General features: G+C 48.0%; 3 protein-coding genes and 5 pseudogenes across 3 annotated transcripts; 4 read left to right on the top strand and 4 right to left on the bottom strand.

Annotated features, from left to right (window-relative positions):
• Positions 1-40,327: 40,327 nt before the first annotated feature.
• On the top strand, positions 40,328-41,235 carry LOC142460804 (large ribosomal subunit protein uL10 pseudogene; annotated as a pseudogene).
• A 63,400-nt stretch (positions 41,236-104,635) lies between these two features.
• On the top strand, positions 104,636-105,496 carry LOC142460999 (kelch-like protein 12 pseudogene; annotated as a pseudogene).
• Positions 105,497-105,673: 177 nt separating this feature from the next.
• LOC142460998 (uncharacterized) lies at positions 105,674-106,354 on the top strand (annotated as a pseudogene).
• A 34,946-nt stretch (positions 106,355-141,300) lies between these two features.
• On the bottom strand, positions 141,301-141,705 carry LOC142460803 (ubiquitin-like FUBI-ribosomal protein eS30 fusion protein pseudogene; annotated as a pseudogene).
• Positions 141,706-152,681: 10,976 nt separating this feature from the next.
• C11H13orf46 (chromosome 11 C13orf46 homolog) lies at positions 152,682-174,154 on the bottom strand. The gene is made up of 6 exons (XM_075562686.1): positions 173,965-174,154; positions 173,831-173,845; positions 157,512-157,563; positions 155,057-155,216; positions 153,790-153,837; positions 152,682-152,753 (listed from the first exon to the last, which is right to left on the bottom strand). Exons 1-6 carry the CDS (start codon positions 174,152-174,154, stop codon positions 152,682-152,684), a joined length of 537 nt encoding a protein of 178 aa, XP_075418801.1.
• A 3,442-nt stretch (positions 174,155-177,596) lies between these two features.
• Positions 177,597-436,647, bottom strand: RASA3 (RAS p21 protein activator 3). The gene is made up of 24 exons (XM_075563383.1): positions 436,377-436,647; positions 343,907-344,024; positions 297,685-297,788; positions 270,090-270,184; positions 256,636-256,712; positions 237,655-237,735; positions 237,166-237,238; positions 231,400-231,476; positions 226,535-226,639; positions 224,915-225,071; positions 222,444-222,592; positions 220,118-220,232; positions 218,916-218,990; positions 215,065-215,188; positions 212,893-212,999; positions 210,008-210,085; positions 207,428-207,505; positions 206,033-206,106; positions 203,207-203,313; positions 199,008-199,090; positions 192,542-192,750; positions 190,066-190,169; positions 182,531-182,714; positions 177,597-179,462 (listed from the first exon to the last, which is right to left on the bottom strand). Exons 1-24 carry the CDS (start codon positions 436,429-436,431, stop codon positions 179,387-179,389), a joined length of 2,505 nt encoding a protein of 834 aa, XP_075419498.1. The 5' UTR covers positions 436,432-436,647; the 3' UTR covers positions 177,597-179,386.
• Positions 436,485-497,766, bottom strand: LOC142460996 (casein kinase I-like; annotated as a pseudogene).
• A 44,502-nt stretch (positions 497,767-542,268) lies between these two features.
• Positions 542,269-550,137, top strand: CFAP97D2 (CFAP97 domain containing 2). Its single transcript, XM_075562685.1, has 3 exons — positions 542,269-542,277; positions 545,876-545,956; positions 550,015-550,137. Exons 1-3 carry the CDS (start codon positions 542,269-542,271, stop codon positions 550,135-550,137), a joined length of 213 nt encoding a protein of 70 aa, XP_075418800.1.
• Positions 550,138-556,664: the final 6,527 nt, after the last annotated feature.

Raw genomic sequence — 556,664 nt, 5'->3', positions numbered from 1 at the left:
TCACCAAGACACGTTTGCTACAATCCTTTTTGTGAAGGAGTGCCAAGTTGACACGTGAGGAGTGGTGCAGAACCCTTGTTGTATTAAAATGCTTACATTGTGAGGGAATCTCAGAGCGTGTACCCATGAAAGCAGTGCCCAGACCCAGTGGGAATCGTTTGAATAGAACAAGGAGAGCCTGCAATATATAAAATTAGAAAAGGTTTGCATCAGGGTTTTAGCCTTTCATCATATTTAGTTTATCTTTACGATGAGTGAATCACCAGAGAACCTGCAGATTGTGAAGAAGAGGTGACATCAGAATAGGGCCTTCTCGTGTGATCCCTTTCAGTGGGATCAGTCATGGTAGCTGGGCAACATTACCTTCTTCTTATCTCAGTTTTATGGGAGTTGAAGTTTGAATCGTGTATGAATTCATTAAGGAGCTTGGGTGGTGTAGTGGGTTATGCATTGGGCTGCTAAACTCAAGGTCAGCAGTTCTAAACCATCAGCTGCTCTGAGGGAGAAAGACGAGGCTTTCTACTCCTGTACACAGTGACAGTTTCAGAAGCTCACAGGGACAGTTCTGCCCTGTCCTGTAAGATTGCTGAGTTGGAAGGACCTCAATAGCAATGGATTTTTCAAATAAATTCACTGGATGAATTGTTTCCGTATGTTTTCTCTTTTCATCACTTCCCTTTGCTCCAGATGGGGAGAGATTAATAGTTGCAATTTAGATGGAAGCTCATAAGATTTTAAGACCTCAGTTGCTTGCTGTAGAAATTTTATAGTTTTAGCGTTTATTTACTTTTATAGTATACCTCAAATTAATTTTTGTGTATGCTATGAGATATGGTTTGAGGTTCGTCCCCCCCACACACATATATAGATTTTTCCAACAGTATCTCTTGAAATACTTTTTATTCCCTTTTAAATTGCTTTGGTGGTTTTCTTCCTCTTTCCTTCTTTTTCTTTATTTGTTATCATATTAATCGATGAGCAGCTTCTGTGCAATGTTGAAGAGAAATGGTAACGACCATTACTCTAGCCTTGCTTCCTACTTTAATGAGAAACTAATATTTCCTAGTGAGGTATAATAGTAACTCTGATTTGTTCATTTGGCCTTTATTGGAATAAAGAAATTTCCTTTCTTCTAATTTTGCTGAGGTTGTATCAAATTTATTTTTAATCATCAACAGTGGCCAAATGCTTTTATATAATTATTACAGTAATCATATGATTTCTGCCCCTTATCTAGTAATCTTAGAAATCACATGGATTGTTAATTAAAGTTTTATTTTGAAATAATTAAAAGATTCACATTCAGACATAAGAAGCAATACAGAGAGACTTCATGTTCCCTTTACTCAGCTTCAAGGTGCTCTGGAAGTTCAGCGGGCTAAGCCTGGGCTACTATCAGCAAGGTCAGTGGTTCATACCCACGAGTCGATCCTTAGGAGAAAAATAAAGATTTCATTTCAGAATCAAAAGGAACAACTCTACTCTATCCTATAGAGTTATTCTGAGTAGTCATTGACTCGATGGCAGTGCATTTGGTTTGGTCTGGGGTTCAGTCAGCTTCCCTTAATGGTAACATTTTTCACAACAATAAGGTAACACTCCAATCAGCATATGGACACAGAGACAGCCAAGGTACAGAAGAGCACAGCACCGTGAAGATTCCCAATGCTGTCTTTTCATAGCTACACCCCTTCCTCTCCCCCTAGCTCCCCCCAAAAGAAAGAACATAATTTCCCCCGAGTTCATTAGGATTCATGGCAACCTTCATTCCTGAATCTCTGGCTACCCCTACTTTGCCCTCTACAATAATTATCTAGCTATTTCAAGAATGCACGTAAATACAGTAGGCACCGTTTTGGAATTGGCTCTTTTGACTGATCATAATTTTCTGGAAATTTATTCCGTATGTTGTCTGTACCTGGAGTTCATTCTTTCTCATTGCTCACTGGTATTCCACGCTGTGTGTGTATACCACAATTTGTTTAACAATCATCTGTTTTAGTTTTAGCTTTTACGTTTCAGTCTACAACCGACCTTGAGTCTACTACATTTCCAGTGCTGAGCAATGACTTGAGCTGCTAGGAACATTGAGGGTTTTTATGGGGCGTACTTCACATTTCTCTAGAATAAATGCCCCAGAGGGAAATGACTAGGTTATATGGTAGTTGAATTTTAGGGTCACAAGAAGCTACCTCGCTGTTTCCCAGAGTAGTTGTGCTATTTTACATTCCAACTAGCAGTGCATGCGTGAGCTCGTGTCTCTGCATTGTCACCATCCTGGGCTGCTGTGACTTTAAAAGAGAAGTTTATGTTAGTCGTTCTGTTGGGTATGTAGTGATAGCTCTTTGTGTTCTGATTTATAGTTTCCTAGTGGCTGGTGCTGTTGAACAGCGTTTCATGTGTTTGTTTAACATTTGTATGAGTATGTCTTCTTCGGTGAAATATTTCTTCTCTCATTTTTGAACTTGAATTTTGTTCTTGTTAGTTTTGTTTTTGCAGTCAATATGTAGAAAACAGAATTTTCACTATCCAAATAATCACCGTTTCTGATCTTTTCATCACCCTTGATAGAAGCTCAGCGTTCCCTAAGTATTGTGTCTTCCTTTGCCCCTTCCTCCCACCCACCTCTAGATACTTACCTATTTTAAATATTTCATAAGAGTAAGATCATACAGTATTTGTCTTTTTATGACTGACTTATTTCACTAAGCACACTGTTTTCAAGGTTGTATCAGGACTTCATTTCTCTGTATGGCTGAGTAATATTCCATTATATATGTGTATCACATTGATTCATTTATTCAACTTAATATTGAGTTTTTAGATTTTTAAAATATCTTAAAACACTAGGGTTCTTTTTCTTATGGTTGGTTACATTTTTGAAGATATTTTTCCAGTCTGTAGCTTGTCTTTTCATTCTGTTAATAGGGTCTCTCAAAAAGCAAAAAAAAATGTCTAATTTTGATGAGATCTGATCTATCAGTTTTCCTTTATATGCAGCATGATTTGGGGATGAAGTCTAAGAGCTCTTTGCCTATTCCCCAGCTCCTGAAGCTTTTCTCTTGACGTTTCCCTTTCAGCGACGTGGTCGACCTGAGCAGCAGCTCTAGCTCCTTCAGTCGTCATGACTGCAGACTTTTATCCAAATACTTAGCTACTTATATGGTCAAGGTTAAGCCCTTCGCTTTTACTTAGCTACTTATATGGTCAAGGTTAAGCCCTTCGCTTTTACTTAGCTAATTATATGGTCAAGGTTAAGCCCTTCGCTTTTACTTAGCTACTTATATGGTCAAGGTTAAGCCCTTCGCTTTTACTTAGCTACTTATATGGTCAAGGTTAAGCCCTTCGCTTTTTTTTTTCCACTGAAGCATTGCAACAAATTTATTAGGGGCTCATACAACTCTTATCACAATCCATACATATGCATACATCAATTGTATAAAGCACATCCGTACATTCTTTGCCCTAATCATTTTCAAAGCATTTGCTCTCCACTTAAGCCCCTTGCATCAGGTCCTCTTTTTTTTCCCCCTCCCTCCTTGCTCCCCCCTCCCTCATGTGCCCTTGGTAATTTATACATTGTTATTTTGTCATATCTTGCCCTATCTGGAGTCTCCCTTTCACCGCTTCTCTGCCATCCATCTCCCAGGGAGGAGGTCACATGTGGATCCTTGTAATCAGTTCCCCCTTTCCAACCCACTCACCCTCCACTCTCCCAGCATCGCCCCTCATACCCCTGGTCCTGAAGGTATCATCCACCCTGGATTCCCTGTGCCTCCAGCTCCCATATGCACCAGTGTACAACCTCTGCCCAATCCAGTCCTGCAAGGTAGAATTTGGATCATGGTAGTTGGGGGGAGGAAGCATCCAGGATCTGGGGGAAAGCTGTGTTCTTCATCGGTACTACATCGCACCCTGACTGACCCAATCTCCTCTCCTAAACCCCTCTGTGAGGGGATCTCCAGTGGTCGACACTTGGGCCTCGGGTCTCCATTCTGCACTTCCCCCTTCATTCACTATGGTATACACACACACACACACACACACACACACACACATATTCTTTTTTTTTTGCATGATGCCTTATACCTGGTCCCTTGGGCACCTCGTGATCGCACCGGCTGGTGTGCTTCTTCCATGTGAGCTTTATTGCTTCTGAGCTAGATGGCCGCTTGTTCACCTTCAAGCCTTTAAGACCCCAGACACTATCTCTTTTGATAGCCGGGCACCATCAGCTTTCTTCGCCACATTTGCTTATGCACCCGTTTGTCTTCGGCGATCGTATCATGGAGGTGTGCAGCCAATGACATGATTTTTTTGTTCTTTGATGCCTGATAACTGATCCCTTTGGGACCACATTTACTTGTTCACCCACTTTGGCTTCAGCAATCGTATCGGGAGAGTGAAGCTCTTTGCTTAATCAAAAAGCCATAACATTTGGAAATTCACCTAGTATCCCCCAACTGCACTGCTTCTGCCTGTTTTTTGTAACATTCCAGTGCCTTCAAGTGGTTGTTTTTTATATTTTGTCTAGAATTTATAGTTGCTAAGTGTGGAAAGGTCGGTTTGCTAGTGGCAATCTCACTACTACCTAAGTGGAATAGGATTTTATCTATTTGATTTATAGGTATTCTCTTCACATATGAAATTTTGTCTCCGTCAAATTTATTGAAAACTTCTCTCCTGCCCCCAGGTTTCTTTTATCATGTTTGTGTCCAAGAAGAGTTTTAAAAGCTTGATAGCATTCATTTTACTAGCCTTTTACTCAGTGGATTTGGGTTTTCTATCTACAGTGGTGTTCAGCTTTTCCTTAGAATGGTCTTCTTTACTCCACGATCATTAAACAAAGTGCCTCCCTCCCTCTTTCCTCTCCCTCCTCTCTCGTTCCCTCCTTCTGTTCTTTCCTCCCCCATCTTTATCTCCCTCTTTCATCCCTCTCTCTCTTCAACCTTTCTCTGTCTCCCTCTTTCTTACTCAAATCCTTGACCCACCTGAAATATATTTTGATATGTGAAATAAAGATTAAAGAATAAATATTTGGTTTACTCAAACACGTAATGAATTGTTCTACTATCTTCTATTGAGCAATTTATCACTTAATTGAAAAATCCTCAATATTAAGCTGAAATTTAGACTTTGCTCTCCTCATTCATAAGTGAGGTATCTGAGATCAAGTTTTTAAAAAATTATTTAAGGTCCAACAACTAAAAACCAGAAAACTCAGAATTCAAATCTGGTCTTCTGATGCCTCCACCCACCTCCTTTGCTTCCTGTGGGAGAATGTGATTTACAGAAGTTCAGACCTCTCCTGAGGTGACCCCGCAGCATGAGATGCCTTTAGTCTTTCAGGCTAGTGTCATACTACAATTGTTTTGCTAGGAAAGTCCTTTTGGTACAAAGGAAACAAAAGCTCTGTGGATGATCTAAGGCCTTTCCATCCACACCAAATTTGGCTTCCTGTTGGATTACCAAAATTCTGTTGTTAACTGTGGGATCACAAATTACTATTTGAGATTTACCAATTGATGTCAGATGGGAGCACATTAGAAAACTAGGAATATTTACACGTTAGGGAGAGGAGAAAGGGAGTTGGCTGGTGGCTACATTTCTGTACATTCCTTCACTTCACCCCACACATTTGTGGTGGGAACAGCGTGCTTTGCAGAGAGGTGAGAAGGAGAAAAAGTTGGCATGGCCAATGAGCTAGAGGTGATTTCCCCCAACTGGGGCCTATTGAGAGAGAAGCTGAATCATTTTATTACTCTTCACATTCCAGGAAGGGAGATCAACAGGGAAATAATGAAATCATAGCCATGCCTACAAGCAACAGAGAGTCTGTGGCTCTTAGCCCATGTGAGAAAAATGTGTGGTGAGAGTGGAAAGAGGCCCATGGCCACGCTGCTCCCCTCTCTGCGTACTGGTTCTTTCTGGAAGACCTCAGAGAACAAATCCAGGCGAGCTGCAGCTCAACAACACCTACTATGTGCTCCAGCCCATGCATGCAACTTGACCAGAAGGCTTTTAAAGTTAGTGGGGACAAAACCAGAGGTTCCAGGTCTTTCCACTTTGGGAAATGCTGACTTAAAAGGATTTCCGTGTTAAATTGCCATTTTGGGGGGTGGGGGGAAGATGCTTGTACTATTTTTTTTATCTTACTATGAAATTCATATCTTTTAAAAGAAACAAACAAACAAAAATCATATCTGTTAGGGGCAAATCCTAAAATGTAAAAAGATCATGGATAAAATTATAGTCACTATAATCCTTCAAACTAAACTCACTGCTATTAAGTCAGTTCCAACTCATGAAGGCCCCATAGGACAGAGTAGAAGTGCCCTGTGAGCTTCTGAGACTGTACGTCCACTGGAGCAGAAAGCCTCGTCTTTCTCCCGCAGAGCAGATGGTGTTTCCAAGTGCTGACTTTGTGGATGATCCTACACACAGAGATGATCACTGTTAACCATTATGACTACACACACACTCGCCTCATTTATTGACCTGATTAGATGTGATTAGGTTCCACAAGTTGTGATACAAAAATCGTCGTTTTGCAAATATGGAAGATTACTACTTCATTACCTATCAAATCACATCATTAGAATCATGGCCTAGCCTAGGTGACTCCAGTAACTCTCACAGTCAGTGTGACTCTGACCTCTGCATTCATTCCTGCCAGACAGACAACATTAGTTCATGCACAATCGATTTTTAAATTGTCATCATAAATGCAAAATATTGAGTGTCAAGTAAGTGGGGCATAGGTGTATTTTCATGCTCTAAATTTTTCCCCAAAAGGAATCAGCTCTGGAAAACGCTAACTATTGGGATGAGAGAGATCTTTGTGCTCTCTGCGCTTCAACCCAGCACCTTAGTTCCCTGAATGAAGACAGAAACTGTCCACTCCCTTTGCTGTCCTATATCCACAGGAATTCCCACCCCGAGACCCCAGATCTCTACAAACACTCTGCACAGCCCTCATGGTCAAGTGTAAGAACATCTACCAAAACACTGGTATTCACAATTATTTTCACCCATGGACATAAAATTTAAAAATAAGCCCACACAATTCATTGCTAGCAAGTCAATTGTGACTCATAGCCGCCCTGTATGACAGAGCGGGACTGCGGCCCGTGGGGCTTCTGAGGCTGTGACTCTTGACAGGAGCTCAGAGGGCAAACTGTGGTTAAGCAGCACAGGAATGGCCCCTCTCCCCCAGGGCTCCTCACAGCAGGCATTACTGAGTCAATCAATGAACTTTCTTTCCACCTTTCAGTTTCACATATATTTTCACACGACAATATAAAATTCCCTGAAGTTTTGGTTGAAAAATTGAAAAAGATGGAAGATCTGAGTCCACGTTGAAGGACTGTCTCCTCATGAAAGTAGACAAGGTGCAATGGCCTGAAAGGGGGCTGCCACTGTCCTGCCTTAATGACTTGACCTAGGGTGGGCCAAGTCCACTCTGCTTCATTCACAACAGCCTTCTCTCTGGACCTTCATCCTTCACAGCTAAGTCCCTGTTCTGTGTGCATTAAATATATTTAAAAGTTGTTACCTAGTGCCTCTTCTGTTCTTTAGTTTGAGCAGAGGTTCCAGTGGCTGAACCAAAATAATGGCTACCTCAACCAAACCTCAAGCGCAGTGCCATCAAGTTGATGCTAACTCATGCGACCCTACCCTACAGGACAGGCTAGAACCTATCCCTTTAAATTTCCGACATGGTAATTCTTTCTAGGAGTAGAAGGCCCCATCTTTCTCCCATGGAGGGACTGGTGGTTTTGAACTGCTCACCTTGTAGCACCCTGACTCTACAGTGATGCTGAGAACTGGGTAGAGGGGATACCATAGTCTGTTCCATGGCAAGTAGCTCATCATCTCCTCCTGCTGTATAACTGAGGGAGGTGAAAATGTTCATGTCACATTATTTTTCTTTTAAAAATTGTGGTGATTATATAGGTGACAAAACAGGTTGCATTTCCACGTTCTTTGAATGTACAATTCAGTGACATTAATGATACTTTTCATGTGGTTTAACGATCACAACGATCAGTTTCCAAGTTTTTTCCATCATCCTTAACAAAAGCTCAGTGTCCTCTAAGCAATGAGAGCCCTCCCTTCTTCCAGCGGTCTCTGGGAACAACTGGATTTGGGTCTCTATATGTTTGTCTGCTTAGATATTTCATAGAATTGGAATCATATAACATGTGTCCTTTTGTGACTTATTTCACTCAGCATAATGCTTGCAAGTTTCATCCATGTTGTGACATGTATCGATCCCATCTTCATTTCTCTTTAGAGCTGAGTAGGATTCCATTGTATGTACATGGTGGGTTTGGAAACATCTTACACGTTACATTCTGTTTATCTATTCATCTGTTGATGGACATTGTGACAGTTTCCATCTTTAGTCTTTTCGAAACCGCCCCTATCATTTGGGATGGCTTCTTTGACGTTCCAGGAAGTTTCCACACTGGGAGAAAGCGGCCACTTCTCCGCTGAACCCCAATCCTCGCTATGCTGTGAGAGAGAGGTGCTCACGACTGCCTCGCTCATCACTGTTTCCAAGTCTTAACATCTCCAGAGTTCCTATCGAAACTTCCCACTCCAATTCAGTCCTACAATAGTTACATAATCTCTTCTACCTTCAATCTGTATCTACTTTTTCCATACTAGCAAGCCCGAAGATTCTCAAAAATATAAGGTGATTTAATTAGATTAAAACACAATTACTTATTTGCCTTTTCCCCACATTAAACACAAATCCTTAGGTGAACAATACCCAAACTACCACTTATTATTCATGAAGAAAAATGATTAAAAAATTTTCGGATGCCCTTTTCACCCTGTTCCCCACACTTCCTTTCATCGTTATGCGATTTCTCTAGTTCAACACATATGGTCATTATACAGTACACTTTTCTCACATTTTCTCATTTCTATTGCTGTCTCTCCATCTATTTTAATTTCTTCAAGTTCATTCTCTACGGTGCTTCTTAGGAGGGTTTTGAATCCCATGAATTCTGGCATGTCAATGAAAATTTGTTTGTTGTCTTTATTTGTTTTAATATCGGGTAGGTTGGACCTCACGTCTTTAGTTCACATGTCTTCCTTTGACAATCTTAAATATGAGGGCAAGTCAAAAATATTGCTTCAAAATTATAGAAACCTTTATTAAACAAAATTATGAAAATGTGAAGTTATTGTTTTTCAATATATCCTTCATCTTGGTCTCTAACTTCTGAAGATGGTGTTTCTATTTCTCTAAGCTATCCCAAAGAATTCTGCACACAAAAATGACAGTTCTGACCTTCTTAAGGAACTCAGATTATGTATCTTTTCAATACCTTTTGAGTTTGGGAATTAAAAGGAAGTTTGAAGGGACAGGATCAGATCTGTTAGGTGGCTAAGGTTTCCTAATGAAATTCTTTGAGGATAGTCCAGGCGCCCTCAAACTACGGCCCATGGGCCACATGTGGCCCATGGGCGACATTTATCCAGCCCACTGGGTGTTTTTGTCCTGTATTGGGTTTTTTCTTCAAAATAAGAATGTGCAGTGTGCATACGAATTTATTCATAGTCTTTTTAAAAAAACTATAGTCCTGCCCTCTAGCGGGTCTGAGGGACAGTGAACTGGCCCCCTATTTTAAAAGTTTGAGGACCCCTGGGATAGTCCTTGCTACCTGTGATAGGTAGATTTATTGTGCCAACCTGACATACATGTGGGATTAATACGCTTCCAGTTTAATTGAAGGGCAAAGAGATAAATGGCTTGGTGAGCCTTGCCTTTCTGTCTCTTGCTCTGTCATTATTGGACCAGTGTGTGGCTGCCTTAGCTGGTTCTTTGCCTCAACTTGTGAGCTACACTACCCGTGGGACACCAAACCCACGGACCGCATTGCTATAGTTTGAGGTTCCTTTGAGAGTTATTTTGCTACACTGCTGGTGGTGCCAGACATCACTTGGGCTGGGGATCCTGTTATCTGAATGACTGTTGGTGACCTGCCCTGCTGTTTGCTTCCTGTGGCCAGACTTCCTGTATTGCTCTACAGAAGCCTCAGCTGTCTGCTTCCTTGACTTGCACCCAGCAGCCCTTGTGAGTTGAAGGACTGCCAGCATATTAGCTGTCTCACGGAAGTGAGTTGAACTGAGCCCTCTGTACTGCTCTGTGGATTTCTGAGTTGTTTATTTCTTCATGTTGTATATACACACATATATATATTCATAAGTGTACTAGTTTTGTTTCTCTAGAGAACACTGTCTAACACACTACCCTTGAAGGATGAGCAGGAGCATTGTCAGGATGGAAAAACAATTCCTTGGCACAACTTTCCTTAGCTCCCCTTTTTAAATCCATGCAATTTCTGTCTTCAATTTTTTTAAAACTTCTTCCTAATAATCTCCTGGGTTCCTCTCGTGTCTTTTGGGAAGATTGATTAAGACTACCCCTTTGGCATCCCCTGAAATAGTTGCTAGAACCTTCTGAACTGACTCTGACTCAGACTGAACTGGACCAGCAGAGTCCTTCAGCAGTCACTATTTTGATTGGACTTTTTAAAAAGTCACCGTAATTAAACTAAGACAGTATATTACTGGAGAACTCATCTGCAGTAGCCACCCACTCATCGCAGAAACATGCTTAAATGTGTTTTATTTGGAATAAACTCGTGCATGCTTGGATTGGAGCCTTAGTAGCAATCATTTTGGTTTTTTACTTATGCACATTTTCCCATTTTCTTTAGGCATTATGCATTTTGGTTGAAATATGATGAAAATTGAATTTTCTTTCTAATTTTGGTCACGTGGCCCTTTTGCTTGCAGGCTTGCATTTGAGTTTTGTTTTGATTCTTTCGCCCTATTCTCTACTAGCCTATGGTTCAGTGCTGGTCATTGTGGGTCCACCTGTCCAGAACTTATATGTGGATCAAGAGGCAGTTGTGCTAACAGAGTGAGGGAACACTGCCTGGTTTAAAATCAGAAAAGGTGTGTGTCAGGGTTTTATCCATCACCATACTTATTCAATCTGTGTGCAGAACAAATAGCAGAAAGGCTGGATCACACACAGAAGAATGCGGCATCGGGATTGGAGGAAGACTTACCAACAACCTGCAGTATGTAGATGACGCAACCTTGCTTGCTGAAAGTGGGGAGGACTTGAAGCACCTGCTGATGAAGATCAAGGATTGCAGCCTTCAGAATGGATGACCACTCAATGTAAAGACCAAGATCCTCACGACTGGATGGCCAAGCGGTAGCATCATGATTGGCAGAGAAGAGGGACATGTTCAAGGACTCCTTCTTGCTTGCATCCACAAGCAATGCTCTTTGAAGCAGCGGTCCAAAGATCAAATGACACATTGCATTGAGCAAATGTGCTGCACAAGATCACTTACAAGTGTTGAGCACCAAGGATGTTACATTGAGGACTAAAGTGCTCCTGACCCAAGTCATCGTATTTTCAGTAGTCTCGTGTGCAGGTGAAAGTTGGACGTTGACTAAGGAAGGCCCAGGAATCAATGCATGTGAGTTCTGTGTTAGTGAAGAATTTCGAAAGCACCACGGACTGCCAAAAGAACAAATGAATATATCTTGGAAGGAATGTAGTCAGAATGCTTCTTAGCAGAAAGGATGGCAAAACTTGGCCTCACACAGTTTGGGCATACTGTCAGGAGGGACCAGCCCCTGGAGAGGGTTAAAGCAGAGGGGCAGTGTAAGAAAGGAAGAGCCACACCAAAGGGGTTTGACACAGTGGCTACAAAGAGCGAGCTCAGCACAAGAACAATTGTGAGGCTGGTGCAGGACCAAGTGGGGTTTGGTCTTGTGGTAGAGATGGATCGGAACTCGGTGGGACTTAACAATAACAACATATCAGAAATAGGGTGAAGTTCTTTAACTTTTGCTTTCCTTTTATTTTTTTAAGTTTTAGTATTTGTTCTGATTCCTTGTGTCGTCTCCCCCAGTGTGGGTATCCATTCCTATTACGTGTATATTAGTTCTCTTTTAGAGGGGGAGACTTTGCTGACATAGAATTGACAGGTTTCTATTGCCCTCAGGATGATAAGACTCAAATTCTTTCACTTGTAAACAGATCCATCCTCAAACAGTCCTTTCAGATCCATGCTCACCACCACCTCACATGTGCACGCCCAACACATTAGCATATGGAGCTACTGGTCTCCCCCAAGCATTCTGCACTCCCTATTGCTTGAAGTCTTTCCTTTACAGTTCCCTTAGTCTGGAACATCCGTGTCTTCCCAGCAGTCCCTAATTCGTTCCTCTTACCTCACTGCCTGCCTTTTATCTTTCAGATGTCAACGTAGAACAAAACCCAAGCGATGCCCTTTCCCCCTTTAATTGTAGTTATTTTTGAAATATAGCCTTCATCAAGCCACAAACTTCTTGAGGCACGTTTGCTCTTTTGTTCTGTGGCTCAATGCCATGTTATTGTGCCTGTTCGGTGCCCTCCGCCTCTTGATGACCTCATGTCCAACAGAACAAAACGCTGCCTGATTCTGGGCCATCCTGTCAGTTGTTATGTTTGAGCCCATTGTTGCAGCCACAGTGGCAATCCATTTCATAGAGGGTCTTCCCCCAACCCCACCGTGTGTGTGTGTGTGTGTGTGCGCACGCGCTGACCCTCTAGTTTAACAAGCATGCTATCTTTTTCCAGGGACTGGTCTCATCTGATAATATTTCCTAAGTACGTGAAATGACATCTTGCCAACGTCACTGCTTTTTATTTTTAATAACAGTTTTATAGGCACATATTTACATATCATACAGTTCAAGAGCTCAGTTGTTCAATTATATCAAGGAGAATGGTACAATCATTAAATCAATTTTAGAAACCCCCCCCCCCATGGTTAAATCATCTTTAAAATGAGTTGTACAATCATGGTCAGTTCTAGTGTTCCCTCCCCTCTCCTGCCTCCATTTTTTATTCCCAAAATTCCCTTTCTTTCCCTATCACCCCCACTGCATCCCCTATCAACCTTGTATTAGTTATTATCACTATGCATCCACTCCTCCTGTGCATTACAAACTGGGAAACCAAACAGAAACAATAAAAAACATCAACCTCATGTCTAAGGAGCATTCTGGTTGTACTTCTTCCAGGATAGATTTATTTATTCTTCTGGCCATCCACAGCACTTTCAAAATTCTTTGTCAACATCACAATTCTGGGCATTAGTCGGTGCTCAACAAGGGTGAATAAGTGGGTGGATAAAATGTGATCAATGAGGGAGATGAAGAAGTCAGGGCAGACTGAGGTTTAGGGATGGGTGTCTAGACCAAAAACCTAAAAAACAGCAAAACCAAACTCACTGCCATTGAGTCAATTCTGACTCCGAAGACAAGGCAAACTGCCCCTTTGGGTTCCTGAGATGGTAACTATGTAGAAGAGTGAATCGGGTGCTCTTTCTCCTGGGGAGTGGCTGGTGGTTTCAAACTGCTGACTTTGTGGTTAGCAACCCAACACATCGCTACTATACCACCAGGGATCCTCTGGGGGACCAGAAGACTTCTTCAGAATGGTGATCCTAATAAAACCAATGCCGTCGACTCATCGTGATCCCATGGGACAGGAGAACTGCTCCTCAGGGTTTCCAAGACTTTAGAAACTTTATGGGAGAGGTAGCTTCGTATTTCTCTCATGGACTTGACTAGTGGGCGTGAGCTGCTGACCTCGCTGTTAGTCCAACCCATAACCCGATATACCACTGGGACCCCCAAGGTTAGAGTAGGGGGGTGGTGTGATGATTAAGTACGAGGCTACATGAGATAACTTCACTGTGACCATGGATCGATTCTGTAGCAGTACAGTAATAGTTCTATGGATCTTTACATGTGATACATTCTCATAGAGCTATACCACACACACACACACACACACACACACACACACACACACAGTATTAGTTTCCTAGGAGGCCATGATAAAATACCACAAACTCAAAACCCAAACTCATTGCCATTGAGTCACTTCTGACCCACTGTGCCCAGGTGACTTACAACAACACCAACTGTCTTATCTCCCTGTTTGAGCAGCCAGTCACTGGAATTCAGCTGTTCTTCTACCTTACGAAGCAGGCTGTCCTTCTCTGGGGACTGGTCTCTCCTGACAAAGTCTGTGAGACCAAGTTTGGCCATTCTTGCCTTTCAGGAGCACTCTGACCGTATTTCTTCCAAGATAGAGCTCTTCGTCCTTGTAGCTCTCCGCGGTACTTTTGGTGTTCTCTAACACCATCATGGGGGGGTTGGTCAGTTTTCATTACCACCCCTCTGGCCATAAGAATTCATCATCTTGGAAGAAGCATGAGAGAAGAGAGAAACCTAGAGGGCCTTAGAAGAAGACATTCCAGCTTTCTGTGAAGTGGCAGGGCCACCAGACCAGACGCACCTGAGACGGTGGCATAGGGGTTCCGAGAAGCAGCACAGAGACTATGGGCTACCTTCGCCTCATCTGGCCCAACACTGTAGAACTGTGGGACAGAGCAACTGGGCCTTCCTGGTCCATGGAGGCCTAGGGACCATGTGGCTAAGAGACTGGGGCCTGGAGGGGAGACTTGCCTGCTGGCTGAGGAGACCACTGACTGTCCTGACTTGTAGTAAGCTATGAACGGTCCCAGTAAACCCCCTTAATTGTAAGGATTGTCTATGAGTTCTGTGTGGCCACTACAAGGAATTCTCAAACCCAGCATAGACGTCGAGTGACGTGGGAGGAATGGTGGGGGAAGCATTGTTACTGCAGCGATGTCCATCATGATAAAATCTTGAGCATCGTCAGCCATGGGACCACTGGACATTTAATGAATCACTTACCTAGAATGATGGGTATCGCTTTGGCCAGAGCTTGAACGCGGTTGAACACAAGTTCCCAAGCCTTCAGGGTGATATAACACAGGACGAAAGCATACCACCACACAACCATCCCCCCTCACCACCATGTAATAGAGAGCATCCCCCACTCCTGGGGGTGGTGCTGCCGCTGTGTGCGGCTGAGTTGATTCCGACTCACAGTGACCCTGGCAGCCAGAGCAGCCCAGCCCCATCGGGCTCCCCAAGCTGTAATCTTCCAGGGAGCACATCGCCAAGTCTTTTCTTCTGGGGAGCAGCTGGAGTTGGGACCTGTGACCTGTGGTTCGTGGCCAAGCGCTTCATCGTTGCCTCTTTCACTAAACGGTACCTGCCCTGCGGTTGCGCATCTCACTAAGGAACCCTTAGGTGTCCCTCTTCCATTGAGCAATGGCGGCCCCTCCATTCACACAGGGCAGCAGAGGTATTCGTGCTGGAAGACAGCGTTAAAGATCCCATCCAGCTGCCAAATTCCTCAGCTACGTTGAACTGAGATGCTGTTGGGTTATTAACCAATGGATGAGTGGTTTCTTGTGCATGGCCATCCTGTCGTCCCCCAAGTTTGCCGGCTGGGGGAGTGTTCCAAACCCAGGGTGGCACACGCAGGGCTAAGGGCGTCCTATGCTCCCTGCACTGAGAAGAGCCCTCCTGCTGGGGGGCAGCGGCAGAGACACATGACCTGATGACACCTGCTCTTGGCCCCCACCCCTAGGGGATGTGAGAGTAAGGTTGGTTGTACCAACCTAACCAGTAGGAACATGTGGATTACGCAGATTGCAATTTGATCGGAGGGCAAAGAGATAAATGGCTCTGCAAAGCCCACCCCCGTCTCTCTTGCTGCCTGGTGAGCAGAGCAGGCTGGAGCCTTCGAGCTGCTGCTGTAGCTAAGTTCTCTACCTCAACCTGTGAGCTTCACCACCTATAGGGTAAGCCAGCCCGCGGACCTGGAGGCGCCTTCGAGACGCCAAGCTGCTGGTGCATACATTACTTGAGCTTGAGGTTGGTGGATCCTGTCACTTTGCATTGCTTGTGTTCAACATCCCAGTCCAGGCCTGCCTCACTAAGCTGCCGAGCTACTGACTGTTGGCGACCTGCCCTGCTGCTTGCTGCCTTCAGAAAGACTCTACTTGCCTTTCCCCAAGGAGGACTCTGCTGGTTGCTTCTTTGAGCTGGACTCAGCAGCCACGTGAGTTGGAGGACTTCCAGTATAGTAACTGTTCCACAGAAGTGAGTTGAACCCTCTATACTGTTGTTTGGACTAATTAGCTGTTATATTCTTTCTCGCTGTATAGACCTATCCTCTTATGTAATATAAAATCATAAGTGGCCTGGTCTCATTTCTCTAGGGAACCTTGCCTAATACAGGGGAATCACCCCTTCCCAGTCTCAGGCTCCATGCCAGTTGTTCACATGCCCCAGGGCACAGTGGTTGGATAGAGATTGACCATCAAGTCCAAACAATGGCGAATGTAATAGTGAGTGAGTGTGTGTGTGTTGGGGTGGGGGTGGGGGGTGGGAGAGTCCTCTAGGAGAGTGGTTCCTCTCAGCTGGCCTTGGAATGGCTGGAGCTGCCTCAGTTGTCCTCCTAACCTGTTGGGTAGTTGACTGAGCATCAACGGAGTGTACCTGTTCATCCTGTCAACACGACCCCTTCCCAGCAACATCCAGACCAGTGTCAGGTCCATGGTAGCCTAGCCAAAGGGACACACAAAATGAACTATCCCAAGAACTTTAACACACACCCAACACAGAACGAGCGGTGAGTTCTTGAAAGAGCATTCTGGCAGTTTGTACAATCCTGGAAGCCCACAGGCCATCTCGCCTCTGTCCTTCAGGATCTCTGTGAGTCCGAATGGACTTGATCAGTGGCAGTGAGTTTGGTTTGTTTCGTTTCTTTGTGTTGATCAGGAAGGAAGCCCTGGTGGCTTGGTGGGTTACAAGTTGCGCTGCGAACTATGAGATCATCAGCTCGAAAGGACCAGCTCAGTGGAAGACAAGTGAGGCTTTTTACACCCATAAAAAATGTATAGGCCCAGAAACCCACAGGTGCAATTCCCTTCGGTCCTATGGGCCGCTGTGAGTTGGAATCGACTCAGTGGCAGGGAGAGAGGGGGATGTAGAAAGAGAGTGGGCCCACGTGGAAACGGGAGGCCAGTGGAACAAACCAGCCCAACGAACTCACTGCCAGCGTGTCCATTCTGACTCACAGCAGCCCGTGAGGACGGTAGAGCCGGTTTCCGAGGTGTCAAATCTTGGGGAGGACAGAGAGGCTCGTCTTTCCTCCGGTGAGTGGCTGGTGTTCAGGCACTGCTGACTTTGTGCCTGGCAGCTTGGTGAGCCGCTCCTCTGTGGCACCAGGACTCCCGAGAGCCAAAGAGGAGACAGCGAGAGAAAAGAGCCTTCCTGACTGGGTAAATGTAGGCCAGTCGAGGAAGTTGCCTGGGAGATGGGGTTCACGCTCACAGAGCAGAACTGGGCGAACACAACTACAAAGTGAGTCTGTAGCTAGAAAAACAGAATCACTGACAAGGTGACCACAGGTCACGTCAGCTCTCTGCGTCTTCGCTTTCTAAACCAGGAAAGGAAGTACTGCTAGCCTGTCAGCTGCAATTGACCTGCAGCTCTAGATTCTAAAGATGGTCACGATGACGAGTCTCCCACCACTGTTCCCTGAGATCGGTTGGTGCGCAACTGGAAAAATTTCCCTAGAAGTCCAAAGGGTCAACTTTCACTCAAAAGCCAAGATGAGAAGATAAGAGGTCAGGGAAACTAGAGTACCAGGAACGGAACACTCAGAACACAATGAAAGAGAATGTGGATACTTCATGGCTGATATAATTAGGTTATCGTATCAACCTGACTGATAAGCATGTGGGGTTAATTGAAGAGCGGAGAAATAAATGGTTCAGTGAGCCTCTCTTTTGTAGTTCTTGGGTCCCTTGCTTTGTGATGGTTGGACAAGGGTGTAGTTGCCTTAGCCAGTTCCCTGCTTCAGCTGGCAAGGCTCACTTCCTACAAGACATCCTCAAGGAGAAGCCACACGGACCTACCCTGATGCAGCCCTGGATCCTGAAGCAGCCGTGTGGAGACCCCTGCCAGCACTGAGATGCTTACACATTCACTGACTTGGTTTCCTCCTGCAGCCGGCATCACTGCATGTGTTTTGTGAGATGAGGGAGGACTTTGTGGATTGGTGTTGGACATATGGGTTAATGTTGAACTTGTGGCTTGGGTAGCAAGCACCGGATTGGGATGTTGTTGTTGTTGGGTTATTTTTGATGTGCACTTAACCTTATATAAAACTCTCTCTTATGAGTTTCTGCGGATTTGTTTCTCTAAAGTACCCAGACTAACACAGTGGCAAACATAACTAATGTCATGGGTCAGTTGATGTGGAAACTGTCAAATGGGGACCTAGCCTGCTGTGTAATCATCCCAAACACAATGAAACATGATCTTGTTTTGTTTTTAATGACAGGTCTCTTAAATCTAAACTTATTACTTTCTTTGTGGCTCATTTAAAACATTTATTTTATTGATTTAAAAATGTGTATGTATCGAGGGCCTGCCATACACTTTCTGATGCCACACCTGGATGGTGTAGGGGTTAGGCATTGGGCTGCTAATCGCAAGGTTAGCAGTTCAAAACTATCAGTTGTTCTGTGGGGGAAAGTTGAGACTTTTTACTCCTGTAAAGAGTTTCAATCTCAGAAACCCACAGGGACAGTCGCTGTGGGGCAAAATTGACAGCGAATTTCTTTTAAATTCACTTACTTGATAGCTTAATCTCCATAGTCTATATCAATATAAGCTTTAGTCAGTCAATCGATATTTGCCTAGCACTTTGCAGTGAAGGGTAGGTCTAATCACTGCAGGATGAATCACAGAGATACGGCATTCTGTGGGGGGAGGGTGGACATGACCTAAGCTGGGCCTCTAAGAAAGACTTGGCTCCAGCGAGGCAGAGCCACCGCATGAGCAAAGATTTACTGAAAACAGATAAGACGGGGTGCGGTACCTTCTGAGAAAATTCGTTGCTGAGCACCGAGTAAATTTAGGCAGAGATGAAATGGTTGAATGTAGCACAGGAGAAAGGGGAGGGAGTCCAGATTGGTGCCAAACTTTCCAGATGGAATAGCAAGGGGAATGAGGGAGCTGCTCTTCTTTGGGGTTCCCCTACAGCGGGGTCTGAGACAAGGATATAGATGCTGATGATACAAGTATTCTCGAGTTTTCTGGAAGCAAGAGTGAGGAAATGGGAGAAGAGATGGAAGGGCAGGTGTGTTAGTGAGCGGGTCCACAGCTGCAGCTCTTTCCTGCTGGAGGGATATTCTTCACACAGGCATAGCCGGGCCCTCTGAGCCAGCCCTCTGGGGGTCAGGGTGAGAGCCTCTATCTACTCACTGTCATTTAAGGAGGGCCCCAAGAGTCGGAGAGGGCGCTAGAACTGCAGTGGCAGAATCTTTAAAGACCCAGGTTCAATTCCCAATCACTGCACCACCTGCGTAGCCACGGTGCACCTGTCAGCAGAGGTTTGCGTATTGCTGTGATGCGGATCAGATTTCAGCTTCCGGGCTGAGACCAGGAAGAACGCCATGGCAATCTACTTTGTGGAAAACCGAAGGGGCCCGACAGTCCTTCCCGCCACTGAGCATGGAAGGAAGCAGGACCAGGCCTTCGTTACCACCAGTCGAGGCGACTCCAGGAGCCCAGAGGCTCAGACTTCCTTTAAGATGCATCTGCCCCAATGTGAGGGAGGGGCAGGTACCCTTTGGGCAGCCAAGGCGGGCCTGGAAGCGGGCTGCTCTCCTTAGGCGCCGTCACAGATGGGCCAGGAATGGACAGAGTCCCCAGCTGTGCAGACCTTGAACTCTAGGAGAAGCACCAGCAATGTTCACCTCCCGGGGTGGGGGGAGATAACAATGGAGAGCTTTCGTTCTGCAGGCACCCCCACCCCAACTACTGCCATCGAGTTGATGGTAGCGCATAATAACCCTGCAGGATAGAGCAGGCCTTCCCCCAAAGCGTTTCTGAGACTAACCTCATCTTTTTCCAAAGGAGTGGCTGACAGGTTTGAACTGCCGATCTTGTGGTTAGCAGACCAGTGTTTAACCCGTGATACCACCAGCACTGTGCTAGGGCAGTGGAGGAGTGGGCATAGTTGAATTCGATTATTTCTAAGACTGCACCAGAATTTCTATTCTATGCCAGGTGAGTGGATTTAAGGTTTATCCTGTATGTAATTGGAGAGCTTCTATGTTATTTATTTATCTATCTATTTCTTTGGCAAAGAATACCCCGTATGGAAGGTATTTCGGGAAGTTTTGCCTGTTATTTCCATTTAAACTGCAGCTACCTGTCGGAGCTCTACCTGCCAGCACGCTGGCATCCTCCGGGTGGGCATGTTGACTGAGGAGGGGCGCGACAGGGAAAGCTGGACCAAGTTGAGTTTAATGGACCGGTGAACATTCAGTCCATGCTGAGATGCCGCACGGCTGGTCATTTTGTGGGTGCATCATAAATATGAACGGCTGGCTGGGCCCTAGCCCTTCAGTACGCTTCAGTCACCACGCTGGACCCTGCGGACTTGCCAAACAGCCCAGGGCGGAGGAAGAGAGGAAAGTGGGCTATTTGCCAGTCGTCATAACTCCTGTCTCATTTATGCAGCATTCCTCCTGAGCAGAGCAAGGATTCGAGATGTCACGACTACTTCTCTGGGGTCTTCAGGACATCCTGCGAGGCGACGTGTTCCCATTTCAGTCACTGTTGCTGCCTTTCAAGTCTTGGCCCCTCTACTTAGTAGATGCGTGATCTTGGGCAAGTCACTTCATTGCCCTGTGCCTCAGTTTCTTCTTCTGAATGGTCGAAGCAGCACGACCTGCCCATAGGGCTGTGAGCGGACTGAAATGTGTGAAGGTTTGTAAATGCTGACAGCGAAAGCAAGTGCTCCCCGCCCCCGCCCCCTCCCGTCCAGGCCTGAGTGTCAAATGAATAAACTAGGTGGACTCAGCGTAACAGTGTCATAGAGCCGGGTCAAAGGAATCTGTCTCTCTGGAATATAGAGTTTTATGAGCGTTTGTAAGAAATAGCTCTTACGATTCTCCGCAGACAGTTGGGGCCCACATAGTGTCATTACCTTGTTGGAATATTCAGATCTAGGGCCAGAAAGACAGAAGAAATCATCTAATCAGAGTCAGTTCCCCTTTGCCCCCTGGCCATCAGAGCATCACAGGGCCCCAACGGTCTTCTTCTCGAACATTCCAGAGAAGGGGAGGCGCTGGGCTGGATGAGGGATGGGAGTGTGGATTCTACCTACTGCAAGCAGCGTTGTGGCTTAGGGCAAGTCTCAATCTGGGCCTGATAGTAAAGTGAAGATGGATCCGTGTCTTCCTAAGCCAGGAGAAGGGAGGACAGAGTCCTGGTAGCACTGTGGCTAAAGCTCTCAGCGGCTCCCCAGAAGGCCAGCCCTTTGAACCCACCAGACAGACGCTCCCCGAAGAAAGAGAAAGCAATGTGCTTCCCTCAGAATGGAAGGGCTCAGAAACCCGGGGAGGGGAGGCAGCTCTGCTCAGTGTGGGTGGGCTACAATGAGATGGAATTTGTTGCTGCATGCACTGCAGTGGGTTTGGCTTTTTAAGTTTGAATGTAACTCTGTAGTCCAGGCTCTGCACAGCTCTGCTTTGCTGCCTGGCCGGAGAGAATCTCCTGCTAACCTCCCATGTGCCATCTTTGGAGGAGTTGCCGTCTCCCACCCTTTCCCAGCCCTCTTGAGGGCTGGGCCTTTGGATAACGTCATGGTGCCCACCCAGACTCCACCTTCAGACATCTGACCTCACTGCTGGGTCTCAACAGCAGAGAGGGAGGACTCTGGATGATGTCATCCAGCTGGCAAGGACTTTAGGACCCCAGCCTGAGATCCACAGGCCTCTTTCCTTGACCTTGGGCAGCCAACACTCTGCTTGCCTGCTCGGTCCCTGACGTCAGCACGCTGTTTCAAAGGCCTGGGGAGTGGGTGTTGGACCGGGGCTGTAAAGGGAAAGTTAGCTTGTGTCATGAAGACACACGAGAAAAGGTCATTGCCTCCTGAATCCCTCCAGCCCTACTTGGAGGGCTATTGTATAAAGGAGGCTGGATCCGTTGAGGGTGACAAGAACTAAGTTTCCTCTCTCCTCCTCTCCTTGCTGGTCTCCTTCAGTCCTCCCATCGACTTCAGGTGCCCTTAGAGTGGTGCCCTCGTCTTCTCCATAGTTGGAGGCCTGCATTTCTAATGGGCAGGTTACAATTCAGCATCTTCAAGGTGCTTGGTCCACGGCTGCACTGGTGAGCTCTACCCTGACTCCCCGTAAGCCAGATCCTCCTTACTGATCTAGTTCCATTTACCTATATTTGGGGTCCACATAGATGGTTAAATTAGGTAAGAGAACAACGCTCATTAATAGCAGAGTGAGCGTTGGAATCCAAGTCTGTTTATTGGAACTTGCTACGTTTGTGCTTTCACTTATGTTGATCTCAGACGTTGAAGACTGGGCTTCTTACCTCTTATCACGGCCAGAAAGTTGGTATCATGCTGTTCACTCTAACACCAGTCTTACTCCTATCTCACCGGTTCTTAGGGGCACTGTGTGTGTGTGGGGGGGGGGGGGGGCTGGAGGGGTGGTGGATTTTTATCTCCAAACTGACGGGGAGAAGTTCTAACCCTGGTACCTGGGAAGGGAACCCTGCTTGGAACTAGGATATTTGCGAAGAGAGTTACTTAATTCAACACAAGGGCAAGCTGAAGTAGGGTGGGTCCTAATCCAATATGTTGGTATCATTGTTTAATTTTTTAAGGGCTTGAAGAGAGGATGAGACACAAGCACAAAGATGCCGTGGAAGACAGCCATGGGAAGAATGAGGCAAGACGGAAGTGACGCTCCCACAAACCAGATGCCCTGGGACTACCAGAGGCCGGAAGAGACCAGGGAGGGTCTTTCCCAGAGCAGAGAGAGAACTGTGTTCCCTTCAGTTTTCTGTGAGTGCTTTCTTTTCGCCAGGCCTTTCTTCTGAGGTGCTTCTGGCTGGAGGTGAAAAACCGAGGGCATCAGCCATTTGCATTATTCAGGGACTCTAATCCTTTATACCCAGATAGGTGGGAAAGTACTGCCACAAAATCATAGAAACAGTTATTTAGCAATGATCTCAAAGTGGTGGGCCTCGGATAATTTGCAACCAGTTCACGGCCCCAATGACCGTTTTAAGTATAAAGAAAGACATACCGAAAGGTAGTTTATTAATTCATACTGTTAATCCTTACAGAAGAACAATACAACTAGATTCTGTCATAGGAGAGCGTTTTAAAATATGAATGCTGTTATGTAATACATTTCCATATCACTTCTTAACAGCCATCCTCCCTTGCAATGTACTTCGCTTTGATCGGCGCATCTCCGGCTCTGTGATTTGTCCTTCGACTGGTTTTCACTGTGCGAGTGGGATCCCATCCCTTTAGAAGTGCCAATAGACCGTCGCCGTGTGTTTGCTAGATTAGACACAGGCGACTTCTCTTCTCTGAACATACTATGTTCATCTTTGGAACCCCTTTCCACTTCCGCTGAACTTACAATTGCTGTGACAAGAGTTGTAGCTCTTTGAACACGCCCAGCCAAGTTCATATTTCACTCATAATGTCCCGGAGGAAGCTGCGGAGCAACACAGAGCTGAAACAGATGGACGTGTGTCACACTCTGGTTCTCTGACACTTTTCCTCTTTCTGTTCTATGTTTGTTTACTGACGTAAGAAATCAAGGGAATAAAAAGGTAGCATTTTATCAAAAGTGTAACGAGTTGTATGAAATGAGCACTGGGAGCAATTCAATCATCACATTGGCGAAGACTATTACAAGCATAAAGAGAGACTATAAAAGTAGCTATTAGAAGCATAAAAAAATATCAAACCGAACTCCCTGTCATTGAGTCGATGCCGACGCACAGAGGCACTTTAGGACTGGGTAGAACTGCCCCTGTCAGTTTCCGAGACTCTAACTCTTTACAGGAGTAGAAAGCCCCATCTCTCTCCCATGGAGTGGCTGATGATTTCGAACTGCCTACCTGGCAGATCACAGCCCAACTCCTAACCACTATGCCACCAGGGCTTCCAATTACAAGCATAGTTCTTTCTAATTTTTTATACCTACGGAAAGAATGAACATTGCTACCATGCTTAAAATACGCTGTGGCAGAGATGAGTGTTAAACAGAAAAAGAGCGCAGAGTGTGTATTTGTGATTTCCATACTGGGCAGCTGTCTAGCCCCCACCCCACACAGAGCCCGGCTGACCAGGGCCATTTTAACATACGGTTCAACGAACTCAACAAAAACTAGGCATTAGTTTTGCCAAACTGGTGTGAACCGGTTAAGTCCCACCACTGGTATCGGGCGATTGTTGGCTGCCGCTGGGGTGGAGTTGGTTCTGACTGACAGAGATCTTCTGTACAAGACCACAAAATGTGGTCCAGGCCATACAAGAACACCAAATGTAACCCAGGCCTGCACTGGCCTCAGTGTCATCTCTGCAGCAACTATGGTGTCCGTCCATCTCATGGAAGATGTCGCTCCTTTCCACTGACCCTCTACTTTACTGAATCGATGCCCTTTTCTAGCAGCCAGTCTTTGCTGGGGACACGTCCAAAGTAAGCCCGGCGAAGTCTCCCAGCCTCCCTTCACTTGCAAGGAGCATTCGGACCGCACATCCTTCTGCAAGTTCACAATGTGTCAATAGGCTTTGCCAACATGATGATCGAATTGCTCTCAGAAAACCGAACGTTTGAGCTTCTCCTATTTGAGCATCTTGCTCATTAAGTTTGCCGACAACCAGGGAGTGACCAGGTGGTTAGATTCACCTTCAATCCAAAGCCTGGTTCTCTAGCTGGGAGGGACTCTGAAAGAAGGAAAGAGGAGAGGATAAAAGTTTTGGGAATGTTCAGCATGCTCTCTAGAATAGCTTTCTACTGCCGAGCTGCAGTGCTTCCTTGCAGTGAAACGGGATTCAAAGGCTCTGAACTGCTGTCAACAAACCAAAGGGTGTTGGCTCAGCAGAGAGGCCTGGGATTCTTCACTGAAACATGAAAGACCCTGGAATACGAATATATCATCACTAATTGGATCTCAGGCTTCAGCAAGGCAAAAATAAGGCTTTATCAGAACCACACACCAGGATGATGGAAGAGATTGTTTCTAAGCCTAGGACCACTGGCAGAGCTTTCTACTCAACTTCAGGACCCAGGGGCTCCTAGCCAGTTGGAAACCAGCCCTTAAGATGATATCTCCAAAAAAAAAAAAAAAAAAGATGATATCTCCAATGCGATGGGACAGAAAGATGTATAATCTGCTGTCAACTTGAGAGGATTAAGAATGAAGGGGTGGAGTTTAACCTGTCAATCAGGTCCAGCTTGAGGACCTCATTTGGAGATGCTAACAAGATGAATAGCTCACTGGCAGCAGGACATACGCTCACTCCCTGGGAGACAGTGCAGCTGATAAGACACATGGAACTACTCTAGTGCCCTGAGCTGGAGGAGCCACGCGGAGACCCCTGCCAGCCCTGAGATTTTTACAATGGCACTGGATCCACAAGACTTCCCACCTACTGGCCTGTGATCTTCCTGCACTCGCATCATTGCATGTGTTGGGTGAGTCTGAAGAGGAACTTCAAGAGTGGTAATGGACATATGGGCTAATATCAGACCATGGACTTGATCTGGACTAGGCTGGGATGTTTTCTCAATATTCAATTGCTCTTGTATATAAACTTCTTTTATATGTATGTATGAGAGTCTACGAATCTGTGTCTCTAGTCTACCCAGATTAACATACAAGGTTTTGCCATCCAACTATTGTTGAGGTTGCTTCTACCACCTCGCACACCCCCATCTTCAGCGCCAACAACTCACCCTTCACGTGTAACTCATTCATTCATCCTCTACCTAGAATGTGCTGGATCATTTTGGGAAAGAAAATATATAAGTAGGCTAACCTAAAAGCAACAAATACCTGAAAAGAATAAGCCATTAAAAAATGTGAAAAACAATCACACCTCATTTGTGCATCAGAGAAGGCTGAACCTATAGTCGGAATTTCATCACAGAGTGCCGGTGGTACTGTGGGAATCAGCCTTGTGCCGCTAACTGCAATGTCAGCAGTTCAAACCTACCAGCTGCTTCTGAGGAGAAAGACCGGGTTACCTGTTCTGTGAAGATTTCCAGTCTCAGACACCACCCAGCATAGAAATCCTGGTGTGAGTTGGAGACAACATTGGCGACAGTGGGTTTAGTGTGGGGTCTTAGCTATTTAGTAACAGGTGATATGGGGGTTAAGCCCTCGGCTGATAGGTAAGAGGTTGGTGATTTGAGCCCCCCAAGCTTCTCAACAGGGCAAGGCCTGGCAGTGAATCTTTCCGCAAAGACAGCAGGCTTGGAGACTCTATCTTTGAGGTTCACTATGAATTTAAATCAACTCAACAGAAAGGGGTTAGGTAACGACTTGAGTGCTAACTGAAAAGTGGGAGGTCCAAATCCATCTTTAAAGAGGGGGCGTGGAAGAGAGACCTGGCAACCTCCTGGGGGAAAATCAGCCCTGGAGCCGTTTTGCTCTGACACACGTAGGGGCACCACGAGTAGGGACGGATTCAATGGCAACTGGTCAGTGTTTTTCTGTACTGCTTCACTGTCGCCAGGGAGAATGGATGGAGAAAGTAATGTGATTTTTAAGCCCCTTGATACATACTTTGGGCTTTTCCTGCACTAAAACGGGGGGACTTTCAGTTCCTCTCCCCTTCCATCTTCTCTCACCAAGCCTGTTTATGTCTTAGCTGAGTATGTTAGGTAGGGTCTCCTGGGGAGTATTTGTTTTGTTTGTTTTCCAAAATATGCATTGCCAGGCCTCTTCCTAGACTTACTAACTGATGAAATGGAAGATGTGGAACTCTTATTGATCTTTCAGTTTTTCAAATGCAAATCATAGGTGCTCCATAAATTTAAAAAGGATAGAATGAAAGCATAATGACATCTTTGCACAAACTTAAAAAAAATCATTTTATTGGGGGCTTTTACAGTTTTAAAAAAACATTTTATTAGGGGCTCATACAACTCTTATGACAATCCATACATACACCAATTGTATAAAGCACATTTGTACATTCATTGCCCTCATCATTCTCAAAACATTTGCTCTCCACCTAAACCCCTGACATCAGCTCCTCATTCCCCACCTCTCTCCTCACTTCCCACTTCCTCATGAACCCTTGATAATTTATGTTATTATTTTTTTATATCTTGCCCTGAGCAACGTCTTCCTTCATCTACTTTTCTGTTGTCCGTTTCCCAGGGAGGAGGTCACATGTAGATCCTTGTAATCAGTTCCCCCTTTCCAACCCACCCTCCCTCTGCCCTCCCAGTACCACCACTCTCACCACTGGTCCTGAAGGGATCATCCGCCCTGGATTCCCTGTGTTTCCAGTTCCTATCTGTACCAGTGTACATCCTCTGGTCTAGCCAGATTTGTAAGATAGAATTGGGATCATGATAGTGGGTGGGTAGGAACTAGAGGAAATTTGTGTTTCATCATTGCTACATTGCACCCTGACTGGCTCGTCTCCTCTCTGAGACCCTTCTGTAAGGGGATGTCCAGTGGCCTACAAATGGGCTTTGGGTCTCCACTCTGTACTCCCCTTCTTCATTCACAATGATATGATTTTTTGTTCTGATAATGCCTGATACCTGATCCCTTCCACACCTAAAGGTCACACAGGCTGATGTGCTTCTTCCATGTGGGCCTTGTTGCTTCTGAGCTAGATAGCCGCTTGTTTACCTTCAAGCCTTTAAGACCCCAGACACTAGATCTTTTGATAGCTAGGCACCATCAGCTTTCTTTGCCACATTTGTTTATGCACCCATTTGTCTTCAACAATCGTATCAGGGAGGTGAGCACACAATAGTATGATTTTTTGTTCTTTGATGCCTGATCTTACAGCTCTTATAACATTCCATACATCAATTGTATCGAGCATATTTGTACATATGTTACATCATAATTTCCAAAACATTTTCTACTTGAGCCCTTGGTATCAGCTCTTTCCCCCTTCCCCCACCCATGAATCATTGATTAGTTGTATATTGGTATTATTATTTCATATCTTACACTGCCCGTTGTCTCCCTTCACCCACATTTCTGTTATTCATCCCCTTTCAGGGGGAGCTATATGTCCAATCTTGTGATGGGTTCCCCTTCTCCCCCTTTTCCCTCCCTGATCATCCCTCTACCCTCATGATATTGACACTACCACTACTGTTCCAGAGGGGTTTACCTGTCCTGGGTTCCATGTGTCAAGAGCTCGTATCTGTACCAATGTGTGCTCTCCAGTCTAGCCTAGCCAGACTTGTGGGGTAGAACTGGGTCATGGTAGCGGGGCGGTGGGGACCGGGGAAGCATTAGGAACTAGAAGAATTATGTGTGATTTGTCAATGCTATATTACACTTTGGTTGAATCATCTCTTCTTATAACCCTCCTGTGAGGAGATACCCAATTGTCTACTGATGGGCTTTGAGTCTCCACTCCAAACCCCTTTTTCATTGATACAGTTGTCTGTTGTGGATCTTTTGATACCTGATACCTGATCCTGTTGACACCTCATGATCACATAGGCTGGTGTGCTTCTTCCATGGCAGGTATGTACATTTTCAAGGCCCCTAGTGTATGGACAGTCGGGCCAATCTCTGGAATTTTTTTTTGCTCTGGGCCTGGGATCCACCTTGTCACTATGTGGCAGTTCTTGGGACTTGAGCCACTAGCCTGCCATATTGCCTGCCAATCTAGAGATTCAGCGGCCTCTATGGCCCATTAGCCAGCAGCTTGATGTGCTCAGCTTGGGTTCGATGGCCTTTGCAGCTTACTAGCTCAGGAGTTGGACATCTGACCACAGACTTGGGACTTGTCAGCCTCACAGTTGCATGAGGCATTTTCTTGAAATAAATCTGTATATATATGTATATGCATGTCACTTGCTTGGCTTCTCCAGAGAATTTGGTGTGTTGTTAGGTGCCATCAAATCAGCCTTGATTCACAATGAATCTGTTCAATAGGACAAAACTGCCTAGTTCTGCATCATCCCCTTCATTTTTTATGGGTGAGCCCATTGCTGCAGCCACTTTGCCAATCCTCTTTCACACCAACCCTCCACTTGACCAAGCATGATGGCCTTCACCAGGCACTGGTCTCTCCTAATTATGTGCCCAAATACATGAGAGGAAGCCTTGTCATCTGTGTTAGTCTGGGTTCACTGGAGAAACAAATCCAGAGACACTCATATGTGTATAGGAGAGAACTTTATATCACAGAGCAATTGTACATTAAGAAAACAATCTAGCCCAGTCCAGATCAAATCCACAAGTCCAATATTACCCCAGATGTCAATACTAGTCCATAAATTCCTCTTTAGACTCACACAGCCATGCAATGGTGCTGAATGCAGGAAGATCACAGGCCAGTGGGTGGAAAGTCTTGTCAATCCAGTGGTGGTGGAAGCATCTCAGCACTGGCATGGGTCTCCATGCGGCTCCTCCAGTTCTAGGGCTTTAGTTCCATGTGAGTTGTCAATAGAAATGTCTCTCAGGGAGTGTCTGTCTGGCCTCTAGTGAGCTACTTATCTCCTTTGAGCCTCCAAATGAGGTCATTGAGCTGTGACCTGATTGACAGGCTAGACTCCACCTATTCGCAAGTTGACAGGAGATTAAGTAACTGCCACACCATCCTTGCTTCTGAGAAGCATTCTGGCTGTAATTCTTCCAAGACAGATGTTTTGTTCTTCTGGCAAACCAGGGCACTTTCTTCTTCTTCTTTTTTTTTAATAAATCATTTTATCGGGAGCTCTGTGTTAGTCTGGGTACTTTAGAGAAATAAATCCACAGAAACTCATGTGTAAGAGAGAGTTTTATATAAAGGTTAAGTGTGCATCAAGAAAACACCCCAACCCAGTACTGCCCAAGCTCACAAGTCCAACATTAACCCATATGTCCAACACCAATCCACAAAGTCCTCCTCCATCTCACAAAACACACACTATGATGCCGACTGCAGGAGGAAAGTCAAATCAGTGAGCATATGAGCACCTCAGCGCTGGCAAGGGTCTCCACACGGCTGCTCCAGCACCCAGGGCTACATCAGAATAGGTCTATGTGGCTTCTCCTCAGGGATGTCTTGCAGGAAGTGAGCCTTGCCAGCTGAAGCCTTGCCAGCTGAACTGGCTAAGGCAGCTGCACCCTGGTCCAACCATCCGAAAGCAAGAGACCCGAGAACTAGAAAGGCTGGGCTCACTGAGCCATTTATCCCTCCACCCTTCAATTCACCCCACATATGCTTGCTGGCCAGATTGACACAATAAACTAACTACCACAAGCTCTAACTACAGCTCTTATAACAGTTCATACAACAATGACCATTGGTTGTAGATATAAGTAAAATAAAATCTTTGTCAACTTCAATCTTTTCTCTATTTACCAGGATGTTGTCTATTGGTCCAGTTGTGTGAATGCATGTGTATCATGCATATTTGTACATATGTAGCCATCATCATTTCCTACCCTCCTGGTATTGCTATTCCCATTTCTGTTCCTGAGGGGTTTATCTGAGCTGCATTCTGCGTGTCATGAGCTCTTATTTGTACCAGTGTACATGCTCCTGTCTAGCCAGAACTGAAAAGCAGGATTGGGGTCATGATAGTAGGGGGGTGGGAGGTGAAGGAGCCTCAAAGAACAAAAGGAACGTTGCATATTTCGTCGGTGCTATACTGTGCCATGGTAGACTCATCCCTTCCTTGACACTTCTTGTGAGGGGATGTCTTATTGTCTGCAGATGGGTTTTGAGTCTGTGCTCTGACCCCCTTGTTGTTCTTAACAATATGCGTTTTTTTAGGGGGTGTCCTCTGGTGCCTGTTACCTGATTCTGTTGACACCTCGTGATCACACAGGTTGGTGTGTTTCTTCCGTGTGGGCTTGTTGCTTCTCTGCCAGATGGCTGCTTGTTTAACTTCAAGCCTTTAAGACCCTCAGCACTATATATTTTCATAGCCAGGCACCATCAGCTTTCTTCACCATCTTTGCACTTTCAGTCTTCTTTTCCAGCTCCATAAATCAGATGTCTCAATTTTTCTCCCATCTTCTTTACTCATTGCATAGTTTTCCTATGCGTGTGAGGTGATTGAAAACACCATGGCTCAGACCAGGTACAACTCAGAATGACATCGTTGACCTTCAGCACTTTAAAGTGGTCTTGTGAAGCAGATTTGCTCAGCAATACATCAGTTGGTTTCTTCACTGCGTCTTCCATGATCATTGGTTGTAGGTGCAAGTAAAATAAAACCTTTGGTTGCTTCAATCTTTTTTCCACTAACCAGGATGTTACCTATTGGTGCAGTTGTGTGAACTTTTTCCCTTCTTTACTTTGAGTTGTAATCCATACTGAAGGCTGTAGTCTTTGATCTTCAAGAGAACTCAGCCCAAGACAACTATATTTTATTTAATTGACTTGGTGGATGATAAGTCAGATAATATATATCAGAATTTAGAAAGCCTTCTTCCTATTTTCTACTTATGAGGATCTATTCAAAAGAAATAGTTCAAATTACCAAAAAATATTTATGCCTAAAATTATTCCTTATAGGACAGGATTATTTACAATAGTGACATATGTAAATAACCCAAGTTTCCAACAGGGAGATTATCAAGTAGATTGTGATCCATTTTCTTCATGGTTGCTCATAAGAATAAAAAAATTTATCTTGGTCAAGAGTTGATAGCAATGATCAATTAAAAAAGAGTTGATAGCATTCATTCATATAGCTGCGAATTGTAGTAAAGTGTTTTATGTCATTTTCTATTTTAAGTGATATAAAATTCTATAGCAATGCATAAGAACAATTATATTAATTATATAAATGTTCTCAAAGAAAATATAACAGAAATATTCACCATCGTGTTCACTGGACGATGGGACCAAGGTCATCTTTTCTGGTTTTCATGTGTGTTTATTGTCAAAGAGCAACCAGATCCTCTGCTGAGATCCAAGAGTCTGTTGAAGGAACAAACAGTCCAGGGTCGACCAGTACCTTGAAAGTACCAGGCACCAAAATGTGCCAAGATGCTGAGAACCTAGGCAGTTACAAGGAAACTCAGATTGGCTCCCATTTGTAGAATTAGGCTTTAACACACACAAGACAATGGTAGGACCCATTAACTCGTATTCTAAAGCTTGAGTCGTGTATCAATGAACTCTATTGTTGCCTATTTCCAGGGCCAGCTTGAGGGAATGCTCTTCCTAGGGACATGCTGTGAGAGGGAGGGGGAAGAAAGAAAGGGGGTGGGGGGCTGAAGGCTTCCGGAGGTGTGTTGCTGGCAAGGGACTTTTGGAAATGGACTCAGAGTAAGCATACAAGAGAAAAACAAAGCAAAATGAAGGAACCTGGCCTGCACCCTTGGCACAGACCTCTCCTATGCCAATACCTCCATCTATTGAGTGCCTTTCCATTACTTGCCAAATGTCCTACAAAGAATATATTATCAAGTAAAATTACTATGAAGGCTTCAATTTGTATGCTGTTTTCTACTTATGTATATATTGATTTCCATTGTTCCATTGTCATTTCCTGTCTGTATTGGGAAGAAAGGTGCACTGATCAATGTTAGACAAGCAATTGATGAAAATCTGATGGGTGTTATCAGTCCAATCGGGAACCTATGCTGGCGAGGGCACCGGGCTCACTAGCATTTGGTTTCACTGTGCAGGGGGTGGCCAGCAGTCAGGGCCTATTCAAGAGAAGCTAACCACCACCATTGCAGAGTGAGTCCTTGGGGCAGATGAATGATGTCCTGGATTCCTGGGGCCCACAGTCCCGTGTGCAGTGCTCGGCATATGGTAGCATTGTATCCTTATGCCTTTGTCATTGTCTCTTCTATTGGGTCTTTGATGTCGTGGTTGGGTGCCATTGACTTGGCTTTGACTCACAGCCACCTTGTGAATCTCAGAACTGTCTAAGGTCATCTTTGAGATTGTTTGTTTGTTTGCGACCTCCATCTCACTGAGTGTTTTTCCAGACCCTCGATGTCTTTCTCTCCCAGTTGGTCTTTTCTGGTGGTGTCTCTTAAGTAAGTGGCAATGGGCCTTGCGCTGATAGTAAGTTGGGGTCTTGTAATCCTCAGGGTCTGTGGTGAGGGGAAGTCTCTTCATGGCTCTTCTCTCCATGCCTCTGTCCCTCCCACCAACTGAGTGGCAGGGACTACGCCAACAGGGGATGTGAAACCCTAACGGAGAGGACTGGTCAAGTGTGGTTGGCATTCTCCTGTGTATACGAGAGCTCTCGCAAAAACAGGAACGGAGGGAACTCCTGGGATCCTTCAGGAAGAAGAGCCACTTGTGCAGCACACTCGAGAAGCCTGCCTAACGTGGTGGAAGCCCACATCAGAGACAGCAGAGGGGAAGGCATGGAGACCGTGGACAGGGCAAAGGCGACATGCAGAGACAGAGCAGAGAGACTGTGCCCTGGAGATCTGAGATAGTAGGTAGTGAGGTGGAGCGGCACAGGAGTTTCCTGGCACACAGTGGCAGAAGCCAAGGGACCAGCGGCTGAGGAGTAAGAGAGACTTAGCTACTGGCTGTGGAGAGGCGCTGCTGTGGACCAATGCCTGTATCCTCAGTGTTTACGGATCCTGACTTGTGCTAACCTGTTAAACTGCCCGAATAAGCCCCCCATGTTAGCCCGAGCTTTCTAGAGAAACAAAATTAAGTACACGCTCATGTATAGATATATGGAAGAAGTTGATATCAAGAAAGAAACTGATATCAAGGAAGCGACCCACCCAGTCCAATTCGAGGCCATGAGTCAGGTGCCAGCTGGACCCTCTTCTACTCACACAATTGCTGGCCAATGAAGCAGGAAGGCAACACTGGATGTGGGGAGGTCACAGGCTGGTGGGTGCAGAGCCAGGTGGATCCCAGGTCAGCAGGAACATGGCAGGGGGCTGGTAGCCACCAGGGATGGCAGGCCACAGAGGCTGCCTCCAGAGTCAGATGCAGAATCCAGGGGAGCATAAAGCAATGGAGGTGGGAGGGGGGAGGGAGAGAGAGAGAGATAGAAAGAAAGAGAGAGAGAGAGAGAAAGAAAGAGAGAGAGAGAGAGAGAGAGAATAAACATAGTATGTTTAGTAAAAGGTCATGCCCCCTAGGGAGAGAGTGTTAGCCTGTGTCCTGACTGAGGAATCGAACTCCACCTGTGCCTTCACACAGGGACATCAATTTGACATGTGATCTGATCATCGCCCCTCCACAATGGTGAGTGTTACTGTGAGTTGTGTGTGCTTAGTGTGATAGACCACCACCACCACCACTCCCGCAGAGCAGCAGGGTATTGTGGGAGGAAGAATTGGTGTCAGGAAAGGGTGAAGAAGGATGGAGGGTGGAGGCCTGTTTGACCTCTGCCTGGTGAAACTAGGCCCTGGGCTGGTGAGGATTTGGATTTTCCTGTTCCTTTATGCAGCCTGAGCAGGTCAGGTACAGCCTCCGTGCTGTCTCCACACTGGCTTTAGTGCAGAATGCAATTGGCACACCTGCATGTTTTTCTCTGCACTGTTCAGGAAACAGGGACAAGGAGGAGTGTACTAACCTGCCAAAGTATACAGCACTAGGGGAGCTAGGCTCATCACTACTTCCTACATGGCAAACTTCAGGAGGGAGGATAAACATCTTTGGTCTATTAATATGGTTCTTGGAAATAGGGTGAATCATTTCCAACACCTCTGTTATTTCCGTGCATGCTTTCTTTATGAGGTTACTGTTGGTAGCCAAGGAATTTGCGTGCTATAGTAAAGTTCTCATAAAACTCCAGGCCATCACCCCACATTGTCTGCCTCTGTGGCAGTGAGACAAATCGAAATGTTGGACGCCGTGTCTTCCAACTTTGCATACTTCCAAAGACAGAGGACCAGTCCGTGATTTCAATCACGTGAGCCCTGTTGGACCGTGCCACTTTTATGTCATTTCAAGAAATACATGCACTTGTATGGAAGATGGTCAAAAATGATTCCTTCTTTTATGCTAAATACACAGGTAAAGCCAAATAATATCCAGAATAAAGGGCATCGAATAAAAGTCCAGCAGGTAATCTCCAAAACATAATGACAGAATCAGAGGGAAAGACCATCCCGCGCCCCCTGAGGCAGGACTACCCCATAGAGGGGAGGGAGCCTGGCGGAGTAGTGGTGATGAGCTGCTCTGCTGTGTGCATGGTCTTCAGTTTGAAGCCACGGCAGCTCCACACAACAAAGACCGCACTTCCTACGGCCGTAAACAGTTCTGGTCTCGGAAACCCACAAGGTGTCATTATGCGTCAGCAACGACCCGATGGCAGTGAGTTTGATTTGGGGTTGTGGAGAGAGGTGAGGGAAGAGTAAAGGTGGGCACGAGCAGATGAGCAGACCCTAGCCTAGATGCACTTTGTGCTGGAGACTGTGTGCTGTTGAAGGCCATGGAGCGCGTTTCTGCTGAGAGCGACCTCGTGTGCTAGAGGAGGACTTCCCCCATGGGTTGACTTGGCTGCCATTTTTACTGAGCAAGTCACCGGTCTTTCTCTTGATGGAGAGAAAGGGTCTCCATCATGCCGCCACCCCCCGGAACCTACTCGTCCATTTCTAAGACCTGGAAAAGAAGAGGGAAGTCACCCAAACATCCCTGGAGCGAGGTTGCTGTTTTTATTCAGATGTCATGGAGTCACTTCTGACTCCTGATGTCCCCAACTACGGACAACAGGAGGAAACTCTGCTCAGCCTGCACACCCCTCTTCACGGCCATTGTGTTTGAGCTCAGTGTTGCAGCCACTGTGTCAATCCACCTCATGGAAGAGCTTTCTCCCTTTCACTGACCCTCCACTTTGTCAAGAACGAGGTCCTTCTCCAGGGACTAGTCTCTTCTGATAGCATGTTCCAAGACAGAAGAGGTACTATTTAGAGATCGTGGGATTTGTTGTGTACAAGGTTCTTTGGGGGCAAATGTTGGTTAAGTCAAATTTCCATATGCCAATTATCTGGCACACATCACCAATAGCGACTTCAAAATCAAACGATCAAGACGGCTCTCGGTTTCCCCCGTCAGATCTGTCCTGACCCTCACTCATGCCTTATCCGTTTCTGTTAAGGGAACTGCATTGACCAGGGGCTCAGATTCTCCCTCACCCTCTTCCTTTCCTTCACTTCGCCCCCAATCTCTTCACAAAAGGGGATATCTGGGGGAGCGGGAGAGTTACAGCTGTGCATTTTGACATTTGTGCTAAATAAGAGAGTCTATAATATTGTAGCAAGACTTTCCGACTTGTCCTCATTTACTAGAACTGGTGCTGACCTCTGGCTTAGCCTCCTCCCTCGGGCTTCCTTCCCAAAGGGCTCAAGGAATGTGGAAAGTGTCCATAAGAAGTCTAACAACAAGTCAAAGCTCAAATGCTTTCTAATGGTGCTTCTCAGTAGATACTGGGTAACAGACAGGTGTAACATATACTCAAATAAATGGAAGCTGCTGCCAAAATAGAGAGAATGAATCTGTATCCCCTTTCTGACCACTTTAATCTCCCTGATCCGGGCAATGAAAGGGGCACCAACTAACCAGGAGGTTCTTAGGATTCCTGGGGATGTCTTGGGAGTCCGGTCAACCACAAAACCCAGCATCCTGCCCATCGATACTTAAACCGGGGTGAAAGTCACCAGCGGGTGGCTTCAATCTGTAGGTAGAACCCGGACAGATGTGGCCTGCTAATTGTACAAACTTCCCCGATCCTATCAACTTCAAATCCTAACAGTTGTAAAGGGTCTCCATCATCTCTTTGATTTTGTTGGACCCCACCCCCCACCCCTTTGGGTAGCAACATGGGGCTTACTAGAAAATTCACAGAAAAATTCCATTATCTTTTCATTCCAAATTTCCAGGCACTTTTTGAAGCCCCCCTCACAGTAGTCAAGGGGATTGTAATTGAGTCTAGGACAGAAGTATACATTTCATAAATTCTACTACAAAACTTCTGAGTATCATCAGGTGATAACACGAAAAAGAAGTAGGAAAAATACTAAAAATAAGTAGGAGACAGAGGAAGAAAAAATAAAATGGAAACAGTACACATTGAAAGCACTGTGAAAAGATATTTAAAAACAACGAAAACACAAATAAAACATGTCACACACATGTTATACTTATAACATGAAGCCCTAGCATGATTTCATATGGCAACATTTTCCAAGTTTCAGCCTTTTGCATACTAATGTCATCGTCTGAGCAATCACTATTTAATTTAAGAGGCTCACTTTCAAAAAACATTTATTCCAGCAACCTGAACACCATGGGTGTGTTGGGCGAGCCATATTTTCCCTATAGCACACTGAAATAAGTGAGTAACCATTACATTAAAAATATTCACCAACATGCCACCAATAACCTTTTCACTTAAACACGCTGATCACCATTCACACTTTGGGACATGAAGAAATGAAAAATTCCTAACACTTTCTTATGAAAATGAGTGGCCTAATGAAAGAAGATACAGAGATCAGCGATGGTGGCTAAAATAGAGAAAACATTACAACTTCCCCTCACCACCCAAAGGAGCACTTGACATGTCACCCACAGCACCACGAGTTGGTAGACATTATCCTAATCATTTTATTTGGAAAACATTGACTAAAAAAAATGGTAGGCCATCTCGTTTAAAATACCGAATACAAGTATGATGTAAATATCAAGGCTATTTCTTGTCACAAGTAAAGGCTCACTGAAGTCGGAATTCTGGTGACTTCTCGCGAGGCAGCCCTCGTCTATCGGGGAGGGGTAGCAACGCAATGGGCGCTACCACTGAGAGGGGTACGCACGGCATCAACATTTGCGGAATCCGCAACATGGCGCTCTGGAACACTGAAATGCAGTTCTTCCAATGGCGTGTATCTTTCCCATGACAACAGCTACATATGTATGTTGAAGACAACTCAACAACTACAGAGAAACACGAAGGTTAGCCACCATTAAGGTTTTCAAACGTGTCCCTCACTGAGTTGTCGCTCCCTTAACATAAGCCCATACATACATGTTCTAGCAATATAGGTGTGTATTTTCACAGACGTGCCTATGCTGTATAACTGGTTCTGAACAGTGCTTTGTATTTAGGGGCATGGCTAGCCCTTGTGGGGTGTGCTAAAAATTCTTCTACGTGACATTTGAAAGACGGGGCAGAGGCAACGATGGGGAACAGAAGCAAGGACCGGGTTTTCAGAGGAACAGCTGTTCAGCAGGGCTCGTGGTGAACGCCCAGGAGCTTCTGCTCAAGAACGGCTGCGTGTAGAGCTGGGACTGCCTTGAGGCCTTCCCACTTGCTATGGACCACAGAGGGCCCCGATCTATACCGCCAGCTGCCACACGCTGCTTGGTTTGGGGGCTGGACTGCGCTAGGCAGACCTCCCCTGAAGAACTCTCCATCCAGAGCCTGCTCAGCCAGCTCCAGCTCCACATGCTCACATGACCCGGCTGCGGGCCTTACCCACAGGCTTAGTAGGTGTTTGTGCTTCGTGTGCCAATGTCTACTCCACGTTTGTGCCCAGCTTCCCGAGGCGAAGCTGGAGTGGGTGACCCTTGGGAGTGGGCAGCTCAGCCCCACTCTGAAGATGTCCAGGGTCTCTGGGAGAGCTGCGAGGAGCCGCGTTCTCTCTGAAGCTGTGGGTTCAATACTTCGTGCTGAGGAAAGAGAGAACCTCTGCTTATTTCCCTGGAGAATGAAACATGAGGGATGCCAAAAGGGCCCAGCACTTCTGGACTCCCAGAGCCGCAGTGCCTTCAAGAAAGCTGGCCCGATGGTGAGCTGGTGCAAGGTGTAACCGCTGGTTCTCATGCTTGGCAGGGAGCCCGCCCTGGGCTCCTAAGTGACATTCCAGCTGAAGAGTTGTGAATTCCAGGGCAGCTTCTTCTAAGGGAGTCAAAGGGGCCACATGCCATCTGCCACAAGGTGGTTGGCACCTGCAGAAATCCAGGATATATGCAACCAACAGCCACCGAGAGCAGAGACAAGCTAAGGACTCCATTGAAGCCCACAGCAGGGGTCCCTGAAGGATCCAGGATCAAAGCTCCACCGTGGAGGCAACATTGGGTTCCCTGAGCACTAATATGATCTCTGGTTTCTGTGCGATGAGATTGAAGGCTAACAAGTGCCAACTCTGAGTGGCTGGCGGCAAATGCCTCTCGGCTACTACAGGTGTTTTCCTGGCCCTGACTCTCACCCATATTGACATCCCCAACAAAGATGACGGAGGCAGATGGACGGCTTTAAGAATGAGTTACTGGGGACACGGGCTGTGGCCTACCCGGTGCAGTGGGAGGAGTTCACTTTCCTAGGGGAGGACAGCAAGGACCCGAACATCCAATAGAAAGTGTCCTCCTGTGACATGCAGACTGCAGCACCCAGGCGCCGGGTCACAGCTGCAGCGAGCTCTTGATGCAGGAGACAAAGGAGCTCTAAGCTTTCACAGCTAGTGCTGGAGCAGGGAGCCCCGGGACAGCAAACTCAGCATGGTTGCCTCCAGCTACAGAGAATGCCAGGCTGAAAGCATGGGCCTCTACTTTTGTCTCAGTGCCCAAGTCCGGGAGATCCTTAGATGGGCGGGGGCTGAGGTGGAAGATGTTGTGGCCAGGCTGCTGGGTCTGGAGGTCTACCTTCCCTCGGCCTCCTTCTAAGGACGAGCCCACATGCTGGCCTGGTCTGTGATCCTGAGGGTGGTTCATGGGAGCTGCCATTCCTCCTAAGCCAGACTCCAGTGAGTGCCCAAATGCCTGGGTGGGCTTGGAGCAGTTTTGGCGGGGACTCCAGGGGCCAGAGTCCAGAGTGGATGTGTTTGGAAGGTGAGCCCTATAGGGGTACTCAGCCATCAAGGGCTCCTCACTCGGCAGCTCGGGTGCTGCTGCACAGGGAATCTTGGAAGCTCATGGTTCGGTGCAGCTGCCAGCTACTTCCAGCACTTCTCCGACAGTGACAGCAAGCTGGAGGGGTCCCTCCTGCACTTCACCATGGCTGATACTGATTCCCAAAGGACACCAGTCGGTCCCAGTTGGCTAGGCTTAAGGAAGGTTTGTGTGGCCCCTGCCCCCAAACTCCATCAAACCAAGCTGTAGTAACCTCTCTTTGTGTGTATACTTCCAGGGCGGTGGGTGGGGCGTAGGGGTGGGAGGTTGGGGGGTTGGAGGGAGGGGCAAGAGCAGGGTGTGACCTCAACTGAGGGTGACAGCATCTTCCTGGTTCTCCCAGTGCTCCCCCTGTGTCATCACATCTGATCTGTGCTGGCAGTCTTGGAGCGGCTCTCTGAGAAGCGACTTGTCTAGATGTCCTCTTGGGGTGAAATGTCTTTAAACCCCGTTTGGCAATCCCTGATGCACCGCCGTGATGCCCAGGGAAGACAGGGTGACCTGGAAGTCCAACTACTTCCTTAAAATAATCTAACTTTTGGATGACTATCCAAGATACTTCATTGTGGGAGCAGACAATGTGGGCTCCAAGCGGATGCAGCAGATCCGCATGTCCCTCCGTGGGAAGGCCGTGGTCCTAATGGGAAAGAACACCACGATGCCCAAGGCCACCCAAGGGCACCTGGAGAACAACCCGGCTCTGGAGAAACTGCTGCCTCATATCCGAGGGAATGTGGGGCTGCGTTCACCGAGGAGGACCTCACTGAGATCAGGGACATGCTGCTGGCCAAGAAGGTGCCAGCTGCTGCCCGTGCTGGCGCCTTCACCCGTGTGAGGTGCCTGTGCCAGCTCAGAACGCAGACCAGGGTCCCGAGAAGACCTCCTTCCTCCAGGCTTTGGGCATCACCACGAAGATCTCCAAAGGCACCATTGAAATCCTGAGTGATGTGCAGCTGATCAGGACTGGAGACAGAGTGGGTGCCAGCAAAGCCACCCTGCTGAGCATGCTGAACATCTCCCCCTTCTCCTTTGGGCTGATCATCCAGCAGGTGTTTGACAATGGTAGCATCTACAACCCGGAAGTGCTTGACATCACAAAGGAGGGTGTCCGCAATGTTGCCAGCATGTGCCTGCAGATTGGCTATCCAACTGTCGCCTCTGTGCCCCATTCAATCATCAATGTCTGTGGAGACTGAGTACACCTTCCCATTGGCTGGAAAGGTCCAGGCTTTCTTGGCTGATCATCTGCATTTGTGGCCGCTGCCCTTGTGGCTGCCGCCACCACTGCTGCTGCTCCTGCTGCTCCAGCCCCGGCCAAGCAAGAAGCAAAGGAGGAATCGGAAGAGTCGGATGAGGACATGGAATTTGGTCTCTTTGACTAGTCACCACAAAGCAGCCAAAGCAACCAGCTTTATTTGTGAAACATGGAAATAAAAAGGCTTAGTTTTCTCGAAAAAAAGAGAAAAGAAATTATTTTAATTTATTGAGCTAGTTGGTGGTCCCTAGGAGGCCTGGTGTTGTTGCAGACTATGCACTGAGCTGCTAACCGCAAGGTGAGTGGTTCAAATCCACTGGTCTCTCCATGGGACAGACAATCTCAAAAGATTTAACATCTTGGAAACCCGAAGCGGCAGTCATGCTCTGTCCTGTAGGATCGCTATGCACTAGACTGGACTTGATGGCAGGGAGTTTGCTTTGGGAGTTGAGGTGATGCCAGTGTTTTGCATGAAGGGACTAACCTAGAGATTGGCAGTTTAAGCCCACCTGGTGGCACTGTGGAGGAAAGCTGTCGTAAAGATTGCAACCAAGAAAACTCCCGGGAGCAGTTCTACTCTGCAGCACAAGAGGTTGCTGAATGGGAATCAATTCTAAGGCAACAGGTTTGCTGCTCTTTGAGCTCCTACTGTACAATGGAACTTTTAAGAATGGTTTATGATTCTTTACAGCCATAAACAATTAGGTAGATAGATATATATCCTTATTAAGAAATCTCAGAGGACATTCCATTTTCATTAGAAAAAAATATATGGGTAAAGAATTAGGGAACCAAATATTAATTGAGCTTTACTGTTGATTCTTCCTAGCAAGACTATAATACACATTCTCCTAACCTATAGGGTCTCTTAATTCACCTAAGTTCCTCATTTGCTCCGTCATGGTTCTACAATGATAAGATTCTGGAATCTGTGTTTACATTCCTGACATACCTTTTACTCACATAAGACTTTGGGCAAGTCACTTTTCTGCAAATCTCAGATTCTTCCTGTAAAATGTTTGTGCTAAGTCTTATCTCAAGGTAAAGATGTGAGAAAGTATTGAGATAGTCTATTTTTAAGAATTACACTTTGGGGCACATAAATATTCTACGCTACTTAGATCATTCAAACATAGTGATGGCTTCACTTATTATTTTCCAATATTTTATTTAAGATTTTTTGTATTGAATCACAGTAGAGACAGATGTCTTCTTTGCCTTAGTCTGGTGATAGGGATTTATCTCATTGTGTTACCACGAGTGGGCTTTTTGCCTGTCTGTATTTCATTTTCTCTCACAGGACTCCTCCATATTAGTATGGGTTAGGCTTTGTCCATTTGGTTTTGGTTTCTATCATGAGTTGGTCAAAGGTTTGCAGACTATGGTTTTCCATGGAACAATTCACACACATTTTGTTTTGTGGCACTGATCGCAATCCCCACAACGGAACAGCGCTCATTGAACTTTCACCTTGGCTTGATCATTTCCACTCATCCCCCTCCCCCCCCCATCCAATAGAGTTGCTTGATCTAAGGATATTACCTCTTTGGTGGTCTTGCTCACTGTTTGGCTGAAAGTTGAGCTATGAGGATAAGTTCGGTTTCAGGCTTAAAGGATGTCTCAGTCATAGTCTTGGGGATTCCTTCCATATTTTTTTCCAACTTGTGAGTCTGTTTGTTTTGTATGTTTAATGATTTTTGAGTTTGGGTTCACATTCCCCCCCACCGAGTGGATTCAGGATCTTCTAGTGTGATCCCTTTCAGGGCGGCACCAATGGGGTAGCTGGGCACCAGCTAGTCCCTCCTGTCTCAAGGCCATGGAGGCTGGGGTTTACATAGTCCGTTAGTCATTAGGGTTCATTGTTTCCATGTGTCTTGTTTCCATCTTGTGCCTGGTAGACTTTGATACAAACTCGACAGTTGTCTCCTCTGATCCATTCAGGAGCTTGAGCTGTTTCCATCCTCTAATGAACTCCAGGTGACCCTGAAACAATGAAGTCAAGCCAAAAAAACCCCAAACTTACTGCCATGGAGTCAAATCCAACTCAGGACGACCCAGTGTGGTACAGACTTGGACTCTTCCGCATGGATTTCCTGCCAGTAATCAGTATAAGCGCAGTTCGCCACACTTTCGATAGCATTGGCCCTGGGTGGACTTGCTTTTAGATCCGTGGCCATCCATAAACTGCCTGCCCCACAGGGACCTTAGACGGAGGCCAGGGAGTTTTAATGTTGAATGGGTCGGATGCTTCATTTAAAATACATTCCAGTGACTGAGCTTGGCAGCAAGTCCACAGGTGGTATCTAGGACCGGATTGGCTCAGAGTCCACTTTAAGGTTCTGTTAGTGCCACCTCCCCCTACATGGTACTTTCTAGCTTCCCCTCCAGATTTCTGTTTGGTTTTGCCCGAGAGTCCATCCACTGGCTCCAACCTTCACCTCTTCTTCCTGCTCCACGCAGGAAGATCTACACTGAATATCTGGTACAATGAGAGTGTATTATTTGATGAGTTTTGATAGTTGTATATACCTGTGCAACCATGTCCAAAATCCAGATACAGAATGTTCCAAACCTTCCCCCCAAGTTTCTGTTAATCTTTTGCCATTTCGCTAACTCTCCACCCCATTCCTGATAGCCACAGCCTTGTTTTTTGTCACTGCATTAGCTTGAAATTTTGAAAGCATTTAATACAACTTTCTGATATTATTTTTTAGAATTTTCGTACGTATTATTTTTTGTCGGAATTTTTTTCACTCAGCACAATGATTTTGAGATAGAATCATATTGTTGCATATCAACAGTTTGTCCTTTTAAAATGTTTTTAATTTTCTTTGTTGGCTTCTTTGGGACCCCCGGTGGCGTAGTGGCTACAGGTTGAGTTGTCAACAAAAAGGTTAGCAGTTCAAAACCACCAGCTCTTCTCAAGGAGACAGGTGAGGCTTTCTATACCCATAAAGATTTGCAGTCTCAGAAACTCACCGGGGCAATTCTGCCCTGCCTTATGATGTCACCGTGATTTGCAATTGACTCGATGGCAGGGAGTTGCTTTTGTTTTGTATTGCTTTATGAATGTAGTACATTTTGTTTATCCATTTGCCTTTTGGTAGAACTTTAGATGGTCCCTAGTATGAATAAAGGTTCTATGAACAGTCATGTACAAGTATTTTTGTGAGTGCATGTTTTTGTTTCTATTGTATAAATACCTAGTAGTGGAATATCGGGGTGGCACAATAGGCATGTTTAACTTTATGAACAACTGCCAAACTGCTTTCCAGGGGGTAGTACCACTTGCTGTGTTTTTTTGGAGGGGGGAGGGTGTTTCCAGTTGTTTTACATCCTCACTGATGTTTACTCTGGCCAGTCTTTATCATTTTAACCACTTTTAGTGGGTTTGTAGTATCATCTCACTATGGTTTTAATTTGTGTTTTTCTCATGCCAAATCATGTTGAGCATTTATATGCACTTACTGCTATTCATAAATTTCTATGTCTGTTCAAATGACTTGTAAGTTTCATCCATGTAGTAGCATGTCTCAAGACCTCTTTTCTCCTTATGTCTGAGATTGATAAATTTTTAAATGTTAAACCAACCCTGCAGACTTGAAATTGACCTTTCTTGGTCATGAAGTATTGCTCTTTTTATATATTGTTTGATATGATATTTTTACATTTCATAAATGACATGCGTGTCTATGTGGGGATATCCAGAAAACACTGGAATTTTTTCAAAGCTATGTATTTAAATTTTTTTATAAAACATCCTTATCACCTTCAAAGTACCCTCCACTATACTTAATACATTTGTCAAATCTGCTATTCCATTCTTGGAAACATTTTTCAAACTCATTTGTTTGGATGACTGACAGCACCGCCCTTGTTTTTTCTCCTCAAATTTTAAACATCGTCAAATTGCTGTCCTTTCGCATCTATTTTCATTTTCAGAAACAAAAGGAATTGCATGGAGTGAGGTCAGGTGAGTAAGGTTCATAGGGAAAGAGAGGCATGCTGTTTTTTGAAAAGAATTGGTGCACAGAGATGGCTGCGTGAGCAGGTGCACTGTTGCGGTGGCAAGACCAGTCTCCTGTCTGCCACAAACCAGGCCTTCTTTGTCCCACACTGTTATGCAATCTGTTCAGAACCTCTAAATAGAATGCTTGATTAACAGTCTGACCTGGTGGAATGAGATCCAAATGTACTACCATTTTCCTCCATTTAGGAAGTTGACAGACATCCATAATGAGATTTTGTTTTGTTTTGTTTTGTTTTAAGTTGAGAAAGATTTTATTGAGGCAGGGAAAGAACTCCCAGGAGGGAAGGGAGAGCAGAGAAGGATGGGGGCATCTTAAGTCCCTGGGCGGATTCCAAGACCCAAGGAGTTAGGTAAGGGAAACTACGCAGAATGAGATTTGTCATTAATTGATATTTCACCTCTTTTGAAATGAGAAAACCACTCGTACACTTGAGTTTTTCATATAGTGCAGTCCTTGTAAGCTGTGTTCAACATCATAGCTTTTGAGGCATTTTTCCCGAGCAGGAAACAAAATTTCACAGCTGCATACTATTTTCTTAAGTTGGTCATCACAAAAAATGAGGCTTGAGCAAAACTGCTTTTACAAAAAAAATCACTGCGACCAGAGAAAACCTTCCCAGGCAATGCCACTGGGTGCACTAATTCAGAGCAAGTTGCCTGATGCTCACCTAGCAGGAAAAATGTGTACTATGAATTACAAAAATTCTGTCCAGTGGAGCTTTTTCTGGTTTTGGGAGGGGGGTACCCCCTTGTGTGCTTATGAGGAGCCTTGGACTGGAGCCTTCTGTCACCTCTATGTATACCAACCCCTCACTTATTGACTCTCTCCTTACTGAGCATGTTGCATTTACAGCAATTTTTAAAAATTCTCGTACGGAAGCCTGGATGATCTGGGCCCCACACAGTGCTGTGGCCAGACTCAAGGCACCTTCTGCAGATCACCCAAACTGTACACTGGAGACCCTAGAAACCACTGGGCCACGTGAGGGACCAACGGACAACAGACTACAGGACACCTCTCATTCATCTCTGAGTCTCAATCTGGCCATGGAGGGCGCAGGTTGATGACAGGATTTGAGGTTGCCGGTACCAGGGTGTGTGTGTCAGGAGGGGGCCTAAAGATACTGGGTAGGTGAATCGGGAGGGGCGGTTAGGAAGGAGACAAGAGGTAAAGGGGTCAAAGAAGAAAGGGGCTGTGGGGTGAAGCACAGGTAGCATGAGCTTGGTCTGGTGTGAGGTAGAGAGTAGTGGACAACATGCAGTCACGGGTTCCAAGGTGGTGAAGAAGTCAGGGTAGAGAAGCGGGGGCTGCCCTGACACTTGCACCCCATGCTGCGCGGCGGGGGGGGGACACCTGAAGGAGGGTGAGCACTGATGGCCCTGATGCCAAAGGAGCATGGCCCCCAACTCTCACATACCCCATGGAACTTGGTGTTTGGATCTTCACCGTGTCAATAATGGGGTGTGTGTGTAACCTTTGTCATTGAAGTTGTTCGTACACTCATTATTCTCATTGATGATCTGGTGTGACAAGGAATCTCCTATCGCTGATATTGTGATTTGTGTTCTCCCCCACCCCCACCCCATAAATGTTGTTGACCTTTTTAAAGAATGTGCTGTTGATTCTTGTAATTTTCTTTCGTTTTCACGGGTCTTCTATTTCTTTATTGTTGCTTTTCTTCTCCTTATTTTGCTCTTTGGACCGTTATTTATTGTAGCTTCTTGAGAACACATGAGCTCATTGACTTTAGATTCTTCTTTCATCTAAAAGCTGGCCCCGCTGTTTCGCGTTTGATTGTTTCTCTTCTCTGTACTTGATATTACAAGGTGTCCTCACTACGGTGTTTTTGTTCCTTTCCGGTGAGATTGTATCATCGTTCATGTTGCGTTATTTTCTAGTTTACTTCGTGGTTTTGTCTTGGACTCCTGTTTTATTTGGGTCTACAGCCAGAGGCAAGGATGGAAAACTTCATTGTACTTATTTTGGACACATCCATCCCTGCACAAGGACATCACGTTTGGACCAGAGGAGGAGCCGTGAAGGAGGCCTTCAGGAGAAGGACTGACCCAGCGGCTGCGACCATGGGCTCAGGCACAGGAACAAGTGTGAGGCTGGCGCCGGAGAAGGCAGGGTTTCCCTGTGTTATGGGTCGGCACACACTCAATGGTCCTTAACAACAACCACCACAAACAATGTGTTTGTTTATTTTCTGAGGGTCCCTTCTGTTCTGTCATTCCATTTGCAAACACTTAGTATGGACTTGTGGAGACTCCATGTTTCATAGATGGAAACTATATTCTGTGTGGTTTTCAAGGTTGTGACCTTTGGCAGCACAAAGCCAGGCCTTTCTTCTAAGTGACACTGAGTGTGTCCACACTGCCAACGTGTCACTGAGTCGCTGGACATGTAACTGTTTGCACCTTAGAAATATGAAATCCACCTCACGTCGATCGCTTCTTCTAAGGCAAAACAGAATTTCACGTTGGTGACTGCTGTGTGGATCGCCACAAGTTTGTTTGTTCTTTTGGCAATCCCTGGTGTTTTCAATATTCTTTGGCAACACCACAATTCAAACATATTGATTCTTCTTAGGTCTTCCTTATTCAATATCCAACTTTTCACATGCCTATGAAGCCATTGAAAATACCACGGGTTGAGTCAGGTATACGTCAGTCCTCAAATTAACCTTCTTGCTTTCCAACATTTCAAAGAGGCCTCATGTAGCAGATTTCCCCCAAGGGAATGCGTCATTTGATCTCTTCACTGCTGCTTCCAGGAGCGTTGATTGTGGATCCATGCAAGACGAAGCCCTTGACAACTTCAACCTCTTCTCCATTTTAAAATACATCAAACGTTAAAGCGTTCGTATTGTTATGAGAGAACATATCATGTACATAATAGATACAGCATCATCTGTCTTACGACCCTGGTGGAACTACGGGCTAGCCACGGGGCGCTAACCGAAAGTAATCCTCTGTGTGGGAGGAAGCAGACCAACTACTCCTATAAAGATGTTCAGCGCCAGAAACCCTCTCCAGGGTCAAGCTGAGTCCGAAGTGACTCAATGGCAGTAAGTCATGTATTACAAAAAGTAGGTTCTCATGAAATGTATGTACTGATTTAGAAAATTAAAAATGGAGAAGAATTTTAAGAAAGGAAAATCAGAGACCTTGTAAATGCAGGGCTTGTCTAGTGGCCTAGTCTCCCTCCCAGACTGGTGAGTCCATATCAGTTTTGTCAAGTATTGCCTGCATTGATCTGATCTGCTTGCTTTCTCAAGACACCAATGGTATCAAACTAAACATGGGCTCTTTGAGCTACCAGAAGCCCCTGACAAAAGACCCGACTGCCTGATTCTGCAGAGCACAGCCAAGAAAACCCCACAGGACAGTCGCCATCACTCCATGGCAGTAGGGCTGGGCTTTGCCACACCTCCTGTAGCTTGACTTGTGGGAACAAGAGCGTCCTGGCCAGAGCAGGAAACAGAAGTCAGGGAAGACTCGATTAGAAAGGAAAAGAGCTGACTCCTTGCTCTTTAAATCTGCTCGGCATTGGAGTGAATCCATCTCCTATGTTTCAGACAGGAGTGAAGAAATGCAAACTTGTCAAAGGTTCTGATGCTCCTTTGTGTCTGGTCTTTGGTGACAAAGGATGGGTCCCCACTGCTTCGCAAAGACCTAGGTCGGTGCTGTAGAACACTTTGCAGTGACGTTGGTGCCTGTGCCCTCGTTTCCCACCCCCACCACCCGTTCAATGTACCGATATTACCCCCGTCACCCATTGGACAAGAGATTTGGCTGACCACATCTTAAATTAAGGACTGACTTGCTGGCCCAGGACTGTCATCTTGTTGTTAAAATCTCCGGCGTTCTCATGAACAATGGTTCATAGGCTCACGATAGTACAATTTCTTAAATTCATTCCTTTTGAGGAGGCTGGAACTCAGCCCAGAAGGATCGCACTGGGAGAGTTTTCATCTGAAGCAATCATGAGACTAACTTCACATCCTGCCTAGTGCCTCACATGAATTATTTCATTCTTCCTCTCAGGAACCCTGTGACTTCCTTTATGGGTGAGAGGGAAAGTGACAGATCTCAAAGATGTGTACCCCTGCCTGCGGGGGGGACCCCAGACATCCTTGTGATGATGGATCTTAGATGTCAACTTGGCTAGGCTACAGCACCCAGTTGTGTGGCCAAACACTAGACCAGATGAAGGTATTTCATGAATGTGATTGACATGACAAACTAGTGATACTTTTCATGAAGGAGGTTAGCCCAGCTAATGTGTGTGGGCTTCTAATCGACTGAAGGATGTAGGAGCACACACTGCAGCTTCCCAGAGAAGAAGGAATTATGCCTCAAGACTAACACAGAAACCTGGCCTGCCTTTCCAGTCTGCTGAGCCGCCCTGCATCTTGGAAACTAGCCATCCCAATGGGGTGCGCCAATTAATGCCTTAAGATTAATCAGTTGATCTCTCTCCATTTATGAATACATATACTCTCGCTCTTTCTTGTATACAAAACAAATCCACTCCTGACCAGTTGGTTCTGATTCATAGTGACCCTGTGAGATCTCGTCCAGGGGGTTTCTCAGACACCTCACTTTTCTTCTTCTTTTTAAAAATCTTTTAATCCATTTTTCTTTTAAAAAAATCGTTTTATTGGGGGCTCATACAACTTTATCACAACCATACATGCATCTATGGTGTCAAGCACATTTGTACCTTTTTGCCATTATCATTCTAAAAACATTTTCTTTCTACTTGAGCCCTTGATATCAGCTCCTCGTCTACCCCCTACCTTTGTACCCCCTGCCACTGTCATGAATCCTTGATAATTAAAAAAATAATTTCATTAGGGGCTCATACAACTGTTATTTTAATAAATTTATTAGGGGCTCATGCAATCCATACATACATCAATTGTGTAAAGTACATTTGTACATTCATTGCCCTCATCATTCTCAAAACATTTGCTCTCCAATTAAGCCTCTGGCATCAGCTTATTTTCCCCTCATTCCCCCCTCCCCACTCCCTCATGAATCCTTGATAAGTTATAAATTATTATTATTTTGTCATGTCTTACACTGTCGGACATCTCCCTTCACCCACTTTTCTCTTGTCTATCCCCTAGGGAAGGGGTTATATGTAGATCCTTGTGATTGGTTCCCCCTTTCTACCCCACCCTTCCTCCACCATCCTGGTATCACCACTCTCAGCACTGGTCCTGAAGAGATCATCTGTTCTGGATTCCCTGTGTTTCCAGTTCTTATCTGTATTGGTGTACATGTTCTGAACTAGCCGGATTTTTAAGGTAGAATAGGGATCATGATAGTGGTGGGGAGAGAGCATTTAAGAACTAGAAGAAAGTTGTATGTTTCACCATTGCTACACTGAACCCTGACTGACTCATCTCCTCCCCGTGAGCCTTCTGTAAGGGGATGTCCAGTTGCCTACAGCTGGGCTTTAGGTCCCCACTCTGCAATCCCGCTCATTCATAATATGATTGTTTGTTCTTTGTTGCCTGATACCTGATCCCATCAACACCTCGTGATCGCAGAGGCTGGTGTGCTTCTTCCATGTGGGCTTTGTTTCTTCTCTTCTAGATGGCTGCTTGTTTATCTTCAAGCTTTTAAGACCCCAGACATTGTATCTTTTGATAGCCGGGCACCATCAGCTTTCTTCACCACATTTGCTTATGCAATCGCTTTGTCTTCAGCAATTGTGCCAGGAAGATGAGCATCATGGAACTCCAGCTTAATAGAACAAAGTGTTCTTACATTGAGGGAGTACTTGAGTGGAGGTCCCATGTCCATCTGCTACCTTAATACTAAAACTATAAATATATACACATTTTTCCATCATCACATATAAATATATTTACATATGTACATGCTTGTATTTAGACCTCTATAAATGTCCTTTGCCTCCTAGTTCTTTCCTCTATTTCCTTTTACTTTCTTCTTGTCCCACTATCATGTTCAGACTTCATTTGGGTTTCAGTAATTCCTCTCATTTACATTGCCCTTGATCAAGCCCTATCAGGCCTCCTACACCCTCCTCATCACCCATTTGGATCACTTGTTGTTCCCTTGCCCCTGGGTTTGTTAACACCACTTCCTTTCTCCCACCTCCCCCTCTCCCATGTGCCCTTAGAATTGTTGATCCCATTGTTTTCTCCTGCAGATTGTTTATCTGGTCTACCTTATCTAGATAGCCCTGCAGAGATAATAATATGCACAAAAACAAGACAGAGCAAAGCAAGAAAAGAACAACAACAAAAAGCCCAATGACCCAAAAATAAAAAGAAAATCCTGTAAATAGTTCAAGGTCTGCTTGTTGACCATTAGGAAACACTGCACATCTTATTGATTTATTTTGATATATGCATGCCCATGCTCATTGCACCAATGTCTGTTACAGCCAAAACAACAACCAAGCACCTGGATTATAGAGGAATGGATCTGTGAGCTCTGACACACCCACGCAATGGAACACTACGCATCAATAAACACAATGCCAAGTCCCTTAAACACTGAGAGACATGGGCAGAACTAGAGAACATCGTGCTTAGCAAAGTTAGCCAGTCTTACAAAGATAAATATTTACTAACACATTTATAAGAAAAGATTTTTAAAAGAAATGTGGTACGTACATCAAAGGACAAGATTTCGTTGACTACAAAGAGGCCGGGGACGGGGGCTGGACACAGGAGGGGAGGAATGGGATATTGAGGATGGAGGGAGGAAGAATGGGGCAGAGGAGAGAATCACATTTATGGAGGGTTTATTGGGATTTTGTTGTTGATTTCCTTTTTCCAAGCAGTTTTATTGAGGCACTGAACATCCTCATGAATACACCATGCTTCTTCTTTCTCCCAGGAGGAGCCAGAGGATTTGAACTGCCGGTCTTATGCTAACCAGCCTAGCACTTAACCCACGATGCCACCAGCTCTCTTTATACATATGTGTTTGTGTATGTGTACATCTCTATCTACCTATAAAACTAAACTCACTGCCTTTGAGTCAATTCTGACTTATAGCAATCTCATAGAACAAGGTAGACCTGCTCCTATGAGTTTCCGAGATTGTAACTCTTTACAGGAGTAGAAAGCCTCATCTTTCTCCCATAGAGCAGCTGGTGGTTTTGAACTCCTGACCTTGAGAGGTTAGTAACCCACTGTGTAACCTACTGTGCCACGAGGGCTCATATATATGAGGAAATAAGAAAGGCACGTTAGAGAGCGGATCTTGACGTACTATCTGTCTGCCTTTCTATCCAGTTGTGTCTGTTCTTCGGGAGAACGCTAGCTGGCAAACTTGCTATATGGATTCAAATGGAGGTCAGGATTCAAATGGAGGGGCTTCTACTCTGAAAGCCAGGTTCACGGCTGTTGTGCTCCATTTTGCACTGATCAGTCAGCAAACCCTGTTCAGGACCTACTGTGTGCTGGGCAGAAGTGAAGCCACTCCAGTCCTGTGAAAGGACCCCTAGTGTCATGAGTGAGCCTGACCAGCTGCAAGAAGAGGCCCGCAGCATGTCCAACCCCAAAGCAGAGCTAATTCGGGGATGGGAAGAAGTATTTCTGGGAGGCTGTCCATCAATGGGCAGCATTCAAGTAGACGCGGCTGGATTTCTCCTTCCTTTCCAGGGAAATATTTAGACTCTTAGCCTATCAAAGGGTTTTAAGCCCCTTTTGGAAGCACAAAGTAAACACACACACATTTTCAAATCTCTTTTTGCCATGTCTGTACACGATTTCGATGTGCTAATTGTGTTTAATGGAAGAAGAACTCGGGCTTGGTTCAACAAATCCTTCAGTTGGAAAGAATGTGTCTGTCTTGCCGTCAGCTGCTGGTCCTGGCTGGATAAGAATGCCGAGAGGGGGGCACTTGGAGGGTCTGGGGTGGTCTCCCTCAGGAGACGTTCGCCACTAACATCATAAACACACACACACACCATCCCACCACCCCCATCGAAATGGTTGGAACCCAGCTCTTCTTGTGCTTTGAAGTCTTACACATCATCCGTTGTATGTGCCATGGTCTCATTAAGGTCACTAACTTCTTGGCTGAGTTAAATCGGGTCTTATGATCGCATTTTGGGAGTGATTTAATGTTTCTTCTTTGGTCAGAATCCCTGCTATGTTAAAAACACGGGTCAGAGCATCTTTAATTCCACCAGTTGTTCTTAGCGATTCGAACATGTCCGGAGTGAGGATTCGGCGTGAAGCAGAAGCTTTGCTTTAGGTCCAGGTGCTCTTGTTCCAGAATCAGGACCCCACTGTCATGGGGCCACTCACCCTGACAATGAAGGGACTTGACTGTCCAGCCCAGACCTCGGTTGTAGAAAACGACCAAGGAACTTCAGCAGAGCAGCATGTCCTTGGCAAGCAGATTAGATAATCCTGTTGGGTTTCAGTGGCTTGCTGCTTTGCAGTGCTAATTCCAAATTGAAAAGAATATGTCCGAAGAAATAAATACAATAAGTGCAGTAAATAGATAAACACAAGTTAGACGAGCAAGAGGGGGCTGGCCCCTCATTGAGGTTCCTCTGGAGTGAGCAGCTACTATCTGGTAAGTGCGTAGGTAGACGCGGCCTCTTCCTGGGAAAGTTCAATGTCCATGCAAGCAGTATTCAGCTTCATCCCCTGATGTGGTGGTTACTGGGATTGGCGCAGCAACAACAAACTTTTGGAGGATGCCAACTCTTGCAACATCTTATTTACCGTATGGGCTAACTGCTTGTAAAATCCTGAAATTTCACAGTTAAGCTTACAAAAGTCTTGGTAATGCTTAGAAAAGTCCTGGGGTAAGTAAAGCCCAGGCTTACATCAGGATTCAATTATCCAACAGTGGATTTAAGGCCAATTACCTCAGGGGACCATCTAACTCCATGAATTACACAAATGGAGTCTATGTATTTGATCTCACCCCATCCCCCCGCTCCACTTCTCTGCAGATCCAATAGTTAAGAAAATGATTTCAACTAGTGCATGGCTGTTTGAAAACTGGTCTAACTAAACCTATAATTTCTTAAGAGAGGACACTAGAAGTATCCAGTCTCCAATATGAGGGAAGAAGGCGGGCGGAGGGGAATGCCTTCATCTTGCTGTTTCCAGATGCGTTATGGATCCGGTTGTTGGTGTTGCTTGCCACCTTGTCAGTTCTGATTGTATTTGGTTCCTGGATTTGTAGCAGGACAAAAGGTGACCCGGTCCTGCACCATCCCCATGACTTTGATAGGTTTGAGCCTGTTGTTCAGGGTATCTGGAACAGTTACATAATCTCATGTCAACTTGAAGCTATATAAAAGTGTAGGCTGGGATTCAAACTGTCAGTCAGGTCAGGTCACAGGTTGATGATGCCTCCTTGCAGGCGTGGCCTTCTCACCTGGGAACCTGCCCCTCTTTCTCTGCCTTCACCTTCCTGCCGGCAAGCCACTCTGGGACCTGCCAGGGACCTGATGCTTCCGCCACCATTGGATCCACATGACTTTTCACCCACCAACCTGTAACACTGCTGCATTCTGCAGCATTGCATGTGGCTGAGTGGGTCTGAAGAGGGACTTATGGACTAATACTAGACTTATGGACGTGAGTTGGACTGGACTGGGATGTTTTTTTTCAATATATAATTGTTTCGTGATATAAAGCTCTTTCTTACACATATATGAGTGTCTCTGGTCAACCCAGTCTAACACATTGTTCGGCAACTTATCACCCCATCTCTGTGAAGGTTTTCCTGCTTCTCATTGCCCCTCGCTCCACCTGATCCTTTTTCCTCCTGGTGTGTCCAAAGTTAGCAAGCAGGGGTCACACTGCCCTCACTTCCATGGGGCATTCTGCTTGTGTAGCTTCTAAGATTTGCTCACGCTTCTGGTGCGTGCTCCCTGGTATATCACTATGTACTTACTCTCTCCTACCCACAGTTCAAAGGAATAAGACCATTAAGTAGAAACCTCACAGTGGCAACATAGTCAAGCCAGAAATATTGAAACCCCAAAAGAAAAGAAATCAGGTATTGTGGAGACAACATGAAGCAGACACAATCCCAGATCAATTGATTTGACTGAGAAGTCTGGTTGCTCCTGAACTAGAATGTGAGTCAGGTCTACAAGGGCACCCTTGAATGGTACAAACAGTTAATGCAATTGGCTGCTGATGTCAAAGTCGGTGGTTCAAATCTACCCAGAGGCTCCTTGAAAGAAAAATATGGTGATTTACTTTGGAAAAATCATACATGGGGTTATCTATAATTTGGAATTGACTTGACAGTAACTTTTGTTTAGATTGTGTTTTCATAAGGTCTATAAGAGTGGAGTGTGAGACCTGATGTAGCAGGACAGAATGATGACATGGAACTTCGGAACACTTCGCAGAGGAACTATTTCAACGATTTCAACCCCACTAATAGTAAATGTTCTCAGTCTCACTCCCCACTGCTTTAAAAAATATTCTAGAATTTTGTGACCCTTTAACCCTGGTGCTATGTGGTGGGATTTGAGATTAGCACCCTTTCAACAGAGTTTGCCATGTAGAATTCAAGTACAAAATGTTCTCTTTGAAAAAGGTGGAAGAATCCAGAAATCAGATTAAGAATACACACTATATTCGGAGAGCACTTTGTGTTTTTGGAAGTGCTATCACATTTATTGCCTAATAAGCTCTCAAAACCCTATCAAAATGACAGAAAAATAAAATTTAAGAACCTGCTATGATGGGAGGCACTCATACAGACCCTGGAGAAAGTGCCATCTCACTAATTCCCCTAACGACCCCATCAGTTAAGCCCACAAAGCCTGTTTCGGTTGAGAAGACTCAAGTGTGAAAATTATTGACCTATAGCATGCGATGGTAGGTTGGTTGATTTATCATCAACTTCCACAGGTGGCTTCTTCAGCCTGTATCCCAGAGTAGAGACGACCTGGAGTAGAGCCCCAGATGGTCCATCGTGAACAGGCAGGCTTAGGAGGAAATATATCTTTGTTGTCCTAAGACTCTGAAATGTTGGGGTGGTTTGTTAGGGTAGCATAACTTAGCACGAGCTGACTGATCAAGAACCAGGATGACCTGCCTCCAGGGTTTCCCTTTCTACCCATCAGTACTGCCCCTCCACATGGGAGGATATAGTACTCCGTGTGTTTTACAAAGAAGTCTTTGCTGGTGTAGATGGTTATGTGCTGGAATATCATTGGAAAGGCTGGAGGACTGAGTTCATACAGAGGCACCTGGCACTTCTGAAAACTCAGCCACTGAAAACCTATGGATCACAGGTCTACTCTGACATGCAAGGTCACTCAAGTCAGAGTCAACTTGACGGCGATTGATAACATTTTGCTAAGGAAATGGAACCTCGGTAAGAATGGGCAATTTGATAAAAGTCTCATAGGCCTAACACAGGAGATGAGACTCAGTGGAAGTTCCCTGATCCCAAATCCAGTGGTTGTACCTGCGTATTCAGACAGACAGGGGACCCCAGGGTCCCTGTGGCAAGCTTCTCTTGTAGTCGCTGAGAACACACACCTGTGCACTCCAAAGACAATGCTGTTCTGTACGTCCTGAAGATGCTTGCTAATCCAGCACACTTTTGCTTCTACTAAAAGAGCCCCCTTTCAGGCGGGAACCCCTACCCTATCCGCTTATACTTTGTTATAGTTGTGGGCATGTGACCCAGGCTAGCCATTCAGAGTGACTCTAGTTGTCCACAGATATTGGCTCAAGGCAAGCTGGACCAATCAGAGTCCTCTCTGGGGCTTTGGCTAAACTGCTGGGAAAGAAGCATTCTCTTTAGATGGCGTTGACTTGCTAGATCAGCGGTTCTCCACCTGTGGGTCACGACCCCTTTGAGGGTCGAACGACCCTTTCATAGGGGTCACCCGATTCATGACAGTACCAAGATTACAGTTATGAAGTAGCAATGAAAATAATCTTATGGCTATGTTATATAATACATATTATATATGTATTATTATAATGCATGAAGAACTGTATTAATGGGTTGAGGCATTAGGAAGATTGAGAACCATTGAGCTAGATGATACAGGATGATAAAAACCTAGATCTCCCGTGGCCATTGGTTTCACTAGGTGAAATGAATGTTCCTGAGATTTAAACCAGTCTAGAAAAGGCAGTGCCCAGAGATGAACAGAGAGAACAAGAGGTAACAACATGACATAGCTGACCTCCTGGGTCAAGCACTGTATTACACTGTGAAAATCTGCTGCAAAGGCTGATTTCATTTATTTATTTGCTAAAAAGCAAAGATGTCACCTTGAAGACTAAGGTATGTCTGATACAAACCATGGCATGCATGTTCAAGTGCTTCATACGCATGCAAAAGCTGGATGATGCATAAGAAAGCCTGAAGAAGAACCGATGCACTTGAATTATAGTGTTGGCATAGAATATTAAATATGCCACGGATTGCCATGGATTGTAAGGATCATTCAGAACTGGCAGTGTGTCCTTCTGTTGTACATACGGTTGCTATGAGTCGGAACCAATTTGATGACACCTAATAGCATGAGACCCAGCTATGCTTAGAGCCAAGAAAGACAGACACTCAAACCAAGCGAAACTCACGACTCTCAAGTCAATTGCGCCTCCAGCAACCCCATGTATTGCAGAGCAGAGTTGTCTGCACCATAGGTTTCCTTGGCTGCAATCTCTCTGGAAGCGGATTGCTGGACCTTTCTCTCAGGGTGCCTCTGGGAGGTTCAAACTGTCAACCTTTGGTTAATATTTGATCACCAACTCTACCACCTCTGCGGGAGACTTGAATTACATAACAAATTCCTTCCTTTTCTGGTTGTCCTTTAAGCTAGGTTGGGTTGGATCCGTCCCTTGCAATTCAAGTGGCCCCGACTAACATGTTTTGAAAGGTACTGCTGAGATGTTTGATGGGCTTTCAGGTATAGTAGATAGATACCTTATTCACTCATTCATTCATGCTATAAACTGCAATAGATGGATATATTGAAGGTGGAATTTTTTTATTTGATCATTTTATTGGTGGCTTGTACAACTCTTACCACAATCCATACATCCATCCATTGTTATACATACACGAAGTATGGGACAGATGCATGATACAACTGTTGAACCACCTCTTGGGTCATGCCTTGCCACCAAGCATCAAACCACCAGTAAGAGAGCAGAATCAGTGGCCTGGGGTTCAGCTTTTGAGGACCATTAATACCCCAACTTGGGCAGTCAGCCCATCGCTATTTCAGTCCAAGTGTCCATGTGGAGCGGCACCAACGCATTTCTAAAGCCTGGCTCCAAGGGAGACTATAAATGGATTCGGTAGCTACACAAGTAGCCCTACTAGGACAAGAGGAATTAAGAGAACCATCTTGGTCGACACTTCGCAGAACCTTATTTGGGAATGGTGCATGGGCACGCAGTTGTTGGCAGAGAAGGGAAAATAAGCGTGGAAGGAAAGAAGCATCGAAGGAGAGCTGACAGCTGTGGTGAGAGTTAATCACAACTCTTAAAGGCTGTGCTTAGACTTGAGTGTCTTCATGTCTTGCCTTGTCACCAGATGACTGGGAAGGTACCCAGAGGACCCCCTCTCTTACCCCAAAGAATGTCTCACTCGGGTGCTAGGGTGCTGGAATTTCCTCCCTATTGGTCACTCTTTTATGTGTCAGCACTTAAACCTGGAGGTCTCCTTTCAAAAGCCAGCACCTCTAACCTCACTAACACCTGTGTGATTGGCTCATCTCTCTTCCTCCTCCTGAAGAACTTAGGCAGGCAAACTAAGAGCCTTGGGGGCAACAGTTTAATAAAGATTATGAGCAAGAAGACAAAGGCAGCAGACCCAACTGTCCCCCTTCACCAGGATCATGGGCTTTTCCCAAGGCCTGGCCAGCCTCACCTCAGTGTCCTACATGCTTCTTTTATGGCTTGTAACAAGCCAATGTAAAACCCTGGGTGGTGCAAATGGGTCTCTGCTTGGCTGTGGACTAACAAGGTGGAGGGTTAGTCCACCTAGAGGTGTCTTAGAAGACAAGCCTAGAGATTTGCTTTTGAAAAAGCACCAGTCACTGAAAACTCTTTGGAGAAACCACAGAACCAGAGAAGAAATGAGTCAACAGGACAAATAGTCCACAGGCACGCTGGCCTCATTTACCCAGAGCCCAGAGGAACTGCATGGTGCCCGGCTACACTACCAACCATTCTACTCAGGGCCATAATATATGGACCCTGAGGAAAATGGGGTGCTGCAGATTCCTAAAACCCTGAAACAAAGCAAATGAAAAGACCCTAACACTGGCTGATCCTTGAGAGACTCTGACTCTTAAACGGGCACTAACCCTTCAAGTCACTCTGTAGCTCGATGGTGGCTTACATGGCAGTTCTAAGTTGAGTTTGTGAGGAGCCCCACGCTGTCCTCCACAAGGGTTGTCCCATTTTGCTATATTACAATCAATAGTAAATGTTCCAGTCGCATCTACTCACATCCTTGCCAACAATTTTTATTTCCTAATTTTTTTTTGTTTTTCAAGCTTAGCCATCCATTTGAGAGTGAAATGATATCTCATTATGGTTTTGACATTTTTAGTGGATTATATAAAGCCCAACTTGTGTGTGTGTGTGGGTGAAAAATCTATGAGGGAAATTGTTTTTTTTTAAAATTTATTTTTAAAGTTTTGTTGATACATAATTAACATATTATATCATTCAGTGGTTTAAACCTATTAAAGAGTTGTGTAATCATCACCACAATCAATTTTAGGACATTTTCTTCCCTCTTGTACTCATTCTTATTGGCTCCTCCTTTCCTCCCCTTGCCCCACTCCCAACCTCCCCTGACATAGCCCAGAGAAACTAGTAGTTCAGTTCCTGTCTCTGTCTAGAGGTTCCTAACCTGGATTTCATATACAGAAAAACTTACATAAAACAGAGAAAAATTTCAATCAAAAAGGAAGAATATAATAAAAACTAGAACAAATTTAAAATGTGTCAAAATGGAGAACCAATGATAAGATGTTAAACTTTAATCTGTAATTAAAGTTAATCAGTCCACTTTGCTATGGGATAGCATCTACTCGGTCAATGGGCAGAGGGGTTCATGAGAGGCTTAATTCACATGGGGATGCTGCAGATGGATTTCCATTCATAACCTTCTGCCAACTGGATGTCCACAATGTAAACTTTAATGTCATTTCCTCATCTGATCTTGCATTTTATTATTTACGATCCTTGGATCACATAGGCTGGCGTGTTTCATCTGAGTAGACTTATTTGATACCTCATTTAGATGTCTTTCAGACTCCAGGTGCTAGCAAACTGGTCTTCCATTCAACAGTTCATACACATTTCCTTTCATGATGCCAATTGCAATCCTCGGGATGGAAGCGGGCTCTTTCCACTTCTTGCCCGTGTTTCTCATCTCCTTCCTCCTTCTTTCCTATCCTTCCTTCCATGACTCCTGAGCTTTGGCCCTGGACCAATGCTGCCCCTTGGATCTTGCATGATTGATTGTTCTAGAGCATGCATGCCATCTTGCTTTTATTGTTTTCTTACAGGTCTGTTTATTGTTTGGATGAAAACAGGAATGAGCCCAGTTCCAGGCGATAATCCCAAATTCCATCTTCCTTATCAAATCATTAACCTGGCCTTTTTTTAATTTATGATTTTGAGCTTTGTCACACATTTTTCTGCCACCCTATTCGGGACCAGAGAAGTTGGCAGTAGCAACCGGGCATCCACTAGAACTTTTGGTCTCGGGGTCGTGGAGATGGTGGTTCACATGATTCATTAGCCCTTTGGACTAATTGTTTCTGTCTTTGATTTTCCTCACTCCCTTTTGCTTCAAATGGGGAGAGCCCAATAATTGTATCTTAGATGACTGTTCACAGGTTTTTAAGGCCCCGACTGGTATTCCTAAAACTAGGATGGAGAATGTTGTCTTTGTGGATTCTGTTATGATGTCTCTTGAGACTATGGACTTGAGTTTCCAGGTCCAGAAACTTCTTCCCTCTAGATTTTAATTATCATCAGTAGGTGCCATCCATGGGTCCTATGTCCTTGTCTGCTCTGGTATATGAGGGATATGTTTGCATCCCATATAAGTATATAAGTGTAGAACTATTGCTGTCAGACATATATATTTACGGGTCCAGCCCCATTCGCCTTCCCACCTCTGCTCACCTGCGTTGTGTCTCACAGGCGACCGTTATGTTATGACTGCTAGTGAAGCATTGTGTTACGCTGTAGCTTTTGCCTTTGTTGTTTTGCACTGTGTGTCCTTCCGTTGTCTTCCTTTGCCTTGAGTATTGGGCTGACCTCCCCCTCATGGTGCGTTGCCTTTCCCTCTCCCTTTAGCAGGGGCTTCATACAATACTGGTCCTTCCGTGGTGGGCTGGTTTTACTCAGCATACTATCCTCCAGGTTCACCCACACGGCAAAGCATATTTTGGATTCACCGTTATTCTTTAACATTGCAAGAGCTTTCGGCGATGGGTACGGACCATAGTTTGTTTATCCGTCCATCTGTTGCAAGCCCTGAGGTTGTGTCCATCTTTTCGCTGCAGCAAATGCTGTGATGAACATGGGTGTGTGTACAAGGGGCGCCAAGGAATTTGTGGAAAATGGAATAGAAAGATAATGAGATTGTCCACCTACTTCATGAAGTTTCCTTGTATGTCTATGGATGCTCCAGCTCGTCCCTCTCCAGGGGGGAGACCTAGTAGTGGGATTTCTGGATCGAATGGTTTCTCTTATTTCCAATTTTTAAAAGAAAATAGCATGCCATTTTTCACAGTGATTGCCCCAGTTTACAGTCCCATAACAGTGCATGAGCATTCTAGTCTGTAGTTTGATTTGCTTCTTTCACAACCCCGGTGGCATTGTCAGTAAACATTGGACTGCCAACTGCAAGTTCCCTGGTTTAAATCCGCCAGCCATGCTGGAGAGGAAGTTGAGGCTTCTATGAAGATTGACAGTCTCAGAAACTCTGTGGAACATTGCTATGAGTCAAGGCGGACCTGATGGCAGCGAGGTTGTTTCTTTTTCAGTAGGGGAGGGGGATTGTGGCCAAGGATGTTGAGCCGCTCTTCCATTTAAGTCCTGTGTCCATTTCATGGTTGAACTGTTCGCTTTTGTTTTTATGGTTAAGTTGTTGAAATATATATATATAATTCCACATATATCTTTTAATAAATGAAAGTGTATAATATTTATTTCTTTTGTCTTTTGCTGTTTGTGCTTTTGCTATTAGATTAGATAATTCTTTGCTGTATGTGAGGCCTGATAGTTTTGCCCTGCTTGTTCTTCTAAGGGTTTTATTTTTCATTTAAATCCTGAATCAATTTTGAGTTTGGTTGGGGTTATTATGTGAGTCACGGGTCCTGTTTCATTTTTCTGCATATGAAAATCCTATTTTCCTGGCACCATTAATTGAGGTATAGGAGAAAGACAGGGCTTTCTACTTCTCTAAACAGTGAGAGTCTCAGAAGCTCACACGGACAGTTCTACCCTGTCTTATAAGGTCATTGTGAGTAGGCATTGACTTGGTGCTAGTGAGTGGGTGATTTATTGAGGAGACTCTTATTTTACCTATTGAATGAACTTACATTTGAAAAAAAACACAACAGTTGACCATAGTTGTGTGGGTTTATTTTTGGACTCTAAATTTTATTCCATTGGTTTCTGCGTCTGTTGTTATACCAATTTTAGTTATGTGGGCATTTAAATTACTACAGCTTTATAATGTGTTTTAAAATCAGGAAGTGTGGGTCCTCTTATCTTGTTCTCTTTCAACATTGCTTTAGCTATTCAGAACCATTTGCCCTTCCATATACGACTGAGGCTTGGTTTTTTTATTTCTGTAAAGAAAACTGGTAGAACTGTGATTCAGATTACATTGGCTGTATAGATCACTTTGGAAAGTTGTGGTAGTTGCATAATCTGGTGTCAGTTTGGGACTTGAGAGGATTAAGAGTGAAGGGGTGGAGTCTAGTCTGTCAATCGGGTCATAGTCATCGAGGCCTCTGTGGGCATGGCCTTCTCTGGGGACTTCTAGGGACTCCTGTAATTTTCCTCCTTGGAGACAGGAGACACTGCTCTGTCTCTGCTCAGACATCCCAACAGACAAGAAACTCTCCCTAGCCCAGTGCTTTTCAACCTCCCTGAATGCCGCAACCCTTTCATACAAGTCCTCGTGTGGTGGTGACCCCCAACTATCAAATTATTTTCATTGCTACTTCATCACTGTCATTTTGCTACTGTTATGAATCATCATGTAAATATCTGATATACAGGATGTGTTTTCATTGTTAGAAGTTGAACTTAATTAAACATAATTAAATCATGGTGATTAATCACAAAACAATATGTAATTATATATTGTGAAATAGTTATGTGTTTTCTGATGGTCTTAGGTGACCCCTGTGAAAGGGTCTTTAGACCCCCCCTAAAGAGGTCGTGGCCCACAGGTTGAGAACTGCTGCTCTAGGCTCACTCCCTGAGAGGCACTCTACTGACAAGACAAATAGGGCTACATGCTGGGAGCTGGAGAAGCCACATGGACCTATCCGGATGCAACCAGACCTCTGGAGCCAGAGAAGCCATGTGGAGACCCCTGCCAGCACTGAGATGCTTCCAATGCCACTGAATCCATAAAACTTCCAACCCACTGACCTGTGATCCTCATGCATTTGGCATCATTGCATATATTTCGTGAGTCTGAAGAGGACTGTACAGATTGGTGTCAGACATATGGGCTAAGATCGGACTTATGGACTTGATCTGGATGATGCTGGCACATTTTCTCAATATTCAGTTGCTCTTGTATATAAACCTCTTTCTTATATATGAGTCTCTATGAATTAGTTTTTCTAGTCCACCCAGACTAAGACAAAAGTATTGACATATTAAAAATATTAAATCTTCTAATCCTTGAATGTGGAACCTCTTTCCACTTAGCAGCGAGTTTGGTTTGGGTTTAGTTAATCTCTTTCTGCAGTGTTTTACAGTTTTCATTGTATAAGTATTTCACATAGTTAGATTTATTCATAAATATTTTATTCTCTTAGATGTTATTTTAAATGAATGATTTCCCTTAGTTCCCTTTCATATATATAGGAATCCATCTAATTATTTTTACTTTGTATCCTGAAACTTTACTAAATTTTTCTATAAACTCTAGAAGTTTTGTTCGGCATTTTTTCTGAATATATATATATATATATATTAAATGGATCATATAATTCACAAATAGAGATAATTTCTTTCTTTCTGATCTGGATACATATTCTATTTCTTATCTTATTTCCCTGTCTAGGACTTCTAACAATTTTTGTATCTAAATAACAAATTGGCTACGAAAAAAATAGTGAACATCACCTGCACGTAATGTGTTCCTTTTAAAGACACCTATGTGAGACCATGGGTCAAGAGAGAGTCGCACAGACAGAACAAGGGAGTATTGCATGGTTTAAGTCAAGACAGGTGTAAACCGGGGCTACATCCTTGCACCATGCTTATTCAATCCATATGCTTCTCATCAGAGAAGCTAGATTATATGAAGAAGAATGCTGCATCGGGATTAGAGGAAGGCTTATTAACAACCTGCGACACACAGATGACACAAGCTTGCTTGCTGAAAGTGAGGCGGACTTGCAGCACTTGTTAATGAAGAGCACGTTTTGCAGCCTTCAGTCTGGACTACAACTCATTGTAAAGAAAACCCAAATCCTCACAACTGGACCACCAGACAACATCCTCATCAGTGGAGAAAAGATTGAAGTTGTCCAGGATTGCATCTAGCTTGAACCACAATAAACGCTCTTAGAAGCAGCAGCCAAGAGGCCGAGCAACACAGTGATTGGGAAAATCTGCCGCACATGACCTCTTTCAAGTGCTGGAAAACAAGGATGTTACTTTAGGACTAAGGTGCCCCTGACCCAAGCCGTGGTATTTTCAATTGCCTCATGAGCATGCGAAAGTTGGACATGGACTAAGGAAGATGGAAGAATTGATTTATTTGAATTACGGTGTTGGCAAAGAATGTTGCAAGTACCATGGACGGCCAAAGAACAAACAAAACAGTCCTGGAAGAAGTACCGCCACGGTGCTCCTCGGGCGAGAATGACGAGCCCTTCAGCTCACATGCCCCGTATGTACTCGCGCCTAAGCCGGCCTGCATAGCCACCGAGGCACCTAATTTTACCACAAAAACTGCATTGAACATGTGCTGAAAAACTCGGCGCATGCACGAGCACGTACAGTACTTTGCACTTGTGGTCAGGACAGACCTGTCCCTAAAGAAGGCCATCATTCTTGGTAAAGTGGATGGGCAGCACAAAAGAGGAAGCCCTTTGGCATCGATGGATCGACAGGGTGGCTGCAACAATAGGCTGGGCATAAGAACGGTTGCGAGGATACCACTGGACCAGGCAGGGCTTCCTTCTGTTGTACAGAGGGCATAACTCACGGGCCGGAACCCACTCGATGGTGCCAGTCCCAAGAGAACGTGAGGCGGCATGGTCAACAATGGCTTCAGAACAGAGATGAGAAAGCTGGGGCCAGAGGAGCCAGACTGGTGCAAAGGGAGCAATGAGAATGGAAACCACGAAAATGTTCAAACAGGATGACACGTGTAACTCACGTCATTGAACAACTTGTGTTGAATACGATGTAAACCTTCACCAGAGACACAATAAAGCACTTTTTTAAAAAAAGGTCACGGAGCACACAGCTCTTTTCTGGCACACATAGGGTTGCCAAGAGTTGTGACTAACTTTACAGCCAGAGCTTGTTGGTTTTTCCTACTAAGACAACCTTACCCAAAGGGCTCTTCCAACCCCACCTACGCTCAGCTGCTTCTTGCTTTCATCCCCGGCCAACTGAGTACAGTGGTTTGGAAGGAGGTCCTGCAAGCAGAATGTCTGGCTTTATCTCTTAATAGTCTCATTTTCTAGGCAGCCTGGGGCACATGACTTAACCTCCCGCGCCTCAGCATGCTGAGCTCATCTGGAGAGCTGAGAGACTAACTCAACCCCCTGCCTCGGGTCAATTCCGATGCACAACACCCTACATAACGTTTCCGGGGTGGCTTGCTTCTACGGGAGCGAACAGCCTCGCCTTTCTCTTGCAGAACTGTCGGTGGGTTTGAATGGTTGACCTCGCCTTGTGGTAAGCAGTCTAACCCCCTGCCCCATCACAGTTCCTTAAAGGAGCTGATTTGGAAGTGCTTGCTTGGTGTCAGGCACCTGGTAAGTGTCCAATAAATCTCAAGTAGTGTCCCCCAATTTTTGTCTCGCCATCGAGGCTAAAGCATTTTAAAATGCACCTACTTAAATCTTAGTGCGCCTCTGAATAGCCTATTTCAGACTCCGGCGGCGACCATCAAAAGGTGGATCGTCTGTGGGACAAAGTGTTCATCAGTTTCAGTCCACAATGGACTCAGCATCTCTGAGGCCTGAGAGGAAGCAAGAGAAGCGGCCATCGCTGAGGGTACAAAGTGGAGACTTCAGGGATCCTCTCGGGACCAGGTGAACCACCTAGCCAGCCGGCCAACTCAGAGGGTGGCTGTCCCCTCTTCCAGGCCCAGGGATGGGAAGTCCAGAGGGAACGGGCTCATGCAGAGGAGCGAAGCTGAGCTTGTGAGATCTGCATCCAAGGCTCTTGATTAAAGCAGTCCGATGCCAAAAGCCAGGCATGACTGCTTGCTCACGCCAGGAAAATCCACTTTAAATATAGTGTGTTGCAAGATGGCTCACTCATTCTCTTTGGCCCTTCGTCTTCCATTCCCCCACCCGTGCCCCATCAGCCTCAAGTAAATAGCCCTAAGTTCCAGGTTCGGAGGTTTCTGTTTTCCGCCGACGCAGCAGTATTTGTTCATTGTGAAACGTAGCACCTCACTGCTGCGACCCTTACTGCCAGTTCCACTGTGCAGGCTGCCATTAACCTCTTCCACCTCGTGCACTTTCCTGCAGTCTTCAGAATGTCCCAGGGGCCGCTCCAGGGCCCTCTTTACATTGCTGCCTGCCTGCACAATGGAGGCACATGCCCAAGCGCTCCAAACGGGGCAAACTAATCTGGTAACATGACTTGATGAAGCCAAAATGATCTCAAAGTTAAATGTGGGCATGAAAGCCATTTCCGTTTTTAGTTCTCAAATGCTTTCTTAAAAATAAGAATCGTTTCCCAAGTGGAATGTCAGACTTCCTCCACCCCTCTACTGTAACACTTGACAAAGCGGTCACCTTCCCCAGGAAGCCCGCTGCAACCCCTGGCCCAGCATAGCTCACACACTGGCTGCATGCCTAAGCTCTGGTGCCCCAGGGGTTAAGGGCATGACGTGCAATAGCCCTGCGTGGCCTCCTTGGTGTGCCACCACTCCTCAAGGCCAAGCTGGGCATTCCCCAGGCCTGCAGAACCGAGATCAGAGAGGAAAGAGTGATTTGGGATGGAACTTGACCATTTGTTTGCTTACTTCATTCCTGGTGTACAGGCAGTTCAAGTCAACACATCTTTATATAAAATGCTAGCTGGTAGAATCACAAGGGCAACAGTTCGAAACCACCACCAGCTCTATGAGTTCTACCTTCTCAGAAACCCATTGGCGCAGTTCCAGTTTGCCCCCTGGGGTGGCTGAATCAGAACAGGCTCAATGGCGGTGAGTTATTGCCATGATGGCTATAGAATTTTCGGTTGTAGGCATGGGGCTAGGTTCTTCCCTGCCACAAGGAGGAAGATGGGTGATGAAAAGATGGGAAGTGGAAGTAGAGATAGAGGGCTGGTGGTGGCTCTCCAAGTTTCCACTCCAAACTATTGATGGGATATAGTCACTGCCCATAGAAGGATGCCTCCCCTTGGAAGAAGGGGAAGGATTCAAGTTGGACATGAATGTATGCTTGGTTAGCAAAAGCCCCGTGGTACAGTAACGTGCATCCGCCTCCCCTGAGTCATTGCTTAGTCCTGGCTCCTCACTCCCTGCCTTGAGAAGTGCAGAGTTGGCAAACGTGGAGGAGGCCAGTTTTCCTGACGATCATTAAGAATGGGCGGGGCTTTGATGATCAGGATGCCCAGAGAGTCGGAACCCTCCCTAAAAGAGACGCACATCTCCAGAAGCAGAGCCACCATCTCCTATAAGGAACTCGGAGATTGATTACTGTAGTGCTTGATACTGGGAAAGTTGGATGGGCATAGAATGACAATTTTGAATTTTACCTTAGCTCATTCATTTATGGTCTGATACACAAGTTTCCTCTTCTGAAAAGTGGAATTGTGAACCAGGTGTATGTACCACCACCACCAGTTGAAACATTCTATGATTCCATAACCAGAATGATTTAATCTCTGTTACTAGAACACTTGATGCAAAAATTGCTTACTTTAATTACCCTTAAGTATTTTATGTTCTCATATCTTTAACACTTTTAAACACATGTAGGCATATATAATTTCAATACTGTGCCTACATGAGTGACTTTATGGTTTCAAATAATGTATTTTACAACTATCTTTATATAGAAATTTAATTCACTGCCAGTAAGTCAATTCTGATTCATATCCACCCTATAGGACAGTATAGAACTGCCCCTGTGGGTTTCTGAGACGGTACATCTTTTGTTATTATCATTGATGTTCCCTTCAATTTATTTATTCTCTTAAAAATTTAACAGTTTATTGCCATAAAATTAAATTGTTTAAACATATTAAAAAGAGCTCTTTTGGATGCACAGTGGTGCAGTAGGGATCTGGAAACACAGGGAATCTAGGACGGACGAACGCGTCAACACCCGCGGTAGGAGTGGCGACACCAGGAGGGAAGGGGGTGTAGGAAGGGGAAACTGATCTCGGAGATCTACATATAACCTCCTCTCTGGGGGATGGGCAACAGGAAAGTGGATGAGGGGAGATGCCAGGCAGTGTAAGATAGGCTAGAGTAATAATTTATAAGTTATTAAGGGTTCGTGAGGGAGGGGGGAGCGGGGGAGGAGGGGGTGGGGTAAAAAGGAAAATAAGCTGATTTCAGGAACCCAAGTAGAAGGCAAATTTTGAGAATGATGAGGGCCACGAATGTATAAGGGTGCTTTACTCAATTGATGTATATATGGATTGTGATAAGAGTTGTATGAGCCCCAATAAAATGATTTATTAAAAAAGGTCTTTCTTTCTTGTACTCATTCCCATTTTCCTCAACCTCCCTTGCCTTAACCCTAAGAAACTATTAGTTTGGTATGGTTTCTGTAGATTTACCTATCCTAGATTTGTATAAAGAAAAACATACACAAAACCAACAACAATAACGAAACAAAGGGAAAATCTCAATAGAAAAGCAGAAAATAATAAAAACTAGAACAAATTTAAAATGGGTCAAAAGAGAGAACAAATTAACCTACTCACTTCTGCATTAATCCACTTTCTGATGCACTTTGTCTGACAGCAAGACTATACATATGCATCCCTGGTCAATGGTCAGGGGGGATTCACCAGTGGCTTAATCTATATGAGGACCTTGCAAATGAACTTTAGGCTTCTGCTAACATTCATAGCCTTCGGCAAACCAGTGCTCAGAATTTAAGCCATTTAATGTAATACAACTCCCTCCTCCAGTCTTGGATTTTATTTACAACCCTTGGATCACACAAGCTGGTTTTCTTCTTCTGTGTGTACTTAGCTGACACTTCACTTAGATGGCTGCTTGTTTTAAGACAAGCCTTTAAGACCCCAGACTCTATTCTTTCTTATAGTCTGGCACAACCTAATATCCTCACCACACTTCGATTGCATCCATATCTTCAGTGATCTCTTCATGAGAGCAAGTATCAAGTATTTCACTTTATTCTACTACAGGTGTGTTTAGGGTAAAATCCAGTTTGTTTAGAGGCTTCCAAATTGGATCCTTTTGGTATGGCCTGTGAAAGATGTTCTACACCTTGAAAGATCAGATAGACTGTAAGTCTTTACAGGTGTAGAAAGCCTCATCTGTTTCCCGCAGTACAGCTCCTAGTTTTGAATTGCTGACCTTGCCGTTAGCAGACCAACATAGCCCATGACATCATCAAGGGTACTTTATATTTACATATTACTACTTACTCATGATAATATAGTTTGATATACTTATTTTTTGGCATTTTAATGGATTTCAAATTTATGTATTTGTAAAAGTATAGTTTTATTGTTCTTCTTTTAAATTTTTTCCTATGGGTTTAATGAGTCAAAATGAATGCATGAAAAAATATTCCTCAACATTTTCCAAAGACTATGTATGCTTACTATGTCAAGAATTTAACAACTTAAAACATTTGAATGCATTTGAATAGTACATACATCTATTTGATTTTATTAATATTTTATTCATTTCTATCCTATCTATATTTTCTATTTTGTGACATTTCTATGCTCATTTTGGCTTTGCCCTAAAAGATGGATCTATTCCAAGAGACACTCAAAATTCAACCACTGCCCCTGAGTTGATGCTGACTCACAGTGACTGTGGTAGTTACATAATCTGGTGTCAACTTGAGACAATTAAACGTGAAGGGGTGGTGTTTAGCCTGTTAATCAGGTCACAGCTTGATGACCTCATTTGGTGGCACTATGGAGATAAATAACTCACTGGAGGCCAACCCACACTCTGTTTAGTCTTCCTGCTGACAGGACACATGGAACTATGTTGATGGAGCCAGAGCCCTGGAGCTGGAGGAGCCACATGGAGATCCATGCCAGCGCTGAAGTGCTTCCTCTGCTACTGGATCCGCAAGACTTTCCACCCACTTGCCTGTGATCTTCCTGTATTCGGTGTTGTTGCATGTATTTTGAGAGTCTAAAGAATTTATAGACTGGTAGCAGACATATAGGCTAATATAGGATTCATGGACTTGATCTGGACAGGGCTGAGGTGTTTTCTCAATATACAATTACTCTTTGATATGAAGTTCTCTCTCTCTCTCTCAAACACACACACACACACACACACAAAATAGATCTATTTAGGTATATATTAATATGTGAAATTACTATCCCCAAACTCCAGACTTACTGCTTCCTAGTCGATGCTGACTCATAGCAATCCTGTAGGACACAGTAGAACTGCTCTGTGTGTTTCTGAGACTGTAGCTCTTTATGGAAATAGAAAGCCTAGTCTTTCTCCCAAGGAGAAGCTGATGATTTTGAACTGCTGATTGTGCTGTCAGCAGCCCAATATGTAGCCACTGTGCTACCAGCACTCCAAAAACGTATTTAATGATGCCCACCACCTTCACCCCAAGGATTCTTCCCAGAGTTCTAGAACTGCAAATTAATGCTCCAAGCCTTCTCATTGCTTTCATTCCCATCTTTTTTGAATCTCGTAATTCAGCATCCACAGGTAGGTCTTATGTCAATATCCTCTTAAGCTCTCAGGCAATAGCTGTGCTTATGAAGCAGGGGTCTCTTTGTTGTATCTGGGTGAAATTTACATTTTCAAATTAAAAAAATTAGATTTTTTTCTTTATTTCCTTTCCTTACATATCTCATTCTCTGCCATTGAGTCGGTACCAACCCATAGCGACATCAAAAACACGCTGATGATAATAAAAACAAGAATGTCAACCTACCAGCTGCTGGTGAGTTCCTGTGGGTCAGAGCAGAACTGTGACCTGCCGGGTTTTCAATGGTTGGTTTTCTTCAGAGGCTCCTCTGGGTACACTCGAACCTCTAGCATCTTGGCTAATAACGGAGCATATACATTTTTTGCACCACCCAGGAAATAATAATTGTATCAGAGGTTTATTGAGCACCCAGCATCAAAAGTGTTGCAAGAAATGCCATAAGGTAGGCAATCTTGTGTCTACTTTACAGATAAGGAATTTAGAGTCAGATAAGTTAAGCAATGCACCCCAGCTCACATGACAAAGAAGAGCTAGGATTTGAGCCCGTGTTCTTTCTATTAAGCCACCCCTTTCCCTATATAATTAATGGAGTTTGGGATGTGTGTTTTTCTGTCATCGTCTTCCAAGCCCCTGGCACAGGGAGTTTTGCACATAATGAGCACTTCAGCTAATGGGGGGTGTATAATATGGCTATTAATCTTTTGTGCCATCTCTAGGGCAAACATTTTCTTTCTGCTGCTGATTTTTGGCTGCAGTTTGTGAGTGTTGGATGACCAAAGTACTCAGCTTTCATCTAATGATAGCCGTCAAAGCTACTACTCATTAATGCCAACCGTGGGCGAGATGCCACTTTCAGGACCATCGTTCAAAACAAACTTGCAATGTACTTCTGACGACTATACCAGGACTCTGAGAGGCTAAGTAACTGAGTCAGGGGGACTGAGCTGTTTTACTTTTGGATTATAATTGTTTCACCTTGCTACATTTTGATTTTTTAGACGATACCCACATAGCCTATTCACACCACAGGATACAATAAGACCGAAAGGCGTAGAGGGGGACCGGACAGTTACACATCCTTCTTTTAACCACGTCCTAACTCTGTTTTTTTCTTTTTGCAATAGCAACTACTTTAACTTTCCTAAACTGTTTCCTCTGGGTATGTTTTCATCTCCTTAATTCATTTGCCTTCCGTTGTATTTCTCAACGAATCCATTGTGGACGTTATCTGCTTATTTCTTGTTATGATAATCATTGACCCTGGGTATTGCGACGGGGTCGGCATTGGGCTGCTTCCCCTCACGTACTTTGGACATGTTGTCAGGAGAGACCAGGCCCTTGAGAAGGACGTCGTGGCTGGAAGGGCAGAGGGGCAGTTGGGCAGAAAGGACCCCGAGAAGATGAAGGGACACAGCAACCATAGCAATGCGCCGCAGAAAAGAACCGCAGCGCGGCGGGCCGGGCCGGGCTTCGTCCTGTAGCATAGACGGTTGCTATGAGCTGGAACCCACGTGCTGGCACCTGAGAGCGGTAGCGGCCTTCAGCCTCGACTCCTAATTATCCTGGAACTGATTTCAAAATGGAAATTCATTTCCCAAGAGCTAGGAATTGAACCTAATCTGTCTGATTCCAAAGCTAGAATTTTTTTTCTTACCTTATATATATTTCTGCTTAAAAGGCCAGGCTGCTAATGTTTTACTTTGTATTCTTCCCCCCTTCCACTTATTCACATTTTAGAAGATTTAATTTCCATATTTAGGATAAATAACGTTGATCAAGTTATTTTGCTGGTATTTGCCTTTTAAGTCTACTTATAACTTCCTTTAGGAGCCCCGGTGGTCATACAGGTTAAGCATTTAGCTGCAAACCAAAGGATTGGCAGTTTGAACCCATGATCTGCTTCATGGGAGAGAAAAACCCAGCAATATGCTCCTAGAAAGCCATGTAAGTTGTACTTTGTCCTCGAGAGTCCCTCGGAGTGGATGGACTTGGGGGCACACATCAACAGAGTTTAGTGTAGGGCATGGATTTGAATTGGATTTTCTTCTTCCTTATATCCAAGTATCAACAAGATTTCTCCTGAAATAGCTTACAGAGATATGCCTATGACTTTCCATTAAATAAAACACGAAGGAAAATATGTAAAGATACCCTCTCATCGTTATTGCTATCAGCAAGTAACCAGAAAGCAAACTTTTGAAAAGCAGTCTTAGATCTAGGAACCAACATTGCGTTATTTATTTATCTATTTATTAACATTGCTTACTCTTATTTTGCTCTAAGGTTCCCATTTGAAAATGGAGCTGTGTTGTTGTTGTGTTTGTGGCCTCACTTTTAAGGAAGCTACAAGTGAACTTGGGTGGAAAACCATGTCTGATGGACGCTTTCACCAGACACATCATTCACAGAGGGTCCCTTTTCTCGAAGCTCTCCGCCCCAGCCTCAGGTTCTCCTGATGCTTTGGGTAGAAGCTAATCCTCCCCTTGTGCTGGGAAGCATGCGTGCCACAATGCCCTGGGGGCAATAGCATGTCAAAGATTTACTGGGGACAGCAAGCCTTTGGAAATGGCGGTCAGGTTTTCATTTCTCGTTAAGGTTTATTGTTTCTATTTTAAAATAAAAAATAGTTTTATTTTAAATAAAATAGCTTTATTTAAAATAAAAATGCATTTTGACATGGATTTCACATATCATATGAGCCAATGGTTTACACGCGTTAAGAAGAGTTGTGCACTCATTACCACAATCAATTTTAGAAAATTTTCTTCTCTCTTGTGCCTATTACTATTAGCTCTCCATTCTTCCCCGGCCCAACCTTCCGTGCCACAATCCTAAGAAACTATTCATCCAATTACTGTCCCCTGATTTCATATCAATAAAACTATACACCCCAGCAACTTTAACAAAAGAAAACAGAAAGGAAAAACCCTCAATAGAAAAGCAGGGTGTAATATGAAAACGAGCACAATTTTAAAAGGGTCAAAAGGGAGAACAAATGCTAAGGTGTGCGAGTTTGATCTAACTATGCCTGCGAGTGCCCTTACCAATGCGGGCTGTCTGATGTCAGCATGACTCACATCCCCTGTTAATGGTCAGACGGGATTCGCCGGAGGTTTAATCCTCGTGGGGACCCTGCAGATGGATTTGGGGCTTTCACGGTTATCCGTAGCTTCCTGAAGACCAGGTGCCTGGCTAAGGTTTTGAAAGTGAATAATACCACTGCCTGGCACCACTAGTTAGAAAGCCAACTTCTCACAATCGGCCTGGCAGCATTCCTTCCTCGAAGTCTTTCATTCCATATTCCATAAAAATGCAGAGCATCTACATGGGTCAGCACTATTCCGGGCCTGTGAGAGACCTCAGTAAGTGGAACGGTCAAAACCCCTGCGTTCAAGCTTACCTCCTAACAAAATACCTTTAGACAGACTATCAGGCGATATAAAACAGTGTCTACAATTGTCTACGGAGTTGCGTTTGCAGGTCGCTGCTGACAGACTCTATTTAACCCACTGCATGGAGAGGTTAGGGAGGCTTTCTTCCCACACACACAAAAACATAGCCGCAAGATGGAGTTAGAGATTTTCTGAAGGTTTTCGGACAAAAGAGCATGTACATTTTGGCCAGGCACCTGTTGGCACAGCCTTGGCTGCTAACTGAAAGGTGGGCCCTCGGCAGGACCGACATGTGAAAGCTGCGCCTGTGGGAGCCCTCTGCGGCAGCTCTCCTCTGGTCTGCGGGGTCCCGCCTGACTGCGTGGCTCCAGGTAGGTCAAGTCCAGATCCAGTCAAGTCCAGATCATCCTATCCGACTTGCTCTGATAAGTAACCGGGTTCTCCAAAAGTAAGCCATTAATCTTTTGGGAAACAAATGGATTCTTTCATAGCCTTATATTTCCTGCTTCTTCATTCAGTGAAAGGCCTTTTTTTTTCTTTCCCCTAAATGGATGCTAACAGGATTAACTCACCTAATCTCCTCACTGAACACTGGACCCTTTGTGACTGCGGTTTCATCCTGTAGCCATTAGCACCCCCTCTTTATTCTAAGTAGCTCTGTGATGAAAACCTGCCATTTGTCAAATAGCATGCTGACAGTCATGGCCCTCGGGCTCCCCATAATCTTGAGTAATGACTGGATGTCAGGGCTTGGAGCTGGCTGACTTGCAAAGCAATGGCTAAGTACCTCCCCGATGGGGTGGGCACTGCCCTGTTGACCCAGGTCTCAAACAGGGCATTCTGGAGGAACACAGGCGACAGATACTAGATCCAAGGATGGAAAGAAAGAGAAATGGGAAGTAACGGAGGATCCATTCAACCACCTTGAAAGTCGGCTCTCCTCACGCAGAAGCCAAGAGGCACTGGGTATCGCCATGCCCGCTGCTTCCAGGTTCTCAGTGATAAAGCCCAGGTCCGTGCTACAGGAGAAACAGGCTGCTAAGGCGAAGCCTGCAGTCGGGTTGTGTTTTGTTTTTGTTTTTAAAGTCCCTGGCACTGCTGTAAATGGGAGCTGTTTGCGGACTTGTTTCTATCCTCATCCTCGCCTTCCTTCAGCTGTGAAATCTATCAAAGGGGCTTCTTCAACCCACCTCAATCACTGGTCTTCTCAAAACAACTGTGCTAAAACCATCCTCACACGTCACTGTTGACCCCGTTATCCTTAACTCTTAGGGTACTTCCTCAATCTGATACTGGTTACCTTTCTGCGACACTGTTCCCTGTGGAACACGTGCTTGTCTCTTCAGTGGGAACATTTCATCCCGGAGAATCTGACCTGCCGGCACCCCCTCCTGTCTCTGAGGGCGGCTTCCTCTCACTCTCCTTCTTTGGACCCCCTGCTTACAGATACCGTCCAGCCTCTGTCCTCTGCCTCGATTTCTCCTTGCTCAACGTTATTTCCATCCACTTTGACAATGAATGGCCTCCCTTGGTGGATTTCAGAGCCCTGTTGAGGTAGTGGTTTACTTTAGGCTTTGATCTGGAGCAGGAAGCCAACAAACTCAGGGATAAGAGAATGAGGCGATCTAAAACAGATGGCAAGGAGGGCGTATAATGGCTGGTGGGTTTTGATCAAGGGCAATGTATCCGAGAGGAATTACGGAGAGCCCAATGGAAGTGAGCATGATAGTGGGATAGGAGGAAGGTGAAAGCAAATAGAGGAAAGAAGTAGGAGAGAAAAGCTATTTATAGAGGCGTGGCTATAGGCATGTATATATGTAACTATATTGATTAATAATGAAAGGGATAGAGGCCAATGTACATGTATTTATATGTTAAATATTAAGATAGCAGATGGACTTTGGGCCTCTACTCAAGGCCTCCATAAACACAACAATTAGTTCTAATAATGTGGCACTCTGTGATACTCACCTTCCCGACACGACAGATCACTGAGGACTACATGGATGCATAAGCAAATGTAGTGAAGAAAGTGGATAATGCTTGGCTATCAATAGATATAGCGTCTGGGGTCTCAAAGGCTTGAAGTCAAACAAGCAACCATCTAGCAGGGAAGCAAATAAGCCCACATGGAAGAAGCACACCAACCTGTGTGAGCATGAGATCAACGGGATCAGGTATCATGTATCAAAATATCCCAAACAAACAATTATATCAATGCAAAAGAGGGTGTTGGAATGGAGACCCAAAGCCCATCTGTAGACGATTGGACACCCCCCCCCCCACAGAAGGGTTATAAGGAAGGAACAATTCAACCAGGGTGCAATATAGCATTGAGGAAACATACATCCTTCCTCTAGTTCCTAAATGCTCCTGCTGCCCCCCACTACCATGACTCAGTTCTACCTTACAAATCCGGCTAGCCCAGAGTACACACTTTGGTACAGATAAGAGCTCTCAGCACATGGAGTTCAGGACAGATAAACCCTCAGGAACAGTAGTGAGAGAAGGAATATCATGAGGGTAGGGTGTGTTAGTCTGGGTACTCGAGATAAACAGAAACTCATGTATGAGAGAGAGTTTTATATAAAGGGTAAGTGCACATCAAGGAAACATCCCAGCCCAGTGCTGCCCAAGCCCACAAGTCCAACATTAACACGTATGTCTGACACCAATCCACAAAGTCTTCCTCCATCTCACAAAACACACACTATGACACCGACTGCCGGAGGAAAGTCGAATCAGTGAACGTGCAAGCATCTCACCACTGGCAGGGGTCTCCACATGGCTGCTCCAGCACCAAGGTCTGTATTGGGGTAGGTCCATGAGGCTTCTCCTCGGGGATGTCTTGCAGGAAGTGAGCTTTGCCAGCTGAAGCAGGGAACTGGCTAAGGCAGCTGCACCCTGGTCCGACCATCACAAAGCAAGAGACCTGAGAACTAGAAGGGGAGGCTTTTATCCCTCTACCCTTCAATTAACCCCACATGTGTTTATCGGCCAGGTTGACACATTAAACTAACTAACTACCTCATGGGGGGGAGGGGTAAAAAGGTTGGATATTTAACCCCCACCCCCAGGGGAATGAATAACAGAAATGTGAGTGAAGGGAGACAAAGGAAAGAGAGTGTAAGACAAAAAATAACAATAACAATATCTAATTGATCAAGGATTCATAAGGGTGGGGTAGGGAGGTGAAAAAAAGAGGAGCTGATACCAAGGACTCAAGCAGAGAGAAAACGTTTTGGAAATGTTGATGGCAACAAATGATGGATTATTATAAGAATTGTAAGAGCCTCCCCATAAAATGATTAATAGAAATGAAACAAATGAATAAAATGGACCAAAAGGGAGATCACTGATGAGATATTACATTTTCACTTAATGGTATCCATCATAATCATCTTTCAACGTTCTCTGATGGCAAGACTATTCATATCTCTGGATATGTTCATAACTTAATTCTCGTGGAGACCCTAAAATGGATTTTGGACTTACCCAGAGTCTTCTGCAAACTGTGTTCCGAATTTAAGCTCTAAAATCATTCCCTCCTCTGGGTTTGGATTTCATTATTTATAATCCTTGGATCCCACAGGCTGGTGTGTGTCTTCCATGTAGAGATGACTGCTTGCTTTGCAACAAGCCTTAAAGATCCCAGGCGCTGTACTTCCTGCCAGTCAAGCACCATCTGACTTCTTCGCCACACTTGGCGATAGCACCTGGATCTTCAGGTAAGTTTAAGCTGTTTTCCCAATGCCGAGTCATCCGACCCAATTATTCACCAACAGAGATGTAATCATCTTCTCCAAGACAAGCACATTCCACTCCCACCCCCATCTTTTGAAGTGAATTTCCAGTGGGGTTCAGTAATCAGTGCTGTCCATCTGTTGATTTGAAGTGACTGTAGAACATTGCATGGCAGGAACTTATTGGTCTTCTCTCTCTCTCCCACCATTGCAGAGAAACTGACCCCAGCTGAGAAGGGGCCTCCTCTCTCGAAGGGCTTTTTAAGAGATGCAAATGATAGAGTGGTATACGGTTCACGAGGCTAAGCAGGCTCCCTGCCTGTGGCGTGGTATACTGGATTAGAAGATTACATGACCTGAAAACAGAAGCCTGCCTTTGTCTGGGTGTTTATCAGTGTGTCTTTTAACTTTGCTGCCTTAATCAAGATCTTCAGGGACCAGATCAGTCCTAGAAGCCAAAAGGAGTTGAAGATCCGCTTCTTGGCGCCTTCCCAAGAACTCTGATGATCTCTTGGCCATTTCTAGCCTGTCTGATCTGTGCCTTCAACCTCCAGCTCAGCCCCAGAAGCTTGTCTCTATAGCTGCAGTCACTGATGAGAAGTAATGGCCTTCTTTTCTAGCTTATGAAATCCTGCTGATAAAACAGTACCCACAGTGAATCTTCTTTGTCAGAACAAAGCAAAACAGCCCAGTGTCATTGAGTGGATTCTGACTCATGGGGACCCTATAAAGGATTTCCAAGGCTGTAAATTTTCACAGAAGCAAACAGTCTCATCTTTCTCCCACAGAGTGGCTGATGGGTGTGAACCACCAACCTTGTGGCTAACAACCCGATGCTTATACCAGGGCTTCTTATTTGCAAGGAAGGTATCAATTCCTTGCGTGGAGGCCACAGACTGTAGTGTCAGACTGCTTGCCACTGACGCTGGGAAGTATTCGGGAGTCCTGGCCAATGAAAGCCATTGGAATCAACTCAATGGCAACTCAATGAAATGCCTAAGGTCAATTATATTGAAGATAAGCTGTTCAATGTTAGGACTGCTTCATGGCCTAAATACCTGGGCTTCCAGACAGTCTGTAAATCTAGATCTAGATTTCTTAAGGCTGCGAGTTAAGCTGTCCAGAACAAGTATTGACCTTCTCTCCTTCCACTCCATTAAAGGAATGTAGAAGCCGGCCAGTGGCACTTCTAAAGAAGAGGCTGGCAAGGAAGCAATGAGTCTAGATGGCCGTGGGCACATGAACATCAATCTTACAACCCTGAGACCAGAAGATAAGGTGACCAGATGTCTGGTTTTGGGCAGGACAGTCCTGATTTTTAAAAAAAAATTTTAAAAACAATTTATTAGGGGCTCATACAACTCTTATCACAGTCCATACATATACATACATCAATTGTGTAAAGCACATCTGTACATTCTTTGCCCTAATCATTTTTTTCTCCTCTTTTCTTTTTTTACATTTTATTAGGGACTCATACAACTCTTACCACAATCCATATATATACATACATCAATTATATAAAGCACATCCATACATTCCCTGCCCCAATCATTCTCAAAGCATTTGCTCTCCACTTAAGCCCTTTGCATCAGGTCCTCTTTTTTTTTCCCCTCCCTCCCCTCTCCCCCCTCCCTCATGTGCCCTTGGTAATTTATACATTGTTATTTTGTCATATCTTGCCCTATCCGGAGTCTCCCCTCCCCCCCTTCTCTGCTGTCCCTCTCCCAGGGAAGAGGTCACATGTGGATCCTTGTAATCAGTTCCCCCTTTCCAACCCACTCACCCTACGCTCTCCCAGCATCGCCCCTCACACCCTTGGTCCTGAAGGTATAATCCACCCTGGATTCCCTGTGTCTCCAGCCCTCATATGTACCAGTGTACAGCCTCTGCCCTATCCAGCCCTGCAAGGTAGAATTCGGATCATGGTAGTTGGGGGGAGGAAGCATCCGAAAGAATGCACGACAAGCTAGGGTATACAATTTTCGGCTGCCATGGGGCTGTTTCACCAGGATATGAGTTTTATCAATGGTGCCTGCTTTACCAATGTTAAAATCTGGTCACCTTACCACAAGAGCGACCTGGTGCCCCAACACCTCTACCAACCACTCTGAAAGGAATCGCATTTAGCAAGTTCTAGGTAGAATGGGAGGGAAATGTGGACCCACGTTCAAAATCATCACCAAAAGACCAGACTTACTGGTCAGAGACTGGTGGAACTCCTGAGACTAGGGCCCTTAGTCACCCTTCAGGTCTGGAATCGAACTCACCCCCAGGGCTCAATTCTCAGGCAAACACTAGAGAGGTCAAGGAGAGGGATCAATACCTCTAATAGGAAACACTGGCACTCACACCTTAGAATCACCAGCCATTTGAGATAAAAGGGACAGCATTTGCCTCAGGACAAAGTTCAGAAGGCTTAGGGAAAAAAAGCAGAAATGGCAATAGGAAACACAGGAGGAAGTGGGAGAAGTGAAATTAATTGAGGGAATTGTAGTCAATGAGATGACACAAAATATTTTGTGTTTGCAAACGAAATGTTGAATGTAAAACTAATCATCCGCTTTGTAAATCTTCACCCAATTACAATAAAAAATGTTAAGAGAAAAAAGTTGGTGTGGGAGGCCTGGTTGAAACCTGGCCTTGTCCTTCACTCCCCAGGAAGGCCACTCTCCTATGGGAGGACTCACTTGTCCCCAAATGCACTGTGTTTATCAGATCTTATGGGGTGAGCTGAGCTCCCCCGCGGTGGCAATCCAGACCACTGCCACGTATGCCACAATCAGCCATTCCTGCTTCAATGAGACCCAGAATAATTAATAATTATGACTACGTTAGGAGATTTGGTCACGTCTGAATTTTCCAGAATTTCCAGCTCCCAAGGCCAAGTGTGGTATCACACACACCAACCCCAGCTAAATGCCTCCAGCTGCGGCCTCTGGTTCAAGGTAGTTATTTGATGGAAGTTGGTTTGCTCTATTGGCCATGGAAGAACCAAACCCCTTTCCAAGTCCAACTTGGTCAATATCCTGAGACCATTCTCCAGGGAATCTGTTTAGAAAATGTGCACACATGGTCCCTGGCTACATGAAAAGTGCGGTCTATTAGAGTTATATAAATCGAAGACCCATTTTCTACTGATAAAAGAATGTGGCTGATATTCTTTGTGGTAACCCACAAAAACTCCATGGAGGTTCTTGGAAGGAAAACCAGGCGTGTTCCTGCAGATGTTTTGAAATGGTACCTTTACATGTGGCCCAGAGAATTTAAAAGGGAAATGGAATTTTTGTTGATCCGTTTAAGTGATGATTATTTATCCCGTCTTTGAAGCCAGAAGCCCACTCATCACTCTTCTAGAACAAATTAAGCACCCGAGAATCTGGATTTCAATCACAGCCAAGACAAAGAGCTTACCATGTGAGAAGGCGATGACATTCCTGAGGTTTGAGGTTGGGGAGTTTGGGTTTTTATAGGCTCCTGAAAGGGAATGGCATGGGGAAGAACGTTTTCGTGGCTCAAGCGAATTAATTGTCAGGAGAGATTTCTTTGCCAAAGGAGGAATTCGGATTGAGCCAGGCTGGTTTGTGAGACTGTGGATCTGGGTCTGGTGGAGCCTCGCCGTCTCATCTCCTCTCCTCACGGGACTCTTCTCCCAGATAGGAGGGAGACGCTGTCCACTGGACATGCGCTGGGCAGCCTTACCAAAGACAGATGATGTGGGGAGGCCGGTGACGTTCACAGATTGGACCAGGTGACAAATCAAAGAGGACGAGTTGATTGTGAGTGTGGTGGGCCATGTGTGTCTAAGTGGAATTGCATTCCACAGTCTGGTTTGTTGAACGTTGCTCATCAGATCTTTCTCAGGAGGTATTTCCGGGGAACCTTGACCCACCCACCCTTCCAGTTAGCCACTAGCCAACCAATGGCATTGCCCATGGGTGAAATGATGGCCCGAAGCCAAGAGAATCTCTAAACCCAGAGCCAAGCAAAGGTTGAGATGAGTCCCAGAGGGGCCCCAGTGAAGGCAGCAACCCTATTGCCCAACTCTTTCAGATGTGTCCATTCGCCACACTCATCTGGAACGTTCTTTCACTGTTGGAATATCAGAGAGAAGATGGCAGACTATTAGCCTCTCTCAGCCTCAGTTTCCTCCTGTGTAAAATCAAGATAAAAAGCACTCTGACCTCAAACTTTGAAAATAGATAACGGCAATGTTTGCCTAATGCGATGAACGTAAGGAGTGATGCAGAATCGCAGATGTGCAGAAAGCTGAAATGACAAACGCTTTGTTACACACGCATTTACCAGAATTAAAAATAAAGGTATTTCTCCTACGGGTCAAAAGGTATTCCTATGGGTTGAATGAATCCTGGTGGCAGAGTGGATTAAGCATTGGGCTGCTTACCACAAGGTTGGTGATTCAAATCCACCAGTTGATCCATGGGAGAAAGACAAGCCTGCTCCAAGATTTCTAGTGGCCAAGCCATTCCGTCTTCATCCTATAAGGTTGCTGTGAGGTGGAATCACTCCATGGTAGTAGGTGGAGTCGAATTAACTCAATGGCAAAGGGTTTATGGGTTACCACATGTAAGAATTGCAATCCTATCTGTTGAGGGCTTAGCATAAGCCTGGCACAGAAAAAATACATATTAAATCTAATTATCATTATCCCTTCAACTGAGAAGGGTTCCCTTTACGAGCATTCAAATGCCCCTGCTTTTCTAGGGAGGTCTGTTTCTGATGTTGCTCTTGTGCAGTTTTCCCAGTGACCTCTGACATTGTCGCCGATGGCCACATCCACTGGGTCACCATGCCCTCCTTGTGTAGTCCATGTTTACGGGGAGGGAGTAGACGCCACAAGCAAACCTCATCCTCGGTTTGGGAAAAGCTGAGAGCTGGACCATTTGGAGGGTTTTAGGCAGTGAAGTCCTGCCTGCACGAGCTAGACTTGATGGACCCTAACAGTACGACCTCTAGCCAAGTAAGATGGTTTATAAAACCTGCACATCCACAACAGCCCTGGGGCCCCAAGTCCCCAACATCTCACTACAAGGTGACCTTCAAACTGACGGGTTCTGCTTCCTGAAGTTTGGCTATCTGTAATCCATGTTCTTTGCTCTGCTCACACCACTCAGGCAACTCTGGGGAGAAAGGGGTGGGGTGGGGGGCAGGGAAGTATAGCAGTTCAAACCCACTAGCTGTTCCGTGGATGAATGAAAGATGTGGCAGTCGGCAGCTACAATCCATGAAGATTTGTAGTCTTAAAATCCTCTGTGACAGTTCTCCTCAGTCAGAGTCCACGTGATGGCAGTGGGTTTGGTTTACTTTGACGCCCCCACCCTCAAGCTCTCCACTCCCAACATCCAGCCCAATAGGGACCAGCAGACTTCTGGAACTGGTGGAAGACAGTGTTCTGGGAGTATCTGACTTGACCATTCATCCTCCACCGCCACATGAAGACCAGTCACCGCCACCTGCATTTCTGTGAGCTGATAGCTTAGAAGAGTGTGCAGAAGCCTGGGACCTGGCTTACTGTCTTGTAGATAATCTTTGGTACTGTCTTGGAAGAAGTACGGTCAGAGTGCTCCTTAGAGGCAAGGATGGCAAGACTTCGTCATCATTACTTGGACATGTTGTCAGGAAAGACCCGTCCCTGGAGAAGGAAAATCACTTTTGATGACGTGGAAGGGCAGTGAGAAGGCCCGCAGGGAGCTGCATTGACACCAGGGCTGTAACAACGGGCTCACACAGAGGAAGAGTTGAGGATGCCGCAGGACAGGGCAGTGTCTCATTCTCGTGTGCTTGATGTCGCTATGGGTGAGCACTGACTCGATGGTGCCTAACAACCAACCAACCAACCTCCACGAAGGAAGCCATCTTTTTCTTTTCTGCTCTCCCCCACACACCCGCAGGGCTGGCACCGGTCCAACCAGGTAGTAGGTGAGCAGCCAATAGTCACTGCTCCAGCCCTGCTGAATCCGCCAGCCGGCCAAGCAATCAAGCCCTGGTTCTCAAGGGTAGACTGCCAACTCCAACCACTCCAGCCTGCATGCAATCCGATGTTAACAGCAACGCACGGATTTCTACTTCACTCTGTCCGGGTGCTGCTCCAGAACCTGGCCAGGTGCATCTATATATGACGAGATTGTAAAATCCAGCAAAAGACCCTTTCAGTGTCACTTGTGATTTGAGCGATCTCATATTGCCGCTTCTGTGGATGATGCGCACTTCACCAGTTCCCGGGCTCTTCTGACTCACGGCGACTCCAGTTTGTCAGATTTTTCAGAAGGAGATGCTAGCTAGACCTTTGCTATCGGGCACCCTTAGGCGAACTGAAATCTCTAATCCACCCGTGAGCAGCCAGCAGGCTGACCATGACGACCACCAAGGGATTCCTATGAGCATGGAAACTCAACACCAGACTCCCTGCCACTGAGTTGATGCTAACTCATAGTGACAAGTAAAACTGTCCCTGGGGAGTTCTAAGACTCTTTAGGGGACTAGAAAGCTCCATCTTTCCCCCAACGAGCAGCTGGTGGTTTTGAACTACAGACCTTATGCATAACCCACCTCACCACAGGGTTCCTTCCATTAGCAAAGGAAGACAGGGACTTTGTTCTCATCTTTGTTTCATGACTCTTCGTCCAAGACTGGGCAGAAAGGACAGGTGTCCAGGTGACATAAATTGAGATAATGCATACATTTTCCAATACTGATTGAGAGTAGACTGCCCACATGAAGATGTTTAGGCTGTCAGAATTGCATTGTGCATAGAAATGAAATGTACATTGCGATATTTATGATTCATGTCTTAGTCGATATGGACGGCTTTCTCTCCATGTGTGCAGTGGGTCGCAGGCATGGCTCTGATGATACAGGCGTGGGGGAGAGAGAGGTCCTCACGACTCTTGAGTCTACTGTATCCAGGCACCTCCACTGGGCCTTTCTTCCCATTCCACAAGGGGATTCCAGGCGGGCATTCAACCCCACCCTGACCCCCTCCTGATTTACTAGTTCTGGTGGAATGATGCCGTGGACTCCTGTTAGCACTGCCCAGTGTGTGCCAGTCATAGATCTCCTCCTCTTTCCCTTCGCCAGCACGCCTCCCTCTCACGAGTTAGGCTCTTCGCTGCCACTGAGTCATTTGTGACCCATCGTGGCCCCTGGTGACAGAGTAGAGCTACTTCCTGGGGTTTTCTGTGCTGTAATCTTCACATGGGGTCGCTGTGAGTCAGCGTCAGCTTGAGGGAACTGAACAACAAAACTAGCCTCTCTAGCGAGCAAGCTCCTGCTAAGCTCCTGGGTGGGTTTAAACCACCGACCTTTTGATTAGCAACCGATGCCTAGCCGTTGTGTCTTTAAATGGAAAGTATGTTCCTCAGGAGAATTCAATGACGAGTGTAGATTCCCTTCTGCCTGATGCCCTCAGACTTAGACAGTGCTTAGCTTAAGTCGAGGAGGGAGAACATCCCTGGAGGGCCCTTGGAGATGGGATTTTCTGCTGAACTTGGGGCAGCAAGAGTAAAATGTGCTCCTGTAGGAGAATATTGGCCCCCCAAAAAGCCCTGGGTTCCGGAGGGGACATTCCTGGTGGTTTAATGCCATGTTCATTTATCCTGATACCACTGCATGGAGGACAAGTGTGCCCTCCCCTCTGTGAAGAAAGGCTGTCCCCCCTCACCCCCAATCTGGGGAACTTTCTACTCTCAGAAAGAGTTACCGTCTTGGAAACCCGCAGGGCAGTTCTACTTTGTCTCGTAGGGCCCCTATTATGAGTTGGCATTGACCCGATGGCAGTGAGTCTGGTTTGGGTTTTGACCTACCTCTGTGAGCCCTCGGGAAAGCTGGCCCTTACCTGCAGAAGGATTACGTTCTATGGAGGCTGGGCTCAGGACCAGGATGTTTCTCTTCTTTGGACCACATAATGCATGGTCAAGTTCACAGCTAGCCCCCACTAGTCAGTTTGCCCAGTCCTACCAAAGACTTCAGCTTTATTTGCACACTTGGGACCCTGGTTTCTCGTGGGCACCCAACAAGGAAGGGGGCGTGGTGCTGCAATGTTGTACGTGCTGGCCCCCGAACTGAAGGCTCGACGAGAAAACAAAACCTGCCCTCCTGTTCCCAGGAGGATTTCAGCCTAGGAGACTCTCTGGGACTGTTCTCTCCCACTATGAGTGGGAAACGACTTGCTGACACCCAACCACCGCCGGACAGGGCTGCCTCAGAGCAACACTCAGTCCCAGGTGTCTTAACAGCAAGTGTGCGGCTCTTTCCTCTAAATCCGGGACTCTCAGGCTTGACAGTCCATCGCCATCGCTTTGGGCATGTTGTCAGAGGAGACCAGTCCCTGGAGAAGGACATCATGCTTGCTAAAGTGGAGGAGCAGTGAAGGAGAGGAAGGTCCCCAGGGAGATGGATCGACACCGTGGCTGCAATGGGCTCGTGCACAGGAACAATTGTGGGGCTGGCGCAGGACCAGGCAGTGTTTCTTTCTGTTGTGCGTGAAGTCACTATGGGTTGGAACCAACAGCAACCTGGCAGCAACAGCATGATCACCTGAGGGCTTGTTAAAACACGGATTGCCCAGCCTCCACCCTAGAGTTCCTGGGTTAGTGCGCCTGGGGAGAGGAGAGAGGAGTTGCATTGCATACTTGTTGCCAGGCTCTGCTGCTGCTGCTGCTGCTGCTGGTGGTGGTCCAGGAATCACACTTAGACAACTGCTGCTCTAAATGATGCTCAACTAAACTCACTGCCATCAAGTCAATTCCAACTCACAGCAACTCAACAGGATGGGGTACAAATGCCCACGAGCCCATGTCGGGCGCTAACTCTTTAGCTTTCTCCTAGGGAGCGGTTGATGATTTTGAACTGCTGACCTTGTTGTTAGCAGCCCAATGAGTAACCCATTATGCCACCGGGGATCCTTAGATGACATTGCTGTTGATTTATTGGGTAGTTGGCTTGGGGTTCATTACTTAACTTTTCTGGTCCTCAGTTTCCCCCATTTCTAAGTGAGAATAACAATACACATATCAAAGGAATCTTGAGGTTTACGTGTGGTATCACATGTCGAGTTCTAAACACAGTTCTTAGCACATAGCAAATAGGCCATAAATACTGTTGACTTTGAGAGGCACATCGGGCTTGGCAACGTTGAGGGGAAGTTAAAAAAGAGGAAGACCCTGTGTCAGTCTGGGTAGACTAGAGAAACAAATTCATAGACACTCATATGTGTGTAAGAAAGAGCTTTAGATACAAGAGCAGTTCAATATTGAGTAAACATCCCAGCCCTGTCCAAATCAAGTCATAAGTCCAATATTAGCCCATGTGTCCGATACCAATCTATAAAGTCCTCTTCAGACTCACAAAACACATGAAATGAAGCCAAGTTCAGGAAGACCACAGGCCACTGGGTGGGAAATCTTGTGAATCCAGAGGCACTGTAAGCATCTCAGCACTGGCAGGGGTCTCCACGTGGCTTCTCCAGGTCCAGGGCTCTCGCTGCCATCAGCATAACTCCATGTGTCTTGTCAGTAGAGAGTCTCTCAGGGAGTGAACAGAAAGACGAGATAGTGTCTCCCACCTCCAAGGAGGGAAAAATACAGCAGTTTCCAGAATTATCAGGAGAAAGCCTTGCCCACACAGAGGCTTCATTGGCTATGACCCGATCGACAGACCAGACTCCACCCCTTTACTCTTAATCCTCTCAAGTCCCTCATTGACACCAGGATACGTAACTAGCACAGCTCATCAAGGAGATGGGTTGCCATCGTGGCTGCGGCAATGGGCGTCAGCATAGGAACAATTGTGAGGATGGCGTAGGACTGGGCAGTGCTTCATTCTGTTGTGCATAAGGTCGCTAGGGGTCAGAACTGACTCAAGGGCACCTAATGACTGGCTTTGGAGTTGGCCTCTGACCCCAAGCAACCCCGTGTGCATTGGAATGCCACTGCTGGGTCCTGCTCCAGTCTGCCTCCGTCTCATGATCGGTTGCCGGTGCGGCCACTATGATCCATGGGACTTTCACTGGTGGAGTTTTAGAAATCAATCTTCAGCCCTTCCTCCCTAATCCATCTTATTTTGGAGGCTTGCTAAAACATGTTCAGCATCTTAACACATAAGCCTCCACTCAGGTGGTAGGTTGGAAGTCGTACATGGAGTGCATTGGCCTGGAATTGAACCTGGGTCTCCTACATGGAAGCAAGATGTGATTTCTACCACTGAACCACCGCTGCCTCCAGTATTCCGAGTAATAACTACTGCAATATTTACTACATCCTCCTTGGCCTCTTTCCTGCCTTCCATCCATCAATCTTTCCCCTGAGTGGATGTGGGGAAACTGGTTCTCTGTTTATATGGGAACTTATCAAGGTCATGTGTGCAGCAATATTCAAAGAGGTAGGGGGTAGCGTGTTTACCGAAAAATGAATCAATCAAAAGGTCATGAAGCCTGTTCCTTATCACCTGGAATGCTTCTAATGGGAGCAGGTGTATACCTTGCATAACTAATTGATGGGCATCATGTGTGTGCCTCCACCTTCAGAGGACGGGCCAACTAGAACACAAGAGGCACCACGGAAGCTGGCAGAATAATCACCTCCCTTGCCCTGTTTGTTAGATGGGCAGGAAAACAAGAACACCTCTCTTATTGGATAGATACCTCACTTTCCATAGGAAGTCAGTGAGAGGATGTGTGGGGACACGGTGGCTCATCCAGGGCTAATCAAGCCAGTGTCTGGGTCAGTACCTAGCGTTGTCCGGTAAATGTTGGGCTGCTTATTGCAAGGTCGGCTGGTCAAACCCAACAGCTGCCCCTCAGGAGCAAGACGAGGCTGTCTGCTTCCATGTAAAGATTTACAGCCTTGGAAATCCTCGATAGGGTGGCGATAGATGGAATCTACTTGATGGGAGTGGGCATTGTGACATGTATGTCACATGCAGGTTTTTCAGTGAATATATGAAATCACATGAAATGAAATATCATATAAAATAAATCTGATTCCACTTACATGAAATCTCTATTTGGCAGGTGTGCACAGATGTAATGGTTACCAGGGAAGGGCAGGGAGGAGGGAGAACCCATCACAAGCCAAACCCTTGCTGCTGAGTTAATACTGACACAGAGCAACCCCATAGGACAGAGTAAAACTGCCCCTTAGCAGATCCAAAAATTTAAAACAGGCATACCAGAAATAAATAAATAAATAAAAGGCATGCTACTAAGACTGAGACCTGGGTGACAGAAGGAGGGTAAAGAGGAGGGGTCAGGACATGGAGGATGTGGTGTTAATACCAACCTCAGCCTCAACACTGGACCTCATGGAAGGCAGCCAACACCAACAATGGGTCTTGGTGGATGCACGGATGAATTGAGAACGCATTTGCTCCATGATTTTGCATTAGCTAGGTGTTCTAGTGAAGAGGGAGGAGGTATTGAGGAGGTATTAACACCCACTGGTATCCTGGCGTAGTAGGTCACACATTAGGCTGTTAACCACCAGGTCAGCCGTTCAAGTTCCCCAGCCACTCTACAGGAGAAAGATGAGGCTTCCTGCTTCTGTAAAGATTTACAGTCTCAGACACCCATAGGGACAGTTCAACTCTGTCCTCCAGGTCGCCGGGAGTCAGAATCGCCTCGGAGGCAGCAAGCTGTCTGCAAGAACCCCAGAAACCAGCTGCCGAAGAGTATGATGTCAGGCAAACTCAAGCTCTCGGGGGCATGATCCTTGACGGCCAACGGTCTCTCTTCCACCCACAGAGTGGGGATAGGGTGGTAGGCATCCCCTGGGGATGGCAGAACAGAGGGCTGGTCTTTAAGGAAGGCACGGCTCTCAGACTCTGCCTTTCCCACCTACTCAAAAAAATCTGACGCTCCTGCCTCCCCTTCTGTAGCCAACCTCTTCCCTTGTTTCTGAAACCACGAAATCCCCTCAGAAAACAGCCCTCCCCACTCTAGCCAAAAGCTTAAGAAAACACAGGAGGACATCGCCCCGGCCAACCAGACAGGGGGCCTGTCATTTTGGCTTTGCTGTGGTCTGGGGCCGTCCTGGGCTCAGAGCCTGGCCCACAGGGCAGCCCGGGGCGCCCGCCAGGCCCGGACTTTTGCAATGCCTCGGCTCTCCATGTTCTTGGCTGTGGAGACCCTTTGGCTGCTTGGCAGAAGAGCGGAAAATAGCTCCGAAAAACAACTGAGGAATTAACTGCAACCACGCAGGGGCCTCCTCGGGCCCTGGGCCATCCTATTTTTTTTTCCTTCTAGCCAAACTGACCCCCCTGTGTGCTATGAAATGACTACAAATCTGGCCTCTGTCCCCCCTGCTGTGAAACTCTGGCTCTGGCCCAAGCCCAAAACAAACGGTGCCTTGGGGCGCCTGGCCTCGGGGAGCGCAGCCCGATGGCCCAGTAATGGGCTGAGCAGCCTCCGACTCCACTCGTCCTTGCTTTTGTTGGATTTCCAATTGTCCTTTTGGGCTTATTTTTTAGAAAAGCGAATTTCCTTCTCTTTAATGATGAAAGGGGTTGGGAGAATGGGTCCCCCAGCCTTCGATAAAGCCATGTTGGTGGCCACGGGCAATGCCAAGGCTGGATTGCTCATTACCCGCGTCCACCTTTGTGGGGACCCACGCCCTAGAGGATAAGGAGTTGCCTCCTTTGCAGGGGAGCGAGTGGGCTCAGATGATGCTTTGCCATCTTCTTCCTGCCTGCTGCCTGAGCCCAGCCCACCGGTGCTCAGCAAAGGGTGTGACACACTGCACCGAGTAGGGTCGTGACTGTCTCCATGCATATTGTTACAGGCAGGCAGTAATACAGAGTCATAACTCCACCCACGTGCCGGGCTCAGTGCCAAGTGTAAGCGAACAACAACCCAACAGCTTTGCCAATAGGAGCAGCATCCCCAAAAGCCATGTGAAATATACACGTCAACTAAATAAGTGTCATTTGCCGTCTGGTGTGGTACAGAGCTGGTAGAGCATGTACTCATGATCTGAAATATAACCCCCACCGCCCCACCGCCCCACCGCCCCACCGCCCCACCGCCCCACCGCCCCACCGCCCCACCGCCCCACCGCCCCACCGCCCCACCGCCCCACCGCCCCACCGCCCCACCGCCCCACCGCCCCACCGCCCCACCGCCCCACCGCCCCACCGCCCCACCGCCCCACCGCCCCACCGCCCCACCGCCCCACCGCCCCACCGCCCCACCGCCCCACCGCCCCACCGCCCCACCGCCCCACCGCCCCACCGCCCCACCGCCCCACCGCCCCACCGCCCCACCGCCCCACCGCCCCGCCTAATTTACACTGTGCTTTTGCTATCAAAACAATAAGAAGGATTCCATTGTGTTTAAAATTCTTCAGCTTTGGACAGAAAGGGTATTCACCTACTAGATTTTCACCCCGTTCACAGGTTCAAATCATTAGACAAAGGACAGAGGTTTAACTTCAGAGTCAAGGAAATGCAAGATTGAGACACGTGGCTGGCCCAGGAGGACAGAGCAAACTTCTGAACGTAGAAATAATTTTACAGCATGGGCACCTGGAACCCCTGAGCGTTCTCTGCCTGACTCCTCCTCTTCAAGCTGTGGAATAATGTAAATATAAACAGTGTTGTGGATGGTCTAACAGGGATAGCCATCCAAGCACCACGTGACCAGAATGCCTGGTTCAATCGCAAGCTGAGAAGGCAACCCCAAACATTGTGTGGGATTTAATGCAGTGACAATCAACAAGTGATGCTGGTTGTCGGCGCCTCTGGACCTCAGACTCCGCCAGAGTCTCTTTGTCAATGACCTCAGTTAACGGAGCGGAAGGTCACCTTGCAATGGTGAGTTCCCATCTCCCGTGCTTCTACTCCTTGAACTTCATATTCTAGGAATACTAAGGTGGTTTAATTTCTCTGGAAACACGAAGCAATTCCCTATGTTCAAGTCTTAGCTCAAACAGTTCCCACTGCCTCGCACTTACTTCCAAGTCATTTTCACCTGGTTATTATATTCAGGAATGCTTAGGCATCTTATCCGGGAATCCTTCCTGAACACTCCCAATGACCTGGGCTGCCTCCACCCGAGCATCAGTCCCTCCTGAGGTGGCTCATGCTTCCCTTCAAGCCAAGCACACTGTCCTTCAGGGAAGGTGCCCGCTCAGCCAGCTCCTAGCCTGGTGCACGCTGCATAGTTGGTAGTCAAAACAGATTCGTTTCCTCTCCACCCATGCCATAACTTCCAGGAGGCTCAGAGCCAAGTCTGGTTTATCTTTGAGACCTTTGCAGAGACAATGAAACTCAGTGAAGGTGACTCCCCAGTCATCTGGAAGCTAGGCCCTCCAGACAGTGAAGCTACAAGCTGCAAGCAGCCAAGATCCTCATGTAAGACCTCAGACAGGTATTTCCCCAGAGACCTGCCAGGCCAGCAGTGGGGTGGGTGTGAGTATGAAGATTCGGGGATTGGTACAGGAGTCTCTAGGTGGTGCCCAACGACTCACCAAAAGGTTAGTGGTTTGAATCCACCCAGATGCCTGCAAAGAAAGACCTGGTGACGTACTTCTGGAAGCTCTTCAGTACTGAAAACCTGGGGAAGTGTGATTCTACTCTGAAACGTATGGGTCATTGTGAATCAGAAGCAACTCAATGGCCACAGGGAGCTTGTTGGTGTTTATGGCATAGCCTAGCCCAGCCTGACTAATATGCAGCCTAGAGACATAAAGGGTTCTCAGCACTTGCTGAATGGCTGATGCAGATTCCGACCAGGGTCCCCTCTGTCTATGGAATCCCTCCTCGGAGATCTACTCCCATCCTCTCCTCTTCCCGCAAAGCTGGCTCCAAGGATTCCCAGGAAGCGTTTCTCCTCTTCACCTTTGTACCTTCCTACGTTCAAGTTCCATATATATACATATAAATTGGTAATATTCAACATGTTTAAGCTGGCAAAACAAACCAAAAAAATTCACCACCATCAAGTCAAGGCCAACTCACATAAGACAGAATCGCTGTCTCTATAGGGTTTCTGAGACTTTATGGGAGCAGACAACCTCATTGTTCTCCCTCAGGGCAGCTAGTGGGCTTGAAGCACTAACCTTCTGGGTAGTGGCCCACTGCTTCATTCACTGCACCACCATGGTTCCTAGTGATGAGGTGATAACCTATTGATTTCTACATATTTTCCAGTCAGTCTCTACTTGGTTTACTTTTGCAGAACCACCTGGAGGAGAGGGTGAAAAACAAAACAAGAAAGAATCACGCAGATAGATGTGCATTTAAGGAGCAGGTAGGCAAGCTGATGGAGCGAGCCTACTGAGCGTCCAGGACCCAGGACCCAGCTCCCTCTCCTGTAGTTCCAGCAAACAAAGAAGACAGGGCTGCTAGGAGCACCCCACCAGGAACCTCCCCAGTTCCAAGGCCTGCCTCCAACAGGGGCAGCATGGCTGGGTGGGGCCTGGGGGAACTGGCAGGGATAGGCAGGTTTCCTACAACCAAGTCTCCAGGCCAGCGGCCAGCTCGGCTGCCATGTCTGGCAGGTTCTGGCCATGCTAGACCACCCCCGGGCATGTGGGGCCAGCAGAACCCAGGGGACAGCTGTGTGCCGAGTGCTAGGCAGATGCTGGAACATCTGGGGGCCTCAAAGCGGCACTTCCCTGTTTCAGGATGAAGGTGGCTGATGTTTATAAAGGGCAGAGCTACTTTTAAGGAGCGAGGACAAATTTTCCACCTCTTCCTAACTGCCCCAGCTCCAAACAGTCCCAAGACCATAAGAAGCTGCTTTTCCATTAGGCAGGACTGATGCTCAACATGATGGAGCACCAGAGAAGCCCTGGTGGCCCACGATATCAGCAGTTCAAAACCACCAGCTGCTCCACGGGAGACCTATCAGGCTTTCGCCCTGTCCTGGGAGGTCGGCTCAGAGGCAGTGAGTGTGAGTTTGTGGGCTGTGGACTAGGCACACACATGCCAGAGCAACCCCACGGTCTTGCTATTCCATTGTCACCCTGTGGTGGGGTGGGGCAGGAGGGTTCTCATTGGACCCTTCTACCTAGGAGGAAACTGCGGCTCCCAAATGTCAACGCACACAGGTGGTGTCAGAATGACACACAGACCTGGCTCTGGGCTCCATGGCAGGGCTCCCTGTCGTACTCAGCAGACACTAACAAGCCATCCCTACACCTCTGTCGTGGTCGCCAAAGGAGTGCAGGTGGCACCGTGGGTTATGCATCACCCTGTTCACCCAAAGGTCAATGCTTAGAACCCATCCATTGTTCACCAGGAGGAAGACAAGGCTGGTTGCTCCCATCAAGATTTACCATCTCAGAGACTCCAGGGAGCACTGCTACTCTGTCCTATGGGGTTGCCACGAGTCGGAATCAACTCGACCAGCAGTGGGTTCTGACTGTCTCCAAAACTTAGCAGATCCAAGGGAGAGCAGGTGTGATACTCCGAGCACTTTAGAGAAACAAAGCCACAGAAATTCATGTATAAGAGTTTTATATAAAGGGTAAGTGCACATCAAGAAAACATCCCAACCCAGTGCTGCCCAAGCCCACAAGTCCAACATTAACCCATTAATCCATATGCCCAACACCAATCCACAAAGTTCTCCTCCATCTCACAAAACACACACAATGACACCGACTGCAGGAGGAAAGCTGAGACAGTGAGCGAGCGTGTAAGCATCTCAACACTGGCAGGGGTTTCCACACGGCCGCTCCAGCACCCAGGGCTGCATCGGGGTAGGTCCATGTGGCTTCTCCTCAGGGATGTCTTGCAGGAAGTAAGCCTTTCCAGTTGAAGCGGGGAACTGGCTAACGCAGCTGCACCTGTTCTGGTCATCAAAAAGCAAGAGACCCAATAACTCGAAAGATGAGGCTCACCTAGCCATTTATCCCTCTGCCCTTCAATTAACCCCACATGTGTTTAATGGCCAGGTTGGCACAATAAACTAACTAGCTCAATCCACCCCTTGTCAACTTGGCATGTGTACATAATTGTTTAGCCTCAGGATTGCAATTAAGTAATGCAGACACCTTAATCCTATAATCCTGTGAATATGTTCCCCCACCTATGAAAACTTGTAAACCAACCACTTCATGCCTTTGTCTCCCCAATTTTGGGTCTGCAATTTTGGGTCTGCCCACGTACATCAACACAGTTCTCGGAGAAGACAATCATTTTCAGCGTGAAGAATCTTCATTCTAGTTGGAACCTTGTGAAGTCTGCATCCATAAGCAAAGTCAAATCCAGACAGGCCATCCATAAAGTCATCAACAATATGCACCAGCTCACAGGCTCAAAAATCTCTTCATCTGGTCAGGTTCTGGTCAACTCAATGTGGGCTGCCTCACTCAGCCTCCTCAGGATGCCCATTGGTCGCCTTGCCTTTAGACCATGGGCTCTCACCAATACTCAACAAGCTTAGCCCCCTCGTCCTAGGTCACGAACTTTAGACCAGTCAACTCGCTCTCAGCTTTTTTCCACTATAAACCAAATCCACAGGTGTCACTGGCCAAACTCAACCCATTTCTTTATTGCTGCATTTCTCCCACTTCCACTCAACAAGGATCCAGGTGGTCACCTAGCAAGCATTTCAGCCTGCTCTCAGGCTCCCTTTAGCATTCAGTCCTAGAGGAGAGTTTTCTTCATGGCTCCAGAGTTTTTCCAGCTTCTGACAAAGACTACTGGTTCCGGAGTACTCCAAAGCACTGGGTGGGGCATATCATTTCAAAGGTTTCTTTGCAGGCATGGCTTAAACCCACCTAAAGATCAAATTTTAATGGCTGAAAGCAAGTGGACTTACAAACTTTCTATTTTAATACTTTCCATATTTCCCCCAGAAAACTGAGTAAACAGTGTGGCTTATCTGACCTCTGGCTAGACAAAGAAAGACTACCATGAGGGAGAGGTCAAACAAACATCTACTCTCCATCTTATGATTTGTTTCTCAGTACCCCACTCCCAAGGTACCATAATGTGATAGTCTGGGTATTTTAGAGAAACAAAGCCACAGAAACTCATGTATAAGAGAGTTTTATATATAGGTTAAATGCACATCAAGAAAACATCCCAACCCAATGCTGCCCAAGCCCACAAGTCCAACACTAACCCATGTCCAACACCAATCCACAAAGTCCTCCTCCATCTCACAAAACACACTATGACACCGACTGCAGGAAGAAAGCTGAGTCAGTGAGCGTGTAAGCATCTTAACACTGGCAGGGGTCTCCACACGACTGCTTCAGGACCCAGGGCTGCATCGGGGTAGGTCCATGTGGCTTCTCCTCAGGGATGCCTTGAGAGAAGTGAGCCTTTCCAGTTGAAGCGGGGGACTGACTAAGGCAGCTGCACCCCGTTCCGGCCATTAGAAAGCAAGAAACCCAATAACTCGAAAGATGAGGCTCACCTAGCCATTTATCCCTCTGCCCTTCAATTAACCCCACATGTGTTTATCGGCCAGGTTGGCACAATAAACTAACTACCTCAGCAGAAAATGGGGGACATTGAGTTCCCCCCTTGAAGTGGCAGGGGCCTCTGTAACTGTGGCAGTGACATCATCTCCTGTCAATTTGAGCGAAGGGGTGAAGTCTAGCCTGTCAATCAGGTCATATCCAATGAGGCCTTTGTGTGGGCATGGCCTTCTCCTGAAGATCCTGGGAACTCCCAGGACACACACTCTTCCTGCTTGACAAGCCACATGGAGCCACACTGATGGAGCCAGAGCCCTGGAGCTGGAGGAGTCACATGGAGACCCATGCCAGCGAGATTCTTCTACCGTGAATGGATCCACCAGCCTTTCCACTAACTGGCCTGTGATCTTCCTGCATTCAGCATCATTGCATGGGTTGTGTGAGTTTGAAAAGGAATTTATAGATTAATATTAGACATATGAGCTAATATAGGATTTATGAACTTGATCTGGACTGGCCTGGGATGTTTTCTTAATATACAATTACTCTTTAATCTAAAGCTCTCTCTTATACACCTTGGAGGGTCTAGTGTCTCTGACTAACACAGTAGCCCTGCCTGGATTCCTTGGTTGAGATTCTGCCCTTCCATTCTGCTTCTTGCCCTCTCTCTGGTCATTTCAGAATCTGTCACCTGCTGTTGTCCTGCTGCGACCCTGCCTCTGAGCGAAGAAACCTCCAGAAGGGACGGCGGTGACACCTGAAAGAGCCTGGCTGAGTCTCTGACCCCATCGGTCTCTACTTCAGCACAGCTCAGCCCACAGCTGCAGGCTGGGGTCAAACTTATCTAGGTTCGACTTTCTGAAGCCCCAAACCTGAGAGGAAAGAGGCCACAGAAGGTGTGCCGTTTCCAGGATTCCGCTAGGTAGACAGGCCTGGAGCAAGGGCTGCATGTCCAAACCCAGGCTGCTGGCTGTCTGGGATCTTCTGAGTAGGAGCCAGCATCCCCTGAGGACTGGCCCATGGAAGGCCAGTGGGGAGAACCCCCCCCATTTGAGCTCCAGCTCTAATTCAGGGAATGAATGACTTTCCAGCCAGCAGCCTAACGTGGAACTCATGCCACCAGACGCTGGGATGGCCATGCTGTCTCTAAGCCAGGCTCTGATGCAGGTGGGCCAACAAGAGCTGGTGGGGATTTCCAGCTGGCTCAGACTCCACCGTATCCTGCCCGGCCTCCCCTCACTCTGGGTGCCAGCAGTGGCCCTGGGCGGTGGCAGCTTTCGTCAGCCAGCCCACCTTCTGTTTCCAGTCGCTGCCTAAGAAGGACATGAGGCGGGTGACATGCATGGGACGAGAGAGCACAGGATGTCATTCACCTAAGATGGAGCTGAAGTAGCAGGGGGTGGGTGGAAGGGAGTGGGCGGGGAAGTGAGGGGTCACATGAGTGCCAGGGAGCCTGTTCCAGTGGATACTAATAGAGAAACAAGAGCCCAGGATGAGCCCCCGGGCAGCTTTGCAGAAGAAGCCCTCACCCAGCCGGAAGAAGCCACCCTAAGCAGGGGACCCTTCCAACAATGCAGGGCAGGGATTATGCCCACACATTCTTTCCTCAGAGGGAATTCGCCTTAGCAACACCACCAGCGAGGTGTGTGGAGTTCTCTTTTTGAAAGCCCTGGTGGCAGAGTAGCTCCACATTGGTCTGCTGATTGTAAGGTGAGCAGTTTGAAACCACCAGCCGCTCTGAGGGAGAGTCATTGTTTGGAAGGAGTATTCTGACCTTCCTTAAAGTCACCTGGTAGCTGTTTTTCAGTTGTTTCCCATCTTTGTCTGTTTTTCACTAGAACCTGGCTGGCTGGCTTTCTCTAAAAACGAATCTGTCTAATGTGGTCTGCTGTCGGCATTTCCTTAACTGTTTTCTAAAAGGGTTTACTAAATCATCAACAATATAGATAACACGTTTAACCAGTTCCTTATCACGATGATTCTTTTAAAAAAAATCTTTCTTAGTACCCATGTTTTTTATCTAAAAACTACAAAAAAGCACAAAAACTAGGAAAACTGTAGCAAAACACTTGGAACACAGCAACAAAAATATTAAGCAACACGTACTAAGAACACCAACGAATGCCGAAAGACCAAAACAGGAACTACTTTTGTTTACAAATATCACATGCATTGGGTTGGATTCCAATGCTTTCGAGCTCTGATGCAAAATTTCCCCCACATTTTGTGTCGAAGTACAATTACGTCGAGTGCTAATTGGCCAAATCAATAAACCTCCACCCCATGCGGAGCTGATCAGAGTTGGCTGATGCAATTCTCTTTGGACCTTGCACTCAGCCACGTGCGCTCTACCAGGAACTAGGCAGTGCACCCTTACCTGGCTAGGGGTGCGGACTTGTCTGCGTCCACCAATCACCAGCAGCCTTCCTTACCTGGCTAGGGGCGCAGACGCACCCACACCCACCAATCCTGGAAGGGCACCTTTGGCCAGGGACTCAGGTGCGCCGGCTCCACCAATCCCTAGCAGATACCTCTGCCTAGTCAGGAACCTGGACATGTCTGTACCTTCCAATCCCTGACTATCTTGCTAGACATAGACCCAGGGCCAGCCCAGCCACATGTCTCCCAGCAATAAAAGGGTCATTCCTATAGCTCGGGATGCGACTCCCTTGGCCCAGACATTGTGGACTGTGGGACTTCGCCCAGGCTGGGTTTCTCTCCCCAATAAAGCCTGTTTGCTCTAATTTGGCTGACTCAGTTTCTGGTGCCTCTCAACTACCTTACACTAATGTGGTTGAGTACCTCTCAGTTTGGCTCAAGAACCTTAAGGAGAACGCAGTCTGAATTCTGCGCCCCCCCCCCACCCCTGGGGTCAGCATGGGACCCTTACTCCCAGACGCCCCAAAGCAGCCAGTATTCTAGGTCCCAGTGCCAGGGCTGTGCTACATTGTCACCACCCCCAAACCCATCACCCCTGTCACCCTCATCACCCTGACAAGCAGTGCACTGGATGCCTGTGGGTGTGGTGGCCCCTCAGGTCGGTCAAGGTCCCACGCTCCTAGGACAGAAATTTGTTCTCATTTTGAGCACTTTCCTGATTTCTCTTGTAGAATGTTCTTTTAGCTCCACTCACCCCCTTACTGTTTTCATTTCCTTTTTGAGTTTTTCTTTTTTAAATCAAAGAGGTCTAGGCCCTTGGGTGGGAGGCCTGGCTGGCAGTGCAGTGGGTCATGAGTTGGGCTGTTAACACAAGGTCGGCGTTTCAAATCCCCCCGCAGCTCTGAGGGAGAAAGATGAGGCTGGCTCTTCCTGAAAAGATGCATGGCTTCAGAAACCCTGGGGTCACCAAGTGTCAGAATCAACTCGATGGCAGACACTGGGCTCTTTCGTTTGTGTGTTTGTTTGCTTTTAGTTGTTTAGAAAGGGAGCGGAGTTATGATGGGTGTGGGGTCAGGGAAATGCCAGGTGAGTCTGCGGTGTCCTGGGGAGATGGCAAGTCGGGGCGTGCTACCCTCCAGAGGCGCTCATGACAAAAACAAGACCCTGTGTCAAGGACACGGGAGTCTACCTGCAGGGGTTCCTAATGGCCCCAGACAGAGTAAACAGAGCAGCAAAAAATGACAGGGCTGGATTTTAACCCCTTAGTCCAGGCCATTATGAATCAATGGTCACGGATATCAATAAACGAACGAGAAGACAGGCACAGCTGTTCCTTTTCACAGAATGGCACCTGGCAGATGAAGACGGAAATGGAGCCGGAAATCAACAGGACGCAGACTCACCCACATGAACCGTTGTAGACGAGACAAAGCAGACAGGTGGCTCCTTCCCTCGGCGGACAGAGCCTGAGAGCATTCTGCCTCCCTCCCGAGACCAAGCTCCATGCTGACGGGAAAGGCGAGGGAGGCACTCAGCAGACACCCCCATTATTCAAGGATAATGCCACTGGCCAATGAGCCATCTTGACCCCACGAACTCCAAGACTCCATGCGCTGAGATGCATCCCATGTCATCCTGTGGTCTCCCCAACCCCCCACCCCCAAGCGCACACCCTCAGTCTACTCACGGGGAAACACTGGCAAAGTCAAATGGGGACATCCTACAAAGTCACTGCCCTGTGTTTGCCCAAAGGGTCCAAGTCTTAGAAAGTAAGGAGCAATGGAGGGACTGCCCCAGACTGCAGGAGACGAGGGGGCCGACCCACTATGTGATACGGGATCTGACATGGGACATGAGTGGGGACCCGGAGGACACGCCAGCAGGCCTGAGGCAGAGTTCACAGCATGGTCCTTGTCGCTTGCTGCTGGTGACGTGGTGCACAACAGAAGGAAACGCTGCTCGTGGGAGCCCTGAGAGCCACACGGTTTTCCTTGGCCGATCTTCAGAAGTTCATGACCAGGCCTTTCTCTCTCGTCTTAGTCTGGAAGCTCCTTGCAAGCCTGTCATTTCCCCATTTGAATCATCACATTGTATTGTAATGTCCTGTAAGACGTGAACACTAGGAACCCTGGTGTGGTAGTTCTAATGTATTGGGCTACTAACTACAAGGTCAGCAGTTCAAAGCTACCCGCAGCTCCGCAGGAGAAAGATGGCGTTTTCTACTCCCATACTGAGCTACATTCTCAGAGACCCCCAGGGGCAGCTCTACCTTGTCCTGTAGGGTCTCTCTGAGTTGGACTTTGGTGAGACGTTAGCAGCAGGCAAAGCTGGGTGAAGGGTATGTGTGAACTTTCTAGTTCTGTAACTTTTTTGTAAGGATAAAATTGAGTCAATAAAAATGGGGGTGGGTGGGAAAACTGCTGGACTCTCTGCGATAGTCAGTTCTGACTCATAGCGACCCTACGAGACAGAGCAGAACTGCCCATGGGGGTTCTGAGCCTGGAACTCTGGATGGGGTTAGAAGCCTCCTCGTCTGCCTGTGGACCCACTGGTGGTTCCGGCTGTGGCCATGCTATTAGCAGTCCACTCTGCTACCAGGACTCCGCTGGCTCAGGGCAGACACTTGTCAAATCGTTCCGAGTGGATACGTGGCTATAAATGGAGCCATGTGTATGGCAGCTGCCATTAAGGCAGAGAGTTTTGGCCAAAGGTAAACCAAAGGGTGCTGTGGACTCATTTGCATTTCTCCCAGATTGGTGTGGAAACTAACCCCTATTCCTCTGTATGACGAGTCTTGGTGGTATTGTACAGTGCTTATGAACTGGGCTGCTAATTGAGAGGTTAGCAGTTCAAATCCACCAGCAGCTCCACAGGAGAAAAGATGAGACTTTCTGTTCCCATAAAGCATTATTGTTTCAGAAACCCACAGAGACAATTCTTCCCTTGTCCTGTCGAGTTGCTATGAGTCGAGACAGACTCTATGGCAGTGAGTAGTTCTCTGGATATAATCTTATTTAGAAATAGGAATTTTATTGTTAGGTTAAGTCGATCTTACTCCACTAGAATGGGTTCTAAATCGAATCACGTCTGAGTTATAAAAAGAGCAGATTAGATGCAGACATAAGCACACCAGAGCAAGACAGGGAATGCAAGGATCTCCCTCGGACCCAGCAGCACCTGTGACTCCCAACAAAGAAGGAATCTACACTGCCTAGACCCCGATTCGAACGTTTAACCTTAAGAACTATGTGCCAATTAATGTCATTTAATTGCCACTCACTTGCAGGCACGTAGGTTACACACCCCAAAGCACCAGACACCCACTGCCATGGAGGCACTGCCGACTTGCAGAGTCTTTATACAGGGTTTCTGGGACTGTATATCTTTAGGAGAGCAGGCAGCTTCATTGTTTTCCCTCTGAGTGGCTGGTGGGTCTGAACTTCCAACCTCGTGGTTTGCAGCCCAGTGCCTGGCCCTAATGTCACCGGGGGTCCTTGGTGTATACAAGCCCCAGCTCCACAGGACAACCATCAAAAAGCAGGCTCAATACTATAAAGACAATGATGGTAGCTAAAGTTAGGTTAAAATGTAATATCTAAGAGGGAGGGTGGGGGAAATACATGGGGATTAAGCCTCCAGTGAATTCCCTCTGACCACAGACCGGGGTTGTGACGAGCCTTGTATCAATCACGCAGAGTGCATTAGAAAGAGGAGTTTGGCAGATGTGGTTAGGTTACAATTTAATACCTTATCATTTGATCTCCCTTCTGACCCATTTTAAGGTTGTTTAAGTTTTAAATTTTTTTGCTTTCTTTTTGATTGATATTTTTCTCTGTTTTACTTTGTTATTGTGGGTTTTTTTCCATTAAAAATGTTTTTCTTTATATGAAATGGATAGGTACGTCTATAGAGACAGTAACTGGATTAATGGTTTCTTGGGGGTATGGCAGGGTAGGTTGGGGGGAACGGGGAGTCAATAGCGATGAGTAAAAGAAAGAAAATGTGCTAAAATCGATTGTAGTAATGATTGTACAACTCTTCTTGATATGATAGAATTATCAAATTGGATGATATGTGGATTCTGTGCCAATAAAAGTATTTTTAAAAATCAAATTCAAGGAGCCTGGGATGTCAGGCTAGAGCAACAGCCTTAGCAAGAAGATGAAGGGGGAAGTAGGGCAGACCTGGGACCTTCCGTGGGGTGAGGATGGAGAAGCTGGTGAGCCTGGGCTGGCGAGGACGTGGGTCCAGGCAGTGGCAGCCCTCCAGTGGTGGAAGGAGCTGTGTTTTGGGAGCTAGCATGACTGATCCCGGGGTTTCTCTGTCCCTTTCTTGGCCCTGGGAGTCGGCATAATGTTCTCCTTCGCTTTCATCATTCACTTCTGTAAGATATGCTCAATGATGCCCGTCTTCAGAAACTGCTAGAGAGATGGGAAGAATCATAATTATGAACTAACAAACATTCACCAAGCACACACCAGCAGGAGGCCCTGGTGGGCCCACACGTTGAGCTGCTAGCTGCAAGGTCAGCAGTTCAAATACACCAGCTGTTCCACAGGAGAAAGATCAGACTCTCTGCCCCATAAAGATGTACAGCCTGGGAAACCCACAGGGTGGGTCTGCTCTGTCCTGCAGTGTTGCTATGCATTGCAACAGACTCCGTGGCAGTGAATTTGTGGTTTATGTTTTTTGTGAGGGATTGTGCCCCGTGTACGCACAGAGCTGGCACTGGCAGCTGGAAGAGAAGAGGGCTGGGCGTCCTTGGCAGTAGGGGGCTAAGAAGAATTTCTGAAAGGGTGCCGCTCCCTGAGGACAGCACGGATTAGATGTTATTTCTGAGAATGCGCCATCGGCCAGGAAAGCACTAGGCTAGACACACTCACGTGTATCCACTTATGGAACCCTCGCGTCATGTGCCAGTAACACATGATTTAAGGGCCCGGGTGTCGCGGTGGTCTGTGTTCAACGACCCACCTGCAGGTTGGCAGTTTCTGTTCATCGAGCAGCCCCGTGGAAGAAAAGCCTGGTGACTTTTTTCCATAAAGAGAGTAGCCGAGAGCCCCGGGGTCAGGACAATATGATTTGGCTCCACTTGACCTGCCTGCTAGCCCCGCGCCTCACCTGCCCGCCCCCAGCAAGGGTCCGGGTCCAGCATGTGTGAGTGGGCCCAGGAGTGGAATTGCAGGCTCCACAGATCCTATTTTTCCTTTCTCCATATTGCTTCATGGGAGGCAGGACAAACCCCCCTGAGACATAATGACAAATGCTCCTGCTAAATCCATCTTCCATTCAACAAACTCCCTGCAGCAGAGCGATCCCCACTGTGGTGTGACATTGACAGTGGAGCAGAGACTTACTTCCCTGCCCCGCGCATTGTGCTGGCTGCCTCTAGCGGTTGCTTCTGTGCCGGGTTCACCTGTGATCTTTCTGAAAAGGGGAAACCTTATGGTGCCAGCCAAGGTTAAGCTGCTTCGACCATGGAAGTCCTACCGGACTCGGTGTGCATGGAAATAGGACACCCTTGCAGTGGAGAATGCAGTTAGGATTCTGTTCGTGGAGAACTGCGCCCTGCAGCCTATCTGCTTCAACTGAGACATGTGAAGCACGTCTGCTGTGAGCTCTTACAGAGTCACCTGACCTTTCTACCTACCTGGGGGATTCGGGACTTTGCTGAAACTCACCATTGGGCTGGCCTGCTGCGGGCTGATGAGGTCCTCAGCCGGAAGCCTTTCTGTGAAGTGGTGTGGCGTGAAGAATTCACTCTGTCGAGTCAGAGAAGTGGGGATGCTTGACATGTGGGCTGCCATTCAGGGGGGTTCTGAAGCTCTCTCCTCCATGGGGGGGGGAAGCATACTGAAAAAGGCGTGAGAAGAATCTGTGCCTGACCCACTGCAGGATGGTTGGATGCCCCGGCTGACCCCCAGTGACATGACAGATGTTACAGATGCTGAGCCTTTTCAATACAAGGACCTGATCGATGAAGCAAAGAAGCGTCGTCTGAGGCCTGAACTGCAGACGCAGATGCAAAGACCCAGGACAAGGGCTCCTTGTGAAGCTTCTGATGGTCGGGGGCTTTGGAAGCCAACAATCTCCCATCGATGTGGTGAAGAAAAGTAACCCCCAAACTTCAAAGTAGAGCTTGTTGCCAAGGACCACTCATCAGAGTCATCGTGGGGCTTTGGTCTCCCTCCATGCCCCTTCTATGTAGTTGGCGGCTCTGATGGTTGTCCTGACCTCAGTTCAGTGGCAGGTCCAGCCCACTGAACAGCGGATGAGGAGAGGGTTGGGCATGTGATGGGTCCTGTGGACGTGTGGCGGGGCTTTGCTAGAGCCACCACCCTGGCAGACAGGATCTATGTCTCTGGAGGCTTTAGTGGCAACAGGTGCCATTCCCATATGGAGCGAGATGACCCCAACCTTGATCAGTAGAGCTTGCTGGGAGATATGCAGCCGGCCGGAAAGACATTGGACTGGGGGTGGCCGTGGGGAGATCTACTGCCTTGAAGGATATGGTGGCCTGAATATCTTGAATTCAGTTGAGAAATATGAACCTCATCTAGGATCATGTCATCCAATGGCCACCAAGTGCTCTGGTGCAGGAGGAGCCTGCTGAGTGACAGCATTGACGTGGTGGAGGGATTTGGTGGTACAACCCGGTCTCTTCTTCTGGCCAACTGTCATTAGGGTGATCACCAACCATGCTGTGCAGAGGCTACAGTGCGGTGGGGGAGACACTAGGCAATTTCCGGATATGATGGGTACTCCCTAATGAGTAGCACTGACTGTGACGACAGTCAGCAAGTCATGACGTCCGTGGGAAACCAGCGCTGTGATGCTGAAGTGCGTGTTCTCCAAGAGAAGTGGCCCTTGTTGGAACATCATCCAGAGCTAGTGACCAGTCCCCAGGGAGACGGTCTCAGGGAGAAACACAGATCCTTTCCAGAAAGTCTGCTTCTCCCTGTGTGCACAAGGTGATTGCGGGCACCAGGCATTGTTGATTGGACCTTATATGACACACATACCCCTTCTCGATGGCAGTTTTCCCACAGAGAGGTGGGTGACAGACCCTCAAGGAAGACAACGCACATTGTACGGATGTGGGAGACTCTGGACATCTTTCCTCCATGTCTGGGGAGCAATATTCTCTTGTCATGGCCTTGGGAGAATATATATATCCTCATGTATTGTAGAGCGCTCAAGTGACTATGAGAACATATATGTGTATGTATATATATATCCTCATGTATTATAGAGCGCTAAAGTGACTATGAGAACATATATGTGTATGAATATATATATCTTCATGTACTGTAGAGCACTAATGTGACTATGAGAGCATATATATGTGTGTGTGTGTCCATCCTCGTGTACCATAGAACGCTAACGTGACTATGACCTATTCGACTGGGAGGATGCCAACTTGGATAAGCTTGGTACATGCCCAAACTTTTTTTTTTCACCCCGCCCTCCATCCCCACTGGAACAATCCACAGGACCTCAGGCTACCAAAGTCCCATTCTGGGGGAGAACAAAAGGGAGTCTCCTCTTAAAACTCTGGATGCTGGGAGGAGAGGCTCATCTGACAGTCAGTCTGATTCCAGAGAGCAAGTGAAGTCAATTGTGCGCGCACCTGGCACACCACTGACATCTGAGCTGGGAGGCTAAGAAGGGTAGATTCTTTGAAGGATCCCTCTCCATTCCCCAAGATCTTTCCAAAGGAGAATGCTATAGCATCTGGACATGAGAGACTATCCAAGAATAGCAGAGTTGAACTCCTAGCGGGATGAGAAGAGGTGGCGTTCATCGGAGAGTTAATATTCCCAGGGATGTACTAGGCATATCTGTGATTTTACAATCATCTTCATCCCTGCCAAGTTTCATCTCACTGGGGCAAGGTTGCCCTTGAATGGGTGAGAGGCTGTCTTTCTTTGGTGAATCAAATACTACAGCATGGTTACATTTCTGTAACAATGTTTGTTTGTTTGTTTGTTTAATTTTGAGAGGAGGTAGTGTGACGGCAGCCTTGTAGTCCAGCTACCTGGTTAGGACCCCATTCTTTTCAGGGAACACTTCCGCTGAGGAGTGGTTTGTCCTGCCACGTTTGGTCCAACTAGTTCTTTCCTCCTCTCAGGTTCCCCTCCCTGGCCCGAGAGTGGATTTTATCCATCCTGGTACAATCAGTGATTGCTGCAGAATTATCCAGGAGAACCAAAGCTCTCTCAGTAGTTCCAGCACCTCCATTGCCACCGGTTCTGAGCCACCAGTCAATGCTCCTCTGTGCGGGGGAGTCCGACGTCCGCTGAACGGGGTGGAAGGTGTGTGAGATACTAACCTGGACAAGCACGCGCTTTCCCTTGGCTCTGAAAGTCCATCCCGCCCTTTTGGGAAAGTTGGGTTGACCCACAGAGTTAGCTTCCTTTGCATTTCCCCCCAGATCATATTAAAAACCACCTGACCAAGAAAAGAGCGAGTAGCGAGAAAACCCATGCAGCTGGGCTACCCTGACACTCCTGGTGTCGTCAGGCCTCAGAATCAAACTGATAGCAGTGAGCTTGCTTTTACATTTGATCTTGAACCAAAAAGCCGAGAAACGACAGGTTTTTTTTTTTATGTGTTTGGATCAGCATAGGTGGGGAACAGCGAGTCACTTGCCCAAGTTCCCGCGGCTAGTCGACAAGACCGAGCAGGGGTTTGACCTCAGGACTCTTGGCACCGAAGGTCTTTGTACTTCGCTGGAGCTCGTCCCGTGGTTTGGGGCCAGGGGTCTTCAGTCCGTAGCTGCAGACCTAAGTTTGGGGAAGGGGGGGAGAGGAATGTTTCTGGAAGCTCCTTGGTCTGGTTCAGGGATGGAGCGTGTCTCAGAGGCCCAGTCTGGTTCAGGGATGGAGCGTGTCTCAGAACCCCAGTCTGGTTCAGGGATGGAGTGTGCCTCAGAGTCCCAGTCTGGTTCGGGGGGCACAGAGCTCCCAGGTTGGGATCCCAAGTTCACAGCACCTGTTGCAGATGAGTGGGAGACAAGGGCCAGGCCAGACGGGTCAGTGCTCCGGAAGCCAGACATGGGCATGACCCTCGGAGCCCTGCCACTGGGCTGTTCTTCCCAAGGTGGAGAGGAAAAGGAGGCCAAGAGGGTCCCTCTCCCTCTTCTCTCCACTTCACTCAGTAGTAAGGAGATCTTGCTCTCATGTGTCCCCATCATGGTCTGCTACCTTCTGTCCAAGGGATGGAGTAAGAGAAAAACCAAGCTAACAGCTCACTTGTATGGGGCAGGTCAAAGGACAAGAGTGAGGGGACTTGCAGGGACCGGGAGCATGTCGGAGGATGAGAAAGGGCATGGGGGCCAAACCAGAACCTCCCCAAACCAAATTCACTGCCATTGAGTCGATACTGACTCATAGAAACCTTATAGGACAGGGTAGACCTGCCCCTGGGGACTTCTGAGATGGTAGCTCTTTACAGGAGTAGAAGACCCCATCTTTGTCCCACGAAGTGGCTGGGGGTTTCAAACTGCCGACCTTGCAGTTAGCAGCCCCATTCGAAACCACGACACCACCAGGGCTCCCCAGCCAGTCACAGTTCTGGGAAGTTCACCCTGCAGGTCAGCTGTTCTGTGCATTCGGGAATCTCCTGGCCCGCCAGTCTCTCCTTGTTTCCTGTGATCCCTCATGTATGCTCTTGCCTGAAATACCACCCGCGCCAGCCCATTGGGAAGGAAGCAGGCGCTCTCGGGAAATGCGACCAGTACTGCCCTCCATCAGAGGGCTTGCCTTTTCGCTGGCCGGCAAAGCAACTGCACTGAGCCTGGGCTGACCAGAGGAGGCAGCAACAAGGAGGGAACGTTGAGGGGCTGTGGAAAGGGGCGGCGCATGCTTGCATGTATGTCTTTAATATACTGCTCCGGCATGTCTCCTGCAACCAGTCCCGGTGCCTGGCTTTTGGGTTTGTTTGTTTTCTCTTTGGAGCAGATAACAGGGATGCTCAGAGCAGCTCCCACAACCCTCACACTGTGTCCCCCACTCCTGAGAACACTGAGGTCCCTGCGCCCATTCTCCTGCCCCCCTGCGTCTTTTCTGCCTGATTCCAGCGCCCACGTCTAGTCCATACGGATACGTGCTCTCCCACAAGCAAGCCCGCAGAGATCTCTGGGCAAACAGGTCTGATTACAAGAAACCCTACTAAGCAGGAATCTGAAGGCACCCTGGGGCAGGGTGCACACTCATTCACTTTTGAGAACGCATTCTTGTTCTTCCAGTAACCCTTGTGGCGTGTGAGCAGTCTTGGAGGAGTGAGGTGCTGCTGTTTTCCGGAACAGACTTGCCCTTTCCTGGGCAAGGGCTGGCCCCTCCACCCAGCTGCCGTGGCATTGGCTCGGAGCAAACCAGTCGCCAAGGCCACTGGGGACTGGGTGTCCACCCCCCCACCCCTACCAGCAGAAGGTCAGTGTCTTTGAAAGATCTCGAGGCAGAGAAAGCAGAACCAGAGACAGTAATCCCCACGGGGGCTCTGTGTGCCAGGGCTGTCCAGCGCCTCAGCCCTCAGTCTCCCGCAGTCTCCACTCAGGGCCGCAAGAGAGGCGGACACTCAGGCAGCTCATCTGCATCACACTGGAGTAAATGGATATGTTCAGGGCGGGAGATGGCCCCACAGGCATACCCGGGGCTGCAGTTCCAGCCTGACCTCTCTATTCCGTTCAAATGAGAGTCCAGGAGGAACTGTGCGGGGGGACTCGACCCTAAGCCCAGCCAGCAGGGCGAGCAGAAGAGGGAAGAAGCAAGGCACTTGTTTGCTTGGTTGGCGAGAGTGGGTGCAGCTGGCCTCCTGCCCTAGGAATAGGAAGGCATTGCAGCTTCTGGGCAGCCCCTTACCCCTTACCACGCACTGCCAGCCAGGCTCAGCACTGAGCTTGATGTTCAGGCCTGCCCTCACGGCCACTCCCCACGTGTCACCTAGCACAGGTTTCCCAGGGCCAGAGGAAGAGGACCTATTTGCTGGCTTTGGGGACACCTGGGTGGGCTTACACTTCATGCACTCAGTGGCACTAACTGGGTCAAGGCCCAAGTCTGCCCAGAGGCGCCTTAGAAGAAAAGGCCTATCTACTTCTAAAAAAATCAGCCACTGGAAGCTTACTGACACACGTGGGATCTCCAAGAGTTAGAATCTACTTCATTGCAACTGGGCTTAGCTCTCTTTGCTTTCAGTGACAGGGGACTAGAGGTATGGAGCACAGGGATGTGGTAATTAGGCTGCTAACCATCAGTTCAGCAGTTCAAAACCACCAGGCACTAGGAGGGAGCAAGATGAGGCTTTCTACTCCTATTCCAGGAAACCCACAAAGGCAGTCTTACCCTGACCTCAAGGGTCGCTAGCCATTAGAATCAGTGAGTTGGGGTTTGGGTTGGGACCTTGCTGTGCGACCCTCCAACCCACCAAGTCCCTCCAGTCCCAGGGAAACTTGCTCTCCCCGACTTTCTCTGTTTGCTGCTGTGAGCACTATCCCCTTGTTAAATTTCAAGGCAAAGGTCGATGCTTTTGAAACATCTTTTAATACTGTCACAGTGACCACCACCTCACGATAGCCTCTCATTTTAGAAAGCTTTGGAGGGTGGGGTACAAGCTAACTGGTTTTCTTCCCAAGACATCTGATGTCTTTGGAGAAAGGCAGCAGGCATAGCTGGACCGGTTATCCCCATAGTGCCCCTCAGGGCACCTGGCAACCCAGCCTGAAGCTCCATGCCCAGCCTGGCATGCCACCACAGTGTCAGGAGAGGGGGCAGCGGGTGGCAGCCCAGTGAGCAGCTCCTGCCCCTGTGACAACCACAGAGCACAAGGGCTTTGGGCAGGTCTTCTTCCTGCCCAGGTGTGGTAGGGCTCAGGCCGGTGGACACAGTGCCCTCTTCTGTCTGGCGTAGGTACCATCTCTGCAGGTCTCCCTGACTGCAGGGTTTGAACGGAGTCTTTGGTCTGGAATCCTTCCTTGACCACTAATAACCGAGTATCCTTGGGCTAATGTCTCTCTTTTGGATAAACAGTTTTCTTGGCATTTAGGTCGCAAACCACCCCAGTATGGTTCCAGCATCTTGAGAAAAGTTATGCACCCATCACCACAGTTAATGTTAGAACATTTTCTTCGTTCTTGGACACATCACTATTAGCTCCCTGTTGCCCCACCACCACCACCACCCTCCTCCTCCTCCTCCTCCTCCTCCTCCTCCTCCTCCTCCTCCTCCTCCTCCTCCGCGATAGTGCCCCAAGGGACCATTAATCCAGTTACTCTCTCTATAGATTTGCCTACCCTGGATTTCATAGACAGAAAAACAGTTTTAAAAGAAAAAAAACGAACACTACTAACAAGTAAAACAGGAAAACCTCACTCAAAAAGAAAGCAGAAAATATTAAAAACTGGAACAAATGCAAAAGGAGTCAATGGAAAGATCAAATGATAAGGTGTTAAATTTTAACCTAACTATAACGGCAGTAAGCCACTTTCCAATGTATTCTGCGTGATAGCTAGGCTGTTCATAGCCCTGGTCCACGGTCAGAGAGGATTTACTAGAGGCTTAATCCACCTGTATTTCCACTACATTAAAACAAACAAGTTTTAAAAGGGCCAAAAGGGAGATCAAATAAGAAGGCATTATATTCTAACCTACCTATGTCAGCCATAACCAACATTACAATGCTCTCTGTCTCAAAGTAAGGCTCTTCCCATCCCTAGTCTGTGGTCACAGGGGATTCACCAGAGGCTTAATCCATGTGAGGTCCCTGAAAATGGATTTGAGGTTTCCACTGCCCTCCATAGCCTTCTGCAAACCAGGTGTTCCTAATTTACGCTCTGACACCATTCCCTCATTCGGATTGGGTTTTATTATTAACAATCCTTGGATCACACAGGCTGGTGTGTTCCTTCCTTGTGGACTTAGTTGAAGCCTCACCTAGATGGCTGCTTGTTTGAAGACAAGTCTTTACGACCCCAGACACAACTCCTTCTAATAGCCAGGCTTCCTCTAGCTTCTTCACCACACTTGAGCATCAAGTGTGAGTCTTGGGTTGATATTTTAACCCCTCTGAGTCTCAGCTTTTTCATCCACAAAATGGTAGCAAGTGGCAGATTGTATAAAGAATTGCCCTCACTAGTGTTAATATTTTTATTAGCTGATTATAATTATTTATGGTTAGTATTACTTGTACTGGTGGCCCTGGTAGCATAGTTGTTTTATACTGGACGGCTAACTGCAAGGTCAGCAGTTGGAAACCACCAGCTGCCCCACAGGTGAAAGATGAGGCTCCAGTCCAGGGTTAGAGTCTTGGAAACCCTCAGGGGCAGTTCTACCCCGTCCTACTCATAGTGTCACTGTGAGTCAGAATCTACTCGGTGACAGTGAATTTGATTTGTTTTATTTTTTTAATTACATGGACTAGCTTATTATAGTGCATTTCTACTAGCCTATTATTCCTGTTTATTATTTTGCTTATTAGCCTTTTATATGTTGTGTCTGAACCCCTCTTAAAGTAGGGATCTGGATTTGCCCTTCACCCTTATCTGGTCATCCCCTTACCTCGCAGTCACCACCTTGGCTCAGCTTCTAATAGAACATCTTGCCTGAGCGAGTGGCCACACCCTAAATGGGTATTTAGGATTGAATCGCTGCCTCAGTGTCCTCATCTCTACACCTGACACAAACCTACCCAGAGGTTCTAGGGGAGAAAGAGGCAATGCGCTCCCATAGAGACGGCAGCCCAGGAAACCTTATGGGGCAGTCCTACTCTGTTGAGTCAGAATTGACACCTAACAATAATGTGTGATGCTTGTGAGGATGAAAGAAAGGAAGCAGATAAAAGACGGCTTCCTTTTCCACCCAGAACATACATCTTCGTAACCCTAGGTCTTTTTTCTCTCTGGAATGTTCTTCTCCCCTGTCTTGGGGGAGAGAGATAGAGAGAGAACCGAGCTCACCGCCATCGTAGTGATCTTACAGGGCAGGAAAAATAACAGCTCCTGGAGTTTTCTGAGATTGTGAATCTTTACAGGAGTACAAAGCCCTGGCTCTCTCCTGCATTCTCGCTGGTGGTTTACAAACTGCTGACCTTACAGTTAGCAGCCCAGCACCCAATCATTGCACCACCAGGGCACCTTGGTCTGGAGAGTTCTTAATTAAGTTTTAGATCTTGCCTAACTATTCTCCTTCACAATGAGGAGGTATCCCAAAATCCTTTGTGCCAGCCTGGCTTTGCCCCTGGACAGAGAGTCTTCTATTGTGATAGCCAACTGCACTACTAGTTACCTTCTGGGCCAGGAGCTTCTTGTGGCAGGGACCACAATGCCTGCTCACAATGGATCATTCACTGCCACTGAGTTGATTCAGGCTCATAACAACCTTCTGAACAGGGAAGATGGCTCCTTTGGGTTAACAGGGCTGTCAATCTTTATGGGAGTTGACAGTCTCATCTTTTCCCCCAAGGCGGGTTCGAACGACTGATCTATGCCACCAGGGCTCCTCTGCCAGTAGATACTGAAGGAGATGCTCACTGGACCGGGACACCCCTGCCTTCTTCCCCCTAACGTGCACCTCTCACTTTGGGAGGCTCAACTGTAATTGGTCTGTAGTAAGTATTTGATGTGAGTAGGTGGGAAAAGCCTTTGGGAATTCCTGGTATGTTCTCTAATGGGATAGAACAGGGAAGAAAGCCAGTCTTTCCATCTTTGCACTGGTCTCCCCCCATCCCACACCCCAAAGTCTTGCTGGGTGGCCTCTGACTCACAGGGCTCTCTCGCCATGAATAGCTGGAGGGCAGATGCTAATCTGCTCACTGGCATATTGTGGGACCGACTCTCTGGGCAGAACTATGATTTGAAGCCCACTCCGGAGGGTGGCCTCCCTCAGAGCTGCTGTTCCCAGGGGGGTTGGACACTGATGTGTGACTGGCAGAGCTGGGCCATGATAGAAAGGGTTTATGCAGGACATGGACGCCAGAACAATAGGCTTAAACTGGGACTTAGGGCCATCCTAAGCAAGTGACACAAATGGACATTTAGCCTTGTACATACAGCGAGACGGCTTCTGTTCTCTTTATACCTGCTCAGCCTTTCTGGCGTTTACGGACACTCGTCCGTGTCTAAGGTCCTGTGGTGGAGACTAAGGCAGAGTCTCTGTACAAGCTCTTCCACACCACACACACACACACACACACACACACACACACACACACACCAACTCCAGCAGTGAGCAGCATGTGACCCAAGGCTGGCCAATCAGCAAAATCACCCTCTTGTCTACAAGCAAGTCAAGACCTTGAAGAACAGAGGCAGATTCATTCTGTCCAGAAAGTTAACTGTGAGCATAAATACAGAGGGTGCTGCCAGCGGTTATCTTGGTCAGTGTGTGGGAAGAGCCTGCCCAGAATGGAGAACACCCGACAAGCGTGGGCCCAGGGAGCATCCTGAGCACAAACATTTGAGCTCCTGGATCCACTGAGTCTAGACCCACGCATGCACTTCTCTTATCAGTAACCCAGCGGCATGAGCTAATAGTTTCTCTGTTGAGCTTAAAGTTGTTAGAGATCTGTCACTTGTGGCCCAAAGCAACCTGATGATTATACCTTTCAGAATCCAAGGGGTACACGTGTCAGTGGCTGAGCCTAAGCAAAGCGACTTTCAGTGTGGTAGCAAACATATAAAATTTTACATTCCGTCTCAACAGTTAAATCCTTTTTCCCTACCTTTTTCCAGCAAAGGTATGTTTGCTTGCTGTTCATTAGCGCGAAATCTTTTGTTTCGATTTGGGGGATTCTGTATTTTAAGAGTCTGCCTTACCAAAGAGAATTTGAAGTACTTCCTGATAAAAATCAGAGACCAGAGCCTTCAGTGTGGATTGCAACTCAATGTAAAGAAACTGGAAATCCTCAGAACTGGACCAATAGACAACATCATTGAAAAGGGGAGAAGAGACTGACATTGGCAAGGCTTCCCTGTTGCTTAGATTCACTATCAACGCTCACGGAAGCCACAGCCAGGAACTCAAACGACCTGTGGCCCTGGGCAAATCTGCAGCACAAGCCCTCTTTAAAGGGTGGAAGCATAAAGTGTCGCTTTGTGACATCTTAAGGTGTCTCTGACCCAAGCCACGGTATCTTCAGTCCCCTTCTATGCATGTGAACACTGGGCATGGAATAAGGAGGCTACAAACGAATCGATGCATTGGAAGTATGGCGACAGTGGAGCATATGGAAAGACCATGGACTGCCAGAAGAACAAACCGATGCACTGTGGGAGAAGTACAGCCAGAAGGCCCCATAGACGTGCGAGGGGTGAGACGTCATCTCATGCTGTGGACACGTTATCAGGAGAGCCAGGCCCTGGTGAAGGATGTCATGCTTGCCAAGCTAGAACATCGTCAAAAACGAGGAAGCCCCCCCACCCCCAGGAGATGGACGGACCCAGGGGCCACACCAATGGGCTCCGACCTAAGAACAGCTGTGAGGACGGCATGGGGCCAGGCGGGGCTCCCTCCTGTTGTCCATGGGGTCGCTATGAGTCGGAACCAACTTGAGAGTACCTAACAACCACAGCAGCAACCTCACCAACATGGAAACCAGAAGCTTCCCGCCCTTCCGGGACAGCAGCATGAGAACTGCTTCCGCTGAGAGGAGCTGCGTGAGGAGCTGTGTGCCACGTGGATTCCGTTCTGCTGCCGGGAATGGTGGTGCGGGCCGTTTGTGTGCACATCCTATGTTCAGCGCCTCCGCTCCATGTGTGGAGTCAAGCACATGGGGGTGCCTGTGTTAGTCCAGGTAGACTAGAGAAACAAATCCAGGGAGACTCATATAGGTGAATAAGAAAGAGCTTTGTACTAAGAGTAATTGTACATGGAGAAAACATCTCTGCCCAGTCCAGATCAAGTCCGTAAGTCTAATTTTAGCCCATATGTCCAATACCAATCTATATAGTCTTCAGGTTCACACAACCCATGTAATGGTACTGAATGCAGGAAGATCACAGGCTAGTGGATGGGAAGTCTTGTGGATCCTATGGTGTTGGAAGCATCTCAGCGCTGGCACGGGTCTCCATGTGGCTTCTCCAGCTCAGAGCACTAGCATAGCTCCATGTGTATTGTCAGCTACAATGTCTTCCAGAGAGTGAGTCTGCGTCCTGCCTACAGTGAGCTATTTATCTCCTTAGCACCTCCAACTGAGGTCATCAAGCTGCAACCTGATTGACAGGCTAAACTCCACCCCATTCACTCTTTTTTTTTTTCTGTTTGCAACTTTTATTCTCACTTTTTTTTTTAAATTTTAACAATTTATTGGGGCTCATACAATTCTTTTCACAGTTCATATATATACATACATCAATTGTATAAAGCACATCTGTACAGTCTTTGCCCTAATCATTTTTTTCTCTTTTCTTCTTTTACATTTTATTAGGGACTCATACAACTCTTACCACAATCCATACATATACATACATCAATTGTATAAAGCACATCCATACATTCCCTGCCCCAATCATTCTCAAGGCATTTGCTCTCCACTTAAGCCCCTTGCATCAGGTCCTCTTTTTTTTCCCCTCCTCCCTCCCCATTCCCCCCTCCCTCATATGCCCTTGGTAATTTATACATCGTTGTTTTGTCATATCTTGCCCTATCCGGAGTCTCCCTTCCCCCCTTCTCTGCTGTCCCTCTCCCAGGGAAGAGGTCACATGTGGATCCTTGTAATCAGTTCCCCCTTTCCAACCCACTCACCCTCCACTCTCCCAGCATCGTCCCTCACACCCTTGGTCCTGAAGGTATCATCCACCCTGGATTCCCTGTACCTCCAACCCTCATATGCACCAGTGTACAGCCTCTGTCCTATCCAGCCCTGCAAGGTAGAATTCGGATCATGGTAGTTGGGGGGAGGAAGCATCCAGGATCCGGGGGAAAGCTGTGTTCTTCATCGATACTACCTCACACCCTAATTAACCCATCTCCTCTCCTAAACCCCTCCCATTCACTCTTAATCCTCTCAAATTGACAACAGATTATATAACTACCACAGTGCCCCTGACCGGTGATAGTAGGATCACACTTCACAGGGTGGGAAGCATGGTTTCTTTGGAAGCATTGTCTTTGAAGCCCATATGCCAACTCTGAAGTCTCAAGAATTCTTTGAGGTACCCTATAAATCTTAATGGCACCCCTGGACCCCTGCCCATGCATCTTGAACACAGCCACCGCCCTTCTGTCCTTGGAGGAGTGGCCATCGCTGTGATGCCAAAGAGGTTTCAGCAAGGTGTCCACACTAAAATGGACAAGGAAGAAAGGTTTGGTGTTCTCCTTCCAAATACCAGTCAGTGACTACCAGTGGTGCTGTCTGCAACCAGTCATGAAGGTCAAAGTGAGCCACAGTGGGTTCAGTGGTATATGGAGTAGCAATGAGTTGGGAGCCAACTCAACTAACAGCTGTTCACGCAACCAACAAACATGCAGAATGATAAGTGACCTTATACAAAGGACTGGAATTCAAGATTATGTTAACTTGATAAATGAAAGAGAAGAGCACAATCTTCCAAATAATATATGTCGATACTCCTCCCTTTGGGAGGTGCAGCTTAACCCCCCACTTAAGAGTGAACCAAGCTTAGCAATTGAGTGCGAGGAATAATGGGTGGAAAGTGGAGAAGAGCTGGTAGACTCCCCCTTATCCAAGTGGTCTAGGTTAGCGTTCCCAGGGTGGCATGGCGATATCACAGACCTCCAGATGTGACTCAGTGGGAACCCCACTTGACTTCTGGGGTCTTTCTCGCCCGACCTGTGACCCTAGTCTCATGGTCAGATAAACCCCCAAAAGCAAGACCTTGTTCTAAATACCCAGTCCGTCCTCTTCATTACCATCAATGTCATGCACAACACGGAACATTCCAGAAGTCACAATTCAAAGGCTCCTAGGGGACATGTAGCTAAGTGAAATGGGGTATCCCCAGATCCAGAGCAGAAAAAAGGACATTCAACAACAACAACAACAAATTGGAATTCAAATGAAGTTGTGAAGTTTCATTGTTTTTCACCTTCTTCCCAGTTGAATTCAAACCTGTTAATGCCAACGATGCCTACAAGGCAGTGACCAGCTTGGGGCCTCACCTAGGCAAGTGCCGAATCCCAACCCTCCTCCCTGGTTGAGACTTCTTCTCAACCACTTTGCAGATAACCAGGGACATTTTCCTTATTGTAAAAGTCCCTTTGTAGGCCACAGAACAGTGGGGGTGGGTCATGCTGGCCATTCAGAGAGGCCACCTCCTGGCTTGTCAATGTGCAGGTTGTGAGCTCCGTGACCAGGAACAGTGGGCCAGGCATCAGGCAGCAAGTAATGCCAAGCCAGGCAGCCACCCCTCGCAAGTCTGCATGGTATGAGAACTGTGAGCTCACTCGGCCGGGGGTCTGATTTCAAGTACAAACTGGAAGATGCATTTTCTGGCGCCTGTATCCTAGACTTAGGAAAGGTTGGGGAAGAGCCGCGATGGACACCTGACATCAAATGCTCTCACTTCTTCCAAGTCCTGGGTGGAATGGCCAACATTTGCTACAAACCTGTCAAGAGTCGGAGAAGCTACAAAAATGGCTCTAAGATAACCCTCCCTTTCTTGGGGGTGAGGGAGGTTTATAGAAAGAGGATTCCAGGAGTCAGGAGAAAATCACATCCTGGAGACTGACTTCTAAGAATAGCCATCTCCTTCCCTCTTTGTTGGGTTCAAAGATCTTCCCGAGCAAGACTGTGTGGCCAGAGGCCCCCTGCCCACTGGTGTGTGTGGATTTGGGAGGTGGTGGCAATAAAAAAATGGGGGTACCTTGGAAAAGGGCATAGGGAGCCCTGGTGCCATAGTGCCCAGTCCAGATCAAGTCCATAAGTCCAATACCAATCTCTAAATTCCTCTTCAGACTCATGAAACTCATGCAATGACACCAAATGCAGGAAGGTCACAGGCCAGTGGGTGGGAAGTGGGTTTGAAGGGGATCCTGATGGGAAGCATGGCGTTCAGGAAGACTTACTCGACATCAGTTCACACCGCTCACCCAGGTATGGCTCTCTTCCTCATTTGAGTAGCAGCCCCGCCAGAGGCTTCGGCACATCTGGAGAAAGAAGAGCTCGTGGCCCGCCCTGCGTGTGCAGAGGACGGAGGTCTAGACAGGCTGGGTGGAGGCGTGGCCGCACATCAGAACAATGTACTGGGAAGATAGGCTGTCTTATTAAGGATCACCCAGAGATGCGAGCCTTGAAGGAGTCCTCGGATCACTGGACTGAACCCAAGGATGTGTCCAGCCGAATCCTGCCGTCTGCACTGCCTAGTGCTGCTGCCACACAAGTACCATCACAGAGTCGCTCAAAGAACAGAAAGTTTTCGGCGATCGCGTCGGGAAGGTGAGCATCATGGAATGCCAGGTTAATAGAACAAAGTGTTCTTGCCTGGAGAGAGTACTTGAGTAGAGGCCCAATGTCCATCTGCTACCTTAATACTGAACCTATAAATATATGCACATAGAGCTATTTTCTACGCATGTCCATGCCTGTATTTAGACCCCAATAAATGCCCTTCGCCTCCTAGTTCTTTCCTCTATTTTCTTTTATTTTCCTCTTGTCCCACTATCATGCTCAGCCTTCATTTGGACTTCAGTATTTCCTCTTGGTTACATTACCCTTGATCCTTGATCAAGCCCTACCAGGCCTCCTGCACCCTCCTTGCCATCGATTTCGGATCACTCTTCTTTCCTTTGTCCCTGAGTTTGTTAACACCCACTTCCTTTTCCCTGCCTCCCCTTCTCCCATGTCCCCTCCCCCCTCCCCTCCCCCACAGAACCATCAGTCCCATTGTTTTCTCCTCCAGATAGTTTATCCCACCTATTGTATCTAGACAGACCTGCAGAGATAATAATATGCACAAAATGTACAGATGTGCTTGACACAATGGATGGATGGATGGATTGTGACAAGAGTTGTACAAGCCCCCAATAAAATGATTTTAAAAACAACAACAGGAAGTTGTTTTCTCACAGGGCAGAAAGCTGGGAGTCTGAATTCAGGGCACTCCCTGGGGAGAGAGCGCTCTGCGTTGACTCTTAGGGAGGTCCTTGACCTGCCATTGCTCGGTTTCCTGGGGATCCTGACATGGCTCTGTGGTCCCTGACTTGTGCCTGCTTCTCAGCTATGTTTCTGCTGCTCCTGGAGCCCCGAGGGGATTAGGTTTAGGATGCACGTCACACTGATGTGTCTCATCCACGTAGCCCAGAAAGCCCTCTTCCCAAAGGGACTGGCCTCCCCCGGAGTAGAGGTCTGAATGAGAACTCATCTGTCTGGGGGGGGGGGGGGGGACACATGCAATCCACAACACTTGCTAACAACCTGCTCAGTGTGGAACCAGGAGGGGGACAGGCTCCATCTGTCATGTTTTGGAGTTTCCATGTATAAATACACCCGCCGTGGTAGACTGCAAGCTACTAATGTGATTTCACTGAGAAGGGAGAGATACCCACAGTGGACTCTTGAAAGCCCGTATAAACTGGCACCAACACACCACTAGGTGTGCCCGCAGCATCGACCTGAGCTCCCCAGGGCGCTCCTTGTCTGTTTGTCTGAGAGAACACACACAGGACCTTGACACCCGGAATGCTCACTAGTCCCTTGTCCTCCCGTCGCCCTTCTCTCCTTTTAGGAGCCACTGATTAAAACCCCGGCAAGTCTAACTTACTCTCCTTAAGAAGCTTGCATGATTGTACTAGCATGCCTTCTCCGCCTGCTCCTCAGCTGGCCTGCTTGTGTCAGCCAAGGAAAGAGATGTCAGGCATGTGCATCTGGCTGCCTGGGAAACAGACATAGGGCTAGGAGCCCCAGTTGTCAGGTGAAGAAACATGTACCGGAGGGATGTGGCTTGCTTCACATCTCACAGTTTGTAGTCAAAGCTAGGACAAGAATTCACAAGAAACAAAAACGTCTTGACTTATCAAAAGATGGCAGGGACTACATGGAAGAAGCACCCCAGCCTGTGTGATCACGAGGTGTTGATGGGATCAGGGAGCAGACATCAAAGACCCAGAACAAAAAATCATATCAATGTGAATGAGGGGGAGTGCAGAGTGGACATCCAAAGCCCATCTGTAGACAATTGGACACCCCTTTATAGAACGGTCACAGGGCAGAGATGAGCCAATCTGGGTGTAGTATAGCACCGATGAAACATACAACTTTCCTCTAGTTCTTTAATGCTTCTTCCCCCCCTCCACCCCACTATCATGATCCCAATTCTACCTTACAAATCTGGATAGACTAGAGGATGTACACAGGTACAGATAAGAGCTGGAAACACAGGAATACAGGACACATAAACCCCTCAGGACCAATAATGAGAGTAGCAATACCAGGAGGGTAAGGGGAAGATGTGGGGAGAAAGGGGGAACTGATCAGAATGAGCTACCTATAAACCCCTTCCAGTGGGGGTGGACAACAGAAAAGTGGATGAAGGGAGACATCTGTCAGTGTAAGACATGAGAAAATAATAATTTATAAGTTAACAAGAGGGAGGGAAGGTTGGGGAGGGAGGGAAAAATGAGGAGCTGATACCAAGGGCTCAAGGAGAAAGAAAATGTTTTGAAAGGATGATGGCAACATATGTACAAATGTGCTTGACATATGGATGGATGTGTGGATTGTGATAAGAGCTGTATGAGCCCCCAATGAAATGATAGCAGGGACTAATGCCCTAATGAGTAAAGATGCCTGGCATTTTTGTCTTTTCCCTTAGACGAGTCAGGGACTGCCCTGGGATGCTTGAGGCTCCCCCATCGTCCACTGCTGGGCCTACTACCTCCCTCTGCCTGGCCATCAACCTGCACTCTGGGCAAGGAAGCCCAGGCATATGAGGAGGGGCCTGACACTGTGAGGTGATGACAAAGGGAAGGAGGCCAACTGTGGACACGTGGACTGGGAGTCACAGCCAAGATCTGGATGGCAGGGCAGCAGCCCAGGCTGGTGAGCGTGTCCATCCACACGCAGGAGGAGGGAGCTCAAGGGAAGGGAGGTGGATTCTAAGCAGAGACTTGAATAAAATTAGCACAAGGCTTAGCGATCTGAGGATGTTGATCTATATAAAGCCTTGTCACTTAATACAGTCGAAGCCTCTTATTCTAGAACTGTGAGTAGGACAGCCAGAGTTGGGATCACTTGTGGGGTAGGGACAGGGTGTGTCTGGAGCATCAACCGCTTTCAGATGTGGACTCATGCCTGGGCAGGGCCCATGGGGCCAGTCTCACTGAAAGAACGCCGACAAATGGACCGGGGCCTGGGGTGGCCACAGATATAGCTACACTGTTACCCAGTTTGCTTGTGTAGACACAGGCTATGCCAGACATAAAACAGCCTCTGAGGAAGCAGGAAGCTCACTTCTGGGGAGTCTGTTCTATTTGGCATTGGCATTGCTAGCTGCTGACTTGGCCCTGACGTAGGACGTCCCCACACACAATGAACAACGGAACCCAAGGCGGCACCCTCACCACGATCCGCTGTGAAAGGGACCATTGGGATCCCTGGGGTCTTCATGCTGATATTTGGATGTAGGTCACCAGGCCTTTCTTCCTAGTCCTTCTAGGGCTGAAAACTTTGCTGAAACCTACTGTGCATTAATGGGAACCCACAAGCCTCCATGGACACCTGAGTCTCCTGCGTGGAAGACAATAATTCTACCACAGAACCAGTTCCAGTTAAGCCTACTTATTTATTTAAACTGGACTGCTAACCCAGGCTTTGAGGAAAGACACCAAGATTAACGCCGGAGCAAAGCACACGTGAGGAGCCAAACTCCAGAGCTTTAGAAGGACTCTGAGAAAGGACTAAGCATGGAGACTAAAGGAGAGCCTGTTTGGACAACCTGCGCTGGGGATTCTGGGAAGGAGTGTTGAGGAGACCAAGGGCTTAGTGCCTTTGGCTCACGTGCGGGCACACCTGCTCGGCTGAAGTGCACTTACAGGCGAAGGAACATCCCGTCCTGTTTTCTCTTGGCTGGGGCCACTGGCACCCACCTCTGTTTCTGCAGCAGCCAGATGTGTATGCCTTTGGTAAACTTCTGGCTGACACAAGCCGGTCCCTGGACACACAGTCAAACATGAGAAGCTGGTGGAGAAAGGCAAGAGGAGCATGCGCCGTCACGTCACAGACAGAGTCCGTGCCAACCAGCTGTCCGTCCCTTCCGGGGGCTCGCCCTGGTCCTTTCTTCTCTTTGCTCACCTTCAAACTGACCTTCAGCTCTCACTACTCACTCCACCAAGGGACGGTCGTCAGCCTCGCTTGTGGAGGGACACACTGTATCTATGGGTTTGGGGGAGTGGGGTGGGAACGCTTAATGCTTCCCTGGCTCTTTCCCTTGCTCCACAATCCTCATCTGTTAGGCCAGGAACTCCATGTCCTGTGTTTCCCAAGAATCACAATTAACTTTGGAAATTAAGGAAACACTGAATTCCGAAAGCCCTAGCTAGTCAAACTAGGCAATGCATCAAGTCTCAGACAGGCCTGCCATGGGAAGCTGCCTCCACATGCTCTCCTGAGGGGCTGTGTGAGGGGGGCGTCCTTTGGAACCCTCAAGAGGTATGATGAAATCCGCAAAAACCTCTTTCGATATACATTCAGTAAGGGAAACATGCATCAACTACTGCCATCGGCAGCAGTAGGATGGACTGCACAGGCGGCATGCTGCATGAGAGAACACACAAAAGTGTACATGTTGCGTGAGTCCTTGGATGTGAAACTGAACACTGGGGGCCACAAACAACAGTGCTTTAAGTTTGAAAGAACTCTCGTGGTGCTGGGAGGCTCGCCCCGTGAGCTCGGTTTGTCTAGGAAACAAATCCAGTGATACTGTCATTGCGATAGTTTATTGTGCCAGCCTGGCCGATAAACACAAGTAGGATTAACTGAAGGGCAGAGGGATAAATGGCTCGGTGAGCCTCACCTTGGTTGTTCTGTGCCTCAGTTTAAAGGGGTACACTACCTGTGGGATGCCTAGCCTGTGGACTGTGTCGCTGTAAGTTGAGGTCCCTTTAAGCCCACACGATTGGAATGTTCATCTCTGGAGCTGGAGACCGACAGTTAATGACAGTTGGGGACCTGCCTTGCTGTTTGCTGCCTGGGTATATATAGCCCAGCTCTCTCTACAGAAGGGGACTGGCAACTGGCAGCTCTCAAAACCTTAAAGGACTGCTAGTGTCTCACTGCTTTATAATTTAACTGTTAATTTCTTGTATTATCTATCTGTATATTATTTAACGGTTTATTTCTTGAATTATATATCTATCTTTATAAATATATTTATATATAATTACTAGCAATCTGGTTTTTCTCTCTAGAGAACCCTGTCCAATACACTCATCTATATATAAAAAAGAGCTTTTATCAAGAATTATTTATAGATCAAGATGGCATCTAAGCCCAGATCAACTCAAGTCCATAAGTCTGATGCTAGTCCATGAGTTCTGCTTCAGACTCACGTAACCACGTGCCAGTGACATCGAAAGGTGAATCAGGAAGCAGGAAAACCACAGGCTGGTGGGTGCAGAGTCAGGTGAATCCACAGTCAGTGGGAACATGGCAGAGTGTGGGCCACCCCTTGAGGGAGGGGAGTTCCAGTGGGCAGGAAGGCAAAGGGACAGAGAGCAGTTCCCAGAGTTCCTCACTCTCATACAAAAGGCCACCACACCCCAAGGCGGTTTAAATCCACCACTAGCCATGATTGACAGGTTTGACTCCATCCCTGGCCATGAGGGTCTAGTTAACATAAAATCATCCAACTACCACACTAACCTGGAGACTAGCAGTGAGTGTGTGTGTGTGTGTGTATGTGTGTGTTACTCCGGGTGGACTGGAGAAACAAATTCATAGATACACATGTGTATAAGAAAGTTTTATATACAAGAGGAATTGAACATTGAGAAAACATCCCAACCCAGTCCAGCCCAAGACCGTAAGTCTGATTTTAACCCACATGTCTGATACCAATCTATAATGTACTCTTCAGACTCACAAAACACATGCAATGACATCAAATGCAGAACAATCACAAGCCAGTGGGTAGAAAGCCTTTGGGGCCAGCACCATTGTAAGCATCTCAGCATTGGCAGGGGGCTCTCTGTGGCTTCTCCGACTTCCGAGGTCTGGTTGCATCCATGTGCCTTGTCTTCTGCCATGTCTCCCAGGGAGGAGCAGAGAGAGAGAGAGGTGTCCTCTGCCTCCAAGGAGGAAGTACCAGATTTCCCAGAATTCTCAGGAGAAGGCCATGCCCACACAGAAGTCTCAATGGCTATCTCCAGGTTGACAGCCTAGACTCCATGTCTACACTCTTAATCCTTAAATTGACACAGATTAGATGAACCAACCTAACAGCTCAGCAGGAGAAAAACCAGAAAATGTGCTTCTGGAAAGATCAGAGTCAAGGTTCCCTCTGGGGCAGGTTCAACTCTGTCCCATGTTGGCCATTTGACTGAGGGCTGTACCCTTAGGGAAGTGGACACATTCTTCCTAGGAATCGATTGTTCACAGCCTGACTGTTGGTTCCCTGGAAATGCACGTCGGTCTTGACATTCCCGTCCTGGGATGAGCACTTCCATGTTTGGAATGTTGTCGGCAGCTCTCCTGATGGTCAAGGCTCGGCTGGTGTCTTCCAATAAAGGAGTACCTTGTCTTCTGCAGGGGGGGCACCTTGTCCTGAGGAGTGTGGGAGTCACAAAGCAAAACATGAACTTGAACTCACCGACTGAACTCACAGCCTCATTGTCATGGTAAATTCTAGGGGGGTTTCTATTCTGCCTTTTCCAGCCGCCGCCTGGCTTTCCCTGGGTCAGCAATCATGTGTAGAAGCTGAATTGCGGGGAGCCTGTGTTGGTGGCCTTAAATCAGGGCTTTAACTTCTGCAGGAAACTATCAGGAGTCTTCACAGAGTTCAGCAGAACCTCTCATAATACGATACGACAGAATTCTCCGGACAAAAGCAACAGGAGGAGAAGACTGACATCGCTGCGAGGACAGATGTTAAGGAAATTCCGGAAGAGGTTTCTTTTCTGGCTTTTCGGGGCACTTGAGATCAAGTATGACCAGAGGAGGAGGAAGGCATTGGTTTTCCAAGTTACTGCCAGGCAGACGAAAACATACGTGCTCAGGGAGCGTATTATGCAGTGAGTTCTGGTGGCGTAGTGGTTAGGTGCTGGGCTGCAATCCACAGGGTCCGTCGTTCGAAAACACCAGGAGAATGAAGGGGCTTTCTACTCCCATTACCGTTTACAGTCTTGGAAACTCACAGGGCCGGGCCCACCCTGTTCTGTGGGGTCACTGTGATCGGCGCCGACTCCGTGGCTGGGAGTTTGGGTGTTGGGTTGGATGTAGTGAGCAGGAGTCCCAGAAGGTCGCGCCCATCCCCTTGAGCCATGGCATTCTCCATGACAGCAAAACAGATTTTCACTTGCAAGAGCCCCAAATTTTAAAAATCGATAATAAAACCTGAAGAGCTATCAATGCAAAGAATGGACCATAGATTCTAGAGGGGGGTTTGTTTGGTTTGTTTTTTTAACTTTAGACAATTCCTGGAAATTTGTAGAAGAGGCTCGCCAGTACTCTGTCCGTGTTTGAACTTCCTGGGATTGACCTCTGAAATTCTACCTCTGACACCAGAACGTCAAAGGAGACAATCTCCCACTCTGAGGCGTGGAAGAAAGCGAGTCAGATTGCAGAATAATGCAGCTTAGGTTGGCTGGTGCCGTGGAAAATACAAAGTGTTCTACTGTCTCTATTGAGATCCAGCCAGCCTGTTATGCAGAGAGAACAAAGGAACAGTAGGTTAAAGATCGATTCAGCTTCAGCTTTGAAGTTCCTTGAGATGTAGAGGTGTTAGTCCAGGTTGACTAGAGAAACCAATTCATAGACACTCAGAGGTGTAGATGAAAGAGCTTTCTATAAGAGTAATTGTATATATTTAAAAAAATTCCAGCCCAGTCCAGATCAACCCATGAGTCTGATATTTGCCTATATGTCCGATACCAATCTCTAAATTGCTCTTCAAACTCAGGCAACACATGCAATGATGCCAAGTGCAGGAAGATCACAGGCCAGTGGGTGGAAAGTCTTATGGATCCAGTGGTGGTGGAAGCATCTCAGCACTGGCATGGGTCTCTGCATGGCTTCTCCATACCTAGGGTTCTGGCTAAATCATTGTAGCTCCATGTGGCTTGTCAGCAGGAAGATGAAGCAGTGTGTGTGTGTCTGGCTGCCAGTGAACCATTTATCTCTGTCACACGTCCAAATGAGGTCATCGAGCTGCGACCTGGTCAACAGGCGAGACCACCCCTTCACTCTTAATAGTCTCAAGTTGACACTCGATTATGCAACTACCACACCAGCCATTGGTTGGGAAGCGGGAAATAGGCTTTACCCGCTAGGTGGTGGTCTCTGTTTAGTTATACACATTCTCCCTAGGGACAAACTGTGTATATGCTGACACATTCTTCAGCAGAAGAAATTATCTATAAGCTGACCCTTTGCTTCCTGGGAGCGCATGTGATCCGTACCATTCCTGTCCAGCGATGATTACCTTCCTGTTTGAAAACGTCCATCTGCACTTGCCTGGAGCAAGAGACAAGTAATACCAGGTCAGGCCCCATGTGGAGTACTTTATTTCATAGCGAAGGCATGTCCCGAGGAAGCCAATGCATGGGGTACTTTGCAGCCGAAAGTTTAAATGGTTAGTCTGACACAATTTATGGGTCCCTAAGCTGGATGTGGGTCTGCATCTTACAAACAAAAAGCAGCTGTTGAGACATACCCTTCTGACTGATGGTAACATTCAAGCATTTTAGAAACCAGGCAAATCACGTTTTTCCAATTATTTACTTAGAAAAACCACACCAAACCCTATGCCAAACAGAGGCTAAAGTCCAGATTGTAACAGAGAAGGTTCTGGAACCCAGAGGGAATACGTCCAGCTGCTGGGATGTTGTGCGCTCTGCTTCGGGCCTGAATTGGAAGGTGAAGAAAACAGAATGCGATGGGGATTCTTTGGAGGGTGGAATTTCTTTGGTTTACATGTCTGCAAAGAAAACTCCTATGTCAAGTCATTCCCTTCTCCCTCGTTCTCTGGAATTTCAGGTTCCCTAACTCTGGTTTCTTGAACTCTGTGTCCCTATTGCCACACCAGCGAGTAAACAGCATCAGGGCACGGGGTAGACTTCCCTGTAAGTCAATCCCCTGAGGATCTAAATACGGGGAAAGGCAAGTACAGTGAATAGCTTAAAAAATACAATGAGGAAGGCGTCCACTGTGGGCTGAGAAGAGAGCCTGCCCGGGCATGTCCTGACTTGCATCCACTCTGACTGGCGGCACTGTCCTCTGAAAGGTGCCCCCACCCCCACCCCCAGCAGCTCCCCAAGCACTGCTAGTGGTTAGCCTGAGCAAGACTGGGTGCCTCCTTCCTCAGCAAGTCCCCCAGTGATTGGTCGTTACAGGGCGCTGATCTTCCATACGGCAATTCGGCTGTCTTTCTGTCAACTCAGACTATCTTCATGTGGGGCCTGGGAAACCTTCCCTTTTCAAAGACACTTGGCCAAAGTCAATGCACAATCCCGCTGCTCTGAGGCTGGGGAGCGAGGAGAGAGTGGGTTGTTGCCAAGTGAAGGGCGCTTTGAAAACTGTAGCTTTTGATCCCTGGAGACAAATGGGAGCATAAGCAAATCAGGTGAAGAAAGCCTGATGGTGCCCAGCTATCAAAAGATACAGCATCTGAGGTCTTAAAGGCTTGAAGGTAAACAAGTGTCCATCTAGCTGAAAAGCAACAAAGCTCACATGAAAGAAGCACACCAGCCTGTGTGATCAGGAGGTGTCGATGGGATCAGGTATCAGGCATCAAAGACCCAGAACAAAAAATCATATCAATGTGAATGAGGGGAACCTTGGAGTAGAGACCCAAAGCCCATTTGTAGATAATTGGACATCCCCTTACAGATGGGTCACAAGGAAGAGATGAGCCAGTCAGAGTGCAGTATAGCACCAATGAGAATACAATTTTCCTCTAGTTCTTTAATGCCCCCTCCCCCACCCACTATCATGACCCCAATTCTACCTTACAAATTGTCTAGACCAGAGCATGTACACTGCTACAGATAAGAGTTGGAAACGCAGGGAAGCCAGGACAGATAAACCTCTCAGGACCAATAATGAGAGTAGCGATACCAGGAGGGTACGGGGAAGGTGGGGGAGAAATGGGAAACTGATCACAATGACCTATATATAACCCCCTCCCAGGGGAATGGACAACAGAAAAGTGGGTGAAGGGAGACAGTGGTTGGTGTAAGCTATGGGGAAAAAAGAGAGATAAATATCAAGGGTTCATGAGAGAGGGAGGGTGGGGAAGGGAGGTGGGAAAATGAGATGATACCAAGGGCTGAAGTAGAAAGAATGTCTTGAAAATGATGATGGCAACATACGTACAAAGTTTCTTGACCCGATGGATGGATGGATGGCGATAAGAGCTGTAAGAGCCCCCAATAACATCATTTTTAAAAGACAGGAAATGATAGCTCCCCCCCTGGGAATATTTATGGCTTTTATTTATTGATTTATTTATTTTTACATTTTATTAGGGGCTCATACAACTCTTATCACAATCCACACATATACATACATCAATTGTATAAAGCACATCCACACATTCTTTGCCCTAATCATTTTCAAAGCATTTGCTCTCCACTTAAGCCCTTTGCATCAGGTCCTATTTTTCACCCTCCTTCCCCGCTCCCCACTCCCTCATGAGCCCTTGATAATTTATAGATTGTTATTTCATCATATCTTGCCCTATCCGGAGTCTCCCCCCCTCCCTTCTCTGCCATCCGTCTCCCATGGAGGAGGTCACATGTGGATCCTTGTAATCAGTTCCCCCTTTCCAACCCACTCACCCTCTACTCTCCCAGTAGCTTTTATAAGAGTGCACACATTCCTTCACTCTGCCACACCCCACACTACATGTGGCACGTGTGACCTCACTGTACCCTTTACATGGGCTTCCAGGGCATGGGTATCTCCTCTCCTGCGTGGGAAACGGAGCTTAAATGTAACTATAAGAAGAAAGCCCATTACACTCCCCCTTTCACCCCTCTCTCCCTCCCTTTCTTCTTTCATTCCTTTGATGAGAAATGTTTGAGTGTCTGCGGTGTACCTGATGGAGTCCCTCCGGAGTGACACAAACGGTTGGTTACGTGCTCAAGCAGGAGCCCAAAGGTTGGCGGCACTAACCCACCCAGAAGTGCCTCTGAAGAGGTGCGAGCCTTGGGAACACCGTGGAGCTAGCTCTGCTACCTGGCCAACATGGAGCTGCCGTGACTCAACTCACAACCATAACCACGGGCTTGGGTGTGGCACATGGTGAGCGTGCCCGGTGGCTAACTGACACTCACGTTTACCCGGAGGCACCTCAGAAGAAAGGCCTGGTGAAGCGCCGGCCCTGTGGAGCACAGCTCTACCCTGCCCTCTCTAGGCCTGCTGGGAGTCAGACGGGGTTGACAGCAATTGTGCCCAAACCTGGCCAGTCATGCCCCTCTGCTGGAGCTTTAGCACCAGAACACCCCTGTCTCAAACCAGCATTCCCCCTCTCTTTGGTGTTTGTCTAGCTGGGGAGACAAGGAAGGAAGGAAAGGGCCAGGTAACAAGAGCTGCTTCACAGAAAATATAACACACAGAAACACCCGTACTGGTGTAGCACTCGCCTCTCTGTGGATGTGGCATAAAGACTGATAGGAATGGAAGGAGGGACATCAGTCCTGCAAGGTCTAAGGTTGTCAGTCATTCTCCTATGAAGCATCTGGTGGGTTTGAACCACTGACTTTGTGGTGAGCAGTCCAGTGCTTACTCAGCAGCACCACTAGGGCTCCTACTCTAGGCACAAAGACTTTGCTCCCTAAGGGAGGAGTGCTCTGAGGTGAAGCAGCGGGGAAGGGAGAGAAAGTATTTTGGATTCCCCGGGCAATGTGATTCCAAACCCAAACCACCAGAGGGCGATGGTGTGTGGTATGGATTGCACTGTGAGACCCCCCCACCCCACCCCCTGTCCCACCAAGTAGGTGTCTGCTTGTCTGGGCCTGGATTCTTTTTTTTTTTTTTTTAATCATTTTATTGAGGGCTCACACAACTCATCACAATCCATCCAAACATCCACTACGTCAAGCACATTTGTACATTTGTTGCCATCATCATTCTCAAAACATTTGCTTTCTACTTGAGCCCTTGGTATGAGCTCATTTCCCCCCTCCCTTCCCCACCCTCCCTCCATCGTGAACCCTTGGTAATTTATGAATTATTATTTTCTCATGTCTTACACTGACTGATGGCTCCTTTCACCCACTTTCCTGTTGTCTGTCCCCCAGGGAGGGGGTTATATGTAGATCATTGTGATATTTCTCCCCCACATTCCCCGTCCCCTCCTGGTATCATTATTCTCAGCATTGGTCCTGAGGGGTTGATCTGTCCTGGATTCCCATGTTTCCAGCTCTTATCTGTAGCAGTGCGCATGCTCTGGTCTAGCTGGATTTGTAAGGTAGAATTATGATCATGATAGTGGAGGAGTCGGGGGAGGAAGCTGTAAAGAATTATAGGAAAGCTGTTTGCTTCATTGGTGCAATACTGCACCCTGACTGGCTCGTCTCCTCCCCGCAACCCTTCTGTAAGGGATGTCCAGTGGCCTACAGGTGGGCTTTGGGTCTCTACTCTGCCCTCCCCATCCTTCACAGGATTCTTAACACATTGTAATTATCCTTTACTTGGTGATCTGATGTAATTATCTTATATTGTACATTTTCACCTCTAGGATATTAGTGAGACAGTATTAAAGGTCGTTGTTACCAGAGCCCTAGTGGTGTTATAGGTTACACATTGGACTTCTAACTACAAGGTCAGCAGTTCAAAGCCACCAGCAGCTCCTTGGGAGAAAGATGAGGTTTTTTGTTTCCATAAGGATTTACAGCCTGGGAAACTCAAAGTGGGTGGGGGCAGTTTTAGTGTGTGCGATAATGTCATTATCAAAATCCATTTGATGGAGGTGGGTTTCTGTGAGCGGGGCAGGATGCAAGCCACAGGATGAGGTTATATTTGGAGTAGACCTTTTGATATATGAAAGAGATCAAATAAGGTAGCAGAGATCACAGGGACCTATTGCCACCAAGGAAGCAGAGCAGCGGCAGAGTGCGCGCTCTGGGCTCAGGGATCCTTTGCGGGGAATGTCCTCGGCCCAAGACATGGAGATCTCCAAGAAATGCTCGCCCACAGAAGCTGCAAGGGGTGAAGAACCTTCCTCCTGGGGACCGAGGAAGACAGCCTTCCACTACTTACTGTTCTGAAATCGGGCTGCCAGCCTCCTAAACGGTGAGAGACTGCCTTCCTTGCCGTGGTCAGAGGCACGTGGCTTGGCCCTTCTAGTACCGTAGCGCTACATAACTAAGACATGGTGCCAGGTCAGTCCTGATTGTGGGTCACTCCGTCTGCTGTGCCAACTCCAAACTGGAAACCGTGAGGGTGGGGCGGGGAGGGAGGCCTTGTCAGAGGGCCCTTGAGGGAGAAGAGGCACGTGGCAGAGAAGATGGAGACAGGGGAACCTTTGGGGGCAGCTTCTGAGTTGAGGAAGTTGCGGCTGCTGGGGCAGGGGTGGGGGAGTTGAGCTGGGGAGGGGGCTGAAGGGGAGGGACCCTCCATCGTCTGGGGGCCTCAGTGATGGAGGGGGGAAGGTGGATCCGTGGGCGCTGTTGGGGGAGGATCCAGGTAGAGTCTGTGGAGGGTGGAGGGGTGGAGAGAGAGAGTGGTGTTTGGGCTGAATCTGTTTGAGGCCCATTAACATCTGCCATGAATGCTACGTGGTGCCTTCCAGGTACCCACCAGGACCCAAGGACTTGGTGCCCCCACCGGGTGTGCTGCTCTGCTGGGGGGTGGGTAAGGTGGGGTGTGTGTGTCTGTGTGTGTTTTACCGGCAACTTTGTTGGAGGGTTTTCTTTGGTCATGGCCAACTCAAAAGGCCTCAATCTGATGGGAGGACGATTGGAGCAGGTTCAGCTGAGCCCAGAGGGTTGAGCTCATCGAAGCCTGTACTGTGAAAGGGTCTTTCTGCGTTTGGCTGAGCCAGAGCAAGCCGCCTCCCAGTTCAGGGGTGCCCTGGTCTGGCTGGATGCTTTCAGCACGGACTTTTATTCCCAGAAAGCATGGAGTGGATGCTGACCCATAGTGACCCTACAGGACAGGGTAACCCTGCCCTGTGAGTTTCTCAGACTGCAACTCTTTGCAGGAGTAGAAAGCCTCCTCTTTCTCCCTGAACACCCACTGGTGATTTCGAACTGCTGACCTTGTAGTTAACAGTCCAATGCATAACCATTATGCCACCAGGCAACACGGAGCTGCGGTGACAATGAAGAGATGGCTGCAAAAGCCAGGAGCACTACCACCAACACGACCTACTGCCATCAAGTGGATTCCGACTCATAGTGACCCTGTAATCATGTTTCTGAGGCTGTGAATCTGATGGGTTAGAACCTCAGACCTGAGGATTACCAGTTCAATGCTTACCTAACAGCACCAGAGGGGCTCCGTAGGGATTCTACAGCGGGGAGATCAAGGGAAACCCGGAACACTTATTAGAGCCATGGAGGGAGGACGACTGTGGGATGGGGGTGGGGTGGGGTGGGATGGGGTCTGAGGTCCCTCTGTTCCCTGGGTGCGTTAGATGCGCTGGGGGAGGTGTTCACAGTGCGGATGCTTCGTCCAGACAGCTGAATCACTGGATTGGGTTCCCTGGGGTGGGACCAGTGTCCCTTTGCCGGAAGTTCTTCAAGGAGAAGTAGCCTGTGGCAACGAGAGGTGCTGCCTTATGGGGTGGTGAGGGGTGGAAATGGAGTGCCCCGCCCCCACCAAAAAAAGAGAGAGAGATGGAAGTCCCAGTACCAATGCATTGCAAACTTATTTGGAAATTGGTTCTCTGAAGATGTTCTCAAGTTCAAGATGAGGCTATCAAGGTGGGTTCTTCTAAGAGGAGACGCAGGAATGCACAGAGGAGGAGGTCCTGGAAGGCGGAGACCGAGTGGAGTGAGGCCGTGCCAAGCTCAGCAGCATCCAGCCTTGCCAGCAACCAGAAGCTCGCTGCTCCCCGGAGCCTCCAGTGCGGGCATGGCCCTGCTGACACTGATCTCACAGGTTAACCTCCAGAGCCGCAAGACCAGGAAGTCCAGGTGGAACCCGGTTTGGGGTCCTTCGTTACAGCAGCACTAGGGAGTGCACTAGGGAGTACAAGCGGTGGTCTTTCCCAATATCAGCCGTTGGCGGATAGTTCTCAACCATGACCCGACCTGTGTTAGCCTTGACCCCAGACTTGAGGCTTGTATGTATGCAACTGCGGACCTGACCAATCAGCTCGGACATTCTTCAGGTTGGGCTTCCCAGAAGCAAACTCCCAAAGAGATACTAGGATGGAGAGAGTTACTCTCAGAGTGGGGACCTGAGACAGGTAGAGACCTGAGACAGGTGGGTTGGGGGTGTTGGGGTCACAGCAGCAGGGCTGGGCAGAGGGAGATGGAATGTAATTCTTCCTTCTGCCTGGAAGGGTCTTTGGAAGCTGGGTGTCCCTAAGAGGTTGCACAAGGGGACAAAGAGGAGGAGGGGCTGTCTCCCCAGTCCAGCCTGAGGACGACCCACACTGACTTGATCACTCTGTCCTCCCCAACCCCCTCCCCAGTGTGGCCCAGTGTGTTCTCCGCCTGTGAAGGCCTACAGGCAGCCTCCCAGCAGGTGACCGTGCTTGCTTCCTCTCTGACGCCCTGTCCCTGGGTCCTTGCTGGGTCTTACTCAGCCCTCTTCCCGGGTTGATGGGTAGTAGCCAGGTGCTCAGGACTTCACAGAGTAGGGCCCCCCAGCCAATAGCTTCTGCTTGCTGCCCACAGAGCAAGGAAACTCCAAGCCCGGGGCTTCTGGCCTTTGGGGAAGAGAGGGGAGGGAAAACTCCGTGTCAGCAAGAGAAGAGAGAGGACAAGTTTGCCCCTGATAAGGAAAATGAGCTCAGAGCAGATTTGCACAGCATTCTCTCAGCGGGAGGGAGCCTAGCGGTCTGCCTCCTGCTACCTATCTATTTCTGAGCCTCTCCACTGCCCTGCAGACAGCAGGCTGGGCTGAGCCTCACACCAATGCCAAACAGGGCAAAGTTTCTTAGGGGTGATGCTAGTTTTAGGGGGGAAACAGGAAACACAAATAAGTCCTTTCTCTTGTCCTCTGCCACGAGGTGCTACCAAGCCCACCCACCCCCCAACCCCTCTCCCACCCGGGCCAGTCTGGCCTCGTACTTCCTATTAGATGCAGGCCTCATCCTCTCGGTAATGCTTAGCTGTCAACGACATCTGCATTAACAGGGACCGTGGCCCAAATGTGGGATTTCAGGAAGAAGGGGGGTCTAGGAAGGCATGAACTCAGATTCACCCCAAGAAGGCAGTCTCCGCCAGGCTACAGCAGCTCGGCTTCATGGAGCCACCTAAGACAACCCCAGCTGTGGGTGCCCCTCCTACATCTCACCCAGTGGGGACGCCAGCACCTTGTGGGACAGGAGGCACAGCCCCCCCTCTGCCCCCATCCACCTCAGGAGCTTGGGGTATGCCTGCCTCTTTAGATCTTTGTTTTCTGGTCCATAAAATGGGATCATTCACTCCCTGCCTGTCTCGTGAGGTTTTGTCAGAGTCAAACAGAATGGTGTCTATCCAAACACGATCAAACCACAGTTCAAGTCCACCTGACTCGGTTCTTGGACCTTTCCTGTGTGGGACACCCCCTGAAGCCCAGAGGGAACACCACTCCGTCCCCAACAGAGGGGCCCTGCTCCACCGACAAGTCATATTCCCCAGGCTCCACCAGGGCACTTGATCACTTTTCTCCATCGACCATAGCTTCCCAAACACATTTGACCTACTGCTCTCTTTCTAGAAAACACATGACTCAGTGTCCGCTGCCAATTAAAACAACAACAACAACAACAACAAACACCGGACTCACTCTCGAGTTGATGTCAACTTACAGTGACCCTGTAGGACTGGGTAGAGCAGCCCCTGTGAGTTGTGAGTTTCTGAGACTGTCATTCTTTATGGGAGCAAATAAACCTCATCTTTCTCTTACAAAGCCCTGGGTGGTTTTGAACCGCTGACCTTTTGGATTGCAGCTCCATGCATGACCATGACGTTACCAGGGCTCCTAGGATCAAGCAACCTCCTGTATCAGTCCACTGACCCTAGTCGGTGTGGGGGGGTTGGGAGTGTTCACTCCAGAAACACGGCCCTAGAACAGCATGGAGTGTGGTGGCTCCGTCCTACAGCAGGCTCCAGAGCGGTCTGAGCAGCCGGGAGCTGGGTCCCCTGAAACCGTGGAAGCTATTGGACATGATGTTTCCCCCTGGATGTGTGCTCAGGACGTCCCAGACCTGCACACTGGACAACAGGCACATAAGGACTAGTGTCTAGTTTCTTGTCACGATTCCTATGGGCAGCACTGGGCTGGCTCTGCCTTGCGGACTTTCAAACGCTGGACAAGCTGGGCAGGAGCGATCGCACCTGCAAGACTCCTGCGCCCCGTCTCAGCCTCAGCACCATTCTCTCACCCTGGCTCCTTATTGGCTGCGGACAGGCGTGGTGGTCCCCTGTGAGCCTGCTTTCTGAGAAGGCACAAGACTCTCCCAGATTTTCCCTCTAGATGGCTCCAGAGAGCAGTTTAAGAGTCTGCTATAGGCCGGTCTCCCTGAAAAGCAGCCCTGTGGAACCCAGATCCCAATCCCTCAGTGATGCGAGCAGTTTCAAGGCATGGCTGCTAACCCAAAGGTTGGCAGTTCAAGTCCACCCAGAGAAGTCTCAAAAGACTCACCCCTGGACAGGCCTCTGGAGCACATGCCCTGTGTTGCCATGAGCCGGGCTGGACGAGACAGTCAGTGGTGGGACCCAGACCCCAGCTAGCCCTGGTCTCAGTCTCCCCATTGCTGACTCTCCTGCAACCTCGGCCCGTGCCATGGGTAGCTGAGATCTCTGGTCACGGGCAGTGAGAGCAGCAGCCTGGTGGCGTCCCGGGCACACACCTGGGACAGTCCGTGCACACTTGGAGGTGCCTGCATTCCTTGAAAGTGTTTTAGCTTCTGTTTTTCAATCAACATTTGCTGAAACCTGGGAGAGTCCAGGCCATGGACAAAGTGGAGAAGCGTTTCAGATCACTGTGGGATGATGTTTCTGGGGACTGACAGTGGTCTAGCCCAGGGTCAGCTCAAGCTTATTGGGGGCAGGGGTTTCTACAGAGGAGCCCAGAATTTTCTAGATGAAGGTACTGATTAATTTTGTTTGTGTCTGCAGTGGCTTTCAAAGGCACACAGTGTGAAAGTGAGGGCCAGTGGCCAGGGTGAACTTGACCTGTGGCCAGGTGAGTGGAAGGCATCGATGACTGGGCCTCAAATTCCTCCTGAGTCCGAGGCAGGCCGGCCTCTGCCTCCCAGAATCCACAGCTCCCCGAGTGGGTATCTGACTATGGAGTTCTAAGTAAAAGCAGTAATGTCTTCAACTGATGATGCAAAAATACATTTACATTCTAACTTGTCCTTTAGTGAATAATTAGATGAAGAGTTAAAACTCTGCAATAATGATGGGCCACCAGGCCAGCCTCCTCCTTTCTTCTGATAAAGAGCTCTGATGGCCTGTTACTGCTGCGACTGCAAGATAAAAAAAGGGGGTGGGGTAGGGGGTGGGGAAGAGCTTAAAAAGGAGTTATACTGAGAATGGGCCACTAGGTGGCTCTGTTGATCAATTTATCGCCACACTCACACGTGCATTAATTGTGTCCCAGACCAATTAAAAGCACCCTAGCGGAGGAAGATCCTCTACAAGATGATTGCCAAGGTGGCTGCAGGATTGGACTGGAACCTAACAGGGGTGAGGAGGTGTGGGCCAGGCTGCATGTTGCTCTGCTGTCCGTAGGGTCGCTCTCAATCGGAACCAAGGCCAGGGCTCCTGGCAGCAGCAACAGTGGTTCAAGCGCTTGCCTGCCAAGCGAAAGGTCAGGGGTTCAAGACCTCCAGATGGTCTGTTGAAGTGTGATTCTGCAAAGATGGACAGCTTTGGAGGCCCGATGGGGCAGATCTCTTCCATCCTATAGAGTCAATATGAATCTGGATCGACTCAATGCAGATTTTTTTTTGGTTAGCTTTAAACCAATTCATATAAAAAGTTGGGGGAGAAGGTAATTTTTACTGTAAGAAGTATCCCTTTTATGTGATTTTTGTCAAGGGGAAGAGGAGGAGCAGACTTTCAAAACAAGCAGAGACTTGAAAGGTTGGCTCAGAAGCTGTGGGATCAGTGAGGTGATTTCAGTGGTGGCTGAATAATTTGGGCAGGGATGGTGGGCATGGTGGCATCACTTCAAGAATGTGCATGTAGACATGGCTTCCTTGGTGTGTAATTCTGCCGTGTATAACATCTTTCCCACCGATAATAAATGAAAAGTTAAAAACTCATAGCAAGCAGCACAGTTCTGTTCTGACGCAGGCAGTCACCCGGAGTTAGAATCAGCATATAAATGTCCATCGCAGTTTGGTGTCTAAATGCGGGGGTGAGGTGGGGGGGCGGCTTCAAAAGGTTCGAAGGGGAAATGCCATTATCCTTTCATGATAGCTCCCCAAGAACTCTGGAAAGCCCCCTCCTATATGTAAAGAGACACAGAGAGAAGACACAGTCTAAAGAACTGCGGGAGATGTGTCACCACCCTGGATGCTTTTTGCTACTATGCCGTTGACCGACCCAGCTCAGGTATATCTCCCAGGCCAGCCCAGCTGTGGGCACTCTGAGCCACTCAAGATCTGAGCACAGCACCCCACACTCCCACACACTCGAACTCACTGCTACAGAAGCAATCTGACTCATAGCCAAGCCTTACAGGACAGGGCGGAACTGTCCCTTGTTTTCTGAGATTGTAACACTGTACTGGAGTGGAAAGCGTCCTCTTTCTTCCCAGGAAGGGTGGACGGTTTCGAACGGCTAGTCTTGCATAGATGGAAGCCCATCGAGGAAGCACTACTGTAGCAGGGCTCCTGGAGATGCTGAGGGTGCCCAGAAAGGCCCGTCTTGCCTCTTAACCCCGTTGGTATTAGAATAGGCCAAAGAATCCAGCAGGGACCAGAGGGAAATGGGGACAAGCCTGATGGCTGGGGTGATGGGGCCACCACCAGGGATCAGACTCCAGCTTCACCCAAGGCCCTGAGAGAGCCAAGCCTGTCTGTCTGACAGAAAACACCACAACAGTGAACCTGCATCAGACCAACTCTAGCCTGGAGGATGTGCAACATGTGTGCCAGAGCCCATTTTAGCCCCTGATACATCACCCGGAGGTGTGAGTGGATTCAGACTTGTGCATAGCCAGCCTGGGGCTTCCAAGCTTTGCCTGGATTTCAACAGCCACGGGACCCCCAGGCTGCTGGGCCTGTCAAGCTGAACCAATACATATCTCTGTGTCACCCTGGGAGAGCCAAAGATTCTCGGGCTTGTGGCTTCCTCTTCCTTATTGCCTTTGGGGGAAATGGATCCTGGGATGCAGCTGGGTGAACCACGGCCACTGCTCTTCTTGGCTGTGAACCTGAACCTCCTGAAAGCGACTGCATCTTTTCCACAGGCTCAGAGACCCCTATTCAGGTCCTCCTCTAGCCCAGGGAGGCCGGATTCCACTTCCGCCCACTGGGAAATCGTGTCATTCTTCCATGGCAGCCTGGTGGCAGCCCCTGCCCCGGGGTTCCCCGAGTTAAGCTCGCACACCAGCATCCCTGAACCGCTCATCACAACCCCTCTAAAATCCAGCGCAGTGCTGGGCTTCCAGCGCCCAAACGGTTCAAAGGAGGCTCCGCCCAGTCGCATGGGCGTAGTAGAACTTCCTGGTACCCTGGCCTGGCCCAGCTGTTGAACCTTTTGAGTATCCTTCTTGGAATGGACCACTTCACTGATGGATTGAGGGTGGTGGGCTCCACAGGGGCTGACGCTCATATTCCACCAGCTCATGAGAATGTCTGAACCTGAGATTGCCACTGGGAACCACAGTACAGGGAGCATGCTCCCAGCGATCCCAAGGATCCCACTGCTGCTTCCCAGCCACCGCTCCTGTCTCAGCAGATGATGCTGACGGCTCAACACCCTCAGATTCCTCAGCAGGCGCGACAGAAAGAACCAGCACAGTGACTGACGCCTGGAATGGACATCCCATCCCCAGTCCCCACTTTGTATAAACAGGGCCCCTCTGAGTTCCCGGGACCATCATTTCTACCCAGAAGACTGGCTTGGGTTAGCGTTTTAGCCAAAAGCCCCATAGCTCATTTTTGAGCACCCTAAACTTTGCTTTCTCCTCCAGGACAAAGTTCATGACCCTGACCCAAAAAAATCAGACGTATACTGTGGTAGCTACATCATCTGTTGTCAATTTGAGACTTAAGAGTGAAGGGGTGGAGGTTAGCCTGTCAGTCAGGTCGCAGCTTGATGACCTCAATTGGAGGTGCTAAGGGGATAAATAGCTCGCTCACTCCCTGCAAGACTTTACTGACCATGAGCCTGATGGAGCCACGCCGATGGCAGCCAGGGCCCTGAAGCAGCCACGTGGAGACCCACGTCAGCGCTGAGATCCTTTCACCACCACTGGCTCTACAAGACTTTCCACCCTCGGCCCGTGATCTTCCTGCATTCAGCATCATTGAATGGCCGTGTGAGTCTAAAGAGGAATTTATGGACTAGTGTTGGACATATGGGCTAATAGTGGACTTATGGACTTGATCTGGACGGGACTGGGATGTTTTCTTTCTTTTTTTGTTTTGCCTGGGCGACATGGCTTTCTTATTAGAGCAAGCCAGGGTTTCAAAGGCTTTAGGAGTTGGCATTTGGTCCCTTCTTCTTGCCAAAGGTGGGCGCAATGTTGAGCAAACGCCGGTTGTACTGCATCCACTGCTTGGCCCGGCCAGTCGTCTTCTTCTTCTCCTGTTTCGCCACCTTGGGCGTCTGGCCTCTCACACTGCCAGCACAAGCCAGGGAACCACGGGCTTTGCCTTCGAGCACACGACCAGTTCCTTCTAGAGTAGCCAGGGCCTCCAGCCCACCCTGGTTCAGGATCACCCCATCCTCCAGAGGCGAGCCTCCCAGAAGCACCACCTGGTCTTCCGGGGCGATGCCCTCCAGAGATGCTACATGGGCCTCGAACTGCGCGACCGTCGCCTGGCCGGTCACCTCGACTGTGTGTAACGCCTGGGCTCGAACGAAGAGCTGCATAATGGCGGCTGAAACGTAGCACCTGCTCCGGCTACGGCAAAGATGGAGCCGAGAAAGAGGAAGCAGCGGGGGCACGCAGGTCCACACCTCTGCTGCATTCTGCATCACTACTCGGGATGTTTTAATATTCAAAGGCTCTTGTGTATAAAACCCTTTCTTATACACATGAGTGTCTATGAATTTGTTTCTCTAGTCTACCCAGACTGACACATAGACCTAATGTGAGAAGCTGTCACCTTTATTTCTAATTAAAGCACACTGCCAAGCTGTCTGATAAGCCCAGTGGCATCGTGGTAAAGAGCTGGCTTGTTAACTGCAAGGTCAACAGGTCAAAACTGCTCACTCGCTGCTCCTCAGGAGAAGGACAGGGCTTTCTACTCCTATAAAGGCCGTCTCGGAAACTCCCAGGTCCAGTGTATTCTGGGTCTCTCCGAGTTGACATTGATTCACTGGCAAGGAGGTCTTTGTTTTTAACCAAGTTGTCAAATTTTGCCAAGCTATGGGGCCTCCCTGGACTCTGGGGCACGTCTGCCACCCAGGGCCCCAGCTGGACTCTGCATGGGGCAGCAGAGGAGAGAGGGTGGGGGAGTGAAGGGTGGGCAAGGCCCAGTCAGCTCTCCCTGGCAGGCAGAGGGAGCGCTGTGCACAGAGGAGCGAAAAGCTTGCAGACAAAGCTGCTTTCAGGGAGCAAACAACGGGGCAGGGATCCTTCCTTCTCCCGGAGCCTCTGACTCAGGGCACAAATGAATCTGTTTTTCCATAGAGGCTCTTCTAGTTTGATGATGTGGTTGGGGAACTGAGGTTTAAACACAGACTGTGGGGCCAACCTGGCTGAGTGGAAACCCTGTCTCTGGCACCTAGTAGGCTTGTGACATTGGGCAGGTACTTAACCTCAGACCCATCTGCAAAGTGAGAACCACCACATGCCCACCTCGCCTGTCAATGCGGACTCGTGGTAACATTGTTAGACCGAGTAGAACTGAGCCCTAGGGTTTCTGTCATCTTTGTGAAATCAGTCAGCCACATCTTTCTTCCGTGGAGCAGGGGGTGGGTTTGAACTGCTGACCTTGCCAGTTAGCAGCTGAGAGTTTCACCACGGTGCCACAGGGATGCAGTGAGTGAGGATATTTAAAACACTCCACTCAGGACAGCCAGTGCCTGGGATCAGGCTTCAGTCTGCGCCCTTTGAAATTGTCTGGAGATGCCCTGGGCAGGAAGGAAGGTTTGGGTGGGGAAGCCTGGTTGGTTTTGAGTCAGTGATTGTCTTTTCGTGTGTTGGCACTGATGTGCTGGCCTTCCCTTTTTAAAATCTCAAATCTTGGCAGTGGGATCCCGTGCCAGATCAATCGTACACTGAACTCCAGGAGTTGAGTGAGCTAGGCATGGAGACTGCAGCTTAGCGAGGGCCGCACTGGGCTTCGGGTTCAGACCAAATCCTGGCTTCACCCTTTCCTGCCGGGTGACCCCAGCAAATTGTTTCATCTCTGAGCCTCTGATCCCTCCTCTTAGAACAGGGGCAGACCTCACTGGTTAGCTGTGAGAAACAGCAGATTGCGGACACACAGTCACACAGAGGTGGGGGGTGCTTGGGGTTCACAAGTTTGTGGTCCTCTTTTCAGAGTCTTGCTACTTTTGGAAGTGTGCTCACTGGTTGCGGATCTGACCGATCACCTGTATGTGTGTGTGTGTGTGTATGCTGTGAGCTCCAGACTGGTCACACTGTGTTCCCAGGAGCTGGGCTGATGCAGTCTTAGCACATCAACTAGGTTAAACCATAGAAACTGCAAATACTCAACCATGTGGCAGGATTTTTAAGTTTCTGTTTGTAGGATTTAACTGGTTTGACTTGAGCAAAATTCAAAAGCATCTTGTCAATATCTCTTCCTTCCAAGGTTCTCTTAGCTCCATCTCATCCCTTCGTCTCTGCTGATGGTGTCAAGCTTGCCCGAGAGCCGGGAAGCAGTGTCTCCCTCCTCACCTCCTTCCATCAGCGGCCCTGGTCTCAGGCAACACACTGACCCTCAGTCAGAGTCCCTGTGAGACAACTGAGAACACACACACACACACACACACACACACGTCAGCTGTGTGTCTCCGCTATGTCTTGCCCTGAGTTCTCAAGAAACCATGTGCAGCCAGCCTCTTGGATTGCCAGCGGCCCCTGAAGCCTGCAGGGCAGAAGGTGGGTAAGGGCTGGGGTACTGCTAGGGATGCAGCTGGGCTGACTCTGGGCCTAGTGCCTAACCCTGCCGGTGGGTCTCTCTGAAGAGTGGAGCCCACTGCAGAGCCCTGGCTAGACGCAGGGCGAGGCTGGCCTTCCTTGTTGCTGTGTGTCTTCAAGTCCATTTCCACCCAGGATGGCCCCGTGTGACGGAGCAGAACTGTCCCATGGGGGTTCTCAGCTCTACTCTTTACAGAAGCAGTTCACCAGGTGTCACGCCTGCCAAGCGACTGCGTGGGTTTAAGATGCCAACCTTTCAGTTAGCAACTGAGCGCTCAGCCATTGTGTCGGCAAGCCTCCTTCTGGCCCTCCGAGGGAGACACAAAGGTCAAACCCAGGCCCTGAGCAGCAGCCCGGGCCTTTGGTGGCTGCCTGAGCTGCCCCAACCCCAGTGCGAATGCCCAGGGTATTAGGACCCACACTTGGCCATTTCTTTGGAGGGTGGAGATTGGCGTGAGCTATAAACAACATCTGGGGCTGTCTTCACTCCCGCACTCTGAAATCGGTGGCACTGGCCATAGCCCCGATGAGTGTGGGAAGTTTGTGGAGGCCGCATGGATCCTCAGGGGACAAGGGTGGCGTCACAACCAGGCTTCCTGGAAAGAGACTGGTGGAAGCCCCAAGACCGTGCCCTCCGTCACCCTTCAGGTCTGGATTTGAACATCTCCCTGTGGCTCAACGTTCAGCCGAACAAGACACGAAAAGAAAATGAACGCAGAATGGTTAAGTCTCCCTGGCACTCAAGGGGAGAAGCGCGCTAAAGTCTAAGGCCACCTCATTCTTGACTCTGGCTTGTGAAGCACATAGTTCCCATCCTAAGAGATTTTAAAGCAATCACTCCTTTTGGTTTGTTTTTCTTGTAAAAACAAAGCACGTGACATGAGTAAAATGGCCCCATTGGGACACCAATGGCATACCACATCTCCTGTGAGCTATAAACAACATCCGGGGCTGTGTCCAGTGGAAAGAAACGTGATGAAAACCCAAAGACAAATGGAAACTATTGACCCCGCGGACAAATGGACCATGGAACATTAATCTCCACAACCTGACTCCGGAAGAGTGAGATGGCGGCAGCTACCCTTACAGACAGTTCTGGAAGTGATCACACTAGAAGGTGCTGGACAGACTGGGTGAAAACTCTGAAACAAGACTCCAAAGCATAAGAATCATCAGACCTCCTGGCTGGATAGAGACTAGTACCACCCCCAAGACGGTGACCCTCAGTCACCCTTCAGGTCTGGAACTGAACTCACCCCAGGGCTCAATTCTTCATCAACACCTGACCAGTCTCAGGGCAACGATGGCACTGGCGAGTGTGCCTATCTTGGGACCATCTATCATTTGTGATCAAAAGAACAGTATTCACCCAAGGAAACACCTCAGAGGGTGAGGAGGAGGAGGAGGAAGAATGGAAACGGGAAAACACAGGGGGGCGGGCGGGATAAGGGACGTCACATGGAGGGGACTGCAAGGAAGGGCATGGAGCAGAGCGCGTGACTTGTTGGACACCATCCCGATGATCCGCTCTGGAAACCTTCCCTTCCCCGGATTCAAAATAAAACATGAACAAAACCCACTGTCGGGCAGCGTCGCCAGAGTCAAAGCAGAAAAGAAATAACGCAGAACTACAGAGCGCGCACCCAGGGCTCCAAATGGTCTGAACTGAAAATGTTCCAGGAAGAGGGGTTGGACTAGACTGAGTCCTTTGTACTCCTTCATTATCTCTCCAGTGATTCCACAAACAGACGCCCAGGGATCCTTTCATGAGAACTAGCCCTCCAGCACTACGTCGAATTCCCACCTTTGGGCACAACTGGGGCAACGGGTTCTGGCTCTAATGTCAGGTAGGAGTTCTGTCCTCGGCCACTTTTTTTGCTGAGTGTTTACAAGCTCCATTGGAGAAGGGCCCTTGGCTATTAACTCAAAGTTTGGTAGTTCAAGATCACCTGGAGGTGTTTGGGGAGAAAGACTTAGTGATGCATTCCTGAAAGACCATAGCCAGTGGACACCCCGTTGGACAGGTCTACTCAGATACAGGTGGGGATCGCCCTGGGTCTGAACAGAAACAAGCAGCAACAGCTGGACTTTATTTCCTCCGCCTGATCCTGCTTGACTCTCATGTGCTGTGTGGTCGTTGGATGGTTTTCTGTCAACGAGATGCTCCTGGCCAGGGATAGGGTCAGTCAACCCTGCCAATCATGCGGGACCTTGATCACACCTGTTAGGGGCTGTGGCCTTTGGTATGAGAGTGAGAAACTCTGGGCACTATCCCCCAGCCCCCACCCCACCCCCTCTCTGCATCTTTGCCTCCCTGCTTGCTGGGCCTCTGCTGAAAGCTGCCGGTGCCCTGCTGTGCTTCCACCAAGTTTGGATGCATGAGACTCTACTCACCATTCGCTATCTGGTTCACCTTTCTCAGTCACCTGCTTGCAACCATGTGTGTCTGAAGCGGGACTTGCATGGGGCTTAGGGACTTGCCTTCAGCTGGGATGGCTTCTTGATGTACAACTACGTCTTGATATAGAGCTCTTTCTAATATACAATCGACGAGTGACACTGGACGTGTTTCTCTAGAGAACCCGGCGCAACACATGCTGTTGTCTGCTCTTTGACCCACGGAAGGCTAACTAACCATCGGACTTGTGTTTTGGAGTGAACATTGGGGCCCACAGTTCGTTTCATAGATCAAGAAGGCATAAAGGAAAAGGAGACAGAATTCCCTGAGCTGGGTGGGGAAAGCGGAGAATATTCGCTTAACTGACTCGTTTTATCTTTTCAAACTATCACATTCTAGTTGAATACATTTAAAAAATCTTGGATTAGCAGTTTTGTTATATATGTTTTTATAACTGCAAAAAGATGGCCTTATCACTTACCTGCTAGTCCAGTGGTTTAAATATGATTCACACCTGGTATCACCATGTCCCCACCCACCCCCAACCCATGGGGCCCCCACACTTTATCCAGGTATGGGTGGCATTTTCTCAGGCACTCAGAGGTCACAGTGGGTTGCTGCAAGGTCAGTGATTGGAATCATCAGGTACTCCTGGGGGGAAAGGTGAGGCTTTCTGCTCCCGTAAAGAGGTACAGCCTTGTAAAGCCACAAGGTCAGTTCTACTCTGTCCTATTGGGTCCCTATGAGTCAGCATGGACTTGATTGATGGCAGTACGTTTGGTTTTGAGTGTGGATGTCTAAAACCTCTACCCCTCAGTTAACCTCTAGAATTAAATAATTGTCTGTTTCATGAATTCCTTCCCAGATCTGGGATAGAAAAAAAGGGACCGCTTGGTTATTGACCAGATAAGTTGGGTGTTGGGCAAGACCCCAGAGAAGAACTCATGAGCAGATGGTGAAGGAGCAAGTCAGTGGCCAAATCCCCCTCTCGATTTTATCTCCTATCCACCTCCCCTCACTCCCCTTTCTCTCCCATGGGCCTCCTGGGCCCAAGCTGCTCCAGGGACTCCTTACCTTGGCTGGGGTTGGCTGTGGGCTTTCCTTGGCCTTCTTCTTAACAGAATAGGGGATGCAGCACACCCAGCTGGTCCTTGCCCTGGAGGCCAAAGGGAGAGAAGAGAGGGAGTGAGGAATGGCCAAACCTTGGCCTTCGTAGCCCGGGGCCCATTCTTTTGGTGGTGCCTTAACAACAGCACACAGCCCTGCTGGGAGCACCTCCCAGCCTCTGCTGGAGTTCATTACATCACACTCCCAGAGCAAGCCTGGGGGAAGGGCTTGGTAACTAGAGCTAGCTCAGAACAAGGGTGGGGGACCTATTATCTGCCAAGGGCCATTTGGGTATTTATAACACCGCTTGCCAGCCATACATTTAATGAACTCACCTCTAATGTGGTGGCTGGGAGCTGTAGTGGCACAGTGGTTATGAGTTAGCCTGTCAATAGCAAGGTCGGCAGTTCAAAACCACCAGCCCATCAGTGGGAGATGCAGCCTCAAAAACCCACAGGGATCACTCTACTCTGTTCTAAAGGGTCACTTTGAGGTGGCATCAACTCAGGAGCAGTGAATTTAGTTTTGGAATGTGATGGCTGGGTGGCTTCTCTTTGCTGAGCTTTGTAATGTCAGCTGGTATTATTGATTTCAGATTTCATGGGCCTTAGCACCCTCACCCCCACCCCATACCCCCTTAGAAGTTTGTGTGCAAAATCGGATCCTACAAAAACCCACACTTCCTTTCAGGTCGGGGGCCTTGTTTACCTTCTTCCCACCTGGATATTCTCTGGGAGACTCATTAGGAGAGAGAGCCAAACCATTCCACTTGGAGATGGAGACCTGAGGCTGCACCTGGAGAAGCCTCCGCCCCAAAGCCACACTCTCATTAGGCAACAGAGACGATGTCTCAGTCCCCAGGCCTGCGCCATTTCTGAAACTGTCTCCTTCCCGCCCCTGTGTTTATTTTCCCTGCGGGGTGACCTCTGGAATGTTCTATTTCCAACCGCCCCTGGCCTTGGGTGGAAATCATGAACCTCTGGTTCCCTTCACGGGAACCACCATGGCTTCCTGCTGCAGCCATGCAACTGGCTAGCAAACGGGTGACCAGCTACCCAACGAGTGCCAAGATACCTACAAGCTGAGTGAGGCCCCAATGGGGAGGCCTGCAAAGAGAATTCTTAGCGCTGAAGAAACCTTGAGTGAGTGAGTGAGTGAGTCAGACACAGACAGACCATCTGAGGAAACAGACCCCTGCCGCCAGGCACCTGTGGAGGGTTGGGCCCACACAGGGAGGCCCTCTGCCAGCTGCAGATGCTCGGCCTTTCCTGCAGCTCGGCGTCTGTCTGACGAGGGATGGTGCTCTGGCCTGAGCTGACTGGCAGGCGTTCTGACGCAGCTGCAGCTCCAAGCTGGTGGAAGGCCAAGGTCTCCTAAGTAAACATCTCATAGCCTCAGCCCCTCTTCAGAGGGGGCGGCCTCCGATGAGGGGCTGACCTCTCAGGGCTCCGGGAGCCAGAGCCGGTGGCTTCTGCCTCTTGTGGGGCTGTCTGATGCTTTGACTTGAATGAAAAGCATTTCAAAAAATGGCAAATAAATTATACAGCCGAAAGGGGAAACGCGATCCACCGATCATGCGTGGTCAGTCGGCGACGTTTCTCATTTCTAGAGAGGCTGTCTCTGCACACCGCCGCACGGTGCCGTCCGAGGCTGTCAGGAGTTTCCTCCCGCACAGGAGCGCGGGTTTGCAGGACAGGTGTGCATAGGAATGCAGCTCTCACCCTTGGGCCGCGATAAGCCTTCAAAGTGGGTGGTTATGGGCAGAGCTTCAAGATCCAATGCGACCCAAGCTGATGAAAACCTCCCCAGCCGAGCGTGGGAAGGCCAGGAGGACGCGTGTCGCGGATTTTCCACGTCTGGCTCCACGGACGCAGAGATTTCTGATTTTTAAGACTGAACACACAAGAAATGGCCACTGGCCATCTGAACGTAGGTAGAGGTTCTGCAGAAAGAGAGGGGGCTGCCCATGCAGGAGGCTACTCCCCTTCTTAAAGCCATGTGATCTATGAACCTTTTGAACCTACAACGGATGCTCACCTCTAATCTAGACGTGTTAGTGTGCAGGAGGCCCCAGGAGGACTCCGTCCAAACAGGACCAGCTTCCTGAGGGAAAAGACGTGCCTGAAAGGCAGTGCTCCCTGGTTTTCTGAGGAGTTCCGAGGACTGCAGTGAGTCCATGCAGAAATCCGGGGAGTTATCAGAGAGCCATGGGCATTGGGGTACTCAAGTAACACGAATCAAGTAAGGCTTCTCCCCACGTGGAGGAGCGTTTGGAAGAGGTACCGTGGGAGATGTTCCGTGTCAGAGCTGGCTAGAGGGACACCTGGCCTTCCTCCCTAGAAACCGCCCACCCAGCTACAAGGCCATGCCCACGCCAGCAGAGCCCACCCGCATCAGAAGGATCCAGGCAAAGTCAGAGTCTCCCGCCTAGCCACCTGCCATCGATTAAGATGATCTTGGTCCCCTAGCCCTGTTTCCTGCACAAGAATGCTAGAAGGCTGGCCATTTAGAAAGGAGAAGTCACCCCTCTCCCCAGTCACCCTTGAGAATTTGGGCTGAGAACGGGAGGAGGTGCTTGCATCGAAGCGTGCAGCTTTTAAAAAGAAAACAAGTTCCAAACTCAATTACTGGAATGCAATGGAAAATGGAGGAAAGTTCTAGGTTCAAACCAGGACATCATGAGTGCGGCCAATGCCCAGAGCAAAAATGACATTTGACAGAGAGCTTGGGAAAAGTTAGCTGAGGCAGTAGGGCACTTCCGTCCTAACCAGTAGCGTGTCTTTGACCATGACGACGACGGGAGGGGCCGTGTGAACGCACCGTGCTCTGGGAACCCTGACAGAAGGCACGATGAGTCAATGGAAAGAGCTCCGTGCCCAGGTCTTGGGTCAAGACCTGCCCAGCCAGGTCTGTGCTGTGGAGTCTCCAACACGTGACTAAAACTCAGTTTCTCCATCTACACAATGGGCACAACTGGGACGGGTGCCGCTTCCTCTTCTAGAGTCCGAGGGAGAATCACACCAGAGATAAGGTCGGAAAAAGAATCTATCGCACAGTGTGTTTTCTAAATATGAAGTATGACTTCCAGTTCATTTGCATCCCTCTGGGGGACCAAAGTTCCCAAGAGCGTCTGTTTCCTGCGATCAGACACACTTCCTCTCGGAAGCGGAAGGGTGGCTTCAAGTGGAAAAGAAGAGCTGGCTCAGAAGAGGGCGCTGCCGAGTCCAGAAGATGCTGGGATTGGGCAGCCCGATGGGCGGAAAACAAATGGTGTCCAATCTGGGCTAGGAGATGTCACTCTCTCCGTGAAGAAAGGACCTCGATTTTAGTGGGAGAGAGGAAGCCTGGTTATATGGTAAAACGTTCCTGGCCTGGCTACCTGGGGGGAGATCACAAGTGGAAGTGGGCGCTCAGGCGCTGACAGGGAATGCGAAGTCCTTGCAGAACTGCCCTCGTCCCGTCCAGAACTAATTGAGGTAAAGGAAGTGAGACAACAGATCTCCATCAACTGCTGACAAAGCAGCACAGTGCGTGCTATTAGCCCACGGCGACCATGTTCAAAGAGGTGGATCTAGAAAAACCGCAGTTATGCAACGATCCCATGTTTGCTTCATAAGCATGTTTGTCTGCGCATCTGATCACCTGCCCTTTTTCTCTCTATCGATCAAGACCTTGCCAACAATATGCACCTGGCGCGAGCTGTGTTTATTTCTAAGAGGTGGGATTTAGGGTCATTTCGAACTTCCCTTCTTCACTGTGCTGTTCTACATGGCGTTATAGTAACCAACCAACCATGTATCACGTTCCTAAAATCAATAGTGATCTTTTTCTTTCAAAAGATTTTGGGGGAACCCCCCAGATATTAATTAATATACTAATAGCTGTTAATGTTAGGTAGTAGGAATTTAGATCAATGCTGCTTTCTTCTTTGTTCTTTCCATGTTGTTTAAGGTAAGACAACATAGGAACATGGGCTCCTTCGGTGCTGGTTTCCCCCCACTCTTTAGGTATGGCTTTGGGGTCCCACGAGGCCTCACTAAGTCTTGGCCCTTGGTTGGCCCTACTCAATTTCCACCACAAACAGCATACAGGGAGACAATGTCTTCCTTAAGCAGAGTCTTGGCTCAGCCCTAGCTCTGTGCCCATGCCCAGGCGCTCCTGAGGGCCCTGTCCTGACAATGGCCTACTTCACAGAATGCTGGTGGTAATGCACCCATCGTGTCCCTCCACAACATGTACCATAGGGGAATATGGTCCCCAGGGAACAAGCTTGGGAAGAGCCCCTCAGTGATGTCTGGAGAGACCCCACCAGTAGGGAAGCCCTGTGCCCCCTGCAAGCCATATCAACAACCTAAGCTCACCCAAGTTTCCTGCAGCCGCAGGTCAGCCATGCCTGCTGGCCGTTATGGACTGCCCGTCCCCCTTTATCCAAGTACGTGTTACGCATGCTAACCTCTCGGCCAGCTGTGATAACCCCATTCCATCTGGTAATGGGTTGTCTTGTTAATGAGATGGGGTTAGCATAGGGTGTAGGCCTTGCATCAATCTCCTTTGCCAAAGAAACGAGAGTTAGCAAGCAAGCTGGCAAACTGAAAAGGCCATGGGAGATGCCAAGCCACCTGGAGATGGCCCAGAAGCAGAGCCATTGGCACACGATGGCAGAGAGAGCAAGCCTTTCCCTCGACCCGAGGCCCTGAGTTGGAGCCGCTCGCCTCCTGAACTGGGAGAAAATACTTTCCTTGGTGAACGCCGGCCGCCCACCTGTGCTATGTCTGCACCAGGTAACTAAGAGCCAGGCCATGTGTGAGGAGACGTCTGCTGCCCAGCAGGGTGAACCGTCTCAGGTCTCCACCTCTGCAGACCAAACGGGAGAAATGGCACGGCACCTGCGGGTCACCCCTGGCTCTCCACTCTCTTCCTGCCTGCCCCTCTTCTCCCTTATACGTTAGCCATTTTGCCAGCTGCAGGGACGAGGAAGGCAGTCTGGCTAAGGGGGAGAGGTGGGTCTTGTGACTAAAGCCTAGCTCATCTGAGTTGTCTGAGCCCTTGGGTAAGCTAGATGCCCTGTTGCTTGCCTCACTGTCCCTCCTTCCATCGCGATGAATGCTTCGGTCTCTGCACAATCCCAGTGAGAGCGGCGAACATAGATGGGGTCACCTTCTTCCCAACCTGCACAAGACACCCGAGGCCCTACGGGCACCCATCGCAGAGAAAGCGGTCTCCCCTCCCCACCACGGGAAACTCCAGAATCATCACTCACTCGTCTTCAGACAAATATCCAGCATCCACCTGGGGCTCTTTCTCCTCTTTCACGGCACTTGCTACCACCTGTGAAAAGGAGCAGGTGTTGGTCAGGGACCAGGCATCTGTCAGGGACCAGGGATGAGGAGCGAGCATCAGTGTCCAAAGAGCAGACTCAGGTGACAACCTGGGGGTGCTCATAGGGAAATGCATGCGCCCTGAGCTTCCTCCCACCAAAGGAGCCGCTGTTGAGTGGAACATTCCAACTGGGGGCCCCTAACCGAGAAACGAGACCCTGGATTTCAAGCCATCGTGGTCCCTGAATTGTACATTAAAGACCTGTTTGTTGGAAAGCCTGGGATCCTAAGGCCCAGCTCTGTCACTAACTTTCTGCCCCTCCCTCTGTCCTTAGAAAGCGTGGAGGCTCCGTGTGAAGTTCTGGGGGGCAGTTACTAATGCATGTCCTCGGAGGGGAAAAGACAGCCGGTGCGGTGTATCCGACAAGCAACGCTCACCTCCAGGCAGAAGCTTCAGCTTGTCCAGAGGGAAGTGCAGAGAACCCCCCAAAGATGAATGCCCAAAGCCACTGCAGCAGGGAATCGGGCCCAGCTTTCTAGAATATTTGTGTCCCTTCATGGGGAAAGCTAAGGCTTGGGGCTTTCCGTGTACCAGGCACTGTGCAAATCAGCCTTGTTGTGTGGGGGCTGCTGTCAGGCTCCGTTGAAGGATGAGAGGCCCGAGACAGAGGGAGGTGTGGGGTCCCCCCTGAAGCATTGACTAGCCGAGCTGAACATGGCACGGGGTCTCTCAGTCTCCAGAGCTGTGGGCTGTCCACCCCTCCAGCACAATTGTACGAACTCTAAGGGTTGATCCAGAAACTAGAGTCTTGGTAGGTGCCAGAATCTGAGCAGATTGAGTGAGAAAAAGCAAAGAAGAGGCAGCAGAGTTCCCCCAACCCACCCCCCTCCCCAAAGCCAGTTGTGAACAGAGCTCTCCGGGCCTTGTCTGGCCCCTGGCCTCTGCCTCGCTCTCCTCCACATGCATCATGGGGCAGCAGCCCACCTGGAGAGCACCAGCGCTTCCCCCATGGGTGGCTTGGGGCTGTCTGAGAGTTTTGTCTTACCTCTTCGGCTTGGTCGGCCAGATCAATCTCCACAAACGTAGAAGGCTTCTGTGAATGGAAACAAGAAAGAGGTGACAGGGCTCAGGTGACAATAGGGAAGAAAAGTGGCCTTTATCGCAGACACAGTCTACCAAGCGCCACATGGGGCGTGGTTGATCCCATTGGCTTCACCAGACACCAACAGTGTGTAGTGGTGAGCGCCCGAGTAGCCCAGCCCAACCACTAATGGCCAAGTAGAGAGGGAGGGGTGCACGGGACCAGCTCCCTTAGCGACAGGACTCCTTAGTGATTGACTCCTCTCTCCTCCACGGGTCATCTCGTCCCTTAGAACCCAGAGGACCTCCTCCCCTTGGGTCGTCAGAACCAGGGCATCTAAGGGTGGGCTCAATTCCCAGAACTGCAAGTCCCACCCCACCCCCACTTCCCTGCCAGGCCTGCTCAGCGGGGCAGAACTTGGAAACTCCTCCTTGGAAACACCGACCTGTGGTCCTCACTCTCCACCCAGTTGGTGACCGATGTGTACTGGGAGGTGAGTGGCTTGAGCAGCTCGGGGTGCTGCTGTTGTAAAGTCTCTGCTTGGAAACGGTTCGGGCCAGACACGCGTGGACTAACGTGTGCTGGTAGCACTTCAGTCAACACGGAGGGGAGAGGGATAGTTAGGGATGGGGAAGGGATTTCCCTGGAGTTCTCAGGAACAGCTCCGGTCCCTGGAGCGGAACCAAGGAGGATCTATTGCCATTCCTGGTTCCGACAAACAAAATGTAACCGGTGCCGTTCCTTCCTCCTTTGGGACGGAGAATCAAAGCCGCCTCCCGTCATGAGTTCCGAGCGTGAGGATTCTGAATATAGCTCCGTGTGTCTACAGCATCAGGGTGTGCTGTAGCGGCTTTGGGAGTGTTTTTCTGGGTCTAGGCCGTGCCAAGTTGAGTAGCATGTCCCTCCAGGATCCCTCGCGAGCTGAGATTCAGATGCCCAGGGACCGAGCCGTGGAAGCACACCACTGGGCCCTGGAGTTTCTCTAAGGACAGCGTTCAACTCCTTTCAGTGGGTGTGCCCTAGCCAGATGACCCCTTCGATCAATGTGCTGTGCCTGACCAATCTTACTCTATTACGAAAGTAAACCGCCCTTGCCTCTGTGTGCAGGTCGTCTAGTTTTGGGGAGGCCAGTTCCTGTGCCTGTGAAGGAGAAGAAGACCAAGTCGGTAAACAGAGGCAGGACTCGCCCAGAGGGAGCCAATGGCTCGATACTAAACAGATATGGCCTGACCTTGGCCTCTTGGAGGCGCTTGTCAGCATCCTCTTCTTCCTCCTTGATGCTGACCTCAGAGTCACTCTTTCCAGCCTCCGGTCCCACTATTTCACCATCGTGGACCAACGTCCCAGGTGCTTCCTGACTCTTTTCCTTCTTGACTTCTAGGTTTGTCTGACTAGATACATGGACAAAAATGGCATGGAATAGACATCAGTAGGAGGCCGTTTTAAGCCAACATCTGCTCTTGCTCTTGAAGCACTGGAGCTTCTGGGATTGGCAGTTGGGGCTACAAGATGATCATATGTTATAACTCATTATTGTTGGGACCCATTGAGTCTATTCCAACTCAGAGCAACCCCCGTGATGAAGTAAAGTGCCTCATTGGGTTTCCTAGGCTGTAATTATTACAGGAGCAGAACAGTAATGGAATCTGCTGTGGGGACTGAACCACCGATGCTTTGGTTCAACTGCTAAATGCTTAACCATTGCTCCACTAGGCTACTGTCTCCTTTATGTTGGTACAGACTGTGCTATAAAACCAAACTCATGGCCAACAAGTGGATTATGACTCATAGTGACCCTATAGGATAGGGTAGAACTGTCCCTTTGGGTTTCTCTCACAGAGCAGCTGGTAGTTTCGAACTGCCAACCTCCCACTCAGCAATCCAACGCATCACCTATTATGCCACCAGGGCTCCTGTAGACTATGCTAAAGAGGCCCTGAATTTTAAAGCTCCTGCTTGGATGAACAAGCCTGGCTTTCTCGCCTCCCTGTGATGACCCATTTTTTCCTGGAGACGCTTACCCCGAACAAAATCCTGCCCAGTTCTGGACTGGACTAGCATTTATAGCTAACCAAGTTCATTTCAAAAAACAATGCCTACCCTTGCTCATGGACTGGAACCCGGGCCAACACCAACCAAAAAATATGCTCACCCTGGCCATAGGCTAATGGATGATAGCAAATGGAACCGTGCGACTTGATGGCATTGGATGGGGTCTGTGGCTGGTTCTGCTGTTTCTCATACCCAGCTGAGTGATCCCCTTGTCCCATTGGCAGTTTGTGGGGTGCGTTCAGGAGCAAGAGGAATGTGTGACATGGTGCAGACAGTAGGAGCTGGCCCCAGCATCACCACTTGAGATGACTTTGGGAGGGTGCCTGGCTCTTGAATTGGTCAACATGAGTACACGTGGTCGCAGTGCCTCCGTGAAGATGTGGAGTTGTCCCTGCTCAGCACTGACCTGGACTGGAGGCTATCACCTTCTTTAAACCATGCAGGGAAGAGCTCCAGGCCTGGCTCATGCCTTTTCCTCGGACACAGGAGCACTCAGCTCATGCTATCCCTTGACTGTCCTTGGATGGGGTTTTTCTGTTAGTGACCAGTTCCCTTGTTGCTCTCCAACCAGAAGCAGCCATTTGTAAACCAGATACTATGTCTGGTGGTTGGTCTAGGATGCCAATGAATATTTCTAGTAGAATTTGAGGGGGCGGGGGGAAGAAAATCCTGGTTGATCCAGTAATTTTTAACTTCTCTTTGGGTGGGGGGAGGCTGGTGGTTGGAGAAACTGGGCCCAGGACTACCTCCTGGGGAAGCAGCCGAGGGAAGGCGGACACACAGAAATAATGCTAGTGCGGTGGGAGGTGGTGGCAGAGCCGAAAGACAAAGGCACTCTCTGCCTAGACGGCTCCTCTCTTGAAAAACCAAACCCCTTCCACTGGCTGATTTGGTTATATTGATCTTATTGTTGTCGTCCTCGTTAGATGCCAAGTGTTACCCAGCCGGTTCTGTGCAAGAGAATGCCACCCTGCTCAGTGCAGCAGCATCCTCGCCGCCACCCATCGCCGTCGCCTCTGCGTCAGTCCATCTCACTGAAAGGCTTCCTCCTTTTCGCTGACCCTCTAAGGCACCGCACACAATGTCCTTCTCCAAAGGACGTGAGCCGAGGTCTCTCCATCGTCACTTCTAAGGCGCATCCTGGCTGGACTTCTGCCAACAGAGACTTGTCTGTTCTTCTGCCATCCCTGAGATACTTACTGCTCTTCCGTGACAAGAGCAACCGTTCTTCTTCGATGGTCCCCAACCAATAAGCCCTCTGCGGAGCCCTCGGGGTCCGTCTGGGTGAGACAATGTGTGTTTTCCGAGTCGGGTTGCACTTGGACACCATGGGTGAACATCAGTTCTAAGGCTTTCAGCACCAGGCATGGCTGGGATTGCCCCAGGACAAGCGGTGGAAGGCAGGAGAAGTTTCCTCATTGAGCACCTCCCAAAGTCCATCCAAGTTCCAGGACCACACCTTCCCCTAGCCAGATGGCTTCTCAGACACCTCTCGTACCTGAGTGCTCAAGGATGTGCCTGGAGCCCTCCTGAGTCTTGAACTCGGCGCCCGGCCCTCTCTGCCTGCACTCACACTGCTCTCAGCCAAGCGTCTTCCTAGAGTGCAAGCACGGGAAACAAGGTGGCCCGCTTACCAGCTAATGTCTTCGGCTTCACTTCTGGAGTCTTTCCCCTGCTCTTCAGACTCTGAGAGGAAGAAAAGAAGTGCTTGTCAGTGCCTTCTTTAGCTGTGTCTGGGGAGCACGCATGTCCTACCAGGGTTCCTGGAGGAGCCAAGGGCCTCTGGGAGCTCCCTCCCCAAGCGCAAGTCTAGAAAACATCTCCTGGTGCTGCCGTGCTGGGTTCTGCTGGCCATGCTAAGGTATCAGTTCGAGGACTCATTTTTATGGCCGAGGTCAAGTTTGAGCATTCACCTTGGCCGGGTTTCCCACCTCATTTCTATGCCCTAACGTGCTGCCCACTTCTGTACTTGTTATCCTCAGCACCTCACACAGCCCCACCTTAAACCCACCTCGGAGCTCATTGCCAGAGTGCCAGCAGCTTCCCATGTGGTCCGCAGAGCCTCGAGACCGGCACAGGCTCCCGACGTCATGTGTGTATCCTTTCCACCCTTACCACATCCTACGGGCTCACGGAATCATGTCTGGAGGACTTGGTACCTAGTCTTCACTGTGCTAAAACGTCTTTACAATAAATTCTTTCCTTTTCCAGACTCAGTGGGAACCTCTTGGAATCCCTCTTGATCCCACTGTTATCGGGAGATGGCTCAAGGTTTCGAGCCTCTCCACTCCTCGGTTCTTATCCCGCTACCAAGAAAGAGTTCAGTCCAGGGACCAGAGTCAGACTAGAGTCAGAGAAGGTTTGAACAGAACGAGTGAGTTCATTGAAAGGGCCCTGAACCAAACTGGAAAACTAAACCCACTGCCATTAGGGCCATTCTGACTTCTGACCACCCTGAAGGGCAGGGTCAAACTGTCCCTGTGGGTCGGTGTCTTCACGCTCTCAAAGTCACCGCCATCGAGTCATTGCTGACCTGTAGAGCCCCTCTGTGGGTTGCGGAGACTGTAACTGTTGCGAGAGTAGAAGTCTAGTCTTACTCCCGAGGAGCTGTGGGTGGTTTTGAACTGTGGTCCATGTGAATTGCAGCCAGGCTCATAACCACAGCACCCCCAGGCCTCCATGGTGGGTTTATTCGCGTCTAAAAATCTTGGTAGAAGGTAGAGCCAGAACTTTGACTCGGCTCATGGCTGGCGTTCTAGCAGGTCTCTTGCTAGAAATGTTGGTCCTTGTAGCATGGCTCCTCGTTCCAGGTATGGTCTTTCCTGGCCCCTGCATCTAAGATTGCACGCCATGCCCTTGTCTCCAAACCCCGAACCCAACAGGCCATTGAGTCATTGTCAGGAGAGTAGGAACATCCCGTCTTTCTCTACCCAGCCTTTTCACCATCTCAGGTCTCTTCCTTAAGGAAAGGTGTCCGATCTGTTCTTTGCTTTCTTTGTGCTGTTATGTGGGAAACATGTGTCCACCTCTCCTGTGTGTCACGATTCCTGTCAACTTCACCTCTTTGCCCTTTGCCCGCTTCCATCTAGCTAATGTCATAAACACTAATCCCAAACCCCTGCCATCGACTCCATCTGACAGAGTTGACCGGCCCATAGGATTCCCAAGGCAGTGAAATCTTTATGGAGGAACAATGAATGGTGGGTTCAACCCACTGACCTTTGGATTAGCAGCCAATCACTTTAGCCTCCATGCTACTGGGACCCGTCTTGGTCCCACCACTGGTCTGGAAACCCACAGCAGGATCAGGAGAGGTGAGGCCCATGCTGGCCACTTCTTAAAGAGTGCCATCTCTCACCGGTGAATGTCAGCCAGTGGTGAAGGGGGCGAGTCTAAGTCTCTGGAAGGCACCCCTTGAATCTACAATCTGTTTGTAAGCATGACTATTATTTCCTCCTGGTTCCCTTCCCCTAAGGGCCAGTATCAAGGTGTTCTTAGTATAATTCTTGTTCCATGAAAACAAAAAAACAACAACTAAAAAAATGGACACTTGATCACCAGGTAGTAAGGATTTTTAAAGCATGTGTAAGAGAGAAGAGGGCAACCGACCAGCTTATTAGAGGAGCCCTGGTGGCTTCGTGGGTTACACACTGGGCTGCTAACTACAAGGTCCACAGTTCAAATCACCAGCCACTCTGAGGACAAAAGGAAAATTGAGGAACTGATGGCAAGGGCTCCAGTGGAAAGAAAATGTTTTGAAAAGGATGATGGCAACATATGTACAAATGTGCCTGACACAATGAATGGTTGGATTGTTATAAGAGCTGTAAGAACCCCCAATAAAATGATTTTTAAAATGTTTTGCAAATGAGATTGCAACATATGTACAAATGTGCTTGATACAATGGATGTAATGATTATTATAAAAGCTGTAAGAGCCCCCAATAAATGGTTTATTTTTTTAAAAAAAGAATTACAATCACAGAAACCCACGGGGACATTTCCAGCCTGGCCTTAGGGGTGCTATGAGTCAGAATTGACTCAATGACAATGAGTTTGAGTTAGTAATTTTTGGTCAGTTTATTGGAATTTCCTGAGGTTCAGGGAACTGGACATACAAAAATACTCTTCCAATCCCCGTCTTCTGTTTAGTAATTTTTATCAGTCTACAATCAAGGAAAAATTACCTTCAAATTGTTGGGTAGGAAAGGGCACTTGCCCCTCAGTCTTCATTTCCTTTGATTACAGAAGGAAGAGATAGATGGTTTATGGTATTTTAATGAAATGTAAACGTCCATGTGTCCAGAAAGTTTTCAAGCAGTATAGTTCTTTTTTTTTAAAGGCTGCTGTTGAAAATATACACAGCAGGGCTATCACCACTTCAATGTGTGTTCCATTCAACAACACCGGGTGGCATTCCTCAAGTTATGCACCCATTCGCACCTGTTTGCCAAATGGTTACTCCTGTGTTCACATCAACTCACCAACCCTAGGCCTCCTATCTAATCTCTTCAGCTGTTGGCAACTTGGCCCTGTGAACCTGGTTCTTTAAAAGATAAGTCTCTAAGACCCCAGATGCTATATCTTTTGATAACCGGGCACCATCGGCTTTCTTCACCACATTTGCTTATGCACATATTTGTCTTTGGCCATCTAGCTCAGAAGTAACAAAGTCCACAGGGAAGAAGCACACCAGTCTGCGTGATCACAAGGTGTTGAAGGGACCAGGTAGCCGACACCAAAGAACAAAAACCATCATTGTGTGCTTACCTTCCCAATATAAACGGTGAAAACAAATGTGTGCATAAGCAAGTGTGGTGAAGAAAGCTGATGGTGCCCGGCTATCAAGAGATATAACGTCTGGGGTCTTAAAGGCTTGAAGGTAAACAAGTGGCCATCCAGCTCAGAAGCAACAAAGCCCACATGGAAGAAGCACACTAGCCTGTGCGATCATGAAGGGTAGAAGGGACCAGGTATTAGGCACTAAAGGAAAAAGAAATCATATCATCGTGAATGAGGGGTAGTGAGCAATGGTGACCCAATGCCCATGTGTAGACAACTGGACATCCCTTGCAGAAGGGTAGTGGGGAGGAGATGAGTCACTCAGGATGCAGTGTAGCATTGATGAAACTCACAACCTTCCTCTAGTTCTTAAACGCTTCCCCCCCCACACACACTATCATGATCCCAATTCTACCTTAGAAACCTGGCTAGACCAGAGGATGTACACTGGTACAGATAGGAACTGGAAACACAGGGAACCCAGGACAGATGAACCCCTCAGGACCAGTGGTGAGAGTGGCGATACCAGGAGAGTTGAGGGAAAGGGGGATAGAAAAGGGGAACTGATTACAAGAATCTGCATATAACCTCCTCCCTGGGGGATGGACAACAGAACAGTGGGTAAAGGGAGATGTCAGACAGTGCAAGATATGACAAAATAACAACAATTTATAAATTATCAAGGGTTCATGAGGGAGAGGGGAGAGAAGAGTGGGGAGTGAGGGGGAAAATGAGGAGCTGATACCAAGGGCTCAAGTAGAAAGCAAATTTTTAACAAACAGCTGTCTGAGTGAGGTGTCCATGAAATCCACATGGAGGAAGCATGCCAGTCTGTATGATCCAAGGTTGTAAATAATAAAATCCAAATCTAGAGGAGGGAACGGTTGAAATGCTGAACACCTGGTTTGCAGAGAGTTTCGGAGGACAGCGGAAGCCCAAAGTCCATGTGCAGTTTGAGCCTCTGTTGAACCCTCTCTGAGTAGAGTCCAGGGGCGTGAAGAGCCTTGCTCTCACACAGAGCGCGCTGTGATGGTGAATATGGCAGATCTAGTTGGGTGGAAATGTAGCATCTTGTCATATGACTCCCTTTTGACCTGTTTTAAAGTTGTTCCCGTTTTTAATGTTTTTTTGCTTTGTTTGATTGAGATTTTTGTTTTGATGTTGTTATGAGATTTTTTGTTGGTTTGCTTGCTTCCTGTTTCTATGTTGAATGATTTTCCTTCTGTGTATGATATCCAGGAGAGGTAAATCTAGAGAGACAGCAGCTGGATTAATAATTACCCAGGGGTGTGGCAGGGGAGGTGGGGGTGGGGCGTGGGGGGCTATCAGTGATGAGTTATGACAAGGAAATGTTCTGAAATAGGCAGTGACGATGACCGCACAACACATCTTAATATGCGTGGAGGATTAAATTGTATGGTAGATGAAGTATATGCCCTCAGTCTGGTGAAGATCATGCCTCCCGAGGCCCTAGGCAGCCCCTGGGAGTGGACTGGGGGTGGCGGTACATTTTGTAGTTCTTTGGAGTTTCTTTCAGAACTTGTTGGCTCTCAAGATGCCCCTTAGGGAGGAAAGGGTTTGACACTGTAGTTAATTAACCTCAGATAATGAGGAGCCTGATGATTTTAAATTAGTCATTTTTCGGCATACTTAAAAATTTGTTTAAAAACAAAACCAAAAACCTTCAGCCGCTAATTTACATATTATCTTATGTAGCTGTGTCTATGTGTGTTGGGAAACACTTCACATCTATCTTTTTTCCAATAAAAATGTATCTGGTTATAAGTAGAAATCATTGCAATGAAAGGCATGGCTTTTCTTTTATCCAAAGCACGGTAGAGAAGCTCCCTGTCTGCTTGTTCACCCAAGTGCATCTCCTATGATAAGTGACAATCATGAGTGGGTGTGTTTGTGGGCTTTCTCCCTTTGTGAAGAAAGACTGGACACCTGGGGGGCTCCAGGTTTGCTGAGGCAGCGAGGGACCCCAAATGACAAAATGGAGGGATACTGGCCAAGGCAGAGCGTTCCACGGCGATGCTGGAAAGAGCGGTTCTTGTGAGCTGTGCAGTTTGTTAGGAGAATGATTGGAGCAGCAGGGTGCTTAGACAGTTTGCTGTATTATCCGAATGGAATATTTCCTTTGCTGGCCCTCTTCAGCTCAGACTTAAATGGTTTCAAACTGCGTGTGGGTTACTTTCATTTGAAGGGGAGTGTAGTGGCTATGAATTGGGCTTCGATCCCCCAGGCCAGTAGTTTGAAACCAGCCATTCCGTGGGAGAAAGACTGGACTTCTACTCCCCCAAACAGTTACAGTCTCAGATACCAACAGGGGGCCACTATGAGTTGACTTCCACTCGTTGGTAGTGCGTTTTGTGCCCCCCTCTCCACCGCACTTGAAGCTTCCCCCACCACCCCAACTAGGACTCTTCAAGAGGAGCCCCCGTGGCATAGTGGTTCCGAGTTGGACCACTAACCATAGGATCAGCAGTTCTAAACCACCAGCTGCTTTCCAGGAGAAAGACAAGACTTTCTACTCCTGTTAAGAGTTACAGTCTTGGAAATGCACAGGGAAGTTCTACCCTGTCCGCTAGGGTGGTTATGAGTCGGAATGGAGTTGACGGTGGCGAGTTTGGTTGTGTTTGGTTAGAATTAATATGCGGGGGCTTCCAACATTGGTGGGAGAAATGGAATTCGATTAGAAGGTCGTGGGATTATACAACGTGATTTTTGATGTTTGGTATCAGGGGCGGTTCTACCCTGCCTTACAGGGTCACTATGAGCCGGCATCAATTCGATGGCCGTGTTGGGTTGGGTTTGTCACTTGGAAGCGAGATCGTCATAGGAGATCTAGCTTTATCTGGGCTATTTCATTCAGTCCAAAGAGACCCGAGAGGTCAAGGAGCAGACCATGACTGCCAGGTAGGACACTGGGAGCAGGGAGGAGGGTGGCCGAGGGCTGGCGAACTGCCCTTAGTGGTGTTGTCTGAGCTGTTACGTCCTCAGCCGGAGGAGAGGCAGACTGATTACCAGGCTCGTCTTTGTGACGACAGCGGCTTCTGTGATGTGGTGGGGCATGCTGGGGAGGCTCCGCGGAAGGCCACCCTTGGAGAGCCAGTGTCATGGTCCTAACAATGATTCCCTACAGAGAGAGCTTCCTTGCTTCAGCTCAACCTTTTCAAAACATGCCCGGGCATGCATCTACTTTGCTTAGCTATTTTAACAGACTGCTTTTATGCCAACCCCTTCAGCCTCTTGACACCGCCTCCCTCCTACTTTACACAGTAGCGATTCCTTCACCCACTCATGCGACTGTGGTTGAGCGCTGGAAGAAGAGGCTAAGCTGCTCCAGAGAAAATCATGCGCAGTCTTGGTGAGCTGACGGCAGTTTGGCCCCCACCTCATGGCACCCACATGCACTTGGGATTCTGACCATTGAGAGCCCAAGGGTGTCCACTGGCTGCATTTCAGGAGATCACCAGGTCTCCCTTCTCAGTCCACCTGTGTCTGGAAGCTCCACCTGAAGCTGCTCGGCGTCACAGCTACCCGGAAGTCTCCGCTGATGGACTCCCAGAGAGAAGCCACTGCTGCCAAGTCAGTTTGGTCTCATAGGGACCCTATAGGACCATATAGAGCTGCCCCTATGGTTCCCAAGTTAATCATCTTGACTGTAGCACCATGATTCCCTGTCATCAAGTCAATTCAGACCCACAGTAAGTCTCTCTGACAGCATAAACAGGCCCCTGTGGGTTTCTGAGGCTGTGACTCTGGGCAGAAGTGGAAAGCACCATCTTTCTCCTGGGAAGCAAGAGACGGCTGGCCTGGACATGAGCAGTCCAAGAGGCACGTAATCCCCCAGGCCACCAGGCTCCATGAGGTGAGCCTTAGTGCAGAGCCTTCTTTCTTTACTTAGGAGACAGGGGAGGGCTAAGTTTGGGCTGGGTGAATAATGAGGGGTGGGCAGTCTAGTGGCGGGAACAGTATGGATGAGGGCTAAGAAGAGTGGGGGGTGCAGTGTCCAGGAGTTGGGTGAGTTCAAACGCATGCTGTGTCTGGTTCTAGTGGATTCTTTCTTCTGCTCTTGCTGGTTCCCTCCTCGAGCAGCCCTCTAGTGTGTATTCTGTGATCTCACCCATCTCCCAGTATCCAGCTCAGATGTCACAATCTGCAAAACCTCTCTGCCCACGGCCCTGGGTGCACCCCTCCAAGTCAGTCAGTTACTTCCACCCCATAGGCATCCATAGCTTATCGTGCCTTGATAGTCCCCATCATCTGTAGTCTGGTCCTGGACTCTGATGTCAACCACTATCTTACGCATCTCAATATTTACTGGCCTAAGTCTGTACAAAGCTCAATAAACATGTAATATGGTGAAAGCCCACTAAACATAAGAAAGGAAGAAATGAATTCGTTGTTAATTGGACCAGGCAACTTTTGCACTTCTGACTATAAGGCTTGGAAACCAAGCCTTACAGTAGTTAAAACAATTCTTCCCCAGGTCCCATGTCTGATAACTAAAGACATACCCCTCTATCCCTACGTAAAATACTCCTGACCAAAACATCTTTCAAAATCTGGGGGGAAATCAGAGAAGCCATGGCTGTGAAGGGCTTAAAGGCAACAGAGTTTGTGTGTGTTTGTAGGGGTGGGGTGGGTGGGGAGGAGACAGCTGTTCATGTCACATGAATATCCAGCCCAATTTATCTCAAGCCCCATTCTCCTTACAGATTTCTGGATCTTTATACCACTATCTTAATATAACCCCTACGGCTTGAACAGAAACTATATTTCATACACAATGTGTTTTATTTCCATGGTCCTACTGATAACCACTGCTGATATCAATTCAACCAAGATAATTATTGATGATGAGAATGCCAAAGTTGGAAACAAAGAGGAAGGAACAGTAGTTGGAAAATATGGTCTTGGTAATAGAAATGAAACTGGAGATAGATTGGTAGAATGACGCAAGACCAACAGCTTCTTTATCACAAATTCCTTTTTCAATAACACAAAAGGTGGACATCTTCAGATGGAATATACAGAAATCAAATTAACTATATCCTTAGAAAGAGACAATGGAGAAGTTCAGTTAGTTCAATTAGAAGTTCAAACAGCTTAACTGTGGAGCATACCATCAATTGCTCATATGTAAGTTCAGGTTGAAGCTAAACAAAAAATACAAGTTCACAAGAACCAAAATATGACCTTGCATCTATACCACTTGAAGATCCAGACTATGTCAAGAACATGTGTGCTTCAGTGAACACTGATCAAAGACCCGATGAGCTGTGACCTGATGATCAAGGACATCATTCCTGAAGAAAGCCACCAAGGTCATTAAAGAGATAGGAAATAAAAGATCAGTATGGATACTAGAAGAGGTGCTATCATTTGTTCTTAATTATCCTGGAGCTGAGGCAAATGGAAGAAATGATAAAGTCAAAGACCTGCTTGAGAAGACTAAGTAAAATATTATAATAAAAAGACTTATCATTAGAAAACCTAAAAGGAAGATCATGCTCAACATATCTTAAACTGAAAGAACTCAAGAAAACACTCAAGTCTGGAGTTGCAACAGTGAAAGATTCTATGGGTAAAATAGTGAATGATGCAGGAAGCATCAAACGATGCAAAGAAGACACAGTCGCTGTACCAAAAAGAACTAGTAGACAATCAAACACTTCAGGAGAAAGCATATGATCAAAACCAAATGGCACTGAGGGCAGGAGTCCAAGCTGCACTGAATGCATTAGCCAAAAACAAGCACCCAGGAATTGAAGGAAGACCCATGGAAAAGTTTCAACACACTGAAGCAGCACTGGAAACACTTGTCTCTGCCAGAAAATCTGGAAGACAGCTACCTGCCAACTGTCTGGAACAGATCCATATTTGTTGCCAGTACAAAGAAAGGTGACACAACAGGACCTGCAAAGTATAGAACAATATAATTCATATCACAAGCAAGTAAAATTTTGTGTTAAGATCATCCAACAACGGTTGCAGCAGTACATTGAAAAGGATCTGCCAGACCTCTACTCAAACACTCCCTCAATGCATGAATACCTTCTTTTATTAAATTGGAACTCTATGATGCTCACTCTCCCGACACAACGGCTGGAGCCCAAGTGGGTGAACAAGTAAATGTGGTGAAGAAAGCTGATGGTGCCCGGCTATCAAAAGAGATAGTGACTGGGGTCTTAAAGGCTTGAAGATAAACAAGCGGCCATCTAGCTCAGAAGCAACAAAGTCCACATGGAAGAACACACCAGCCTGAGTGAGCGAGTGGTCCCAAAGGGATCAGTTACCAGGCATCAAAGAACAAAAAATCATATCATTGACTGCACACCTCCATGATAGGATCGCTGAAGACAAATGGGTGCATAAGCAAATGTGGTGAAGAAAGCTGATGGTGCCCGGCTATCAAAAGAGATAGTGTCTGGGGTCTTAAAGGCTTGAAGGTGAACAAGCGGCCATCTAGCTCAGAAGCAAATAAGCCCACATGGAAGAAGCACACCGGCCAGTGCGATCACGAGGTGCCCAAGGGACCAGGTATAAGGCATCATGCAAAAAAAAAAAAGATATAAGTGTGTGTATGTATGTGTATATATGTGTATATGTATATATGCATGTATATATATGTATATATATATCATATTAAATGAAGGGGGAAGTGCAGAGTTGAGACCCAAGGCCCAAGTGTAGACCAATGGAGATCCCCTCATAGAGGGGTTTAGGAGAGGAGATGGGTTAATTAGGGTGTGAGGTAGTAACGATGAAGAACACAGCTTTCCCCCGGATCCTGGATGCTTCCTCCCCCCAACTACCATGATCCAAATTCTACCTTGCAGGGCTGGATAGGACAGAGGCTGTACACTGGTGCATATGAGGGTTGGAGGTACAGGGAATCCAGGGTGGATGATACCTTCAGGACCAAGGGTGTGAGGGACGATGCTGGGAGAGTGGAGGGTGAGTGGGTTGGAAAGGGGGAACTGATTACAAGGATCCACATGTGACCTCTTCCCTGGGAGAGGGACAGCAGAGAAGGGGGGAAGGGAGACTCCGGATAGGGCAAGATATGACAAAACAACGATGTATAAATTACCAAGGGCATATGAGGGAGGGGGGATAGGGGAGGGAGGGGGGAAAAAAAGAGGACCTGATGCAAGGGGCTTAAGTGGAGAGCAAATGCCTTGAGAATGATTGGGGCAGGGAATGTATGGATGTGCTTATACAATTGATGTATGTATATGTATGGATTGTGGTAAGAGTTGTTTGAGTCCCTAATAAAATGTAAAAGAAGAAAAGAGAAAAAATGATTAGGGCAAAGACTGTACAGATGTGCTTTATACAATTGATGTATGTATATGTATGAACTGTGAAAAGAATTGTATCAGCCCCAATAAATTGTTAAAATTAAAAAAAAAAAAAAAAAGAAAAGGATCTGCCAGAGGTTCAGGCTGGATTTAGAAGAGAATGTGAAATGAGGGATTTCACTGCTGATATCAAATGTATCTCAGCAGAAAGCAGAGAATACCAGGAAGTGTTTACTTGTGTTTTATTGACTATGAAAAGGCATTTGACTGTGAAGTCCATCGGGAACCATGCATAACATCGAGAAGACTGGAAATTCTAGGATAAGAGGTAGTTATGGGAACTGAATATGGAGATATGTATCAAGAAAGATATGAGTTAGGATTGTAGCCTTTCACCATACTCATACAATCTACATGCTAAGCAAATAATCAGAGAATGTGGATTGTATGAAACAGAATGTGGCATAAGGATTGAAAGAAGATGTGGTAATTTCATATCTGGTGTCAATTTGAGGATTCAGGGGGAAGGGATGGAGTCTAGCCTGTCAATCAGATCATAGCCAATGAGACCTCTGTGTGGGCTTGGCTTTCTCCTAAGATTCTGGGAACTCCAGTATTTCCTCCTTAGAGGCAGGAAACTCTCTCTCTCTCTCTCTCTCTCTCTCTCTCTCTTGGCCCACTCCCTGTGAGATATCCCTGAGAAGCCACATGGACCTTACCCAGATGCAGCCAGAGCTCTGGGAGCTGGAGAAGCCATGTGGAGATCCTTGCCAGCATTGAAATGCTTACAATGCCACTGGATCCACAAGACTTTCCACCCGCTGGCCTGTGGATCTTCCTGCATTTGGCGTCATTACACATGTTTCATGAGTGTGAAGAGGACTTTATAGATTGGTATCCAACATATGGGCAGACATAGGGACTAATATCAGACTTACGGACTTGATCTGGGCTGGGACATTCTCAATACTCAATTGCTCTTGAATATAAACCTCTTTCTTATGCTCATATGAGTCTCTCTGAATTTGTTTCTCTAGTCTCCTAATACAAAGGCTTACTAACAACATTCAATATGTAGATGACACAACCTTGTTTGCTGAACATGAGGAGGACTTGAAACACTTGCTGACAAAGATCAAGGATGGCAGCCTTCAGTATGGATCACAACTCAATGTAAAGAAAATAGAAATTCTCACAAGTGAACCATCACGACTAATGGAGATAAGGTTGAAGCTGTCGAGAATTTCATTTTGCTTGCATCCATAGTCAATGCTATGGAAACAGCAATCAAGAAGTCAAATGACACACTGCACTGAAAAGCCACGGTGTTGCTTTGAGGACTAGGGTGCACCTGAACTAACCCAGGATATTTTCACCTCATATGAATGTGAAAGTTGGACATTGAATAAGACACACTGAAGAAGAAATGATGCATTAGAATTGCTCTGCTGGTGAAGACTATTGAAAGGCGACTGCCAACAGAACACACACACCTGCCCTGGAAGAAGTAGAGCCAGGAAGTTCCTTAGAGGCAAGGATGGTGATCCTTTGTTTAGAGACTAGTCCCTGGAAAAAGGACACCATGCTTGATAAAGCAGAGGGACAACACAAAAGAGAAATGCCCTTGATGAGAGGGTTGATGCAGTGGCTGCCAACAGTGGACTCAATCCTAGGAAGCAATGTGAAGATGGCCAGGACCGGGCAGTGTTCCCCTCTGTTGACAGATAGCTGCTATGAGTCAGAACCAATAGTATAGCACCCAAGACAATAACAGTGACTAAGGACAACCTCGTAAAAGGAGTGTGCTGACATGCCGGCATGGAGTGGGGAACCAGTGGAGAGGTCTGGGGGGCCGGCCCTAATCCCAACTACTATGTGGACACCTGCCCCTCTCCCCAGAAGAATTTATTTCAAAGGACGGCATTGAATCTGCAGCTCCGGGAGAGGGACATTTCTGATCAGAGCACACGGGAGCAGATGAAGGGGGAGGAGGAGAGAGTGGAGCACATCTCGGCCCGCCAGGCCTTGAGGACGATATTCCCGAATAGAGCAACCAGTCCACAGAAAGGACCACATGGCCAGCCCCACTATGAGACATGACATCCCTCACTGACCTATAGCCGTACAGGGGACAACACCAAAGACACAGTGTGGGAATTGCCCCCAATCTGATCCCGCCACACTGAGGCAAAACACTAAGGGGGTGCAACAGAACAGCAAGGGAATAGAATGGAAAGGTCCCGAGGGAATGCTGAGGGTGGACTTTCGGGCCAGGGCGTGGCGCCCCAACAGACTAGACTGGAAAACACTCCTAAAGGTCAATAAACAGTCCTTGAGCTAACTACAAACTTTTCTTTCTTGTTGTGCTTGTTTTTTGTCATTGGTGTGTTGTTTTTGTTTTCTTGTATAGTGTTGCTTATTTTTGCTCTTTCTTGTTTTTGTGCATGTTATTATCTCTGCAGGTCTGTCTAAATAAGATAGGCTGGATGAAAAAGCTGGAGGAGAAAACAACAGGATCCACTGTTCTGGGGGCCATGGGAAAGTGGGGGGAAAGGTAGTGGTGTTAACAAACCCAGGGACAAGGGAGCAACAAGTGATCCAAATCGGTGGTGAGGAGGGTGTAGGAGGCCTGGTACAGCTTGATCAAGGTTAATGTAACCAAGAGGAATTACTGAAACCAAAATGAAGACTGAGCACGATAGTGGGACAAGAGGAAAGTCAAAGGAAATAGAGGAAAGATCTGGGAGGCAAAGGGCATTTATAGAGGTCTAAATAAAGGCATGTACACATGCAAATGTATTTATATATGAGCATGGGGAAATAGATCCATGTGCATATATTTATAGGTTTTGTATCGAGGTAGCAGAAGGACATTGGGCCTCCATTCAATTACTCCCTCAATGCAAGAATACGTTCTTCTATTAAATTGGCATTCTATGATGCTCACCTTCCAGACACAACCACTGAAGAAAAAGTGGGTGAATAAGCAAATGTGGTGAAGAAAGCTAATGGTGCCTGGCTATCAAAAGATATAGCTTCTGGGGTCTTAAAATCTTGAAGGTAAACAAGTGGCTATCTGACTCAGAAACAACAAAGCCCACATGGAAGAAGCACACCAGCCTGTGTGATCACGAGGTGCCGAAGGGATCAGTTATCAGGCATCAAAGAACAAAAAATCATATCTTAGTTAATGAGGTAGGGGAGTGCGGAATGGAGACCCAAAGCCCATTTGTAGGCCACTGGACATCCCTTTACAGAAGGGTCTCAGGGAGGAGACGAGCCAGTCAGGGTGCGATGTAGCAACGATGAAAAATACAACTTTCCTCTAGTTCCTAAATGCTTCCTCCTCCCCCACTATCATGATCCCAATTCTACCTTACAAATATGTCTAGACCAGAGGATGTACACTGGTACAGATAGGAACTGGAAACACAGAGACTCCAGGGTTGATGATCCCTTCAGGACCAGTGGTGTGAGTGGCGATATTGGGAGGGTGGAGGAAGGGTGGGTTGGAAAGGGAGAACCTATTAACAGGATCTGCATGTGACCTCCTCCCAGGTGGGGGACAGACAACAGAAAAGTGGGTGAGGGGAGACATCGGACAGGGCAAGATATGAAAAATAATAACATAAATTATCAAGGGTTCATGAGGGAGGGGGAGCAGGGAAGGAGTGGAAAAATGAGGAGCTGATGCCAGGGGATTAGGTGGAGAGCAAATGTTTTGAGAATGATGGGGGCAATGAATGTACAAATGTGCTTTACACAATTGATATATGTATGGATTGTGATAAGAGTTGTATTAGCCCCTAATAGAATGATTAAAAAAAAGGAGTTTGCTGGTGTAGGCATTTTCACAATCAATTGGAATCCCAAGAAACTAAATCCGCTAAAGGTGGCCATTAACACTACCATTTTGGAGAAATGCCTGAACTCACAGTTACTCTATCTCTGGTGAGGCTGTGGGTTCAAGGTTGGGCTGTTAACTAAATGCAAGGTTGGCACATTCCACCTACCAGCCACTCTGCAGAAGGAGCACGCGGCTCTGCTCCCAGACAGATGTACAGCTTGGGAAACCCAAAGGAGCAGCTCCATTTGGACTTTGAGCCACAATGTGCCTTAGATACTGGCCACTACTTTCAAGCTAGCCTCCCAGGGCCTCTCTTGTCCACCAGGTGGCAGTGGGTTTGGGGTATCTCTGACTGTCTCCCAGCTAACTCCAAGGGTCTTGTGTTCCAGGGAAAATGCTTTGGGAGGTTGAACCAGGGGGGCATCTGTCCTAACATTCACTGTATAGTTCCATTCGCCGGGCTAAGATGTTTTAGCTCCAGTCTTCTGACCTCCATGATGGTCCTCCCTGATGTATTTAGAAATGTATTACACTCGGAAGCAACAAAGCCCACAGAGAAGAAGCACACAAGCCTATGTGAACACTAGGTGTTGAAGGGATCAGGTAGCAGACACCAAAGAACAAAAACCATCATTGTGTGATCACCTTCCCCACATAAAAGCAGAAGACGAACGTGTGCTTAAGTAAGTGTGCTGAAGAAGGCTGATGGAGTCTGGCTATCAAGAGATGTAGTGTCTGGGGACTTAAAGGCTTGAAAATAAACAAGCGGCCATTTAGCCCAGAAGCAACAAATCCCACATGGAAGCAGCACACCAACATATGTGATCATGAAGGGCGAGGGGACCAGGTTTCAAGCACCAAAGGCGGGGGGGCGGAAATCATATCATCGTGAATGAGGGAGCACATGATGGGGATCCAGTGCCCATCTATAGACAACTGGACATCCCTTGCAGAGGGGTAGTGGGGAGGAGATGAGTCACTCAGGGTTCAGTGTAGCAATAATGAAACTCACAACCTTCCTCTAGTTCTTAAACGCTTCCTCCCTCTAACTATCATGATCCCAATTCTGCCTTGCCAACCTGGTTGGACCAGAGGATGCACAGTGGTACAGTTGGGCTCTGGAAACACAGGGAATCTAGGACAGATGAACCCCTCAGGACCAACGGTGAGAGTGGCGATACCGGGAAGGAAGGGGACATAGAAAGGGGAGCTGATCTCAGGAATCTACATATAACCTCCTCTCTGGGGGATGGGCAACAGGAAAGTGGGTGAAGGGAGACGCCAGGCAGTGTAAGATAAGATAAAATAATAATTTATAAATTATTGAGGGTTCATGAGGGAGGGGGGAGCAGGGAGGGAGGGGGAGGGAAAAAAGGAAGATGAGCTGATTCCAGGAACACAAGCGGAAGGCGAATTTTGAGAATGATGAGGGCAGCGATGTATAGATGTGCTTTACACAATTGATGTATGTATGGATTGTGATAAGAGTTGTATGAGCCCCAATAAAATGATTTGAAAAAAAAAAGAAATATATTACAATGTTGTACACTGCCAGATTTAAGGCATAGGAAACCTAGTGACATATTTGTGTCAAGCACAATTAAAGCTTACTACCAAATGCCAGGAGCATTCACGGCTAATTCACAGGGACCTGGAAAATTCCACAGTGGTTTCCTGCAGAGCATCGGAGACATGCCTCAGAGGCACAACCTAGCCCCGAGGGGCTCATTCTAAGTCCCAGAGATTTCAAGTGTTTGGGGACAGACTAGGACCTAGGGTGACCGAGGGCTGTCTTGCATCTAATGGCTTCAGAGATCCTCCTCAGACTCCATGTGTCTTCTGTCTGTCTGCTCAACAGAACTTCCTAACCATGTCACCCATAACGGGTCACCAATGTGCCTTAGACACTGGCCTCTACTTTCAAGCTGTCCTGCCAGGCCCTTTCACATCCAGGAGAGATGAGGCTCAAGTGTCTACCTGACTGTGGATGGGTGACCTATAAACCTCTCACCTCTGGCCATGAAAACTTTAGGCAAAGGGCCAGCGGGAGCTAGGCGGGGTCCCCAGTGGGGTCCCTTTGATTCCTTCCTCTGCCCGGCCACACCACGGAACCATCTTTAAAACAAAGTCTTTCTGTTTTCTTACCTAACTCGACCCTCAGCTTCTTGAGGCGGCTCGGGGGGTCTCCCTTTTGGTGTAAGCCGCCCACGCTCCGGCTCCTCTGAAGCTCGGTCACTTCGCTGGCCGCTTTGGGATGCCCGGATGCCATTCCCAAAGGCGGGACTCCGGGGACTGGACGGTGTCTCCTGTATGTGGAGGAGGTCTCCTTCTCCATGGTCGTCCTCTCCTTTTTAAAAGTTATTTTTCAAACCACGAGCAAGAAGGATGGAGACTCTCAAAGTGAAATCTTAGAAAACATGGCTTCTCGCCTCTCTTGCGATCTCTGGCCCAGGGAAGCAGGCTCAAGAGTGCTGCTGAGGGGAGTCCACAGGTTGCTATGCGACCCCTATGACATCACCACAAACAAGCCTGGGGTTAAGCCAGCCTCCAATCCAACACTGCCAGGACATGTTATTTGACCGTGAGTTTTGATGTGTGAGTTTCTGTTCATCTCCCAGCTTTTTACTTCTTTCGGCATGCCATCTCTCTCTCCGCTAAGGAAGGTCCAACCCAGCCAGTGTGAGTGGGTTCTGACCCATAGGGACCCCATAGCACAGAGCAGAAAGGCCTCACAGGGTTTCCAAGGTGGTAAACCAAATTTTTCTTGAAGATCGTTTGTCGGGGGCTCTTAATAGCTCTTACAACAATCCACAAGGGACTGTAAATCTTAATGCAAGCAAACCACTTCATCCTCCAAAGAGCAGCTGGTGGGTCTGATAAACCACCGCATGCTTTAGCAGCTGTGCCACTAGAGAAGGCATTGGGGAAAGGGCATGAAAAACCCAACCAAGATCCTTAACGTGTCATCCCCTAGTCCCAAACCTGATGCTTTATCTACTTCAAGCCGTTCAGTTATCCTCTCCGCGGGGACCATCTTTTCCTTCCTCGGAAGGCAAGAACGCCTGGTTTCCAAGAGGGAGGGTTCTGGGCTGCAGGAACCACTCCCACATGGGTAGTCTGAGGGGCAGCTAACTGGGCCGAGCCAATCAATGGCATGAGTCCTGTGAATCAGGCGCTCCCTGGCGCGTTCCCATTGGCCCTACCCTGTCACTGGAGCAGCGGGGTCAACACTGCAGGACTCCCTTCTGGATTCTCCAGCAGTTTGAATGGTATTGGCCCCTCCCCATGCTGGACTTTTGCATTTCCAGCTTAACTAGAATATTCCTCGTAGTCTATGCCAATACACCGCTTTTCTCTAATCACCCAAGACTGCAGAGGGGAAAATTACAACGCAGCCTTCCCCCCAGGCGGCCTGAATCACCATGACCTCGTTGGGCTGGGTATTTCACGAACATTCAGAATGAACGCAGAGTGACCGCAGCACCCAGCAAGGCCCAGTGGGGTTGAACAGCCATGGGTGACATTTTAAATATTAAGCGAACTACTTGTATCCTCTCTCCCCCATTGCTGGTGGGGAGTCCAACATTGTGTTTCTTTTCATGAGCGCAGAGCATATGCACATTAGAGACCCGAAGGACGTCTGGCCATCTGGCCGAGTAGCTGAGGCAAGGGCCACCTAGCCAGCGTCTTCTGGGGGAGGGCCAGCAGCACCCAAAGGAGCACTTTCTTCCCATCACAGATGCTCAGTTATCTAAACGGAGCTACTCTGGGTCAACCTACTCCTGTGGTCACATCTCAAGACCACTGGAAGGAGGCCTGCGGGCGGTCCTCAGCTGCCAACGGAGTCCACGCAGGGGCGCCTGCGAGAAACGCTGGATGCACTTCTTCCTCACGAGCCACTCCAGAGCCCTCAGAGAGCAGCCGGGCTGACACACGGGGGCTGCCGTGAGCTCGTGGCGACTCGATACCAGGTGGTCCTGCTTCTGACACCAGAGGAGTCTCCTCTGAACCCGCTCTGAGGGGCGATCTTGTGAAGCACATGGGTGTTTGCATAAAGGCAACTGGGATCACTCATTCCAGACGGTGGGGGGAGAGGGTCTGGGTCAAGCTGCCGCGGCCTTCCCACGACTTCTGCTTCCCAGCCCTCCCCACACAGAGTCACAGTTCCTGCCCACCCCCCTCCCCCCATTTATCTGATTTGACTCCAGCCAGGCACTGTTCCTCTTCACCCGATCCTCCGATCCTCTGATCCGGAGCTGCGTGCTGGCCCTTCGGCCTTGCCTTGAATGCAGACTTGCTGGGCTCAGTCCCACTGGCGCCTCCACCCTCCAAGCCACCTTGTGCCCACCCCTGGCTCTGATGGAGCAGGGCCGGCTTCCTCCTGAACCACCGCCTGTGTTACCTCCACAGCCCCCAGCCGCTCCAGCCGAGGGGACAGAGTGGGAAGGTGAGCTTTGGGTTTTGCGGAGCAGTGAACGCAGGGCCCGCGTGACTCAGCACCTCCTGTGGGGAAGCAGGTGCCTCGGCGGCGGCACCATGGTTCAAGCACTGGCTGCCAAGCGGGCATGGCGGTTCACGCCCACCGGACTCCTTGTGGGAGAAAGATGTAGCAGCCTGCTTCCTTAAAGCCGGTGGGGGCTGAGAACCGCCTGGTTATGGTTTGAAGGCACGACCCGGCTGCCCGCGGGGAGAAAGGTGCAGCAGTTAGCTGCAGTGAAGATTTACAATGGTCTCTGGGAGTGGGGCAAGGGGGAGACACCCCTAAGGCTGTGTTTCTCCAAGTGCTGGACCGGTCCAGGGCCCGCAAAAGCAGATCCGGATGTTCATATAAACGTTTTTAATGGCGGAGGAGGGGTGGGGGCTGGGGCGGAGTAGTATTTTTTTTTTAAAGGAGATAGTAGGGCAAACAAGTTTGGAGACCTATGACCTTTGGGATGAGAAGGGTGGCTGAGCAGCACCCCAGCTCCAGGGCCTTCAGCTCATTGTCTCCCAGGAAGCCAGCTGCCACTGTAACGCCCATCAGACACTACCCCAGAAATGCCTTGACTCAGTTTACCTGTCAAATCCCTTAAGTTTTACTCTTAACAGAGCTGACTCAGGCTAACTTTAAAATAAAAATGTTTAGAAGCCCCCCCTCCAAAAAAAACCCTTTTAAGTGAAAAGCAAAAGAGGGTTGGGAGGGGGACAGAGAAATGAGAAGAGCCAGCTGCAGTCCTTACAGCCTAGATGTTGGTGGGGTGGGTGGGGGCTGACGTGGGCGTGTCTGCCCAGACCAGTCCCTCCCATCCTGGACGGGACCTCCTCTCCTCCCTCCTGCCCTCCCTGTTTCTCTCTTGGAGGGAGAGCTCCGCCTGCCCGGGGGACACGGAGTGAATCATCTCCTAAGTTATCCCTCCAGCTCTGTTACCTCAGTTCTTCCTCTCGCTGCGCCCGGTCCATTGGTGCTCTGTTGCCGGCCTACATTCCAGCAGCTGCAGCAGTTGAAGGTGCCTGCCCTCCCGTGTTCACTTAATGCTCAGCCACACGAGCCATTCCCCAACAGGGTACACACGGCGTCCCTCAGCACACCAGGACCGTTCCCGGGGTCCCACAGCTTGCCGGCACCTATCAGAACTCCTGTGTCTAGTTTCACCACCTCCCGCTTCTCCTCTCCCCCAGCCGCACCCCCGCCCGAGAGCCCACGTCTTCCACTCACCCACAAGCACTCCCCACCCCTGCCCGCAAGTGTGATGAGAATTACCCGTGCATACCCTTGAAACACCATGCCAGGCCTCAGAAAGAATAAAACATCTCTTTTAATTGGCCAGTAAAATACATCGCAAATCATTAGTAGTTTATAAACAGAAACATTAAGTTACAAATCCATGTTAAAAATTGCAGTTCAGTGGCAGCTCAATAGCTGTGTGTCCCCAAATGTGACCTTCAGCAACAACCTCCTCCACTTGGTTTGTGTGTTTGTGTGTGTGTAACAAACAATGTTACTATTTGCCATCTAGATTAAGAGAAGTACAGTATTTCCAAACAAGGACAGAAAGGAAGTGTTACAAGGATCTATCTCACTATTGAGTTACACGGTGCTCACAAAAGCCCCCCCGCCTGCTGAGCTGCAGGCTGCACTCCCTGCGAGGAGGCCTGCTTTCCGCATCAGGGTCTTTAACGGATTGCTGGAGAGCAAGGTGAAGGTCTTGAGGCTTGCCGACCCTCTCTTCCCCCTGCCCCCCGAGCCCTGGCACCCACTCCCATCTGCTGCCCTGTTGGGCTTCTAGATCCTCGGAGCTTCTGGGGTGGTGGGGGGCTTCCTGGAGACAGAGACAAAGTCTGGTTCACGGAATTCCAAGAGGAAAGGCTGGGACATCCCAGGCCCCAACGTTCCAAGCTGACAGCTGGACGCCCTTCTTCCTGTTCTCTGGAAGACTGTGACCTCCTGCTCATGAGGCACAAGATCCTTTCCCTTTGCAGTCGCCCATTGTGTCATTCCACCGCCTCCCCTTTAATGAGTCTAGGTTTTATATCAAAGAGCTAATTAAAAATGGTCTTTTAAAAACATTAAGAAAAACAGCTTGAAAAACGCACATTTCTGATTTTTAAAAAATTTCCACCCAGGTGGTGGCCAACACACTGATCCTAGTTTGAAATTCCACGCAGCAGCAGGGCAGCTTCGTGCTCGCCACCCTGCCCGTTAGCTCCAGTCTGCGGGCTGTGGGCTGCGCTTCTGAGTGGCCGGCGTGACGCAGGTTCGAATCCCCATGGAAGCAGAGCTGCAGCAACAGACGCAGAGAGAGGTGCAACTCTTCCCTTTCCCAAGTCTTGTTCAGTTCGATGTCGTCGTCGTCGGTCCTGCCATGTTGTCAAAACCCAGCAGCTCTCTGTAGAAGGAAGTCCACACCCTGCCAGAGATGAAGCACCTCTTGATGTGGGAGGGGTCATGCAGGTGGGAACAAAGCCAACACCACACAGCCAAGACCGGGGAGGCTTGTCTTCCCCAGCTGGCCTGCCCTCCAGCAGCCTAGGACAGCAGGCTCAGAAGACAAGAACAGTGCCTTCAACCTCACGCAACATGACAGAAAGTGGCATGCGCCCAAGGGGCTATACAGGTGCAGGGCGGCAGCGGCACTGCAGACCCCACACAAAGCAGACGCTGTGCAGGAGGCTGGCTTGTAGGCAGCGGGCCGGGTTCCTCTAGGGAGAATGGACTACCGCTGGGGTGTTGTCCAGGCAAGTCCATGCCTCTCGATCATTGAACTGATCCACTAGATTCCCAAGAAACCAAAGCAAAACAACAACAACAAAACAGAACCAAAAACAGGCCAGAAAGTCAGAGTTCGGGTCACCTGTCAATGCCAGATGAGTAAAGTGCACAGCAATATTTATGGTAACAGTTCTTGGAGAGAGGGGAAGGAACGGACAACATGGGCGTGAAGAGTTTCAGAGCTGGACACATATCTACAGACACTGAGGAAGCGAGGATGCCCTTTGCTTGCAGCTTCTTCCTTTCCAGGGAGTCTGGCTTTCCGGGTATAACTTGGTGGTGGTGGCAGCGGCGGCCAGCCCGGGGCAGCCTGCAGCTTCAAATGGAATGAGTGGAGATCTCAGACTGCTGTCTGATGTAGCTCTGGAAACTCTTGTCTCCAATGGGGTGTTCCCTGCAGCGAGGAGAGAGCGGGAGAGCATGAGGCATGATTCCCACCCGGCTCCCAAGACAACAGACACGTGGACATTTACGAAACACTTGCGACCTCCCACTGCCTTCTCGCTGCATTGCTTTCGCCCATGTTCGGAAGCCCTTCTAGCACCGGGACTAACCCAACAGAACCAGACTCATTGCCATCGCGTCAATGCCGGCTCACAGCGACCTACGGGACGGGGTAGAACTGCCCCTGTGGGTTTCCGAGACGGTAACACTTCCTAGGAGTAGAAAGACCCGTCTTTCTCCCTTGGAGCGGCTGGTGGTTTCAAACTGCGGCCCGACATGAAACCACGACGCCAGCAGGCTCCTCTCAGAAGTATTAGTACCTAAGTAGTCTTTGATTCTATTTCAGAACGTGATCCATTCTCAGTGTGATAAACATGACCATCCAGATAAGACAAAGAACATAAAAGCTACCTCAAAGCCCAGACTTTGGTGGCCACAGCGGACGGCTGCATCGTGTGTGTGTGTGTGTGTGTGTGTGTGTGTGTGTGTGTGTGTGTGTGTGTGTGTGTGTGTAAGCTCCATGGGGGGGAGTTCTGAGCTATTCTCTGTGTGGTCCCATGCCTAGTTCATGGTACAGTTCCTGGCATGGCGTGGGACTCAGGACATACTTGGTGAACGGGGGGTGTGCACCGATCCCTGTTTAAGCTTTGTACGCTGTACTCAACCTGCTGGCTCTCTGACGATGCGGCTGATGGTGCTGTGCCCTGTGGCATCCATTCTGACTCAGAGCCACCCCCACCTGTGCCTGCTGGGGGGAGAAAGCCCAGACCTGCTGCTCATCGTAACCCTCTCAGCCAACCGAGAAGGAGCACCCACATGGCCCAGTCTAAGCCTTTGGTGTAACTCAACTCAATGGTCTCCCACCAATTTTGCGAGGCAGGTCTTACTGGGCTCCGGGAAAGAGAGGATGGTTCAGTGAGGTTAACTAGCTCGTCCATGGTTCCCTCGTGGGATGTCCTCTTACGCCTTTAGATTCCTTTTTCTAAGACTGTTTTGAAGGCCTCTGTGCAGGGTCCACGTGCGCTGGGCAATGGCATCAGTCACTTGGTTGAAGGCTGGTCTAGAGGGTGCCGTGAAGGCACGCTGCAGCTGTGGTTCATAGCTACACCCAGCTGCCTGTAGTAAAGGCGATTAGCCTGGGGAAGGTAGGGACCCTCATCCAATGGGTGGATGGTCTTAAGAGCCAAGGCAGGTTTCCTAGATGGAAAGGAAATTCACCAAAAGATTGAAGTATGAATGCCCGCTGGCATGCCCTATACGTTTCAGATTAGCCATCCTCCACAATGTCAAGAGCCAATTAGTTAAAACGAACCTCCTGTGCCCATGTAGGTCTGTGTGAGAGCAGCGTTGGCCCAGAGAAGAAGTCCCATGTCCCAGACAGGTCTGACTCCTGGCCCCCAAGAACCCCCACCCCAACTGTCTGTCAGGGGAGGCTAGCTAACAGATTTCGGCTGAGTTTCCAGACTCAAAAAGCCCGATGATCTACTTCCAAAACCTGGTCAGTGGAAACCGTGGGTCACCACAATCAGACCCCATGGCTCATGGGGCTGCCTGAGTCAGGGGTCAATCTGACAACAGGCAACACGTGTATATTCTGGGGTTTCATTGGTTGGTGGGCTCAAGCACCCCAGAGCGTGCGACGAGGTGGCAGGAAAGGCTCTGTTCTGTGATACATACGGCTGTCATGAGGCAGACCCAACTCTAAGGCACCTAAGCAGCACCCCCACCAAATGCATAGGTGCAAGTTCTCTTGGCGCCCTGGGCATGTGCTTGAATGCCGCAGTTCAAACCTACCATGCGCTCCATGGAAGAGACAGGTGGCCGTGTCCGACCGTCAAGATCGACATTATATTATTGCGAGGTGCCACGGAGTCGATTCCGACTCTTTGGCGACCGACCCTCTGGACAACAGGACAAAACACTGCCCAGCCCTGTGCCGTCTTCACCATCGTTGCTGTGTCCGAGCCGCTTCTGCTGTCTCTGCCTCAGTCTTCCTTGCGGAGGCTTGGAAACCCTATGGAGCAGTCCTGCTGTCTTGTAGGGTTGCTGAGGGTCAGACATGACTTCAACAGGTTGTATGTTTATTGGTTGCTGCTGTGTATGTATTCATTTATGTATTCCTTATGGATTCATTTGTACGTACAGTAAAACCTGTGAAAGTTGTGTGTATGTATTCATTTTGTGTTCATTTGTACATGCAGTAAAACCTGTGAAAGCTGACAACCTGCATAAGGCCCCCACTTGCCAGAGAAGGACAACTGAAACATGTCCTGCAAAGACAAGCCATGGGAATGTGGTAAGCCGGCACCTTGGCAGGACACTTGTGAGCACAGGAAAGGTGAGGCAGCCCAGAGGCTTCTGGCTCTCACAGGTTTTCGAGTATCTTGGCTCTGCTTCACTGATGGCGTTCAGGAATAAGCAGGCCAGGCTCCAGAGTCTGTGTGCCGTGCAAACTGTGGCCACCTCCGCTCAAGGAGACACAGTCCAAGGGCCCAGCTGGAGTCTTCCACCGCTGCAGATCGCCCTTGGAAGCATGGGCAAGCGGCATGGACCTGTGGTTGGCAATGGGCGAGGAAGTTCACCGAGGCAGAGAACAGGTCTGGGGACTGGGAAACAAGGAACGCCTAAGGGGCTGGGAAAGTGAAGACTCAGGGTATCAGATAGGCCCATGGGAGCCAAGTGTGGGGCACGGAGGGGTCTCCCCGACCTCCCCAGGTTTCCTCAGGACACTAGCCTGAGGCCTTGGGGTGGAAAAGTAAGCCACCACTCCTGAAGGTTCCTGACTCCCGGAGTGCCCGCCTCCCGGTCCTCTGACCCCCGTGGAAATGTGGCCCTGAGGGCGGCAGCCAGGTTGTACCTGGAACCTGCATGCACTACCCTCCTCCTCCATCTCAGGTGTGTGCCCACGCACACAGACGACTCTTGGCCCTGCAGGCCTCTCCCCCCCGACTCCCTATTCCCTGGACGAGATGTCACCAGGGACCTCAGGGCCGCTCCAGTTCAGACATCCATACTCACTGGCTCCCATATTTTGTCTTCTTGAACTTGTCCCGTTTATACTGGGCATGCTCCTGCTCCAGAGTCCCGACCCCCGCGATGATCTGCCTTAGTGTCTTGTAGGTCTCCTGAGGGTCGTCGATGATGAACGTGGAGTACTCTTCCTGCTCGGGCCCATCATACACAGATTTGCTCCCGCAGGCCTCTACAACAACAGAGGGGGAGGTCAGCGGGATTGGGGGCCTTGGGGAGCCCAGGCCCAGTTCTAGTCTAAGCCTCCAATACCTCGTCCGTCTTCATGTTCTTATACCCCACACACAGACAGGGAGTGCTGGTGGCAGTAGGTACCCGTCGGGCTGCTAATCAAAAGGTCAGCTGTTCACAACTACCAGCGGTTCCATGGCGCTTTCTGGTCCTGTGCATGAGTCTCAGAAACCCGGGGGGGTGGGGGCAGCGCGGCACTTCTCCCCAGTCCTGTCGGGTTGCTATGAGTCGGCACTGACTCGAGGACAGTGAGAGTTTCTGAATCTGTGGGAATGGCTTTCTTGACTTCCCACCCATGGGGAAGTCTCTCCATGCATAATAATTCCATGGAAGGAACCATGATTTGGGAAAGGGAAGAGACTGTCGAAATGTCAAGAGGCTGGTACTGACTCACACTTGCCAGGAGGAAGCACTAGAGCAAAGGAGCAAGGTGAAGGATGTGGAGCAGGAGGGTGTCTGGGGAGCTCAGCTGTTTTTCATTCTTTTCTTTGGGGGGGGGGTAGTCTCTGAAACCAGAGCTCTTGACTTTCCTAAGTTCACTACCTAGGAGCTCTCCTCTGATTCTGGGTAAGTTACTGAAATGCTCTGTGCCTCGGTGAACCCACCTGAAAGCACGGGGGCAAAGTGCCCGCCTGGGAGGCTCACTAAGCCACCCAGGGACATTCTTAGTTCGGTGTCTGGCTCAAGGCCTGTGCTTGGCGTGAGTTGCTACTGTCATAAACAAGCAGGACAAACGCGGAGGAATGTCACAAACCAACACGGACAGGCCACCACGGAGGGCTTAAACCCGCCTTCAAGATTCGTGGACACCGAGAATGGCAACACAAACCAGCCAAGCCCAGAAGACCCTTCTCCTTGCTGGGAAAGGCAATATTGTGTCAGCAGATAATAGCAAGAGGTGGCCCAAGTCCTCTGTGGCTCACAACTACTTTGCTAAGAGAATGCTCTGAGCTCTCTCTGATGGGTAGACTAGAGCTCACTGAAGAAGCGCAGAGCAGGCAGGAGAGATTAACAATAGCAATATTGTTGTTGTCAGGTGCCGTCAAGTTGGTTCTGACACACAGAGACCCATAGGTACCACAGACAAGACACCACCTGGTCCTGGGGCCTCCTCAACGTTGTTATTCTTTTTGAGCCTATTTGCAGGCATTCTGCCAATGCCCCTTGAAGCTCTTCCTCTTTTTTGCCACACCCCCTCTACTTTAGCAAGCATGATGCCCTTCTCCAGGGACTGGTGTCTCCTGATAACACGACCAAAGCACCTGAGACAGAGACAAAAATCTCCCCATCCGTGCTTCCAAGGAGCATTGTGGGCCTTACTTCTTCTAAGACAGATTTGCTTGTTCTTTTGGCAGCGCACGGTACTTTCAATGGTCTTCACCAGCACAATTCTAATGTATGGTTCTTCTCCGGTCTTCCGTATTCAGTCCTTCTTTCACATGCATATGAGGGGATTGTTGGCTGCCAACCTCAAGGTCAGCAGTTTGAAACCACCAGCTGCTCGGTGGGAGAAAGAGTAGGTTTTCTATTCCCATGAAGAGTTACCGTCTGAGAAACCCACAGGGGCTGTTCTATCCTGTCCTGTTGGGTTTTTATGAGTCAGAATGGCCTCCAGCACAGTGAGTGGGGTGTGTGTATGTGAGAAGGCTGCTATAAACAGCAATTATGAGGGTAAAAGTAACAAAAGCCAAAGTAACTAAAATGGAGGTTTCTCAACCTTCCTAATGCCGCGGCCCGCATGTTGTGGTGACCCCCAAGAGTAAAATTATGTTCGTTGTTACTTCATAACTGTAATTTTGCAATTGTTATGAATCATCATGTAAATATCTGATCAGCAGAATGTATTTTCATTTTTACAAATTGAACATCATTAGAGCATAGTGATTCATAACCAAATAATATGTAATTATATATTGTGAAATATTTATTTCTAATTGCAAATAAATGAAATTTTGTCTTGTAGCATGGTGTAGCAGTCTTCATGCAGGGTACTGGTAAGCGGGCAGGGCTGCCTGGAAATGCATAGAGGAGCAGTGTCTAAGTGCCTAAGACCATCGGAAATTCGTGTTTTCTGATGGTCTTAGGTGACCCCTGTGAAAGATTCATGTGCCCCCCCACGGGGTCGTGACCCACAGGTTGAGAGCCACTGAACTAAGATGTACTCCCAGCTTAGTTCCAGATACTGTGCTGCACCAAGTACTTTATGTGGCTTGTTCCATTTTATCCTCTAGCCAGTTCTGTCTTCTTGACCCACTGCTAACCCAAATTCGCAGAAGAAGACATCAAGACTCATCCTGGCTGAATCATCGGCTCCATTTGTCTCCAAGGTGATGATGAAGTGAGTCTTCAATCGAGGCTGTGTGACTCCAGAGCCTGAGTGCTTTAGCCCCAGATGAATCAGGCCCCACAGGACACAGGGTCCAGATGACTGACTCTTGGGAGTGGCCCATGGGCCAGCAGGGGCAATGGGAAGAATGTCCTAGGATGAATGATGGGCACATGTTTTTGAAATGTTGAAATTATGAAGAAGACGGATTCCATATCATACATTTCAACTGGAAAATTATTGAATGGACTACTAAGCAAGTAAATTACGAATGTTCCCACATAAACGCTGAAGATGAATGTGTGAATAAGTAAGTGTGGTGAAGAAGGCTGATGGTGCCCGGCTATAGAGAGATATAGCGTCTGGGGACTTAAAGGCTTGAAAGTAAACAAGCGGCCATCTAGCCCAGAAGCAACAAAGCCCACATGGAAGCAGCAAACCAAAATGTGTGATCATGAAGGGCCGAGGGGACCAGGTTTCAAGCATTAAAGGCGGGGGGGGGGGAGGGAATCATATCATCATGAATGAGGGGGAGTGCATGATGGGGACCCAATGCCCATCTGTAGACAACTGGACATCCCTTGCAGAGGGGTAGTGGGGAGGAGATGAGTTACTCAGGGTTCAGTGTAGCAATAATGAAACTCACAACCTTCTTCTAATTCTTAAATGCTTCTCCCGACCCCAAACTATCATAATCCCAATTCTATCTTACAAACCTGGTTAGACCAGAGGATGCACAGCGGTACAGATGGGATCTGGAAACACAACGGTGAGAGTGGTGATACCGGGAGGGAAGGCGGGGTAGAAAGGGGAACCGATCACAAGGATCTACATATAATCTCCTCTCTGGTGGATGGGCAACAGAAAAGTGGGTGAAGGGAGACACCGGGAAGTGTAAGATAAGATAAAACAATAAATTATAAATTAGTTAGGGCTCATGAGAGAGAGGGTAGGGGAGGGAGGGGAGGGCAAAAGGAAGATGAGCTGATTCCAGGAGCCCAAGCGTAAGGTGAATTTTGAGAGTGATGAGGGCAGCGAATGTGTAAGTGTGTTTTACATATTTGATGTATGGATGGATTGTGACAAGAGTTGTATGAGCCTCAATAAAATGATTTTTTTAAAATTACGAATGTTTAGAAAGGAAAAACATTTTTTAAAAACTGGCATTCAATAGACAGATCATAGACAAGTGGCTATTTCCCTTTTGAATAAACTCTGTACAGCGCAGGTCCAGTTGTAAGGATTAAAAAAAAATATTGCGGTGTAGTCCACACGAAGGCTGGGGTCTTTGACTTTCATCAGTAAATACTTTGTCATGTTTGCTTTCCGTCAGCAAGGTTGGGTCATCTGCGTGTCCCAGGTTGTGAAGGAGTGTTCCTCTAATCCCGAGGCGACATTGCTCATGCAACCCAGCTTCTTGGACTGTCGACTCAGGATACAGGTTACATAAGGACGGTGGAAGGATACAACCCTGCCACACTCCTTCTCTGGTTTTATACCATCGTGGTCCATACACAGGTTTCACAGGAGCACAATGGAGAGAGCTAGGAGGTAAGATTCCGCTGATGCCACTCATGACAGTCCTCATCTCATGTCCTCCTTTGGGAACTTCCAATGCTTGTGCACAGCAGCTGCAGGCCCAGAACCCAAACCCCAAGGCCAGCCCGTTAGCACTGGCTCCCGGGGCGCCCTGCTCATTACTCCTTGCCTGAAGTGCTGGCTTTTATGTTGTCATCAAATCTCAGGGAAAGCGTGGTGTGGTGCAGGTGAATCTATGCAGCATACGGGATGAGGGAGACCGTGGGTTCTTCGTGCACAGGCAACAGCAAGCTCTCTTCCATAATGAAGAGTCTGTCACTTAGAGGTGGGGGGACTTTGCTGCATGTGAGGGAAATAAGACCCACTGGAGGCATGCTCGGGGTCTCGGAATTTGATGAATACAAAGGAACTGTGCAGACGGCTGAGGCAATTAGAACTCTCGGACCCAACACTACTGCCTCCGAAAGCACTGCTCTCCCAGGCAGAGGTTGGAACCCTGGGAAAGATGGGAGTCCGTGCTTTGGTGCTCCCGTTTTCCTTCCCACAGAGTGAAGAGCCTGGAGCTGAGCCCGAGGTTTCCAGTGGTTTCCACCTTCTATGAATCCGTGTTCCCAGGGATGATACCCCGTACTGGGAGTAAGGCTGACCGCGTGAGACCTTCCATCCGACCACCCAACACCCATCCCATAAAGAAATATCGGCTCTTTGCTCTGTGCCAGACCCTGGAGTAGAGAAGACGTGCTTTCTCTCTCTCAAAACGCTCTCATTTACTGAGAGTGAGGAGATCAACGAGCCCATCAGAATCACGCAACCCGGGAGAAGCAGAGGCCATGGCAGAGCTGCCCCAACACCCCCTGCGAAAGCACAGCCTGCCCGCTCAAAGCGCAGTGGCCTTGCCGCCCTTACAGATGGAGAGCTAAGCCGACAGGTGGCCCAATAAACAGCATCACAACCGACGGAGGAAAAACCCGAAGCTGCCAAAGCTTTCGTTTTACTCGTCTCCAGGCAACACCCACAGAGGCAGCGGTCCAGGAATCAAATGACGTAGTGCATTGGGGGAAATTCCTCAAAAGAATGCGCGGAAAGTTATGAAAAAGCCAAGATGACGTCCCTTTGAGGGCTGAGGCGCATCTGATTCCAGCCAAGGTGTGTGTTTAATCGCCTCCCATCGCTGCTAAGGCTGGACAGTGAGCAAAGACAACCGCTGCCTTTGGATGATGGTGAAGAAAACTGACTACTAGGGACGCCCAGAAGAACAAATCTGTTTCAGAAGAATTTGGGCTGGAATGTGGCTTAGACGCGAGGATGGCAGCATCTCACCTCGTGACCTTCGGGCACATCAGTAGGAGAGACCGCTCCCTGGAGAAGGCTGTCATCGTATTAAAGTAATGAGAAGGCCAGGGAAAGAGACAATGGCTCCAGGCAAGATAGAGGGACCCATTGGCACCAACAGTGGGCTTAGATGTAGAAACGGTTGTGAGGACAGTGCAGGACCACACAACGTTTCTGTTGTAAACAAGTAAACAAACAAGCAAGCACCACAACTAAACAAACTCCCTGCCGACTCAGTGTCCTTATAGAATTGTCCCTGTCGGTTTGGAGATGGTAACTCTTTATGGGGTGGGGGGGGGAGTAGAAAGGTTTTTCTTTCTCCCTTAGGAAGGCTAGTGGCTTTGAACTGGTGACCTTGCTATACACGCAGCCCAACGCATAGCCCACGAGGCCACCAAGGCTCCTCAGTTGTGCAGAGCTTGTCTGTGAAGCAGCATTGACCCCACATCGTAGCGGAAGAAGCGCACTCAGGCGCCGAGCAAAAGGCCAATGGTTGGCACCGAGCAGGCCCTCCTCAGGAGAAAGACACGGAGGGCATTCTGCCTTTGTAAAGATGACAGCCTGGCAATCCTCCCGGTGTCTCTCCTCTGCCCACTCTGAGTCGGACTGGGCTCAGTGGCAATAGGTTCTGTTTGGTACAGTAGATTACAAACCGACGAGGGGATGGGGAGGCCAGGCAAAGTGCCTGGGAGAAGGTCGTGTCTGGGTAGAGACTTCAGAGAAGGTAAGGGTTAGCTAGACCGAGAGGGAGGGAGAGCGCTCACAGCGAGGAGAGGGAGCAGCCAGCGCAAAGGCCCAGTGGGGCGAATCTGGAGTGTGGGGAGCCACAGGTGGGGAGCCTTCCTACACGGAGGAAGGGAGGAGGAGGGGGGAGGAGAGATGAGGCCAGGAGGCCACAGGAGCCCCAACGCAGTCTCTTTAATGAACCTGGCTTGTACCCTGTGGCCTCAACCTACTCAAGGCCCTCGAGTCTGCCTCACTCTGTGTTGTTTGCTCAAAACGGTGAGCTGGCAAAAACCTAGCCCCCTCCTAGCTCCACCATCTCTGCCACCTGGAGGCCCAAGGCAGCCTCCGGGCCACACGATGTGCTCTCACTGTGCACACAGGCACCATGGTCAGGCTCTGCCAGGGGAGAAAAGCCCTCCTGGCGTGTGTAGTGTGTATGCATGTGAGTGTGTGAGCGGGTATGTCTGTGCGAGAGTGTGCACCCATGCACTCTCCTGCATATGCCCCCAAGGCTCAGAACGGAGCGCTGCTTGGAAGAAGCCGGAGAAGAAGTGCGCGGGGCTGGAGCTGAGACGCACAGCTCAGCAGGCAATGCAGTAGCCGAGGGCTTCCCGGGCATCGTCAGTGTGCATCCTCTCAACTGCCCAGTTATCAAGCGTGCTCTCAACACCTCTGGGTCAGATAAGGAAAGCATAATTGGGGGGTGGGGACCTGCCGAGCACACAGTCTGTCCCTCACACTTCGAGGGAAACGTCAGAGTCAGGCTGCTCCCCAACCATGGGCCTGCATGGGCGGGCAGCCCCCGAGGCAGAAACCAGCGCAGGCTACACTTCTTCCGGTGGACTCTTGGCTGCACCTGCCCTGTCCCCTAAACTCCATTCCTCAAATGGTTGGCCCTGTGCCGCCTGGATGTCACTGAGCTTGCGTGGAGTATGATTTGGATGGCGTGCCGTCCATTGGGCTGCTAACCACAAGGCCAGCAATTTGAACCCAACAGGCACCCCAAAACAAATGCGTGTACACACATACAACACACGTGTCCCTCTGGTTAGCTCAGCAGAATGCATGCTGAGCTGGGCGGTGAAGGGCCATGCAATATTAAGAATGGCTCGATCATTTGGCAGCTGAGATGATGCACACTGAATTCCATCTTCAAGCTTATCGGCAGAACCTGCCAGCCAAGGACCTTCCCCCCAAAGAGCTGCCTCATAAAAGAAGACCCCTGCGGAGTGGACCAAGGATATACCTGCAGGGCGAGCAGTTTCACTTTCCCAGTGCCGCTCTGAGGAAGGCCTCCACCTGCGGTACCCAGTGCCTCAGCCGGGTGTCACCAACACTGCCGCTGGGCCTTGCTGGCCAGGGGCCTTACCTTGCATCTTCTCCATCTTGTTCATGTACAGGTTAAAGAGCGAGTAGATGCGCTCCGTCTCCCGGTCCCCATCGATGTCAAGCTGGATGTTCGCCGGAAGGCCGCTGTCCAAGTAGGAGAGCCAAACACGACAGTGAAAATGGGTATCCGCCCAGTGCTGTCTCTGTCTACCCAATCTCCCGGCCAGTTGCCTGTCATACAGCCGGTAGTGCGGCCCTATTCAGCAGAGCCGTGCAGTCGTCACCACAATCAGTTTTAGATCATGTCCTGCTTTCTTGCCCTTCCTGTTCTTACCTCCCCATTGCCCCCTAACCTTCCGAATCACGCCCCGAGGCAATCAGTCATCCAGTCACTGTCTCTGTAGACTTATCCTGGATTTCAAATACAAAACAAAATCAAGGATCAAACCAACAACGTAAAAAACAACGAAATAAAACAGAAAAATCTCCATCGGAAGGAAAGCAGTAAATAATCAAAACGGAGCCACTTTAAAACGGGTCAAGAGGTAGATCGCATGATATGCGGTGCGGCATTTTAACCTACCCGCGTGCACCATAGCAGAGTGTACAGCGTTCTGATGGCAAGGTTACTCACACCCCAGACTATGGTCACAGGGGGTCGCCAGGGGCTTCCTCCACGTGCAGACCCTGCACATGGGTTTGGGGCTTCCACGGTCATCCATGGGCTTCTGCAAACTGGGTGTTCAGAATTTAAGCTCCCATACCATTCCCTCCTCCAGATTTGGATTTTATTATTTCCAATCTTTGTATCACACAGGCCAGTGTGCTTCTTCCAGTGTTACTATTTTAAAATCACACAAGAAAGAAGGCCAGCTTGCTCAGCCTTAAAAACCGATCGCAGACGTGGGGGAGACTTGACAATGGGAGGCGAGGCGCAGGTCCGGTCTTTTGTGTTTGGTGTGAAAGCGCTTTCACAGCATCCGAATGGCCTGTCCACAGCCTCGGGACGCAGGAAGCTTTTGTTGCCCACAGGTCTTCCCAAAGTGCCACACAGACAATGCAGGCTTGCTTTGCCCAGAAATATCCTCTACGGAGGCCAAGGGTGCTTTTTGGTTAGACTTCCACCTTGCACCAGGGAGGAAGACCAAGATTTGATTCCCAGCCACTGAACCTCAAGTGCAGCCCCACCCATCTACCTCGGAGGGGTGCCTGCTGCTAGGAGGTTGAGCAGGCTTCCGCAGAGCTTCAAGACTAAGATGGGCTAGGAAGAGAGGCCTGGAGAACTTCCCCTGACCATCAGCCAGTGAAAACCCCATGGATCATCCGGTGTTGATCTACCCCCTCCCGTGGGCATCTGGGGCCTTGTGTCCCCACGAGGCGGAAGCTAAAACAATGACTCAGATGGCCCTTGGGCATTGTGTTCCATTACCAGGAAGACGCCCCAGGTGGGAAGAGCTGGGGTTGTTTCCCCTCTGAAGCTGCTGTGGTTCTGTGGGGATGGTGTCAGAGCTACCCAAAGAGGGTGTGTGGCCTGGCAGACACCCACTTCCTTCCTTCCCTGCCCCTGCCTCGGAGCAGCCCGGCAGGCGGACCCAGGGGAAAGGCCCTACATGTCATGATAACACCCACTCCGGAGCTTGGGCCCTGCTCTACCACAGGGAAGTGGACCAGGTTCTGCTTCTTCAGCTCAAAAGCAGGACCATCACGTTCCCACTTCCAAGGCTTTTGTGAGGCTTAAATGAAAGCCGGCAAGCCAAGCCCTGCACAATCCCCTAGTCTGCTGCAGGACACCATAGCTGTCATCGTTGTCATGGGCAGGGGTCACTGTGAACACAACCGGGGGGTAGGGGTTGGGGGCTAGCCGGTGGGCTGGGGAGGCCGCTAGCTTCAGGGCTAGCACAGGTGTCCTGGATGGAGCCTCTTAGGAGACACAGAAAGCCCAGCTGAAGAAGCAGCCGAGAAGGGAATGAGCCAAGGGAGCACGTGCACTCGATTTGCGTAGCGGAAATCCACACGGGCAGTTTCCTCTACAAGCAGGACAAGTCTTTCAGGCTGGTGGGACATTTGCAGATCCTTTTCAGAGAGGTGCTGGCATGCTGCCTTAGAGTGGCTTCGCAGACTCCTGTTCCCACCCTGTGCCCTGACCTATGCTCCCCCACCCTGCCACTACAGGTAGCGCCCACCCCTACTTTCCTCTGGTTTGTGATCGCTGAATGCTTTGAAGAGTTCATGAAATCCAATCATGGGAGCAGGAGGTCAGCACTCTGGGCCAGTGTACAGAAAAGGCGCCTCTCACTGGTGGGGGAAGGCTTAGGAAAAGGTGCATCGGTCCTGCCTCTGGGGAGACACCCGCACCTGGGGGTGCTTGCTTAGTGGTAGTAGGATTTGTTCCCATGACTTGTGCAGTACACAGACTAGACAATAGTCCTCCGCAGCCCTGGGTAGCTGTCCAGCATCCTTGCCGCCCCAGGCAATGGCTTGCGGGCTGGGGCGGGGCAGTGAGCATGCCCACTTACCCGGTGCAGGGCGAGCAGCCGGGGGCAGAGTCGGAGGAGGCCTTGCAGCACAGCCAGTGGCCGTTCAGGTAGGCGGAGGGGTGGTAGACGGTGAGACGCTTCTTGTTGCACTGGCTGACCTTGGTGAGGATGTCGATCCAGTCCTTGGCCTCCACGCAGTTGTTGGCCTGGATGTACAGCGCTCTCTCGGGCTGAATGACCTGGAACATCTGAGGCAACCCCAGCACAAGTTCAGGAAGGGCAGTGCAGCAACACCTCGGACAGAGGGCAGGGGCGGGGCGGGGCAGGTGGGAGGAATAGGCTGCGGTTCATTCTGGCTCCCAACCACCTTGGGGCGTTTGCTGGGGCCAGCAGGTGCTTGGCTGCTACCCCTGGTGCCTGGAGGACACAGAGGTCTCAGACAAAAGCCCAGCGCTGCTGGCCTGAGGCTGTGATGCTCTGAGCACCGGGAAGGGTCCGAGTGTCTGTGCAGAAGCAGACTTTCCGCTGCTCGTGGACTTGATGTTCCCAGAAACCACGGCCCTTCCTCTGGAGGGAAATGGAATGAGAGGGAGGCAGTGGGGTCGAGACAGACGAGCAGGGATGGTCCCCTAGAGCCACACCCTGGGCTCTGATGTCCAGCCTGCTGAATGTTGAAAAGACACAACTCCCTGCTCTTTAAAGCTACCCAGCCGTGATCTGTGGTACAGGCCGCACCAGGGGCATAGAGAGTGTTTCCGGCAGGAGGCGCATTTCAGTGCAAAGGCCCTGGGATGGGCACTCTCAGAAGAGAGCAGGCCAGCCTACACACAGGGTAAGAGAGGGGCAGGAAAGGGGGAGGGGATCCTGGAGGGTGTAGGCTGGACTGATCTGAGGACAGCGAGCGGGACAATCAGAGGACATCAAGGAGGTTACAGCAGGAACCAGAGCCGGTGATGGCTGTCACCAACAGGGAAACACAGAAGGGAAGAATGGGGTAGACAGGCTCTCTGTGGAACATCCAGGGTCAAGCCCATGGCGTTTCTGCAGATTGGACATTCAGGGAGGGCGAGGGAGGAGTTAAGGGTGCTGGGCATCTCCTGGGTAAATAGCTGGGGCTCATCTACAGAGACCAGAGGCCCTTTCCTCTGCCTGCCACCCCCTGGGTGTGCACGCGTGCGCGTGTACATGCACACACACACACACAGAGCAAATTTTGCACGCAGCTGTATGAGTGGCTGTGATCCCCAGGAGAGGCTGAGCCTCCCCGTATAAGAACCATGCTTGGTCCATCAGGACAGAGAGATCCGACTTCTCCCACAGGGCCAGGCATCTAGAATTCACCATCCCAGCTGTCATCAATCCCGACTCAAGGCGACCCCATGCATGCGTGCACAGGGGGACTGAGCTCCAGAGGGTCTTCCTGGCTGCGAGTTTTAGGAAGCAGATTTCTGGACCTTTCTTCCAAGGCATCCCTGGTGGATGGGAGCTGCCAGCCTATCAGTTATAAGCCAAGTGCTCAGCTGTGCATGCCAACCAGCGACTCTCCGTTGGCACACAGCAGGTCTTCAGAAGCCCCTCTCCTATGGAATACACATGGGCCCACCAGTTCAGGCGGGGCACCTGGCCGAGTTGGGGAGCTGACTTTGGGGAAGGCAGCAGGAAAAGAACCAAAGCCACTGAAAAGACACAGCTACCATGGGGGAATTGCCTGAGACCTAAGCTGAGGACCTGACAGGTGCTTCCAGAACGGTCTCCACACTTGCTTCCTTCCAGGGGATGGTGCGGGAACACCACAGACCTTGAGGGCCAGGATTTCCCGGCCCTCGCTCACTGCTGGTTCTAAGTGAGACCCACAGCAGGTGGCGGCCACATGAGTCACTGCTGCCGTGCCACTCCCTTGCTGTGGAGAGAGCCTGGTTCTGAATCACAGCCCAGCCCGTGAGGAGGAGGGGCACCACAGGGAAGTCCTGCTCTGCCCATTAAAAAATTAAAAAAAGAGCACTAAGGGAGGAAGAGAGAGAGAGAGAGAGAGAGAGAGAGAGTCTCAAGGCCTGTGATCAGGAATAGTTCAGGTCTCCTGGAAAAGGAACTAAACACAAACCAAACAGCCTGAACCCGTGCTGTCGCTCAGTCCACCCTGACTCATCCGTGCCCGCACGGGCAGAGAAGGACTGCCTGCCAGGGAGCTTCCCAAGGCGAGGCACCAGGCCTGTCTTCTGAGCCGAGCGCCTCGCAGCAGCGGCCCACTCGCCTTTCTGGTCACGGTCCAGCACTTACCCAAATGGAAAAGGTACCAGGGACAAACCCAAAGTCCCAGGGTCTCGCTAGGCGATCTGCTTGCCCAGGGCATCATTCTCAAATAACCCCAGGGAGGGGGCGCTGGATGACCTCATGCTGACCGGCAAGGGCGTGAGGGACAGGCATGCCTGACGTAGGTGCAAAGCAGCTACTGTCTGTGGAGCTGACCAGCCCGGCCCCACCCTTCCTCTCCTCCAAGCAAACAGAACAGCTGCTCACAGACTCTCCAATGACAGCGGCATCAGGAGTCTTTGTCGTTCATTGTGGAGCCAGGCTTCTTCCACAGGCTGCGGGGGGAGGGGGGGTTTATGGGGGCTCAAACGGCCAGTTTTGAGGTTACCAACAAAGGACCAATTGTGTGTGCCACTCAGGGAGGGTGTGGGTTGTCTCCGAGCCACAGTTAAAACAGGTCATGGATTCTGGATCCCTTCTAGTTTTCAGTATTTCGTGGTTTGTTTATTTGTTTGTTCAAGAGAGGGTTTTTCCTTCGGTTTAATATCGTCATGGGCCTTTTCTTCCTCTTTGTTTTAAACAAATATATACGTTGATGTTTCCTTTTGGTATGTTTTCCAGAATATAAAACACAGGATGGGAGGATGTATAGAGACAATTGGTCTATGGCTTATGGGGATGGGGAAGTTGGGGGAGGGGTTGGAGAGAAATGGGGAGCAAATAAGGAACAGAGGGAAAGGGTGCTCTCGAACTGACTGTGGTGATGTATATACAATTCTCTCTAAATACAACTGGACAATGGAAGTGCATGCTATGCGATATGTACCTCAATAAAACGATCGACGGGATGATGGAAGTGCATGCTATGGGATATGTAGCTCAATAAAACGATCAGGGAAAAAGAGGACCAACTGTGCACAACTTTCCAGATCTGGTCAGACATAGTCTTGATGGCATGTCAGTCCATCTCCCATCTCTCTTTTCTCTTTGGTGCATATATGCCAAATAAAATTTTGTTTTCTCTTCAAAAAACAAAAGAGGAGAAAATGTCCTTTCTTCAAATCAAGTGCAGTACCGGTCTGCCTTTTACTTCCTTTCTCTTCCTTCTTCCAAATCGAATCTTTCTTTTGATCAACAGCATTCTTCATAACCCCTGAATGGCACGCAGACCTTCTCTCTCCTACCCCATCCACCAGGCCACCTGCAAACCCCACTGCTTGTCCAAATGGGAAATAAAGGGCCCTGAAAACTGGACGTTTTACTTGAATTCTGAGTAGAAATGTCTCATCAAAACAAACTCACAAAATCCAGGTCATTGTGGCCACCACAGTCCTGGTACGGTCTCAGACATCTGCCGAGTCCCTGACCGCCAAGCTTGCCTCCCGAACAAGGATTCGACTGTGAGACGAAGAGAAGGCAGAAGAAAGACTCGGGGAAAGAGTGAATCTGAGAGAAGGAGGGTCAGAGACGGAGCTCAGAAAGTGTTCTTCGGCTGCTAGTCACCCTGGAAGCATAACTTAATGCTCTCTCTCGCCTTGGGCTTCTTTCTACAAAACACGAGCCGGAACATCTCCTGCAGAACACTGGGCCCAGCCGGCAATGACACGTGGGCTCTGTTTGGCAAGCAGCAGGTATACCGTGGGTCTTCAATGCATTTCTGTTGCACAGAAAAACAATTCACGGTGGAAATGCTAAAATAACCTTCTCTGGAGAGGCTAGAAGCCCCTCAGGACTGGCTGCCGCATCTGAGGAGAACGGATCGATCCGATAGTGAGCTGGCTGGTGAGCTTGTATGGCTGTGGAACTCACAGATCTCTAGTGGTGGGCGAGCTCCCAGCTCTCCGAGAGCATCCCCCAAAGACAAACATGCGATGGTGATGACGACACAGGGTCCAATAAAGGAGCAAACAGCCGGAGCTGTCCAGGAAGGGAGGCATGAAGGACCAGTGGACTGGGGGCCAGGTGGCAACAGTACTTTATTCCCAGCCCTGTTTCAAACTGCCAACACACGCTCTTAAGACCTCAGACTGACGTTCCCTCTGTTTGCTTTTAAACGGTCTTTGGACAGTGCATGCCTTTGTACCTACGCCTGGCGTGGCCGGCTCTCAAAACTCCCACGCCCAGATGTCCCCAGCAATATCCCGAGAGCAAACAGAGAAGGGGATTCCCAGAGCTGTTTCTGGAGCGTTTAAATCGTTAATAGAAACTGACCCACGTGCTGGTGGTTTTATTGGGCTTTTTATCCTTGAGCACACAGCCATTTGCTGGCCTTCCGTAGCCTCATTTCAAACTGTGACTTTGAGACGACGGAAAGCAACTCGCTGCTGCTCTCTGCAGATGCGAGTCCCAGGTTGGCATAGCCCCCAGGAAACCCCAGTCTGTGCTCAGAGCCCCTCGGGAGAGGCTGTGTGTTATGCCACCCACCAGCCTCCTCAGGCCCACAGCCCACCCTGGGGCAGGGTGAGCATCAAAACGAACAATGTCCTGGCGGGTCGTGGGCTACATGTTGTGGTAGTTACATACTCTGGTGTCAATTTGAGGACTCAGAGTGAAGGGGTGGAGTCTAGCCTGTCAATCAGATCATAGCCAATGAGGCTTCTGTATGGGCATGGCCTTCTCCTGAGGATCCTGGGAACTCCTGTATTTCCTTCTTGGAGGCAGGAGACATTCTCTCTCTCTCTCTTCTCACTCCCTGTAAGACATCCCTATGGAAAAGACGCATGGAGAGAGGCTGATGGAGCCAGACCTCTGGAGCCAGAGAAGCCACATGGAGACCCCTGCCAGTGCTGAGATGCTTACAATGCCACTGGATCCACAAAACTTCCTACCCACTGGCCTGTGATCTTCCTGCATTGGCCGTCATCTCATGTGTTTTGTGAGTCGGAAGAGGGCTTTATAGATTGATATCAGAGATGTGGGCTAATATGGGAGTTAGGGACTTGATCTGGACTAGGGCTGGGATGCTTTCTCAATATTCAGCTGTTCTTGTATATAGAGCTCTGTCCTACACACCTATGAGTGTTTATGGACTTGTTTCTCTAGTCTACCTGGACTAACATATGCGAAGGGCTGCTAACTGCAAAGCCATTGGTTTGGGACCACTAGACGCTCTGCTGGTGAGACTTTCTGCTCCCATACAGAGTTATAGCCTTGGAAACCCATGGAGACAGTAGTTCTATACCCTGTCCTAGAGGGCCATTATGAATCAGAATCAACTTGAAGGCAGTTTTGAGTTTGTTTGCTTTTTGTTTGTAAGTAAATGGCAAAGAGAAAGCCTTCAGCCTAGCCAAGAAAACCACAGAAGGGATAATAGAGTTAGAAAGCCAGTGTGGCTGTTGAAAAGAGGGAGGAACGTGTGAGGAGGAGCAGGATATTTATAGAGTTCAGTGCATCCCCCACACGTCATTTACAAACTATCTGGGAGATATGGTAAGCTTACAGAAGCCACGGGACTCAGGCACTCCGAGCTAACATCAGCAAGGAGGGCAGACCCCAGCATCAGGGCCCTTGTGATAAGGTGCATTATGAAGGACATACCAGGACATGCCTCTGACTCTAACCACAGCCAACCCCCAGAGGAACCCCAACCAAGAGTCAAAAATAAACACCTGGCTGTACGCTGCAAAAAGGCCAAGGGCAAAAAACAAATGAAGGAGCCGAGAAAGAAAACCTGAAGTAGGTGACCCCGGGCTCCTGCCTAGTCTAAGAAAAAACAAAAACCCAAACAACAAATAACCCTGGGAGCTTTAATGCCACCGGACCATTGGCAACACTTCATATGGGCTGTGAGTGAGGTGTATTGTCTCAAAGTTAGGTTTTCTGATGTTGGTAACTATATTGTCACTAGATTAAAGAATCTCTGTGCTTTGAAGAATGCCTTCAAAAACACATGGTTCAGGGGAAATACAGGATACATGCAAGGAGAGAGGATGAATAAGATTCCGCAAATGGGACAAATGCAAACCACGAGTAAATCCACATAAACCTGTTATAGGAGTTGCCTTGTTCTAGGTTTCTAATTGTTTTTTGTTAAGTTCAAAGTTTTATTAAAGTGCAGAGTTCTGGTCCCACTCAACCTTGGGCGTGCTTTGGGTACAATTACACGGCCCTTCGTGCATCCCCCAGGGACTATGGAGAGCTAGAGTGGACGGGGAGGGCTCAGGGCTGTGGGGGAGCCCAAGTCATGGCCATTTTTAGAGCAGGCAGACGGAGGGAGGCCAGGCTACAGTGGGAGTAACCTCGGGCAATCACTCACGTTTTTCATCTTGAAGGACTCCTCCTCCAGTTTCTCCACTGCCAGGATGTTCTCGATGGGAATGCTGTAGAGGGGCTGGTCGCCTGCGGGAGGCCGGCAGGGAGAGATGTTAACAGGCACGACTGTGCCACCCTGTGCCCCAGGCAATGACAATGGCCCGGCTTCCCCGTGGCTTCCCCTGGCAGGCTGCGAGGTTTCAGGGCGCTGTGGAGCTGCGGGGTCGGAGAGGTGAGGAGACATCCAGTCCCATCCACCCTCGTCTTTCATCAAAGCACGTGGTCCCAGGTGAGGAGACTAATAAGATGACAGACCAAGAGCAGGTGAGCAGGGTGGAGATGGCAGTAGACAGATGGGACTTTGGGATCCGAGGCCTCTGTGAGACATGTCCACAGACTGACTGCTACAAAATTGCCCTTTTGTATACTCCTATGTACCACAGGCTTTGTGGGTTACTGCAAGGTCAGCAGTTTCAAACCCACCAACCCCTCCTCTGGCGAAAGAAGAGGCTTTCTGTTATGGTAAAGATGAACAGTCTCAGAAGCCAACAGGGATGGGTCTGTCCTGTCCCATAGGGTCCCCATGAGTCGGCATCCCATCAAGGGTAATATTTTATGGATATTCCTCTCATGCTCCCAACACATGTATAATGCTGTTAATATTTCTCTGTATGCACCATTGCCAGGAATTAAACTACTCAATATTTTTCTGGAGAAATGACTTTCTTAACATATTTATAATTTAAACTGGAGGTACAATTAAATGCTGAGGGGGAAAAACACCCAGCAGGCAAAATCAGGCAGAGGACGATCACTTATCTATTAGGTCCTAGCTCCTCCGTTTGCATACTGAGTGAGGTGAGCACCCCCTTGGCTCTCACTACCACCTGCCTTGCCAGCACCAGCCCCACCACAGCAATGGTACCCCAGCCTGGGCCTCGCCGGCACACGCTGCCACGACAGTCACTCACACTCTGACAACCGGCCAGCACACTGACTTTCTTAAAAAGAAACTTCATTTACTGTTCAAAGCTTTACCTGGTAAGAGGATACATAACTTTAACAACAATAATGTAATTTTTTTTCTTCCTCCTGAGATGGTCTGAGGCTAAATTAAAAAAAGTATTGCTATCAATAAAACATCAGAAATGCAAATCTCCTGTTTCCCTCAACCTAGCTTCCCTCTGGGTGTGCTAGCTGATTTCACCCGGCAGCAAATGGCAGTTTGGCATCCTGAAGGGACTCAAGCCATGTTCTTTGAGTCTGAAGGACAATGCTGTAGGGTGGATGGCCTGACGTTTCTCAGGGAAATTCTCTGAGGACAGGCCCTGCTGCCCTTCAGGAATAAACAGGTACATGGCTGTGGGATACAGAAGGATTTCTCCCAAGCTGTTTCCCCCAAATATATGCCAAAACAAACAGCTGCTTGAGAATGACCATACACTTGGAGGTCATCAGAAGTAGGTCAGGGGTTATTCTCCCTGAGAGCTATGGCCATCTAGAGCAAGCAGTTACCACTGTTTATCCCACAACAAATAGGGCCCCCTCCCTTCTGATAAGGACAGTAGTCTGTTTCCTTGTAGGAGACCCCAGAGAGGTCAAATCTGTCCAAGGATGACTAAGGCTAGGCTGCCACCTAGAATCTAGGATCCGCCCATCTTGTCACATGTATACCCCCAATCGCTCCTCTTCCTATTGCATGTATGTCCCTAGACCACCCCCTCTTATTACTGTATTACCTATAGCACAACCCCTTCCTGTGATGTATGTCCTCACCTGTAATTAGGGGGCTTGCATGTCCCCAGAGAAGATAAAAAGCCTGGGCTAGCATTAAACTCTCTCTCTCTCTCCCTCCACGTGGACCATCAAGCGGGGGTGAGCATGCTACCATGAATTGTGTCTGACTCCATTTATTTCAATACTTCTCTTCTATCTCTCATGCTCTCTATAACTTTATTATAATCTTTACTTATTATCGCTGTACAATTGTGCCTAGCGGACCCGTAATGATGTGTTAGGGGCTGGCTTCCCCAGACACATGGCCATGACGGGGAGCGGGGGGGGGGGGGGGGCAGTGGTGGTGGGAATTCCTTGGTGCAAATTTTCTGAACTGCTTCTCCTACATGGAGTTTTTCAATTTTCTGGCAACTTCTAAGAAGCCCCTGTGATGGTCCATGTCCTTGGAGAAAATGTATCAAGATTACCCTTGGAGTGCCCAAAGCCAGTCCCCATGACCTTCTGAGCAGACCTCACTACCGTGAGTTTCCCTGGCCCAACAGACTCCCCGCAGAAGCTACTGTTTTTAATGCGCCCCTCCCCAAAGGCACCCCAATGCGACTGACAAGTGGTTGCTGATAGAACTGCATGAAGCCGTCTGCTAAGCCGAGACACGTTTAAGCGCATTTCGGTCTGGAGTAAGGCAGGGCACGCATGAACTGGAACTCTGATGGCGATCCTTTCTTAAACTTCCTCTCGTATTTCAACGACAGCACTGGGTCTATTATATTTATTCACTGCAGCACATGTCCTAAAGATTAGAAGGGTTTATATCTCTTTTTAAGAGTAGAGAATAATGGGCAGGAAGAGGGCAGCAGAATGGTGCCAGCTCAGGGTCTGGGGACTGAGCGGAGAGCGATAAAGCCGGAGTCTCTGGTTCTGTGGTTGACTTCCCATCCCACATGGGAGGCTGGGGTTCAGTTCCTGGTGAATGCCCCGCCTGCGTAGCTACGGTCATTGGTCAGTGGAGACTCGCCTGTGGCTGTACTGCAGAACACGTTTCAGCCAAGCTTCAACACGAAGACAGACAAGGAAGAAAAACCATCTGGACTACTTCCAAAAATCAGCCCACCCAAACTTTAGGGACCAAAATAGCCCCATCACATCCACTCGTAGGGATGACACGTGGTCAGGCAGTGCTTTGTTCTATTGTGCCTGAGGTTGGCCTTGGGTCAAGAGCCAGCTTGACCATAGCTAACTCCAATGGTAAGGAAACTAAAGGGGAAATGATCCTTGGAAAAAGGGAGGCAAGAACTTATTGAGGGCAGCCAGTTTTGCGTTTATTGATCTAATTAGGAATTAGCTTCCCCTAAAGGCTGATTTCCCCCTTAGCTTTTTTTTAAGCCAAAGGGAAGAAATTTATTGGAGCCCATACAGGAAACCCTAGGGGGGGCCCAGCATACCCTACTGTGTAGGCATGCCCAGCAAAGGGTCATACCATTCACTGTACCCCCATGTCTCAGAGGGACTCCCCTTGAGCCCCTTACCTTTCAAAGGAACAGAGAACCCAAACTATACCAAATCTATAGTCGTCCAGCTCATTCTACCCCACAGCAATCCTTTAGGACATTGTAGAACTGTCCCATAGGATTGGTGGCGTAGTGGTTGTGCATTGGGTTACTAACCCTAAGGTCAGCAGTTCAAAACCACCAGCCACTCTTCGGAAGAAAGACAGGCCTTTCTCCTCCCACAGGGTTACCGTCTCAGAAACTCACCGGGGCAGTTCTACTCTGTCCTACAGTCGGAACCAACTCAATGGCAGGAGTAATGGTAATACCTTTAGAGCAGCACACCGGCACGTGGTTCTCCTGCTCAGGAACTGATACCTTTCGGCTAGCCACTGAGTGCCAACCACGGCTCCTCCAGGGCTCCTAACTGCAGTATCAGAGATCTTACCAAGAAAACAGAATCTTTGGTAAGGTAGAGCACTGTTCCTATCCAACTAGTAGACCACAGAACTCAGACCACGCTCACTGCTGATTCTGACTCACAGTGGCCCTGTAAGACAGGGTAGAACTGTCCCTGTTGGCTTCCAAAGCTGTGAGTCTTGATGGATACAGAGAGATTCCTCTTTCTCCCGAGGATCAGCTGGTGGGTTTGAACTGCTGACTTGGAGGTTACCAGCCCAATGCTTAGCCCACTATGCCGCCAAGGCTCCTCATGGGACACAGAGAACTGTGCAGAGACAGCTTTGGATTCCCTTGGAATCTGCTTCCTTCACAGCTGTCCCCCCTTTTCTGCCCACTGTCTGCTGATGAGAGGACTGTGTATCTTTTCCCTGGTCAATTCAATAGTGAAGGGACACGCCTTCTCCATTTCCCAGCTTTCCCTTTGGAAGATCCGCAGCTAAGCCCCACAGAAGCATGAGCAAAGCCCTTGGTGTCTTTGAATGCAGGCATGTGAAAATAAATAAAAAGTTCACGTTACCTTTGCTTTTCTGATAGGTGAATTCGTGGTTTGTCAGGCGGAACCATCTTTTCTTAAAATTCTTCATTCCAAAGCGCTTTCTTCCTTGTGCCCGCTTAATCATGAACCTAGCACACACAGGACACACTACTTGAATGAATGCCTTCACACTTCCCTTGGCCCGTCCCATTCCCACACAGCCCAGGGCCCACCGGGGAGCCGGCCGGCTCCGATTTGCAGAATCAGCACGCTCCGAGACTTCCTACGAATGGCACCAAAGCAGACTAAGGGCTTGGGGACACTGTAAGTTTTCTTTCCCAGGGATCAGATGCAAAAAACAAAACGAAACAAATCAATGCCTTTGCTTTTGAAAACGTAGCCCCTGGAATGATGTCAACTTTAAATGATGAATTGGTGACGGCAGTGATGTATTATTATGACCGCCAATAAAACAGCTGTGCCATTTCCCTCGCCGAATCTGGCAACAACCGCAGATCCTTCTACAACTATCAACCAAAACACGGCTCCTGGGAAATACGTGTGACTGCGGCCTCGCAGAGCTGTGAGTCTTGCTTGGGAAAAGCAACCCATTGTAAGAAACGATCGCCGACTGCCTGGTGGGCCTTCCAGAGCTCCGTATTTTCTGAAGTTGGAGAGCATGGGATTTCCCATGCCTTTCCCAAGCGAGCCCTCAAGTGTGAACGTTTCTGCTTGGCCCCCAACTCCAGTTCACCTGAGCCTTCTCTGCCTAAGGAGCTGCAATTGCGGGGGGGTGTCAACAACAACAGATGGAAGCTCCCAACTCCACCCTTGGCTTCCCATCTCACATATAAAGAGTCGGCGAGGAGAGAAACAACTTGGCAGCAGGGAGTTGGAGACTGACGCCGTGGGCTGGTTGTCAGCGAGCCCAGGGTCCTCACGCCGAGTCATGCTGATGCCTCCATGCCGTTGACTGGGGAGACTGGGGAGAAGTGGAGATGGGGCTCCTTCCCTCCAGCGCCTGGCTGACACAGTTAAGATTGCCTTTACAGGTAGCCGCAAATGACTGCGGGTCTCCTGGTGTCAGAGCACTGAAAGAGGGGTGTCCTTTCTTCCCTGCCACCCAGTCACGGTTTGTGCAGTGCACGGGGATGACGGGTTACAATGGCGCAGGCACAGGGCTCCCCTTTGGCTAGCCAGGGGGTGAGGTAGGCTTGCCATCAAGGCGGCCAGCCCACGTCATCGTTGTCCTTCAGAGTCAGGAAGAGCAGGTGGATGTTTCGGCGTAGCAACACACAGGCCACTGCGGTACCACAAATCAACAGGCGGATGGATGGTGGTGAGATTACAAAACCCCACACACACAGCTCTCCTTTAGACTTGGTGCACAGTCACACACACACACACACACACACACACACACACACACACACGAGAAACTGTACCCTAGGTAGGGTTTATCTTTTACCATATGTTTCTTGACACACATGTGCTGACGTTCCAAGAAATACTCTGCCCCTTCAGTATTTGTTTTTGTTTTGTTTTTTGAAATAAATGGCTCAGGTTGCCCCTGGGTTGTTCCCAAACTGCAAAGGGGAAAGGAGACGGGTCGGCCTGCTAATGGCATTGCAGAGGAGCCGCAAGCTCCCTTCCCAGGTGCTGGCAAACCCACCTGCAGCTGCTTTTCAAACCAGATCTACCCCTAGTTCAAGGGACTCGCCGCAGCCGACTCTAAGCAGCTTACCTGTCAAGCCCTTAAAGAGCCCAGAGGGAGCTTCCTTCCCACCCCCCTCTGGCTGGGCTCGGGCTGCTGCCGCCACAACCTGTGTTCACATTTATTCTGCAGCTCTGGCGCAGTTTGATGCTTGCTGAGGCTTGGGCCCACTAAAACCCTTGAGGTGTTTGTTTGTTTGTTTATATGTAAACTCTGTGGCACCTTATTCCCAGTTCAATAGAAGAGAGTTTTGATGAGTTGAGACACAGGGCATTCTGCTGAGCTCATAAAAAGTGCATAAACAAAGGATACGGAGCATACTCAGGCGGGAACTAATCCCCAGGTTGAAGTTCCAATATCCCGGGGTTCTTCCAGCTCTCTGGTCTGTTGGGAGGTGTGGAATGGAATGGCTGGTCGACCTCTGTCTTCCACAGGGGAAAGAGCGGGTAGGGCCTGGCTCCACAGAAAACTTGGTCAGGACTTCTTGATTCCGCAGTAGTTCCGTCAGCCTCCTCTCTCCCCTCAACTCCCTCCCACTGATGGGCGCTTCTCCACTCTCCGAGAAGCTAAATAAATATGGGTGGGTGCGAAATGAATATAAGCGATGCTCAGATCTTCTAACAACTTCTTGGGTCTGCAGGTGAATGCTGAGGTGAACAGCAGTGGGTACAAAAGGCCCCATTTCTCTGAGGTCCAGGACCCACAGTATGGTTGGTGACGGGAGGTCGGGGCTCCAGGTTATTCTTTTATGGAAGCAATCACGGGTCTCCAGGGGCCAGGTAGAGTCCTGCTTATTGCTCTCAGAGAATTGTAGTACACTATTTTAAAAGATGCAGTGAATGACTCCCACTTCTGTAGGCACAAACCAACCAACTGGCACAAAGACATTTTTTTCAACAAAGCTATTAAAACAATCTCCGTCCCAGGAAGGGTCACAGTCCACCAAATGGAGAAGAGAAATCCAAGAGAGAGTGATGGGTGAAAGGCTGGTTTAAACTGTTGAACACAGAGTGGATCTGAAATGCAAACCCTCAGCTAACACATGATAAGACGTTAGTAACAAGAAACATGGACATCGATCGTCCCGGAAACCAGCCGGAAGCCCTATGCCCTTGGACATCCGGCGTGTGCACTGACTGTCACGGCTCCCTTACCCTTCTTTAAGCAGGATGGGCTGCTCTATGCTCTTGTGGTCTCTTCTCCCCGAGGAGGAAATCAAATCTAGGAACTGCAGTGGGAAGGAAACCAGAGAGTCAGACAGGAAAGGACACAGCCTACACGTGTTCTCACCTTACCAGTGATGGGCTCAGAAGACTATGCATCTAGAACCAAACTCACTACTGTGAGGCGGTTCCGATTCATGGAGACCCTAGGAGACAGGGCAGAACTGCACCTGTGAGTTTCCCAGACTAACTCTAAATGGGAGTAGAAAGTTTTGTCTTTCACTGAGAGGCTGGTGGTTTCAAACTGCCGACCTCGTACTTAGCAGCCCCCCAGCGTAACCACTACCGCCCCAGGGTTCCTGTGCACATAGAGGCGGAAGGATTTGGGCAAGGAGGCGTGGGGTAGGACTGGTCACCAGCTCTTCTGCGGGAATGCTGGGAGCTCTGTGCTTGCTTCTACCACCCAAGAAACAAGTGCCCGGGCCTGCCCCTCAGCTTGTCTCGGGTACTCTTACCCTTTCTCCACTGTCCCACCTTGAAGTGAGAGGCTGCCATTAGCTGGTTGTGGAGGTGTGACCAGCTCCGGAGAACCCCCAGCATTTTAACAAGTGATGGAGAATGCCTCTCTGATGGAGGCATTCCAGGTATCCATAGGGACGGTCCTGGCAGTGCAGGGAGGCACGGGACTACCCAAGGCCCTACCAGCTCTCTCTGCCCACAGCAGCCTTCTCTTCTCCTCTATCGCCACCCCACTCACAGTCCTAAAAGCCAATTGCCTGCCTAGACTGAGGCAGGCCGGGGCCTCTCTTCTCAACCGAACATCATTTATTTAGCTTACAGCTGAAAGGCCAAAATGGTAGCTGGGCTGAGCCCCAGCCCCTCCCCGCCCTTCCCCTCCCCTCCCACACGCACGCTTTGGGAACAAGTGCTGAGCGGGAAATGCTTGCTCCTGAGCAGCAGAAAAGAAGGGAAGCTTTAGGATCCAGGAGGCTTTCTTCCCCAAGCCCTTGGGTCTGGAGCTTTGGATCTGGGCTCCCGAGGCATGTTCCTGGCCGGCAAGGCATCTGGGGGCCCGGGTGGTGAGGCGGGCAGGCTGGGCTGGGGGTGAGCAGCCAGGAGAGAAACCCAGAGTACCTGTGGGCCTGGGGCTTGGGCACAGGGGCCACGCAGCCATCTAGGAAGCTAGAACATACAGGTTTCAGCTCCAGGGGGAGCGCCTCGAGGGGCGAGTGAGGACAGGGAGAGCTAAAGCCTCGCTCAGCTTCTCGGGAACAGAACACGATACCGGGGAAGGCGTACACCAAGGGGCTGCCCTGAGGCTCCGGGAAATCCCTTATCCTCCCATGCTCACTTCCAGGGCCCCGCAGACAGCAGAGGGGCACTTACATTTTTCACTGCATCAGCGTATTTCTGCTCATTGAAGAATTCATAAAACGTAGCCATGTAGGACTCCTTAAAGCTGGCCTGCAATAAAAGAGGTTGCATAATGAGGACCTAAAAGGATCCTGGCTCCTGGCTGGCACTGAAAAAATCTAAAGGTCTGCGTGAAGATCGGCCTAAATCACGACAATGAAACAAATGGAAAGCTCCCCTGTGTTGTCCGGAAAGCAAGTGGCACAGAGTGCCAAGTGCTTTCTGGGAGGGTGTGGCTTAGATACACCCAAACCAGCATGCCCTGTGACACAGCGGTTGGAGCACCCCGCTGCTAACCCAAAGCTTGGCAGTTCAAAACCACTAGCAGCTGGGCAGGAGAAAGCTGAGGCTGAAAACCCGCTTCCCTCAAGACTGAGGGCCAGGAAACACAGTGGGGCAGTTCTACTTGGTCCTGAATGGGGGTCACCATGGGCTAGAATGAATGTGCTAGCCTGGGTTTGGGTTTGTGGTCTGTCCAAATCAGCTGCCAGGGAGTCCATTCTGGCTCATGAGGACCCTCATGCGTGTCAGAGTAGAACTGGTTCGTGTACAAACGAAAAAATCAAACTCACTGCCATTGAGTCAATTCCAGCTCACATAGGATACATAGAACTGCCCCAGTGAGTTTCTGAGACTGTGACTCTTGATGGGAAGAGAAAGGCCCATGAATGCGGGATTCTAAAGGGACTTTCCCCGAGCTTTGTTTCCCCCAAAGACATGCCAAATATTAGAGGCTATGTGTCAGCATATGATGGGAGGTCAGAGCTTAAGAGACATCCTCCCTGAAGGCAGTCAGGTGCCAGACAACTGTCTGGGTCCACCACAGGTAGGGCCCACTCCCTGCTGTTAAGGACAAGGGGTCACTTCTCCCTAAAGGCTTGTGGTCATTGGTTTGGTCCCTGTAGGTGGGGTTTACACCCTACCGATAATGGTTTCTATAGTGATCCAGAGACCAGGTCAAACGGCTCAGTGACATCCAAAGTTAGGTTGCCATCCTGAATCTAGGATACGCCTTTCTTGTCACATGAATACCTCCAATCGCTCCTCTTCCTATCCCTAGATTGTCCCCCTCTCATTGCTGTATACCATAGTGTAACCCCTTCCTGTGATGTGTGTCTTTACCTGTAATTAGTGAGCTTGCATGCCCTCCAAAGATATATAAGCTTTGTTTAGCAACAAAGAGCTTTCTCTGGGCTCTTCCTGTCCTCTCTCCCCCAGTCCTCACTCCCCAGTCCCCTTTCCCCTTGTCTTCCTTCCCCTCCCCCTCTCTCCTGCCCTCTGCTCTCTCATCTCCACATGGACCACCAACTGGGGCTGAGGTGAGCATGCTACTATGAAATGTGTCTGACTCCATTATTTCAATCTCTCTTCTATCTCTCATGCTATCATATATATATATGAAATAACTGTACAATTGCGCCTATCAAATCCATGATTAGTTGTGGGGGGCTGGCCTTTCCCCCACACATGAATAATTGCCCTTACATCATATGAGAATGCATTTAAACATTTCTATGAGACGGATTGCATATTTCAAAGCTAGCCATTTGAAGGAATTCTCTGCTGAGTTTTGCACGAAAACGTCCCTTGGAAAAGTGACTAAATATACCTTCTTTACACTCGTTTGTTGACAACTGGAACAGTTTTAAGAAGTTGCAAAATTGGGGTCCCCTTTCTTCCAGAACCGATACCTCAAAATAGGCAAAAGTGGTTAAAAATGAGTGGCGAGGGCATTGTCCCCCAAAGGGTTATGATGAACATGTGTGTGCATGAAGTAGACACAGAGGGCGGTGCATCCCCACATCTGTCTGGGAAGAGCCAGGTGTGCTACTGCCAAGAGTAGGCAGGCCAGCCTTCATGTTCAGCTTTCAAGTCACTGTGCAGCCACAGAGGCCCCACCTCCTGCAGCACCGCTGTCTTCAGAGGTTCAAGGTCAAGGTGATCCACACTGTAGCATGTGGGCCAGAGGGGAAGACCCAGCTGGTGGCACAGATGGCTGGAAGAAGGCACTGTGTCACTGAGTCAGAATACATGCTTTCTGCTTCAGACTAAGTGGCCAGCATGGAACTGATGCCGTTCAGTCAGCTCCCTCCAGAATAAGTGAGATGTGCACAGCCAACCACTCAGGTTCTGGATAAGTAGTCATGAGCTAGCACAATTTTCTGCCCCAAATTATCAATTAGGAGGCAGAGGGGCCCCTGGAAGATCTTTCCCTCCACTCAGTGCCATCAAGTTGATGTCAACTCGTAGTGATGCTATAGGACAGGGCAGAACTGTCCCTGTGGGTGTACAAGACCGTAACTGCTTACGGGAGTCGAAATCCCCCTTTCTCCCACTAGATGATATTAGAGATACTCTATTTATTACAGTAGTTGGGGAGGAGTGGTGGTATGGGTGCTGACTTGCTTACTGGTTTTTCCTCCTATGAATACTACCCTTGTAAAAGATGTACTCCTTTTTTGGTGTGCGATTTTCCATGTATAATTTCAAAAGTGATTTGAAAGAATCAACGTGTTCTCCCAAAGCACAAGCAGACTAAAACGAAAGACTTACAGATTTGGATTTGGATAAGCTGCCGAGAGTTTGAATTGTCTTTGAGATGAGCGTCAGGGTTCTAGAAGTCTGCGGGTCCTGTGGGAGATAAGGAGACGTGGAGCATTAGTTGTGTCCCCGGGCCAGTACCCACTGCTGGGCTGAGCATGAATTACCCACAGAACGAAGGGCATGTCCAGAAACCTGCAGCCAGGGTGTGCGTCCACTCTGTGGGTCCACAAACTTGAGGATATGAACGGAGCCACACACATGTGGGGTCTATCCTGACAGCCTGACATGTGGGGTCTAGCCTGACAGCCCTGGCAGCCGTCAGGTAGGGTTTACAGCCTCGGACCCTCCATCAGGTCTCTGAGCATGGAAATCGACCTGATGGCTGTGGGTTGGATTTGGAGTCTGGTAGTTGTGTCTTCCATGGGCCGTTGTCAATGGCATCATCGAGGAGCTTATTAAAAACACAGCTTCTTAGAGTCAGACCCCCAGAGTCTACACTTCCACAAGCCTCCCCGGTGACCCCGGTGCACGGCTAAGTTTGAGACGTGCTGCCTCACACTAGCCCTTCCAACCAAGGTGGAATACCCAAAACCCACTGCTGTCGAGTTGACCCCGACTCAGAACTAGCCTATGGAGGGCATCTGAGGCTGTATATCTTTGTGTTTATTAATCATTTATTGCGGCTCCTACAACTCTTATCACAATCCATACATCCATTCATTGTATCAAGCACATTTATACATTTGTTGCCATCATCATTCTCAAAACATTTGCTTTCTACTTGAGCCCTTGGTATCAGTTCCTCATTTTTCCCCTTCCTCCCCACTGCCCCTCTCTCATGAACCCTTCATAATTAATAAATTATTTTTTTCATATCTTACACTGTCTGATGTCTCCTTTCACCCACTTTTCTGTTGTCTGTCCCCAAGGGAGGGGGTTACATGTAGATCCTTGTGATTGGTTCCCCCTTTCTACTCGACCTTCCCTCCACCCTCCCAGTATCGCCACTCTCATCACTGGTCCTGAGGGTTTCATCTGTCCTAGATTCCCTGTGTTTCCAGCTCTTATCTGTACCAGTGTACATCCTCTGATCTAGACAGATTTGTAAGGGAGAATTGGGATCATGACAGTGGGGTGGGGTGGGGAGGGAACATTAAAGAACTAGAGGAAAGTTGTGTGTTTCATTGTTGCTATACTGCACCCTGACTGGCTTGTCTCCTCCCTGAGACCCTTCTGTAAGGGTTGTCCAGTTGCCTACAGATAGGTTTTGGGTCCCTACTCCACTTGCTCCTTCCTTAACAATGATTTGATTTTTTGTTCTTTGATGCCTGATACCTGATCCCATTGACACCTCATGATCACACAGGCTGGTGTGCTTCTTCCATGTGGACTTTGTTGATTCTCAGTTAGATGGCTGCTTGTTTATCTTCAAGCCTTTAAGACCCCAGATGTTATATCTTTTGATAGCCGGGCACCATCAGCTTTCTTCACCACATATGCTTATTCACCCACTTTGTCTTCAGCAATTGTGTCAGGAAGGTGAGCATCATGGAATTCCAGTTTAATAGAAAAAGTCTTCTTGCATTGAGGGAGTACTTGAGTGGCGGCCCAGTGTCTATCTGCTACCTTAATATTAAACCTATAAATATATGAAGCTGTATATCTTATCAGGGAAGAGATAGCCTCATCTTTTCCCCGTGGAACCGCTAGAGGATTTGAACCACTAATCTTTCAGCTTGCAGTCCAACACTTAAACACAGTACCACCTGGGCTCCTAAGGATGCAAAAGGAGGGTCTTCAAATCAGAAGCACCCCGTGGGGTTACTCATGTCACTTGTGTTGAGCCTCCCAGGTCACACTGGCTACGAATTTACCTGTCCCTCTTTACATGATGCGAAGGATTTAACACAAGACCAGTAACAGCAAAAATGAATGCACCCATCACTCTCTAAGCCCCACGAATGATTTTTCACTCCGCTTGTGGCATGGTGCCACAGCCCCCCCGGAAAGCTGGGTCTCTCGCTAATCCTGTATCTTCCGCTCGCCAGGCAGACAAGGTGCACTCAAGAACTCGCTGTTGATTGACTGAATAGGTAGCTGAACGTATGTTTCTAGGTGCTGTCAAGCTGAGTTTTGACTCAAAGGGACCCCACGTGACAGAGCGGGCTTCCCCATAAGCTTTGCTTGGCTGTAATCTTAACAGAAGCAGATTGCCAGGTATTTCTGCCATGGGAGCCTCTGGCTGGGTTGGAACTGCCAACCTTTGATTAGCAGCTGAGCACTTAAGTGCGGTGCCAACTCGCTCGCTCACTCACTCACTCGCTGCCATGGAGTTGATTACAACGCCTGGTGACCCTATAGGACACAGTAGACCTGGCGGTGTACGTTTCTGAGACTGTAACTCTTTATGGGAGCAGAAACCTCTTCTTTCTCCCATGGAGCGGATGGTGGTTTTAAACCGCTGACCTTTTGATTAGCAGCCCAAAATGTAACCCACTAACTGCACCACGGAGGCTCCTCCAATGAATGTATACACGATTCCACATACTCTATTGCAGGGGGAAGGCATAAAAATAGTCCCTACTGGTTAACAAAACCTCAGCTAAGTTATCCAAATATATGTTTTTAATAATATCGTACCCTTCCAAATGAATGGTTATACAAGCTGCAGTGCTTGACTGGAATGCCGGCAAAACCAGCATGTGGATAAAGGAAGTCACAGGTACGAACTGTGTTTATGTTGCTTTTTTTTTACAACCCAACAGCCCCAAGCACACAGCCGCAGCTTCTACTAGCCAGCACAGTGTTGCGGGAAGCTGGCGCCGAGCCCAAGCTCGGCTGCTGACTCACGAAAATTCTGACAGCACGCGAGTGGGGCTCCCCTGCTCACTTACCGTGTGGTGAGGGGTGAGCTGGAAGAGGTTGGGGGAGAGAATGGCAGGCGCAAAGAACCTCAAGAAAATGAAGCTGCTCACTGCAGTGTACCTCACATCCAGGTCATCTGCAAGCAGGAAAAAGGGGGTCACGTCTTTATCTGTGAGCACCTCTGGACAGAATGCTTCAGCCAGAATGCCTGCAGCTCCCGCGCCCTCCCCACCCTCTCCCACTCTGACCAGGATTGAAGACATTGCTTCCTTCGGGGAAGGGTTTGGTGTCTCATGCACAGCCTCTGTTGGGGATCTGGGGCTATAATCAGACATCTGATCAATTCACTAAGCAATAATGGTGAGACAAGAGAGGTCTGCCCATTCTGTGGTCATCTATTCACATCTAGGATGTGAGAATATATCTCATTTATTATCATTGTATTCCAAAACACAGGATTGACGGCCTGCTTCAATGCATCTGGGAATTGTCTTTCCAAGAATACTGAATGCGGCCTGTCCCCTGCTCCTAACAGGCTATCCCAGGAGCATCTCAGCCTGCAGATGACCAGGCCCCCAGCAGTGTTGGGAGGGAGATGGAAAGCTGTTGTTTCCAGTGGGTGTGGACAAAAGGGCCTGGAGTTTGAAAGACCACTATCTCGCTGTCTGGGTCCCAGGGATTGTTCGGAATGATGATTTACAACACACACACACACACACACACACACACACACACACACACCACGAAACCTTTTCATTGCAAACTGGCTGCAGGTCTGTAGACCAGAGCAGTTTTCCATGTAATGATTTCTGCACCTTTTGTTTCATCTCATCTCACAACCTCCCACCCCTCCCCTGTTTCTTGTTTCCGTTCTTCCTCCTTTCTGAGCCGCCTGCACTTGGTCCTTGGGGCCATGCTGCCCTTTTGACAGCCCAAGGTTGGTTGTTCTAAGGTGTGGGGACCTCTTATGGTCTTGTTCCCCTTCTTGACCTGTCTAGTTTGCAACTAACGTGAGCGCTAAGGTTCTCCAAGGTCAGCGAGATAGAATCCACTCCATCCTTCAGGCCAATCCTGGGAGGGAGAGAGTGGAATTGTCCAATGGTCTCTCCCTTCAGGGGGAGGCAGGTGAAGGGGCCTCTGCTCTCCTCTCGAAGCCATCCTCTGACCTCGGCCTGTGAGACTCTGGCTTCCGAGAAGTCCTCTGACTGTACCCCGGTCCCTGGTCATCACAGTCATGACAAACCCTGCTCCTCCAGCCCGAGCAAGGACTTTGCCGGGGCCTGGCTCCCGGGACACTCTGTGCAGGGTGGTTAGGGCGACACCCCGTAGCACCCAGCACAATGAACAAGCAGGTGTTCTACAGAACTGCACTCAGATCTCCGGAAAAGGCCTCACTGCCCCTGTGCCCCAAATACTTCCACAACACTCTCATGCACTTGTCTCTTCGGTTAGATGAGGGGGCAAGGCTTGCTATGTCCACACCACTAGCCAATGCCTCCCAACTCACTACAAGAAAAAAAAAGCGGGAAATATTTTAGGGGGCAGTGCATGTTCTCCAGAGGGGTAACAAACACTGTCACTCAGAAATGCTCACATGCCAAGGGCTGCCACGCTGACTCCAACTGACGCGGGCCGGCCCTCGGGTGTATCAGGGCAGGGCTCTGCTCCACAAGGTTTTCAGGGACTAATTGTTTGGAACAAGATCACCAGGCCTTTCTTCCGAGGCCCCCTCCAGGTGGGCTTGGACCTCCAACCTTTTCAGTAAGCAGCCAAGCACACCCCCTGGTTGCCACACCCGGGGTCTCTGCCCGGAACACTGTCCCAATGCTAGGAAGGCTCACCACCAGGAGAACACAGCACAGACGGGATGGAACACATTCTCTGAGAAGCTAACGACTGGTAGCAAACGAAACAAAACACGAACAGAAAAACACTCCAGGCACATAACCACGGAGGAATGGCCAGCGAGGGCTTGCCGGGTTCTGACACCACCCGGAGCTCCATTGCAGCAAGCTATGGGTTAAAATGGTTTTTGTTTGACACTGCCTGTGCAGACTCTAAAATGCCCCTGTTTTGGTTTGCGCTGAAGCCAGCCCAAGGGACAGGGGGGGGCGCACAAGGCAGGCGGGAGGATACTTACTGAGGGAGGGGCTGTGGTTAATTCGAGCGCCGGTAAGCATATGCCGAGGAGGGCGACTCACCTTGGAAGCGCTTGGCGGCCGACTCCCTCAGGGAGAAGAAAATATCGCACATGACGGTGGGGCAGCTCACCCCAGACTTGGAGATCCCAGTGAAGATGCGGTCCACGTACTGCCTCAGGTTCTCCTGCAACAGCGGGGGGACATGTCACGCAGGCCCGCCAGCGCTGGGAGGCAGAGGGGGCAGCCGGGATCTGTGCTTTGCCCTGGAGGGCAGCCCCAAGCTGGGGTCCCTGGGGGCTGAGAGGCCCACTCCCAGAGCAGACATAGACACTGGGCAGGTGCAGACCGGCGGCCAGACTCTAGGCCAGGGCTGCTGACAGAGCATGCCCAGCAGGTCTTTTCCATGGAAACCACTTCGTCAAAAGCCATCTACTCAGGGAGACCACCTCCCCTGGTGACCTGAGGCCCTGCCTGCGTGACTTCTCTCCATGAGAACAACAACCACAAGCAAACATCCCTGCCATCAAGTCAATTCTGACTCAGCGACCCGATCTCTCCTGAAGTGGCCGGTGAGTTTGAACTGATGACCTTGCTGTTAGCAGGCCAATGTGTAATCTACTACGCCACCGGGGCCCCTTCTCTCGATAGTGCTGATCCATCTCTGACACACCACACAATTCTTTCCAGGACATTCCACTGGAATGGAAGGAGAGTTTTGTCTCTTGTTCAAGACTGTCTCCCAAGTTCCCAAACAGCGGCTGGCACATAGGAGGTACAAAGGAAACATTGCCTGGGGGGGCTGGCTGGCTGGCTGAATAGATTATGGATGTATATGAATAGATGATGAATGGATGGATGATGGATGGAATGAAGGAATGATGTATGGAAGAATAGATGGTGGATGGAATGAAGGAAGGAAGGATGGAAATGAAGGAATGATGGACAATGGATGGATAGATGGATGGATGGATGCATGATGGAAGGTCAGAGTGACAGAGGGATGGGGAATGGGTGCATGGAGGTGGAAAAAGAAGAGACAAAAACATGATGGAAAGGGACATAGGAGAACAGAGAGCGGAAGAAATGGAGGAGGGCTTCAACTTCTAGCTGGCCCTGATTGGCCTCACTGGGCCGACTCCATGGTCTCTGAGTTCCCTAATCAGTCATCTCCGGATAATCCGTGGGCCTCCAGCCACACCTCTCTGTCCAAATTTGCCCATGCAGTCCCCAGAGAGAGCTTCCTCACAGGCAAGTCTGACCACATCACTGCCCTGCCTTGAGCTTCCTGCTGCTTCTCGCCTTTAGGATCCAAGCCCAACTTTCCAGCCTCTCACGAGGCCAACTAAGGTCAAGCCCCTCCCTGCCTCCTCTCTGTCCAGGGTATACTCTGCTCTCAACCTTCTCGGAAACTTAGCACATTGTTCCCTTCCTCCATGCCCTGGGCCAGACTTCCTCTCTCCTTTCTGACCTCCACCCTGGATTCATTCGATCACTGTTGACACTGTTGCCATTGAGGCGGCTCCAACTCATGGCGACCCCGTGTGGGCCAGAGCAGAACTGCACCCCATAGAGCTTTCAGCAGCTGATGTTTCAGAAGCAGATCAACAGGCCTCTCTTCCAGGGTGCTTTCAGTGAGCACTTAACGCTTAACTGTTTCAGACCTTTTTGTGTAGCTTGCTGCATAAAAGACATACTTCCTAATACACAAAAAAACCCATCTCCTCTTAAAACACTTCCTAAAACTTATAATGATATATAGCAATGAAACTAATTGTTCCTTGGCATTCTGGGGAATAGAGAAGAAGAAATAAAACAAAACAAACAAAAAAGACCACTGTCTCCTTCTTCTCTACCACAATTCCATAGAGTATGGGATTAAAACCCATTAAAATATAGCTTCCTGAAGTAAAAGGAACTAGAGGAAAGAACCAGGAGGCAAAGGGCATTTATAGAGGTCTAAATAGAGCCATGTACATATGTAAATATATTCATATATGATGATGGGGAAATAGATCTATGCTTTTGGGTTTAGTATTAAGGTAGCAGATGGACATTGGGTCTCCACTCAAGTACTCCCTCAATGCAAGAACACTTTGTTCTATTACACTGGCATTCCATGATGCTCACCTTCCCGACACGATCGCTGAAGACAAATGGGTGCATAAGAAAATGTGGTGAAGAAAGCTGATGGTGCCCAGCTATCAAAAGATATAGCATCTAGGGTCTTAAAGGCTTGAAAATAAACAAGCAGCCATCTAACTGAGAATCAACAAAGCCTACATGAAAGAAGCACACCAGCCTGTGTGATCATGAGGTGTCAATGGGATCAGGTATCAGGCATCAAAGAACAAAAAAATCATACCATTGTGAAAGAGGGGGAGTGCAGAGTGGATACCCAAAGCCCACCTGTAGGCAACTGACATCCCCTTACAGAAGGTTCCCGGGGAGGAGATAACCCAGTCAGGGTGCAGTATAGCAGAGATGAAACATACAACTTTCCTCTAGTTCTTTAATGCTTCTCCACACCCCGTACTATCATTATCCCAATTCTATCTTACAAATCCTGCTAGACCAGAGGATGTACATTGGTACAGATGAGAGCTGGAAACACAGGGAATCCAGGGCAGATGATCCCTTCAGGACCAGTGTCGAGAGTGGGGATAGCAGGAGGGAGGAGGAAAGGAGGGGATATGAAGGGGGAACTGATTACAAATCTACATATAACACCCTCCCCACTGGGGGACAGACAAGAGAAAAGTGGGTGAAGGGAGATGTCGGACAGTGTAAGATATGACAAAATAATAATAATTTATAAATTATCAAGGGTCTGTGAGGAAGGGGTGTGGGAAGGGAGGGGCAAAATGAGGAGCTGATACTGGGGGCTCAAGTAGAGGAGAATGTTTTGAGAATGGTAATGGCAGCCAGTGTACAATTGTGCTTGACACAATGGATGGATGGATGGATTGTGATAAGAGTTGAACGAGCCCCAATAAAATGATATAAAAAAAGAAAATTATAGTTATGTGTTGTTAAATGAAAACATTGAAAGAGTGAAGATTACCTGACATTACTATCCTGAGATTATTCTCAACTGCTAAATGAATAAAACTTTTAAAAGCTGAAAAATATGGGAAAGAATATAGCTTTCTGAAAGCACGCACTTTGCCTCAGGCATGACCCGGCCTGAGGAAATTATAGGAAAAGATGAACACTTTAAGGTGAAGTGTCAAAATTAGGGAGGTTTGCTAGCTCTCAGGGGCATCATGTGGGCATATCAGCTTGCCGAGGTGGAGGTTCAAGACCAGGCGAGGCAGACTGGTAAGGCATGGGAGGCCGTCTCTAACGAGAGCACTCCTGGGGAGTCCAGGACGGGAGGAAAAGAGCAGGAGAGTCCAAGAAGCCCGGTGGGCAGTGGAACTGAGCAGGGACGTGAACGAACAGAGAGCCATGGCTGGTGTGGATCCATGCGTGGTTGTCAGCCTGGACTGACAGGTTCACATGTGCTGAACTACCACGGAATACACTAAGGGCAGACAGTACTTGCAAACCTCTCCATTCCAGACTCTCCTACTCAGCCTGCTTCCCAGCCCTAGCCTGAAAGCTTATGGTCAGAGATGTCCTTGCCACTACACCCTGCCATTGAGTCGATGCTGACTCATAGGGACCCCATAGGATGGGGTAGAACTGCCCCTGCGGGTGTCTAAGACTGTAACTCTTTATGGGAGTAGAAAGCCTTGTCTTTCCCCCGTGACTGATGGTTTTGGACGGCAGACCCCGCACTAGCAGATGCATAATCACTATGCCACCAGGGCTCCACCAGAGCCCCACGGAGCTGCGATACTGAAAAACCTCAAGAGCAGGTGGCTGGCGGTGGGAAACGTGCCCATGAACGGAACAGGGGAAGTTCTTACCATGTTGTTTTCAAGGTTTTCGCCATCTTTTAACTTCACTGGGTCAATTTCACAAGACTTGTGGCTTTGGCATATCTGGAAAGAGCCGAGAACAAGGGTGAGGCAGGGCACGTCCCAGGGCACAGGAGGCGGTGTGGGGGCCGGGGCAGCAGGCCTCACCAAGATGGGCATCCTGAGCGGGATTCGGAGAACAGCTCTGAATGAGGGCTTCTGCAGCCCTGTCTGTGGGCACAGAAGCCGGGGGACTGGGGAGCCTCCTGCAGGGCTACCAGTAGGCAGTGGGGATCAAAGCCAGGCCCCGCACCCCGTGGGGGTAAGGAAGGAGCTCCTCCTTGCTGCAGCTGCACCAGCTGGCAGGGCAATAATGCAGGGTCTCTGGAGGGGTGAGTCAGGGGGTAACAGTGCAGGAGACAGCAGGCGATGCGCACACAGCAGGTTTCAGAAGACCGTTTTCTCTGAGCGCTCACAGGCCATCGAGTGTCATTATGCTGGAATCACAATTTTTGACTGCAAAATGCTAAAATGACTTTTTCCCCTATTTTATTTTTCGGTTCACAGCTCAAACCTGAATGCTATTTAAAATTTTCTCTCTCTCGTTTGCCTGTTTTTTATGAAACTGTCCTTAGGGTGGGGTGGGGAAAGGGTCTGACAAGGTATCACTTTTAACAGGTTAGGGTAGAAAGCGCTGAGTCATTTGGGGCGGAAGCGTGTGGTTTCTATGTGTTACTCAAGGGCCAGTCTGAAAGGACTGCGGCCGACTGCAGGGGAGCGATAATGAGGCGGGAGCTCGGGGCTGCAGGAGGGCTCTGGAGAAAACAGAAAAATAGTCCCCGTGGCTGTAGGAAGATGGGGGGACGCGGACATCGTCGCAAAGAACCGCCTTATCCTTGCAGGTCCTGCGGTTTCTAGGTGGATGACAGGATGATCAAGGATTTCTTTTTTGAATTAAAAAAAAAGTGCAGCGGACCATGGAATATAAATCAAGACACCTCTCTAAAAAAGCAAGGAAAATGGGGTTCCTGGGGTGAAATAAACAAGAGGGCTGGTGTTAAAGTGATGGTTCTCGGTGAAGCGGCAGGCCTTGCAGTCTTCCCTACGTGTGTTAGCATTCCCGATGAACACAAGAGCTCTCCCAGGGCAGGGAAGCTCGGCGCCCCTCTTCAGACTATTGAGAGGGCCGCGGGGGTGTGCCGGGCGCTCACCTCCTCGATGATGGGCTTCAGGGTGTCATGGAGGTAGTGCATCCCTGCCAGCTTCATCGTCTCATCGATGCACTTGGAGGTCAGGGAGTTCCCTCGGAAGATGGTATTTGGATCTCTGGAAAACAATCGGGGACCCGGTTTTTGTCTTCAGGCCACACTGACGCATGTCCACCAAGCAGAGCCTGCTTTGGGGGGGGTCACCCTACTGTCTGATCCAGAAGTAGAAGGCCACCCCCCAATGAGTCTGTTTCAGATATTTTTATGAGGTCAAGACCCAGGCCCCCCATGGGCACACCTGGTGTGATGTTGGGCCCACCCAGCAGTGCCGCGGAGGAAAGACCTGGTGGTTGATTCCTGGATCTATGACAACTGAGCACAGCCTGGAAGGAGTTCTGCTCTGTAAGGGATCCACTGAGCAGCCACGGGAGGCTGTCTTTGGAGAGGAGCGCAGGCTGGCCATTCTGAAACCCACCCCTCTGGGTCTTGCTCCTCTGTCAACCATCTACACCTGGGTTCCCAGTCAGAGGGTAACATCTTGGGTCCATCTTTGCCAACTCCTCACCTTCTCCCTTGGGGCCACAGTGGTTAAGCAGTGGGCCGCTAACCTGAAGGTCTGGACCCACCAGCTGCTGGTCCTTGGGAGAAAGAGGAGGCTGGAGGATCCAGGAAAGATTTACTGCCTGGGAAACCCTCTACAGCAGTGGTTCTCAACCTGTGGGTCTCGGCCCCTTTGGGGGTCGAATGACCCTTTCCCAGGGGTTGCCTAAGATCATCGGAAAACACATAGGAACTGAGACACCGCTCCTCTACCCATCTCCAGGAGGGTCTGCCCACATGCAGATACGCACACATACCAGTACCTGGTGTGAAGACTGTTACCCATGCTACACCATGCTTCAAGACAAAATTTCATTAGAAATCAATATCTCACAATCTATAATGACATACTGCTTTTGTGATTCATCACTATGCTTTCATTATGTGCAATTTGTAAGGATGAAAATACATCCTGCTTATCAGATATTTACATGACAATTCATAACAGTAGCAAAATTAGAGTTATGAAGTAGCAACGAAAATAACGGTATGGTTGGGGTTCACCACAACATAAGGAACTGTATGAAAGGGTTGCGGCAGGAGGAAGGTTGGGAACCACTGCTCTATAGGGTCCCTATGAGTCAGAAGCGGCTCTCTAGCAATGAGTTGGTGCCCAAAGTTCTCATCAGGAAACAAGGTCTGGCAGAGACTCGCCCTACACAGGGCACTAAACTTCACCCAGCATGGTGGAGGCATGCTGGGCCTATCCCCATTACAAAGTGCTACCTGCCTCTCTGAGGGTGTCCAGGGCGCAGCTCATTCGGCAGAACAGGGGGTGTAGCGCCCACCAATTTGCAGTCTATGGCTCCACTGATATAAACCAAAACGCCATACTCACTGCCACCGAGCTGATGCTGACCCATAGTGACCCTACAGAACCGGGCAGAACTGCCCCTGTGGGTTTCTGAGACGGTAACTCTTTACAGGAGTAGAAAGCCTCCTCTTTGCCCATGGAGCTGGTTGGAGGTTGCAAACACCTGACCTTTCAGTTAGCTGCCCAACTCGTAACCACTACGCCACGAGGGCTCCTGCTGACCCACACGGCGCTCTTAAACTGTAACCCAAGGGGACCTCCACACCGACTGTGAGGTCACGGCGGAACCTCGAGCTTTCAGGGAGCCCACATTCACCCCGAGGCTTTGCATCCTTACTTTGAGATAGCCTAAGGAAAAGGTGAAGTGGTGTTTTTAAAACAACAACAACAAATACCCAAAACAAAACTAAAAACCAGTAGGCCTGTCTCTGAAAGAGAAATCAGAATTTAGATCATTAACTGAGAGAGCCTGCTTATTCCTCTATTTCCTTAACACCCTGTCCTTCAAAGCAGTGTCTGAGAGTGACCTGCACTGCCCATCGATTACTCCAGTCCTCTGCTGCCTGTGTTCTCCTTTATGGGGAGAGTAACTTTAAGCCAAGAAACCCGTTACTGTCAGGTGGAGCCCAGCGTGCGTCAGAATGGAACTGTGCTACTTGGGCTTTTCAACGGCTGCTGTTTCACAACAAATCTCCAGGCTTTCTCCGAGTTACCTCCAGATGGGTCGACCCACCAACCTTGCGCTTACTCTTGAGCACATCAGTGTTTGCACTTCCCAGGGACCCCAAGGGAACCTTAAACTTCCCTAGACATGTTTGGATGTGCTTGCAGAGATCCGAGGTGGGAAGGCGGGGGTGGGAGGGAAGGGACGAGGGAGGGAGGGTGCGGGTGGGGAAGTGAGGCCTGGGTACTCACTGCGTCCTCTCCACCTCGGCATTGGCGATGGCGCTGATGAAAGGCACGATCTTGCCGTAGTGCAGGAAGAGTCGTACCAGCGGAATTGCAGCCTCCTGCTTTTCTCGACACACTTCCCCCAGAATATGGGCCGCAGACGCAGACACCGGCTGAGCAAAGACAGAGACAGCATGAACGCTCCGAGGGAGGTGCCCGGACAACTGAGTGAGCCTCAGACCCAGGGGAGCTGCGGGGCAGGCTTCCCACGCCCATTCTTGGTGGATACAGGGCATTTCCATTTCCTCGCCGGTGCCAGACTTTTCCAGTCACTGTTGCCCACTGCTGCCATGTCAGCTGTGACCCCTGGTGACCCTAGTTAGTACAACCGAATGAATGAAACACTGCCCGGTCCCGCGACGTCCTCCAATCCTTGCCGTGTATGAGCCCCAGGTTGCGTGTCAACCCATCTCGCGGAGGACCTTGCTCTTTCTGCCGACCCTCCTGGTCTTTCTACTTGGGGAGCCTGATGTCTTTCTCAGGGGGCTCGTCCTCCCTGATGACATGTCCTAAGTGCCACCAACCTCACTTCCACGAAGCACTTCTTCCCAGGCTTGTTTGTTCTCCTGGCAGTCCCTGGCATAGTCAATATTCTTCCATCAACAGTATAATTCAAATGTGTCTTTCCCTCTGGTCTCTTGGTCTGCTGTCTAGCTCTCCCATATAGACGCAGTGATTGAAAATGCCATGGCTTGGGTCAAGCGCATTTAGGTCCTCAGAGTGGCATCTTACTTTTTAATACTCGAATGAGGTATTTTACAGCAGATTGCCAATTCGGAAGGAGCTCTGGTAGCTTAGTGGTTACTCAATGGGCTGTGAGCGCTAAGGTTGGCAGTTCAAAACCACAAGCTGCTCCAGGAAAGAGTTACAGTCTCAGAAAGGCACAGAGGCACTCTACCCTGTCCTATGGGGTCACTATGAGTCAGCATCAGCTTCATGGTAGTAAGTTTGGTTTTCTGGTTTTGCCAAAGCAGATACCATTTAATTCCTTGACTGCCGACTCCCTGCACATTGACTGTAAAACGAAATCTTTGAGCACTTCAGTATATCGTCGTTTGTCATGTTACTCACTGGTCCTGTTGAGGACTGCTTTCTTGCACTTTGAGAGGTAAGCCCTTCTAAAGCCGAAGTGTTGGATCCTCATCAGTAAGTGCTTCATGGTCTCTTCACTTTTAGAAGGCAAGGTTTTGTATCTGAATATTACAGGTTGTTAACGAGCCTTCCTCCAATCCCAATTAGCGTGTTCTTCTTCGCATATTCCTGTTTCTTGGTTTGTTTTTGCTCAGCATTCACATTGACTACGAATGGTGAAAGGCTGGACCAGTGATACACACCTTTCCTGATTGCAAACCATGAAGCATTCCTTCGCTCAGTTGTGTCTCAACAACTGCCTCGCGGTCTCTATCTAGGTTTAACATGAGTGCAATTAGAGCTCTGGAATTCCCGTTCTGTGCAATGTTACCCATCATTTGTTAGGAGCCACACAGTCGGAAGCCTTTGTGGAGTCAGTAAAACACAAGCCAATATCTTTCTGGTATTCTCTGCTTTCCACCAAGATCCACCTTCTGAATCCAGCTTGGAGATCTGCCAGCTCCCTGTTGATGTACTGCTGCGACTGACTTTGAATGATGCCCGCCCGGCACAATTTTACTCCCATGTGAAATTCATGCTATTTGGTGATTTCAATCACTAGGGGGCAGTAATGTAAAACCCAAGCCCTCCAGAGAAACCATTCTCCCCATTAATCATTCATATACCTGCGTGTGTGTGTGTGTGTGCGTGCGTGTGTGTGTGTGCGTGTGTGTGTGTGTGCGTGCGCGCGTTACAAGGTTGCTCCAGAAAGAAGGGTGAATTGTGTCTCTTCCTTTTCTGCTTTCTTTTGTTACCCGGTCTCTTGGAGCCATGATGGTAAATGCAGCTATTGGCTGAGACAGAAAAATACTCGTCACAGGGGGGACATCACACGAAGGCCTCTAGTTTACAGGTGCCTTTGGAGTGCGTCCCCTCGCAGGATCACCTGCAGAAGAGAACCCCACATGTTCTCTCTCTCCTCCCCTCCAGCCCCTCAATTCACCCAGAACGGGGGTCTCAGAGCAAAGGAAACCACAGCCATATTTGGTTGACTGTCAAAGACAAAAATTAGGAAGTTGTACACCCTGCCTGCGGTTCTCACAACGGTTCTAACAGCAGAGGAGCTGGGTGTGTCCCCCCTTGCAGACAGCAAGAAGAGATAAGAATCTGCTGGTGGCAGGCAGGGCACAAAAACAACCTGGAGGCGCCCTGGGGCCACTCACTGGTGAAGCTCAACAAAATAAGGAGAGGAAGCAGCTGAGGTGCAGGAGGCCTGTCCTCCCACCCCAGTCTGAGCAATGTTTATGCTCAGTTTGACAAAGGTCATCGGTGGGTAAACCAAAAAGGGGCCTCAGGCGAGTTACCTCCACGTCTGAGGACTTGAGCAGGAGGTCCCGGAGGGGGCTGTAGTAGTCTGATGAGAAAACATGGTCTTCTGTGTACACCACGTTCAACCGCAAGGAACCCAGGTCACCTGGTTTCAAGCTCTTACTGCCATTATCCCGGGGCTGAAGGAAATACCTGGGAAGGACACACAGGAGCATGTCAGTGGGAGCCAACAGCATCCTTGAAGGGCTGGTTCTTGTCACACTCACGCCCCTCATCCTGCTCAGCTGCACACCCAGCTCTTCGTGTGTCGGGGTCCAAAGCAGGTGGCAGGTGGGGGACACGAGGGTGATTCTGCAGGGTCTGGGGTAGGGGTAGGGCCTTTGGACAGCCTGGGATGATGGATGTGTCTCACCAAAGGAGGCTTACTCCTGACGCCTTAAAAAGAGGCCCCGCTTGAGAGGTGAAGGGACAAAGGCAGAAAAGAGTGGCAGGAATGAGGAGGAGGAGGAGAAGGGGAAGCAGACGGGAGCTGCAGGAGGAGAAGTGTCTGAAAGTGCATGTCAGGAGTTGGGGTCGACTTCACAGTTAAATCATGTATTTACCCGTTAAGACTGACACCTGACAATGAACCAAGCACACTGCCATCTAGTCGATTATTCCAACTCAAAGCCATTCAGTAGGACAGACTAAAACTGCCCCTGTGGGTTGGCAAGACTGTAAATCTTTACAGGAGTAGAATGCCCCCTATTTCTCCCACAGAGCAGCTGGTTTCAAACTGCTGACCTTGTGGTTCATAGTCCAATGCCTAACCCACTTCACCCCAAGGGCTCCTTACCTTTGACAATGGGCTAGCCTTAAGCAGAGCACACTGATGGTTTGAATAAAGGTGTATGTTAGAAAGAGGAGTGAGAGTGTCGGGGTGCGCCCTGCTGGACCCTGTGTGGCCTGCGTGGTCACTTGTATGGAAGTTTTCGGACTGTGCAAGTCTCTGCTCTCTCTCTCTGTCCTCTTGTTCAGGACCCGTACTGGCTCTGATTTCACTGACTGTGCAGGTTAAGACGTTACGTAAACAGCTCTGGCCTCTGAGGCATGGAACCAGCCTGGGGTATTTGGTGAGGCTTTCAAGCCAACAACACATTCCGAGTTCTGACCACAGAATTAGAAGGTACCCAACGCGCCTGACTTCCCACTGAGCAATGCCGCTGCCTGCGTGCAAAAGGTGAAAAGTCGTACGGAGCGTGCTCCGATGGCCTCGGTGGCTGAGGTGGACTGCAACAAGGCATCCTCGGACCACACTGCGTATCCAGGCTTCATACTCCCATAAAGACCTGTCGTTTCAGAAGCCCACAGGCACAATTCTACCCTGCCGTAGGAGCCGGCACAGACTCCACGGCGTGAGTTAGAACTTGAGTTTGCACATCTCCCTCGTCTACCTTGTCCCCCGCTGCTGCGGAAAAGGGACTGGGTCCCCAAGCTGGAGCTGTGGGAACTGTGGGCTGCGCATCAGGAGCACACAGACTCTCTGTGCAGAGTGGAAGGGGTCACGACGCTTCACTTTGGCGGCCCCTCTCCGCTTTCTTTTGATCGCTCAGCTCAGCCCTCTAGAGGGAAGGCCTCCAGCAGGCGCCCCTCGCCTGAGCACGCAGTGACCTTACCATGCTTCGTAAGAGCTGGACTGTCGGAGGACCTTCAGGGGGATCCTCAGCTCTCCCAGAAACTCATCCCCGAACTTCAAGTTGCTGGCGTTCCAGAGGTCCACTCTGAAAAGCAATAGCCAACAGTACAGATTTCCCTTCCGGAAGGGAGTGGGACAGAACAGAGATGGCTAAACACTGGATTACTGAGTCCCCCCACTCACCACCCCCCTGCAGCAGCAGCTTCCCTTTTCCCTCCAGTGGTACCTGGAACACAAGGGAGCCTTCTGGTCTACCAAAGCCAGTTTTAATGAAGAGGGGATCAACTGGGGAGGCTCAACATGCAGGCTCAACACACGACTGTAGAATACAGACGTGCAAACGGAGGGCTAGCGGGTGTGTGGATGCTGAGCCCAGCTGTCTGGCACGTGGTGGGCAAGAGGGTTCTCAGGGCTCAGCCTCCTCCTCCCACTCTGACACAGGAGGCTTGCTGCTGGGCACATGAGCAGCGACAGACACAGCTCCACTCCAGCGACGTCTGCATCTCCATGGCCCTAAGCACCAGACTCCTCCAGGTTCTGGTCTTCATGTTACAAGCAGGAGCTTGGTAGAACTGTGCCTCAACTTCCCTAGCCCAAGCGCCAGGCCTGGTTTAATCTGTAAGGGCGTACAAAAAGCAGCGTGCATGAAGGAATCCCGTCGGATTCTCCTCAGTCTAAGGACTTCACAGTGGATGAGCAGTCAGGAGAGAATGGTGCGACAGGGAAAGACAGGAGGGCATCTGGTCTGGCGTGCCCGGCCAATTACAAAAGCGAGCGCCCGCTACTTTCCATCACAGGAAAGGGCAACGATGGGAGAAGGGGTAGGGGTGGCATGCATCTGAATGCTCCCTCCTTCTCCGCCTGAACTTAGGACCTGAGCATCCACTGAGCACGTACCAGAGGCTGGAAGCCTACGTGAAAAAGGCTGACACGCTCTCCACAGAGGGAGGGGAAGGAGTGGTGACAAATAGCTGCCAAACCACAGCGCTATTTATGTCGCCCGCTCGGTGAAGAGTCCCCACCCATCTCCCTAAACAGGCTGCTAACCTGAGGTTGGGGTGACATTGGCTGGTCTTGTGCCCACCCCCCCCTCGGGTACCACTCACCTAGGGGTTGCATCAGCCCGGGAGGTTGGGTGATGTGAGTTAGCTATGCCAACAAGTTAGTGTGTTCTGCACAGGACAGGGATGACTTAATCAGTCTTTCACCACGGGTGGCCAAGAAGCCAATGTAAGTGTGTATGTCCACACTTGGGTGGTCAAAGGGAAGGAAGAGAGAGGAAACTGCCAGAAATGCCCAGTGGCCATATAAGCATTTGGAAGACAGTGAAGGTGGCACTGGAGGTTGACCCATAGGCATCAGTGTCTCACAGTAGGCTATTTGTAGGATACACAAAACAGAAATCCTACTGTGCTCATGGAGATTAGCAATGTGACAAACTATGTGTCAGACACCCCCCCACCCCATTTTTCCCCTAAGTCAGAGTAACATTTCAAATCTTTTTAAAGATATGCTTTAAAGCCACAGATGGCAGGGAAAGCCAACATCCACTGCAGGGTCTGCCTGGATGGAGCGTCCAGTGAGTGCCCTTAAGCACAGACCAGGGATGTGCGCTGTCTTGCTAGCAGACAGAGTGTGCTGGAAAGTGGATTGAGGCAGGTGTTGTTAAGGTCGAATGGAACACCTTATTATTTGTTCTCCCATCTGGGCGACTTAAAATTTGTTCTACTTTCTATCATTTCCTGCCTTCTGATCGATCGAAGTTTTTCTCTGTTTTATTTTGTTACTGTTGTGGGGTTTGTTCGTGTGCTTTTCTTGATATGAAATCCAGGATAGGAAAATTTAGAGAGACAGTAACTGGCTCACTCGTTTCTTAGGGTTATGGCAGGGGGTGGGGCAAGGAAGTGGGCAGCCAATAGTAATGAACACGTGGAAGAAAAATTGTTCTAAAATTGACCGTCCTGATGACGATAAATCCTTTTTTTAATATGCTTAAACCATTGAATTGTAGGGCATGTGAAGTGTATGTTAATGAAATATATTTTTAATGAAAGGCAATATATATGTATATGTATTTAAATCTCCAAACCCTTAGACTTCATTTTAAAATTTAAAATCCAATGAAAACAAACACCCTCCAATTTTGTTTTTAAAGAAAAGTAAAAAACAATGCTTCTCCATGTTAAGAAGAAGAAAAGAGGACACTGTGTGCTAGAGGAGCAGTGGGTGTCTGAAGGCAGGTTTGAAAGAAGACCCTGTAGTTGTGTACAAAACCCTCTGGTGGGAACCCTTTCGGAGGTCACCATTTCAGGGGGGTTTGCCTCTCGCTCAGTGTCCAGAAGCGCTGGAAATGAAGACGCAAAATGAACTGAATACATCTAAAGCTGGCCTCTCACCAAGTAGTGTCTGTGGAGGAGACGCGGGGACTTCCGTAGGACTGGATGCACTGAGAGACAGGGACACAAACCCCTCTGTCTGGCATGTGGTGGGAAGAGGAAGTGTTGGGGCGTGGGGAGGGGGGATGTGCTCAGAGAACTTTCTGTATGACCTCTGAGCAGCTCTCAGCCTGCTCGCCTTCACTATCACCAACACGGGGCAGCCCCCCCCCCGGCAGTCCCCCCACCCCCTGCCTGGTCCAGAAGCCTCTGCACACGTCTCCGTGATTGCTCAAGAGGCCCGAGAACTGGAACGACTTCATTTAAGGAAGAAGAGCAATCTCGTCACTAACTGTACGGCTGTGGTCTTTCTAATCAGACCTCACGTGCCCCGGGATAGCCTAACCCGAAAAAGGAAAGCTGATTTTCACCCAGATGAAACGTGGGAGAAGTCATCCAACTCGCAGCCACGAAGCCGAAGCCAACTCACAGTAATCTCCCCCTCCCATATTTCGAGTGGAACTGAGCTGCACAGGATTTGTAAAAATGAGCATGTCTCATGCCAGGCCTCACTGGGATTATCTGAGCCCTCACAACTCTCAGAAGCCACATACCACGGTTGCGTATTTCTTTCCTGTGCCGGTCAGTGCACCTTAAGCTCCTGAGGGCAGTGCCGCAGTGCACAGCAGCTTGTCAGGATATGAGCACCTGCCGGTTGAGGGACAGGAGGGTGCGTGCGTGGCCCTGCGCCGGACCACAGCAACATCACAGCCATCTGTGTTTCCTAAAACGGCCCACGTGCAACCAGTCTCTAAAGGTAAACGCAGACTACAGAGAGGGGACCCAGCCCCGGTCGAGAGGAAAGGGGCGATAAGGAAAGAGAGGACTGGAGCCAGGGTGTTTATGCCTTCAGCCCCACCCCTCAGTTTTGCACAGTCTGGGAAGTTTCCAAAGAGTGCTGTGTGTCTGTCTCTTCATAGCAAGCAGGAAGGATGAAGCACAGACATCTGTATAGGGAGTCCTTACAGGGAGCCAAAACACAAGGAACCCGCGGCTACCTTCAAAAGTCCAAACACATGAGACTGACTGCGGCTGACTTTTACGAAGACGGGATGCTGACTGGGCCCACAAGTGGACATTCCCCAAAGGTCCCCTTGCAAAGACTGAGGCTTTCTGGAAGCGCTGACTCACATTGGCTTGCGTTTCTCCACCCCTGAGTTTGGGGCGTGAGCACACACCCCTTTGTTTCCGCATCCAGATACGTTAGCTACATAAGCCGCGCGTGACGCCTTCTTCCCCATTTCCTATGGAAAGTGTTAGGAATGCCAGGAAAGGAAGGGGATGGGAGCACACCAGACCGAGTGCTTAACAAAGACTCGGTTTCTATGACAACACGCTTGCGGAGAACAAGGGAAGATAAATATAGCACCCACCTATAAGATCATTTTACAAGAAGCGGAGAGGAGCATTTCCCAGGAGGGCAGGAGCTCATCAGAGAAGGAGACCCGTCTAGTCTAGAGCATGGCAGAGCCTTGGTGAGTCTACCAGCAAGTCTGTCCTGTCCAATGAGGGACAGACAGGGGCATGTGTGTGTGCCGCCCATGCCTGGCCACAGCTGGCCTGCCTCTGCTCTGTCCAGGGGAAAGGCTGGCAGAACTCAGGCAGGGCTGCTTGAACTTGAGACCTGGAAGCTAAGGTGGGGAAGAAAGCCCTAGAATATTTTCTACAATTGAAGCTAGTACAAAACAGTAACTTTTTTGGGAGGGGGGTGCTGTTGAGCATAAACACAGCAGAGCATATACCAATTTAACCATTTCACATGCATAACTCATGGGCACTGACTACATTCTCAAAGTCTCTAAGAACTGAAATCATTCTCCCTTTCCCTTTCCGAGCTGTCTCCCCATGAGCATAAACTCACTGTCCCTGACTTCCTACCTCACCTTTGGAGTTGCTGCTGTCGATCAGATCCCAGGTAGAGCTCTGTCTAAGAGCCCAGTGCTCCAGGAGGGCATGCCTCGATGCTAGCCAACAATGTGTATTCTGATCTTGCAGGGTGACAAGTGCAGAGCAGGAAAGCCAAGGATCTGGAAATCAGATGCCGACCACAGTTCTGAGCGGCCCTCTCCGGCCCGGAAACTCAGGGCATTTTCGGAGGAAGCTCACAGACACCGAGTCACATGAGTCTTTTTATCTTCAGCCCTGAACAGACCTTGCAAAGTGGACTGTACACCAATTATGCCCAATTGGTACACAGATATCTTTTCGGTCCGTTACCTCACTCTCTGGAAATTTTATGACACAAGACTCTTCACTTCCACGACAGTTGCTTATAATCCAAGTGCTAAACATCACGAAAGAATTTGAATTCATTTCTATTCCCTGCCCCTCATTAAAAAAAAGACAAACAAACACATAGCAAGGTAGTTTCAAACTAAAATGGACAGTCGGAGATAACTGATCCGCTTACCTGATTTCAAGTTTGTCCACATCCTCCTCCTCAAAGTCAAAGTGGGATTTTTTGCTATAGCTGCAAGGTCTGGTCACCTGATGACAGAAACAGAGTGGGGGTCACGGGGAGACAGCTCTTTAATCCCCCACCTCTAATAATCATAAAATAAGAACTAGTCTGCACCAACAGCTGGGCAATGTTCTTCATACTTCCCAAGTATTGTCGGTCCATTTATTCTCTTGAATAAATGTTTAAGCCCATGTAACTGGTGAGGATGAGGAAGGCCGGTAAGGGCTGGAGAGAGAATTCAAGTCTATCACCACCACGTCGTTCTCAGCGACTGTGCTCAGCTCTCAAGAAGAAGCATGTTCAAAGCAGTTTTCCCTTGAGGCCTCAGGCTCCCGAGTGTTGATTCTGGTGTCCAGGGGCCCCTTGCAGTAGACACGGTCCCCTTACCACCATTTCAGCCTGGTGACATCCACATAGCAAGAAGACTCGTATCATTCTGCATAGGAGGACTCCCACGTCAGCATCTGAGCCCTACTCCACGCTACTTTCTGGAGATGGGTGATAGAGAAGGGAGTCCCAGGGAACACCCAATCTGGTGTGCACCCGAGTGCCGAGCACCCTGCTCCAGGTCCAACTTGCCAACTGACTAACCCTGCTCCTCTGGCAGGCTGTTCCAAGGCTGCTCATTTTGGCTCTGCGTGCTTCACAGCGATGCATGCTTTCAGAGGGCACAAGGGGCGGTCACCTGGAGTCCGTCTCATGGCAAGAATCTCAAGGTCAGTTCCTTGCATTGAACGGAGAGAAGACATGCACACTCCCTCAGTTGGGGAAGGTACACGCACCCCTACCCTGAAATCTCCACAATTCAGGTCAACCAAGTGCTCCTGCCAGAGCTGTCTGAAGCTGTCGCTCTTCCCTCCCCTGGGGAGCACCATCTTGGGACTGCGGAGTTTTGTTTTATTTTGTGGGGTGGGGGTTGCCCACTAAGGGGAGAGGGGGTGCAAGTCAGTTTAGTTGGAGTTTAGAAAAATGAAAAAAAAAATCCAAACGTTGCCATTGCCCTCGTTTCATTTTAGGAATTCTGAGTTCCTTAAAATGTAAAGAGCCAGACTCAGGTAAGCTGGCAGCCCATTTCCATCCATCCCAGGGGTCTCTTTAGCACCATGGAAGAAGCTTCCAGTCTTGCTTGCACCCCCACCCCGGCAGCAGGCCTTTTGTTATCTCAGTAAGCTATGCACTGGGCATTCTTGTCTTTGACTGCACAGGCCATGCGCTACATTACAGCCCTGAGAGTGAGGCTTCCTTCTTCCCTGGCTGACATGGCTACTCTTCCTCCCTTCTTACCACCCTCCCCCTGGCTCAAGGGGCTAGGGCAGAGGCTACGTTACTTCAAAAGCTTCCAGCACCGAGTTCTAATCTGGAATGTGGCACAAAGTCACGATGCAAACTTGGTGCGAATGGCTTTACCTCTGAGCTGATTTGTAAATAAAAGTTAAACACGCCAAGATGCAGCTCGCTTGGAGTGCCTGAGAGAACAAACAAGGGTTGGGAAGCTTGCAGGGAGTGGAATGCCCTGGCTGTGCGAAGGTTCTGAGGAAGGTTCTGAGCCTGTTGCTGGCCGCTGTCACTGCAGCTCCCTCAAGTTCACAGCCCTAGAGCTACCAGGTGCTTGCCTCTCTGACCCACACGCCCTGGGTCCCAGTTGCCTATCAAACCCCGAAAAATCCCTGGTGACGCAGCAGTTAAGCGCTTGGCTGCTAACCAAAAGCTCAATGGTTCAAGGCCACCAACTGTTCTACAGGAGAAAGATGAGGTAGCAGGCTTTTGTAAAGATGTACAGCCTTGGAAACCCTGACTGGGCAGTGCTACTGGTCCTCTGGGTGGCTGGGAGTAAGAAATGACATGATAGCAAGCGGTTGATTTCTGGTTTGCTTTGGCTTATTTATATATAGCTCTTTCACGGGACCTCCCAAATCGGGTCCACCCCTACCCTCTCCATCTCATAGAAAGGCACCGTGCTCCACCAGCTGCTCCCATCAGGAGCACTGCCCTTCCTCTACCGCCTCAGGAGTCCCATCTAGTCTACCTCCAAAATAGGGCTCCAATCCCAATACCCTCTCCCAGAAGTATCTCTACCCACAACCCTAGCTTTGCTGGCCCACCCCACACCAATTATTTGCTTCCCCTATGGCACACATTCATCTCTGAAAACAAACAAACAAACAAACAAACAAACAAACAAACAAACAAACAAACAAAACCCGCCAAGCCTGCGGCTTTCTTGTTTAAATCATAAGGTGGCTCCAGGGCCCCCTCAGGTCACTGTCCCTTCCTGGGCGTCCTCCCTTCCCAAAGGCTCTCAGTCACGATGATGAATGGGAGGCCTGGTTCCTCCTCTCGCCAATCTTCTCTCATCACTTTTAGACCGCTCAGCGCTGATCACACGCTATCACATGATTGGCCTCTTTCTCATCTGACTTCCGCATGGAGCTCGCGGTGAGGTGACAGCAGGACCGTGTCAGGTCAAAAGCATCGCCACTGGGGTTCCATTCCATCCATGGACGGGTTTATCGCACACCAGATGCGTTAGACACGGCTCCGTCGTCAGCGATGGCTGCAGGCACGTTCTCTTAGTTAGTCATTCACAATCCCTCCAGTACCATTTTATTCCCAGATGAACACCAGCTCAAAGCAGGTCCCTCATCCATTTGCTGAATGAATGAATGGTGGTGGTTCTTACAGCATTAGATATGTAAGCGGTTTTTAGGTGGCGCGAACAATTTGCCCCCTGGTATTGGCCTAAACATGGGTCCTTAGCACCCACCTAGAAGCACCGCCACCACAAACAAAGGCCAGGACATCTGCTTCCATTAAAGTGACAACCAAGACAACCCTAAGGCATTCAGCTCCACTCTGCGGCTAACGCATGGGCCTGATGTGGCCAGCTTGGCTTTGGGGTTTGGGTTTCCCTGGGTGGTGCCCGTGGTTGGTGCACTCGGAGGCCGACTGAAAGGCGGGAGCTTTGGGTTCATTCACAGGTGTTTCCGAGGAAAGGTCTGGCCAATTCCTTCTCAGGAGTCAGCCACTAAGACCCTAGGAAGCAGAGTTCTGTGCTGACACAGACCGGCTTGTTCTGGAAGAGAATGGCGCCTGGAGGCGGCTTCCTATGGAAATGCCTGGCTTGGTTCTTATCCGAGGCCGCCTGTCACCAGACTGGGGAATGGTCCTCTTCCACACTCTCCTTTCCTGGGGGGTGAGGGGCAGGGCAGCCTGGGGCTCAGCCTCTCGAGAAGTGAGGCCCCGGAGCCTGACATAAACCATGAACGTGGGTGAGATAAGGAGAGCCTGATAAGAATAGAGCTATTGCTCTGTGCAGGGGCTTGAACCATTTCAGCCGGAGGACAGGGGCTCCAAAGAGCAAGGTTTATTGAGCCTCGACTCCAGTGAGGCCAATTTCTGCTGGGCCCTCGGCCTCCGGGATCATCAGCTGAGGTTTACGGCCTTGCTTCCCAGGGGCTGGACAGCTTGGCTCTTCCAGACCGCTGTTTTGCCAACACATCTGTTGGTTGTCAAATTCATTTAGTGGGTTGACGCCAGCATTGAAAAAGAAAGATGAAGGAGCTTCCAACAGTTTGCATGTAGTTGTGTGTGTGTGTGTGTGTGTGTGCGCGCGTGTAAGATTCATTACATTTCAATCCCACTTTTCTCCGTGCACCTTTTGAGGCCTTCTCAGGTGGAGCTGGGTGTCCACTGGAAAAGAACAGTGTACCATGCATTGTTCAGGGAAGGCTTGGAGAGAAATCTATTTGCCCAAACTCCTGCTACCAACAGAAGTTTGGAAACAACGGATGTGAAAATTTCCTGACAACCTAGACAAGGAGGGTGACCGTAGACAAGGAGGGTGACCGCCTGCGTTCATTCCCAGTTCACATCGACAACTGGTTTCTACATTGCTCTGATCAAGCATTCTTCCCAGTTTAAAACCCCCTTGGGGTGACGGTGAACCACCACTGGCTTCTTCCTGCCTGTTTGGCTCTCTTAAAAAAATAAAAATCTTTTCCCCTCCTTCCCGTGGTCATCAAAGCACTAACCTCTCTGTGGTCCACCAGGCATGGCGTCTACCTGTGATGGATGACAGTTCCCAGTGGGAGGGTCCTGTCCTGAAGCCCCCAGCCCTTTGCCCCAACAAGACTAGTCATGGCCCTCTTCCACATAAGAAATGTGGGTTTCTGGACATCTATCTGGAAAATGGCTGAATTCTTTGCACATGAAACTCTTGGTTCTCACCTATCACTTCATTTTCCAAAGCTTCTACCATTTTGGTCCCCGACCGTACTTTGGATTCTAGATGCCCAGAGGTTCCTGCCAGCTTCCCAATACCCGAGACATGTTGATAGCGTCCTTTCTTTGCATTTTCTTCGGAACGCTGGTGGTGTAATGGATTGTGTCTTGGGCTTTTAACTGCAAGATGAGCAGTTCGAAGTCACCAGCTGTTCTGCCGGAGAAAGATGAGGCTCTCTACGTTCATAAAAAACTGACCGCCTTGGAAATAGACAGAGGCAGTTCTACTCTGACTTATAGGGTCAGTATGGGTCAGAATTTACTCTATGGCAGTGTTTGGGTCGGTTTCCTACAAAATTGGGAGAAAGATGAGGCTTCCCACTCTGGTGAAGAATGACAGTCTTGGAAAGCCACAGGGGCAGCTTTCCGTTGTCCCACCAGGTCACTGTGAGTCAGAATCCACTCGATGGCAGGGAGTTTGAGTTTGTCCTACACAGTGCTCAGGAGTCCCCACCTCTGAGAAGTCCTCTGGGTTCCCGAAGCCATTTGTTTATGTATTTGTTCTAGGATTTGCTGTACCACATGCAATGACTTCCTTGCTTATCATTCATTCTCTTCTCCTAGGGAGAAAACACCTTGACAATAGGTGCAGACCCAAAGCAAATGTGCTGCCAGTGAGTTGATTCTGACCCACAGCCATATAGGGTTTCTGAGTCAGTACATCTTTCTGGGAGCAGACAACCTCGTTTTTCTTCCTCAGAGCGGCTGGTGGGTTTGAACTGCTGATGTTGGGGTTAGCAGCCCAGCACCTAACCCATAACACTACCAGAGTCTGAGGTCTTATTCCTCTTTATCTCCCTGGGACATTTGAACCAGTCAAGACATGTCATTGCTGACGACATATCTGAGTATTACCCAGGTGCCTTCTTAACATTCCAGCCCAGCCCAATGATGGTGGACTTGGTTCTGACTTCTGGGACCCCACGTGAGTCCCAGTGAGACGTTGTTCCCCAGGGTCTTTCATGGCTGCACTTTGGAAGCAGCTCATCAGGCCTTCCTTCAGAGGTGTTTCTGGGTGCATTGCCCGCATTTCAGTTAGCAGCCACCAGTATGACTGTTGGTACCACCCAGGAACTCCCTAAAATGAAACCCGCTGTCTGGAGTTGTTTTGTTCTACAAAGTCCGTGTTTCACATTCTAAGAGGCAGGCAGGTGCATCTCTGTGCCAATGGATTTCTCTCTTTTGCATAAAAAACCACCAGTGACACCATCTCTCCACCCCTGGGCAGGGAAGGCTGGGCGGAGCAGCTTAATACAAACAAATGAAAACACACACAATAATCTGGCACCAAGGTCCTGGGCATTTCTCCTGTGCAGCTACTTGAAGGTAACTCTAGAGAGGAAGTTAGTAATGGAGATGGTTTAGCTCTGGCTTTTCTGCCAAAGTATCGCGGGGTAGGACTTCCACTTACATGCATGCCCTTAAAATACCAACCTCAAAATAAAACACTTCATCAAACTGTGGGTTGTTGGTCTTCTTCTTCACTTTTGTCTTCTTTGCTTCCGATCTGTAATTCAGTGAGGAAGGATGAGAATTAAAAATAGCACCTTGGATCCCAGACCTCTTGGTCTTAGGGCTGAGCTATTAAATGCACAAGCAACGTGACTGCCTTTATTTATTTTATAAATATTTCTGTGGGTCTCCAAATCCAGATGGTATGCAAATCAGGACCCTTCACTGCGCCAAAAATACTCAATGTGAAGAACATTAAAGATTTCATTTTTTTACAAAGCAAAACAAGAGTCATGAAAGAAACAAAAGGAAGTAAAAAATTATACATTCTACCCCACAGTGCTTCTTGCATTCTTCTGAATGAGGTGTTAACCGTCTTCCTCCAGCACTGTACTCTGTGATGAGCCCCCATCTCTACTAGGAGCAAAAATGAACCCCGGAGGAGACAGGTATCGTGCGTGCACCACTTGCCTGTATGGTCCTGCTAACGTCACAGTGGCGTAAGGGTCACACTGCCCGTTGACAATGGGGAGGCCTTGGCACTCGAAGATGCTGAAGAGAGAAGTGAAGAGGGACAGCGATCAGGACACGGTGAGGAGATGCAAGTACCGAGGAGGGAGACCTTGACCACAATTTCTTTGGAGGCCCGCTCTCAACAAGGCCATGGTCTCTGAACACGGTAAAGACTAGAGTCAGGAATTCTGGTGCTATCTTGGTCATCGCCTCTCAGCACGCTCCATGTCTGTGGCTGCCTTGGGTAATGGAAGACTTGACTAACCAGGAGAACACATTTGGGAAAGAAAGGAGAACGTTCCTCTCCCACTGATGAATGAGTATGTTATATCCAGCATGGAAAATACAGAAACAAAAGCATGCCGGAGCACACACTTCCAGTGACTTGCTTAAATGATGGACAACACTCTCATAGAAGGATGCTGTGACCACTGCCAGACATTGTAACGGTGACCAGCATTCACCTACTGTGTTCCGTTCCCAAGAGCCAGGTGCTACTGCATGCACTTTACACGATTCACTCATTTGGTTCTCCACTGGTCTTATAAAGTAGGTCCTCTGCTTAGTTACATTTTACAGGTGGGCAGATGGAGGAGGCTCAAACCAGGTAAGTGAACTCACAACTAACAAGGTTCAGGGCAAATACCTAAGCCCGGGAGAATGCTGTTACAGCCAGCACAGTCAGCGTCGATGCCATGCACGTCTCTCTGAGTACCAGAATCCTCTCCGTTTCGTGGATTCCTGACTCCAGAACCCTACGTTTTCCTTTAAATTCCTCACCACGATCACAACAGCTGTTGTCATATCCTTGACCATCACCTCTAGCTCCGTTGCCCTTCCAGGTTATGGGCCGTGCGTTCCTGCTCCTCAGTACAGAGGCAAGTATTGACAGGATGGCAGACATTGAACGTGTGGGGCCGAGTGTCTCGGCTTTGTTGCTGACCTCTAAAGAACAAAGCCAACGCTTGGCCGCTGTTCTCATAAGCAGTAGCTGCTCTTTAGGTTCTCAGTGACCGTTTCCATTCTTGTCTGAAACTCTGTTAAGGGAGGCCACCCGAAGCCAGGCCTCTGGTCACAGCTTATCCCTACTGCAAAAATGGCCTCCTGGAGTCCGTCCTCAATGCCCTGGGTGGTGGCCAGGACTTTCTGCCCCGATGGCTCTGAACTCTGAGTCGAGTGCACAGGTGCATGGAAGCTGTAGGGCCTGGCCCTTTGGAGTTTCCCCCTGCACACCTGCCTGCTCTCATTGCTGGTGTGAGAGGTCACAGAGCAGGGCCCTACCCATGGAGACTGGGCGCGGCAGAAAGAAACCTTGCCTGGTGCTGTACCATCCTCACACCTGTCCTCCTGTCTGAACCCAGTGATGTCACCACGGTGCCAAGCCATCTCACGGAGGGTCTTCTACTTTTTTGGCTGACCCTCTACTTTAACAAGCCTAACAGCAGACTGGTCCCTCCTGATGACACGCCCAAAGAAGATGAAGCTAGCGCTCACCAGGTGGAGCATTTCGGCTGTACTTCCTCCCTGACAAACCGGCTCCTTCTTCTGGAAGTCTCTGAGCACCATACTTCAAAAGCCGCCGCCTTATTCATCTTGTCTAGTTTTCACGTACATCTGAAAGTGCCAAGGCTCGGGCCACGTGCGCTCAAGTCCTCGCCCTTTAACAAGGTCTCGTGCAGCAGATTTGCCCCGAGCCAGCCAACATTTGATTCCCCGGCTGCTGCTCCCCTGAGCACTGAGAGAGGGGCGAAACAAAATGAGATCCTTATAACTAAAGTCGTTTCCTCCGTTTATCACGATGCCGTCTCTTGGTCCAGAGGTGAGAATGGGGTTTTCTCTACGTCACGTTGCAAGCCACACTGCAGGCCGTCATCACAGGTGGTTCCCCAGCAAGCGCTTCGTGTCCCCGTCCATTTCAGCAAGCACGATTGCAGCACCTGCGTATCGCCAGTGACGCAGGAGCCTTCCTCCAGTCCTGATGCCGAGTTCTTCTTCCTCCGGCCCAGCTTTTCTGATGATTTGCCCAGCGCACAGATTGAACAAGTACGGTGATAGGATACCACCCGACACACACCTTTCCTGATTTTAACCACACACCATCTCCCCCTTTTCTATGTGAGCTGTTGCTTCCCGGTCCGCGTACAGGTTCACATGAGCATAATTAAGTGTTCTAGAATTCCCTCTGTTTGCACTGTGCTTGCTTCCCTTCTTCCGGGGACCACAGACCCACACGGTCCGTCCTCCCTCCCCTGGGTGTGCAGAGCACATTCACAGGCCTGGTCGTTCCCCACTTGGGCATGGCCGAGGAGTAAGCACGTTCCCTTTGACCCGCCATAGTCAGAAGCAGAAGTCCTAACCCCCCTAGTTGAATGTGGCTCTGCCTGCACGTTCACCCAGTCGTTGCCCCTCAAACATTGATCATTCCTCTTACTCCTCGCTCAGGGGAAGTGGGGAGACGGTCCGACTCTCTCATTCCTTCTTCAGGATGCTCTCTGAGCTACTCTGGCCCCCCTCTCGGAGACACTGGGGTCTTTTCTTTGGCTTTGGGCTCTAACCTCTTTCTGACTATTTCTAAGCGAGGGGGCTTTGGGTCATTTATCCCCCTCAGCACCTGTGCACCGCTTAAAACGAGGCATGCCTTTCCATGCTTAGGGAATTCCCCTAGAATCTTCTCCTCTCTGAAGTTCTACTAGTTCCTGCTGAAACTCCTATGGGGCAGCACTGGGCCTCGTGGATTTCTCCATTGTTTCTACGAATGTTGTCCAGTATTTTCAAGGTTTTCTTGTTTTACTCTACTTTCTGGCATACTGTTTTATTTGTTTGTTTATCTGCCAGTTTACTTGCTTAGTTTCCATTGGTTCCTCTCCTCAACCAGTCTTCATTTCCATCAATTTCTCCATTGAAGATGGATTGCATCACCGCTGTCTTTCATGTGCTATTCTAGGCACAGTGATAGACTGACACGGCATGGTCTCTGAATTCAGGAAACTCGGGTTCTGTTTGGCTAGCGTAGGAACAGCTGAAGGTAAGAGAGTACTCACAGTGACCAACGAAGGAAATGAACCAGATATGACTACAGAAAAACAAGATGGCAGGCAGCCCACTCGGAGTCTTTGAGTGGCACCGATGGTTAAGTGTACATTACTGGCTCAAAGATGGGTGGTTCAAACCCACCCAGAGGCACCTTGGGAAAAAAGTGCCAGCGATCTACTTCTGAAAGATCGCAGCCATTGAGAACCTGCGGCGTCCATTCTGCAACCCCCGGGTTGTCATAAGTCAGCAGCGATTCCAGGGCCATTGGCTTTGGTTTCTGGTTTGGTCAATCTGCTCGGACTGGTCAGGGGGCACCTCTAGGAGGAAGTGGGGCTTGAAGGTGGTCAGTTGTAGATCAAGGACTATCTAGTAGAAGAGAGGGGAGAATAGAGGATTCCTAGATAGGTAAGAATTCAAGGCGGCAATAGGCTGGCTCAGAAAGTTTAAGGGGACCCAGATTTATGCTACGATCCAGATGAAAGGAAGGGAGCAAGCCTGGTTTGATTAGACTCAGTTAACAAATCCATAGAAATTCATATATGTATAAGAGAGAGTTTTATATAAAGATTAATTGTACACTCAGAAAGCACCCCAACCCAGTCCATTCCAAGCCCATAAGTCCAATATTTGCCCATACCGATACCATGTCCGATACCAATCTATAAAGTCCTCTTCGGACTCATGGAATGCATGCAATGATGCCAAATGCAAGAGGATCACAGACTAGTGGGTGGGATGTCTTCTGGATCCAGTGGCATTGTAAGCATCTCAGTGCTGGCAGGGGTCTCTACGTGGCTTCTCCAGGTCCAGGGTTCCAGATTCATCAGGGTTGGTCCATGTGGCTTCTCCTCAGGGATGTCTCCCAGGGAGTCAGCCTTGTCAGTAGAGAGTCTCCAAAGAAGTGTACCGAGAGAGAGTCTCTCCCGCCTTCCAAGGAGGAAATTCAGGAATTCCCAGAATCTTTAGGGGAAAGTCATGCCCACACAGAGGCCTTATGGGTGATATCCTGATTAACAGCCTAGACTCAACACCTACACTCTTGATCCTCAAATTGACACCAGATTATGTAACTACCACATCAAGATATTGGGTATACAATATATACATATGAAATCTGGATCTTCTGAATAGTACTGCGTGTTCACCAAGAGCAACTTGGATGGCATTGCTAAGTCTATTGTTAGGAGGTACCCAGTCCCTTTTTGACTCATAGCAACCCCGTGTGACAGAATCCAATTGCCCCAGAAAGCTTCTTAGGCTGCAATCTTTACAGAAAGGGGCCATGGGTATAATGCAGGGATGGGTGCTGGGCTGCTAATCTCAAGAGCTGCAGTTCAAATCCAACACCCGTTTCTTGGGAGAAAGATGAGGCCGTCTGCTACTGTAAAGATGTATGGTCTGGGAAAATCTGTCGGGTTGCTATGTACCAGAACTGACTCAAAGGTGGGTGCTTGGTTCCACACCCAACTCCAACTCTTTATTGGAGCAGACCACTCAGCTTTCGTAGGTAGGTCCCCACCATCAATCTCTTAGTGTTCGAAGGAGGAGTGTCTAACTGTCTGTACCACCGTGGCTACTCATGCGCTCACGGCCCCGGAGTCGATGCCGACTCACAGCGCCCCCTCGGTTGGATTCCAAGGCAGTAACTGCTGGCTGGAGTAGAGAGCCCCGTCTTTCTCCAAAGGAGCTGCTGGTGGTTTCCAACTGCTGACGATGCGATTGCAGCCGAACGCACCCCAACGACACCGGCAGACCATGCCTCCTATAGGAAGGAATTCTTTCCAGATCTTACTTCCCTAAAAGCAGCACCTCTGGAGGCTGGACGGAGCGCCCACCCAGAGTGTTTGGCAAGCTGTCTGCAGTCCTCATTTTCACACCTACCCAGAGAAAGACCAATTGAGAAATGCTCTAACCGCTAACTCAAAACAAAGCTTGGCTCCTGATTGCAGTTACATAAAAGACTCTTGGAGACAAAAACAAAACAAAACAAAAGGTGGGGGGGTGATCAATACCCAACCATCTGGCAAGCAAAAACGCACACACTGGAATACAAGCCGTGTGAGCCCCATCACACGTTGCTCGCAGAGGAGGGCGCCCGAACAGCTTCAGGAGTCAATGGTAGCACAGGTGCCCAGCGCGAGGGAGAGGGCCGAGCGCGCTCACCCGGCTGCTGCAGACGAAAGCCAGCGACTCCTAGAGACCCAGCACCAGGGCTGCCAAGCCTCTCAGTCTTCCCAGGAGCAGGCAACCTCACCTTTTCCCCAAGGAGAGGCTGAAGGCTTTGAACTGCCCGCCGTGCCTTAGATTACAAAGTTTGGTTTTTACTGTACTTGGAAGTCATAGTTGTGACACAGGTATATCCATTCACACACGGCACTTTTGTCTAGGACCGTTCCTCTGTAGCCCAAAGGAAACCCTCTGTCATGGAGCCGGTGCTGACCCACAGCGACCCCACAGGACAGACAGGGCAGAACTGCCCCTGTGAGTTTGAGCCTGTAACTCCTGACAGGGCAGAGGGCTCTTCCTTCTCCTGCTGTACCACCCCACACACAACGCAAATTCCATGAATACAGAGGAACGTTACAGGCATGGAAAGGAAGGTATAAAGTATTGTCTATATTCGTGCCCTTGGGGGGTGGGCTATATACCCAACCTTGTGATGGGTTCCCCCTTTCTTCCCCTTTCCCCTTCCCAACCAGCCCCCTATCCTCAGGATAGCTCTACTCCCACCACTGCTCCTGAAGGGTTTATCTGTCCTGAATTCCATGTGTCAAGAACAAATAACAGAAATGTGGGTGAAAGGAGACAACGGACAGTGTAAGCTATGACATAATAAGAACAACAATATAGAATCGATCAAGGATTCACAAGGGTGGGAGGGGGAAAACGAGGAGCTGATTCCAAGGGCTCAAGTAGAACATGTTTTAGAAATGATGATGGCAACATATGTACACATATGCTTGATACAATTGACGTATAGCATATTAAAGAGCTGTAAGAGCCCCCACTGAAATGATCTTTAAACATATATATTCTATATTAGCCATTTAAAAGGCCTTAAAAGGCCCTTCTTACGTCCAGGAAAGAAAGCCTTGAAACGTAGTTAGTGACGGCGCAGGAACTACAGCAATTTGTACCTATTTTCACATGCGCTGTTCTTGTTGGAGCATGCCCTTGAGCAGGTTCCAGGTCAGGGCAGGCCTGTGGGGCAGAGTAGAAGGGGCGCAGAGAACTTTCTAGACTGTGATTTCTACTGGGGCAGACTGTCGGGTCTCTTCTCCCACGAAGCAGCTGGGCTAGTCAAACAGCCTCCTGGTTTACTAGCCGAGGGCTTAACCCCTGGGGCACCAGGACTCTGAACACTCAGAGGTCCCTGTCGGGTTGCTACAGGTCTCAACTGGCTCAGTGGTGATGGGTTTGGCTTTTGGCATTTAGGGTCTGTATGAGTGGAAACTGAGTCAACACCAATGGGTTTACATTTAACCCCGGTCCCCTGATGAGCCACACAGGTAGCGCTAGAGCAGCAGTCAGAGACTAGCGGTTCAAACCCACCCAGAATGCGCTGGCAATCTGCTTCCCAAAGGTCAGAGGTCTCGAAAGCCCTACTGAATGCACACCATCAGTCGGAACTGGCTTGATGCCAACAGATGTTTGTTTCATTCAGGAGGACTCTTGAAAAGGTCCACTTCTTACCTAGAGTAGTTGGCTGGGCTCAAGGAACCAGCTCACTCACTCACCCACTGTCCTTAAGTCAATTCCAGCCCACAGTTACCCTATAGGATGGGGTAGAACTGCCCCTGTGGGTTTCTGAGACTGTAACTCTTTTTACAGGAGTAGAAAGCCTCATCATTCTCCCACAAAGTGGCTGGTGGCTTTGAACTGCTGGCCTTGTGGTTAGCAGCCTCATGCCTAACCTGCTATAACTCCAGGGCTCCTGGAGGAACAGGCTAGAGTGTCCATTTTCCTTCCTTCTCTAAGCCATGGCATTTTGGTGTCTTCGCTTTTCTACCCAGGGAGGAGGCGTTGGCGATGCCTGCCTGTCCTGGGTTGCTGCAGAGATTTTCCTGATCCACGCTGACAATGCATGTCCTCTCAGGGACAACGAGAACCCCTGCCTGCGGCCTGGTCAGGATTTTCGCCCACACCCAGCTTACCCTGACCGCTTTCTCTGACCCTAGAAAGAGCCAAGAAAGAACCACTGATCAGTAGACCTTTAGCTTCTTTTCCAGCAATATCCTAATAATGAAAAATAGAATCTTTATTGGAGTTGAGATTTTATTGGAAGTCTCAAAAAAAAGAAAGAAAGAAAGAAAGGTAATTTCTTGGTTGGCTTCACTTGGCAAAATTGTACTCAGCAGTGAACCTCCTGAGACGGGAGTCAGCCGGAAAGCCCCGGGCTCCCTTTCTCTGACCATCAGCATCACAGATGGGTCTGGCTGGCAGCATGCAGGGCGGGGAGTTGGGGGGGAGGTATTGGGGGGGGAGGGCTTCTGGCTGCTGTCAAATCAGGAGAGAGGAATGGGGGTGGGAGATGGGGAGCTGGTTCAGCAAGAGTTTTCAAGGTTATTCAACAAGGTCTTTGCCTGGCCTGCGAGGTGATCGGGTTTGCGTGGATGAAAGTGTATTTACCGTCACTTATTTCCAGGGGAGCAAACGGTTATCCTGCTCTGATAGAAACAGAGGACTGGTGCTTCCAGTCTGCTTAGAGGCACTTCTGAAACCGGCCGAGTGGGTGATCTCTCACTGTTGAATAGATGGGCACATGGGTGGATGGAGGGGTGGGCGGTGAGTAAATTGAGAGAAGCAGTGAGAGGGCGTGGTTTTCACCCACGGGTCCATGCTGGGCTACAGAGAAGATGAATAGAGGCAGGGTCAGGTGGGAACTGCAAACTCAGGGTATGACTTGAGCAAAGACACCAAGGAGAGGCTCTGGGCTCTCCAATGAGCCTGGCATAAACCAGCTGGGCTGCACAAGGGGGTACACAACGGTAGTTGAAGGTGTCTTGGAAATGCTCCCTCCCCTTACAGACGTGGGTCCCAAGACCAGCAAACCACTTTCTTCCAGAAAAAGTCCTTCTGAATACGCTCTTGTCATTCCAGGCAAAGCCATCTCCTCCTCCAGAGAACCAATTAATCCTGCACGTAGGCTTCTGATCACCACTGCTGCCATTATTTGTGTGCCCTGCTCTGTTCACATTCCATTTGCCCACCCCTGATCCGTATCCCCACTTCTCTACCTGCATCTCCCAGGCAGGCTCCCTTGTGCTCTGACTTCTGACTGGAGGTGAGGGGTGTGTGTAGGGGATGGGGCTGGCAGGAGCTGGAAGATTGAAGGAAGGGAAGTCAGGGTGCTCGTTCACCTGCATCCTCTCTGCTCCCTGAGAGAGGCAGCACCCGTCTCTCATGCAGTACCTACCGCTCAGACCCTCTTGCAGGCCTCTGACGCCCACCAGTCTCCTCAGCCTCGCTTCTGCCCCACGGCCTGTCAGGCGACTACGAGTCCCTGGGCATCTCCAAATTCCTTAAACCTGCTGCTATCCTTAACTCTGCCCGCACCTCTGAAAGAAAGTCCTTTACTCCTGGCTAACATGGCCACCTGTCTGTTGGCGGGACCCTGCCTTCCTTTCCTGACTCTGGGTGGGTGGAGGGCAGAGGGGCAAGGGGGGCTTCTCATGAAGCCATCACTCTTGTATGGAAGACCATGCTCTGCTCCTCAAAACCAAACCAGACTCACTGCCATCAAGTCGATGCCAACTCACAACAGCCCCATAGGACAGGCTCGAAACGGCTCCTGTGAGTTCCGAACACGGTAACTCTTTACAAAAGTAGAAAGCCCCAACTTTCTCCCTTGGAGCAGCTGTTGGTTCCACACTGCTGACCCTGCAGCTAGCAGTCCAACAAGTAACCACCACAGCTGTAACCTACCGTCTATGAAAAACAAACAACACCCCCAAAGCAGGTAGATGGGTTTGCGTTGGGTTGGCATGACTGGCTTTCACAGGTTATGAATATACCAAACAATCACCTGGACCCCCTATACTTTGACGTGATCAGCCACCTCTGTGAACCCCAAACATCTCACAAAAAGATGGGATTCCACCAGGTGGGGGGGCAGGGGGAATTGTGGTGACAGATGTCAAGGGCACACCCAGAGCTGGACGCTTTGGGGGTTGTTCCGGGAAAGGTGCTGTAACCAAGGAGCCAGGGATCACCCTGCAGTGACGGCAGCTCACCCCCTTCAGGTTTGCACTGTCAAAACAAAAGTGGCTTTGATTAGGCACGGAACTGCCCTGGGGAGATGACCCCTCCAGACAGGCACCAGCAGGATGACTCACAGACTCCAGATGGGCCTGTGAGAAGGGAGAACCGTCCAGAATGTGTTGCAGAGGGAAGGAGCCACACAGTGTCAGGGCAAGCAGAGATTTCTGAAAGGGCCAATCAGGGGCTCAGGCTCTACAGAAGCCCCCGAGGGCTCGGCATTCAACCAGCACCATGAAGGAGGGCCTTGAGCGGCAGCTTCCACTGGAAAGGCAGCCTGTTTCCCAAGGCTTCACCTTCAACCCGTATCACTTGAAGCCAATTCAGGCACGTGATAGTGAGATCATATCCTCCCAACTACGGAGCTGGGGAGAGCCGGGGAGCCACAGCCCACAGACACACGTGGGAGTCAGTCTTTCAAATCTTGGCATTAGAGGGAGTGAATGGTCTCTCCTGAATCTCTTAGGACAGAAATCCCAAAGGCTCACAGGGTGATACAGGGTTACCTGCTGAGCTGCTCAGAGCAAGGTCAGCGGATCCAAACCACCACTGCTCCAGGGGAGGAAGGTGAGCTTTCTACTCCTGTGAAGAGTTACAATCTCAGACACCCACAGAGAGAGTGTTACACGGGAGGGCCGTGACGAGTCGGAATCGGCCCACCAGCAGGGAGTGAGCGAGTGAGTTGACAGAGGAAGGTCATTTTGATTTCCAATCCTTCAACAGCAGCAGCATCCGGCCTCTGACAAGGGGAGGGGGAGTTGTGGGCAGGGCAAGCTGGGTCAAGGAGCCCTGGGTGGTGCTTATAACGCTGCACCTGGCTGCTAGCTGAAAGGCTCTGGGTTTGAGCCCACTTAGAGGCCCCTTGGAAGAAAGGCCTGCTGATCTCTTTCAGGGAAAAAAAGAAAGAGCCATTGAGCCCTCATGGAGCATGTTTTCATTCCAACACATCTGGGCGGCAGGCAGTTCAGTCAGTGACAGCTGGGTCTTGGTTAAACCAGGCAGGGAAGCGGACACTGGAAAGGGAATGCAGAGAGCCTTGCCAGGAAACCCCCCTGAGGGCCCACACAAGAGAGTGTTAGGGGTCAGGAAAGGGGCAAGGATATACCCCTGCGATGGAAGGCAACTAAGAGGCCAAAGCAGCTGGTGGCATAGTGGTTACACATTGAGCTGATAAACACAGGTTCAGCGGTTCAAACCCATTAGTTCCTCCAAGGGAGAAACACAAGGTTGGCTGCTCCCGTAAAGATGAAATGTCTCGGAAACCCACAGGGGCAGCTGGAATGGACTCAGAGGCAGAGGGTCCAGTGAGGGGCAGGACAGCTCTGATGCTGACACCGTGGACACAAGGTTTCTAGTCTCCTCTAGTTGGGAATGGGACACTGGAACGCACGACGTGGGACACACTGAGGTCACAGATAGCTACTGAATATCCATAACGTGTTGGGCTCTGTCCTAGTGCCGCGAACACTGATGAATGAAAGGGGGCAAGGTGGGTGTGGGTGTCATAAAGCACAGAAACAAGCCAGGAGAGACACAATGCCAGGGCCAAGTACTGCAGGATGCTAGCAAGGACACGACAGGGGATAGGGATCGAGAAGGCTGGGCTCCCATGGGGTTGCTGTGGTGGAGAGGGAAATGAGGCAGGGGCAGGGATCTAAATGCAGTTCTCCCCTATCACCTGGTGGCAGAGAGTTTATTTAAGTTTTGTCTGTCTTTTGGTATTGGATCATGCCTCTGTATTTGAACAGAACTGCCAGCAGGTGCCCTTCTGGCTCAGCAGAGTGAAGAAAGCTCAATTTAGCGCGCTCGAAGTTCATGCCCTTGTGTGGATGTGAGTGAACCCAGTCAGGGAAACAGCGATGTAATGCAGAGCCAGGTGCCTGCAGTGAAACCCCTAAACCATCGTGAGAGGCAGCACACCTGAACTCTGGGTTGCTCGAGTCCTCTCCTCCTCATTGATCATTCTGGGAGCGAGCCCTTCCGATTTTCCGTGCTCACTGCTCTCTGAAAAGAAAACTCCTTCAGAAGAAACTAACACGAAGAGAGCCGATATGTGAGCATCCGCCTCTCCCGGTGCGTTTCATAACACAACGCAGAGTGCCGATGGAAAGCTGATTGCATCTGGGATGGAGCCCGGCAGCAGGAGAAGCCCTGCGGGACCGAAAAGACGCTGAAAATAGCCGTACGCCCACATTCTGGTTGTCTCGTTTGCCGCTAACAGGCAGTCCTGGTTTTAGACACAGTGTGTTTCTGGGTACTGTGACCCTCAGTGGGCCTCAGTGAGGTGAAGAGATCAGGGCAGTGGACACTTGGGAGCCTCATCTTTCAGGAGCAGCGGGTAGAATATCAGCCCTTCAGGGGGGCTTCAAAAGGTCTGGAAAGAGGAGGGGAACTGTCTCACCAACTTTTAGAAGGCCCTCCTATATGCAGGTAGACGGCAGATGGACTGAAATGCTAACAGGCTCGACCCAGTTTTGGAGTGGCGGGCTGCAGAACAGAGAAGGGGTGAGATGTGGATAGGCCCTTGTCCATGGCTGACTTCCTGGGGCATCAGTAAGTACAGCAAGTAGAAAGGCCCTTTCTACTGTACACACACACACACACACACACACACACACACACACACACACACACACACACACACAGTCCTTGTAAGGGAGGGCACTGGGGCTGGAGAAGAAAGATGTGTGTGTGGGCAGTAGAAAGAGCCATTCTCTAAGGGCTTCTGCTGCTCCCAGATGGGTCACAATGAAAGCAAAGGGTCTCAGTTAACAGACCTCAAAGTTAACGGAGACGACTGAGAAAGAAGGAGCCTTGGTGACATAGTTGTTACGCGCTGGGCTGCTAACCGTGAGGTGTGCAGTTTGAAACCCCCAGCTGCTCTGCAGTCGAAAGATGAGGCTCTCTGCCCTGGTTAAGATTCATGGTCTCAGAAAGCCCAGGGGTGGGTCTACTGTGCCCTATATGGCCACTCTGAGCTGGAATTAGAATGAACTCGATGGCGGTATCTCTATGGATTAAGGAGAAGGTGGTGGCGCAATGGTAAAGCGCTTAGGCAGTCTAATTCCAAAGGTGCAGACCTGGGAAACCGTGGGGGCCAGTTCTCCTAGGCCCTATGGGATCGCTGTGCATTGGTCAGCAGTGGGTTTAGATTTTAAGTTAGTTATACGGAGCCTTGGTAGAGCCCGGCGGCACCAGAGTGGAAACACAAGTCTGTGATCTGAGAGGCTGGTGGTTCAAATCCACAAATGGCCCCTCCAGAGAAGTGCCCTGGATCCCTGCTCTGCAAAACCTGCGGCCTTGGGAACTTGACGTGGCAGTTCTCTGCGCCATGGGGACGGCTCGAGTCAGAGAGGACTTGAGGCACACACAACACTGAGGAGGAAACCCAGCAGAGCAGAGGTGACAGATATTCTGAGCCCAGCATGGGAATGGGGGGAGGGGGTGATAGCCTTTTCTGCTGCTCCAGGAACTGACTGTGGAGTGTACACACACACACACACACACACACACACACACATCCCACCAAGTGCCCAGTTATAATTCAGTCATAAGCCCATCATTCTCAATGCCTCTGTCTCCTGGAGGTCAGCCCCCTGCTGCTCCTTCCCTTTGGACCCCCTGTGCCTAGCACAGAGCATGTCCGAGAATCACTGCCTCCGTCGATGTTTACTGAAGCAATGAGAAATCCACGGCGCACCCACCGGCCCATTCATGAAATGCACGTTGAATGGGAGCAGTCCCCAGCTGGACAAGGAGCTGAGCATGAACTAGGACAGCTCTAGTCTGCGGGGGAGAAAGCTGACATTCCTCACGGAGCTAGAATCAGCTTTTCTCCACCACGCCCTCCTAGGCCCAGCTTCATCTTCTTGCTGTAGAGACAGGAACGCCTGGTTGGTTTCAAGGAAACGAACGACACCTGTCATGGAGTGTTCTCTGGCACGCACTGAGCTGCTACACGTGTGATGTTTGCTCTTAGCTGCCTGTGTTTGAGTTAGATGCCAACATGGTGGTCCCATGCACAGAGAACCCAATTCTACCTGCTCCTGTGTGTGTTAGTCTGGGTGGACTAGAGAAACAAATTCATAGAAACTCATACGTCTATAAGAAAGAGCTTTCTGTATAAGAGCAATCGAATATTGAGAAAACGTCACAGCCCAGTCCAGATCAAGTCCATAAGTCTGATATTAGCCCATATGTCTGATACCAACCAACCTATGCAAATTGGTATATTCTTCAGACTCACTAAACACATGCAATGACACAGAGCGCAGGAAGATCACAGGCCAGTGAGTGGAAAGTCCTGTGGCTCCTGGTGGTGGAAGCATCTCAACACTGGCGTGGGTCTCCACGTGGCTCTTCCAGTTCCAGCGCTCTAGCGTAGCTCCATGTGTCTTGTCACCAGGAATACCAAGCAGAGAGTCTGTCTGTATCCGGCCTCCAGTCAGGTTTTTTTTTCTCTCCTTAGGGCCTCCAAATGAAGTCATCAAGCTGCGATCTGATTGACAGGCTAGACTCCACCCCTTCTCAAGTTGACATCAGATTAGGTAACTACCTCACTGCCATCCCCATTATGGACTGGTGACTAGATGGCTGGAGGGTTCGCACTGGTTTGACTTCCAGAAGTAGGTGGGCAGGCTTTGTCTTAATCCATCTTAGTCTGGAAGCTTCATGGAAACCTGTTCAGCAGCCAGGCAACACGTAAGCCTCAGCAGATAGACCTGTAGGCAGCGGCTGCCCACAAGGTGCACTGGCCGCCCACACAGAACTTGGGCATTCTGCCACCGAACCACCGACGTCCCCATGAATAGTTCGGGTCTTACAACAACCGATGGATGAAAGCAGGGTACATTTTCCTCCTTGTCACTTCACAGATGTAGAAAATAGGGCACATAAGTCACTCATTTCGGCCAAGTTTATTGGCGGGAGCGTCAACAGATGCATGGAACATTTCCGTTATCTTTTAACTCCAGCATTTCAGGAACCTTTTGAAGCCCTCCCCCGACCACGTCCCCATATAGTAAGTGACAAATTCAAGATTAGATCGCAAGGTTTCTGGCTTTAAATTCATTGTTCTTAAAACAATCCCCTCCCACCCCACCCCTACCCCCATCAATGCTAATCAAACAAGGAATGAGTTGTTGTGAAACACACAGGCATTTCTGGAAGTCTGTCTGATAAGCTATGCTGTGGTCAAGGGGCCTTCCAAGGATGCTTCCTCAACACACCATTGTTACTGAGGATGAGCAGCTAGGGGTCAGCTATTCCAAGAATCCCCCAGCAGTCAAGGAGAGCAAATGCTTCTGAGGCTACAAAACCGCCTCTAACGCAAAGTAACAGAGGTGAGGGCAAAAGGGAGGCGCTTCGGTGGCAAAACGGTTATTGTACGTTGGGGACTACCCGCAAGCTCAGCCATTTGAGACCACCAGCTGCTCTGCAGGAGAAAGAAGGAGCTTTCTACTCCCATCAAGAGGTACAGTCTCGGAAACGCACAGGGGCAGTTCTACCCTACAGGGTCGCTATGGCCTATAGGGTCGCTACGAGTCGAATCAACTCAATGGCAGTGAGTGTAGGGGAAAGGGGAAGTGAACTTGGGGTGCGCTGTTAAAATGCTTGGCTGCGAGCTGCAAGACCACCCGCTGCTGTGTGGGAGAAAGACCAGGCGTTCTGTCCTTTGAAGACTTCCAGCTTCTGAGACCCTTCTGTCCTACAGGGTCACTGTGAGTCAGAACCGACTTGATGGCAGCAGGGTTTGTTTATATGGGGTGGGGCGGCAAAGAGAACTGCTTCCAGGCGGGCTGACATCTAAAGGTCTACAGTGTGGCCCTGGCAAGCGTCAGCCACAGGGCACACAGACACACACCCTTCTGAAGAGATGCTCTGGGTAAAGCCAGGGCCACCTTGATGCCCAGGAAGATCGTCGGGATTAGCAGGTTCCCACATGGTCCCGCCAGGCTCCTCAACAGCTGAGGGTGATGAAAAACTGTGAGGCCCCATAAGCCCACGGTGGGCAGAATCTTTGCAACAGCTCAGCTGTTTGGGATACTGACCAGATGAGCACAAGTACATACAGCAGTGGTTCTCAACCTTCCTAATGTCACAACCCTTTAATACAGCTCCTCCTGTTGTGGTGACCTCCCCCCAACCATAACATTATTTTCGCTGCTACTTCATCACTGTAACTTTGCTACTGTTATGAATCGGGCGACCCTGTGAAAGGGATCGAGACTCACAGGTTAACCCAAAGGGGTCGAGACCCACAGGTTGAGAGCCACTGACTTCAAGCTGGTGGTTAACGTCAGTCCTTCCAATGTTGAAGGCTGTCCTCTTCCCAAGAGCTCCCAGGGAGCAGAGCGAACAGGGGCTCATCCAGTCAACCAGAGCAGGACAGACTAATGTCGCTCCCTTAAAGCCTGGCTACAAACATCAGCAGAGACCCCCATACAACTAGTCCAAGATGGGACCCCACCACATAGTGCCACGGCACTGTAACAGAGTGACACTGTCTGTGTTAGTCATTTGCACACATCCCTCTTCCCTGCAGCACTGTCAGTCCCATGATGGCACGACCTCGTGCCCCTAGCTCTCCACTACATCTAATCACCTGGCAAAAGGCCTGACACAGAGTGGACCAGTGTGCACACACCAACATCACATCAACCACCAGTGCAGAATGTCTGGCCTACAGGCCATAGAGGGTCCAGGAAACCGTCAACAGTAGTGAACATCCCACACCTCACCGTGGCAGTCCCAGCCATCAGATAAAACCAAACCCAGCTCACTGCCATCAAGACCATTTTGACTCATAGCGACCCCATGTGGCAGGGCACGACTGCCCTTGTGGGTTTCTGAGACTGTAACTCTTTTTCTTTTTTTCTTTTCAGACTGCAATTCTATACAGGAATAGAAAAACTAGTCTTTCTACTTCGGAGCAACTGGTAATTCAACCTGCTGATCTTGGGGTTAGCAGTCCAACATGTAACCACTACCCCTCCAGGGCTCCTTTAAACCAAAAATAAAATGCCATCAAACAAGTCAATTCTGACTCACAGTGACTCTACAGCATGGGTTAGAATGACCCTGTGGTTTCTGAGACTGTAACTCACCACAGGAGTAGAAAGTCTCATCTTTTTGCCTTGGGGAGGCTGGTGGCTTCACAGGGCTGACCTTGGGGTTAGAAGACAATTCGTCACCACTACCCTGCCCCCCACAGGGCTCCTTTAGGGTGAGCACATGCAATGTGTGTCCAGTGTGGCCTGAAAATGATGTTACAAATTATCCAAACGGCCCTTGCCAGAAAACGGTTCCCCAGCCCTGGAAACCAAACTCAACCCACTGCCATTGAGGTGATTCTGGCTCACAGCAACCCTAAAGAACAGAGCAGAACTGTGTTTTGGGTTTTTTTTCCTCTAGACTTTAAACCTTTACAGGAGCAGACAGCTTCATCGTTCTCCCTCATGGTGGCTGGCAGGTTTGAACTGCCGACTTTGTGGTTCACAGCTCTGTTTGTAACCCACGACACCACCTTCCGCACCCTCTATGGAGCGCTGAACCATGCAGATACCATCGCAAGAGCGTTTCCGGTTAGTCTAGGGTAGGCTGGGGCCTGTGTGCTTTGAAACGAAACAAAACACGGTGGCGTGATTCTGATAGCCAAGCACCACGGTGGCGAGCACTCACTCACTCACTGGGTCAGCAGGTTCTGAATACTTGCCTGAGTGCCCCACGCCGCCACTGTGAGTCGGCCCTGAGGCCACGGCGGCGAGCTTGACTGCGTTTGTTTGAAATAGTTTCACTGGCATGTACTTTACATGTCACACAATTTAACCATCCAGCTATATTAAGAAGAACTATGCGAGCATTACCCAACTCGAGTTCAGAACGTGTCTTCTCATACTCATGGCTGTTAGCCCCCTATTTCCCCCCCAGAACCTCTGGCCAGGCCCCTTTTCACTTACTGTCACTGTAGACCCAGCGATCCTGGATTTCATAAACAGAAAATCGTACAAAACAAAACACCATCATACAACACCAGCAAACCAACCAACAACAACGACTGGACCAACCGTATTATTAACGCTACCAAAAATACTATCTGCTTGCTCGATCACGTCTGTAAGCTTCCTTTTAAGCAAGGTCAGGGCTTTTGAGGGTAAGAGTGTGTTACCAAGCACACCTGAGACCCCAGCAGAAATAGTGCAGTAAGTGCCTCATCATGGCTGAAAGAATGAAGAGAGGAGGAATGGCTGAGAGCCCTCAACGGCTCACAAGATGTGGCTGCTGCCCGCAACTCGGGCGCAGGTCCTAGCGCCTGAGCCCGTGTTTAACCTGCCATGTGCAAGGGCAGCATTCCAGGGACCGCACTGAGAGCATCCTCTCCCGCTCAGCGAGGAGACACTGCTACCGATCGAAGATGTCAGAGAGGGCCAAGGAAGGGATGCTCGTGCTTCTGCTGGGGAACACGAGCCGCTAAGCTTACTGGAAGGACCATCTTGAGGAGGTGCCTTATCATATGGCCCAACGTCCTTGAGGATGACCTCCTCACAGGGACCGCATTTCTCATCCCAACATCAGGAATACTGTTGTCCCTCCCTGGGGTGGAGGGGCTTTTGTTGTTAGCTGCCACCATTGAGTGGGCCCTTTACTCATGGGGACAGACCAACATGCTGACCGGCCCTGTGCCATCCCCGTACTCGGGTGGGGGTCGGTAAGATGTAGACCTTTCTTCTTAGCCTGTCCCAGTCTGGACGCTCTGTTGACACCTGTTCAGCATCCAGACAAAGAAAGAGCTAGCCCCCGCTGAGGGATGGCAGGGGGGCTGCGCATGGAGTGCCCTGGCTGCTGAGAGAACCTGGATCTCCCACATGACAGACTGGAATACTCACCCCTGCTGAGCCACCACCACCCTTGATATCTGTTTAAGACCCATGCACGGAGACACTCTCAAGTCCCCCTCCCTCACGCTGGTGCAGAGAACTAAGCCAGGGCCCGCGCATCAAAGACACAGGCCATCTCATGATAGAAATCGTTCTATATACAACACACACACACACACACACACACACACGGGACTGGTTTTGTTTCTCTAGACAACCCAGCCTCCCATCCTGGCTTGAACTTCTTCCAAGACAGATTTGTTTGCTCCTTCGGCAGTCCGTGTCAATTTGAATATTCTTGGCCAGTATCCTCATTCAATGTATCCACTCTTGTGGGGTCTTTCTTATTCAAGTTCACCATCGGTGCTCCCGGCACCTGCGGTGGTCAGAGGTCACAGCGCACTGTGGCAGCTGCTGCCGGAGACCTTCTTAGTGTCGAAAAACCAAGAGGACCAAGGTGCGCCTGACCCACGCCATGATGTTTTCAGTCAAAGCTGTACAATGTGAGTGCCGGGACCATAGAGTGACCCTTCTGCTGAAACGTTGGTGCCTGAGAGCTCCAGCCACCGGCAAGCCTGAGACATCCCCTCTCCAGACATCCCTCTCTTCCACAGACTGTGCCTGATGCTAAAACAGGATGTCATCCTGGCATCTCAGCGAGCCTGGAAATTCTGATGTGTTTGTCAAAATACAGACGCAGTCATGCTTCCTGACAGTGAGGCGCCATCACCCCTAAGAAGATGAAACGTGACCGTCCATCCGCGTGCCTTACCGTGTGGCCAGTTTATGGCAAACGACGCCCGTGTCTGTGATGACTTCGCTCAGCCGCATCTCCAGGTGGACCTTCCCCTGAAAGGACAAGGACACAGCACATGATGAAGATGGCAGTGCCACCCACGGCGCCTCTGCCCCTGACCTGGCCACAGAGGTGCAGCACCTCATAGGTTTCCCGCCGTGCCAGGCGAGCCAAGGAGGGCACCTCTCAACCCACTGCCCTGAATGTCTGTTCCCCAAGCACGAAATTCAGCTATCATGCAGATGTCATATTCCAGAGCTCAATCACATCAAGCAGTATCATGGTACAATTGCTACCACAATCAGTTTCAAAATGTTCGTTCTTGAATTCCTTGATATCATCTCCTCTTTACCCCTTTACCCCACCCCCCCACCCCCTCCCACCGTGCTTCCCAGGGACCCATATCCTACCTGCTATCTCTGTAGGGTCATCAACAGAAAACATAGCAAGATTCAAGAGGGCCAACCACAATGACAAAATACATCCAGGCTAAACCCCGATATGAAGAAAAGGGAAAAAAACAACGCAGAAAATGCTGATCTGGCCCAACATGTATGAGGGGAATCCACTGTCAAGATAAGAGCTGTCTAAATACAAAATTCTTAGACAAGACTCGGGGGCACCCGCTGGCCATTCCCGATGTCCTCTGACCCGCACGCCAATGACTTGGTCATGCTGACCACAGTTTCCTCCGTAAGAGTTTACTGTTTAAAGGTCTGTTCCGATGAAGAGCTCTGTCACCCGGCCCCGTGACTGGGCATATTTAGGGGCAGACCTGCTCCCAGCGCTACGTGAGGCAGACAGGCGGTTTCAGAAGAGGAGAGTCAAGCACACAGGAAAGCTTGCTCGGCGTCAGCCTCATGCATGTGTGCGTTTGCTTGCTTGAACTTGATCGTTTATGTCCCCCCACATGCCCCAGGCCTTGTGATGGGCTACCTCAAATCTCTGGGGCCGGGCAGGGCGGAACCAAGAACACAGAAAAATCTCTCCTGAGAAAGGGTCTCTGTGTCTCCTCTATTTTGATCACGCTAAGGCATGGAGTAAGATGCAAGGGAATCTTAGAGTCCCGTTCTCCATGAAGAAAGTCGACGCTCACAAATGCTCCTAGAAAGACCGGAGGAAGTAGGTGGAGGAATAAGTGAAATATAGGACACAGGAGCATGGAAACTCCCCTATATGCCTACACTATATCTTTGTCTCCAAGGAGCCTGGTGGAGTGTGGGCTGCTAACCTCAGGGTCGACTGTTTGAAGCCACCAGCTGCTCGGTGGGAGAAAAATCAGGCTTTCTATTTCCATGAAGAGTTCCAGGGCAGGGCAGGGTCGCTGTTTGTCAGCATTAACTTGAAGGCGGTAGTAAGGTGGGTTTTAAGATTCTTATAACATATCTGGAACCCAGATGGCATGATGGATTTATCCACTGGGCTGCTCACCTCAAGGTGGGCGGTTCCAAACCACCAGCTGTTCCTCAGGAGAAAGGTAGAGGTTTTCTATTCCCATGAAGAGGTCTGGCCTGGGAAACCCACACCTGCACTTCCACTCTGTCCTATATGGTCACTATGAGTCAGAATTGACTCCATGACAGTGAGCTGTTTCTATAATTAAAGAATCTGGTGGCACAGCGGGTTAAGTATTGGGCTGCTACCCACAAGGTCGGTGGTTCAAACGGTAGGAGAAAGTCGGGGCTGTCTGCTTCCATCAAGATTTCCAGCTTTGGAAACTCTGAGAAGAGTCCTACTCAGCCCTATCCGGTCACAATGAGTAGGAAATCAACTCCTTCTCTGTCTATTTCTATCTGTGTCTGCGTATGGAGTTCCTGGGTGGTACAAATGGTTCACACACTCCGCTACTAACCAAGAGATTGGAGGTTCAAGTCTACCCAGAGGTGCCTGGTGATCTACTGTGCAAAAGTCAGCCATTGAAAACCCATGGACGCACGATTCTACTGTGACAGCATGAGCGTGAGCTGAGTGGGCTCTCTTCACAGTAACTGGCGGATCTATGCGGACAAGCGGCAGATGCTGCTACAGTGCAGACAAAAGTAGGAGCGTATACAGAAGGGCATATACATACTAGGTTATTGATCCCTCCTTTAGCACCCGCACCCCCCCCCCCCGAGCCTTATGTAGGCGACACTCACTTAGCATCGCTGAATTCTTATAGTCACTTCTGCACTGTTTCATTTTCCCTGGGCGTCTTTACAAGACACCCTGTGCTGTTGACATCTCCCCAGGGTGCATGTTACTCCCCGGGGCCTTGGGGATTCCGAGGGTCTCAGCCCTACTCCCCACATGCACAGTCAATGGCTGAAGGACTGTGTGGTACTTACATGATTTCAGGTTAATCTGAAGATACATAAAAGTGTAGGGGTAATATTCAACCTGTCAATCAGGTCATAGCCTGATGGTGCCTCCTTGTGGGTGTGGCCTTCCCATCAGGATGGCCCTGGGAAGCTCCCTCTGCCTTCCGCTTCCTGCTGGCTGACCTTAATGGCAGCCAGAGCCCTGGGGATGTGTCCACTGCCATTGTATCCACAAGACTTTGCACCCACCAGCCTGTGACCTTCCTGCATTCTGCATCATTGCACGTGGCTGTATGAGTCTGAAGAGGGACATATGGACTATTATGGACTTGAGTTGGACTGGGTTGGGATATTTTCTCCATGCATAATTACTTATTGATATAAAGTTCTCTTATACATACATGCGTGTCTATGGATTTGTTTCTCTAGTCAACCCAGCCTAACAATAGACTGAATGCAGAATGGACCCACATGGACCTGAACCTTGGACCTGGATGAGTGCAGGGTCTTCGGCTCTGGCTTTCCTCAATCCAGCAGACAGGATGGCTGATGGGGCATATACAAGCTGTTCTGGAGTCCACCCTCATTAGTCCGGGATCAGGCTGCCTCCATTCCTATTTCCAGTCCACCCTGGACCAGAGCTCTGGCTGCATCTGAATGAAGGCCTGGATATGGTTGAAACTCAAAACCCAATGTTTGGCCTGTATGAAACTATCCTGCAAACAGCACAAGGTTTTTGGACGCATCTCCCCAACTCACTCTTCTGGGCAATCATAAGGCTCTTGTGGAGCTGTCAAGGTTACTCATTGGGTAACTTTGCTAACTGCAAGGTCTGCAGTTTGAAACCACCAGCCACATGGCTTTCTAATCACGTAAGTCACAGCCTCAGAAACCCACCGAGGCAGTTCTACCATGTCCTGTAGGGTCGCTGGGTTTTGGAATCGACTCAGTGGCAACGCGTTTTTTGGGTTTCTGCATAAACAAAGGAAAGGGACTGCTTTGTGTGTTTGTAGTTTTCAACAGTGTGTTATTTCGGTAGACTAGAGAAACAAATCCATAGAAACTCATATGTGTATAAAAGAGTTTTATAGAAAGGGTAATTGTACATAACACATCCCAACCCAGTCCAAATCAAGTTCAAAAGTCCACTATCCCATATGTCTGATACCAATCTATATAGTCCTTTTCAGACTCAGGAAACATACAATGACGTCAAATATGGGACAGCCACAAGCCAGTGGGTAGAAAGTTTTTGGATCCAGTGGCATTGTAAGTCTCCACATGGCTTCTCTAGCACCCAGGGCTGCATCAGGGTAGGTTCATGTGGCTTCTCCACAGGGATGTCTCACAGGGAGTAAGCCTTGTCAGTAGAGTGTCTCACAGGGAGTGAGCCAAGAGCTAGAACCTCTCACCTCTAAGAAAAAACTAGGATTTCCCAGAATCCTCAGAAGGCCATGCCCACACAGAGGCCTCATTGGCTATGACCTGGTTGACGGGCTAGACTCCACCCCTTCGCTCTTTATCCTCTCAAGTCCCAAATTGACACCAGATGATGTAACTACCACAGACAGACTCACTAGCTAAGCATTCCTTTCAAGTAACCCACAAATCGGGTTCATAATACTGCTCAGTGGCTCTTAAGAGAAAGAGGGGCCTGGCTAACATGCGTCCATCATCAAAGATGAGGATGGGGGAAAATGCATGTCCGACCCAAACCAAATCCATGGCTGTAAGTCGATTACCCGTCACCTTGGCCCTACAGGACAGGGTAGCAGTGCCTCGCTGGGCTCCTGAGTCTGCACATCTGCATGGAGGCAGACTGCTGCATCTCCTTCCCCACTGAGAGGCGGGCAGATTTGAGCCAGTGCTTTAACTGCCGTGCCATCGGGGCTTAGATTGAAATATCTCCATGAAGACAAAGGGGAGGTGAAGAAAGGCACCAACATTCACTTGTTCCCCAGAATAAAAATGAAACCAGGATTCGGGGCTTAGTGACCTTTAACGCCTCTCTCTGGTTTCAGCCAGAGTGCACATCTGTCCCCGTGGGTGTCTCCTGAGCAGTCGCAGGGCAGACCTCAATCAGGAAGACAGCCACGCCCTCTCACAGCCCTGTCTCCAGTGGGCCAACAAGACCCCACCCACTGCGGGCATGAGGTTCATGCGGAATGCGTGGTGGGTGCAATCAACGGGAGCCCAAGGGTTAGCCACAGAAGCTTTCCTTACCTCAAGCAAGCCCCACCTTCCCCACCGCCCCCCCCCCTGTGGCCAGATCCCCTTTGATGGGGTACGGTAATCAGCATGCTGAGAAACAAACAGGTGCCTCCACACACACACACCCTGAGCCTTGCTTACACGGTCCCCGGACGAGGCGTGCCCTTACAAGAATTCTATTGCAAGACACTGCTAAAAACACAACGCACCACACCCCGAGAGGCTAACCCCAAACGAAAGCGGTTCCTCTGGCAGGGGCAGGTGCTGGGTCATGAGGCAAGTGCAGCTGCAGGGCCTTGAAATGAACCCTCCTCAGGGCCTGGCCGTGGGAATCCCAGGGCCAGCCCTGTCCTCACAGGCCAGGAGACTCAGTGCCAGAGGCCTCCAGGCAGACTCCTGAAGCATCCAGGAGGGCCTTGGCCTCAGGAGGCACAGTAGCGAATGCATTCCGCAAACACCCGTGACCTCTCCAGTCTGCTGTGTGGAAGGCATCCTTCCGGGCTTAAAGCGCACGACCGCAGCGCTCTGGCATGGTGCGGGCTTTGGAGCCAAGCAGAACTGGAGTGAAGCTGGCTCAGCCACTGGCTAGCTATGCGCGCAGCAGCGGCAAAGTACCTGTTTCCCGCTAGCTACCTGCAGGGAACTTTGCTCAGTGACGTCAACGACGAGGAAGGGCGATGGAGTGGCAGTGCAGCCCAATGGCTAAGCATCTTGACTTTAGAACTAGGCCACGTGCATCATATCTGTGCGGCTCTGGGGGGTCAATAGGTGAGGCAGTCACTAGATGGTGCTGGCTGCGATGAGCATTTGCAAAGTGCCTTGAACAGCGCCTGGTGCCTATTAAATACAACACGAGTGTTCGCTGAGCCAAGTGCCAACTCGGGACCGTCTAGAGGTCAAACCCAATCTCAACCCCCTGATGTCAAGTCTCACTGTGTGAGACAACTCTTGTCCCCGGGAGTTGCATGGCTACGCAGCTCTTCCTATCAGATGAGGAAATCATCCCCAGGGCGCACAAAGCCCCTTAGCACAGCTAATCTGGCAACACTCATGCATCTAACAAATATTTACTGCACACTCACTATGCTCCAAGGAGCCCTGCTGGCTTAGTGCGCTAATCACTGGATGGCTAAGCTTGAGATGAGCAGTTCAATACCACTAGCTGCTCCTTGGAGAAAGACACAGCTTTCTATCCCCGTAAAGAGTTACCCTCTTGGAAGTGCACAGGGCAGTTCGACTCGTCTCTGTAGGGATGCTGTGAGTCAGAACAGACTGGCAGTAGTTATGCTGCGGAGCTAAACTTGAGTCTTAGGGTCAAACCAAAAGCACTGCTATAGAGCTGATTCTGACTCACAGTGACCCTGTAGGACAAGGTAAAATTGTCCCTGTGGGTTTCTGAGATTGTAACTCTTGACTGGGGTAGAAAGCCTTATCTTTCTCCCATGGTGGTTTTGAACTGCTGACCTCATACTTAAATGCCTACCACTTAACCCACTATGCTACCAGAGCTCCAAGATTCAAAATGGTACCATTTATTCACATAAGTTCGAACGCAGGAGCTTTCAAAGTCTGTACGTCTAAGCGCCTAAGTCTAGCCTTCCACACTAGGAGAGGCCTGGTTCACCACACTGGTTCTCACCTCCACTGCCTTGAGCCCAGGGCCAGGCCCGGCAGCAATCCCAGCTTGCCACTCCCTAGCCAGGGTCCCAATAACTAATGAAGGGCACCCAGGAAGGCAGACATCGGTGCCCTATTGGCTCTGTGGGTTGAGGAGGCAAAATGAATTGGGAAGTGATGCCTAATAGTGGTAACGATCGGAATGCCGAAAGATGTTTGTCACCGTTTGGTGGTGCTTTCAGTATTTCCCTTATTGAGTACTGGCCACGAGCTGAAGGCCTTACAAAGCTTACATCGCTTTCTCTCACAAGCCTGTAACATACACACTGCCATCCTTCTGAATCGGTGAGGATGCCGAGGCTTATAGAACTTATGCCTTAAACCCAAACACAGATTGATAGCTCATGGCAGACAGAATACAAATCCGCCTTTACAGATTTGTTTCCTTCCTGGCAGTCGGGCACCATGCGATGGCATCCACAAACGCACTGGCGTGCCAGCTCCTGCCTCAGCATCCTTTGTAAGGTGTGCAGTGGCCACTATTCAAGGGACACATCTGTCTCACACAGTGGCTTGTTTGGGGGTTGCTGGAAATGTGAAGACTGTGTTCCTGATGAGGTTCACCACCCCCACCCCAAGTTACCACTGTGAGCACGCTGGCACATGCCATCACACGGCACACTGTTCACGTTCCTGTTTCCTGTTTTTCCAAGGAGGGAGACTCACACCTCGCGAGGATCAGATCCGGGTAATTGTTACTGTTTCCTCGCTTGAGTCAAGACTTTGTTACCAAGCTGTCACACGGAGGAAGACAATCTATGCCCTTTCCACCTGCTGGTAACTCGGGAGACGGATGATAGGAGCCAAACAATGGGATTGGAGTTCAAAAAGCAAGGCCGCAGCTGAAAGAGCTTATGTCCATCTGTAGAGTGGAACTTCACGTCTTTATGTGGGTCACGCTGGACCACAATCAGCAGGCAGCAGCAGGCTTGCTTCCGTCCCACCCAGTTTTCCAAGGTGTTGGGATCTGACAGCTAGGACCCCCTGCCAAACCAAATCTCACTGCCATCCAGTCAATGTGGACCCGTAGCAAGACCTCTGTGGGTTCTCAAGACTGTAACTGTTGACTGGAATAGAAATCCCTGTCTTTCTCCCGCAGAGCGGCTAGTGGTTTCGAACTGCCGGCCATGCGGGTCGCAGCCCAACAAATAACCACAACACTACCAGGCTCCTCAGCATGCCCTGCAATGATGACAAAGGACACTCTCTCTTGGCCTAGATCAAAGGCTCTCACATCCATCTGCTTCCTGGAGAGGGAGGAAGTGCTGATTGTTGAAAGCACGGCCTCTTTTGCAGCTGGCTTCCTTCCCATCCCCTCCTCCCTGCACAGTGCCTGTCTGTGCTTAAAACCCGCTCAGCTCCATACCCTCCACACCTCAGAGAAATGGGAAACTCGGGGCTTGTTTTGATCCCAAGAAAAGCTCTCTCCTTATCGCAGTCACAATCACCACGTGCCAATCAGGACAGGAGGCCATGGCCAGGCCTTAGCACGCCTCTTGAGACCCAGTACCCCACGGATAGGCTAGCCCAACTGTGCTCAGTAACCATATCAAGATCCGGGCAAAGGCTCTTGCTTTTAGACTGGTCCATGGAAAGAGAACAGAGCTGATTTCATCCTTCCTTCTGCCAAAATTTAAGGAGAATGATGGCAGTATCAAGAGAGAGGGGTTGGGGAGTGGGGTCAGTGGTAGAACTCTCAGCTTCCACGCAGGAAACCCAGGTTCAATTCCACCCCAGACATCTTATAGTGCTTCCACCGGCTGTCTGTACGAGGCTGGGCAGATTCCAGAAGAACTGCCAGACAGATAGAGGGGGTGAAGAGTCAGCCTACCATTAACAAAATACTAGACACATAACATAAGACTGAGTTTGTTAAAATCCAGAATGTGGCAGCACCTGCCCTTGCAGTAAAGCTTCCTTTTAAGCTTAATCAGTAGGGATGGGCTAACTCAGGAAGTTGGCGAGGAAGACCATTTAGATAAGCGGGGGACATGAGACCCCAGGGGGTGTGGTCTGATAACCCCTAGAGAACTGTAGATATCAGCCGTGTTCTATGAGACTGGCTTCTTGTGTCATATTGCTTGAGGTCCTGCAGTCATTGCAAAACCTGCTTCTGGTCACATTCTTTTTCTTTTTACTGGAGATCACATTATTTGTCATTCTATTGGGGACACATACAGCTCTTATCACAATCCATCCATTGTGTCAAGCATGTTTGTACATATGCTGCCATCATCATTTTCAAACCACTTTCTTTCTACTTGAGCCCTTGCTATCAGCTCCTTTTGCCCCCTCACTCCCCCAACCTCCCTTCCTCATGAATCTTGATAATTTATAAATTATTATTATTATTTTTTCATGTCCTACACTGATCAATGTCTCCCTTCACCCACTTTTCTGTTGTCCGTCCCCCAGGAAGGGGTTTATATGTAGATCATTCGATTGGTTCTCCCTTTTCTCCCCCACCTTCCCCTTCCACTCCTGGTATCATTACTCTCATTATTGGTCCTGAGGGGTTTATCTGTCCTGGATCCATGTACATGCTCTGGTCTAGCCGGATTTGTAAGGTAGAAGTGGGGTCATGATAGTGGGGGGAAGGAAGCACCAAAGAGCTAAAGGAAAGTTGTATGTTTCATAGGTGCTATACTGCACCCTGACTGACTCATCTTTTCCTTGTCTGGTCACAGTCTTTGGGGTATACAATTTGCTGGGTTTTCATTAGAGGTAGCAAACCCCACTGTTTATTTCTGCCTTGCACTTGCAGGAATAAATTTAGAGTGCTTAGAATCAAGCTGATGTCTTTGGCGGAAATAGTGACAAGCAACCCCGACCTCCCAACTCTGAGGGACACGGAATAAAGGCCTGGCTATTTTCTTTCTACAAGCAAGCCCATGAAAACACTGGGTATGATAAAGGCCCAGGCCATAACTCATCCTGAGGTTAATGCAAGACCGAGCAGAGTTTCAATCAGCTGTGCATGGGGTTTCTGAGTCGAGAGAAGGTTTCCAGCAGTGAACAAGAACAACACTAGCAAGAAGTTTGAAAAAGGAGCCGATAGGGAAGAAGCTTTGGGTCATGACTCAGTGTTTTGCAATGACTCACTGAACTATACACGGAGAGAGTAGGCTCTTTCTCAGTATGAGTTACACTTCAGTGGCAAGTTTATGAAAACAAAACAAAACAGAGCGAAGAAACTTCATTCAATAGCCTTTGAGGCTTCCTGGGAGGAGATAGGGAAGGAAACCTACTGGCTCTACAAGGTCACTGGGCAGTCCATTTGGGGAAGAGGGGTGGGGCACAAGTGGCAGAACAGGGTGCCTGGACACAACAGGTGCTCAACAAACACTTTTCAGATGAATGTGGGTGCGTGGATGGATGCCTTCTCTGCCCATTCAGTCCACAGGATTCATGACCTAATACTTAAGGAACCCCGAGACCTCGCAGGTCTGCTGGTCCCCATATTCTACTACCCTCCTTGATCAGTTGCTACTGCCTGCCTGGGCAGCCGAGGAGCGGCTGTTCAATGATGTCATCGCCAGGGTAAGTTGCCTGCTCCTCGCTGGCTGCCATCATCCTGTTCCCATGTAACTGCCTAGCGCCAAGGAAGGAAGAGAAATGACCATTTAGAAATATATGGAAAATAAAGGGATTTACTAAAACCCTTTAACAAATCAATTCCAGAAGGAAGCGGGATAGGTTTCAGCTGGTCCCCCGGGCAGGCAGGCCCCATCTCTGAGGCTGAGTAATCTCACGCTGGCTCCTGTTTTACAATTCTTCCTTCCCTGACGTGCGTCACTTTGACTGTGAATTACCTAGCAGATGGATTCAGGAAACCATATGCTTTCCTCTGCCCTTATAAAAGTTTGTCAAGGTGACATTTCAGGAGGAAATGGCACTGCAGGGAAAGGATGCTGGTTGTAATCTGAAAGGTCAGCTGGGATCTGGTGAAGGGCACCATTCCCTCCTTGTCATGGTCACTGCATGAGAGGCCACCTGAAGATTGTAATAAGAGCAATGCAGCACTGAGCGCAGCCAGAGGTCAGCAAACACCAATTCTGGTCCTCTTTCCTGTCACAGCTGATCATCGCCTTGCATGGTCTTCAAATTCCTAGGCAGCTGGCCCAGCGAGGGACGTCTGGCCGCTGATAAAAGCAAGCTCAAAGAGGAGATGGGACTGGTTGACTGGCACCTGTGCTACCTTACAGCATCAGTTAGAAAGTATTCCCGTGATGCAGTGTCAGATCACAGTGCGCAATTCAAATGGATAAGGGGATGGGAAGGTTCTGTCTCTCGACTCTGGTAGTAGTCACAAATATCTACACATGGATTAACACCGTACAAAACTAAACACACACACAGACGCACACACTCACAGAGGTTTATGGAAAACAGGTGAAGCCTGTATAAGGTCTATGGACTATATAAACGTCAGGCTCCTGGTTATGACATCACCCTGCAGCTCCACAAGGTATTCCCAGTGTGGAAAACTGGTGCAGAACACAGGATCGTCTGTACTTTGTTGACTCTTCACATATACGTGGGAGAATGCATAGTTGCTAGGTTTTATTCCTTGTTTACTAAATCAGAAGCCCCGACGGCATAGCAGCTAAGCACACAGTTGCCAACTGAAAGGCTGACAATTGGAGCCCACTGCCAGTTCTACTAGGAGCCCTGGTGATCCACTGGCCTGCTAATTGCAAGGTCTGCAGTTCGAAACCACCAGTCGCTCCTCAGGAGAAAGATGAGCTTTCTACTCCCATGAAGGATAACAGACTCAGAAACCCACCAGGGAAGTTCTAGTCTCCCTTGTGAGGTTGCTCTGAGTCGGAATTGACTCCATGGCAGTGAGTTTGGAATTTGTTCGCTTGCTTGCCAGTTGCACAGGACAAAGACGAAGGCAGCCCCCTTCGATAAAGATTACAGTCTGGAATATTCTATAGGCAAGGGTTGTGCTGAGTCAGAATCAACTCAACTACAATAGGTTCTGTGTTTGGTTTATAAGACGTGACTGGCACTAGTCTGTCAGTTTCTCACACTGTGGTGTCCTGGGTGTTGTTATGATGCTAGCAATTGTGGCAATGGTCCTTTAAATACCAGCCGGGTACCTCAGGGTGGACAGGTTACAATAGAGTGTCCAGACTAAGATAAGACTAGAACAAAAGGCCCCAAAAGAGGCTTCTTCTGAAAATTAGCCAATGGGTGTCTTATTGTCCTAGTGATTGCATCCCCAAAGGGATAAGTTGCTAGACTAGGACTTCATGATGAACCAGCAGGCCAATGAGGACAAGAGAGACCCTGAGGGAGAGGGATTGGTGAAACAGCCACAACAACGGCCGTGTGTGAGCTTGCTGAGGATCAGGAGGCTAATGCAGGACAGAGTGACATTATGATGTTGGCTGAGTCTGAATTAGTTCAACAACATCCATTCATCCATCCACCTATCCCTCCATCCAACAATCCATGCACCCACTCATCCACCCATCCCTGTATCTAACCATCCATGCGCCCACCTATCCATCCATTTATCCACCCATCTCTCCAACCATCCATGCATCCATCCACCCATCTCTCCATCCAGCCATCCATGTGCCCAACCATGCATCCATGCATGTATCCATCCATCCACCCATCTCTCTATCCAACCATCCATGCACCCACCCATCCATCCATTCATCTACCCACCCATCCATCCATCCCTCCATCCAATCATCCATGCACCCACCCACCCATCCATCCAACCATCCATTCGCCCATTCATCCATCCATCTACCCACCCATCCAGCCATCTCTCATCCAACCATCCATGCATCCATCCATCTACCCACCCATCCCTCCATTCAACCATTCATGCGCCCATCCATCCATCCATCTACCCACCCATCTCTCCATCCAACCATCCATGCACCCATCCACCCATCCCTCCACCCAACCATCCACCCATCCCTCCATCCATCATCTATTCACCCATCCACCCATACCTCCCTCCCTCCCTCCCTCCATCCATCCATCCAGCATGCATTTAGCACTTTCCAAGCATATACAGCATTATTCCACTCACTCTTTACAGATAAGTAAACTGAGGCCTGGAGAATACAACTGCCCCCCTGTCATTTCACTAGTAGATTAAAGAGTGAAGATCTGAAACAGATGTTTGGGTCAAAGGCCATGCTGTTGGCCATATGTCCTGAAGCCATAGCCTTGGCATCTTTATAAACACCTACCTACAGCTGGCAATGTGTTCGCATCTCAGTACCAGGAGCTCCGTGACATTAGGTCGAGATGCAACCCTTTGTAATTGCTCCCTGTTTCAGGCCAGAGCTCGGGATGACCTCCACACACAACACTGGTGTGGGGTAAGAAATACATTGAACCAGGGAAAGCTCAAGTGAGGAAAAGAGAAGGTGCAGACCCTCTCTTCTGCCTGGACAATGCTCTGCTGGGCATTCAGCTTGGCTGACCCCACCCACCACTGCCCAGTCTGAGAGCGCCCTCCGTAGTGACGGCCACACAGTATTCCTGGTGCCCGGCCGAGTGGGTGCATATGCCAGCTGTTTAAGGAGGATCTCAGGATGCCCAGCACCTGGCGGCCTCAGGGCCTGTGGGAATTGCCATCTCCCTTGCTAGTCCTGGGAGAAACTGAGCTGGAGTGGGAAGAAGGGACATGGAGGGAAGCTTCTCCCACTGGAAAAGTGGGAGAAACCAGTCCCAATGAACACATCATCCAGGTAAGCTGGTATGACTGCCAAGGATACTTATAAATAACCTCATTCTTTGCTTCGATGGGCTACTTCTTACAGTTCTCAGTCTTTCTTTGCTTTGACTATCAGGAGGACTAGAGACAAATACACAGCCCCCTCCAGCCACCCACTATACACGGTACCCGGCTCTGCGTCCTAATTCTGCCGGAGCTTTACATTTTCTTCATACCCATAGTTTCCCTTTACCTTCCATGATATGTGACCATTCCTCCTCATTCTGTGGATTTTACAGCTGTGCGTGTCTCACCTGACAGAGCCAGGAGCTAAAGGATCACACAAAACTAAGGAGACTTTTTTCTTAAGTATCGATCAGAGAAGGCACAAATTTGTCGAACATTATTCCCTGTTAAGGGCAAAAAAAAAAAAAGCAACATTTCTTCAATCACCAATGGAGTCTGCTCCCTTCCCAATGACTCCCAGTGTTATGCACCAGCCGAGTCCCAGGGCTCTGGCAGAGTTGGCAGGGGCGGGGTGGGGGCCTCACCTGCACTTCTGAGTCTGCGTCGACATGCTGCAGCTGGAACCAGGTGTCTCTGTTGTGGTACTTCTGCAAGTCTTCCTTCTGAATGGCCACTTTCCCTAGACACGCAATGCAGAGGACACGGCATCACAAGGGGGCAGGGACCCGCCGGACCCAAGGTGCTTCACACTCAGAAAAAGAGCCCCCAGCCAGACTCACTGCCATCAAGTCACTGCGGCCTCACGGACCCCATAGGACGGGGTAGAACTGCCCCGCGGGTTTCTGAGACTGTAGCTCTTTACAGGAGGAGAAAGCTCCATCTTTCTCCTGCAGAGCGCCTGGTGGTTTCGAACTGCTGACCGTGAGGCTCACAGCCCAACGAGTAACCACTGGGGCACCTGGGCCCTATACACAGGAAAGACTGGGCTGGTCTACCGCTGTCAGATGGTTCAAACAGCGTAGTTCAGAACAGACGCAGCAGGTAAACGGATAAGTCTACATCATCTTCTTTCCAGTAAGCCAAGCATGAATTTATTTAAGGAATTCATGTGTCTGTTTCTTGACTGTTGTTTACAGAGCAAATTAGTTTCCCTTTCAACAATGCATACACACATTTAATTTAGAAGGGATGAACACCACACCCCCTTACCCCAGCACATTTCACCCAGCACTTTAATTGGTGGCGGGCTGCAACTATTCGTCTTCTGAATGGGAGGGGATGGTGCATGCATGTGCGGAATGGCTAAGCCTGTCTGTTATGGCTGGTCGACCACAGTTGGCCAAAAGCACTTCTCCAGCCCTTTGGCAGGGTAGGAACCATTCCATGAGAAAGGCAGTGGGCCTCATCTAACAGACAGAAAAACCATCCTGCCAGGTGGCTGGAGTTTGTGAAGGCGGCAAGCAGTGATGGCCAATGGCCTGGGCTACTTCACCAGTCTCCACTTGAGTCATGAGACCCAGTCACCACACCTCACCCCTGTACCTCAGTACCCTTACTACAAACTGAGGGCACGAGTAAGACTTCACTTCATAAGGCCATGATGATTGAAAGGCCATGTGGTGGGTGTGCACACTCCCACGCTTAGATATAACATACATGTGTGTGTGAGAGAGAGGGGAGGGCTTATGGAAAATCCCATAACCGTTTCATTCAGTTTTCCCATACACATTTGAAGCTCCTCATTGTATATACACAGATTATATATATATATAAATAAATTGTTGAGTGGATCCCACCTCTTGGGTACCTCATGGTGACAGAGTAGAACTGATCCATGGTTTTTTGTGACTATAACCTCTGCAGGATAGTTCGCCTACTCTATCTCAGGTGTGTGTGTGTGTGTGTGAGTGAAAAGTGGACGTTGTCAAAAATGAAATTACTGAGCTGAAATGGGCTGGCATTGGCCATTTTGAATTAGAAAACCACAGCATCTATTATGCCGGAAATAACACAATCAAGAAGAATGACGTAGCATTTATTGTAAAAAAAAAAAGGTCATCGCAAAATCCATCATGAAGTACAGTTCTGTCTGTGGTAGGATTATACTATCTGCCTTCAAGGAACTTCAATTAATACAACTATTACTCATTACTGTTGATACCACGTACAAGTAAAATTTTGCTGAAGGTCATCCAATCATGGTTTCAGCAATACATTGACAGCGAGCTGCCATAGGTCCAGGTTGGATTCAGAAAAGGACATGAAACAAGGGATATCATGGCTGATGTCAGACTGATCTTGGCTCAAAGTAGAGGACAACAGAAAGATGCGCTTTCTGTTTGATTGTGCTTTATTGACTATGCAAGGCATTTAACTGTGTGGACCATAATAAACTATGCTTATTTAACAATCTGCGATATGCAGATGACACAACCTTGCTTGCTGAAAGTGAGGAGGGCTTGTAGCACTTGCTGATAAAGAAGAATCGCAGCCTTCAGTGCAGGTGACAACTCAATGTAAAGAAAGCCAGAATCCGTACAACTGAACCAAAAGACAACAACAATGGTAAATGGAGAGAAGGTTGAAGTTGTCAAGGATTTGGTCTTGCTTGGGTCCACAATGAATGCTCATGGAAGCAGCAGTGAAGAGATCAAAAGAGGAGTTGCAGTGGATAAATCGGCCACACAAGACCTTTTTAGAATGCTGAAAAGCAAGGATGTTCCTTTGAGGACGAAGGTTTGCCTGGCCCAAGCCATGGTGCTTTCCATTGCTCCATATGCATGTTGGACCCTGAATAAGGAAGAAAGAAGAAGGAGCCATGTGTTTGAATTGTGGAGCTGGAGAAGACTATTGAAACACCATAAAAGGACAAACCAATCTGTCTTGGAAGTAAGGACAGAGTGCTCCTTAGAGGCAAGGATGGCAAGACTTCATCCTACATACTTTGGACGTGTTGTCAGGAGAGACCAGTCCCTGCAGAAGGACATCATACTTGGTAAAGTGGAGGGGCAGCCAAACCAAGGAAGGCCCTCAATGAGATGGACGGACACAGTGCCTGCAGAAATGGGCTCAGGCATCGGAACCATTGGGAGGACAGCGCAAGACAGTGAAGTGTTTCACCCTGTTGTACATAGGATCGCTAAGGGTTGGAACTGACTCATTGGCACCTAACAATAACAACAACACCACACCGGGGTACACCAGGCCTCAAAGGGGCTGCCAAGTTTTTCAGGTGCTTTAAAGTTTTCTACCTTTGACTGAGTGCCTACCATTTTTCTCTCTCTCTAGTCAGCGTTCTACCTCATGAACACCTAGTGAGTTTTCCTGGCTCTGGCTTTCCAGGATCTGGCTTCTACAGGTTTTACTGTATGTATGCATAAAAAACACACATGCACACACAGCACTAACAGGCTGTGTGCATATATCAGAACAGTGCTCGGCAGGCAGCACGCACTCGGGTGTCTGGGTAGTCAGGACTCCTATGGAGAGTGTGGCAGGAACAAGCCATCGGCTTCCTAGCGCCCCATCCCAGATGGAGGAAAACAGACGCTACGCCTCTGCCTTGGAGCCAGTTTCCATGGTGACCTGATGACCTCTGCCTTGAACAGTCTTGTGTTCTTCATACAGGCTTTGTGTTCTCAGGCCAGACAGTCAACGGAAAAAATACACGCATGCACGTGCAGCATGTATGTTTACCAACGAGATGAGTATGGCATTTAAAGATAGGCACACAAGCAGCACGTGGTGTCTAAACATTCTCCTTGGTCTAGAACAACAGTTCTCAACCTGTGGGTGGCGACCCCTTTGGGGAGGTCGAATGACCCTTTCACAGGGGTCGCCTAAGACCATATTTTGGATGGTCTTAGGAGCCGAGACACCGCTCCTCCGTCTCCAGGCAGGTCCGCCCACATGCAGATATGCCCACATATGGGGTCACCACAACACGAGGAACTGTATTAAAGGGTCTTGGCATTAGGAAGGTTGAGAACCACTGTTCTAGAACAATACTGAAGGTAGCTCATCAAATATGTATCCAGCCCCGTGTGGAGAAGACAGATGGGGTAAAAAGAAGACTATCACCCCCTGGGCACTGAGCTGCCCTCCTGCGCCTGGTGTGACTAACAGCTTTGCTTTCATTCATTCTAGCAGAGTCCAGACAGTCTCGATCATACTACCTATTAGGGAAAAATAGGATCTCTGGGCAATATAGGCATGAGTGCGTGCACACACACACTTACATGCATTATAAAACCCACAAAAGAATGATGATGGCAACAAATGTACAAATGTGCTTGACACAATGGATATATGTATGGATTGTGATAAGAGTTGTGTGAGCTCCCAATAAAATGGTTTAAAAAACCCCACAAAAATAGAGACGATAAAGGATTGTATGAAAATCCACATTTTTAAAAGTCCCAATGTCTTCTTCCTGTACTCCCCAAGACATATTTTTTCCCGATTTTAGAAATCATGGTACAACGAGCAAAGCAAGCTATCCTGTCTCCTGTCTCTCCCTTTCCCTTCATTCCTTATGCCCAACAACTGCCAGGTTCTGATCACTCTGCTCTTTCTGAGCGCCTTCCTCGCTCTATCTAGGCTCAGCTGGCCAGCCCTCCTGGAGCCTTCTCAACAAAGCCCAGGATATTGTCAACATAAGCCCCAGAGCTTGCTCCACAAAGGAAGACCTTGTTTAGGCTGTGGGATTCTAAAACCTCTAACAGGCACCTGCAACCCTGAGATGAAGTATGTCACCACTTGGCCACACCCTCTTCCCTTCCTCATCCTTTGCAGTTCCTGTGACGTGCTCATAGGATGGCAGGCTCCTCCCGCAATGGCAGGGACTGAGTGAGAGTGTCTGTTATGGTCCATCCTCCCTAACCAGTGAATAACAGGAGCGTCACTAGTCCCTGGACCCCACGGCCTATGTTTGAAATCATGATGGCATCTGCTTGCCTGGCTTTCTTCTCCTTGTTTCCTTTGTCCAACATCATCACCCTGCAAGGTCTGCCTGGACCGACCCCCTGTCCCCCAAGTATGACCCCCAGTGACAGTGACTGGGACTCTGGCCTGCTATGAAAGGCTCTCACCACGAGACCCTGCATGTGAGCAAAGAAATGTCTGTGGATGGAAGCCCCATCATTCATCATTTCCGTCTTCTCGGGTAGGCAACAATGCCTCACATTTCTTCACTCCATAAGAACCCCCAAGAGTCAGCTCCTCGGTCCAAGCCAGTTAACTCCACCCTGACTAAACTCTGTCTGCCTGCCAAGTGGAGGCAGCACGGCGGGCACTCAAGGGTTGATGCAATGAGCCATGTGGCCCTCCTTGGCCGGGCCAACAAGGGCTTTACTCTTGCCACACAGAACCGTCGGCAGCAAAGTCCTGCACCACTGTAGCACACTGCATAACACTTTAAAGCCATGAAGAGCAGTCAGCCTTGGCAGGCAAGCAAGAAAGCTGGCAGAAGACAAGATGGAGCGATGCAGAGAACACATCTGGAAGTGCCCAGGTTAGGAAGAGATTAGACTTTACGCTGGGAAATCTCCAGCACTCACTCAGATACACAAATTACCTGCTAGTTTGGGTTTGCTCCCAACTAGCACAAAATGATCTGACTCTAAGGACATCCTTCCGAACGCAATCTTCTAATTCCTTCCTCTGCCTTTGTTCATTGACTACCCTAAGGCTGAACCCATGTGTCCTTCCTGGGTCTATGGCCTCTCCCTTTCCACCTCCCGCCCCCGCCATGCCCTCCCTCACGCTGACATTCCATTGGGTGATTTCTTTACTACTTGGTTCCATAACCTTGGATCCTTTTCCAGGCACAAACAGAATGAGTGTCCAGGATATTAGCATACCCTGTCTTCTCTGCTCTCCGCCAGCTATTTCCTGATGCTTGTGAAATCTTTCTCCCCACCCCCCACTCCACTCCCATCTCGGGGGAATAGGATGTTTGAGTCTCACAGGAAATAAAATTGCTTCAAAGAAAATCTTTCTGAAAATTGAATTGAGCAATATACTTCAATGCCAAGGGATAAAGAAATTCCAGACTAAGACTATTCTTGAAGTTCTCAAACTTAATTATGTCATTACAACATTACTGCGTCTTCATCTTTTTATGAGTGAAAATCAGGGTGTGGCAGCACCAAATATTTAATGCTTAGATGAATCATATGCACACTTTTATTTTTAGAAGCATTTAACATGTACAAACCTCAGAGGATATAAAGAGTTGCAGAACACAAGCTTCTTTTCCTCCCCTGTCTCCCAGATAGTTGGATTCCCTTCTCAGGTCACTTTTGCTCCCAATTTCTTGTTTGTCCTTCCAGAGGCGGAGGAACCACCTTCACTAGTAAATGGACACGCAGCTTATTAAACACGTGTGTTCTCAAAACTCACAGACTCGGTGGTAACCGAGATGCCAGGGTAAAATGTCCCTGTGATTTTCCAAGGCTGTAAATCTTTCCGGGAGCAGGAAGCCTCCTCTTTATCCTGTAGAGCAGCTGGTGGTTTTGAACTGCTGACCTTGCAGCCCAATGCATAACCACTACACCGCCACGGCATATTAGTATGTCTCAATGCTGTTCTGATACAGTACCTGACCTACAAACCATAAGATCTACTTAAATTTTTTGTTCGAGGTGTCACAATCCACAGAGGTTTTACGGCTCCTAATTCCAAAATGACTCCAATCTATAGGTGTGGGACATCAAAAAGGCTACTAAACCATCCTGGGTCATACTTCATTAGAACAAAAGTGATGATGCAGAACCTTATATCACTGAAAATGCCACTTATTCTTTTCGTCTGAGGGCCCTGGCATAGTGTGTTACACGTGGGGCTGCTAATCACAAGTTCAGCAATTGGAAACCACGAGTCATTCTGCTAGAAACGGTGAGACTTTCTACTCCCGTAAAGAGCTACAGTCTCGGAAACCCACCGGGGCAGTCCCTCTCTGTCCTGTAGGGCTGCTAGGAGTTGGAATCAACTCAAAGGCAGTGAGTGGGTGTGAGTATCTACAGGGCCCAGGCATTTAATAGGGAAAAGGGTTGCAGGCGTGTCAGAAAGCTACACAAAGAATCAGGGAGAGGTGAGACAAACCCGAGAAGGAAATCGATAGGAAGACCGACTGGCCTCCAACGTAATGGTTACCATCAGAATGCTTTCCTCCTAAGAACACAGAGAACTAAGGGGTTTAATCCCAACACTCCTAGTCAGTGCAATAAGAGGAAAAATATGTAGCTTAGAAAAGACACAAAAATATTCACAGAATCGACAAAAAAAACCCACCCCAAAACTATATAACAAAATCTACCCCCCAAAAGCGAACGGGATTAATAAGTGAATATTAATAAAGCCATTGGATGTAGTTCAATAAACATATTAATTATATATTCTTAAAAATGATCACGGGAATTGAAATTTTTTAAATCACCTCTGATGAAATGGCAAACTCATGGTCCATGTTTTTGGTAGAGTCTCTAAAAATTCTTTGCCTGCTCCATCAGCAACATGAAAATATGAGGAGCTTAAAAAAGTTCTTCAAAACAATGGCATGCATATATAATATAAAAACTCCACAAACTTTTGAAAGTCCTGTACAGAGATTAAAAAACAAACAGACAAAAAAACCAACTCATTGCTATTGAGTTGACACTGACTTATAGCAATGCTATAAGGCAGGGTGAAACTGTCGCTGTGGGCTTCTGAGACTGTAACTTTTTACAGGAGTCAAAAGCCTCCTCGTTCATAGATCTAACAAATATGTGCAAGATCTGCATGCTGAAAACTCAAACAAGAGGAATGAGAGAAGACCTAAGTACATGGAGAGACCAAGCACGTTCATGGATCAGAAAATGACATTCTGGTCAAATTCCATTCTTCCCAAATGAAACTGCATGTTTCAATGCAGTTTCCGTCAAAATGCCTGTGGCTTTGTGTTGAAATGAAGAGGCTCACTCAAAAATGAGTCTGACGATATAAACAACCAAACCAGGTTTGAAAAATTAGAACAAAGTTGGTGCTCTCACATTACGGATTTCAGACTTATTAGGGAACTTCAACAATCAAGACAGTGTGGTGATGACCCACGGAAGGCCATACAGATCAGAGACCCACACATATAAAGGTGCCAAAGTACTTCAGTGAAGTAAGAATAACCCAAAACATCAAAACATCAACAACAACCGCAAACCCCCTTCACTGCCAGTGAGTCAACTTCAACTTCTAATGATCAGGCAAGGCAGGGCACAACTGACCCTATGGGTTTCTGATACTAGAAATCCTTACCCAGGAGCAGAGAGTCTCATCTTTCTACCTCGGAATGGCTGGTAGGTTTGAATTGTCAATCTTGTGATTAGATGAGCAGTCCAGTACAGAACCCACTACACCACGAGAACTCCTTGAAGTAAGAAGAGATTTCAATAAATGAGACGAGGCTGACTGGCAAGGTAGAAACTCATGGGATCCCCAAGACTAAGACCCTTCATCCCCTAGCTAACCCCACCCTACCCCCTCCCCATGTCTGGAATTAAACTTTGTTCCTTGTTAGAATGGTCAACCACTTAAGATCAAAAGGGCACCATTTACCCAGGGACAGAGTCCAGAGGGTTAGGAAAGAGGAAGCACATGGAGGAAGTAGGATGAGTGATCGTGCACCGGCTGCACTGAAACTAAAAGCAGATGGATTTCTGAAGGTCAAACTGATGGTCTGCTCTGTAAGCCTTCACCTAATTCACAATGAAAAATGTTAATATGTACGGACACCCCACAACCACCCCCAAAAGAGTAATCTTTCAACACATGGGAATGGGGCAATTGCAGGTCTATAATGAAAAACAAACACACAACCAAACAAATAAACTATGGCCCTTTACCATATATTGCATATAAAAGCTAACTTTAAATATATCCTAGATCCAAATGTAGGAGCTAAAACCCTGAGTGTTCTAGAAAACACATAGGAAGATGTCTTTCCGGCCTCGGGATTGGGAAAGACTCCGAGAACGTCAAAAACACTAACCACAAAATTAAAACAATTTTGATAAACTAGTCTTCATCAAAATAAAATTTCGATGATTTCACAGTGGTAAGAAAACCAGATGGCAAGTAAGCAAGCACATGAAAGAGATACTCAATTTCTTCATCATAGAAATGCAATTTTCAAACATATGGGGTATACAATGAGATACTATACACCCTATTAGAATGCTAAGTATGAATTTAAAGATAAAAATTGAGCCTATCTTGTGCTGGTGTTATAGTGGGTTATGCATTAGGCTGCTGACTGCAAGGTCAACAGTTCAAAACCACCGCCGCTCTGTGAGGGAAAGCTGAAACTCTCTCCTCCTGTGAACAGTTACGGTCTTGGGAACCCCAAAGGCAGCTCTACACTGCCTGATAGGGTCGCTATGAGTCAGAATTGACTCAGTGGCAGGGAGTGAGTATTGGTCAAGAGGTGGAGTCACTCTCATGCATGCCTATGGGGAATTCAAAAACATTGTGCTCTGGTAACAGGAGCCCTGGTGGTGGAGTGGCTTACACACGGGGCTGCAAAGTGCAAGGCTTTCTACCCTTGTTAAGGTTTGCAGTCTTGGAAGCCCAGAGAGGCCATTCTACAGGGTTCTGATGTGTCAGAAGGAATTCAACAGCAGTGAGTTTGAATTTTGTTTGGTTTGTTTTTCAATCACTCTGGCAGTTTGGGAGTTTTAAAAAAGTTCAACATATACCTTTGTTTATCAATAACCAGCAAGGGCTATTGATAATATCAGCAATATTGCTGGTAGGTGTTTACCCAGGAGAAATGAAAATATCTGTTCCTCGCAAGAGCTATGCAAGAATATTTACAGCGGTTTTGTTCATTGTGGCTAAAACAGGAAAGCAGCCATCATGCATCGTGAAAGCTGACTAAACAGGGTGTGGTACGTCGACAGAACGGATGCTGTTCAACAACAGAAGGAACAAGTGACCGAGGCAGAGAACAACACGGACACATTTCAGAAGGGTCCCGCTAAGCGAGAGAAGGGCCATGTGTTAGACTGGTGTGTTCATGAAGTCCCCATTCTAAAGACGGGGAAATGATAGCAATGGTTAGAATGGGGACTTCATGAACACATCAGTCTAGCCTAGCTAGGCTGCGGAAATGGGCAATTGTAAAGGGACAGACACTTGGGAACTTTTTAGGGGTGATGACAATGTATCTTCATTGTGCTGGCGTCTGTAACAACGGTACAGATGGTTGAGGTGTAAATTTTTAAAAGATGAATTTTACTGAGTGTAAATTATATCGCAGTAAACCTGGTAGATAAAAAGAATAGACGCTTCACTTTACGGCAAGCCCTCCCACCCGCCCTCCCAAATACACTGTTGAAAAACCTGGACCAGTCCTGGATGGACGAAGGAGGAGATGGAGTGACCGAGTCAGGTCAGCCAGAGGAAGATGGTGGCTTAAAGGCCTGGCAGGGAGGACTGTGGCCAAGATGGGACCCACACAACCCAACTGCCATTGAGTCAATTCTGCCTCATACCCGGTCCTTCCAGGACCACCTCTACTTGGACATATCTTCCAGTCTAGGATTAATTGGTAGTAACTTCTGATTCACTGATGGCTCCCTCCAGCTCTAAGATCCCTCGGTTCCCATGGGACAGAGAGAGCTGCCCTGTGGCTCTCTGAAGCTGTCAATCTTTACAGGGGAAGATAGCCCCATCTTTCTCCCTCAGAGCAGCTGATGGTTTCAAACTACTGACCTGTGGTTGGTGAGTGGCCCGACTTTTAACTTGCTAGTTCGTCAGGGCTCCCAGAGAAGGAATGCCCTGGCTTCTCCTCTCCCCCCCTCCCCACTGTAATCACCTCACATTGGCCGAATCAGACAGGTCGGCAGGTGGCGAGGACAACTGGGAAGGGTAGTCTGCAGGGGTCAGTTCCCTGTGACACAGAGCAGGGCAGGAGGGGCGGGGGAAGAACCTGAGAGAAACTAGTGGCACGGGGCTGCTCGCTACATGCTGCCCACCAAATAGCATCTGGTAACCAAGCATTAGCTGTCCTCGTTCTGATTCACCAGCGTGGCACATGCTACCTAGAGCTTCTGACCGGCATGAGAGCAGGCTGCTCTGTGCGGACACACTTCTCCTCCAAGAGGGGAGAAAATTGGTCTCGGGCAACCCGGGCAGCCTTACAAGAATAAAGAAGTATTTCCATTCTGTTTGGGGAAATAACGTCCAACAGCCCTAGGCCTACCACAACCTGGACGCATCTCACACGTCCAGGATTAGTTGATGGGAAACTCCTTTGCCTCTGAAGTCGGTGACCGCCAACCAAAGGGCCCTGGAAGAAGGATGACCACGTTCCAGACAGTATCCACCTGTGCCGAATAGTCGCTGAGCGCCCTCCAAGGCTACCGGCTACCCTCTTCCCCCTCTCTGCTGTGGGAGGCGGAGCTGTGTGCTCTGGGTTTCCACTGAGTTCGGACACTGGGAGACACAGGTGGTAGGACTGAGTGGGGAAGGAGTGAAGCCAGGATAGTTATTTCCCCAGCTCTTACTAGGCCAGATTACCGCATCCTCCCATCAGCTAAGGAGCCAGGTAACCTCTCCTACAGCTACTAGTATTCAGTAACTACTGATTCCTCCAGACCCCAGGGTGGGGGCTGAACCATTCCTTGGTCTCGCCGAGCTCCGCACACCCCTGCTTTTCTCTAAAGTTCTCCTTGGTGACCCGTTGAAATGTGCCATCAGTTTCCTGCTGCACCTGCCCTGCTTGACTGGAATGTAATACGAGAGGCAGGTGTAGTCACATCAAAGAACCCCTGAAGAGAAGGGTCAATTTCCTTAGGGTGGAGGATGCCATTAGGTTAGCTGGGGATGAAACCTTGGAAAAGGAGGATTTTAAAAAAGGAACACATCAAAGAGGCGGGCAACACGGTGCTTGCTTCCTGCACACAAAGGTTTAACCTAGCATTTCACTTCTCGTTCTTGGTAACAACATAATTGGTAGTCATAACTTTCCAGGGCTACTGGAGCCTCAGCCAGCCACTTATTTTTATGGGTGTGAAAAAGCCGACAGAAGCATCGAAGTCAAGCTGCGCACTGTGGTCGGGGGTTATCTTTATTTTCCTTTAAGTTTTATTTATTTTGTTGTTGTCTGGAATGCACATAGCAAAACATACGCTCATTCAGCGATGGCTACATGCGCAATTCTGTAGGGCTGATTGCAGTCTTCGAGTTGTGCAAGTACCCACACCATCCTACTCTAAGTTGTTCCTCTTTCCTTGCGATGGTTAGGTTTAGATTCCATTTGGCTGAGCCAGGATTCTCGGTAGTCTGCCAACTGAGGCCTCCTTATGACGTGCTCTAACAAAATGTAATCAACTCCATGGGGGACCTGCTGTGAGTAACCGAGCAGCCGTGGGGAGAATATGGTGGAGAGCAACCTCGTACTCAGGGGGTTCGGCTTACTTCATATGGTGTAGAGAGACGTTTTGCTTCTTTCTGGTGTAGACCCTGCATCCGACCCATCAATCTCCAGTTCTCAGAACCTGAACCAATGGCCTACCATATTGCCAGTCAAACCTAGGAGCTATTAGCAGCCTGTCATCAGACCTGCAGATCTTGGGTTCAACTACCACTACATCTACCAGCTACGGTCTATCTTCCTGGTTCATCAGCCCTGGCAGCTATGCAAGTCAGGAAAAGACTCCGGCTTAACATCTGACCCATGGACCTGAACTGGGCTAGACTTACCTGCTTCCACACCTGTGGGAGTTACCTGACTTTCTTGACATATATTTCTACACACACACACAGACACACACACACACAGACACACACACACACACACACACACCACCCCAATGGCTTTGATTTGCTGAAGAACCTAGTCTAACCAACTCATAAACGCACTGCCCTCTAAGGTTGCTATCGAATTATTTGTGTTGTTGTTACTGTCACTTTGATCCCTTATACTTCTTAAACAAGCATAATGCTCGAAGCAGATCTTTTTCTTATTTTTTTTTTTTTTTAGTATTTAGGCTAAGCTCTTGTTTGATTTGAAGGAGACTCCAGAGGTTATCTTTGTCTGAAAGACTACCTCGGGGAAGTGGTTGCAGGAGCTTAATCAACCTGCATCGCTTTAGGGAATCGGGATTCATGAGTATTTGGTCTTTGGTTCTGCCCCAACCCTTTTGATGAGGATTCTTCTATGAAATCTTTGACCAAACCGTCCAGTAAAGGAAGCCAGGAACCGCCCAGTTCTTCTGGTCTCATGCCCAAGGCGGCAGTGTTGGGTGGAAGCAATTAGCCACACATTCCATATCCTCTTCCTATTTCTGACGCTTCGTTTTCCTCTGATGATCTGGGACAGTGGTTCTCAACCTTCCTAATGCCGTGACCCTTTATATAGTTCCTCAGGTTGTGGCGAGCCTGTACGTGGGCGTCTCTGCATGTGTGTGGATCCGCCTGAAGATGGATAGAGGAGCAGTGTCTCGGTTCCTAAAAGTATTGGAAATATGGTCTTAGGAGACCCCTGTGCAGGGTCATGCGACCCCCCCAAAGGGGTCGTGGCCCACAGATTAAGAACCCCTGCTCCAGGAGAATGGAGATCAATTGCTGTGTGTGGTAGTTATATAATCTGTTGTCAATTTGAGACTTACAAGTGAAGGGGTGGAGTTTAGCCTGTCAATCAGGTCACAGTTTGATGACCTCATTTGGAGGCCTTAAAGAGATAAGTAGCTCCTTGGAGGCAGGAGTGTCACACGCTCACTGCCTACAAGACATTCTTGTTGGCAAGCCACATGCAGACAGGCTGAAGACAGCCAGAGCCTCTGAGCTGGAGAAGCCATGTGGAGACCCCTGCCAGTGCTGAGATGCTTACACCGCCACTGGATCCACAAGACTTTCCACGCACTGGCCTGTGATCATCCTGCTTTCAGCATCATTACATCTGTTTTGTGAGTCTGGAGAGGAATTTATAGATTGGTATCAGACATATGGGCTAATATCAGACTTGTGGACTTGATCTGGACTGGGCTGGGAAGTATTCTGAATATTCAATTGCTCATATATATAAAGCTCTTTCTTATACACATATGAGTGTCTATGAATTTGCTTCTCTAGCCCACCCGGACTAACACACTGTGCCTTGGAGGATTGCTAGCCACCTTTTAAGAGATGCAGCACGACACAATCGACAAGGGGGTAGAAGAGAAGCACTGAATACATTTTAAGTCAGTCAACTAGCATGTCCCTGAAACTGTGACCCGAAACCTCTTTTAAAAATAGAAGATACCATGATCAGAATGATCACTGAACACATTATTTGATCATTTTGAAGGAAAATCACTCCCAGAATTAAATTGATAGGCTCTCTGATTAAATGATATACAAAAATATTTTCAAATTTCTTTTTCTCTTAGAGTTACCACTCAAAACGTTCTCAGAAGTCTCCAATAATTAATTGACATTCACTGCCTCTTAATTCTGACTCAGCAACCCAGACAAAGCAGAACTGCCCCTTTTGGTTTCTGAGAACGTATGTCAATATGGAAGTAGAAAGTCTCCTCTTTCTCCCTCAGAGCAGCTGGTGGTTACAACCTGCTCACCTTTGGGTAAGTAGCCCAACTCATAGACCACGACACTGTCAAGGGTCCTTTTTAAACCGGTAATCAAATTCCTCTTATTCCAGTAGGACTGAAGTCAATAGCATGGGCTAGGACCAGGGAGCTTCCAAAAGTTCACGGGAAAATGAAATGAAAAGAGAATGTTTCCATCCGCCTTTTGAAGCCCCTTCATGTTATTATTGTAGATCCGTGTTTAGTTTCATCTATCAAATTTGGTTTTTCCAATGCAGGCATAGTTTTGTTGAGGAAAGTGCCAATCCGTAATGAAATAACTAAAGATTCTACATTTGTGTTCTTCCTTTCTCATGTTTCCTCCCTTTCTTCCATGAACAAATAAATCTTTGAGCAACTAACTAGTCAGTGTTGGGAAAACATCAAGAAATGGTACAGACTCAGACCCTGCCCTCAAGAAGGTTACAGACTACAAAAACTGCATTCTAATGTCTACAGGAGTACAATAAGCAGAAGAAAGGCTAGTGATGGGTATGCACTCGAGCATATTGAGAGTTTTGGCCCAAAGAGACCAATGTAGGGAAGAAACAAGGCCTCTTCTAGCCAATGAACCAAACAAGAATCAACAAGGCTACCATGTGGTAGGGAAAGAACAAAAGGGCCCCTGAAGGTGGGATCCCAGACAGAGGATGTGGCATGTGCAAAGGCCACGAGGCATGAGGAAGCATGGTTACCATTGAGAGAATGCAAGAAATCTGGAAGGACTGGAGCCTGCAGGCTGGGCTGAGAGGCGCGGGGAAGAAGGAAAGAGGGAGAGGTGTCAAGAGATGAAGTAGAAATTATTTGCAAGGGCCAACCAAGAAGGGCTTGACTGCCAACCAAAAGGTTTGGCCTCCATTCTGAGCAAAGGGGAGACCATGCAGAATGCCGTGAGCAAAGCGGAATTTCAGAATCATCACCCCAGTCAAGGTACATTAGGCATGACTTCGCGAGACCTTGATAATGCCCATGTAGCCTGCCTGCACAGCTCTGAATTCCCTCTCATGGTTCTGTCCTAAAATGAAGTCAAGTAGGAATTAGCAGAGTTCCTATGCAATTCGTGCTTGTGTGTTTCCTGAACAAAAGTTAGGCATTTTTACTTAAAGTCGCCACGAATGACCATTGCCAGTCAATCTCTGTGTGGTGGGCTGAATCACTTCCACGGTAGCTGGGTCCTAATTCCTGGAACCTGCGGATGTCATCTTATATGGCACAGGCTACTTGGCAGAAGTGATGGAGTTAAGGATCTTGGTTGAGGTGGGAGATCATCCTGGATTAGCAGGATGGGCCCTAAGTGCAACCACCAGGTTCCTTGTAAGAGGAAGGCGGAGAGAAACTAAGGAAGGGAAGAAGAATGTGTCCTTATGACACAAGCAGATGGGAATCTGAAGATGCTCCACGGCTGGCTCTGAAGATGGAGGAGAGGGCCATGAGCTAAGAAATGCAAGAGACAGAGCTCTAGAAGTTGGGGAAAGAGAGATGAGGAACCTTTTTTGTTTTATTTTTCCTGCCAGGGGCCATTGGATATTTATAAGGTTATTTGAGGGCCTTATAAAATTATCAACTTAAAAATTAACCTGCTCTATTTGGTTTGGTCAAATGTGTAATTGGCTCACTCCTAGCATGATGACTGTCAGGGCTTCACTCTGGCGCGGTGTGATGGTGAGCCTCACACAGCCCGTGAGCCGGACGTTCCCCAGCCCGATCGAGAGGCTTCGGAGGGAGTATGGCCCCGCGCACACTTGGCTTTCAGCCCAGTGAAGCCATCTTGGACTTCCCACCTCCAGGCTGTAAGCTAGTGAGTCTGGGTTGTGTTAGGCCAGCTTGTGATCATTTGCCAGGGCAGCAACAAGAAATTAATAATTCAGCCACTGTCACGTCAACCCTTTTTTGAGGAAACCCAATGTGTGTCCAGAGTAGAACTGCCTCCACTGAGTTTTCATTGACTGGCTATTCAGGAGTAGACGACCAGGCTCTCTTCCAGGGTGCCTGTGGGGGGGTCCTCCAGCTTCCACCCTTTCCATGAGCGTACATTGACCACTTTTCCTTCTCAAGGACCTCATAGAGTCTCCAAAGAGAAAGAGGAGGGAAAAGGATAATTCATGTGTGTCAATCACCTGTACTGGGTCTTACAGCTTCATGACGCAGCAGCTCAGCTATTTCTTCTCACGGGCTCTTCCCTCCCCAGGAGTCACTCACCTTGCTACATGACGCCATCAACACTGCTCACTTCCCCTCATCTCCTCCTCACGACCCGCCACTCTCCCGCCACCAGCCACCATGCTTCACCACCACCACCTCCCTGGGAAGTGAGACCAGTAGCTCCGGGCCATCCTGGTTCCTCCTTTTCCCAGTCTCCAGACCCAAGCAACGATTGCCTCTACATACAGGCAGCAACGCATCGTCTTAGAATCAGACGGGGAAACACAATCATGTCAATCTTGGAACCTGGTTGCTTAGGTACAAATGCACCTACCGAGGCCAGTGTCCTCATTGAAAAGTAGAAATAGTAACCTTAGCAAACACTGCTATCTCATTGAGATTCAATGAGTCAATATGCACAGAATGCTCATAACAACCAATGCTGCACAATACTCACTATAAAATTATTACATGCACATGTCGATACCAGAATTTAGTGCCAGGTACTTCCGCTTACATTTCTCCTGCTTTCCTGCAACGTGCAGCAGGATGGTGGAGAACGTGACAGAATGTGCGGAACCAGTTTGCTGAATCATCACCATGACTTGGCTTAACTTCATGGAGCCAGGCACTAATCGGTATCTACAGCCATCAGAAACCATTTCGGCAAACAAAATTATTCTACTAATAAATTCACTTGTGTCCAACACAATAATCAAGTCATAGTTCATCAAAGCCACCAGAACCAGAATAAAGCAAGAATCTGAACATCGTGCCACTTTCTGCCTTGTACAAGCTCTCCAGTGTCCCTCCTCGCAGCTTCCCTCTTGATAAACACAAAGTCTCTATGACCGCGGAAGCTCTATTTTCGGAGCTTCCACAGCCTGGGAAACAAGTGGCGTGGTGGCGTGGTAGCGCCACGAAGGGAGCTACCACAGGATCTACATGCAGGATCTACTTGAAGAAGCCACACGTGTACCAAGATGTCACAGAAGACAAGCAGGTGGAGGAGAGAAGGGGTGACAGAAAGCATCTGACTGGAAGGGAAGGAAGATAAGAAGAGAAGGGGGATAAGAGTGAGAGAGGGAAGGAGGGAGGGAGCGAGAGAAAAGACTGAAGGAAGGAAGATAGAAAAGAAAAATGAAAGAAAGGAACGGAAAAGAGAAAGAGGCTCTAAGGCAAATTCTCCTCCACTGCCCCATCAGCAGTAAAATAATAGCAAACAGAAATATGATCTTAGCTTTCTCAGACCCCCGGTCATAAGGACAGTGATCACAGTGGCTGAGAGAGGTGTCGAGGTTCAGAAAGTGCCTCCACACCTGCCATACCTGCCGTGAGACACAGCTGACCTGGTAATGCCGGTACAAACTGTTTCTTCACCCCCCTCATCTAGTAAACCAGAATTACTCAGGTTCAGGAATGCTTTCAGCGCAGGCAATTGGTGCCCAAAGCCCCAGTGAAAAGCGGAAATCTAAATGTTTCATTAAGACATGAACTGTTTCGACTGAGTCTTTTCAAAGCCATCTCTCACCACATAGGCAGGAGATGATGATGTAATTCTGAGCGAAAGCCTAGGAGTCACACGGGACAATGGGAGGAGGCGCCCACCTGAGGTTTCTCCTCGAGGAACATGATTGCCTATAATAAGCAACGAAAGGATGAGGCATGCCTTCCCTGTCCTACTTTCCAACTAAGACCCAAGCCTGGAGGCACGTTTGGCGCCTCCTTCTCAGTGTGCTCCCCACTAGCAAAGGAGAGTCAGGCACTGGCACCGCATAGCAGGACGGACAGCATTTGACCAAGTCAGTGAAGAAGTCTTTAGATGGCATAAAGCCATAGCACATTTAAAGGGCTTTCTAGTGTGACCCCATGAGGGGGCCACAAGGAGAGCATAGTGGAGGGAGGGAGAAGTAAGGAGGCCTAGTTGCGTGCACGTATGCAGTTCTGCACATGTGGGCACATGTGCATGTCAATGGGTCTCTCTTGAGGGAGGCAGAAAGGCCACTGTGAGATTAAAATGTAAGCTTGAACGTAGTTTGAGTTGAAATTATAAAGGGTCTTAAATGCCTCCTAGGCGCCCTGGTGGTGTAGTGGTTATGCATTAGGCTGCAATCTGAAAGGTCGGCAGTCGAAACCACCCACTGTTCTGCAGGAGAAGGATGAGGCTTTCTGTTCCCATAAAGAGTTATAGTCTCAGAAACTCACAGGGGCAGTTCTATCCTTCCCTACAGGGTCACTATGACTCAGCATCGACTTGACCACAGCGAGATTAGTTTTGGTTTTTGGAATACCTCGCTGGAGAGGGCAGGTGTCCTTCTCCAGGCTGATGCAGGCAATGTGAGCTCAATTTTAGCCATCCCACCTTTAAACCCCGGACTCTAAAATGGAAGTACAGAACACTGAATGAAGATTTTCTTGAGATGGAAAACTATCTATGAATACCAAACCGAACTCATGAGTCAATTTGGACTCGGGACAACCCGACAGGGCAGGGGAGAGATGCCCCATTGCGTTTCTGAGACTGTGACTCCTTACTCATCTTTCCCCTGGTGTGACTTTGAACTGCTAACGCCTGGCTAACAGGTCAACGTGTAATCCCTGAACATTTCAAAAGGGATCAATGTGAAGAGGCCTTTTTAAACACCATCCATTCTTCCAAGAAATGTTTACTAATGCCCACTATGCTTAATGCATATTGCCAGACTGACGACTCATAACAATGGGAAATTTTGGGAGCCCTAATTATGTAGCACCCCATTCAATGTCTTGGATTTTATCTTCACCGTGACTGGATGCTATTGATATATGTGAAGCCAGGGAGAGAAAACAATAGCTCACACTTAGAAGAGGGGACACTGGATCTCTGGAATTGAAGGCGAGGATGAACAGCTGTAAGGCAGCCACTTGCACACAAGCTAGAGCTGCGGCCCAAGCACACAACGATGGAGGCTGAGAAGAGAAACGAGGCATTCCAGAAGCACGCAAGCAGAGAAGAAGGGGCAGGCCAAGGTCTGCATGAGTCACTTATGAGAGGCACAGCCAAGAGAAGTAGCTGGGTTTATTCAGAGCCCGGGACCCTGGGGAAATGATCACATGCTCAGCGGTGAACACAATGCGCTGGGAATGCCTTGAGGCAACAACAGGGGGCTGTTGAGTTGGAAATTGGATGCACGAGATCGAGGCCATGGAAGTGCCAAGGAACAGCCCAAGAGTGAAAATAGAGCAACGTCTTGACAAGAAAATCGAGGGCGAAACCTCTTCAGAGGAAAGGAAACGGGCAACTGCTTTGAATTAAGATTTGGACGGGCTATCCCTTGGTTTGGCAATATTGGGGACCTTATCAAGAGCACTTTCTGTGGAGGCATAAAGTATAAAGGGGGCTGGAATGCTTGAAGAGTGATCAGTTGACAAGGAAGTAGAAAAGCAGCAAGTCGACAAGCCAATTGGATCTGGATGAGTCAAATACACTTCCGAGATGAATTACTAGTATTCTGGGGGACAGTAGGCACCCCAAACGCTTTTCCCAACCCAGAAACGATCGACGCTGGGACAGTAAGACATTGTCATCGTGATGCTTCGATTTGAATAATCATAGTGGTCCCTATATTTGGCCATTTCCATTACCAAAGGGTACGGCTCCAGGGCTTCCCTGGGACAGACACACACTCTCTGGTTTGGAACAATCCTCAGCGCTCAGCAGTAGAAACAAGGGAAAAGAAAATTCCTGGTCTAAATTGACCCTGCACTGCGTAAAACGCACCGATTCGCCCAGTAATCGCTCTCTCCTTACCCAGAAGTCAGTGCCGACTCATGGCAACCCTACAGGACAGAGCATCCTGCCCAGGTGAGTTTCCAAGACAGTAACTGTTTACGGGAGTAGAAAGCTCAGTCTGTCTCCTGCTGAGCAGCTAGTGGTTTTGAACTGTGGACCTTGCAGATCACAGCCCAACTCCTAACCACTAGACCACCAAGGCTCCTATACCCTATAAGAGCAGGCATTTTTAATGAAACCGATTATTCCTCTGATCCCCAGCAATCAAACTAGAAAACAAAAAAGCTTCCCATGACTGGGCTTCCAAAGGGTTCTCCAGGTTAAAACACTCCTGAAGCAGTGCTCTGAATCCAGGGGCCGTCTTCCTTCTCACAAATCCTAGGCATTGCCCCAAGCTTTCTTCTGGATGTGGTTCTGCAAGGGCCGATCACATGCTTTCCCGGGAACCACGGAGGCATTAGCTTGGCACCCAGCAGCTGCTGAAGGGGGAGAGTCTGTTCCCGGTTCCGAAGGCCACCGCAGGCCGGCCATCGGGAGAGCACACCAGCACGAAGCTGCCACCTGCCGTCTAGAACGCAGGTCACCCTCAAGAAACCCCAAGAACCCACAGCCCATGTGAAAACCCAGGGCTTTCTCCTCCGGGTGAGCAGATCGACAAGAATCTGCGAGCTCGGTTCATTTGCTGCTTCTCCATCCAATTAAGCGCCAGCCACTCCCAGGGCGCATCTGCCCAGAGGAAAGGACGTGGACCCCATTGGCGACCCAGGGCATTCAGAATCAATCCACAGAAGCTCTGAGATGCAGACTGCAATTTTATTCTTAAACAGTTCAGCTGGTGTGGGGGCGGTGGGGGGATGCGTGGTGGGGGAGCAGAAAACAAAGGAAAAACAGGCAGGCTTCTGGGTTCCTTCCTGCAAGGTGAGGGAGAGGTCCTTTTTCTTGACGTGCTTGCTCCTCTCGGGTGTCCTTCAAAGGAAACGTTGAGTCCCTACTAAACTCAGCCTCGCTTCCTTGTCTCACCTCTAGAGCGCTTACTGTGACCACGTATGGCTGCACAGTATTCCCGGTACGGCCTGACCCTTGGGTTGGGCGTGCAACCGTGCCTGACCCCAAAGGTGTCCGTGTGATGGGCACACGTGGGTTTGCCTTGAATCCAAACCAACCCAAAGAAGGCAAGCACATTTGAGGTGGCAGATATTTATCCATCACTCGCTCACTCTCCTGTAAGGCATGGCGTTTTCACGCATAGCCCCTCTCCAAGGTGATAACTAGCTCCAAGGTGATAACTGGCACCTGCTCCAGGGCTTCTGAGACAAAGGCTCTGGATAAAGACCTTTCCTTTATTGTAATGCACAGCCGCTGCTCTTTCCTACCGCGTGCCCCATCTCAGAGGGCTATCAATGTACGTGGCTTGCTTGGAGCTGAAGAATGTGAACCGTCTTGCCTCTCTTTCTCACCAGGTGTGGTGTGACTGCTAGTAACGGTAAGTTTGCTGACTTCTCCTGTTTGATGCTAAATCGGAGTCACTGAAAAGCAGTCGCATTACCACAATCCCACTAAATAGTTCTTGCTAATGAATGATGAGTTGTCAGACCCGGGCCTGACCCATCTGTAGGAAAGTGCAGAACATGATATTGTAGTCCATCAGCCCCTGAGTATTTCTAGATAAACTGGCTGGTTTGGCAGGAACTGCATCCCCAATCTCAATGGAATGTGAGGCGAGAGAGCGGGTCCAAACTCCAAACAGGTGGAGAGTTGAGTCTAGCCAGCGGGGGCTTGAGAAGCCTGGAGATCTATGGGATGGTGGTGGTTGGGAGGCGTCCTCGAGTCAGTTCCAACTCATAGTGACCCTACACTGTGACCCTACACGGCCCAGGCCTGGGCCATCCTCACAATTGTTGCCCTCACTGAGCCCCTGTTGTGCCCACTATGACAGTCCCTGTCACTGAGGGTCCTCCTCTTTGTGGCTGCCCCCCTACCAAGCGTGATGTCCGTTCCCAGGGACTGGCCTCTCCTGATGATCCAGGATGATAAAGTACATGAGACAACATCTCGCCATTCTCACTCCCCAAGAGCATTCTGGCTGTGTTTCCTCCAAGACAGGTTTGCTCTTGCTTCTGCCAGTCCATACACTATCCAATATTCTGCATCAGCAGCATAATTCAAATGTATCAGTTCTCCTTTGGTCTTCCTTATTCACTGGCCAGCTTTCACGTGGATAGAAGGCTATTAAAAACACTATGGCTTGAGTCAGGCACACTTTCGTCCTCAATGGGATGTTTTCGCTCTTTAAAGAGACCTTTTGCATTTTAAAGAGATCTTCCGCAGCTCATTTGAATCCTTGACTGAGTCCTGGTTGTGGATCCAAGTAAAGTGGAATCTTTGCCAACTTAACAGTGTTTCTGCTTATGATGCTGCTGCTTGTTGGCCCGGCTGTGAAGGCTTTTCGGTTTCCTTATGTTGAGGTATATAATCCATACTGAAGGCTACAGTCTCGGATCCTCATCAGTGTTTTGAGTCTTCACTATCGGTAAGCAAGGCTGTGTCACCTGCCTACTTGTAGGTTTTTCACGTGTCTTCCTCCAGTCCTGGTGCCGTGTAGTTTTGCATACATGACTGTGTGGATTCCTTCCATAGAACAAGCCAGCTTCTCAGATGATTTCTCAGCATTCCGATTGAGTAAGAACGGTGAAAGGATACAACCCTGATACACACTTGTCTTGCTTTTAAACAACACAGAATTCCCTTTCTCTGTTTGAGTGGTCTGAGCAAGGAGCAAAAGTAGTGCTCTGGAACTCATCCTGGGGAATGCTTTCCAAAATTTGTTATGACCCACACAGTTGAATGTCTCTGTGTGGTCAATGGAACAAGGATAAACGTCTTTCTGTTATTCTCTGCTTTCCCCCGAGATCTACCTGACATCCTCTTAAGAACCCAGCATGGATTTCTGGCAGTTTCCTGTTTAAATCCTGCTGCAACAATTTTTAAATTGTCTTCAGCAAAATGTTCCCTGCATGTGGTAGTTGCTGATATTATTCAATACATTTTACATGCCATTGTATCATGTTTTTCTGGAATGGTCACAAGTATGAATTTCTGCCAGTAGTTTGGCAAGGTAGTTGCCTTTCATATTCCGTGGCATGGATGAGAGCTTCAAATATTGCATCCATTTGTAAAAATATTTCAGTTGTTTATTCTGTCATTTCTTGGAGCCGAGTTTTTCACCAATGCCCTCAGTTAAATTTAGATCTCTTCCTTCAATGCCATTTGGTTCTTGATCATGTTAATATGCTACCTTCTAAAGTGGGGGTCAACCAATTCTTTTGGGCACACTGACTGAGTGTATTCCTTCTATCTTCCATTGATGCTTCCTGATTCATTCACTCTTTTTCCCAGGTAATCCTTCATTATTTCAGCGTAAGGCTTGGATTTTTTTCTTGAGTTCTTTCAGCTTGAGATAGGCTGAGTACGCTCTTCCGTTTTGGTTTTCTGACTTTAGGTGCTTACACATTTGATTATAACACATTCCTTTGTCTTCTCAAGATACTCTGATATATTCTGTTCAGCTATTTTATTTCATCATTTCGTCCGTTTACTTTATCTACTCTTTGGTCAGGAACAAGTTTGAGTTTCTTCTGATACCCATTTTGGTCTTCTTTATTCTTTTCTGTCTTTTTAATGACTTTTTGCTTTCTTCGTGTATGGTGTCCTACCATGACTCATCTTGACATTAGTCATTAATGTTCAATGTGTTCAACCTATTCCTGGGATGGCCTCGACATTCAGGTGCTAAATACTCAAGGTTGTACTTTGGCTCGCATAGACTTAAATGTTCTTCAGGTTTGAACTTGAACTTGCATCTGCACAAATAGTGGTCTTCATTCAGGCCCTGGCCTTGCGCTGACCAATGGTGGTGAGCCTCCCCACTGTTGTTTTGCTCACAGATGTAGCTTGTTTGATTTCTATGTATCCTATCTGGCAATGTCCACATATATAGTCTCCCCCATCCCCCTTAGGGCAGAAAGTAGTTGTTTGATTTTTATGGTCAAATGTCTGTTGGAAATAATAGTAATCAAAAGCAAAAGCACATATACAAGAGAGCAGGAGGGACCCAGAGCCCCTGGGAGGCAGTCAAGTCCCTGGTTTTACAGAGAGCTGTTTCACTCTATGTTTTTTCATCCCGGACAAGCAGAGGGTGTTGGATGTTGGAGCCAGAGGCTCCAGGCAGTTGGTTGGTGCAAGGCAGTGGGGACGACAGCCAGGGTCTCACGGTCCAAGTGAAGCCCTGCAGTGGGTGGCTGCAGAGAGAGGCTGGGTGTACGTACACAAGAGGGCGAGGTCGGGGCTGAGGTGGCCTCATGGCACCAGAAGACACGAGGGGTTCCCAGACATCCCAGCACTGGGCCTTGGACTACCCCAGTCCATCATAGAGGGGCAGCACCTGCACAGTGGGCAGGTCTGCTTGGGACCCTCCCAGGAACTGCTGCAGTGTCAGCTTCCCAGCGGCATTCTCGTCCATCTCCACACGGACACGGTGCGTCCTCTCCTCGGGGTTGTTCTTGTCCTTGAGGTCCCCGCCACCTGGGAGATGGCGTCCGTGGTGTCCAGCATCTCGTTCCGGGTGGTGTGGCTGGGATCATGCAGGTCATGGAGCTTGAAGGCCCACCGTCGTGTGTCCAAGGTTCCCCTGGAGGTCACCAACATGCCCCCAGATGAACTCGGAAAACTCAACCCTCTCAAAGAAACGTTCCAATTTTTGAAATGCATTGCCAATGATGAGAAATACAAACTTTCCCAATATTTTTGAAAACTGGAAGGCTCTGCCTACTTTAGGCCGGTAGTCCCTCAGACCACACTGTGTGAGACCCACTATTCCCTAATCCTAGTACGGCCCCTTCCTTTCAGCAGGTACCTGGTCACTAACCCACCTCGGCTCCCAAGTCCTCCTCACGCCTTCCTCCTCACTCCTTCCTAAGGTCTAAGTAGTTGAGGTTTCTCTGAGGTCTGCTGTCATCCAACACAAGGTGACTCAAGGAGCCACCGTTCCTTTGCCCTCACTTAAAGTATATTGACTTTCACCGCAATCAAATACATGGGCCAAATATAGTCTAAAAGATGTCAAGATGCTGATTTAGGATTTCATCATTCTTCAATTTCACTAATTTTCTTCGCTCCATGTTTCATCAACCAATATTCGAGATTATGCATAAATTAGGGAGAAAGATGAAGCTTTCGACTCTGGTATCGAGGACATGGTCGAGCTGCTCCCGTGGGTTCCTGAAACCGCTACTGTTTACGGGAGTGGCTGGTGGTTACAAAGTGCCAACCTTGTCCTGCCACATCACCCACTGTGCCACGGGGGCGCCTAGGGTAGTGACTGCAACGTTGTGAAATAAGCTCGATGAGTGAGGAGGCAAAAAGACACGAAGTAAATGAAAATGTTTGAAAGCAAGATTCTCCGTGATCCCGAATATCTGAACACAGCAAATCAGGGCATCGGTAAATATTTCTAGGATGCGTCCATGAATGAAACTCTGCAGGGTGGCTGAGGTCACAGGATGTGGAAGAGGACTATTGTTGGCTCTGGTCTCTCAAATTTCGAGGCTTTCTTTTGCCTGTTTATAGCATACTTATGATTATAGCTGCAGGTCGTTAGATCTGTGTCACAGTGGGTTATGCCTTGGGCTGCTGACTACAAGATGAGCAGTTCAAACCCACTGTGGAGTCCCCAGGAGAAAGATGAGGCTGTCTCCTTTCAGAAAAGGGCAGGGGTGTGTGTGTGTGGAAATCTCAATAGAAAAGAAAGCAGAAAATAGTTTTTTAAAAAAGGAAACTTTAAAATGGATCACAGGGGAGGTCACATGCTAAGGTGTTTCATTTACTCTAACGATGTCGCCATCATTGCCTTTACAATGCTCTCTGTCTGATAGCAAGGCTGTTCACTGCCCTGGAAATGGTCAAAGGGGATTCACCAGAGGCTTAGTCCACGTGTGGACCTTGCAAACAAATGTGGGACTTCCTCTGCCATCCATCGCCTTCCACAAACTAGGTGTTCAGAATTTAAGCCGTGATAATATTCCTTCCTTTGGGTTTGGGTTATATTATTTATAATTCTTAGATCTCACCGGCTGGTGTGCTTCTTCCAGGTGGACTTAGCTGATGCCTCACTTAGCTGTTTGTTTGAAGATAAGCCTTTAAGCCGCGGGATGCTGTTCTTTCTGGTAGCCAGGCACCACCATATTTCTTCCCCACACTGACCTGTGGTACTAATATCTTCAGTGATCTCTTCATGAGGGCAGCGATTGAGGAGGGCCATGTCGTAAGCACTAACTGTTCTTAGATTGGCTGGAATTAAATGTGAGCCCCCAATCCATTCTTATCTCTATTGGTTTATCTATGTCTCTGGTTCAGTTTAGAGACGGTATCATTTTATGAGAGAGAACATTATAAATCATGCGAATTGAATAAAATTTGAAAGCCAATCAATTTCCCCATTACACAATTCATATACACTTTGTTTCATGCCATTGATTGTAAACTCCACAATGTAACAGCACTCACCCCACTTCCTCCTTGACTTTCTCCTTCCTGCCCTTCCTTCTCTCCTAGCTCTTCCTGCCTTCTGAACACTGTCACTGAGCAAGGGCTTCCCTCTGGGTAGCAAATGGTTGGTTTTTCTAAAGAATATGTACATCCCGATGCCCACCTTCTACACCTGTCTAATGTTTTGGCTTCCAGTTGAGCCACAGGCATGAGCTGCTTCAGGCTTGAAGGGTGACCAAGGATCATAGGCTCAAGGGGCTCAGCGGTCACCCTCAGACCAGCAAGCCTGCGCTTTTCCATGACTTTGAGTTTGGATCCACATTTTCACTCTATTCAGGGCCTCTGTTGGGGTCCCTTTCAAAGGAGTCAGCAGTGGTTGCTGATCACCATCTAGTGTTTCTGGTCTCCCAGTCACCAAGACTGGGAAGCTGGCTGTCCGTCCACTGGTTCTTGGGACTAATTGTTTCCATGGATCTTTCCTTTGCTTCACTCTCCTTTGATCCAGACGAGAAGAGACCAAGAATCGCACCTTAGCTTTTAAGGCCCCAGTCACGACTCACCAAAGTAGGATGTAGAAAATGTTCTTTGTGTAAGATGGTGTGCCCCGTCCCTCAAGGTGTGTGGTTTGCGCTTAAGAAGTTGTCATAACTTTTCCCCTGGGTGCACTACTGTCTTCAGGGATATGCTCGTGACAAAGGTGAATTCATATGTTAGGAAATGACCTCTGTCCAATCTCTCTATATATTTGTGGGCACGGTCTCATTTCTCCTTCCCATACCTATTCAGTATGCATGTCTGTCTAGGTGGCCACTCATAGATCATTATGATTGCTATTTCAGGATCATGTACCCAGTAGTCAAGGTCACAGAGGTAAAACAGTTGGGATTTTTTAAAATTATAGGCCTAAAGGTCAACCAATACAGGACTTCTACATTTGGTTTGGGTTCAAGATAGAATGAGCAGCTTCACCGACTGCCAGTGAGTCAAGTCCAACTCCTAGAACCCCTGGAGCTGAGAACAGGTATGCCCCTTTGCTGTCCAGCCCCAAGGAGAGGCCAGGGTGCCCCTGCTCAGAAGACAGAGAGAAATGAACAAAACACCCATTTAAATACCTACCTATGATGGAATCCCTCCGGAAAACGTCTCTATCAAAAATGTAAAACGACAGGTGGCGAAAGCTCCGAGGAATTTCACAGTAAAAGTCTTCTCCATAGAAGGGGCTGGACAGACAGACAAACAAACAAAAGGGGCAGCGTTAGAATGCGCAGCGCACACTTGATCCACGACCGACATTTCTTCCTCGGCTGTCTGAAGGGCGATGGGGTCTTTTCCGTCTCACGCATTAAATGTATCTCTGTCTTTATGCTATTATGATGTGTTCCTTACCACCTTGGTGCGATCTTGGTTTTTATTTTCTGTTGTTTTTCCCAGCTGTGAAGCACGGGAGTGGATGCCCAATGATGACTGATATGAGGGGTCACAGGGAATGCAGGGGGGGGTGAGAGGAGGAAGGGGCCTTAGGGAGTGAATAATGAAGGGGGGGCACTAGAACGGATTGTGGTTGCAGGGCTCATTGTACAGGCGGTTCGACCGTGAGGGGGCGAAGGGGGAGGCTCTAAAATGGATGTGCTAATGATTGTACAATTCTCCTGGACACAACTGAACTATTGAATCGTATGATGTGTAAATCATATGCCAATAAAACTATTGGGGGAAGAAGATGTGGAATACAAAAGTGGTCATCATCTGGTGTATAAGCCCCCCACCTAATTCACAATAAAAAGTTTAATGAGAGAAAGTAAAGGTTGTGCAGCACAGTGTTACCTGGACTTAGCACTGACCAGGCGAGGGCCAGAGGAAATCAATCATTGTGCGGAGGATCCCGGTGCGGGGGGTGGGGGGGGACCCCGGTGCAGACCTTGGCATCGTGACTCGGAGGTTTACAGGTGTTACGATCAGAAAGACTGAGCACTCTTCTCAGACACATGCATGCAATTTTATTTTAAAATGCATCATCAAAATACTCTAGACGGTTTCCCTTGTGGGACATGAAACCACAGTCTCTTAATTGAGGTAAAAATAAGCTCAATGATAACCAGATCTTAAAAGATCTTTACAGACATTCTTCCCAGTATTCATCCCAACGGCACACAATCATAAGTCAATGAGCAAGTTTGTGTTACTAGGCTTGATTTAGCTGACAGTTTAGGGAAGTCAGAACGTTTGACAAAGACTGGGACAATGAATGAATCTCTACTGAATACATTCAAGTTTAATACAAATACCAAGGCTGCTATGATGGCTTTTTTTTGCAGGTGACTGGAGCAGAGGTTGCAGCACTCACTTTGCATGTGAGAGATAAGACAAAGCACCCCTATAACAATGCGTAATGAAGGTACCGGCTATCAGAAAAAAAATAGCCCGGCTATCAAAAGATTGAGCGTCTGGAGTCTTAAAGGCTTGAAGATAAACAAGTGGCCATCTAGCTGAGAAGCATCAAAGCCCACATGGAAGAAGCAAATGAGCCTGTCTGACCACGAGGTGCAGAAGGGACCAGTTATCAGACATCAAAAAGCTAAAAACCATATCAGTGGGTGCCCACCTCCCTGATACGATCAATGAAGACAAACGTGTGCATAAGCAAATGTGGGGAAGAAAGCTGATGGTGCCCAGGTATCAAAATATATAGTGTCTGGGGTCTTAAAGGCTCAAAGATAAACAAGTGGCCATATAGCTCAGAAGCAACAAAGCTCACATGGAAGAAACACACCAGCCTGTGTGACCACAAGCTGTCAAAGGGATCAGGTATCAAGCATCAAGGAACAAAAAGTCTTATCATTGAAAATGTGGGTGAGTGCAGAGTGGAGACTCAAAGCCCACTGGTAACCAAGCAGACAGCCCTTGCTGAGGGGTTATGGGGAGGAGATGAACCAGGCAGGGTGCAGGGTAGCAATGATGAAACATATAACTTTACTCTAGTTCTTAAATACTTCCTCCCCTCCACTCTCATGATCCCAATTCTACCTTATAAATCTGGCTAGACCAGAAGATGTACAAAGGCACAGATAGCAACTGGAAACACAGGGAATCCAGGACAGATGACTCCTCCAGAGCCAGTGATGAGAGTGGCGATGCCTTGAGGGTGGAGGGAATGTGGGGTAGGAAGGGGGAACTGATCACAAGGATTTACATATAGCCTCCTCCCTGGGGGAGGGACAGCAGAGAAGAGGGCGGGGGAAGATGTCAGACAGTGTAACATATGACAAAATAATCATAATATATGAATGATGAAGGGTTCATGAGGTAAGGGGGAGTGGGGAGGGAGGGGGGAAATGAGCAGCAGATATTAAGGGCTCAAGTAGAAAGCAAATGTCTTAAGAATGATGATGGCAACAAATGTACATATGTGCTTGACACAATGGATGGATGTATGGATTGTGATAAGAATTGTACGAGCCCCCAATAAAATGATTATTAAAAAAGATTACAGCCTTGGGGAAAAATAGCATGTGGGGTGTCTAAACAGCTTTTCTCCCAACAAGCAGCCATCTAAGTGAGGCATCAATTAAGTCCACATGGAAGAAGCACACCCACCAGCAAGATCCAAGGATTGTAAATAAAATCCAAATCTGAAGAATATTATCAGGGCTTAAATTCTGTTTAACTGGTTTGCAGAAGGCTATGGAAGAAGGTGGAAGCCCCAAATCCATTTACAATATCCATACAAGGATTAAGCCTCTGGTGAACCCTCTCTGGCCACAATCCAGGAACGTCAGTAGACCTGCTATCAGATGGAGAGCACGGTAAGGTCAATGACAGCTGTCGTGAGGTTAAAATGTAACTCCTTATCATTTATTTGATCTCCCTTTGATCTGTGTTCAAGTTGTTTCTACTTTAATGTTTTCTACTTTCTTTTCAATTGAGGTTTTCCTGTTTTGTTGTGCTTTGTCATTGTTGATGGTTCTTTGTGTTTTATATGATTTCCTATATATGAAATCGAGGATGGGTAAAAATCTATAGAGATGGTGGCTGGATTAATAATTACCTAGGGGCATGGCAGGGAACTCTGGGGGTCAATGGGGAGCTAACAACAGTGAGTATGGAGAAAGAACAAATGTCCTCAAATTGATTATGATGATGATCAAGCAACTCTTGTTAATACGACTGAAAGATTAAATTTGCAGGCTTTCTAAATTATATGTCAATAAAACTATCTTTAAAAGCTAAAAAACAAAAGCAAACAAAATAACCACAGCTCCCAAGTTGTCTGACATCAGCCCAGGCACGGGCCCTCTTTTCCCAGGATTCAGTGTGCCCTCCTGCCTGGGCAGCCCGGAGGCCTCCCTCCCTCTGCCACATTGACACCCCCTTCACACACACCCTGCTGCCTCGTTCCGCCCACGCATGAGTCACCCTGACAGATGCAGCAAGCATCGCAGATGGAAACTGAAAAATAAATTGCTAATTCTAATTAAGGGGCAGAGAGCCTGTGGGTTTTGTCATTAAACACCCCCCACTCACCACCCGATTCTTCTGGTCAGGCACAAGGCTGCGGTTAGGAAAGGTGGCTCATTAGCATCACAGCAGACACGCATGAAAAACGGCACTGCACAGACCCTCCCTGACTGCTGAGGTGGCCGAGGCATGCACACATGCATGCAATTACCTTCCACTGTGACATGATGCATTTTCATGCCATGTTTACGGTAAGCTCTAGAACTGGAAATGCATCACTTGGTCAGGTAAGACCTCAATCAGCACGTTACCTTTGGTTAAAAGGCAACAGAGAGCAGAATGTACCTGCCTAAGGAAGCATCCAAAGGCATGCGTGCATGTCACGGTGTAGGTGTATTTGGGATGACAACAGAAGAGAGAGGTGTGAGAGAGGTAAGGGGGAAAGAGGGTGCTGGAGGGCTGGAGGACCAGTTCTCAATATGAGAGTTCCAGGCCTCTGTTTGATCAACTCTGTGATGCACCTTTTCCCCTTCACCTTTTAATACCTCTGATATCAAAATAAGGTCCCTGGGTGGCCCAAGCAATTTGTGCTTGACGACTCACCTAAGGTTGGCAGTTTGCACCTACCCCAGGACGTCACAAAAGAAAGTCCTGGAGATCTGCTTCCGTAAAGATGAGAGCCCGAAACATGTACAGTCCATGGGGTCATCAGGGGTTAAGAGCCGGCTAGCAGCAAATCTATCTTTTAATTAATCTAGAATGACTTTACAGGTTAACTGGCTTTGTTTCTTCTTTTTCTTGTTGTTTTTAGGTGCCACCAAGCCAGTTCTGACTCATAGAGTGTTAGGCAGGGTTCTCTAGAGACACAAAACCAGGATTCTTGTGATATATATATATATATGGGTTTATTCAGGAAGAAGGAATACAACACCTAATGAGTCCACACAGCAGTACAAAGGACTCAGCTCAACTCACTTTCGTGGAACAGTTAATATACTGAAAGTCCTTCAACTCACGTGGGCTGCTGGTCCAAGGTCAGAGAAGCAGACAGTGGAGTCTTCCCTCAGGCAAGACAGGCAGAGTAGCCCTGAGGCAGCAGACAGCAAGGTGGGTCAACAACAGTCAGTAGCTTAGTGGAGCAGGCCCAGATGGGATCTCAACACAAGCAATGCAAAGGTGACAGGATCCACCAGCCTTGAAGTCCCTGCCAGCAGCATGGCGAAGCAGGTCTCGAAAGAGCCTCAAGCTCCAGTGACATGACCCATGAGTTGGCCCATGAGTTGACATGACAAGCTCCAGTGACATGACCCATGAGTTGGCTTGGCCCACGGGTAGTGCAGCACACATTCAGGCAGCAGCATGCTGGTCCAAGCAGCAGGTAGGAAGGGAGAAGGGGGCGGGCCTTGGAAAGCCATTTATCTAGTTGCCTTTCAACCAAACTTCAACCTGATTAAACTCTGCCCACGTGTTCCTATTGGCCTTCTTGGCACCATAAACCTAACTATCCCACACAGCAATCCTTTGCACAACAGAATGAAACACTGCCCAGCCCTGTGCCATCCTCCCAACTGTCTTCATGTTTGAGGCCACTGTTGCAATCCATTTCATTAAGGGTCTTCCTCAACCTTGCTAACCCTCCAGTTTACCCAGCACGATCTCCTTCTCTGGAGACTGCTTCCTGTTGTTAATAGGTCTAAAGTATGTAAGGTGAAGGCGCATCATCCGCACCTCCAAGGAGCTCCTTGGCTGCAGGTCTTCCAACGTGAATTTATTCTTCTGGAGGTTCCAGTACTTTCAATATTCTTCGCCGACACTGTAATTCAGGTCCAGCTTTCATGTACATATGAAGTGGAGACAAAACTCATCATTTGGGTCAGGTGTGTCATAGTCTTCAAGGTGATGTCTTTGCTCTTTAACATGTTCAAGAGGTCTTGTGCAGCAGATGTGCGCAGGGCAACACACCAAGTGATTTCTTGGCTGCTGTTCCCATCACGGTTGATTGTGGGTCCAAGCAAAGTGAAATCTTTGACAACTCCAACCTTTTCTCCATTTGTCACGATGCTTGTTGCCCACCTGGTTCAGTTCTAGGATTTTTGTGTTTTCTATACATTGAGCTGTAGCCAAGGATGGTACAAGATAAAATGATAGGGTACCGCACCGTATCGCCAAAAATAAGGTATCTTATTGAACCTGTAACATTGTCTATTATTGGATGTGTAATAATTTCGTATTTTTTTCTGGTACATCTTATAACAATACCATAGATTCAATAAGATACAGTAGTGGGGTGGCACAGTACCCCAACACCTAATCTTGTGCCACCTGTGTAATTCCCCATGATGAAATCACCAGGCATGCTATAGTCAACGTTACTGGGTTAGTTAGTTTATTGTGCCAATCTGGCCAATAAACACATGTGGAGTTAATTGAAGGGCAGAGAGATAAATGGCTCAGTGAGCCTCGCCTTTCAAGTTCTCGAGTCTCTTGCTTTGTGATGGTCGCACCGGGGTGTAGCTGCCTTAGCAGTTTCCAGCTTCAGCTGGCAAGGCTGACTTCATGCAAGACATCCCCAAGGAGCAGCCACATGGACCTACCCCAATGCAGCCCTGGGTGCTGGAGCAGCTGAGTGGAGCCCCACTGCCAGCACTGAGATGCTTACACATTCACTGACTCAGCTTTCCTCCTGCAGTCAGCGTCATTGCGTCTGCTTTGTGAAATGGAGGAGAACTTTCTGGATTGATGTTGGACATATGAGTTAATGGGTTAATGTTGGACTTGTGGGCTTGGGCAGCACTGGGTTGGGATGTTTTCTTGATGCACACTTAACTTTTATATAAAACTCTCTGACTTATACATGAGTTTCTGTGGATTTGTTTATCTAAAGTACACAGACTAATACAATTAATCAGTGACTGAAACAGAGGCATCACACCCTGCTCATTGTGTGGTCTGGGATCAGCTCAACATGACCAGTTAACCAGAGAAAGACAGAGCCCATGGAACCAACCAGAAGTCTGGAGTCTAGAAAGGGGATGTGGGATATGGGGAAAGGACCCAGACAAGCAGGGGTCGGGGTCGGAGGGGGGTAGCTTCAAGCCTACCAGCAGGCCTAAGATGGCAAAGGTTGGCATGGGGACAAGGGCCAGTAGGAAGATGCAGCATGGAGTGTCAGGGCATCCATTCAAAATAAACATCTTGGAGAACCTATGCTCTACCAGACACGGTGGAATAAAAGTGTCCAAAGGGAAGATCTTGCCTTCAAGGACCCTACAGGGTTAAGGCAAAGGTGCAGACAGACAGGCAACAAGACCACCACAATCTAGAATGGTGAGTCTCAAGAAGAGCAAAGCATAAAGGGCTTTGAAAGCCCAGGGAAGACGGCTTGGGAGTGAAGGGGCATCGAAGGAGATTACAGCAAGCGCCACCCCACCACCACCAGCAGCTCCGTTTATTAACAAATGGTGAAAACTACTTTGAACAAAAATAAAGCACAAATCCCTTCATTTTGCAAGACTTCAGACATGGGAAATTGCACAAGTTTCATGCTAAAATATAAATAGAAGAGACGTCTCTCACATGTATATATTCATGCTTTTTAAGTAGCCTTTTAGTTAACTTTCAGAACAATGTTCCCAAACAATATAGCATCTCTGACACAAATGCACAAGCACAATGGTAAAGGTTGGCAATTATTCTGGGCGACTTGAAAACTTACACAACAGTTTGACTTTTATACACTTCACTGTGTGGCTCTTTAAATGTATTGACACTGAAAACAACATCTAATGCATGAAAATAAAAGAGAAAAGAAACGTTTTTAAAATACTGGTGGCACTAGAGCTATTTTATAGGAGGTAGGTGTAAGAGGTGTGAGCAGGGTCACAAAAAATCCACATTAGCTTAATTCACTTAAAATTACACCTATAAACGTCACATCACAGAAACATGTACATTAAAGAATGTGCCTGCTCTTTGAATAAGTGAGAAATTAGAAAATAATTTTAATCAGTCAACATAGTCCGCAGAGGATGTCCACTTTAATGTGACTTAACTTATTCACATGAAAAATCTACAAGGCAGAATCTACATGCAGTTGTTCTGTCCCAGAACCAGCAGGGACCTCTGGGGAGAATCAGGGGTGGGAGGTGGCAGGCCAGGAGTTAAGGCTGGGGTACAGATGGGGCCTGGCCAAGCTTGACTAGCCTGGGCTGGAAGACAGCACGAAACTGGAGGTTGTTGATTGAGAGAAGCCAGTTGAGAAGGAAGGGCTCTCGAAGCTGTGAAAGCAGGATGGTCTGACTCTTCAGTCGGAAAGCACAGATAACAACCAGGGTGCCCAATTCCTCCAGCACTGGAAGTGCAAGGTCCAGAAGGGTCAGAACAACTCTTATCACAATCCATCCATCCGTCCATTGTGTCAAGCACATTTGTACATTTGTTGACATCGTCATTCTCAAAACATTTGCTTTCTACTTGAGCCCTTGATATCAGCTCCTCATTTTTCCCTTCCCGCCCCACCCTTCCTCCCTCATGAACCCTGGATAATTTTTAAGTTAGTGTAATTTTGTCATGTCTTAAACTGTCCGACATCTCCCTTCACTCACTTTCTGTTGTCCATCCCCCAGGGAGGAGGTTATATGTAGATCCTTGTGATTGGTTCCCCCTTTTTACCCCACCTTCCCTCCACCCTCCCAGTATTGCCACTCTCAGCATTGGTCCCGAAGGGATCATCCGTTCCTGATTCCCTGTGTTTCCAGTTTCTATCTGTGCCAGTGCACATGCTCTGTAAGGCAGAATTGGGGTCATGATAGTGGGGGGGGGGAGCATTTAAGAACTAGAGGAAAGTTGAGAAGAACACACTTAGTGGTCTCACACTTCCTGCTTTCAAAACGTGCCACAAAGCAACAGGGATCAAGACAGGGTGGTAGAGCGACAAGGACAGACACGTAGGATGAGTGGGATTGAATAAAGTTGATTAAAACAGGCAAAGGCAGCTCAATGAGGAAATGGCAGTATATCCAATAAACAGTGTTGGGATAACTGAACATCTATATGCAAAAAAGATAGATTTAGACCCTTATCTCAAAGGGTACATAAAACGTAATTCAAAATAGAGTACATATCTAAACATTAAGGTTAAAACTATAAAACTCATAGGGGTAAATAAAAGAATAAATCTTTGGATCTGGAGTTAAGAGTTCTTAGCTACGGCATTGAAAATATTATTATCAATAGAAAATTTTCATAAACTGAACTAGATAAAAAACAAAATCATTAAAAGCTTTTGGACTTTAAGGATATCATTAAAAAGTTGGGTTTTTGAAAGCCACAGACTTGGAGAAAATATTTATAAGTCAATATCGGATAGTGGAATTGCATCTAGAATGCATAAAGAACACTTGCAGCTCAATGAGATCATTGGATTTGAGGCTACCTTGGCTGAGCCAGTACTCTAAGTCCTCTGGTAGTCCAGACCTATAATTTCCCAGGATGTGACCTAACACAGTGTAATTGCCTCCATAATAGGATCTGCTGTGATAAGATTAGGGTGGGGGCCAATCAGTTGTGAAAAGATTAGGGTGGGGGCTCAACACCCTTACTCAGATCACAGCCCTGGTGTAACCAATTGAAAAGAAGGTTTTTTTTGAGGCGTAAACCTGCTTCCAACATAAGTGGATACTGTGGAAATGCTTCCTTGTTTTATGCTAGGTCTGGCTCCTGCATCTGGCTCGGAGACCTCCTCTTCTTTGGACTTGAGCCAGTGGGCTACTATGCTGCCTGCTGATCCTCGCAGTCTTCAGCACCTGCCACCTCACCTGCTGATATCGAACTCAGTCACTTCTGCAGCCACAAGCCTGCTGTCTTTCTGCCAATGTCAAGTTTGTCAGGCCCGGCAGTTAACTAGTCAGTGGAGCCTCCAACCAAACTTCTGACCACAGACTTGTCATATATAAATATTAGATTCCCTGGTATTGCTTCTCTGGAGAACCCAGGCTAAGACACCAAATAATAAGACAAATAATTCAACAGATACTCAGATAGCTTTATCACCAAAGAAGGTAAATGACTACAAAGCACATTGGAAATGCTCAGCGGCACGAATCACCGAGTACGTCTAAATTAAGGCAATGACGTACTACTTTGCACCCGCCAGGATGGCTACAGTAGGAAGATGGGAAGTGGCGAGTGCCAGACAAGACGAGGAGAACTGGAACTTTCCCACACTGCTGGTGGCAATACACAATTGCGCAACTTGGGAAAGCCATTTGGCAATGTCTTTGCAAAGTTAAACACAAAATAACCCTGGGACCCAGCCTTTGCACTCCGATGTACTTAACAAGAGAAGTTCAAACACATGTCCAGAAAAAAATTGTATGCCAATCTCACAGCAGCATTATCCACAAACCCAAAAACCAAACACACGGCCATCAAGTCAACTTTGACCCATAGCAATCATACAGGACAGAGTAGGACTGCCCCTGGATTTCCTGGACTATAAATCTGTACAGGGAGTAAAAAGCCTCATGTTTTTCAACTGGAGCAGCTGCTGATTTCAAACTGCGAACCTTATAGCTAGTGGCCCCCTGCATAACCCACTAGGCCATCATAAGGCCCCAAATTGGAAACAAGCCAAATGACCATCAGCTGGGAGAGATATCAACAAAAAATGAGACAGACCAACAATGGAATGCTACTTGACACTAACGGGTAAAACAGTATGGAGACCGCTACACTATAGACGAACACCGAACACATTCAGTTAGGCAAAAGAAGCCAGCCGCTGGACATTGCATTTGTAATGATCCACTCTCAGAAGTGAGGAGAACGGAGCAGTTTCTGTTCTGTTGTGCTCAGGGTCACTATGGGTCAGGCACTCGATGGCACCTAACAATCACAACATAACAAAGGTCTAGACGTGGCACATCTGTCGCGGCAGAAAGCGGAGGACAGGTTGCCTTGGGGTGTGGGTAGAAGTGGGGTGACTGCGAGTGGGCTTGAGAGGTTTTTGGGGTGTTCGAAAGCTGCTCTGTGGTGGCAGTCATCCAAACATACTGTGCATTTACTCCACACCTATGAGGCCATTTTAAAGGACTCTCCGGGCACCATGATGACGCGAGCAGTCTGTCCTCCCCGCTCCCGCGCTTCGGCTGGGAGGTTACCAAGGCAGTCCCTTCCCCTCTCCACTGCCCACGCCAACTGGAAGGCAGAAAGGGAGCTGTTGGCAGGACACCAGCAGGGGAAACACAAAACAGCAAACCTACTGCATTTAAACCGGTTCCCTCTCACGGGCACGCTGCAGAGGAAGGTCGAACTTGCCCGTGGGCTTTCCAAAGCTGCAGTCCTTGCAGAAGCAGGCTGCCCCGTCTTGCTCCTGCAGAAAGGCTGCTGGGTTGGAGCCGCTGACCTTTCAGGCTAGCAGGGGGACCCTAAGCCACTTCCTCCCCAGGTTTCCTTGCTAGCCAAACAGACCCCCAGGTCAGCAGGTCAAACCCGCCAGCTGCTCCGCCAGAGAAAGAGGAGACTGTGTACTTCCATAAAGAGTTATGGTCTCGGAAACCCGCAGGGGCAGGTCGACCCCATGCTGAGTCAGAATTGACTTGGTGGCAGTGAGTTTTGAGGGTGTGTGTGAGTGTGTGTAGGTGTGTGTGGGCGTGTCTCAAAGATCCAAGGATGAAGCAATTCCTGTTTTCTCTCTCCCACAAATATTTATTGAGTGCCCCGGGTGCTAGGTACTAGACAGTCATCTTCTTCCCAGAGTTGACATTCTCATGAGAGGCTTAGAGAGTTACAGCAGGCAGAGGAGCCTGCACAGGTCCTCCACACATGCCCTCCACACTTGCCACTGCTCGGAGCTGCATACGGTCAGGATCCGCAGTGCACAGATCAGGAGACTGATACTTGGGGCAGGTCAGCTTCTGCATGTGTAGAAGCCAGGAACTGGGGGACGGGGCTTTGAAGCCGGGTGTGATAGGAAAGTAACAACCCTTTGACAGATGCCCATGCCCTAACCCCTGGGACACAGATCTTTCGTGGCAAAGGAGACTTTGCACATGCAATGAAGTTAAGAATCTTGATCCTGGGGGACTGTCTTGGGTTATCGGGGTGGGCCTAAGGTACCCACCAGGCCCATTCCCTGTAAGAAGAAACCAGGAGTGTTGGAGTTTGAGAAGGAGATACACTGGTTGGACAGATGTGGAGAACGAGCCAAGCAATTGGGGGGGTGGTCTCCAGAAGTGGGGAAAGACAATGAAATCGATTCTCTCCTGCAGGCCCCAGAAGGAACGCACCCCCGGCCACCTTGACTTCAGAAGTGTGAAACCTGTTCGGATGCCCGACCTCCATACACACGAAGCAATACATTTGTGCCGTGTGAAGCTACAGAGTGTGGGGAATGGCCACCAGGGCAAAAGGAAGCTCAGCCGCTCAGTGTTCCTCTCAGAACCCACCTCCTCTCGGGGCAGGACACTGCTTCGGATGCTGCTGGTCGGTGTGCCGACGTCTCTCCAGTCAGGGGAACGCACGAGAACATCGAGACCCAGGAATGCATGCAGTGTGAAGTCAATGTAGACACGTGCCAACAAACAACGGGGTCAGGGGGAGTGTTCTACATGTCTATGTGGCAATATGCAGCGTCTTCATTGGGAAACAAGGCAAGAGCATCTCGGGCCACATAGACTCACTCTTTCCCTCAAAATAATTGAGAACTGAGCATACTTCAGCAGAGACCTCCAGGGCTGCAGGCGATCACTCCTCCTGGCCTGGCTTCTAGAAAGAAGTCTGTAGAGGAGATTAGTGCTGGTCCTGGTCCACCTGCTGCTACTGCTGCTGCTGTAGATGAGACCGTCTTGACCTCCTCCCTTCCTAACCTGCATCTCTGGATGATAAGACGTTTGCTTGGATTTAAAGGATCGAATGAATAGGTCACAGACTGGAGTTCACTTAGAACACTGTATGTTTGGGATGAGAGAGAAACCTTCCAGGGGGAGGGAGTGTGTTTAAAGGTTTACGTTGTTTCATGCATTTCTGAGAAAACCCAAACCTGTGGCCATCAGGTGTGGAGTAGAATTGCCTCGGAGTGTTTTCAAGGCTGTGAGCTTTCCAGAAGCCGAGCCCACCTCGTCTTTCTCTTGGGGAGCAGCTGCGAGTTTCCAACTGCCAACCTTTCGGTTGACCAGCAAGCACTTCACCAATGCACCTCCATGGGTCCCATTTAACTAACACCAAACCGAATCAGTCTCTCTCTGTGGTTGTTGTTGAGAATACACAACACAAACTCACACCCAGTCCACAGTCTGCACATGTGCCCTGTAGTGGCATGGATGACATTCTTAGAGATGTGCAGCCATTCCTACTGAGCTGTTCCTCCCGAATTAACACACTCACTAATCCACGTTACTGTGGTCACTTTGATCGCATTTCCCCACATCTTTGCCAACAATTCTTGTTTTCTGTCCTGTCTCAGCCATCCTGACCCACTGCTAACAAGTCAATTCTCATGCATAGCAATCCTACCGGGCAGAGTAACTCCTAAGCATTTCATCCTGAAGGATGTCTATAAACTTCATTGTAGCAGACGGCCTCACCTTTCTCTGAAGGATTAGCTGGTGAGTTTGAACAGCCAATCTAGCAGTCAGCAGCTCAATATCTAACCCACGGTTCCTCTTTGCCATCCCAGTGGGAGTGAAATGGCATCCCAAAATTGTGGCTTTGATTTTACATTTCTCGAGTGACTAATGAAGCTGAGTATCTTTTCATGTGTGTGTTAGTCCGGGTGGACTAGAGAAACAAATCCAGAGACACTCCTATAAGTGTAATAGAGAATTTTTTATCAAAGAGTAATTGTATATTAAGAAAACCTCCCAGCCCAATCCAGATCAAGTCCATAAGTCCAATGTTAGCCCATATGTCCATTACCAGTCTGTAAATTCCTCTTCAGTCTTACACAACACATGCAATGACACTGAGTGCAGGAAGATCACAGGCGATCCAGTCGTGGTGGAAGCATCTTAGCACTGGCAGGGGTCTCCACGTGGTTCCTCCAGCTCCAAACCTCTAGCTTCCATAGCTCCATGTGCCTTGTCAACAGGAATGTCTCCCACATGTCCTGCCTCCAGCAAGCTTTTTATCTCCATAGAGCCTCAAAATGAGGTTATCAAGCTGCAACCTGATTGACAGGTTAGACTCCACCCCTTTGCAATTTGACATTTTACAGCCCTCATTAATGAATGCCTTTTCAAGTCCTTTGCCCATTTTAGGATTAGCTTGTTTGTCTTTTCTTTACTAAATTATCTGAGTTTTATATATATATTGGTTGTTATATTCTTGTCAGATATATGGTCAGACAGGTTCTCCCAGTCAGTAACTTGTCTTTTTATTTTATTGGTAGTTTTTGTTGTTGAACAGATATTTTTTAATTTTATGAGGCTCCATTTATTTATTTATTCTTCTGAGGCTTGTGTTTTTATTATCACACTTAATAGATCTTTATTAAAAGCTAAGCCTGAAAATGTTGTGCTTTTCCTTCTTAATAATTTTAGATTTTGGGTTTGCATATTTAGCACCTTCATCCACTTTGAATTTGTGTTTCAGTATGGCGTGAGGCATGGATCCTGTGTCATCTGTCTGCATGTAGAAATGGAACTCTAGTTTCCCCAGCACCACTTTTTGAAGAGCCCCTTCTTTGACATGTTGACTAGACTCAGCATGCTTGTCAAACACCAACTGACCATGATGTGTGGGGTTAATCCTGGATCCTCGATGCTGTGCATGGATCTATGTGTCTATTATTATACCAGCGCCAGGCTGGTTCAATTCCTAACTCAAACCGAACTCATCGCCATAAGTAGATTCTGGCTCATAGCGACCCTATCGGAGGGGGTAGAACTACTACCCCTGGGGTTGCGAGACTGTCACTCTTCAGGGGAATAGAAACCCCTGTCTTTGGCTGGAGGAGTAGTTGGTGATTTCAAACTGCTGACTTTGCAATTAACAGCCCAACGCATAACCCACTGAACTACAAGGGGTTACCATAGCTCGATAGCAATGCTTTGAAACAGCAGTTCTCAATCTGTGGGACCCCCACTTTGGGGGATCGAATGACCCTTTCACAAGGGTCACCCAATTCATAACAGTAGCAAAATTACAGTTATAAAGTACCAACAAGAATAATTTTATGGTGGGGGTGGTGTTTACCGCAACATGAGGAGCTGTGTGAAAGGGAAGGTTGAGAACCACTGCATTAAAATGACAAAGTGTGAGTTCGCCTACGTGTCCTTCTCCTTCACCCTCAAACACCAGTGTCAGTGTATGCATGCATGTGTGTGCGCACCATCCCCAAAGGCTAAAACACAGATGCACATACGTATACATCAGAGTCGGCTGTCTTTGCTAACTAGGAGCAATGCCTATCTCCCAAGCCTAAAATCAGAGGGTCACTGGAAGAACTGCCTTTTAAGCAGTTTAAATCAATGTCAGCCGTGGCACCATTCACAATAGCCCTCCCTATCCCCCCCAAAAGGTGGACATAATCCAAGTGCCCATCAGCAGATGAAAGCATTAATAAAACTTGGCCTATGCATATAAGGAATCCATGGATCATGCCAAGAGTTATGCGTCAGACTGCTAATGGAAAGGCTGGTTGTATGAATCCAGCAGAGGTCTCTTGTAAGAGAGGCCTGCGCTCTGCTTCTGAAAGATCCCATCCTTGAAAAGGCGATGAAGCAGTCCTGGCCTGCACACGTGGCGTCACTGGGAGCTGGACTCAGCTTGCTGGCAACCAAGCAAAACAACAATAATATGAGCACAGGCAACGAAATATTACCCAGTCCTAGGGAGAAGTCAAGTTCTGGCACCTGCTACAACATAGCTGAACCTTGAGCACGTTGTGCTGAGGGAGATAAATCAGGCGCAAAGGAAGAAATACTGTTAGGTTCTCCCTAAAATGGAATATCCCATATGGGTCCAAGGTGATTTGCTCAGGGTAGGTGGCAAAGAAGAATGGGGCCTAAAGGGCACAGAGTTTTTATTAAGGGTGATGAAAATTTGGAAACAAGTAGAAACGATGGTTGCCTAGAACGTGCATCCGTATGAATATAAGGTCACTGGTCCTACACATAACATGGTTAAATGGAAAACGTTTTATCATGCGTGGTTTACCACAGTAATTTAAACAACAAAAGAAGTAGGTTGGAGCTTTTCAAAAGACAAAACTCACTGCCTTGGAGTCGGTTCTGATTCCTAGCAAGCTTATAGGACAGAGTAGACCTGCCCCTGTGGGTTTCCGAGGCTGTAACTCTCTACGGGAGCAGAAAACCTCGTCTTTCTTCAGAGGAGCGGCTGGTGGTTTGGAACTCCGGTGGTAGGTTTAGCACCCCAACAAGTAACCACGGCTTCTCCTAATCAAAGCAGGCGTGCCTTCAGGACTCCGGCTCCCCTCCATGGGCCCAGGAACACTTTCCAGACAGTCCAGCATTCTGCTGCAGAGAATGGAGATGCTGTGACAGCGTGCCTTCTCTGTGACTGCAGGGGAAACGTCCCCACCGTTAACCTTGAAGCGCGTTGAAGAAAACACGGGGTTAATGGCTTCCGACGTGGAACAACCAGGACAGCACACTTTAAAAGAAATCATGGCCCTTACGTTGACCCAACTCCTGGCAACTGTGTGTGCAGTGTGCGGGACTGGGCCCTTAGTGGAGCTGACCCCGGGATCTCCGGAGCAGACCCATCTTGGGGGAAGCTCGAACTGCCGGCCTCTCGGGCAGCGCCCTCGGTGCCACCCGGCAACGTCCTTATGACCGAGCAGAGAAGCCGGGCTAAGTGCTGTGAAGATTCCCACCGAGGAGCACGAGGAGCACGAGGGGCACGAGGAGGATGAGGAGGACAAGGAGCACGAGGGGCACGAGTGGCACGAGGAGCACGAGGAGGACGAGGATCACGAGGGGCACGAGGAGGACGAGGAGCACGAGGGGCACGAGGGGCACGAGGAGCACGAGGAGGACGAGGAGGACGAGGGGCACGAGGGGCACGAGGAAGATGAGCACGAGGTGCACAAGGGGCACGAGGAGGACAAGGAGCACGGAGAGCACGGAGGGCACGAGGGGCACGAGGAGGACGAGGAGGACGAGGAGGACGAGGAGGACGAGGGGCACGAGGGGCACGAGGAGGACGAGGAGGACGAGGAGCACGAGGAGGACGAGGAGGATGAGGAGGACGAGGAGAACGAGGAGGACGAGGAGGACAAGGAGCACGAGGGGTATGAGGAGTACGAAGAGGACAAGGAGGACGAGGAGCACGAGAAGCACGAGGAGCATGAGGAGGACGAGGAGGACGAGGGGCCCGAGGGGCACGAGGAGGACGAGGGGCACGAGGGGCACGAGGAGGACGAGGGGCACGAGGAGGACGAGAAGCACGAGGAGGACGAGGAGGACGAGGAGCACGAGGGGCACGAGGAGGACGAGGAGGACGAGGAGCACGAGAAGCACGAGGAGGACGAGGAGGACGAGGAGCACGAGGGGCACGAGGAGGACGAGGAGGACGAGGAGGACGAGGAGGACAAGGAGCACGAGGGGTATGAGGAGTACGAAGAGGATGAGGAGGACGAGGAGCACGAGGAGGACGAGAAGCACGAGGAGCATGAGGAGGACGAGGAGGACGAGGGGCACGAGGGGCACGAGGAGGAGGAGGGGCACGAGGGGCATGAGGAGAACGAGGGGCACGAGGAGGACGAGGAGCACGAGGAGGACGAGGAGGACGAGGAGCACGAGGGGCACGAGGAGGACGAGGAGGACGAGGAGCACGAGGAGGACGAGGAACACAAGGAGGACGAGGAGGACGAGGAGGACGAGGAGCACGAGGAGGACGAGGAGCACGAGGAGGACGAGGAGCACGAGGAGGACGAGGAGCACGAGGAGCACGAGGAGCACGAGGACGAGGAGGACGAGGAGCATGAGGAGGACGAGGAGGACGAGGGGCACGAGGACGAGGAGGACGAGGAGGACGAGGGGCACGAGGGGCACGAGGAGGACGAGGAGCACGAGGAGGACGAGGAGCACGAGGAGGACGAGGAGGACAAGGGACACGAGGGCAGGAGGAGGACGAGGAGCACGAGGAGGACGAGGAGGACGAGGAGGACGAGGGGCACGAGGAGGACGAGGGGCACGAGGAGGACGAGGAGCACGAGGAGGACGAGGAGCACGAGGAGGACGAGGAGGACAAGGAGCACGAGGGGTATGAGGAGTACGAAGAGGACGAGGAGGACGAGGAGCACGAGGAGGACGAGAAGCACGAGGAGCATGAGGAGGACGAGGAGGACGAGGGGCACGAGGGGCACGAGGAGGACGAGGGGCACGAGGAGGACGAGGGGCACGAGGAGGACGAGAAGCACGAGGAGGACGAGGAGGACGAGGAGCACGAGGGGCACGAGGAGGACGAGGGGCACGAGGAGCACGAGGAGGACGAGGGGCACGAGGAGCACGAGGAGGACGAGGAGGATGAGGAGCACGAGGAGCACGAGGAGGACGAGGAGCACGAGGAGCACGAGGAGGACGAGGAGGATGAGGAGCACGAGGAGGACGAGGAGCACGAGGGGCACGAGGAGGACGAGGGGCACGAGGAGCACGAGGAGCACGAGGAGGACGAGGAGCACGAGGAGGATGAGGAGCACGAGGAGGACGAGGGGCACGAGGAGCACGAGGAGCACGAGGAGGACGAGGAGGACGAGGAGCACGAGGAGCACGAGGAGCACGAGGAGGACGAGGAGGACGAGGAGCACGAGGAGGACGAGGAGGACGAGGAGCACGAGGAGGACGAGGAGCACGAGGAGGATGAGGAGCACGAGGAGGACGAGGGGCACGAGGAGCACGAGGAGGACGAGGATGACGAGGAGCACGAGGAGGATGAGGAGCACGAGGAGGACGAGGAGGACGAGGAGCACGAGGAGGATGAGGAGCATGAGGAGCACGAGGGGCACGAGGAGCACGAGGGGCACGAGGAGCACGAGGAGCACGAGGAGGACGAGGGGCACGAGGAGGACGAGGAGGACGAGGAGGATGAGGAGCATGAGGAGGATGAGGAGCACGAGGAGCACGAGGAGGACGAGGAGCACGAGGAGGACGAGGAGCACGAGGGGCACGAGAAGGACGAGGGGCACGAGGAGCACGAGGAGCACGAGGAGGACGAGGGGCACGAGGAGGACGAGGAGCACGAGGAGGATGAGGAGCACGAGGAGCACGAGGAGGATGAGGAGCACGAGGAGCACGAGGAGGACGAGGAGCACGAGGAGGACGAGGAGCACGAGGGGCACGAGGAGGACGAGGGGCACGAGGAGCACGAGGAGGACGAGGAGGACGAGGGGCACGAGGAGGACGAGGAGGACGAGGAGGATGAGGAGCACGAGGAGCACGAGGAGGATGAGGAGCACGAGGAGCACGAGGAGGACGAGGAGGATGAGGAGCACGAGGAGGACGAGGAGCACGAGGGGCACGAGGAGGACGAGGGGCACGAGGAGCACGAGGAGCACGAGGAGGACGAGGGGCACGAGGAGGACGAGGAGGATGAGGAGCACGAGGAGGACGAGGAACATGAGGAGCACGAGGAGGATGAGGAGCACGAGGAGGACGAGGAGGACGAGGGGCACGAGGAGGACGAGGAGCACGAGGAGGATGAGGAGCACGAGGAGGACGAGGAACATGAGGAGCACGAGGAACATGAGGAGCACGAGGAGGATGAGGAGCACGAGGAGGATGAGGAGCACGAGGAGGACGAGGAGCACGAGGAGGATGAGGAGCACGAGGAGGACGAGGAGCACGAGGAGCACGAGGAGGACGAGGAGCATGAGGAGCACGAGGAGGACGAGGAGGATGAGGAGCACGAGGAGGACGAGGAGGACGAGGAGGATGAGGAGCACGAGGAGGACGAGGAGGACGAGGAGGATGAGGAGGACGAGGAGCACGAGGAGGACGAGGAGCACGAGGAGCACGAGGAGGACGAGGAGCACGAGGAGCACAAGGAGGATGAGGAGCACGAGGAGGACGAGGAACATGAGGAGCACGAGGAGGACGAGGAGCACGAGGAGGACGAGGGGCACGAGGAGGACGAGGAGGACGAAGAGCACGAGGAGCACGAGGAGGACGAGGGGCACGAGGAGGACGAGGAGGACGAGGAGCACGAGGAGGACGAGGAGGATGAGGAGGACGAGGAGCACGAGGAGGACGAGGAGGACGAGGAGGACGAGGAGGATGAGGAGCATGTGGAGCACGAGGAGGACGAGGAGGACGAGGGGCACGAGGGGCACGAGGAGGACGAGGAGCACGAGAAGTAACTGGGGGGAAGTGGAGCGTACTCATGTTCCTTACGAAATCGAGGTGTTTTCAGGATTCTTAATGAAACCTTAAACACTGGGAAATTCGCCTGAGATTACTGTAAAGCATGTCTAAGCAGGGATTCATAATAGCTCAGAAGGAAATGAATACTTAATAGTGATTCATGAAACATTCATTTGGTTTGAAAACCGTGAGGTAGCATCTTCTCTGGATTGCCTGTGCCACCTTGCGGGGATATGAACACTGAAGTCAGAGGACGCAGTGTGTGGCCCTTGGCCAGGGTCAGGCAGGCCATCGCCTCAGACCACCACCATCCTTCCTTTCAACCCCATCCCTCCGCCACTCCCGAGAACGAGGCTCCTGCAGAGTTCTGAGCCCCAGCCTCCTGAGTGTCTCAGAACAGAGGTACCATCCCAGGATTGCCCCTTGGCCGGGCTGATCTTGCCCATTCGAAGGTAGGTTAGCCCTCATGAGACACATACCAGGCTGTCTCCAACAGCCACCCAGATGTGAGCATTCTGGATCAGAGAAAGAGCTCTCTCAAATGTATATCAACAAGACAGAACCCCAACATTCCTAATGGATGAACCTCAGGACAGCACTTCCCACTGAACCCAGTTTCACCTTGGCAGGGAATGACAAGGGTTTCACACACTCGCTTCCTCGTCGTTGGTAGGTGCCACTGACTCCGTTCCCACCTGTAGCCACCCCACGCACACCAGAACACAACACTGCCGGGCCCTCACTGCCCCCACAATTGTTGTCATTTTTGAGCCCATCATTGTAGCCATGGTGTCAGTTCATCTGTACCTTCGCCAGGGACTGGTCTCTCCTGGCAACAGGCCTTCCTCCCCTACGGGTCTGTAAGATGGAGACAAAGAGGCGATGTACATGACGCTTGTGAACAGCCTCCCCGTCCCTTCCAAGGCGCGTGAAGGTTTTCTATGGGATACGTCCAATCAATTGTGATGTTTTCCTTAAAGAGCCACACCTTCCTCCACCTTACACTCTCCGGGGCCCACAACACTTGGACCTGAGCCTGCTTCTCTCAGAGGGATTCTGGGAGGAAGAAAGGAGATCGTATTTTAAATGCGTGGCACAGCGCCTGGCCAATAGATGGTAAAACCGTGGGCCTTGAGTGGTTGCCAACTCATGGCAACCTCATCTGTGCTCGAGTGAAATGGGTGCTGTGGTTTTGCTGACAGTAGATTCCCAGACCTTTTGTCCAGGGTGTGACTAGGCGGACCCACACCAACGTTTCATTTAATTGTGGACTGAGGAGTAACGGTTCCACCGATCACAGACTATGAAATATAATAATAAAAACAAATAACCTGATATTGAGTCAGTTCTGGCTTACAGCGAGCCCATAGGACAGGGTAGATCCGTCCCTGTGGTTTCCTGAGACTGGGACTCATGATGATGGGAGTGGAGTGTCTTTGTCTGTCTCCCTCAGAGCGGCTGGTGGCTTCTAACTGCCGGCCTTGGGGTGAGCAGCTGGACAAATAACCAGTACACCACCAGGGTTCCTCTGAGTAGAGTAAGTGGTAATAATAACAACCGCAAGGACACGCTCTTACCAGGCGTGGGTTTACTTCTCAATTGATCCTCACATCAGTCCTGTAAAGGAAACATGATCCTAACACCCAATTCACAGGTAGGGACATGGGGGCGCTGACAGGTGAAGTGGCTGACTCAGGACCACGCCACTGGTGGGAGAATGAGATCGGAACCAATGCAGTCTTGCTCCAGAGTCCATATTCTTCAGCATTACTTGACACCCCCCTCCCAGCCCCCAGCCCCAAAGCCAGTTGCTAGCAGCTGCAGTAACAGGTCATAAATAGCCTACCATGTGCTCCCTGACCTAGGATGGCAAGGTCAAGGGCTCGGCCAAGCTGCAGGTACCTGGCACACTTGTCTCTAACTTCCAGCTCTGCTTAAACGCCTCTTATGAGTATTTCAAGGGATTTACTGACTCCTTCCACGCTGACTCAGTCATTAAACATTTATGTGCACTAGATCTTGTACTCTCTCCACGGATCTGCATGATGAGAACTTATTTAGGGCTGGAGGCTGTGTCTGGACCCTTCCCATGGACTGGCAGGGAGAAAGGGATGCTGGGAGGATGCTCAGCGGCGCTTCTGCCCAGACCTCGCAAACAAAACAAAACAAGAACGAATTAACTGCTATGCAGTCAATTCTGACTCATGGAAGCCCTATGGCTCCCATGGCAACCTCTGTGGGTCTCCAAGGCTGTAACTTTGCAGGACAAGAAAGCCCCCTCTTTCTGCATTGGAGCGGTTTCAAACTGCTGAACTTACAGTAACCACTAAGCCCACAGCACTCCTGCCCAGACCGTCAGGCAAGAGGAAACTCTGGTTGTCGTCAAATGGGAGCCAGTTCCCGCTCACTCAATCTCTAGCCAGGGCTGCTGGGCACAGACACTAGCTGGGCTAGCCATTTCGACAAACTGAGGTCTTTCGCACATCACAGAATGCTCAATCCTGAGGTCTGCCAGCACAGAGGGTTCCTGGAACCCAAGACAAGCACTGGGGATCAAGGCACATTGGAAATAACTGGCGACTCAGCCCCATGGCAGTCTTGATACCTAGTCTGTCCTCCCTAAGCCCAACTCAATTCATGACCATTGTGTTAAACTCATGTATAAGAGAGAGTTTTATATAAAGGTTAAGTGCACATCAAGAAAACATCCCAACCCAGTGCTGCCCAAACCCACAAGTCCCACATTAACCCATTAACCCATCTGTCCAACACCAATCCACAAAGTCCTCCTCCATCTCACAAAACACACACTATGATGCCCACTGCAGGAGGAAAGCCAAGTCAGTGAATGTGTAAACATCTCAGCGCTGGCAGGGGGTCTCCACATGGCTACTCCAGCACCCAGGGCTGCATCAGGGTAGGTCCATGTGGCTTCTCCTCAGGGATATCTTGCAGGAAGTGAGCCTTGCCAGCTGAAGCAGGGAACTGGCTAAGGCTGCTGCACCCTGGTCCAACCATCACAAAGTAAGCGGCCCAAGAACTAGAAAGGCGAGGCTCACTGAGCCATTTATCCCTCCACCCTTCAGTTAACCCCACACATGTTTATCGGCCAGACTGGCACAATAAACTAACGACCTCAACCATCGGGTGGCTTCTGATTCATGAGGACCCACATGTTAGAAGAGAACCGAGCCCCATGGTTGGTTTGTGGAAAGTGGGCCGCAGCTCCTCCCTCTGTAAGGCAGCTCAGAGGGTTGTGCTGCCGCTTTCCTACAAGAGCGCATGCTATCTCCCGGGACCCACGTCCTACGTGGCGAGCACTGCCCTGAAGTCATTCATGCTTGTGGGTGAATGACTTCCACTGTGCGTCTTTATGACATTGTCTGCTGTGATGAAGTAGTTTCAGATTAGTTTAGAAAAGCGGACTTTGTCCCTGTGGCTTCATCGCTTTCTTTATATGGAAAGCCTGGCCAGTTTATTTTTACTGATCAGCTGTGAGCCTGCCTCAACGCACACGTTTTGATTACAAACTCATTGAGTCAATTCCGACCCATAGCGACCCTTAAGGACAGAGTAGTCGCCTCTGTGGGTTTCAGAGAGACTTTCGATCTTTACCGGAGCACATAGCCTCACTGTTCGCCCTTGGAGCGACTGGTGGGTTGGAACCTCCGGCCTTGCACTTGGCAGCTCAATGTGTAATCCATTATGCCTCGAGGGCTTCCGTGTTTTGACTCCAGGGTACTGGAACTGGGTTTTCCAATATGGCTACTTACGTCGATGAAAATTGATGTGGTTGTTGTGGTTGTTGTTAGGTGCCATCGGGTCAGTTCCAACCCACGGTCACCTTATGCACAACAGAGCCAAACTGTGCCTGGGCCGTCGGCAGCCTCCTCACAACACTTGCTAGGCTGGGGCCCATTGTTGCAGCCATGTGTCCATCCATCTCCTTGAGGACCTTCCTCTTTCTTTGCTGCCCCTCTACTTTACCAAGCATGGTGTCCTTCCCCACCATAAAATGCGTTTCCATGAAAAATTTAGTTCCTCTGTTGCGATGGCCACCATATTGGACGAAGCAACCAGAGAGCCTTTCCGATTCAGCAAGAAGTTCCGTTGGACAACACTGGTCCTGGGTCCTAGGGCAGGACACTGTATTCCATTTGAGGATCCAAAACAGGCTCCACCCTCATGTGACAACGCTCCTCTTGGATCTCAGTCGTGGCATCGACTGCTGACACCTCAAATCAGAGCCTGAGCCCATGCGTTTCGAATTTCATTCTTACATTAAAAGGCTGGTGGCCATCCAGTCAACTGCAATTCCTGGCAACCCAACCCAAGTGTGTCAGAGCAGGCCTGGGCTCCACTGGACTGTCAACATCTGAGTGTCCAGAGGTCCGTCAGCACGCCTTCCTTCCAAGGTGCCTAGAATTGAACCTCCCACCTGCAGGTTAGCACCCGATCCTTTAACCATTTGCGGTACCCAGGGAGCCCCACGTTACAACCATTCTGCCTGCCAGCTGTCCTCACTCACGAGACACCTGCCTTGCTCAAAGGAAGCGCAGGTGCTCATTTCCTGCTACCCCCAGCTGTGAACGAACTCTGGCCAGAGGGGGGGAGAGACCGATCCAGAAGAACCTGGCTTGGACGACCTACACACACACACACACACACACACACACACACACACACCACACACACACACACACACACACACACTCCCGAGCACCAAACAACAAGTCTGCAGAGTGGTTCTCAGGAAGTTCAAGGCTCTGAGCCCTGTAAAGTTTCTGGCCTCTTGACAGTGTCCTTCTGGCTGAGGCCCATCATAACACGGCTCACGGAACATGTCGTTCCTTCTTGTTAGGATTCAGCTCCTCCTGAGATCCACGTGAACCCTCAGCTCCACCCAAGATCTGCATGGGGCTGGGGGGAAGCCTGCCCCAGACGGCAAGACTGGGGAACCACACTGAAACACGAGAGGAACTGACATCAACCGCCCCGGTGATTCACCCACCAGGTTTGGAAGTGGTTCTTCTCAAGCCCATCCAACATCCTTAAGGACCTTGCCCAGAGAAGAAGTACAATTACATAAAAAGCGAAGCAGTTCAGACATCTCTGTTTCCAAGGCTGCTCTGTTGGACACCACGCCTATGGGAGCCTTTTGTTGAGTTCTGTTTCTCATTTCTCTCGAAAGCTTTCCTGTGCCCAGTCCCCCGCTCTCCCAAGCTGCTCTCAGGACCATCCGGTCCCTCTGTGGCTCCCTCTTGCTATCTGCAGAGAGCCCCATTGGCTGGGTTTCTACCCACCCCTAAATGTATACTTCTGCCCAGTACGCCTGCCCACCTACCGCCTACTTCCTTCGTTAGAGACTCGTTCTGAGCTTTCCCTCCCAGCCCTGTGTGATCTGCAGTGTGTCTGAGGCATGCTCTGGAAAAAAGCATTACCAGAAGGACCCTTCCCACTGAGAATCTAACAATGGAGCAACCCCCCTTTGACACATTCTGCCCCCCGCTACCCTAAGCTCTATGCGGCATGATCCACCTGCCTGAGAAACAGCAGCAAGGCAGAGAACCAGCCAATAAACACCCCGTGGCCTGCTGCCATGCATTCTAGACTCTGGGAAGAGCAGGGAGTGAAACACAGTTCTTGGCTTTGTGAAGCTTATCTGCCAGTTGGAGAGACAGACCCAGAAAGAACCAACAACAACAAATACATATACGACCTCTCCGAAGGTAGGGAGTGTGAGGGAGAAAACAGAGCAGGGAAGACGGATGGGGCGGGGCAGGGGATGCTTTCTGGTCTAGGCTGGGCAGGGAGAGCCTTATTGATAAGTGGACCCTGGAACAATGACCCGAGGGCCGGAATCACACAGAGAGCCGAGGAAAGAGTGCTCCGGGCCGAGACGGAACCAAGAGGAGGCCAGTGTGGACAGGGCAGGGTGAAAGAAGGGAGATGAAGGCGGAGAGTCGGCAAGTTTGCATCACGCAGGTCTTCAGTAATTCAAAGGATGTTTGATACTCCCTTGAGGAAGAGAGATTGCCATCAGAAGTCTGAACATTGACGGGCTATGACATCACTTGCATGTTAATAGGGTCCGCCAGGCCGCTGCAGAGAAAGGGAGTGGAGGAGGCAGAGGTGGGAGCAGGAACACAAGTCAGGGGGCTGACAGAAGAACCCAGATGGATGCTGGTGTGGCCTGGACCAGCGTAAGAGGTGAAGCAAAAATCAGGGAAATGCCTGTACCAAACCGGGCACAGGCGCCCAAGCAAGGCTGGAGGCAACACAATGATCAGTGAGTGACCAGTGACGGCTGCAAGCTGCTGTATTCTTGAAGCCCTAGGTGCATGCAATCAAAACCTCCCCTCCAAAGTATGCATTTAAAAGGCACGGGGTTTGTTTTTCTGTTTCTTACTTTTCCTGTGGCAAATATTTATAGAAAATGCAAAAGACAGAGTCAACCACGTCCCCAATCTTGATTCTTCCTTTTTCTTTAGCAACATCCTTGCTCTGAAACAAGAGCCATAGCCTGGTACGAACTATCCTTTTTAAGTCTAGATGTAAAACTACGAGGGCGCTCTCATGGTCTAAGGGATCGGGAGGTCAGCGATGTGAAACCACCAATCATTCCATGTAAAGACTTAAAAGTCTCAGAAACCCACAGAGGTAATTTTACACTGACCTGTAAAGTTGCTATGAGTTGGAATTGGGTTGATGGCAGTGAACTGGCTTTTGTTTTGTTTTTAATGTAGACCTTTTCTTCTTTAGAGAAAAGCCAAGCCTGTTACCACGGCCTCCATCTGACTCAGAGGGACCTGATGGGACAATCTAGAACTGTCCCCATGGGGTTTCCAGGAAGGTCAGTCTTTACAGAAGCCAATGCCTCATCTTTCTTCCTAGGAGTGGTTGGTGGGTTCAAACCACTGACCTTTCAGTTCGGTGCCTAGTGCTTAACCTACAAGGTCCCTTCGGTCAACAAATTCTAGTTACCCGAAGTCACTTTTAAAAAATACTGATACTCAGGACTCATTCCAGAGAACCACTTACTAAGGATGATAGGCAAAAAAATATAACTCTTTAACTCTATAACAAAAACCGCCCAACTAAACCCACTTCCATATAGTAACTTCTACTCATAGTAAGCCTACACAGGGATTTCTGAAGCTGTGTATCATTACAGGAGCAGCCAGCCTCATCGTTCTCCCAAGGAGCTGTCCGGTAGATTTGAACTGCTGGTCTTTAGTTAGTCATCCAATGCTTATAAGACAGCACCACCAGGGTTCCTTACTAATTATCTTTTAAAACAAGGTAAAATAATTAAACATAATATTCATCAGCGTATACTTAATTTTATAGTAATTCTTTGCTAATTGCCTGACAATGTAAAAAAATCTTTAAAACAGTCCCTTGTCATAAAAGTGGCACATTGAATCCTCTCCAAAGCGTTTCATGGTGATTTGCTGATGGCATTTAAATTAAGCAGGAGCCCATTAGTAACAGAGCGTGAAGCAAATACAAAAATGGTTTTTTTCTCTCAGAATTCCTCTTCATAGAAGAGATATGACAAGGATTCGCATAATTAGATTATCAAGGTCAAGGGTAAATCTCCTAAAAGGGGAAGCATGCCAAGGGCAATTGCCTGCAGAAACAATCATCATATCAACTATGCCAAATCCTTTCCTACCAAATTGGTGTGTGTGTGTGTGTGTGTGTGTGAATGAAGCATTATTTTTCTCAGCTTATTCCTAACTGAATGGTTTACCTGCACGTTTTTAGAATTCCCATGCACTCCTTCACTCCTTTATGATTTTAATTGTTTGCTTTGAAAAATGTCACACAGCAGACAGAATGTCTCCTTCCATTTTACCTCGGAGAAAGCGAATGCTTTAGAATGAAAATGCTCCCTGCAAGAAAGATGTGCAATCTGCTTCCACCAAGACTCGCAGCTTTGGGAACCCTGTCGTGCAGTCCTCCTCAGTCTCAGAGGGACACACGGAGTTGGACTTGACTCAACAGCACTGGGCTTGGGCTTGGCATGACAATCATAAAGAAGAGACAGCAAGTATGGCGAGGAGTAAAGAACTGGAACCTGCATCCACCGCAAGTGGAAGTTTAAAATGGTGCAATCGCTCTGGAAGGCAGTCTGGAAGTTGCAAAATCTTAAACAGAGAGCTAACATATGACCCAGCAATTGCATCACTAAATAAATGAAAACATATGTCCACAGGAAAACTTGTACATCAATAATCGCAGCAGGATTATTCACAATATCCCAAAGCAAAACAACTGGGATGCCCGTCAACTGAGAACGGATCAATAAAATGCTATATATCCATACAATGGAACTTTACCCCTCAAATCCAAGCACTGATAGATGACCCAATAGAAGTGAACTTGAAAACATTGGGCTACACGAAAGAAGCCATATGTGAAAGGCCATAGCGTCTAATTTCATTTAGGTGAAATAGCCACTGGAGACAAACCCACACAAACGAAAAGTAGATTAGTGGTTGCCTACCGCTGGGAAGAAGGAGCACTGGTGGCCCGGTGGTTCAAGTGTTCCTCAGCTAACCAAAAGGTGGTAGTTCGAGCCCACCAGCCAGCCTGTGGGAGGAAGATGCAGCAATCTAATTCCTTAAAGGACTAACTCTAAGGTGTAGTTCTACGTTGTTCTACAGGTTCGCTACAAGCAGAAATGGACCTGGCAGCAGTGGGCGTAGGGCTGGGGAGGAAGGCATTGAGGGAAAAGGTTGACTGCTAAATGGTATGGGCTTTTGGGGGAGAGTTGAGTTGTTTCCAAATGAATTGTGGGGATGGCAACGCAACCCAGAATATACTAAAAGAAAATCTAATTGTACATTTTAAATGACTGGCTTAATATAATTTATGCATTGCACCCCGATCAGAGTTGTTTACAAAAACAAAATTAAAAAACAAAAACAATAGCCATGTCAGACAAAAACAGTAAGAGATATTTTCTAGCTTTATTTTCTAATGATACCTTATATATACACATATATACATATTCTACATATACAGAACGATCTATATACATAGATATGTATATCATTCCGTATACGCAGAATAAAAGGGGGCTTCAAAAAGCTTGTGAAAAATAGAAAATTTTCAGACTTTTTGAAACCCCCTCATAGATATACACATACACTTTAGAGAAAACTTATGTTCTGATTTTCAGTCAGTTTCTTCCTTTAGCCACGCACCACTTTCCAAATAAATAAAATGTTCTTGGCCAAGCAGTATGCTGTGAGACAGATTCCCATAACTATTTAAACATTCCAACATTGACAGACACCTGCGTCCTATTCAATTTTTCACAATTCTGATCAACACATAAGAATGAAAAGCCTTCTTGCGTATGGATCTTTGCACAGCTCCAATTACTTCCGGAGGATAGATTCTTATAAGTGGGATTGCTTGGGGAAGGACCAAGTCCCTGCTTTAAGGATGTTTACACATAAAACCAAATGTAACACCCCCACAGGCAATCTACAACCACGTGCTATGCTTAGTCATAGCAAACATTTTACAATTTGCTTATCTGATGGCCTTGACCATGAACTGACAGAAGCACGTGTCCATCTTTGAAAAAGTCCTGTCAGGATGCTCTTTGGAAGCCAGAATGGCAAAACTTCGTCTTCCATACTTTGGGCATGTCATCACGCAGGACGAGTTCCCAGAACAAGACATCAGGCTGGATACAGTAGAGGGTCAGCGAAAACGAGGAAGACCCTCCACGAAATGGACTGACCCAAAGGCTACAGCAACAGGCTCACGTATAACAAGGGTTACACTTTGGGCTGCTACCCTTAAGGTCAGCAGTTCAAAACCATCAGTCTACTCCCTTAAAGAGGTACAGTCCCAGAAACCCACAGAGGCAGTTGTACCCTACCCTGCACGGTCCCTATGAGTCAGAATATATTTGATGGCAGTGGGTCTGGTGTTTTGGGCGTGGATGGCTCTGGACCAGGCTGACTTTGCACAGACTTGACAATATGCCAATGGGTCAAAAAAAAATCGACTGTTTAAATTTGAATTTTTCAATTTATTAGTGAGATTGAATATATTATGGTATATTTATGAGTATTTGTGTTTTTTTCCTCTTGAAATGACCTTGTGCCCACTTTTGTCTTAGAGCACCCAGCATTCCCTGAATTTGTTGGTGTTCTTTTCATACAAAATTAGTATGAAAAGACTCTTTCATCTTGAAAACGGAAAGATAACCATCTATTTGCAGCACAGGTGGGATAACTTTTATAAATGGAAGTACCAAGGACTTGCTAACACTCTCTGACATCCATGGGCAAATGCAGACCAAGCCTGCGGTCATTTCAGAAATGTGTTACAATAGTAAAAGTACTAAAGTCCGAGTGGTCCAGTAGTTAGACAGTGGGCTGATAATCACAAGGTCAATGGTTCAAACCCACCAGCCGTTCCTCAGAGAAAAATGAGGCTGTCTGCTCTTGTGTAGATATATGGCACTGGTGACCCTGTGAATCAGTTTTTACCCTGCCCCATAAAGTCACTGTGAGTCAGAATCAACTCTATGGCAGTGGACTTTGCTTTTGGTAAAAGCACCAGTACGTAAATGACTCCCATGAATCTTGGGGACATGCTGTGGCATATGGCACCGTGGCTGCAACCATGGAATCAGGCATAGGAACAATTGTGAGGACGATGCAGGACCACGCAGTGTTTCATTCTGTTGTGCATGCACCTAACAGCAACGGCATGGCGCAATAGGCTGTCTCCATCTCAACAGGGCTATCGGGAAAGAAAGGCTCATGTTCAATGTCATCCCAGCCTTGGAGCAGAACCCAAAATTAGGTGGCCCACCAGGAAAAGCCCAACACTGAAACTCATGGCCTTCGAGTCAATGCTGACTCATAGCGACCCTATAGGACAGGATAGAACTGCTCCTGTGGGTTTCCAAGGCTGTCTCTCTTTACTGGGATAGAAAGCCTAATCTTTCTCCTGCGGAGCAGCTGATGGCTTTGAACTGCTAGCCTTTTGGTTAGCAATCCAAGTCGCAATCCACTAGCGCCCCCCCCCCTCAGGGTTCCCCAAGGAAAAGTGGTTACAGCCTCATCTCTGAAACAGTTAGGGAAAGGAGTAGGAGTCCCTGGGTGGAGCAAAGAGCTAAATACTTGGCTACTCACAGAAAGGTTGGACGTTCAAATCCATGCAAAAGCACCTGGAAGAAAGACCTGGTGATCTCCCCCTGTGAAGTCAGCCCCTGAAAACCTCATGGGGGTAGCTCTATTTGGATGCCACGGGGTCCACGTGAGTTGGAATCAACTCTGGTGTTAGGGAAGGAAAACAGACTCTGTGTGTGTGTGTGTGTGTGTGTGTGTGTGTGTGTGTGTGTGTGTGTGTGTGTGTATGAGAGAGAAAGAGAGAGAGAGCTCGTGGGAGGCGGGGGCGGTGGGTAGTAGACGCCATGAGGCCTTCCCTCCTTTCTGGATCCTGATCCCCAGCTGGGAGCAGAGAACAAAAGCAGAGTGAACGTGGCACTCCACCCCCAGGCCCATAGCTCTCTCCAGACTCACCAACTCCCCGGCCCACTAACAATCCCCGAGTGTAGTCTGTCTGGGGGGCCCCTCTCCGCATCGGTCTTTTCTCCCACCGGAAAGTTGGTCCTCGCCTCCTGGCGAAGCAGCAGACAAGCATCTACCCAGTGCAATGTCTCTTTTCAACAGAGAAACGGAACTGGCTGCACATGAGACGCCATGTGAGTTCTCCGCTCCCGCCCCTCCCCAGGCCTCCGTCCTTCTCAGTTTGCCAGCGGGACAATATCTTCTTTCTCATCTAGTCAAAGGGGCCCCACAACCGCCCGGAGCTCCCCCTGAGCATTGCCAGCCTAACCTTGGGGTATCTCTTCGCACAGGACCGGCTCTGTCTCAAGCCCGGTCCTGAGCGCCCAGAGGTCGACCAGCAGTCAAACGGCATGATGAATGCCTGGGGACAATGGGTCCCACTCTCAGCCCCCAGGGCTCCGGAAAGCTCTGTCCAAGGAAAGACAAACTCCTGCCTAAACGGAATGGGCCTGCCTTAAAGACTGCTACTTGACACACGACAATGAAGGCAAGCCAGCAGCACCTGCCTCCGAGGCCGGGCAAGCCTCACAAGCTCCCTTTGGCCCCCTCGGGAGTTACTGGAAGGCACTCAAAGGAAGTTTCACAGAATCAAGGGAACTTTCATAAGGGCGGGAGTGAGTCTCTCGCCATAGATCTGACAGGGAGAACACATGCATCTACATGCCGCGTCGGCACTGAGGCCGCGTGTGCAGCGAAGGGGACAGGACTCAGCTGCTGGGGCATTTCAAGCGCAGCCTAAACCAGAGCCCCAGTACACACCCAGTCTGTACAGCTCAGAGCATCGGAAAATCCACAGGCTTTTCCCTTGTGGCTTTTCCCGACATCTGGTGGAGGCTGGCACTGCCCCATCCCACTGTTCGCTGCCTCGTGACAGGCCTGGTTCGACAAAGAGAAAACAAAGCCAGCCAGGCGAAGGAGAGGCCCGCCTGACTGTGCTCCCTTCCAGCCCAGCTCCTCCAGATCTTGCAAAAGCCGTCGCTCATTTCCCAACATTTGGGACGGGGGAAGGTGGGGGCTGGCCGAGAAGCTGCCAAACAGGCTTGCAGATTTGGCCCCAACACCAGGGTGGAGAAAACAAACGGCGTGGGGACTAATAACGAAACCCCCAAACCAAACTGCTTTGTGACTATCCTATTTTTAAAACGGCCTTTGTTCTTCAAAGTAGGAGCTATTCATGGGCTATGGGGAAGTTCTTGTTGTGGACTGCCCTGAGCTTTCAGGAGCAGTGGGATTCAGGGCTCCCGGATGGCACCCAACTCCAGTTTCTCAGTCCAGCGTGCGCACGGACCCTAAACAGGTAGAGGGTACGTCGTTTGCTAAGCAACTCTAGGTTTGGCAGCAGGCTCGGCTGCTAATCCAAACACCAGCGGTTCGAGCCCACTAGCCGCTGTCCTAGTAATCGGGCCCTGTGGTGCAGGTAGAAACCCTTTAGGGCACCTCTGACCCACAGTAAGGGGCCCCTCCGAGTCGAGGCCAATCCTGGTGGCACATGTCACCATTCTTCCCTACCGAGGACCCGGGTCTGTTGTCCAACAGCTCAGCATCCAGCTAATAAAGGGTGCTGATGGTTAACTCACTGCGTTTTTAAAAGCCGGATTAAAAATTCATAAGCCGAATATTATGCTCCAGTGTCCACCTTAGATAAATCGAGGAAGAAAAGGAAATCCCCTATCTCGGTACACCTACCACCTTGCATTCTTTACATTTTGAAAGGACAGTACCGCCACATATTTGCAGTAAGGCTTAAAGCGTCCCCCCGCACTGGGACGGCCTATTGATTGTCCTATAAAGGAACCTTAGATTACACAAGCCAGCCATTTCCACACTCAGCTTACAGCTATTTAGCAGCAGGCGAAAATGCCATTTGGTTGCTTCTTCCTCTCCACTGTGATTTTCAAACTTCCTTTAAATGGTCTGAGCAGGCCAGTCTCCTAGAATCTGGGCGCTTTCCGGAGAAAGCTTTCGCTTCCCTTGAGGCCTCCAATCAGATGCCACAGCTGCAAAAGATTCTTGCCTCCCGCACTGAACTCTGACCCCAGCTCATAAGTCACTGCCTGAATTATTCCGGAGAAGCCCCCAGCCCCCCACCCGCCCCTTGAACGGGGTCAGCTCCAAAGAAGAGCTGCTCTATCTTCTGCCAGGGGCAGGATGGAAAGGAAAACACACACACACACACACACACACATCTGTAGCAATGAGAACAAATGCCAAGGGCCAGAAAGCATCTCTTTTCTGAAAGATGGGACCAGGCAAGGGGAGGGATATCCGTTCAGTGTTCCCTTGGGAGAGAAGCAAATCTGAGACGAGATCACAATTGTCTAAAAGCTGGGAAAGACCTTTCCTGGCCACGATTCAGCCCGAGACCTTAAGCCCAGCATGCCCCTGGCCTTGGCCAATCGCAGCCTAACGCCTCAGTATTCAAACAGAGGGAAAGCGCAAGCTGAAGGGCTAGGGCATTTTGGGGTGGTTTAAGGTGGGTGGGGCTTGTTTTTGAAATGCTGGCAAACACCGCAGTGAATTTTCAGAGCAAACACAACACAACGGACTGTTGAGAAAGTAGTGTGTGGGGGTGGAAGTCCTCATGCCTGGCAGACTTCTCTCAAGGTGAATCCAAGTCGCCTTGCTCGGCCAAGGACATGAGAAGCTTCTTGAGTTAAGAACTGGTGACTGGGATGGTGTAAGAGCACCCCCCTCCTGACACCTGCCCTCGATTCTCAATGTTCCTGACACTGGGACATGGAATATTGGCCGTGGGGAAAGCTAGGGATGCGGCTCTAAGAATTGAGTTGAAGCCGCAGGGGGTCTTCGACGCTGAAGCGGGCTATGGAGGGACTAAGGTGGCAGTGGAGGAGAAAATGGCAGGAAGACACCAACCATGAAACCCATCGAGCTCTGCGGAAAGCATAGTCCCCAGCGTCAGGGTGCAAAGCCGGCTTGGCAGGCAGAAGCCAGGGCGCATCCAGAGAAAGCAAAAATCAGGCAGGTAGGTCTGTAGGTGACCTGAAGCCAAAAACACATACAGGGTCACAAAGTCACAGTCAGGAGATGCTCTCCTCAAGGAACCGGGAATCAGAATGGACTTTGGCACACACCACCACAAGCCTCGGTCAGGCCCCCCTGCAGCATGGCTCCTCTGACCTGTGGCCCATCCAAGCTCCAAGTCCAGTCTCCATATGGCCTGGGGTAACATATAGGGTTCTAGGTCTCATGGTGTTTCCGTGGGAAAATACTCACCGCCCAGGCAGGAGATTACAGATCCACAGTGGTGCAGTGGTTACAAGTTAAGTTGTTAACCACAAGGTGAGCAGTTCAAAACCACCAGCCGCTCCTTGGAAGGCTTTCTATTCCCATAAAGAGTTACAGTCTCAGAAACTCAAAAGGGCAATTCTACTCTATCCAACAGGGTCTCTAGGACTCATATCAGCTCCCTAGCAGTGAGTTTGGTTTTTGCTCAGTAGGCAGGCGACTAGGGCTCAATTCCCAGCCAACAAGCCTCAGGCACAGCCACCCACCGGTCAGAAAAGGCTTGCATGTTGCTATGGTGATGAACAGGCTTCAGCAGATAGCTCAGACTGGGAAGGAAGACCTGACAAATTACTTCCAAAAAGTGCCCGCGAGGACCCTACAGATGTGTTCACGGGGTAAGAAAAAACATAAAGGCCTGATGAATTCTGATTGATATAAACCTACCCAGCAAAACCCTTTCCACCAAACCAAGTTCACCTATAAATATAGCAATCATAGGTATGACTACAACACACACACACAAAGGGGGGGGGACAAGCTTTCCGTGTATATCTATGCAGTGAAGCTACACGGGCGCAAAGTGATACGAAGAAACAAACTAGACTTGGCCAGTCTAGACAGAGACAGGTACCGGCTGAAAGGGGCGGACTCAGAATAAAATCAAGTGTCCGGTGCTGGACGACTAGACAGAGTCAAAGAGGCAGCGCCAGCCCCACCAGAGGCAGTGCGCTACCGCCAAACCCCAGGCAACCTGTCAGCCTGAAAACAGCAAAGGCGTCCCTGGCAGAGCAAAAGGCCAACCCTTGACTGCTCAGCAAAAGGGTGGAGGTTCATGTCCACCCAGAGGTAACTCAGAAAAAAGGCCTGGAAAGCTACTTCTGAAAATTCAGCTGCCTTACAGACCACGGTTCTGCTCTGACTCTGTGTGTGTGTGTGTGTGTGTGTGTGTGTGTGTGTGTGTGTGTGTGTGTGTTTTGGAGGGGCGGGGTATTTTCTTTGAGTGTTTGTAAAGCAACGTATGTTGTAAATGTCCAATGAGGAGGAGCTGGACAATTAGTTCAAAGCATCCCTCAGTGTTCAGAGGGAAAGAGACTCAACGGCTTCCATTCACTCATTCACAAACCCAGTAGACTCTTACTGAGTGATGATGCCAAGCGTGGTGGGGTATAAAGGCAGGCTTCAAAAAGAGGGTGGAAAAAATGGAATGAAATGATCATGAGATTTGTCCACCCCAAATTATTAAAGGCCCCCCTGGTGGCAGCATGTGTTACACAAGGGCGGCAGTTCAAGCCCAGTAGTCATGCCTCCATAGAAAGACGAGGCTCTTTGTTTCCGTGAAGATGGACAGTCTCAGAAACCCACAGCGGCAGCTCGACTCTGTCCGAGAAGGCTGCTGTGAATGGTAACCTTTCCCCCGTGGAGCAGCTGGTGGTGGTTCCAAACTGCCAACCTGGCAGTCGCAGCCCACAAGTCCCAATTGAATCGGAATCTACGCCATGGCGGTGGACATGGTTGTGTGTGTGTGCGCGTGTGTGTGTGTGTGTGTGTGCGCGCGCGCGCACTGCATTCATCAGAAGACAGCCACAGGTATGCTTGGGGGTGGGATGCGGACGATTTCTCCTTTTCTCCCTTGGTGGTTGCTCTCTGCACGGAGTTCGATCTCCCGGCCTTCTGCCACAGGGAGCAGATGGGACTTAGACATGTTAACGAAAAGTGACCCCAGCGGCCAGGTGACAGCCCTGAAGCTTTGCTATGAGCATCTCCCCTGTGCTTACCAACAGCAGCTTCCGACAGAGAGCCAAGACAGCGGAGCTGGCACACTCTGCACACTCAAGCCAGTCTTAGAAGCACGGCAGTCCGAGGGAGCGGTGCTGTTTGCAGTGCTCCGCGGGCCAGGGGAGAAGGACACCTCCCACTCCGCTGGCAGGCTCAGCCCTGCTCACTCGTGGCACTCGGTTCAGACTGGGTTTCTCCTTCTTCTCTTTCTAGCTTGAACTCCAGAAATTCAGAGAGAAAAGTCAACACTGGGAGAGAAAATCCCACTTGGATAGTCCCATAGTCTGAGAGTAGGTGTCCCGTAAGTCAACAACTTGATGTTTCCTAAAACCCTTCCGAGAGAATGCCGAGTCGGTCTTCTCCAACCGCTAACTTCCTCTGGTGCCCTTCTCATTGCTGACCCGCCTCACTCCTCCCCTCCCGGATCAAACTTTGGAAACTGTTGAGGGCTTTCTTGATGCAGTCATTTCTACCAAACAACGGCACTGTTTCTGAGCACTCTGCATCTCTCAGAACGAGCAGACAGGCCTTTCCGCTCCCGGGCCCCACTGCCCCTCTGAAGACCAAGTGGCCGTGCGCACCCGTCCATGCGGGCCTGCCATCGAGAGAGCTCTTTCACATCTGCCTGTGGCGAGAAGGGCAGGATTTGAGATTCTAGAAGGCTGCCCAGAGCGATCATTTGACTCCTCGCTGTTGCATTTTATAAGGTTTGTCTTTGTTACTTTATTTTTGAACTTTTACTTAAAAAAAAATATGCGAAAAAATAAGAAATGCCTCTTACAATCCCACAACCCAGAAATAACGACCACCTAAGCATCCATGTGTATATTCCGGACAATTTTTGAAACAATTACAAGTTTTTAAACAAAAATAAGCCCTGCTATAAAGACATCTTTCTAACTCTCTTTTATTACCTGGGCATGGTGTAAACAAGCCCTCCAAAAAAAATAAATAAAAACACAGAACTCATGGCCATTGAGTTGATTCTGACTCAGAGCGACCCTGCAGAACAGAGTAGAACTGCCCCTTTTAGTTTCAGAGACTTTTAGTCTTTCCAAGAGTGTGAAGCCCCATCTGCCTCCCCTTTTTCCTGTGGTACACCTGGTAGGGTCAAACCATTGACCCTGAGGTTCGTCACTATAAGGGATTTTACAGCTTTGCTAGGAAGGGCGTAGGGAACAGAAGGAGTGCAAGAGCTGACAAAAAGCAACTGCCCCACCTTGTCCAGTGTGGCTGTCGGCCACCTGTTGCTACAGATGTTATGAGAGATAAAGCGGAGATGAAGGGAGAGTGGTGGTCTGGGGTTGGGATGTGTGGTGGGTGGGCGGCACTGTCTTAGGGATGAGCGGGCCTCTAGTGTGCTCAGAGGCTGGTATCGGAAATGAGGTTGGCGCCTCTCTCTATGGCTGCACCCCTTCAAAAGGGGAACCTCGGGGTCAAAGTAGGAAATTCTTGGGTGAGCTCTTCACTGAGACATGAGGCCATCTTTCCACATCTATTAATTTTGGGGGGCAGAATAAGGAATATTCGAACTCGTGGACATGATTCAATTCCAACTCATAGCAACCCAACAGGAAGGGGTAGACGGTTCCTGTGGGTTTCCCGGAATTTAAATCTCTAGGGGAGTAGAAAGCCTCTTGTTATCATCCCAGTGATCATTGAGAACAGAAACTGAATTCCATTTCCATATGACGATCAAAGGGAAAGACCATACTGACACACGGCAGTATACTCTTGGAAAACCAGCATGGCAAGATTCTCTTTGTGAGAGGCTTGGAGGTGCCCACCCTCACTTGGTGTCAACAATCATCTCTCGTCTGGGTAAACGGTGATGGTTTTCCTCCAGGACAACCTTCCCTTATCATCTAACTCACAGGATCCCAAATTTATTTGGCCTACCACCCCCTTTTCAGAAAAAAAAAATCACTCAGCTCCCTCTCTGGCAGTGAAAAACATTTGCACTATAACCCGTATCACCCTGGATAAAGTGCACCTGCCAGGCAGCCTCACCTAACCTGGATCATGGTGACTCAAAGAGACCATAGAGGACAGAGTAGAACTCCCCCTGTGAGTTTTCAAGATGCTAACTCATTGTTGTTGTTGTTCGGGGCCATCGAGTTGGTTCAGATCCATAGAGACTGTGGGTCCTGCACCATCCTCACAATTGTTCCTATTGCTGGATTCATCACTGCAGCCACTGTGTCAACCCACCTTCTTTTTCCCTGCCCCTCTACCAAGCATGAGGACCGTCTCCAGGGACTCTTTACAGGAGTAGAAAGCCTTGTCTTTCTCCTGAGGAGTGACTGGTGGCTTCGAACTGCTCACCTGGCAGATTGCAGCCCTTCTCATACCCACTGCGTCAGCAGGGCTCCACTGGTTGCTAACAAATTCTTTCATACACAGAAGGGGGGGGGGTGGTTTGAAAAGCAGGAGGCTGGCACCTCCCAGCCGAGGTCCCAGGACATTTTCTGACACATTGACCATTCCATCCCTAGCAGGTGGCTGCTCCCTGACTTTCTGATCCAATCCCACGCAATCCTGTGAGTTTACGTAAACAAATCATGAATTGATATATATATTTTTAAAACCGTTGCGTTAAAAAGTTAAGCGCGTGAACAAAGTTCACTTTCAATCTAAGGAAACCTCTTTTTCCTGATAGGAGAGAAACTGTGCTTGGCATCATTTTCTAGTGAGGCCACAAACAGAGAGAGGGCGGCTTCTTCTCAATGCATTGGCTCCAGTGTGTTTTGAAAAGGAAGCCCACCACAGGTGCTACTGCCCAACTTCCTTTCTCCTGGGTTGAATAAAAGAAAGAAAAGATTTTTGCTTTAAAGTATCAGCACTTCACAAAACCCCCAAAACAAAAAACCCTCCAAATTCACTGCCATCGAGACAATTCCAACTCACAGCAGCCCTGTGGGATGGGGTAGAATTGCCCCTGTGGGCTTCCGGGACTGGAACCCTTTACGCGAGGACAGAGTCTCAGCTTTCTCCCAAGGAGCAGCTGATGGTATCGAACTGCTGACCTCTCAGATTACAGCCCAACATGCAACCAAGGACCCCACCAGGGCTTCCTCAGTCATTGATATTGTGAAGCTTAGCTCTAAAACTGCGAGCGTTCCTCGTGTTACAGACAGGGAGAGACTGGCCAGAACAGCGGTTCTCAACCGGTGGGTTGTGACCCCTTTGGGGATCCAAAGACCCTTTCACAGGGGTCACCCGATTCATAACAGTAGCAAAATGACAGTTATGAAGTAGCAATGAAAATAATTTTATGGTTGGTGGAGGGGTCACCACAACATAGGAAACTATGTTAAAGGGTCACGGCACTAGGAAGGCTGAGAACCACTGGGCCAGAGGATGCATGGCAGTTTTGATGGAGAGTTTGGTGTCTTCATCTCTGGGAATAATCTTTGGAAGGAAGGAAGATCGGGAGAGAGGGAAGGAGGGGAGGAGGGAGGGAAAGAAAGAAAGCACACACTGTGAGCCTGTACACAGAGTCTCCGAGGCTGTCAGTCTTTACAGGAGCAGACAGCCTCACTTCTCTGCCTCAGAGTGGCTGGTGGGATTGAACTGCCAGTGCTGCAGTGAGCAGCCCAATGCCTAACCCACAGTGCCTCCAAGGTGCTTTTCTGTTAAGGAAAAACCGGGAAGAAACCCTTTTTGCTTGTCTTTCTCACACGCTCCATTTGCAGTTTCATGTTGAATCCGAAGGGCAGTACTGAGTGAGAGCCAGGCTAGGTGAACCCTATCCCAGGCACTTTTCCACTCAGACGGACATCAAAAGGGGCTGCTGCTGGTTAATTTGGTCTCCGAGTTGTCCCTTTAGGGAGGGCTGTGCAGTCCTGCTGGTGCTGGCCCCAATGCTAGAGAACAACGTGCTCTGGCTATTTGCGTTCCGAAATGCACGTGGAGGCATCTTTACTTCTACCGTGACTTTAGGAGGCGCCCAGCCTCCTCCTTGGTTACGCATTCGGCTGCTAACCAGAAGCTTGGTGCTTAACGCCGGCCAGGGGCTCCTTGGGAGAAAAGATCTGACCGTCTGTTCCCATAAACACTATGGGAACACTCGGAAACACTATGGGACAGCTCTGCTCCAACACCACCACAGCTGCTTAGCCACATGAATAATCAAATAGTACAGGTAATATCATGCTGATACTGGAAAACGCTGGGGAAAACTTAGGAGCTACTTGTACGTCTCCTGGGAGTCACCACCACGACACGCAGAGACGGAGCAGCAGTCACGCAAGCTGGGATCAGTTATCCAGGGTGGGATAACTGTGTATGATACCCTGAGGCGTCAATCTGGGGTAGTCGGCTCTCCCTTTGATCTGCCCATTTCCTTCCATTCTCGTCCTGATCATCAGAGTCTGGGCCCTTGCCTTCTCTTGTGTCATCTCTGGCAGTCTCCAGAATGTTCTGCTGTCTCCAGACTCTGTCTTTTCCAGTGGAGGCCACGGAAGAAGGTGGGCTGCATCATACCGGAAACACCAGTTTCCTCCAGCAATTTCCAAACACGGTCTCTCTTTCATTTCTGTCTCTCCCTGTCCTCTTTTGGAATTCCCAGGACACATCCTCATCCCATGTGCCATGTCTCTAAACCTCTTACTCTCTCATTCTTTGTCCTCTGGGCCATGCTTCACATGAGTCTTGTCAGTTGCTAATTCTCTCATCAGCTATGTTGAATTAGCTATTTAATTCATCCATGGAGGGTTTTGTTTTGTTTTGTTTAAAATTTTCACTGTGAGAGCTTCCTTTCCAAACTCGCTTTGGCATTCTTTACGGTGTTTTATTGCTACTCATCGTTGTCAGCTTGTCGATTTGTTTCATTTCAAGAATTCAGCTTAGGCTTTCCACATTCTTTGCTGGATAATTCAATAATCCTGCTAGCAGTGTTTTTTCTTGGCACATTATGAGATGCTTCCTTTTCTGGGTACTTTGTATATCATCCTTGGAACTCGATGCCTAGGGATTCTTTGAGATGGATTAAACTGGGATCCTTCAGAAATGAATAAATTGGCTTTGCGCAGGCATATCGTTGCTTTAGTGGATGACAACAAATTACCGATCCAGGCTACACTCACTTGTATTTATAGGTTGATGTTTTGTCAGACCATGGATGCAGGCTTCAGGGACTGCAAACTCCGATTGGAGTCAGTTTTTTTGTTTTGATTATTCATCATCATGTAAATAAAAACAAGCAGATTTCCTTGCTAACGTCTTTTAGAGCAGTGGTTCTCAACCTGTGGGTCACGACCCCTTTGAGGGTCGAACAACCCTTTCTCAGGAGTCACCCAAGACCGCTGGAAAACACATTATTTCCAATGGTCTTAGGAACCAAGACACCGCTCCTGTATCCATGTCCAAGTGGGCCCGCCCACATGCAGATACACCCACATATGTGTATCCAGCATGAAGACTGTTACCCATTCTGCATCATGATTCAAGACAACATTTCATTGATTTGCCATTAGAAATAAATATTTCACAATCTATAATGACATATTTTTGTGATTCATCACTATGCTTTCATTATGTTCAATTTGTAACAATGGGAATACATCCTGCATATCAGATATTTACTTTACAATTTATAACAGTAGCAACATGACAGTGATGAAGTTGCCACGAAAATAATGTTATGGTTGGGGAACTGCACTAAAGCATGAGGAACTGTATGAAAGGGTCGCAGCATTAAGAAGGTGGAGAACCACTGTTTTAAAAGGTACCGGGTGCGTTTATTTTCACTTTTACACTTAAAAGAGAGCTTTCCTGTGTCCCGGCCTGCAGGGTCCACCAGTGTGAATAGGGTTGCTTGCCTCAGTACTAAGTGACCACACACATGTCCATATTCTTTAAGTCCTTGAACTATTTTGTAAGGACATGTATCTCTTTGCTGTCAGTTTTAACTCTTTCTGCTCTGCTACGGAGCCACTCTCTGTATCCAGCCTGACAGATAAGAGTGCACTAAACAATCATGGAACTAATTAATGAATGAAAACATTAATTAAGTTTATTAAAACTGCCTATAATAAACAGCAAGTAAATAACTGTAGGCAGCAGTCAGGGGTTCTGTGTGAGTCAAGTTCATTAGTCTGAGGGTCTCACTGTGCTAGTAACTGGTTCCCTATGAAGGCATTTTGGAAGTGACTACCTGATTCTACATGGATCACAGACAAGTTGCAAGGACAGTATTAGGACATATTTTTAAAACAGTTTTATTAACACATAATCCAATATCATACAGTTCAATAGGTCAATCATATCAAGAAAAGTTGTGGAATCATGACCACAATTTTAGAACATTTTCTTCTATCTTATACCCATTGTTATTAGCTCCCCGTTCCCTCCCAACCTCTCTGGCCACACTCCAAAGAAACCATCGATCCAGTTACTGTCTCTAATGATTTAGCTCTCCTGGATTTCATACATGGAAAGACACAGAAACCACAATAACAACAACAAAAACCTAACAACAATGGCAAAGAAAGCAGTCGAAAAGAAAGCAGAAAATACTGAAAACTACAACAAATTTAAAATGGGTCAACTGGGAGATCAAATGATGAAGTGATCAACTTTAACCTAAGGACATCTTCAGCAACCCATTTCCCAATGTACCCTGCATGATGGCCATGCTATTCACGAGGTCTACGGTCAGAGGGGATTCACCAGAGGCTTCGTCTATGTATGGACCCTGCAACGGGACTTTGGGCTTTCACTGTTGTCCATGGCCTTCTGCAAACCGAGCAGTCACAATTCAAGCTCTGATACCATTCCCTCCTTTGGATGTGGATTATATTATTGACAATCTTGGGATCACACCGACTAGGGTGCTTATTCCATGTAGATTCAGTTGATGCCTCACTGACACAGCTGCTAGTTTGAAGACAAGCCTTTAAGACCCACACAGGATTCTTTCTGATCGCCGGGCACCATCTAATCTCTTCACCACACTGCAATAGCACCCATATCTTCAGGGATCTCGTCGCGAAGTGAAGCATCTAGCAAGGCTGTGCCATAAGAACTCATTATTCTTAGATCGAGACTAGAATTAAATGTGAGGCCATAATCCATCCATCTATCTAGCTATAGTTTTTTTTTTTTTAATGTCTCCAGGGCACTGTTACTTTGATGAAGTTCTCAGCTACATCTTTCCCCGCCAGACGCACATTTCTGCTGCCACCAGAGCCAGAAACCACCATGGTCCGTTCTAAACGGGTCTGAGATCCTTTTAGAGATATGGGTCCTCATTTCTCAACCTCACCTAGAACAGGAATTCCCAAACAGATTTCAGGGATTTGGGTTCAGTGGGTCTGGGAAGAGTGGGGGTTGGGAGACGAACCATGTTTTACAGAGACGTCCAGTAATTCACTAGGTGTGTGACCCACTGGCCCATGACATCAGGCTGTTTAAACAGAGAAAGAGAAGCCAACATCAGGGCGAACTACAGTAGCAGTTACTCCCATCTTTCCTGTTTTTCGTACATGCACTGCTGAGGTGAGCACCCATCTTTCCTAATAAGAAGTTATCGCCCCATCATCATCATCACCTTCATCTTCAAGACCATAAAGGTGTTCTTTTAAAGTCTGACAATATTCCTCAGTCTTTTTTGGTTTTCTTTTATTTTCAATTACTTCCCCACAAACAATCTGCAGTGTGCATTCCACTAACACAAACGGCTATTATAACTCAGCCTTTGGAACAGCATCACCAAAGTGTATTACAAAGAAGCACTGGCAGCAACAGGACATATGGAAGCACATAAAACACGTTTCCAATCTCTCTCAGGGGCAGGGGATCCTTAACAGTTTTCTAAAAATTAAATTCATTAAATCATCGGAACGCGTTGTTGTTTTCCCACCTAGAAGTCGCAATATGTGAGGCTATAATTCATCTGCTATAAATGTGCACAAATCGACATCGCAGTTTTAATGAAACCACACAAGCACTGGCTCCAATGCTGAGGATGAAGTCATTGACTTCGGAGACGTCCTCGCTCCTTCGTGAACGACTTCCCGGCAAGCACCTCGTTGGCATCCTTCACCGGGACTGACTTCCCACTACTCCCTTACCAGGTTGCCACTGGGTTGACTGTATCTCCGGGCAAGCCATGTGGGTCACAGCGGGACTGTGCTCCAGAGAGATGTTGAAATATAAGTAACATCTCACTGTGGGAGGTGGGAGGGAAATGGGCAGCTGGTGATGAGTGCAAGAAGGAGGGGAATGTTCTGGAACTGCTCGTGGTGATGACTGTACTACGCTGTATAACACGACTGACTGAACTATGGAAGTGAGTGGCATGCGAGTTATACCGTGTATGCTGACAAATGATAACCCATTAAAACCATTTTTACAAGGATCCACATGTGACCTCTTCCCTGTGAGAGGGACAGCAGAGAAGGGGGGAAGGGAGACTCCGGATAGGGCAAGATATGACAAAATAACGAGGTATAAATTACCAAGGGCACATGAGGGAGGGGGGAAAGGGTAGGGAGGGGGAAAAAAAGAGGACCTGATGCAAAGGGCTTAAGTGGAGAGCAAATGCCTTGAGAATGATTGGGGCAGGGAATGTGCGGATGTGCTTTATACAATTGATGTTTGTATATGTATGGAATGTGATAAGAGTTGTATGAGTCCCTAATAAAATGTAAAAAAAGAAAAGAGGAGAAAAAAATGATTAGGGCAAAGACTGTACAGATGTGCTTTATACAATTGATGTATGTATATGTATGAACTGTGATAGGAATTGTATGAGCCCCAATAAATTGTTAAAAAAAAAACCATTTTTAAAATGTCAGTGTGTTCTCAGTGGAAATTTACACATACCTTAGATTCCCCTTTGACAATTTCTACACAGATTACTCACGGACCCGAGTGACATGTTTCAGGCTGTGCTCTATTCTCTGTCATTGTGCGCCATAAGTTTGTCAATGGTTGACTTTTCAGAAGTCGGTCCATAAAGATTAGCTTTCAGGTTAGCAGATGAGCTCATGAAACATCTGTACCCAACCCCCCACCCCCCAGAGGCTCACCTGGACGACAAATCCCCGATTTCCCATCTTCTCACACACGTGACAGTGGGGGCAATGTTTCACTCCTCACCATCCTCCTTTCTGGTTTCTCTGCTCTCATCCCAGGATCAGCTACTGTTAAAGGGCGAGCCCTTCCTACCTCCGCACCGCAGGCACATCGCATGCTATACTACTACAATGCTAACCAATATGTGGCCAAAAAAACTGTAATTGCACCATTGCCTGGGGGCTTCTTAGAACTACAAGTTCCCTGGTCGCAAGGTAGACCCTCTGAGATAGACGATCTATGTTTTAACAGGTCCTCCAGATGATGCTCTGTACACTTTACCTGAGAAACACTGATGTATTTTACACGGCACACGTCTCAATTTGAAGACTTACAGAATGTTGGCCTTCCTTGGAGTTTGTCTTCATCAAATTATATCAATAACTATTTCCCAGGTCTCTTGCCTCAGTGAATGATTAACTAGATGGCCATCTTAAGCGCGCCTCTTTAGAAAAACTTACAAGTTAGTGAAAAGAAAACAAATGTGTGGCCCTTGACAAATCCCGGATTTGTATTCTTTGGTTGCAATCTACATTTTCCAACGCACCTCTGATTTGAAAATATTCCAAAATGTTGAGCTAGGAGGGATGATAGCAAGGAGTCACGTAGGTGCTGCCATACCTTTGCGCTGCTCAGCGACCAGTGGGTTATAAGCACTTAGTCAGCGCTGGGTCACTCCCCAGGACAAGGGCTCCAGGTTGACCAGCCTGCAGGCCGGAGCTCATGTGACCAGTTCTCCCACCTCACCCCAAGCTCAAGCAGGAAAAGGGCAAGATGGCATATGGGCTCAAGATCCTGTCTCTGCGGACGAAAAACACATCATCAACAAGTAAAGCGATAAAGTCATACCAGAGTGATTTTTCCACTATTTTGGTCCTGAAAACCTCCTCTTGGTCCAGGTTCACAGTGCAGTAGCAATCTCGCATCTTGTTTGGCCCCGGGTACGTGGGAAGATTTTTGGCTTCACCTACAAAATAAACGAAGCATGTGTCATCTCCTGAGTGATGTTGAGATGCTCTGTCACTTTGCTTAGCTGCAGACACATCCCAACTGATGTATTTGTGTCACAGGAACACACTCACTCTCCTTTGCATGCATTCATTCATTCCATCAGTCAGTCCCTCCTCATCAGATCTTAGTGTTCTTGCTACCGCAGTGAGTCAAGTTGTTGAGACTACTATTCAAAAACCCCCAGAAAACAAATAACAATGCATTGCGAACCTATAGCAACCCACAGGGGCAGTTCTACCCTGTCCTAAAGGGTTGCTAGGAGACTATCATTGGTACTGTGGAAATGCAAAGTCACACTGATATCATTTTTTAAAAATCGACGAGGGAAAAAATCCATCTTAATGAAAGGGGAAGTCAATCGGCCTTGGAATTAAGGATTGTGTTTTTTTCTTGCCACGTTTTGTTTTATCTGGAACCCACATTATCCCCCTTTATTTCGTGGTGTTTGGTCAAAGTTAGAGCAATAATTATGAAGACTAACTCTTGACTTCTCCATTGAGAGAATTAAGCTATTATAACAGTAGCTGTTTAAAGCAAGAGAAAAAAATACAGGAGACTGGCTATGAGTCCACTGTTTCCTCTTCCCCAAGCCCCTTCCTCCACAGAGGACGCATTCAAATAGACGAGCTACAGGAGAGGGATGAGGAAACTCAAGCTGCCAGAAATGCCCACACCGAAACAATCTTCTTTGCCCTTGGACTGTCTAGGGATCATCATCAAACCCCCCTAATGAAGTGCTGGCACCCTCCATTCGATGCTCTAAGACAGCACAGATGTCTGTGCTGACATAGCTCAGTTTACTTATGAATGAATGAACGAACGAATGAATGAAAGGTTGTTGTGTACCTTGAACAACTACAGCCCCATTGAAGTTACCTCTGTAGAAGAAATAACCTTTAACACCTTCTCACTTCCCAAAGCCCTCCTTATTTGCATCCGGAGTCGCTGTGATTCCAAGGGCATCTGGAACTAGATGTTCACAGCCATCAGGCACAATGCAAGGAGGTAGAACAGCCGCCACCACACGAACACACACCGACACCAAGGTGCGTGCCGATGCCGGTTATTGCTAAACCAGGCAAACCCACTGCTACTGGGTCCGTTCTGATTCATAGCAACCCTCTAGGTCAGGGCAGAACTGCCCCTGTGGGTTTCTGAGAAGGCAGCTCTTTACGGGAGTAGAAAGCCTCATCTTTCCCCCATGGAGTAGGGGTGGTGCTTTTGAACTGTTGGCATTGCAGTTAGCAGCCCAACCAGTAACTGCGACCCAAAAGGGCTCTCTATAGGGCAGAGGAAAATTGCCCCTTTGGGTTTCCAAAATTACAACTGGTAAGGGGAGCAGACAGCCTCATCTTTCTCCCCCAGATGGCTGGTGTGTTTGAACCAAGACCTTGCAGCCCAATGCCGAACCCACAGCACCGCTGTGGCACCCCAGTTACTGCGACTCCAGGCAAAATCACCCAAGTCTTGTAGAAAAAAAATTTTTTTAAACAATTTTTTTAATGAAAGCAAAAGAAAAGAGGGACTCAAAGTTTTTCAGAATTCCATCTTCAGGATTAGTGCTGACACCGAGAATCAAAGCTGTCCTTTCTTTCACACCATCACAACAAAACCATACATTAGAACTCACTGGAGGAAATTAGTACATGGAAAAGCTGCCAATCTGCAAACGGGCATGCCAGAACTTCCAACGGGCAGAAATAAACTCGATTTGCTGGAAGACTTTTTTTTTACACTTGAAAGTTAGGCATCTGAGTAGAGGCGTTCATAAAAGGCTTCTACTAGGCACATCAATGTTCTGAATGGTTCTGTACATCAAAGGTGCTTTTTAAGATAGCAGCCACTATTGTTGGGTGTACTAGTAACATTGGCATGCAACACGCACCGCGCCTAATCTGCATACAGGTAATGCCCTACCCATGGACCAGAACACATGCCCCTGCTTTTCCGAGCCTCAGTTTCCACAATTGTAAAAGCAACAGAGCAGACTAGCCCCCCCGGGGCTCTTCCAGCTCCAAAACGCCTCAACCTCAAAGGGCTTTGGATACTTCCTCCCCCCACCCCACCCCCCAATCAGCAATGACTGTCAGTTCTTGGAGCAGGGGGCGGGGGCGGGGGGATGGTCTGTTTTCTTACGGTCGTTATTTTCCTCCAAAAATATTAAAACCTCCCCACGACTGTGCTATTCTTGCACAGGCTGAATCCGAGGGAAACCGTGGCATGCTGACAGCCAGTCTGCTCACGGAGGCGTGACTGTGCATCGCGCTGCGGCTCCGTCGGTCATGAGATGGCAGGAGATGCCAGCAGCCCCATCCGCGCCCCACCCGCTCGGGCAGGCAGGTGGCGATCGTGAGGGCATCCCCGCGCGGGCCAGCACCGAGCCTCGGCTCCCGCACTGGGGGCGAAGGCAGGAGCTGCTGAGCGCAGGAGCAGGGTCACTGGCTATTCCTCCACCGCCGCTGGCACAACAGAAAAGGTGCCATGTGGCACTGCCCACGGGCCTTTCAGCCCATCGAATGCTGGGTTTGGACCCGACCGCTCTCGCAGCCTTGAGCAAAATCATTCCCCTCCTAGCCAGCTGGACCCCTTGGATTTTTTCCAGCTAATGCAGCTCAGATTTGAATATGGGCTGAAAATATATTTCCCTTTGGAAGGTAACTCCCCCCACACCTTACAAAACAAAGACGCAAGGACTTGAAACAAGTTTGTGGGAAAATCCCACTATCTGTTCATGCCTTCCTACCGGCCCCCGGCCCCAATCAGCTTCGTGAAGCTCCTGGTATGGATAGATGCTTAAGTTCTCATTTTTCTTCCAAGGAGAAAAAAATATGATTTTTATTTTTTTGGAAGTCGATTGAGAGAGACGCTTTGATGGAAAGTAAAGAACTGAGACTTTTTTCCTGTTTATTATTCAAAGAACCTCAAAACGGGAGCAGCAGTCACTGGTACTTCTTTTAAATGAGGGGGCTGCCGGGGAAAAGAGACAGGATGAGCACTTCCTGAACAACTTGTAATACAGATGCTTGGAATTGAGAAAATGCCGAATTATCATGTGCTGGTATTAATGCAGTCTGGTTCACATTCCTTCGAGTCCCCTCCACCACGCCCCCAATTTGGACTGTTGTGGAAACGCCCTGGTTTCCATGGCGACGGTGACACCAGTGGGCCCAGTCAGTCGACCAGAGCCAACATGAATTAAACCACTGAGACCAGGAATGAGGTGGAAGCAATTCCCAGCACTCCAGCCCTGTGCCACACCATCTGAGGCTGGACCGAAAAATAACTGCAAGGTGATGAATTCATACCGAGTCTCTGCTCGGGCCACCGCCACTGAGCAGAGCAGTGGGACATTAGCTGAGCCAGGCCAGGGCTATTGGGTTTTCCACGAGGTTCCGGAGAGATCAGTGTTTCAATCACCTGGGCACATAGACCAAAGCCCATCAAATGCTGGGTTTGGACCAGACCGCTCTCACAGCCTTGAGCAAAATCATTCCCATCAAAGCCAGCTGGACCCCTTGGATTTTTTCCAGGCTAGAACTTGTTTCCCTTCTTGCTCCTGGGAGATATTGGGAGTTGGTGTTGATGGTTGAGTGAATGGATGAATAAAGGACTAGTGTTTTTGTTCATTTTCTTTTTTAAAGCAAGCTCTGCTTGTATTTAAGAGTTTCTGTGCAAATCCTCTGTTTTCATACGACAACTCCTAGTAAGCACAGGCAGGGGCCCTGGGGGCGTGGCGTAGTGGTTACGAGTTGGACTGCAAATCACAAAGTTAGCAGTTCAAAACCACCAGCCAGTCCTCTGGAGCAGCGGTTCTCAACCTGTGGGTCGAGACCCCTTTGAGAGTCCAATGATCCTTTCACAGGGGTTGCCCGATTCATAACAGTGGCAAAATGACAGTGATGAAGTAGCAACAAGAATAATTTTATGGTTGGGCAGTCACCGCAACATGAGGAACTGCATTGAAGGGCCGCAGCATTTGGAAGGTGGAGAACCACCGCTCTGGAGAGGTGGAGCCCTGCAGTCTGGGAAACCCACCAGGGCAGCTGTTCCCTGTCCCATAGGGTTGCAGTGAGTCCCAACCAACTTGATGGCAGTGAGTTCTGAGAATGTATAAAGCACAAAATCTCAATGTTACCAGCCCAAACCGTCCCATCTAATAGCCTGAAGGACAGGAAGTGACTACACCCAGTATCCTCTCTGAACCCAAGTTCCTAAGAGAAGCAAAAGGCAGAGCTTCAACAATAAGATCAGGACCGGTGGTGAGGCAGCAAAGCCAGGATCCCCAACTACAGGAGTCTCTCAGTGTTGCAGTAACGAGGATCCCCTGGAGCCCTCCTTGCCAGGCCATCGTTGGTACCGATGCGCCGGGCAATGGCAGTTGGCATGTCCATCATGAATAAAGCCAGAAAACCCAAACAAGAGGCACGTCTGCGGCTCATGTGGCTTAGAGGGTGGAAAGAGGCGCGTCCGGCTAGCCCAGGCCTCTCTGGGGAGGGAGGCAACAGAATCTCATCAGACCAGTGGGGAGACTTAGCACCACAAGGTGGTGGTTAGAATTCACTCCCTTCAAGTCAGCCCCCAACTCCTCAGACCAAAATCATGCCCATCCTGCGGGGAAGGGGGGGCGGGAACAATGTGATTCATGGGGCTATCATTGGCTGATTTTTAGAACAAGAGCATCGGGTCTGTTTTCTTAGTGTGCATTCCCTCTGAAATTTTCTTGAAAGGTGGTGTGGCATCATAGCAACATAGAGGCCTCTGGTGAAGGAAGAGTGCACTGCCCAGGAAACGATCCCCAATCTGCCAGTGTAAACAAAGAATACTACCATTGAAACACCAATGGTTCAGCCATATTAGTGGTGATAAAGAAGCCTGCTGGTGGAGCCCTAGTGGCACAGGAGTTATGCATTGGGCTATGATCCACAAGGTCGGCAGTTTGAAACCACCAGTTATTTGTTGGCAGACAGATGGGGCTTTCTAGTCCCATAAAGCGTTACAGTCTCAGAAACTCACAAGGCCAGTTCTACCCTGTCCTATAGGGTTCCGATGAGTCAGTATTGACTGGATGGCGGTGAGTTCGGTTTTTTGGTTTTGTGTTACAGAGCCAGCAGACAGCAAGGGCACCCCCAATGAACAATCCCCACTGCACTCTCATTGGAGATGAGATGTCAGAGGTCTCAAAAGGCTTCTCAGATTCTAGCCTCAAGTCTTTACTCCTCTCAACGGAGTCATGGTCACAGCGACCTTGCCTTTCCCAGCAAACCAGGGGACACAATAAGAAGTGACATCTGACTCCTGGACCACCAGAGCCTCCAGGAGACCCACTGCCTGCCCCTGCTGGGTCTCCAACACAGAACACAGCAGTTGGTATCTAAAAAGCACCTCCTAGACACAAATGGCATCACTAGGTGGTGCAAACAGTTAAAAACTTAGTTGTTCACCATCAGGTTGGCGGATTGAGTCCACCCACAGGAGCCTTGGAAGAAAGGCTTGGCCTTTCCTTGAAAATTCTATGGCACACATTTCTATGACAGGAGTCAGAATCAGTTCAATTACTACCGGTCACGAAAAATAAAAACCAAAATCACTGCCATTGGTCCATATGGGCCCTATGGGACCAGGTAGACATATCCCTGTGAGTTCCTGAGACTGCAGCTCTTGACAGGAGTCGAAAGCCCCATCTTTCTCCCGGGGAGAAGCTGGTGGTTTAGAACAGCTGACCTTGAGCATCACAGCCCAACTCGTAACCACTATGCCACCAGGGCTCCTCAACTGGTTACTGGTAGCTGCAAATGAAGAAAGTAGGGGAAGAGGCAGAAAGGAAGAAGGAGTGAGACTGAATTCTAACCGAGCAAACCGTCATTCATTACAGCTGGTAATCTGGAACCGGAATCTAATGGAAACTGCTTTGATCGTGGATGTCCGGCAAGCCCCCTTGTCCACGCGGCTTTGGAATTTTATTCTTTCTTATTTAAAGAATGGTGTGCTTTCAACTCCACTCCAGGTCAGTGTTGCTGAAATGAACAGGCACCCAGGGCACTATTCAAGCAAATTCATGGCCCTGGCCCTGTCTCCACGAAAGCGAAATGGCTTCCATTTACAGGAAACCAGCACGTGGGCGGCTTACAGCTTGTAAAGCTCTCGATCTTTATGCAAGTCTTTCTGTCGTCTTGACTTAAACATTTAAATGGATCTACAAATCCTGTTTGCCAATATCGAATATTACAACAACATAAAAGTCTATTTTCCCAAAAAGAACAGTGTTGTGCTTAAAATATTCCATTTCCTTGAACACATTTTTTTTTTTGCTGCTTTCCTATTTTCGCACTTGGTGTTAAATAGAACAAAACTCCATAAAACTAGATGAAATTGAATTTCCAAATCAAATTATAAACAGCCTCCTCCACAGCATACTGATTTAGAAGTCCAGACCAGAAAGCTCGATTCTGATCTAATTCCACTGATGTCAGACCTTAAACTATCGGGTTAAGTTGCAAAATACAAGTGAAACTGGCTCCAGGGAGGAATGTGGTGCAGGGATATTTATATAGATACCGTCTGTATTTCCCCCAATGTCCAAAAGAGTAAGTAGCATGTTCTAGTAATCAATAAGTTAAAAGTAAGGCAATTACATGGAAATTAAAGTTAAAAATATGGTAGAAGGAAAATTATAGCTACCCAATACCAACATTTGTGATTCGACATTTAACTCATGTCTGAGTTTCTTAGTAGCTAAGAGAAGCTGGAAATAGGTTGGAACACATAAATCTTGGAGGTTTTTTTTAAAATACCAATTCTTCAGGAGAGGGAAAAATCTAGAGAGAGTTATTGTTGGAAATCCTATATACTCATGGCCCGGGCACTGTCATGAGAATTAGTATACAAAAGATGTGCAAGCATTCTGCATGTAGTCATTACTTACACTCTTCACCAACACAAGGGGAGACATCCTGTCCTTTGGCTGATTCTCAACCTGTATTCTCGTACTATAATAAATCAAACCTGTGAGTATAACATCTATCAATCTATCTACTAAAGTTATCAAAACTGAAGATGGTTTGGGGCACCCTAAAGTTGCTAACCAAATTCCCTGCCAACGAGTCCATTCTGACTCATAGCAACCCTATAGGATGGAGTCAAACTGGTCCACGGGGTTTCTGAGATAGTAAATCTCAGACAGACATAGATAGCCTCATCTTCTTCCTAAGGAGTGGCTCCTGGTTTCAAACTGCTGCTTTTGAGGTTAACCCAACATATAACCAAGGCAGCTGGTGTCAAAAGTGAAAGTGGGGTTAGAGAATCGCTGACATTGCAGTTGCTCATTCACCTAGGGCAGAAGTTCTTCAAGCCCAAGGAATTGCAGGGAGATGGATCCTCTGAATCACTGGAATGAGGTAGGGTTACCCTTACTGGTCCTGGGCCCCCACATCTTCACTCATAGCACCATAACACTGCATTCATTTGAACCTGAGCCTCTCTTTCCTCCTGACCGGGAAACTCCTCAGTGTCAAAAACTGGATCTCAGTTCTGCTTTGTTTTCCAGAACCTAGATCAATAGGTAACATCATGATAAACAGAGAAAAGGTTGAAGTTCTCAAGGATTTTACTGTGCGGGGATCCACAACCAATGCTCCTGGTGGAAACACTCAGGAACTAGAACAGCACATTGCATTAGGTAAATGTGCTGTGTAAAATGTCCTTAAAGTATTAAAGGTAAGGATATATCACTTGTGTGCTACAGGACACCCAACCCAAGCCATGGTATTTTCAAATGCCTCATAAGCAGGTGAAAGTTGGACAATGAACAAGGAAGACCAAAGAAAAGCCGATACATCTGAATTATGGTGTTGGTGAAGAATAATGAAAGTGCCCTGGACTGCCAAAAGAACAAATAAGTCAGTCTTGGAAGAGATACAGCCAGAATGCTGCTTAGAAGCAAGGATGGCGAGACTTCATCTCACGTACTTTGGACGTGTTGTCAGGAGAGACCAGTCCCTGGAGAAGGGCATCGTGCTTGGTAAAGTGGAGGGGCAGTGAAAGAGAGGAGGGCCCTCCAGGAGATGGACTGACATCATGGGGGCAACAATGAGTGCAGACCACCCTTGTGAGGATGGGGCGGGACCAAGCGGTGCTTCCTTCTGTTTTACATACGGTCGGTCGCCTGAGTCGGAGTTGACTCGGGGGCACCTACAAGCAACAACAAACGCGTGTGCGTGTCGCAGAGTAAGCCCTCTCTAAACGTCTGCAGGAATGAAGGAATACGAACATCTGCTGAGCAGGGTTGTAAGCATCTGTGTTGTTCCTTTGCAAAGATATTAGACAAAGGCACTGTGGCCAAGTCAAGAGGATCACAGATCCTTTGACACTGCTGCCACTGGATCACAAGGTCCAATGTCCTTCTCTTGGAACCTGGACTAGCCAGATTGAGCAAAAAAAAAAAAAAAATGGCAGGCGTGACTTTCTAGGCGAGCTAAGACGCTATGCAGCCTCCACCTGTTTCCAGCAACACTTTATTGGGCCCCTGAGCCACCATATAAGAATTCGAGACTGCTGTGAAATGGAGACCAGGTATGAGTGCTCCAGTGGGCAGCCAAGTTGCGCCCAATGCCCTCCACCTCCACCCCCCACCCCAGGCAATTTCACCAAGCAGCCAGACATGTGCAGCTATCTTGGGCTCTACAAGTCAGTCCATGGACTACCTGAATGCTCTTAATTCCAACTATAAAACGTGGACTAAAGAATGACCCAACTCAGCCCTGCCCATAGCATGGAGCACAAATTCCTGATCCCCAGAGTCATAAAACAGAATAAAGGGGTTGTGTTTTCAGCCACAAAACGTTGAGGCAACCAGAACCGACACGATTTCTTTCCTTCCAGACTGCTCATGGGCATATTCCTAACGTGACATTTCCACACGCTTTATGCAGGCACATTGGTTAGCCTATAAAAGTAGCATTAGGTACAGATGTGCTTTATACAATTGATGTATGTATACGTATGGATTGTGATAAGAGTTGTATGAGCCCCTAATAAAATGTTTTAAAAAACAAAACCAAAAAAAAGTAGCAGTAGTCCAACAACAAAGTGTCCAACAGATGTCCAGGGGTCACCTTCATACCTATTAAACACTCTATTAAATAGCCTTTTGTGCAAGCTCAAGGTGACAAGTGTGTGTCATCATGGGGAAAGCAAAGCTGTTCACCTTGGAGAACAGAGGAGAGACTGGAGACTAATTTTCACTACATATAGTGTGGTGCTTTTTATTTGGAATCCATAAACGTGTATTACCTATTGAAAGGTAATAGTGATATAAATGCAAATAAAGAGTGCTAGTAGAATAAGTGACCAGGTAAACTTCACATGGACACAACCAACCACATGCGGGCGACTGGAAGGGTCGGATGTCCAGATCATCTCTTCTGGGCCAACAATGAGCGGAGCTCGTTGAGATCAAATACTTTCCGGTGGCCCACTCAACCCAAACATGTGGTGATGATTAGGGCCAAGGAACAGCACAATATTGTCAGTATGATGAATTGTGCTTGTGTTCACAATGTAAGATCCGATACAATTGTTTATAATATCCATTAATAAACTAACAACCCTAACGAAGGCAATTCAACAAAGCTCTAGCTTCTGTGTCCAGGAGGCGCAGTCCATTGCTCTGCTCTGTAAAGATGGGCATCGGCCCAAGAAGGGATTGCACACAGCACTCTATTATTCATGTGCCCAGAGACCGGTCTAAGGAATATGCTGTTGACGATGATTTCCATGTTCCCCCAAGCCATTCGCTAGCCCTTATATGTTCATGAACTAGAAACCGTGACGGTTCTCCATGACATTTAGAGTTCCATTTGTAATCTCCTAAGCTTGTTCGTATAATACACTTTTCCATCGTCTGTTACATCGTCATAATAAATATCAACGCCATGATGCCAATGACTCAATGGTAACCTTGGGGATGATGGCCACATGTGATGACAATGGCCGGCCCCACTATTGATACTGAAGAATCTGTCCGCTCCCTGTGACCTCTCTGTTCTAGGTTGCAGTCAACACTGACACCTATATGTGTTCCCATATAATGCTTATAAAGTTTGGGGTTAGTTTACAGATGTTTAAAATAAAGAGATCTGATGGTTTTTGCTTCTCTTGTGTTAAAGAAGGCATTCAAAATCTGGACTATTTTGAAGACTCCGGACACACACACACACACACACACACACACTGTGTCCGTGGTGGCGCTACTAACCCTGAGACGTGGCTGCCCACTCTCCAACTAGCCCATCCATCTTGTCACACCCTGAAGGCACCTGGCCAGCTTCATTCATGTGCAAAACCCATCCTGCCTTGGAGGTCACTTGTGTATGTGATTCAAGAGTCCGGCCAGTTTCCATCTTGGTTTGCGCTGTAACTTCCATAAGCCATCACTTTGAAGACAAGCAAGGCTGCTGTCCACAGCATATGCTAGTAATACTACGTACGGAGAAACACAGGTCCCTCCCTGCCATCTGGCTGCCCCCTAACACCCTTGTGGGTGTGCCTTCCCGGTGTCCTCCCTCTCCATGCCCAGTCAGTCCTGTGACTCGGTGCCTCAGAGCGCTGGTCTCCATGAGTCAGGATGCAAGGAGCCTTCGTGGCATCGTGGTTACGCGTTGGGCTGCAGTTCCAAATGACCAACCTGCTCCGACAGACAGAGAGGAGGCTTTCTGCTCTGGGAAAGGGTTACAGTGTCAGCAACTCACAGAGGCCGTTTCCCCCTGTCTTGTGGGCTCACTGTGAGTTGCCATCAACGCCACCACCATGGCAGTGAGTTTGGTTTGTTTTGGTTTAAACATTGCCCCCAGCCCCGAAGAACATGTTTGCATATGCAATCTGGTGGCACTTGGGCTCATCTTGAATAAGGGGCCGTCTGAGTGGATGAAGAGTGTCATAGCAGGTCAGGGAAGCGGGGTGAGGAGAGAATTGGGGGCATAGATCTACAATGGCAAAGTCTAGGGGTGACACCCCCCGCTTCCTGATGTCCCCACACCAGCACTCAGCTTGGCTCATAGGGCCCTTCCAAGGACAGAGCCTCCTTCTCCTGCTTCCTGCGGAGTGGCATCTCCACTGTCAGGGCCCAGCTCTGCCAGACAGGTTTCCTAATTAAACTGCCAGACCTCCCCGCTGAGCCTTCTGCCATCCCCTCCCCTCAGCACACTAATTGCTACCCACCTCCCCTCCAAGGCCTGCACTGCAAGGTGCTCGGGGGCAGGGAAGGTGGCAGGCCCCCCTCTCCCCAGCTGTACATCACTGAATGCAAATCTTCCTTGATTAATTAATTGCTCAGCTCCCCTGCCGCCGGCACGGTAATTACAGTTTGGTGGAACACCTGAGCATGTCTCGGCTTTCATCCAGTGATCCGAAGTGCCCAGCAGATGGGAGAGGGAAACCTCCGAAAATCTAAAGAGAAGGACAGTTTAGGCTCCCGGAGAAGCAGCAAGAACTCCAAGAACCCCAGGAAGATGCCAGAACGAGCATCATCCGCATCCCTGTTTTCAGAGCAATTGTGTGGACAAAAGCATAAACCCAGTGCTACGGATCTCTTCAGTTGCCAATGAAATTCAACCACGTCAGCCACTTAAAACCAGCACGGTATTAGCCAACGTTCCCTCTCGGTTCCCGTGGGGGAGGGGGCCAATACCACACAGAAGACATAGAATATCCAAATAGTTTAAAAGTGCTGTTCTCGGTAAGCTGGAAATGAACATGCGATCCGGGAACACTAACTCAAGCCAGAAATAAATCAAAGCTGTAAACTTCAGCCAAGAAAAGCGGGCGGCGGGGAGGGCAGAAACAGGGACAGGGTACGCGTTTGCTTTTCATATTTAAAATGTTGTGTCCGATGGGTACTTGTGCTGCTGTGATTCCTTAGAAACGAACACTCGGTGTCTCTGTTTACGAAAGAGCCTTGGCCACTGGGCACTCCATTCTCTCAGCTAGCGGCTGTCAGGACCAGTGAGGAATAAGTGATCCCAGTAGATGCTATTCTCACTGTGAAGTCGGCAGAGGGGCTGTGCTATTTTAAAAATACTAATAGTAACTTCATTTCGTCTTCAGAAGATGAAGTGATGTCCTGTCGGGAACTGTGGCATTTGAAGGAAATCTATCCTTGGCTCTCTAATGGAAACTGAAGGTAGGAGTCTGATTGGTGCGTCGCAGTTAAACAGAAGGGAAACCACGCCCCCACCCTGGCTCACTCCCGTGGGCTGGGCTGGACATTCTCACGCCATCAGGTCACAGAGAGGGAGCTGCCTTCCGGGATCTTTCAGTCACTCACTGGCTTCTTGATGGGGGGCCCTTAGCACATGAAGTTCAGTACTGCTCATCCTCTCTGCAAATGAACTCACTTCCAGCCTCCCCCACCCAGCCCTGGGCGCTAAGCCCTCTGCAGAAGTGACTATGAGGCAGTGTCCCCCGCCACCCACCCACCCCATCCAGGTCCTCTGGGTGACAAGTGGGTTATACATCCCCGTTGACTGACAGAGAAGCAGAGTCCACTAATAGTGGAGGTTGTAAAACAGTAAACGGCAAGGCGATCTTCAACAAAGCAGGCATTTATGACTGCCAAAAGTGCTCTAAACTCACCGCTGAGCGTTCTCAGAACCCAACTTCACAGCCTCAGAGACACTAAAAAGTACACTTTATTGACAGGGCCCCTGGCAGGCGTAAGCAGCATCCTGAGAGACCTAAGGGAGGCTTCCACAACAAGGCAACGTTTGATGAGAAATCGGACATCACATTTGTCTCACTCTTCAAAATTAGCACTCGGCTTTCATGCGGATCAGCCAAGCTGACTGTATCAGTGACCCCCGCAATCGAGTGAGGTGGACAAGCTCTCTGTTAGATGGTCATTCCCAGGGGAACAAATCCCAAGCTTAGACCGACTGGAGCTGGGTCGTCTCACTCTCAGCGCAGCACTCTCTCCATGGCAGCGCTAGGAAAGGATGTGGATGCACTGTCAGAAGATGCCCAGGAAAGCCTTCTAGACAAGGGGCGAGCAGGATGCTGTGGGGAGGGTAGAGTGAGGCCCCCGGGCTGGAATCCAGGCTGGACCAGGTACTAGGTCTGTGATCTTGAGGAAGGTTGTTCAAGCCCTCTGGGCCGACTGAGGACATGGAGCAATGTCTAGAGATATTTTGTTTATCCTAAGCTTGGAGGTGCTAATGGCAACTAGTGGGTAGAGATCAGAGATGCTGTCAAATGTCCTACCATGCACCACAGCGGGCCCTCCCACTCACCTACCCACCCACCCACCGACACACACACACACCACCTACCCCACACCACACACAAAGAATCCTCTGGCCTGGAATGTCAAGAAGCCCAGGCTGAGAACTCCCGATCTACACACTTCTCTCACACTTAGGGCCACATTAACAATGCGGCTAGGAGCATATTGTTTGATAGGATTACCCGATAAACAAGGTAAGCATGGACTTATTCATGCATACTGACTAATCTGTAATGAACAGTTTCACATGTTTTTCACCAACAGAGTGGTCACTGAGCCAAGTATATCAGTGATCCTCAACCTTCCTAAGGCCGCGACCCTTTAATACAATTTCTCAGGTTGTGGTCAACCCCAACCATTGGAAATAGATGTTTTCCGATGGTCTTAGGCAACCCCTGTGAAAAGGTCGTTCGACACCCAGAGGGGCCGTGACCCACAGGTTGAGAACCGCTGACCTATGTTTTTTACCTGTGTTATTGGGCACTGTGTGCCTGTTGGGGATTGTACATTCGAAAAGAGGCTTTGATTCTCCAGGAAGTCCCATTGGGGTTGGGAGAGAGACTTAGCCTATCCCTAGAAGCATACCCACCACTCACACCTAGAAGCAGAATCTCTGATGTGTGTGTGTGTTGGGGGGGAGGGAGGCGATACATAAAATCGTTCACCACAGATCAATAAGTAAACACAAGTATGTCTGTGCTTCCTTTGCTAATTGGAGAATCCAACACAGTACAGGCAGCCCAGGCTCAAGAAGACCAGACCACCCTAGACATGTGTTGACAGACGTGTACTAAGACAAATAAGGCAGAGTACAGTCCAAAATCGGTTGCGACAGCATATCAAAAGGGAACTTCCAGTAATTCAAGCCAATTCAGCAGAGCACGTGGAACCAGAGATATGAGTGTCCATGCCAGGTGGACATGGTCAGGAAGCAGAGAACACTAGGAAGATGTTTACTGGTGTTTTATTTGACTGCGCCCAGGCATTCATTCGGCTGTATGGATCTTAACACATTCGTAATCGCATTGGGAAGACTGGGACTCCCAGAACTCTTTACTGAGCTCATGTGGAACCTACAAAACAAGGGGTACTGCCTGGTTTAAACCCAGGAAAGGTGTACGTCAAGGCTATGTCTTCATTCTGTCTGTAGGCTGAGCAAATCATCGGAGAAGCCAGACAAGATGTTGAAGAACACAACATTAGGATTGGAGGAGACTCATTGGCAACCTGTGACACGCAGACGTATCTTCAAAGTGAAGAGGACCCGGAAGCACTAATTCCTTTGGGAATTAGGGCAAAGCACCAAATGCCAGTATGACCTTCAGACTCACTCTAATTAGACGATGCAGAAGAGTTTCAAATTACTCGAGTCTTATTCCCACCAGCCCCAGACTTCCAATTTTGACAGTCCTTCCAGTCAATAAGTCTTCTGGAAACGCTGATCAATCTACTGTTGGTAAGCCAATATTTGTTATTCTTGCACTTCATCCTACCTATGAAGCAACCTAACTAGTAATCATCTATAACTACAATAGAGCTGCTTATTTATCAGGTAAATAAAAAAATAAATGAGTCACTGGGGAAAATCACTTCAATTTCTGAGATGAATAAGAACAGGAATACTTTTGAATGTATCGTGAAACTGGTAGTCAATAATGTCAAGGTGGTTTTTGCTCTGCCTCCTTTGGCTCAAGCGCATTCAGACACATGCCTGATACAGAGATAACAATGCATAAAACCAACTGCGAGACACCATCACAGACGCCTCAGCAGACGTGTGACTATAAGAAAACTCAAACACAACCTCTCTGTCTCCAAAATCACAACGACTTAAGGTTAAAAACACGATGCATGATTTTTAACAAGCTACACATGATAATAATGGCCAAAGCAAAAAAAAAAAAAAAGGCAAACGAGGAGACGTCAAATGGGCCCGCGATTCTGAATTCACAAACGAACAAAGAAGCAACCCTGACTCTGTATATAAATTTTCCTATTTAACACATTCCCTGTGGCAACCAAACCAGCAATTTTCTTCCTCGGCCTCCCTGGAAGGCGATTAATCTCCTCCTTGAGTGCCTCACGCATACAAGGCAAGGCATTCGCCTGCGTTTAATAATTAGGAGCTGAGCTAATTTACTCAAGTTATTTTACATTTCACTCAAACATTTAAGTAATGTCTCCCAACAATGGATGCAAATTACACCCGCCAAAGGGAGCTTTTTAAAAAAAGACTAATACCCGGACCTCACCCCCAGAGATGCCAATTCCTTGTTTCAAAAGGGGCACAGGAGGGAGCCCAGACATTGTTAGTCTTTATTAAAATGCTCCCTAGTTAGGTCAGATGTGCTGCCAAGGTGGAGAGAGAGGCTGCTTTCCGTAACGAATTGAGAGAAAGATCTGAAGTTTTTACCTTCTTCTTCCAGCTAACCAGTCAGCCTGCTACTATTTCCTGGATGCCGGCAGAAGTCATGAGACTCCTGGGTCTGAGACAGAACGAGGATTCACAGTAGCAGCATTGGCCAGAGCGCCAGCACCTGTGAGAGCGCCCATCCTCCAAGCCCACAGAATGACTCCAATGGCAGGTGCTGCTGTACAAGTAGTGTGGAACACTTCAGGGGTAGAAACCTTGAGCTCTGGGAACCGGTCTTCTGTCATGGGCAGTGGAAACAGAGCCACTGGCCTTCTGGCAGCAGCAAGACCTGGTGGGGAAAGCACAGGCCTGGAACCAGGAGCCTGAGTGGGAGTGCCACCTGTGCAGCAAGCCAACTCTGGGATCCAGCCTCCATTTCCTCTCCTGAGGAATAAAGGGGTTCAGTAGTTCCTCTCCAAAGGCCCACTTAGCCCTAAAATTCTAAATGCTACTGCCTATTCCTTTGAAAGCTATGGAAGATTCACCAAGATCCCAATAGGTCCTGGACTTTCTGAGAAACCAGTATGACACAGCCAAGCACATAATTCATCTGCTACCTGATAAATTCCAGTCTGCTGCCGAAACAGTAGAATCGAGTACGACAAGGGGATGTTAAACGTGGTTCATTTGAGGCGATGAAAATGCAAGAAAGGTATGAAAAAAACCCTGCTGGCCTTCGCCCCAGGGGGAGATGGTAGGTTTATTGTGACAAAAATGAAAAACACAAAACAGCTACTGCCATTGAGTTAGGGTTGACTCACAGTGACCTTAGAATGAGCATCAGAGGCAGTAAATCTTTACATGAACAGACAGCCTCATCTGCCTCCTGCAGACAGCAGTCCCGTGCCTCACCCACAGCGCCACCAGGGCTGCCTTCGATCTATTCCAGTGTCCAGAAACAAACCTCCCGCGGATCCACAGGGAGACACACACAATGGCGACTTTCTCCAACGTCACTGTTCGTGTAAACCTCTCTATCTATGTACACATCGCGGAACAGACGCAGAGCAAAGACAATCCCTGCCTCAGCTCCCAAGACTGAAGAAATGAGAGGACCCCACGGAGAGTCATCTCCCAACGGTTTCCAGTCCCAGGAGGCAGATACAGAGAACAAATAGGTAAAAGCAAAGCAACACAGAACAAATAGGTGATAGGGAACAACAACTTCCCTTAACCTACATGACGGTCACAATTCAAAGCCGATTGTCTTGATAGGAAAAAGGCAGATTCTGGGGCTGCTCCCCTACGTGCATGGTGTAGCGACTCTCACCACCCTGGGGCCGATTCTGACTCACAGTGACCCTGTAGGAGTGGGTAGGCTTGGCAGAGACTGCAGCTCTTTAAGGAAGTGGAAAGGCTCCTCTTTCTCCCTTGGGGTGGCTGGTGGTTTCGAACTGCTGGCCTTGAAGTTAGCAGCTAAATGTTTAACCACTACACCACCAGGGGGAAGTGCTCCCTGGGCTGGGGGTAAGGAAATGTGTGTGTGTGTGTATGTGTGTGTGTGTATAAGTAATTATACATTTTACTAACGTGAAAGGTATGTCGCACATATTCACAAATAATTAGAAAGCCTACAACATGCTTCGTTGAAAATTCCATGTAATTGATTGTCAAAGAAAGCGTTCATTAATTTTTGCCAAACTCCTCTTTGCAGAGCCAGCTAATGACTGGAGCTTAGCTCTGAGGTGACAAATGGAGCTACCAATATTCCAGTCTGCTAACCCTTTCCCCAATAAATGTACTATCATTAATTCTGATGCGTGTCCATGGTTTCTTCCACGAATACAAATCCTCTTAGTTAGACTGAAGCCCTTTTCAGCTTCACCACTACATACTATATTTGAACTTCACTCAGTCGTCTAGGTCATGAGCAAGTGTCTTGGAGTAGGTAACAGTTTTCAAGTACTGGAAGAATATCTCTTCAATGATTTGTGCTATGGACCATGTAATACTTACAGGCACAATACCCTTAAGTATGAGATCTATACAATTAACATATTCTGCGTTACTTTCTAAAGCCAAAACAATGCATGAAGCTCTGATTTGTAGCATTTGCCAATTTTGCTCATGTCCGTGGTATAAACGTTCCCACCGTGATGATTTCAAGATGCTAATGTGAAATCCAACAGAGATGTGCAGTAGTAAGACACCGTTGGATAGCATTTCTTCCATACTAAGGCAATAGACATACGGAACCTCCAGAGAGCATCGAATTGAAAAAATCATTAGGAATTAATGAGTTTGAACTTCTATTGCTTTCATGTTAATGTATTTGATTGCAGGTTCATATAATGACATTTCTAAGGGTGGCTGTACTTACCATGCTCAAAAGAGACCTGAAAATTTAACAGTGGACCCTCCCAAGCTGGTGTCAGCCAGTTCCTGCACAGTAAAGCATGGTGGCACCATGCAAGCCTGGCTATCTGAAGAAAAGAACTGGAGGAAAACTCAGCAAACACACAGAAGAACTAAACAGCACAGCCAACCAACTTGACCTCATAGACATACACAAAAGCATTCCAACCAGTAACAACACAAGAGACTTCCCCACCCCCCGCCCCCAGTGTACATGGAACATTCTCCAGAACGGACCACACCTTAGGCCCCAAAGTATGCCTCAATTCAATTTTAAACATCAAGATATTACAAAACATCTTCTCCCATCAAGGCTCTAAAATTATAAATAAATAATAGGACGATCAGAGGGGGTCAATATCAAATACGTGAAAATTCAAGAACAGAGTGCTTTAAAACTACTGGGTTGCAGAAGCCATAAAAAATGGATTTTTTAAATTCCTTAAAGCAATGAGAATGACCACAAAACATACCACAGCCTTTGGATACAGCAAAAGCAGCACTCCGAAGGCCCTTTATAGCAGTACACAGACATGAAAAAAAGAAGAAAGGATCAAGATGAACCCCTATGCCACGCTATCTCCCACCAAATTTTTAAAAGGTCAGAAAAGTCAGCTTACAGCCACTAGAAGAAAAGAAATAATAAAGATTCAAGCAGAGACAGATGGAACAGAAAACAGAGTCAACAAGATAAGCTGGTTATTTGAATGGACTTTTTAAAATTGCTAATACACTGGCAAATCTAACCCAAAAAAAGAGGGACAAAACTCAAATAATACAAAAAAGAAAAGAAATGGGCGGCATCACAACAGACCCAGTGGAAACAAAAGAACAATCATAGAATGCCATGAAGTACATACTCCAAAATGTTTTGAAAACCTGAAAACACGGTGGCCACATTTCTAGAGACGTACCCTCTACCTAAACTAACACACATCTACATAGAAAGTCTGAACCGTCCTATAACATAAGAAGCTGTGGATCTGGTCATTTCAAATCTCCCTCCAGGAAAAGTCTGGTCCCAGATGGGCTTCCCTGGTGAATGGTACTAAATATTCAGAGAAGATTCCAAAGTGTAGAAATAGATGGAAAACTCCCAAATCCATTTAAGATAGCCCTCTCTCTCGATAGATATCTATATATACTTATTTTCCCAGCACAGAAAAAACCACCTGACACCCTCGTGAGAAGCAGAGCGGTTGGGTCCCACCAGACTCTCCAAAGTGCTGTCACCGGATATCGTTGGTATTAACAAGCTGCCCAAGTGATTCTAAGACTGCCGAGATTTGAGAACTCCGGTATGCAAACAGATCAGCACTGGCTGCTCACCAAAAGGCAGACAGTTCAAATCCACCCAGAGACGCCTCAGAAGCAAGCTGCCAGCCGACTTCAGTTCCCTGTGGCGTTCTACTCAACACGCACACTCAGCGGCCATGCGTTGGAATAGACTCTATGACAACTGGTTGGGTTTTTCTCTCAAGTCGAAAACAGGAGCCCCTGTCAAATGTGCTGTTTGGCTTCACTAACCACTGCGAAAGGGCAAATCGAGAAAATGACATTACTATCCCTACGACACTGCATTTCCATGGCACTTCACTTTATAAGAAGGTTGCACAAAAGGAAGCAGAGCAGCATTCCTCCTGGCTTCATCCGGTGAATACTTGCGCCTCCTCCCCCCACCCCACACACACCCGAATAAACCTGAAATTGTCAGCTAGCAACTCCACCCCTCCCAGACTGGTCCCACCACCCAGCCATTCATGGACAATTTGTCGAATACCATTAATGGGCCCTGAAACCTTGGGTCCTTTAAGCCGTGGCCCCACCCTGACTGATGGCCCAAGGTGCCCAAAGACTCCGAGAGCTCTGACCGCTCAGGAAGAGCACATGGACATTAATTTCACCACGTGGATAAGGTACTGCTTTCAGGTCGCCTTGAAATGAAACAACTCTACCCCGGCCTCCATGCCCACCCACCCTCTGTCGCACCGTTCTCCGGCTCCACACAAGAACAAAGTCGGTGCGTGCCGTCTCCTTGTGCTTCTGAGGGGCACCCAGGCAGCCCCCCAGAACACTTCTGTCTCTCGGTGCATACAGCCTCGGGGTGCACGAGCCCCGAGTTCTCTGCGGGGGCTAGAACTGACAAGGCCACCGTGTCAACACGCTGAAAGGTGTTCTACGGTGTTCGTGCGCCTAAAAATACCTTCTATGAACCTGCAATGAGTCATTGGTTTCATTTTGAGTTGGTATTTTAAACACGAAAAAGGGAAGACTGCAAATCTAAACAATGTATTTCCTTTCTTTCTTTGTTTTGTATGTAAAGAGCCATTTTTCGAATCGAAAAAGGGACAAAGACACAGCATCTTGATGGAGGGAGGCCATTAGCACAGGGTCAGAGGGCATCCGAGGATTCACAGTGTGCAAGCTCATTAAATAAACAATCGATTTCTATTTGTATGTGTTCTCATTAACCCCGTTTCTCCAGCCCCAACACCTTTTATTTAAACGACTTGTCACTGTCCTCCCACCACGCTGTAAGTTCAACAGCCATATCCGCCTTGGCCATGGCCGAGAACCAGGTGGGTCTTCAGTAGATACTCACGGAAGGGTTGTGTGTGCGCATATGTCACTGAGAGAGAGAGAGAGAGGAGTAGGACAACACAGTGGTTAAGAGGCTGATTCTGGAGTCAGCCTGCCTGGCCTGGCCTATCTGCTGTGTAACCTGGAACAAGTTACCCAACTTCCTTATGCCTCTGTCTTTTCATCTGGAAAGGGGAAGAGTGATAACAGTACTTTAAACTTAATATTGTAAAGCCCTTAAAACAGGCCTTAACACATTTGAAATGCTATTGAAATCGTAGCTATGGCATAATTATTAGTATTTAGGACAATAAGGCATATACTATACTACCATTTGGATGACTGATAGAAATATATATACTGTGTGCAAAATATATTAAAGCAAACTTACAAATGTGAGTGAACAAAATCAATCACCGAAGGATGGATATTGTATAACTTCACTTACATAGAAAGATAAGCAAGGGCAAATATAGAGACCAAAGTGTATTACTGAAGACCGAGGGTGAGAAGGAGAGGGAAAGAGGGATTAATGGTGAAAATCTGATTAAGAGTCAGGTTGCACAAACAGTTAATATAATTGCTGTCAATATGTTGTGTTGGCAATAAAAGCCACTAAGAAATTGAATTAGCAAAAGACGTATGATAAATAAATGAGCAATAAACATACCCCAAAAAAGTAGCTGCTGAAATGGTTTATGTTCAACCACACCCTGGTTCCTTTGGAGGTTAACTGACCCAGCAACATATTTACTGCTTCTAATGTTACTTCGTAGTTGATTGTGTAGGGTTTGGTATCTTCAAAGCTTTCAAGGGACCGTCGAATGGGTCTCTAGCCACCCTGAGCAAGAGGAGAAGAGGGAGAGTGGGGGATAGGAGGAGGATGTAGAGTGTGTGACTCACGGTCTCCATGAGCCTCGAGGAACTGGGTGGGTTCCCATGTCCAAGCCTGAACATTTCCACCAGAGACTCCACAGCAGACTCCTGATCACAGAGGGAAAATGACGAGCAGAATTCCATACTGTCATGGCCTCCGGCTCACCTGGAGCCATGGCGAATGAATGAACCCAGGAAACCACTGCCCTGAGAGTCGTTAGGAGCTTTGTGGATGTAGTGGTTCTGTGTTGGGATGCTAACTAACCACGAGGTCGGCAGCCCAAAACCACCAGCCGCTCCTAGGAAGAAAGACAGGGCTTTCTACTCCGACAAAGAAGGCCAGTCTCGGAAATTCACAGGGTCAGTTCTACCCCGTCTATGGGTCACTATGAGTGGGCAGCACTCAATGGCAGTGAATGAGTTGTGATGAAGAGTCTTTAACCCTTAAACCAAACTCCCTGAGTTGTCTTTAAAACAAACAATAATTTAGCTGAACTGGTGTAAAATAAAGAAGTCTGATTTGAGCATTACACCCTTTCAGAACTACCTACAGGGGCTCCACGTGGCACCCACATCTGGAGGACCTGGAAAGGACCCTCGGGCGGGGAGTGAACTTATGTTCGTGGGGAGGAGCGACGCACCAAGGAGGGTGAGAAAGCTTAGACAGCTCACAGAATGCAGTCGGTGTCACTGAACTGTACGTGTGGACACTTGAATTGATGTGTATGTGCTTCTGTGCATATTCTCAACAAATTCTTTTTAAGGCAGTGTGTTGGATGACCATGCTTTTAGATTAGAGAAATCATTGCGTTTTTTTATTAACAACTCAACTTCATATATTGCATGGTCCCTTGGCAATTACATATTTAGACATTTATAATATAAGCAGATTGTGGTCCTCGCTTACCTCCTAGAAGCCCTCTGAGATCAATGCAGCCATAAGCGATCATTTCCCTCTCTTTTGAACTAACCGACCTTTTGGTCTGGGTCTTTACAACCATTCTCTTCTATTGCCTCGAGCAGTCCCTTGCCCCTCTTAAAAGTTCTCGAAGAAAGGAAATGAGTGTGAAGCACCTCTGAATTCTCCACAGGACCATACTCTGTGACCTCCTGGTCGGAAGCAAATGCTTAATAAAGTTCAGTCAATTTGCATATTGCAACCTCCCCAGCTAAATTTTCACATGGTAAAATGTGACCTGGTTCCTAAGATGGAGAAACCGGCTGCCAGGAAGTCAAGCAGGTTAGATTCACAGGGCATCAACAGGGATTGAGAAGGCCATTGTGTGCCAAGTCCTTACTGGAGCAGCACCTGGAAGATGCTAATGTGATCACACCGCAAGGTCTCCCATCGGAAACCACCAGCCGCTCCACAGGAGAAAGACGAGGCTCTCTGGGAAGTCGCGGAGCAGTTCTGCCCTGGCTATAGGGTCACTCCCAGTAGGCATGGCTCGACAGCAGTGTGTGTGGTTTGGGCTTGACCTTCGGGCAAGAGAAAGATGAGGCTTTCTCCTCCCATGGCAAGTTACAGACTGGAGAACACACGGGCTGTCCGGCTCTGTCCTACGTGGCCACGACTCAGAAGGGGCTGAATGGCCGTGAGCGTTTGGACCCGTGAGTAACAAACCGCAGGATCTGGGCGTCCTTCACACCTCGCATCTTGCCCTCCACCCCCCACGCCAACTCATGCGCTCCTTCCTGTTTTGATGGAATCACTGCACAGTAATTTCTAAGAGGTTATCGTTAAGGGTGGGGGTGTGAGAAGAGGGCAGAAAAATAAAAGCCATAGAGGGCGGCAGGAATGTTCTGAGGTTTTTCATTTTCGCAGAAAAAACTGTAGGAAACGGGCATGAGGACGCGAGCGAAACTTCAGGAAGAAGGAGAGCCCCTTCAGAAGAGTGAGGGCAAAGGACACCGAGTTCTCCCTCTGTGGTCTCTGCCCCCAGCCCCCAGCCCTCCTATCACCACTGCATCTGGGACAGTGGGAGGAGGAGGAGGGAGATTGGGCAAGCACGCCACATCAAAAAGAAAGCGCAGCCTGGGAAAAGCCATCAGGGCAAAAGGGGAGCCTCTGATTCGAATGCTTTCAGCCCGGGCTCCCCATTTTCCAGTGGATCCATAGCATGATCTGGGTCTCAGAACCTGGGGCAAACACAGAGCACCTGAAATGTGCTGGCACCGCAAAACCAGAACCACGAGGTGGCGGCACCTTTGGCCTGCCATTTTCTGCTATACGGTCTTTATACATTTATGCGTGTACACGTGTGTGCATGTACGTGTCAGCAGCCTTACTGCATACAATTATAGAAATGCATCCATTTACAGTGTACCAATTGGTATCCATGAGTCTACTCGTAAGGTTGTACAGTCATCATCACAACCCATTTTAGAGCATTTTTGTCCCCCAGGGGCCTTCATGGCAAAGTGGGTTGTGCTAGTCATCAGCTGCTAACCACAAGGTCAGCAGTTCAAAACCACCAGCTGTTCTGATGGAGCAATCAGGGCTTTCCAATCCAGTAAAAAAGTTACAGTCTCAGAAACCCCAAGGGGGCAGTTCTACCTGCTATATAGAATTGCCAAGAGTCTGAATCAACTTGATGGCAATGAGTTTGGCTTGGAAAAGAACCTTAATGTTCTCAGTGGTGCAGAGTTAAACATCGGGCTGCTAACCACAAGGTGGATGGTTCAAACTCATCAACTGCTCCTCTGAGAGGAAGACGAGGCTGTCTGCTGATATTGAGAGGTACCGTCTCTGAAGCCCTATGGGGCATATTTAAGCTGTCCTGTAGGGTGACTATGAGTTGGAATCATAGTCACTCCACAGCAGGGGATAAAAGGACCCTGGGCTCACGACCAGTCACCCGTCACCCCTCTGCCCTACCGTTTTTTGGTAATCACTACTCTACTTTCGGTCTCTGTGGCTTTGCCTGCTTCAGACATCACTCTATGTTTTGTGTCTAGCTTCTTCCACGCAGCAAACTGTGTCTGAGGTTCATCTGTGTTGTAGCATGTAAACCGCCTTTCTCCTCACAGCCTAGCGCACTGTTCCATTGCATGGGCACATCACGCTTTCTTCCTCCAGCCATCCATCGAAGACGTCTGGGTTCCTTCCACGTGTGAGCTATCAGGAGCAACGTGACTCTGAATGTCTGAGCGTAAGCTTTGTGTGGGGTCCATGTTCTCACGGGCTCTCAGGCGTGCGTGCTGAGCAGTGGAACTGGGGGTCCTGTGGTACATCTGTGTGTGACCTACAGAGGGACCACTCAACTGCTGCCCACAGTGCATGTGCCACGCTCCATTCTCACGAGCCAGGGGTGAGGATTCCCACAGTTCGACTGCCTCGCCAAAACTCGTTATTATGTTGTAGTTTTCTCTTGATTGGCTTTAATTTCTTATTATACATTTGCTTTGCCAGAGAAATACCTGCTTTCAATCTTTGGTTTCATGTAGATAAAATAAGTGGTGGTGATGATGATGGGGGATCAGGTTTATCATAGCAATTAATAATGATGGCAAAATCAGCCAGGCAGATTAAGATACAGGAAGTTCAATTGAGCGAGTTCCCTTCCTGCACAGCCACCTGACCATCTCAGACGCATGCCGTTCATCCTCCTCTCACACAAGAGACCATTTCCAACCTGGGAGAGCTTACTGGCAGCCCTACGTCAACTCCCAGGACACTGTGTTTCCAGATTTAAACTACAGCCAGCATGCCAGCCTTGGCTTTGAAGCCACAAAGAGAAAAACAGCTCGCCCCAAGGAGCTGGCCTCCACAAGCAGGCACGCGTGACAACACACAGGCATTTCTGCTACATGTTTGGACAGTAATCATGCATGAAAGCGACACAGCTGCTTCCTCTACACTCAGTTCATAGCAGAGTTGGCCCCCGAGACAAGGGGAAGGAAAGTAAAGTCAGTTCCCCTTTTCTAGCAAAAATTCTACTGAGATTCGGAGTCTCTAGCCCAGGGGTGCTCACAGTTTTTCAGCATACGGGCTACTTATAAAATGATCAAGTCAAAATGACCTACCAACTACAAAAGTGCAAAACATATATTTATTTTTATTTAATACATTTATTCATAAATGCATTGAGAATTCTTTATATGTACGATGTATGTTTATGTACCTTGCATAACTGCATGAGTCCATATTACACAACAAAACACAACACAATTAACTATGTACATTTTGTGTCATGACCTGAGTTTACTCTGATGACTTGCACTGAATGGACTGAGCTAGGGATGCCCAGACAGTAGCTACTGACAGCCAGCCTCAAGCACACTTCCAAATAGTCATCCGTCATGGCGGAAGGGTACTTGGACTTAATGATCTTTATGTGGAAAAAGGCTGACTCACATAAATGCGTAGAGCTGAATAATGCAGTCAAGGAGGTAGCACATTTTCTCAAGTTTGGGTACTTTCACTCTGCGAGAAAGTTCTAGAACTGTTCATGCGCTCTGGACTTCAGCTGAATGTCGGCTTGTAGTGTCAAAATCTTCCATTCCATATGAAAGTGATATGTTTTTTGTCATCTTACTTACTCCAACTCCCCCACTCATTTTAATACCCTTTCTTACATTTAAGAGAAACAAAACCAAGGTCTAAAACTTGGCAATAACTTAGCCTGTCAGTTTTGCTGCACTTCGTGCAGTTGTTTGCACATGCATTTGACACCTAAGATTGCATCTGATTGGCTGTGCTGTATGTCAATTAAGTGACCAGGATTGATGATAGGCCATCAAGCTCTTAAATCCCAAATTAACATCGGATTATGTAACAGATTATGTAGCAAGCCTCTGGCACCAAGACAATGCCCTTGAACATTAGGTTCACTATGGCCCCTCTCCTGTCTTTAAGGGGGTCTCGGCCTCCCTCTGCATCATACTATTCCACCAGGGATTCTTTCACCCTATGTCCTTCTCTTTCTCTTACTCTTTTTCCTTTGGCTTCAGTCCCTTGGGGAGTCATGCTGCTTCACGTGGGGTGCCGAAATGGGACCCAATTTTGCCCCCATAGTGTGGGATAGTTTGACACAGTGTGAAACTAGGCTCAAGAGGACTGTCCCCCAGATGTTGTATGGCACTGTTGCACTGGCAGGGGATCTTTAAACACGCCCACATGGTTCCAAAATCAGAAAGACAAAAGGGCTTAAGTACAAGGAAGGGCTCCCCCTTCTTCTTCTGCCAGCCCTGCTCCCTCCTCCACCCACCACAGTAAATGCTATTGGCTTCTTCCAATGCCTCCTAGAGATATTTTGGCCAACACAAGCTACAGTCTGTATATTCTTTCCCCCTCTCTTTTTGTATAACCGTCAGCACACACTATTCACCACTTTAACTCTTGCTGCTTTAATTACTGTTTAGCTATATCTCTTGAGGAGCTTATCGGAATATCAAGAAATTCTTTTATTGTTAAGGCTACCCGGTTTTTCATTAAGCAGATAAAACCCAGCTCACCACCATTGACTGGATGCCGACTCACAGCGACCCTGTAGGACAGGGTAGAACTCCCCCCTGTGGATTTCTGAGACAGTATGCTTCAAGGGAGTAGAAAGGCCTATCTTTCTCCCGCAGAGAGGCTGGTGGTTTTGAACTGCTGATCTTTCAGAACGCAGCCCAATGCTTAGGCACTAAGCCACCAGGGGTCCTTAGGCAGATACATCATGGTTCACTGAACCCTCTTTGGTGGCATAGTGTCAGAGTAGAACAGTGATTGGGCTTTGACTTGATGGCAGTGAGTTTGGGTTTGGTGGCAAAGTGGATTTTCCACTGGGAGGAAGAGGAAGCTGTCCATTCCCATAAAGATTTACAGTCTCAGAAATGTACAGAAGCAGCTGGACGCTGCCCTTTAGGGCTGCGATGAGTCAGGATGGCCACGACAGTCGTGAGTTTGGTGTTGGCTTCTGGAATGATGAGCTGGTGTCACTGGTGGCACAGATCATTAAGCGCTCAACGACTAACAGAAGGGTCTGCAGTTGAAACCCACTCAAAGGCCCCTCAGAAGAAAGGCCTGGAGATCTAAGTGGTCACGGCCAGGAAAGCACCGTTGCCCTCTGACACACATAGGGTGGCCAGGAGCTGGCACGGACTCAGCAACAACTGGTTTAGCAACAGGCAGTTCACGCTCCGCCTTTTGCTATTACCAAGAAAGCAGCCATAAATAATCTTGCATAGCCTTTACTCCTGTGTGATAAGAATTAAGTGCCAGATTGCGGACACTTCTGGGACAAAGTGACATTTGTAAATTTCATACAAGTTTATCATAGTCCCCAGTTGATGTCCGTTGTAGCCATTTTCATTCCCACCCACCATATACGACCACTTAAAATCAGCACCGGTATCTCTACATTTTTGTGAGTATGATATTGTCAAAGTTTGGAATATTTGCCCATAGGTAAAAATGATGTGTGTGTGTGTGTGTGTGTGTGTTTTCTTGCTCTTCTTTAAATTGTGACGGGCTCTTTTTAAATGCCATCTAGCAAAAAAATTAAAAACTTCACAACTGAACCGATAAACAATATCATGCTACAAGGAGACAAGATTGTCGGGAATTTTGCTTTATTTGTACTTAACAATCAACATGTGACCTCAAACAGAAGTCAAGAAATCAAGTGATATGTTGCACTGGGTATATCTTCTGCCAAAGACCTCTTTAAAATGTTAAAAAGCAAAGATGTCAAGTTGAGGATGAAGGTAAGCCTGCCCCAAGTCCGGGTATCTTCAGGCCCCTGACATGCGTGCCGAAGCAGAATAAGGAAGATCAAAGAAGAACGGATGCCCCAGAATTGTTGTGTGAGCGAAAATGATCGAGCATAGCATGGACTTCCTGAAAATGAGCGAATCTGTCTTGGAAGAAGCACGGCCCCAATACTCCTTCAGTGCCAGAGGACGAGACTCCAGCCCAAGTACTTGGAAGACGCTCTCAGGAGGAACCTGCGGAAGGACACCCTGCTTGGTCAAGCAGATGCTCCATCACATGGAGTGACACCGCCGCGGCAACAACGGGTGTCAACGTGGCAGCGGTGAGGAGGAGGCAGGCCGTGTGGAGTTTCATGGCACAGGGGGTTGCTATGGCTCCGAACCAACGTGACGGCACCCAACAGCAACAATTGCATTCTGATCATTTGTGGGACAAAAACCACTTCCATGTAAGCACTTTGGAACATCCTCTCTGGCTTTTCTCCAGCCATCCCCTCCTTTGTTCCCCTCTGAAGACAAAGTACCACACGGCAGCATATAAACTGGTACTGATAGAGCCAGTGCACAAATCACTCTCTAAGGGGAAATAGAGTTTCCCAAACTCCAAACTCACTGCCATCAAGTCAATTCTGGCTCACAGGGACCCAACAGGACAGGGGAGAACTGTCCCTGGGGGGTTCCCAGACTGTGACTCCTCCCGGGAGTAGGGAGTCTCCTCTTTGGCACAGGGATCAGCTGGTGGTTTCATACTGATGACAATGTAGTGAGGAGCCTGGCATGTAACCACCACGTCACTGGGGCTCCTTGAGACAAAGTTTAGAGGAGAAGAAAGGCTATCTGCTAATCCTAGCCCAGGTGGCCTAGTGGTTGTCTGTTGACCTGCTAACCACAAGGTCACCAGTTCAAAATCACCAGTTAGCTCTGTGGAAAAGAAGGTATCCGCTAGCAAAATTCTGATTTTGTTTTTCCATATCAGTCTGGATCTATTGGCTTCTGAAGAACTCCTTATTTTATTATCATTTTTGAATCATTTTATTGGGGGCTCTTATAGCTCTTATCACAATCTAGCCATCGATTATATTAAGCATATTTATACATAGGTTGCCATTCATCATTTTCTTAATATTTACTTTCTATTTGAACCCTTGGCAACAGCTCCTCACCCTCCACCCCCCTCCCCAACCAACCCTCAAGGGCCCCTTGATAAGTTATAAATTATTATTTGTTTATGTATCTTATACCAACCAGTGTCTCCCATCACCCACATTTCTGTTGTTCATCCCCCTGAGGGGAGTAGGTGGGGGAATTATGCGTCGATCATTGCAATAGGTTCCCCTTCCTCATATCCTCCCCCACCATCCCCTACCCTCCTGGAATTGCTACTCCCGTTTCTGTTCCTGGGGGATTTATCTGACCTGGATTCCATGTGTCCTGTACATGCTCCAGTCTAGCCAGAACTGAAAGGCAGGACTGGGGTCATGATAGTGGGGGTGAGGAAGCCTCAAAAACCAGAGGAAAGTTGTGTGTTTCATCAGTGCTATACTGCGCCCTGGTTGACTCATCTCTTCCTTGTGACCCTTCTGTGAGGGGATGTCCTATTGTCTACAGATGGGTTTGGGGTCTCTGCTTTGACCCCCTTGTTCTCAACAATATGTTTTGTTGTTATTGTTGTTGTTGTTGTTTGGGTCTTCTAGTGCCTGTTACTTGATCCTGTGGACACCTCATGATCGCACAGGTTGGTGTGTTTCTTCCATGTGGGCTTGTTGCTTCTGTGCTAGATGGCCACTTGTTTAACATCAAGCCTTTAAGAGCCCCCCAATGCTATATCTTTTGATAGCTGGGCACCATTAGCTTGCTTCACCACATTTGCTTATGCACCCATTTAATCTTCAGCGATCGTGTCAGGAAGGTGAACATCACAAAATGCCAAGTTGTTAGAATAAAGTGTTCTCGTGTTGAAGGGGGCCTTAAGCAGAGGGCCAAAATCCACCTACTACCTCAATGTATTGCCGTATAAATATATGTACATAGGCCAATACCTCTATTTTTATTAATTAATATATTTACATAAGTGCACACCTGTGGTTATACCTCTATGCATAGCTTGCTTCCTATGTCTTTCCTCTGTTTCCTTTTACGTTCCTCCTGCCCCACCATCACGCTTGTCTTTCTGCTCCCTCTTAGTAATTCCTCTTGGCTAGATTGCTATTGCTCCAACACCCCCAGGATCTCTGTATCCTCCTCATTGTTGATTTTAATTCCCTAGTTGTTCCCCTATGTATGATGCTGTTTGCTCACCGCTCCCTTCCCCCTACCTCCTCCTCCCATCAAATCCCTCCAGGACCGTGAGTCCCACTGCTTTCTACTCGGGCTGCTTCCCATGCCTATCTCACAGTGGTAGGCTCTGAAGAACTCTTAACTATCTGGTGGTGCTCAGACTCAAAAGGAACTGAGAATATGCACAGCCAGAAGGGGTACCAAGGTGCCCTGGTGGCACAGTGGTTATGCCTTGGGCTGCTAACTGCCCAAGTCTGAAACCACCAGCCGTTCCATGGAGAAAAGACCAGGCTTTCTATTCCTGTGACTGACTGATGAGTCACAGTCTCAGAAACCCAGAGGGACAGGTCTACCTTGCCCTGCAGGGTTGCTATCAGTCAGCATCAATTGGACGGCAGTGGGTTTGGGTTTGAGACAGCCCTCACACTGCTGGTGCTCAGGCTCGATGTGCTTCAGAACCACCCCTCTGTCTCCAAAGCCTTCTCTCTGGCTGACAAGCCAATTGCAGCATCAAAGCTGATTGAAGAGTGGATTTTCATGACCACAGTGCAGCTTCCTGGGCCTTAATAACAAACTTGGCTGGCTTTTGGAGTCAAGGAAGGAGGTTAATCTGGAAAATATTTAATTTGGGAAAAGTCACAGTTGAATACTACTGTCCTAAACCCAAAGACTGGTGTTGATACAAGAGAGAGAGGGAACTTCTAACTTAGTTGGAGACAACTGTTTCCAATCCATGGTGGGAAGCCCCCCTCCCTTGGGACCAAGGTTTATTTTTCAACCACAGTCAAACACGCAATTGCGCTCTACTCGCCTCCACCCTGAAGAGTTTGGTATCAGCTGCACCTCTGTACTTTTCCCACACTGTTCTCGGAAGGAGTCCTGGCTCCAGCTCGAGAAAAGACAAGTTCTCGGATGTTAGCAAATGATTAGAAAAACGTTTCTTTCTCATTTGTAAGATGAGAACTTGTCCATAAACGCCTACTGCAAAATACAAACTTCTTTAAAAACCAAACCAAACCAAAAGATGATGATGACACATACTTTGTTACGATCCACTGACTTGAAGGGGACATGGAGTGAGGATGTTTAAAGATACAAACAAACTCATGGCCAACCAGTTGATTTGGATTCATCTCAGCCCAAACAGACAGTAGAACAGGCCCATCGGTTTCTTCTAAAAGGCTGACGGCCACAGCTTTCTCCCATGGAACAACTGATAGAGGCTTGAGTTCCTGACCTTAACAATTGTACAGCCAGCGCCCCTCCAAGATTGTCATATGTCCTATAAAATGTCCCAAGCCCATGATTTTTTTTTAAATTAGATGCCTTTTGTGTATTCTTCTGGGGCTAAAAGACACTCTGACAGGCCTCTCTGACCAAGGCCTGAGCCTTTCCAACATACTTGTGACACCCTGCAGTTGGCTAAACACACACCATGCTGTCTCACAAGCACCTCACGTTGTACAATCTGGGCTGTGATTCATCCAGGGGGTCTCCCTCAAAGTGGAAACAGACAGGACACGAGCAGCTTACTACATGTTCACAGGACTTCCCAAGTACATCGTGTAACATCTATGAAAACAAGCATGCACGGGGCACATACCCTGCGCTTATTCTGTAAGGACTCAGGCTGGTCGGAGGGGCAACACCCCCACAGCAAACCGACATGATTCCTTGCTCTCAACAGGAAGAGTCCGAATAGATACCACAGTGACAAAGACAATGTTCCGGGTCACCGTGACCTTGGCAAAGCCCACATGGGACGCTAGACTGGAAAACAACCCCTGAGTCATACACACACACACACACCACCACCACCACCACCATGCAACACCCTCCCTACAGGACCTGATCACCAAGAGCAGGCTGATTCCTCTGCCCCAACAGTAACGTGGGAACAGCAGGATGACGTGTAGAGAAATCAGCTGGTGATTCTTGAGACCCTAAGAGCAGAGACTTCTGGCCACACATGGAAAACAAGAGATGCTTAGCAGTCTCCTGATAGAGACACCACTGTCCAGTGGGACTGAGTTTAGTGCACAGGAGCACCTGTCACCTGAAATCTTAGTCGGAGCAAGACACAGTATGCATAGATACATCTTTAAATTTAGTTTCAGCATTTATTAGTTATGCTATTTTGTTGTTGGACTATAACATGCATTCCGTAAATGGGGCTCAATGGATTTTTACATAGATGCACAAATGTGTAATCAGAGCCTAGATCAAGATATAGGTTATTTCTAGCACCCAGAATCTTCTCTTCTCTTCCCAGTAATACCCACCCTCCCTAACCCAGTTGTTTAGAATTCTACCATCATGCATTCATTTTGCCTCTTTATATACTTCATACGGAACTTACCAGGATGCACTCTCTTCTCCCTCCGAACATACCATCTGTAAGAGTCATCTCCTGTGGTTGGTCTTTATAGCAGTTGTTGTTGTTGTTGTTGTTGTTGTTAGGTGCCACTGAGTCGGTCCTGACTCATAAACACCACACGGTCCTGTGCCCTCCTCCCAAGGGTTCCGATGCCTGAGCCCATGATTGTAGGCACTGTGTCCGTCCATCTCATTACAGGCCTGCCTCTCTTTCACTGCCCCTCTACTCTACCAAGCATGATGTCCTTCTCCAGGGACTGGTGTCTCCTGACAACATGTCCAAGTGTGAAGTTTGTACTTAACTCTTGCTGTGCCACACCTCTGGTGCAGTGCGCCATCGAATGACTGAATTAGAATTTATTTAACCATTCAACGGGGAATAGTCATGTGGGCCGTTTCCAGTTTTTAGCTACTGTTACAAAGTCACCAGTCTTGCTCAAGGGCCTTCACAAAGTTCGTGGAAGTATTCCATCATCTTTTCATTCCACTGTGAAGTCCCTGGCATCCGTCTTTGGGACTATGTATGTAAGTATGATCAAGGTATATGCTTAGGCCTGGGACTGCTTGGCCTTAGAGATGGGTGATGGGAGCAGATGCCACCAAATAGTTTCGCAAAGTGGAGGTAGTAGTTTACAATCACACCAGCAACGTATGAGATGTCTAGATGGCCCGGGGCCTTGTCAGCCCTTGGACTGGCTCCAGAGGCTTGATGAGGCTCAGGTCTAATCCCTTGGCAATACTAGATATGGTGGAGTGCTCTTTCAGTAGGCACCTCATAATACCCGGCTAGCATTCTTTGGTCATATTAATAGCCGCCGGATGCAATGCCAGGATCCATTCAGTGATGTGTTGCCATTGTGTCTACTCTGACTCACAGCGACCCTATGGAGCGGAGGACAAAGGCTCCTAAGAGTTTTCAAGACTGTGAATCTTCACAGCACTGAGCAGTCTCCCGTTTCTCCTGCAGAGTTGCTAGTGGGTTTGAACAGCTAACCTTTCGGCTTGTAGTTCAATGCTTCACCCACTGCAGAACTAGGGCTCGACAGCCCGCTGGTAAAGGTCATAGGAGAACAGCAGGCCAAACGCTTGGTTCTTTTATTTTGTTTACCAGGTTCCCTGACATCTTCAGAGGGGAACAGTGGAGGGCCTGTCACTGTTATTTCTGTTGTGGCAGTACTCACATACCACGAAATTCACCTTTCCAAAGCATGCTTGTTCATTCAGAGCTCGACAGCCCTTACTGCTACGCCTCAAGCGTGTTCATTAGAACAAAAAGACACCCTGTAGCCATTAGTTGTCCCAGTCCAAACCAGGGACCCCAGCCCACCAACCACCAGCCGCTGGGTATAGTCCACCCCTCTAGTTCGCTGGCTCCCGGCATGATTCCCAGGGCTTTACAATATGCCTGGCAGTGGTCAAATGCTGGGCTTCTTTTTCAGGGGAGGAAGCTGGCACCGAGAGGTGAAGTGACTTACCAGTGTCACACGGCTAACAGGTAAGTTAGCCAGGAATCGACTTGGGGCAGACTTGTAGCAGAGTTCCCTCATCGGCGTTCCCAAACTTTAGGGAGCATCGCTGCGGGAGCTTCTGAGAGCACAGCTTGCTGGGCCTCTGTTTTTCAATTCAAGTTTTCAATTCATTTGACCTGGGATGCGATGCAAGGATTTGTTTTCTAACCAGTTCCCTGGTCCTGAGCGCAAGCTGCGGGACCCACTGCTCCACCTGTCGGTCTGTGTGTCTGCTGGCAGCCCTTCGCCATCAGAAACCCCACAGGTGTTCTGCCTCCGAAAGCTTCGCCAGCCAAGGTTTCTCGGCTCAAGCTGGTGACATTGGGTCCTGGCTAACTCTTGGTCATGGGGGGTCGCCTCTGTGCACTGGATCATACTGGACAGCATCCCTGGCTTCGAATCCACGAGAGATCAACAATTCCCTTCCCCTTCACCCATCTCCCCCAGCTGTGAAAGCCGGAATGTTCCCCGGACATCACCCTAGCCCGCCCCCTGCCGCTGGAGAATGCCTGAGCCGAGGCAAAGCTCCCAACCGAACTGTCATTTCCCAGTTATCCGCTGATCTATCAGCCCCCCTTTCCCCCTACACTACAAGTAGATCTACAATACAAGTAGATCTGCAACATGCTAGAACTTCATAGGAAATCAATTGCCCCCTAAAAGGGGTGGAGCTGAAATCTTTAGTGTGACAGCCACACCAAACCAAAACCAAACTTGCTGCCATCGAGTCGCTGTAGACCCATAGCAACCTTGTAGGGCAGGGTAGAGCTGCCCTTGTGCGTTTCCGAGACTGTAACTCTTTACTGGAGTAAAAGGCGCCATCTCTCTCTCTCAGAGTGACTGGTGGTTTCAAGCTGCTGACCCGGGGTTTAGCTACCCGATGCATAACCTACTGAAGAGAATTTAAATAAAATCTTAATGTTCAAGCTTTCACACAGGGAAACTACTGTTGATATTCAAGCAAACAGCAACAGCAAAAAAATAAAAATTCACTGCCACCAGGTTGATTCTGACTCATATCAAACTATCCTTTAGTATTTAGGCAAAAAAAATAGTCCCTGAAAATACCCATCCCTGCCCCCACCTCGCCTCAAAAATTAAGAGGTAAAAAGTGCCTCCATGTGAACTGGGTTAGTGTCCCGCTGTTGCTGTAACAAGCTGTTACTCATTTAACTGCTGTATTAGCTTACAGCTCTGCAGATCAGAAGTTCAAAATGGGTCTGACCAGGCTCAATTCAAAGTGTTGGCAGCTCTGGAAGGAATCCATTGCCCTGCCTTTTCTAGCTTCTAGAAGCCGCCTGAATCCTTTGGCTTGTGGCTCCCTCCTCCCTGTTGGAAGCCAAGACAGCTGAGCTGAGTCCCTTTCCCGCTGCTACCTCTGACTCTCTTCTGCTCCCCTCTTCAATTGGTGATGACACCAGGCCCACCCAGAAAATCCAGGTGAATCTCTCCATTACCGGGTCAACTGGCTAGCAGCCTTGGTTCCATCTGCAACCTTAATCCCCCTCTGCCACATAACCTAGCATAGAACAGGTTCCAAGATTTAGCCCGTGGACACTTGGGGGAGCAGCCACCAGGGCTCTTTGACTGGTGACATCATGGAAGCCATTATCCCACCTATCTTCTGAGCCATTTAACTTGAAAGACAGTGGCTGGGGACATTTAGGATTCCTGGCAGATGATTCTGGAGCCACCAAATAAGCAACTGCATCTATATACGTGCCATGGCCGGCAGGGGCCTGAGCTCGCCAGGCTTCTAGGCCTCTCTCTTCCAGGGCCAGGTTCTCGCCGCCCACCTGAGGCCCCACATGAATGCCCGTCCCTGGAAAACGGGAGCGGCAATCAGTCATCACCCAGTCAGCTTTGACCCCTGGCACAACCCACGTGTCCGCGCTGTGCTGCACATCCTAAGGTTTTTAACAGCTGAATTTCCAAGATGCCCAGGGATTCCCTGAACAGCACACTGAAGAGCGCACAGGGAAGAAAGGGCATCAGAACAAAGTAGTCCCTTGTTCAGACTCCCAGGAGTCTAGGCAGCAACAGCCAGAGGGCTGTTCACATGACCGAGGCCAAGGTCTGAGGGAGAAGAACCCTGCCTGGTTCCCAAGCCCTCGTTCTCAGTTCTCAGGTCTACCTACCCGACTACCTTGTGGCCTGGGGAACCCCAGACTACGCAGTGGTCTTCCTCACAGGAAGGCAGCGCTGGGGTGGCCCGAGAGGACTTGGACACAGCAACGCAGGTGATCAGGGGTCCACACGGAGGAGGGCCACCCCAGAGCGAGCAAAGCCTCCTGGGGCGAAATGAAGACGGTTGGCCCTATGGTTGAGACTTCAGACTCCCTCTCACCCTTGGGCAAAGGATTTCTGGGTGGCTACACCTCAAGACCAGGCTGGCTCTCAGCAGAAAGGCTTTAGGGCAGGACGTGTGTGGTTCCCCGGACCTCCCTCACAACAGGCCCTTGTAAAAATCCCATTTTGGCAGTGACAGGCACAAAACTAAGATGGCAGGTGTGTTAGGCTGGGTTGACTCGGGAAACAAATCCAGCAACACTCATATACATGTAAGAAAGAAGTAATTATATATCAGGAAAACAGCCCAGCCCAACTCAAGTCCTTAAGTCTGATACTAGTCCACAAGACCCCTTCAGACTCATGCAGACACATGCAATGATGCAGAATGCAGGAAGATCACAGGCCGGTGGGTGCCAAGTCCTGCGGATCCAATGGCAGTGGAAGTATAACTGGGCTCTGGCAGCCGTCAGGGTCAGCCAGCGAGCAGGTGAAGACAGAAAGGGGTAGTGGGGATAGGTCCCCAGGACCCTCCTTATTAGAAGGCCGCACACACACGGAGTCATCATCAGCCTGTGATCTGACTGACAGGCTGGACTCCACCCCTACACTCTTGTGTATCTTCAAGTTGACATGAAATTATGTAACTACCACAGCCGGCCTGTTAAGAGTGCACAGACTGCCACGGTTGGAGACGGGCACTGCCTTTAGTACATGAGATGGCTAGACCCAATAGCTGCAACAATGGGCTCACAGTCACCGAGGCTCACGAGGATGGCACGAGACCAGGCAAGGTTTCATTCTATTGTACATTGGCTCCACTGGCTGCAGTCAATGTCATGGTTAACAACAACGGGATAGAGATAGAGAACCAAAGAGCATGGTGCTTCTATATGGAAGGGACTACCCCTTTGGGAAACGAGCAGTAGTCCATCTTTTACTGGCTAAACGTAAAAATCGCTGGAGCGTCTGCTGCGAGTCAGGCACGGCTGCAGGTGCTGGGAATACCGACAAAGTCGCCACGCATTGCGCGTGCTGGTCAATGAGACGGCAAACTGTCAGATAAACACATAAATGGGAAGCAGCATGTCTTTACTCTCCAGGCACCGGGAAGCCTGTGGGAGGTTTTAGGCGGGAGGGGGTGGGTGGGACAGGGCCCAGATAGTGAGGCTCAAGAAACGTGCCCCAGAGTGAATGACGCATTGACTCAGTGAACTAAAGAAAGTGCAAGGGGTCTACCCCCACCCCCACATCTGCCAGGGAGAACCAGGCAGCATGGTTCTGTGTCCACAGTGGTCCATGTTCATGCCCAAGGGTCCATGTTCCTTGCCTAAGGGTGACCACTGGAGCCATAAGCCCAGCTTCAGCCATGAAGAAGTCAGAGACTGATGTCCCAAAGGGAGATTCCCAATGAGGCCCCGGGGGTCACAGAAGCTACGCCTCGCACCTGGCAGCTCTGGAAGTGAGTGGCCATGGGGAGGCAGTGGTTCCAAGGACCAAATGGGCTTCAGAGCATTGTTGCTCCCATTGTTGCTGCTGCCCACGGATGTTTGAGCCTGAGCCCTGGGCTGCAGCAGCCTCAACCCAGCATCCTTCTCTGTGTCTGTGTGCCTTCCAGGAGCCCTGGTGGTGTCATGGCTATGAGGTGGGCTGCCAACCACAAGGTCAGCAGTTTGAAACCACCAGCCGCTCCTCGGGAGAAAGAAGAGACTTTCTAATCCCATGAAAAGTTACAGTCTCAGAACCCACAGGGGCAGTCTACCCTGTCCTCTAGGGTCACTATGAGTCAAAATGGACTCAACAGTGGTGAATCGGGCTTGGTTTTATGTGCCTTCAACATTGTCTCATCTAGTCTAGTTGGACGGTGTGACATACGTGAATCTGAAGCACTGACTCACTCATCCAGCAAGTATCCCTTGATCTCCTGTCATATACCTGTCCTCCGGGGCAAGCGAAGGGCAGGAAACAAGGTAGTAAAGCTGACAGCCTAGCAGGGGGAGGAAGGGGGAGGGGGCATCAGGCTGCAGCATGAGTGTGATCAGGAGCAAAGATCGTTGTTAAGACTTGAAAGAGAGGGTGTGTCAGCCAGGCAGAGAGCTGCAGAGAAGGGGCTCCCAACAGGTGCTGCTAGCCGGGGAGGTCTTGCCTCTGTAGGTACACTGAATCATCGCACAAAACACCACAAACAATCAATACAGATGGTCAATGAAGTTTCCTTATGGAAACTTGCATGTTCTTGTTCATGGTCATCGAGTTGGTTCTGGCTTAGAGACCCGGGCATAACAGAAAGGTCCTGTAGTGTCTTCACAATGTGTTGAGGCCAGTGGTGTGTCTGGTGTGACAGTCCATCGCCACATGGAGGGTCTCTTTCATTGTCCTCCATCCGCTATTTTACCAGCCACCACGCCCTTTCCTGATGCTGCATCCACAGGGAGCAAGGCACAGTCTCGCCACCTTCCCTTCAGCATCAGAAACCAAGAAATCACTGCATCCGTCTCCAGCATCACTGTACCTCCCCAGTATACCTCTGGCCACAGGTCCGGATACTGTACGGACACAACACTCTCCAGGGCTCCCCATGACAGGTGCTTTCAGATATTTCTGATTTTAAGTTAGGTAACTAAGCATAACTTAAAATGTTACTTAAAACCAAAAGTGAAGAAGAAACACACTGCCATTGAGTCAATGCTGATGCAGAGCAACCCTACAGGACAGGGTAGAACTGCCCCTGTGGGTTTCCAAGACTGTCACTCTTTACCAGGATAGAAAGGCTCAACCTTTCTCCTTCGGAGCAGCTGGTGGTTTCGAACTGCTGACCTTGTTGTTAGTAGCCCAATGCATACTGTCTGACCTTTGTAAATGCTATAAATGAGAGATTGTGGCCACTGTGCTGGAAACAGTGTTGAAGGGAAGAAAGCCAAGGGCATCGGCCTCCTCGACGATCCCTGGAGCCTCTCTCAGAGAATCTGCGCTCCAGGGCCTCCATCTGCTGCACAGTCCTTTATGAAACGCCTTCCTTCTGCCAGTGCCTTCACTGGGGGACAGATTGTTGCAGGCTGTCCCCACTGACAGGGAGGAGGGGGTGGCATCAAAATAACCCCAGGGTCCTTGGGAGCAGTGGCTAGGCCAGCATCCCAGCGGGAGCAGCTGGATAGATAGTACAGTCTCTGGGGTTGGTGTCACCTGGGAAGTAACTCATTACTACCTACAGTCTATCCAATGTACTAATTCGTCACACACACACACACACACACACACACACACACACACACACCACAGGTTCCACCAGCCAAGGATGGAGGAGGGCCTCTAACATGGCCACTGGGAAAGGGGAGGAGCCGGTAGGGGCGAGCCCCCACAGTGGGTGTGACAATGTGACACCATGCTACCACACTGGGTGCCACCAACCCTAGAGATGCCTTGGTTCTAGTGCCATGCAAGGATCGGAGGTAAAACACAGGCAGGCACGACCCCTGCTCTAGAGGAGCCCACATGTTCAATAAAGAGGAGAAACAAGCAGAAGCCAAACGCCCCCGGGGATCTCTGTGCACCTTGAACAGGTGCTCTCTGAACGCTCCTCCAATCCCAGGAGAAGCACAGCACCCACACCAACCCCCAGGTCAAACCCACTGCCATTGAGTGGATGCCAACTCAGGGCAAGCCCGTGTGTTACAGAGTGGAGCTAAGCGCCTGGGGGCTTTTGTGGCTGTAATCTGTCTGCAAACCGATCGCCAGGCCTTTCTACCACAGGACCACTGGATGAGTTCTAACCACCTACCTTTACATTGGGAGCCGAGTGCTGAACTGCTGGTGCCACACAGGGACCTCTGCCAGGATCACTGCCTACATAGAAGACTACTCAACTCACAGCAAAGGAATGGCAAAGAGCTGGCCAGTTCTCTCCAGCATGTACAGGCTTCATAGAAGAGGTGACATTCAAGGTGATTCCAAAGTGTGTGTGTATGTGTGTGTGTGTGTGTGTGTGAGAGAGAGAGAGAGAGAGAGAGAGAGAGGCCAAGGCCAAGGGAGAGGTGGCAAAGGAAGGAAAAATGGAGATTTGAATCGCCACCAAAGAAAAGAAATACATACAGGCAGAAGTTGCGGCCCACAAGGCTGCCGGTGACTGCGGCCTGAAAGGACGAGGGCGACGCAGGTGGAGAGAGCAGGCCTGGGGCCCAACAGAGGCACTCCACCAGGCGGGCCAAAGAGATTTTTTTTTAATGTAGCAACAAAAGCCCTGACGGTTTATTGTGTAAAAGACATGGTGAGCTCTATTCTTGCACATGAACATATTCTGATTCATACGGACAAGTGGAATCCAGTCCCTGGGTGTGCAGCTGCCCACGGAGAGGTGGGTGGTTTGAATCCTCCCAGAGGTACCTGGAAAAAAGGAGGCCTGGTGACCTACTTCCAAAACCATCAGCCACCGAGAAGCCTGGAGAGCACAGCTCCGCGCGGGCACACACAGAAATAACATGACAGCACTTGGTTTCCTTTCTCCTGCCTCCATTGTTTGTTCCAGTAGGAAAGAATACTAGTCAATGGAACCCACAAGGTAAGGAACATAGGAAACCTGACGGAATCCCAGAGCTGCAGAGACTGGCCCTGTCATGCCCAGCTAGGCTCACCACACCACTTGAGTCCCTCCAACCAAACCAAACTCACTGCCATCGAGTAGATGCCAACCCCTAGTGTGACCCTAGAGAGCAAGGTGGAACTGCCCCTGTGAGTTTCCCATTTTGTCCTTTTTGCGGGAGTAGAAAGCGGAGGGGCCGTTGGTTTCGAACTGCTGACCTTGTGGTTAGCAACCCAATTCAAAACCACTGCACCACCAAAGCGCCTTACAGAGCAGAAAAACCGCGTGTGTCCGCACTCAAGCACTCTTGCCCGGGGCTGCATATAACCATTCGCTGCTCTGTTTCCTAAATGGCCTTCTCAGCGCCGACGCCTTCCGCACAGCAAGATTTTTGTCCCTGGTTCTACGCAAACACAGGGCAGACCACCAAATGCCTTTCTCAAGGTCAAGACCGAAATTCAATGTCAGCCACAGAGGCGAACTGAAACCAAGCCTGCTGCTGATGCTGCGCAGGCCACGTTTTCTCCATCGGCTTAATAAATACGTTTCATCTTGCTGAGTCCCGGCAAGCAGCTTGGGCAGTCCACGCGGGCATATTAATAGATAACAGCATGCAAGTGTGGATCACATGCCGGGGCGGCTGAAGGGGGAAATTGCCGCTTTCCCTTTTCAAACCTCAGGTCCGACAGCTCCAGGGCCGTCGGATCACCTCCCTCTTGGGTCTCGGCACGTAGCCAGAAGGGTGACTCATGCCTGCGTGGTGGAACGTGTTTCTCAGACCAGCCCGTGTGATGGCTCGACCCCAGCCCCGCTGGCTCTCTTAGGGGGTCTGAATAAGGTTCTGTTTAAAAGCCGGCACCCCAGCACAATCAGCCACCCCCCTGAGGTGCGCCTGCCACCGATCCCATGCTCAGATCCTTCCTGACGACACACAGACTTGGGTGTGTTACACCCCATAGATAGAGCTTTATTTGCTCCCCTCGAAACGGTTTCAAAATTCCCCGATTATTTTTAACATCGCTATTTGTCTAATTAAACAAGAAAGGCTGCCAAAGGTGAAATCACCATCTGCATTGGAGGCACTGTGGGCTATTAAGGAAGGAGACCATATTGATCCGACTAAACACAGAATGGTTTTTTCTCTTTTTTCCCCCCTTTCCCTCAAACGTTGCGGAAAGAAGGAAGAAACTGAAGAGGGAGTGAAATCTGTGGCAGGAAACGCGACTCTGATTTTGTGTCTCCCCGCTTCGGATTGCACCCATGGCTTTGGAGAAACCATCTGTGGCCGGGCTTTGCAGAAATTTCTCAACCAGCTGCCCACATTCACCTTGTTCTTCCTCCTACCACCCACTTGCTTCTCTGTCTGTCTCTTCTTCCCATCTCCTCCCCTCCCCTGAAGCCGGATCTCTTGGAATCCGTAGGTCAAATATGAAACAGACAATGCCCTCCAGACACTTGGGAAGCCCAAAGCAAAACAAACTCACAGCCGTCGAGCCGATACAGACTTAGCATATAAACCCGGTAGGACAGGGTAGAGCTGCCCCTGTGAGTTTCCGAGACTGTAACAGTTTATGGAAGTAGAAATCCCCGTGTTTCTCCCGCAGAGTGGCTGCTGGTTTCGAACTGCTGACCCTGCAGTTAGCAGCCCAATGGGTAACCAGCAGACCACCAGGACTATGCCTACACATATACCTACACCAACCTATACATCCCTAATGGCATACTGGGCTACGTGTTGGACGGCTTATACGTATATGTGCAAGCATGTTAGCCACCATTTGAAAGAAGATGGCTTCTATGGTTCTCCACGGCACAGCTAGAGAATACCTCCCACATTACGGATCGGTGGAGGGAAACTACTTTTTAAAATAAGAAAAGCATGGACTCTTGTTTAGATCTTTCCATTCTCCTTGTTCTCATTAAATGACCAGCGAGTGCAGTCTCTCCAGACAGAGCACAGTCAGAAGAGAAATGGTTAGCATTAATCACCCTTCACATGTAGATCCTTGGAACCATTTCCCCCTTTCCAACCCACCCTCCCTCTACCCTCCCAGTATCACCACTCTCACCACTGGTCCTGAAGGGATCATCCGTCCTGGATTCCCTGTGTTTCCAGTTCCTATCTGTACCAATGTACATCCTCTGGTCTAGCCAGACTTGCAAGGTAGAATTGGGATCATGATAGTGTGTGTGGGGGGGGGGGGAGAGAAGCATTTAGAAACTAGAGGAAAGTTGTATTTTTCATCGTTGCTACATCGCACCCTAACTGGCTCGTCTCCTCCCCGAGACCCTACTGTAAGGGGATATCCAGTGGTCTACAAATGGGCTTTGGGTCTCTACTCTGCACTTTCTCCCTTATTCACTATAAGATTTTTTGTTCTGATGATGCCTGATACCTGATCCCTTCAACACCTCGTGATTGCACAGGCTGGTGTGCTTCTTCCATGTGGGTTTTGTTGCTTCTGAGCTAGAAGGCCTCTTGTTTACCTTGTTTTACCTTGTTTAAGACCCCAGATGCTATGTCTTTTGATAGCCGGGCACCATCAGCTTTCTTTGCCACATTTGCTTATGCAATCGGATCAGGAAGGTGAGCACACCATTTGCCACTTGGGCTTTTAAATCATATTAAAGAATAAGGAAGATGGAGTTTCTGTCATGTGCACCTCGTGTTGTCCTGACGAATACAGGGTGTCTGATGACCAGTTGACCAGTTACTGTTGAGTAGACTCCAATTCCTGTGTGTCTGAGTGTCAGAAGAGGACTCTGATCCACCCAGCTAGTTTTCTGACGCAGATTTCCAAGCCTCGCTTCCAAAACACGTCTGGGTGGACTCGAACCGCCATCCTCCTAGTTAGTAGCCACACTTGTTAGCAGTTGGTATATCCAGGAGCTCCACCTACTCCTGCTCACGGGAAGTGGGGTTCCTCCACACCATCGTTAGAGTTTATGTCAATTTGCACTTGAGGAGGGGTGGAGTCCAACCTGTCAATCAGGTCACACAGCCTGATGATGCCTCCTGGGTGGTGGCCTGTGTACAAGGGAGACACTGACACAGAGGACCCCTTCAATCTCTCTCCCTTTCACTTTTCTGCATGCTGGGACTCTGTACCTGCCTCCAGGGGAAGCCGCCCAACCTGGAGAGCTGTCAGCACCTTGTCATATGCTGCCATCAACCCACCAACCGTGGCCCTGGCGACTGCACCTACCCTACCTTTGACTTTCCTGCCTCAGGCTTCACCTTTCACCTTCCGTCGGTAGCTCCATGAGTCTGAAGAGGGCTCGAGCTAGCCAGCAGCCATGGACTTAAGTTGGACTGGGCTGGGATGTTCTCTTGATATAAACTTAACTTCTTTTTTTTTCAGTATGTTTTTAATTGACAATATATACAAGTCGATACATACATCGTGAATCATCATTTCGTAGCTCAATCACATCAAACAGATCATACAAGTGTTACCACAATTAGTTTCCAAGCATGCTTTCCCTTCCTGGACTCCTTGACATTGTGTACCTTTCACCCCCACCCCCTGCACCACCATCACCACTGTACCCCACCCCCACCCCAGAAACACTTACGCTACTTGCTGTCCCTCTAGGTTTCTCAATCCTGGGTTCTCATTCAAGTGAACTTCTTGGAACAAAGGCCCTTCTTGTACATCTATGGGTGTCGCTGGCTTGAGAGCTCTAGACAACCCAGCTCAACACGCTCGGTGAACAGTCACAAAAATAGCTATGTGCTTTCTGAAAGTCTCCTCCAAGGACAAAACAGAAACACAAAGTCTCGAGACCCAAATGAGCCTGTAATTGTGGGGAACTTAAGGCTTTTATTTTGCTTTCTAAACTAATTTACATGACAGGGTCCTCAGCCTGGAGTCTGTGCCCCTGGAGTGTGGACATCGCAGGTGTATGGATTCCTGAGACGCCATGGTGCTGTCGGATAAGACGCCAATAGCTTTCCTCCGCTGGTCACGCAGGGCTCAGCCACTACTTCCCTGTTCAGAGCCATCGTTTACAAAAGCCAGGTGTGTGTGCTTCTGAGGAAATGAGCAACATTTCCCATCAAACTCTCTGGCCATGGGACCGACACAAATGAAGTTCTCTGGTTAAATGAAGAGTCATATCGGGATCCCCACAGCTAACGATCTCTGGGAGCAGAATGGAGAGACACCACGGGGCACGCTTTTGTGATAACAGTGACTGAACCAATAGACTCCCAGTCGGATCTTTGAACGAAGGCAAAGCAGCCATTAACTCAAGTCTGCTCTGCACACAGTACAACCCCAAGCTTGATTAGACACTGAGGAGACCTTGGTGGATGGAGCAACGTCTTTTCTGAAAGGCTTTTGAACCATGCTTGCCTTGTCACGTGCTAAGTAATGGCCCCTCCAAGGCTATGCTCAGCCATTCCTGGAAGCGCATGACTTCAGTGGGGGGGGGGGGGGGCAGACAAAAACTTTTGCCTTAGCGTGACTCACAGGATCCACTTGGAAAGAATGTCTTCGAGTGATAGAAAACAGAAGGGCAGCAGAGTGGATCTGGGCTCCAGGAGAGATGGCCAGGGGGGCTCAGGGGCAGGCCAGTGCAGCCTGGCAGGGCCTGGAGCAGATCTGAGAAACAAAGCCGACTCCTCTCTCAGAACTCAGGAACCACCAGGAAGTCTCCACCTAGGAAGGGAAGCTGGATGCTAGGGCCTGCCATGCCCCCTCCAGGCTATATTGTGCTGGAAAAATAGGTGTGTGTGTGTGTGTGTGTGTGTGTGTGTGTGTGTGTGTGTGTGTGTGTGTGCGCGCGCGCGCGCGCGCGTCCACATGCCTGTGTATCTGCATGTGTATGTGGGCCACTGTGTGTCTGTGTGTGCATATGACTATGTGTCTATGTGTGCGTGTGTCTGCGACTGTACAAGAGACCAAAAGACCATCGGATTTCGATGGCTCCTGTCGGAAAGATCGGGAGCCCTGGTGGCATTGGTTATGTCGGGCTGCAGTGGGGAAGCACCGGTCACTCCTGGGGAGGAAGATGAGGCTTTGACTCCCAGAGAGATTTAGTCTCAGAAACCCACAGGGGCAGTCCTCTGTCCTGCAGGGGCTCCATGAGTGGGAAGCCATCCGGGGGTAGGGGTTTGGGTGGTCTGGGTGGTATGGCGGGTCATATCTGGACTGCTGGTCACCAGGTCAGCAGTTCTGACCCACCAACTGGGCTTCCATGGGCGAAAAGGGAAGGCTTTCTGGCCTTGTAAAGATGTATCGTCTTGGCAACCCACTGGGGCAATTTTACTCTGCCCATCGGATCCCTGAGTCAGCCTTGACTCGATGGCATGGGACAAGCCAGTTCAAATCACATACTTCGTCATGAAAAGTGCCCAGCTGCCTTATCTTAAAGAGCAAGGTGGGGGAGTGTGGCTGCTTTGCAGTGTACACAAAAGGAACGAGGACATCGTTGTCACCAACACAGGAAGAAGAATCTCAGCTGACCCGTGCAGTGCTTACGGCAAGGGCGTGGGAAAAGGCCATGGAAACCACAGGAACCTTGAGAGCCCTCCTCCTATGCGCCCAGTGCCATATGAAGTCTCTTCACATAGGAACATGGTGAGTCGTTTCACACGTGATAAGGCACAGGGAAGCAAAACAATTTCGCGGGAGAATTCAGGTAGGAAAAGGCAGACGCGGTATTTGGGATTCGCATAGCTCACCTCGCAGGCCATATGCTCCCGTCCTCCTCTTGACTGCCGTCACCACCCAGCGAGCATGGGAGAACACACTTAAAAGGCGGACCAGGTCACTACTTGCGGCTGGTGGGGTCACTGTCTTCCAGATTGAGGAATGCACAGACCAAGCTTGCATTCCCTAATGCAAACATCAGCAGACAGCACTCAGAGGCTCCTGCCTGTCGTGGGGGCATACACTGCACTCGGGAAAATAGGCTGGGATTCCCTGGCAACTGGGCACACAAAGTAAGGATCCAGCAAGCCTAGCACAAAACTGGCTTCCTCTGAGCTCCTGGGTTTCCAAAGGGAGCTCTGGGTTACTCTCCTTTCAATGGGAATCTTCTTCCCTTTCGGTAAGAAGAGCCCTGGAGAAACCCCCTCTGGAACATTATTGGCCTGCAGCAGATGTGTAGTGGCCAGGTCCTGGAAGCCAAGGTAGTCCGTGAAGCACAGAACCGAGTTCACCTTGATCCAATTGTTGTGTGAGAGAGCCGGGCAGGAGAGGACCGCTCCACAGCACTGTCAGCCTCATATCAGGCTCTCACTGCAAGGGGCCTGTGGTCACTGAGCGCCCTGGAACTGTGAGGCCAGTCTCCCCTCTGACTGAGATGCCATGTCTGCCAGAGAGCCATTCCTGATCTAAGCCATACCTGCTCCATGGACTCACGAGGACTGGAGCCAGAGCGCCCACTTGCCAACACACGGGCCACTGTCTCCATTCTGCTTGCAGGCCCTGAGCTCACAGACTCTACCGACTGCCCAGAGAGGGCCATTCCACTGCCCAGCGTGCGACTCAGCAAACGATGACCCAAGAGGTATGGCCCCTCGCAGGGCATGGGCAGCAGAAAAGGGGGTGAAATGAGACCACGGTCAGCGTAAGACATGAAAAAAATAAGAATTTATAAATTATCAAAGGGACATGGGGAAGGAGGGTGGGAGAGGGAAGGGAAAAATTGAAGAGCTGATGCCAGGGGCTCAAGTAGAAAGGAGAATGTTTTGGAAAAGATGATGACAACATATGTACAGATGTGTTTGACACAATGGAGCGGTAAGAGCCCCCAATTAAAAAGAGAGGGGGGGGGTGGACGTGGTCCCCTGAACTCGGGACTCGTACTTCATCAGCACCTTAAGCCTCCTGGCTGACTTTGCCAAGGTGCTGGGTTGTGTTTTGTTTCACTGCTTTGCTCTGCAGGCCTCTCATTGTCGGGTTCAAAGATGAAAGGGAGCTTCTATCAAGCAGAGGCAAAGGAGCCCTGGTGGCATCCTGGGACACATGCCGAGTTGCATACCACCAGGTAAGCAGTTCAAACCCACTCTGCAGCAAAAGGGGGTTTTTGAAAGAAAGAAAGAAAAGGGAAAGAGGGCTTTTCTTCTCCCATAAAGAGGCATGGTCTGGGACATCCACAGGGGCAGTTCTACCCTGTCCCATAGGGTCCCTAAGAGTCGGAAACCGCTCCAGGGGACACCATACCCTAACTGATAGTGTCCCGGGAAATCTGAAAGCTCGGATCCCACAAAAACAAGGACACAGTAAAGGGCAAACAGTTCAGCACTGTGGGTCTGTATTGCCTTCGGAGTTCCTCTGAGAAGCCACAGAGCCCAGCCAGGAGAGTGGGGGCTCTCAAACCAGAGGGGATGTCTGGTTCATTCACTGACCCCCTTCAGCCTCCTCACCGCCCTCACCCGTAACAACGTTAGGCTAGGCTGGGCTAATGTCAGGCCTACCAGAGCCGTCCTGAGCACTGAGTTAAAGTGTGTCAACCACTCAGGGCCGGGCTCGGCATAGAATAAGCAAACCATAAATTGAGCTCGCCGTGTCAGTGCCATTGCTGTATTTGGCAGAAAGAGAAGTCCGACTTTCCCCAGTGCTCTCAGGCAATGAGCCTCCAAGGGTCCCCACAGGATTCTTCTCTGAATGTGTGTATGTTCCGCTGAACCCTAAGAGGCCCTGGGTGGTGGAGGTGGGTAATGTACTCGGCCACCAACTGAAAGGTTGAAGGTTCAAGTTTCACCCACAGGTACCTCCAAAGAGAGCGCTGGGGCCCTCCTTCTGAAAGACCGGACCGTGACAAACATGTGCACAGTTCTGCTCTGAGGCACTCGGGGCTGCCAGGAGTCAGGGGTCGTTTCAGCCCAAGTTTACCTCTGACCCACACGGGAGAGTTATACCAAGAAAGCTTACAACATGATTCCTCTTGGTAAAGTGGATGGGCAGCTTAGGTCAGTGAGGGGGCGAATCTTGGGAAAAGTTGGCATCCTCCCTTTGGGCTCTTTCCCTTGCAAAACACAAGGATTTTAAACACCTCAAAAAAAACCCACAACCGACTGACCAAATGCACCAAAGGTCCAAGACCAAAACACCAAATGCACTGCCATCAAGGTGCTGGAGGCTCCTAGCAACCGTGGTGGAGTGGTGGTTACATGTTGAACTGCGATCTGAGAGATCCACAGTTCGAAACCACCAGCTGCTCGCCGGGAGAACAACGGGGCTTTCTAATTTTCTAATCCGGTAGAATAAGTATCTGAAACTCTCAGGGGCAGTTCTACCCTGTCCTGGAGTCTCTACGATGGTGAAAATCCAAGACATGCATTTATTTGCTACATACCCTCCCTAGCTCCGGAGGAACTAGGTAACTTTTGCAGGCATGGAGGTCAAAATGCCAGGAATGCCCCACTGTTGTGAAGTCGCATTCAGAGCAGAACAGCTCCATGGGGTTTTCAAGGCTGTGCATGGGTTTCGAAGCAGACTATCTCGTCAAATGGATTTGAACTGCTGACCACTTGGTTAGTAGCCCAACACTTAACCCACCATGCCAAGAGGCAAGTCTACAAAAAAACAAGGACTCCAAACTCACTGCCAGAATCCTAGCAATCCCATAAGACAAGGCAGAGCTGCCCCGTGGGTTTCCAAAACCGTAACTCGTTACAGGAATAGAAAGCCCAGGCTTTTCAAGAGTCTGCAAACCAGACTCAAAATAACTCCTCTTTTTTCTTAATGAATCTTTTTATTGGGGACTCTTGCAGCTCTTATAACAATCAATATATCAATCGTATCAAGCACATTTGTACATGTGTTGCCATCATTTTCAAAATATTTTCTTTCTACTTGAGCCCTTGGCATCCACTCCTCTTTTTCCCCTTCTTCTCCCATCCTCCCACCCCTGTGATCCCTTGTTCAATTATAAATTATTATAATTTTCATATCTTGTACCATCTGCCGTCTCCCTTCACCCATATTTCTGTGGTTCATCCCCTGGGGTGGGGTGGGGGTGGGGAAGTGCTCCATGTCTATCATTGCCATCGGTTCCCCCTTCCTCCCCCTTGTCACCCCACCTTCTCTCTATGTTAAATACAGTTCAATCTTCAAGTAGGGCTCTGTGTTCCCCACAGTCATCCAACACAAATAACAACACAGTATCCAAGGACTGTGTCATCTTGACCCTGACATATCATTCTTTTTTGTTTGTTTGGTTGGTTGGTTTGGTTTGGGGTTTTTTTTTAATCACTTTATTGGGGGCTCATACATCTCTTATCACAATCCATCCATCCATTCATTGTGTCAAGCACATTAATACATCTGTTGCATCATCATTCTCAAAACATTTTCTTTCTACTTGAGCCCTAGGTATCAGCTCCTCATTTTCCCCTCCTTCCTTGCCCATCCTCCCTCATGAACCCTTGATAATTTATAAATTATTATTACTTTGTCACATCTTACACTGTCTGACGTCTCCCTTCACCCACTTTTCTGTTGTCCGTCCCCCAGGGAGTGGGTTATATGTAGAACCTTGTAATCATTTCCCCCTTTCTATCCTACTCTCTCTCCATCCTTCTGGTATCACCACTCTCACCACTGGTCCTGAGGGGTTCATCTGTCCTGGATTCCCTGTGTTGCCAGTTGCTATCTGAATAGAATATAGACTGTACCAGTGTACATTCTCTGGTCTACCCAGATTTGTAAGGTAGAATTGGGATTATGATAGTGGGGGTGGTAGGGTGGAGGAAGTATTTAGGAACTAGAGGATAGTTGTATGCTTCATCGTTGCTACACTGCACCCTGACTGGCTCTTCTCCCCGTTATTCTAAAGGAGTTTTGCTAGGCTTCAATAAACCCATCAGAACCCAAAATTCCTCAACCAAAGGTCAAAGAGACTGCACCCCAGATTATCTTCATGGGAAAGTTCCAGGCAGCAATGACAGACCACCTTGACTGACTCTGGCCACTGGGTCAAGTGATCCCGGAGGTGGGTAACAAACCAATGGCATGCACACACACATGATACCGCATGAGCATTTATCCTATTTTTAGTCAACCCTGCCACAAGGGCAGAGTCTCTAATCTACTGTCCCTGACTGAGAACCACAAACCAGAGGCCGACACGGCCACTGCATTTTGAAGTCATAATGGCCATTTTAGGATAGGAGGAGATGTAAAGCTAAAGCTTTGGGTGTTTTGGTTGTCTTGTTTTCTCCTTTCCCTATGGATTACTAGTAACAAGAGTGTCCCAGAGAGGAGGTCAGAGGGCAAGTCTAAAGTCACTACTATCCACTGAAAACCCCACTGTGCCACACCGGGGCTTGCCATGAGTTGGAATTGACTCAATGGCTCCTGGTGCACCACAGGCATTGCTGACCGAGAAACACATCGTGGTCACTACTCCCCATCTCCCTTGTCTTTCATTGTTGCTTCTAAATGAAGCCTTAGGAACAGTCTTTAATCAGCCTGTGAACTACCAAACGCCCAGCCACGTCAACCAAGACCCACATCCCAGAGGTCCCCACGGAGAGCATTTTTTCCTGCAGCTCAGATGCAAAGCTATCTAATTATAAAGTTTTTGGTCTGCTAGGCTGCCACATCAAGTGGTCTTTCCATTCCACGAATAGAGAGGCCTTTAATCCCTTTTGGTAAAGATAGATCATGGTTTCCTGGTTGGAGGGTGGGCTAGGGAGGAGGGTGGGAAAGCAGAATTGCCTGCACCCACGAACTCTCCGGGCCCCGCCCCGCCCCACGGGTCCCTGTCCCTCCCTATGCCAGCAGGGCCATTTCTCCCTGAGACAGACACCTGTGTGCGCTCTCGGTGGGCCATCCTGACAGAGCTGCGGTGGCGGGCAGGCCCACCTGTTCTGTCTGTGTTAACACGTGAAACGGCAGGTTTATTTATAACAGCAGCTGACACGTGTTCAGAAAGCAAAGAAACAGGTGGCGACCAGCAAGCTCCACCCGCACATTCTTCAGCGCTTTCCAACTGCCCAGTCTGCGCAGAAGCCCCTGACGTTCGAAGTGGCAGGTGCCAAGGGCGAGGGGTTGTAAAGAAAAGAGGTGTCGGCGTAGGGTGAAGGCTCCTGGAGAGAACTGTGCCTGGGAACCCAGCCCCTCGTATCCTTGTTCAGTCACCATGCTACACCTCCTTCACCTGCCCTCCGTCCTCCACCCCAACCAACGCTGCCCCGCCTGAGACAGTCACCATGACAGGAAGGGGCCAACGTTCATTACAAAATGGAAACCAGCAGACACCTACTCTGAAACTCGAGGACCTGGCGCCAGCACTACTTTGTTACCAGGCCACAAATCTCTGCGGGCACACACAGCCTCCTCCTTCTCCCAAGGAGTCGCCCGGTGGGTTTGAACTGCCAACCTTTCGATTAGCGGCCCAACACTCACCCAAGCAGAGCCACATCGTAATGGAAAAAGATTAAAGAACCATCCAATGGCTTCTAAATCGCTCTTCTGTCTTCTGGTTGCTATATAACAGTATCTTGGTTTGGGGTGATTTTTAAAAGCCATGAGTAAATTAACAATATAAATCTTCTAAGAAAATATCGCATTAAAAAATTAGGAATGATCACTTTTTCTTATAACAATGTTTATACTGGGCAAAAAAACAGGAAGCAAATGTTCCAGGATGAGGGATCCCAATATTTAAAGACTTTACCAAACAACCCAGGATAAGATCCAGAGATAGAGCCGTGAGCACAACGAGACCTGCCTTCGGGCACTGGCACTGCCGTGAGGGCAAATGACCAGAGGGAAGAACTCAGGGTTCTCGGGGGCTGGAAAGAGAAGCGCTGGTTGGCATTAATCAGACTCATCAAAGATGTATACAGAATACTACACACTGGTCACAAGTGACTCGTAGTAACGATTTTCAATAATTTGTAGCAATGCTTAAAGTGCAGTTTTTAAAGGGAAAAGGCCCTCGTGGGCTGCTCACCACAAGGTCTGCATTTCGAAACCCCCAGCCCCTCGGAGGGAGAAAGAGTCACCGGCTCTGAAACCCATGGGGCAGTCTGCACTGGCCTATAGGTTCACCGGGAGTTGGAATCGACTTGGTGGCAAAGATTTGTGATTTTTTTTTTTTTTTGGTATGCTTAGATGTTTGGAAGTTCAAGTAGCTTCCAAACATCTGTGGAAATGTTTGGAATGCAATGTTTAAAGCGATGCACTTGAGATGTGGTAAATACAGTCTGTACAAACACAAAATGTAATCTCCGTAATGCAAACTAAAACTGGAGAGGGAAAGCTTCGAGAACAGAAAGGACACAATGTGGTAGCAGGGGCAAGCCCATGGAAGCTGGGCCATTAGGTGCACTCCAGTCAGCCTCCACACACCTGTACAACCAAATGAAACTCTGCCCGAACGACCTCACGGGAGACAGAGAGGAGGGGCCTTCTCAGTCTTGAAACTGAACTGCATTCCCTAGATTTCCACAGCACATGCTTATGCGCACAAGCAAATGGGAACGTCTACAAATTTAACATCACCAGCGCGTAGTTGAAATGACTTGAAGTACCAGTGGTAGGACTAATTCCTCTTTTGCCAACAATCCCTTCCTTTCCCTCCTGTAGACAGGGCCCATATTAAATGATGCCGGGACTGTTCTTTCAAGTGCAGGATAAAGGCAATTTTTGCTAATTAAGTTTAAAAGTATAGTGAAGCATAGTGTGATTCAGAGCTTCACGACTAAGTGGCATTTAATTTAAATTTACAAATTCGTGCACAAATCCCATTTAGGCTGGTTACTTCCCAGTCAAGAACGAAAATAGCCGTCAGTTTGGATTCTCAATAGCGACCTATCGAATTAATCACTTTAATCATCCACTAGGTTCGGGGTTTGTTTGTTTGTTTCTGTAATTAAACCCCTGGACCAGCTGGATCCAAGTGTGTGAGACATGCTTCAAAGCCATCTAGCCTGTTTTCAGGCCAACTGTAGGCACCTGGTCTCTAGGAATTGGATTATATGCTTAATCGCTCTTAGGAAGCACTGTGTATAAAGTTTAGATTCTTACATATATATAGTGTACATTTATATTTATATATTTAAAAACTTACTGTCCTATAAAGAAACCCTATGATTTACTTGTTTTTAAAACATTTCATTACAAGAGATATATGTATGTGTGTATGTGTTATAACCAATAAACTCTGCAAATAAATATGTATATAAAGTAAGTGATCTTTCTCCCCCTTGCCCAGGAAATATAATCAAATGTGACAGTCGGTTTTGTGTCACCATGCTGCACCTGTAAGGAGATATGGATGAAGTCTCGCCTCGCAATCAGATCCTTGGAGTATGGCCTATCTGATGTGGAAGATGGGTGCTATGGGTTCTTCCTGCTGGCCTGGATCCTGAGTCTGGTTGCTTGAGATGGTGGCTATCCTGGGACTTGCTAGGAGCTTTCAGCAGCCAGCCAAGTCACCTGTTGACCTTTGACCCCATTGGCTTTGGTTCTATCAGCCTATAGAATGCTTCCTGGTTCGTCACTTCAGTGAGCGTGTGAGTTGGGCAGGGCATCCAGCTAGCATCTAATCCATGCATTTCAGTTGGAGTAGGCTGGCCTGTTCCGCATCTCCATAGGCTACTTTCTTGATATAAATTCCTTTATTGATATAAACATCTTTCTTCTACACACGAGTGTCTCTCGTTTTGTTTCTCTTGAAAACCCAGCCTGAACACCAACTTTGACTGTTTGCATACATACTTCATTCTTTCTCTGTGCTCACACAACCACAAAAAAAATAATAAACCACCTGACTGCCCTCACAGCGACCCTACAGGACAGAGCAGAAGTGCTCCTTTGCGTTTCTCAGCCTGTAGTTGTTTATGGGAGTAGAAAGCCCCATCTTTCTCCTGAGAAGCTAGCTGGTGGTTTTGAATTACTATCTTTCAAATACCGATGCAATGCATAACCACTACGCCAGCATGGCTCCTACAGTACAACCACGGAAGAAGTAAATATACTTACATATGAGAGAAAGAAGTTCTGAACTTTTTAACTAAACAATGCATGACGCAAACTTGTTTTGTTTTGTTTTGACCATATATAGGGAGGTGGGAATTAATTGCCCCAAGTTAGTAACTACGGGTTTATCTCAATTCTCTTAGGAATGGCATAACATTCCACTGTGTGGTGGTACCAACATGAAGGCATTTATCCAACTACTGTCTGGAAAATGGCTATTCGGGTGCACTTAATTTGCTGACCTTGAGCTCAGACATGGCTTTATTACTTCAGAACTATGAACTTCTGGATTAGACACTGTAAAGCTGACAGTTCCCCAAGGGGTTTTGGTGAAGTTGAACATAACAATCATGTTCACTACTATTTACACCTTTTATGCCACATTAGGGAGCCCAGGTAGCATTTTTGATTAAATATTAGAATGCTAACAGCAAGGTTGGTGATTCAAACCCACTAGCTCTTAAACTGGAAGGGGGTGGTTTGTTTTGCTTTACAAGTTGAGGCTGTCTGCTCCAGTAAAGATTTACAGCCTCCAGAACTCTTTTCTGAGTCCCACGGAATCAAAATAGACTCGAAGGCAGTGGGTAGGTTGGCTGCTGTAGTTGGTCATCCATTGATTGCACTACTATCCGCAAGACCAGCAGTTCAAACCCACTGGCCATTAGGGTCACTCTGAACCCGAATCATCTAGATGTAGTGGAGGCAGGCTGCCACATTGTCATGTGTCACACATTATTCTATTGTCATCCAGTACTCATATTTTCAAGCTTGCCATTTATCATCAAATGCCTTGGGTCCCATAAAAATGTTTAAATTTGATATAATCATTTCTTCCCTGTCTAAGAAGTTTCCCACTTTCTATCTAGAGGTTGAGTACTGGAGGTCGTGGTGGAACAGTGGGTACATGACGGGCTTTGAGCCGCTAAGTCTGCACCTCGGGACAAAGACTAGGCTTTTTACTCCCATAAAGAGTTACAGTGTTGGAAACTCTCCGGGGCAGTGCTAGGCTGCCCTATAGGGTCACTATGAGTTGGCATCCATTTGATAGCACTGAGTAGAGAGGTTATGTACAATGTCCTTGAATATGTTCACATTCCTATTTTTATTTGTTATATTTAATCCATCTGGATTTTACTCATGTGATTCATGCTGTGATGGGGATGTAATTTGTTTTCTAGATGAACAGTCAATTAAACCAATCCCATTTATTAAATACCCCGCAAGTTTCTCGGTAAATTACAAGGCCATCTTTACTGTAAACTAGGTGCCTATAGATTGTGATTTCTTTCTGAAGTCTCTATATTTTTCTTGTCTGCTGAGAAGCCTAACAAGACGCCCTGTAGCTTCTTGTGTTACTCGCTGGGCTGCTAACTACACGGCCAGCAGTTTAAACCCACCAGCCTCTTCAAGGAAAAAAGAAGAGGCTTTTGGCTCCCACAAAGATTTACTGTCTCAGAAACCTACAGGGGCAGACAGTTATGCTCTGTCCTCTAGGGTCACTTATGAATTGGACTAGACTCAAGGACAGTGAGAGAGAGAGCTTAGAGGAAGCCTAACAATAAAGTAGCCTACTTAACATTTAACATGGGCTCTGCATCCTAAAAGATGACATAAGTTCAGCACACACTTAGTAATTAACCCCTTTGTCACTTTCACAGGCAGTAGGCAAAGCGCACAGCCATGGTGTGGGTGGAGATGATGGGATTAACAAAGCAGCCAGAGAACCCCTTCTGCTTGTTTTTATCTGATGAATAATGTTCTTCTTGTTTAAAGTCGTCTTATTGCTAATAATCTAAAGCTTACTGTTTCGTAAGTATTACTTATTTTATGATCACTTAAATTTTAAAATAGCCGCTTCCTCTTCCCTTGAAGAAGGTTTTTAACCAAAGTTGAGCTAGACCTACTTTCTCCGTTCTGTCTGGGGTTGGAGGCTGCGGCATAACTTGACTGTACATACGGCTCACTTCACTCTCCTCTTTCTTCCCCACACCCAGACTCCTTCCACTCACTCACCTACCTCCCACTCCACGATCACCGCTTCTATTTTTAACTCCCCAAATCTGAATGCCTGTCCGGTCTAGACTATAGGCTTGTTATTTGATCAAGAGCCAATCCTCAATGTCCCCTGAATTAAGATAAATCACACTCAATGACGGTCCCCAATCTTTATTTTTAACTATATATCAAAGCAATTCCCCCAAAGACAGGAAAAGCACTAACCTAAAAGCTAACATAACTCCCACTCAGCCAGGAGCATAATAAAAAAGCAGGGCTATGAAATGGGCTCGGAGCCAGGAGGAGAAGGGGAAGATGGGAGGTGGGGGGTACAAATTCCACCCAAGCCGCTGGGCACAGAGGAAGGGAGTGGACAGGGCAGGAGGCCAGGCAGGGAGGCCAAAGGGCAAAGGCAGTGAGGTTGCAGGTCAAAGGACAGGAAGTCAGGGACAAGGTCAGCAGCGTCCTGGGAGACAGCACAATGCGGCTAAAGAGAGTGCTCCAAATAGTTTGCCTGAATGAGGCGCCAAGCAGCAGCAGCTAAGCAGGCCTTTTGCTAAGCCAGAGCGATTTGGCTGTCTTCTCTAGCGTGTGTCCGCACAGCAAAACAACCACTTATAACACTGGACATACCCCATCGCACCCCCTCTTGGTGCTCTGCATCCCGCCCCGCTCCACCCCACCCCCAGTCTTTGGCACGCGCGCCATGCCGGTAGACACAAGTTTGTACCCAGCCTGCTTTCCTTCATGGTGCCATAAAATTCCCTTTTCCCATCTTCAAGCCTGCTCCTCTCACGGCTCTCTTTGATTTCATTGAGCAGGTGTGCTGCTCCTAGCCCGTCCCTACCAGAGCCATTCTGTCCAAGCCCCCGCCCCTCCCGCTGGTGGCCCGGTGCCTCTTCCACCCTCCGAGGGGGGGTGGCCTGAGTGGGACTGCCAGCAGTCCATTCACCAGCAAAGCCTGAGATGCCTCCCTCTGAGCCTCGGGGCAGCTGACCGGGATTCCACCGGCTTTGGGGGCTTGCCACCTCGCCTCTTATGGTAAGGTCCCAGGAACTTTGTCTTTCTCGGATCTTATGCCTGCGTTTAAAGGACACCTTCTCCTGCGACCACCCACCTTCCCCAATCCTCTCGGACACCAGATTCAGCCAGAGCCAGAGCGGCAGGGCATTTCCTCTAGCAGTGGACCCCGCGGAGCCAGCATGAATTAACAGTGCCATTCAGAGACCGGCTCAAATTACTGCTGCCCTTTTCAGAATGGAGCCAAAGGTTGGCTCTTGGCTTCTTTCAGAATCAGAGCCTGAGACCTATCGCCTAAGCTCAGACTGGGGTGCTGGGCCATCTTCCATCGGGTGCTAACGCTCTCTCCAAGCCTTGGCTTCCCCATCAGTAGAATGGGATAGCAGTGCCCATCCCCGAGGGCTCTTATGGGAGGCAGAGCTACAGGGTACATGACACGTGCCGCATTGTTCCTGCTGAGCTCACTTGCCCTGTCTCAAACAAACGCCCTGCCATGGAGTCGCTGCTGACTCAGAGCGACCTTGGGAGACGAGATAGAACTGTCCCTGTGAGTTTCTGAGACTGACTCTTTAAGGAAGTAGAAAGCCTTATGTTTCTCCAGGAGAGCAGCTGGTGGTTTCAGACGCAGTTAGCAGACCAACCACTCACAGCCCTACCCAGGGCTCCGCACTGACGGGATGGGGCCGTTTGAACCATTCGTGTTGCCAGGGGAGGGTCGCTGCATGGTTTCCTTGGCTTCTTGGAGCTGAGAAGCCTGCTCCGGGGTGAGCACTCTCAGTATGTAAATAAAAATGACATTGATTTCTAGGGGCTAGAACTCAGCTTTGCAGGGGCTGGGATCCAGAGAAGGCGTTGGCAATAATGCCTCCCAATCTCAGTGGGACCAGTTGCTCCGCTTGTCCTGTGAGGGCAGTTCATCTGAATTCAGTCGCTCGGGTGCAGCTCCAGAACCAGCCCCGTTTGTCCCCTGGGCAAATCCAACCTCTCCCGTAACAATCTCATTCCACGAAATGAACCGAGGTGGGTGCCCAGTCCATCTCGGAGGAGGAATTCCTGAATAACACAAGCAGTGACAAAGGTTTCGACAAGAACCAAAAAACAGTACGGTAGGCAAAGTGGCAATTCAGGAGCACCCCACGTGTTCCAGAGCACGCTGCTCTCCGGGACCCGATGGTTCTTCCACGGCACCGCCAGGTCGGTATGAACCACCGACCTGTTCTCGTAAGTCAAGAAGACCAAAACGAACTCACTGCCATCGAGTCAGCCCTGACTCACAACAACCCTCTCGGACAGGGTGGACCTGCCCCTGTGGGTTTCCAAGCCTGTCATTTCCTTTCAGGAGTAGAAAGCCTGGTCTTTCTCCCTCAGATCGCTGGTGGGTTCGAATTGCTGACCTTACGGTTAGCGGCTTATGTTGTAACCACTAAGCCACCGGGGCTCTTTTTGGAGGGTGGGGGTGTGAATGAGCAGTGGAGCACAGCCATCTGCACTACCTCCCTGCCCCGCCCCAGGAGCGTGATCAACAAAGAAAGATGCCAGCAACTTCCACCCAGTTTGGAGCTCTGGCAAAGGAGGCCCCTGGAGGGACTCAGGGCAGAGCTGGGGTGGGAGTTCAAGACTAAACTACATCTGAGCTGGGTGCTCCTTTCCCTACACTGTCACACCCTTCCATGCCCATTGGCCTGTGCCCTTTAACCAGGTCAAACTGCCGGAGGATTCCCAAGGGAGCTGATTCTCTTAGAAATAGTTGGTCCCTGAAGTCACTGAGCTGGCACAGCAAAGAGTCACGGACGGACGAATATGTTCTCCCAGTGGCTTAGAACTTCAGCTTGGTCATGGGATGCTTCCTTCCAAAACAGTGTCACACTAGGTGCGGCTGGTTTTTTCTTCCACTTACAGCTCTACCCAACAGGGGCTCACCTGGCCCTGTGCGGGGCGGCAGGGAGAAAGTGACCACCAGAAGCGATGGCCAGGTGAAAAGCAGGACTTCTTCGAGGGCACCACGGGGCACTGTAGCGCTTGCCATCCTGTCTGAGTTGGAGTCTCTGTCACTATGCCCAACCTCAGGTCAGGCTCTCAGCGAGGCCCCTGCCGTTGCAGGATAAGGGGACAGTTGGAGAAGAATGACGACACCGGAAAAATCAGGCATCAGCCATGGTATTGCTCCTCAGCCTCATCACTCACACACTGTGAGTGATTCGAATACGAAGTGAACAAGGTCCAGACGAGGTTATGGGTACTTGGGGAGCTACTCTCCCTTATCGGAGCCCCCGGGAGCTATTACAAGCTCAGCTGCTAAGTGAATGGTTGGCAGTTCAAACCCACCAGTGGCCCCGTGGGATAGACATGTGGCAGTTGGAATGATTACAGCCTTGGAAACCCTAAGGGGCATTTCTACTGTGTCCTATAGAACTGCAGTGGGTCTGAACCAACTCAATGGCAATGAGTTTCCCATTACTAGCAACCCGCTAATTTTCATGTGGACTGAACACGTGCTCTCCAACACCTTGATCATACCGGTCAATCTTCACCCACTGCCACAAGCCTGAGTGCTGCCAGATTCCTGCACCAAGTTGTCCCATGAGATAACACTTGATCCCTGCTTTAGGAGGCAAGGAAATAGCCACTCTGTATAATTGTGGGCCTATCCCGGGTTACACAGAAACTAAGCAGCAGAGTGGCTATGCCATCGGCCTTGGCTGACTTGCTTCTTGGTTATGAAGGCACTTGTCTGGCTTCTTCCTGCTGCTGTAACCAAAATCAAGAACATGGGTAGCTTTAAGGAACCAAACTGCATCATCTCTCAGTGTGGCAGGCTAGAAGTCTGAATTCAGGGCCTGGGCTCAAGAGAGGGAAGGTCCCTCCTTGAGGGTAAACCCGAGCATTCCCTGGTATTCCAAGGGTCATAGATGGTTCATCACATGTTGTCTTCTCCGTGTGTGTGTGTCTGTCTGTCTGTCTCTGCCCCAAAGCCAGGCCCTGGAAGGGCTACAGCAGCCCCTTGGGGAAGCAGCCAGGGTAGTAGCAGGCTTCCCTCTCAGTGCAGGACTCCCTCCCAGGTCCTCCAAACCTGCAAAGCCACGCTTGCCTGTTGCCTGGGTGACAGCAAGAGAAAGAATATGACTTCTAGCACCACGGAGGAAAAGGTGAGCCAACAAAAAGAGAAATGCGGAGAATAAGGAAAACTGAAGAAAATGAAAGGCCCTGGGCAGAATTGAGCAGTGTCCAAGGTGGAAAAGTAAGCAAGGAAACCCAAGAATTCTGGTCCCTAGAGAGGGGTCTTCGATTGTGCATGTGCGTGTGCGTGTGTGTGTGTGTGTGTGTGTGTGTGTGTGTGTGTTGGGGCAGAGGGTTCTGCCAGCCAAACTGCATCCCAACCTTGTCCAAACCAAAAGAGCAAACTGCACAGGCATCAAGTCGATTCCAACTCATAGCTCTCCTTAGTGACCTTATAGGACAGGCTAGAACTGCACCTGGGGGTTGACAAGAGTAATTCTTTTCAGCAGTAGAAAGAAGAGCCAGCAGCTGGCAAACTAAGGCCTGTGTTCATAAGGACAGCAAGCTGTTTTTTAAAAGGGCATTACATTTTTAAATAATTGGGAAGCTTACCAAAAGAAGGACGTTCTTTCATGGCACATGGAACGTATGTGAACTTCACATGCTAGCGTGTATCCATAGGGAAGATTTCCTGGGGTGCAGTCAAGCGAATCTGCTTGTGGATTGTCTCCGGCGGCCTTGCAAGGCCACAGCCGAACCACGTGGCTGTAACAGAGATTGCATGGCCAGCAGAGCTTGCAATGTTTATTGGCTGGCCCTTTACCAATGCGAGTAAATAAATAATACCCGCTCCTGCCCATCTACTTCTCCTTGTCTTGGTTTCTTGGGAAACAGAACTTCCAAAAGGCCGTGTTATGCAGGTGCCCAGCAGCCTTGCATGCACAGCCTACCTTACTGCTTGGCTTCATGAGCTGGGCCAAATCACGTCACCATTCGGCACCTGCCTGCTCAGTGGTCAAAGATGAGAATGCTTCCCACCCCTGGGGTTGCTGTGACGAGTACTGAACCTAGTGCCTGAGCCCTCGAAATTAAAACTACCCAACTCACTGCCATCCGGTCAGTCTCAACTCATAGCAACCCTATAGGACAGGGCAGAAGTGCCCCCTCTGAGATTCCAAGACTGCAGCTTTTTTCAGGAACAGGAAGCGGTCTCCCACGGTGTGGTTGGTGGTTTCAAACTGCTGACTTTGGGGTTAGCAGTCCCCTGCATTGCCACTACACCCCTAGGGCTCCTCGATGCCTGAGCATGTCTTGCCTCCTTCTCACTGCCATAGAATCAATGTGACCCCCTCTGGGTTTCTGAGACTGTAATAACTGTTTACGGGAGTAGAAAGCCCAGTCTTTCTCCTGTGGAGTTGCTGGAGGTTTCGAACTGCAGACCATGCAGATGGCAGCTCTACCCATAACCACAACACCACCAGCTAAAACTGCTGAGCACAGCATATAGTAAATACACATTGCCATCGCTATTGGTTTCTCGTGTCCCTAAGGAGCGTCCTGGGGAAGGGCCACAGGTCAGCTCATTGATGCAAAGGAATACACTCCCGTGAAAATCACCTGCTGTCATTACAGTTGGGGCATCAGCATGCTTGTTTGGTGAGGGCCGGTCCATCCTGAGAGATCCATCCACCCAGTGGAAGCAACAGGGTTAGATTCTGTCACTGCCCACGCAGGCTGGAGGCGCTTGTGCAGGCCACCCTTCGACACAAAATCCTGCACCCGTCAGCCAACTCCTGTGGACTCAATTCAGAGAGGGTGAAGTTTCCACCACTGGAGGAAAAAAAATCAAATCCGACAGCACAGAGGAGCATACAGCAAATGGGCTGTCAACGAAATTCGAATACGTCTGGTGTGTTCAGGAAAGAAGCCACCCTTCCCACGCTTCCACACCTAACGAGGTCCAATCCAGCATCCCAACAAAACTGTCCTATAAAAAACTCAGTATTTGTAACCACCTTTCTGTCCAAAAGAGTCTCTAACCACACAAGCTGTTAAAAACAAACAACAACAAGAAAAACGTCAAGTGTAATACCAGAGTATGTAAAACCACTACCAACGGTCCATAATTAGGGTCCTCCTCAATTACGATCTAAGCGAAAAGGGAGGGGAGGGAAAAAAAGATACTTCTAAGAGAATGTCAACTCCTAAGTCTTGGTTGGCGAAGACACGGCAGCAGCGATTCAAAATCAGAAGGTGCTCTACTTAAAATAGCCTCCACTGGAGGAGCGAGGGGTGTTGCACCCATGCCTTCATTCCAAAGACTAGGCGGGGGAGTGGAGCTGCAGTGGAAGAAGAAGTAAATAGCAGGCGACCCTCTTTCTGGGGCGGGGTGTCTGTGACACTGGGTGGTCCTCCCTCTAGCTGCTAACTCGGCTAGGGCACCCCCGCAGTCCTCACCCCATCGCCGGATCAGGAGCCACACATTCGAGGCAGGCTGCATTCAAAATGTGGGTTCTATGCAGATTAATAAGGCAATATCAAAGAAAACTAAGAACAGGCCCCTTAGCCAGGCTCTTATTAATGGAGATGACCCTCCAACTTTGTCATTTGATTAATTTGGAGAGTGGTGAATTATGCATGTTAAATTAAAGAAGGTGAGAGACAGAGAGAGATCTCCCAAACCCACAAGGGCTGTTCTAGTTGGTCTTAAAGGGTCTCTATAAGTCAGGATTTCAGTGATCTGTAACTACTCTTCAGGGGAGAGAGCTTAAGTACACTCTCTCCCAAACTGATCTGAGCCTGGAGAGCAGTGGGGTGTTTGAGAACCAGCTCCTACCAACTCCCCAAACCAACACTCTACCTCTTCATGCTTGTCCATGTTCAATGTGTGTGACTGCTCTGGAGGAAAGGCAGGCCCCCCCCTCTCCGCAGAGAGCCAGTTGTTATTTCCCAGCACACGACTGCCTGAGTAAGTGGCATGTGCTATAAACGACAACTCAGATATTCCACTCCGTTGACTGCTCTCAGGACTCGCCTGTTAGAGAACAGGGGCTTGCTTGTGCTGCAGACCATGGCTCTCGGACTTTAGCTACAGAACCACCACCGAGGGCGGGCCTGTCAAAACCAGGATGGCGAGGCCCCACCCTGGGAGTTTCTGATTCAGCCAGTCTGGGCAGGGGCCCAAAAATCTGCACTTCAAACAAGTTTCCAGTAGGACTGACACTCCTGGGGTAGGGACAACACTTTGAAGGCCTTGGGCTAGGAGGTGAGAATGCTAGCTCTCGGTGCAGACTGGTTGCTGGCCATTCCTGACTCACTGGCCTGCAGAGAGAGGTGTCCTTTCCCCACCTCCACTGTGCCCTCGAGGGCCATCCTCACTCTGAAAAGCAGCCACTCAGGAGAGAGCAGATGGTACAGAAATCCCCAGGCACAGCTGCATGGGCACCCCAGCTCTGAGCTCAAAGGGTTTCAAAGAGCAGTCCTTCACAGGAAGGCCACCCTCCCCCGGGAGGGAAGCAGAGGGAAGGCTGGCTCGGGGCCACCAGAGACCCCATCTAGGAGACACGGATGCCTGAGCATGGCAGATGGGGAGAGGGGGGACAGATTCTCCCAACAGAGCCCTAGGCTCCAGAGAGGAGGGTCCTGAAATCCCACTGTGTGCAGGCAACCTGCCCTGAACAAGCAAGGGGGCGGGGCAGGGGGTTCTCCCCAGAGGCGACCTGTCTTAGTCACTTCACGTCGGTGGCAGTGGTGCTGTCTGTGGCAACGCCGCACACAGAACCCAACACATCTGGTGGGTTGTGGACAGTTGTTCCACTGCGATCCACGGGATTTCCCGTGGTTGATTTTTCAGAAAGAGCGCGCCAGGCCTTTCTCTGGTCCATCCTAGTCTGGAAGCCCCGCCCCCCCCCAAAAAAAACCTGTTCAGCATCGTAGCTACACACACGCCCCCACTCCGGGGAGCTGAGGATACCACCAAAGATTCACCGCAGCAGCTCCAGAACCCAAAGACCTCCAGTAGCCTTTCCATTCTCTGGTTGATCCAAAACAGGTGTTTGTCTGCTTAGCCACGCAGGACACCACGCCAGTGGGGATCTATCTGTCTGGGGGACTTCAGAAGGTCCTTGCCTCAGCACTGCCCTTCCCACAATGCACACACCTAGACACGCCTGTTGAAATCAGCGCAAACCCTCGCGTGCATTTCATCGGAGGCTACCCTAGGAGAACTCCAGACAGCACCCGAGCACTCGTTGATGGGTACGCCTGCGCCTGCGCCTGCGCCTGCGCCTGCCAGCGTAGTTGCAGAGAAACAAGATCAAAGGCGCTACTTTTCAAAACCGGATCTGAAATGGACTGCTGGGTGCGGATGCAGCGCCAGACTCATCTGGAATAACCAAATTGCTGCTGACCAACTTCTAAAGCAGAGTCAAGAAGCAGGCGAATGAAACCGTGCTTGGCTTATGTCAGAGACTGCTTGTCTTGCGCATGGATCATTGGCTTCTCCAATAAACACGTATTCAACCGCTCACAATACTCCATGCAGACACTGGGCGAGGGCCAGGGCTACCCACCACAAGAGAGAGATGGCCCTCTTCTCTCCGTGAGTCGACAGTTCTCTCTGATCAAAGAAAGTCAAACCGCAAGTTTATCTGTGGAGCTTAAAATGAATTTCCTCTTGTCAAGTGTTAACTCTACACTGGATTTCCTGGGACTTCCTTTATTAGACATTAGTCCGAAATAATCTTGGAAAGCACTGTGGGCATATCAGGCTTGCACACGTAGGGGGCTGGGGAGAAAGGGGACTCTGAGAACTGGAACAAAATGAATTCTTCAACAAGCATTCCTTTAACAGAGGAGGAGAGAGGGGGAGGGGTGGTCCCTAGTTCCCGTCAGGGGTGGTTAGCTCCTGCCCACAAAACCAGCCATTTCCTGGGAACGAAATCACAGGCTGCATGCACAGCATGGCCTAAGACCCCTATTTTACCTTTAAATAGCTAGTACCTTCCTTATTCACTCTTGACCTTTAAACCATACAGGCCACCGGATTGAGAGCCACTGTGGAGAGTAACACTCAGGTTCAGTTTACTTGTAAAAACAACTTGTGTTGCCCTTGTCCTTCATCAGCCTGTGTTTCCTCTTACCTCTTTGTCCAATGTGAGCACGTTTGGGGTGTAAGCCTCCCAGGGTGTGTAAAACACATTTCCTCCAAAATCCATTGTGCGTTGACTTGACAAGCCCCAGGCCAGGCTGTAGAAGAAGGCGGGGCTTCTCTTCCGGGCCAATGCAGATGATCAAAACCTTCCGATTCGTTTGGAAGAGGAGAGCTAAAATAATGAGATGTTTGCTGCCCTGCTATGTTACCCTTTCGCAAAAACAGCACCCAACCTTGGCATGTCATCCAACCCCTGGCTTTGAGCGGCCACAGGCCCTGGTAGGAGGAATGAGCTTACCAGTAAGAAGTCACTGCTTAATGAGGCAGAGCGTCAAGGTCTGGCGATTGAAAAATACCACAAACCCACTGAAGGCTTCATTTGCTGATGGGTAATCTGCAACCTTCATTTACTGATAAGCCCGACCACGTAATACTTACAGCGTCTGCCCTCCGGTGCATCGAGTCAACAGCCTTTTCCCGAGTATCTCCTGGCTGAGAGGGGAAAGTGTTGAGAAACGCACGTCTTGCAAATGAATGTACTGTCCTAGTGGCAGGCTAACCCAGCACCACAAAGAATAACTGCTGGAAGATTCGTGGCAACCAGCCTTTACAGGGGAGCTGCTCGCCACACATTTTGTTTTGTTTTCTACTTGGATGGAAGAGGCACTGACTAATCACTTTAAGTGAAGGCTCATCATAAGGAACTTCCGAGGGTTTCCAAAATAGTTCACTGATTCATTAAGACCCACTTCCTGTCTCTAGAGCCTTGTGCCCCAGAGATAAAGCCATGGAATAATCCAGGAAATAGTGGCCAAAGTCAAAAAGTGCTAAATTATTTTAATTGGCACCTAATATCTCACGGGGGTGGGGGGGTATAACCTGCTGCTCTTCCAGTGAAATACCTGGGGCGGGAGATAGGTGGGGGCTGGGGGTGGGCGGAGAGAACCATCAAAAAGTTCGTGAGACAATTGGATTAAAAGATTATGGGATTTTTCCATGAGCATGGCGGACGCATTGGGCCATTAACTGCAAGAGCAGCAGTTCAAAACCACCAGTGGCTTATCAGGAGAAAGATGAGGCTTTCTACTGCCATAGAGAGTAACATTCTCAGAAACCCCACAAGGGCATTTCTACCCAATATGACTCGGAATCAGCTAGACTGCAGTGGGTTTTCTCAGTCCTACACACAGCTGGGTATACTGTATACTGACTGCTTTGTAACTAGTCGGCAGGTCAGAAATCGTTCTCCACTAGTTCCTACTTCTTACTGAATCTTAAAAATAGACTTGTGTGATGAATGGCTGTACAGGACTTTTAATTGGTGTGTAATTATGTTGCTGCAAGCGTAGTTGTTAATGCAAAACTACATTTAAATGTGACATTATTCTTCTTGGTTACTATTTGACTTCCGCGGCATAATACGCATTCTTATAAAAGAAAGCCAAATCCAATCTCCGGATATAAGAGGCTTAGAGGTCTAGGTGGGACACCAGCCAGGAATCCAAGGCTGTGCAGAGCCTGGGGCTCCCTTGTGGATGTTGGAGCCTAATGGTACAAGTGAGGAGGTCTGGAGGGAACGGGTTTCTAAGGTCACACAGCTCACGAAGCCAGAATCCCCTAAATCCCTGCTGCATATCCAGTGCTCTTTCCTACCACGACCTTCTGGGAGCAACTCAAGGAATTCCAGAAAACACCACCTTCCCTCCAGGAATCAACGATTCCCAGAAGCACCATTCACTACACTGGAAAACAAACCGGGGCTCACACACCTGAAGTCTGTGACCTTGATCAGGTCATTTAACCTCTCTAGCCCTGGTGGCGTCGTGGTTACGAGTTGGTTGCTTAACCCCTCCAAGGCCAATAGTATGAAACCATCAGACTCGCCCAGGGAGAACTGTCAAGAAAGACGGGAAAGTTGGGAGAAAGTCTGGGCTTTTTACTCTTGTAAAGAATTCCAGTCTCAGAAAACCCACCAGGGACGGTTCTACCCCTATGAATTGGAATCGATTCATTGGCCATTTTTTTTAGTTTTTTGAGAAGCCGTAATCTCCTCCTATGTAGAATTGGAAAAGCATATGATGACGGTGATGATTATACAAGGTCATCAGACACTGTACTAAACATTTCACGAACATTAGTCCACTCTGTCTTCTAAGCAATTCGATAAAGCAGCTAGTATTACTAGGCTCCTCTGTGGGCACTGCAGCACAGAGAGGTTAAGTAGCTTGCCAACAGACGCACAGGTAGTAGATTGCCGTGATTAATATTGCAGTAATTGGTGTCGCAATTCATTCTTTCGATCCCATGCTGCCCAGCTTCTCAATTCGAGAACCCCGTGTAGTGGCATGCATCCCGTAGACTAATCCCCACTCACTGCCATCAAGGGGAATCAGACTCATAGCAAGCCGATAGGAGAGGGTAGAACAGCCCCTTTGCACTTCTAAGACTGTGGCTCTTTACAAGAGTAGAAAGCCTTGTCTTTCTCCCTCAGGGGGGCTGGTGGTTTTGAACAGCTCACCTTGTAGTTATCGGCCCAACACGTACCCCACTGGATTCCTCTAGAGGCTAGACTAATTAGGCAGCATTTATTCGGCCTGTGTTATTGGTGTCTTTCCATCAGCAGATCTGCACAAGAAGCTGTCTGTGCCCTGCCCTGAAATGTAATTGACAGCCCTTGAAGATCCCAGTCACAGCACCTGAGTAGAGACCTGAGTCCAAACACGCCCTTGGTTTGCACAGGTGTTCAGCAACTTGCCCCCAGACCTCTCCTCTCCCCACAGAGCACTGTGTGTCCTTCCCAAGAACTACTTTAGCAGGGCTTCCCAACAGTGGCACCACGGCTGTTTTGTGCAGGGACAGGGGCTGAGCGCGGGGAGGAGCCCCTGTTCCTTTAGGGTGTTCAGCAGTATTCCAGGCCTGACCTACTAGATGCCAGTACCACCAACAACAACAACAACAACCCTGAAGTTGAGACAAGAACAAAAAAAAGACTCACCAGGCATTGCCAAACATGCGCTGGGGGCAACCCTCCCACCCCGGTGTATTGAAGAGAAGTTGTTTATCTGGACACACTTGCTCCCAGGTAACTTGTGGCGGCCTGGGATTAGATGGGGAGGTTAGAGCAGGATGATTCACGCACCACAGGTGAGGATGTCGCCCCGCCCTTCTGCAAGTCCAATCATCTCCTGAAGAAGCAGCAGTCTGAGAGCTAGTCGCCCAAGAACAATGTCTGGGGGAAACCCAAGGCCCCCCCCTCTTCTTCAGGTTTTCTGCCCTGCGTTCTGACCTGTGCTTTCTAAAGGATGCTGGGTAATGTTAGGGATGGGAGTCCCAGAGAAAGGGCAGGGGAAGGGGTGCTGAGGGAGGAGCAGCCCACGGTTGTTGGAGAACCCTCCCCCCCTTGTCAGGAGCAGGAGGATCTTCCTGAGAGCACCTGGACCTTTCTTTCTTCTTCCCTTCTCCTGGTCTCAGAGAGCCAGACTTCTGAAATGTATAAAGTACTTTACTTTCTTCCCTTCACTGGCCCCTAAACCAACTAGGCCCCTCCCTCAAAAAAAACACACGTTTGTGCACAGGTCTGCGCATGTACGTGATTCCACCCCACCTGAAGCTCATCTCAGATACCCAGCCCCTCTCACCAGGCCTGCCCTCCTGGTGGAAAGGGACTCCCTTGGCTAAAGGTGTTGTTCCACTCTGAAAGTCTCACAGAGCAGAAAGGGTCCTGTGATTGGCGCGCGGGTTCTCATGGTACAGAGGCTGATGCGCAGTGCTGCCAACCCAAAGGCTGGGCGGTCGAATTCCTCTTGGGGAGAAAGGGGCGGCAGTCTGCTGCCAGAAGCATTCGAGTTCTCTGAATCCCTGTGGGGCGGTTCTACTACATCCTACAGAATGGCTATGGGTCAGAACCGACTCAGGGCAGGTTTCCTGGGGACGTGTGTGTGTGTGTGTGTGTGTGTGTGTGTATGTAAGTGTTAACAGTGGACAGATCCCCACCCTTATGGCCCGAAAACACTGCCAATAAAAAGTGTCACATTGCAAGGAGCCTAGGAGGCCTTCCAGTGTTAAGAGGTGCTATTGTTAAACTCCCCTAAGGAACGAGTAAATACTGTCAACTAAACAGTCACTTGCTAGAAGCATCCCTTTTTCAGCGATATTAAAATGTGGGGGGGAGGGAACAGGGAAGGAGGGTTATATACCTTCAAATAGATAAAATATGGCAAACACATTTGAGTTGATGATTAATTCATTTTTTAATGAAAGACATAAAATGCTGTTATTCCAAGAGAGCTATTTTCTATAATTAATGATTACCGTTTCTCCATATAAAGTTGCTATCGTTTCTGGAGAGTCTCCAAATCTGGGAAATGCATTCTACACTATCTCACGTGTGTGTGTGTGTGTGTGTGTGTGTGTGTGTGTGTGTGTGTGTGTCTAAGTATCTGCTCATGGGAGAAAAGGAGACCGTGAGACCGCATCGCCATCGTCCTTAGCACAATGGCAAGCTCCCTGCAGTCGCCGTTAGGAGCCATCCGGTTGGTTCTGCTCGTAGAGACGCCACGCACAACAGAAAGAAATGTTGCCTGGTCCTGTGCCATCCTCACGATGCTTCTGTCTGAGCCACTGTGTCGAACCATCTCTTTCAGGGTCCTCTGCTTTTCTACTGATCCTCTACTTTACTTCCCAGGGACTGGTCCCTCCTGGTAACGTGTCGAAAGCACATGAGAATAAATCCTGCCACACTCACTTCTAAGGAGCATTCTGGCTATACTTCTTCCGAGACAAACTCGTGGAGACCTAGAAATTCACCAATTCTATATATGCAATATGTCTGCATCTGAACCTGCAGGATCAGTATGAGCCTCGCCCTGCCCAGAGTGACTACATGTTTTTAGAGTTTTCGTACACCTGAGAAAGTAGCTTACATTCTTATATTGACAGCATTGACTTGTTCGGGTCCAGTTACTAGTTTAGCCCTGGTACCAGTCAAGCCCTTGCTGGGTGGCAAGGAGAGGGGCGTGTTAAGAAAGGCAGCAGAGGCAGGGGGTAGGGACACTACCATAGCATTGCCCATAGGAAAGAATCTTAATGAACAAAAACCTGGGGGGGAAGGAAGGAAAGAGCCCAATCCAACAGAGCACTCTGTCCCTTGCCTTTCCCGCCTGACACACTCCATCCTGAAGGGGATGTTAAAATAGACTTTATCAAACAAAAATAAAAATTCCAGACACCTAGGTTAGCAAGTGTTTGGGGAAAGTGTTTTGTTTTGTGTTATGTTTTGTTGTGTTTGCTCTTTCCACGTGGTCTGTTCTTTTCACTGGGAATGTCTGTAAACATGCTCTTGGGTGCAAATGCTAAGAAACCCCTTTCTCCAAACACTTAATGCAGTGCTGAGTGGGGCAGGAAGTGAGGGACAAAGGAAGGAATGTCATCAGTTCCAGATGGAACTTGGAGCCATTTGGGGAAAATACAGGATATGTCTAAAGACTACCTTCCATGATTTCTGCAGGGAGGGCTACAACCGGGACAGTCAGGGGCTACAACCAGAAGCAAACTAGAACTTACAGCAGCACAGACATGACCAGGGACCACAGGCCAAAGCGCTCTCTGACCACTTTACAAGGAGGCTCTCTAGACCCACTGCTCAGCCACGTGGTTACAGGTCCCAAGGACCAGATCATGGAAGGAAAACAACAGAATTGAAAAGTGGAGGATGGACCTATCAGATAGCAAAATGGAGGATGACTACATCATTACAGAACTGCCACGCCACATCGTCACAGCACCGCCACGCGACATCGTCACAGCACCGCCACGTGACATCGTCACAGCACCGCCACGCGACATCGTCACAGCACCGCCACGCGACATCGTCACAGCACTGCCACGACATCGTCACAGCACCGCCACGCGACATCGTCACAGCATTGCCACGACATCGTCACAGCACTGCCACGCGACATCATCACAGAACTGCCACACGACATCGTCACAGCACTGCCACGCGACGACGTCACAGCACTGACACGCGACGACGTCACAGCACCGCCACGCAATGACGTCACAGCACCGCCACGCGACATCGTCACAACATTGCCACGACATCGTCACAGCACTGCCACGTGACATCGTCACAGAACTGCCATGCGACATCACAGCACTGCCACGCGACATCATCACAGCACTGCCACGCGACATCGTCACAGCACTGCCACGCGACGACATCACAGAACTGCCACGCGACATCGTCACAGCACTGCCACGACATCGTCACAGCACTGCCACGCTGCATCGTCACAGCACTGCCACGTGACATCATTACAGAACTACCACGCGACGACGTCAGAGCACTGCCACATGAGATCATCACAGCACTGCCACGTGACATCATACAGCACTGCCACGTGACATCATCACAGCACTGCCACGTGACATCATCACAGCACTGCCACGTGACATCGTCACAGCACTGCCACGCAACATCATTACAGCACTGCCAAGCTACTGAGAATCATTACCCTGACAAGTAGGCACATTACTTTAACAATCCCACCCAGAGTTACTCTCTGCTTCTTGCCCTTCAGCATTTGTTACTGCCAGATGTACATTGGTAGCATGCAAAACAGTCCGATGGTAACTTTGTTTACTGTTTTAAATTCCACAGGAGATGGTCATTAAGTGAGGAGTGAGTTACCGTCATCTAAGCAGTAAAGTGGTTGTCACTGGGTCAGTTTTGTCTCATGACGGCCTCATGCGGGTCTGAGTAGAACTTTGCTCCTTAGGGTTTTCAGTGGCTGGTCTTTCTGGAGTAGACTATCAGGCCTTTATTCCAAACTGCCTCAAACTCACTGCCATCAAGTCGTTGCTGACTTACAGCACCCCTGGAGGTCAGGGCTGAATGGCCCTGTGAGTTTCCAAGACTGTACGCTTTATGGGAGCAGAACACCCCGTCTTTCTCCCACGGAGCAGCTGGTGGTTTCGAACCCCCCTGATCTTTCAGATTGCACCCCGACACATTACACCATGCTACCAGGGCTCCTGTAAACTGCCTCTAGGCGGACTCAAACCACCAACCTTTCAGCTTGGAACCATCCAAGGGTCATGCGAATCCACAGGGCAGCTTCACAGAAACAAACTGTTTCGTTCCTAGGACTTGCACCAGTAAAATCTGACATACAAGAGCCCTAACGATAAACTCTCTCTAACCTTGCCTCAGAGTTAGTAAACGGATGAACCTTTCCACGTTCAGAATCACACATGTGACTGCTTTCTTCTTTCAATGGGTTATTGCCAACACAGCCCTCACATGGGGGTTATGTCATCATCAACGGTAAAGAGAGTCGCTGCTAATTTATGACGAAGTAGAGCTCAAGGACCAAAGCAGCGCCACCATGAATGATGAGGTGGATCACTGTTAATTTCTCTACTAATTACAGCTCAAGTAGTGACCCTGGCAAGCGCAGGCTTTTTCTTTTTGGAATATGCATCTGAGAGAATTCAAGTCCAGCCCAAGGATCATGTCACACTCAGTGAATCCACTTGCATCTTGCTGAGTGCCACAGCCCAGCTGGCATCAGAGCTAGAGGGTGAGGCAAGGACATAATCCCGGGGGGCACACCCAGCCCACCAAAGTCCTGAGTGTCCCTGGTCTCAGGCACCTCGGCCAAATGAGAGAACAGTCAGAAACCAATGGGTGGGGGGGGGGGGAATTTTATTTAGTGAGTTTTGACAATAAAAAATTCAAATTGTGGGTGGGTCTTAAAGTGTAAAGGTTTCTTGGACAAATACAAAATATCTAAACCTCAAGAAAGAATTGCACAAGAAGACCTGCGTTCATAACGAGAAGACAGGGTGCATCAGAGAGCTTCGCTGTGAAAGGAGAAGGGATATGCAGGGCAGGTTCATCCGCTTGTCGCACACACACACACACACACACACACACACACACACACATAGAGGCCTTGTGGGAACCAAGAGGAACCACGTGACTGCCAGGGCAGTCATGCCTGCTAAAAAGAGTGAACCCGCTGGAGAAACGAGGAACCGTTGTGAAGCCCCACCTATCTTACACATCATAGCTGGCCTGGCTCCACAGACCATGAGCCTTGGATAAAGGGAATGAGTAAGTGGAGGTCAGCTACCGGCTCTCCTCACCCACTCCCTTTCCCATCTCGACAACTACGCCCTGGTGATGTCCCATGGCCACTTCCCACACAGGCTCAGTGAGAGCCTTCTAAGGATAGAGACTCTTCTAAGCATAGAGTCCCTGAGACCTCCCTGTAATCTGGCTTCATGCTACTCTGAAGGATGAAAGGAAAGTTAATGTAGGTACAACGCTCCTCTGTTTCCAGTGCTTGAAAGTGTAACATTGTTGACTGTGACTGTTACCACCGCGAATGGTTCATGAAAGGGTGGGGGGAGCAGAAGAAGAGCCTGGCCATCTACTTCCAAGAAATTCAGCCCTGATCAATGCAGGGGAGCACGGTTCAACCCTGACATTTGTGAGGTCACCGTGAGCTCGGGGTCACTCAATGGCAACTGATTCAAGAGCTGCCGTGAACCTCCAAATACAAAAAGGATGGCGTGACCCTGCCCCCCACCCCCAACCACCTCCACCACCCACAGAACCATTCTCCTTCCTGAGTCTAATTGTTGGGAGTCACAAGGGGGCCGGGAGACACCATCTCTAGCAAGCTCCCCCTCAGGTAACAAGGCTGGGAGGCCCACGCACGCGGCTGACCACAAATCATGAAATCCCAGAGCCAGCAGATAGGTGTCTTCAAGGCCATCTGGCCCAAGACTCTAGTGTTCGGGTCACAGCGATGAAGAAGATCTGAGAGGTTCAGAGTCTTTCCGGGTCTCTCGGCAGACCCCATAACCTTGAGTGCTGAGACAAACACACACGTTGGCAGTGGTCTCTGGGAGTCAGGAAGCAGTCACTCAGTGACTGGCTGGGGGTCAGGGTGGGCACCTTCAGGTCCTGTGCCCAGCTGAATCCTCCATGGCGTGCATCGTGGTCTGGAGTCATGGGGAACATCCCACGATGGCCTGGTACTGAGGGGGAGGGTACAAGAGAGGGGATGGGCTCCACTGCCTTCTGGAAGTCCAAAGTGCCCACCAAGCCCTCCACTCCCCTAGAATCTGCAGGGCAGGGGCTTCCCTCCCTTCCCCACTCTCTCACCCTGACCACACAGTAAAGTCGCCGCTCCCAGACCCACAGAGATGGACCAGATAAAAGCAGGTCGGTGGTCAGACCATCAGGGGAAGGACAGGGTCTGGGGTAGGATCCCGGCAGAGAGAGGTCACGGTGGGCACTGGAAGCACATCTGAAGTCTACCCGGCAACAGCACGTCTCACTGGGCTTTCCCTTTCCGAGCTGCCCTGAGTCTTTGCCAGGCCAGGCCAGGTCAGGGGGGCTCTTCCTGAGGAAGAGGGAGCATTCCAGCCCCAGGGGATCTGGAATTCCCCAGCTCAGTTCTCATCCCAAAGGCCATGAGAAAGCGGGGCCAGTTTCCTCACTGCAAACCTCAAGTCCCCCAGGGCTTCAGCATTTCTAGTAAGCCGTGCCCCCCCCCCACCCACACACACCCCCGAACCTTGAAACAGGAATGCAGCTTGGCCAATCCCCTGAGATCTGCACAAATTATGGATTCTCCAGAACTGTCTCAGATTCCTGGGATCTCTGCTAAAATAACCCTCTACCCCAGGCTGACCCCCAGCCATGGAAAGCCCCAATGTCAGTGTCGTCTGGGCCCAGAGGCTCGGGGAGCGGGCAGCTGAACCACTCACTCAGGAATGCTCAGAGTTTAACTGTCCAGCTTTCCCTCCCACCTCCCAAAGCTGCAGAGCCCTGCCATGACCATCAGCCCTTCCCCAGCGGACTTCTCCTGGGCTGGGTAACACCTGGATCTGCTGGAAAAGCTAAAAATCTGACAGTGAGACCCGAAACCTTAAGCCTACCTGAGAAACCATTCTAACGCACCAAATTCAAATCCCGAAGAGGTCATCCTCTAGCATTAGCAGTCACAGCACATGGTGCTGGGGTCTCTGTCCACCGAGGTCTTGACCACCCGCCCCCTCTCAGAATCATCCCAGGAGTCTGACAGTGGCAGCTGGAAGCAAGAGGACTGAACAATGTTTTTGCAAAACACCGTCTGCTTCTTCTCCTCGCTGGCATGTTCATGGGCTCCCTAAGCAAGGTCTGGCCTTGGCGGAATGTAAGTTATGGAGGAAGCACACAGAATCACAACAAATGGGCTGCTCTAGGACTTTCCCCCACTACACTTAAAGGCACAAAGAGAAGGCACCAGAGTTGAAGAGGAAAGTGCAAACTTTTCTTTCCTCGGAGCTGCCCACAACTATAGGGTAGATGATTCGGCTCATAACAACACTACTGGACAGGGCAAAGCTGTTCCTTAGGGTTTACAAGACTGCAGATCCTTCTGGGAGTGGACAATCTCATCTTTCTCCTTCAGAGCTACTGGTGGATGTGAACTGCCAACCTTTCCATTAACAGCCATGGATTAGTCCACCAGGACTTCAAAATAAAAAATTTGGAAGACAGGAAGAAGATAGAAGGGGAGCATGCACCCTGGCTTCAGCTATTGGCAGTACTCAACACCACATGGCTTCTTAAAAACAGGAGAAAGAACAACAACAAAAGATCCCTAACAGAATGTAACATGTAAGTAGAAACTGGTTCTAACTCAGTGTACGAAGAAAGCCAGCCCAGGTACACAGATCACACTTCATGGAGGTCCATATCATCAATTATTATACTATGAAGTCCAACAACAAATAATAAAGTTATAGATAGATAGGTAGATAGATAGATAGATAGATAGATAGATAGATAGATAGATAGATAGATAGAGATATACACACACATAAAATAATAATCAGTGCCCTCAAAATTCAACTCACTGTCATCGAGTCAATCCCAATGGATAGCGACCCTATAGGACAGGGTAGAACTGTCTCTGTGGGTTTCTGAGACTCTAACTCTTTAGGGGAGCAGAAAGTCTCATCTTTGTCCCCCACCAAAAATAATGGCCAGTGGGTTCAAAATGCGGATTCTGTGGATTGCAGCCCCGTGCAGAGGCCACTAGAACTCTGAATCAGCACACTGAACCTTGTTCACTGTCTCAAAGAAAAGTTGGACTGTTTTTAAGATAAAACAGAGCATTGATGGCTGCCAATGGCAAGGTCAGTAGTTCAAAAACACTAGCTGCTCCACAGGAGAAAGATGAGGCTTTCTACTCCCATAAAGATCGACAGTGTCAGAAACCCACAGGGGCGGTTCTACTCTGTCCTGCAGGGTGGCTATGAGTCACAATCGACTTGGGGGGCCATGAGTATTTAAGAAACAGAGGAGACCCAAGATCCTCTCAGTAGCCCCATGGTCCCAAAAAGAGCATGAAAGAGACATAAATGATGAAAACAACATGGTCCTCAGGAAAAAACCCCACAGACCTGACTCTGTCCCTGACACAGAAGCAAGCACCCATGAAGCAGGCAGCCTATGGCCAGCAAAGAAAGAGCGTCGCTCCATGGCTCCAACGCCCAGCGGAATCTAGCCCATCTGGTTAGGAAAAGTCCCCCAGCTGAATGCCCGAGTCCCCAGATCAGGTTTTTCTTCTATGGCGTGGAGGTGACATGCTGAGTCATGGAGGATCTCACAAAGGCATGGCGCCTTGATGCACCTTGGCAGCGCTAACTCACATCAGCAATTCCTGGGTGTGGTCACCATGTGCCATCCCAGTCCATCCCAACTGCCCTATGGTCCAGAGTAGAACTGCCCTCTAGGGCAACAGTTCTCAACATGTGGGTCGCGACCCCTTCAGGGGTAGCCTAAGACCATCAGAAAGCACATTATTTCCTGATGGTCTTAGGAACCAAAACACTGTTCCTCTATCCATCTCCAGGCGGACCCACCCACATGCAGACATGCCCACATAGGAGTACCCAGCGTGATGACATCATCGCGCCAACCCCATCACATACACCCCATACAAATACAGGTATATGTGACAGGGTTGGTGCCATAATTTACTTATGCGGACCAATCACATGTGTAGAGAGCAGCTGCTGTGTTGAAAGCAGCTACTGTGTTGAAAGCAGCAGTGTGAGGTAAAACAACACTTCATGAATTATAATTACATATTGATTTTGTGATACATCACTATGCTTTCATTATGTTCAATTTGTAACAATGAGAATGTATCCTGCCTATCAGATATTTACATGACAATTCATAACAGTAGCAAATTACAGTTATGGAGTAGCAATGAAAATAATTTTATGGTTGGGGTCACCACAACATGAGGCGCTATACTACAGGGTCTCGGCATTAGGAAGAATGAGAACCACTGCCCTAGGGTTTCCGAGGCTGCAATCTGTTCAGGAACTGCTCAAAGACCTTTTTCCCCATGAAGCCAATAGTGGGTGCCAACTGCCAAACTTTCAGTGAACAGTCAAGCACTTAATGGTTGCGCCACCAGGATTCATTCAGCAATCCTCCAAACCAGTGGTCCTCAACCTTCCTCATGCCTTGACCCTTTAATACAGCTCCTCATGTTGTGGGGACCCCCAACCATAAAATTATTTTAGTTGCTACTTCATCACTCTAATTTTGCTACTGTTCTGACTCAGGTGACCCCTGTGAAAGGGTCGTTCCACCCCCAAAGGGGTTGCGACCCACAGGTTGAGAACCGCTGTAAACCTTGCAAATGAATGAAATCTAGGCAAGTGGATAAAAAAAGACACAGAGAAACCGTCCATCGGCTGCCCCGAGCATAAAGAGCACTGTTTTCTGTGCCTAGAAAAACCAAATGGAGTCCAGTGATGTAGTGTTTAAGCAATGGGCTGCAAAATTTGTGGTGGGCAGTTCAAAACCACCAGCAGGTCCAAGGGAGAAAGACTGGGCTTTCTACTCACATCAACAGTTACAGTCTCGGAAACCCACAGAGGGTCTGTAAGTCAGCACTGACTCGATAGCAGTGAGAGGAAAACCACACTCAAACTCACTGTTATATGAGTCGATGTCGACTCAGAGCAACCGAAAGAGCAGGGTAGAACTGCCCCCTTGGTTCCTGAGACTGTAACTCTGATGGGAACAAAGACTCATCTTTCTTCCTTGGAGTGGCTGGTGGTTTCAAACTGCCAACCTGGCGGCTAGCAGCCCAACTCTTAACCAATACACCACCACAGCTCCGTACCTAAAACAGATACTGATTATGGTGGGATGCTGCACGAGGCTTTGCATCTCTCCTTTCCCTGTCCTCCCTAAGTGTATATGTATCCCTACAGTGTGTGTGTGTGTGTGTGTGTGTGTGTGTGTGTGTGTACGCGCATCTGTGTTCTAGAAGACTTAGAGATGCACCACTTTCCAACGCAGGAGTGTAACAGCAGCACTTACCAGTGTTTTCATCCTACCAGGATGCTGATTCTGTCCCCAAGAGGAATTAAATTGAGCCTTAAATTCTGATAAGTGATCATTCCCAACCTAAGATCCCAGCTCACTTGAAACCTGAAACTGGTAATGCCAAATTCCAGAAGAGCTAGAGCTCAGGCCCAGGGAGTTGGTGAAGATTTTGTACAGAAATGTGTCTGATATTTTCAGACAGCTGATCTATCTGGAACCAAGAGCCTCCTGGACACTTGAGGGACCTGGGTGGGCCTTTGGTTTGACCTAATAACCCTCATTTCCTGAGACACCAAGTGCCGGTGTGAGCCTAGGAGTGAACTTGTAGGACAGTGGGAAGCCAAGAAACCCAAAACACTGCATCTCAATTCTGTTTCTCAAGAGTCTAAATGACCATGTAATTGTCCTTTATACTAAAGCAAAATTTAACAAACCAAACTCACTGCCACCGAGTCAATTCCAACTCATGGCAACCCTATAGGACAGCATAGAACTGCCCTTATGGATTTCTGAGACTAAATCTTTATGGGAGCAGACAGCCTCGTGTTTCTCTGGAGGAGCAATTCCTGGGTTTGAAGCATGACCGTACTCATACATAATTTTACAGCTATGCATAAATAGGGTCATATGCTTGCTTTATTGCAATACTTTTTCCCACCTCCTTACTTATTTTTCTCTTCCCTCTTCCTACATAAACAAATCCATATTCTCCACCCCAGGTAAAACAATCAATAGACTTATGTGGGTTTTCAGGAGCCCAGTAGTCTGGAGAAAGATAAGACTTTCTACTCCCAGGAAGAGTTGCAGCCTCTGAAACCCATGGGGCAATTACACCCTTCACAAGAGGGTCGCCATGAGTCCAGAGGGCCTGGACGGCAAAGAGTTTGGTTTTGTTGGTGAAGTGGACTACCCGCTGAGCTGCTAACCACAAGGTCAAGAGATTGAAATGGCCAACCGATCTGCAAGAGGCAGGCGAGTCTTTCCGAAACCCACAGGGGCAGGTCTACTCTGTCCTCTAGACTCACAATCGACGCGATAGCCCTGAGTGGGTGTAGTGCACGTCTTAATTTTTATATCTGCATATATTTATCTGCTTTATTCGGCTCTGATGATAGGTAGATTTTTCTGCGCCTTTTCTTCAAGGATCTCCCTACAAGTCACTTGTGTGGCCTTGGCTCTGATTCATCCCTCTGAACAGCTGCATAGTATTCCAGGTGTGGATGTGTAGTCAGCCAATCCCCTTCCAACTGTCAGTTACTACATTTGAGTTTTGTGAATCTGTCCTCCGTAAAAGAGGAATTCTTCTCCCACTTTGAGAAACAAAAGAAACCACACAAGTGTGAGGAGACCCTCTAAACTCACAGAATGGACCAGAAATACAGCTCGGGCTCAATTCCAAACCCTGTGGGTTATACCTTCTTCTCCACAGCTGAGTACTCAAGGGAGTCTTGTTTACCAAAGCACTCGCCAGGAAGGCCATCTCCTTTGATCATGAAAATCCTCAGGGGATGATTCCCTAAACCCAAACAAATAAACCAGTCCACTGCCAGCGTCCGGTCCCACTCAGGGCAGTCCTCTGTGTTCCAGAGTAGCGCAGCTCCATAGAGCTCTCTGGGCTGTCCCCTTTATGGAAGTAGACCATAGACTTTCTCCCACAGAGCCGCTGGGTGGATCCAAACCACTAACCTTCAGGTTAGTAGTCAACCGCTTGTACCACCCAGCGATCCGAGAATAATTGTTGTTGGTGGGGTTGTTCGTGGTGTTGTTGTTGAAAGACATCCCGTTGCTTCGGACGCGGAGCGACCTTGCAGGGCAGAGTAGCACTGCCTTCATGGGGTCCTAAGACTATAAATCTCACAGAAGGTTGCCACTTCCAACCCCCACAGCGGGGCTGGCGAGGACCAACGGCTCCTTCAAGACTGAGTGCTATTAGGCGTCACCAAGCCGTTCTGACTCAGCCACCCCAACTACAATAGAACACAACATTAATTAGAAGCAGACAAAGCTGAATTCCGCTTCCAGCATCTATCGCGCAGAGGTGAAAGTGAGCTCTCTTTTTCCATCTCTCCATTTATTTTCAAATAGGAAATGCCAAATGTACTCCTCATCCCATATCAGTAACATCAGCCAATTGCTACTTCACTTCTGGGTGTAAACAACCAAGACATCTATCCTTTCTCCAAACATGTACACACACACATACACACACACACACACACACACACACATAAACAAAACAGCTCACTCCCATTCAGTCAATACTGACTCACAGTGACCCTACCCCAGGGTAGAACTGCCCCTGTAGTTTCCAAGAGTGTAACTGCTAAGAGAGGATAGAGCCCCATCTTTCTCCCAGGGAGCAGCTGGTGACTTCAAACTGTTGATCTTATGGTTGGCAGCCCACTGGATGGCCACGATGCCACCAGGGCTGTGTTTAAAACATGATGTGCTAGGCTTGTATGTTGGGGTGTACTTCTGAGTACATGGAATTCATACCCTCAAATCAAAACTTTTTCTTATAAATTCTATATTCCATATTTAAGTGACCATGTCTACCAGGTCACCTTAGGGTGTCCATGCCATGCTCACCCAAACTAAGTCCACCTAAGAGGATGTCTCTTTCTAAGGATCCCCAAGGACTCCTGTCTGCATCACTGGTGAACCTGTGGGGGAAAATCATTTCTAGACTCTTTATTCTGTTTAAGACAGCATCTTAAGGACATTTAAAACACCAACAGATTTCTCAACTCTCTAACTTCTATCCCCATCACCTCTTGGTCAATGACAGATCACTTATTTCTGAGAACTCCCAGGGCAAGCATTTCTCCCACTTTGCAGCCCACACAAACCAGTGGCCCCAGTCCTTTCTCTCAGGAGACTCCGCTTGTCCTTAAAAGCTCGGCATATCCTCATCTACTACTTTCTCTCTCTCCCGAATTCAGATCCAAGGTCATGGAGAAATGAAATGGTCACTTAAATGAAAAGACAGCATTAAATAATGTGAAAACCACACACTTTGATCTCACACGTGCCTGCGTTCAAGTCGCTGCTTCAGCCCTTAGAAGGTGATTGTCTTTGGACAGTTTTATGAGTTGAATTGGGCCCCCAAAGAAATATGGAAGTCCTAACTCCTAGCTCCCTGTCTGAAGAGGACCTTATTTGGAAATGGGACATATAAGGATGTTATGAATTAACATGAGGTGGGCTCTAATCCAGTGTGACCTATAAAAATAGACGTGACGAACTCAGGCATTGTGGGAAGATGACCACAGGATGACAGAGTCAGAGACTGGGGTGATGCTTCTACAGACCCCGGATTTCCAGGGACCACTAGAAGCTGAAAGAGGCAAGAAAAGGGCTTCCCCTAGAACCTTCGGAAAGCTGCCGGCAGCTTGATTTTGGAATCCGTTTTTTATAAGTTGGAGACATTCAACTTCTGTTGATTCAAGCCTCCTAGCTTATATTTATTATGTCAGCTCTAGGAACTAATAGAAACATGTTATTGAAATTCTATGAGTGTCATTTATTCGAATACAAAGTAATAAGATTGCGAGAATGTAAATTAAAATTAAATATCAAGCACGGAATACACATTTAAAATATGTGCCGCCACCAACACCACCACCAAAACGCACAGAGAGACATATGAGGCGCTTCCAAAAGTTCAGGGGAAAATGGCACTGAGAGATAATGGAATTTCCGATGAACCTTTGAAGCCCTCACATATATAGAGCAAATCCATTTCCCAGCACAGGTAAAATCTTAACCATTGAAATCACCCAAAGCCTTTGGGTTCTGTTGCTTCCCCAGGTAGAATCCAGTTTAGTACATTACTCCTTAGAAGTTAAAAATAGCATGTGCAGCTAGCTGAACTCCATTAAAAAGAATATGCAAGCTAATTTTAGCATTGACCGCTCAGGAGAATCTAAACTCCCCCATGCTGAGAACCATGTGTGACCAGCATGGTTGATCTTACAGTGTTTGAACACCTGGGGAGGGGGAGAGGTGGGAGGCAAATAGTATGATGTAGTAGTTACATAATCTGGCGTCAACTTGAGAATACTAAGAGTGAAGGGGTAGAACTTATCCTGTCAATCAGGTTGCAGCTTGATGGCCTCATTTGGAGGCACTACGGAAATAAATAGCTCACTGGAGGCTAAACCCACACTCCCTCTGCTTCCTCTTCCTGCTGACAAGACACATGGAGCTAAGATGACGGAACCAGAGCCCTGGAGCTAAAGGACTCACACGGAGACTCCTGCCAGTGCTGAGATGCTTCCACTGACACTGGATCCACAAAACTTTCCAACCACTGGCCTGTGATCTTCCTGTATTCGGTGTCATTGCATGTGTTGCATGAGTCTGAAGAGGAATATACAGACTGGTATGTGACATATGGGCTAATATCAGGCTTATGGACTTGATCTGGACTGGGCTGGGATATTTTCTTAATAGAAACTTACTCTGTGATACGAAGTTCTCTTTTACACAGATATGAATGTCTCTGGATTTCTTTCTCTAGTCAACCCAGACTAACATATAGTTACAAAGTGTTTATCTTATTTGAGTTCAGCCTCAGCCCAATGAAGACACACACGGCGAAATTACTGTTAACAGTTTGAACTTATTAAAACTGGTGATGCTCAGCACTTGAGAACCATGATCTAAAGTGAATCGAACCATGATTTCAATTATTTGACCCTCACAGCAAGCCAGTGATGTGGAGACTACAGTTTTCAGACAAGGACGCAGAAGTTCAGATAAGAAAACAGCTCGGCCAAGGCCACACAGGTAGTAAGTGGTACAGCCAAGATGGCAATCTGAGGCTGGAACGAAAACCTGCATTTCTGAGAGAAGAGTTCCACCAATGACATGTTCAGCAGAGCCAGATCTAGAGCCCTGAGCTTGTAACCCCAGCAGCCTGGGGATTCTCACCATGCCACTCAGCACCGTCTTCCAAAGCTCTGGTCTGACCCTAAACTAGAGTTAGCCTGGTTTATAATTCATCCTCATCTCACTATTGTAACTGCCTGAACCAAGCCAGCTGATGAGCTTTCACGTGTGATTAGGCAGAGGAAGAGAGCCTCGAGCTGAAAGCAGGCCAGCACCTGAGCCCCAGGAACAGCTCTCGAACAACCTGCCGGTGGCCACTTTTTGCTGAATGGGAGGAACTGTCAGTTCTGATGTATTTGTTTTGGATTCAAATTGCCCCAGGCCAGGTTCTAATCTTTGCGGTAAAGGAACAGCAGAGCATGTTTTGAGCCCAGTGGAGCGTCCAGGGAGACACTATGCCAAGATCCCAGGCAGAAAGATTCACCCACTGACAGAAGGGAAGAACATTTGCAACACGGGAGGAAAGGGGGACAGCGGAGATGGCATCTGGTATCTTTACTGCAGCAGGTCCGTTCCCTCTCATGCGTCGCTATCTAAGTCAGAGTGTTCCCAAATGAAACATGGACGGAATTCATTTTATTTGGAAATGCGGCCACATATAATGATCCGATTCCCAGAATGGCTTCCCATCAAGCCTATTTTAACTTTCAATTTAACCAAAATTAGGTACTTGAGAGAGAGAGAAGAAAGTAGGAAGGTCATTCCATGCTGATCCTCACCAAATACAGACATCTCAAATAACAAAGGGCAGATTTCTATCGTTGCATTACCAACTATGGGAAAACGGGGAAACAATTTAACTCTGAAATTAACTCCACAATCAGGTTGGTTCTTCTGGGAAGTATCTTTCCCGTAGCACAGTTCATCAGGAAAGGGTGAGATGGCCCCTGGGGACCTTCCAGGGCCTGTCACATTGTTGGCAGTGGCACACCATCTTGTCCACTCTTTGTCACAAGTTGTGAATGTCTTTTTCTAGGACACAGGGGTTCGCCACACCAATCTCATGTTGCTGCCAGGTAAGACCGTTGGTTCGGAGCCTAAATCAAACTCTACGTGTAGGGAAAGAGGAGAATGGGGTTTTCCCAAGCTTATGGAACCAGAGGTGGAGAACTTCGCGGAAGAGAAACTTGGATAGGAGGATCGGTTGCTTTAGACGAGAGGAAACTAGAGGCGACTTACTGAGCTGTGAGGAAGAGAAGGTGTGAGAAGGCCGACATGACAGGAAGGAGAGGGGCAGGTGAAGAAGAGTGGAAGGTGGGTTTAATCGACTGCCTTGTGTGCCGCTCATGAAAGAGCTCTTGTCACCATTGCCCTGAGGGGTTCTCCAGGCACTTTCAACTCTTAGGGGTCCCATGGGACAAGGCAGAAGTGGCCTCACCCCTACCGGAGAATATTTTCCAGGTCTTTCTGCCATAAAGTAGCTGGCACCAAACTTGCGGTGTGAGGCTGGGAGCTTAATTGTTACACCACCAAGCTTCCTCAACCTCTAGGCAACACAGAGGCTCATTTCTCAGCATGCAAACAATATCTGCCCCGCATTCTGTAACAGGACTGTATACAGCTCATGGGCATTTTGTGGTCGTAACGGGCAAATTTAAAGTGTCTTTGCATCCTAGAATTATAAATTGGGGGAGCAGCATAAAGATCAGTAACTTAGAGTGGGGTTTTAAGAAGAGTTACTTTGTCATGGGCCTCTTCCAATTTCATACATAAAATAGAAATCACCTTGCCAAGGGCCATGCCAAGGCTGTGGCCACATGGACATGATCATGAACTAACTGCGGTGAGGGGCCACCCAGTCCTTCCTGTGAGGCCAGGTTCTTGTGGCCAGGAGTGTCCCCAGTCTAGGGAACCCGGTGATTATCAGAAACTGGACAACTGCCATCAAGGTAATAAATTATGGAGTGATTTTAAAAGAAGTGCTTTGTATGCCTTGATTTGTAATCTTGTAGTGAGCCAAGGTAGATCGTGTGGTGCGGAGAGGGTTAAACCGTAGACTAGGAGGGGTGGGGGCGGGTTAAGGAACTGGGTTCTAATTCCGTTTCAACTACAAACTCACTGAATAATTTTCACCAAGTCCATTCATTCATTCTTTCATTGGCCTCAACTTCCTGAAGGAAAAGGGATAGGGTCAGATATTCTATAACTTTACCTACCTAGCCTAAGGCGAACCTTCTCTCTCTCTCTCTCTCTCTCTCTCTCTCACACACACACACACACATCAAGTTAGTTCTCGCTCAACTCAGCCCTATACAGGGTCTGCAAGGCTCTGTAAATCTTGACAGAATCGCCCCACCTATCTTGCAGGATGCAGGCCAATGCTTATTGGACTGCACAAACAAAAAAAAGAGAGAGACCTAGGCAACACCATGCACATGCGTAAACACACATGTGCACACGCGCAAACACACATGTGTACACACGCACGCCCATTTTCTCCCACACAACACATCCCCTCCCATCTGAATTACTCTCACCAACTTGACCATGAAAACAATATCCGAGTCACCAGAGCCTATTAGGTCTAGAGAACTTTTCTTGTTCTAGAAAATGTAAGGTTCAGGATCCCCCCTTGGGGTCAGATGTACTGCAGTTGCAGCTAAACTCCAAGCCAATCACAGTATTGGGGCAAGGAGAGGCCAAGCCAGAGAGAAACACTACAGTGTACTAGCTCCTTAAGGAACCCTTGGGCCCAAGATCAAGTAACATTTGCAAACATGTGAAGAAAACACTACGGAAAAGGCAGCCCCTCATGGGGAAGGTAGGATACCCAGCAATGCCTCGAGGCCCACCAGGCCCAAACAATCCTGCCTCGCAGAAAGGCTTTCCTTGGGGGCCATGGCCCAGTCTTCTGCAAACCTGCCCAGCATCTCCCTTCAGGTCCCAGAGCCCTGTCTCCTGGGAAGTCGGAGGCACACCCTCACAGGAAGTGCAGGCGGCGTCTCCTGAGTCACACAGGGAGGCTTCGAGAAAGAGAGGCAGCACTGTGACCAATGATAGCGGCGGCTCAGAATTTCTCAGTTGTACAGAACACATCCAAAATAACCCTGCAAGGTTTAAATCAGGCAAGCAACAGATTCTTCGAGACCAGAGCTAAAAGTAACTACCTTGTTTTTATTTGGCTCTGACCGGTGTATTATCTCATTTGCTAAAGGTGGAAGGAAAAATAATGCGGAAGGGGAAAGACAGAAGGGGTTCTTCCTATTTTCCTCAGTCTGGGCCTCTGAAGGAGACAGAAGCACCCTCATGAGCATTCAAAAAGACTCAAGAACTAACAGACCACAGTTCCCAACACCTAAAAAAAAAACCGAAATGAAGAGCAAACTCCTTGTCTTGCCCCCATCCAGCTGAAAAGGTCCACCTTTCTGCTTGTCAGCTGCAGGAGCCATGCTGCTTCTTGGTTTTGCTTTATGGGGAACTTTTGTTGTCTTGATCCCAGAGGGAGGGGGACTGGCGTGAATCTAGGCCCCAAAAACACTGTCTAGTAAGTTCTCACCGGATCTTGGTTGGCAGCTAGACAATAACTGCCTGCGCTTTGCAAATGGAAAAATGAGGCAATGAAAGGGGAAGACACTTGCCCTGGGTCATCCAGCAAGTCAATAGCGAAGGCAGGGCAGGCAGCCAGCTTGCCTGGAAACAAGTCTGGGAGATTCATGTATCTGCTGAGCCACGCGATCGCTCCAGAATACTGAACGATGACTGCATGAGTGAGACCGTGAGTGTGGGAGGCAGAGGAGGAGAGACGGCATGCATGTTTGAGAGGGGGTGTGTGTCTGTGCGCACGCATGAAAGGATGCGAGAACAGAAGTGTATGTAAGAGGGGGGAAGTGTGTGTGTGTGTGTGTGTGTGTGTGTGTGTGTTAGAGCACATTTGCCTCACCTCAAATCTGCTATAGTGTCACCTATGGTTCTGTGAGTGTCTTCCCAACCAGGGACATTTGGACAAAGCAAAGTAGAGCCGAGATTGGCCACAAATAGAGGATCAAGGAGCACACATGGAGAAGAGTGGGGCGCCACCTGTTCATGAGTTGGCCCAAAACTCTGCCATCCTGTTCTTTGGATGGCTCGCCACTACAGGCTTCAGTCCGCACCAAGCTGGCTGCCACCCAGTTCACCTGCAGCTTGGGCTCCGACTCAGCTGAGCGGCCTCAAACATTTCTGTGCTCAAACTCAAGAGGAAGAAGCCTGACCTTTTCATCAGGTACAGCCATTGGCCTCTGCATGCACCCCCTGCCCACTCCCCCCCCCCCCCAAGTTACAGAAGGAGGCAGGGACACAAATGCCCCACTTCCTGCAGCCTGCAAATGAAGATCCACTGCACAGGGGGAATAATCAGGGCCTTCTCAGAGCTGGCGCCACATCCAAGGGAGCAGCTGGCTGGTACCTGGACATTTCCAAGAGGCTGCCCACCCTTCAGTGATATCACCCGACAATAGGGTGGTTTCCAGGTTTTGAATAATACCCAGTGGCCCACCAGGTGCTAGACGGCAGATGCTCCAGCCATTGCGCTAATCCTCCACTGAGCCCCGGTGCTCTGCACGTTTGTTTACAGTGGAGCACAAAAAACCGCCAAGTCGCCCACATGGACGAAGCACACCAGCCTGTGCGATCATGAGGTGTTGAAGGGACCAGGTATCGGACATCATCAGAACAAAAAAATCATATTATAGTAAATGAGGTGGGGAGTGCAGAGTGGAGACCCAAAGCTTATTTGGAGGCCACTGGACACCCCCTTACAGAAGAGTCTCAGGGAGGAGACGAGCCAGTCAGGGTGTGTTGTAGCAATGATGAAACATACAACTTTCCTCTAGTTCCTAAATGCTTCCCCCCCTCCCACTATCATGATCCCAATTCTACCTTACAAATCTGGCTAGATCAGAGGATGTACACTGGTACAGATAGGAACTGGAAACACAGGGAATCCAGGATGGATGATCCCTTCAGGACCAGTGGTGTGAGTGGCGATACTGGGAACGTAGAAGGAGTGTGGGTTGGAAATGGGGTACCAATTACAAGACTCTACACGTGACCTTCTCCCTGGGGGACGGACAACAGAAAAGTGGATGAAGGCAGACGTCGTACAGGGCAAGGTATGACAAAATAATAATTTATAAATTATCAAGGGTTCATGAGGGAAAGGGGAGCAGGAGGGGAGGGGGAAAATGAGGAGTTAATGCCAGAGGCTTAAGTGGAGAGCAAATGTTTTGAGAATGATGAGGGTAATGAATGCACAAATGTGCTTACACAATTGATGTATGTATGGATTGTGATAAGCGTTGTATGAGCCCCTAATAAAATGATTTTTTTAATAAAAAGGGTAAAACAACAAAAAAAAGAGATTAAAAAAAAAGCCAAATCACAGCGCTTGCTTCTTCAAGCCTCCCTCCTGCTGAATCTGGTCCCTCAGTGTCCATGTCTAGAAGTCCCTTGCACAAATGTCAGATGTTAGGACCTATCAGCTGTGCTTTCATGGACGGGCATCTGATAGCCTTCCCTGTCCTCCTGTTTGAGGTACTGGCCACTCTGGAGGAAAACATGCAGCCTCTTTGTTTAACACTCTCCACTGAAATCCTTCCTTGAGCCAAACAGCTGCTGGAGCTGGAGCTGACTTAGACCTGAACTACAGCATCAGCCTGATGGCTTGGAAACCAGTCACTGTCTCATAGTCACAACCCCATCCCTGGCCACCCTTCCCCACCCGCTGCCCAACCTCCAGTTCCCTGATTCAGAAAAAAAAAAAAAAATATATATATATATATATATATATTGCATTCCTCACACAACTACGCCGGGGCTCATTCATCTCCTGGAAGAATCCTGACTGCTCAGACCTTCAGAAAACAGAATATTACAGAATGACCTTGGAATAGACTCTGTGTTGGGGGTTTGCACTTGTCCGCCTTGGTGAGGTCACCCTAGAGACATCAGGTGGAATATTATGCTGGGTGTCTCAGAATGAAAGTGACATGGGCTCTCAACCACATAAACACGTGTTGGGGACTCAGAGCTGAAGTGTTGTCACATCCTACCTGCAGAGTTTCGGGGCCAAATATCAAAACAGTGTCTCAGCGATGATCCTTAAACCAAAATAAAGCAGACAGGAAGCAACATGCTGATTTAGGTTAGCTGGGATTCCTCAGACGGCATCAAATGTCATCAACAACTGATACTTAAAGAGTCCTTGAGTGCCTGGCTGGGTTTCTCTCACTGCATTTTTTTTTTCCTCTCTCTCTTCTTGTGGGAATAAATTGGGATGTGAAGCTCAGTTCAGGGGGTAAAAAGGATGCTGAGGACGGGGTAACTGCTTTAGTTTCCCAAAAGCCCTCTGCCAAAATCAACCCTGCTGTCATCCAACTGCCTTGAGAGAATGCACATTTCTGATATCCGTGGGCAACCGTCATCCCAAGCACCTATCTTGTATGGGAAAAGGCAAAACAGAAACTTGTTCACCACTCTCCCAAGATAAAAAAGGGAAGTGGGGGAAGGGAGGAGCGGAGGCAGGCAAAAGCAAATCCCTTCAGATAAACCCTGGAGAATTCGGATCCAGCAGCCCTCCTCTGCGAACTCCTCCCACTGAACGCACTAGAGAATCTGTGATCATTTCCCTACCGAGCTCAACTGAAATCCAGCTGTCACTGCTCCGCGAGGAAAGAGGAGGCCACACCGAGTGACCGCGACCTGAATGGCAAGCCCGGCGTGGCCTGGCTGCTGGCGGCGAGTTCTCAATGAAACCGAGCGAAGGGCCAAAAGTGGGTAGCTGGCAGCTCTGGCGTCTCTCCGCCCCGCGGGCGCCATCCGCCAAAGCCCTCCGGACAGACACACACACACACACACACACACACACACACACACGCCACACTCGGGCAGCAAAGACAGGCCCAGGACACACACACACACACATACAACACACACACACACACACGCCCCACTCGGGGAGCAAAGACAGGCCCAGGGAAGGGAAACGTCCCATCAGGAGGTGAGCCAGCGCTCGCCTGGCGGAAACAATGCCCACCTTTGGAACATGGATCACAGGGCCCCGGAAAGGAAGTTTTTTAGGGTGCAGCCGCCCAAAGGGCAAGCAGAGGCCCAGTGGTTGGGGCCCCCGAAGTACGCACACCCAAGCTAACCCCCACACTCTCATGCACACCCCCTACCCCACCCAGCGGGGACCAGACTCGCGTCCGCGCGGGCAAATCCCACCTCCCCAGCCCGCGCGCCTGCAGGAATGCAGGGCGACCGCAGGCGCGGAGGCCACGGGGGCTTCGTTCCCCCAGCGTCAGCCAGCCCTCTGAGGGAGGGAGGCGGGGGAGACCTACGGACTGAGCCACGGCTCTCCGGAAAAGAGCAGAGCAAGTGGGCGCGACCCCGGGGGCCGTGCAGTCACCGAGGGCGCCCCGGGCCGGGACCCTGCCGCGGGAGCCCGCCCTCTCTGCTGCGCCGCCCTGGACCCCGGCGGCCAGCTGGCCCAGCGGGCGACAGCGGAGCCGCTCCCGGGAGGCAGACGAGTCGCGCGGCGGTGGGGGCTGGGTGACGGGAATAGGAGGGGGCGTCTCGGCCCGAGTGGACTTTGCAAAGATGCCCCCCGCCCCCGGCCCATTGTCAGCTGCCAGGAGGGAAGCTGCAGGGCCCGGCGCCGCTTCCGGAGAGGAGAGGGAGTCCGTACCGATTTTGATCTTCACGCTCTGGAAGACCCGGAGCCCCTCTTCCTCCACCGCCATACTGCCCGCGGCTGCTGCCTCTCGGTCCGCCCGAGTGTCCTCGCTCCGGCCCGTCAGCCCGAAGAGAGCCGCGGAGACTTCCCGCGAAGTTCGCGCTCCGCGCAACGGCCCCCGCCGCGCCCCGGGAGCAGCGCAGGGCTGGCTGGGCGATGGGACGAGGGAGCGGCGGCGGCGGCGGCAGCTGCAGGGGCACCGCGCTCTGCTGCCGGAGTCCCCGCGCGCCTCATTCGGTGTGCTGAAGCCGACCGCGGCCCGGGCGCCGGCCCACGCGCCCCGCCCATTGGCCAGGGGCTCGGAGGCGGGGTCGGGGCGGCTCCGCCCACCGCTGCATCCCGGCTGCCAGCCGGCGGGAGCTTTGGAAAGCGGGCCGCTAGGTTTCTGGAATAGGGTTTGGATGTGACCCGGCGGGGATGGGGAACTGCTGCGGAGAGGGGACAGCCACGAGAAGCAGCTAGGGTTCCCGGGCTAGGCGAGGCAATTGCGGGCCGGGAGATCCCATTCCCAGCCTGGCCTGAGTAAGGAGAGACCCCGAGACTGCGATCCACAAAGAGCCCCCATCGGCTGCCCCGCGGACCCACCTGAGGGTCTGGAAGCCTGCCCTCTGTGTCCAGCGCTTGGCCGGCGCCGCAGCGGTCCCTGCCGGGCGGGCATGGGGGAACTGCAGCCGCGGTTTCTGAGCGATCGGTGGAGTGCATCCCATGGGTGAGGCCGTCGGTCTCCGCGCGGTTTATTGAGTCTTGAAGCCAGTAACGCAGTGGCCGCGCCACGTGCCCGTCGCGTCCCGCAGAACGCCCGGCGGAGTGCACCGGACACTGGAAAAGTTGACGTCCTGACCGAGTGCATGGCCGCCAACAAAGACCAAAACCGGGGCGCGTGCTCTATCGTGGGCCCAGTGCCAGATGGACCCCTCTTTCCACCCAGGCCCAAGGAAGGGCATCCCTACTATCTGATCAGAGCAGTCCAGGCGACACTCCTAGAACCTCTGGCTTAAGGTTGTCACCAGGCCCGGCTGGGGACCAAGTCCCTCCCTCCGTTCGCTCAGGCTTATCCCAGTGCGGTGATAAGACAGCTGGTAAACTAACTGTTCTGCGCCAGTTATCTGATTGATGCCTTCCCTGCCTAGACCCTTTGCTGATAACTTGGAGGGTGTTGCTAACTTCTTTTTGAAATGTACAAAGTAGCACGAGCACCTAAGTTAAAAAAATTCAAACATAAAAGCATATATTTAAAAAGTCCCCTCCCTCCCAACCTCAGCTCAACTTCCCAGGACTGAGTACTGGCAATGATTCTTGGGGACTTTGGAGAAATTCTTTGCTTAGGTGTTGGGACACTAACATTCCCCTTGTTTCTGGGGTATATTGTGAGAAGTATGGAAAAGAATCCATGCCTAGTGGATGTGTTTGATTTTTGCCCCTTAACCGTAGAACTTTGATATTTGAGTCTCTTCTAAATGACTTCTCGGTCAGCCTGACTGGGGTTGTACTCAGCAGGTATCCCAGCAAACACCTTCCATCTCTTTCTTAAGATCATTTATCTTCCAGTGTTTCCTGGGCTTGTGAAACAGGACTCTGCCTGGGGCCTGCTTTGCATGCACAGGGCATGCTGGAGGATAATGGCAATCTATAATGTTCCTTAAGAAGACCAGACTTGGATTCCCCGGGTTCGATTCCTGGCCAGTGCATTTCTTGCCAGCCTTTACCCTTTCTGTCAGTGGAAGTTTGGGTGTTACTGTGCTGCTGAGGGGAACTCAGCAGAGCTCCAGACAAAGATAGCCTAGAGAGAAAAGCCTAGAGATCGATGTCTGGAAAAACCAACCCCTGAAAACCCTGAGTCACAATGGTGCATCCAATCCCTTGTGCATGGGGTCACCATGGGTCCCGATGACTCAATGACTGCTCACATCAAAATAAGGAGCCTTGGCTCAGAGCCAGTTAGGAAAATCAAATTCCAGTTATGCCAACATCTTGCAAATCTTTGTGTTGTGTTTTGAGTGACTATTTACAGAACATGTTTGTTTTCCAATCCACCATTCCTACACATTTTCTTGCAGGATAGGGATTGCTATCTCCATCATCTAACAAGACTTTTCCCACCATCTCCCGGCATTTACGGTTTCCGTTTATCCTTCTTTCCTCTCCCTCCTGCCTTCTGAGCTGTATTCTGGGGTGAATGCTGTGCTTTCGATTGCCTATGGCTGGTTGTTCTAAGGAGTGTGTTTCTCCCAGCTGTTATTGTTCCCTTTTAAGGTCAGTTGTTTGCTGAAAGTTGAGCAATAGAAGTGTGTTCCATCTCAGCCCTGACGAGTGACTGGAGGCCCTACTCCAGCGGCTCCACCAGGTTCCATCAGACCAATAGGCCTGGTCTCTGGATTGTTTGAGTTGTGTTATACACTTTTCACACACTCTCTCCAAGACCCTCATTTTGTACCACAGTGAATGAAGGGGGAAGTGCAGAGTGGAGACCCAAAGCCCATTTGTCAGCCACTGGAGATCCCCTCACAGAGTGGTCTAGGGGAGGAGATGAGTCAGTAAGGGTGCAACGTAGTACCAATGAAGAATACAGCTTTCCCCCAGATCCTGGATGCTTCCTCACCCCAACTACCATGATCCAAACTTTACCTTGCAAGACTGGATAGAGCAGAGGTTTTACACTGGTGCATCTGGGAGCTGGAGGCACAGGGAATCCAGGGTGGATGATACCTTCAGGACCAGGGGTGTGAGGGGCGATACTGGGAGGGTAGAGGGAGAGTGGGTTGGAAAGAGGGAACCGATTACAAGGATCTACATGTGACCGCCTCCCTGGGAGACGGACAGCAGAGAAGGGGGTGAAGGGAGATGCCGGATAGGGCAAGATATGACAAAATAATAATCTATAAATTATCAAGGGCTCATGAGGGAGGGGGAGGGGGGAGCGGGGAGGGAGGGGGGGGAAACAGGACCTGATGCAAAGGGCTTAAGTGGAGAGCAAATGCTTTGAAAATGATGAGGGCAAGGAATGTGCAGATGTGCTTTATACAATTGATGTATGTATATGCATGGATTGTGATAAGAGTTGTATGAGCCCCTAATAAAATGTTTTTTTTAAAAAGACCCTCAATTTGATCCCTTTCAGAGTGGTTGTTAGGCACCATCTAGTTCTCCAGGTCTCAGGGTAGTGGATTCTGAAATTCTCAGTCTGTTGGTCCTTTGAACTTAATGGCCTCCAGGCATATTTAATTTTCTTCTCTTTTCTTGGCTCTGCATGGTAATGAGCCAATAGTTGAACCTTAGATGGCAGCTCAAAAGCTTTTAAGCCTGGTAGCTGCTCAGAAAAATAGGATGCAGAACATTGCTCTATATTATGCTACTTGGCCTTGATGCTCCCACCCCCAACTATGGTCCTTAGCTCCAGGTCCTTCCCTAAAGGTGTTTAGTTGTGGCTAAGAAGTATATACATGGGGGCTTCAAAAAGTCATGAAAAAATTCCATTATCTTTCACCTAATTCTTCCTGTCCCTCCAGTCTGCTTGCCTGTATTTCCACTTGTAGATCAATGTTTGTCATTTCTGGTAATGCAGGATTGTCAATGCAAAGACATTTATCTTTGATGTCGATAACTCTTATGTACGTACGTCTCAGCGTCTTCCTTTCACTGCTGACACTCGAATGGTCGTCTCATTTTTACTGCCTTCCCCTTCATTAGTCATTAGGGAAAAGAGGAGGCTTTCTACTCCCATGAGGATTAAGTCTCAGAAACGCACAGGGGCAGTTCTACCCTGTCCAGTAGGGTCTCTGTTCCATGGCAGCAAGTTTGAGGGATCTTTTGTTGTTCCCCTAGCCAAAGAACTGCAAGTCTGTTCTCTACCCTCACCTTCCCTGTCCTGTCAAACATTGAAGATTATTTTTTCCTGTGCATAACTCCTTCGTTGTTTAATAGTGGACTCATATGACTGTCCTGTGTGGTTGACTTATTTCACTCACATAATGTCTTCCAGGATCATCCACATATGAGGTGTTTCAGGGATTCTTTGTCATTCTTTACTGGTGCAGACTATTCCGTTGTGCACAGTTTATCCACTTATCGGTTGGTGGGCACTTAGATTGCTTCCATTTCTGCTATTGGGAATAATGCTGCAATGAACATGGATGTATGTATAGCTGTCCGTGTCCTGGATTTTATTTCTTTAGGATATATTCCTAGTAGTGGGATTGGTGGACCAAATGGCATTTCTAGCAAATCTTGATTTAAAGTATATTTTTTAAAGCCCAGGCATGAAAGCTTCATCAGGACATTTGCTCTGTGGGTTTCATCAGAAAATCTACCTTTTGGTTCTGGCTCGTGGTCGGTAGTGAAGGCTTTTGCTCCACCACCACCACCACCACCACTACCACTACCACCCACCACACCAGCATCTATGAAAATCAAAGGAATCCTGGTGGCATATTGGGTTGGTTACTAGTTGGGCTGCTAACCACAAGGTCAGCTGTTCAAACCCACCAGCTGCTCCATGGGAGAAAAATGAGGCCTTCTACTCCCATAAAGAGTTACAGTCTGAGTGTGGTAGTTATATAATTGTTTGTCAATTTGAGAGAATTAAGAGGGAAGGGGTGGAGTCTAGTCTGTCAATCAGGTCATAGCCAATGAAGCCTCTGTGTGGACATGGCCTTCTGCTGAGGATTCTGGGAACTTCTGTATTCCTCCTTGGAGACCCTCTCTCTCTCTGCTGAATCCCTGGGAGACACTTCAGCTGACAAGACACATGAAACTACATGAAACTATCTTAGTGCCCTGAGCTGGGGCAGCCACAAGGAAACCTCTGCCAGCGCTGAGATGCTTACAATGCCACTGGATCCACAAGACTTTCCAACCACTGACCTGTGATCTTCCTGAATTCGGTGTCATTGCATGTGTTTCATGAGTCTGAAGAGGACTTTATAGATTCATATCAGACATATGGGCTAATATCAGACTTATGGACTTGATCTGGACTGGGCTGTGATGTTTTCTCAATATTCAACTGCTCTTGTATATAAAGCTCTTTCTTATACACATATGAGTGTCTATGAGTTTGTTCTCTAGTCTACCCAGACTGACACACTGAGAAACACAGGGGCAGTTCTACGCTGCCCTATAGGGTTAGTATGAGTCGAAATAGTCTCAATGGCAGCCAGCAAGTTGAGTATGAAAATCATCATCATCATAATGAGACTTATCTGCCTTATTCATCCACAAACTTGAAAAACCAAAGGTAGTAGAAAGAATGTAGACGCAGTGTTTAATGGGTTGAGGGCATCAGAAATGTTTCTATAATGGTGTTGAGTTTCTGTTTCTTTATCGGTAAACTGGGAGTAATCATGCCTACCTCATGATGTTCTTGTGGGAGTAATCTGGACTATATGCAAGCAAGTCTAAATTCACCCAATAGTTGTACACTTTCTCCTCCTACCTAAGTGATGAACTATAACACTTTACACCTTTCGTTATACGTGCAGTGAGTTGGTGTCTAGTTGGAACTTAACATATCTTCATTATGAAGTCAACATGTCTCAATGTTGTACATCTGATTTACATAGATTACATACATTATCTGATTGGGCTTGGTGCAAATCAACCCAGTGAAATTGATACTACAGGTTAGGAAATGAAGCCACTTGATTATAGCCAATCCCTCTGATTCTTTAAAACTACTTTTTCTGTATCACCCACATCCAGAATCCACCTCCCTGCCTCTTTCTTTCTTCCCTCATTCCATTGTCTCTTTTCTAATGTGTTCTTTCCAAAGTTGCTTCCACTGCCTTTATCTCTCCATTATCCCTAATTGTAGTCTCCTGTTTCCATCTCCCTATCTCACCCCTCTCTGCAGGCCCCATTGCATCCTTGATGATCTTGTGCAGATTAAATTAGATGACTGCTGGTACTGAAGATAACGGGTCCTGAAGATAACACCCTAAGAGGCTGAAAGAGAAAAACAACCCTACAATTTCCCTGTCAAACTCATCCTTTGACACTCCCTTCTTATCTAGGGATAAATCCCTTGCCATGGCCTCCAAGGGCGGACATGATATAGCTCCTGCCTACTTCTCTGCTGTCGCCGTTGACTCCAGTCATTCTCCTTCTGTCACACTTCTCTTCCTCACTGGCCTCTAACCCTACAGCCTCTTAGTGGTTATTCAAACATGCTAGGTTCTCCAGAGAAGCAAAACCAGTTGATGCTTGGATGTGTATGTACATGGAAAGAGATTTATATCAAGAAATGGCTTACACAGTTGTAGAAGTGGCAAATCCAGTCCGGTTCAAGTATGGGGTTAGGTATAAGCTAGAAGCTTTTCCTGACTGTTGGAGCTGCAGAGAAGACCACCGGCTGGTGGGTGGGGAGCTGAATGAATCCCATTATCTGTAGTCTGCTAACGACTCTTATGATCAGCAAGAGGTCAATAAACTAGATTGGGGATCCAAATCTAGCTAGAAGTCAGCTAACTTCCACATACTGTCAGTTTGTACTCCAGCAATCAACAGCCTTGCTATCATACAAACTAGATTGGAAAGCAAGTGATTGCAGATGCAGTTCTTATAAAATTTAACACCTTTATCATGTAATCTCCCTTCTGACCCACTTAAGTTTTTAGTTCTAAATATTGTCAACTTTCTTTTTGATCGAAGTTTCTCTCTGCTTTACTTTATTACTTTTCATTTTGTTGTTTGTTTTTTTTATAGACAAAATCCAGGAGAGATAAATCTATAGAGACAGTAGCTGGATTTATGGTTTCTTGGAGGTATGTCGGGGGAGGTTGGGGGAAAATAGAGAGCTAATAACAATGAGTCCAAGAAAGAAGAAAATGTTCTAAAAATTGATTGTGCATAACCCTTCTTAATATGCTCAAACTATTGACTTGTATGACATGTGCATTATATATGCCAACAAGCTTTAAAACAAGAAAAAAGAAGACTGAAATCCTGACAACTGGACCAGTAAGCCACATCAGGATAAATGCAGACAAGATTGAAGTTATCAAGGATTCTATCTTTTTGCATGCTTAACCAATGCTCATTGAAGCAACTAAGCATTGGGTAAATCTGCTGCACAAAACCTCTGTAGAGTATTGAATATCCAAGCCATAGTATTTTTGCTTGCTTCATGCACATGGGAAAGCTGGACTTCAAATAAGGAAGACTGAACAGGAATTGATGCATTTGAATTATGATGCTGCTAAAAGGACAAACAGATCTGTCCTGGAAGCGTACTCTTCGAGGCAAGGATGGTCTGACTTCCTCTCACACCCTTTGGACATGTTGTCAGAAGAGACCAGTCCCTGGAAAGAACTTAGTAAAGGAGAGGGGCAGTGAAAGAAAGACAGGCCCTTAATGAGATGGACTGACACTGTAGCTACAACAGTGGACTCAACCATAGGGTCAATAGGATGGCACAGGACCAGTGAGTGTTCTGTGTTTTTCTGTTATGCAGAGGTCATTCTGGCTCCCAACTGACTCAATGGCACTGACCAGCAACAGCAGCATTGCACATAAAATGCACTCCTGCCTTGGAATCTCTGTACTTGCTGTTTCTGGGACAGTCTTCCCCCCCAGATCTCTGCATGGTTACTTCCTCACCTCATCTAGGTATCTATTTCAATATCACTCCACTTCCTCAGTGACTTTTCTGGCCATCCCCCATGATGTGCTTCCACTTGTCTCCTCTATCTTATCTTCATCATCCTTAACACTACTGACAAAACACACACACGCACACACATAAACTGCTTGTGCACACTAAAATGCAAGCTTAATGAAGATAAAGACCTATTTTTCACTGCTGAATCCTCTTTTCCTAAAACAATGGCTAAGGTATTAGCTGAAAAGAATTAAACCCCATTCTTTATGACTTGATTACTGTTAGCCTCTAGCCACAACAATCTCCTTCCAAATCCTCAGTGACATGGCTTGAACTTATCATCTCCAGGCCTTCCTTCAGTTTGCATACTGGGAGTCTGGCAGGATCTGAAGAAAGGCAGGTTTACTGGATCAAATCTCAGATTTGCTGATACTAAGTCAAGGACATTGGATGCTGTAATGTACCATCCAGACCCTCTCCGTTAAGACCAAGGCTTTGCCTCAGAACTCACTACCACCAAGTCAATTCTGACTCACAGTGACCCTATGGGACAGAGGAGAGCTACCCCTTTGGGTTTGTGAGACTGTAACTCTTTTATTATTATTATTGAATACTCTTATTGGGGGCTCTTACAGCTCTTATCACAATCCATACATTCATCCAGTGTGTCAAGCACATTGGCACATGTACCGCCATCATCATTTTCAAAGCATTCTCTTTCCACTTGAGCCCCTGATATCAGCTCCCTATTTCTTCCCTCTCCCTCCCCCACCCACCTGCCCTCCCCCACGAACCCTGGATAAGTTATAGGTTATTATTTTCATAGTTTACCGTGTCCTCCGTCACCCCTCACCCACTTTTGCATTATTTGTCTCCCTGAGAAGGGGTTATAGGTTGATCCTTGTGGTCGATTCTCCCTTTCTCCTCCCACTTCCCCTAATCCTCCTGGTATCTCTACTCTTCTTGTTGGCCCCGAGGGGTTTTATCTATCCTGGATTCCCTGTGTTGTGGTCTCTTATCTGTAGCAGTGTGCATGCTCTGGTCTAATCCAATTTGTAAGGTAGAATTGAAGTCATGATAATGGGGGGAAGGAAGCGCCAAAGAACTAGAGGAAAATTGTGTGTTTCATCGGTGCTATACTGCACCCTGACTGGCTCATCTCTTCCCTGTGACCCCCTCTGTGAAGGTATGTCCAATTGTCTACAGACAGGCATTGGGTCTCCACTCCATGCCCTACCTCTATTCACCTTGGGTATGGTTTTATTGTGGATCTTAGATGACTGATACCTGATCCTGTCAACATCTCATGATCACACAGGCTGGTGTGCTTCTTCCATATGGGTTTTGTTGCTTCTGAGCTAGATGGCAGCTTGTTTATCTTCAAGCTTTTAAAACCCCAGACATGATATTTTTTATAGCCAGGCACCATCAGCTTTCTTCACCACATTTGCTGATGCACCGATTTTGTCTTAAGCACTCAGGTTGGGAAGGCAAGCATCACAGAATGCTGGATTGTTAGACCAAAGTGTTCTTGTGTTAAGGGAGTACTTGAGTTGAGGCCCAATGTCCATTTGCAACCTTAATTCATAAATATAGATATGAGTATATAGTTCTATTCCTCTCTCTATATATATATATCTGTATATATATATCTGTATTAAGGCCTCTATAAATGTCCTTTGCCTCCTTGTTCTTTTCTTTATTTCCTTTTTACTTCCCTCTTGTCCCACCATCATGTTCAGCCTTCATTCGGGTTTAGTAATTCCTTGCTGCTACATTGCCCTTGATTGAACCCCACCAGGCATCCTACGACCTTCCTTCCATTTATTTCAGTTCATTTGTTGGTCCTTTGTCCCTGGGTTGTCCACCCCCTTCCTTTCTCCCACCTACCCTTTTCCCATATCTCCCCAGAACTATTGATCCTGACCTTTTCATCTCCAAATTGTTTATCCCCATCTTATCTAGGTAGACATGCAGATACATAAACAAGTGCAAAAACTAGGCAAAGCCAAATAAAACAACAAAAGAAGTCAAAACAGCAAAAACAATAACAACAACAGCAAAAAAAAAAGAAACAATAGCAAAAATAAAGACACTGACAAAAATGGAAAAGCCTGTAAATAAGTCAAGGTCTGTTTGTTGGCCTTTATGAGTGTTTTCCAGTCCAGTCTGATAGGGTGCCACACTCTAGTTATGGCAGCTAACTAAACAAGAGGGGAAAAGAAAGAGAGAGAGAAAAGACATGGGGAGGGAGGGAGCCAGGCACTAACCCACCCAACGGAAGGGTATTGTTTATATCTCCACAGGAGGAGAGAGAGACCAGACTTCAACCCGATGGGCCAAGATGTGAATACAGCATACCAGCATGTACCAGGGAACCAATAGAGAGATTTGTGGGACCAGCCCCAATACCAACTATGTGGACACCCCCCCCCTCAGAAGAATGCACTTCAGAGGACAGCATTGGGGTTACAGCTTGAGGATAGGGGAGCATCAGATTAGAGCACACAGGAGAAATGCAAAGGCATGGAGAGGCAGGAGAGCACATCCTGGTCCACTAAGCACCAAGGGTGACGTTCCTGCTCGGAGCAGACAACACACAGGGAAGACCGTAAGGCCAGCCCCACCACGGGACACAGCATCCCTCACTGAACCATGGAGCTGTGGGGGACAGCAATGGAGACACAAAACGGGAATAGTGCACGGTCTGGCCCCATTATGCTGGGGTGAGGCACTGAGGGCATGCAGCAGAACAGCAGGGGGAGCAGAGTGATAAGCCCCCTGGAGAATACCTTTCATACACACACACACACACACACACACACACACGTATATATGTGTGTGTATATATATATATTAAAGAAAGATATATATAAATATATATAAACAGCAGGCTCATACCACTTTGTTTTTGGAAGGTGTACTCACTTCACTCAGCATCTTGTCCTCCAACTCCATCCGGGTCAGGAGGTTGCTTTACAGTTTCACCCTGATTCTTTGGCGAGGCACAGTATTCCATCATGTGCATGAACCACAGTTCATGCATGCATTCTCCCCACCAGTGGGCATGTGGGTGGGTCCCGCCTTCTTGGTCTTGTGACTAGTGCTGTGATAAAGTTGGGCACACATATATCTGTGTGTGCTGCGTTCCTTGTTCCTGTAGGTTATAGTGACCCTGTGGGACAGAGTAGAATCACCCCTGTGCGTCTCTGAGATTGTAACTCTTTACAGATGCAGAAAGCCCCCTCTCCCTACCTCAGAGCTGCTGATGGTGTCAAACTGCTGACCTGGTAGCCCAAAACATAACACCAATGCCATTAGGACTCCTTTAATCATTATACCACCAGGGGTCCTCTAAGTGAACTAGAAATGCCAACATTGCCAGGGCAGGCAATAGTAGGCAGGACCGACATGCTCAGAGAAGTGAGCACTCTAGAGTGGATATATATGTATATATTTGACGAGGCTGCTGAGTGGATCTCATGGGACAGCCCAGAGGACACTCCATTTACACAATCAGTAAGAATGTGCTGGCAAAGAGGCACACACATCATTCGGGAGCTCAGTGGTGACCCCCCTGTCAGAGAGGGCTCAGGGGCATGCTGCAGAATTGTGCTCCCGGACAGCCAGCAATGAGGATGACAGGAGAGGGACAGAACCGAGGCCAGGTGGTGACACTTAACTGTCAGAAGCAAGATGGGTACAATTGATGTAATAAGCTAGAGGGCTGAAGTAGCAACTAAAGAGTTCTGAACGGCAAAGGGCTAAGTGAGTTAACTGAATATGATTTTATCAGGGGCAAGATAAGTAAGTGAGCTCACAGAGGGTGCTTATGTTGGTCTGGGCACATTAGAGAAACAAATCCACAGAAACTCATCTGTATAAGAGAGTTTTATGTAAAGGGTAAGTGCACATCAAGAAAACATCACAAGTCCAACATTAAACCTTATGTCTAACACCAATCCACAAAGTCCTCCTCCATCTCACAAAACACTTGCAATGATGCCGACTGCAGGAGGAAAGCCGAGTCAGTGAATGTGTAAAAATCTCAGCGCTGGCAGGGGCCTCCACACGGGTGCTCCAGCACCCAGGGCTGCATCAGGGTAGGTCTATGTGGCTTCTCCTCAGGGATGTCTTGCAGGAAGTGAGCCTTGCCAGCTAAGGCAAGGATCTGCCTAAGGCAGCTGCTCCCTGGTCCAACGATCAGAAAGCAAGAGACCCGAGAACTCAAAAGGCAAGGCTCAGGGAGCCATTTATCCCGCCACCCTTCAATTAACCCCACATGTGTTTATCAGCCAGGTTGGCACAATAAACTAACTACCTCAGTACTGCTTAATTAATACAACCAAAAGAAATCAAAGGTGAATGAATGATCAAGAATTGCCCCAATAGAATATCAGGATTCCTTGCCTGGTTTCCAGATGTGAGCCAGTTTTCATGTCCAAACCATTGAGTGAAGGAGAGGCTGAGGAAAGGCCTTGCTCTAAGTACATATATGGTAATATTACCCATAACCCACTGCCATCGAGTTTATTCTGACTACATAGGGTTTTCCCCAACTGTAAATCTTTACCGGAGCACATACCCTCTGAGAGGCTAGTGGGTTTAATGTCTTAACCCACTGCCCCATCTGAGTTCCTTAAAGATTTCTCTTCCCTAATGAAATATACAGCCATTTACTGAAGTGGTTGTACACCAGGGACAATACCCAGACATTTCAAGGACTGTCAGGCACAGGGTGTGAAGTGACATTGTTCCCAGGCACCCAAAGTGTCAGATACCCCCTGTTACGGTGGGAATTTATTATATCCAGAATATAAATGGAATCTCAGCACAGGATTGGCTTGATCCATAGTCCCAGTGAGCCATCATTTTCCATCACTGAATGCGTAACTGTTGTAGCATTTCATAGTTTTCAGGACACACAGTTGATTCTTTGGCAGGTGTCTTAAAAAGTCATCACTGTAAGTAAGGTCAACTGAATCTCTTCCATACCTCTTAAAGAAAATTAGAAATGATCTACAATCACATGACATGTTGTTGTACTTGTCGTTAGGTGTCATTGAGTTGGTTCAGACTCATAGTGATCCCAAGTGCAGCAGAACAAAACACTGCCTGATCCTGTGCGATCCTCAGAATTACTATGTTTTAGCCCATTGATGCAGCTATTGTGTCAATTCATCTTGTTGAAGGTCTTCCTCTTTATGGCTGCCTTGTTACTTTACCAAACAGGATGTCCTTCTCCACAGATGGGTCTCTCATGACAACATGGTCGAAGTACATGAAACCAAACCTTGCCATCCTGGCCTCTAAGGAGCACACTGGCTGTACTTCCCGAGTACAGGTTTGTTTGCTCTTTTGGCAGTCCACAGTACTTCCAGTATTCTTCACCTGCTCAATTCAAGCACACCAATTCTTCTTTGGTCTTCCTAATCCAATGTCCAACTTTCACATGCATATGAGGCAATTGAAAACACAATAGTGAGAGACTTCCCGGAAGATGGTGACTGAGTAACACATAACAGAGGGACTCCACAGAAATCAGCCCAGGAGAGTTACTAAGAGGGAAATTCAACAGTACTGGCTTGCAGGAGGAGCATCATAAATATAAGTAGGCACGGATCCACGAGGTTTTGAGGGGCTGAGGGTTTTGGGCTTACCACAGTGGAGGCCGGCTAAGGTTTGACATCAGCCTTGTCACTGCATTGGCTGGAGCCAGGACCGTTTGGAGCTGGTGCAGGGGCTTTATCTCAAAAGAGCCACAGCTTGCCACTGCCTGGGGCAGGGATTAAACCCTTGCAGCCCCACGGGCAGGGATTGAGGCTCAGCTATATTGTTACTTTTATTTCCCTCTCTTCTCTCTATGCACCCAAAGTCTCAGAAGGCATAGTTTTTTTCCCCTCTTTGTCTCCTCCCTGTTCTCTCACACACCACTGCCAACCTCCAGTCTGCTCCCCTTAGCCTGGGGCATTTATTCCTGCACCCCACCCAGTTAGATGAGCTCCGCCCTGTGCAGCAGAACCCAAGGCTGGGAAAGCCCCCCACCCCACCCCCCACCTCCACCAGGGGATATTCCGTCAACTTCTTTCCAGGGAATTCCTGGCTTGGTGGCTGGGGGAGCTCCTATTTGTCCTCTGTGGCCCCATGTGACTGAGGGAACTTCCTCCCACCTACATTAGTGCCTCACACGGCCTAAGGCAACTCAGCCAACACTCTCCAACTTTCCAAGCTGCTGCAGGAACCTCTGCTCAACCTCCACAGTGATCTACCTGACCAGGGAAATTCTGCCCACAATTTTTAGTGTTCTACACCAAAGCAGGCAACCCACCAGCCTTCTGGGACACTCCCCTTGAGAGTGAAGCCATAAGAGGATAAAGTGGCAGGCTAATTCTATTGTGAAATTAGCTGTAGACAGTTTGAAGAAGCATTCCTACAAGTCTCCCAGAGAGAGCCAGTGCTCTTTGACTCCCTGGAAAATGGCACCTGGCTCCTCTAAAACAACACAATGGAAACAGCAATCAGCCCCAACAACCTCAACGAAAAAACAAGAGAAACAAAAGGCAATGGCAGAAGATGTCCTGAACATAACAATGTGCATAGAAGAAGCAGACATTGAGCTGCCACAGAAAGAAATTCTCAGAATGTTGCTTGGAGTCATACAGGATATGAGGAAACAATACAGAAAAAGGATGAAATGATAGGGGAGATAAAGTTCATACACCAAAGGGAATACATGAGCTTAGGGAGGAGATGACAAAAAACAGTAGCAGACTCCTGGACCTCAAGAATTGACTGGAGGAAGCAGAGAAATGCACCAGTGACTTGGGGGACAGCCAAACAGACTTTAACAAATGCAAACAAAAATCTAATAAGATTATCAGAGAAGCTGAAGAACACCAAAGAGTTATGCCTGATGCTATGAAGAGGAACAACATCAGAATAAATCTAGGGATACATAGGGTAGCCAACTAAAAAGGAGCGGGGTAAAGGAAAATATAAAAAGAAATGGGTAGCGGGGGGAACAGGGCACTAACCCAACCAAGGGGAGGGTATTGTTTATATCTCCACAGGGAAAGAGGGACCAGACTTCAACCTAGTGCTCCAAGATGTGAACGCAAAATGCCGGTATGGAGTAGGGAACCAGTGGAGAGGTCTGAGGGGCGGGCCCCAATCCCAACTACATGGACACCTACCCCTCCCCCCAGAAGGATTTATTTCAGAGGATAACACTGAAGCTGCAGCTCAGGGAGAGGGATATATCTGATAAGAGCACACTGGAGTAAATGAAGGGAGAGGAAGAGAGAGTGGAACACATCCCGGACCACCAACCCTTGAGGACGATATTCCCTCTCAGAGCAGCCAACCCACAGAGAAGACCATATGGCCGGCCCCACTATGAGACACAATGCCCCTCACTGACCCATAGCTCTACAGTGGACAACACTGGAGACGTAATGTGGGAATTGTGTCTGATTTGATCCCACCACACCAAGGCAAAACACTAAGCGCATGCAACAGAACAGCAATGGGAACAAAGTAACGAAATCCCCAGGGAATACCAAAAATAGACTTTGGGGTCAGGTCTCGGCACCCCATCAGACTCAACCAGAAAGCACTCTTAAAGGCCAACAAACAGTCCTTGAACTAACTACAGGTTTTTCTTTTTTGTTGTTGTTTTGTTTTTTGTCATTAGCTTTTTGTTGTTGTTTGTTTTATTTTGTTGCTTGGTTTTGCTCTGTCTTGTTTTTGTGCATGTTATTATCTCCGCAGGCCTGTCTAAATAAGACAGACTGGAATGGGTCCAACAGTTCTGGGGGACATGGGAGAGGGGATGATGTTAACAAACCCAGGGACAAGGGAACAACAAGTGATCGGTGGTGAGGAGGGTGTACAAGGCCTGGTAGAGCGTGATCAACGGTTATGTAACCAAGAAGAATTACTGAAACCCTAATGAAGGATAAGCATGATAGTGGGACAAGAGGAAAGTAAAAGGAAACAGAGGAAATAACTAGGAGGCAAAGGACATTTATAGAGGTCTAAACAAATGCATGCACATATGTAGATATATTTATATATGAGGATGCAGAAATAGATCTATGTGCATAAATTTGTAGGTTTAGTATTAGGTAGCAGATGGACATTGAGCCTCCATTCAAGTACTCCCTCAATGCAAGAATATTTTGTTCTATTAAATTGGCATTCCATGATGCTCACCTTCCCGACAACTGCTGAAGACTAAGCGGGTGAATAAGCAAATGTGATGAAAAAAGCTGATGGCGCCTGGCTATCAAAAGTTATAGTGTTTGGGGTCTTAAACGCTTGAAGGTAAATAAGCAGCCATCTAGCTCAGAAGCAACAAAGCCCACATGGAAGAAGCACACCAGCCTGTGTGATCACAAGGTGCCGAAGGGATCAGGTATCAGGCATCAAAGAACAAAAAATCATATCATTGTGTGCTCACCTCCCTGATATGATTGCTGAAGACAAATGGGTGCATAGGCAAATGACAGAATAACAATTTGGGTCATTGTAAGGATGAAATGTTAACCAGACCAGATAAGCATGAAGCTGGCTGTTCATGTTGTGAGGGCCATCAGGCAGCACTAGGGGCCCTGAGGCCTCTCAACAGCATCCATGGGAGGAGCCCTCTTGAAACTGGCTCTTCCAGCCCTCGTCCAGCCTTCAGATTTAGAAGCCCTGGTTGCAAGCTCATGAGGGACTCAGAGGCACAGTTTTCAGCTGTGCCCAAATTCTGACCCTCAGAAACCAAGTCAACAAATATTTGTTGTTTTAAACCAAAAAAAAAGGAAGCTGGGTGTTCACTGAACGTTTGATATGATATACCTCCCCCCCACCAAAGCAAAACAAACCAACTCACAGACACTGAGTTAATACCGACTCATAGTAGCCCTATAAGACGTGGTAGAACTGCCCCGGTGAGTTTCCAAGACTATAACTCTTGGAGGGAGCAGAAAGCCCTGTCTTTCTCCTGCTGAACAGCTGGTGATTTGGAACTTCTTACCTTGCAGTTAGCAGTCCCATGTATAAACACTACACCACCAGGGCTCCTTGATACAACACAGGTGCTCTAATAAAATGCAGGTGTTCCCGAGGTACAAAACTAAACTTATGAGGGTTTAGGGGCTCCCGCATCTATCAGGTTCTTAGAGTTCCCATGATGGGAGACCTGACGGACATTCCTTCTTAAGTAAAGGACGAATCTTTGCTTCCTGCACTGCCTACTATGAAAAAAGAAGCACAATCCCCGGTATATACAATTGAGTCCTGGAAGCAGCATCTTCTAAACTTGGGAATACTGTTCTGCCCACGCACTTCCCAAGTGACATAGAAAGCTCGCAGTTCTGAGTGGGTCCCTGTACACAAAATAACTCTAGAGTAGCCATAAACTACAGTGCAGCAACTCTGCTGCTTGAACCAGACAAGCTGAAGGCCTAATTGGGGTGGGGACTCCTAAAACTATCAGTGGTGGGAAAAGACTAAGGCTAAATAAGGACAACTAGGATTTCTGGAAGACGTCTTGGAGGAAGTATGGCTAGAAGTGCTTAGAGGCAAGGATGCTTCACAAGGATGACATGGACTGGGTGGTGTGTCATTCTGTTATGTAGAGGGTTGCTACAGGGCGGAACTGACTCAATGACTCCTAAAAACAGCAATGAGATTCTGGAGAAAGGCCATGCCATTTCCAGTAGAAAACTGTTGTCAGTTCCAACCCCTACAGAACTCTACACCCTTCTGCCCCGATAGAAAAGGAACGTCTGATTCCGAGACCACAAGTGACCATGATGGGCTGCACCTGACCTGCCGAGACAGGCTGTTGGACACGCCCGACAGCCTTAAGTTGCATTTGATACATCTGAAAGGTTCAAGCCGGAGGATACAACAGGCAGCCCTGGCAGGTGACCGAGACTCGCACACTCTGCCATCGGTGTTCCAGTGCTCTCCCATCACCCCCCAGCCCCCACAAAAGGGTGCTTCCCTCCTCATTGTTGTTATTTGCCATTGACTCGATTCTGACTCGTGGCACGCTCCCATGTGCTACAGAGTAGAATGGCTGCAGAGAGCTTTCTCAGTGCTAATCTTAGTTGCCATGCCTTTCTTCCATAGCATGGCAGGCTGTGGTCAACATTTAGATTCGCCCTTGAGTGTAAAAAGCTTCTGCTAACCAAGAACCTTTCTCTCCTAATAGTTACAGGGGAAACCTGGGGCTGTGTGTACCGGTCAGTCCGTGAACACATCTATACCATTTTGTTTGGTCAGTCTAGGGACACGTGTTTGTGCCTGGATCTTGGAGGTTGGGTCCCACTTACTACACCGCAAGAACTGAAAGCGAGGAGGCGGTTTCTCCAAAGAAATGGCTGATGCTGTAAAATGTATGCTGGGCAGAAAAGCCGATTGCTATCTACCGTAGATTTTCAACCTTAAGCCTGATGCTTCATTGCCACGTTCTACAAAGATCTCTGGGGAGATCTTACTGGTGAGCATCAGGATTTTGTTCTTTTCTTCTTGAGCATACAGAGAACACCTTTCCTGCCCTTCTTGTAAGTAGACTATTTGGTGTTCCTACTTCTTAGCGCAAAATGTGGGTGGAAGTGTCATCGCTGGGGCAGCAGAAGCTGAGAAAGCCCCATGTGGGATGGTCCAGCTGCCCTCCTCCACTCCCACAGCAGCAGTGGAGACTCTCCCTCTGTATGGAGATGGCAGAGAGAGCAGATGGAAGCAGCCAGAATTTCTGTGTCCCTACAGGATGCAAGCACATATGTGCAGAGTTGCTGAGAGCTGCAAAGGTCTTTGTGGGAGTGAGGACTCAGCTTCTGTTGTGTTTAGGCAGTAAAAGTTGGGCCTTCTACCCATGGAGTCCTTGCATGCCCCATACAGTGAACTGCTCAACTACTACCCAAACTTGGCTGTTGGACGCTCTCAGAGGTACAAAGGACGAGAGACTGGGTGATCTGCTTTCAGAAGGATCCAGCCTTAAAAACCCAATGGAACAATTCTTCTTTGTACCGAATGCATCTCCATGAGTTGGAATCAAGTTGACAACTAACAACTGCAGCAAGACTATCCCCACTCATCGCAAAACAAAACCAGACAAACTTTAATTACGTTTATATGGGATGTTGGTTTAATTTTTAATAGGACCTTATCCCCAATGGACCTGTCACTTTGAGTTACTAGTCACATAGAACTGCAGATAGCTTAATGAACTTACCTATTGAGTGAAGTTGTGTAAAACCCTGGTCATCAATTATGAAAAGCATTTGCTTAAAATGACTATTTGTTTCTGTCATAATGGAGTTGATTCATTTCTGACCCTAGTTAGGCAAATAGCCAGATGCATCTTGAACATACTCTTACAAGCAGTAATTAACTAGGTTCCCGATCTTATCTTCTTAGCTAAGGCCAGAAGCTTTGCCTACAATCTCTATCAACCTATCCTGGAATAAATATAAAAGAAGAACAGTATCCAGGTCACACTATTTCCAGTGGGAATTTGCTCTGTCAAGGTCCTGTTCTGATCCTAAGTCTCACAGCAGAATCCCAGCACCTCTTAAAGGAGCCTAAAAATCCGAAAGCTGTAGGAAATCCTGCATCGGAGCCCACAGATGCTTCCTCTCCAAATAGCTGGTGGTTGGGGACTCAGAGACAAACGAAGCCAAATGTTCTTGAAATCAGGTAAAAGAGATTTTTTATCAACAGCTTATTGGCATCTAAATCAAATATAACCCAATAGTTCCATCACCCCAAGAGGAGCTGTGCAATCTTCACTACAGTTGTAGAACATTTTCTTCAATCGTGTACTTATCATTATTCACTCCCATTTCCCCCCAGCCGCCCCTGCCACCGCCCCATGGGACTATTAATCCAGTTACTGTCTCTATAGTTTTAGCAGACCTGGAGCTCATATACAGGAAGACATCAAAAACAGAACTAACAAGGAGAACAAAGTACAACAGATTTTTTATAATCAATCTAAAAGAAAGCAGAAAATATTAAAAACTAGAACAAATTTAAATGGATCGTGAGGAAGATCGAATGACAGGCTGCGAACTTAACTGGGTCTTCAGCAATCCACTTTGCAATGCATTCTGCATGGCGGCAAGGTTACTGAGGTCCCTGGCGTACGGGCAAAGGGGATTCCCCAAGGGCTTAAGCCATGTGTATTTCCCTTTCACTTAAAAAAACAACAACAAACTGAAACAGCTTTAAAATGGATTTAAAGGGAGATCAAATAATAAGATATTACATTTGACCTAACTGCGTCTACCATAATCGGCTTTACAATGCTTTCTGTCTGATAACAGGACTACCCACTTCTCTCCACTATGACCAGAGGGGATTCACTGGAAGCTTGAAGGTTTTTACTAGCGACCAGTAAGAGCTGTTCCTTTTTTTAGAGATTGAGAGACTCAAATATAATTGAAAGGAAGCTTTAAAAGGTAAAAGAATACCTGCATATTCACTCATACCCTTCAAGGTTTTAACAATATTTATGGACAATTTTCCATGGTGATCACATAGTTTGTATGATGAACATTTACTCTACTTATAATTGATTTACTTAACAAAACTGGTATTGAATACTTAGCCTGTGTGCTGACCCTGGTCATGTGGGAATACCAGACAATAACAATATACCATATATACTCGAATATAAGCTGACCCGAATATAAGCCGAGGTACCTAATTATTACCTGGGAAACCAGAAAAACCGATTGAGTCAAGTATAAGCGTAGGGTACAAAATGCAGAAGCTATTGGTGAGTTTCAATAATCTAAACAAATGAAAATAAAATTACTAAAAATTGAGACATCAGTTGGGTACTGTATTTAAATATTTATTTTAAATAAAAAACATAAATAAAAGGACAAGTCATTTAAGATTAGTAAACCAGCACAGTAAATGGAAAATAGCTTCAACAAAAATAATAAGGTATCAACAATGATACCTTAAGAGTACTATTCCCTGAGCTCAATCAGCAACCAAGCTAAAATGTAAAGAGTTAAAATCCTTCAAAACTGGATTTCTCATCATCATCTGTATCCCAATGCAGAGCTTCAGCTGGTGTGAGGTCATCATAGACGCTGTCCTCACTGAGATCGTCGTCATCACCATCACTGCTGTTATTTTCATACAAAGTGCAGTCTTCACTGCCATCCATAGCATTACTAATACGACATTTCTGGAAGGCATGTCGCACCATGTCTTCTGGAATGTCTTCCCATGCATCTCGAACCCACTTTGCTATTAACTCTATGTCAGGCTTCATGAGATTTCCTCCTTTTGTTAGTCGGGCTTGACCAGATGCCATCCATTCATGCCACATCCTTCGCACACGGTCTTTAAAAGACTTATTCAAAGATACATCCAGAGGCTGCAGTACAGATGTACGCACACCTGGAATAACGGCTAAAGTAACTTTACTAGATTTTGCCATTTTTTTTATGTCATCCGGTAGGTGGGCTCTGAATGTATCCCAAACAAGTAACGATGGCTTTTTCTTTAAGGCTACTCCTGGTCGGCGGTTCCAAATTTCTTCCAGGCATTTTCTTGTTCTGTCTTCATCTATCCAGCCTTTAACATGGGCACGCACAATAATTCTTGGTGGGAAATTGATCTTTTTAGGCAAGGTCTTTCTTTTAAAAACAATGACAGGACACAGTTTAGTTCCATTAGCCAAACATGATAGAACAACTGTAAAGTGTTTTTTTTTTTCATTTCCTGTGGTTTTGAGAAAAATGTTTTTTTCTCCTAAACTTGCCACAGTTCTGTTGCTTGGAACATCAAAAGTCATGGCAGTTTCATCCATATTCCCAATATCTGCCAGGTCATAATTATAAATCCTTCTTTGTTTTATAATAAATGACTGGAATGACATAATTTTTTTCTTCAAGGTCTTGTGGCAATTTCTAGGAAATCTTTGTTCTTTGTCTCAAACATAGTAGGCCAAACCTATTCATGAAGCGGGTACACCATCCTGCTGACGCAACAAATTTTTCTGTCTGGTGCTTTATATTTGTCATCCTTAGCCATTTGTAGAGCACGTATGCAGATTCCCATGTGTGTTGCGCAGTAACCATTTTGACGACACTCCACAACCCATTTATGCAATTAACTCTCTAGAGCCCCATAAAAAGATGTTAAACCATGACGAGCTTTTTGAGTTTTGGAATCTGTTCCAAGTCAGCCTTCATTTTCCGCCACTCCCTCACTTGCTTTTCATCAACACAGAATTCCCTACTTGCATTACTGTTATTGCTCTCTTCTGCTCTTGACACACCTTCATTTTGAAACCAGCCTCATGTGACTGGCGTTTTTGTTTTGGTTCAAGAGCATCCATTTCTAATAGGATAAAAAAGAAATAAGACTTTGAAAAAGAATGGGTGCACAGGCAAATGTGGTGAAGAAAGCTGATGGTGCCCGACTACCAAAAGATATAGCACCTAAAGTCTTAAAGACCTGGAGATAAACAAGCAGCCATCTAGCTGAGAGACAACAAAACCCACATGAAAGAAGCACACAGGCCTGTCCCAACTAGATCACTGAAGACAAAGTGGGTGCATAAGCAAAAGTTGCGAACAAAACCGATGGTGCTTGGCTATCAAATTATATAGCATCAGGGATCTTAAAGACTTGAAGACAATCAGGCAGCCATCTAATTAAGAAACAACAACGCCCACAAGGAAGAAGCACACCAGCCTACCCCAACACGAACGCTGAAGACAAAGCGGGTGCATGGGTAAGTGCGGTGAAGAAAGCTGATGGTGCCCAGTTGTCAAATATATTGAATCTGGGGTCCCATAGGCTGGAAGATAAACAAGGGGCATCTAACTGAAAAACAACAAAGCTCACATGAAAAATGCACACCAACCTGTGAGATGACAAAGCATCGAAGGGATCAGGTATCAGGCATCAAAGACAAAAAACAAAAATCATAGTATTGTGAATGAGGGGGAGTGCAGAGTGGGGACCCAGGGCCCATCTGGGAGAAATTGGACATCCCTTTGAAGAAGGGTTATGGGGAGGTGACAAACCAGTCAGAATGTAGTGTAGCAATGATGAAACATACAATTTTCCTCTACTTCTTGAATGCTTCCTCCTCCCCCCTCCCCCACTATCATGATCCCAATTCTACCTTACATAACCGACTGGCCTGGGAGGTGTACACTGGCATGGATAGGAACTGGAAATATGCAGAATCCAGGACAGATGAGCCCCTCAGGAACAGTGGTGAGAGTGGCAATATCAGGAAGGTGGAGGGAGGGTGAGGGAAAAACAGGAAACAGATGACAAGGTCTACATGTAACCTCCTCCCTGGAGGACGGACAACGGAGAACTGGGTGAGGAAGATGTCAGATGGTGTAAGATATGATAAAATAATAATTATTTATAAATTATCAAGGGTTTGGAGGGAGGGAGGAGAAAATGAGGAGCTGATGCCAGGGGCTCAGGTGGAGAGTGGGTGTTTTGAGAATGATGATGGCAACATATGTACAAATGTGCTGGACACAAACGATGTATGTACGGATTATAAAAAGAGTTGTATGAGCCCCTAATAAAATGATTTTAAAAAGAAAAAGAACTTTCATGGTAATGTTCCCCCCCACCCCACCTCACCCCCTGCAACGGAGGAGGTGGGGGAATCCGTGTGGGTGGGGGATGCAGGATGTGAATTAACAGAGACCAGAGGGGAGAGAGGGAGTGCAGCCACAGACACATCCTTACCAGTTCAGCTGCCAGCGTAAGTGAGTCACTACGGGTGTTTCTGTGAATTGGAGCCGTCCACGTCATAGGACGGCTCTGATTGGTTAGATGTGAGTAAACAAACATTCAAAGCCCTGCAGTGCCAGCGGGACTTTGAATGAACAGCAGAGAAAGGGCAATGACCCACGAGATAACAGACACTGGTCCTGTTACCTGGGGTGGTGGGGGGAGGGCGGGCAGTGAGATGATACACCTCGCTGGGGGTACCACTGACCCATGTATACGTCTGCTTATACACGAGTATACACGGTAGATATCTGTGGGTTAACATTTAAGGTTACATCTGATGGAATACACAAGGGAGGTTCCAAAAGTTTGTGGGGAAATGGAATTAAAAGATAACGGAATTTTCCCATGCATTATTTTGAAGCCCCCTCTTAACATCTATGGTCTCACAAGGTGTTTATTTGGTTTTGTTTTTGAAAGAATGCAGCTGTCCTTGTGTTTAGCAAGGACAAAGCTCTAGTTTTCTCTGATTCCCTTCTACTATCCCATATGGTAGATTTACAACACCTCATTTCTGTCTGATGTAAACATTGGGACCACAGAAGACAGGTGGTAAAATGGAAGAGACTGAACCTGCGATCTAGGGATACTGGGCTCTGGTGTTGGTTCTATCGCTAAGAAAGTAGACTCTTCTCCGGTCCTAGATCTTCTCATGAGTACAGTGAAGGTTTGGGGTTGACAAATTCGTTAATCCTTTCTCCTCTAATACTCTATGGTTGTAAGCAAGTTCAGAGGGGGACCTGGATATTGATTTCAGGCTGACTATAGGGCTCTTAAGGAGCTCTGGTGGTATAGTGGGTTAAGGGCTGGGCTGCTAACCACAGGGTCAGTGGTTCAAACTCATCAGCTGCTCCAAGAAAAGAAGATGAGGCTTTCTGCTCCTGAAAATATTTGCTGTCTTGGAAACCCACAGGGGCAGCCTCACTTGGTCCAAGAGAGTCCCTATGAGCCAGATTCAACCTGACGGCTCTGAATCTGGTTATGTTTTCAGTAGTACTCTTCCCTCATACTCCCAACTCCACCTTCCACTCTACACATTTTTATGGTGACCCTTTCTCTCCTCTTCAGAAAGAAAATGCACTCCAAAAGGCAATATGCATGCAGAAATCTGTATTTAAATGCTCATTGAAGATGTATTCATAATTTCCCAAATCTGGAAACAACAAATATCTATCAACAGGTGAATTGGGAAATTGTGGCTACTCATCATATCAGGGAATACTACTGAGCCAAACACGGGCTCATCCACAAGGGGACTGTGTTGAGTGAACAAAGCCAATATGAAGAGGTATGGTTACATTTACATAAGAGTCTTTTGATACCAAAGTTGTAGAGATAGAAAACAGAGCATGGTTGCCGGGGCTGAAGAAGGGGCTTCGGGGGAGTGGCTGTAGCTATAAAAGGGGAGCAGCTGGGGTCCTAGTGGTGGTGGAGCCATTCTTGATAGCATTGTAATGGTGGTGTTCATGTGAATCTATACCTGTGAAAAATTTGCACAGAACTAAACACACACATGAGTGCATTTCAAACAAAAGACATCGGATTAAGGTTGGTAGGTTATATCAATGTCCATTGCCTCGTGGAAATGGACAATGATATATTGAACCATAATTATGCCAGCTATCACCACTGGGGGAAACTGGCAAAAGAGTATATGGGATTTTCCTGTATTATTTCTTATCACTGTATCTGAACCTATAATTATCTCAAAAATGTTTTTAAGTATTTCCTAAACGAGAGGAGTAACTATGGAATTTCTTGCATGTTACTAACATTAAGTCGGTATCAGCTTACCTCTAACAGACTCTAAACGCAAGCTATCCAATCCAGTAATCATGGAAACCACCAAGAATACATGTAAACACAGAGAAGGGAATCAAAATGGCTCACTACCATGAAACAAACAGCAAGAAAAAAGAAGAGCAATGGTAAGATAATAGCTACCAATCCAGTGACAGCTTCTGAATGTTCTTACTACAGATCCCGATTCAGCCATCGCCTCTCCTTCAAGACATCGGAACTATTCCCACTTCCACACAGGACCCTGCTTCCTGTTTAGTCACCTCGCCTTGAATGCAGACCCCTGAGCAGAAATCACCCTTTTGTGGTAACACCAGGAAGGCTGAGCTTAGAGAAACCCTCAAGATTCTTGTTAGCAATCATCCTGCCTTCCTGGGTGTGAGCTCGAAACCCACATTGCAGATGGGAAGACTAGCAATTCGGAGCTGCAGCCCTCAAGGTGCGCAGAAGAGAGCCTGGCAGGTGTTTATCTGGGAACCCGCTGCATACCTTTCTCTTAAAGGCCTCCTTGCCCTTTCTTGGTCGACTTCCAAAACTCTCTCAGAGCCTGGTGACCACCCAAAACGCCTCCTCATTTGGCTACAAGCAGCAATCTGTTAGTAGACCGATCCCTCTTTCAACTCTCTGTAATTTCTATCTGTCTATATTAAAGATTGTTTTTAAGCCGAACCCACTGCTGTCAAGTGGATTCCGGAGACTTGCCCCTGGAGTTTCTACGGCTGTAATCTTTACAAAAGCAAACGACGCATCCTTCTCACTGGGAGCAACGGATGGGTTCAGACCACTGACCTTCAAGTTAGCAGCTGAGAGCTTACCCACTGCTCCACCAGCCTCCTTATCTGTCTGTGATTCAAGCTCAAGCTCATTGCCATCAAGTCCATTCTGATTCATACTGAACCCGTAGAACAGATCGGAACTGCCCCTGTGAGTTTTAAGACTAGCTCCACCGAAGCAGAAGGCCTCATCTTCCTCCCTCGTGGTAGCTGGGCTGGTGGTTTTGAACTGCTGACCTTGAGGTGAGCAGCCCAACAGGTAACCACTATGCCACCCGGGCTCCTGATTGTAATCGGGCACTCACAGTCAGAGTGACTGCCCTACCATACTCGTCGTCCTTCGAACCCACTATTGGAATAGAAAGGGAACTGGAAGTTCTTGTTCCAGAATGTCTTAAACTTTGTATTAAAAGACCGACAGAGGAAAAATTTGCATTTTAGGTCCTAGCCTAATGCGCACACATGAAATTGAAACAAAAATTCCATGAAGCAGTACTTATCATGATGCGATGCGTGACTCATTCTGTTATCTTATATTCTATTTTAGCTCCATTTAGACTTCACCTGGCTTATTTCATTTTTAAACAATCGATTTCAGGAAATGCAGGACTGATCATAGGAGTAGCAATACCAGGAGGGGAAAGGGACGGTGGGGGCAGAAAAGGGGAATCGATCACAATGATCTACATATAACACCCCTCCCAGGGGTGTGGACAACAGAAAAGTGGGTCAAGGGAGACAGTAGTCAGTGTAAGACATGAAAATTAATAATAATTTATAAATTATCAAGGGTTCATGGAAGGCAGGGGAGGGGGAAAATGAGCTAATGCCAAGGGTTCAAGTAGAAAGAAAATGCTTTGAAAATGATGATGGAAACATTTGTACAAATGTGCCTGACACAATGGTTGGATGGTGATAAGAGCTGTAGGAGCCCCCAATAAAATGTATTTTTTTAAAGTCCATTTCAAGGCTTACAATTATATATCAAGCTGTTTGTGAGCTGGTGGTGTACTAGTTTATAAGTTTTGAAGAAATTTTGGAGGTGACTGTTAAAAGCCGTTAAGAAAAACTGAATTAGGTAATGTTATACTGTTTATAAAATGACGTGACCGCGTGCTCTGGAAGTTACTCATAGCTGCTGTGGGTGGAAATATGTGATGGCGTGCTGGTGGGGTTCCCTTCCCAGATCTCCTTTCGGTGACAGCACGGTGGGTGCTGGTGGGTGCCGGCGAGCTCAATCTGCCGCACAGTGAGCCCACATGACTGAGTAGAACTGAAACTGCCTGCGATGTTTTCTTGGGTGGCGGAGACCCATCAGGCTACTAACTGCCGGGTCAGCGACTCAAACCCTTCGGCTGCTGCGCGGGAAAAGATGCAGCTGTCTGCTGCTGCTGTAAAGATTTACAGCCTTGGAGTCCTGTGCCGCTCACTACAAGTCACAATCGACTCGATGGCAGAAGGTAATGGTTATGGTAGCAGATGGCCATTCTTCCTTCTGTAAACCGCCGGGTGGGTTTGAACCCCCAACCTTTGACCCATCATAGAGCACTTAACCATTGCTCCACCAGGGCTCCTTGACCCGCACTAATAACCTGAATTGGCCACAGTAGGAATAAAATATGTGCGTCTTGGAAATTGCCACCTGCTACAAACTTAAGGCTCCCCCCCCTCTCCCCCCCCCCCCCCCGCCATTTCTTTCTTTTTCATTGCCTGCTAGTTGGTAAACATTTATCAGCTCGCGACTAGTTGTGACCCATAGCTTGGAAGGCCCTAGTCCGGTAAGGCCCCTCCCCTCCCCCATCCATCTTTGTTCTTCTTAGTGAAGAAACGTGATGATGGGGAGGTGGTGTGCTTGCCAAGGGCACATGGCTAGTCAATGTGGAAGCCGGAAGTGAGGCCCGTCTTTCCTGATTCTGGATCCAATCGTGTCACCCCCACAAGCTTCTGCTTCTCAGCTCCTGTTTCCAGCCCCTAGGTAAGGAAGGCCTGCATACATCCCGGACTAGAAGCAGAACCCCCCCCCCCCGCCCCCGCCAATCCAGAGCTGATCACGCCATTCCCTGACACTGATGCCCAGAGGGCTGGGGAGCCGATCACTGCGATGGACACACTGAGCTGTGCCGTGAATGACTCTCCAGACCAGGGAGGCAGGTCCTCCTCACAGACACTCAGCCTCTTTGTTCGGCAGCTGCTGCCCAGCGGACGTGGCTGTGGTCATCCAAGGGAAGGGGCGGGAATGGGCAGCTTGATGCCAGGAGGCAGTTGGTGACATGTCCTGTCCTGTCCTGTCTGTGCTCACTGACTATTTGGGAGAGCTGTGGCATCTCGACTCGCGGGGACGGTCCTGCCAGTGTGTTCTTGTTCTCTTGTGTGTTTTTTTATCGGTCCCACTCAAGATTAATCAAGAAATTGTGTGGGGAGGATGGAAAGTGAGAAAGCCCGGTGAGCCCTTCCCTCTAAAGTTGCCTCTGAAACTCTGAAAGACCGTCATATCTGATTGGAGAATAATCACAACTCACTGCTGTCCAGTCAATTCAGCCTCCGAGAACCCGGGTGGCATACAGGGTTACCTGCTGGGCTGCTAAATACAAGGTCTGGAGTTCAAAACCTCTAGCTGCTCTGTGGGAAAAAAGAGGGCGCTTTCTCTCCCATAAAGAGTTACAGTCTCTGAAACCCGCAGGGGCAGTTCTCCTCTGCCCTACAGGCTTTAGGAGGACTGGAAAATAACACTACAGAAGAGCGAGGCTGTGGGTAACTTTAATGGCTCTTTAAGTTTAGGGTCAGGAGCCCCGTGGTGTAGTGTGTCACGCCTGGGCTGCTGACACAAGGTCACTTTGAAATCAGCAGCCGCTCCATGAGAGAAAGACGAGGCATTCTACTCACGTATAGAGTTAGTCTCAGAAACCCACGGGGGCAGTTCTACCCTGTCCTCTAGGGCTGATCGCCGCGAGTCAGACTTGACTGGTGGCCGTGAGTTTGGGGTTTGGGGGAGAAGGATGTTTGTTGTCCTGCTCCTGCAGGGATCTGCAGCCTTACAAACCTCAGGGAGCAGTTGTGCGGAGTTGGAACCAACTTGACGGTAGTGGATGCGGCTGGAGTTTCTATTTCAATGAAAGGGACCGGAAGCTCTGAGCAGCCTGCCTGTGCCACTCTGCCACACACGTCGGGAGAGAACCGAGGAGCTTCTCCGTCTGCTAAGCCAGGACTCTCTTACCCACCTCTGCATGCTCCCAGGGGCAGGAAAAGGTCACTCTAGCCACGATGTCCCACTCTTACCACCCCTCCCTCTACATTTCCAAGGTAAAATACGAACATGCCCAATTCACGGGAGCCCTCTGGTCCTCTTGGAGAGCCCTGCGAATCGCCGTGCATGGCTAATGAGATGATGGCCACACGGATGGCAACCATCGAAGCACCCTAATCAGCTAGCCCTTCTCAGTCCCCTCAATTCTCTCTTCCTCCAGGCGGCAGAACAGAGGGTCAAGGGCCCAATTGCTTGGCTGATGAGACAGCATGATTTCACAGCCTGACTAGAAAGATGGAGAGGCCAGAGAGGATCCCGAAGTCGCACCTGACCTCTGGGGCTGAGACACCACCTGGGGGAGGCAAGATAGCTAGGAGCCAGGAGCTCATAGCTGGACTCTCAAACCTCACTCCCTGCCTTGGAGTCAGCGGTGACCCATAGCGACACCCCCTGTGGGTTTCCGAGATTGTGACCGTTTACGGGAGTAGAAAGCCCGTCTTTCTCCCAAGGAGCTGCGGTAGGGGTGAGAGACCCTGTGGATCGCCACCCAACATGTAACCACGACGCCACCATAGCTGGATTATCTCCCATAATTCCCACTCAAAATCCAGTTGTTGTAAGAAACAAACAAACAAAAAACAGATGGTGATAAATTAATGAACTACTGTGAGATAACCCTGAGCATCCTGACGTTGAAAATACAGTAGAATGAAGATGCGGAGTGAGATTTCTCTGTCTATTTCCTCACCCTAGAAACTTGGGGAGCATTCGAATATGGATGTCTTAACCTAACCAGGCCAGGCAGGCCCCTCTCTCTGGCACACAGCAATGAGAGAAACATGTCACTCCTGCGCTCAGACCATAGAGAGGCCTCCCTTCCCAGTCAGACTACATCTCAGCGCCCCTGCCAGGGTGAGTCAGGTCCTTTGTGATCTGGCTCTGCCTCCTCTGATCTCACTCTCCCATCCCCACTGCCCCCACAGCACAGGCTTCCTGGCTAGTCCTGGAGGAGGGCACGCATGCGCCCACCCTCACCTGGAAGGCTCTGCCCCAGATATCTGCATGTCTCCCTCCCTTGCTTCCTTTAGGATTTTATCCAAAGGATACCTGCCAGGGAGATGTTCCTTCTATCAAAAAGATTTTCCTTCTATCAGACCCCTGCCATTATCTATCTTAGTGGTCCTCAACCTTCCTAATGCCGCGACCCTTTCATACAGTTCCTCGTGTGGTGGTGACCTCACTCCAACCATAAAATTATTTTCATTGCTACTTCATCACTGTCATTTTGCTACTGTGATGAATCATCTTGTAAATATGTGATAAGCAGGATGTATTTTCATTGTTACAAATTGAACATAATGACAGCATAGTGATTCATCACAAAAACAACATGCAATTATATATTGTGAAATATTTATTTCTAATGACAAGTAAATGAAATTTTGTCTTGAAGCATGGTGTAGCATGGGTAACAGTCTTCACGAAGGGTACTCGTATGTGGGTGTATCTGCATGTGGGTGGACCCGCCTGGAGATGGATAGAGGAACGGGGTCTCTGTTCCTAAAACCATCGGAAATATGTGTTCTCCGACGGTCTTAGGCAACCCCTATGAAAGGGTCGTTGGACCCCCAAAGGGGTCGCGACCCACAGGTTGAGACCCACTGCTGTATCTCCTCATTCTGCTTTCTTTGTCTCCATAACATTTCCCACGACCTGACCTGCTGTGCAGGAGGCCTGGCCTCATCATGGGTTACACCAGCCACTTGCTCTGTGACACAAAGAAGGAGCCTCTGCTCCTGTAGAGACCTGCAGCCTCAGAAACCCAGAGGCGGTTCTGTTCTGTCCTCCTACGGTCACTGGGCGTTAGAGTGGATTTGATGAGGACAGTGAGTTCGGTTTGGAGTTTTTAAATCTGCATTGGGATGGACGATGTTTCTGCAATTTTACTATCCCCCCCCCCCCAATACTAGAGAATCTGCTCTGTGTATAAATTGATATATCCAACAAGTCATAAAAGCAACAGTGCTGATGATAATAAATATTGTTCTGAAAAACTCACTGCCATCGAGTAGATTCTGACTCGTAGCGACCTACAGGACAGGCTAGAACTGTCCCTTTGCGTTTTTGAGGCTGCAACTCTGTACAGGAATAGACAGCCTCATTTTTCTCCCCCGCAGTGGTTGGTGGTTTCGAACAGATGACCTTGAGGTGAACAGCCCAACCATAAACCACTACACCATGAGGACTCCTTCATAGAAATGTTAATATCTACTAATTATTTGTTTGCTGCCAGACCTTGTGCTAAAGGCGTTCATTGTACCCATGTTGTTGGGTGCCATCGAGTTGATCCTGAATCATAGTGAGCTCACGTGACCAAGCAGGACTGCCCCATTGACTTTCCTAGGCTTTAATCTGTACAGCGGTTGATTGCCACGTCTTTTCTTCCATGGAGCAGTTGATGGATTTGAACTGCTGTGTCCACTGAGCACTTAACCCATGCACCACCGGTGTTCCACTCCACACAGCAACGCCTGCCAGTCTCACAACTACCCTCCACCTTCTCCTAGAATCCAGCTGAATTATGAGAGATGCCATCGCCTGCAGATGGGCATAGGAACAGGTGTAAAGAAGTCGAGATAAAAAACACTCCCCCCCCCCCAAAAAAAAAAGTTCAGTAACATTAAACTTGTTCTCGTTTTTATTATTTTCAATTGAGGTAGTTCTCTGTTTTATCTTGCTCCTGTTGTTGGTTTTTGGCTGTTTGCATGTTTTCCTTTACATACAATCTAGCATAAGTAAATTGATGGAGACGTTGACTGGATTAACCGTTCCTTAGGGTTGTGGCAGGGGAGGCTCAGGGACCTGGGAGAGCAAGAAAGAAGACGGTGTTGTGAGATTGGTGGTGGTGACGATGCCACCACTCTTGTCAATAGGTTGAGCCATCGGATGGTATGAGATGTGAGCTAGATGCCCATAAAACTGATCAACGTTTTAAAAAGAGGTTAAGTAATTGTCACAGATATCACACTGTTCATGCTATGAAACTTAAACAACAGTTTTTCAATTTAAAAAAAAGCTACTCTCTTCTGGACACCCTTTTTACTGCCTCTAAAGAGCCAAACTCAGGCTGTGTTTGCTTTATTTTGCTTTTTAACATCGTGCACTCTGGTTTATACCAGAGGGGCTCTTTGCTGGGACTCAGGGGTGCTTGGGTGAATGATACTCGCTTTGAGAGCTCATCAGCACAGAGATTCCTGTACCATCCGTGCTTGAAAGAACTCTCAGCCTGAGTCTCTATGACTCACCAGGCTGGCCAGGCAGTCACTTCCCTCCTGCATCCTAGATAATCGCTTCCCCGAAAAGGAGAAAAATAAGAGATTCTTTAATCTCCTTCATTATAATTCAGGAAGGTCACAAAACACGTCTTCCATTTGTGCTCCCTGCCTGCTTTCCCTGGATCAGATATCAGATCTCTCTCTCTCTCTCTCTCTCACACACACACACACACGCACGCACGCACGCACGCACGCACGCACACACACACACACACACACACACCCCTCCTCCATTCAAATAAGCATTTTAATGAGTAGCTGGGAGGTTGGAGGAGTTATCAAAGCCTCCAGAAGAACCAAAAGGTGGACCAAGAAGAAGTGAGGTTCTTGACATAGCAGGCTCTGTAGTGGGGGTGGAGAAGGGCATTTTTTTTCCTTTTTTTTTGAACAGTTAAAACATTGTGAGTTTATTTCTTCTCTGGTGCACATTGGGCCTGGTTTTCAACATTTTCTGTATTTTTTTTTATTTTAAACATTTTATTAGGGGCTCATACAACTCTTATCACAATCCATACATACACATACATCAATTGTATAAAGCACATCTGTACATTCTCTGCCCTAATCATTTTCTTTTTTTTTCCTTTTCTTTTCTTTTTTTACATTTTATTAGGGACTCATACAACTCTTATCACAATCCATACATATGAGAAGGGCATTTTCGAATGAAGCCACTGTTCTGAAGCTGGTCAGTACCTGCTTCAAGTAGTGATTGAAAAACCAAACCAAACCACAAGAGTTCAAGTTTGGTTGGTTTGATTCAAAACATAACTTCTGAGCTACTGAACACAAGAGGAGCAAGCTTCTTTGCAGGCCTTGAAAAGCCCGTTAAGACCCCTGAGGGTAGAAAATACGTAAAGATTTCTAGTGAGTTGCCCCGTTGGGGTGCTGACTGCAAGGCCTGAGTTTGGAAACCACCAGCTACTCCATGGGAGAAAACAGACTTTCAACTCCGGCGAAGCATTTCAGTCTTGAAACCCCACAGAGGCAGTTCCAGTCTGTCCTTCAGGGTCGCCATGAGTCGGAGTTGAGGCTAAATAATTGTCTCAAAAACCACACTGTTGATTCTACACATTTTGCATAGCAGTTTTTCAACTTAAAAAGAAAAAAAAAGTGAGCTTGGGTTTTTGGTAAACCAGTTTGTGGCAGAAAGTTGGGAAGACAACTCAAAGCCTGACATCTGGTTCTCGGCTCTACTTCTGCTGCGAAGTGTAGATTTGTATCATCTGGGTTCCTTTCCCTTTTCATAAAAAGGTTGAATGGTATTTTAAAACCTCAGTTCAAAAAGATAGTATTTGGTTCTTCCTTTCTGCAAAAAAACTTGAACGTTTGCTTCCCCTTTGTTTACATATTTTGCTGCTGCTGTTCTCTACCCGAAGCGCAGTACTTCAAGTACATACCAAACCCACTGCCAGTGAGTTCATTCTGACTCCCGGCAACCGGATAGGGCTTCTGACTGTCAACCTCCAAAGGCTCAGATAGCCTCGTGTTTCTCCCACGGAGCGGCCGGTGGGTGTGAATCGCCCATGTTTCAGTTCGCAGCCTCCAGTCTAGCCCACAGAGCCACCAGACCTCCTTAGACAATCTCTTCAAAAGCACGCGTCTGTGAATATTAGCACGAAGTTTGCTTCAAACAGATTCAGGTCTTTAAAGTCCTTCACATTCAATGCATTTTTAAAATGCCCAACAACTTTCATGTCTTTTAAAGCTTGACTTTAAAGAGGTATAAAGCAAGGTCTAGCTAAATCTAGAGGAGCTTTGGTGACACAGCGGGTTACACTTTGGGCTGCTAATCTCAAGGTCAGATGTTCAAATCTACCAGCTGCCCCGTGGGAGAAAGATGAGGCTTCCTATTCCTCTAAAGATGTTTTAAAAATCATTTTACTGGGGACTCATACAACTCTTATCACAATCCATAATCCATCCATTGTGTCAAGCACATTTGTACATTTGTCACCATCATTTTCAAAGCATTTTATTTCTACTGGATACCTTGGTATCAACTCCTCATTTTTCCCCTCTCTCCCCGACCCTCTCTCTATATCATGAACCCTTGATAATTTATAAATTAGTATTATTGTTTTGTGTCTTATACTGACCAATATCTCATTCACCCACTTTTCTGTTGTCCATTCCCCTGGGAGGAGGGTTACAAAGATTTATAGCCTTAGAAAACCACCAAACCAAACCAAACGCACTGCCATTGAATTGGTTCAGACTCATCGGAAACCCACAGGGGCAGATAAATATACAGAGCGGATCAAGCTAGCCAGCTGCAAACATGCAGTCACCAGGTTATGAATGACGTTGTTCATAATGAGCTTTTTAAGTCAAATTTGTACGTAAGTTGGTGCCGGTACACAGGATTCTTATTCAGCCGTACTTTCGTGTGTGAAGGCACTCTGGTGGGGTAGTGGTGCTTGGCTACTGACGGAAAGGTCAGCAGTTCAAATCCAACAGCCTGTTTCTGTACAGGTTCACAGCCTTGGAAATGCTCTGGAGTAGTTCTTCTCTGCGTGTAGGGTCCACGAGAGCTCAGGACTGCCTTGAGGAGGAGGGGCTTGGGTGTGTTGGTATAGGAGTTATGTGTGAGCTGGACACTGGTAGCCCAGGGACTGCCTGCACCCCATACTTCTTCCACCTTTAGCTGTGCAGAATGGACCAAGACTAACTCTAGAGAACACGAAGAATCCTGACGGAGCCACTGAGGCAAAGGAATTCCTATTTACCTCCTCTTTTTATGCACCTGTAATGTTTGGTATGTTAGGACGCAGAGCGAGAACTAGAACCTGGGGTTTTGATTCCTAATTCAGAGAGGTTTTTCTCTTGAAAAACAGACTTTCTACCGACTTTTACGCCTTGCAGTGTGTTGGTGAAAGCACACGGGCCATTACAATGGTCATCGCTGTATACACCGCACAGCGTGTCTCCGTTTTCAATGACATGAAATATAAAGCGTGGACCGAATCTTTAACTGAACACAAGCTGCTGTTTCTCTCGAGGCAGATGAAACGCAGGGGAAGGCTTATCATGCCCAAGTGTTACCAGCATAGCTGGCCAAGAAAGGGGGAGGGAGGAGACAGGATGGGGGCGGAGCAAGGGAAACTGGCATTCCCGGGATTTCTCCCGCTGGCTCCCAGGCTCCCAGAGTGGGCTTGTTGACTGCTGCTGGGCCGGCTGCCAGAATCTCACACTCTCACCTGCATTCTTTCCAGACTAGTTCCTGACCGCCTGGTGTTATGAAGGTCAATTTAAGATTTCCACTAGTCAATTCACATCACCTTAAGTTTCTTCTTCCTCTGCCCACGCCAATCTCTCTTTTGTCTCTTTCCCGCTCTGAATGCTCCCCACCAACTGCCCCAGGCACCTCCCGCCTCTTCTCCCCTACCCTACCACTGGACCCTGTTCCGGAACACACCTAAAGCATGCACCCCAGAAAACTATCATCTCAGAGCCTTTTATCCACACAGACCCCGCCCGAGGTCTTGGGGAAGCCCCCAATCATGTTCTTTACTCCTTTTATTGAAAGGCTTTTCTATCTTCTCCCACACCCCAAACCCTCCCCGTCATGCACCCCCACTTCTTTCACCAAATTATAGCAGTCTCGGGAGCCACTAAAATGGATTTGCATCTGCTTAATTCCTTACCTTGTCCCTTTCTGGAAAAGGCCTCCTGCTGCCCAGGACTCGGTCCTTGTCTCCAGTCAGCTTATCTACTGACGTTCTTTCGAAATGAACTCTTGGTGCCAGCCCTTCGGTGTTTTCTCCACCATGACGTCCATTAGATCGGTCTCCCAGCTCCCCAGAGGTGTCAGGCTGAGAGGATGGGACTCTGAGCGCCTCTTCTTTCCCTTTCAAATAGAGCAGGTCTTCTCATAATGCGTACTGATGGTCTGCTTAGGATTTTAGTTAAAGAAGACATTCTAGAACTCTCAAAAATGATGACAAACCACAGCTCCAAGTATTCCACAGCTGGTATCTTAAACATTATAATATGCTTAATATAGGATATTTTTCCCATGAGCAGCGAATAATAATTTGCCTGTGATACCTAATTTTAAAAGCTATCAATGAGCTCGTCAATGAATCAGCATAATTCTTCCCAACATTGTAGTTATTGGCAAATAAATGGAATAAATAGTCGATACATTGTGGCTTTTTCTTCTTTCTGTATTTGGATTATATGCATATTAGTCAAGCTGCCTGGTTTTCTAACTTACTTCCTAAAACATTCTTCTAATCTGAGAGGAGATGGCAAAGCAGGGAGATAAAACACAATGACTATTGGCCAGTGTGGTCACGTCAGCCTTAGGAATCCTGCCACAACCCGCAGAGGCAAAGCGTCAAGTTCCCTTTACTAAAGCCTAGGAGGAGGGAAAGACAGGCTTTCCAAGGGCGGTTGTCTTAGGGCCCCTGAATATTAGGTGAATGTCAGTCTTATCTTTCTGAGATTCACCTTTACTGCCCTCTCCCCCCCCAAAAAAATTTAATCCAAAGAGGGCGATGTTCAGTAGTAACAAGTAAGTGGTGTCGGACTTCCCTTGGCTGTTGAGGACCACGAATGCCCACGGATGATAAGACGGCGATGGGGGTCAGAAGAAATCACGCACTGGAGATGAACCAGCACCAGCTCTGGCATTTATAAAGATACCTTCTGCGGAGAACTCACCACAGCAATATGACATCAGACCTATTGTGGTTTGCCCTCTCGAGTCAAGATTTCTCAAGCTCGGAGAAGCTTTTGGTTTCCACGTTTGAAGGAGGATACGGGGATAATTAGGGAAGGGAGCTTGGGAAGGGGTGGAACGCGTCCAGGTGTTTGAGAGTGCCTGGTCTCTGCGGACCAGGGCGTCTCCATCTGGGTCTGACAGAGTGACACGCAATGCGCGGAGCACACGCATTGCCACACGTCTTAGTTACCGATGCCGCAGTAACAGACACACCAAAAGGGAGTGTGCTTGGCTTTTCCAGACCAAAAATTATTTTTCCTCCGTTTCAGAAGGTAGATGTCAGCATTCTGGGTGTCCACTCTAGGGGAAGGGCTTTCTCTCTGTCAGTTTGGGGAGATTGGGGGCGGAGGGGGGGCATGGTGGTCCTTGTCTCCTCAGAGCTTCTGCCCCTGGGCGGTTTCCATGTGGACTGGCATTTCTCTTGCTATATTGCTTGTTTCATCTTCTCTAGACCTCGAAGGAATTGACCAAAGACACTCCACACCGATCCTGCCTCCTGAACATGGCAGAGACAACTCATTCTCAAAAGGGGTCCATCAAAGCACCGGCATAGAAGTTAGGATTTGCAACGTATCTTTTGGGGGGGAGATGGGGGCACAACTCAATCCATGGTACCACTCCTGAGCCTGAGACCCCTGAATCCTCAGGGCAGAAAAATAAAGAGCCGGAGGGGTGGGGGTGGGGGGGCAATTAGGGGGGCGGAGCCAGGGCAATAGAAAGAATAGGTAAGGAAGGGCCTAGTCCTCACCACGAGGAAGACGATTTCTGAGGGCAGAAAGGATATGTCAGAGTGTTGGTGGGTGGGACAAGCAGGGAAGACTGGACCCCAGAGCTCCGAGGAGGAGGAGGCAAGCTCACTCAAGGAACCCTTGAGAAACACTGAGCTGGAGGACTGGCGTGAGATGTGGGACTGAAAGCAGGGAGGACCCATTTGAGATCTGTCTGTGACCCAGCTGCCGTATTTCTTTCCCCTCGCTCAGAAGTACCTGACAAGTTCCCAGCGGGTAGACACCAGAGAGATCTTCTTTCTTCGGAGACAGCAAATCAACAGCCTGGGTGTTGGCCCAGCTGATCGTGTTGGGAGAGTGGGAGATGCCAGTCAACTCTTCCTTATTTAGGCCTGGATTCAGATGTGCCAAGCACAGACGGGGAGGATCACCAGTCTGCTCTCCAGCTCCTGGCCCCAGACTTTCACAATGAGGTACACAATGAGGACAGCTCGCCTTGGAGGAAACCATCATGCTGGCCAAGAAAAGTGAATATAGTTAAAAGTCTCTTGCTTATCCATAACAACAGATGACATTTAAGAGAAATATAGTACAACATGATGTCTGGATATAAAGTTCTAGAGAATAAATCAATGCAGGCTGAGATAAGCAAGTTTCCTAGAACATGTCTCAAAATTGGAAAGAAATAACATAAAAAAGAGAGAAGAGACACAAATGATTAATTGAGGAATCAAATATCTGACTAATACGAGTGTCAGAGAGGAAGACGAGGCGAGAGAGGAAGTACGAAGAAGTCATAGAGGACATTGACATGCTTTGTCAGTGCAAAAGGCCCCACTGAGTGAGTGGTGGCAGACAAAGGGGCAATGAGTCACACGTAAACCCAGACTACGAAAATTTCCAAACACCTGACTTGAATCCATCAAAAAGCTTCCAGCAAGAGAAGACTAGATCATCTCTGAGGATGAGGAATGTTTCTGTCTTCAGATCTGTCAACTGGAACAGTTAAGACTTCAGGTTGTGAAGTGGCAGAGAAAGAAGAAGAAAGGGAAGAGAAAGAGAAGGGAAAAATTCGACTTCCAATGAAAGTAGGAGACACCGATACGTCTAAGCCTCAACTAATGGAAAAGTCAAGGCAGTGAGGATGGAACAAGGGAGCAGGAAGACTCTCAGAAATGTGCAAGTAGGTTTAAGACAAAGCCTTCAGAATACAGTTCTTGAAAATGCATGTCACATCCTTAGTGAAAAAAAAAGGACTGACTGGCATCACACATTTCCTTAGACCTTACTTGCCAGGAAAAAGATGCAGTGACCAGACAAGTCCCATTTGCAGGAAACAGCCTGTTGGAGGGGCAGGGTGGAGGAGGGAAATTGTACTGTCAATAGGCCCCATGCGGTGTCTCCTTCTGTTGCCTGGGGAAAGTCCAAGCCAAGTTAGTTCACTTACACTGAGCATCAGGTTAGAAGGGGAATTCCTGCTAACCTTGGCATGGCGCTGGCCCCTCCCTGCCACACACCTCCTATAAATAGCTGATCTAGGGAAACCATAACTCACTTAAAGATCAGTCATCATCAGAAATAAAGCAACACAGGAGCCATACAAAGACATCATATGAATAAAAGGGGAGAAAATTACGTAAGGCCAAGAGCAATAAATGGGCCATAAAATGTGACCATGGAAGAGATGGAAATGATACAAACAGATCTCCTTGAGGCTGAGCATGATAGTGGAATAAGAGAAAAATAAAAGGAAATAGAGGAAAGAACTAGGAGACAAAGGGCATTTATAGAGGACTAAATAAAGGCATATATATGTAAATATATTTATATATGAGGATGGGGAAATAGATTTATATGCATATATTTATAGATTTAGTATTAAAGTAGCAGGTAGACATTGAGCCTCCACTCAAGTACTCCCTCAATGCAAGAACACTTTGTTCTATTAAATTGGCACTCCACAATGCTCACCTTCCTGACACAATCACTGAAGACAAATGTATGCTTAAGCAAATATGGTGAAGAAAGATGATGGTGCCTGGCTAAGAAAAGATATAATGTCTGGGGTCTTAAAGGCTTGAAGGTAAACAAGCGGCCACCTAGCTCAGAAGCAACATAGCCCACATGGAAGAAGCACAACAGCCTGTGTGACCACGAGGTGTCAAAGGGATCAGGTATCAGGCATCAAAGAGCAAAAAAATCATATCATTGTGAAGGAGGAGGAGTGCAGATTGGGGACCCAAAGCCCATCTGTAGGCAACTGGACATCCCCTTACAGAAAGGTCACAGGGAGGAGACGAGCCAGTTAGGGTGCAGTGTAGCAATGATAAAACATATAACTTTACTCTAGTTCTTAAATGCTTCTTCCCCACCCCTCCCACTATCATGATCCCAATTCTACCTTACAAATCCAGCTAGACCAGAGGATGTACACTGTTACAGATAGGAACCAGAAATCCAGGACAGATGATCCCTTCAGGACCAGTGGTGAGAGTGGAAATATCGGGAGGGTGGAGGGAGGGTGGGGTAGAAAGGGGGAGCTGATTATAAGGATCTACATATAGCCTCCTCCCTGGGGGACAGACAACAGAAAAGTGGGTAAAGGGAGACATCGGACAGTGTAAGATATGACAAAATAATAATTTATAAATTATCAAGGGTTCATGAAGGAGGGAGGAGCAGGGAGAGAGGGGGAAAAAATGAGGAGCTGATACCAAGGGCTCAAGTAGAAAGCAAATGTTTTGAGAATGCTGATGGCAACAAATGTCCAAATGTGCTTGACATACAATGGATGGATGGATTGTGATAAGAGTTGTATAAGCCCCCAATAAAATGATTTAAAAACAACAACAACAACAAAAGCTCCTTGAACAAAATAATCAGCCCTCTAAATTAAGAAACATACACACAGCTGTGTTAGTGTGGGTACTTTAGAGAAACAAATCCACAGAAACTCATATATAAGAGAGAGTTTTATATAAAAGGTAAATGCACATCAAGAAAATATCCCAACCCAGTGCTGCCCAAGCCCACAAGTTCAACATTAACACATATGTCTGACACCAATCCACAAAGTCTCCTCCATCTCACAAGCAGACACAATGATGCTGACTGTAGGAGGAAAGCCAAGTCAGTGAATGTGTAAGCATCTCAGTGATGGCAGGGTCTCCACACAGCTGCTCCAGCACCCAGGGCTGCATGTGGCTTCTCCTCGGGGATGTCTTGCAGGAAGTCAATCTTGCAAGCTAAAGCAGGGACCTAGCTAAGGAAGCTGCACCCTGGTCCGACCATCACAAAGCAAGAGACCTGAGAACTCAAAAGGTGAGGCTCACGAGCCATTTATCTCTCCACTCTTCAATTAACCCCACATGTGTTAATCAGTCAGGTTGGCACAATAAACTTTATATCAACAGCTAACAATGAAACATGAAACACATTGTGGAGGACCAAAAGAAGCAATTATAACAAGACATTATATAGAAAACAATAGCAAAATTACTCCTGTGGATTCAAGTCCATAAATAAGTTAAACACACCTAATAATGTAGAAAAACTTGTGTTAAATCACAAAGCAAAACCCAATTAATTCAGTCAAATGGTCTGGGGGGTGAGGGTAGGGAATCATCATGTTTTAAATTCACACACACAAATCTGGGGCCGGGGGAAGGACAAATGACAGCAAGAATGGGGTCGGTGGAAAACAATGGATTGAAAATATTAGAAAGCCCCCAACTAGAGTCAAGTTGACATAGGAGTGTGGCAGAGTTGCCACCACCTTGGATCTGTGAACCATGCGATAATCAATGCATAGGGGTGTGACACAGAGTTACCACGGATCCAAACTGGGGAAGTGTTTGCAACTTACAATGTAGACACAAGGCTAAATGATGCAACCCACAGATCACCCTCAAAAAGACCATGGACCCGAGAGAGAGAAAACAAATTTAAAGATACGTAACATTGTGATGTACTAAATACAATCTTCAAAATGATGAAAGAATGTAAAACATCAAGAAATGCAAAGTAACGTTACAATCCGTTTTTCTGGGGAAGGTTGCAGATAGGCCAACAAAATCCAGTCTCTCTTCCTATTTGGCTTTGTAATGAAATCCTTTTCCATTTGTCCTTGAAGATTGAAGTTACTGAACGGTAAGCTCTCTCCAATGCAACGACTAGGGGATAAGCTTCCACCACCTTTTCTCTCCCCGCTGGACTTTTTCCCTGGAAGCAGGGAGAGTGACCAACTTTGACCAGGCTTGGGAGATGACAGAGCAGACTCAGTTGGAAGAAATCTTAGTCCCTGAATGATTACATGATGCAGAACCCCCCCACATTGGATGCTTCATTTATATACCAACGGAGAACAAAATAAATGCACGCGTGAGGATATTTGTTCAAACATTATTGGTTAATGGTAAAAACTTCATATCCACCAATAGGAAGACGATGAAGTAATTTTTTGGTACATCCATGTGGTGGGCAAATCAGGCAGGTTTTTTTTTTAATGCGGTAGATGAGCATAGAGGTTCAGAAAATGTGAAAATGCATATTAAAGGGAGAAAACGAAATGGAGAATGATGTCCTTGGTGTAAAAAATGTAAGAGACTAAATCTAAGTCATTATTTAAATATGCCCAGACTCTCTCTCTCTCTACTGATGAATGAATGCTCTTCGAAGAGGGATAGAGGTGAGAAAGATATCAACAATGATCCTCTTGTATTATTAAAATTTTTGTGCCAGTAGCATGTGTGACTTATCTGGGGAAAAAAATCTTAATATGAAACAAATTAAATAGCTAACTGGAGCCTTGTGTTTCAAAATGGATGTTGAGCACAGAACTTTAAAAAAATTATCTTTCTCCTCCTGGAACCCTCATTAAAATGCTGTAAAATAACTAACAAAGACGTATAAAACAAAAGATCATTTCATTGGGAGCCCTTACAACTCATAACAATCCAGACATCAATTGTATCAATCATATTGGTCCCTATGCTGCCATCATTCTTTTCTAGACATTTACTTTCTACTGAGCCCTCCTCTTTTTCCCCTCCCTACCCCCCACTCTTGTGACCTCTTGATAAATTATAAATTATTATTATTTTCGTATCTTACACTGACTGCTGTCTCACTTCCCCCATGGTTTCTGTTGTTCGTCTCCCCATCCCCACCCCCGGGGGATTGTTATGTGTCCATCATTGTGATTGGTTCCCCCTTCCTCATCTCCTCTCCCCATGTCTTACATTGTCCGATGTCTCCCTTCACCCACTTTTCTGTTGTCCACTACCCAGGGAAGAGATTATATGTAGATCCTTGTAATCTGTTCCCCCTTTATACCCCACCTTCTCTCCACCCTCCCAGTATTGCCACTTTCACCACTGGTCCTGAGGGCTTCATCTGTCCTGGATTCCATGTTTCCAGTTCCTATCTGTACCAGTGTACATCTGTACCACTGTACATCTTCTGGTCTAGCCAGATTTGTAAGGTAGAATTGGGATCATGATAGTGATGGGGTTGTGGGGGGAAAGCATTTAAGAACTAGAGGAAAGTTGTATGTTTCCCTGTTGCTACTCTGCACCCTGATTGGCTCATCTCCTCCCCACAACCCTTCTGTAAGGGTATGTCCAGTTGCCTACAGATGGGCTTTGGGTCCCCAATCTGCACTCCACTCCCCCTTATTCACAATGATATGATTTTTTGTTCTTTGATGCCTGATACCTGATCCCATCAACACCTTATGATTACAAAGGCTGGTGTGCTTCTTCCACGTGGGCTTTGTTGCTTCTGAGCTAGATGGCTGCTTGTTCACCTTCAAGCCTTTAAGATCCCAGATGCTATATCTTTTGATAGCTGAGCACCATCAGCTTTCTTAACCACATTTGCTTATGCACCCATTTGTCTGCAGCGATTGTGTCCAGAAGGTGAGTCTCATGGAATGCCAGTTCAATAGAACATAGTGTTCTTGCATTGAGGAAGTACTTGAGTGGAGGCCCAATGTCCATCTGCTACACCTTCCATGTGGTCAGGCCTTGGGTCTTCCTTTTCCACATTAACTCTGGCCTTGGCCAGGTAACTTGATCTGACCAATGGAACACAATAGCAAATATGGCACATGCAGAGACTTGAAGAGCGCAATAAGATGTCCCCACTCTTGCTGTTGGGAACCCTTTTGCTACCATGTAATAAAAAGCTAGGTTGGCTCGCTTGAAAACAAAAGTCGCCAGCTGTTTTAGGCTGAGTGGACTAGAGAAAAAAAATCCAGTGACACTCATATATGTGTAAGAAAGAACTTTATATCAACGGGTAATTTTATACCAAGAAAGGATCCAGGCCCAGTCCAACTCAAGTCCATAAGTCCTTCAGACTCACACAACTACATGCAATGATGCCAAATGCAGGGAGATCACAGGCTAGTCAGTGCAAAGTCAATGGATGCAAGATTGGTGGAAACATGGCAGGGCTTGGCAGCTCCCAGGGTTGGCCAGCAGGAAAGGTGAAGACAGAGATGGGGAGGAGTTTCGCTGGCTCTCCTCCTGAGAAGGCCACGCCCACAAGGAAGCACCATCAGATTGACAGGTAGAATACCACCCCTACATCTTTATATATCTTCAAATTGACATAAATTATGTAACTACCTCAACAGCTATCCTGCTGACTGAGTTGAAGTTCCACACTCATGTGTGAAGTGTCCAACACCATTCTAGAACATCCTCCAACCCTGGCCAAACCAGTCTGACTCTAGACATTGATTAGACCAGAACAATTGCCTAACCATTCCATAGAATCATTTGAAATAATGCTATTATGTTAAACCATTATTTCTCAAATTCATTTGGCCTACCACCCCCTTTGCAGAAAAATAATATTACTCAGTGTGCCCTTGGTCATTAAAAACTTTTGTATTATAGCACAGAATACAGGATAAAGTGCAGACAGCTGCTTTTAAAGTCCCCCTGGATCACCTCAGTGACCCCCAGGGGGTGGTATTGCCCACTTTGGGAAACAGATTGTTAAGCCATTAAGGTTATGGTCATGAGCCCTGGTGATGCTGTGGAATAATCACTGGACTGTAACCACAAGGTTGACAGTTCAAAACCCATCAGCCACTCCACAGGAGAAAGATGAGCCTTAAGTATGTACAGTCTCAAAAACCGTATATAGGGGCACCAGACCATCAAGAATCAGCTCAATGGCAGTGGGCTTAAGGTTGTGGTGGTTTGTTCAATGGCAAAGATTATAAAAAGTCAAGAATAGGCTTTCAGCATGAAAGAAACATGCTTTGATGTTTCTCAAGGAGGGTGAGAGGGAGGGGAAGGCATGGACTAGCGGGTAGACAAGTGTTAACTTGGGTAAAGGGGAGGGAGGAAGGAAGGTAGGAAAACTCTGGAAGGCCAGGGACTAAACTCAGAGAATTGCAAGAGTTGTTAAAGGCGACGGAAGCAAATCCTGCAACAGTGGGATCCAGGAGTGGACGCCTGGAGAAATGTGTGGGCTGAATAGGCGGCACGAGGAGAGTGGGAACAGACCCATAAATCTATCTAGGTTGCCAAAGGATATTTGTATGCACGGATTCACTTTTGCTACAAATATATCCCTGGATGTGGTGGAGCACAGAGGAGACAAAATTCTGAAAAACAGCTTTGACAGGGAGTGGGCCTGGAGGATCAAGACCAAAGTCTCAGGGGACAAAAGGCCCATTGCCATCGTGGAACACACAAAGTCAATGTTCTGTGATGGGTAGTGGTTGAGGTCTTATGAGCTCATGAGGGGAAACTATTCATTTCTTCCCATCCTTAGGAAAGCAGCGCAATGACAATGGAAAGACACATTAGCCCAGTGACTTAGCTCAATGGGCTAATGGACCTTGTAAACCTCAGTCTCCACAACCCTGAGACCAGGAGAATTAAATGGTACCCTGCTACCAGCTGTTCCGAAAAGGATCGTATTAGAAGGTCCTGGATGAAATGGGAGCAAAATGAAGAACAGACACAAAATCATGAAAGAGACCAGTGTGACTGGTAGGATAGAGGCTGCTGGCACCCCAAGATTATGACCTTTGCCCTTCACGTTTGGAACTGATCTCACGTCCCTGTTAGAATAATCAAAAAGATCAAAAGGGCCACATTTACCCAAGGACAGATGACAGAAGGTTAGGAAAGACGTCGGAGTGGAGGCAGGAGACCCAAGGAGGAAGTGGGGTGTGATGGTGCATTGAGGGAAAGGCAATGGCCGAGTTGAATCACAATGTGTGTGAATGGGTGAACATAAAACCAAGATCCGTTCTGGAAATCTCCAACTAATTCACAATAAAAAAAATTTTTTTAATAGGGGGGCGGGGAGAAAAAATTTTTTTTAATAAATTGAGAGATAGTTTTAAGCTAATGAATAAAACTAAAGTTGCCTACTCTGGAATTCCAGAAGTGGAAACTGTTTCACATATTGACAGTGGAAAAGAACATACCATTTGTAAAATTGGGGGCCAAGAACTGAAGAAATGAATTCTCACTAAAGAAATAGAGTAGAGTGAAATGAAATTCATCTTTAGCTTAACAGTCCAATAATTCCTTAAAAGTTTCTCTTCTAAGGGGGAACCGACCAAAATGATGAACCTAAACACCCCACCCCCACCCATGGGGACAAACAACAGAAACATGGGTGTGGGGAGACAGCTGACGGTGAAAGATATGAAAACAATAATAAGTTATAATTTATCCAGGGTGCATGAGGGTGGGAGGGTGAAGAAGGGAGGAGGGCAAAGAGGAGCTGATATCAAGGGCTCTAGTAGAAAAAAAATGCTTTGAAAATGATGATGGCGACATACACACAAAGGTAATTGCTATAATTGTTGTATGGATTGTTTTAAGAGCTGTAAGAGTCCCCAGTAAAGTGATTTTAAAAAGAAAAGTTTCTTTTCTGTTTAAACTGCTACCTCTATCAAAACACCTCTACAAGAAAAAAAAAGATAATGATAGGGAAATAGATCTATGTACATATATTTATATATTAAGTATTAAGGTAGCAGATGGACTTTGGGCCTCGACTCAAGTACTCCCTCAACTCAAGAACACTTTGTTCTAATAACATGGCATTCTGTGATGCTCACCTTCCTGACACTGAAGACAAATGGGTGCATAAGCAAATGTGGTGAAGAAAGCTGATGGTGCCCGGCTATCAAAAGATATAGTGTCTGGGGTCTTGAAGGCTTGAAGATAAACAAGCAGCCATCTAGCTCAGAAGCAACAAAGTCCACATGGAAAAAGCACACCAACCTGTTTGATCATGAGGTGTCGATGGGATCAAGTGTCAGGCATCAAAGATCCAGAACAAAAAAATCATATCAATGTGAGTGCAGGAGAGTGCAGAGTGGAGACAACTGGACATCCCCTGACAGAAGGGTCACAAGGAAGAGATGAGCCAGTCACGGTGCGGTATAGCACCGATGAAACATACAACTTTCCTCTAGTTCTTTAATGCTTCCTCCCCCCCACGATCAGGACCCCAATTCTACCTTACAAATCCAGCTAGACTGGAGCATGTACACTGGTACAGTTAAGAACTCGCAACACAGGGAATCCAGGACAGATAAACCCCTCAGGACCAATAATGAGAGTAGAGATACCAGGAGGGGAAGAGGAAGGTGGGGGAGAAAGGGGGAACCAATCACAATGATCTTCATATAACCCCCTCCCAGGAGGAGGGACAACAGAGAAGTGGGTGAAGGGAGACATCAACCATTGTAAGATATGAAAAAATAATCATTTATAATTGCCAAGTGTTCATGGGGAAGGGAGGGGGGAGAGGGGGGGGAATGAGGAGTTGATATCAAGGGCTCAAGTAGAAAGAAAATATTTTGAGAATGATGATGGAAACATATCTACAAATGGGCTTGACAAAATGGATGGATGGATAGGTTGTGATAAGAGCTGTAAGAACCCCCAGTAAAATGATAAAAAGAAAAAGAAATTCAGATTAGGAATGATGGGATCTTGAATCTCTTCTGTGATCTTCTCTTGTGCATTTACACTTCAAGATAGATATTCTGAAATTAAAATGACATTTTGAATAATTAATACCAGAATTATAACTCCAACACTGAATGGAATATTCTAATCACTGGTTCCCACGGTGGAGACTAACTTGTTTCAGTTTGTCACAGAGCTGCCCTGTGGAAAAGCCTACGTACAAGGACCTCCCTGACAAAGTGGGACTGTCGATGCCCCTAGCCCAGGCTCAACCACAAAACATCAGTTGGTCAGTGAACTGAAATGCTTATTCTGGGCCCCACCATAAACCAGCTGAATCAGAATCTCTGGAAGTGGGACCCATCAAAAAAACTTTTTTTCTAACAGACTCTTACGATGAGGCTGGTAGATGCTGAAGACAGCGAACCAGTCCTTCAAGCAGTGCCTTAAGAGCTCTTGAGGCCCTTGTCTAGGAACCTGATAGCCATGGTCAAGGGCCCAGCTGCTAACCAAGAGGTCCCCCAGGAGAAAGCCCTGGAATCTGCTTTTGAAAAAATCAGCTGCCGGACAGCTTCCGAGGGTCAGAGGTCAACTCCGACACAGATGGGCTGCCTCTGCGCCAGGAGCCCACTCAGTGGGGACTTTTGGGGGAACTTGGGGTACAGGTCTCATCTGACGAGGGCTTCCGGAGGACGACTGGTGGCTGAGCGGTTATGTGTTGGGCTGCTAACCACAAGGACAGCAATTAAGAGCCACCAGCCACTCTGCGGGGGGAAAGAGGAGACTTTCTACTGCCATAAAGAGTGACAGTCTCGGAAACCCACAGGGGCAGTTCTACTGGTCCTCTAGGGTTGCTGTGAGACAGAACTGACTTAATGACAGCGAGTCGGGAGTTTAACCAGAGCTGCCTCTCGGAAATCAGGCTTTTGAGTGGTTCCTTATGGCTTTACTCCTGGCTGCGAAGTTCCATCTCCACCCTCAATATACAAATCAGAATCTGCGTTTTCACAAGATGAAGAGAAGAATCTTGATCTTTGGCTTCTGATTCGATGTATATGGGGTGGAAGGTTCTCAGCCAGAGGAGGAACTGGTTCAATATCCTGGCTGTACTCTAGAGGGTAGGCAGGCCCCAGAATGCTTTCGGTCGGCTGACGGGTCTGTGGTCTGACCAGCAGCTTTGAAGGCCAAAGGGAGAGGGCCTGAGCCATCCTGGATCTGCCCGACTCAGCAGCTGTGTCAGTAGCTCTAGAGTTGCTGGGATGGGGACAGGGACCTTCCCGGTTTCTCTTTTCACCTGGGGCATCCTGGTTCTTTCCAGCAGGTCAGGAAGGCAGAGGAAGCCTGACAGTGGACTTAGTTCATTAAATGGCAGGTGTGATGTAGTTGTGAAGCCCTTCTAGTCAAACTGTGCTGTCAGTCATCATAAAGAGAAACTTGTAACTGGTATAAATTAGAGCGTGAGTGTAGTAATGTGTCATTTCAGTTGCAACAAGCTCGGGGCTGGTACTCATATTTTTTTGGGGGGGGATGGGAAAGGTAAAATTTTGAAACTCAGCACTCATTTATTCAGTTACATTTTTCCATTTATTGTGCTTTGTGGGCGATATGTTTCCCTGTCCCAGTGTGAATCTTTGGAATGCCTTCCTGGGGACAGAGAGGCAACTAAGATGATTTAGTGACACACACGCCTGTGAAAGGAATGCAATTTCTCTTTTATTTCTTAAGGAGAAAAAAATAATACCAGAGAAAGACAAGGGCCCATACCTTTGTGCTCCAAAGCCATTACTCTGCATGTGGGCACCCAGGGTTGGCTTAAACTAAAAGCACAAGGTGATAGCTTATTTTCTGCTACCGGAGAAATGGCCCTGTGATTGATCCCCGGTGACGTCCAAGGGCAGCTATCTGTTCTGTCAGGAGGATGGGTGTCTTCTGAACTAACAACAGAGGACAAATGATCGTGAGCGTAAACATGAACTCAGCCAGCAACCGATACAATAAGCCTGGGCTTGTGTCCGTCTGCATGGCAGCTCCGTCGTGTCTCCACAAGGGGAACCTCTTCCACCAGAGTGTTCTCTCTGGGCCCACAGGAGAAGCCCGGTGGGATCGACCACCTCACAGAGTTGTGGTGACACGTCCATGAGATGGTGCACTGAATGCGTGCCCCACAGAGCCTGGGACACCGTAAGCCCGAGGTCTGCTTGCTGCCATTCTGGAAGAAAAGTTCACACGAAGTTAAGCAACAACACAGTCCCTTCAGAAGTTTGGAATAAAAGATCTTGCAATGGCTAGCAACTTAACCCAGAGTTAAGCATGTCTTTATAATGTGGGCTGAGTATGAGGTTACCTCATCTTTAAATATGTCATAGGTCCAAGGGAAACTGGGCTTCTTGTAAGTCTAAAACTAGTACCAGGAAAGCCATTAGGAACTTACCGATACAATTGGGTGTCACATCTTTGCTTCTCTCTCCATCTCTCCTTTATTGTCCACTAATGCTGGAGCCAGTCACTGGGTGGAGGGCTCTGAGAAACAGGGAATCCTCCTTTTCTTCTGAGAAACAGTTGGTGGTTTTGAACTGCTGACCTTAACCGAGTAGCTGAATTTAAACGCCGAATTACATTTCCCATGAGATAATGTGATTGACCCAATTAATTGGGGCCCCGGCCAGTGAGACAAGTGGGGGTAGAGGCCAAACCACATAGTAAGAACTTCGTAGCTAGGAACAGAACGAAGTGGTGAGGGGGGTCATGTGAGATGGGCAGTTGTCCCCCAAAAGAGTTTATAGCATTCATGTATAATAAGAACGTAGTTGGAAGAGAACAGAGACAGATTTGAAGACATTCCCAAGAACAGAAGTTCACAAGCCCAAGTTCTGGGTTACCTCAAGTCGGTGACATCAACCTTTGGACATGAAATCCTTGGCAGCTTCAGTCTTTCTCCAGTTATCATGATGTTGCTTATTAGTCCAATTTCGAGGATTTTTAAAAAAATATTAAGGTGTAAGCTGTACTGAAGACTGCTTTGATCTTCAACTAAGAGTACTTTCAGTCTTTTTCAGCTTTCAGCAAGCAAATTGGAAAATGGCAACCAGACTTACTGGAAAAAATGAAATAGAACTAGTAGTGATATGCAAGCGTTCAGTCTGTTCAACCACGTTTCTCTTTCTTCTATACCATTGTCACGAACGACCCACTTCTATTGAGAAATGTATTCACTGTTGGCTGGCCAGGGTGAATTACAGATGGCAGAGAGAGAAGAGACATAGGGGAGAGAGTTCTCGGGGCCAACAGTGAAGAGCGTGGATCCGTCTCTTTGGGGCAGAGAAGATAGACCTTCCTAAGACTCTAATAGACACGTTAGGATCTCTCCTGGCTGTCACCCAGCCCTGTTTGTCAGTGCCTGTTCTAAGGGGTCTGTGCAGCTCTGCAGGTGCGCACTCACCTTGGCCAAGAAATTCGAGAGACAGCTACCTGGCCACTTGACTGAGTGAGGCGTGTTGGCACCCATTCCAAAGAAAAGCAACCCCAAAGAAGTCAGACAGTAGCCAGCAATACCACACACACACACACACACATAAAATGTTGCTGAAAACAAATACAAAACAGTTGCAGCAGCTTACCAACAGGGAACTGTCAGACATGCAAGCTGAATTCAGAAGAGGACATGACGGAGATCATTGCGGATGTCAGAGGGATCACGGCCGAAAAAAATCATGAGACTCTCAGGAAGATGCTTACCTATGCCTTACTGACTACGCAGACTCAGTCAATGCAGACCATAACAAATTAGGGGTAAAATATTATGGGGGAAATTATGGGGAAAATACGAATTCTAGAATATTTAATTGTGTTCCTATGGAATCTGGGGTTCTTTCAAACGGAGCAAAAGGATATTACATGGTGTAAAATCAGGAAAGGTTTGCATTAAGGCTGTGTCCTTTCAGCCTACACCTTCATGCTTCATGCTGAGCAAACAATCCAAGAAGCCGGGCTGTGTGAAGAAGAAGGCAGCATCAGGGTTGGAGGAAGCTCCTTAACAAACTATGGTTTGCAAATGACACAGCCTTTCTTACTGAAAGCTCAAAAGGACTTGCAGATTGCTGAAGATCAAAGATCTCGGCCTTCAGTACAGATTGCACTTCAATGTAAAGAAGACAACAAGCCTCACAACTGGACCAATAAGCAACATCGCAATAAGTGGAGAGAAAATGATTATATCAAGGATTTAACTTTAATTGGATCCAAAATCAACACCCACAGAAACAGCAGCCAACGAATCAAATGAGATATTGTGTTGGGCAAGTCTTCTGCGAAAGACCTCTTTAAAGTGTTAGAAATCAAAGATGTCATCTTAAGGTGCCTCTGACCCAAGTCATAGTACTTTCTATTTCCTCATGAACAAGGGAAGTTGGACAATGAACCAAGAAGACCACAGGAGACTTGATGTCTTTGAATTATAGTGTTTGTAAAAACATTGAATATACCATGGGCTGCCAGAAGAACACACAAATCTGTCCTGGAAGACGTAGCCCAGAATGCTCCTTAGAAGGGAGAATGGTGAGACTTGATCTCACATCCTTTGGACAAGTGATCAAGACAGCAGTCCCTGGAAAAGGACAGCATGCTGGCTAACGTAGCGAGAGGGTCCGTGAAGAAGAGGAAGCGCCTCCATGAGATGGATTGGCACAGGGGTGCAACAATCGGTTCAAACGTGGAAGCAATCGTGAGGCTGACAGGCAACAGGCACCACTGTGCCCTCTTGTACAGTGGACTGCTAAGAGTTGAAACCAACTCCACAGTCCCGAGCAGCAGCAGCAATAACATGCTAAGGCAGCGGTTCTCAACCTGTGGGTCACGGCCTCTTTGGGGATCTAACGACCCTTTCATAGGGGTCGCCTAAGACCATCAGAAAACACATATTTCCCATGGTCTTAGGAACCGAGACACCACTCCTCTATCCATCTCCAGGGGGGTCAGCCCACATGCAGACATGCCCACATACAAGTACCCGGGTGAAGACTGTTACTCATGCATGCTATACCATGCTTCAAGACAAAATTTCATTGATTTGTCGTTAGAAATCAATATTTCACAATCTATAATGACATACTGATTTTTTGCCATGACTCACTGTGCTTTCATGATGTTCAATTGGCAACAATGAAAATACATCCTGCCTATCAGATATCTACCTGAAGATTCATAGCAGTAGCAAATGACAGTGATGAAGTAGCAATGAAAATAATTTTGTGCTTGGGGGTCACCACCCCATGAGGAACTGGATGAAAGGGTCGCGGCATTGGGAATGTTGAGAACCACTGGTCTAAGTGATACTTCACAGAGCACATAAAAAAAATAGTTTCAGGAATTGCAGAAGTTTAGCCTAAAGAAGCAATAAATGGGGGCATAGTTTCCTACTGTGCCAAGCTTCAAAGATTGAGATGCTGTCGTATGGACACAGCCTCCTCCCACCCTTTTTGTGAGAGTGCTTGTGACTTCAATGGACAGAATTAGAAAGAAAAGGGGCAGGTTACATATAGAAAGGTAAGTTCAGCTCATTTCATTTACTTTTCATAAATTCGTGTTGTCCCTAAGTTAGATAAGCTCCTTCAGGAAACCCATCATTCCCATGTTGTTGGCAGCTGCCGACAAATAAGTTCTGACTCATGGTGATCTTACGCAAAGCAGAACAAAAGGCTGCCCGGCCTATGTCATTTTTATGACCTTTGGTTTGCTGGGTCTGTTGTGGTTATTCCTTCTCATAGAGGGTATCTTTTGTTTTCACTGGTCCCTGTTTTCCCCGACAAGATGTCCTTTTTTAGAAATCAGTTTTTCCCAATGACGTGTCCAAGGTCAGCAGTCAAAGTCTTATTGACCTCACTTATGCAGAGCATTCTAATTATAGTTCTTCTAAGACGGATTGGTTCATTTTATATTTTTCGAAAACAGCCCAGCTTGCATAGACCGATTATGCTGGTGTCCCTCGTCATTCCCCAGCTTTTCCACGCGTGAGAGAGGACTGAAAATGCCATAGCTTGAGTGAGAAGCACTTCAGTAAACCTTTAAACCCTTTATTTTTAAAAATGTTACAGAACTCTTTCGCAACTGATTTTCCCGGTGTAATGTCTTAATTTCCTGACAGCTGCTTTCGTGGCCACTGACTGTCGACCCAAGTAGAATGTCACTGTTGGCACCTTCAAGTTCTTCTCCATACCTGGAATATTTAAGTAATGAGAAACCTGCGAATCACGAAGTCACATTACAGAGCTCAAAATAGCGCCTTAATTTTCAATTTTAAAATTTTAAGCTCTCAAAATGTCTTCCCTTGCCTTTCATAAAAAGCCTAAGATAGGATGTCCTCCAGGTCTCATTGATGAAAACATTAAGGTTGAGAAATATCAGTGACCCCATCAAAGAAACACAGCTACAACAAAGCAAAGTTAAGATTAGAGCCCGGTTTTCTGAACTCCTCACCCAGACTTCTGCTGCAGTACCAGGCTAGTAACACAAGAGCTCGTAATTCCAGTCTCGATTGTTCTTTAGCACATATATCACTTACCTGCATTCCTAGTGGCATAAACGATGCCGAGCCCTGATTAAGAAAAATGATTTATTAGTTAGATCCTTGATCCATCTTCCTCACCAATTTTGGCAAACCTGACCGGAATTTCTAAAAATCATGATTTGTGTGAATTCTCACGCTCTTCTTGAGTTCCGTAAATTTCCAATCTCTCTATCTCATGGGCCCATTGTCACTGTACTTTGATAATTCAATTTGTTCTGAAATTAGAAGGCACAAATTAGAGTGTTCTACAAGAAAACAGACTTACAGTTGATTTCAAGAGCTCGTGTCTTAGTTAACAAAAATGTACTTTTCTCACAGTTTAGTCGACTAGGTATCTGAATTCAGGTGCTAACTGTAGGGGAAGGAGCCCTGGGGGTGTAGTGGTTACAAGTTGGGCTGAGATCCGCATGGTCGGCAGTTCAAAACCACCAGCTGATCCTCAGTAGAAAGACTGGACTTTCTACTCCCATACAGAGTTACAGTAAAAAAAATTAAAAAAAAGAGTTACAGTCTCTGAAACCCACGGGGGCAGTTCTACTTTGTTCTCTGAGTCTCTGTGAGTCAGAATCAACACGATGGCAGTGAGAGCTGTAAGGGGAGACTCTGGCAGCTCTGGGGGAATTGTGATAAGCGTTATATGAGCCCCTAATAAAATGATTTTTAAAAAAGAGTCATGCGACGCTCACCACAATGAATTCCAGGGTGTTCCCTCCTGGTACTCATTACTGTTAGCTCCCCTTCCCGCCTAGCCTCCCGGCAGGTCCCTTTCGATCTAGGGATCCAGTTGTTTTCTCTGTAGATTTACCTAACCTGGGTTTCCTATACCGAAAATCCTACAAATTCGAGACAGAATACAAACAGCCCAACAGCACTGTCGCAATGATACAAAGAAAAACCGCCATTGAGAACAAAGTAGAAAGTATTAGAAACTGCAGCAATTATACACTGGGTCAAGAAGGAGATCGAGAACAAGGTGTCACATTTGGGCCTCACTACTATTGCAGTCATCCACCCCGTGATGGAATCTATACGGCATGTTCCCATCTCTGGTCCAGAGACAGGAGAGCCACCTGAGACTTAATCGGGGGCTGGGGGTGGGATGGGGGAAGTGGGTTCAGAAAATAGGTCGTGGGCTTTCACGATCACTTGCAGCCTTCTGCAAACTAGGTGTTCAGACTTCAAGCTCCATCACCATTCCTTCCTCCGGCACTGGCCTACTCTTGGTGTTCCTCCGTCGTTCTGTGCCTCCAATCAATCCTAACCACCTCCTTCCCACGTACAGAGCTTGGAGGTGTAGACCCATCTTTCACTCCAATTGCTTTTCGTGTGTGTGTGTGTGTGTGTGTGTGTAAGAGAGAGTTTTATATAAAGGGTAATTGTACATTAGGAAAGCATCCCAGCCCAGTCCAGATCAAGTCCATAAGTCCAATATTAGCCCACATGTCCAATACCAATCTATAAAGTCCTCTTCAGACTCATGAAACACATGCAATAATGCCAAATGCAGGAAGATCACAGGCCAGTGGGTAGAAAGTCTTTGGGTCCAGTGCTGGCAGGGCTGCTCCAGCACCCAGGGCTGCATCAGGGTAGGTCCATGTGGCTTCTCCTCGGGGGTGTCTTGCAGAGAGTGAGCCTTGTCAGTAGAGCGTCTCCCGGGGAGTGACCCAACTGCTTTTCTCAGAGGTGCCCTCCCTGCAGATCTGCCTCTCTGGCCTGCCAGGGATGAAGATGGAAGGGGAAGAAAGGTCTCCGTGCTTCTCTGATCTCTTAAGGCTGACCACCTCCACTGCCACTTGGAAGAGATGCCGTTAGAGATGCCGTCATCATCATGGTGATTAAGAAGCCATGGTAGCAATGTTCACATCGAGCACGCCTAGCCCACTAAAAGGTCAAAGCCCCTCACTATGAATCAGATGACCATTTGCTCTCCTCTCTCAGGTCATTACCCCACTCAGCTGGAAAAGAGGATATAGTCTGCCTTCCTGGTGCATGCTCTCCTTTCTTTTGGGCATGGAAGGATGTTGCCCAAAATACTGCTGAGCTGCTTCCTGGGTTTTGTTTCTTTACAATAGAGAAAATGGTCTCTTTATTTTACAATTACAGCCACATTAAAATAGTAGCAAAGATCGTGGGTCCCAGAGGCTTAGGACTCTGTTCCCAACCTGGGTTGCTTTAAGGGTTTGCTGGGCGTCTCAAGGGGCTCTCATCACAAGATTCCCGGATGTCTCCCCCGAGGCTCAGAAACACACACCCTTGCACATCCTGTTTAGTTGGTGGCCCCCCTGCCGAGCCCGAACTTCAAGAGCTATTGAGGCAGTTCAGCAAATCCAGGAATCCCAGCCAATTTCTCTTGAACACAAGGATCTAAGAAAAGCCAGCGTCTAATCAAAGGGGCCCCTCTCTTTACCACCCGCAGCCCTGGCTGCCCTCGGCCATTCTGGCTGGCAGCGGCAATTGGCTTCAGTTTAGGAACTGGCAGTTATGCTAGGGCACCCCTGTTCCAGCCAGCACCAGCTTCCCCTGGCCCACCCCATCGAGGGGACCTCTCCCATGAGATGCCGTGGGGAGCACATTTGCGGAAGGTCACATAGACGAACAACACAAACCAAAAGTTGCGGCTTTACAATAGCACAAAAGCTGGTGTTCAGCTGGGAAAACCATACTGCCTTCCACGGCCAGATTACAAAGAGAAATGGGGGTGAGGACCGTGCACAGCGACGAGAGCTTTTGCATATGGGAGCCCTGTCTCCAACCAGGAGAGAGAAGTGTGTGTCCATGCAGCCTCATGGGCTTGCATCCTGATATGGCCCATCTTCCCAAGCTGTTCCCCTCTCCCTGGCTGTGCACTGCCCTGGGGTGGGGGCGGGGAGGCTTGCTTAGGTTTCTCAATAAAAGCCGACTGAGGAATTTAATACGCGCTTGTGCTCCGTCTGCTGCGGAAGAGGAAGGAGGACTAGAGAGGGGACAAGTACCCTTTCAGGGACTTTCAAGCCAGTAGTTCCCAGGAATTCTTAATGACCCTCCAAAGTTCACAGTGGCACTATGTGAAAGGGGGCTTCCAAGAATTCATGGAAAAATTACATTATCTCTTAATTCTATTTTTCCACAAATGTTTTGAACCACCCCCACCCACCCCCATCCTTGTATGTGCGCTTTCTATCGGACATTCTTAAAGAAGTGCCTTGCACTGAGGAGTGGCAAGGCAGGGGGGAGGTCTGCGTTGGCTTCTCCTATCTTGACGGGGGTGCGATAGGGAGGAGGCCTCGGATGTGGATCCAGTAGGAGGGGCAGGTGGTAAACGATAAAACAAACCCTCCAAACTCACATTAAATCGATGCCAACTCACAGCGACCTTGTATAACAGGGTAAAACTGGCCCTGTGAGTTTCTGAGACTGTAACTCTTTACAGGAGTAGACAGCCCCATCTTTCTCTCAGTGGTTTTGAGCTGCAGACCTTGAAGTTAGCATTCCAATGAATAACCATTACACCATGAGTCAAGGTCTAATTTACACTTCAAACAGAATTTACTTATTTAACTTTACAAAATTTATTTGGGGTGGGGAAATTTTGGGGGGTAGGAGATAGATGTGAGCACTTGATCTAAAATGATTTGCAAAGGAACATACTTAACAAATGGCTTGAGGGAGTTTATTAAAAATTAGGGAGATATCTTGATTTCCTAGTGAGTTAGCAAGGCATCCTTTTGCTGCTGTTTTTAAAAACTCATAGAAGTAGTTTTTAATGAACTTGTAAACAAAAAAATTCTGAGGCATCAGGCAGTGTAAGACATGATAAAATAATTTATAAATTATCAAAGGTTCGTGAGGAAGGGGTGAGGGAGGGGGAAAATGAGGAGCTGATACCAAGGGCTCAAGCAGAAAGGAAATGTTTTGAGAATGATGATGGCAACAAATGTACAAATGTGCTTGACAATGGATGGATGGATGGATTGCGATAAGAGTTGTACGAGCCCCCAATAAAATGATTTAAAAAAGAAATCAGATGGTGCCCAACTATCAAAAACCCCAAAAGCTCCCATTTCAAAATAAAACCCAAATCCCAACATCCTATAGATGTTAACAGTGGTCACATTTATCTAAGCAGCGTACATACATGCCCAGTTGTGAGATGGTAACTGATTTTCTGGGGAAAATATGTTTTTTTCTTTAATACCAGAGCATTATAGAGTTGATGCAGAGTCCTAAAGATGCTCTAGTCGTCACTACGTTTTTCTTAAGTCTTCACTTTAGACCAGTGGTTCTCAACCTGTGGGTCACGACCCTTTTGGGGATCAAATGACCCTTTCACAGGGGTCACCTAAGACCATCAGAAAACACATATTTCCAATGGTCTTAGGAACCGAGACACTGCTCCTCGATCCGTCCCAGTCGGGTCCGCCCACGTGCAGATACGCCACATGAATGAAGACCGTTACCCATGCTACCCCATGCTTCAAGACAAAACTTCATTGATTTGTCATTAGAAATTAATATTTCACAATCTATAATTACATATTGTTTTTGTGATGAATCACTGTGCTTTCATGATGTTCAATTTGCAATAATAAAAATACATCCTGTATATCAGATATGCACACAACGATTCATAACAGTAGCAAAATGACAGTTATAAAGTAGCAATGAAAATAATGTTATGGCTGGGGGTCACCACCACATGAGGCACTGTATGAAAGGGTCATGGCATGAGGAAGGTGGAGAACCACTGCTGTAGATGCTGTTATCCTGGCACAGGTAGGCAGTCAGTCTTTCATGGGCTCAAACACTGGAATCAACTGGCTTGCAGACAGTCAACCATGTTGAGAATGTTTTAAGTGAACAACTTGCAAACCTCAGGGATGTCAAACCCCTAAGAACACACAATTGTGAGCATTACAACCATCATAACAGTGGCTGAAGACTATTCATGCCTTTGGGGCAGTTACATAATCTCTTGTCAACTTGCTAAGGGGTGGAGTCTAGCCTGTCAATCAGATCATAACCAGTGAGGCCTCTGTGTGGCATGGCCTTCTCCTGAGGATTCTGGGAACTCCTATCTTCCTCCCTGGAGTCATGAAAACACACTCTCTCTGCTTCGTCTTCTTGATGACAAGCCTGACAGAACTATGCTGATGCAATCAGAGCCCAGGAGTTGGAGGAGCCACATGGAGACCCCGCCAGTGCTGAGATGCTTCCACTGCCACTGGATCCACCAGACTTTCCATCCACTGGCCTGTGATCTGCCTGCAATCGGCGCCGTTGCACGTGTTTTCTGAGTCTGAAGAAGAATTTATAGACTGATATCGGACATATGGGCTAATATCAGACTTAGGGACTCGATCGGGACTGGGCTGTGATGTTTTCTCAATATACAATTGCTCTTTTATATAAAATTCTTTCTTGTACACCTATGAGTATCTCTGGATTTTTTTTCTCTAGTCAACCTGGACTAACGCAATGTTCTTCTGAAATGACATCTCAAAGCAGTGTAGTTCAAAATGAAAGGTTTTATGAAAAGGGGACGGAAAGGCACATGCACAATTTCTCCACCAATTTGTGTGTCGACCATTTTAATTAACTTTTCCACTAGAAAAAAATGCAACAGAAAACATCTTTCACTATCTTAGTGAATAGTCACAATTCCAGCCATTGCAGCTCAGGACACAGCACCCCCAGTGCTGCCCAGAGCCAGTTTATACTGAAACTAAAGTCTTTGCACCAAGTAAATGGTTGTCTACCACCACTGGCTAGTGGACAGATGAACTTAAATGTCGAGATTTGGGGAGAAACAAGTGCTGCTCCAATCATCTGCTGGGCCTGTTCTGTTCATGCTTAGACACCTGTGGGGGGTGGGCCTGCTGACCCCGCCCTCTTGAGAGGCCGCCTGCTGCTTTCACATTGTTCAATCAAATGTGTAGTCCTATTGGTGGGTCAGGGTTCTGAAAAGGATGTGGAACAGCTGCCTCAGATATGTGTAAGCCGGGGCCTCCTCAAGGCGCAGCCCACGACAATAGTTTAAGCACACAGCAAATTCTGCAGGGAACCCTTTTACCCAAAACTAGAACAGGAGCGAACATGTTCTTTTCACTAATCTTTTCATATGTCTGTTTCTTTGTTGCAGCCTTTAGTCCTTGCCACGGCAGACTGGCTCTATTAACACACATCCAAACATATCCTGAGGACTCCATATATCTCGGCAACTCTGCTCAACACCAAGATGCGCACTGATGCACGGTGCTGGAGACACGTTCATCATCTCTGTATGGTATGTGTTGCCTCGTCCTGTGGTCTCGGTACTTTTTAGCCAAACCCAAATCAAGAAGGAATAACTGGCTTACTCCAGAGAAAGATGGGTCCTGAGAAGTACTGACAGGCATGCTACTGTTCCTCGTCCCCACTGCAGGTTCTCAACACGTGTGACTGTGAAGCCCAAGACCCAGTAGGAACTTATGTGGTGTAACGCCTCTGTGTATAAAAGTCTTGGTATGCACCCACCCATTTCTACTGACCATCTGGTTGGCTAACATCAGTACAGTTTTCATTGTGAGCAAAAATGGAAGAGGTCTTCAAGGCTGGGTCCCAGGTCATTGTAGTCTTTTTCTTGACCGTACCCCTCACTGTGTGTGGGGGATGCCACCCCCGCCTTGGAGAAGCATGCACTTTGCTTTCATACAGCAACTGGGGGTGCCTGGCCTTCTGAGCCTCTCGCTTCGCTGCTGCTTCCTCGTTGGGAATGTTGATCGCCCGATGAAAAACCTGATCTGATCTACCTTACCAGTTTATATTGCCTTCCGACCATCAATTCGGCCACGGAGACGCTGCCACTCCCCATCCTAGAAATGAGGGCGCTGACACCCAGGAGGGAGTGCGGGTGAGCGGGGACGGGGGTCCTCTGGGGCTGGTCCTCGGCAACAGGCTGCAGAGAGACTGGGCAAGGGGGGTGAGGGGGGAGCCTCGCTCCTGGGTGGCCGCCGCTGCCTCTGCTGGCTGGAAAGAGGGCGCGGTGAGTTAGGGACTGTCGACACCTCCCGCCAGGAGGGACCCCTGTCACTCCGCCGACAGACGCCACCAGCTTGTTCCTCGGACTCCAGCCAACACAGAATCTAGAATTTACTTTTTAAATTAACCGCACACGTATGGTTACATTCATTTGGAATTGTTTCTTTTTTTGGTGTGTGTTTTTTTCAATTCAGTTTTTCCCTCCACCCCTAACAAATGGACCGGTTTTCACTTCCAGAACGTCCCCCAGACATTCTGCAGACCTACTGGCTGCTTCAAAGTTGTTCGAAGAATGACATCACTCTTGATTTGTTGGGTTTATTTTCTTTCAAACCGTCGTCGAAACCACGGTCCTATAGCTCATTGGATCTGTATACACAAAGCCCCCTCTTCCGCCACCTCCCCATTTGTGTTCAAATGAGTAACGATCTGTGTATGTGTGCAGTTTCCTTCCTTCTAGACGAATTCCTTAAGCGTTTTCCCAGCGTACAAACCAGCCTTCCTGATGAATCTAGGTGAATCCTCAGTCGTGGGAAAAGTGCGTAAGTAAAGGGACGCTGGTAGCACAGCGGTTAAGCGCTCAACCCGCACCTCAGAAGAAGGATGCGTCTTACCCGGCAGAAGTGGGCTGGAATCGCTTCGTGGCGCAGGGCTGGTTGCCGCCAAAAAGCACGTTGGCAGTTCAACCCCACCTCGTGGCTCTGGGGGAGAAAGGCTTGGGGATTTGCTCCCATGGAGTTGACAGTCAAAAAACCCCAACCCACTGCTACCAAGGCAAGTCTGAGTGGACCTTAAGTGACTGGGCACTGTTTATACGAACAATGGGGGTTGGTGATAGGGCAAAACTTTCAATAGCACCCATTCACAAAGGTAGAACCATGCCTACCAGACTAACAGATGGCATAAGAAAGCAAGGAGGGCATTAAGAGAATACATATATGGTAGCCCCGAGCCACCAGTCATTGGGCATCCTCAAGGCAAGAGATGTGGGCCAAAGTCCAAGGACCACCAGTTGTAGAACCTTGTGATAGCAGTCATCTGGTTCTGCCCACCCTTGGGTGGTTCAGCCTTAAGTCCAAGGGAGCACGTCAGTTCCCGAAATCTGTAACAGGTGAGTTAGGTTCACTTAGTGCAGTTTCCACATCACATCCTTCTGGTGTGGCCTATGAAGTGTGCGGTGAGCCTTGAAAGGACAAAGAGTAACATCTCAGTCGTCTAGCGCACAAGGTCAGGGTTACTAAGGGTCGAATGGACACTAGGTCCTAAGCATTACTGTTTTTCCCTGTGGGAGCTTGCTCCATTCAACTGATCAAATCGCCTTCTGGGAGACATGCGTGTTTCCTCCCCATCCTGATATATTTCCCACTGAGACTGGTGATGAAGTAACTCGATAATTCTACTAACGTCTCCAGTCAGCAATTGATCAAATATGCAATCGAGATGTATTGGTGATTGGGATGCAGACGTTAGAAACAAAGAGGAAGAAGAATCAGTGCCTTTGAATTATGGTTCTGCGGAAGAATTCTGAAAGGACACGGACCGTCAAAAGAACAAGCAACTCTCTCTTGGAACAAGTACAGCCAGAATGCTCCTTAGAGGGAAAGAAGGCGAGGCTTCATCTCACATACTTGGGAGATGTTGCCTGGAGAAGGACAGCACTCTTGATAAGTCGTAATAGTCCAATGTGTGATCAATTTTGCAAACATTGTAAATATTCCTTCTGTACTTGAAACAATTTGGGGGGGGGTTCAGTATCCACCCTGTCATATTCTCAAATTGGACATCTGTTTCTCAAAACATGTACGTGTTCTCCTATAATCTGTGTCTTGTGAATTCGCTATCTGAAGTCTTTGAGGGCCTGCTGTTTTGCCTTTTCCAGGTGCCAGTCCTCATTTCTTGACATGATTGATTCCTTGACTTCAAGTTGCTCAATGCCATTGAAAACCAGGAAAATATGAGACCTTTGGCGGGAAGTCCATTACTTTTTCAGGGCATCTAGAGACATGAGCAGTACAGGGCCACTTTAAGCTAACCCTGGTGTCTGAAAGTTTGGGGGTTGCCCTGGCAATGTGAATGTGAAAATCCACCAAAGAACTGGCTTTTATCCGGCGTTGCTTACACAGAGCCTCCTCCTTTGTACGTCTTGTTCTGCAGCAGCTTGAAAATCACTTGCTTGGTGGGGGTAGAGCGTGGAGGATTATGCCTATGTCACCACTACCTGAGAGTGATGGCTGATGTTATATGTCATTATTGGCTAGGCTGTGCCTCTCAGTGGTTTGACAGACCCTGAATGGGTTGCCAGAGGCCTGGGAGCAGAAGGATTTATGAATTAGGCTGACAACTACAAGATGTGCAGTTCAAACCCGACAGCAGCTCAATGCAGCTTTGCCCAGGAGAGTCCCATGAGACTCCCCACCGCGAGTGCTCCCAGAGAAGCACTCCGAGTGCTCTCCTCACCACTGTGGCAGAGTTCTTTGACATCAGCTTAATACTGTCTCGTAATTGTGGCGCTCTTTGATGCATTTAAAAGGATTTTCTGTAGCATTTTATCCATCTGTTTTCATTAGAAGGGTTGGCTTCAATAGCCTTTTTCACTACTCCTGGGAACGGATGTCTTCTTGAAAGTCTAGTTAAGGCACTCCAGTGGCACTTATTAAACAGAGAGTAATCGAGAAACACACTCCAACCCTTGTAACTAAATATTTGAGTGTGTGTACCTCTAAAACGAGAGTGCAATTTAAATAATGTGAAGCTTGATTTTTAACTACACACCATCCTGAGAGTGAGGTCAAGTTTGCTTCTTGGTTTTGATATGTATTGCCTTTGGAGGAAAGCAAGAAGCATAGGTTCAGGAAACATAAAAGTCAGAGTTTTAATTTAGTCAAAAAACACAATAACAAGAATTCCAAATATTGAGACTTAATTAGTGCAGGTTGTATGCCACACACCATATAGCAAACTCATTGCCATCAAGTCAATTCTGACTTGTAACAACTCTATAGGATAGAACAGAACTAACCCACAGGGTTTCCGAGACTGTAGTCTTTATGGAAGGAGCCTAAATTGTACAGAAAAAAAGCATTAGCTCCAGCAACTATGGCAGGGTCCAAACCCAACCCATGCATGCATACAGCAGCCAACTGAATAAGAAGGAGAAAGAAAGAGGGCGGTGGGGGGGAAGGACATGGGTAGAGGGAGAGCAGGGCACTAACCCATCCAAGGGGAGGGTATTGTTTATATCTCCACAGGAGAGGGAGAGAGACCAGGCTTCAACCCGATGTGCCACGACATGAATACAACACACCGGCACGTAGCAGGGAACCAATAGAGAGGTCTGCGGGGCCGGCCCCAGTCCCAACTATGTGGACAACCACCAGAAGAATGCACTTCAGAGGACAGCACTGAAGCTACAGCTTGCGGAGAGGGGCACATCTGATTAGAGCACACGGGAGAAATGAAGAGGGATGGAGAGGGAGGGGAAGACATCTGGCCCACCAAGCCCCAAGGGCGATGTTCCTCCTGGGAGCAGACAACGCATGGGGAGGACATAGGGCTGGCCCCAACATGGGACACAGTGTCCTTCACTGAACCATGGGGATGCAGGGGATAGCACTAGAGACACAGCAGGGGAATAGTGCACGGTCTGGCCCCATCACACTGGGGTGAGGCACTGAGGGCATGCAGCAGGGGGAGCAGAGTGGTGAACCCCCCGGGGAATACCAAAGATAGACTTTGGAGACAAGAGTGTGCCACCCCATCAGACTCGACTGGAAAACACTCATAAAGGCCAACAACAGACCTTGAACTATTTATAGGCTTTTCCATTTTTGTGAGTGGCTTTCTTTTTGTTGATGTTATTTTGTTTTTTTGCTGTTATTACTTTGTTGGTTTTGACTTCCTTTGATGTTTTACTTGGCTTTGGCTGTTTTTTGCACTTATTAATGTATCTGCATGTCTACCTAGATAAGATGGGTGGGATGAATAATTCAGAGATGAAAAGAATGAGACCAGTGGTTCCAGGGGGAGACAGGAGAAGGGGAGGTGGCAGAAAGGAAGGGAGGGAACCAACCCAGGGACAAGGGAACAACAAGTGAACTCAAATCAATGGCAGGAAGGTCATAGGATGCCTAGTGGGGCTTAATCAAGGACAATGTAGCCGTGAAGGCTGAAAATGATGGTGGGACAAGAGGAAAGTAAAAAGGAAATAGAGGAAAGAACAAGGAGGCAAAGGACATTTATAGAGGCCTAAATACAGCCATGTACATATGTAAATATATATGAGAGGGGAGTAGAACTATGTAATCATATCCATATGTTAAGAATTAAGGTTGCAGATAGGCATTGGACCTCAGCTCAAGTACTCCCTTAACAAAAGAACACTTTGTTCTAATAAAGTGATGCTCACCTTTCTGACTGGATCGCTGAAGACAAAATGAGTGCATAAGCAAATGTGGTGAAGAAAGCTGATGGTGCCTGGCTATCAAAAGATATAGTGTCTGGTGTCTTAAAGGCTTGAAGATAAACAAGCGGCCATCTAAGCAGAAGCAACAAAGTCCATGGAAGAAGCACACCAGCCTGTGTGATCATGAGGTGTCGACGGGATCAGGTATCAAGCATCTAAGAACCACAATAATACCATACCTAACGTGAATGGAGTGGGTCATGGAGTGGAGACCCAATACCCATCTGTAGACAATTGGACATCCCCGCATAGAGGGGTCACAGGGAAGAGGTGAACCAGTCAGGATGCAGTATAACACCAATGAAACACACAACTTCCTCTAGTTCTTTGGTGCTTCCTTCCCCCTACTATCATGGCCTCACTTCTACCTTACAAATCAGATCAGACCAGAGAATGCACACTGCTACAGATAGGAACTGGAAACACAGGGAATCCAGGATAGATAAACCCCTCAAGGCCAACAAGGGAGTAGAGATAGCAGGAGGATTAGGGGAGTGTGGGGGGAGAAAGGGGAAATCAATCACAAAGATCAATCTAGAACCCCCTCCCAGGGGGACGAATAACATAAAAGTGGGTGAGGGGCAATGGAAGATGATGTAAGACATGGAAAAAATAATCTATGACTTATTAAGCATTCGTGAGGGAGAGAGGGAGGGGGAAGAAATGGGGAGCTGATATGAGGAACTCAAGTGGGAAGAGAATGTTTTGAAAATGATGATGGCAGCATATGTGCAAATGTGCTTGCCACACTGGATGAATGTATGGATTATGATAAGAGATGTAAATTTTTCCAATAAAAGTATTTAAGAAAAAATAAAAGATAAAATCCTACCCCTGGGGGGTGGACAACAGAAAAGTGGGTGAAGGGAGACATCGGTCAGTGTAAGACATGAAAAAATAATAATAATTTATAAATTATCAAGGGTTTATGTGGGAGGGAGGGGGGCTTAAGTAGAAATAAAATGTTTTGAAAATGTTGATGGCAACAAATGTACAAATGTGCCAAACACAATAGATGTATGTATGGATTGTGATAAGAACTGTATGAACCCCCAATAAAATGATTTTAATAGAAAGAAAAGTAAGAAGAAAGCATTAGCCAAAAACAAGACTTTGGGAATTGATGAGATACCGATTGAAATGTTTCCACAAGCTGACAAAATATTGGAAGCACTCAGTCATCTATGCTAAGAAATTTGAAAGACAGCTACTTAGCCAACTGACTAGAAAAGATCCATATTTGTACTCATTCCAAAAAAAGGTTGACTCAATAGAATGTTCAAATTATGGAACAATGTCAATGATAACACATGCAAGTAAAATTTTGCTGAAGATCATCCAGCAATGGGTGTAGCAGGGCATCAGCAGGAGGCTGCTGGAGATTCAGGCTGAATTCAGAAGAGGAGGTGGAAGGAGAGATATCATTGATGGTGTCAGATGGATCTTGAATGAAAGCAGAGAATTCTAGAAAGATGTTTCCTTGTGTTTTACTGACAATGCTTAGGCATTTGGCTGGGTGGACTATAATGAACTATGGACATCCTTGAGAAGAATGGGAATTCTAGACCCTTCATTGTGCTCATGCAGAACCTGTACTTTGATCAAGAGGTAGTCGTGTGAACAGAACAAGAGCATACTGCACAGCTTGATATCAAGAAAGGTGTGCACACGGGCAATATCTCTCCATATTTACTCATTCTGTGTGCTGAGCAAATAATCAGAGAAGCTGGATTATATGAAGGAGAATGCAGCGTGAGTATTGGAGGAAGGCTTATTAACAGCCTGTGAAATGCAGGTGACAGAAGCTTGCTTGCTGAAAGTGAGGAGGACTTGAAGGACTGGCTGAGGAAGATCAAGGATCGTGCAGCCTTCGGTATGGATTATCCGTCAAAGTAAAGAAAACTAAATTTCTCACAATTGTACCAACAGGTAACATCACGATAAATGGGGAAAAGGTTGAAGCTCTCAAAGGTTTTGTCTTGCTTGGCTCCACAATCAATGCTCCTGGAAGTAGGTAGTCAAGAGATCAAAGACTCATTGCACAGCGCAAATCTGCTACACAAGACCTCTTTAAAGTGTTAAGGAGCAAGAATGTTACTTTGAGGACTACGGTGCACTTGACTCAAGCCATGATACTTTCAATCACCTCATCTGCATTTGGAATTCGGACCAAGAAGAATGGATGCATCTGAATTATGGTACTGGAAGGATATTTTGAAAATACCATGGACTGCCAAAAGAACAAACAAAAATACGTTTTCTCACTCCCTCTCTCTCTTTTTGCCTTAGAACAAAACATTTATTCTCTTATAGCTCTGGAGGTTAGAGACCTAAGTGGGCTTAATTGGGCTAAAATTAAGGCAACAATAGGTTTGAGTTCCTTCAGGCAGTTGCAGTGGATACTCCCTTTCCTGACCTAGCCCAGCTTCCAGCTTCTTGGAAGAAGTACAGCCAGAAAACTGTAGAGGCAAGGAAGGCAAGACTTCATCTCACATACTTTGGTCCTGTTATTCGGAGAGACCAATCCCTGCAAAAGGACATCATGCTTGGTAAAGTATACGGGCAGGGAAAGAGGCAGGCCCTCAACAGGATGGACTGACACAGTGGCTGCAATAATGGGCTCAAACCCAGGAACAATGGTGAGGATGGCGCAGGATCAGGCACCTTTTCGTTCCCTTCTGCACAGGGTCACTACAGGTTGGAACTGACTGGACAGCACCTAACAACAACCCAGCCTTTATAGACGCTGACTGCTGCATCTTTCTCCCATTAAGGGACTAGGATGCTCAAAACCTGGCCTTTTGGTTAACAACCAACTAAGCTCCTCAAATACCATATACTATAAGAATCCATGATATGCATTGTAAATGAGGGTGAGCGCAGAGTGGAGAACCAAAGCCCATCTGTAGGCAGCTGGACACCCCCTTACTAAAGGGTTATGGGGAGCAAACGAGCCAGTCAGGGTGCAGGTTAGCAACGATGAAACATACAACTTTCCTCCAGTCCTTAAATGCTTCCTCCCCCCACTATCATGATCCCAATTCTAACTTACAAATCTGGCTAGACCAGAGTATGTACATTGGTACAGATAGGAACTGGTAACACAGGGAATCCAGGGCAGATGAACCCCTTCAGGACCAGTGGTGAGAGTGGCGATACCTGGAGGGTGGAGGAAGGGTCGGGTAGAAAGCAGGAACCGGTTACAAGGATCTACATATAACCTCCTCCCTGGGGGATGGACAACAAAAAAGTGGATGAAGGGAGACATCGGACAGTGTAAGATATAACAAAATAATAATAATTTATGAATTAGGAAGGTTTCATGAGGGAAGGGTTGGTGGAGAGGGAGGGGGAAAATGAGGAGCTGATATTAAGGGCTCAAGTAGAAAGTAAATGTTTTGAGAATGATGATGGCAATAAATGAACAAATGTGCTTGACACAATGAATGCATGTATGGATTGTGATAAGAATTGTACGAGCCCCCAATAAAATGATTTTTAAAAATAATCCACAATATGTAATGACCTTCACATAGTTAGGTCTTCATTTGGTGAGATTTGAGGGCATTTCTATTAGACACAATATACAATTAGATACAACATTAGGCCAAAACACCAATTAATAGTGCCTAGGTTGGAAATGAATGCATAGGTATTATATATGTCACAGAGGGCAAAAAATAGGCTTTGGTGTTTATTTTATGCAAAGCTTAAGAGCATCAAGCATCCAAGCCTATGTAAAATGTGAAAAGCAAATGATATACTTAAACATATATAATATAGAAATTATTTGGCTAAATATACAACATTTTGAATATAAACTATAAACATATCATCAGAAATGAAAATATAAAAATTTAAAATTCTTGACTAAATAAAAAATACACTGAATGTAATTTGGTATCTTGGATTAAATCCTGGCACCGAAGAAGGACGTTAGTGGTAAATCACTGAGATTAGATAAAGCTTGGAATTTAGTTCATAGCAAGGCTGGATGCAGGTTTCTTTGTTGTAAAAAATGGCATCATCGTAAAGGAAGAGGTCAGTGATAGTGAGAAGTGGGTGAAGAATGTACAGGGACTCTTGGCAACTTTTCTGTAAATCTAAAAGTATCCCAAAATGAAGCATGCATTTGAAAAGTCATTAATAAAACTTAGGACAAAGAAACATGCGGTTGTACTAACTACAGGATCACTGAAGTCCTGCTAAGTTCTTTAATTATTTAACTTTGTTTCCATGAAGGAGAGGGGGGAATTAAATTGGACCTACATGAAATGCTTTCTATTTATAACTTGAGGAACTTGATCAAAAATAGCTTGCTTTTAAACCTTGATCAATTAAATATCCGCCATAGTATGTTGCAGGCTGCTGACTTAAATTTACAAACTTTAACAAGCTACAGTGCCTACATGCTAGAATAGTCTCCCGCGCTGGCAGAGGTGTGTGCCAGTTGACTGCGAGCAGGTTTTGATTTAAGTATTTCCTGGCATTCTAATCAAATGCGTCACTGGATTTTCTACCCTGAGTTGTTCTCATCTCCAAGGGTCCTGGGTTTTTAAGAGAAACTAGAAATAGAGGGTCCAGGAGTTGGAAAGTCCTTAAGAGTTATTCTCTCTAGTTCTAACTGAAATGAAAAAACATGTTCAGGGAGGTCAAATGACTTTTCCAATATATCTCAGTTGTTATTGCAGGGAATGCAGTTCCCAGTTATTGCCCTAGGCCCTTTCTTATGGAAACTGCACTCCCTGCTTTGTCCCAAACCATGTGATCTCAGGAGAACCTACCCACTTCTTTCTCACACTCTCGCTCTCTTTTTGCCTTAGAACAAAACATTTATTCTCTTATAGTTCTGGAAGTTAGAGACCTAAGGGGGTCTAATTGGGCTCAAATCAAGACATCAATAGGTCTGACTTCCTTCTGGCAGATCCAGTGGAGAATCCCTTTCCTTACTTATGCCAGCTTCTAGAAGCCACCTGTGATAGGTAGGTTTATTGTACCAACTCGACCAATAGGAACATGTGGGATTAATCAGGTCGTAGTTTGATTGGAAGGCAAAGAGATAAATGGCTCGGTAAGGTCCTCCCTCTCTCTCTTGCTCTCTTGCTTTAGCTAGTTCTCTGCCTCACCAAAGTGCTACACTACCTAAGGGAAACCCAACCTGTGGATCGTGTAGCTAGAGCTTGAGGTTCCTTCGAGACTTACTTTGCCCCACTGCTGGTGTATATATCACTTGAGCTTGAGGCTGGTGGATCCTGTCGTCTTGCATTGTTTGAGTTCGATAGCCCATCCAGGCCTGCTTCGCTAAATTCCTAAGCTGCTGACTGTTGGTGTCCCGCCCTGCAGTTTGCTGTCTGTTGGAAGACTCTGCCTGCATTGTTCAAGGGAAGACTCAGCTGTCTGCTTCCTTAACCTTGGACCCAGCAGTCCTCATGAGCTGAAGGACTTCAAGTATATTAACTGTTCCACGGAAGTGAGTTCCACCGAGCCCTCTGTATGGCTATGTGGATTAATGGGCTGTTATATTCCTTTGTATTGTGTAAATCTATCAATATATCTATCTATCTATCTAAAATCATAAGTGTCCTGGTTTTGTATATCGAGAACCCTGCCTAACACACCACCCATATTCATCGACTAGTGGGCCCTTCCTCCATCTTCAAAGCCAGCGATTGTGGGTCCAGCCTTTATTCTGCCACCACTCTGGTTCTTCTTGTTCCACTTTTTTTTCCCTGCAGTTACTTTATTTGATGAAAATATACATAGTCATACGTGATTTCAGTGACTTCTACATGTACAACTCGGTGTCATTAATTTCATTGTTTGCGTTGTACAGACACTCTCACCGTCCTTCTTCAGAGAATTCCACTACCACTCACTGCGGCTCACTACTCACCACGTTTGTCAACAAAGCTTTTGAATGACTGCTGTCAATCTGATCTCATGCAGATCACTCAGTATATGCTTTGAACATTAAGACTCCTATCAATGGCTGCCCTTCATTAACCCAAATAGACCAATCAGCCCTTTTGTAAGATTCTGTAGTTTGGGCAGTAGACTGTCTTTCCTACACTCTGTAGGTGACTGTGAATGCTTAAAAGGCGGGTACACTCGGGTCCTGTCTCATGCAGAGACCTCTTTTCTCAGGGAGACAAGCACAGAGAGGAACAAAGACTGGGCACAATGGTGCAGGCTTTCCCTTTGGCCCAAATGGCCCTGCCTTAGGGTTCAGGAGTCACATTGGTCACATTTCCATTTCATACAAGCTTGTACCAATACCAACTGGTTTCTGTTTCTTATAAACTGTCTCTAACGTGGGAAGTGGCAGAGACAGGAGCAGAAGCCTGGTCATCAGTAACGGTTACTATAAAGGGCCTCACAAGTGTACTTGAGATTTGCTGTCCTCCGAGGGGCACTATGTAGCCACCAAACTACATGGGTGTGATGCATGAAGCGCTGTGTGTGTGTTTGCCAGGACTGTAAGCTGTCTCTCTGTGTGTGGTCTGACACCAGAGCTTGTCCCGATTCTTGAGAAGGAATGAGAAGCCCCCCCAGCACAAAGCTGGTCCCTGTGTGGTGGGGTCAGAGCACCTCCTCCCTCTGATGTATGCATCATTTTGGACTCAGTCGCCCTCTTCCTCCCCAGCACTCTCTGTTAGTTCATTACAGAGGCCACACAGAACCCACTGAGCACACTCACGATTGCACCGTCTGTTAAGGAAGTAACGGGCTACAGCTCGGGAGCCAAAACAACTGATTTAAGGAACAGGAGACAGGATACAAGTCACCAATCAGGACAGCTTCCAAACAGAATGGCTCTCTGCTTCTGCTCCATCTGCCTGCAGCCCTTTTATCAGCTGTACTAGGCAATGCCCGGTCCCCGTCCCCCCCCCCTTTGCTGTGCCCGCTGATGGCCTTTCTCTCAGCTTCTGCTCAGACCTCTCCTTGCTCAGGTAAGTGTCATAGCTCTGGAGCTCCAACAGCAAGCCCAAAGGTATTCATCTCTTTCTTCCTCTCCCAGGTGAGTCAACAAACCCACCATGCCATTGCTCGTCGGTCTCCTGATCCCCACCACTGTGCTCTTGCTGCTGTTCCTCTGCCTGAGCTGGGACTGGATAGCTGCTACGCTGCACTGGTTTCGGTGCTACAACTCCCTTTTCTGGGTCTAGAAGGTTCTTAATGAGGTACCCCAGGTCCAAAGGATGCCCTCTGCTCCAGACTATTCTTGATGGCAATACGGTCCCTTTGAACCTCTATGGGGTTGCCCCTTTCTTTCCATTTCAAAGCATGGCCTTCCAGCTAGGCCACAAACTGACTACACCCTACAAGTTCACCTAACCCTATTAGATTCCTTGATACAATCGATTTTCATAGTAAGGAGCCCCAAGGGCCCTGGTGACATTGGGGTTACATGTTGGGCTGCTAACCTCAAGGTCAGCAGATCGAAACCATGAGCCACTCTGCAGGAGCAAGATGAGGCTTTCTACTCCCATAAAGAGTTACAGTTTTGGAAACCCACAGGGGCGGTTCGACTTTGTCGTAGGGGGTCCCTATGAGTCAGAATCGACTCGATGGCTGTGAGTTGGAGTGAGTAAGTGAGTGAGTAAGGAGGCCCAGCGGCTCAGTGTTTAAACCCTGGGCTGCCAAGCAAAGGACAGCTTCGTCACTGCCCAGCCCCTCCATGGGAGGAATATGGGCAGGCCGCTGCCCTCAAGCTCACAGCCTTGAAAACGCCATAGGGCAGTTCTCCTCAGTCCTACAGGGCTGCTGTGAGTCAGAATTGATTCGATGGCAATCAGTTTGGGGTTTGCTTTGCATAAATGGACCAATCCCTGTAAGGGGTATAAAATAGACAAGTCTCAGGGCAGGCTGTGGCCCAATTAATTATTTGGGTAAAATTATAAACTCAAAACCAGAAAGGCCATCTAAAAGAAACCCGTGCCGTGGCCATGCACATGGCTGCTTCCTGCAACGCCTCCCTCTGCTTTCCCTCTCCTTCCACCCCGCAGGACCCCCCTGCTGCTTCCAGCCACCTCTCCCAGCTCTTAGGAAGGAGTTCAACCTCTCTTTTCATGTCCTACTCATCAACGAGCACCTCCTGAGCCACCGCAGGTGGGTTTGCGGCCTGCATGGAGTTAATACCTGGTCGGGAGATGAGACAAACTCACAGGGAATCAGAGTTGGCTGTGGCAGTGCGGGACTGGGGACCACAGGGAGCATCAGGGAGGGTGCGTATCCCTGATTAGATCAGGGAGGCACTAGCTTCCAACCCACAACTTTCCAAACACAGAAATCAAGTTTTTAGGTAAAGTTAGTTTCCAAAAAGAAGAAAGGGAAAAAAACACCTTGCACAACTCTTATGTATCTAAACATTGCTTTAGAAAAAAATAATTATATATATTAAATACTATAGTAATTGACTCCAGGGAAATTTTCTTTAATGGAATTTTGTTACCCTTATTTTCTGAGCCAGAGGCTCTGAGAGTATAGGACACATTGAATGTGTGCTATAAGATCAGAGGTTCAATCCTACTAGCTGCTCCATGGGAGAAAGATGAGGCTGTCTAGTGCAAAGGTTTACCATCTCAGAGACCCACAGAGGTAACTCTGCTCTGTTCTATAGGATCACTGTGAGCCGACACCGACTCAGTGGCAGTGAGTGAGTGAGTGTATTTTATGAGATCAGCTCAAAATGATGATTGTATCAAAGTTAACTAGATTGGAGAGTGAATTTCACAGCTTTCAGAGAGGGGAGGGCAATCTTCTCTGACATGATAATTGACCAATAGTCTCATGAAAACTTCCTTGGCACTGTTTCTTATTTGTTTGTTTGTTTGTTTGTTTTTAATATCAACTAGGCAGTGGGTAGGAGGCAAGGCTGCTTATGTTTGGTTTCAAAACCAGTGACTCGCTTAGAGAAGGATGCCAGCGTCACCCGTGTCGGTGAGAAGTCCCAGGAATCCGCAGGATGAGATTGCCTAGAGCTGCTTGGCACACAATCCTTCCGGCTGCCCTTCGTTCTGCCCTCAGGCTCATGCTTTAGCTTCTGGTGGCATGGGGCTACCTACAGTTCTCTGGGTGATCACAGAGATCGACTATCTTGTAGCTTCCTGGACAGAAAATTGCAAATTAATAAATCAGTGATCAAAGGTCTGCCTCAGCCTTCCAGGTGTGGTGAGTTTCTAAGGGCTTGGCCTTTCTGGGTTCTAAATGGACCATGTCCCTGGGCCACTCAAGAAGAAGGTCCAAACCAACCTCAGGACACCTAGTGTGGTGGCTCAGCAGTCTTCTCAATGCTGGCAGACCTCCCACCCTCCTCTCAATGGCTCTCCACACTAACCACACACAGAGAGCACTTCCGTACCGATTTTACTGCACATTTCAGAACCTGAGATCTATTGGGATGGATCTTGCTCCTCCAGTTAATCTATCACAAATATTCCTTTGTTAATAACTCTTAAAGCTATTAGGTTTAATGGGAAAACTGCATAACTTTCCATACCATTTCCATAGAATCTTTGCCTGTCAGTTTCTTTGAATTGTTTCCAAGTTTTCCCTGTTACGAGTAATTCTTTGATGTTAAAAAATAAATGAATCTCTGCCAGTGTTTCAGTTTATTTCTTCAGGACGCTGTCCAGGGAGCTACTGACGAGCTAACTGTCTTCGTCTTAGAAATACCTGATTTTTAAAAGTCATACTCAACAACAACAAAAAAAGTCATATTAAGAGTTGAAATAGTTTGAGAGTTGATGGGTCTGACAAAATCTAAATTGGTGAAGATTTTTTTTTCTGGTTCATTAGTAGTATGTCTAATCTTTCTGTATTTGAAAAAAAATGCTTTAGACATCATACCAGGAGCCCTGGTGGCATAGTGGGTTGTGCGCTGCACTGCCAACCAAAAGATCAGCAGTTTGAAACTAGCCCCTCCATGGGAGAAAGATGGGCTTTCTCCTCTCATGAGGACTTAGTGTGGGACCCTACAGGGGTAGTATTACCCTTTCCTGAAGGGTTGCCGTGATTCGGAATTGGTGATAGTGGGTTTGTTTGTTTTTTTAAATATCACTTTCCCTCAACCATGCTTTACCTATGCGAGTGTGATCAAACTACAGACTAGAAGCTTCCATCTTCGCAGTGGACTGGTGGCAATATTGTCATGGATTTTTCAGCAAGTGGAGCATAGGGACAGACTTCAAGAAATGGAAAAGACAATGCCATTGTGCTGAACCAGACCCACAGAATGAACCAACAAAGATCAAGAATCCTAGTTGGATATCCAATCAACAACAGGAATGCCGTTTCCCCATCATCAACATATAGGAGTGTAGCAGACATTTATTAAGTTCCTACAGAACTCCGGGCTTTCTCTAGCACTTCAGACCAATGACGGCCATTGGGTAAAGGGATGTATTTCTTTTAATAGAATCCCTCTGAATAGACCAGATACCTTTACACTAAGAAATCTTTGGCTAGCCTTACACCTTAAGGTTCTGACTACCTTCTTTTGTTAGTAATTCTACATCCATGCCCTACTGTGTATGTATGTGTGTGTGTATATATATATATATAGTGTTAAAAGCATTAATCCCAAACTCATGACCCTTGAGTCCCTTCTGATGCTTCATATGCGCTAGCTTTATATGACGATTTGCTCAGCATACAGCTTGAGTTAGGATGGTGAGAGATGCCGCCCTGATGCACACCTTTCTTGGTTTTAAATCGCGCGGCGTGCCCTGGTTCTGCCTGCACACCTGCCTCTGGATCCAGGTACGGGTTCCGCGTAAGCCCGATGAAGTGTTCAGGACCTCTCATTCTCTTCAAGGCTATCCACAGTTTGTTATAATCCGCACAGTCGGATGCCTTAGCATAATTAATTAAACACAAGTAGATGTCTTCCTAGTAGTCTCTGCTTTCATCCAAGAGCCATCTGACACCAGCGATGGTTTCTCTCGTTCCATATCCTCTTCTGACTCCGGCCTGAACTTCTGGCAGTTGCCTGTCAATGTCCTGCTGCAACCATTGTCAGATGACCATCAACAAAATTTTACTTGCATGTGACATCGATGCTATTGTTCTGTGGTTGGAACATTCTGTTGGGTCACCCTATTTTGGAATGGGTACAAATATGGATTTCTTCCAGTCAGCCGGCCAAGTAGCTGTCTTCCAAATTTCCTGACTTAGACAAGTGAGCGCTTCCAGTGCCTCATCAGCTTGTGGAAACGTTTCAATCACTAATCCACCAATTCCTGGAGCCATGTTTGTGGTGAATGCACTCAGAGCCACTTGAGCTTCTTCCTGCAGCACCATTGGTTCTTGCTCACATGCTACCTCCTAAAATGATGGAACGCCGACTGATTCTTTTGGGTATGTATAGTGAGTCTGTGTAGTCTTTCCATCTGCTCTTGATGCTTCCTGCATCATTCAGTATTTTGCCCATAGAATCATTCAGATTGCACATCACAGCTTGAGTTTTTTCCGTTTCAGATACACTGAGCATATTCTACCCTTTGGGTTTTCCAACTCTAGGTCTGCACATTTCATTATAACATTTGGCTTTGTCTTCTCGGGGTGCCTTTGAAATTTCCTATTCAACTCTGACATTATGCCTTCTTCCACGTGCATTAGCTGCTCTAAGATGAAGAGCAAGTTTCAGAGTCTCCAATTATGCAAGCCGAACAATGAGCCCCCATGTACTAGTTCTGCACTCCAAAGGGCTCGGCTTGCACAATGGCTATTGCAAACAAAGCCTCGAGGCCAGACGGGGAAAGCTGTATCGCTGCTTTGTCATTCTCCAATTCCTCCAATCTGTATCTCGTTTTGACAAAAAGGAAACTACTTCACAAATGTGCCAGCGTAACTTCCACTTCATTCTCTGGAGAACATCTTTTCAGCAACTGAAGGAAGGATGGCTTATGGCTAAAATCCTCTCTCACTCCTCCTCAAGCTGATGCCTCAGCCCTGGTGGCACAGTGGTCACGTGTTGGCCTGCTCATCCCAAGGTCAGCAGTCGGAAACCACCAGCCGGCTCTCAGGGAAAAAGACGCGGCTTTCTCCTCCTGTAAAGAGTTGGTCTCAGGGAAACATGCAGGGGCGATTCTGCCTTGTCCTATAGGGTTGCTCTGAGTCCCCATTGACAGGCAGTGAGTTCTGTCCTGTAAGGCAATTTTTGAAAATCTGAAAGAAATCGGAAAGATCTGACACCTAAGGTACCTATAAAAATGTTTTGAAGTGGTTTGAGTTGTTACCAACTATTGAAAGTAGGAGAAAAATTAATAAAGACGGCAGAAAGAATGCCAAGGATTAGGAAGGAAAGGCGGAGTGAGAGGGAGGTGGGAGAGAAGGGAGGGAGAGCATGAAAAAGGAGAGCTGGAAGAAGGGAAACTAGGAAAAGACAGAGGACTGGACGGGAAGGACGAAGGGAAAGAAGAAAAAGTTCGAGGGTACACGCCTCGGGCCCAGATACGCCTTTCCCTGTAACTGGAGTCTCCGTCAAAATGCCATTTAAGCGCTACCAGATCTCTTGAGAAAACACCTCCTGCAGAGGGAGAATATTCTATCCTTCTTTGTTATTCTTTCACGTATTGTTTGAGAAGCAACTATGGGTTCCTCTCTTCTTTCTTTCCCCTTTAGTTTCGCTGCCATGACAACCGGCATGTGATCACCTGCAAACACAGCCGCCTCCGGCTTTGCAGAGCGTGGGGCTGGCGTGTTTGAGATGCCCCACGCCCACCAGCAGCACGAATGGGAGCAAGCCTACCAGGACCACCGGAGAAAGGTAGGGCAGACCCTGCACCCGGCACTGCTGCTTCCCGTGCACAGGCTGGGGCTGGCTCATGAAAGGAGCCACATCTCACGTTTGAAAGTTAAAACTTAAAAGGTTAACAAACAACACTCCCTTCCTGACAACAATCCCGGGGGAGAGGTGGGGGGGCATGAAGGAGCTACTGTTCCCTCGGTCAGCTCTCTCCTTATTGGGTCTCCATGATGAGACCACTGAGAGTCTCTGATGTCCCCCTCTCCGGGCCACCCACCTCTGTCCGTCTTCCCGGCAGCTAATTCCTGCTGGAGCTCTTTGGAAAATGCAGCCGCCAGATTCGAGAATTCCAGCACACCCCAGTCTCAGGAGATGCCCCAGGCATGCAGCTGCACCACCCCCCACCCACCCTCCAGGCCTTGCTTTGCTGTTTGTAGACTCCTGCAGAGCTGTGTCCTTAGCCTTGGCTACTGGGACTCCTGCTGGGCCCAGTTGGCCTCTGAGGTCTAGAGAGAACTACTTCTGATTTGGGGTCCAGGATCTTGTCAACAAGAGGGGGAGCAACCAGACTGAGCTAAATAGACAGATGATCCATTCAGGCTCGTGTGTGCACTGCTGTCGAAATAACGTGAACATCCATTCACTCTGCCAGGGAAACAGGCCTATTGTCCAGTCCCACCACAGCCGCGCATGGGCCTCTTTGGAAAATGGCCACTCTGTGTTCACCCCTGAGCTGCTGATTGTGTTCTAGCCCTTCCTTCCCGTGACCGTAGGGAGCCACAGCATTGAATAGTGAGTCAAGGCTTTTACATGATGGGTGGTCACTCTGGGGGCGAGAGCCGAGGGAACAGAGCAATGCTCCTGAAATGCCAGGGCTTTCATCAGAAACCAACATGTCATTTCTTGGGGATATGATGTAAACGCCACAGATCTTTGTTGCTGTTGCTTTGTGTATTTTTGGATCAGAGGGACTAGAATAGTCCCTGGCATGATGTAGGTGGTTAATAAACACGCTCAGTTGACATAAATAGTCAGGCAACATGTATAAGAAATGTTAAGACACTGAAAGTTTGAGGTAGTTACTTTGAGATGAAGGGGCCATGACTAATGTGGCTCTTCACTCCCACCAAGCAGCCTTTCCCTGCAGGGCTGTGGCCAGAAGGTGGGGGAGATACTACTGACAGGAGAGCCCCAAGGTGCACCCTGCTGTGCAGAACATGAGCCCTCAGAGAAGCTCACTACCAGCATGAGCCAGGAGTGGATGTGCCCTCTGGATCCAAGATCCCTGCGCAGTGAGCCTCCTGGAGTCTATGGACAGTTATACCGTCGGAGAAGCAGCAGCAGAACCAGGAGCCAGAACATGGAGCAGAGTGATGGGCTTCCTAACAGACGGAGCAAGTTGATTGCTTTTGTGCAGGTGGCTGGCTTGTGGAGTAGGGTGCCACCGGGCACTTAATTGGGAAAGTTGGACTTGCTGACCCACAGAAGTGAAGCTGAGTGCCTTTGGGCTGCCGCTGAAGGGAGTGGGGTGCCTCTGTACCCTGAATTCAGGGGGCTGGGCTTGGTGACCCAGGCAGGTTGACCTGAATGCCTTGCGGGTAAGACTTACAGCAGAGTGGTAGGGCCTTCGGACATTGTAAACTTTGTGACATGTCCTAGTAACCAACGACTCGGGGTATTTTTCAGTGACATGACAACTTGGTAACTTCCTAAATAAACCGTTTAATCACGAAATTTGTCTCTGAGTTTTTGTGTAGCCATTGCAATGGATATAAGAACCTAGAGGTAAATTATAGAGCATTAATTAAGGCTGTGCTGGAACTAATTGAATAAAGAAATTTGGTGGGGTTGACACTAGGCAGGAGGCCCCAGATGTCCTTGGTAAACATAATTTAAAGTAGCACTAATTTAGGCATTTCTATGATGTTCCCAACCAATGCTCACTTGCTGGGTCAAGGGAGGGAATTGCTGAAAGAACTCAATAAGGGCTTATGAAATACAACAGGAAGACAATGGGGTTAAGGAATTGATAAGATCAGCAAGAAGTTGGCTGAGGGAACCATCACCTCTTAATTAGAAGAGACTGAAGTGACGGTAATCTGAGCCAGTCAGGAATAATGAAAAAAGGGGTCTTATGGACTGGAAGGTCAGGGTCATATACTAAAATAAGGTCAGGGTCATATACTAAGTCATAAGTCATCCAGGTGGGCTGGACTCATAGTGACCCTCTAGGACAGAGTAGAACTGCCCCCAAGGGTTTCCAGGACTAACTCTTCACAGAAGCAGATTGACACATCTTTGTCCCAGAGAGCATCTGGTGGGTTTGAACTGCCAGCTTCTTGGTTAGCAACCCAAGCACTTCAACAACTGCTGTTGTAAGGCACTAACACTGGCTGTAAGGTGCCATCAAGTCAGTTCCAACTCGTAGAAACCCCATATGCACACATAAGTCGTATAGTCGTATAGTAGAGAAAGTTGAAAATATATAAGGCAGGTTAAGGGTAAAGAAGGGGACGACAGAGTTCATAGGTAAATGAGATCCAGGTGTTGACTATGCCTTGGGCATGGGGTTATTGAGGAGTGGAGATGATCGCTGGACTCAAAATGGTCAGGGACCCCCGAGAGCAGGGAACTGAGAGGCTGTCTGTGTCGATGTATAAATCACTCAAGACAAAGGAATGGCATAAGGAGCAAGACTGTGGTCCAGATGTCACGGTCCCATTAAGTGTGAGAGAATTATGCCATGCCGGTGGAAGAATAGGATGAGGAAGAAGAGAGGGTCGCACTGTCCACCTGAGAGGGACAAGGTCTCCACACCAGAGTGCAGGAACAATGGTCTAAAAAAGCTGTGAGGAACCAACAGGACTCCTATTTTAAAACCAACATTGCCACTGGATTAAGTTGGACTCTTAGTGACCCTCTAGGACAGAGAAGGACTGCCCCCCACGCCCCCGACTGTTTCCAAGGTGTAAGTCTTTACAGAAGCAGATTGACACATCTTTCTCCCACGGAGCATCTGGTGGGTTTGAACTGCCAGCTTCTCGGCAGCCAAGCACGTCAACGACTGCTGCTGTAAGGCACTAACACTTGGGCACCATGGAGCCCGTTCTGATGCGCAGCAACCCCATCTGTGCACACACACAAAGAAACATGCTGTGTCCTGAGCCACCCTCCAATGGTTCTTGCGTTTGATGCCCTTGGTGCAGCCGCAGCGTCGGCCCATCTCACTGCGGGCCTTCCTCTCTTTCGCTGCCCTCTGCTTTACCAAGCATGGTGCCCTTTGCCCGGGGCTCTCTCCTGACAACACGCCCACGGCACGTTAGACAGAGTCTTGCCGTCCTTTCCTCTAAGAAGCATTCTGGCAATACTTCTTCCAAGACAGAATAGTTTGCTCTTTTGGGCAGACTGGGCCAGCACCACCAGCATCGTAATTCAAATGCATTGCTTCTGCGTAGGTATTTCTGATTCAGTGTCCAAGTTTCACATGCATCTGAGGCGATTGAGAAGACCGTGGTTTGTGTCAGGGGCACCTCCATCCTCAAGGCGACATGCTCGCTTTTCGGCACTTCAAAGCGGCCCTGGGCACAGACTGGCCAGTGCACTGCGGGGTTTGATCTCCCCACTGCTGCCTGCATCGGCATTAACAGTAACACAGGGGTTCCTGATGTCACAAAGTGGATTAATAAACAAATTCTCCGATATGCAGAGTAGGGGGGCGGGAATCAGCTCTTTGGCGTGACTTAGTTTATGATGGCTTATCTGGGAGGTTCTGGAAATAGAAGGAGTCTCAGTGTGATGGAGAAGGGGGTGGGGAGAGAACACTGCTCCAACGTTCTGCCGCCTCTCCCAGCACCACTGCCGTAGCACCGCGCACATCTCTCGTGAGCTCCGTTTCTCTCCCAGCCTTTCTCCATCACTGCCCTCTGGGCATCTGACGCTTGGGCCAGGCTGAGTTCCCCTCATCTTCTCCTCTGTGCCCGTTTGTCCACTGTGCTCTGTCCAGAAACATCTTGTTCCCCCTACAGGTGCTTACACCGAACCTTCCCCTAACCAGCTAGCAGCCACCATGTCCTTCCTGCTGTCTGCTAATGATCTCCCCGGCTGGACGGGGTCTTTTCCTTCAGTGACACAGTCATTTCCCTGCTTCTTGTCAGGATGCGTCCCCTTTCTGAAAGCTGCGTATGCCTGTGATGCCCACCTTACTTAAGTTCTTCTGAGAGCAAGGAGTGGAGACTCACTCCAGTCACTTCACGAACTCAAAAATGTATTCCGAAGAAAAACATCGGAAGAAACATGAATTCTTCTCCCATACTAATAATTCAGCGTGGCCTCGTGGGAACCTAGAGTCGCCGGTTGGTGTAAACAGTTACCCTCTTAATTACCAACCCAAACGCTGGCAGTTCAAATCCACCCTGGGGAGCTTTGGAAGAAGAGTTCAATGACCGTTTTCTTTCCTTCTTTTTCAATCACTTTATTGGGGGGCTTGTGCGGCTCTTATTACAATCCATTCATATATTCATTGTGTCGAGCGCATTTGTACATATGTGGCCAGATGATCATTGTCTGAAAGATCACTGGAAACCCGGTGGAGCACCCAGTTCAATCGGAAACACTTGGGGTTGCCGTGAGTTAGGATGCACTCACAGCAGCTGGCTTTGTTCTGTTGTCATCGTCGTTGTGCGCATTTGTTTTTGCCCCACGAGAACCCAGGAAACCGTGAATGGAGAAGGAGCGCGCAGGGTTAGAGAACCAGGCATGCTGCAAACAGGAAACGGAAGTCCCTAGAATTCCCGGTCAGCTGTGGTTACCATCAGCAGCCAGTTTACAGACCTTCATTCTGGCTCTAATACGATCACTTTCTCTGCAAGTCCCTCTTCACCCTGCACACCTGGCTTGCCCCTGCCAACTGGTATTTTCAAGCACATTTTTTTTCTTCTTCCCTATTTCAATCTCATGTGCTCGAGACAACATTTATTCATGTGTGAGAGACTACACAAATTCCGTCTTTTCTGTCTTCTTTTTTAGGGGTGGGGAGGTAGGAGGAGGAGCAGGCGTTGAAGAGAGAAACAAGAGATACTTTCAGGGTGAGTCCTGGGTTCTTTTATGTTGTGGGAAAGATGCACTAAGAGGAAGAGAAACCAACTGAAGAGGAAGGACGAGGAGGAGGAGGAGCAGCAGCAGCAGCGGTACAAATGGTGGAAGTAGCAGCCCCAGGCGGGGAAGCTGAGCTACATAAAGAAGATTCAAAGTTCTAGAGTGTGTGGCCTAGAATACTGGGAACCTTTCGTTGAATGAAAACTTGTGTCTCAGTCAAAGGGTGCTTTGAACAAGAAGGAAAGAACATAGGGTTTGGTGATGAGGTATGGGTAGTTAATTTTATCTCCTTTAATTTAATTGTGTGTGTGTGATAGTGGAGTTCCTTTTATTTTGGGTTACTAGTCGCTGCCTCATTAAGTGCCTCTCCAGAACTCTTTCTGTTTCTGAACCTTTCAATTTCTGCTTTCTGTTCCAACCACCTTATTCTCTCCATATTTCTTAAACTAAAGGCAGTATACTTCATCTCATTTGAGCACAATGGTTCATATCAGACCATGTCAAGGGGCATTGGACACCTCTGCATTGACTCTCTTTGTGTCAGTTCCTTTCTCTGGTCCAGTTCATGGAAGCCCCAGTCAATCCCTTTGTAATAAACTTGACCAGTTCGGCCTACCCCAAAGAATGCATTTGCAATTTTTTCAGCAATGGTTAAGGACGTGGCAGACATGACAGTTGGCATGCCTAGGATCATGTATGAACAACCTACTAACGTGGGTCCATAATAATAGCTCACATTTGCTGACTGCTGCTAAAGGTTAGACACTGTTCTGCATGGTTTACACATGAGCTTATACTGTCCGCCCAACAAACCAGGAGGGTAGAACTGCTGACCTTGTGTTTAACAGCACAGAGGATATCCCACTGTGCCACCAGGGCTCTCACAGACATTACAGTGACACCTCTTTCATACACGATGAATCAGAGCCTCAGCACCCAGGGCCTTAACCACCCAACTCTCCTGTCTACTTCATTCAATGTGCGCAGTGTCTTTGAACTTTTAATGTTCACAACACACAGCGTTGTGATGGCAGTGGATTCTAAAATAGCATTCATCGAATTGGTTTATAGGTGGATAATATTTTCAAATTCTAGTAGAGTGGCAATTTTCACTTGATTGAGAGTAAAGTAAGAGGGTTGTCTGGAGAAAAAGAACCAATGAGATGCTAGGTAGATGATGGATGGATGGATGGATGGATGGATGGATGGATGGATGGATGGAATGGATAGATATTTATTTCAATAAACTGACTCGGGAGGTTGTTGGAGCTAACAAGTCTAGACACATTAAGCCAGGTGACAGGCTGGAGATACCTGGAAACTTTTGCAGACTTGTTCCCCCAAATCCTTAGCTTGGAAGAATGAAGAGTGAGAAAATTCGGACAACATATCTATGTGGAGTCTGGAGGCAGAATAGATCTGTGGAGATTCTTTTTACTTTTAGGTTCTTCACCTGATTGATTGAGGTCTACCCACATTATGAAGTGTAACCCGATTTACTGAAAGTACAATGATTTAATCAAAGACAGGGCTTTCTACTCTCATAAACAGTTACCGTCTCAGAAACTCACAGTGGGTCACTATGAGTCAACAGTGACTGAATGGCAGGGAGTTTGGCTTGGGAACTACCTCATAATAGTGAGTCCACTAGTGTAGGACCAAACAGCTGGGTGTCATCAATTAGATATCCGACATTCTTCACTGGAGACCGGAAGCTTCAGCTTCAGCAACTTCAGGGAACAGAGAGAAGCAAACCCACACTGATTTGAAAGCATGGGATTATATAGAAAACACACAATTGGTTTAAACTTTTGAATCTCAAATATTCTGTCTAATCAAGATCTTTCCAAGTTCTGAATTCACTCATTTCAAATGACAGTAAAAACCAATTTTGACTTTTGTGGTTGTTAGTTGCCATGGAGGCCGTTCCAACCCCTGTGTCCAATAGAGTGAAACGCTGCCTTCTCCGGCACCATCCTCACCACCATTCCTATGACAGATCCCATGTGCGCAGTCACCGTTGCAATCCATCTTCATGAGGGGCTTCTTCCATTTTGCTGGCTCTCTACCAAGTGTGTGTGTGTGTGTGTGTGTGTGTGTGTGAGTGTGTTGGGATAATTAAATGTTTACGGGTATGTCTTTGAAAATTCTAGAAGATTGCATCTACTCTCATTTACCACCTACCTGAATATCTTCCAACAAACAAGCAAATCAAAAAGATACAGGCGATTTTGTGATTGCTGGTAGCCGCGATCAAGTCCACCTCGATTCATGACAACCCTCATCAAGCAACAGAACGAAATACTGCCCGCTGTATCATGCCCATCATTGCTGCTGACTCGTGATGCTTTTGCCACCTGAGTTTTCAGAAGCAGTTTGCTAGACCTTTCTTCGTCGTCTTCCTTAGTCAGGGAGCTCCACAGAAACCTGCTCTCCCTGACAGGTCTTCCCTGGCGGGCCCCTGAGGCTCCGCATGAGGTACACCGGGGAGGAGGACATAAACACTTCAGGACAATGTCTTGACATCCCTATGAGGAAAATAATGATAACGTGTGAAAACGGTGCCTTTAATAAAAATAAGATCACACTCTTATGGAGTATGATCAGAGAAGCAGAAACTGAAAATATCGAACTCAGATATGCCAGCCCCAGGCAGGAAGTCAGCGCATCCGGTTGGGCCCTGAGGTTGTGTTTACAGGAACAGAGAGTCTCATCTTTCTCCTGCCAAGCAGCTGGTGGGTCTGAAGCGCCAGCCCACCACCCACCCCTTAAGGTGCCAGCAGGGCTCCTTAAGGAAGGAAGTAAAGCAAGGACCAACCAGCGACAAGGTCACTTCATCTAAAAGAAGCTAACTCCTTGGGAGTGGAGTTCCTGATGAACCCTGAAACATAACTCAAAATATGTGCACTCAGATACCAAATCCAAACTTGCTGCCTTCAAGCCCACGCTGACTCTAGCGACCCTCTAGGACTGGGTAGAACTGCCCCTGGGAATTTCCCAGACTAACCCTTTGCGGGATCAGAAAGCTCTGTCTTCCTCCCTCAGTGGGGCTCGTAGTTTCAAACTGCTGACCTTGTGGATAGCAGCCCAGTAGGCGACCACTACACCACCAGGGCTCCAAAGTCTGACTCCAGTCTAGATGAAACCACTAAGCTATAACTGTACTCCAGGCTTGATTCCATGAAGACGCAGGACCACCACCTCCTTGGGAAGAGGAGTCAGCACGGTCTGCAGAGGCCATGGAGTAGCAGGAGGTTCTGTCTTTGTCTAGTCCACTATTGACGAGGTTCTCCATCTTCTTCCCAGCTCCAGGGGAAAAAATGGACAGACCGTCTTCCAGCTAAAGCAGTCATCAAATGAACCTCAACAATGTAGTGGCAATGACATTTACTGGAAAGAAACTAGTCTCTGGGGAAAAAATGAGGCACTTTTAAAAGACTCTCACATTCCTCTGATTCAGATTAAGGTTGAGTCTTCACACCTTCACTGTGCTCTGCATGTTCTTCATAGACATTGCATAGAAATATGAGGAGACTTAATTCCTGATCTCAAGATGAAGTTTTGCTACAGAGATAAGATGAACACATAAAAAGCAAAAAAAAAAAGATGAACACATATGAATTACAACAAACACTATTATACAGAAATAATGAAAATGATATGTAAGAATATAGCTAATATAGTTGTTAGAGAAAATGCAAGTCATTAAATACCTGTATCAGTAACAGCGTAAATGGCTTACATCAACAAAAATGAATTAAATAGATTTCTCAAAAATCTAGTAAGAAGGCAACAAAGTAATTGAAATTAAATCAAGGAAAAAATAAACACAGACATTAATGAGTTAGAAAAAAGAAACAAAACCAAGGGAAATCGTACAAGAATCAAACTAAAAAAAAAAGAAAGACAGTATCACCAGAATGAACAGACCATCAGTTAATCTAACCAGAAGAGACAAGGTCAGAGGGCGCAAACACACACATTCAAAAATTACAAGGACAAAAAATCCAATGAATAATGGAAGTTTAAAAAATTTTCCTTGTTCTTAGCAAAATCAATGTCCAGAGAAAGTCCAAACAAACCATTTATCAAGTGGTTCATAGGACAACCTCACCAAACATATCATAAGATCCAAATCCTGCCAAAATCCACCAAGGTAGGAAGAATAAAGACATTTTTCTAACATGTTTTATGAAATAAATATAATATTAGTCCCAAAACATGACAAAGAATTCACTAGAAAGACAGAAAAGTGCAGACCAATCTCACACATACTGATGCAACTCTTCTGTAAAATGATAGCACAACAGAATCTGGCAGCACATTCAAAAAACTCATGACCAAGGGGCGTTTATTCCATTGGCTCAACATGAGGAAATCCACTAGCATAAATCATTACAGTAATAAAACAGGGAAATGTACAATGGGCTGCAAAAGACCAACAAGATCACAAAATTTAAGATACATATATGCTTTTTAAACCCTTCACTTTCTGCCGCTGAGTTGATTCTGACGCATAGTGACTCTTACAGAGGGTCCAGGGCTATAAATCTTTACAGGGGCAGATAGCTGCAGCTTTCTCCCAAAGAGCGGCCAGTGTATTGGAACCCCCAAACTTGGGGTTAGCAACCCAACACATAACCCACTAAGCCACCAGGGTCTTTTAAAACTCTTAGTAAAATATAAATGCTGCTTCTATTTTCTGATTTTGATGAAATGCAAATATTTCAGGCCCCAATTCAGTGTCTAACTTAACCGAGGAAGACTCTTTCCAAAGTAAGAAGAAAGAAATCAGAGCATGTCGGCAGTTTCTTTTACTCATCTAAACCACCTTAGAGGTATTTGCCGTTCTGGCAGGCCGGTGCTACTGAGGCAGACAGTCTGATACGGACCCGATGCGCAGCAGAAGGGGACACCCTCCTCCCAGGGACTGTTAGGTTTCGCCTATTGCTGAGGTCACTGCATCGCTTCATTTCATGGAGTGTTTTTTTCCATTGAGTCTCTTTTCACCCAGGCAACCAGACACAGAAAATCCATTAAAGAAATGAGAGTGGTGAAGAAATAGGAACTTTTTTTTATAGATGAGATAATCAAATATCTGGAAAGCCAAATGAATTATTGGGGAGGAAAAAACCCTACAAATAAAGAAATAAGGCAATCGAGTATAGTAATCGACTGTAAAAGTAACATCCCAGACTGAAGAGCCTATGTATGTATATCTCTCACTCACTGCTAGGCACTCAATCCTGACTCATAGTGACCCTCTAGGACAGGATAGAACTGTGAATTTCTGACACTGTCACTGTTTCCTGGAGTACACAGCCTTGTCGTCTTCAGTGGAGCGGGCAGGGGGTTTTGAAATGCTGACCTTTGAGTTAGCAGCCCAACATATAACCACTCTTCTAATGGGACTCCTTCTTGAACACACCTACCCATCTGAAGTCAAAGAGAAGGCTGTTTACATCAGGAAAATAGAGATAAAAATAATTAGGCAGAAATGAATATGTAGTGTCAATACCAATGTAAAGAAAACAATAAAATTTTCTTAAAAGCACAAGAATAGAATCGAACCAGTAGAAACACATACTATGTTCTTCAAGAGAAATACTCAGTATTTTAAATATGTCACTTTTCCCTAAATTGGTTTATATACTGAATGAAATACCAACAAAAATACAGTTTTTTTTGTTTTTTATCTTTTTGGTGCATGTGTGTGTGTGTGTGTGTGTGTGTGTGTGTGTGTGTTTGAGACAGGCAAGTTGATCATAAAGATTTTTTTTTTTTGGTAGACCACACAGAAACATTCAGAAAACCCTGAAAAGGAAGAGAAATTACAGGGGAGGCTAACCACATCAAATATTGGGAAAACTGTAACACCTCTATAATTAAAATAATTCAGGGTCAGAACGTGTATAGAAAGATCAATGGAGCAAAATAGGATATTCAGAAATAGACTCAGTTGCATATGAAAATTTGCAATTAAATAAAGCTGCATTTCAAGTCCTTGAAAACCACAATGCTGGACAGCCTGGGTAGCCATTTTACAAAAGATAGAGCTGAATCTACAAGAGTAAGCCAAAAGGTATTGCACTGAGGGTTCTAATTCATACACGCTTCAGCTTAGTACTAAATAAGTAAACGTGTTGAAGCATGTCTCTGAAATCTGTGGATGGCTGCGGAAGCACTTGTCTTGGTCTCATTAACCTGCCTTCAAAAGGAAACACTGAATGTGAGGGATTTAAGGTTGAAGAGCCAGCCCCAAAGGTTATGGCAACGATTTCTTTTCTGGGAGGAGGGTTTCTGAGGGATATCTTGATGGATTTTCTTGAGGATCACAAGACAATCATAAGGTCTTATAAAAAGTCTTTTTTAAAAAAAATTGAAAACCGTACTAGAGAGGAAAAGCCAGGAAAGCTGTACCTCGACGTATCCCATCGTGACACGCCCCTGTTCACTCTGCAAGGGTACCATGGCCGTCCTATGAGCGCTGCACTGGGAAACCTGACCCCGCCATCCTAAGGCCCTGATCTTGCCAGTTGGGGTTTTGTGCCCCAAACTGAAGGAACAATGCAAAGTAGCACAATTTGAGTTCCTGGAGGATACCCTCTCACCATCCTTGTTCTAACGGCGTGACGAGCCAATCATCCGAGAAGCTGGGTTACACAAAGAAGAGTGTGGCATCAGGATTGGAGGAAGGCTTATCAACAAACTGCGGTATGCAGATGACACAATTTGCTTGCTGAAAGTGAGGAGGCCTTGAAGCACTTGCTGATGAAGATCAAGGATTGTAGCCTTCAGAATGGACTATAACTCAATGTAAGAAAATCCAAAATCCTCGCAATTGGACCAATAGGTAACACCACGATAAATGGAGAAAAGGTTAAAATTGTCAAGGATTTTGTCTTACTTGGATCCACAATGAATGCTCATGGAATCAACAGGCAAGAGGTCAAGACAGATTGCATTAGGTCAATCCTCAGCACAAGAGCGCTTTAGAGTACTGAAGGGCAAGGATGTTACTGTGAGGACTGAGGTGCACCCGACCCCAGCCCTGGCAGTCTCCACTGCATCCTATGCACGTGAACGTTGAACACTGGATAAGGAAGACCACTGACTAACTATGGGTTTGCATTGTGGTGCTGGTGAAGAACATTGAAAATACCCTGGGCTGCTAAAAGGACAAACTGATCTGTCTTGGAAGAAATAAGGCCATAATGCTCCTTAGAGCTAGGGAGAGAATGACTGCATCTTACAGCCTTTGTAGAAGTTGCCAGGAGAAGGGCATGATGTTTGGTAAAGTAGACGGGTGGTAAAGAGAGGCAGGCCCTCAAGAAGACGGATGGACACAGTGGCTGTATCAGTGGGCGTGGGCACAGGAACAATTGTGGGGTCGGCGCAGGACCGGGCAGTGTTTCATTCTGTTGTGCACAGCATCGCTATGGGTCGGAGCCGACTCGATAGTATCTAACAACATCAACAACAACAGAGGCTAGCAAAACTGCTGTTTTGATGCGGTCTCAGTCCAAGAGCACAGAATTTGGGGGAGGGGTTAGAGAGATGGCCTAGCCACTGTCAGAAGTGTATAGAGCTAGATGGAAGATATGTCGAGAAATAAGAGTTTCACATTTAGACATTTTTCTTTAATAAAGGTTCCTATAACTTTGTAGCAATACTTTTTGACTCACCTAGTATTCTTCCCACACTATAATAGGATAAATTCCAAATATATCAGAGATTGAAATGGGAAAAAACATTAAACTATTCACGTACTCAAAGAAAGCCTAGATGAATCATATAATTTAGGAGAGAGCAAAATCTACGAAACAAGACTCAAAATCCAAAAGCAACACAGGATTAAGTTGGTAAAATTAATGAAACTTTCAAAATGTTTACCACGGTAAAGCAAACAGACAACTATACATTGTAAAGCAAACAGACAACTATACATTTGAAAAAGTAAGGTATACAAAATAAGCAAGGTAAAGCAAACAGACAACTATACATTTGAAAAAGTAATTGATACATGTCACAAACAAAGGGTTCATACCCTTAATATATAAAGAACTTCTAAAAAGACGAAGAAAAGGGAAAGCCGCCTCATATAAAAATGGACTTGCGATAGGAACAAAATTTTTCAAGGAGGAAACTGCAAACAGCTCTTGTAAAAAATACATAAAAAAACACGATCTTTTATCATTGAGAAATGAACATTTAAACTTACACTTGACTACTGTTTCTCAACTCTCAAGTGGCAAAAACCTCTGAAATTGCTGTTCATGCTCTGGGGAAAGAGGCCCTGTTATACACTGCTGGCAATATTCAGGGGCGCAGCCCTGTGGGGGAATTTAGCAATATCAATAAAAATACATCTGCATTTATCCTTTAACCCAGCAGTCCCACTTCTAGGAATATATTCCAAAATTCCACTGGCAAAGATATGAAAAGAATTGCATAAGAGATTAATTACAACACTGGAGATCATCCAAATATCCATCAATAGTGAACTGAGTGCAAAAGTAGGGTACTTTCATGCGAGGCAAGACAACGCATCTGTGAACAGGGAGTAAAAAAATAGTGCCACTGTTGTTGCTGTGTGCTGTGAGGCGCTTCAACTCAGCAACCATACACACAGTGGAATAGAACACTGCCCAGTCCTACTCCATCCTCACAACTGTCACATTTGAACCATTGGTGTAGCCTCTCTATCGTTCCATCTTGTTGAGGGTGTTTCCCGTTTTTCACCAATCCTTTGCTTCACGTATCATGATGTCCTTTTCCAGGGACTGGTCTCTCCTGGTAACATGTCTACAGGACATGAGACAAGTCTCGCCATCCCCATGTCTAAGAAGTCTCTTAGCTGTACTTATTCCGACACAGACTTGCTTGGTCTTCTCGAAGTCCAGGGTACTTTCAATAGTCTTTGCCAACACTACTTCTGAGGCATGAGATCTTCGGTCTCCCTTATTTGGTGTTCAGTTTTAACATGCATATGAGGCTATTGAAAACACCACGGCTTGGGTTACATGCACCTCAGTCCTCAGAGTGGTTACATGCACCTTAGTCCTCAGAGTCACAGCTTTGCTCCTGAACACTTTGAAGAAGTCTTTTGCAACAGATTTGCAGAATGCAGTGTTGTGTATTCCTTGACTGCTGCTTCTATGCTTGCTGATTGTGCAGCCAAGTAAAGTGAAATCCTTGACAACTTCAATCTTTTCCCAGTTTATCCTGATGTTATTTATTAGTCTTGGTAGGAGAATTTTTTTCTTTACATTGAGTTGCAAAAATATATATGTAAAAATAAAATAAAAAATATATGGGTGTGTATTTATAGAGGGAAAAGGAAGAGATGCATACATACACATGTACATACATTAAATATATATGCAATTATATTTTTAGAACTGAATGGATAAACTGTAAAATTAGGGTAAAAATATGAAAGGAATAGAGAGAGAAGCTTGACTTTTTATAAAAAATAGTTTTGTGATTTTTACTTTGAAGTCAGGTAAATAGTTTACATATTATAAAACAAAATTAAATTGAATAAGCAATTCCTTGATATTGAAAAAATTAACTTCTTTGTAGTGCAATTGGTGTCACAGCCAAACTAGGTGGAACTATTTCTGTTGTGTTGTTGTTTCTGTTGTGTTTATTTCCATTTAAAAGAAAATACTCATTTGGCCTTAAGGCTGAAACTCCCTAATGTGAGGGAAAGCAATGCCACTAGGCCAAGGGCATAGCCCTGGCTGGCACTGGACTTGGTTTGAATCTCTTGCATTGAGGGTGCCCAATGAATGGTGGCCCGGGACTACCATTTTCTTACGATTGCAATGCCCTCCTTGCTCCACTGTGGCAGGTATCACTCTGGTAGCCATGGCTCTTTTGCCGTGAATGAAAATGATTGGAAGGTTTGCCCTATCATCAACCCCCGTTGTTTGTATAAATAGTGTCTAGTCACTTAAGAGTTTCATCTGTTCAAGCCAACTACTCATATATTGTGGTTTATAGCTGGCCCACACTCATATAATTTCCTTTGCTCAACAGACTTTGTTTTAAATGATATACCATTGGCTAAACTAATGACACTATCAATGTGTAGTGGTTACGCATTGGGCCAGCAGTTGGAAACCACCAAGCAGCTCCAATGGGGAATGATTGGGCTTTCTACTCCTGTGAAGATTTGCAGGCTAGGACTCGGAGGTGCAGTTCTACGGTGCCCTATAGAGTCGCTATCGAGTCAGCATTGGCTTGGTGGCAGTGGAAGTGAGGTCCCAGAGGAATGATTGGTAATATACAAACCATAGATGCAGGGATGGATTTGGCACTGTCCTACGTCTCCCTTCACCCACATTTCTGTTGTCCATATCCCAGGGAGGAGGTTATATGTAGATGCTTGTAATTGGTTCCCCCTTTCCAACCCACCTTCCCAGTATCACCACTCTCACCACTGGTCCTGAAGGGATCATCTGTCCTGGATTCCCTGTGTTTCCAGTGCCTATCTGTACCAGTGTACATTCTCTGGTCTAGCTGGATTTGTAAGGTAGAATTGGGATCATGATAGTGGGGGGGGGGAAGAAGCATTAGGAACTAGAAGTAAGTTGTACGTTTCATCATTGCTACACTGCACCCTGACTGGCCCATCTCCTCGTGAACTTTCTGTAAGGGGATGCGCAGTTGCCTAGAGATGGGTCTTGGGTAACCAATCTGCACACACACCCCATTCATAATGATTTGATTTTTTGCTCTTTGGTGCCTGATACCTGATCCCATTGACACCTTGTGATCACACAGGCTGGTGTGCTTCTTCCATGTGGGCTTTGTTGCTTCTGAGCTAGATGGCCCTTGTTTATCTTCAAGCCTTTAAGACCCCAGACGCTATCTCTTTTGATCATCAGCTTTCTTCGCCACATTTGTTATTCACCCATTTGTCTTCATGGATCCTGTGCGGAAGGTGAGCATCATGGAATGCCAGTGTAATGGAACAGTGTTTTTGCAGTGAGGGAGTACTGGAGTGGAGGCCAATGTCCATTAGTTACCTTAATACTAAACCTATAAATATATGCACATAGAGCTATTTCCCCAAATAGAAATATATTTGCATATGTACATGCCTGTATTGAGACTTCTATAAATGTCCTTTGCCTCCTAGTTCTTTCCTCTGTTTCCTTTTACTTTCCTCTTGTCCCACTATCCTGCTCAACCTTCATTGGGGTTTCAGTAATTCCTCTTGGTTATATTGCAATTGATCAAGCCCTACCAGGCCTCTTACACCCTCCTTGCCACTGATTTTGGATCACTTGTTGTTTCCTTGTCCGTGGGTTGGTCAGCACCACTTCCTTTCTCCCACTTCCCCCTCTCCCATGTCCCCACCGGAACTGTTGGTGCCTTTGTTTTCTCCTCCAGATTGTTTATCCCGCCTATCCTATCTAGATAGACCTGCAGAGATAATAATATGCACAAAAACAAGACAGAGCAAAACAAAGCAACAAAAGAAAATAAAACAACAAAACCAACTGACAAAAAAAAGAGAAAATCCTGTAAATAGTTCAAGGTCTGTTTGTTGACCTTTAGGAGTGTTATCTGGTTGAGTCTGATGGGGTGCCATGCCCTGGCCCCAAAGTCGATGTTTGGTACTCCCTTGGGACTGCCTTGCTCTGCTCCCCTTGCTGTTTGGTTGCATGCCCTTAGTGTTTTGCCTCAGTATGGTGGGGTCAGATCGGGCCCAATTCCCACACTGTGTCTCCAGTTTTGTCCTCTGTAAGGCTGTGGGTCAGTGAGGGATGTGGTGTCTCATAGTGGGGCTGGCCATATGATCCTCTCTGTGCATTGGCTGCTGTGAGCAGGGATATCGTCCTCAAGGTTTGGTGGGCCAGGATGTGCTCCACTCTCTCTTCCTCCCCCTTCATTTGCTCCGTGTGCTCTGATCAAACATATCCCTCTCCCTGAGCTGTAGCTCCAGTTATGTCCTTTGAGTAAATTTTTCTGCGGGGAGGGGCAGCCATCCATGTAATTGGGATGAGGTCCCCCACCCCCACCCTCAGGCCTCTCTACTGGTTCCCTGCTTCATGCCGGCATGTTGCATTCACATCTTGGAGCACCCGATTGAAGTCTAGTCCCTCTTTCCCTGTGGAGATATAAGCAATACCCTCCCCTTGATGGGTTGGTGCCCTGTGCCCCTGCTACCCATTTCTTTTTTCTTTTTCCCCCCTACTTTTTAGTTGGCTACCATGTGTATCCCTAGATTTGATCTGGCCCCTATACTACCTGGTCCTCACCCCAGGAATGTTTGTATACAGTAGCTTTTTTCCTATGCTCCTTCTGAATTTTTAAGCTTACCTGAGCGGATTCATGTTGTACTTGTCCTTTTGTGCTGGGCTTACTTCACTTAGCATAATTTCCTTCAGTTCTTCCCATGCGGCGATGTGCTTCATGCGTTCATCACTGCTTTTTAGCGATGCGTAGTACTCCATTGTATGTATGTACCACAGCTTTTTAATCCATTCATCTGTTGATGGAAATTTGGGTTGTTTCCAACTCCTTGCAATTGTGAACTGTGTTGCGATGAACATTGGAGCACAGATGTCTGCCCGTGGTTTGTTTATTGCCTCTTCTGGGTATATGCCCAGTAGGGGGATTGCTGGGTCGTATGGTATCTCAATTTACATTTGTTTTAAATATCGCCAAATCAATTTCCATAGTGGCTATACATACCTACAGGTCCACCAGCAGTGGATGAGAGTTCTTGTCTCCCTACGACCCCTCCAACACTTGTTGATTTCTGATTTTTTTAATTGGGCTACCGTTGAGGGTGTTAAGTGGTACCTCATTGTTGTTTTAATTTGCATTTCTCTTATGGCTAATAATCAGGAACATTTTCTCATATGTTTATTGGCCATTCGGATTTCTGCCCCTGTGAAAATTCTGTTCAGGTCCTTTGCCCACCTCCTCATTGGGCAATTAGTTTATTGTTTTGTTTTCCTTTTTGGAAGCTAGCAGAGCACTGTAAATTTTAGTAATAAGGCCTTTGTCTGATGTGTCACTGCTACAGATGTTTTCCCAGTCCATGGACTCTCTTATTATTCTCTTGGTGAATTCTTTCAATGTACACAGGTGTTTTATTTTCAGTATATCCCATTTGTCAATTTGTGCCTCCCCTGTGTTTGCGTCCTTCCTTATTACTGATAGCCTATGTATTCCCTGTGCCAAAGTTCTCAGGTTGGCCCCAATTCCTTCATTGATGGCCCTAATAGTTTGGGGTTTTATCTCAAGGTCTGTGACCCACCTTGAATTTATTCTTGTGTATGGAGTAAGGTAAGGGTCTTGTTTCATTTTTCTGCAGCTAGATATCCATTTTTCCAGCAACACTTCTTGAAGAGGGCATCTGCTTCTCATTGGATATTTTTTGGGCCCTTATCAATGATCATGTGTTTGTATGCTGATGTTTTAATTTCTGGGTTTTCAGTTCTCTTCCAATGGTCTGAGTATCTGTCATCATACCAATACCATGTGGTTTTGACCTCTGTGGCTGTATAATATGTGCTAAAGTCAGATAAAGCAGGCCTTCTCACTGTGTCCTTCTTCTTGAGGAGTTCTCTGCTAATTCTGGGCCTCTTCCCTCTCCATATGAAGTTGGTAATCCGTTTTTCCATTTCTTTGAAAAAAGATGAGGGTAATTGTATCGGGATTACATTAAACTTATATAGTGCCTTGGGCAGAACTGACATATTTACTATATTGAGCCTTCCAATCGACAAGCATGGGATATTCTTTCATTTGTTGAAGTCAGTCTTGGCTCCTTGTAATAGTGTTCTGTAGTGTTCCTCATATAAATCTTTTGTTCTTTTAGTCGGGTATATCCCTAGGTATTTCCATTTGTGCTTGACTATTGTGGAGCGTACCACCTTTTTGATCTCCTCTTCTGTGGGCTTATCCGATGTGTATAGCAGTCCAATAGACTTCTGTTTGTTGATCTTGTATCCTGCCACTCTGCCAAACTCCTCTGTTGCTTCTAGTACTCCCCTTGTGGAGCTTTTGGGATTTTCCATATGTAAAATCATATCATCTGCAAATAACGATAGCTTCACCTCTTCCTTCCCCAGACGAATGCCTTTGATGCCTTTCTTTGGACCTAGGCCTTTTTCTAATGGATGATATTGAGTTTTCTCCATTGCCTCTTTCCACCTAGGCAGTCTAGTTGAGTCCTATGTATTCTATCCAAGAAGGTCCACATACTTAGTCATCATTTATGTTATTGATAAAAAGCAGTATTTGAAATGAATAAGTTATTGTGCTTGCAAAATGCTATCCTGTGATCTACGGCATTGTGTCTGTTCTTTGTTTCCAGTTTTTACATGCCAATCACCCGTAATGATCAATGTGCCTTGACTGCATGGTCCATCAATTTCAGACTGAACAGGTTGATAAACAAGACGCACAACTTCAGTTTCCTCATCTTCGGCAGTAGTGGTTGGTGCTTAGATTTGAATGATAGCTGGTCTCCCTTGTAAGGATATGAATATCATCTTATCACTGACAACATTGTACTTCTTAGGATATTCTTTGTGAGGATGGTTGTAACACCATTCTTTCTCAATTTGTCATCTCTGGTGTAGTGGCCCTATGGTTGAGACTCAAAATGACTCGTGAATTTCAGCTCACTACTTTCTAGTATATTGACCTTTATGTGCTCAATTTCGGGCCTGATGACTTCTAATTTCCTGGACTCGCGCTTTATACACTCCATGTTCTGATTACTAATGGATGGTTGCTGCTGTTTCTTCTCATTTGATTTTTGCCACATCCACGCCCTCATGGTCCCTTTAAGTAGAACACTGTTCTGTAGCCATGGTTTGAGTTTCTTCCAACTAAGGGGCTGGTAGTCCAGCACAAGCTCAGACAACGTCCTGTGGGTATTCATAAGGCTTCTTCTGGCCAGTCTCTGCTCTCAGCAGTAATACACAGTGCGAAGGTAATGCTTTTATGCTTGAAAAACCCAAGGTAAATCCGAGAGAATGTTAGGATTTGTTAATTCATGGCGGTAGGCACTTCGGTAGTTGTCATGCCAGTCACAGCCCTTCTATGCATTGTATAGAAATTGTGTGGTGAAGAAACTAATGGAATTCAGAGGAGAGATCAATAAAGTCACAGGACTCCTCTATCTTGCTGATTGCTTCTCATTAATCAGTGTCATAACAGAAATGCAAAGTCGGTTTCTAACATAAACTAGTGACAGCTCCTTCACCCATCTGTGAGTGGCCGAAAGAGGGAAATAAATGCCACCAGCTTGCGAGTGAGCAGAAGGTGACTGCCTGAGACTCGAGATACAGCTTGATGGCTGGTGACAGTTAGCTGTGTGCCCGCGGGCGTTGCTCAGCTTTAGCGCCGGTCTTCTCAAGCATCAGATCGTGTTGGCTCAGAAAAGCCCATTTAATGCCTCCTTCCAAAATGGTTTGCAATTTCTTTTGGAGTTTCTCGGGAACCACACAAGGATGCAGCTGTAATGCAGGACCTTAACAGATTGGAAGGGTTTTGTTTTGTGTTGCTATTTTAAGACTAATTCCCTTCCTGTATTTCCCACAGAGAGGAACCCTGGGGGCATAGTGGTTTTGCATTGGGCTGTGATCTGCAAGGTCAGTTGTTCAAAACCACGAGCCACTCCACGGGGAGAAGGGCGGGGCTTCCTACTCCTGTAAGCAGTTGGGCCACTCCCAAGGGTAGTTCTACCCTGCCCTAGAGGGTCGCTGTGAGTTGGCATTGACTCGATGGCAGTGAGTTTGGCTTGAGTTTTATTTCCTGCACTTGTATATTCCTCAGTCATTCCTCCTTAGACTGGGCCCTAAACTCCCACCCCCTATGAGAAAAGATCCTAACTTTGTAAACCCCCACAGCTACACTCACAAGACTACCACCTAGGATCTTGGAATACAAATCACCATCGAGTGATTTTCAGATCATCAAACCATAGAGCTGGAAAGTCCTTAAGGAAGATGTCAGCCAGTTCCACTTCTTTGGTCAGCGGGAGAAATGATGCCCAGCTCATCCAGAGTATGTTGCTGCTTATCCTATCTCACAAGATGTCATGAGAGGTGCTCTCTTTGCCCTGGCGGATTATACCGGTGTTTGTTCCCCTATTTCTGGTCAGTGGCCCGGCCTTGCAATCCCTACTGCCTTCAATAACCTCATCAACAATTATGTGGTAATGTACTGTTTTCCATGTGCCTGGGGGGCGTGTGCATTCCAGCAGAGCAAGGTAGTCTAGCCCTCATCTCTAGGAGCTTGCACCGTGGGTGTTGTTGTTGCTAGAGGCCGTCAATTTGGTTCTGAGTCCTAGCGATCCTCTGTAAAACAGACTGACACACTCCCTGGCCCTGCACCATCCCTACAATTCTTATGTGTGAGCTCCTTGCAGCAGCCGCTGTGTCAACCCCTCCTGTTGAGGACCTTCCTCTTTTTCACTGCTCCTGTTCTTTATCACGCATGCTGTCCTTTTCCAGGGTCTGGTCCCTCCTGATCACATGTCCAAAGGATGTGAGATGACGTCTCCCCACCCCTGCTTCTAAGGGGCATTCTTTCTGGTGGCACTTTTTCCAAGACAGATGTGTTTGTTCCTTTGGCAGTCCATGGTACTTCCAGTCTTCTTCCCCTCCAGCACCATGATTCCAGTGCTTCTACTCTACTTCTGCCTTCTTTATTCAATGTCCAACTTTCACATGTGCATGAGCTGATTGAAAATACCATGGCTTCGGTCAGGCACATTTAGTCCGCAAAGTAACACGTAAGCTGTTCAACACTTAAAGACTGAGTGGTAGATGCCAAGCACCGGGCAACTCCATTACAGGATGGCGAGTGCTCGTGGCAGGGGTCTGAAGTCGGCCGGGAGCACACATCGATGGTGTAGTGATACAAAGCGTGCCATTCTTAGCCATGCGCCTCCTGCTCAGCCACTGCCAGTAGAGGTCTGTGTGTGGCTGCGATGATGATGACGAGGAGGAGAAGGAGGAGGAGGAGGAGGATCAGGTTCCAGTTGAGTTTTAAGACTAAGACAAAGTAGGAAGAAAAGAGCTACACCAAAAGTTAGTCAGTTCAAATCCTATGGATCGCCATGGTCTGAGCCTCAACTGATCCTGGGGACGCCCAGAGCCAGGTAGCATGGCAGTCCTGGGTGTGGGGGTTGACCTAAGTCAGGGAAGAAAGGACCTGGTAGCAGTGAGGAGGGTGAACCCAGAAGAGTCAAACTGAGATGTGAACAATGGACGGGGAGTGCCTGGGGGGATGAGGGGGTGTAGCGGGGGGGGGGGTGAGGGGTGTAGAGGGGGGACGGACGAACTGTAACACCCACCCATCTCCTGGGTTTCTCATTTCCTCGAACTCTTTGTCTCCGATGACCTGCTCCTCTGTTCTACCACTTCTGCACGTTGTCATGAGCTGCCCTGCCTTGTTCTCAAGTTCATCAGGGCAGACCTCCCACACTGGCAGCAGTTCTTTCCCATGCACATCTTGCTGGTCCATCCACAGAGCGCTGGTGGTGTAGTGAGTATGCAATGAGCTGCTAAATGCAAGGTAAGTACTTCAAAACCAATAGGCCATTCTTGAGAGAGCAGTGGGGCTTTCTACTCCCACAAAGTATAACAGTCTTGGAAGCCCACAACACAAGTTCTATCCTATCCTATAGGTTCACTATGAATGGGTATTGAATTCACGATGGTGTGTTTGGGGTGTTTTTTGTTTGTTTGTTTGTTTGTTCATTTCATCTATTCCCCAACATGACCCTTCTGGGGCTTCACCAAGCTGGCCAATCATTGGCTCTGTGTCTCTTCCACACATCCGCCCTTTTATAGCCTCAGTTCCCTTCATGCCTGGTTACTTTCTGTGACTCCTTCTTTGAATAGCACTGTCGCCAAGATTCCAAAGCCCCCCGTCTCATGGTCACGTTCTACTGACGGAACGCTGGTTGAAAAGACAGCTACTGATGTTCTTCTGTTGTCTGTGCCTCACGGTTCAAGAAAACTGTCCTGCAGGCTGGTTCTTTCCAACCCAGAGCTTCCAGGCTTGTCAGCCTCAAATGAGCCCACAAACATCCATGGTAGACCACACTTCACTGACAACTTATTCTGCCCTCATCCTGTGCTTTGGATGCCATTTCCTTCAGCAGCCTGGGAATCTTATACTTCCTGGAGAGCAGCGGTTCTCAACCTGTGGGTCGTGACCTCTTTGGGGATCGAATGACCCTTTCACAAGGGTCGCCCAATTCATAAGAGTAGCAAACTTACAGTGATGAAGTAGCAATGAAAATAATTTTATGGTTGGGGGGTCACCACAACATGAACTGTATGAAAGGATCACGGCATGAGGAAGGTCTAGAACCACTGCTGTAGAGCTCAGCTGGGTCAGGTTACACTCAATGGCACACTGAAACTTGTATATTCAACTCTCGTTTTAGAATGGATATTTCCATTAGATAATTTTTCAGTTTAGTTTAATTGTATCAAAGTAATATTAACACAGGTTTTTAAAAATCAAGTAGTATCAAAAATCCTTATTGAAAGAAAAAAAACAGACCCGCATGCAAATGTTTTGAGAATGATGAAGGCAATAAATGTACAAATGTGCTTCACCAAATGGAAGGGTGGATGGATTGTGATAAGAGTTATATGAGCCCCCAACAAAATGATTTTAAAAAACACCTCCCCCCACTCACTTTCCACTCCAAAATGCTATCCTAGAGGCGACCACAAACAACTCTTTGAAGAGTTCCAGTTTTTCGTAAACCATTTTATTGGGAGCTAATATAGACATCAAGCATTCCATGGTTGAATCACATCAAGCAGGGTCGATATCAGCTCCCCTTTACCCCCTCCCACCCACCACACCCTCCAGGAACCCTTGTTCTGCTTGTTGTCTCTATAGGCTCATCATCCTGGGTTTCATAGACCGAAAAACAGGAAGACATAACAAAAATTCAAGAGGGTTACCCTCAATGACAAAATACATCAGAGATAAACCCCACTTGGAAACATACACACACACACACACACACACACACAGTATGGAAAACCAAGTCAGGCACAAACGGTATCAGAGGGGGGTGGGGATCAAATGACAAGACTGTAACCATTCAAGTCAAGTTTGCCATTATGGTGTTCTGCAGTCATCTCTTCAATACTTTGTTTGGTAATCAATTTAATCCCTTCCCTTAATTACATATAGAATGAAATCACTGGAGGCTTACATCCTATGTAGATCTCAAAAAAAGCATCCTGAGCTCCCTCGGTCACCCACAGTCAGAATCTCAGGTTAGGCTCTGATATTATTCCCTCCTCCATCTTTGGATTATGTTCTTTACAATCCTTGGGTCGCAGATGTTGGCGTGCTTCTCCCACGTGGACTTAGTTGACATCTCGCTTAAATGCCTTGTTTGGATACCAGCCTTTAAAACCCCAGACACTACTCTTATTGGGGGTTCATACAACTCTTATCACAATCCATACATCCATCCATTGTGTCAAGCACACTGTACATTTGTTGCCATCATCATTCTCAAAGCATTTGCTTTCTGCTTGAGCCCTTGGTATCAGCTCATTTTCCCCTCCCTTTCTGCTGTCCCCTCCCTCATGAACCCTTCAGAATTTATAAATTATTATTATTATGTTATATCTTACACTGTCCAGTGTCTCCATTCACCCACTTTTCTGTTGTCCATCCCCTAGGGAGGAGGTTATATGTAGATCCTTGTAATTGGTTCCCCCTTTCCACCCCACCTTCCTTCCACCCTCCAGGATTATTTGTCCTGAATTCCCTGTTTCCAGTTCCTATCTGTAGCAGTGTACACCTCTGGTCTAGCCAGATTTGTATAATTGGGATCATGATAGCGGGGTGGGGGAGGAAGCATTTAGGAGCTAGAGGAAAGTTGTATGTTTCATCGTTGCTACACTGCACCCTGACTGGCTCATCTCCTCCCCGTGACCCTTCTGTAAGGGAGTGTCCGGTTGCCTACAGATGGGTCTTGGGTCCCCAATCTGCACTCACCCTCATTCACAATGATTTGATTTTTTGTTCTTTGATGTCTGATACCTGATCCCTTCAACACCTCATGATTACACAGGCTGGTGTGCTTCTTCATGTGGGCTTTGTTGCTTCTGAACTAGATAACCGCTTATGTACCTTCAAGTCTTTAAGACCCTAAACACTATCTTTTGATAGCTGGCACCATCAGCTTTCTTCACCACATTTGCTTATGCACCCATTTGCCAGACACTATTCTATCTGCTAGCCAGGCATCATCTAATTTCTTCACCACACTTTGCTATAGCATTCATATAGTACTGGCATTATAAAAACCATTGCAAAAAATTTTGTGTTATTGAATTGAGTTGTAAATTATGATTATTTTTCCCACTTCACATAATTGTGAAGTGATTAATGATTGCTTTCTTTTCATTATTGCCTCTGAGTTTCTTTATATTTCTAGCTATTTTCTTGCCAGATGCTCTATCAGATGTCAAATATTATCACTAAATTCTTCTCAAACACATTGTTGCTCTCAAGGACTCGAACACATGTAATCATCATTAAATTCTGTTTCTCTCCCTGGAGAATTCCTTTACACAGCCCTCTATTCTCTTGTTCCATCTGGACTTCCTGCTTCCTGGCGGGGTGCCCAGGTAGTTCCCTTTGCTGGCCTCTGCTGTTGAATATCCGTTTCCTGTATTCCACGCCTTCCTGTGCCTTGAGTCACATTCTCAATTTGATGAAGCACATCCTGAAGTGACTTTCCAAGAATAGAGGCAGGTGATGTTTATCTTTTTCTTTTTTTTGTCTCTATGTGCTAAAAATGTTTTCAAACTATCATCATTCTTAATTTTAAAACTTGAAAAAAAACATTTTAGATTAGAAATAGTTTTCCTCTGTAGGTCTGAGGCATTAATATTTATCATCATTTGGGGTCATGAAATAAGTTGTAACAAATAGACTTCAAAATACTTAAATGCTCAGTCAAAATTCAGTTCTGTTTCACCTAACCATCTGAAGCAGGCATTCCTGGTCGTGGTTGGCTCTCCTTACACATAGTGACTCAGAGGCAAGATTCATTTAATGGCTCCTCCACCTTCTAAGGCTTTTTATGATCTCTCTGCAGATTGTTTGTGTTAGGTGCCATCAAGTTGGTTCCAAGTCCTAGCGACCCTTCGTACAACAGGACGAAGCCCTGGTCCTGTGTCACCCTCACAACCGTTCTTACGTTTGAGCCCATCGATGCAGCCCCTGTGTCGATCCACCTTGTCAAAGATCCTCCTCTTTTTTGTTAACCAGCTACTTTAGCAAACATGATCTTCTTTTTTTTTAATCATTTTATCAGGGGCTCGTACAATTCTTATCACAGTCCATACATACATCCATTGTGTCAAGCACATATGTACATTTGTTGCCCTCATCATTCTCAAAACATTTGCCTTCTACTTGAGCCCTTAATATCTGCTGCTCATTTTCCCCCTCCCTCCCCACTCCCCCCTACCTCATGAACCCTTCATCATTCATATATTATTATTATTATTTTGTCATATGTTACACTGTCCGACATCTCCCCCTGCCCTCTTCACTACTGTCCATCCCCCAGGGAGGAGGCTACACATAGATTCTTATAATCAGTTCCTCCTTTCTACCCCACATTAACTCCACCCTCTAGGTATCGCCACTCTCACCACTGGTCCTGAAGGTGTCATCTGTCCTGGATTCCCTGTGTTTCCAGTTGCTATCTGTGTCTATGTATATCCTCTGCTCTAGCCAGATTTGTAAGGTAGAATTGGGATGATGATAGTGGGGGGGGTGGAGTGAGGGGGGAAGCATTTAAGAACTAGAGGAAAGCTATATGTTTCATCGTGGCTACCCTGCACCCTGACTGGCTCATCTCCTCCCCACAACCCTTCAGTAAGGGGGTGTCCGGTTGGCTACCAATGGGCTTTGAGTCTCCACTCTGCACTCACCTGCAGTTACAATGATATGATGTTCTTCTTTAGGGTCTGGTCTCAGCTGACAACATGTCCAAAGTATGTGAGATGAAATCGCACCATCCTTGTCTTTAAGGAACATTCTAGCTGTACTTCTTCCAAGATGGATTTGTTGGTTTTTTAACAGCCCATGGCATTTTCAGTACTCTTTGCCAGCTCCATAATTCAAACACATCAATTCTCCTTCAGTCTTCTTATCCAATGCCCAACTTGCACATGAGACAATTTAAAGTGCCATGGCTTGCACATGGCAAACCTTAGTCTTCAAAGTAACTGCCCTTGCTATTACTCTGTAAAAACTCATTAAACCCCCAACCTCGGTACCTCCTCCACACATCCTATGGAATTTAATGATCTCTTGGTGCTAAAATCGTATGGGTTCTTTTGGATGAAATCAGTCATCTACTGATTTCTACCTCTCCAATGGTCTCTGATGCCTACATCATATGTCCCTCCATGTACTCTTTAAATTTTTGTTAAATCCTTTCACTTTCTGCTTCTTCAGGAGCCCTGAAGGTATAGTGGTTACGAATTAGGCTGCTAACCTCAAGGTCCACAGTTCGATACCACCAGCTGCTCCTAGGGAGTGAGATGGCACTTTCTACTCCTGTAAAGAGTTATCATTTTTGGAAATTCACAGGGGCAGTTCTACCATTTCCTAGAGCAGTGGCTCACAACCTGTGGGCCACAACCCCTTTGGGGATGGAATGACCCTTTCACAGGGGTCGCCTGATTCATAACAAGAGCAAAATTACAATTATGAAGTAGCAACAAAAATAGTCTTATGGTTGGCGGGTCACCACAGCATGAGGAACTACATGAAATGGTGGCGACATTAGGAAGTTTGAGAACCACTGTCCTAGAGTGTCGTTGTGAGTCAGCATCAACTCCATGGCAGTGAGTTTGTTTTGAATGTTTTCTGTTGCCTCGCATCCCTTTGAGTCTGGCACATTCAGTGTGTCAATATTACTATTAGGTTATAATAGTTATCGTGAGCTCTAGGGATGAAGTTCGGATAAGCCAGACGTGCCTACCTTGCAATCTCAGTATGCTAGCTGATCACCCAGAATCTCTGGTTCTTCCTCAAAGAGATGGAGGTAATAATACCTGACCCATGAAGGTTTTATACACAGAAACTGAGATGATGTTTGTGAATTACAATGATGGGTGATGTATACAAGATGTATTATTACTCATGTTTTTACATTCTACCTCATTTCTTCCTAACTCAGGTCATATTTTAGGATTACATTTTTTTAACTTTTTATTTTCACATAATATTAAGCTTAGGGAAATATGACAATTAGTACTCAATCACTGCTATTGGGTCAATTCCAACTCATAGTGGCCTTATAGGGCAGAGTAGAACCGCCCCTGTGAGTTTCCAAGACTGTAACTCTTTACCGGAATAGAAAGCCTCCTCTTTTTCCCACAGAGTGGCTGGTGGTTTCAAACTACTGACCGCGTGGTTAGCAGCCCCATGTAACCACAGTGCCACATGGGCTTCTTAAAAAATAGTACAGAAAGCCCCAATTCTCTTACACCTTTACTTAACTCACCCCCATCACAACAAAGAGGCTTTTAAAAGTTCAAAGCAAAATGGAAGTTCACACAAATGTTTTGAAGCACCCTCACACTTGCGTGCATGTGGGTAGGTGCACACACACACACATACACACACACGAGATAATTATTCAAAACCATTTGAAACTAGGCTGTATGCATACTCCTTCACCCTTTAATACCTTAGGGTATATTTTCTAAGAAGATAATCCTTCTTTGATATAACTGTGGTCTCACTGCCACCAAGTCATTGCTGACTCACAGCAAGCCCCAGGAGGATTCTGAGACTCTTGACTGTTTACGGGAGTAGAAAGCCTAGGCTTTCTCCCTCTGACCTGCTGGTGACTTTGAACTGCCCACTGTGAGGATCGAAGTCCAATGATAACTAATTCACCACCCGGGGTCCATGGTATGTTTTCAAATTCAGGATATTTGGTCTTGATACAACATTGTTCTACCATCCACAATCCAGTCTGGTCCATTGTTCCAGGATTGTCTTCTGTAGTTCCTCCTTTCCCTAGTAGAGAATCCCGTGCTTTGCACGTAGTTGTCACATCTTTCATCATACGGTATCATGAATGTTGTTGTTGTTAGGGGCCATTAAGTGAGTTCTGACCCATAGCGACTCTTCTGCACCACAGAATAAAACACTGCCTGGCCCTGCACCATCCTTACAATTGTTCCTATGTTTGAGTCATTGTTGCAGCCACCGTGTCAACCTGTCTCAGTGAGGGCCTTCCCCTCTTTTGCTACCCTTCCATTTTACCCAGTCTGACGTCTTTCTCCAGGGACCAGTCTCTCTTGGTAGCACGTCCAAAATATGTAAGGCAACGTCCCACCATGCTTGCCTTTAAGGAGCACTCTCTGGCCATACTTCTTCCAAGACAGATGTGTTTGTCCTTTTAACAGACCATCTGCAATGGCTCCTTACATTTTCTTGCTCTTTCCCAACGTTGGCATTTTTAATGAATACAGGCCAACTATGTAAGAGCAGTTTCTCACTTGGGCTTTATTGGACATTTCCCCGTAATTTGTATCCCTGAATGAAATACAACAACAATGATGCGTGTCCTTGTCAAGATGTCAGATCCGCAGGCACTAAATTAATGTATAAACTTTCACCAAAAACATCGTTACATTTTTTTAAAGTGCCTTTGAAGATGGCAGTCTTCTGCATCTGTATTTCAGTGATTTTCCTGCTCTCTGGGGACCAAGTTCCACCTCCTTAGAATGCAATCCTGCCTGATCCACCATCCCAGACTGGTCTTCCTGCATCCTCAAGGGCTGTTGCCCTGGCTTGTGCATCCCCGGGGTGCACAATGCTTGTCTTATCATTGCAGACACGCCATGGATTTACTCTCCGCCTGGAAGAGCTCCTTAATATTGTCATTTTCAGATGACTAGCTCCAAAGTCAGTCCTCAGTGTTAACGAACTCTAATCAAGTATCAAAAATACAAGGGGCTTCCTTTTGGCTTTAATTGAAGTAAGTGCAGAAGCCACGGACACCTTGCCATTTGAACAGCCCCCGTGCCTGCAACCCAGTGAAACAGGAGGATTCCTTCTGAGAGCTCATAGTCTGGGCCTCATAGTCAGTCTCTCACATCTGTTGTCCATTTTCTCATTGGCTGCTCTACCGGGATGACGCTGTGGTCACCGATGTTGAAGGGGCACCTTCTGTAGGCGCTGCTGGGGGCTCAGCTTAAAGGGAGGTGGACACAAGGACATTATTCCGTAGGCCAAAGGTCTCTCAGCGGGACAGTAGTACGGAACAGAAAGGTCACCTGGCAGTGAGTGTTTAATGAATTTTCACTCTGTACCCACTTAATTCTCCACCATAAATTGGCACATAGCACATTTCTGAGGGCTACCAAGGGCTCCCTCCTGGGGAAGATTCTGATTCCTATCATGAACAGGTTTAGGGTCCCCCCCCCCTTCCCATCATTTTCTGCCAGGGCCCAACTGGAGGCTTTGAGACCATGAGCTGTACATGTCCCCGGTGCTGCACAACCTGACCTTGCTGTAACTGTGTGCTAAAATCAGACCTCGCGTCACACTGTCCTCGCTCTGCCCTAGGTCCAGAACGCCAGGCCACTGGTGGACAGCCAGGCCCCACCGACTTTCAGCCACGTCTGCCTGAAACTCAAGAAGCTGAAGGTAGCTTTTCGGGTTCATTGCTGCACGAATGGTCTAACCAAGTACCTTAAGAAAACCTCAGCTTCCCAAACCCAGGAAACGGGAAAGCAAGGCCGGGGAGTGGTGACTATGTCACTCTTCCAAGTCAGAAGGCAGTCCAGGCAAACAATTACCCTCCTCCTGCCCCGAAGAGTGATCTTTCTTGTGTCTTCCTGGGACATCCCGCTCTGAAGACAATGAGCTGGAGGCGGGGGGGTGTGTGTGACGGGAATTGACCCATTGACCGTGGTCACCTCTACAGTGCGCTAAGAGGGTAATTAGCATCACTATTTTAAACCAGACTTTTTTCTTATCACTGGGGGCTCATACAACTCATATCACAATCCGTACATATGTACATCGTGTCAAGCACATTTGTACATTTGTTACTATCTTCATTTCCGTTCTACTTGAGCCCTTGGTATCAGCTCCTCATTTTTTCCACCCTCCCTCAAGAACCCATGATAATTTATAAATTATTATTATTTTTTCATGTCTTACACTGACCAATATTTCCCTTTACCCACTTTTTTGTTGTCCATCCCCCTGGGAGGGGGTTATATGTAGATCATTGTGATTGGTTCCTCCTATCTCCCCCAATCTTCCCCTTCCCCTCCTGGTATTGCTACTCTCATGATTGGTCCTGAGGGGTTTATCTGTCCTGGATTCCCTGTATTTCCAGCTCTTACCTATACTTGTGTACATGCTTTGGTCTAGCCCGATTTGTAAAGTAAAATTGGGGACCAGACTACTTTTTAACCACCTCCGAATATGTCATTCTTGAGGTGGAGGCCATGGAGGGAGAGTAAGAATCCCATGGCTATGCCAATAGGGATTACCCCTCCCCCACAAAAGAAACATGCTGTTATGCACCTAGGAAGCAGTATGATTGTAAATGGAAACAGCAAAATCCAAGCAACAGCCTTGAGCACATCAGCAAGTTCATCCATTTAAAAAACCTACGGCAGAGACATGCTTTCCCCCTCCCCACCTGATCCCTTTACCCGCTGCCCTGGGGGCTTAACTATTTTCTTCTGAACAGTAATTACTCTCTCTCTCTTTTTCTTGTATAAAAAACAGTTGTATTAACATTTCATCTACATGTCATACATTCCAATGATTCAGTCATATCAAGAAGATTTGTACCATTACCACTACGTTCCATTCTAATACGTGTTCTTCCTTGTACTCACTGTTATTCACATCATTTTTCTCTTTTAAAAATAATTTTATTAGGGGTTCATACAACCCTTATCACAATCCATACATGCATCAATTGTGTAGAGCACATTTGTACATGCATTGCCCTCATCATTCTCAAAACATTTGCTCTCCCCTTAAGCCCCTGGCATCAGGTCCTCATTTTTTCCCCTCTCCCTGCTCTCCCCTCCCTCATGAACCCTTGATAATTTATAAATTATTATTTTGTCATATCTCATCCTGTCCGATGTCTCCCTTCACCCACTTTTCTGTTGTCTGTCCCCCAGGGAGGAGGTTACATGTAGATCCTAGTAATCTGTTCCCCCCTCTCTATCCCACCCTCCCTCTATGCTCCCAGTATAGACACTCACACCCCTGGTCCTGAGGGATCATCTGCCCTGGATTCCCTGTGTTTCCAGTTCCTATCTGTACCAGTGTATATCCTCTGGTTAGCCAGACTTGCAAGGGAGAATTGGGATCATGATAGTACAGGGGGAGGGAACATTTAGGAACTAGAGGAAAGTTGTATCTTTCATCGGAGCTACATCGCACCCTGTCTGGCTCATCTCTTCCTGTAGACCCCTCTGCAAGGGAATCTCCAGTGGCCAACAAATGGGCTTTGGGTCTCCACTCCGCACTCCCCCCACTAATTCACTATGATATGATTTTTTGTTCTGATGATGCCTGATACCTGATCCTTTCAACACCTCATGATCACACAGGCTGGTGTACTTCTTCCATTTGGGCCTTGTTGCTTCTGAGCTAGATGGCCACTTGTTTACCTTCAAGCTTTCAAGACCCCAGACGTTATATCTTTTGATAGCCGGGCACCATCAGCTTTCTTCGCCACATTTGCTTATGCACCCATTTGTCTTCGGTGATCATATCATGGAGATGAGCAAACAATGTTATGATTTTTTGTTCTTTGATGCCTGATAACTGATTCCTTCAGCACCTCGTGATCACAAAGGCTGGTGTGCTTCTTCCATGTAGGCTTTGTTGCTTCTGAGCTAGATGGCCGCTTGTTTACCTTTAAGCCTTTAAGACCCCAGATGCTATCTCTTTTGATAGCCAGGCACCATCAGCTTTCTTCACCACATTTGCTTATCCACTCGTTTTGCCTTCAGTGGTTGTGCTGGAAATTGAGCATCATAGAATGCCAATTTAATAAAAGAAAGTATTCTTGCATTGAGGGAGTACTTGAGTGGAGACCCAATGTCCTTCTGCTACCTTAATACTAAACCTATAAATATATGCACATAGATCTATTTCCCCATCCTAATATATAAATAGATTTACATAGGTACATGTCTTTAGCTAGACCTCTATAAATACCCTTTGCCTCACAGCTCTCTCCTCTATTTCCCTTGACTTTCCTCCTGTCCCACTAGCATGCTCAGTCCCCACCTGGGTTTCAGCAATTCCTCTTGGTTACATTACCCTTGATCATGCTCTACCAGGCCTCCCTCCCCACCCCCCACCACCACCAATTTAGATCACTTGTTGTTCCCTGTCCCTCAGTTTGTTAACACCACTTCCTTTCCCCCCCACCTCCACCTCTCTCATGTCCCCTGCAACTCAGTCCCATTGTTTTCTCCTCCAGATTGTTCATCCAGCCTATCTTATTTAGACAGACCTGCAGAGATAATAACATGCACAAAACCAAGACAGAGCAAAACCAAGCAACAATATACAACAAAACAATGACACACAAAACAAAACACAAGAAAGAAAAGCTTGTAGTTATTTCAAGGATTGTTTTTTGGCCTTTAGGAGTGTTTTCAAGTCCAGTCTGTTGGGGCACCATGCCCTGGCCCCAAATCCACCTTCAGCATTCCCTGGGGACCTCGCCACTCCGTTCCCTTGCTGTTCTGTTGCACCCCCTTAGTGTTTTGCCTCAGTGTGGCGGGATCAGATCGGTTGCAATTCCCACACTGTGTCTCTGGTGTTGTCCCCTGTAGGACTATGGGTCAGTGAGGGGCGTCATGTCTCATAGTGGGGCTGGCCATGTGGTCCTCTCTGTGGACTGGCTGTTCTAATTAGGAACATCGTCCTCAGGGCCTGGTGGGCCAGGATGTGTTCCACTCTCTCCTCCTCCCCTTTCATCTGTTCCCATGTGCTCTGATCAGATATGTACCTCTACCAGAGCTGTAGATTCAATGCCGTCTTTTGAAATAAATTATTTTGGGCGGAGGGGCAGGTGTTCACTTAGTATTTGGGACTGTGGCCAGCCCCCCCCCGCCCCCCCAGACCTCTGCACTGGGTCCCTACAACATGCCAGCATGTTGCACTCCCTTCTTGGACACTGGGTTGAAGTCTGGTCCCTCATTTCCTGTGGAGACACAAACAATACCTTCCCCTTGGGTGGGTTAATGCCCTGTGCCCCCACTACCCATTTCTTTCTTATTACTTTTTTCCCTTTCCCCACCTCCTTTTTAGGTGTCTACCATGTGTATCCCAAACATTCCTGGGGTGAGGACCAGGTAATATGGCAGGGACCAGATCAAATAATTACTCTCTTAAGAGATGATTTCCTCTACATTGTCACTGTCACAGCATTTTTGAGGCTGGCCTTTACAATGTACCTTCTTGTCCCATTGTCATAACATTGTCCCCGGTATAAAATCGGACTTCCCCCTAAAATATCCCAGTTCATAGTCAAGGGAGCATGGGTTGGCTGTGACAGCACATGCTACTATGTAAATGAGGTAGTGCAAAGACCACAGAGCCTGCTCCAGTCCCAGAAGGCGTGGGATTGGAGGGCACGCCCCAAGCAAACTGCAGAGTGACAGAGCGGGAAGGAGGCTGGTGCTTCTGGAAGGGCCCCTGTCTGTCCACAGCTCGAGGAGGAGAGGCTCTCTGTCATCGACAGGGACAACCGCCTGCTCCTGGAGAAGATAGCCTACATCATGAGAACCAAGGGACAGACTGACAACAGAAACGACTACCAGCACAGGAGGTAACAATTGACCCCCCCCCCTTCCTACCATCACCCTCAAACCTGATGAACCCCACAGGCTCCTGGGTAACCAACTATATTGAAACACAGTGCAATATGTTTCTAATGATAAAATAATATGCACTTCTTCAATAACCCTTTCAATAACAATCTATCACAATAGATCTAATAGCCATATAATTTCCAAGTGATGGATAGAAACAATGTTTCAAAAAGCATGCAACTGCCTTAATATCTGAAACTATCGGTAATACAGCCACGGGCTACTTGATTTGTTGCCTCGACTTATAATGGAAGGACAGACCACATTCTAGTGAAAATCAGGATGAAATGCCCTTTGTATTCAAGTTCATGGACTTGTGAATGTTATTTATGGACTTCTGGCCCAGGCAGTCTAGAAGGTCCATTCCAGACCGTACAGCTTTTGATGCTGTGATCTGGACCAGAGGGTGGTGGGGAGTCTCTCCCATCATCTACTAGCTGTGAAGGGGATTCTGATGCGTGACCTTAGGTACAGAGCATAACTGGCCCCTAGGCTTTCCACGGCTTTCCCGAAGTGCAAAGCCACTTCTTTCTCTTACACAGCAGCTGGTGGGTTCCAATTGCAGTACTAATACACCATGTTTTAGGGTACAAAGTTGACCCCAAATCTCAAATAGAATTTAAAGACAACATTTATTAAGTCTTAAACAGGAAGACAAGACAAAGAAAGCTGTCACAAAAGCATGATTGATGACAGTCAGCACACCATAGTTGCAGGTGGCACTGTAGACCCATGATTGGGAAGCATACATTCTGTTAGACAGAAGGGTTGACAAATTGGTCCGGGGCCTTCCAGCTAAGGCAGTCAAGGCTTGATTCATAACTCTGTGACCCCACTGTGGCAATGTCCATCAAGAACATACCCCATCAACCCCCTAAGGGAGGCTGCTTCCCACTGGGCTAGTTGATTTGTGGTGGTAGCAGTGGTGGTAATCCACTTTCTCATGGGCTCTGCCTGAGGGCACGTGTGTGGACGTTCCCAGTTAATGGTCAGAAGGAATTTCAGTGGAAGCTTAATCCACATAGGGCCTCTCCAAACAGATTTGGGGCTTTCACTGATATTCATTGCCTTCGGCCAACAAAAATGTGCTCAGGATGTGTACTCTACTACAGGGACCAGGACTCCTTTGACAGGGAGCAGGGGATGGTGAATGACAAGGGACTGTTCTAGAGACTCTTCCCCCGTTGCCTGGTTACTCTGATTTTCTACACAGAGGCCTGGATAAGAACTCCTTCCTCAGGAGCACGCTGTAGCTGCTATATTCAAAGTGAATAAGCAGGTCTAGGATCCAAAGACTGCCTCATCGCTCGAGCAATTTAAAGAGAGCTGGAGCAATTTACTGCTACAGAAGGCACTTTTAATTCTACCTAGAGGCCAAAATTGGATTAAAAGAAAATTGGGGGAGAGGGAAGTAAAGCTGAAGTCAGCTGCAAGTTACTCACGGAAACAGGAGAAGAAATGTAAGGCTTATCTGCAAATAATAGATAAACCAGAAAAGGTTGTTTCGTGTGGCCATTACCGGACATGGAGGTAGGAACACGCTTGTACATGTAAGTCAAAGGTTCGCTTCGTTCCCTCTAGTCTGCACTCAACACCGTAACTTGACCCTCTAAAGCCTCAGCTCAGCCGTAGGTATAACTAAGAAAAACAAACAAACAAACGAACTTGCTGCCGTCTAAATCTATGCCAACTCATAGTGACCCTATAGGACAAGATAGGGCTGCCGCCTGTGGGTTTTGAGACTGTGACTCATTACTGTGGGGGGAGGTCAGATGCTTAGACATCCTCCCTGAAGGCAGTCCCTGCCACACTGCTGTCTCACCCCACCACAGGTGTGGGCCTGCTCTCTGCTGGAGACCATGGACTACTTCTCCCTGAAGCTTGCAACCATTAGCTTGGTTCCTGTAGGTGGGGTTTAGACCCTAGTGATAATGGTTCCTATGGAGATCCAGAGAATAGGTCAAAATTAAGCTGCCATTCTGACTCTAGAATCCACCCATCTTGTCACAAGCATACCCCCAATCTCTCCTCTTCCTATTGTGCGCATGTCCCTAAACCACCCCCTCTCATTGCTGTAGAACCTATAGTGCAACCCCTTCCTGTGACGTATGTCTTTGCATGTAATCAGTGGGCTTGTACGTCCCCAAAAGACATATAAGCCTGGGTTAGCAATAGAGATGTCTCTTGCTGGTCTCTCCACCCCCTCTCTCCTCGACTCCCTCTCCTCCCCTGTTTCCCTTTCCCCTTGTCTTCCTTCCCTTCTCCCTCTCTCCACATGGACCACCAGGGCTGAGGTGAGCAATGTTACCATGAGATGTGTCTGACTGCATTATTGCAATATCTCGTCTATCTCATGTTCTCAATTACTTTAATATAATATGTTCTATTATATTAAATATATATGTATCAACCGTACGATAGTGCTTACTGAACCTGTGATTAGTGGTAGGCGGCTGGCCCCCTCAAACTCAAACCACACATTATGAGAGTGGAAAGCTCCGTCGTTCTTACTGGGGAGGCTGGTGGTTTCGAATTTGAAGATTGCAGCCCAGTGTGTAACCACTGCACCACCAGGCTCCCGTAGAAGTAAGAGTCACACTTTCAGAGGAGGCGAAAGAAGAGCAATAGTTGGACCACACCTAATGTACACACTGATCAGGATAGGGGGTCACATGGAAGAAGAAAAACAGTGGGGACCGTTCTGCCTTGGACTGAACAATGCTGTCAATTAAAGCAGCAGGTCAATGACGCTCCTTTCCCTCCCTATCTAGTTCAGGAGCTCTTCCTCGCCTCTGGGCAGGAATCTAGAGTGTTTGCCCTCTGCTCTTGCCATAGAAACAAACAATAACAAACGAGTTACTGCTGAGGGGTCACCCCAGCTCATGGTGATCCCGCATGTATCAGAGTAGAAACCTCCAGAGTTTTCAATGGCCGGTCTCTCGTCCAAGGTGTCTTTGGGTGGAATGAACCATCAGTCTTTGGGTTTGCAGCAGAGCATGTTTACTGTTTGTACCACCCAGGAATTCACTCTGGATCTCTCTCTCTCTCTTTTAATAATTAAATCATTTTATTGTGGGCGTGTACAACTCTTATCACAACCTTTAGCTCCAGCTTAAACGTTATGTCCCGAGGAAGGTCTTGGCTCCATTCTGGTCTTTTCCTCCATAGCATTTATCACCATTCATAATCTGTAACCCTTTATTTATAGACTTACTTGCTCACTGTCTTGACTTCCCACTGAACACTGAGCCTCGTGACCATAAAGCGCTTGCTCAGTTTGTTCGTCTTTACATACCCAATGCCCAGTACAGCACTTGGCACAGCGTACTTCTTAAATATTTCTTGAATGATGGAACAAGTAAGTAAGATCACCAATAACCTCTGGGTTGCTAAATTCATTTGTTTTGTTTTTTTCACTTTAATTTTTTTTCAATAAATTCCAAGTTGTTCCTGACTATAAAAATACTTACATTCTAGAGTCTAAAGAAGAAATTATAGTAATTTGCAATTTCATCACTCTGAGATAATTTTATGTTTATATATTTGTCTACATTGCCATAGCATCTCTTTATGCACATAGAAATGCATCAAATGTAATTAAAATAGTGCCTCAACTGTCATTTTCTGTCCTGACTTTGTGCACGTGACATTCAGTGACAAGAGCTTTGCAAGTCATTGAAACAAATGTTATCGAGAACATCACTTAATAAGCTCATCATGCTTCTCCTGTAACAGCACCCACTTCCTTACTCATCCCATGTTACTGGGTCTGTAAAAGAATTCTGAAGGTGTCACTGTTACGTATGTTGCTGAAATGGACATCTCTGTATGATCATTTGTGCATGGGCTCTTTTCAGACCTCCTCTTTTTATGCTGAGTTTGTTTGGTAATTTCGACTTAAGCGAATGTCAGTCTTATGACCCAATCAAATCTGTGGCATTTCTGTGTCATCCACATCAGTGACCATTCCCTGCAAATTGTAACTTTCCCCACTTTCTCTTAAGCTTCCTGTTTCCCTACTCACTTTGCTTGGGGTCTCCTTTGCCCTCCAGCCTCCCTAAAGTACTTTGCCTGGTGCTGCCCCTGCCCCTTCCTGGTGTGGGTGTTCCTGCTGGTCAAGGTCACCCAGGCCTTTCAGGTCAGCCATCACTTAGAGCAGTGGTTCTCAACCTCCCTAATGCCGCGACCCTTTCACACAGTTCCTCAGGTTGTGGTGACCCCACCCCCCCAACCACAAAATTATTTTTGTTGCTACTTCATCGCTGTCATTTTGCTATTGTGATGAATCGGGCGACCCCTGTGAAAGGGTCATTCGACACCCAAAAGGGTCGAGACCCACAGGTTGAGAACTGCTGAGTTAGAGGCTGTGGATCCATGTCTTCAGCCCTGTGGTCATTCCTAAGCACGGGTCCCAGAGCTCCGCCTAACTGTCCCACCATTACCCCCAACCCTGTTTAGACCAAGTTCCAGCTCAACCACTGATGAGATCTGTGGCTTTGGGCAAACAGAAAGCCTCCTGTTGTCTCTTTGTAAGGGGAATCTATGAAGGGAGGCCTACTGAGGTAGTGGTTAAGTATTGGGCTGTGATCCACATGGTCAGCAGTTCAAAAACCCCAGCAGCTCAGCGGAAGAAAGACTGGGCTTTCTACTCCTATGAATAGTGACCGTCTCAGAAACCCGCAGGGGGTCACTATGAGTCAGCACTGACTCCATGGCAGTGAGCTTGGTTTGGGTTTTTATCTTTAAGTATATTATTAGGACCATATGAGGTCATCACATTTCAGCAGGCCTAAGGCACACTACTCTTAATCGTTCTGAAATGGCAGTGCCTCTTACAGGGTGCGGCAGGATATGGCCTTTTGCCGTTGGTTGAAACTACCTTGTCTGCCACGGAAGAATCCAAGCCCGTTTCCATGTTCCTTTGCCTCCTCCGACAGCCACTCAGACCGCTGTTCATACCCAGTGGGTAAGGGCTCAGAGGGTCTCCAGGCTGTGACTGCCTTTCTCTCGTGTGCGTGCATGCTTACTTTCATTTATTATGATTTATTGATGCATCTTTTAAAATTTTTTCCTGTTTCTTTGTAGAATATAATGCTTACCAAAACAAAACCTAAAAAACCCCAAAACCATCTTAAAACATTACACAGCCCGTCTCTTCAAATAAAATCTGCAGCAGTATCAGATCAAACCACCCGCCACCATATGGGGCGCTTTTTGTCCCTTCTTTTTGATGTTTCCTGTTCCCACCCTCCCTCCATGTTTTCCAGGTCCTCCCCTCTCTCCCAGCCCTAGCCAAATTAATCCTTAAACTCTTATCTGTTGGTGTGAAGACCATTTTTATGTTTCTTCATTTCCTTTTCAATAATACTGTCCTAAAACATTTCCATTTATGAGCATGACTAACTTTGCTCAGCCCAGTGTTCTCTAATTGTGCCCATGTCTTAAGGTGTTTCACCAACTCATTGTTGATTTTTAAGGAGGCAAATTAGTCCATTGTGCGACTGTACCAGAGTTTGTATTCCATTGTGCGACTGTGCCAGACTGTATACAAGTTTTGATTGAAGTTTGTGATTGTTTCCATCTTTTTCACTATTATAGAAATTGCCGTAAAAAAATTTTTTTAATTAAAAAAAATTAAAAAGAAATTGCCACAATAAACATAGGTGTGCATATATCTGTTCATGTAGTGTTCTGTATTTCTTTAGGGTATATACCAAGAGGAGAGATTGTAGGATCCTAAGGTAGTTGGATTTGCATTTGTGTAAGGAAGTACATTACTGTTTCCCACAGTGGCTGTATGATTCTACAGTTCCACCAGCAGTATGTGAGCATTCCAGTCTTTCCACATCCTCGTCAGCATTTCTTTTGTTTTGATTTTTATTTTATTAATTTTTCTAAGAGTGTCAGTGTGAGGTGGTATCTCATTGTTTTAATTTTCATTTCACTTATTACTAATGAACTGAAACATTTCCTCATATTATTATTGGCCACCTGGATGTCATCTTTAGTAAATTTCCTATTCATGTCGTGTGCCCATTGTTTGATTGGGTAATTTGTATTTTTCTTATTGAGATGTTGTGTACATCCTCTGGTCTAGCCAGACTTGCAAAGTAGAATTGTGATTATGATAGTGGGGGTGGCGGTGGGGTGAGGGGGAACATTTAAGAACCAGAGAAAAGTTGTATTTTTCAGCATTGTCCTAACTGGCTCATCTCCTCCCCAAGACCCCTCTGTAAGGGAGTGTCTAGTGGTGGCCTACAAATGGGCTTTGGGTCTCCACTTCACACTCCCCTCTCATTCACTATGGTAAGATTTTTTGTTCTGATGATACTTGATACCTGATCTCTTCGACACCTCATGATCGCACAGGCTGGTGTGCTTCTTCCATTTGGTCTTTGTTTCTGAGCTAGATGGCCGTTTGTTTACCTTCAAGCCTTTAAGACCCCAGACACTATCCCTTTTGATAGCCAGGCACCATCAGCTTTCTT

Source organism: Tenrec ecaudatus, chromosome 11 (genome assembly GCF_050624435.1).
Source record: "Tenrec ecaudatus isolate mTenEca1 chromosome 11, mTenEca1.hap1, whole genome shotgun sequence".
NCBI classification, from domain to species: domain Eukaryota; kingdom Metazoa; phylum Chordata; class Mammalia; order Afrosoricida; family Tenrecidae; genus Tenrec; species Tenrec ecaudatus.
This window is presented reverse-complemented; position numbering and strand designations above follow the sequence as displayed.

Excerpts from the sequence above, each read along its gene's own strand:
- C11H13orf46 (XM_075562686.1), bottom strand. The coding sequence starts at position 174,154 with ATGGAGAAGGAGACCTCCTCCACATACAGGAGACACCGTCCAGTCCCC. Across the intron at positions 155,217-157,511 it reads GAAGCCGAAGACATTAGCTG|TCAGACAAACCTAGAAGTCA; the intron begins GTAAGCGGGCCA and ends CCATGTATCTAG. Across the intron at positions 152,754-153,789 it reads TGGCCGACCAAGCCGAAGAG|GTGGTAGCAAGTGCCGTGAA; the intron begins GTAAGACAAAAC and ends TCCTTTTCACAG.
- CFAP97D2 (XM_075562685.1), top strand. Across the intron at positions 545,957-550,014 it reads TGAAACTCAAGAAGCTGAAG|CTCGAGGAGGAGAGGCTCTC; the intron begins GTAGCTTTTCGG and ends GTCTGTCCACAG.
- RASA3 (XM_075563383.1), bottom strand. The coding sequence starts at position 436,431 with ATGGCGGTGGAGGAAGAGGGGCTCCGGGTCTTCCAGAGCGTGAAGATC. Across the intron at positions 213,000-215,064 it reads GGCCGCCAAGCGCTTCCAAG|ATGACCTGGATGTGAGGTAC; the intron begins GTGAGTCGCCCT and ends TCCTGCTTGCAG. Across the intron at positions 206,107-207,427 it reads ACGCTGATGCAGTGAAAAAT|TTCCTAGATTTGATTTCCTC; the intron begins GTAAGTGCCCCT and ends TTCCCACTGCAG.